The 576,716-nt window shown below is 45.1% G+C and overlaps 1 protein-coding gene across 18 annotated transcripts; it reads right to left on the bottom strand.

Moving 5' to 3' along the window:
• Positions 1-150,632: 150,632 nt before the first annotated feature.
• On the bottom strand, positions 150,633-548,839 carry SYTL2 (synaptotagmin like 2). Of its 18 annotated transcripts, XM_078658474.1 has the most exons (24): positions 548,729-548,839; positions 417,297-417,755; positions 357,636-357,787; positions 353,370-353,523; positions 345,742-345,817; positions 331,217-331,328; positions 312,013-312,960; positions 310,394-310,465; positions 310,007-310,195; positions 270,041-271,966; positions 267,896-269,395; positions 263,634-263,735; positions 260,585-260,638; positions 257,572-257,619; positions 244,583-244,630; positions 237,555-237,649; positions 232,674-232,793; positions 218,783-218,952; positions 213,724-213,826; positions 204,614-204,775; positions 177,781-177,859; positions 171,928-172,027; positions 169,036-169,241; positions 150,633-151,686 (listed from the first exon to the last, which is right to left on the bottom strand). In XM_078658474.1, the coding sequence occupies exons 2-24, from the start codon at positions 417,395-417,397 to the stop codon at positions 151,550-151,552; spliced, it is 6,654 nt and encodes a 2,217-aa protein (XP_078514600.1). In that variant the 5' UTR covers positions 417,398-417,755; positions 548,729-548,839; the 3' UTR covers positions 150,633-151,549. The 18 variants fall into 18 exon arrangements, with proteins under 18 accessions (XP_078514600.1, XP_078514582.1, XP_078514583.1 ...); XM_078658456.1 differs by lacking the exon at positions 267,896-269,395 and having other exon boundaries at positions 271,895-271,966; XM_078658457.1 differs by lacking the exons at positions 260,585-260,638; positions 267,896-269,395 and having other exon boundaries at positions 271,895-271,966.
• Positions 548,840-576,716: the final 27,877 nt, after the last annotated feature.

Below are 576,716 nucleotides of genomic sequence, written 5' to 3'. Positions count from 1 at the left end.
ATGCTTTTAAAACTCGGAAAGTGAGCAACTCACCTTTTTTCCTCCTGGAGAAACCCTGTGCATATACAGAGGCGTGGTCCTGCCTCGAGTCACGCTCCTCCACGAAGAGCGCCAGCACACTGCCCTACCCTGGACTGAAATTTTTTGCCTGCGCAAGCAACCTAAGGGCAGCCGAGCAGCCTCCAAGGACCGGACCTTGGAAAGGTCCCAGCAACCTGAGAAGCGGTATGCGGGATTCCGAGTGACACAAACTGCAGATAGAGAACGAACGGCAGAAGTGACACTGTCTGGACAACAGCGGACTACAAAGCCCAGCACACCTTGGAAGCTAATCAGCCTCGTTAGGCGACCACCAATGGACAAGCTACCACAGAACTATGAAATGTGCTGGGCGCGGTTGTCTCACCTGCTGAACCGTGGCGTGCTCTGCCTTTGAGAAAGGTCAATGTTTGTGACCGAAATGCATCAGGCAATGCCATCTCTGCACAACAGCAAAATAAATGCTTTTAAAACGCGGAAAGTGAGCGACTCACCTTTTTTCCTCCTGGAGAAACCCTGTGCATATACAGAGGCGTGGTCCTGCCTCGAGTCACGCTCCTCCACGAAGAGCGCCGGCACACTTCCCTACCCTGGACTGAAAACTTTCGCCTGAGCAAGCAACCTAAGGGCAGCCGAGCAGCCTCCAAGGACCGGACCTTGGAAAGGTCCCAGCAACCTGAGAAGCAGTATGCGGGATTCCGAGTGACACAAACTGCAGATAGAGAACGAACGGCAGCAGTGACACTGGAGGCGTGCTCACCATTCAGGGCTCCTTGTATGCAGCTGAGGTCCGGGTGCTCCTTTGTACGTTGGGTACTTCGGAGCTGGAATATTTACGCGGCGACCCTTGCCGTGGAAGGAGCACCACCCTGAAAGAACCGGGGGCCTTGCGGTCTTGACTACGGGCCGAGAACAAGGGACAGCAGCGTATGGATTCTGCACGAATTCCACACAGCGAGGCCCATCTGTGGGCTTGAAAAGTTACCAACTGAACATTAGCGCGACGTGAGGCATTACAAGTCCCATAAGTCCCATCCAGGGCGTGCATCTAAGCAAGAAGGGGTGTGGTTATTCAAGTGCTCCTTCATAACTGCCAAAGCCTCTGAAGAGAAGTGGGGACACTTCGAAACGCGTCAGGCATCCAGGGCAGTTTGAACAGTTAAAGGATGTCGTTGAGCTAGAGGCGTGCTTACCATTCAGGGCTCCTTGTGTGCAGCTGAGGTCCAGGTGCTCCTTTGTAGGTTGGGTACTTCGGAGCTGGAATATATATATATATATATATATATAGGATTCCGAGTGACACAAACTGCAGATAGAGAACAAATGGCAGCAGTGACACTGTCTGGACAACAGCGGACTACAAAGCCCAGCACACCTTGGGAGCTAATCAGCCTCGTTAGGCGACCACCAATGGACAAGCTACCACAGAACTATGAAATGTGCTGGGCGCGGTTGTCTCACCTGCTGAACCGTGGCGTGCTCTGCCTTTGAGAAAGGTCAATGTTCGTGACCGAAATGCATCAGGCAATGCCATCTCTGCACAACAGCAAAATAAATGCTTTTAAAACTCGGAAAGTGAGCAACTCACCTTTTTTCCTCCTGGAGAAACCCTGTGCATATACAGAGGCGTGGTCCTGCCTCGAGTCACGCTCCTCCACGAAGAGCGCCAGCACACTGCCCTACCCTGGACTGAAAACTTTTGCCTGCGCAAGCAACCTAAGGGCAGCCGAGCAGCCTCCAAGGACCGGACCTTGGAAAGGTCCCAGCAACCTGAGAAGCGGTATGCGGGATTCCGAGTGACACAAACTGCAGATAGAGAACGAACGGCAGAAGTGACACTGTCTGGACAACAGCGGACTACAAAGCCCAGCACACCTTGGAAGCTAATCAGCCTTGTTAGGCGACCACCATTGGACAAGCTACCACAGAACTATGAAATGTGCTGGGCGCGGTTGTCTCACCTGCTGAACCGTGGCGTGCTCTGCCTTTGAGAAAGGTCAATGTTTGTGACCGAAATGCATCAGGCAATGCCATCTCTGCACAACAGCAAAATAAATGCTTTTAAAACTCGGAAAGTGAGCGACTCACCTTTTTTCCTCCTGGAGAAACCCTGTGCATATACAGAGGCGTGGTCCTGCCTCGAGTCAAGCTCCTCCACGAAGAGCGCCGGCACACTGCCCTACCCTGGACTGAAAACTTTCGCCTGAGCAAGCAACCTAAGGGCAGCCGAGCAGCCTCCAAGGACCGGACCTTGGAAAGGTCCCAGCAACCTGAGAAGCAGTATGCGGGATTCCGAGTGACACAAACTGCAGATAGAGAACGAACGGCAGCAGTGACACTGTCTGGACAACAGCGGACTACAAAGCCCAGCACACCTTGGGAGCTAATCAGCCTCGTTAGGCGACCACCAATGGACAAGCTACCACAGAACTATGAAATGTGCTGGGCGCGGTTGTCTCACCTGCTGAACCGTGGCGTGCTCTGCCTTTGAGAAAGGTCAATGTTTGTGACCGAAATGCATCAGGCAATGCCATCTCTGCACAACAGCAAAATAAATGCTTTTAAAACTCGGAAAGTGAGCGACTCACCTTTTTCCCTCCTGGAGAAACCCTGTGCATATATAGAGGCGTGGTTCTGCCTCGAGTCACGCTCCTCCACGAAGAGCGCCGGCACACTGCCCTACCCTGGACTGAAAACTTTCGCCTGCGCAAGCAACCTAAGGGCAGCCGAGCAGCCTCCAAGGACCGGACCTTGGAAAGGTCCCAGCAACCTGAGAAGCGGTATGCGGGATTCCGAGTGACAAAAACTGCAGATAGAGAACGAACGGCAGCAGTGACACTGTCTGGACAACAGCGGACTACAAAGCCCAGCACACCTGGGGAGCTAATCAGCCTCGTTAGGCGACCACCAATGGACAAGCTACCACAGAACTATGAAATGTGCTGGGCGCGGTTGTCTCACCTGCTGAACCGTGGCATGCTCTGCCTTTGAGAAAGGTCAATGTTTGTGACCGAAATGCATCAGGCAATGCCATCTCTGCACAACAGCAAAATAAATGCTTTTAGAACTCGGAAAGTGAGTGACTCACCTTTTTTCCTCCTGGAGAAACCCTGTGCATATACAGAGGGGTGGTCCTGCCTCGAGTCACGCTCCTCCACGAAGAGCGCCGGCACACTGCCCTACCCTGGACTGAAAACTTTCGCCGGCGCAAGCAACCTAAGGGCAGCCGAGCAGCCTCCAAGGACCGGACCTTGGAAAGGTCCCAGCAACCTGAGAAGCGGTATGCGGGATTCCGAGTGACACAAACTGCAGATAGAGAACGAACGGCAGAAGTGACACTGTCTGGACAACAGCGGACTACAAAGCCCAGCACACCTTGGGAGCTAATCAGCCTCGTTAGGCGACCACCAATGGACAAGCTACCACAGAACTATGAAATGTGCTGGGCGTGGTTGTCTCACCTGCTGAACCGTGGCGTGCTCTGCCTTTGAGAAAGGTCAATGTTTGTGACCGAAATGCATCAGGCAAGGCCATCTCTGCACAACAGCAAAATAAATGCTTTTAAAACTCGGAAAGTGAGCGACTCACCTTTTTTCCTCCTGGAGAAACCCTGTGCATATACAGAGGCGTGGTCCTGCCTCGAGTCACGCTCCTCCACGAAGAGCGCCGGCACACTGCCCTACCCTGGACTGAAAACTTTCGCCTGCGCAAGCAACCTAAGGGCAGCCGAGCAGCCTCCAAGGACCGGACCTTGGAAAGGTCCCAGCAACCTGAGAAGCGGTATGCGGGATTCCGAGTGACACAAACTGCAGATAGAGAACGAACGGCAGCAGTGACACTGTCTGGACAACAGCGGACTACAAAGCCCAGCACACCTTGGGAGCTAATTAGCCTCGTTAGGCGACCACCAATGGACAAGCTACCACAGAACTATGAAATGTGCTGGGCGCGGTTGTCTCACCTGCTGAACCGTGGCTTGCTCTGCCTTTGAGAAAGGTCAATGTTTGTGACCGAAATGCATCAGGCAATGCCATCTCTGCACAACAGCAAAATAAATGCTTTTAAAACTCGGAAAGTGAGCGACTCACCTTTTTTCCTCCTGGAGAAACCCTGTGCATATACAGAGGCTGGAGTACCGACGGGCAGAGCGGTGCTCTATTTACCTGCGCTGCAGCCAGGTGAGGTGGAGCAGTCCTCTCCTTCCAAATAGCAAGGAGAAGGATGATTCAAATCACAATCAGGTGATACCCCTTTTAATATATATAGCAGTAGCGCTAATGGTCCTGATGAAGCAGCAGGATACCTTTTGGCTCCGTTTGTCTGCAGAAACATGTTGACCTTACATTCTTACTAGTAGTTATTTGTTGACACTACTATCCTCGCACTCCTTTTTAGATTTGGGATTGAAGAGGTGCATATTAAAGTCTTTCACCCCTTCACTACCCAATTTTATTTACAGACACACGTCTCATCACTTATTATTTCTCTCACTATATCTTTTGCAATGCTATTCAGTTGATACCTTTAACCCCCATGTCTTATCTCGATCACTGGGACCCACAGGTTAGATTAGGCTGATACATCTGCCAGTCCACTGTGGGTTTACATTCTTGCCTTCAGGGAATGAAGGATCCCAGATGATGAAGGGCGGTCCAGGTCGACAACTGATGGGAACATCTTTTCCCCAATGAATGAATACCCTATGTGATTTTTTTCAAGGCCTCACTCCTTCTTCTATTTACACAGCCATTTAGTTTGTAGTTTCTTTTTGTTTGACCCTCTGCTACTTGTTTGTTGGTATAATCTAAAAAGGAAGACATAATGGCCCCTAGTATAACCAACACACATACTTGAACATAAGTATTCAACATAGCGCGAAATGAGCGCAAACATAATCGCAATGACGCCAAAGATAATTCGCCAGTCAACTAAGACATAAATCATAACATAATGTTCTGAACACTTAACTGTCTGCGTGAGCAGCAAAGAAAGAGGAGGAGAAACAGGATACAATAGCTCTTATAGGGCTATACAGGATGTGATGTATGGACAAGCATCATGGGAAATGTAGTTTTATTTGCATACAAAACGTTTATCATTGGCTGCTGTGAGTAGCAAATTAAAGAAAGAGAAGAATAATCCGAAGCCTCCGGTCCTGTAATAGAATCCAGGATGCTGAGCACAGACGGTGGGTTTAGACGAACTGGTCCTGGATGAGAAACAAGAACCTCCTGGGTGCAGTCAGACTCAGGAAGAGCTAATCCCGCTCCTGGCACCAAATGTGGTATGGGGTATGCTTTAAAGACTGACAAAGACTGATACTGCCGCAAAGTCCTTTATTGAAGAAATGCAAGTTAAAATTAAGGAACCCACGGCAACACTGTGTCACGGGGTTGCGGGACCAAACGAAGACTTTAATCCTTATTCGTTTCCGCCCCGTGAACAGGATTCGTGCGGTCCCTTTAACGTTGCCTGGACATTCCCGTAGGAGGAGAATTCCGGCGTGACATCACCAGCTGTCCACCACTCAGGGATCGAGGCGGCACTCATAGACCGCCTCCAGGAAGAAGACAGCGCGAAAGCCGGGCGGAGTACGGGGCTGGAGACGCCCGAACCGAGCAGCTTCCTCGAGGAGAAACCTCGCCGTCCAGACGAAGAAGAAGACGAACAGCCCCGGGGCACGGACTTGCCTGGAGGCCAACGTTGTCACGAGCCGCCCCGCCGCACTTCTGGAGAAGTGTGGCTAGGCAACGTACTGGGCCGGCTAAAGGGACTGTTGCTATCACGGAGTGGGACGGGGTAGGGGAGGGTTGAGGGAGGTCACGGGACTGCTTCTGTCTGTGTTCCTGTTGTCTCACCACCTCCCCGAGCACACTCAGTCTTTGCCGATAAGGCTTAATACCTACTGGTGTTAGTCCCTGGTGATTCCCTCACTCCCCATCCCCCCTCTTCCAAGCTTAGGACCCCAGAGCCAACAGTAATCTCGGAGTTTTCTTCTTTTCTTTTATGTACATGGCCTGACTGGGGAACTCCTGCTGGTCGCTTGGGCTGAACCCTCAGAGCACGACTCCAGAACCGAGAAGGACTTCGGACCAAGCCTATTGTTTGTTCACTTGCGCCCCTCCCGAGAAGGAGACTGATTCTGTTAAAGTGGTGTTGCCCCTCCTGATACGAGGGTTGTTTCATTTGACTGGTGTTCTTTTGATTGTTAAATAAAAACGCCACCAGCGAACTCACCCGATTGGTTCCGCCTTTTGTGACTTCACGACCCCCCCCTCCTGCCTCTTTGACACACAGCAAGCAGGCTGATGAGCAGAGAGTAACCAACTCTCACTCGGCAACCAGTGCTCAGAGTTCCAAGAACCAGAACCCTGAGACATCAGGGTTCTGAAAGTATTAAAGAAACACAGAAGTAAATACATTAAATAGCATACATGCCACACTGACTGATAAAACCACAGAACATCATTCATCGAAACTCTGGAACAGGAATCGACCAAGTGATCATCTGGTTTTAACAACAACAGAATGTCGCTCCTCGAGCCTCTGGAACTGGAGTCATCCACAGAACCAACTGGGCATTAAAGAAAATTGGGCCCGATTCACAGAACTAACTTAAGACTAAATCCTAAACTTACTACTTTTGTTATTCACAGAAGTTAGGATTTTGTCTTAAGTTTGTCTTAAGACAGACTTAAGTTAGGATTTTGTCTTAAGTCTGTCTTAAGTCTGTCTTAAGACAAACTTAAGACAAAATCCTAACTTCTCTGAATACCAAAAGTAGTAAGTTTAGGATTTTGTCTTAAGTTAGTTCTGTGAATCGGGCCCTGTAATTCTAGAAGCTCTTCCATAGTCGCCTAGTCATGCTTCTGGTCAGCATCTAGAGAAAGGCACAGAAACATTCCTTGGACCCATGCCATGTAGAGTAAAACTCATGACTAAGAATACAATAATGCATAAGGTTTGGATATCACAAATCATATAGTTAATACTTAAGTATATGAAACATCAACTAATTAGGGTGGGATACTCCTCGCCTACGTGTCCTTCATAGAACTGAAAATTCTTGTTGGGTTTGCTAGAATGTTTTTTTTTCTATGTCAGGAGCGGAGGCTTCCGACTATGCTTCTTCAAAGCTGCTGTAACACTACTGAGGCTACATCTAAGATTGGGTTGTAGTAAAAGGTTTAGAAAGTCGAATCAGTAGACCAGTCCGCTGCTCTCATTATGTCTTGTAGATGTGAACCTAAGGCGTATGGTTTTGATGCCATGGCTCCCCTTACTGAGTCAGCTCTGAATTTGGAGATGTCAATACTGGCTTCTGACAGGATCCATTTCACTCAGCATCTCAAAGTCGCTGATGACACTGGATGAAAGGGTTTCTGAAGGGCAATTAAGAGCTGACCCCCCATTAAACTGACGCAACTCCCTAATACGATCTTCGTATTCCTTCAGACAGATATTGCACTATACATAATTTGGTATTATCATGAAAACTAGAATACGTAATCTGTCTTGAGAATGTCTTTGTTCTCCTTGTCAATGTAAAGGATACCCCGTCGGGAAAGAAACGCTACCTGTCAAATCCAGGGCTTTGACATTCGATTCCCTCTGCAAGCGACCAGACATAAAAGCATAGTCAATTGTGACGAAAGTTGTTCCCTGGACAGGGATGAATCGGCCGGTCATGCTGGTATGAATTGTAGAGTGATATTAACATCCCAAACGACTGAATATTTTGAATGAGGAGGATTTGCCCCATCTCACCTGAGGGTGTTTGCCAATCGGTTCCCCTCCCTATGAGAGGGTGGCCTGGTGACAGCAGCGGTTACTTTGCTATCACTGAGGACCGTGACCCCACCCTCCGGCCAGCAGCCTCAAAACGTGAAAAATAAAACATTAATTAAAAATGTTTATTAGCCTTTTTATTTTTCCTTTGAGGGCCGAGTCTTGAGAGCAGGGCCATTGTCAGTGTGCATGTCGGTTTGGCCAGCCGCCTTAGAACGGCCAAACCAAAATACGCACTGAGCTGCCTTCAACTCGAGGTGCGTTGCCTGGTTGGAGACAGCAGGCACATGCTCCCAGTCTCTCTGGGAGGGCAAATCGAGGGTGTTCAGGCCAATCCTGACGCGGCAGCTGATACTCTCGAGACGCCGCTAGCTGCTTTATGCCTTAAAGGTATTTTACTCTGCACAGAATCTTTTTTTTAAAACTCACTTGCTGCTCTATATATTCCTGGTTGCCCCTACCTAACTGCAGGCAAATCCTCCCGTGGCCCCGGTCCGACATGGCTTGTGCCGATTGTTCGGAGGGCTGGGCCGGGAGATTTGCATCACTTCCGGCGGATGCCGGAGTCAGCGCTCCAGTCTCTCGCGCCATCTAGACTACTTAGGGCACAGAGAACGGGCACTAGCAGCGGAAGCGGCAGCCTGATAGTCTCGAGACGCCGCTAGCTGCTTTATGCCTTAAAGGTATTTTACTCTGCACATAATCTTTTTTTAAAAACTCACTTGCTGCTCTATACATTCCTGGTTGCCCCTACCTTACTGCAGGCAAATCCTCCCGTGGCCCCGGTCCGACACGGCTTGTGCCGATTGTTCGGAGGGCTGAGCCGGGAGATTTGCATCACTTCCGGCGGATGCCGGAGTCAGCGCTCCAGTCTCTCGCGCCATCTAGACTACTTAGGGCACAGAGAACGCGCCGGCACAGCGGATGCGTGCAGCGGGCGCGCCAGAGGTGCACCAAAGGCAAGCCCGTCTGCGCCCGTCTGCGCCTGGACCGGGCCGAGGGCCATACCCCCTGGCCTAAAGCCCTCAACCACGAGGATATGCTACTCCAGCATGGCCCTACTACAACTTCGCCCACCAGTTAGCTGCTCATGCACACAGTTCATACTCGACGGAGTGCCTACCTTACCAACCAAACTCTGCACCCACTGTCATTTTAAAGTAGTTATTGATTCAAGGATAGAAACCAACACCCCCCTCACACTAATAAAAAAAAAGCAATCAACATTGTAGCAGCTCTTATTAACGCCCGGTCACTGGGCAGGCACAAAGAGGAGATAGCAGAGCAAATTACGAATCATAAATTAGATCTTCTACTTGTCACTGAAACCTGGACCAACCCCTCTTCTGAGCCAGATCTGATAGTGGCTGCCCCAGAGGACTACAACATCTTAAGACAGGATAGAGCCACCAAAACAGGACGTGGGCTAGCCATAATCTACCGTAGCTATCTTACTACCTCCATAAGCCAAGTCCCTCTCTCCACCTGCGAAGCAATTTATTTCTCGATTGCTCTGGGCCCCTCGCAATGCCTAAAGGGTATCCTCCTTTACCGACCACCGGGCAGTAGGACGGAATTCCTAACCATGTTTACGACATAGTGGAGTCCTTAGCTACTGAAAACACCACTACCATCCTTGGTGATTTCAACTTCCCCCTAGAAAACTCCTCAGACAAAGACACCATAACTCTATTATCAGATCTAGAGTCATTAGGTCTTACTCAACTGGTCTCTAAGAGCACTCATGAAGCGGGTCACACCCTTGATGGTGTTTTCTCCAACCTCAAAAATATTTTGATAAAAGAAATCCTACCCCTCGTCTGGGCGGATCACCATGCGGTAGTATTTGAAATTCCCCTCGATACTCTACCGCCTGCAATCACCGCCACAAATGCCACAACCATGGTCAAATCGTGGAAAAATCTGGACAGTCAAAAGCTCCTGGAGCTCTTGTCTTCCTCACAATTCGAGGTTCCAGATGACCCTAACACAGCCTCTATAGCATATACTAACTGGCTTTCGAACGCCACGACTAAGCTAGTGCCCACCAAATCGTTATCTAAAAATCGAAGCTCTCCACCTGCTCCATGGTTTATCAATTCTCTTAGAGACCAAAAGCAGAAATGTAGAAACCAGGAAAGACACTGGAGAAACTCATGTACTCCTGAAGAGAAACTTCTTTATAAAATTGAACTTACGAAATACAAAACCATGATTGTTCAAGAAAAAAGCTTCTATTATTCCACACTGATCGAACATGCGAAAAACTCTAACAAACAACTCTTCCAAGTAGTAACAAAACTTTCACAACAAATATCACAAACCCTCCCTTTACCTTCGCAAGCATTCTGCAACACCTTAGCTGACTATTTCTATGATAAAGGGAATAAAATTTACATCAATTTCTCTGATCATAGAAATCAGTCCTCTACTTTCTCACACACTGTCAACCCTGAGCCCATTTTTGGGCAGTTTCAAAAGGTCAGCACAACCCAAGTTATGAACATCATGGCCGCTATTAAATCCGGGTCACCCAATGATCCTTGCCCCCCTGAGGTACTTGCTCCAGTCGCTGAAATCATAGCCCCCGTACTAACAGAAATATATAACTCAATGTTTCACACTGGTATCTATCCGACCATTTGGAAAAATACCCTTCTTAAACCCCTCCTGAAAAAACCCTATCTGGACCCTGAGGACACTAAAAACTACAGACCTATCGCTAGTCTGCCTTTTGCGGCCAAAGTGGCAGAAAAACTTATGAATACTTAAATTTCCCAATATATTGAAGACCATCACCAACTGGACTATACCCAATTTGGCTTTCGCAAGAGCCATAGCAATGAGACTGCTCTGATCAAGGCTTCAAACGAAATAAGAACCATCCTTGACCAAGGAGGAACGGCAGTTCTCATTCTGTTAGATCTATCGGCCGCATTTGACACGGTCGATCATAACTTCCTGATCGACCGTGTCACTGCATCGGGCATCCAGGACAAAGCCAGAGACTTGCTGCTCTCTTTTCTCTCCAACCGTACCCAGACGGTCACATTGGGCAATTGCCACTCTGCCCAAATGACGCTACCGTGCGGTGTTCCTCAGGGCTCATCCCTAAGTCCGACGCTTTTTAATATCTATGTATCGGACCTAGTCAGAGTCATCAAGTCACATGGGATGGGCATAACATCGTACGCTGACGATACCCAGCTGGTACTGGCAATAAAAAACAACGGAGAAAGGATAGCAGCTAACTTCCAGCACGGCATGTTGTCCATCAGTAATTGGATGGCTAACAATTGCCTCAAACTCAATTCCGACAAGACGGAGGTTATGATCTTCAGCAAGCTCACTCCGATCTGGTCTAGCTGCTGTTGGCCCTCAGATCTCGGTCCACCACTCACTCCTGTCCCCAAGGTCAGAAACTTGGGAGTCCTCTTTGATGACAAACTGACCTTCGTATCTCATGCGAATGCAATTGTCTCCGCCGCCTTCTATAAACTCAAAACCATTTAAAAAATCCTCCCATACCTCCCTCCCAATTCAGGTAGGAACGCTGGTCACTGCTTTTGTAATGTCCTCACTGGACTACTGTAATGAGCTTTTTATCAACGTTCAACAAAAAGTCATTCAAAAACTGCAATCAGTGCAGAATGCCGCAGCCAGAATGCTCTCAGGTACCCCGAAATTTAAACCTATTGCCCATGTAATTAAAAGCTACCATTGGTTAGCGGTGAAGAACCAAATAAAGTTTAAGGCACTGTGCATTGTCTACAAAGCTTCTCGGAATTTAGGACCACGCTTTCTCCTAAACTCTTTAGCCTTTCATGCCCCCAACAGGCCACTACGCTCTTCCAACGCATACCTGCTGTCTGTGCCAAGGACCAAAACCGCCTCTTGGGGCGATCAACGATTTGTTGTCTCAACAGCAAAACTATGGAACTCCCTTGATCTGGAGATCAGATCCTGCCAAACACTGGTGGCATTCAGAAGAAAAATAAAAACCTGGGGGCATATTATCAAGGGGGTTTATCTCCGCTTTTTTGGCTTTAAAAGCCAAGAAAGCGGAGATAAAATTATCTCCCTATTACCTAGCTGTCGCTAACACCAGTTAGCGACAGCTAGTAGGAAATAGCGACCATCTTGGGCCCCACTTTGCATGTCAGTGATATTTATCACTAATGACATGCAAAGTGGGCGTGCCAAGATGTTAGCGACTGGAAACAGTCGCTAACATCGCTATCTCCTATTACCAACTTTTGGAGATATTCGCGCTAAGCGCGAATATCTCCAAAAGCTAACACCTGCCCTGAGTAGTTCTTAGCCATGTTATCCAATGGGAGGTGGATAACATGGCTAAGAGCATTAGCTCGGTAATGCATGAATATCGCTGACTTTTCAGCGATATTCATGCATTGCGGCAGTTTTTTATCGCATTTGCGATAAACCTTGGTAATACCAAGGTTTATCTGCGATACAAATCGCCGCAGCTCAGCGGTAAAATTTTGTCTCTAACCAAGCGATAATTATCGCTATTGCTTGGTAATATGCCCCCAGGTTATTTAATCAATAACTTCTCCCTCCACTGTCACGTCTGCAGCGGCGAGACGCCCATGGGCATTTGCGCGCTTTACAAGTTTCATAAATAAATAAATAAATACATAATCCTGATGCTGCTGTCATGCTGCCATCAGCATGAGAGCAGCGTCTGGATTGGCTGCAGGGGGTCTGGGAGCCTGTGCCTGCAGAGGACGGGAGCCAGAGAGGAGAGGAGCATAAGAGCGGCGATGCGGAAGGTGAGTTATTTGTTTTTGTGTTTTGCTGCTTGTTATGTCGTTGTCACCCCCCCCCACCCCACCACTTTGGTTTGATACATGCAGCAAACATATTAGTTTTATTAAACATTATGGAAGTCTGGCTTCACAAGCCTAAACAAAATATTGTTCATTAACCTGCTCGATCATAGCGAACTGCTGAGATGTTTTTCATTCTCAGCACGATGCAACAGCTGGCTCTGCGAGGAGGTAAGGTCCTTATCGCGAAGGATTCCACTAAGAGCTCCAAACAATTTATGCGGAGGCCTGCTTCCTCCACAGACCTTCGACCTCCGGTGGAAGGATTGCCTCATCTAGCCCCCAACCCCACAAGCTGGCATCAGACTCTATAATAACATTTGTTCGGGTGCTGAATATGGCTCTGCTATTCCAGGCATTCATGTGGTACATCCACCATTGTAGCTCCGTTCTGGCAACTGGAATTAAGTTCACTAACTCTGAGTAAGCCATCCCCCTTTGAAGATTATGTATCTTTAATCACTGAAGGCTCTGTAAGGAAGCGGGGCAGGAAAGACTGCCTGTATGGAGAAGCCAGTGCTGTTTTCCCGGGGGATAACGCCGGCCGGGCTTCTGTTGTGCTGCCCCGCTGAGGCGTTTCATACCCACCTTGTTGTTGCTTGTTGTTCCGTGGGGCGACCGGGGCTCTGTGCTGCCTCGAACTACCAATCCCAGCAGCCCCATCCAGGAAGCCGCCGCCACTGGGATCAGCCGGCGCCAGGAGGCGCTTAAAGGTCGGCGTGCTGCCGAGGACCTTGTGCGGTTTTCCCGGGGGATAACGCCGGCCGGGCTTCTGTTGTGCTGCCCCGCTGAGGCGTTTCATACCCACCTTGTTGTTGCTTGTTGTTCCGTGGGGCGACCGGGGCTCTGTGCTGCCTCGAACTACCAATCCCAGCACCCCATCCAGGAAGACGCCGCCACTGGGTTCAGCCGGCGCCAGGAGGCGCTTAAAGGTCGGCGTGTTACCTCGTCCCGCGAGGACGCGCGCGGGACGCGCCGGACGAAGCCCGGACTAAGTGCGGACAGTCTGAGACAGTCCGGGACTGACCGTGACTGGGCTGGGCCAGGATCTCTGTCTGTCATTGCTGTGAGACACCTGTGTATCTATCCAGTGAGACTTAATTTCTTCCATAAATATTGTGGATACCCTGCGCTTTCGTCTTACCCGAAACCGTTATCTATTGTTTGGCACAGGGTTACTGAGTGCCAGTGTGATATTAACTGTGTGCGGTATGTCCAAGCAAAAGACTCCCTCAGTATCTAACACCATGGACAATTACTTAGTGTAGGTTGTGAGTAAAATCAACAGCAAGAGAAGGATGTCACTGGGTTTGAGTTCTTCTCCCACTACCACTACACAGAGTTCTCTGCCAGAATCCTCCCTGGTAGAACTCCCGGTACAGGATAATAGTAGCGATGCCCTAGACATTGATCATCCTACAAATGATATTTCTGAACAAAGCATACCTCCCATTGTTGACCTAGAAAATGATTCTGAAGATCAGCTAAACATGATAGAAGATAATTCCCCGCCCCCTGTGCCTGTGCCTGTAACTAGAGCAGTCAGAGCGTGTAGAAAAGGCCAGATTAAACGTGGTGGGTCACGCTCTGGTAGAAAAAGGATAGCCGCTCCACCGAAAAATATGGTTATAAATGAAGTAAATGGGGTGGATGGTGGGAAGGTGATCATGGAAGATGAGCAAATTAAGAAGTTAGTGAGCATGATCGATTCAAAGATCAAGTGTATTATTAAACCATTGGTAGCTAAAATTGACCAGCTAACAGCAGAGGTAAATAGACTAGGAGGAGGTGGGTAATATATCAAACTTAGTTTCAAGTAGAGTTGAATCAAATGAGGAGCTCTTTGGGAGTGTGGTGGGGGGTGGAGAGAAAGTGGTTTCGAATCCTCCCCCCATTCAGCCCTCAGCAGGTAAAGGCGGCCAGGTAATGGCCAAAGAAGACCCCCCATTAAGACCCACTGCATCGTGTCTAGAGAAAGGCTCTGTCCAACTTATTGTAGAGGTTTCTCCCCTTGTCCTGGTCCTGGCCAACGTACCCCCCTTGAAGCCTGGCCAGGTGGAATCTACATCTTCTTTAATCAGTAAAGCGTTGCATTGGTTATCGAATAATATGTTGATATCTCCATGGGGTAAACAGCAGCTAGCTGGGGAAATCAATATGGCAAGAAGGGTAGACTGGATAGGGAATAGCCCGAAAAAATTTGGAGGAGATTGTGTAGTTTTGAATTTTTCAGGTCCAGATGTACTTCCTAACGTCCTGACAAATATATTCCCCCCACAACGTAGGAGCACTGATATAATTCCGCTAACACTTGATTTTTTCTTCTATTATAGAGGTAGTACAGCGAATCCTAGCATATTAAGGACGAAGTGGAATTCGGTGTCAAATAAGTGGGGCAGGGGTGTCCAAATCAGCGAATGGGGAATTAGCCTTGAAATAGGTTTGCGGCACTGTCAGACTTGAACGAATGCGATTGACTTGGGAGGGCTGATAGTGTTGTGCTCAAAGAACTAGCCGAGCTTGATAGAACGTGTGTTCCCATAGCTGAGGGGATTGCTCTTACCAATGTTATTTCTACGACCCAAGTAAAAAGGGTGGGTGAATCTAATTTTTCAGGGAAGAGAACAGAGAATAAAGATCCCGAACAACAGTCCTGCTCCAATCTGTTGGAGATATTAGTCCTGGTTTAGAGGTATTTCCATTAGAACCATCAGGCTATCCATTTATTAATATAGAACCTGAATCCGGGTTGGAGGTTGAAACCCAAGGCATGTTAACAACTCAGGACCCTTTATGCTTCCCAGCAGTTGAGGCAGGGTTGTCCTTTCTTTCTTGGAACCTTGCCGGAATTGCTAACAAGTTAACATCTCCAGAATGGTGTAACTTTATTGACCAATTTGACATTATTCTGTTTCAGGAAACATGGTCATTGATCCCAGTACATCGTTTTGGGTTCCTTAACTTCCAGGTACCAGCTACAAAAAATCCTAAAGGTCGCCCATCAGGGGGCCTGATAATCTGGATTCGCCAATCTTTATGCTGTAGAATCCAGCAAAGGAGTTCCCCATCAAATGACATTTTGTCAGTTAACATTACATGGGCTAACGGCCAGGGGGTGGCTATCTTTAACATTTATGCTAGGGGAGTAGCGGGGGCCAAACATCTGAAGTAATCACTGCTCTCGACCACGAGCTTGAGGCGCTCCCAACCCAGCTGTCCATTATTGTGGGGGGTGATGTCAACACTACCTTTGAACCACTTGGTCAAGAGGACCAAATTCTAGCTGCTGAGGAGGACAGCAAATGGGGTGTCCCTCAGCTTGAATTACCTGTAGTTAGAAGATGGACAGCGGTGGCCATCCAACTTAAGGCCTTATGTCTAGCGAGAGGACTCAGAGCAGCTAATGGGCGTACCCCGTCAGATCGCCAGGGGGATAAAACATTCGATTATGGTAGGTTTTCCAGCCGAATAGATTACTTCCTGGTGGACATCAGAGAATGGCACAGGCTGATCGATATGATTGTAAAAAACAGGATGGAGAGTGACCACAACCCTCTCTGCATGGATTTCCAAGTCAAAGTGGGGTCAAGAGAACCAAATTTTGGGGGCGGCAAAGTCACCTTAGATATTGTAGCCTCGAATAACCTGCGCCATATAAAATGGGGTAGATTGATCGAGAACCCGGAGAGGCTGGAGAATCTTAAAAAAGTGGTGGTCGAAGAAGTGGGCAAGATAAACTCATACAGTAAAAAACAAAATTTTCCTGAAATTATGCTAGAGGCTCACACTAACTTTTTTGCTAAGCTCCAATGGTTCTTTATGAAGTCCACAAAATTAGATATGGCCAATAAAAAATTACCCAAGGTGGGGTGGTATAATCAGTCCTGTAGAGTAGCCCGTCAGAATCTTAGTATTGAACTCAGAAGCAGGAACATCCCAGGTGTGAGAAAGGCGAGGGATATATATATAGGAAGGCCCAGAAAGAAGCCAAGAAACAGTGGGACGAGGATCACTGGCGTGATCTGAAATCTGCTTGTGCAGCAAAGGACCAAAAGCAATTTTGGGCCCTAGTTAAGTGGGACAGAGGAGGGATAGCACAACCCCCGCAAAATAATGTTGCTAAAAACCAGTGGGTAGACTTCTTCAAACCACAATATGCTTGTGATCTAGCTGAAGGAGAGTGTACACTACCCCCTACAGTTTTCTATCAATGTCAGCTATTCACAATAAAAGATGTTAGTGTAGCGCTAGACTGTGTGACAAGGGGCAGAGCCCCAGGAATGGATGGCATACCTGCTGATGTGTTTTTAAGTGATCGATTATCTTGGTGTCAGTATTTCGAGTGGTTAGCCAATTCTGTGGCTAGGGGTGCACCAATACCCACCTCATGGAAGGATGCTGAAATAATTCTGGTTTTTAAAAAGGGAGACAAATCACTACCTAGTAATTATAGACCTATCAGTCTTATAGACTCGGCTCAAAAATTAATAGGTCGTTTAGTGCAAAATAAATTGCAATCCTGGATAGTAGAAAAAGATATTTTGTCCAAATATCGAGCTGGTTTTTGCCCCTGTACAAGTTCAGTTGATCAGGTCTTTTTTTTATAGCTCTCTACTGGAGGAATGTAACCCTAACCAATGGGACTCTTTTTGCTGTTTTTGTAAATTTAAAATCAGCTTTTGATTTAGTCCCTCGTTCTAAACTTTGGAGTGTACTTGCTGAAGCTGGGTTGGGCCCGGAACTTGTAACGCTTCTTGTCCGCTTGCATGAGAACAATTATGCAAGAATTAGGTGGGGGGCTCAGGGTGAGGTTACCGACCCTTTCCCTGTCGAACGTGGTGTCCGGCAGGGGTGTGTTTTGGCACCCACACTGTTTTCTATATACATCAATGGCATAGTAGACCATCTAAGCCGCTCTCCCACTGATGCTCCTGTATTAGCAGGGGCATGGGTGCCAGTTCTCATGTTTGCAGACGACACGCTGATAGTTTCTCGAACTCCGAGTGGGCTCCAGAAGGCAGTTAATGCGTTCGGTGAGTTCTGTCAGACGCGTGGACTTGAGATAAACACCTCTAAAACCAAGTTCATGTGCTTGAACCAGCGGAAAACATTTAAAGGTACAATTAATTTTAATGGAACTCCCTTAGAGCAGGTTGAGGCCTTCACGTATTTAGGAATATCCCTTCAGTGTAATATGAGATGGAAAAATCACATCGATATTGCTGTTCTAAAATTCCATCAGCTGGCGGGTGTAGTGGCACTCAAGCATAAAGCTTCATTGACTAAGCCAATCACCCCTGCTCTAGAAATTTATAACATGAAGGTGATAAGCGCCTCCTTGTACGGTTCGGAATTGTGGGGATTCTCCAATCTGAAACAATTAACATTGGCGGAGAACAGGTTTCTACGCCGACTAGTTGGGGTTCCCCAAAGTACTCCTACCGTCCCTTTGGTATATGATCTCGGCAGGAAGAATATAGAGGACTTGGCACGGCTACGACCTTTATTATATTGGAGACGGATCATGACAACCCCTGAATTAGTTCATTATGCCACTGCCCTGAAGGACATCATCAGGGCAGATCGATTTCATTCCATTCCATGGCTTAAAGAAATAAGGGGTATGTTAACTAAGTTGGATCTAGACTACCTATGGATCAATCCCAATGCCTTAAGTTTTCCATCAAAGGCAACCTTGAAAAAAATGTACTGGGATATGGTTTGGTTGACTGCTTATAGTACTGGATCCAACACTAACTTAACCGGTTGTTTTCTTGATATCAAACCTCTACCATCTTGTGAGCCTTACTGGGATATCATTGAAAGGCCGTTTGATAGAAAATTGTATTTTCAATTCAGAACCGGGACCCTTCCTTTAAAGGCATTTACGCATAAATGGTCAGCAACTCAGGATGACAAATGCCACTACTGTAAAGATTTGATTGAGAACATTCCTCACCTGCTGTTTGTATGTCCCCTTTACGTAAGCCCCCGTCGTAAGTGGATAAAATCTGTGTATTTAAATCTAGAAACACGTAGGTACATAGAGGCGTTAAGAGTACTTGAATCAGATTGTACACCCTGTATGGCGATCGCCGTTGCAAAATTCTTAGGGTGGGCCTGGACTATACGCACTCGCACTTTGCAGTTCCCAGACGCTGCCCAATGAATTTTATGACACCGCTCTATGTATGATCAACTTTTTAATTTCATGTCTTATTGAATTGTTTTTAACCATTCTGTATAAATTGTTCTTAATTTAGAAAGTGACAGCATTATGGTTTAATGAGTTTTTTAAAATAATGAATCTAACTTTGTAGTATTTATAGTGTAGTGTTAAGATGTACAATTGCTTTTATGACATGCTGTCGAATAAAGCTTTGAAATTTGAAAAATTTGAGAAGCCAGAAGGGCCACTATTCTGGCCAGGACTCGCAAGGATACCTTGTCTTTGTGGAGGATACAGCGAATTTCATTTTGAACTGTTTTCAGTTTCTCTAGAGGAAAGGACAATGTTTGGGAGTTGATCTGAACTCCCGAAATTCTATGTGTTGGGAGGTAACAAAAATTAACTTCTTCTCATTCACTAGGAGACTGAGCTCCTGTAGTGTAGTACTGAAAATTCTGGACTCGTGTAATAAACTTTCTCGTAGCATGACGATTTTTATATCAAAAGACCGAGAATGGCTAGTACACTATGTACAAGCATTTTCGTCATATTCCAGTAACGATTTCGCTAGATTTCGCTTCGAAATCGTTATTTTCGTACTGAACCTTGGCTTTCATTTTGTGAACAGCAGCCATTTTGTGGATTGCCCTTACAGTAGGCCCTAACTGTGGCAGAACAAGTATTAAGGACATAACCTTAGCATGGGTTTGTGCTGACTCCTGCATGACCTGGCGAAAGCTGACTCCCTTGCCCGAGGCTGACCTCGTTGAGCCAGTTCCTTGTTAGGCAGCTGGTCAGATAGAGATCAAAGAGCAGGACATCGCAATGTTTATTGTACACGCACACACCACTTTATCTTACTTCCATCTGTTCCTGTTCCTTCTTTATGGTCTATTTATGATGTGGGCCGCGGGCCTTTTCATTATGGGCCCTGTCCAGCTTGTCTAAAGAAGAATGTTTATTATGGGTTTTGTTTGATGATTAATTTTGGGCTGGATGTGCACGTCCTGGGAATGACCAACAATAATGTAGAAAATGTGTGCCTAGGGCATAATAACTGGTATAAAAGGTCTGTGCTGAGACCATTCAGGAGGCTGCCTCATTCAGTTGCTTTAGGTGTGACTGGGCGACGTAGCCTCGCAATTAATTGTAATAAAGATGTCTTTTCATATTTCAGATTCTCTGTTGATTTCTTTGCTGCTTTTTGAATGGACTACTTATTGGTAAGACCCCTGAGAAGGAGATTGGGGATTCCTGAACACCTCAAATGGCGCCTCAACAGCGGGCCTCATCAAGCAGTGACTATCTGGAGGAGTAATCTTGTCAGAGGACAGAAATCTACTGGGGCAGGCAGGACAGAAATCTACTAAAAAAGGTACTCTGTGCACAGAGGTTCTGGGGGATTCTTTGTCTTTGCGGCCCAGTATATTTTTGATTGTTCTGACTTAAACTCTCCAAAAGATGTCACTCAATGACTGAGGAACCTTTTTGGCGTGTTTTTTTTTTTTTAAAAAGAGACTGTTAGTGCAGTTAGAACTTGGCAGTTAGAATTTGGACAACTATTTGTTTGGTATAGCTTTGATAGGTTTGTATAGGTTTGTATATGCGAATTGCAATTTGTGTAGGCAGGTAATGTAGAGACTTTTCTCCATCTGCTTTAGTTGAAGTATAAGTGGGTCGCTCCCAGTCCTTAGTTCTTAGTTCTTTGGTCCTTAGTTTATTTGAACATTGCAATTTTCAAAAACCGAGGGTCTTGTATTTTTACGAGTGTATCGATAGAGATAGCCCCCTTGAAGTTGGAAGCTAGATTAGTGAGCTATAAGATGCCTGATCTTAGCGAATTTGGAGATTTGTGTTGGCCAACTTTGTATACATTTGGATTAGCCTGTTTCCCCTAGAGGGAATATCTAAATAGGTTAGATATACAGACATATTTCTTCCTTGGTGATTTTGTATCCCCAGGGAATTAAAATATGACATAATGCAAAATAAGGATCCTTTGTTCTGTGCAATTTTATGATATGCAGAACGATTTTTGGTGTTCTGCCAGCCAAAGTTAGTGAATTAAGTGTTTGTGGCTTCGTGCACATACAGCAGTCTGTTGGGCTGTGTTTTTGCAGTCTTTTGGAACCCTATTGAGACGTGTTTCTTGTAAATATGACTTAGCTAATATTTACAAATGACTTTATTTTCGTCCTGGGTGTCGATTTGTGGGTTCAATGTGTGTTTCAATGTGTGTTTCAATGTCTATGTGAGTTTCTCATAGGTGTAACTTCTGTATGTGAATTGCGATGGCAATTTATGAAAACAATAGCTACAGCACTGTATTGCGTGTCCTGTTTGAATACTTTCTCTTTATGTTTGCAATGAGCTCAATGTGTTTGTGGTTTTTCTTGATGTTTTCAGTCTGTTAAGTAAAATGCTGGTTGGTTAATGTTGAGTAGAAACTTGAGTAAAAGATTCAGAAATGAAACATGTAATGTGCTAAGATGGGTATGTGTTGCTCTTTAGTTTGTAGAATGAGCAATTGTGCACTTATACAAAACTGCCGTTACACGCTTAAAGGATAAAATTAGGAAAAACATTCAATGGATATAAATAAGGCCCCAAAAGAAAAAAAAAATGAAATTGTCTATTTTTGCAAAAATAAATAAATTTACAGCATTTTCCTTAGATGCACTGTATTAGATGGTCACAGGCAAACATCTCAGCTGCAGTATATTTGATAGGAATGTTTGTTCAGCCAGCACTTTTCTAGTTAAACATGGGTGGAATTTTGCATAACCGTCCTTTTAAATAACTGTGGCGCAGGAATGTGACGCAGGAATGTGACGCGTTTTAAGTTAGGCATATGCGCTCAGGTTTGTGAGTTAATGCATCTAAATGATAGGCAAGGGATGCAGTGGGCTCTTATATGTGGAACAATCACAAAAAGGAATAATTGGTTTTATTTGAAGAAAAAAGTATTAATTATGAAAAATAATTATTAAAAATAAGTGCTACAAAAATCGTTTTTTAATATTTATGAAGCTTAACACTCATACTATGACCTCCTAGCATTAAAATTTGATTTAAGTTATGTTGCATCACTTAAATGACAAGCATTCGTGTGTATAATTTTCCCTTGGCATAGGCGCAAGCAAGCTCATTTTTATAAAGTATAAGTTATTATTTTCAAATGCCTGACTCATGGGTTATGTAATAGACATTCTAGTAATGCATATTATGCAAGCAAATTGTAGGATATTCATTTTTTAATGCCCAAAATATGAAAGTTGATTTTGAGTAAAAACACTGTTTAAACTGCATTTTGCTTTCATTCAGAGTACTTTTTAAAGTGTCTCAGGCTTAAGTAAATGCATACATTTAGGTTTTTGATATATATTTGCAGGTTGTACCTTCTTATGATTCAGTGGGTTAATGTGCCAGTACAAAGGCTTGTTTTAAATATCAGGGTTGAAGGTTCTAGCTTCAGCTAGGCCTACAGAAAAGTTTGTTTCATTTAAGACTGATGAAGTGTGTACCATAGGATTGCAACAACCATTTACTTGTAGTTTAATAATCTGGGAATAGAGATAATTTTAGCGCCTAAAAAAAAAGAGTGAATTAGGAATTAGTTAGGCCTTCTGGCTTTGACAGCCTCAGTGTGGCAAAACGCTGAGGGCTGAGAGAATTGCAGAGGCTGGCTAGAGCCGCGCTGCTGAGATGTTATCTTCTAGTTTCCCTGTAAATAATGGAGAAGGCTGACATTTGTGACCTTTAATTAGGACTTTGCCTCCGAGGAATGCAGAATGACCTCTCTGAGCGGGCCTCTAAAGGTAGGGTTTCTGGTTTCTCCGTGAGAACATCAATAAAAATGAAAATAAATCAATTTACTAGGGAAAATAAAAGGGGTTTCTTTTCCAAACGTCGTGTTAAATGCTCTGCAGAACTGATACATTTGTGCCTCCACGCTAAGTAAAATGATGTTTGCTAGTTGCGTTTATTTCACACAAAAAACGTAGTGTTGCAAAGTCTTAGATAAAAAAATAAGATGCAGCCCTTTCAAAATTTTGAAGGCTATGGGCTACAGGCCTAAGTGAAAAAAACGATTTGCTAATTAGGAATTATTTCTCACAGTGGAAATTATAGGTGCCAAATTAGTATGGAGTGTCAGTGTAACCATTTCTTTTAGAACGGTAAAAATAAGGTGGCTTCATGTTGCAAGGTGACTGACAAGATGGTAACAGTTAAGTAATGGAAATTTATTTTTGTGTTTTTTAATGTTTATCATTTTTTGTCTTCTGCTTAAAAGTTACAATTGGTGTCAGAAATGTGTCCTTTTGTGTGCTGTGCATGTTTTTTTTTCTTTTCACTTCTGCTCACAGATCATTCATGGATTGCTCTGGGGGCTTTCAAGCATAACAAGACACGTGAGTTTGGGTGATTGACATGAGATTTTTTAACTCCTTTAAAAAGAAATGTCCATGCGTTTTTCATGTTTGTGTATTTTGATCTATCATGAATTGTTCTTGCTGGTTCTGTGTGTCCAAAAGTTGTATTTGACAGCATATACCCACTCTATTGGGGATCTACTGTCAAAAAGGAGGGTATCCTTATTATGTGTCACCGCTCATTTATTTACGTTTTGTGCGTTTTTGCATGCGTTATGTTGTATGTTGCTGCTTACAAAATTATTACAAGTTCCCCAGCGTTGTGAAGGGATCCGTATGACGATACGTATTGTTGCACAACAGTTGGATGGATTTGGTATAATGATAAATTTCACAGATATGGTTTTCATACTGTGAGGAAGACAGGCAGCACTTTTACCAGTGCATGCCTAAATTTGGCTATAGTGATATTGAAGAAAACTAAAAAGATATACAGAATAAAAGTGTGTCATCTGCTGTTAGTCACTTACTGCACATTCCCTTAAAGGAATAGGCAGCCCTACATTCATGTATCCTTGATTGGACCTAAGGATGGAATTATAGATCTGTGACTCAAGGTGGCCTAATTTCTATATTGCATTACTTAATCATGTTCTGTTTCCCAAATAGCATATGGCTTTGTCCCTTGAAAGGAAACCAGGTTTCAATTTTTTTTCTCTCCCGGAAGAGAGAACAGGAACATTAGTTAGGATTACCGTATATGGTGTAGTTGCCAGCGGTAGAGTTAAAAATTGTGTAACTTTGGTCTTTTTGTATCCCCCGTACTCTTGGTGCTGTGTCACATGCCTAAGGCACCCAAGCAAACTCTTGTTCTTCCTATAGATTTTTCTTTTATTGCTTCTCCCCTGACCGATGTCGCATCATGCTTAGTTATTGGGGATTTGACTTGTGTCCTAGTTCCATTTCCCTTTTCCATATTCCTTTCACCAGTCAGCCCATTTATTATTATGGGTGTATTGTTTATGTGCACACTTCTAGACTGGAGTGATGTATCAGGGACCCCCCCCCCCATGTTATGTAAAATGTTTTTTTTCAGACTGACTGTCGGGGTAGTGATAGGCTGGTTAACTGACCCAATATTATAGTAAGACACGTTTTCCATCTCAATAGGAGATATCTTAAGTTTACCTTTTGAACATGACGAATTTTCAATGTCTATTTTAATTTTTCAGTTCTCTTTTGTTCCTGCTGCTTTTAATTTTTGGTGGGATCAGATGTGTTCTAATCATGCAAATACCAGGACTCTCTAGTTCTTGTCCTTTTGTCTGCACATTTGATCATTAGCCTTTGTATTGCATAGTGCACTTAATGCACATTTTTTAAAGGGACTTTTCTTCATGTCCTTGATAATCTGTATTATGTCATTTCTCTATTTGAGATGTTCTAGATAAGTAATTTAGGAACACCTAGGCCTAAACATTGAGGAAAATATGTATTTACCCCATTAGACAATGCCACTGTGTGAGGACATCCATTTAGATTCCCATGGCGTATTGCCACTCCCTTGCAGATTGCAGGCCACCTGCTTGCAGTCCCCTTGTTAACACCCATGAACTGTTTTTGTGCTTGATTTGAAGGAAACTAACAATTGTGTTACATTTCCTATATCACTAGGTTCTGCGGGATCTTCCAGAGTCAAAGGAAGAGTGATACCCTGCAGACCTGTGATCGAGACTAAGCCCACTCCCCATCAGTGACGCTACAGATGAATGACAGATTTCTTGGCTCTACAATTTCTGCAACCAGAAAGTCGCGAGGCTGGACAGCGATCATCAGCGTGCCATCAATGGTACCTCCCAAGCAAGGCTTTTGCTTCATCGGAAGGCGTTACAAAAAAAAAAAAGAGGAGCTGGTTCCTTGTTTCCCACAGAATGAGAGCTTCTGTTTGTTTGAGCTTTCTACCTGTTATGTGCTGGAAACCTCTGACAGCGTGCAGTCCCTTGAGCCCTTGACCCGAGTTTTGGCCACACACACATCTCCTTTGCTTTGCTCCAGCGGAAAGGCAGTGCACCCAAGGATCCACGTTTGGAAAAAGGCACTACATTCTGGTGCCCATGAGAGAGCAGCTTGAGCGTCCTCTGACACTAAATAATGAGTGTTGGAGTCTGAAAGTGCTGCTGATCTTGAGAGGTTGTTTCTAAGTAGTGCTTGGATCTGCACGAGATGTTTTGTGCCCATGATCAATGAAGAGCACATCATTTGTAGTGTCTGCCACAAAGAAGAGACACTGGTGCATTGTTTTGAGACATTGAGACTTTCAAGTGAGCTGTGGGTGTTTGCCAGGAGGGCACTCCAACTAAGCAGTACTTTTTCTCATGAAGAGGCCTGAAATCGAGAGGCCCAATGCGGAAGAAGACACTGGAAGCGGATTTGATGGACAATAGAAGTCTGCCAGAGAGGCTTTTTGAACAGACTCTGGGCATAGTTGGTTGCACAAGAGGTTTCCGTGTGATTATATAGACTACCTGTTAGGAGAATGATTTTATTGTTCTGCTGGCATTATTTTAAAGTAGTATTCTGTTTAGTAAAACCAGAATAAAGTCCATTTTCTGTGAAAGAGTATTCCCTTTTCACCTCAGAGCATTAATGAGGGTCACCACCGTTTCACTTGAACGTATAATGAATTACAGAAAATGCATAAGAAAACTGTTACTAGATAATTTTAGGATCTACCTTTTGCTTAGGGTTGTGAAAAATTATGTCATTTGTAATAGCGGTCACTACTTTGTCTATATGTTGTTAATGACGTGTTTTCTAGTGTTTTTTAAACATGGCATTGTCTTTTATGGGTGGGATTCTTTTTTCTGCCCAATTCACATCTGCACCCACCTCCCAACCTATGTCTCTTCCTACTTCTACTTCTTTGCATTCTTTCCAGATTTTACCTGAACATGGACTGGTTAGGAGGCCAGAGTTTACTGATATTTCCTTTTGTACAGTTTCTGCATCGACACCAGTTAGTAGTGAACATCACTAATTGTTGGGTGTGTGGTCTTATACCACATACTACAGATAGAGGCATTCCTATTTGGTCCTGCCATATATGGCCTTTGTGCTACTGCGTGTGTAAGGAGACCTGTCCCGAGAGAGTCGCTAAGTAATAGGATTATGCTTCAGCAACATCTTGATGATTTGATAAAAATAGACCTGGAATCAGACTAGCGTGAGTATAGGTTATTGCCTATGTAAGGGCAAAAGGAGCGTCTGTAGTACTGAAAATTCTGGACTCGTGTAATAAACTTTGTCGTAGCATGACGATTTTTATATCAAAAGACCGAGAATGGCTAGTACACTATGTACAAGCATTTTCGTCATATTCCAGTAACGATTACACCTCGAAATCGTTATTTTCGTACTGAACCCGTGGCTTCCATTTTGTGAACAGCAGCCATTTTGTGGATTGCCCTTACAGTAGGCCCTAACTGTGGCAGAACAAGTATTAAGGACATAACCTTAGCATGGGTTTGTGCTGACTCCTGCATGACCTGGCGAAAGCTGACTCCCTTGCCCGAGGCTGACCTCGTTGAGCCAGTTCCTTGTTAGGCAGCTGGTCAGATAGAGATCAAAGAGCAGGACATCGCAATGTTTATTGTACACGCACACACCACTTTATCTTACTTCCATCTGTTCCTGTTCCTTCTTTATGGTCTATTTATGATGTGGGCCGCGGTCCTTTTCATTATGGGTCCTGTCCAGCTTGTCTAAAGAAGAATGTTTATTATGGGTTTTGTTTGATGATTAATTTTGGGCTGGATGTGCACGTCCTGGGAATGACCAACAATAATGTAGAAAATGTGTGCCTAGGGCATAATAACTGGTATAAAAGGTCTGTGCTGAGACCATTCAGGAGGCTGCCTCATTCAGTTGCTTTAGGTGTGACTGGGCGACGTAGCCTCACAATTAATTGTAATAAAGATGTCTTTTCATATTTCAGATTCTCTGTTGATTTCTTTGCTGCTTTTTGAATGGACTACTTATTGGTAAGACCCCTGAGAAGGAGATTGGGGATTCCTGAACACCTCAGTAGCAGATTGTCCAGTTCAAATGCTGTAACAGGAAGGAAGTGTCCTGGGCCATCAGGAGAATGTTGTCAAGATAGCAAATCAGATGAACACCCCTGGCGTGAAGATGTTAGACTACCGGGTGTATAACTTTTGCAAAGCACCAAGGAGTGGAAGAGAGTCCAAAGGGGAGCACTTTGAACTGATACCAATGGTCATTCAAGGAAAATTGAAGGATTTTCCAATGAGGAGGAAAAATCGGGAAGGAGAGATAAGCATCTTTCAAGTCGATACACACCAGCTAGTCCTGCTCTTTGAGAAGGTCTATTCGAAGGTGAATTCACTCCATTTTGAAATGGCAGGAAATAATCCACATGTTGAATTCTTTTAAGATTGATGACCACTCAAGAACCTCCGTCTTTTTTGGTCACCAAAAAGATATTGCCGTAAAAGCCTGAGGGATCGGGTTGACTAGGGCAAATGATGTCCTTTTGCAGCAGTTGAGTTATTTCTGCCTGTATAAAGGTCCGCTATCATTGGGACAAATGGATGGCCTGGGGAGGGGAGGGGTGGAGAGGTGCTCCATAGAACTTGATCCTGTAACCTGTGACTGTTTTCAGGACTCATGGGTCGGACGTCAGAGCAGTCGAGTTGGCAAGAAAATACTGAGTTTTTACACAAAAACCTGGTCCTACTCTACTACAGGCAATTTTATTCCTAGTACCTCTTGTTGTCTCGTTTGTGCGGTTATTCTTAACCTAACACCCACTCACGGAGTTTGCAACAGGGTGTGCCTGTTTTTAAAAAATCCTCATAAAAGATCTCTGCGTGTCATTCGCTACATGCCTACAGTCCCTATACTCAAGCTATGCTTGTGCAGCCCCGTGTGTGGATGCGGAAAGGGGAAAGTCCAGTTAAATCAAATCAAGATCAAGAAAAAATCAAGAAAAAATGTGTGGAAGATGGGAAGGTACCTCACGGGAGCAACCACCAGGGAACTACTGACAGGTTCTCGTCAGTGTGTTCCACTTCTCATCATTGGCTCCTTCCCATCATAAATAAACAAAATGGATAGTAGGAAAAAAGAAAATTCAGTTAGCTCAACAGTGTATGTCCCTACCATAACCATGTGCATCTACCCCCATAAATATCAACACCGCTACTCAGTGTGATACTTGTTTAAAACGGAGTTAGAAATCCCTAGCTGTTTGGACACCTTTATTCTGTGCTGGGTTTCTACTCCCACTAAAACCAACACTCTACCGTTGTGCTTCGTTTTTGTATTCTATGAAGCCAACATGTTTCATTGCCTGTGTAATATCGTTGGCAATTTCATCAGGGCTGGGGGTGTTTTCTCCACACACCGCCGGTCACCGCCGGCGACTAAATCTGTAGACATATATGACATCACCAGAGAGACAAAACAACACACAACATATAAAAAACAAAGAGTGACACATATTAGTTTAGATGCCCATATCCTCTGAATGTATGTATTCCAACTGTCACACGGACATATCCAGACTCGTTACCTTTTCCTCTTTGGCGGCTCATGTACCTGGGGTTTCTAGTTTCCCCCTTTATTTTGGTGTGGTACTCGACCACCTTGAAAGGTTTTTCGGGTCGCTTCTCATCGACCTGCAAATATAGATGTACTCTGTCAGTATCTCGTATCTCTACAATCCGTCATTCTCACCTCGTAATTCCGTTAAAAAATGGTTGGTAGTCGCGCTAGCGACTATGCCCTTTGTCAGTACTACAAGTTGTTACCAGGATTCCCTGGTACTCTCGTCTTTCTCCTGTTCCCAATTTTCGATACGTAAGTTATAGCATATAGTTACCGATCAACCCTGCATTGTCCCCGTCCGCTCCTTCATTTGTAATCAGGAGGGGAGGGATGTGGGTAGGTTCCTTTAGTATGCCTGCGTTTGTGCCTATCTATCTGGGGGCTCAGGGTTCTGATTCCAACTCCTTACCGTCTTTCGCTGAAGACGTTTCCTCTATTCGGGGCTCCCGTTCCCGCTGACTCGGACTTGGATCTCGCCGAAGAGTTTACATTGTCGGCGTGTGGCGTCACGTGTCACATGACCTGTTACTGCGTGGCGGCCATCTTGGAATGGGGTAATCCATTGAATTGTCATAGCCCATCCTGTGCCCTCTTCGCATGGTGCAGCTAATCATGTTGTTATATTCCTTATGCACCTATGGTTAACGATCCTAAATTAACAAATTTTGAAAATCGGGTGGGAGGAAACTGTTAGTTATTACGTCATTTTTATGTTTTTATTTCCTCAGTGTGTCTAGAAAACACGGAGTTTTTTCCTTTCCCCGCCCAACACAAATGTGATCATTTTAATCTAAAAACCAGTAGTCCCAGTCAGGTTCAATGATCTCTCCTATATATGCTCCCCTTAATATTCTTGGAGGTCATGGTTTTGCAGACAGCAGCCAGTGGGCCCTCCTGCCAGTGTTCTGTCATCTTGCAGATACCTTGTTCCACTCAATAAAATCATTGAGTCCATCTTTGTCTGCCCGCTCCTGATAGATCCAGCGTGCTTCCTTTGTCATTAATCTGGTTTCAATCGTTTTGGGGTCCCCCATGATTTTTTCTAGAATCACCCAGCGTATATCTTTCGGTTGATGTTGCGTCAACTTAAAATGCTGTACCAGCTTAGTGGTGAGTCGTCCTGCTCTCACCGTGCTGAGGTGTTCCTGAATGCGGACCTTGGCCTTTCTGGTTGTCAGCCCAATGTAGTGAAGTCCGCATGGGCATGTGAGTCGGTATATGACGTTGGCTGTATTACAGTTAGTCATGTTATTCAAATGCCATGTCCTTCCATTGACTAGTGGGACGCTCTTTGTCTTTTCAGTGAGTCCGCATACTGAACAACATCCGCAGGGATGGTGCCCCGTAACTGTTGGAGGTGCTATCCCTTCCTGTCTGGGTCGAGAATGTACCAACCTGTCCTTCAAGTTTTGCGATCTCCGGAAGGCGAATCTGGGTGGTGGCATTTTAAAACCGCTGGTGCTCAACAGATGCCAGTGTTTCTTCAAAATCAGACGTATCTTAGAAGACAACGGATAAAAGGTGGTGACCACTGGTAAACAGTTTCCCGTTTCCTTCGGGACTCGTTCAAGAAGGCTTTCACGCGGAGTATTCAAAGCTCGCTTCCATGCGGATCTCACTATTTTTTTAGGGTACGCACGTTTCTCCAGCTTGACCATCAATTCACTTGCTTCCTCCACATATGTTTCTCTAGTGCTGCAATTCCGTCTGTACCGGAGGAACTGTCCTACCGGTAGATTGTCACGGAGTGCGCGGGGATGGTATGAGTTGTAGTGGAGCAGTGAATTTTTATTGGTTGGCTTCTTATGTACCTGCGTGATGATTTGGTTCTCATGAACCAATATATCCAGGTCCAGGTATACAGCTGTTTCCCTGTTATAATGCCATGTGAATTTCAAACATGGGTCCAGGTTGTTCAACCATGTAAGGAACTCCTGTAATGTCGCCTCGGGTCCGGTCCAGACACAGAGGACATGGTCAATAAATCGTTTCCAGAGACAGATGTTCTTCTGGTATGGGTTCGATTGATGATGGATGTTGTGGGTCTCAAATTGTCCCACATAAATGCACGCTAGACTCGGGGCAAATGTAGCCCCCATCGAGGTACCAGATGTTTGTAGGTACAGTTGGTCTTTATACTGGAAGTAATTTCTGGTAAGCGCTAGCTCAATACACTGTACAACAAAACATGGAGGTGTATCAAAGAACCATTCTCTCTCCTCCAGGGCCCGTGCTGCTGCCACCAGCGTGGCGTCCTGGGGTATGCTCGTATATAATGATTCAATGTCAATGGTAACCAGAAATTGCTGGTTCAGATGGTATTCCATATCCATCAGTATATTCAGTACATCAGTCGTGTCCTGTACGTATGAAGCTTGAGTAATAACGCATTCCCTCAGGAAAAAGTCTGCAAATTGGGATAGTGGCTCCAGTATTGACTGGATGCCTGATACTATATGTCGACCAGGCGGTGGACTCTGAGCTTTATGGATTTTTGGAACAATGTAAAATGCTGGAATCCTAGGCTTCGGATTGATCAAGAAGTCCATTTCCTTTGCAGTGATCCACTTTTTCTCCTTTGCTTCTGTCACTATAGTTGTAATAGTTGACAACAGATCCGCTGTGGGGTCACGCATTAGTGGTTGGTAGTTGTGGCGTACCCCCAACAGGCGCATGATTTCTATTTCATAGTCTGTGGTATTGAGGACCACGACTGCCCCGCCTTTATCGGCTGGCTTGATGGTAATGGAGGTGTTATTTTCCAAGGATTTCACTGCCAGCCATTCCATTTTGCTCATATTAGAGTATTTTCTTTTGGATGCATCCCGCTCTAATTGTTCGATGTCAGCTAGGACTTTGTCTTCAAAGACAGCTATTTCTGGTCCCACGGCGCTCATTACTGGGCAGAATGTAGAGGGGCGATGGAGATTTGTATTGAACACTGAGGGAGGGTCCTGAGGCCTGTCTGCAAAAAAAAATTTTTGTTTGATTTTTCTGAAGACCTCATACATTTCACTTCGACACCTGAAACTATCATGTGTTGGGGTGGGGACGAATCCCAGTCCTTTATTAAGGACATCATGTTCCAAAGGAGTTAAGGCATAATCCGACAAATTGACGACAATGCCATTGTCATGTGATGTTAAAACTGGGGTTGCTTGTATCCCCTGCTCCTGGTCACCCGCGGGGAGAACGTTTGCCATGTTTGATTCTGCCTGGCGCGCCCCCGACCTCTCGGCGCCTGGCCTCCCCCTCTCCCTCTTTCTGCCTGTTGCTGCCCTAAAAAAGACCTGAACAGGGCTCCTAAGTCTTCGTCACTTCTCCCTTGAGTGTTAAATCTAACCCGTCCTTGATTAGATGTGGATGGTTGGGCACTAGTCGTGTCGTCTTCGCTGCTCGTATTGTCGAATGTCCAGTTTTGTGGTGTCCTCCTACTCTGGTTCTGGTTCTGCCCTCCTCTGTTTCCACCTCTCTGTGCTCCCTAAGTTGCTTGGGTTTGATAATAGGCGTCTTCCGTGTAGGGAAAGGCCCATTCGTGTGTAAACCGCTCTAAATTTCTTTTTAAACCTTTTATTTTTTGGTTTACCATATAGGTTTTGTACTCGCCTAGATCGGTTTGAATTTTGGCGAGTTGGTCTTTAGTGTCTTGAAGAGTGGTATCAGCCTTAATGGTTTCCTCCAGCTCCAAGATCTCTTTCAGCAACTCCTCGCTGAGGCGCTTCGCCGTGTTGATAATGAGGATAAGCCAGTCCCGAGTGCACTTGTTTGCGATGTAACTCCAGTCCACTCGGAACCGCTTATCCTCCAAGAAAATCTTGGGCTCAAGTCTTACCAATAAACTAGCGGGGGCTGCTCCTGCTCTGAGGTATTCTGTCATCAACGCCCCATGCAGGGCTACTCTTACTTGGCGCTTTCTCAGGCTACTTAGTTTGTCCCATTCTTCTCTCGCTGTTGTTGTGCTTGTCAGTGGGGCATCTGGGAGGAGCGATGGACCCGATAGGCTGGAGGCTATCTGATCCTCAGTGAAGGCCAGACAGAGTTTATCCATCCTATGTGTCTATATCCTGTGAGACAGTTGGATAGGGCTGTGTCAAAAACTCTTTGTTAGTAATGGCTGGGGTTCCAGTCATATATCAAGGTGCTTTGTCTGAGGTGAGGACAACAAATGTAAAATATCAAGGTATGTTCTCACGGCTGGTCCGCCGTTCTCAATGGTTCATACATACAGAAAATACTGAGTCCTGTCCCCCAATACCACTGAGGAAGCTTGAATCAGCTTTACCATGGGAATTTGTTCCGGCGTTGTAGGTGTCCTGGGTACATAAGGTAGTGACCTCCTCGTGCTCTGGCAGGGTAAAAGGTGTCTCTGGACTGGGAGGAATAGCTGCAGCCTTTAGATGAGATGGCATTGTGTGGGCTTCCTGTATTGGCTCAGCTGGATGGTCTCCCTCTGTAACGGCCGACCCGGACAAAAAGACACTGATGGAAAACCTTATGTAGGGAGGACTGGGCTTTGTCAAGTGCCATAAAGGTGTGAACTAATTTGCCCAGGTCCTTTACGAATGAATCCTCAAATAGCCTGCCGTTGACCATCGGTCCCGCCTCTACTGTAGCACACTCTGTCAGTTTAGGGTCGATGCGGATCAACACTGATCCCCAGAGTTCCACAGACAGGGCACAATTGCCTTTGCCCAATAGGTACAAGGCCCGCTGGGCCTACCCTGCCATGACATCAGGTTTCACTGGAGCTTCTGTGTCTTTGGCCAGCACCCCCCATTTCAAGGATTTTACACAGTGGGCTAGTCAGGGTTACCACATTAACCTGCCCCGGCTTTCAAGACCTGTCAAACCCTTTCTTGGGTTCATTGGTGGAGCGTTTTAGAAAGGTAGTCAAATTAGGGTCCAGTTCAATTGTCTCTGCTACTTTGTCGGGGATCTCTGGCCTGGTGCACTCTGAGCAAAGTCAGTTACAGATGTCCCTGTCATAGCTTTTCCTGAGACAGTCGTGGATGTAATCAGTAACTGCAGAGGGGTGGGGGCCCAGTCAGAAGATCGGGGTTGGACAATAGCATCAGGTTCATAGTCCAGGGAAGTGCCTGGGTCAGAGAGAGGTAGGAGGCTGTAGAAGCAGGCTGGTCATGCAAGTCCCTGTGATATTGTAGGAAGCACCCTCTGTATTTACTTTAGCAAAGTAAGGTATAGTGTGCTCAGAGTCCAGAGTGGCCCAGAGGCATAGCAGAGGCTAACTTAGGTAAGTACTAACAGCTTCCATTGTGTTGGTGTGGGTGTAGGTGTGGGTGAGCAGTTAGGCTTATCCAGAGGGTGTGTTAAGCATGTATTGCATTCAATCAATCAAAACTGATGCACACACTCAAAGACTGAATCCAGACTAATTGGGTAAGTATAAAAAAGGTAAACTTGTAATTTATTTCTAGAACCAAGCAGAACCTGGTACAGGTAGGAAAAATATCCGTGGAATGCAGGATTTCACAATGAAATGCAGTTATGATTGAATTGTGCAATAGTTACATGTTGGTAATGATTCAGAAAGCGGTTTGCATTATACAATAGATTACTTTGAGTACTGGGGGTAGTATGCCTAGCTACCACTCTTAAGGATCAATACATTTTTATACTTTGTAGTTTAGCTCTGTAGGAAAGCAGGATCTGCTTCTATTGTCACCCCCACTTTTTGCTTGATGTGATGCTGTTTTTGACTAGTCTGACCGGGATCCTGCTAATCAGGAGCCCAGTTATCTGTATTTTTCCCATAAATTGTTGTGTTGAGTACTTAGGTACATTCCAGATTGGATACTAGGGTACCTTTATCAGTCCCTAGTATGTGGTACTAAGGTACCCAGGGCATAGGTACCCCAGAGGTCTCTCATGAACCGATGCATGCATTATGCCACCCATGAGAGACCATGCAAAATGCAACTACAGGCCTGCCATTGCAGCCAGTGTAAGTTTGTGTTAGCACCACTTACTTAAGATATAGGTTTACTATATCTAAGGATCACTGCACTTAAAACCTATAAGTCACCCCTATAGCAGGCCTTTGCAATCCTGAAGGCAGGGTGCTTGGTTCTAAGTGAGAGGGTGCCCCTGCATGAGCAGGACACCCCTGCAGCCTACGGAGTCCATTCTCCTGGGTTGTCAGTGAAACAGCTGTATACTACATAGAGGGGGCACTGCGTAATTACACGATGACCATCTCCAGAACGGCTGTAACGAATCTTATCATGTTTGATATCAAACATGTTGGAATAATCCCCCCTCACCATAAACGGTGTGGGAGGTATGATTCCAAGCACTGGAAGATCCTTCTGTTAGGCTCTCAGTGTTTCCGGTGCCAACATTCTAGACCCGGACAGCACAAAATGGTTGCTGCCAACCAGAGACACATTTCTGCCCTCCTGCAGCTGAGCCAAGCTCAAGCAGAGAAAGGTGGAACAACAGACATCCTGTCACAGAGAGGTGTGGCCACCTCCCAGACATGATTTAGTGTATTGGGACCGGGTGGGTGCGTTTACTAGCGCCAGAAAGTCTGCATGAGGTGCACATTTGATGTCCCCATGCATAGTCCAGTTCAAACCAGTTCTGGGAGCCGTTAGCTCCCGCTCTGGCACGAAACTGGACAAAGGACATCGGAGTAATCTCGCCCCTGTCCAGACCCTCCCCAGGGAGGATCCCCTGAATCTTCCCAACCCTTTCCCTTGGATACTTAAGGGCTTATGTGGCTGTAGGTCCCTAGATTCCTCATGGGATAAGATTCAGATCAGACACCTCTGGACTTCTACCGTCTGGGCACGCTGGACTTTGTTTGGGCCTGACTTCGTCTCCCTTCCAGTCTGCTGCATCCTCTGTGCCTGTGCATCACACAGGACCCTCCCAAGTCCTCAGCTAGGCCTACCAGTGCTAAGGGTTCGCCCTTCTCTGCACAAAGTCCTTAGACCAATAGGAAGAAGTTGGAACGGAAACTGCAATACAAAACAAAGTACTTTATTAACCTCAAGAGGTGGAACTACATTCACACAACACCCTTCGGTAGTATATGAAGAAGCACCCTGAACAGAAGGAACATGGACCTTTTATACCCACACAGGGGCTCAGAAGAAGGCGGTACAACTACAGAAAAAAGGTTTTATGTACATATAAGGTCATACAGAAAATGCACAGTCAACAAGAGGGAGAAGCTAGCAATTGCTAATTCTAGCAAACACATCCTGACAGTTACAGACTAAGAACAGCTGCATGGACAGCTGCAAGCTCAACTGAGCATGTGCTGAGCAGAAGAGGCTAAATATAGTTTGTTCTCAGGCAGAATACAAGAGCAAACAACAGTAAGGAAGGACAGAGCACATGGTGAGCACATGGTAGCACATGGCAGACAAGATGGATGCTGAAAACAAGATGGCTTCAGCTAGATGCTAACCCCGATCGCTGCCAAATTACAACAGATGACTCTTTTAGCATTAGCTGAAGTTATTCGTTCATTTGGGGTAATCTAAATATGCATCCTGTATATTAATTTGCATAATTTCAGCAATTTCTTTATTCAGCATTTGTTGGGCTTTCATTTCTGCAAGATTTCGCTTAGCAGTTGTACAAGCAGTAATGCAAACCGAGCAAAGCATTGGACCACATTGTATACATACACAGCATGTAAATAACATCACTAGTATTACGCATAGGATGGTCAATAGCTTCCAGCCACAAGTGACAAAGAGTGTCCAGAACCAGCTTGAAAAAGTCCAGGTTCCAGTTTCTGGGTGAATTTCTGCAGTAATCTTATGCAATTTAGAGATTGCATCAAACACTGAAGGTGAGTGATCCGGAATGTAAACACAACAGCTGCTGCCGATGATGCAACATGCACCACCTCGATCAGCCAAAATCACATCAAGAACCATATGATTTTGGAGTGCTACAATCCTTACAACTTGCAGCTTTTCTGTAATGTTCCCAAGTGCCTTAGCTGTCTGATTGGTACGAGCTTCCACAACACGAGTCAACGGTCATATCTTTCTGCTGTTTAATGCTGCACCCACAAAGAAAAACAAGCCCAAATTGAAATCGACATATTGTTGCAAAGTGGTGTCAGTCTGATCAACCTCATCAGTACTTGTTGTCCTTTTATATCTGTTCTTAGAGATATCGTTGTACAGCTTAAAGTCTCGATGATATGATGCATGTGCCAGACACACGGGGGGCAACAGAAAGGACACATAACATATTTCAGACCATCCAACTGGGAGTTGGTAATATCCCTTGTTACCACACACAAAATAAGTATTATGTGAGGATATAAAACTGCTGGTATTGGCACCTTTATTAGTCAAAGTCACAGTACACTAACTCCTTCCTACTGGAATTCACCCAACACTACTTATACAAAAATCTGCTTTAGCTCTGGTGACAGATATCACAAATGGTCCACTGTTCTTTATAGTTCTCATATTTGTGAAAACATATGGTGACGAAATATTGTCAGGTCAATACTCCTCCCATTCCCATTTAGTTCCTTCAGCTCGCGGATTACCATCCTCATCTGGATAACACACTTAATTAAGATGGTAATTAATCCTTTCAACTGCCGCTTTTCCTGAAGCAATCAAAAGCGCAAACCAAGCTTGACAAGAACCGTTATGCGAGGGAAGGAAGAGGAATAAAAGGTGTTCCCCTTTCTTCTGGTGGGCAGGTATCATCCCACACACTCAACAGTCAGTAGTATTTGTGGCATTATGAGTGTGATGCAGCATCTGAATAAATGTATTGTTCAGTTAGGATTGTCGATGCTTCTGCTCATGGTAGGGAAGTGTAAAGTAATGATGCTCAATTGGTACTGGAGTAGTGGCAATTAGCAATTGTCGAGCAGGAGCCACTTTCTCAACAAACCAAGTTATCACTGCTATAGCCACCATAGCAACAACAAACCCTATAGCACAAATGATCTTTTTCTTATTGATTTTAGCAACAGCAACAGTTGATCTCTCTACAGACATGATCCGTTCGTCGTTGAAGGCAATCGTTGGAGCTCTAAAGGCCTGGGAAGCCGTTGATTTCTTCACCAAGGGTCAAGACCGGTGTAATTATGTAGGACTGATCCCCCCCTTGCCACATCAGCGCTCTGTTTCACCAACCCAGGACGGTAGCTCAACCAGTCTTTTTCAACAAAGCAGACTTTCCTCGGTCTCAGTTGGTATCGGGATACTCCAGTGATCGTGTGGTCCGGAAAGACTCACTCAGATTTGTCAGGTGAAATAGCATGGCCTTTCTCTGTTTCCACAATATCTCGATGGTCGGTCAACACAGCAGGTTCCCACAAGGTAGGCGACATTCGCTTGCAGTGAGTGCTATGGACCCAGTTCTTTCTGTTCATCACTGGAACCACTGTCCTCGTCGCTAGGAGAACCTGCTCCGGTCCTCGCCACCTCAGTTCCAAACTGTTCGATCTTTCAAAAATTTAGACCATTACATGGTCACCAGGTCGGAGTTCATGGACCTCACCTGTAGATCTGTCAGGAAGAGTTTCTTGAACCTGTTGATGAATAGAGATCAGACTGTCAGTCAACTGTGCCAAGTAAGCATTCATCAGAACACATGGTGCATCATGTATGGGCCGTGGCTTAGAAACTCCCCAAATATTCATTGGTCTCCCAAATACCACTTCATATGGTGTAAGCCCAGATTGTTAATGTGGCACCAATCTTATGGATAACAATGCCAAGGGGAGTGCATCAGGCCATTTCAAGGACATGGAAGCCAGTATTTTCGCTAATTTCAATTTCAAGGTAGCATTAAACCTCTACACTAATCCTGCTGATTGTGGGTGGAAGACTGCATGGAACTTCTGTTTGATCCCTCATCCTTTCAGGACATGCTCAACAACTTGCCCAATAAAATGAGGTCCGTTGTCACTCCACAAAAGTTTACACTGTATCTAGGGAAAATCTCCTTTAAAAGCACCTTTGCTGTAGTAAGAGCTGTATTATCCTTTGTAGGGTACGCCTCTATTCATTTACTGAAGGCACATACCACCACTAGAACATACTTCAAGTTATTGCAACGTTCAAGTTGGATGTAATCCATTTGCAAAACTTCAAAAGGTGCAGTTGATGTAGCAAACCCTCCTGTAGGAGTTCGTGTCCCTTTTCCAGGATTGTACTGCCAACAGATCAAACAGGGGTGTACTGTCCTTTTAGCTGTACCGGCAATCTCTGGAAGCGCCCAGACTTGCATGAGCAATTTTGTTATCGCTAGAGCTCCAACATGTGCCGGCCCATGTGCCATTTGAACCATAGGCTGTAAATAAGCAGCAGGCAATTTCCACTTATTCATCTCTTTATTGTGCAAACAGCCCTCTTCGTCCAACATTCCCTCTTTAGACCATTGCTCAAGCTCTTCCACAGAGGCAGATCTCTGTATATCTAACACTTCATATCTAGCATCATGCCAATGCTCAGCTTGTGACTTCACTACGTACATGGATGTAGTACTTCGTTGCATCGCAGTCTCACGAGCTGCGCTGCCTTGTCCTGTCTTATCAATCACTTTCTTGTGCACGCTACACTTAACAATAGCTATTTTCTCCAGATATGTCAGTGCAGTCAAAAGATTATGCACTAGTTCTCTGTGCATTATCTGCATCCCGTGGGATGTAAGAAAGCCTCTTTTCTTCCAAAGTAGGCCAAAATCATGGGCCACTCCAAAAGCATAGCGGCTATCTGTATAGATGTTCACACACAAACCAGTGCTAAGTTCACATGCTGTTGTCAAAGCTATTAGGTTAGCTGCTTGAGCTGACTTCTGTGGTATATGAGCTGTCTCCACTTCTGTGTCAAGTGTCGTGGTTGCATATGCAGCTGAAGTCGTGCCATCTGGTAACTTCAAACAGGACCCATCAACCCACAGTTCCCCATCTACATCTGAAAGGGGCGTATCTTGTAAATCGACACAACCCTTTGTCTGTTCCTCAGTAAGGAATATATAGTCATGAGACTCCTGTGACTGAGGCTGAGTCACTGGATATGGCAACAACGTAGCTGGGTTTAGAGTCGCACATCTCTGCAGTGTAATGTGAGGGGCCAGCAGTGTCAATTCTTGGTCTGATTCAAAAGGGCATCGACCGCATGGGGTACTAGCACCAACAGTTTATGTGACAAAACTATCCCTTCACTCTGACGTATGGACACAGCTGTTGCTGCAACTGAACGGAAGCCCCCAGGCAATGCATGAGCAACAGGATCAAGAACCGCTGAAAAATATGCACAGGGACGCTGCTTGTCACTGTGTGTCTGTACTAAAACTGATAATGCACACCCATCTTTCTCATGTACATAGAGTGTAAAAGCCTTTGTGTAATCTGGAGTGCCTAACACTGGTGCAGAACAAAGAGCTTGTCGTAACTGGCGAAAAGCATCCTTGCATTCATCTGTCAATGGAAGGGGCATTGGAGTGTCTTTAGTCAAAAGCGCTAGCAAGGGTTTAACGCTGTGTGAAAAACCTAATATCCATTGCCTGCAAAACGAGGTCAAACCAATGAATGCACGGACATCTTACTGAGTAGAAGGCACTGGTGTGTCTAAAATTGCTTGAATGCTATCTGGTGTAAGTGCACGTCCCTCCTTAGACAGTAGGTGACCTAAGTAGGTTACCATCGGTCTACCATATTGCAATTTCTTCCGTGACACTTTATGGTGGTGTGCAGCAAGAAAGGAAAGCAAAGAAAAAGTACATTTTTCACACTGGCCAGGCGTATCGGCTGCCAACAAGATGTCATCGACATATTGTATGAGAGCCACTCCCTCAGGCAAAGTGAAAGAATCAAGCTGTCGTTTCAGTGCTTGACTGTAAATGCTAGGACTCTCAGTGTACCGTTGAGGAATTCTACAAAATCTGTAAGATCTATTATTCAAAGTGAAACCGAACAAATATCGGCTATCAGGATGAATAGGAACCAAAAAGAAAGCATTCTTCAGGTCTATTACAGTAAATGTAGTTGCTGTTGGAGGAACTAAGGTAAGCAGTATTGTTATGTCAGAAACCAAAGGGTATTGCAGTACCACAATCTTGTTGACTTCTCGCAAATCAATAATGAATCTGTAAATCCTAGTGTCAGTGTCTTTTTTCAAAATGGGAAGAATAGGACTGTTGCAAACATTATAAGGAACTTCTTCCACCACTCCCACTGTAATCAAATCATGGACAATGCGCATAAGTGCTTCTTTACCTTCTTGAGAAATCTTATATTGAGGCAATCGTGGCAATATAAAGCGCCCTCCTTGACACTAATATGTACTGGCAGAATAACCATTTGCCCTACATCGGTGTCTGAAGTAGCCCACAAAGTACTAGGGAGTGAAGCTAATGCAATGTCCTCTTTAACAAGACAAGATCTCTCAAGCATGGGGTAGTTGTCATTCAAAATAACACGTACTCCTTCCAGAGAACATCGTATAGTAGCCCTGAAACATTTGAGCATATCAAGACCCTCAATATTGTCTGGTATGTTTGGAGAAAGGAAAAATGGACATGGAGCAGTAAACTTAGCAACATGAAATGCAAGTGGTTGTGACAGTGGGCTAAGGAAAGGTGTTCCATCGAAACCTATTGATGTAATGGTTAAGCCAGAGAGGGGAGCCCTTGGAACCAAGTGTTTAGAAAAGGCGCTACGAGTAGCTCCTGTATCAACCAGCAATTGATCAGTAGAACCCAAAACATGTGCTGTAACATAGGGACCCTTCTGATCTACTGGAACTTCAACTGATTCCTTACCCCATCCTAGGCAATCCTATGCATAAGCAGAATCTTTCAAATCATATGGCATATAACCGGACATTTGATATTTATTTCGTCTGTCAAAAGTGTTAAACCCATCCTGTCCACGCATATTAGAATCAAATCTAGCACGATCATCCGTGCTCCCTCTAGGCCCTGAATATCCTGAGTGATTTCTCATTGGTCCCAGTCCACGTGGACACTGCTGAGCACGCAGTGCCAGACAATCAGAAGCCCAATGTCCAAATTTCCTACACTGGTCAACAGACAAATTCGAACGAGTTTAAGAAGGAAAATATGAACCATAAGATCCACGTCCACCTCTATCATTACCTCTAGAAGGCGGACCATAAGCCTGAGCCAACATAACCTTTATTTTTAACTCTTTAGGGCCTTATGCATCAACACATTTTCCCATAGACACAGAATGGGCAAAACCCTTTGATGCATCTGGCCCTTAGTCTTTTTATCCTCACTGTCCTTCGCTTCTAACTCCTGTCATTCATAATACTGAGCCATAGTCAAAAGAGAAACCGGAGAATAGGTAGTCCTTGAACTCTCACTGGCCTTTAGGCGACTAGGTATTCCTGGCAACAGGTTTGCGACATATTTATCAACAAACAGATGCCTGCCTGTGTCATCTGTCAATGACTGGCCACTAAAATCGTGGAATGCCTCCTCAAAGCATGTAAAGAAGTCAGAAACCGATTTGTCTACCTTTTGCTTACAAGATGCTAATACAGTCCAGTCTATCTTTTTAGGAGGAATAATCGTTTTTAACTTAACTATTATAGCTGCGGGAAGATCTAAAATGAATTGACATGGTTTCTGTGCGGGTTCCCTTTCTACATCCAATTGTTCTAAATCTTTCCATTCCGCCCCCAAAAGTTGCACGATCATCAACTTTACGAACAGTTCTCCACATATCAGGGGGTAATATTAATCCGAAAAACAGGTCAATATCAGGCAGAGTCTTAGTAGAAGAGCTAATAGCACCCTCAACTTCCTCATAAAAAGCTGCTGGATTCTTCAGCGGATCAGGTAATACAGTTTTAAGAGCCATGACATCCGCTCTATTCCAAGTAGTGTAAATCCAATTATAAACAAAATAACCCTTTGCATCAGTAGAATCCTTATCATCACTAGTTCCCGTGCCTCTAGGAAGAACATACAAAGGTGCGGCTTCCGCATAGGTTTCGCATGAACTATCATAGTCTTATCTGTTCCATGAGTAGAAGCTCGTGCCATGCTGATCTGAGATGTTTGTGCAGCTGCCTCTGCTGCCTTTTTCTTCTCTCGCAAACTGACTGCATCAGCACGCAGTTTAACCAAACGTCTGATTGTATCAGTTACCTGAGCAAAAACAAAAAGACCATCACGCATTTGCTTACAATCACTTGCTACATCATCGGGCTCCAATTCCTCAGAGTGTCTCCTAACCGCTCGATGACCTCTGCGTCAAATACCTCGGTAAAATATATTTGCTCCCTTTCCTGCCAATCTTTCATGTTATCTAAAAGTTCAGAAGCAGGGGCAACACTACGAACAGCTTTACGAGCAGCAGATCTAAGCTCAGACGCACGCTCAGCGGACAACATAGAACGAGTCTCCCGTGCTTTCTCTTGCTCTGAAGAAGAGTCTTCATCTAACTCATAAGGAGCAGACGGACAAGTATACGGAGGTGGAGGATGGTCTAACAAAAGAGAATCATCTTGGGGTTTATTAAGAATTGGATAGAGAGGTCGTCGAACAGAATATTGGCCATTTACATATAAATGACGCTCCCTATCGTCTCTCTCTTTAATTTCTTTATTTTTCATTTCTAATGCTTTCGCATGAATGCTCTTACGCTGTTCCTTTTCAATCAAGGCTTGCTCATGCTTCATTCGTTCACGCACTTCTTTCTCCCACATTCGTACACAGTCAAACATGCCTTGCCTAATCTTTCGCTTAAACATACGTTGCTCCACATACTGAATCTTTCTCAAATCAAATGACCCATGCATAGGCCAACGCAACTCAGGATTCTTACGAGTATATTTATTCCATAACGTGCTGTACATTATAGAAGAAATACCATATTTAATATACATATCCCTATTAGGCGTCCCCTCCGGTGGGGGCGGTTATGCTTCATCAAGTCTCAAACTGGTACCACTACAAAAGCAACACATTCTACGAAGTGTGCTAGAAACAGGCATGCCAAAAATAATGCAAGATATGCAGTATTATATCCAAAGTAGCACTTAAAGTACTCTTGTACGTTGTGCCTTTCAAATCAATTCAAAACAGAGAAAATTCTCCTCATTACCTGCCTATATAAATTGCAATTCATATATCAACTACTCACAAATACCAAATTGGCCAATACAAATTCCAAAAGCCACAGCAAGCGTCGCAAAACGACTTTACCAATCCCAGGCGTCAAGGGTTCTGAGTGGGATTTGTATGTGTACAGGAAAAAATGGCACCTGTGCTGGTATCAGTGGGTATAAGATGTACAGACGTCTTGTTGGACGGTGATACAAGTCAGAGGAGACCCCAAGAAACCTCTGTATAGAGTGGCCAGGGCCCACTCAGTAAAGTACAACTAAAGGTCCTGTGCACACGTGCTACTAGATACGTTAGAAAGTCACCAATGGTACAAGGCAAAGAAAAATCAAATGAAACAAGGTAGACCATATGTGAGGTTTCTTTCAAAAATGTAGTGTATTGACTCTTTCTTTCCTGGAAGAGTGACATCAAAGTGAAACAAAAAACAACCAGCCAACACGTGTTACGTCAAGCGGGCACTCGGGTGTCCGAGCAAAGCTCCTGGGGTTAAGGTCAGCACTGCAGGGGCCGACAATCAGCACAGGGGTGCACCACCAGCGGCACTGGGGCGGCTGGGTGCACGGTGCCAAAAATGCATCGGGGACCCTCTTCTTTTCAATGGAGACCTTAAGTTTGGAGAAGTTGTTGCAGGCTCGGGCAGGGAGACTTCCTGAAGGGAACCACCGGCTCGAGAGGTAAGTTGGAATCTTGGAGGATGCCTGGACACCTTCGGTTTTGCCACCCAAGGCCCTGGGTCGTTGGGTGCAGGGTTGTCTTCTTGTGTCAGGTTTTCTTACCAGCTCTGGACACTGTCGGGGTACCCTTCAGGTTGAGGTTGCAGGTGTCTTCTTGAAGCTTGAGGGAGGTCGGGGATTGCCAGATCCCAGGGCAGGATCACTGGGGAGACCCCCTTGTGGTATTGGGCCACTTGAACTTGGACCATGGGCGTCGGGTGCTGAGGGGTGCAGAATCGCGAAGTGACCTGACTCCGGATTCTGGTCTTGGAGTCTTTGTTGAGCGAATCCAGTGCTCACAGGAAACTGAGTGTGTAAGGTGAGTGCAGGGCAGGTCCTCCGGGGGGCTGCTGGCTGCAGGACATGCCAGTTTCGTCGCTGCAGGCAAGTTGGAGTCGGGACAGGCCAATAGGCATGGGGCCAAAGCAGGTGTCCTCTTCTTCCTGGGTCAGCACGGCTCTTCGGTCTACGGTCTTCGTTCTTCCTCAAATCTGAGGAGGCAAGGTTCAGGGTTACCCCTAAATACTACATTTAGGGGCGGGTAAAGGGGTGTGCAGGTTGGGACCAATGGGTCCCTTTCTTGTGGTGGGTACACCCCTTATTATGACACCCTCCTGTGTGAGGGGACATGAGCCTCTCTTAATTGGCTGAGTCCTCCGATCTTCAAGATGGAGGGTACTGAGATGTGTGCTTCACCTCGCCTCCCCAACCTGAAGGGTGGGTTTGGCAAAGGTGGGCACACCTCTCTTCCTAGCTTGGTTTTCCGGTCGATTCCCCTGCCCAAAGTGGGTCCAGAACCGGTGGGAGCAAGTTGCTGGGGGCAGCAAAATGCAGGGACATCTTCCAAAGGCAGCAGGCCTGGGGGAGGAGGCATGGCCCCTCTGCACAGGATGGGCTTTGTTTCTAGTCCTAGAGAGTGGAGGCTCTCCACTCAGGGGCCAGAAACCTGTTTGGTGGTGGGTAGCCATTCAGGAACCACAACAGTTCTGGTCGATTTTCAGGGGGCATCTCTAAGATGCCCTTTGATTGCCTTTTACATTAAATCCCACACTGGCATCAGTGTGGTTTGAATGTGCTGAGAAGATTGCTACCAAACGTCCCCGTTTTTAGTAAAGCCATTATGGAGCTGTGGAGTTTGTAATGACCAACTCCCAGACCATATACTTTTTATGAGAATGGACTTAGACAATGTAGGGGCAGAGGGATCATGCCACTGTGCCCACACCTGAGGGCTAGTGCACCCTGCTTGAGGGGTGACTTACTTAGGCCTCAGGCTTATAGGCATGGCACACAGGGATCTGTGCCATGTCAACGCTTCACTTTTCTCTGCACCAAATCACGCAGCCTGCAGTTGCAGTGTGTGGGTGTTAAGGTACAGGCCTCCAAGGGTGCACAATATATGCTGCAGCCCTTAGAGGCCTTCCCTGGTCAGAGTGCCCTTGGTACCCGTGGTACCTTTTACAAGGGGTTCACCTGTGGCCAGGGATGTACCAATTGTGGGAAGATACAGTCTTGGTAAAGAACACAGTCCCTGGAAACCTGATTGGCAGGGACCCTGAGCACATCAAGTCAGGTTGCATCAGATGTCAGGCAAAAAGTGGAGGGTAACCATACAAAAAGGGGCACTTTCCTACAGACATCGTTTGTGATGTAGGGCGGAGGCGTCATCTGTGTTGTCGCATGTGAGAGTGCGGGGGTGGAGAGACCACTAGTGGATAGCTTGACCGTGAGGTAAGCGTGGTTGTGAGGTAGGGCCTGGGACATGCAAGCCATCGCTGCTGTGTGGGGCCAGACATTTGACTAGTTGGGGGTTGGGCCTTGCTGGGAAAAGTGTGTCATGGCGAGGGTTGTGTCCAATGGTGGTTTTGACCTAGCTTATCTGTTAAGGTGGCAAGTGGATGGTTAGAGTTCTACCGCCAAGACTTTATTTACCAACTGAGTTACTGAAGCGCCCAAAGCTTCCACAATGCAGTCTGCCAGCCTGAGCTCCTCCTGCAGGCCATAGGATATATCTGGAGCCTCACTGTGTTCTGCCATAATGGGGCAGCTGGCGTGGTAAGGAGTAGCCATGTGAGGCAAGCCTGGGATCAGTAATATTGATAAGGGGAAGGCGGGCGGGCATTCCTGAAATGGCTGTATAAGGCAGGCAAACCAAATAAGTGGCGATGCTGCCTATGTAAGGCGTTGTCTTGTAGCCCCTCAGGAACATTCTGTGAAGGCCAATAACTTTCCCTAGCATGGGAAGGCGGATCCGCAAGAGCAGTGGGAAGAACAGATATGTCATGTGAAGCCGTGCTTCAACTCGCTCCCCCGTTACAAGCCAGATTCCCACTGCACGAGAGCTGTGTGTGGTAAGTGAGATAAAAATAGAACAAAAATAAGTCGGCTCTGCCTTCTCCCTTCCCAGGTGTTATGATCGGGGGAGACCTCCCTCCCAATCCCAAGATATGCGCTGGGACTATTTAGCGTGCCGCATGAATAACTCACACCCACTCAGTATGGGGCATGTGGCGCGGACTGCATCGCGGTTCCGTCCATTTTTATTTTATACACGTTCTCATGCCGGCCGGCGTGAGCGCAAGGGCGTTCCTTGTTTAGCACGCACCAGCGGTAAACGCTGGTGCGCTGACCATCACATCCCATCTCAACTCAGTCCTTGCCCGGATCTCAAAAGTCTCATGGTCAATTTACTTGGCAGGCAAAGTCTATCAGGCGGGTGCTCGGCGGGGGATTTCCCCTTAGGACGTATCTGGCAGGGCCATGGCTGGTGGTGGGGGCAGGATCTGGTGTGGTGGGTCCCGTAGGCAGGCTTGGGGTTTTGCCGGGGCTTCTAGCTTGTTGGCATCGGAATCACTTCAGGACGGTGGTCGTCGGCTGGTTGGGGTTCACCTGGCATGGTCTCAGATTCTTCGGCGGGGTCTGCGACAGCAGGGGTGGAGTGGGGCCTGTCCACCCGTTTGAACAAAGAGACTTTGCGGGTCACTGTTTCTCCTGCCTTCTCGACAGTCACCATGGTCAAATGTGTGGTAATTACTGCCCAGTAGCCTTGTTCATACCTGGTCCGGAATTTCCCTCCCGTTCTCCTGTCCTTCATGATGACAGTGTCTCCTTGCTGTAGTTGGAGATATGCAGCTCTTCGAGCTTGGCTGGCAGCGGTGTTGTGCTTTTCCCTCCTCCGGAAGGCGCCCCTTTCCTCAAATGGGGGGGGGGGAGACCAACCGGACGCCGTGGGGAGGCCGTCTTGGCGGGTGCCATGAAACCATAGCGCCCAGGGCGCTTGGCGTGTTGAGCAGTGTGGCATTCTTCGGTATTTCCGCAGGAGCCTTTGCAGTTCATGTTCTGGGTTGCTTTGCTCTGCCAAAGCGATGTAGAGGGTTTTGTTTATTGTCCTCATAAGGCGTTCAATCTCCCCGTTGGCTTGGGGCCTGTGTGGGGTGATGCGCTGGTGCCTGATACCATGGTGATGCATGGACTCACGGAACTCGTGTCCTTGAAATGGAGGCCCATTGTCACTGCGGGGTTCATCTGGACACCCGAACAGGCTAAATATCTTACCTAGAGCTGGGCCGACATGCAAGAAGGCGGTTGACTGTACAACTTCTACACCCATTAGAAAAAGCTCCCAAAATCCACGATTACTTTTTCCCATCGTCGCCGGCCATGCTCCTCGGTGAGTATGGGTGCTGGTCGTTCTGGTCCACTTGTGAGTTGACAGGATGGGCACCTCCGGACTGTCTCTTTTACTAGAGTGCCCATCCCTGGGAACCAGACCTTCTCATTCATTCGCGCCTTTATTTTCTCCACTACTTGATGTCCCCCATGGGTGAGTTGCGTCCCACGTACCTGTAGGGGGATGACAATGTGAGGTCCTTTGAGGAGAATACCCCTTTGGGTGAGGCTTAGTTCATTTCGGACCCTCCACATGTTCATCAGCCTCTCTTTCTCTGGGTTTGACCAAGTGTTTGCAGCTTGTAGAAATTGGCGCCACAGCCCTCCTTGGATGGTTTCTCGGACTTTGATTATGACAGGGTCTTGTTCCGCGGCGGTAGCCACTTCTTCGAGTGTCAGTGTTCGGGGACACATCAGTGTCGCGATCATGTCTGGGTGTGCCTCTGTGTCGTTGTTGCTGAGATCTTTGTCGCTTTTTCCCGTCGTACCTGGATGTTGGGACAGTAAGTCGGCCGGGTTTTTGGCATGGGGTCGGTACACAACGTCCATGTCGTAGTGCTGGAGCCCGATGGCCCATCTTTCAATGCGTGGTGGCGGGCGAGGCACTGAGCCTTTGAAGAGCGGTACTAGTGGTTGGTGATCTGTGACCACAGTGAAAGGGTATCCCTATTTGTAGAGGTGGAAATGTCTACATACCCATCGGATGGCCAAGGCTTCTCTCTCGATTTGAGAGTTTCGCTTTTAAGTCGGGGATAGCGCTTTGCTGGCGTATGGTAAGGCAGCCTATTGTCCTGGCTCTTGTTCCTGGGTGAGGACAGCCCCTAGGCCTACGGGGCTGGTGTCTACTGGCACTTCCATCAACTTTGCCGGGACAAAGTATACCAGCATGGTGTGGTCGAGGAGGGCTTTCTTGACTGCTTGGAATGCTGTTTCTTCAGAGGACCCCACTGCCACATGGTGTCTGCCCTGGTGAGGTTTCGGGGTGGTTCTGCAAGAGTTGCTAGGTCCGGAATGAAGCATCCACAGTATGTGGGCAGTCCCAGGAAGCTGCGTACTTCTGCCACGGAGAGAGGGGCAGCTGCGGTCTTGATTGCTTGGGATTTCCGTGGGTCAACCTGTATGCCTTCTTGGGTGAAGGTGTATCCGAAGAATTCGATTTTTTGTTGGAACAGCAGACACTTCTCTTTGTGGAGGGTGACGCCGTGGTCTAGGAGTCTCTTTAGGGTAACTCTCACGTGCCGGTAGTGTTCTTCCGCTGTCTTGGAGTGGATGAGTATGTCATCACTTAGGTTGAGGACGCCAGGTAGCCCTACCAGGATCTCTTTGACAGCGTTCTGGAATATTTCCGCGGCAGAGGATATTCCGAAATTCCCGTCCTTTGTACCTCCAGAGACCGAGGTGCGTGCTGAACGTGGTGATGTATCGGCTGTCTTTGGCAAGGGCTAGTTGGTGATAGCCCGCATTTAGATCCAGCTTCGAAAACAACTGGGATCAGTTCAGGTCGGCTACAATGTCGTCCATGGTCCCGCTGAATGACCTTGTTGGAAAGGCGCAGAGTCTGGACTTCCCTGGTTGGCGAGGTTTTTCGGCAATCACAATGGGTGATACCCACGGTGTGGGCCGGGATACTTTCTCTATGACCCCTTGGTCTTTGAGTTTCTGCAATTCTTCTTCTACTAGTGGTCGTAGGTGGAACAGGATCCTTCGGTGTCGTAGGGCTGTTGGCGGGACGGTAGGGTCTATGTGCAGGTGGGTGGGGGCTCTCTTTATCTTCCAGAGTCCTTTGAACAGGTCTTTAAACTGGCTCAGTAGTTCTTCTGTTTGGTCTGCTTGTATTCTTTTTAGCAAACATTACCAGGCCTAGGTCTTCAGCTGCATGGCCTTCCACAGTCTCAGTTCTGGCTTGGGTCTTAACTTGTTGTACTGCTGGATCCCCATTACTGTTACTGAGGGACCGGTGTTGATTACTGCTTTGACGTCTGTCCCAGCAACCTGTACTGTGCAGCGAGGTTGGGGTCGCCTCCTGCTCTTTAGGGCTCGGGTGAACGAGATCAAGTAGGTTTCTTCCTCGTCCTCTGATGTGGACTCATCTTGTTGGTAGGTTGGTGGTTCCTTCTTCCTCCCTCCGGGGTGTGATGCAAGCAAAACCTGTGATAGTTGCCTGACCATCTTCCTCATGTGCTTTGGTCTGTTCCCTTCTTAGCGCTGCGTTTCCTTTCTGCACACTGATGCGAAGTGGTTTGCGATGCCGCAGTTGGTGCAGATCTTTCCTTGTGCCAGGCATGCCTGTGCGGAGTGGTCTTCGTATCCACAGTACCCACATTGATTCTTTGTGGGTTGTGGTTGGCGATCACGAGGTTTGTAGGTCCTGTCTCGTGTCTTGACTGCATCAGCTTTCTCCATTTTGACTGTGAGTCCTTTCTCTGCCCCTCGCACTAGCGGCCAAGTCCATTTCTTTTGCTCGCGACGCTGACAGATCGTGAGAACGCGCCAGTACTAGGATGTCATTCATAAGGATGTTCGGTTGCCTGAGTATGAGGCCACGTGGAACTTTGCTGTGAATTCCAAGGATCAACTGGGCTCTGATTTCCTCTGCGGCCCTGTCTCCTGCAAGGTGGGTGGCGGCTAGTTCCCGGAGTTGTGCGTGAAAAGCGTCTACTGACTCGTCCTCTCTCTGCTTGGCTTCCCTGAGCTTAAAGTGTTCAAAGTCTGGGTTCATTTGCAGGTCAAAGTGGGCATTTAGGGTGGTGACAGCTGCCGCTTAGTCGTCAGGGGGTCCTGTGTTTGGTAGGTGCTTGAACAAAAGGTACATTTCCTCCCCCGCGTATTGGAGTAGCAATGAGCGTTTCACTGAGCCATCCTTTTCCCTTGTGGTGCTGAAGTAATTCTCCAGGCAACCTAGCCAGGTCTGCCATTGCGGCACAGCTGTGGAAGGGTCTGCTGACTCAATGAATGGAGGCAGGACCCCTGAGAGCGGGTGGTGGGGAACTGACGGCGCAGGGGCCTGCGCGCCGTTATCCTGATCTCCCATTGTACCAGATGTAGGTGCAGGGAAGTGTCTTGCAAAGGAAGCTGGTGTCTGGTGGTGGGCCTAGGCGCCTAGGCGTTGGCGCACAATGTGGGAATCGTAATGGCTTGCGTGCTTCCAGTAATAAGCCACTCACCGGTCTGGCGTGTGCCAGTGCTGTCCTTTCGCTCCTCCCGGATGTCCGCAATTCGCCCCCTCATGGCGTGGGGCCGGAGATTTCCGGGGCACCTGTGGCAAGTGCTGCTTGGCAGGGGGGGCAGCCATGTTTGAACCTGTGGCCAGGGAGGACTGCTTGTGGGGGGCTGAGGCAAAGCAGGGTGTGGGCCTGTTGCTTTCTGGAGTAACCATTAAGGAAATGGGGTAACCCAAAAGGTTCTGGACCCGGGCTTCATACGTTATAAGAAAACAATGGTCCAAGACCTCTGTAATTTCATAAACTCAATTAATCAGCACAAAATAATCAGTTAAACATTTTAGAGCATCTACCTTAGTCTGCTCAGAGCAGACTAAGGTAGATGCTTTCTGGAGTAAAGCAGAGAGTGCTTGTGCAGCCCTCTGGGGCCGGGCAGAAGCAGCGTGTGATGCTCCCCGCCCTTGTCGCCGATGTTATGATGGGGGGGCCCTCCCGATCCCAAGATTCGCGCTGGGCCTAATTAGCGCGCCGAATGAATAACTCACACCCACTCAGTATCGGCGTGTGGCGCGGACTGCCTCGTGGCTCCGCCCATCTTTATTTTATACATGTGCTCACGCTGGCCGGCATGAGCGCAAGGGCGGTCCTGGTTTAGCGCGCACTAGCGTTAAATGCTGGTGCACTGACGTCACACCAGGCATCCCCTTCGGGTGCTGCTGTACAGCGGCTGATTAGTAGGAGTATAACACTGTAAACACTAAGCTATAAAGCGTCATGCACAGAAAAAATAATAAGAATGAAAAACCACATATCTTGTAAGCAGCAAAGAAAAAGGATATCAAGATGGCGGCGACTCGTTTCATATGAACAGTGACATGACGATTGGTGCATGATATGTGATGTTATGATGAGATCTAATGGAAATGTAGTCTATAAAAAAAGTTTATACAAAGTTTGTTTTGATTTGCTGCTGTCAAAATTGCATTAATAAACAGCAAAGTAGGAGAAGCATAGTCCAAAGCCCCTCGTACTGACATAGAATTACCACTTAACAGACGATTTTCCAGAGAGAAAACATGTTCTATAAACTGGAAATAAGCTAATGGCCTCCTTAAACATGGAAATAATATGCGACCAAGACCCCCCAACAGATACTTTGCCGAACACCTTCTATCGAAATGGGGCTGAGTCCACGATTGACTACATACTTTTAAACCTCCCTCTTAGTGTAAGGGTTACCAAGATAGGGAACTCCTTCACGACTTTTAGCAATCACACTATAGTTTCAATAGAGCTGAAAATATCAACATGTGAGAAACAAAGGCGCACTACTGTTGAAACACCAATCGTGGCAAGGAAAAATGGGGTTCAGTTAAAATGGGCACACATAGACAAAATCAAGATGATTCCAGAAATCATATCAAATACACAAGATAACATACAATTGTGTTTAGATCCAGAAGCGGATGCAGGGAGGTTGTCAGAGATTTCTGCTATATCCTAGGTAATATAAAATCGTCCCTTACCAGAACAAAAGTGCAAAATAAAGAAAAAGATAGAGGATGGTTTGATTCACCGTGTACAAAAGCACAAAAGGCTCTGTTAAATGCCCTAAAGGCCAGACCTGGAAGCCAGGATCAGATAAGAACATTGCGGGCCTCATATAAACTAGCGTGCAAAAGTAGAGAAAAGGAAATTGGGGAGGATTTATGGGCCGACCTAGATAAGGCAGCTAACTCGGGCAATAGCCGTGAATTCTGGAAGCTAGTTAATGCACATTTTTTTAAAACCACTAGTGGCCCAGCAACAGATACAAATGTCGAAGAGGAGGCTTGGGTCTCCCATTTTGAGAACATTTTTTCCTCTAATTCTGATATCTCATCCCAACAGTTGGCAGTGCAGGAAATATGCCCAGAGTCTTTATTGTTCTCTTTTTTAGAAGTTAAAGCAGGGCTGGATTCATGTAGTCTGGGAAAGGCCCTGGGACTCGAAGGTGTCCCATTGACTTTTTTCATGAAAATCCAGACTTATGGGGCCCGATTCACAGAACTAACTTAAGACAAAATCCTAAACTTACTACCATTTGGTATTCACAGAAGGCACTTACTCACTTTGGTATTCACAGAAGGCACTTACTCATTTCGGTATTCACAGAAGTTAGGAGTCCTAACTTTAGGACTCCTAAATGCCTTCTGTGAATACCGTAAGTCTTAAAGTTAGGATTTTTCTCAGTTTAGGAGAAGTAAAGTTAGGACTCCTAACTTTACTACTCCTAAACTGAGAAAAATCCTAACTTTAAGACTTCCGGTATTCACAGAAGACATTTAAGAGTCCTAAAGTGAGGACTCCTAACTTCTGTGAATACAGGGATAGAATAAAATTTAAGACTCTGTGCATATCACACCAAGCCTTCCACAGAGCCAGACCTGAGATTAACCACACTCTTCTCACTCCCTACTGTCCTGGTAAGTCACTTCGCTCAGAGAACGCATTCCTTGCTGCAGTTCCCAGAGTGAAAAGGTCCAGAGCAGGAGGCAGGTCCTTCACGCTCAACGCTGCCAAATTATGGAACTCCCTTCCCCTTTCACTTAGGTCCAACCCTATCCTTTCATCCTTCCGTAAAGAGCTAAAAACACATCTTTTCAGAAATTAGCTCCCCACCTGGATCTCTCCCCTCTCCCCTCAGAGTTCTGTTAACTTTACTTAGCGCTTGGACGCCCCTGGGCAGCAGCCGCGCTCTACAAAACTCCTAAAAAAAAAAACAAACAACAACAACAGATCTGGGTTTAATCCATCACCGTTCTTTAGCCCACTCTGCCACCCCAGACAGACTTGTGCTTCTAGACCTGTCTGCCGCGTTCGACGCGGTCAACCACAACATCTTGCTGTACCGTGTCGAACAGGCAGGCATTCGGGGCGCCGCCTTTAAGTGGATAAAGTCCTTCCTCACTGGCAGAACCCAAGCAGTTTGCCTTGCGAACCACACTGCCTCTAATCTGTCCACTTCCTGTGGGGTCCCACAGGGTTCGTTCCTTTCCCCACTGTTGTTCAATCTCTACATTAGGCCTCTGATTCACTCACTTAAAGCCATGAGAACTACTGTCTTCATTTATGCGGACAACCTCCAGCTTGTTTTTTCTCTCGATTCTCCCAATGCAGCTGCCGAATTCCAATCTACAATGCTCCATATTCAGCGCTGGATGTATCTTAATCAGCTGAAACTCAACCCAGGCAAGACGGAATTGGTGCTGCCTGGGAAGAGCTCCACCTGCTGGGGTTCCCATTTCTGGCCAGGTGAATTAGGCCCACCTCCCACCCCTTCTCCTTCAGTGAAAAGTCTCGGCGTGATTATTGACTCTGATCTTTGATTTAATGGACACGTGGGAAACTTGGTCTCCACCAGTCTTTTTCAGTTGCGTAAAATCAGGAAAATCGCTCATCTGCTGTCCCACTCTGCTCTGGTCCAGGTGGTAATAGATTTGGTGCTCTCACGCCTAGATTTTTCTAATTCTCTTTACACTGGCCTCTCTCAGGGCCTGCTTCACCGCCTCCAAATGATCCAGAATCAGGCGGCGACACTGATTCACAAACAGCCGAGATGGCAATCGGCCAGGCCCCTACTGTCAAAACTACATTGGCTGCCCATAGCGCAACATACCGCCTTTAAGACAGTCTGTATTGTATTTAAAACATTGCATTGTAATAGCCCTAAATTTCTTAATAGCCTGATCACCAAACATGTCCCTATGCGCAACCTTCGATCTGCTCACCTTCATCTCCTCACTATTCCTACCATCAAACTTAAAAGGCAGGGTGGACGTAGGTTCTCCTACCTGGGACCCAGACTCTGGAACTCATTTCCATTCTCAATTAGGAACTGCGACAATTTACTGGGCTTTAGAAGGGTCTTGAAAACAGGGCTCTTCGGCTAACCCTGCTGACCTGGCCTCTTGTAGTAGCATTTACTCGATTAGCGCCATGAAACCTCTGGTGACGCTTGATAAATTCCTATTAACATAACATAACATAACATCTGCTTTCTTCACCCCAGATGAAGTATGTGTCCTTCTTGGTGAGCTGGCGCAAAGACTGTATCTCTGCGTAGTTTTTCATGAACCTGGAGTAAAATTCACATAGGCACACGAAGGATAGAAGTTTGCACTTATTGGATGGTTCTGGAGACTGAGCAATGGTGAAACTCAAGCTTGTTTTGGGCACAACACCCAAGACGTAGCCAAAGTATTCCAGATTATTCTGAATAAAATTGCATTTCTTCTTCCTTAGTGTAAAACCGCTAGTTTGGATTCTTCTGAAAACTTCCCATAATATTGCTCGGCCATGGGAAATCATCATCTTGGCAAGCTTGAACATCCTTCATTCATTGGAATAAATTGTTCATCAGTTTCTGACAAACGGGTGCAGAGTTGAGGCCAAATGGATTGCAACAGAATGTATATGCTCCGTTGGGCAAAATGATTGAGATCAGGTCATGTGAATCCTATTGCAGCACTATTTGATGATGGGTGGCAGTAAAATCCAACATCTTGGCGTTACCCAATGTAGCCATCATCTCATGAATTTAAGACAAAGACTGGCTTTCTACCACTAGTGTCCGTTCAGTTGGCATAGGACAATGCTTAATCTGATTTCAACATTCTTTTTCCTAGCCACCGCCACAGGAGAAAGCAACGCAGATGCAGCAATGGGTTCAATTGCTCCCTTAATCAGCCAATTGTTTAAAACGTCTTCATCTTCATTGCAGGTGAAAGGGGGAATGTTATGCACTTTGCGCTTCACTGGCACAGCTTGGGCTTTCAATTTGATGTAGTGTTGAAATATCTTTGATTACCGTAAGGTTCCCGCAAAAATGGACTATAATTCCTGGCAATCAAATTCAACATGGGTTCCCTGAAAACTGAGCACGTAGGGTGCTCTGCATGGATTGATCAGCATTCTGAAATGTTTCTGTTTGCGCCATCCTAGAATGTTGATGCTCTGACTAAAAATGTAAATCTGGGTGAAGTCTTCCTACCTTCGACATCAAGTTGGCCTCTAGGAACCTTTCATGGATGATTCTGTGCCCACCATAAGCACCTGGTGCAATGTGGGTGAGTCGTAGATTGTTTTTTCCTTCACAGAGATGATCGAAATTACTCATCATCCTGTTCCTGAATGGCAAGCCCCTTTCTTTGTCGATTGGTGGCCCTACAAACCTTTGCAAAATGATCTCTGTTACCGCTTTTTTGGCATGCTTTACCAAGAGAGGAGCAATTTTTGTAAAAGGCAATGTGATTGGCAGAGCCACATCGAAATAGTTTGTTACAGGTTGTGACCCCCTATTTGGAAGTGGTGATGCCCATTCTGTTCTTGGGCTTAAGGTTGTCATCTATGGGCGTCATGTGGGTTTGTACAATGTTCACTTCAGCAGCCCGCCCCTCCTGTGTATGAAACATTTTTACTCCTTTTGCAGAACCGTTGCTATTCTTGACGGTACTAACCGCATTGTCAAGACTCAGTTTTTAATACATATTAATCTCTCCTGTGCTTGGTGCAGGTGGTGCGCATGACTAGTTGGTCGTAGATCATTTCATCGACATTGCCAAACACACATGTCAATCCAAGCATACGTAGCAATGGGTGTCTCAAATGGCTCTCCTGCGGCATAGTATCAGTGGTAGAAGTTGTACTATCCCATAATTATGCTTAAGGTGGTATCTAAATGATCCCCCAATCCTTCTTTTGGCTTCAATGTACTGATGCCAAATAACCTTGTCTTCAGGTTTAACCACTGGTGCCATATTTTTGAAAATATGTCTGCACTTGGCACCCAAGTAAATGTAAAGTAGAGCTTGCTTGCTCTCTGAACTATACTCAACCCCATTGATGGCTACCAGATACATTTTGAAGCTACTTATACACTGACTCCACTGCTCCCTTAGTAGTCTATGCAATTATCCTTAAGTTTTCAGCATGTTGACACGCATTCATCATCCCAGCTATGATCAGAGAACAAGAGACCAGGAGACCCCGTTCAAGGGATGCCATGATTACATTTTTTTTAAAACATATTTTATTATCTCTTACACAATTCTCACAGTTTACAAAATCTCTGTTGCAAGTAAGACGATTGCACAAAAGTACCTAACCACTTATTTAACATATAAACCTATGCTGCTGTTCGCATTACAATTTGCCTCCAATATTGTTGTACCTGTCATGCCCAGACAGTGGGCACTAGGACCCTGGGGTCAGGGGTGTGGGAAAGGGGACACCGGACACCACTTCTGGTCAGGGGAGCAGAGCGGGACATTACAGGACCAGGGGGACGAGAGGCAGGATGCGGACATAAGCTGTACAGTAAAGAAGAAGAAAGATACCTGCAGACGAAGTCACTGTGTCGTGTGATCCTTGGGGGCTTCACGACACTACAGTACCGTTCCATGTCTGGTCTGCTTTCGTAACCCCCCTGTCGCCTCCCCACAACCCGCAAACTCAAACTTAAACATCTCCCTTGTCTCCTCCCTCCACCTCCCAGCACTGCTGTCTCCTATAACTACCAAACGTCGTCCTGTGGTCCCACTGTGCCTCACACGGCCCATTGTGTGCAGCGCTTTTCTCCGGCCGCTCTAATGTTGCCCAGATACTCCTCCGCGCATGGGGCCCTACTGATCCCCATCTCCTGGCGCCTGCTCTCCCCTTTCCCCTTGGCTCTGTCTCTGGGGGCTTCCCTGTCGTGGGGAATGTTCTAGGGTGGTGGCCTCCGATCCAGCATCTTAGTCCCTCAACTCCTCCATCAGGACCTCCCATGCCTGTGATCTTTCTAGTATTCCTAATCCCCTTTTTAGGTTTCGCCTGGCGTAGCACTGCGCAGCAGTGTTCGCGCAGGCGAAATCTTTTGAGAATCAGTATGGGGCTTTAACCCGCCTCTCTGTTCCATTGGCTAGCTCCATAAATGGAGCCTAGCCATTGGAACAGAGATGCGTCAGTCATTGCCCTAGCAGATTCGTGGGCGTCCCAGTGATTTTTTCGCTCTCCGCCCCTTTTTTGCGTCATGACGAGGTGGGCCCATTGTGGGCGTTTACTTTTTTTTTTCTTTACGATGTTTGCGGCCGCCATTTTTTCATGGAGCTGGGGCGGGCGAGTTTGATCGGGAGCATTGGTGAGTGTTCGCTTTTCTTGTTTCTTATGTCTTCATAATAGAAGACAGAAAACCGGAGCACACCGTCACGGCGGCTTTCTCTAGTGATGCCTGCCGTTGATGTCCGGATTTGGTGGATAAACAGCTTCATTTAAAGCCTCAATATGTGCTGGCACCCTGCTATCAGCTAGGTAGACGGGCGCTGGAAGTCTGCGCTGCTCCCGTGTGACAGCAGACGGGGAGCCCAGAGAGGAACTCCCGCAGCACCCGGGTGAAGCGAGGCGGGACTGGCCTGCAGCGCTGCCACTCCGGCCGCCTCACTTGGAAGGAGGGAGCAGCGGGTGAGGGTGGAGTGCTGACGGGAGCAGGAGCGGAGGGCCGGCTTAAAGTTAGCACTGGAGGAGCCTGGGAGAGGAGGAAGGAGCCGGCGCTTGAGGAACATGCTGCGGCCGCCGGGAAGCCAGGAAGCCGGCCCGGGCTCCTGCCTGCTGCTGGTGCTGGGCGTGCTGCCGCTGCACTGCCTGCTGGCTGACACCCTAGGTGAGTGCGTCCAGGGTCTGGTGGCAGTGGGGGTGCAGTACGGGCAGTGTCGTTGGAGCAAAGTGTGATAGAGCGCGCAGTGCTTCAAAGTGCTCACCGGGCATACAGCGCTAAGGGGCACCAGAGAAGGCGAGTGCTCTCTGTTCACTTGTCGAGCCTTTAGGATTGGGGGGCTAGTGCTGTAATGGGGCAGTGGCAAAGCACGCCTCGCTGGGGCAGATACAGTGTTAAAGGTGCCCAGGCGTTCTTGTAAGTGCAGTGCATTAAGTGCCGGGTGCAAAGGGGTAGCGTGAATGCAGTGTGTGTCTGCCCCATGGGGGTGCAAACAACGGCGGGTGTGATGCCCGGACCTGTTCTGTTTAATATCTCGGGGCAGGCGCTATGTGTGAGGAGGCAGCGTGGGTTGTGGTCTAGTGAGAGCGGCACTTCAGCCCTGCACAGGCGGTTTATTGTTATGCTTTCGAAGTCAGCAGGGGCGTGCAGGAGACCGGGAGTTGCTGTGGGACAATGGCAGAGCAGAGCTGTGGGTGGGCACTAAGGAATCCTTGTATCTTTGATGCAACAGAAAAATGCACCAAATCCATTCTCTGAAATTGTTATTTTGACGTAGAAGTCTGCTTTTGTCAAGTTCGTTCTGTGATTCATGTGTTTGCTTTACTTGTTTCCACTAGAATGCTTCTTCAATGCGTTTTTGTTTTGCATCTCTGGGTAAAGTGGAAACCCAGTCATTTAGCTATTCACATGCGTATAGCACTCCGTGCTGCAAGTGACGGGTTACACACCAGTTTCTCGCCTCCATCCCTCTCCCTCCCCCAGTGTGGGTGGACGTCAGCTGCGAAACTTTGTTGTATGTAAGCCGAGGCAGCAAGGTCGTAATTAACAGGGCGAGTACTACAGTTTTCACTCTGTCACTCCAGATGTGCTACTGGGAGAAAGAATGACAGTTCATCTGAGTAATGTTTCCACGGGAATTTGCACCCCCAAGGTTTATGTGGCCCACAAGCTTTCGTTTTGGACATGTCTATCAGATACGATCTAAACACCAGAAAATAATGTAATTCATTTAAAAAGTTGTTATTGATCAGCTACTAATTTAATGGAATGTCTAGTCACAGAAATGAAGCGCCTGTACCCGGAGTGGTGCACATAGGCTCAGAAGCCGCTGCTCACAGGGCCTGACAGAGACACAGAACCTTGCATGGCAGCTGATCTTGTCTTCTTATTTTACTGGCTGTAAACGGGAGTACTACGATAATGTGCAGACGCAGACTTTTTTTTTGAGACCGGAGTATTTGCAGAATGTGAAAAGTACCATGCATACGTGAACCCACTATTGTTGCAAAGTCCCATCTCCATGTTTGGTTTTGCCCAGTGCTTACCTGAAGCCAGCTTGTATGATCCAGGGTTGTGTTTTTTATTTTTTATTTAAATCATCAGTTAATGGAGCAAACTGCCCCCGGGTGTACAATGTGTGTTCATTAGTTACATGAATTGTTTTCACGCGAACAGTGTTCCCAGATCTATCAGACCGTGGTTCATCCCCGGGCCCTTGAACGTGTTACTGTGTATTGTAACATAAGTGACACTTCCGGGCTGATGCGTTATTACACTGTGGCGCTAAAATAGCACGTCTGGACCTCATGCCAGGCGGCAGACAGGACACCCAGAGGGGCGAGAGCACAGTTAAACTGTCTTATCTTTTAAACAGTGTCTGTGTCTGGCTCTGTGTGTCTGGCTCTGTGTGTGTGTGGCTCGGTGTGTATGTGTGTGTGGCTCTGCATGTGTGTGGCTCTGTATGTGTCTGTGTATGTGTATGTGTGTGGCTCTGTGTGTGTGTGCAAATGCAATAGGTCTCGCATTTGCGACAGATTAAGCTATTGGCATTGTAAATGACAATGCCATTTATTTATCTGTTTTCAAAACCAACACATACATAACATTTTTGTCATTTACAATGCCAATAGCTCTAACTTTTGCAAAGACGAGACCGTTGCATTGTAAATGCGTGTTGCATTTCTGAGCAAGATTCTGCCCTCACTTCCTGCTCGTTTCTCTAACTCTTTCTTCCATCTATGTATACCGGGGTCCTCCGAAGCCTTCCATCTGCTTGTAATGTCCCGTTTTGCCAATATGAAGGAGAGGTCCTGGAATGTATCAGTGATCGTAGTCTTAGCTGTATGGGGAAATAGGTTAAGTAGAACATGCTCTGGAGTACACAGAACTATTCGTTCTGTAACCCTGGCTGTCTCCCTCATGACTTCTTACCAGTAGTGAGTCAGGGCCTGGCAGTGGCATACCATGTGGATGAGGGTCGCCCCCTTCGCTTTACACCTTGGACATTCTGCATCTTCCCTGTGGAAGATCCGATTAACCAGTTCAGGTGTTATATATGTTCGGTGTAATGTGTAGAAAGTAATAAGGCGAAAGCATGCATTTCTGGATACCTTAGTGGTGCATGAGAGAATGTTCTCCCAGTCTTTATCTTCCAATGGTTTGTCAATATCTGCCACCCATTGATTCCTCAGCCTTTCCAGCGGTTGTATAGAGTCCCGCCCCATGGCCTTGTACAGGCAAGTAACAGCTTTTATAGTTCCCCCTACCAATCCTATATACTCGCAGGTGACATGCCATAGCGGCTCTGATGTGCCCATGCCCCAGTGTTTCCGTATTGCCCCGTAACTGATCCGTAGAGCAAAAAGAGACCCCTCTGGATGTCCCAATCTGTATTGAACTCTGCAAAGGGGAGTAGGTCCCCGTCCCTGTATAGGTCTCCCACCTTTGTCGCCCGGCCTGTTCCCAGTCTTCAATTCCCCTCCAATTTCCCCCATGTGGGAGTGCGCTTAGGAGGGTCAATGCCAGTTCTGGCGAGTAGGAATGACGTGCCTTAGATTTTTGTAAGTACCTGCCCCAGCATCGGCGTTTCACTCTATGCTCATGCGGTCCCCAGCAGTGTAAGGAGCGCTATCATTTTCTCCAGGGAAAAGAGGGGGGTCCCCCTGTCTGGCGCTACCCTTCCTGTATACATCTCCACTAATCTAGGAACCAGTTTGTCCGCATATGCTGCATAGAACTCTTTAGGGAGCCCGTCTGTGCCCGGTGTCTTTCCCCCTGCCAATTCCTTAATGGCCACTCTGATCTCACGCTCTGATATTTCTGCCCCAAGTTGGTCTGCATCCTCCTCAGAGAGGACATGGAGGGGAAGCTCTTACAAGTACTCCTCTATCTCCCCATCACCTTATACAGCTGCTCGTAAAAGCCAAGGAATCTGTTATTTATATTGTCATGCCTGGGTAATGAGCGCCCATCTGGGTCTGCTATTTCAATGATCATGTTCCCCCTGCAAGTGGGGTTGGCAAGCCATGCCAAGAGCCTGCTCGCCTTATCCCTCTCCACGTGCGTCCTAACCGTATATGCTTTTTAATCAAAGCACCTTGATCATTCCTCCTGAGAAGCTACCTCCTCCTTCACCTCTAGAAGCTCCTGTTTTAAGTCAGGACGGTTTGGGCACCTAAGTTCAACCTCTCTTAGTGCTCAGTTAGCTTTTTCGATATCTGTGAGCAGCGTTTGTCTCACTCCAATGAAAGCCGCCATACGTCGTCCCCTAATTACTGCCTTGAAGGCCTCCCACTACATCACCCTCGAGTCAGTGGTGTGAGCGTTATCCGCAAAATACATTGTGATGAGGCCCCTGACCTCTTGTAGGAATACTTGGTCTTCTAGGGCCTTGGGCTTTAAACGCCAGGTAGGGATGGGCTGCTGCTGCGTCCCCCAGTGTAGTCTAGTTAATATCGGGTTGTGGTCAGACACAGTGCATGTGAGGTATTCTGTGCCATAGAGTGATGCATGCATGTCTGGTGAGCACAGGAAGGTATCCAGCCGCACATGTAAGTCGTGAACGTGTGAGAGGTGGGAGTACTACCTCTCCATCGGGTGGGAGCGTCTCCATGTGTCCACTAACCCCTTATTGGGCCTGCCATTCCCCAAATACCCTGGCCGTTCTATGAACCAAGGAGTCCCGAAGGGGCTAGTGGGAGCGGTCAAGGTCCGGGTCTGCAATGCAGTTGAAGTCTCCCCCTATAATGATCGAACCGGTCATGTTTGGTGCCAGAATCCCAAATCCCAGATTTCCTAGGAAAGACCCCTGATCTGCATTTGGTCCGTATATATTTACTAATGATATGTCCTGCCCATCTAGCCTTCCTTTCACTATAACATACAGGCCGTCTGGATCTACTTTGTGTCCTGTGTGCTGAAAGGGAACCCCCGCCCTCACCCATATCAACACTCCCCTTGCAAACGCCAAAAAGGAGGTGTAATATGCCTGTCCCCTCCATCGCCTGTGTAGCGACGCCCCTTCCGATGCCAGAGTGTGAGTCTCCTGCAGCATGGCTATGTGGATTCCCCGCCTATTTAAGGGATAAAAAACTTTATAACGTTTGTGCATCGAGTGCATGCCCTGGATGTTCCAGGATAGGAGGTTATATGTCATTGATTTTGGCATTGCAATGTTATTTCTCCTCCTCCCATCTGTTCTCCCCCTGGTCGGTCCACTTTCGGCAGCCCACCATGCATGGTGCGGTGAGGGCCACAGTTGTTCTTGGATCTTCTTGGTAGACAGCAGTGCTTCCCCTTACAACTAAGTAAACACCCCACCTTCCCCACCCCAGGACAAGCGAGAATCTCCCTCTCATCCAAACTACGCACAAGTGTGCCAACTAAACTAGTGTCTAATGTCCTGGCAGTAGGAAAGCAAGCGCCAGTGTGAAGGAGAGCCCTTCCCCCCCGTCCCCCCTGAATCCCCCCAGTCCATAGTGCCTAAAGGCATCAAGTCCGGCCCCCGCTCTTCTGCTCATATGAGCTCGTGGTCGGAGTGGTCTGTTTCCCCCTCCCATTCAGGCTCCCCGTGTGCTACTTGTGTGTCTTGTGTCCCTCAGATGATGGCATCTGCTGCTCTGGGAGTCATCTCAGGCAGGGTCTGGCTGGCCTCCCCTACCGTGCTCTGGCTGGTGTCAGAGTCCGAGTCTCTCGGGTCCTCCCCAGACAGGGAGGAGGTACCTCGTGTCCCCTGGGCGCTCAACGATGCCACTGCCGCCACCGCTCTTTCTCTATCCCGTCAACTTTCTTCAGCCATTGGTAGGCTCTTGGGCGTGTCCCCCTTACCCAGGGGTCGCAATGGATCTCGTTCCGAACCCCCTGATTCCTTGCCTCTGCTATCCAGTGGGCCTTGCTCAACGATCCAATCCCATACTTCCTGCGGTGCACCGAAAAACCTAGTTTCTCCTTTAGAGATTATCCACAGCTTGACCGGGAACACCATGGATTATGCTATCCCCATTTGCCTCAATTTCTCTTGGCTGTGATGTAGATGCTCGCTGTCCTTGTACTTCTCGAGAGAAGTCAGGGAAGATCCTAACAGTGCTGTTATCAATCTTAAGGTGCCCTTTGATCCGCGCTTGGCTCAGTATCTGATCTCTATCCTTGTAGAAGAGCAGCCGTGCCACCACAGGTCTCGGTTGCCTTCCAGGTGGGGGTGCTCTTGCGGGAACTCTGAGTGCCCGTTCTAAGGCAATGTATGGGTACAAGCCTTCCTCTGCTACCTCGGTGCGGATCCAGTTTTCAAGGCAGGCGACGATATTGTTCCCTTCTACCTTCTACAGCAGGCCTATGACTCGGATATTATTGCAGCTTGCCCTGTTTTCCGCATCCCCAGCTCTCATCTCTAGCACACGCACCCTTTTTTCAATGTCCATGAGTTTGTGGGTGACAGTGCCCACTTGTGACTTCAGTTCCCTGATGTCCCCTTCCGTTGTGGGGACCCGGTCTGCAAGCTTCCTATGGGCTGCCCTCAGGAGTCCTAGGTCTTCCCAAAGTGTATCGATCTTAGATTTGACCACCGATCTGGATGCTTCTATGGCCTGGAGGATATTAGAAAGGTACAGGTCATAGTGTGCGTGTTTCCTCTCACTCAGGGTCCCCGCCCGTAGGCTTGACTCACCATCCTCTTCTCCTGACTGTTCCTGCTGTTCAGCTTCCCGTCTTTTGGAGACTCCGCCCATGATGGTTAGCGTCTGCTAGTGGGGTGTTCTCTCCCGCCCCCGCTATCAGTTATCCAAGCTTCACACAGGGAATCACCCACCTTCAGCGTTATCCACGTGGAGTCTGCAGGCTTCTTCCCACGTCTGCGACGCTGGCCTGGGGTCCTTATTCTGGGTCCATGTATGCGTCCTGTTCAACGCCGCGGCTCTCCGGTCTCTTCCATCCCCTTTGGGCCTTGGTATCAGCCCGTGCCCTTCTTTCTCTCCACCTTACCAGCTCCCAGTGGTCTTGGCAGGTACCGGGCAGTGAGCACGCTGGCTTTCTGCCACACCTGGCGGGTAGCACTACAGTGCCGTCTTCCTTGAGGTCTTCGGGTGCCCTGCGCCTACTCCAGTTTTGGCTTTGGCCGCCATCTTACCAAGTCTTCAAGGTACATATTGTCAATATTTTCTGGGCCCACTATGTCAGCCCCAGTAGGAGCTGCAGTAGCTCCACTGCCACCCACTCCCGGCTTCCTCGTGTATTCCTCCTTATAATGCCCCATTTTGCCCGGCCTCGCGGTCCGGCCTCTAGCTCCGTGTTCCTCCCGGAGCTCGGTGTCCAGCAGGGTTATTTTACGCACCACCAGGCGAAGCAGTGTTTGTAAGGTTGGGGGGAGATGTCACCTGTATCAGGGCCCCCCCTATATCGAGCAGGATGGTCCTGGAAAGGGGATCAACGGCGGGAGCTCCGGCTCCCAACTCCATCGGCATCCGACCACGCCCCCCATGCAATGATTAATTTAATGTTGGTAACTCAGGCACAGATGTAACAGTCACAGCTCAAATAATTTTCTGCACTGAGAAAGCTCAAATGAATGACAACAGGTGAAGGTGAGAAAGTTCAAAAAGTCTTTAAATAAACAAGAAGGCTGATACCCGCAGAGGTAGGATTTGGTCACTAGGTGGTGGCAGAGTACCTTCTATGGGCCATGGAAGTTCCATGTTGACTTATGAGGGAAGGATCAGCAAGGTGTAATATGCCTCTGCGGGGGTGCCTGAAGGGGGGCAATGGCTAGAAGCTGCTAAAGTGGATGACACTTGCAGGATGGGCTCCACCCATGAGGTGCGGTCAGTGCTGGAAGACGATACTAAGACAGCAGAGGCTCAGGGAAACGCATGTCAATGCAGGGTTTGCAGTTGCACAGACAGCTCTAATGCTCCATTAGTACCTGTGCAGCACAGTAGGGTGAAGCTTACACCTACCGGAAGGTCTGCCTTGAAAGGGCTGCGGTAGAGGAGTCCTCCTTTGTCCTCTAATCCCATGCTTGTCTCCAAGTAAGCTCCTGTAGTCCCACCAGAAGCCTGAGGTGGGAGCACCTCATTCCTTACACACTTTGTCCCACCACAGGAGTGGGGCTTTGCGGAGGGTGGCCGACCGGAGGGAGGCTCGCCCCCCCGCGGATTTTGGGGCCCCGGGAGGAAGGGTGGGGGGAAGGATTTAGACGGGGGACAGGAAGGGCGATTGGGCTGGTTGGGCTAGCTGGTGGGATTTGGGCGGCATTGGGCTCTTTTTGGGCTAGTGACTTTAAGAGCGGCCATTTTGGGTCACTGTGCACCATTTCGTGGGACAGTGACCCAGCAGCCGGGGGGCAGGTTAATTGTTGTCTAGTTGGTTAGTCGTGGTTGTGATTGGGTAGGTTACCGGGTGGATAGCATCGGATTTAGGGCGATAGTAGCGTACGCCGTGAGTTTCCAGCGTGTGCGCAGGGTCGTGTGGTGGAGCGGAGGACTTTGAGGCGGCAGTACGGACGGCGAGAGAGACTGTACCTGATAGCATGGTGGCGGAGGCGATGGCAGATCCCCGTGTACGAGAGGCTCTACGTCTCTTGGGGGAAGCAGGCAGGACGGATTTGCTGAGGGACGATGTGCGGGTGAGGCCACCGCGGCGCGCTGCTGATGGCGCCGCGGCGGCGGTAGCGGCTTGCGAGCCACCGCGTTCTCGTGCGAGGCGGGAGGAGGGGGCGGGGACGAGGGGAGGAGCGGCGCGCGGAGGAGCGGAGCGCGGTGGCGGCCAGCGGGCGGCTGGGGCGCCGAGGCGGGGAGGGGGATCAGGAAAGAAGCGCGGCAGCCGGAGGAAGGTGCCGCTTCAGTTTGTGGAGGGAGCGGGGGGGCTGGGGGGGTGGGCGGAGTCGGGGAGGCGAGAGGGAGGCCGGCGGGAGGGACATCGAGGGGGAAGGGGCCTGAAAAAGACAAGAGGGTTGGGGGGGGCCCAGAAGTCGAGAAGGAGTGCCAGGCTGGGGGGTTGGCGGGGGGGGGGGACAGGGGCCAAGGACAAGGTGAGCAAGAAGGGGGGGTGCACTGGGGGAGGGGATGCCGCGAGAGCGCCCATATGCCAGGAGGTGGCGAGTGGAGGGGGGAGGGTGGGGGCGGCTCGGGCGCGGATGGGGAGGGGGGAGCAGGGGGGCAAGGGGGAGGAGTGGGGCGTTCGCCGCTGCTGATTGAAGAATCGGAGGAGGGGGAGGGGGCAGGGGGGAGGTTGAGAGCGGGCTGGACTGGGGGTCATCGTCGGAGGAGGACATGGTGGGGCCTAGTAGGCCGGTGTCGCTGCAGGGAGGGAAGAGGGGTGCGGGGCGGGGAAGGGTCCTGGCGGGTGTGGGTGGGGGTGGGGCAGAGAAGGGAGGTGCCAAGGGGGTTGGGGGTGGAGGGGGGTTGGGGGAGGGGAGGGGGCGTTTCGGTGAGTGGGGTCACGGGGAGGGGAGGTTGCGGGGGGTTCCGTGGGTGGGGCGCGGGGGTGCGGGGCTTGTGGGGGTGCGGGGGGAGGCGCGTGGGGTGGCCTGGGAGTTGCGGGGGGTGGGCGACCGGCACGGCGGGGAGGTCATTCGGCGGCATGGGGGAGAGGTGCGCCAGGAGTTTGGGGGAGTGAAGGGGGTGATTTTGCCTCGGCATGCTGGACTTCCCCGCTTTTTTTCTTGGCAGGAGCAGTTGACGAGGGGCTCGGGTGAGCAGCATGCGGCTCCAACCCGCCGAGAGGATGGTCCGGCTCTGCCTAGTACGGGCGGTCGCGCTCCAACGAGGGACCATGTGCGTGCTGACAGCGGATGGCAGGGCCATAGGTCTCCAACGCCCCCCTCCCGATGAGTCGATCCGGCCACCGGGAGACGGGGATGGAGCAGCAATTTGGCAGGTTACTCTGATAACCAAGCGGAGGACAGGAGAAGGGGGAGTGTGGATTTAGGGACACTGATGACGGAGTGCAGGGACAAGGCAGGTCTGAGTAGGGTGCACGCAGGAGGGGTCTTGGTGGAGGGAGGTGGAGAGATAGAGTCAGAGGAGGAGGGGGAGCTTCGGGAGGGGGAGGGGGAGGCGAGTAATGTTGTTGGCAGTGTTTTACAGGTACGCCCCCGGCAGATGTGCTGCGAGTGACGGCCCCCCCAGCGGACCTGGTTAGGCGGCGGGATCCGGTGAGGACGCCAGCCTTGACGCCAGGTAAGACCGGTGCACGATCGGGGAGTGGCTTGGGCAGGCCTCATAGAGTCAGAGGAGGAGGGGGAGCTTCGGGAGGGGGAGGGGGAGGCGAGTAATGTTGTTGGCAGTGTTTTACAGGTACGCCCCCGGCAGACGGTGCCGCGAGTGACGGCCCCCCCAGCGGACCTGGTTAGGCGGCGGGATCCGGTGAGGACGCCAGCCTTGACACCAGGTAAGACCGGTGCACGATCGGGGAGTGGCTTGGGCGGGCCTCATGGAGGCCAGGCGGAGGGGGGTGTGGATGGCGGATGCCAGGTGTCGGTGGGGACGGATGATGGGGGAGGGGATGAGGTGAGATTGGTGAAGGGCAGGTACGTGATGGATGCCGGGGTGTGTACGGAGGCGGCGGGTGACGCGGTGTCGGTGAGCACGGGGACGGGAGAGGCGGCGCAGTCCGGTGGGTCAGTGGCGTCCAGCGTCGGGGCGAAGGAGAGCTGTGAGGTGCCGGTCAGGAAGCTGCGTACATGGGGGTGGCGAAGCCACTGGGGGCGCATTTGTCACTGGCAGCTAGGGAGAAGATCTGGAAGGGGGAGTATGTGGAGATTTTGAAGTTGCTCCACAGGGAGTTGATGGCCAAAGAAGGGTCGAAGGAGGAGGAGTAGGAGTTAGCCAGGCGGCCTAAGGTGCCGGTTACCATTGAGAATTGGTCGGCGGCTTTCCTGATATATGCCAGCGTGTACTGCGAAAAGTACCCCGACAGGGCGGTCGCACTGTTCAAGTACATGGACGTGGTGCAGCGGGCGCAGGTGACGTACGGAGGTAATGCTTGGTCGCATTACAATGAAGAGTTTCGGGCGCGCATGGCATCGGATCCGGAGGCAAAGTGGGGAGAGTTGGACGCAGACTTGTACCAGCAGACGATGAGTGGGGCAAAATTTGGCCGCACCATCTACACGGCCAGTGGGTTGCCACTGGCGCCGCCGCCCTTTTCGGCCCGCCCCACCCGTGGGGGGGGTGGGGGCGGGGGGAGCCGGGACCATTCACAGCGTCGGGGCCTGCTGGGACTTCAACAGAGGTTCCTGTCTCCGGCAGGTGTGCCGTTTCCGGCACGAATGCTCCGCGTGCGGGAGACACCACCCGGAGGCGCGGTGCTGGGGGCTTGGGGGAGGCCCCGCACAGGGCCAGCACACGGCTCCCGTGCTCAGTAGGGGGAGGGGGTTGGCAGGGGGGGGGAGTACCCTGGGAAAAGGCTCGTACACCGGTTAGGCTGGACCGACTGGAACCTCTTTTGGAGGCTTATCCGCGGGCGGACGATGCGGCCGTGCTGCGTCGGGGTTTCAGGGAGGGTTTCCGGTTGGGCTACGAGGGTCCGCGGATCCATCGATGGGCAGAGAACCTGAAGTCCGTGAATGCGCACAGAGGTATCGTCCGGGAGAAGCTCTTCAAGGAGGGGAAGGAAGGGAGGATGGTGGGGCCTTTTGAGGAGGCGCCACTGCCGGATTTGATCATTTCACCAATTGGGGTGTTCCCGAAAAAGGAGCCGGATCCTCCTGTATGGCCAATTCCCGGTGGGATTTAGGGAATCCATCTGGCCCATTGGACTGCCTTGCCCACCTGGAAACTGTGGAGTTGCTAAGAACCTTGGGATATGGTTCGGCGCTGACCTGTGCTTTTGAGACCAGATCTCGAGACTGGCGGGAACCTGTTATGGGACATTGATCACCCTCCGGAAGTTCTTCCCTCTTCTTCCCCAGGAAGCGAAGGAAACAGTGGCTAGAGCACTCATACTGTCGCGCCTGGATTACGCTAATGCACTTTACGCGGGCGCTCCTGATTTCCTGCTTCGCAAATTGCAGGTGGTCCAGAACGCGACAGTGAGGCTCCTATTCAACATCCCTAAATGCCATAGTGTACGAAGACAACTGGCGGATCTTCATTGGCTTCCAGTTGCTCTCAGAGTGCGCTTCAAGGTCCTAACACTGGCCTTTAAGGCCTTACACGGTCCTTGCCCACCATACCTCAGTGCCAGGTTTGCTTTCTATCAACCCCTGAGACAATTGAGATCGGCCTCTCTCAGACATCTGGTCACTCCGAGATTTAAGAGAGTTCGTCTGGGAGGAAAATCCATGACGGTCATAGCTGCTCAGCTATGGAATAGCCTCCCTGACCATTTGAGACACACGACTAACCTCATTTATTTTAAAAAGCACCTTAAGACTCACTTATTCAAGCAATTCATGTAAATGCACATATCCTCTCTTGTTATGTTATCCCTTTGTTATTTTCTGACACTGAATCCCTCTTCGCGCCAGGACAGTCTTGACTAGCAGTGCGCGCTACAAGAAATATATAACATAACAATTCCGGCTGATTCAGCATCTCTCATGGCCGGAGGGCACGTCGGTGAACGACTTTATCTCAGCAGAGTTGGCGTTGGTGACGTACTCGTCCGTGGACGTCGCAAGGAGGTTGGTGACGACGGCAGGTCGGGGGGCGCTCATGGCAAAATGCGATGTAAAATCGTCTTTTCGGTTGCTGCCGGTACACCCGGCGGATCATCAGTTGCTGGGGATCCAGTTTGACGGGTTCATTTTTGTCGATAGAGTGCTTCCCATGGGGTGCTCCGTGTCATGTGCCTTGTTTGAGAGATTCAGCTCCTTCTTGCAGTGGGTTTTTTCCTGGCGCACAGGCTCTGAGGCGATAACGCATTACCTGGACGACTTCTTCCTGGTGGGTCGGCCCGGTTCGACGGACTGACGGCAGCGACTGGACAGTTTTACGGACCTGATGGGTTACCTAGGGGTTCCTTTGGCGCCAGAGAAGACGCAAGGTCCCAGCACGGTGCTGTCGTTCCTCGGGATAGAGCTCGACTCAGCAGCCATGGAAGCACGCCTACCGGAGGAAAAGCGGGTGGTGATGATGGACTTGGTGAAGGGCATGTTGGCCAAGCGAAAGGTGATGATGCGAGAGGTGCAGGTGTTGCTGGGGCATTTGAACTTCGCGTGCCGCGTGGTGCGGGCGGGGCGGACCTTTTGTCGGCGACTGGGGTTGGCCTTGTCCGGGTTGACGCTTCCCCATCATCATGTGCGCCTATCGGCGGGCTCGAGAGAAGACCTGAGCATGTGGCTGGCTTTTCTGGGACGTTTCAATGGAGTGCCCATGGCGCCCCCGGAAGACTGGGAGTGGGACGTGACGATGTCATCGGACGCGGCGGGAGTCGGAGGTTTTGGACTCTACTGGGCAGGCAGGTGGTGCGCGGAGCAATGGCCGGAGCAGTGGCAGGCGGGGGGTAGGAGCATTGCGTTCCTGGAGCTGTTCCCGTTGGTGGTGGCTGTGACAGTGTGGGCGCAGGAGTTGGCGCACAAGCGTGTTTTGTTCAGGGTGGACAATATGTCGGTGGTGCAGGTGGTGAACCGGCAGTCGGCGAGGGAGCCCCAAGTGCTGAAGTTGATGCGCGTTTTCGTCTTGAGGTGTTTGGAGCACGATATTTTGTTTCAGGCTCAACATGTGCCGGGAGTGGACAATGACATTGCTGATGCTTTGTCTCGTTCACAGTGGCGGAGGTTCCATGGGCTAGCCACGGAGGCAGCGGCGGACAAGACACAGATGCCGGAGGAGCTGTGGTTGGTGGGAGAGCGCGGGTCGTTCAGTTGGTGAGGTCGTCCCTGGCAGCGTCCACGTGGAGGAGTTATGAGCAGGCTTGGCTGGAGTTTCTACGTTGTGGAGCGGTAAGGCAGCGCAGCAAGTGGCGTCGGGAGGAGCAGGTGGTGCGGTTCATGCTTGGGTTAATGGACAAAGGACTGGCGAGAGTGACGATCGCAGGAAAACTGGCAGGGGTGGCTTTCATGGGCAAGCTCTGGTGGGGTTATGCACCTTCGGCGGGAGAATTGGGGGGGCGTCTTCTGGAGGGTTGGGAGAGGGAGAAAGGGGCTCGGGCGCGGCGGAGATGGCCAATTACGGAGGCGATGTTGGAGGGTTTGGTGGGCCGTTTACCGGTAGTGTGCAGGGACCAGGCGGAGACGGTGTTGTTTTCCACGCTGATGTCATGGATGTTTTTTGGAGCCTTTCGGGTGTCGGAGTTGGTAGGGTTGAAAGGACGTCCGGGTTTGACCTGGGGGGAGGTGGAGTTGCGCGGCCGGGAGGTTGCGGTGCGGCTTCGACGGTCCAAGACAGATCAGCGTGGGGAGGGTACTTGGGTGTTGTTGGGTCCTGGGGGATCGGAGGCAGTGTGTCCGGCGGAATGGGGGAGAAGGCTGGCGGCCGGACGGGTGCAGGATGGTGCGGAGGTCTTAGGCAGGAGAGAGGCTGTGGGTCCTGCGGCACGCCCTACGGTCTATGGGTGAGGACCCGAAGGAATTCGGGACGCATTCCTTTCGCATCGGGGCGGCGACGGAGGCGGCGCGGAAGTGTTGGGGGAAGGAGGAGATTAAGAAGCTGGGACGCTGGAAATCAGACTGCTATAAGACATATGTCAGGATGCGGGGGGTAGTGGTGGAGTAGACTTGAAATTTGGGCTCGCTGCTTACATATGTATCTTTGCAGGTGCGGTGGCGGGGCCTACTGCGGCAGCGATGAGCATATACGTGGTGGGCCATTCCTTTGTAAAGAGAGCGGAGAGGGCCGAATGGGAGAAACACAGGAACCTCAATCTGGAATTGGATGAGCAGTTGTTTAGGTGTCATTGAAGGGGAAAAGGGGGTATGCGTTGGCACGAGTTGGTGCTGGTTTTGAACAATGTTGTGCGGGGGGGGGGGGGGTCTGTCCGGATGTGGTAGTCATCCACTTGGGTGAGAATGATTTAGTGCAGTGTAAGGGACTGGCACTGGTGAAACAAATGAGGAGGGATTTGCTGGAGATCAAGAGACAGTGGGCAGGGTGTTATGTCATTTGGTCGGAATTCATACCCAGGAGATGTTGGAGGGGGGCAGAGAGACCAGGGGCTATTGACAAGACTCGGAGGAAGATTAACAGGGAGATGCGGGCCTTTTGTGAGAAGGAAGGAGTGGGTAGAATGGAGCACCCGGAGCTGAAGTATGGGGCGGTCTACTTTTTCATGGAAGATGGAGTACATTTATCGAGATATGGGATGGAGCTCTATACTGTGCAGCTGAAGGAGGCAGTAGACCAGGCTGTAGGGGTGCACAGGTATCCAAAGGTGCAGGGGCCCTAGGGGGGGGTCGAATGCCATATGGGGGCTTTCGAGTGGCGCTTTTTCCTAGTTAAACCGGGGGGGGGGGTAGGATAGGAGGAATGAGTTTTCCTGGCAGAGGGGGAGGGAGTGTACATATGGCAGGTGTTTAAACAGTTGAGGCAGGCGTTTGGGTAATTGGTACTGATGTTTATGTTGTTGGCGGGGAACTGTTTAGGGGTGGCGGTGGGGGGTTTTGGTCAGGTATATGTATAGTTAGTTAGGCCTAGTTTTGTACGGCAAAGGCAAAGGATGTGGTATATTTTCAGGATGCACCTGTTTCCCAATAAAGCGGCCTTTATCACACCTTACATCTGTTTCCGGTCGGTTCTTCCCCTCCCCGTCTCCCGATGGGCCCCAATGGGGCTTTGCGGGGGGTGGCCGACCGGAGGGAGGCTCGCCCCCCCCGGGGATTTTGGGGCCCCGGGATGAAGGGTAGGGGGAAGGATTTAGACGGGGGACAGGAAGGGCGATTGGGCTGGTTGGGCTAGCTGGTGGGATTTGGGCGGCATTGGGCTCTTTTTGGGCTAGTGCCTTTAAGAGCGGCCATTTTGGGTCACTGTACACCATTTAGTGGGACAGTGACCCAGCAGCCGGGGGGCAGGTTAATTGTTGTCCCACCCGCCCTCCCTTTGGGACATGTTTTGATGGGGGGTAGCGGGGGGCATGTCATGGGTCCTGATAGTCCGGGATGGTAAAAAGGGGTTTTGTTGGAAGCAGGTGCGTTCTGGGTTAGGGTTGGCTGGATGTGTTGTCGCTGGGAGCAGGTGCTGGAATGTTATGTAGGGTGGCGCTTTTTCCTAGTTAAACGGGGGGTAGGATAGGAGGAATGAGTTTTCCTGGCAGAGGGGGAGGGAGTGTACATATGGCAGGTGTTTAAACAGTTGAGGCAGGCGTTTGGGTAATTGGTACTGATGTTTATGTTGTTGGCGGGGAACTGTTTAGGGGTGGGGGTGGGGGTTTTGGTGAGGTATATGTATAGTTAGTTAGGCCTAGTTTTGTATGGCAAAGGCCAAGGATGTGGTATATTTTCAGGATGCACCTGTTTCCCAATAAAGCGGCCTTTATCACACCTTACATCTGTTTCCGGTCGGTTCTTCCCCTCCCCGTCTCCCGATGGGCCCCAATGACAGGAGTGAGAGCATCACAGTTGAATTTCAACAGAGAAACAAAGTTTTATAAACTGTGTGCAAGTCTCCTTGTGCACAGAAGGGCAGGGAAACAGTCACAGTGTGGGGAACGTACACACGGTAATGGCAAACAATGCAAAGATGATAAAAATGTAAGGATATTACATGATGCAGAGTGCAGATTTTCAACCTGCAAATAGAAAAAGATGTCCCCATGACACAATTTGCTGTACATTCACGGTTGCAATCTTGGACTGATTTTTCTTAAAACAAAATTAAAATAATTTCAAGATGGCTGCTATGCCTGTCTACGCATACATGGCAGCCTTCACTGAATGCTTTTTAGGTCAAGCCTACCAATTAGCGCAATATGTATTGTTGCAAAAGGCCTATAATGGGTTTACCAAGAACTCACAGGGGCTTACAGCTCGCCCATTGCTTACATTGGTTGGCTTCATTTTCACTGCTTCTTCATAGATGGCTTGCCTTGCCCCAGTTTAGCCAGGCTGTGTTCATCTCTTCCCCTGGAGCATAGCGGCTTTACCATTACTTTGATTGGCTGACTTCTATCCTTCTATAACTCATTTTTATGGAACATGTATTTATTTTTGGTCAAGCATTCCATGAGAGTGTATGGTTTTTCCAGCTCTCTCCTTCTTGTGCTCCTCCCCTCAGGAAAATGTCATCCCCCCAGGCTCTGAATTGCTTTTTAGTTTATGTGCTTCTGTCTCCGAATCCTGTGTTGTTCTCCCTTGTGTGTAGGTTTCCTCTGCTCACTGGCCATTGCCCCCCATGCTCACCAACTTAAAACATTTTTTGTAGGGAGATGGACCAGACAGAAAAGTTATTCTGTTCCCTTCACCTTGAAAAGGGTGCCTTTGCACTACTTCTTTTTCTATTTTTTTTTTTTTTTTTTTTTGGTTAAAAACTTTTATTGAGCAATAAAATAAGAGTTACAGAGATGGGCCTACAACCACATGGGCTGGCCGCTAATAGCAACGCACAACATAAGTAGCGAATGATCATTCCCGTGGTCGGGCACAAAGAATGTACCAATTATTGCTCGAAGCATAGGACAGGACATCACAATTTTTATGTTAATCAGAAAAACAACAAACTCTAAACAAGGCGAATGCACAGTAACCAAGTCAGCCCAGAAGGCGGAGGGGAAAGCCACTAATCAGGAAGACAAAAGCAAAGCAATGAAACTCGGCATGGCTGGGGGGGGGGGCCAGCGGGGAGGGCAGGAACATCCTAAAACCATATGAAAAATTTTCGGGAACGTCAGCCTAGGGAGATAGGGTAACATCGGGAGTGGCAACCAAGGGAGGGGCACAAATATCTCCACGATATGCATTCCACTGACCCCAAATCTTCGTCCATGCCCTGGGTCTGCCCCTAGCCACATAGACGGTCTTCTCTCGGAACATGGACCAGTCCATGTTATCCTCCCACACCGAAACTTCGGGAGGTCTGGATGCGCCCCAAAGTTGCGCAATGTCCCGCTTTGCGACCATGTATCCCAAGGTCGCCCATCTGGTCTGGGCCACAGAATAGTCGGTGGGTTCCCACACGTTCAACAGGCATCGTCGGGCCTCCAGCCGCAGGGTAACACCAGTCACAACAGTCATCACCGCAAGCACATCAATCCAGTAGGCCGCTACCATCGGGCACTCCCAAAGAATATGCAGAAATGTAGCACTCATCCCACAACCACGCTTGCACAAACCATCCGGGGAAAAACCCATCACAACCAGACGCGGACCAGTTACATACACCCGGTGGAGGATCTTAAGTTGAACCAAACGGAGACGGGCGGGGATGGCGACCTCTTTCGGAGAAGAGAGTGCCGACTGCCAATCCTCGTCGTCCAAGTCCAATCCGTCACCGACCCAAACCTCCCTAAGTCGGACCAATAAGTCAGCACGATTATTAATCAGTTTCTTGTAGATAAGGGAGATAGTGCTATCGGGCAGGTGTCCATCCAGTATACGATCCTCAAGGGGGGAGGACTCGGGCAGGGTCACATCAGGAGTCAGAACTGAGGCCAGGGCATGTCGGACCTGCAAGTACCGAAAAAACTCTCTTTCACTCAAGTCATATTCTGCCTTAAGGGCCTGGAAAGACTTCACTCTACCCTTCACACAGACGTCACCCACTTTACATATCCCAATCATATCCCAGCGGTCAAAGCCCTTAGTAGACCAGAGACACCCCAAACGTTCAGAAGCATATTGTCAGTCGATTCTCCCATCCCAAACTCACATTCGCGGCGCGCCACACATTGACTGCGATCCTGGATGGGCCCACAAGATGGCGCCCGGCCGATCTGGAATAAAGCGCTCTATTAAAATCCCCTCCCGGCAGCTGGAGTCTATCCATCTCAAAGGCCGGGTCTCGACCCGGGGAATACATTGCGTGATTAATGGCAGACAGCTGGGCAGCCCAATAATATCTCTTGATATCAGGGAGCGCCATGCCCCCGTCATACCACGGGATAGTAAGTTTCGCAAGGGCGATACGTGGACGCCCGTCCCAGATCAGTTGTCTTTGAAGACTCTCGATCTCCCGGAAATAGGCAGCGGGAATGTCGTCATAAGAATTTTGAAGCGCGTATAGGAATCGCGGCAAAGACATCATTTTAAAAAGGGCAGCCCTGCCCAGAGGAGACAGGGGTAGCTTACGCCAACGGGCCACATCCAGTCGCAGTCTAAGAAGCGGGGGGAGGAGATTACGCTCGAACCGGAGTGAGGAATCCAGCGTAATAAAAATCCCCAAATACTTGAAGCCAGATTGGACAACCTGGATAGGAAACCTGTCCGGTAATGGGGGCAAAACACCCGAGAGAACATATACACAGGACTTAGCCCAATTAATAACCAAACCCGAGTTAGCACCAAACGAAGTAAGAACGTCAAATAAGACATTTAAAGATTTACGCGGGGAAGTAAGATACAGAAGAATGTCATCCGCGTAAAGCGAGACGCGGTCTTCAAAATCCGGTGACCAACGGATCCCTTTGAGTGAAGGTTCCCATCGAAGCCACGCAGCCAACGGTTCCAGAGCAAGCGCGAAAAGCAACGGAGACAGGGGGCACCCCTGACGGGTCCCCCTACCAAGACAGAAGGGGACAGAAACTCGACCGTTTACCACTACCTGTGCCAAGGGTTCGGCGTATAACAACTTCACCCAACCAATAAACTCAGGTCCAAAACCGAATTTCTCAAGAGCTGCCCAAAGATAGGGCCATTCTACCGTGTCGAAGGCCATCGAGGCGTCTAGCGAGGCCAAAATGGCCGGCTCCGTCAGAAGCCCCGCCCTCGCAACAGCTCCGTGGAGACGGCGTAGGTTAAGAGCCGTGTTGCGATGCGGGATAAATCCGGATTGATCCGGATGAACCAAGCCACTAATGACCGTCAAGAGGCGGGTTGCCAGGAGCTTAGCCAGGACCTTGGGTTCAACATTCAACAGGGAAATGGGCCTGTAAGACGAACAAAGGTCCCGAGGTTTACCTTCTTTGGGAATAACGACTATCGTAGCCAAACGCTGATCATATGGGAGAATACCCCGTTTGCGGGATTCCAAAAACATGGTACGAAGATAGGGCGCCACCCTGTCAGGACGCAGCTTGTACAATTCAATCGGCAATCCATTCGGGCCCAAAGCTTTGCCCGAACGGAGTGAGCGAATGGCCGTTGCTATCTCGTCTGTAGTAAAAGGGGACTCCAAAGAGACTCGGTCTAAATCGGAAACACTGGGCAGAGCTATATCACGCAACAAAAGGCGAGAGTCATCAACATCCCGTTCAGACACAGGGGTATAAACCGCACGAAAATAATCCGCAAAACATTCAACTATTCCAACCGGGTCTGTCACTCCCACGCCACTCGAAGTCTGAATCACAGGCACCACACGATTCGCTCTCTCCGTCTTATCCAACCATGCCAGTAATTTACCCGCTTTGTCCCCCACATCATACAAACGACCCTGTTGCTCCCGAAACATCAGTTTAGCCGCATCTGTGACCAAAGACTTATAAGCAAATTGTTTCAGACCCAGGGTGTGGAGTTTATCAGATGTAAGGTTCGATTCTAGGTCAGCCTCTATCTCAGCAATCTCCCTCTCAAGGTCTACCACCTCCCGATTCCTCGCCTTTTTGGATTCGGCAATAAGGGAAAGGGCCTGCCCGCGAATCACTGTCTTAAAGGCCTCCCACAGGGATACAGCAGAGGAGACGGAACCCTGGTTGTCTAAAAAATAATTGTCCAAAGACTTGACCAAGAGATTGCGGGTCTCGGGGGAGGTGAGGTACCATGGGTTGATAGGAGCCACCCGGGCCGCCGCCTCCACCCCCACCTCAAAAGAAAGCCAGAGCGGGGAATGATCAGAGATGCCCCGGGGGAGGTGCCTAATCTCACGAACCGCTGGCGATTGCGCCGCAGGCATCAGGAAATAATCCAGTCTAGACAGACTCCCATGGGCCCCAGAGTGGAAATGTATTGAAGCTGAGTAGGATGCATAAGTCTCCAGCAATCCACCAAGCCGAACGTATCCAGAAACCCACCCAGCCACTGTTGGGCCAAAGGGGTGTCCCTAGGGGGGTGACGATCACGTAGACCGGAGAGCACAGAATTAAAGTCACCTGCTATGAAGAGAGTACTATCAGGGAGATTCAACAACACACGGCCCAAGTCGGAAAAGGTAGAGGTCTGTAGACCGGGGGGCACATAAACGGCAAACAAGGAAAGGGTTCGACCCTCATAGCGACCCACGAGGACGGCATAACGCCCCCGATCATCAAGGATCACATCATCAATAGCTAGGGGGAGGGAAGCCCGAACAAGGATACCCACTCCCCTGGAACCCGTGGTAAACCCCGAATGTGCGGCGAGGCGATAGCCCCACCTATTCATTGCACGACATGTATTGCCTACCAGATGAGTCTCCTGTAGAAAGACAATATCTGGAGACAAACGTCGTATACATTGCAACACCACACCCGCTTAATACGATCCCCCAGACCATTAACATTCCACGAAATAAACCTCAACCCGCTACCCCCCATCCCATACAGCAACGCCGCAACCCCCCTCCAATGAGCATGACCTCAAAAACATCATTAGCAAGATAGAATCGCCTTGAAAACACAACACACAAACATCAAACTTCCCATCCACCCACCCCCCAACAATCAAGGAAACACCCCCCACCCTGCACCCCTGCAAGAAGCTAAAAAGCCACCCCAACATGCAGTGTGCCTGTCGCCCAAGAACCCCCATTCTACAAAAAGACCCCAGAGGAGGAAAGGCTCTGACCCACCCGCCACCCCAACAAGAAAAATAACATAGAAAACACTCGGACAGCAGAGGCACTTAGGCATAGAATCCCAGAAGAAGCTACTATACACGATGACCCGGGCATAAGCAAACAGTTCAGCTCTCTACACCACCCTCAGCACCACCCGGGTGGGCGGCGGACTCAGTCGCAGGAGGTCGGTCCGGCAGGGAATCCAGCCAGTCATTCACAGAATCAGGCCGATCAAAGAAAAAGGTGCGTTCATTGTACTCAACTCGCAGCCTGGTCGGAAAAAACATAGCGTAGCGCAGTCCCATGTCCCGGAGACGCTTCTTGACTCCACGGAAGCCCATACGCTGTTTCTGCACCTGTTGAGAAAAGTCCGGATAAAAGTTCACCGTGGCGTTCTCAAAGGCCACCGGGCCCTTCACACGTGATGCCTGCAGGATAGCGTCCCGATCCCTATAGTGGAAGAGTTTCGCAACAATAGGCCTCGGCGGGGCGCCAGGCTTACCCTGGCCTCCCGGAACACGATGGGCACGCTCGACTGCGAAGAACTTACTCAGCCCAGATGGAGAGAGGTAGTTCTGGATCAGGTCCTCAACCAGGAGATCAACAGAGTGCGGTTCTGGATTCTCCGGAACGCCAACCACACGCACATTACAGCGACGTGCCCTGTTCTCAAAGTCCTCCAAGCGCCGGGTCATGAAATCGTTCACCCTACGGAGATTGCCAATCTCTGTCTGTATCTCCGAGACGTCTGCCGTGAGGCTGGATGACTTGAGATCCAATGACTTCACCTTCTCATTGGTTTTAGATAGATCGGCCCGAATCAAGTTCACATCAATGGCCACGGTGTCGATTTTGTGGGCCAAAGCTTCATATTGTTGACCTATCGTTTCCTTCATGCCAGAAATGGCGCCCATGATGTCCTGCAAGGACGGATCCGTTGATGTGTCCACGATGTGGTCAACCGCACTTGGGCCAGGCAGGGCAGCTCCGGGGGACCCCTTCGCATGGGTGTAACGGTCCATAACGTTAGACTGGACCGGGCCCCCACGCAGGGGCGTCTTGGTCTTTCGTGTCTCACGGTCCCCTCTGCCCGCCATGCCGGAAACCGCGCCACCAGGAGACTCACTCGACCCGATGGAAATGGCCACAGGAAAGTAGGGCGTCGGGACCAAAAGGCCGCTGCAAGGGTACCACTAGGAGAGGACCAGCCTGAAAGGAGAATAAGCCAGCCAAAGGCCCGACAGCCGTACCGTGTGCCGGACCCAGCCCAGGCCAGACTCCCCTGCCAGATGTCTCAGTCCGGGGCAGAATCGAAACCGAAACTTAAGAGGGGGACCCACAAGGCCAATCCCCCTGCCGTTGTTGTTCAACTCCGAGACGGCCAGAGAGCCTCACCCAGTCCCGGGCGCACCCCAAGGGCGGACCCCGAAAGTTCGAATCGCCGTATCTTCGGCGCCCCGGGTCCAAATCAATTTCCAAAAATCACAGGAAGATCAGCCCAGCGTCCTCTACATAAATCCTCGTGAAGAATCAGGATATGTTCAGGATATCATGCCGGGAGTGGCGGGGGTCCGGAGAGCGCTGTGCTCACGCGGCCATCACGGATGCCCGCCAAGCTCCTCCCTCCTTTTTCTATTTTTTTAATGCATCGATCCATCTCAAATCAGTAAATTACAAAAATAAACGGAGCCCGCGTCCTTTTGTAAAAAGAAGCAAATGATGGACAGAATGCTGAACAATGCAAACATTCACCACCAGTCACAAGGATCTGGGTCTAATCCATCATTCTTTTGCTCACCATGCCACCCCAGTTTGGACCCAGCCATATGCAAATCAGTCTTGCCCCTGTTCCTCATGGGAACAGTCCAGCCCGAAATGCCAAGCCAGGTCCTGCCTGTACAGGAAAAAAGCATCCGGGAACTGGTTTCGGGGCATCACCCCTCAACAGCTGAGCTAGCTTGAATCCAGTGGCGCAGTGAGCAAGGGACCCACGTCTAGGCATACCCTTCCCACATAGAGCGACAAATGCAAAAAGAAACAAATGATGGACAGAATGCTGAACAATGCAAATATTCTCCCCCAGTCACAAGGATCTGGGTTTAATCCATTGTTCTTTTTCTCACCACGCCACCCAAGTTTGGACCCAGCAACATGTAAATCAGTCTTGAGCCTGCCCCTAATGGGAACAGTCCAGCCCGAAATTCCAAGCAAGGTCCTAACAGGACAGAAACAAGCATCCTGCGACCCGTTTTGGGGCCTCACCCCTCATCAGCAAGGCTAGCTTGAATCCAGTGGCGCAGTGAGCACGGGACCCACATCTTGGCGTACCCTTCCCATTTAGGGCAACAAACGCAAAAAGAAACAAATGATGGACAGAATGCTGAAAAATGCAAACATTCACCCCCAGTCACAAGTATCTGGGTTTAATCCGTTGTTCTTTTGCTCAGCACACAACCCCAGTTTGGACCCAGCCATATGCAAATCAGTCTTTACCCTGTTGCTCATTGGAACAGTCCTACCCAAACTGCCAAGCCATGTCCCCCCTGGAACGGAAACACGCATCCTGGGACCGGTTTCCAGGCGGGAAACATCCTAAACAACGAAGTTTAAATCACGACTTACCTGAACAACGAAGTCAGAACAAAGAGGAATCCCAAACAACGAAGTCCTAAACCACGACTCTTCATTTCAACTAATTCTTAAACCACAACACTCTTAAACCACGACTCGGACTGCTGTCCCCACTTAGGGAGGCAAAACTATGCTTGGCATCTCTCTGGAAAACGTTTTTACGTTATTCTTCTTCACCCTCCACCCTACCTGCATCATAATCGTTACCCACCGCTTCTCGAGCGGGTCCGGTTCCCGGGGTGGGCTCATCTAGCAGCAGACATCTTGGAGTGGGGTAGTTGGTGTTTGTTTGGTCGGGCGCCATCTTTAGGGAGCGCATTAGTGCGCAGAAGCCTACGTGGGACGCCTATTTAAGGCGAGCTGCTTCAGGGTTTGTCCTGACTAAGATCGACATTGCTGCCTAGCGCTTCGCGCGCACGCTGCCAATTAGTAATTTTAAAATTACCTGTTTTCTATTTGTTTTTGCTTCTTTTGTTTTTGCCCTGCTTTTAAAATTGTCCTCCTACCTGCATCATAATCGTTACCCACCGCTGCTCGAGCGGGTCCGGTTCCCGGGGTGGGCTCATCTAGCAGCAGACATCTTGGAGTGGGGTAGTTGGTGTTTGTTTGGTCGGGCGCCATCTTTAGGGAGCGCTTTAGTGCGCAGAAGCCTACGTGGGACGCCTATTTAAGGCGAGCTGCTTCAGGGTTTGTCCTGACTAAGATTGACATTGCTGCCTAGCGCTTCGCGCGCACGCTGCCAATTAGTAATTTTAAAATTACCTGTTTTATATTTGTTTTTGCTTCTTTTGTTTTTGCCCTGCTTTTAAAATTGTCCTCCTACCTGCATCATAATCGTTACCCACCGCTGCTCGAGCGGGTCCGGTTCCCGGGGTGGGCTCATCTAGCAGCAGACATCTTGGAGTGGGGTAGTTGGTGTTTGTTTGGTCGGGCGCCATCTTTAGGGAGCGCTTTAGTGCGCAGAAGCCTACGTGGGACGCCTATTTAAGGCGAGCTGCTTCAGGGTTTTTCCTGACTAAGATTGACATTGCTGCCTAGCGCTTCGCGCGCACGCTGCCAATTAGTAATTTTAAAATTACCTGTTTTATATTTGTTTTTGCTTCTTTTGTTTTTGCCCTGCTTTTAAAATTGTCCTCCTACCTGCATCATAATCGTTACCCACCGCTGCTCGAGCGGGTCCGGTTCCCGGGGTGGGCTCATCTAGCAGCAGACATCTTGGAGTGGGGTAGTTGGTGTTTGTTTGGTCGGGCGCCATCTTTAGGGAGCGCTTTAGTGCGCAGAAGCCTACGTGGGACGCCTATTTAAAACTCCCTGCCTAGCGCAGCGGGATCGCGCAGCGGGATCGCCTTTCGCTTAGCCTGAGTCGTGCCAGAGTCCTGCCCGTCTGCGCCCGTCCGCGACAGGACGCGTCGGGGCGGGGCTGGACCCTGGTTTTAGTGTCGGCCACGACGGGGTTATTATGCTGCGCTATTCCAGGGATACCCTACTTGCCATTGGGCAAGGTATCACGAGCTGTGATGCTTCGCGGGTAGGTCCGCTGCGTGGCCCTTACTCGTGTGCATGTGGGAGGTGGACTTTGGACATTTCCGCCCCTATCTCATGCATGAGCAATGCCCCTGCTGCTGTTGCAAATAGTCCCCGCTCTCATTTTAGCGCATGGAACCTGAATGTCAGGTCGTTGGTAAAACATCATCAAGATATCTCTGACCTGATAGGCAAGGAGTTGCCCGATGTCTTTTGTCTGACGGAGACCTGGTTACAAGACGCCGATACAGCCGTTATCAACCTGGCCTTTCCATCTGAGTATTCGGTCTTTACTCTCAACCGCTCTTCTAGAGGAGGGGGGATAGTGCTTGCGGTCAAATCTTGCTATCCTTGTGATTGGCAAGGGCAAAAAATTACTGGCTGCGAAAGCGCGCTGTTTAAGATCTCAATCACGCCCAATTTTGCTTTCTCGGGTCTTCTGATTTATCGCCCCCCCGGTAGTGATGTGGCCTTCAGGGAGGCCCTCCCGGACGCTATCTGCACGTTGGCAGCAGGCTGCGCCAATTTTTCCATTCTTGGCGATCTAAACCTCCATTACGACAATCTGGCCCTACCTGCGGTACACAGTTCTGTTGCCGATCTTGAGGCTCTTCAGCTAGTTCAGCTGGTGTCACATCCCACCCATGTAGGCGGACACATTTTAGATCCTTTTTTTACAAATCTGGCAGTAGCCAGTACCTCTATCCCTTCCCCTTTGGCCTGGACGGACCATTATTTGGTGCGTATCCAGTGCTTACTGCACGAGCCTCTCTGCAAACCTACAGTGCGCTCTATTCCCAGACGGTGCTGGAACAAATTAAAACTAGATGACTTTTATCACCATCTGAACTCTGACCCGTTAGGCCCAGTCGAAACCGTGGATGGGGGCTATGACCGCTTTTGTGAGTGGGTAACCAGGGCACTTGACTCCCTTATTCCGCTGGTTTCGTGCAGGCGCGGATTCAGGGACCCGAGTCCTTGGTACGATGACTCGCTGCGGGCGCTCAAAAGCACATGCAGACGGGCTGAGCGGGAATGGCGCAAAGCCTATGACAGCAATAAAAAAGTTTTATATATGGCCACCGTAAAATTTTATCATCGTGCGGTTTGTAGAACTCGTGCGGCTTTCTATGCCCTTCAATTTCGCACGAGTCCCAACCCCTCTAAAACCATTTTTAAGGCCCTGAAAGATCTTGCAGCTAAAAAGGTGGTAGTGAACAATCAGGGTTCCAATGCGCACTGTGAAACTTTGGCGGCCTTTTTTTTGGAAAAAGTCCACGCCATTTATAGAGCCTTTCCCACGGTTGTGCCCGTTGTTGGCAGACCTCCTAAGCTCCCTGCACTGGATGTTTTACACTCTTTCCCGAGTCTTTCACTGGAAAGCTTTGGGAAACTGGCTCAGCTGGTTAAGTCCGGGTCTCCGGCCGATCCTTTACGTCCAGCTCTGTTCAGAGACCTAACATCTCACGGTCTCTCGCCGGTGTGCTCTTTGATTAACATCTCATTAGTATCCGGCCTGGTCCCCGTGAAGTGGAAACAGGCGGTAGTCATGCCCATCCTAAAAAACCCAACTTTGGATGCTGGTAAACCCGAGAACTACCGCCCAATCTCGCTTCTCCCGTGGCCAGCCAAAGTTGCGGAGGCGCATGTCAATTGTGCCCTTACGGACCATCTTGTACGGGCCAACATTCTTGACAGTACGCAGAACGGTTTTCGGGCGGGACACAGCACGGAGACAGCTCTCATTTATATGGTGGAGCATTTGCGCTCCGTGCTGGATGCGGGTCAAACGGCGGCGCTGGTGCTATTAGATCTGAGCACCGCCTTCGACTCCGTTTCTCACCCGATCCTTCTGCAATGCCTCGAGGAAGCTGGAGTCGACGGCCCTGCACTCCAGTGGTTCCGTTCTTTTCTTGCCAACCGTTTTTTTTGCGCGGCTGTGCCGCCCCATCAGTCCAAATTCCATCCTCTGGATCTTGGGGTTCCGCAAGGCTCCTCGCTGAGCCCCACGTTATTCAACCTCTACGTGCGACTGCTGGCTGAGGTTGTTAAGCACTGGGGTATGACCATGGTGTCATACACTGACGACACTCAGCTAGCGGTTACGATCAGCGGGGATGCGGACATGGATGCCCCTAGATTCCAGAATGGACTCCGGGCGGTTGCCAGCTGGATGACCTCCAACTGTCTCCAGCTGAACGCCAATAAGACGGAAATCATGGTCTTTGGCAAGCATACGGAACTTTGGGGAGACAGATGGTGGCCCTCAGAACTGGGTCCAACACCAACCCCGGTCGCTGAGTTAAAAAACCTTGGGGTGTGGCTTGACCCAACTCTCACCTTTGTCTGCTATACAAAGCGTACGGCGGCCTGCTGCTTTGGCATCTTGCGTGGACTACGTCCCGTATTAAAATTCTTTGATGCCACCACCAGGCAACTTGTGGTTCAGGCAACGGTGATCTCCCGGCTTGATTATGCTAGCTCCCTTTTAGTGGGGCTAAATCAGGCCGAGATCACCCGTCTCCAGCTCGTACAGAACGCAGCGGCAAGAGCTATTGTGGGGCTACCTAGATTCTGCCCCACATCCAACACCCTGCGTGCCCTGCATTGGCTACCGATCGCGCGAAGGATCCAGTTTAAGGTTCTTTGTGTAGCCTATAAGATCCTTAAGGGCTCCCCGGCCTTGATTCTCTCCAATCTCCTGTCCCGGTATGTTCCGGTCTGCGCTTTAAGATCCTCGGACCTAGAACTTGCGGTTGTCCCCCGCTTTAAGCGGTGTCGGGCTGGCGGCCGCTCATTTTCAGTGCGTGCGGCGGTTTTGTGGAATTCCCTCCCCCCTGAAATCCGCGGCCTTGGAGATTTGCTTTCCTTTCGTCGAGCTGTCAAGACTCTTTTGTTCCCTTAGATCCTTCTTTATATTTTCCAGGTGTGTTGTGTTGCTACTTTGTCGGGCGCCAGGACGCTCCTTCGCTGGAGCATCTGTGCGCATAATAAATAATGCTAACATAACATAACCCTTGGAAACGGGAGTGCCTGGTCCTGGAATTTTGTGTGGCATATCACTCTTCTCCGCCCCCCACCCCACTTTGACCCTTGGAAATGGCAGTTCCGCCAGCTGGCTCGCAACCAAGGAGACTAGCTAAGGCCTAACAGTGCAGTCGGTTTGTGTGGGAGTTACTCCTCTCCGCCCCGACCCCTTTCCTTGGAGGAGCGTGGGGAAGCAGCCACCTTTAATCCTGCTTGGTGGCATGTCGAGGGAACAGCTTTTTAGGAATCAACACAAGATTTATCCTGAGCTAACACAAATATCACTTCATATTCAAATGACAAATTGCAAGTCGTTGTTTGTTGTCTTCTTTTTCTTTCTTTATTTCATATGTAGGTTGTTCACAAAACCTTCCTAGCCGACACGTGTTTCGTCTGATAGGGAGTTAATCCACAGACTTCTTCAAGGCTAGAACAATACAATTTTGTAATCTTTAGGAAAAGTTACAACATGTGAGTTTTTTTATTTTTCAAGGTCAAAACTCGCCCAAGAGAACAACTTATGATATCCCAATTAAGATAGTGAATTTAATCAGCATCTGAGTGCTGTTGTGCTATCACCAAAAGACAACACAAGGTGAACTAAAACCATGTGGATGAATAGTAGTCACCACAGACAGAATAAAGATTAATGTGTAGCGAAAAGAAAAGAAACCACCACCATAGGCTGTTTGGTGTGTGCGGATCGCGTCAACAATCCATTAAGCGTCCGGTGTTAATGGTCCAAGAGGAATCTCAGCATACCCCTATTGGCTCAGGCTAGAGAGAGATATAGCCCCACATGCATCATGCTCACCCAAAATTGTGAGCAACGCATGGATACCTGATAAAAGTCAGTCCAATCTTTAGTTTCTTGTTCAACACCCCTGCTACAGCGTCATGGGGGTGCAGCTCTCCTAATGCTATCAAATAAAATCACAGTTTAAAATTTAAAGTTAACTTTACTATCCACTTGCGTGTTCAAGGCCATACTCAATCTATTTACATAAAGTACTCACTTTTTTTGACGTTTAATCGGCCCGTGGATAGCAAAAACACAGTCTCTCTCCACTTTATATTATAAGGGTATTTTCCTCCTGTAATTGAACAGACAAGGTCCTATTCTTTAGAAAATACTCGTTTCTAATTGCATTAAGGACAAACACTCGGTACGTCGGGTAAAGCCATTCTCCGCCCCCCGACCCTGCCTTGTTTCTCGTAGGGCTCAACCCTCTAAAGTAGTGACACAGCAATAAGCCGGGTACAGTCTTTCTCCCCCCGCACCTAGCCATGTGTCAAGTCGGGATTAGCCCACTCTAGTAACAACAGACCATTCACGATATAGAAATATATATATTACACGACCCATACCCACTAGAGAGACGCTACTCGTGTACAGTAAATTAACACCATCCCGGGTGCCATCCATGTACGCAGAGTCTCACCTTAGGACGGTATCTCGTCCTCCATACATGGGGTTCTGGCGTGCAGCACCCGCGCCATGTTGAAGTTCCTTAATGTACCCATATCCGGTATACGACATAGAAGACGGACCGGCCAACATAGAAAACGGAACGGCCGCTTGCAGTGTAGTTTTTTTACCGAAAAGGCCGCGCCATCTTGTAATGTATAGGTTTGTATATGGAAACTGCCCCAGAACCTATCTGTTTCTCGTAAAGATTCTTTTTATCAAGTTTATGAACTCCGATATTTAAATTCTCAGATTATGTTTGTTTGCATCGTGGCAAAATAAAGTAAGAAGGAAAGAGAGAATAAAAAAAGAAAGAAAAGATAGGAGAGTCAAAGAGAGAAAACACCTCAGCCACCACGAGTACCCATCACCAAATAGTCATAATCTTCTTTTTGCGTTGCCAGCACCTCCTGCATAGCAATATTCACAGTTATAAATGTCTTCTTAGTTGGCACTACAGCTTGTCATTCTAAGCAATTCATAACATTAAGTTATAAGTGGTCACAATATATATCCTTTTAGGTCCGTCTTAATTCCTAGAGTATTTACAAATTCAGTCACATTCTTTGGTATATGGAATTTCATATTAAGGTTATCAGCCCCCATAAGTATGTCACTGTGTTATGCTCCAAAGTTAGTACCACAGAATAGAAACTGTCATTTCCCATCTTATATCAAGTATTCTATTACATCCAGTTACAGCATACGACAGATTTTTCGAACCATACTACATCACTTGTTTTTCGAGTTTCCTAGAAAGAATTGAAGCTCGTTATATTTGTATATCCCAAGATGTAAGGGGAGGAGACAGGGAGCTCAGGCTGAGACAGCTCGAAGCTAGATGGATAATGCAGGTCCACGCAGTTGAGAGGGGTCTTAATTTTGATGACGAGCTTCAATTCTTTCTAGGAAACTAATTTGTCACACATCCCAGAAGGTGGTCTCTATATGCAAATGTATGAATATCCTCTGTATCTGATACATTTGAACCCATGACCTCAGAACAAACGTTTTTTCAAAAACTGTGTTTTATGTATGTAATTCCTCGAAAAACAAGTGATGTAGTATGGTTCGAAAAATCTGTCGTATGCTGTAACTGGATGTAATAGAATACTTGATATAAGATGGGAAATGACAGTTTCTATTCTGTGGTACTAACTTTGGAGCATAACACAGTGACATACTTATGGGGGCTGATAACCTTAATATGAAATTCCATATACCAAAGAATGTGACTGAATTTGTAAATACTCTAGGAATTAAGACGGACCTAAAAGGATATATATTGTGACCACTTATAACTTAATGTTATGAATTGCTTAGAATGACAAGCTGTAGTGCCAACTAAGAAGACATTTATAACTGTGAATATTGCTATGCAGGAGGTGCTGGCAACGCAAAAAGAAGATTATGACTATTTGGTGATGGGTACTCGTGGTGGCTGAGGTGTTTTCTCTCTTTGACTCTCCTATCTTTTCTTTCTTTTTTTATTCTCTCTTTCCTTCTTACTTTATTTTGCCACGATGCAAACAAACATAATCTGAGAATTTAAATATCGGAGTTCATAAACTTGATAAAAAGAATCTTTACGAGAAACAGATAGGTTCTGGGGCAGTTTCCATATACAAACCTATACATTACAAGATGGCGCGGCCTTTTCGGTAAAAAAACTACACTGCAAGCGGCCGTTCCGTTTTCTATGTTGGCCGGTCCGTCTTCTATGTCGTATACCGGATATGGGTACATTAAGGAACTTCAACATGGCGCGGGTGCTGCACGCCAGAACCCCATGTATGGAGGACGAGATACCGTCCTAAGGTGAGACTCTGCGTACATGGATGGCACCCGGGATGGTGTTAATTTACTGTACACGAGTAGCGTCTCTCTAGTGGGTATGGGTCGTGTAATATATATATTTCTATATCGTGAATGGTCTGTTGTTACTAGAGTGGGCTAATCCCGACTTGACACATGGCTAGGTGCGGGGGGAGAAAGACTGTACCCGGCTTATTGCTGTGTCACTACTTTAGAGGGTTGAGCCCTACGAGAAACAAGGCAGGGTCGGGGGGCGGAGAATGGCTTTACCCGAAGTACCGAGTGTTTGTCCTTAATGCAATTAGAAACGAGTATTTTCTAAAGAATAGGACCTTGTCTGTTCAATTACAGGAGGAAAATACCCTTATAATATAAAGTGGAGAGAGACTGTGTTTTTGCTATCCACGGGCCGATTAAACGTCAAAAAAAGTGAGTACTTTATGTAAATAGATTGAGTATGGCCTTGAACACGCAAGTGGATAGTAAAGTTAACTTTAAATTTTAAACTGTGATTTTATTTGATAGCATTAGGAGAGCTGCACCCCCATGACGCTGTAGCAGGGGTGTTGAACAAGAAACTAAAGATTGGACTGACTTTTATCAGGTATCCATGCGTTGCTCACAATTTTGGGTGAGCATGATGCATGTGGGGCTATATCTCTCTCTAGCCTGAGCCAATAGGGGTATGCTGAGATTCCTCTTGGACCATTAACACCGGACGCTTAATGGATTGTTGACGCGATCCGCACACACCAAACAGCCTATGGTGGTGGTTTCTTTTCTTTTCGCTACACATTAATCTTTATTCTGTCTGTGGTGACTACTATTCATCCACATGGTTTTAGTTCACCTTGTGTTGTCTTTTGGTGATAGCACAACAGCACTCAGATGCTGATTAAATTCACTATCTTAATTGGGATATCATAAGTTGTTCTCTTGGGCGAGTTTTGACCTTGAAAAATAAAAAAACTCACATGTTGTAACTTTTCCTAAAGATTACAAAATTGTATTGTTCTAGCCTTGAAGAAGTCTGTGGATTAACTCCCTATCAGACGAAACACGTGTCGGCTAGGAAGGTTTTGTGAACAACCTACATATGAAATAAAGAAAGAAAAAGAAGACAACAAACAACGACTTGCAATTTGTCATTTGAATATGAAGTGATATTTGTGTTAGCTCAGGATAAATCTTGTGTTGTATTTGAGGGTATTGACTGGTTCAAACCTGCTGTGTTTAGATTGGTGGCCTAAACTCTATCCTTCGAGCTTGTAAATACGTTCCTTTAGAGTAGTATCACTATTACCCGGCGCAATTATAACCCAGCCATCAATTCCCTTGTTAGCTTTTTAGGAATGCTCTCAGGCTTTCGATATATTAGTCTTTATTATAATTTACTGTGTTAGGCCCGTAGATGTCACTGTTGGTTTGTTATTCAAAGATGATCTTGATCTTTGCAAACTGCGACTGGTTGTCACATTTGAAGAGGTGACAAAATGGAGATTGGGCGTTTTTCAAATGTTTTAATTAAGTCTAATCATTTTACAAATGAAAAAATGATCAACAATCCATTTTGAAAAAAATATATAAGAACTTGTTTTTTTACTATAGTTAAAAAAAGTGCATTTTGTGTAAATTTTAATTTAATTTAGTTAGCATTCTAGTCAAAATCGAAAAAAAGATGATGGATTTATATTTTAAGGATTTTTAGCGTATATTAGTGTCCTTTTGTAAGTTCGTCAGTATATGTAAAAACGATTTTTAAGATTGAAAATGTAAAGATTAAATACATAAAAATGTTTAAATAAAAAGATATGATTAATATAATTACATTTTTGTACTGTGTTTCAAACATGTTTATGAGAACATAGTGGTAGATTCGGGTAATAAGTAAATTGATTATTTTTTGTGGTTTAGTAAGTCGTTGTAAAGAACTTAGTGGTTTAGCTTTGGTAGTGGTTTAGCCTTTGTGGTTAAGGCATTCTTTGTAAAAGTGGTAGTGGTTTAGTCATACATCCGTTTCCAGGCATCACCCCATATCAGCCAGGCTAGCAAGAAAACAGTGGCGCAGTTAGAACGGGACCCACGTCTGGGCATACCCTTCCCACTTAGGGTGACAAATGCAAAAATAAAACAAATGATGGACGGAATGCTGAACAATGCAATTATTCACCCCAAGTCACAAGTATCTGGGTTTAGCATCCTTGGACCGATTTCTCCCAGGCTAGCTCTTTCCTTCTTGTGCTCCTCCCCTCCTCAGCCAAATTTCATTCCCCCAGGCTCTAAATTGCTTTTTAGTTTATGTGCTTCTATCCCCGAACCCTGTATTGTTCTGCCTTATGTGCTGGTTTTCTCTTCTCACTTGCCATTGCCACCCATGCTCACCATCTTAAAAAAAAATAAAAAAAATAATCATTTTTGTAAGGGAGAAGGACCAGATAGCAAATGTATTCTGTTCACTTCACCTTGGAAAAAGTGCCTTTGCACTAGTTCTTTTTCTATTTTTTTTATTTTTATGTAACAATATATCTCAGATCAGTAAATTGAAAACAACAGAGCTGGCCTCATTTTTTAGGCACACACGCCATTGACATGCATACATCTACATAATTACATGGTTGTTGAACTTTTGTTTTTTCTTTAACTTTTGGCCAAACAAACTGCACAGCATCACCAAAAGTACTGGCATAACTCAATGGCGAGGGCTATTGGCTTGCAGATGCTTGTTCTTAAAGCATAAGAAAAGTGCATCCAGGTCCACATATGAGACTGAAGAGGGAAAGTTTGCTGTGAGGCCCCTACGTTGAATGTAGGCACATGCTTGACTGTGCACCAGCTGCCTCATTCTGCTATTTGATGATTGTCCCTGGTATGTCTGATGATGAAAGAGACATGCTAGCGAGGATGACGTTGCCCACAGTGCTCACAGGTTGCACATTGTGTTATGCGATGTCTCATGATGTCATGTGTCACAATTTCGTTTGATCTGGGTGACATGTCATGTGAAGTAATTTCCTGCTAATAAATGGGGAGGTCAGAGGTCATGAGATGCCATTTCAGACATGTAATCATTAAAATCGTACATGTTTTCTTTTTTTTCTTTTTTTCTTTCAAGATTTTTTTACTGAAAAGTTTACAGATATAATACAAACACAGTACAGTAGTGATGCGGGGGCACATACAGATGAGTTGCTGGATTCTCGTGGATGACAGGCGGCGTGGTCACAGAATGCTGGCAAGTATGGCAATGACTGTTAGCTGACAATTAGCTAGAGTTACATTTTTGAAGCACATTGGACCAATACCATTTACCTGTTCTGGATTAGGGATTTCTCCCTTGCATGAGCGCTTCTTTCTATAGGACACTAGGCTAGTAACATCAGTCAACTCGATGTGCTCAAAGCCTACTTTACTGGTGTATGAAACTTTACTCTCTAGCTATATTTATTTTTGGAACATTTGTGATGAATGGAGAATTCCCAAAAACAGGCCAGTAACATGGGCAACTCAAGCACATATTTGAAAGGAGGCTTTACAGCTGCCAAGTGGGCCTACAGCAAGCATTGCACCGTTAATCTTTTCTGGTATTTCAGCCAACAGTTTTTTTGCATGCTGGCATTTTTAGTCCATACATTAAAATCAAACCTACACATCTGAAAGTGCAATGGGCTGTTGTCTAGGTGCAACGATATTTCATCAAGCCATCTTTGTGAACTCTTGTGACAAATATTCCTTTTAAAGTACTTAGGGTATGTAATTTTGGTCATCTCTGATTATCTTTTAAGGGAAACATTTTTGGTGCCCCAGGGCATACTCTCGCCAAATCAAACAAAAGGCGAACCAGTAGCATTAGTCACAAATGGCCTGGTCGGGAGGGTGGTTCTTCAATGATGATTTTTGGGTAAATTGCATGGTGAAGGATACATTACATGGTATGGCAATTGTACACCGCAACAGGGTTTTGATTTTAAACTTGACCCTACACAGTGAGAACCCAAAGTATACTGCAGCAGGTGATTCTCATGCATTGTGCACCGCAGAATGTTGCGCTTTTTAATATCACACAAATATAGAAGTACTTAATATATGGATCTGTGTAGACTGAATGAACAAAGTTCATGACTGATCTTGAATAATGATAGAGCAAGGCCTGGTTTTTCCACGAACAACACTAAGCACCGTAAGTCTATTACACCCATATCTTTGATGCAACAGAGAAAATGCAAGCTCCAGAATGCTAAGTATTTTGGAATGAAAAAACACAAGGACTGCCTGGAAGCGCTGCAGCTAAAACGCGGAACTGAATTACACCACATTTGGCATAAAACTAGATATTTACCCAGAAAGTGCGCTTTCTGTGATTTGGTGTAAATCCGTTCAGCAGTGTTTGAGAAATTAAGGTTCAAAATGTATGTATATATAGTGATGCTGCACTACAGCAGAACACCATGGTACCGCAAGCTCAAAACACGCAATCTCATTGGCTGGTCGCAATATGAAGAGAAAGTTGCAACTGCAATCTTATGATCGGTCCCCCGTGTCATAAGAAAATAGAAAATAAGGAGTAAGAAGGGGGCAGGATAGGGGTACCCTAATCCCAGGTCCTTTTGTGGAGGGGACCCAGAGGGACACACCATGGGGTCAAATTAAAAAGAATGTATTTATCCACAGTGCTCAACGCGACCCCATGTCATTTTGCTGTAGTAGCAAGGTACCAAAAAAAGGTGGTTGCATGGCCTGGCTGCAGGAAGTTCCCTGTGGCCAACCCTACACTGGTGACGACTGAAGGCCGTGTGAGGCGGGTAGTTGACCGTCGATGGAAGTTGGCTGCAGGTCCTGCAGCCAAACCCATGCTGCACTCGGCAAAGGCCATGCGAAGCATTGCTATAGGTTTAGTTAGGTATGGTAATAAAATATTACTTTATGTCAAAGAAAACTAGAAATTCACAGAAAAAACAAACGTTAAAGTGACAGTATAAAACCCATTTAAATTTACCAGTTACAGTTAACTGAAGTAACTACCTCACACCCTCGCCATGCACTGCTTTTTACTTCTCATATTACATCACTCATGACATGTACTATAACATCACTGATAACTTCAATGCAACACATGAAATTACATAATTGATGACAACACTGTGCATAGCATGGGCATGAGTTAAAGCTGTGTTTTTTAGTTTAAAAACTAATATTTCAACCAACATTTTCACCTAACCATATCTTCACTTTAACCTTTGTTTTTTATCAATGAATTTCTTCATTTGAATGTAAAGCAAAGTATTATAACTATACCAAACGATAACGTCACTAACATTTCTGCTTTTTCAGTAAATGTATATCAAAGCAAAACTCGTTCACGCTTAATTTTTTAATAAAAGTCTAGAAATTTCACAGAAAAAAACCACAAACTTAATTCATAATTAATTAATATTTTCCTAAACAGACTACAGTGGGAGTCCTGCAATGCTAGATATCTCTATTTTATTACCTTAACTTCTCTACAGCTGAACAGATTTACTCCAAAATCACAAAAGCATACTTTCTGAGTAGGATCAAGCGTTCTACCTATTTTGTTGTAAATTTGTTTAACTGTTTTTTCGGTATCATTCCCTATTGAAACTCTATGCGTGTTTTGGGACACTCCATTTTGTCAGCCTGCTTGATGGATCACTCTGAAACTTTCCAGCTTGGAGCTGAGGTGGAGGAACTTTCTCTTTGAAAGTTTCATGAAGATTCATCAAACAGCACAAAGTTATTGGCAAAATGATAAATGCATTTCCTAAGGAAACTCCGACTACACAGTGGTGACCCCCACATTGTAATATATACACTCACAAATATATATTCATATGATAAGTAGGATGAAATGTTTTTGATGTTAAAGCTAGAATCATGAAATAGTTTGCCAGATTGCATTGTTGTGAAGTAGTGATTCATGATTTTTTAGGACCCTTTTTTATACCTGTGACTGGCAGCACCAACACTGAGTCTCTTTACACTAATGGGGTTTACAATGACTAAATTGCACCTGCGGGTGCAAGGGAATTGGGTTCTGAGAAAGGCAAAGTGCTGAAACGTGTCACCCATTTGTTTGGAGCCATAAATACACTTTCTTGAGTATCACCTCTTCATTGGCTACACTGCAATTTTTAAAAACCAAATGCCACAGTGACGTTGTAGTTAATTACTGCAAAAAGGACCTTTGAATAGATTTTAAAAATACCCTAGAAATTCACTCACAAAACCTAAGTTAAGTATTGAAAAAAGACCTTACTTAAAAATGAAAAAATATAAATTCACTGAAAAAATCCAAATGTTAAAGTAATGTGATAGGTGCTAATAGAAAAAAAGACCCTAACTTATGTTTAAGAACGACCCTAGAAATTCACTGAAAAAAACACAGTTTAATGGGACGTTACAGTTAGGTACAGAAAAAAGACTTTGACATACATTAAACAAAGCCCTAGAAATACACAAAGAAAAAACAATTGTTAAAGGGATGTTATAGTTAGGTAACAGTGCCAGTCATAACGTGAGGTTTAAACCCAAGAAAACACTGTGCAGGCCTGTGCATATATCTTGCCTTTGCATTAGCAGTAAGTCTGGAAAAACAAACCTTTCATATGTTGAGTTTTAAAATTAATTTTCATCTTGTTTACACCGTGATTTTACTCACATTTTGTTCTCCTTCTAAGGTGCCTTATCTGCAAATCCCTTAACTTATCTACTGATGTAAATGTAAATGTGTGGGACTTGTAATGCGCACTGCTGCCCGTAAGCGTCCTGGCGCTGAAGACCGCTGGGGAACCCGTCCTGGCTTTCCCTGTGAGATGGTCCCTTCTGGGTATCTCCAAGGTGAAACCAGGCATCCCCGGCGTCTGTGGGGGGCCGTTGTAGAGATGAGGCAAGCTTAATGCCCAGAGTTGCCGAGTGTGATCCCTGGTTAGAGTAGGCACCGAGGCGAAAATTATCGAGTCCGCTGACCCTGGTCCACGACCCTGCCGCGTCGGGAATTGAACCCTGGTCCCAGGCCGTTCTCTGCTTCCGGGTCTGCCGCCTCTAACCAGTGAGCCACACCACTCCACTGATGGAACTGTCATGTAAAGAAAAGGATTTATAGTTTCAATATCTGAACTATCTGATCCTGAATTGTTATCTAGAATTAGTAATGAAGTAGAAATAAGAGCACAATATTTAGCAGCCTCATCAAAGAAAAAATAACCCAATATAACCATTGCACTGCCCCGCTTATCCACAGCACATTCCACAACAGCAATTATTTTTGGAAATTTGAGAGCATTCAACTAGTCAAAAATATGTGGCCCATTTCCAATTGGGGGACCCGTGGACCTCATTAATCTCTCTTTGGGAACACAATTGTACAAGATCATGGGCCACTCCAGAGCCATATTGACTGTCTGCCTAGATTGGAACACTCAATGCATTCTACGCAGCATGCTCTTGTGATGGCAATCAATTCAGTTACTTGTTCTGGGGATGTATTTCACAATTACAATGCCTCCACAATGTGTGTCAATGTGCAATCTGCATATGCTGCTTGAAGGGTCCATGATGGCCTCTCAAACATGAGGCATCCACAAATAAAATCATATCTGCTACTTTTCTACACCCTTTGGGATTGTTCGGTATTGAAGGTTTTTGGGAGAAGGTACATTATTGGCTAGAGGGGGCCACTGGAGTTGAGATGGAGAGATCGGCGCCACAGGCCTTACTTGGAATATGTACTTCTTCTGATGCCACTTTGTACCACCAAATATGCATTATTCTGGGGTTCATATTAACCAAGAGAGAGATAGCAAGCAGATGGGGTGTGGCTGGGATTCCGAAGAGTGCAGACTGGGAATGGGAGATGGATATGAGTTGTATACAGGAAAAGGGAATATATAAAGTTAGAGGAGGTCCCAAAAAGTTTGCAAAAGTTTGAAAATAATGGACTTGCGATATATGAATCACTGGAGTATTGGCAACTTGAGGTGGTGGGGATTGGTTTTGAATTGTCATTTCTGTATGCTCTGAGTTAAAAATCAATAAAATGCTTTGCAAAAAAAATCATATCTGCCAGCTTGACTGATAGATCTTCAATGCATCTCTTCATCATCATATTCTTTATTAGGAATTGTTAAGAGTGTTGCAGGGTTTAGTGTATTGCACATTCTTGTAGAAATGTTTTCTGCAGCAAGGATTATTTGCTCATATTTAGTTAAGTAGCTGCTTGTCAAGTTCTGAGTACCTGTCTGAGTTAACAGTGTTCTACCTGAATGTGGTACATAAAAAGTGTGTATCCCATCATTATTGCTTTGCCAGTAACAATTCCCACAGCGGTTGCAGCAATATTCTTCATTAACTGGACAACATATCCAACGGTGCAGAAAAATATACAATTGGCCTCTTTGTATCACCATGTTGTTGTGTGAGACCAGAAAGTGTGCACCCTTCTTTTTCATGACAGAAGAGGTAAAAATCCTTCCTACATTGAAGCATACACAGAGTGTATCTAATCTCTAGGAAGGCTTTCATGCTTTCATCATCTGCGGGTCAGTAAGATAATTGTGTGTCAATATCTGTAGAGGTATCGAAATTAATGTAAAAGTTGGAAATCCACTGACAACAGTTGCCAACCATTCCTAGAAAATTCTCTGCATCTTAGGACGGTTCATTCTCAGAATCACAGACACGTACTTTTAGACAGCTTTCTAGTTCCTTCCTCAATTTAAACTATTTGATGTGACTTCTTTTTTTGTTACAGCATTGCATTTTAATGGGATATACTTTAGGCACGGGTAGGAAAATTATACTTTATGCGTGATCACCCCCATTTTGGTTTAGACTGATGCTGCTGGTTTTGGGGCTTTGTGCTCTGGGACTCTACTAAACAGGTCCAGTGCAAAAGCTCTGACCCCCTAAAGCATGCTGAAATTGGCAATACTCCTCAATGGTATATTTAACTTACCTACAAGTTCCTTGTATAGGGCAGAACGTATACCCAGGGCCTCTAAGTTAAATGTCACTAGTGGACTGTAGCACCCATTGTCCCACCAACTACAGTGACAGTGCAAACCGCTGTAGCCTGTCTGTGAATCTGACCTCTCATGATGACCCCTCCTGCCAGGCCCAAACCCTCCTGTTAAATATTAGCGTCACCCCTAACTAATGCCTTACTGTCCATAAGGCTGGGTGCAGGATAGTTCTATGTAGGAAATGTCAAGCTTTAAAGTTAAACATGCCCTTAAAGTGAAAAGGTCCCAAAAGCTATTATTACGGTAGCAACGTTAGATGTTCTATAGAAAGGCATTGGGATACAAATATTAAAATAAATAATGTTATATCTAGCTCGGAAACCACTACCGAATCCATTGTTGGATGTTTTTGAATGTTATTACAAGCCCAAACTCACTGGTGAAGTCAGATTTGTCAAAAATATTTTGGAAAGGATACTTTTAGAAAGTTAACATTTACCCTCCTAAACCCCCTAGAAGCTTAATTGTATGAGCTCCAACTGTCACCTGGCAACTGAAAAGCCCCTTGATGAGGTGTGAACTAGCTCCCAGAACTGAGATAAAGGCCTTAGGCATGGCGAGGTGTTTTGTTCCTCTAGCAGGATGGCTACTTGGGCTGTGCCCAGGAATTTGATTAACTACCCTGTTACAGGCAAATGATAGCTGACACCTGGGCAGGGCCTTCCTTTGTACACCTAGTCAGGAAGGCAACAATCCCAGTGGGAGAGGAACTGTTCCCAAATCTAGTTTAGAGTGATCACAGAAAAGGGGTTGCTCACTTTCTTGGACACACCTCTGGGGTGGGCAGAGGAGGTCTGCACAGGGGAATAAAGGCTCCTGCATCTTGGATTTGGGTAAAGAGGGGCAGTGTTGGATTGGCTGTAGTAGAGCACAAAGGAACTGCTGCAAAAATGGGTAGGGCTACACCTGGGAACTTTTTCTCTTGGTTAGGGAGCGGCCAGGAGACACCCCACCAACTGGGTTGTGCTGGGCCTAATAGGGCTGGTTACAAGGCAGGCTCTTCCATCAAAAGACTCTTTGAACTGACTATCCACCAGTTGGAGCTCAGTGAAAAGCAATCAGCAAGGGCACTGCAGTCGAAACAGGCAGTCATAGCACTGGAGAAGCAAACATGTGCACTGGAAGAAGAGACTAGTGTTGGGGGAGAAGGCGGCCAGGTTAGGACTTTGAGGTCCAAAGAAGATGGTGGCTGCAATGGTGAGGTATGTACAGAAAGTCACACATTCCTTGCTTGCCTAAGGGAAATTTGTCTAGCTTTGTTGTGGCGGACAACAATGATTTTACTCTTAGGCAAGAGCATTGAGAATGCAAAGGGTGGGTCAAGAGCCCTGGGAACCGATTTCAGCTGTAAGGAGTTAGTATCAACACTGGGAAGGGATACATTGACTATAGAAGAATGGGTAGCGCCTACAGTTACACAAAGAATGCACTTGTGCAGAAGTTTGGTCTCACACCTGAAGACGTATTTGAAGAGAGAATATGGATTTCATGTCAAGACCAAAGGCTAGCATTATGCATAAACATTTATTTGCCACTCCTTGCAGCACTTTATAGCACACAACATCAACATTCAAAAAAATTCCAGAACTAGAATGTCCAAAGTCTAAATAACTCCCATCACAGCAGCCATCTTCCCTTTTATCTGCTACTCCTTGACAGATAAGTATTGTGTGGATGCAGTCTTATTAGAATTTTATATATGAAGGTTTTGAATTTGAGGATACCCTTGTGTAGAAGTTTGGTCTCACACTTGATGACTACCAGAAGAAATTCCTAGAGGCAAACAACAATCCTGAGTTTACTTGACAGATGTCTCAAGAAAAGGATTAGAGGTCTGGGTAAAAGGAAATACCATCGCTACTTATGATGGGCTATGTAATCTAATCAAGAGTAAGCACATCCTGAGTAACTTTCATTCAGAGCTACACTACCATCTAGTGGATTCCAAGTTGTTTGACCTCAGGCTCCATGATAAGGCATCAGAAGTGTGGGTATACACCAGGCTATCTAAAAAGTCTCAGAGGGGTAATTCCAGGAACTGAGATTCAATCCTCGCCTCTCTCAGGGAAAAGAGGGAATCAACAAGGATAAAAGAGGGAGTTTTCACAAGAGCCTCAAAAGCCTGCCTATGACAGGGTCTCAAACCTTTTGCGAAACAAACTGGGAAGACTACAAGGGGAAGAAACATTTTGACTCTGGGAAGGCTTTGTTGTGCCTGGTCTGCCTCAAGCCAGGACACAAGAAGGGAGACTCAGTCTGATCCAAGGAGCCCCTCACAATGGGCAGTCCCAAAGGATTGCAAATGTAGGAATTGAGGTGAAAGTTTGCCCAAGGAAAGCAAGGGGTTAGGATGTAGGCACATCAGTTTCCATGGGTGGGGTAAATGTTAAAGCCTTGGCTGTCTTCCCTCCCAGCATACTGAAGTACAGGAAATGGGCAATCATCAATGAGACCAAGGTAGAGTTTCTGAAGGAGACAGGAACCAGCATGACCAAGTGGGAACCAGCTGGTTTCCACATAGCAGATTATTTGAAATGTTCTCCATAGTGTAGTCAACACTGACAATGAGGTGAAATTTCTTCCCATAACAATGGTCAGATGTAGATGGGGATTGGTTACTGGCTTAAAGAAGGAAGCTGTGAGCCTTGCCATTCAATTGGAGTGTCTATTAGGAAACAACCTAGAAACCTCCGCTTGGGCTGAGGTGGAAAGGACGACTCATGCATCTGCCTGAATTTGTGTTTGGCCAAAAGGGTCCAGACAGACAGTCAGGGAAGTAAAGGGAGCCTGGAAAAATGGCCCCCAGGTTCCCATAAAAAAGGAAGGGTGAGAAGCAAAGGAAACAAGTCTCAAAACTTCCCATGACCCAGAAGGAATCTGACCCCCATGGGAGCGTCTGGAGCCTAAAGGGGAAGAAGAGCCTACACAGAGAGACCTCACATGACTCTCTGAGTTGCATGGGTCAGAAGGACCCTTTAGGGAGGAATTCTGCTAAGTGCAGAGAGAGTGCCCAACCCATGACAGCCTTCAGCGCCAAGCTGAAGTCCAAGAGCAGGGGGATAGTAGATTAACCCAAAGGATCTGCTGGGAGGAGGGTGTCTTATATAGAGAGGCTAGAGACCCAAATTCTGGATCAACCAGGAGATTGGGGGTCTCCCAGCAGTAGAGGGCCTTTCTCTTGAATTTAGCTCAAGATATCCCTTAACTGGGCATTTGGGACAGACCAAGCCTTGGACAGCTTGGTCAACCACTTTTCCTGTGCCCAGATGTCTGAGAAGGTGAAGGAGTTATGTTGCTTCTGCATTACCTTTCAAGCCAATGGCAAGACAGGAGAGCAACCCAAGGCTCCCCTGATCCCACTACCTGTGGCAGGGACACCTTTTGAGTGGGTGGGATTCCTATTGTTGGGCCCCTAGATCCTAAAACAGCTTCCGGGAATGAGTTCATCTTGGTGGTGATGACCTTGCCGCTAGATAACCCGAGGCTGTACCTCTGAGAATAGTGACTGCACCCATGGCCAGGGCCCTACTTTGTGAATTCACCAAAGTGGGGTTCACCAAAGAGGTATTCTCAGATAGGAGAACACATTTCATGTTTTTGCACTTGAAGGCTATGTGGAATGAGTATTGGGTGACTTACAAGTTAACTACCGCTTACCAACCCCAAAACAATAGCCACATGGAGAGATTGAACAAGACCCTAAAATATATAATTATGGGTTGTCTGGGAAACTCCCAAGGAAGTGGGATGTCTGACTTCCATGCCTTTTATCGGCCTACACGGCGGTACCACAAAAGGGAGTGGTATTCAGTCCCTTGAACTTTTGTATGGGCACCCTTTCAGAGATACCTTAAGTCTTGTCCAAGAATAGTGCGAGAAATTTCTCAAGGAATCCAAACAGGGCACTTTGGACAATGTGCTGGGCCTGTGTTCAGCCATAAAAAATTTGGAGGCCAGCCAAGAGTTAAATATGCACTGGTATGACCAAAAAGTAACCTTGGTAGAATACCAGCCAGGTCAAAAAGTATGGATTGTGGAGCGTGTGTCTCCCAGGACACTCCAGGAAAAATAGACTGTGCCCTATGCGGTCCTTGAGAAGATGGGTGAGGTCATCTATCTGTTGGAACTTGGTACGTCCAGACACCCCTACATGTTGATCCATGTCGACTGTCTTGTAGCCCCATTTTGGCAGGACGGGTATGACCATGATGGTCACTGATGAAGAAGAGGACGAGCAGAGTGACCCTCTGCCAGACCTCCCATCCCACAATACCAAGGATTGTTCTGTGGATCGATTAGCCCGGTCCTCTACTCTGACAGAGTAGTAGCAGAGAGGTGGTCACCAATTGTTGGGGCAGTTTGCTGGACTTTTCTGACAGACACCTGCATTGAACCAGTGGTGAGTTCATGACATTGACTCTGGTGACAGCTTAACTGTCAAAAATAAAATATACAAATTGTCAGACAAAGTAAGTGCTAGTATCAAGGAGGACGTTTTCAACATGCCACCCCTAGTGGGGATTGAAGCCTCTAGTAGTCCCTGGGCCAGCTCAGCTGTACTGGTGCCCAAGGGCAGGGGCCCTCAGCACTGAAGTTCTGAGTGGAATATAGAGGACTTAATGCAAGACTGGCATACACCCCATTCCCGGCACTGATGAGCTCTTTGACCTGTTGGGGGCTTCCAAGTATCTCAGCACATGAGATCTAACCTTTGGGTACTAGCAGATTGCCCTAACCGAGGGGGCTAAATAGAGATCAGCATTCTCTTCTCCTGAGGACCACTTCCAATTTAAGATAATGCGCTTTGGATTGAAGAATGTCCCAGCCACCTTCCAGAGGCTGGCGAACAGGGTACTATCTGGGGCTAGAAATCTTCAGTACAGTATACCTAGACAATATTGTTGGCTTTAGATCCACCTGGCAGTAACCCCTGACTCTCCTTAGGAAAGTGCTGCAGGTCCTGCAACAGGTAGGACTGACTATCAAGGCAGCAAGTGGCAGATACGGCAGAAGTCTGTAGTGTACCAGGGCCACCAAGTAAGGGGGGACACATGCAGCTTCTCTAGCCCAAGATCCAAAATATCATCGTTTGGGTGCACCGCAAAACCCAGATTCAGATCAGAGCTTTCGTGGATATGACTAGTTGCTGTAGAAAATTTCTCAAGGGGTATGGAACTATTGTAGCCTTCCAGATAGAGCTGACTTAACAGAAGCAATGAAAGAGAGTAATCTGGGACACTGCTAACCAGGCCCCACTGCATGTGCTCTGACCCCTAAGAGATCGGAATACAAGACAGACATACAACCACAACTACAGTGACTAGTTCAAGGCTCAAATCTCCTCACTTGCTCGTCTCAAACCCCATCAAACTCTGTCCGAGACTAGAAAAAGCCTCAGGCCTGCAAGCCACAATGGAGTGAAACACATCTTGGCTGGCTAAATCTCACAAAGATCAAACCTATGCGTTTTAAGATTAAAATCATGCACTAATTGCAGCATTAATTATTGGAGTCAAATTTCATGTTATACCAAAATCTATGAATTACTGTTTGAGAGATCTGGCCTAAATCTCTAAAATTGCTCTGAACCATGCCTGTCAAATTCGGCTATACTCCTATTTAGCTCATTTAACTTACCTCTAAGACCCTAGTATATGGTACAAAGTGTAACCAGGGCCTGTAAGTCAACAACCTGAGTGGACTGCAGCATCCATTGTGCCACCCACTACATTGACAGTGCAAAAATAACTGCAGGACTACTACTGAGCCTGTCTGTGCAGTTTGAAAATTAAAAGCCTGACCTGTCAAAATAACCCTTTTTGACAGACCTAACCTCTCCTATTAACCCTAGTCAACCCTAAAAAGGCCCTAATGCCCATTAGGCAGGGCGGGTGGTATATACAAAAAATGTAAATGTTTATTCTTAAACATGTCCATGACATGGCCCCAAAAGCTATTTTTTCACTGTAGCAAGATTAGCTATTAACATAGGAAAGCGCTGGGATACCATAATAAATAAATAATGTTATCGTTGCCAAGAAAACACCTACAAAGTTCATTCCTGGACTTTTGAAAATATTTATTACAAACCCAATTAACTGAAAAAGTTGAGATCCATAAAGGTACGAACGTCAAAATCCTCACCGGGTGAAGGCGAAAAGTACCCGGCTGGTGAGGAACCTTCAGTAATGACGCCGGAGGGAATGTGCAATCCAACATGGTTACCACACTGGGTCACGAGGATAAGGGAGCCAGCATTCTAGCCAAGAGAAGAGACAGCACGGACCAGAAGGAGCAAGGAGGTGTAACTAAGAGAGAAGAGGCCAGAGAGCGGAAAGGGGGAAGTCAAGACACAACAGATTTAGACTGATGGAACATCACAGAGCGGGCAAAGACTACGGGTGAGCAGAATGAGAGACCAGAGGGTAGGAGGCTGGTGTGCATCACAGGACAGAGTGGGAATCGAAGTGCAGCTGAACCCAGAGAGCCAGAGGAATAAGACAATAACACTAGTTGTCCCGGCGGTCCTTAGGAAAAAGGCTCTGCGGTACCAGATGCCATGGCCCAGGAGGAGGGTCGTGCCTTCAGGCAAGTGTTGTTACCAAACTTCTTTGGCTTGCTGGGCTGGTAGCAAGAAGTTGTAAGGCGTCTATAGCAGATTACTGGTACTCCTAGGGTAAAACAGAACACTTACATTGAAGGTGTGTGTTGGGCACAGGCATAATGGAGAAGCACAAGGGTGAAGTGGCCAATCTCTGAGACCGTGTGATGGGCGTCAGTAGCACCGGGTGACATAACTGAAAGAGGAAACAGCAGGAATTCATTTGGTATTCCTTTTCTTTTGATCTGAGTGACACATGTCTTCCTGACACCCCTGGTAAATCTAACAGAAAAGTTGAAGGTGCGAATGGACGGTGAAGGAACCATACACAAAAGGCATGCCTGGAAAATAATAGATTAAAATCGAAAACCATACCCTGAGGCTGTGGTGATTGCGTTTTGGCTACACCTTCCTTGGCCATGAATGTTGAATGTCTCCTGCCTGGAACTTTCCAACCAAAAGTCAATGGTTTCACCGGGACCTGGTCTGACTACTATCTGGCCCGATGAGCCCGTCTCGGCCATGGCCTGTTGCCCTGCCCCATTGAGGATTTTTTAATCCATTTCAACGATTAAGTCAGAAGGTAAAACATCTGACTGGGATGAACCTGGTATCTGTATTTGACCTGTGATCCATTGCAGTCAGCTTAAAATTGTGACTTGGATCTGTCCGTGTTCAAACCCGTCTCATATTTACATGCCCAGCACATGCCTTACGTATGGACCAGGAGCAGTGTAACCCAAATGGACTTTGGTGGTCCCACTTGGCTCTTCTCTACTTAATTAAATCTCATACATTAGGATGAAGCTGTAAACATTCTCAACAAGAATGACAGACAAGGGCTAGAGTTTAAAAGTTTACTCAATTAATATAATTCTAAACATACATATGCTGGACAATAAATCATTTAGTCATATAAATCAAAAAGTACAGAATAACATAGTAAAGTTCTGATGAAAATCTGGCATGGATACGCCTTCTAGGAAAGGGATAAGGTAAGCCCCGAACAGAAAGGGCAGGTCCTTTTTAGGACTTTAGACAAAAGGTTTCATACATGATTCACAAGGTATGCCGCAATGGGGAATAAACGCGAAGAAACATTTTGCTACAAAATAATTTAAAGATTCTCTCACAGCTCTTCTAAATTAGACACAGACATTCCCAGAGTCTATTCCAGTGACATGACATGTTACATTGTCTGAGACAGTTAGGTTGTCCTTGATTAGGTAGATCGTGTTCAGTGTGACTGGGAAAGTCCTAGTCTTTTCAGTATAAAAAAAGACCACAAAACTGACTTAAGTTAACGTGTGCCTGATTTCTTGTGTGTTAAATACTACAAATAAAAAACACATATCCTACAGTACTACCCAAGTGCAACCAGATGACTGCGTTGACTCATACCTTTTGGTGCTATTTATATTTAAAACTTTTAAAAAACATATCACCAGTTCTCCTTATTTGATTTTTGTTGTTTAGGTGTCATTTTGTTCATTATATCATTCTCTACTTGTATACATTGGAGAGTGATTCGTATTGTGGTTTTTACTTTGTAACTGGTCTGACACTTCAGAATGCCTTACACATTTTCTAAGTTAAGCCTGTCTGCTGTGTGCCATAGTTACAAATGGTTGAGTTGAGGTTTAAGTTACTGATACCTTTACTGAACCGAACATGAATAGTGACATTATTACCTTTGTGGTGTACTACCATCCACCCCAACTAATAATCCACTTTTTCACACCCCTTGACTCCCATTGTATGATTTATATTGTTGAAAGGAGGTGAAAGCCCTGTTTTATTCTACTTGCGCCTCGTTTTAAAAGGGATTGCGGTATAGAAATCTCTGTATACCTAGACATCTATATTGCATTAATTTACTTATTTAAGAATCAGCTAGCAGACGTGCCAAGGGATTTTGCAATCACAAACCCTGCAATGCGCAAAGTTACTGAGTCTGTGACTGCATAATTCCTTTCTGTGATGTACAAAACCCATTTTACGAGTCGAAAATATGATCCATAACAAATCGCAATTTGGAAGGGTACTAAAAGGGCATTCCTTCAAAATTGCATTTCGGTATGGAATGTATGAGAGGTTTGCAACCACAATTTCAGCTACAAACCATTGCACAGTTACCAACACATCAAAGGAAGCTGTAACAGATTTACAAAAGGGAGCCTCTTGGGACCTTTGCCCTTGGAGAATCGTGTTGGCAGCTAAAAGGGGAGTAGCAAACGGTCCAGGGGACTACTACCTGTTCCCCTTGATTTTTTCGAAACATATATATATATTTTTAAAGCAGCCCTAGTTTAGTATCCTGTGTGTGTGTCAATTACCTGTATATCTGAGCTGGTATTTTGAATTTTGGAATGATGAGAGTGAATGACGTAATATAATGTTGGGGTGTGGTGTTAAAATAAAAGGGGAAACGACCTTCATATCGCAATGCCATTACAATGCGGTCGTTACAACGACTGCGTTGTTAGCACGCTGTCAGGAATGTCAGTAGCACAAGAATAGATGAACGCCACTAACCTCTCTCTTGTGACCAGCAGGGACGATGACTGGTGCTAGTCCCCCCAATTCTCTTTAACGCAACCATCAGCAGAGGAAGAAGGCCTACTGCGTTAGATTGTGTCCAGGGTAAAAGGGAAGTGGAGAAAATAAACTAGCTGCGAGTTCTGGGGTCCCTCCAAGGTCTGGTCTGGAATACTGCCCGGCACCAGTAGGGATGTAATACAGCAGAACAGGAAGACAAGATAACAAGAATGAGGTGTACACCTGCCTGTTCTACAACCTATGTTCTATAGAATACTACGCTACTCCTACTCACCAGAAAGCCCTCAGCTACAATGTGGAAATAGAATAAAAGGCAACAAAATCCATATAGCAGAACATATCTCTCAACAGATTTTGATTCAAAAAGCAGGAGAATATGGATGCAGTAATTCACTAAAAGTAAAGAAAACAAACAGGTATTGTTGAAAGTCACAATAGCTCATGAGGCTTTAGAACCCATTATAGCGTATGGAAAGTACTTTGTCCCACTGCAATTAAAGAGAACCTCTGGAGCAGTATTTGTTCACTAGAAAAAGTGTCGTTCATTTCAATCTTTATTCGGTTTAAAAAACCTTGTAAGATACAATACATAAAAACCAAACAAAAAAACGAATCATACACATCATTGTAATACATAACAATACAGCAGTGGGTAAAAATATCATCACATCTTATTTGTGCAAAATACGCAGGAATCGTCTAAACTGGGATTACCTAGATCCTGGTCGGTCCCCCTTCTATTGAGAACACTAAGTAGATATGACAATGATAAAATAATAATTTAATTCCTATTTTGTTAAAAGTAGTATACACCATAGCGATTAGACAGGCTGCAATATAACTAGTGAACAATTGATAACATGGTAAAATAGCCCATTACATTCAAATTTTCTGATCTTTCTTTCTCCTGATCAGGGCAACACACAAGAGAAAACGACTTAGGCTAAACACAATCGGTTGTGCAGTATCTCCTTTAAATATCCTGAGTCCAACCTTAATTTGCCTAAGGCCTAACCTGTTACAAATTGGCTTAAGCCATTTTTTCCTTGCTTTAAGGTATGCTGGGCATGTGAACAAGACATGGGACTCGTCTTCTTTCATCCCCATTTCACAAAACTCACATATATTGGAGCCATCGACCCCGGTCAACCCCTTGTTACGGTTCCAGCTGGATGTTCTATCTTTTAAAAGCAAAATGCTATACCGGAACTTTAGATATAGGCTTTTGGCCAATGGTGGGTGAATTTCATCCATGAGGGGCTCTAATTGCATATTCATTTTAATTTCAAGGAACTTCGAGGTCAGAGTCCCTGTTCTAGGATTTGCAAGCACTGAGTCTCTAATATAGTCCCAGTACCTTTGCTTCAAGATGTTTTTTGAGCTATTTGTAAGGGAATCAGGGTCAAACCAAAAATCACATAGACCTAATTTTTCAAGCCATTTTTTAACATATTCCAGCCATGGCAAATGCGTAATATTCTTTATGGCCAGTATCTCTTGCAATGCTTCTCTATAATCGACCAGCTCTTCAGTGGACCATAAACGGACCCAATAGAGTAGTGGGCGAAGAGAAGCATAGTCGTCAGTACGCCTGAAGTTGAGATCCCATAGTACAGGTGTCAATGGTGTTGACCGTGGTATCCCCAACAGTTGCCGAATGAAGGAATTTTCCCTCACTCGAAAAGTATCCTTTGAAGCATATGCCCAGAGGTCCGCACCATAAAGAGAAGAAGATTGCACTTTATATTTAAATAATTCAATGGCTGGTGAGACCGCTTTGAAATGGCTATTCTTATGCTTCTTTAAGATTGGAACCTGATTTTGGGTTAGCCTTAGTTTTGAATTCTCCAATTGTGTTTTCCATGTCGAATCACTGTCTAAAATAATACCCAGGTATTTAAAATTAGAAACTTCTTCAATAGGTTCATTGTTTATTTTAAAAACCTTGTTAAAGCCTTTATGGGGGTTGATTGTCATAACTTTTGTTTTTGAGGAATTGATTTCTAATTTCTTGTCATGACAATACAAACTAAATGTATTTAAAAGATTTTGAAGCCCCCTAGGTGTCTGAGAAATTAAAATTGTGTCGTCTGCAAATAATAGTGCCGGAACGGCTTGCCCACTCAATTTGGGAGAGTCATGCTCGCAGCCCAAAAGAGTATCAGGGATGTCATTGACGTATAAAGAAAATAAGGTAGGTGCCATTACGCACCCTTGCCTTACCCCTTTTGCTATTTTTATTTTTTCAGTGACTTCTCCATTCGGACCCCATCTAACACGTGCATAATTGTTCTCATGGAGTCTAATTAGAATTTGAAGGATATTACCAGGGACGCCCATTTCATTTAATGTCTTCCATAGGGCTGCCCTGGGTATCATATCAAAAGCTGCCTTTAAGTCAACAAAGGCCACGTATATGTGGGAACTCCTTATAATGGTATATTTCCAGACTAAACATAAAAATCTAAAAACCTGGTCTACTGTACTTATCTTACATCTAAAACCAGCCTGATATTTTGTGTAAATAGAGTGTTCTTCAATCCAAGAAGTGAGCCGACCAAGGACCTGCCGTGCAAAAATTTTTTGTAACACGTCAATAAGGCTGATAGGTCGGTAATGTGAAGGATTTGACCTATCACCCTTCTTGAACAGAGTCACAATCTCTGCCCCCTTCCAGGTTTCCGGGATAGGAGCTCCTTGAGCAATTTCGTTGGATAATAAATTGATGTAGGGAGCCCAAATGTAGTTTTCGTGTTTCCAAAGGTCACCTGGTATTCTGTCAGGGCCTGGTGCTTTCCCTGGCTTCACTGCCTTAATTGCAGAGATAGTTTCTGTTAAAGAAAAAACAAGAGGTGCATCATACGCTACCAATGGAGCCTGCAGACTATCCCAGCCTCCACTCTCACCTGAACTTGTACATGAGTATAACATAGTAAAATGCTCGACCCATGTCTTTTCCTCTAGAAATTTATCTTTACATTCTGTCATCCCCCTGGTGCCTCTAGCAATGAGGCTCCAAAAAGTGGTCTGATCTTTACGCTTGCATGCATCCAATAAATCGGACCAAACCCTTTCGTCCCACTCTCTCTTGGCCTTTGATAAAGTTCTTTTATACTGTACTCTCCTGGTTCTCACAATATCCATTGAGCCCCCCTAACCGCTATAATTAGATCTGACTTGGCTTTTCTGCAATCCTGGTTATACCAGGTAATCCCTGTTTGTTTACTTTTTTGGGCATTATGTGATCTTTTTATTGCCCTGGTCAGGATCCCGCCAAGTTGGTTAGTTAAATGCTCATGGGATTTTATCAAACTAAGATTTTGGATATCAGTGCTATTACCTAGGAGTGAGGACATATGACTCACAAATACATTATAGATTTGAGTAATGATTTTGGAGTTGTCTAGTACTACTGGCCATTTCAGGGATCTGCGGTTATTTGCCACTAGAGGATCTTGTGGCAAGGATATAGTGCTGTTTGCACTTTTGTCAAGGGTTTTAAAGATCTGGGTTTGAACAGATAAAATCAGAGGATAATGGTCGCTTTCCATGCGATCATCCACAGTAAGGTCGATGATCATAGGCCACAAGTTCAGGGAGACTAATAAATAATCTAAGTGGCTGGAGTGTGCCCCTCTGGTAAACGTTGGTCTACTAGGACAGTCTGATGACAACCGCCCATTGCATGCGCGTAAGCCTATTTCTAATGTCAAGTTCAGTAATTGTAAGGCGCTCACAGAGCAGGGTGCTTTATAGTTTGTATCTACTAGGGGGATATTGTTGGCGATGTCCTCATCCTTATAGATGTCTTCTATACCTATTATAGGTTCAAAACCTCTGTTAAAATCGCCACCTATAATTATTTGTGCATTTTGATCAAGTCCCGCCAAAAAACTATTCAGATGGTTTACAACTGTTGATTCTTTACATGATCGATGTGGTCTATTATAAATATTGATCACGTAAGTACTACAACCCTTAGTGTTTTTTAGCTTGAGTAATAAAATGTCGGGATTGTTCATATCAATTTGCTCAAAGGACAGGCCTCCTATGATTTCCACCCAGATTGTTAATACGCCAGAGGGTCTCCCCCCATTTGCGTTTACTGCGGGTATGAAAAAAGATCTATAATCCACCTTGAAGTAGTTTTCGAGCCCCCATGTCTCCTGGAACATAATTAGATCCCCACTCGTCAGGTAATCATGCCAAGACGGGTCTGAGAGATTTTTTTTCAAACCCGCTATGTTCCAGCAGATAATTTTCATGCTTCCTAAATCCCCCAGTGTTTCTACTGCCTGACATGGTGCGCTTACCCTAGATGTCTCTAAATGCGATTGTTGCGCTACTGTTTCAGCTAGATGTAATGGCTGATGCAAGATTTCAGTAGGTACAGTCTGATTTGTTCCAGCTTTAAGCAACAACCTACGATGTATGTGGTTTCTTCTGCATGGCGTTATCGGGTCCCCTCTCTCAAGTCAGTCGCAGTCAGCTAAGCCGGCTAAGGCTTCAAACCTATTTGAAGTGCTAACTCCCCAGTTGTAAGATGGGGCCCCAAAACCCCAGTCATTAGAGGGGGCATTCCATCCAGGTGCAGGAGTAATGGGGAAGGGTGGGTTCTGGTAAGAGCTCAGCCATCCTCCATTAAAGTTAGCATTGCCCATAGGTACTGGGGTATTAGGATACCGTGTATTCTGCTGCATACCTAGCCATCCTCCATTATATTTAGCATTTCCTGTAGGGCCACAATTATTGGTTATTATACCAGGCCCTTGTCTGGCCATCTGATTCCAATTTTGCCCTAAGGTAGTGTTTTGAAAGATGTTGTGTTGATTTGGTAGCCATTGACCCACCCTATTTTGGGGAGCATAAATCATGTCAGAAGCTGATGGTCCCCCTCCCCAACCATGCGCTCTTGTTGACCAAACTGGCTTCCGGGGTTTTTGAATGTTGGCCTTTTCTATTTCATTATAGAAAAATTCTAGTGTAAGAGGGATTATAGAGCTACTTCTCTTTTGTGGTGGAAGGATATTTGGTAAAATATCTGGAAGAGCAGCTGCAGACGAGAGGTTTAGTATCACACAGTCGCCCTTCCATTTTTTCTGCTTATTACCTATCCAACCAACCCTCCTTGCTGTTTTAATTTCATCGGCCAACCGCTGTTCACCCCCCTGCGCTAGCCGCATATTATTTGAGAGCCAGTATAATGCCTTACTTTTTAATGATGAGGCTGACTCAATTTGGTCCGGTAATAGGGTTGGTGTATTGGCTAACACAAGCACTAACGGTGCTGCTTCAACTACAAATTGTGTTTGATTTTCATCAAAACAAGAGTGCACTATAGTTTGCATGGAATCAATTGGTCGGTCGATCGGGGTTTCTAGTGGCAAGTTGATAGTATTTTTGCCAGAGATTTGTGGGCATTCTACAGGAATTACTACTGGAGGAGTAGCGTCTGGTGTTACCTTGGGTACGTTATCTTTCTCTGGGAGATCACTGTCTTTGTTGACATTACTAAGGGCATTGCCTATTGCATCTGCTAGGCCATTTTGTGCACTCCCAAGCTTCTTTATCTCTGCGGAGAGTTTATCAATCTTACTAATAAGTGGCTTGATAATTGTCTGTATTTTTATTTCTAACAGCTCCGCTATTTTAGACATTAAGTCCTCGTCCAAAGTGTCCCTTAGATTATTTTCCTCATTGTACTTGCATATGTTTTTTTCCTTTGGTAGCCTTGTTTTTCCCAGAGCGTGCCCCCCCACGTTTGTTTTGCAATCTGCGACAGGCTCGAACTGCCCTTGAGGACTGTTTGGCCGGTGGGTCATCCTCCACATCTTCTTTATCATTGTCATTAGTTCCTTCAACCTCAATGATAACCTGTGCATCAGATTCATTAACCACGTGATGATCAGTATCCCCCACATTCAATGCGCTCACATCGATATTAACAGTTTCTGGGGAAGCTGGTACCTGAAGATCGTTGTTCAGGTCTATTAACAGGGACTCATTGGTTTGTGAGGAGGTGGGTGGGCTCATGGGATGAAGAATAGGTGATTGGGACAGACCTAACGATTGTCTGCGTTTGCTGTTTATTTTGCTGACCACTTGAACAAGGTAGTTCTCCATGGTGTTCTTCGGTGTGTCGGGTGCCGTATGATTGTTTCTTTTACGCATATTTTGCAAAGATATGTGAAAGTCTTATGCCCACTGCTCAATTGATTGACAAAATATAGTTCCCAAAATTAAAACAAAAAAGTCTTACTTCAAAATTGTGCAGATATCCAGCGGACTCCTTTACAGAATCATCAGTGTAGTTGACTGTACCAGCATCAGGAACACCACTACTTGCCGTAGACAATTTTAAGGATAATCCCCTGTTGCACAGCAAAGTAATATTAAAAGGGGTGGCCTAGCCTGGCCTCCTAGTGCCGATGAGGGCCGTAGAGGGCCCGCCCTTTGCCCGGGCTTAGCCCCGGGCGTCCCGCTCGCGTCCCGCGACGCGGGGTTCCTCCTCCCTTTATGCTGCCTTTCGCGCTCGCTGGCGCGTGCTGCGTCACCTCCTCGCGCCGCCACGTGGCCTGCCGGGAGTTGAAGTCCCCCCGGAGCGGCGGCGCGGTTTCCAATGCCAGGAAATAACTCTCGGCGGTGGCGGCCAATGCGTCAGCACAGGTAAGTTCTTAATTTTTGCCTGGAATGACTCTCGGCGGTGGCGGCAGCAGTCTCTCCCCAGGTGCGGTAAGGTAAGTGCCAGCAAATGACTCTCGGCGGTGGCGGCAGGTACGTGTGTCTCCCGGCGCTCTGCCGGGTTCCTCCTCCCTTTATGCTGCCTTTCGCGCTCGCTGGCGCGTGCTGCGTCACCTCCTCGCGCCGCCGCGTGGCCTGCCGGGAGTTGAAGTCCCCCCGGAGCGGCGGCGCGGTTTCCAATGCCAGGAAATAACTCTCGGCGGTGGTGGCCAATGCGTCAGCACAGGTAAGTTCTTAATTTTTGCCTGGAATGACTCTCGGCGGTGGCGGCAGCAGTCTCTCCCCAGGTGCGGTAAGGTAAGTGCCAGCAAATGACTCTCGGCGGTGGCGGCAGGTACGTGTACGTGTCGTTAGTACAGATTGTCAATTGCAATGTCAGGCGTAATCCCGGTACAGACCACTGGAATATGAATCGTCTGCACCGGTAGTTGAAAGGGCAAAAGCAACACCTATAAAATCCTGATATACTTCCTTTCAAGATCGGAGGCAACAAGGAAAAGAAAACAATCGACAGGGCACAAACATGTTGTCTCCTGCCATCTAGTGGCCATGAAATGTTGGAGGAATGTTGGAGTTATATTTACGCCCGGGTCGCGGTAAAAGTTTAGCGCGTGCAGCGCTCCTCTTCTCACCACGGCAATGAAATCCCGGGTCACGGTAACAGTGTAAGCGCCTCAGCGCTTCTCCTTTTCCACAGCAATAGAGCTTGGCAAATCAATAGAATGGGAACCGGAGGAGGCGAGCCCGCACTCCGTCCGAATACCTGGAAACCAGCAGGCACACTCCGGGTAGAAAGTTCTGAAAACGAGCAGGAATACAGGACGTTGAAAACAAGGTGGCTGGTCTTCACGCTGGATTCCGTAGGGGACATACCATCCGCCATTCCTCAGCTGCAGAAGAAAAACAAGCATTGGAAATGCAATAGGTCTCGCATTAGAAAAGTTGGAGCTATTGGTCTTGTAAATGACAAATATTTTATTTATTTTTTGGTTTTTAAAACAGCTAAATTGATAGCTTTGTCATTTACAATGCCAATAGTTATAACTTTCGCGAATGTGACACCTATAGCATTTGGAATGCAACACTGATTAAGAATTCTATTTTCAGACTGCCATGTGATGCTAAAAAGAAAGAAAATGAACGTTATCAGGTAATTCGAAAAAACAAGTCAGGCGGCACAACAGGGGCTGAAAAAAAGGGGAGGCTGAAAAAAATAACACGGCCTGGCGGCCGTGAGAGAGAGGGGAGGTACTGGCGGCTGGGGAGGGGGGAGGAGAAATGCGAGCAACATAACACGGCCTGGCGGCCTTGAGAGAGAGGGGAGGTGCAGTTGGCTTCAAAGCAAAACAAGTACTAGCAGCATGGGGCCCATAATTGACAGCTATTGTTTCCTAAATTAGCACTCTCGTTCTTTCTCTAGCCAGAGGCGCAACTAGAGGCAAATTTCGGGGGGGCTAAGAAAAAATTTCGGGGGCGGGCTGAACCTTTAATCAGTAGGCAGAGTGGAGCTGCAGGGCCTCCAACAAGGGGTGAAACAACATCAAGGCCTAATTAACATTCAAATGGTCTTTTAAAGACCTGTGAAACGTTTGTGTGCGGCTGTGTGTGTGCCCGGGATCTGTCTCATCCCGGTCTGCCACACACGACGGGGGGGGGCTGAAGCCCGGTGAGTTCAATGGGTATTGCGCGCTTGTCTCTAGCTGCTATGACGCAGGGCTTTTTTTGCATCAGGAATGGTATGTGATACACTTGTCTGCTTCTGCGATTGGCCGTACATTTTAAAAAGCCCTTACAATGTGTGTCTGTGTGTGTGTAAATAAGAAAGCCGGATGAAGTTGGCAGTAGCTTCTGAGACATGAACAAGATATTGCTTCCGGGTTCCTGCGAAGGTCTTTCTGTCAGAAGAGAAATGTACTGTCAGAGCTGAGGCTGGGCTAGAAGAGAGGGCGGGGACATGGCGGAGCTCTATGTAAAACCAGGTGAATGCGGAGGCAGAGAAAATGTTGAAATAAAACGAGACACGGCGCCAACAGGCGTGGAGCTGCATTCCGGGTATTAATTAAAGTGCAGCGTTTCGATCTGGTGTCAGGTCTCCCACAGAAAAGAGGGACACAAAGAGAAGCACCCCTTCAGTAGCGCGTGGTGTACCAGCGCTTACACGGGAGAGGGAGGGAGTGAAGACATGGACGGGGCCCGCGAGATAGAGATATACAGGGATTGGTCATGAAAGAGAGTGAAATAAAGAGGGATATTGAGGACAAAAGAGTTACATAGATAGTTACTGAGAGAAAAAAAGATAAATGAATATTGTGTACAATGTAGCGACCAAGAGAGCGTGAGAGTGGGAAGGACAGGGATTTAGATGCTGAGAGGAAGAGAAATAGAATGGTTGAGAATAGTTATGTTCCATAGGGAGGGAGTCAGCAGAGGGAGGAAAGTGCACTGAGGGGGAAGGGGTGGTAAGAAAGATATGACTGCATAATAAAAGGAATAGAAAAGTACAGGGATCGCGCTGAGTGTAATGAAAGGCAGAGCGAGAGAGAGTGAAAGTGAAGCCGAAACAAAACGGCCGGCCGTGAATAATTAGGGGAGGAGCAGCCAGGAGAGAGCAGGAGCGGAGGCGCCAAGCTGGGGAAGAGATGGCTGACGATTTGATGCTGTGCACGCGCATTTTAGGTCAATGCGCTTGCGCATTGACCTAAAAGCGCACGGGCACAGCATCAAATCGCCAGTTAGTTAAAGTCTGTTTAAGCCCCTATAGTCTCGCTCCGCTCAATGCGCATGCGCATTGACAGGCGAGACCTAATTATCAAGCACCTTCCTGTTGCAGGGGAGGTGCTTATATTCGGCCCGCCCAGTGCTTTGCTCTGATTCGCCCCATTGCCTGCTGGGAGCCGTCATTCTGATAGCCTTTTTGCCCGTTAAGCCTGTGAGCTGACCTAGGAATCGTACTATGATTAACCCATTTAGCAGCACGGAGGCAGGAAATCGCTACAGTACCCCCTCTCAAGGACCGTCGACTCGGCGGTCATCCAGGTTTACCGGGATGTTCAGCATGAAATTGATCGACCAGTTTGGGGCAATGGAGATTATGCTCACGTTCCCACGTTCTGTCTTCCACCCCAAACCCTTTCCAGTCCACTAAGTATTGAATCCTACCCCTTACCAACCAGGAATCAAGGATGGAGCCTACCTCATACTCTACCTAACCATCTACATCTATGGGGAGAGGTTTCCCTGGTAATCTCATACTGGGAGGACAAGGTTGGAGCAGGGACACATGAAATACAGGATGGATCTTCCATCAACTAGGCAATGATAACTTCATGGCTACGGGGTTGATAACCTCCTCGACACCGTAGGGACCTATGTATTTCGGTTTCAGCTTATTTCTACCTCTCAGGTGTAGATTTTTTGTAGAAAGCCACACCTTATCCCCCACTTGGTAATCAGGTTCTTTGGACCTCTTATATGCAAAACCTTTTTGCGCAGATTGTGCCATGGCAAGACTCAGTTTTGCATCTATCAATACTGCCCTGAGGTGTGCATGATGTTCGTGTATGCTGGGTAAAGGGGAGGGCACAGGCCAGTCGAATGGTAGCAGGTTGGGATGATGACCATTTACACAAAAAAGATGGGGGAAAATCCCATCTTTGGCATGCTTCGCGTTATTATAGGTGAATTCTGCCAACCACAACAACGTAGGCCAGTCAAGGGTATTCTGTAGTGTAAAACAACGGAGGTATTGTTCCAATGTCTGGTTTAGACGTTCTGTTTTACCATCCATTTGTGGATGGTAACTAGAGGAGAGCCTAGCCTCTATGTTCAAGGTTTTACAGAGGGCCTTCCAAAAATTAGAAGTGAACTGAGTACCCCGGTCGGTGATTATAACACAAGGGATCCCATGAGCTCTGACTATGTGCTGGAGAAAGACCAAGGCTAACTCCGAAGAGGTAGGCAGGCCTACTAATGGAATAAAATGTCCCATCTTAGATAGATGATCCACTATCACCAATACAACGTATTTTCCTTCACAGGGGGGCATCTCCACAATGAAATCCATCGATACGGTATGCCAAGGATGTGGAGGTGTCGGCAATGTTTGAAGTAGTCCCGTGGGTTTTGCATGACTGGCTTTCCCCTGAGCACAGATTGCACAGTTCTTGATATATTCCTTAACGTCTTTTCTTAAGCCAGGCGACCAGAAAGAGCGTTCCACACCAGCAATTGTCTTGTATATCCCCATATGCCCTCCTAACACAGAATCATGAGTCCAAGTCATTACTTGTTTTTGCAATGTTTTTTGCGGAATGTACAACGCACGGTAATGATACGCTAGGTCCTCAGTTACAGAACGGTGCTCAGGAACTTCTTGAATCCAGGCCTGAATATCCATTTCTGCTAGAGTCACTCGCACATCCTCCAGAAAATCCTGCGAGGTGAGCAATGCTAGTGTTTGCTTTGGAAGGCTTACTTCAGTTAAGATCAAGGGAGGTTTGGGTGGATTTACCTCGGTTCCTTTTTCTGTTTCTTCCAAACGTGAAAGGGCGTCTGCCTTCCCATTTTGTGGTCCTGGTCGATACTTTATTACAAAGTTAAAGTCAGAAAAGAACAAAGTCCAGTGTAACTGACAAGGAGTCAAGGCTTTAGTGGTTTTTAAGAATAACAAGTTTCTATGGTCTGTATAAATCTCCACCGTGTGCAATGCTCCCAAAAGATAATGTCGCCATTCCTCACAGGCCCTCTTTATCGCCAGCAACTCCTTGTCAGAGATGGTGTAGTTGATTTCACAAGGGGTGAGTTTTCTTGAGTAGTAAGCCACTGGATGTAGTTGTCCATTGATGGGATGACGTTGGGATAATACTCCTCCCAAGGCGTATTGCGAGGTATCGGTTTCCAGGACGAAGGGAATCTGCGTATCAGGATGGCGCAGGATGGGGACTGAGTGAATCTTTTCTTTAACAGCTGAAAAGACTCAGCTATTTCTTTTCCCCATTCGAATGGGACATTCTTCCGTAACAGACTGGATATGGGTTGAATGATCTTTGAAAAATCCTTGATAAAACGCCATAAGTAATTGGCAAAGCCAAGGAAGCTTTGTACTGATTCGACGTTCTGGGGTGTCTTCCATGTGGTGATCGTTTCCACCTTACTCATGTCCATCTGGAAACCCTGGGCATTGATGTTATAACCTAAAAAGGCAACTTCCTGGACATGAAAAAGGCACTTCTCGAGTTTGACGTCTAACGAATGTTGTTGGAGCTTACCAGTTTTTACATGCGTTACGTGTTCCAAGAGTGTAGTGGAATATATTAAAATGTCATCAATATAGACAACGCAGAAAGTTTCTAGGCAGCCACACAATACCTCGTCCATAAAGAATTGAAAAGCCGAACTATTGGAAAATAAATATCGGAAAATAAATACTGTGAGGTCATTGACAACAATATCGTTCTGTGAGGTAAGTAATAATGTTTTAAATAATATTGATGTTTTTAATATTGTTTTCAATTACATAATGATTACACATTTCGTTTTTGTATTTATTTGAATGCATTTTAGTTGATCTATTAGGTTTGTGTTACTATTGTTTATATAAATATTATTTTAAATATAGTTTGTAATTTAATAGATTTAGATTTCTTATTACATTTTTTATAGTAATTCGTTGTGTTGAGCAGGTCGTTGGGAAGTTAATTAGGTTATAATTAATTACAAATAATTTAATACATTTAATTTAATTGTATAATTGATATCTATTATGTAAATGATGTACTATTGATTTATGTTTTTTTGCATGTTATTTGTGGACGGTTAGGTTTGAAGGGACATAGGGTGGAAAGTTACGTAATAAATAATGATTAATTGTTAATTTTTAATTATGTAATACTGATTTATTTTGCTGATAGTTTTGTTGCGTGATGCTAGGTTTTTAGGGGTATTGGGTGGGAACTTAATAATTAGCTATTAATTATTATTTGTAGATTCATTATTTAATTGAATTCTAAATATGAAAACTATGGAACACATTTATTTTAATTATATTTTAGTTGCTGGCTGCTAGTTTGGAGGGAGTGTAGGTCTGGGAGTTAATTAAGTAATACATTAACAATTAATGTTTAATTGTTAATTATTTAATTGATTTAAATATGTAAATTATTGAATACTTATTTTTTAAGTTGTATTTTAGTTGTAGGCTGCTGGGTTGTAAGGGGTCCAACACCTTCCCTAGTGTTGCCCTGTTTGGAGTGGAAAAGCAAATCTAACCTTTGCTAAATCCAATGGTTTCCCTGCTGTTGCACAGGGTAAATTTTACCCATCAGAAGTCCAACACTTTTCCTACTGTTGCGCTGTTGGAGCAGTACATTTTACCCCTCCAAAATCCAATGCTTTCTCAACTGTTGTGCTGTTTAGAGTGGTAATAGTAGTGTAACCCCTGAAGTTCCAACGCTCTCCATACTGTTGTTTGAACTAGAGTGAGAACAGTAAATGTAACCCCTGCAAAGTCCAACACTTTCCCTACTATTGCGGTGACTGAGGTAGGAATTGTATCTAAGCCTTCAAATTCCAACACTTTCCCTGCTGTTGCATAAATTAGAAAGGGATAGTATATTTAATATTCTTAGAGTCCAATAGTTTTTACAACAATGCTGTAATAAATTTTACAGCAATTAAAAAAAATGTTTAAATGTATTTTTATGTTTATAGTATTTTTAGTAGATGTTTTCTTTAAATTGTTTAATATTTTATTTATTGTCTAAATTAATATATTTTTTCGTTTTGAATGGTTTCTACTTTTTTAATTGTTTTATTGTGTATGTATTGGATATATACAGTGACATACATAATACAAATATTTATTTACGGTTATATGATTTTATATAAGTATATCTTTCTATATAGTACAATATTTGCGGAATTTATTCAATTTACATAATATTAAGTTCATATAATAAAATGTTTAACATTTACTACTTTAAAGTATATTTAAAACTATATTTTTGCATATTTGTAGATGTGTGTCAACTATATACTTTTTTCATTTTTTTGCTCTTACCATTGTTAGTATAGGAGCATGACATTGTGGTAAACTATATTTTTTACAAGAAATTTTTGTCGAGATTGTTTACCAAAAAAATGTGTCATACATCCTATTCTTTTCAACTTCTATAAAAAAACAAGTTACTTACCTGTAACTTTGGTTCCCCAGTATTGGTAACTTTCATAGATTCCCATGCTTTGTATCATTCCCCGTCGTCAGCCTGGGAGCCTTGGTAAATAGAAAATACCATAGCAGTATGTACAAAAGAGAAAGAAAGGCCTAGGCCTCATCTCATTTTGTAGCATATCTACCTCTTTTTGTAAAAGAGACCAAAATTTTGCAACAACCAATCAGATTAGCCTCACCCCATAGAACCCACATGAGAGAGCCTCAGAGCTGCAGATTTTTGCAGCCGTTGTGTATCAGTAACCACTTTTGCTGAAGGCTGAGCTTTCCCAGGGGAGGAGGGTGGGCGCATGGGAATCTATGAAAGTTACCAATACGGGGGAACCAAAGTTACAGGTAAGTAACTTGTTTTCTTGCCCCAGTATTGGAACTTTCATAGTTTCCCATGCTTTGTATCAGAGTAGCTAGCAGTAAGTCACCAGTGCACATTTTGCCACCTGAGTATTACAATATCTCTGCATAACCGTAATCATATGACAATCATATACCTTGTAACAATACATAAGAAACATCATGTGATACAAAATGTGCAATCATAGGAAGGAGGGATAGAAGGGAAAGCTCACCTCTCATTGGAAAAGATTTCTCATGACTGCTTGTCCTACTGCCACTTCGCTCCTTATGAAAGAGTCCAGGCAGTAATGCTTTGTGAATGTAGGGGCACTGCTTTATGTAGCCGCCCTACAAATGTCTTTTATAGGGACTCCAGCGAAGAGAGCCGCCGAAGATGAAACTGATCTTGTGGAGTGAGCTCGTAAATGTCTCTCCAGCGGCTTTCCTGCGCTTGGTAGCAATAATGAATTGCACTTAAAATCCAGCGTTTGATTCCTTGTTTTGAGAGAGGAAGACCTTTTCGAGGTGCACTAAAAGCCACAAAAAGTTGAGATCATTTCTTCAAATCGTTTGTGCGTGCAAGATAAAATTTGAGACATCTCTGGACAACTAAAGAATGTAGAGACCTTTCTGCAGGGAATGTTGGTCGAGGGAAGAATGACTTTAGAACCACTGGTTCGTTCAAATGGAAATCCGAAGGGACCTTTGGACTAAATTTTGGATTGGTCTTTAAAAACACAGTGTCCTTTTTTAACTGTAGAAAAGGTTCTAAAATGGATAGTTTGCAACTCTCCTACTCTCCTAGCTGAAGTGAGGGCTAAAAGGAGGGCTAATTTCCTAGACAATTTTTTTTAATTCACCCGGTGGATAGGCTCGAACGGAGGTTTCATTAGATGAGCCAGAACCAGATTGAGATTCCAAGCCGGAGGTGGTGGCCGCACTGGAGGAAAAACCCTGAAAAGACCTTTTAGGAACTGTTTGATAATTCTAGCAGACCAGAGAGAAGAACCAGAAGCTGTTCTTCTGAATCTTGAAATAGCTGCCAGATGTACTTTGATGGAAGAAAAAGAAAAAAAAGCCTGATTTAGCCAGCGATAGAATGTAAGGCAGTATTTGATGAGGAGCTGAAGAGAATGGATGGATGTGTTCACGATGACACCACAGGCAGAAGCACTTCCATTTAGCACGACAGGTTTTGTTTGTACTTGGTGCACAAGCTTGAGTTAATATCTCCCTACATTCCTGAGGGATATCTAAGCTGTGGAATTCTCTGTGCTCAGGAGCCAGGCCTTCAAATGGAGAGAACTAGGATCTGGATGTATCACCTGTCCCTGGGACATTGTTAATAGAGATGGAATGGGACATAGGTGAAATGGATGGACCTGAGAAAGCAGGAGTAGTTGTGTGAACCAGAATTGGCGTGGCCACGCTGGTGCTATTAAGATCATCCTGCAAGGTTCCATATTTATTTGCCTGAGAAGCCGTGGGATTAGGGAATTTGGAGGAAAGGCGTAAACAAGTGCGCCTAACCAAGACATCGAAAGAGCCTTCCCTAGCGACCCTCGATGGTGATCCCTGCTTGCATAGAGCCGGCATTTCCTGTTTTCTGGAGTTGCAAACAGGTCTATTGTTGGAGTTCCCCAGCGTTGAAACACTTCCTCCAGAATGTCTGGGCTCCAATTCCCACTCATGACAGGCCGATTTCAGATGACTCAAGGTGTCTGATGTTCTGCTGAAAGAACGACATTATGGAGAATTGCCCATTCCCATATTCCCTGGGCTTTTTTCGAGAGCAGATGAGACCTTGTACCTCCGTGCTTGGTTATGTAATGCATGGCTGTTGTGTTGTCCGTCCTGACCAGCACGGTTGCGACTTGAACTTTTGGCCTGAAAGCCAGCAAGGCTAGGCGAATCGCTATGAGATCTAAGATTGATATGAAGAAAACGCTTTTCTGCGTTCCAGTGACTGCTCACTTGGAGGTCATGTAAGACAGCGCCCCTCCCTTCCATAGAGGCGTCTGTGGTTAAAATCAGAGGGGATGGAGCCATTCTGAAAGAGAGACCCCTCGAGATGTTCACCATGATAGCCCACCAGCCTGCTGCTTTTCTCATGAGAGGAGTGACCTTTATCTTGTCCTTGAAAGAACCTTCCACTTGGCGCCCTCGGCTGTTCCATTGTTCTTGCAAGGGGCGCATTCGCAGTCTGCAATGCGGAACTAATGGTATGCCAGATGAGATCGATCCTAGGAAAGACTTGTATAGACGAACTGACAGGGATCGTCTCTTTTGTAAATGGTTGGCAGAGAATATTAGCTTTTTCTGTCCTTCTTCCGAAGGAAAAACCTTGCAGCTTCTTGTACCCCGAATGGAGCCCAGGAACCTGACCCTCCTGGATGGAATAAAGACTGATTTTTCCTTGTTGAGATGCAGACCCAGGTGATTGAAAAGTTGGATGTAACTTTCGACTGCCCTTGTCGATGCTTGAGAAGACGGCACTTTTATCAACCAATCGTCTAAGTAAGGGAAAAACTTCCAGTGATTGTTTCCTTAGGAATGTTGCTACTGGGGCCAACACCCTTGTGAATATCCGCGGAGCGGATCGGAGCCCGAATGGCAGTACTTTGAACTGAAAGTAGCTCTTGGCTACTGTGAGGCGTAAATATTTTCTGTGAGCTGGGTGGATTGGAACATGGAAATATGCGCCCTGGAGATCCAGAGTCGCCATATAATCTCCTGGATTTAGAAGACGTAAGACTTCTTGAAGAGAGACCATTCGAAAAGAGAGTTTTATGAGATAGGCGTTGAGCTCCCTCAGATCAAAGATTGGGCGCCACTTTTCTTCCGTCTTGTGGATGAGGAAAAAACCTGGAATAGAACCCACTTCCTCTTTGAGAAAGTGGCACTGGTTCTATCGCTCCCTTGGAGAGCAGTCGACAAACTTCGAGACGGAGAAGATGCAGGGGTTTTGATTCTGTGGCGCGAGGAGCTCTGGGAGGTGGAAGGTTTTGGAGTTCTAGTGTATGGCAAAATTGAACGATATTCAGAACCCACCGATCTGTTGTTATGATCTTCCAGCAATCGAGAAAATGTGTAAACCTGCCCCCCATCGGTGTTAAAAGGGGTGACGGACCAGTAGGCAGAGCCAGGAAGCCACTATTTGCGTTTAGAAGTATCTCTCCCTTGACCGCCTTGTCTATGAAAGACGTCGATTGATTTTGCCTTTGAGAGTACTGAGGCTTGAATGATTGAGAGGATTGTGAATAGGAGGAGTAGCGATGTTGATAACCTCCCCCATATTTAGAGAAACCTTTTCCTCTTGCACCCCAGAAAGGTACTTTTCGATATTGAAGTGTGCCCAAAGATCTAGCGGCCTCTGTATCCTTTTTAATGTCTTGTAAAGCATCATCTGTATGCTTGCCAAACAGCACATCTCCATTGAAGGGCAGATCCAGAATTTTATTCTGCACCTTCAGGCAAAACCAGGTACATCTCAGCCAACCTTTACGCCTCAGGACCGCTGAACATGCCAAAGCACAAAAAGCCATTGTAGCAATGTCCATTGCACAATCTATAATCTCAGATGAAGATCATTCACCTTCTTCCAGGATCTTTCTCGCTTCCGCTTTGGCACTCACTGGAAGCTGATGAATGAAAGGAGAGAGATCGCACCACATTTGGCGATCATATCGTCCCAAAATTGCTAGTGCGTTCGAGGCCCTAACAAGGAGGCTAGACATAGAGGAAAACCTCTTGCCTACATTGTCTCTGCGCCTGCCCTCTCTGTCTGGCGGTGCAGTCAGGGGTACCGTCGGGTTTCTTGATTTTCTTTGGGTCGCCTGAGAAATAACCGAGGCCGGTCTCGGTTGACCAATAAGACAGGCTGGACTGTCCTCCGGTGCCTTATATTTTTTCTCCAGACACGGTAGAACCGGAGTTACAGTAGCTGGAGACTGCATCACCTTCTTGCCTTCATTCCAAACATGCTCTACTATGGGAATGGAACAAATAGATTTCTTGATAGGTTCTTTAAAATCATAGAGGAAACAGTCTGATTGTACCACAGGAACAGAAAGCCAAATCTTTTAGATGCTCTTTCCATAAGATTATGGAAATCCCCTATGTCAGCTGGAGGCGAATGCACAAGGTCTGGGGATGGTGAAGCCGGATCTGGGATAACATAATCGTCCTATTCAGCGTCAGGATTTTGGATATCTTCCACATTCCGGTCCTCATCAGATGAATCATAATCATCTGGCACTGTAACTACATCATGCCCTTCTGTCACAGGCTGTTCTCCCTGACAGAGTTTTTTTTTTTTTATCCATCGACACTGTCGTTGACGGTTGTCGTAGACGATGTAGACATCGTCGTCTACACTGCCATCGTCATTGACGGTGTCGTCTACACTGCCATCATCGTAGACGGTGTCGGCTACACTGCCATCGTCGTAGACGGTGTCTCCTACACTGCCATCGTCGTAGACGGTGTCTCCTACACTGCCATCGTTGTAGACGGTGTTGTCTACACTGCCATTGTCGTAGACGGTGTCGTCTACACTGCCATCGTCGTAGACGGTGTCGTCTACACTGCCATCGTCGTCGACGTATCGTCTACACAGCCATCGTTGTCGACCGTGTCGTCTACACAGCCATCGTCGTCGACACTGCCATCGTCGTCTACACTGCCATCATCGTCGACGGTGCCGTCGTCGACATAGTTTCGTCGACACTGCCATTGTTGTCGACACTGCCATCGTCGTTGACGGTGTCGTCGTCGACATTGCCATTGTCGTCGACGGTGTCGTTGACGACACTGCCATCGTCGTCAACGAGCTAGACTTCCTCACATCAGTTTCTCCTGTTATAAGTCCCTTCCTCTCCTTTACACCTCAGTGAGGAGATTCAGGTGGACTGAGCCTGTCAGACCGCCAGGAGGTCTTTTTAGAGGCTTTTTGAGGAATTTCCTTTGTAAGTCCCATCCTCTCCTTTACACCTCAGTGAGGAGATTTAGTTGGACTGCGCCGGTCAGACCCATGGGAGGTCTTTTGAAGGAGTTTTGAGTGCGCTGCTCACAAGAAACCGGGTGAGATCGTATTCCTTCTCAGATCTTCACGAAGACGCAGCCGACGAGGCCTCATCACTGTCATACTAGAAACTGGATCTGTTCTAGATTTTAGCTTCTGGAACCAGGTAAAAGACAGCCCTCACGGACCCTTATGTTTATCTTACCTAGAACTTGTGGTCTGGATACAGGCAATAAATGCCATCTTATGAGGGTCATTCACCTAACGCCTCCTTTTACAACAGGTAGCACAAGCTCTTAAAAGGCCTTTTTTCTCCATGTCTGATGATGAAGATCTCAGTGGAGACTCCCTTAGCACAACGTGCGGTAGAAAATCTGAGGCTCTGAGGCTCTCTCATGTGGGTTCTATGGGGTGAGGCTAATCTGATTGGTTGTTGCAAAATGTTGGTCTCTTTTACAAAAAGAGGTAGATATGCTACAAAATGAGATGAGGCCTAGGCCTTTCTTTCTCTTTTGTACATACTGCTATGGTATTTTCTATTTACCGAGGCTCCCGGGCTGACAACAGGGAATGATTCAAAGCATGGGAATCTATGAAAGTTCCAATACTGGGGCAACCTCCACTATGCTTTTCCGCTTGTCAGACGCAATATTTTGATTTTGTAGCATTCAATAAATCAACAATATATAAATGATGGCTATAACAGGGTACTAACAGTGTACCTTCACAGCCCTCATTAATACAACAACCAGACACACAAAAGAACTCTTCAAAATAGTCAAGGAATTCTCCAACCCAGCAGCCACAGAGAACACCATCCAACCCTCCCAAGTACTCTGCAACACCCTTTTGAACTACTTGCAGAGCAAGATCGCCACCATCTACAACAACCTCGACCTCCAATCCACTGCCCTCCACCTGAACTGACCAGCAGACAGCTGCCAAATGATCACCACCAGGTCTCCACACGCCACTCAGACCCCCTCGGCCATCTTGTCTTCCATCCACTCCAGGGCACCGGCCAACCCCTGCCCCCCCACCGTCTCTTCAACTTTGGGACCAAACCAATCAGCATGGAACTCACCAGCATCATCAATACCTCCATCACCACTGTAGTCTTCCTGGACAAATGGAAGCATGCAGAGGTCTGACCTCCTCCTCAAGAAACCCCTCCGCCGACCCACGTGAACTCAAAAATTGTCGACCAATCCCCCTGCTTCCTTACCAAGGTACTCAAGAAGGCCCTCGGCCAACAGCTCATCAAATACCTGGAAAAAAACACCTACTTCTAGCCTCTCAATCAGGATTCCATACCAAACACAGCACTGAGACTGTGCTAATCGCTGCCACTGATGACATCAGAACCTTCCTCTACCGTGGGGAGATGATGGCCCTGATATTCCTTGACCTCTCTGCTGCGTTGAACACTATTTCCCACCGCACCCTAATCAACAGACTCTTTGAAATCATCATACAGAAAAACGTCCACAATGGATCGCCTCCTTCCTTACAGGACTCACTCAGAGCATCCAGCTGCCTCCCTTAATTCCGAAGCTAAGGACATCATTTGTGGCATGACCCAAAGTCATCCCTCAGCCCCACCTTGTTAAACACCTACATGACCCACCTCTCAGACGTAGTCAGATCTCACAGCCACAACATAATTTCATATGCAGACATAACTCAACTTATCCTCTGGCTCACCAAAGACCCCTCCACTGCCAGACCCAACCTCTGCAGCACCATTACCAACGTAGCCAACTAGATGAGGGACAACGGCCTTAAGCTCAACTCTGACAGGGCAGGAGTACTCATCTTTGTGAAGAACACTTCCATATGCGACCACACCTTTTGAACGCTCTGCAAAGTCTTCAGATGGATCTCAGTCAACACCAGAAAGACAGTCGCTCAGGCCCTCATCACCAGCCGACTCAACTACGGCAATGTTCTCTATGCAGGCATCTCCACCCAGCTCCTCAGAAGACTCCAGACCATACAGATTGCCACAGACAGACTCATCCTGGACGTCCCAAAATGGACACACATATCTGCCACCTCAGAAATGTCCACTGGCTTCCCATCCAGAGGAGATGCCAGTTATAAATCCTCATGATGCCTACAAAGCTCTACACCACCAAGGACCAGCATGCATCAACCATCAACTGAACTTCCATTTAGCAAAGTCCTCACTAGCCCATGCCACCCCCATCCATTGCAGCCTCAGCGGGGACTGCTCCTTCTCCTACATAGCCGCCAAGACCTGGAATGACCTGCTCCTCTATCTTCGATTGACCGTTTGGTCTTTGGTTGAGATACTTAGCCCGTTTATTTGTTTCTACAGGTGTCCATCCTTCACTACTGGGGTTACATGAATCCAATGTAACTTAGTCCCTTTCCTTTCGCCATCTCCCCGTCCTGATGAAGACCCGCTAATGAGGAAATAAACTGCCCTTCTCATCCTTGGGTCGAAACGTCGACACCCCCTTTTTCCCCCATTTGGAGCCTGCACCTTTTGTTGCCCCGGCCCCTTCACCCTTCCAAAAAAACTCAGATGAATAATACACCGTAACTTGGCAAGAAAGAATAACATTTTTTGCTGATAAAAACATCGAGGGCAGGCTTCCCTGAGAACTACTCTGAGGATTGTTGAACCTTGGATCTGTTAAATTATTCAGATTTCATCCTTTCTAGACCACTTCGGTCTTTTTCTATCTTACACGAGCACAAAACTTTCACTCTACTCTATGCACGTTACGCTATTGGTAACCCCTCTGGTGTTATTTTTTTTTTCATAAACTAGATTTGTGTTATTGAATAATGATGTGAACATTTTAGAAAAATAAAACAGTGGAGTCATCCTTTACTCTACTTTTAAGACATTTAAAACTTACTGTGTGTTGGTTTGGACATTTGACTTGTTTTGGGCTATTGTTTTCTCTTTTTGTTCTTGAAAACCTTTTTCATTGCAGGATTGAATCGCATGCTAAATGTAATTTAAACTAAATAAGGCTACGAAGTATTAATAAGTATATTTGGAGCTAAACGTCTAGGACCACCTTTTCTGTAATACTCGATACCCAGGTCCTAGGACTTTTTATTGGGTCACCCCATTTATGATAATGTATTCTTGAGCAGGGATTCCTGCGAGGGTGTTTTGTGTGTATTTATGTGAACTGTATTAAATGTGTTGTCGTTTTGTATGATCAGTTTATATGTATCACGACCATCTACTTAAAAGACAACGTACATGACATGGCAGAAAAAGATACTTTAACCTATAGTGAGGAATACATTGATAAATTGATACAGGCCCAGGGGGGTGGCAGCTTCTTGGGTCGCACTACAACTCCAATCGACCTCACCTTAAATGATAAAATCAACAGAGTAGAGAGGTTAGAGAAGAAACTAATCCGTACCAGGTTACATGGTCATGTGCTCACCCAGTATCTGCAGGCGAATGTGATTCCAATCGGCCTACAGGTAAGGAATGAGCCGGCCATTTTTATAGACAACCCTAAGTTTAAAGGCAATTTCAGCTTTATCAGTAACAACTGCTCCAGGCACTGGATGGTACTTGGAGTTGAGACTGCCCTTGAGGAGGTAGATCGCCTCATCAAGGAAATAGCAGATCTTAGAAAAGAAATCGTGGACGACAAAGCATTGAACAACGCGAAAGAAGCGCTTGAGCGTCTTGAAAAAACGCTGAAAGATTTTGACACTTTTACACAATCGACCAAACTAGATAAACTAGCAAAAGACCTAAAATTCTACGACAAAAAAGCGGTTTACCCTTACCTGGCTGAAGGATATTACAAACAGGAATCTCAGGGTAGGTTCTCCACCAGGGGACGAGGGGGATACAGAAAATATAATACCTTTTCCGATTCTTCAGCTACCAGTAACTCTGGGAACGAAGAAGAAAGACCAGGCACTAGTGCCAACACATACCCTGACTACTCAAACAGTTTTTTAGAAGAGGACCAATGGGGAGGACACCAAGGCAGGGGTCGTCCCTGGGGGAGACTCAGGGGACGCGCACAAGCCAATTGGAACCAAGGAAGGGGAACAGGGAAGAAACAGGTCCACTTCCGTCAGGAGAATCATGTGGACATCAGAACCAAACAGAAACACTACAGGTGGTAAAGTTTCAACCAGCAACCATACGTGACAGCCCTATAATCAATCTTTCAACTTATGTCCTTAAACCGGAGGAATCTAAAATTCTTGAAAAGGGCCTCTCTTTTGTACCTACCAACCTTCCCAATACGTTCAACTTGAAAACTGAGTTACACCAGTTTTTCAGAAAGGTCAGACTGAAACAACATTTTAATAAAATTCCATACAAACCTGTGTTTAGCAGCACGGGGCTGCGGCCACCCTCCACATTTACACCGCCGGCTCATATGATGTTCAAATGCCAGAACTTTATATGACAAGTGGTAATGAGAGACATCAATCAGTTACTGTCAGAAAAGCGCTATACAAAATTTAACACTAATAAACAAGAAAGACAAGCCCTTCAATCACTGAAACAAAACACCGAAATTGTGATAAAACCAGCAGATAAGGGGGGGGCAATAGTCATCCAGAACAGGGATGACTATAAATCTGAAATTGTGTCACAACTGGGTGTGGAATGCAATTATAGGAAACTACAGGCAGATCCAACTAAAGAAATCTGTACGGATATTAGATCCATAACCAGCAAGGCACTAGAGGATGGCTACCTGTCCAAACATGAATACGACTACCTGAACAACAGCCACACTAGACTTCCGACAATCTACACGCTCCCGAAGGTGCACAAAGGGCTTGAAAAGCCCCTGGGGAGACCCATTGTTTCAGGGTGTGGATCTGTGCTGGAGCCCCTCTGCAAGTACGTTGATGTATTCATAAAACCCATGGCAGAGGACACTACAGCTTATGTGAGGGACACTATGCAAGCTATACAATTGGTGGACGGGTATCCATTTGATCATAACCACAACCTTTTGGTCACAATGGATGTCACGTCCCTCTACACCAATATCCCTCAGGAAGCTGCCCTCGAAGTAATCAGAGAGGTGTTGGAGGAAAGACCGAGACCTTGCCAGGTCCCGACGTCCTTCATTGTGGATCTTCTTGAAATTGCCATGAAAAATAATTTCTTCTACTTTGATGGGAATTACTATGTCCAAACCAAGGGTGTAGCCATGGGGGCAAGCTTTGCCCCAGACCTGGCCATAATTTATATGAATTCATATGAGCACAAATTTGTACTCAATGAGACCAACCCTTACCGAGATAACATCATGATGTGGCGTCGTTATATAGACGACGTGCTGATGATATGGCAGGGCAGTGAGGAACATTTGAGAAACTTTCATGACTGGCTCAATAATAAATCAGATGACATTCGATTTTCCCTGGACTTTAATGAAAAGAGGATCAATTTCCTGGACATCAGTATAGTAGTGGATGGGGATCACCTACATACTACACTGTACAGAAAACCTAGCGAAAGAAACACTCTGCTTCGTTACTCGAGCCACCACCCCCGCAACCTCAGGGATAACTTACCCTACGGGCAGTTTTTGAGGTTGCGGAGGAATTGCAGCCTTAAAGTTGATTATTTCACCGAATCAGCCCTACTGATAGAGCGTTTGGCTGATAGGGGGTATCCACTTAGACTGTTGAAAAAAAGCCCGCAAAAAAGCATGGTTTTGCCATAGGGAGTTCCTCTTGGAGCCCAAATCCAGGTGCAATAATAACAACGAGAGAATGACCTGTGTCACTACATTTAACACCAGGAGCAGTGACATTAAAAAAGTCATTAATGGCCATTGGCATCTAGTGGCAGACGAGATTGGTATCCCTGACCCACCCATGCATGCGTTCAAAAAGGGAAGGAGTGTGAGGGACTATTTGGTCCAATCACTACTTTCGAGTAAACCCACCAGTACGCAAACGACCCTCTGGAATGCACCACCAGTACTTGGACATTACAAGTGTGGCACATGTAAAGCGTGCCCCATGACGTTGGAACTAAAGCAGTGTACACATAACAATTACACACACACCTTGCGACAACATACGAACTGCAATTCGACTGGCGTGATATATGCGATTTCATGCCCATGTGGCTTCTTATATATAGGCCAGACTATACAAAAAGTTAAAACTCGAATTTTACAACATGTCAGCAGGATACGCTGCAAGGTGCAGGGAGCCCCCCTTGTGGAGCATTTCACCAGCTTCGATCACCCACCTGAGAGTCTGAAATGGTGGGTACTGGAAAAAGTACTCGTAAATGTTAGGGGAGGTAATTTTGCAAGTACTCTGAGTATCAGAGAATGTAAATGGATGCATATATTTGATACGGTAAATCGGGGCCTCAATGAATATGAGGAAACTACGAGGCAAATGTCCACTTTGTACAATGGCTGAAATGTAATTCTATGACCATGATGAATCATTTTGCTTTTGTTTCACAATGTTGGTCACATGACCCGCCAGCTGAAAAAACTACCCTGTATAACTTGTCTGATTTGTATATGCATATTTTGACCTCACACTGCTTACCAATGTACTATTCACTGTGAACTATTCGGTGCATTGCAATTATCTATGTTAACAGTTTATGGTAGTCGGTTGCCTATCATGTGTTTTCCTCAATTCCAAAAATTCGTCCTTAGTCTGTCTTCATTCCAATCATTCCTAACTTTCGGTGTTGTTGGCAACCTCTCTGGTTCCTACGTGACTTTCAGAGACGTGTACGTAGACGGCACGTCTACTAATTAGATGAGAATCTCTGACTCAGCGTTAGTCTACGGACAGAGCCCCAATGACAGCCAGTGCAGCTCGACAGACGAGGTAAGGTTAGGATCAGTCGGGCGCTGACGATTGTCCTATTTCGGACTACCAAGATTAGTGTTTTAGTCCTTTTTGGCTAACAGTCTACATTTCACCCACAGAGACAGCACGCACATTCTGTTTGGAAATTACTATCCGGACGTCACCCGCCGCCATTGACAGCGTGGGTGAGTGAAACTTGCGGTTTCACGCACGAGTGTTTATGTTATGTTGAGCACTGTAACATGCATTAATTTTGTAATGCTGGGAACACAGTACTGATGGCTATGTTTTCCTCCCCTTTTCAGTACCCGGGAGCACGTTTTGGACGGCTTTCGTTTTTAAGTGATTTTCTGCATATGGCGCACCATTAAAGGGTGAGTGCCTATGGTGTACTGAGATCCGATTGACCGTTTGGTCTTTGGTTGAGATACTTAGCCCGTTTATTTGTTTCTACAGGTGTCCATCCTTCACTACTGGGGTTACATGAATCCAATGTAACTTAGTCCCTTTCCTTTCGCCATCTCCCCATCCTGATGAAGACCCGCTCATGAGGAAATAAACTGCCCTTCTCATCCTTGGGTCGAAACGTCGACACCCCCTTTTTCCCCCATTTGGAGCCTGCACCTTTTGTTGCCCCGGCCCCTTCACCCTTCCAAAAAAACTCGGATGAATAATACACCGCAACTTGGCAAGAAAGAATAACATTTTTTGCTGATAAAAACATCGAGGGCAGGCTTCCCTGAGAACTACTCTGAGGATTGTTGAACCTTGGATCTGTTAAATTATTCAGATTTCATCCTTTCTAGACCACTTCGGTCTTTTTCTATCTTACACGAGCACAAAACTTTCACTCTACTCTATGCACGTTACGCTATTGGTAACCCCTCTTGTGTTATGTTTTTTTTTTTTTTTCATAAACTAGATTTGTGTTATTGAATAATGATATGAACATTTTAGAAAAATAAAACAGTGGAGTCATCCTTTACTCTACTTTTAAGACATTTAAAACTTACTGTGTGTTGGTTTGGACATTTGACTTGTTTTGGGCTATTGTTTTCTCTTTTTGTTCTTGAAAACCTTTTTCATTGCAGGATTGAATCGCATGCTAAATGTAATTTAAACTAAATAAGGCTACGAAGTATTAATAAGTATATTTGGAGCTAAACGTCTAGGACCACCTTTTCTGTAATCCTCTATCTTCAAACAGCACCGTCCCTGGCAGGCTTCTAAAAGAAATTTAAGACCTGTATTTTCGGCTGAGAAGTCGCACCTAGATTCCCCCAGAGGTGACAGTGTTGCACTATACAAATGCTTATTGATTGATTTATTGATTGATAAGAACAAATAACCATTTCGGTTTTAACTTTATTTGGTATTACGCCTACTGTTTGTTCTGAGCCTTGGTAAAGTCAGACAGGATGAAACATGTGGCTGCCCTGATCGTTTTATGAAATCAATCGTTCTTCCACAACGACTACATAAGTGTGACCACCTGCGATGAAGAAAAATAAACTGAAATTGATGCATTGAATTAATGCTTATCAGACTTTATGATACTTATAAATGATTCTATGTGTGCACCAAACTTTTCCCGTCTCTAAGGAGTCTAGCTAGGAGTTTGGGGAAGCGAGTGTAGTACCCATGTGTGAGTTGTTGTATAAATACGTACTGGTTGTGTGTCTCCAACTGTTGCAGATGTGGGGGGAAAGAGTAGTATACCCATGAGAAGTCGCATGTTACCCCATAGGTGCAATGTAGGTTGAACAGATGTACCAACTTGTGAGAGATTGAGAGACTATGCAAGGGAGGGAAAGTACCCATTGGTGTGAAAATGTGGGGAAGTGTAGTACCCCATGGTGTAATGGGTGAAAGCCACAGGTTTTACCTGAGCATTGTAGGTTGTCTGAATCCGGACTGTACAAATGAGAAGATTTGACTGCTGTGTGGTACAAGAGGCTGAATCCGTTTTCAATTGTTTTGTGGCATGTTTTCTTAAGTTTGCATATAACAGAGTATGTAAGTGTTGTGTTTGAATGTCAGAGTTTGATGTAGCTCTAGTGTGTTGTATGGGAATACTTTACCTGCTGACATGGACTGGTGTCAATAGTTGTGTTGCTGTAGCATTTGATTACTATGTTTTGTCAATAATTTCCCATTATGTGTCTTGTGGGGGCTGCCATCATTGTCTTCGGAAGATTTTCCAACTTATTTTGTGTAGTTTCAAGAGGGTGTTGTACATGGTGCAGATTAAGTGCTTTCTTTAGACTAGCATTTAGTCATATTGGTTTGATTAGCTATTATGAATGAGTTTGGGGTGTTTTGGAGTGCTGGGCTTCCCTTTCAATAGTATACATTCACCAACATATCATTGATTGTCCTAGCATTAGCATATGTTGCTCATTTGGAATATGCTGAGGTCATTAGAAAGAATAACATTTTATTAGATTTTAATTTTATTAAGTTTTCATTTTATGAGCTAATTTCTACATATTCCACCTTCAACTGTGTACCAGTGGGGGGAATTTGATTAGCCCAGACCATGAACATACCGGTGATGGATTCCCATGACAATAGCCTATCATGATTGCAAGAACTATAAAGAACTATAAAGAACTATAAAGAATGGGTTGGAATGAGGGGAATGAAACATGGATTGAAGGAAATGCCCTCAAAAAGTTTGAAAAAATATATGGAGATTGGATAACGTTACGCAGACTTAGTTAGATAAGGGAAGAAATATTCTGAAAGGGCCCTAGGGGAACGCAGACAAAAAGGGCCCACTGGATGATCTATGTGGACAGCAACAACCAATAACCATAACGTAAAGAAAATACAGATCGCACAGAAACCAATGTCGTATTGACGCACACTACTGAAACGCACAGGCTCTGGAGAAAACTTGAATGTAAACACTGCTGCATTTAAATACATAATGCATATTGAGTGTCATGTTTGCTTTAACAAAACTCAATAGAATACAGTCTATACAATGTTTGCCACAACTGAGATGTTTGTTGTGAAATAACCGCAAACCTGAGGCATCCTATGAAGTGGACCCGCGCACCTCCAAGTCCATTGACAGATTCCAATAGAAGCACTTTGGCTGAAACTGCTTCACAAACACAAAATAAACACTTTGGACCTTGCAATAAAGTCTTATATTCCAAACCCGGTGTTCATCCGAAGAGAAATTGAAACAGAAGATGTCCCCATCTTTGCACTTATGGATATGTCCAATATGTTCTTGAAATGGCTTCATGAGTCTCCACCTCAGGTTCCAACTGGTGTAGAGAGGGTGTGGGAGGGAGATGGGCATACTCCATGGGGTTTGCAGACGTCATCATACATCTATCTATCAAGAGAACTTCTATTCATGTGAATGCAGGACCAAGTGGCTTCACGTCTGGACCACCTTCGTAGAGACATTCCAAAAGCCTGATTTATAATTCAGACAAGCTGTTCAGATTTGATAGTTTTGTAGAGACGTTCATGACTGCTGCAAGATTGTAACTGTGCAAAAAGTGACAAATTTACAACCCAACCAGTTCAATTGACGTTACATTTAGTTATCCTTAACCCCTTCGAGGCTGATGACGAGCTCAGCTCGTCATGAGTTTTACCTGCCGTGCGCTCATGACGAGCTGAGCTCGTCATGAACCGCGGGGTTTTTAAAACTTCAGCGCGCAGCGGGAAAAACCGCCGCGCACATGAGGTTAAAGCATTTGAATGGGATCGCTGTAATCAAACTGGGCTCAAAATTGTTTAAGAAGATTTACTGTTTTTTCCACAGAGCAACTTCAAGGCCTCATACTCTCGCATCTGGATGGTGGCAATGCCCTGCTCCATGGCCTCCCAGACTCCACACTGGCAACCCTTAAGCCATCCTACATGCAGTAGCGCTTCTCATCCAGGGCAGAATAAATATGATCATATCACCTCATCCTGATAGAACTCCATAGGCACCTCAGCTGCACCACTTACTAAGCCATCCCGACCAGCACCCCCACCTATCTTGCAAACAGGCTCACCATCTCTGGTGATTCTGGCATACCCGCAGCCAGGACAACAGCCTTAGACTAAGTAAAAAAAGGAAACAACATAATGATGCAGGACCTTTCCATCTGTGCACCAAGAATCTAGAACAAGATCCCCATATCCATCAGGCCTGCTCCAATTTAGGAAAGAAGACTCACCTCTTTAAATTAACACTAAATGCATTATCATGACCAATGCATTAATGTGACTAACCCACCTACCCCTCCTATTAATCGTTGACTTTAGGTTTGCCCAGACATATTGTTAAATGAAGCCGTGAATAGAATTCTTTCTGCAGAACAAAATATGGCATCAGTTACAAATACAACCTAGAAATGAGGTTCCTCACTTTCCCATTGTTTTTGTTTTATAGAAACTATATAAGAATATATTACTTGCTCGTTCGTATTCCATATTCTGCATTATGGGATCTTCAGTGAAGTCATACCGGTTTGTAAAATTGTCTGCTGCGTACTGGGACCCGGGAACATTTGAACAATATACATTAAATAATTTAAAATACAAATCTGGTGCAAATAAATTGCATATTTGATACTATATAGGACCTTCCAAAGCCTGGCACTAGCCAATTAGTTCCCTGGAATTAACAAAAATAATAATATCATGATTTTTACAAAAGTACACTGAAGCATCTTACCTTACAATTGTTGTCTAAGTTGAAAACAATGAAACATAAAAGGAGGATTCATAGGTTTAACATTACCGGAGCTAAATACAACAGGAGCATGTGCCTTTTATAAAATCCGGAGGTTTCCAACTCCATGATGCTTTAGCAATGGAAGTTGCTATTCAGAGTCAGTTCTTTTTGATGAATAAATAGAATCTAACATTATATTATACCTGACCTTCTGAAGGGCGTGGGAGGGCATGGAAAGTGGCAAGAGGGAGGTGAAATAGTCAAGTGTGTGTGCGAGTGAGTGGGTGCGTGCAGTTTGAGTTCTGACGAAAGACACTACACAAATAGCACTGGTGGGGAAAGGATACAACCATTCGTTGCAGCTACCATCAGCACAGGGTTCTTTCAGGTCTCTCATCTTAGCCTGGGGAGAAGGCTTGGCCTTCTCTGTACCTACAGAGAGGTAAATCCAAGGTAGGTGGGTTTAATATTGTATACAATCCGTAGATACAGAAACCATGGGTGCATCTCCTCAAATGTACAGGGTTCTAGTCTGTTACAGATGTGGGCTTCTCGCAGAGAAGCAAGAATTGATCCTAAACTCAGTTAAATACTCAGGTTTTTCCTCAATAATAAGATATAGACATTACATTCATGTGCTGTCATATGCAGATGTTCAGCCAACCATTCTGACTACATGGGAAGATTGGCAGATCTCCAATGTTTGAGGATGCAGATCTTTGCCTCAAACCTTGAAATGGATCTTCACCAATGTCCCACATACTATGCTGCATTGCTAATATGACTGAAAGTTGAATAAGGCACATGCTAGCATTGAGCAGTATTCACCACTCATCCATCCAGAACATTTCTAAATGCATCCATCCCCAGAGTATATGAATGAGAGTTGTTCTCAGGAGCCTTATACTTCCAGCGGAGGTCATTCAGAAGCAGTTTAGCTCTTCAGCATTTCATTTAGAGCTGGTACCAGTGATGTTAATTTTTAAAATAGGCATGTTTGAGCCTTGCTCCCTTCAGTTCCCTGGCATGGTTAAGCAAATTGTAGCAATCTTCGGCCACATATTCCACACCAAGATATGTTTGACAGTATTGCCTTGTTTCCCAATAAGCAGAGGCAATGTAATTTGTCAAAATGAGGGTATGTATTGGGCTGGGCTCTCTTTTTGCCTTCACCCCTCTCATTTTTAGGGCTCGGACTCCTTCCCAGTGAAACTGGGAGGAGTTTGAGAACTAATGTTAAAGGAGAAAAAAAAGAAGAAGTATCTCCTAGGGCCTTGGAGAGAGAAATTCCAGACATTCCTTAGCGTTTTCTGGCATCTGGTCAGTGATTCGTCTTCCCTGTGCTGTGTATGTAGTAGCCTTGAAGTGATAGGCTGTAAGTAATGTACGCGTGCCCGATGTGGCATTTTGTGTGCGAGAGCGAGCATGGCAGAGTGATTAATCTTAATTACGAGCTGTCAGAGTGCCCGTGTAATGCAAGCCAGATGATGCGAACGCGTTCACAGCGGTGAGCGCGTTCAATGTTAAATGACGAGAGGCAGCAGGCGAGGCTCACAGAAGATGACTCATACATGCTCGTCCACACTGTAGTTCTTGTTTTAAGTTGCTACGGGGTGTCTTTTTTCTGCCTCTGCGTGACAGTCTGTAAGAATAATGAGCGATGGTGTGCTGACTGTTCAGCATTGCGTGGTGTACTTTTTGCCGGGTTTATTTATTTATGCATTTGTATATAGCGCGGACTTTACCCATCCACCCCGACCTTCTAGCCTTCTCATTAATCCCCTGCTCCAATTCCTGCGTCTTTCTGGCCTCCTCTCCGCGTATCCACAGATTGCACCTTGCATCTCCGCAGTCTGCACCGCCACCGTACATCAGCCGGCACTTTTCAACATCCCTTCAGCTTCCTTCCTGTAACCAGGCACCCTTCTTCCTGCCTCGGCTCCCTCCTTCCTGCATCCCTTCAGCCTCCTCCTTGCGTCCTTATCCCCTTCTTCCTGCCGCCTCGCACCCGCCTTCCTGCATCCCTGAAGAGGCATTCCTGCATTCAGCACTCTTCTTTTGTGCACGCTTCCTTCTTCCTGTATCTTTTCACGACCCTGGCTCCACTGTCTCACCCCCAGACCCACGCGGCACTCTCGGCTTCAATTCTGTGTATCCCCTGCCCCCCCACCCCCCCACACACACACCCTCCCCCGCCAGCCCAGCTCCCAGTGTCGCAGTTTCATCTGCGCCAGTGTCGCCAGATCCCCATCATCCCCGGCACACACACACAGATGCCGCGCGCCATCACCGCGATCCTGCAGTGTCGCAGCACTGCCCCTCATCAACAAACCACCTGCACCTGCCGAGGGGCAGTAACAGCACCCACCATGCACGGGGGGGGGGGGGGGGGGTACCCCGCAAGACTCGCCATCTCCGTCGCGCGACAATTGTTTATTGTGCTTCCACCTCAATGGTGCTCCTTCGGGACTACAAAGTCCTATTCCAGCCCACTCCAGATGGGCCTTGGGCGAGATGCCTCCCGTTTACAAATCGCGACATGTAAATATAGAGTGTGCGGGGTAGCAGGCCGTGCTGTCTATTGTATGCGCCACAGTGAAGTGCATGCGCCCTAGGGGAGCCAACACCGGCCTTTGTGCGGAACATTGGGGGGCGGGGGGCAGAAGATTACCATCCCCTCTAGCCTCCAACGCGCCACCTGCACAGTCAGGACACTGCCAGGCTAGAACGGCGGAGCCGGTATGTGCTTGTGCCTTGATTGACTGCACTGGGCACATGAACTATGTGCAATGTCTTCGGGTGGGAGGCAGTGAAGGAGTTAAATCTATGTGCAAAACTAACTGGTGAGGTGGGCTACAAGGCTACTTCCTTCCATCCCAAGATAGACCACTGGGCACAAAACAGACACAGGCCCTCAAGCAAAACGGTGGCACACAGGAATGTCGAAAGGTTCACCAGTCCTGTAAAAAAGTATGTTTCATTCCGCTGTTGACAGGGCAGGGGTGCGAGCAGCCAATGAGCACACGTTTCCCCTGTGTGCTCTCTAAGGGAGTTTGGCATGTCTGCATGAGCATGAGCACGCACCTCCACCTCACAGCAGGGCACGCCAACCTTCATCCTCAGAGAGCAGCAGAGCAGATGCGAGTGTGGCAGGCCAGGCAGCCCTGCAGGCAGTGAGAGAAGTCGGGCCCCGCTTTGGACGTACATTGCCCCACTTCCTCTAGACATGTAGCCCTCTCCCACCCACCCGAAAGAATATAAACACATCTAAAGACGCCGGACAGGGAACCTTTCCAGTCCAAATGCAATAGATTCGTTAGAGTTTGGGGCGATTGGTACCATAACCATTGGCGTGTTGATGTGAGCTACTATGAGGCGATTATTTGAGATTGTTGTTTTCTAGATCGTCGTATGAATGTTTAAACCATTACAACGCCTAGAAGCAGTCCCGTTTTAAGTAAAAACGCAAAAGCTCTGCAATATAGTGTAATGTCGTAAAACATAGGCATGACGTGGGGTACGTAGTCCACCATAACAAAACACATGATGGCATGTCAGCATGATACGACATACCATAGCATCGCATGACACGACTTAGCAGGGCACATCAAGGCACGACCACAAAACATAGAAACACATGACATAGAAAAATAACACTGAGTATCATAACTTCAAACATTACAACAATAGTTAAAGTGACATAACAAAGCACAACATACCAGTACCACATAACACAGAACAGCATACTACCAGTGGCTGTGGGTGTCCAGGGGTGCAGCAGGTGCAGTGACACCGGGGCCTCGAGGGTCTCCCTTAACCCAGACAGTGCTGTATTTTACTACGAGTGGCGGTGGAAGTCCAGGGGTGCAGCAGGTGCAGTGACACCGGGGCCTCAAGGGTCTCACTTAATTTAGACAGTGCTGTATTTTACTACCAGTGGCTGTGAGGGTGCAGCAGGTGCAGTGACACCGGGGCCTCGAGTGTCTCCCTTAACCCCGACAGTGCTGTATTTTACTACCAGTGGCTGTGGGTGTCCAGGGGTGCAGCAGGTGCAGTGACACCGGGGCCTCGAGGGTCTCCCTTAACCCAGACAGTCCTGTATTTTACTACCAGTGGCTGTGAGGGTGCAGCAGGTGCAGTGACACCAGGGCCTCGAGGGTCTCCCTTAACCCAGACAGAGTAGTGAGTGCAGAGTAGTGAGTAGTGAGTAGAGTAGTGAGTAGTGAGTGTAGAGTAGTGAGTAGTGAGTGTAGAGTAGTGAGTGCAGAGTAGTGAGTAGAGTAGTGAGTAGAGTAGTGAGTAGAGTAGTGAGTGCAGAGTAGTGAGTAGTGAGTAGAGTAGTGAGTAGAGTAGTGAGTAGTGAGTGTAATAGTGAGTAGTGAGTAGAGTAGTGAGTAGTGAGTAGAGTAGTGAGTAGAGTAGTGAGTAGAGTAGTGAGTAGAGTAGTGAGTGCAGAGTAGTGAGTAGTGAGTAGAGTAGAGTAGTGAGTAGGACATCACAGGCAGCAGCTGTGCAAGCTTCTTACACTCACAAGGAGACCACAGGCAGCTGAGTTGCAAGCTTCTCCCACTCACAAGAAGGACATCACAAACAGCAGCGGTGCAAGCTTCTCACACTCACTAGAAGGACATCACAAACAGCAGCGGTGCAAGCTTCTCACACTCACAAGAACGACATCACAGGCAGCAGCAGTGCAAGCTTCTTACACTCACAAGGAGACCACAGGCAGCAGCGGTGCAAGCTTCTCACACTCACAAGAAGGAAATCACAGGCAGCAGCTGTGCAAGCTTCTTACACTCACAAGGAGACCACAGGCAGCTGAGGTGCAAGCTTCTCCCACTCACAAGAAGGACATCACAAGCAGCAGCGGTGCAAGCTTCTCACACTCACAAGAACGACATCACAGCCAGCAGCAGTGCAAGCTTCTTACACTCACAAGGAGACGACAGGCAGCAGAGGTGCAAGCTTCTCACACTCGCAAGAACGACATCACAAGCAGCAGTGGTGCAAGCTGCCCTTACACACTCACAGCAGGTCCGGTGCCAAGGCAGCAGCAGCAACAGAGCAAGAGTCCCTTACAAAGAACAGGCACAGCACAGAGATGCACAATGCAATCTTCTCATACTCCCAGGCAGCAGCGGTGCAAGCTTCTCACACTCACACGAAGGACATTACAGGCAGCAGCTGTGCAAGCTTCTTACACTCACAAGGATACCACAGGCAGCTGAGGCGCAAGCCTTTCCCACTCACAAGAAGGACATCACAAGCAGCAGCGGTGCAAACTTCTCACACTCACAAGAACGACATCACAGGCAGCAGCAGTGCAAGCTTCTTACACTCACAAGGAGACCACAGGCAGCAGAGGTGCAAGCTTCTCACACTCACAAGAAGGACATCACAGGCAGTAACGGTGCAATATTCTCACACTCACAAGGAGATAACTGGCAGTACACACCACATGAACACACTCCATAACACATAGCAACAATACATTGGCATTTACAATGCCATTAGCTCAAACTCAAATAAATCCGAGCCCGATTGCATTTCTAATGCTTGTTCTAAATTAGATGTTGTTGGCCTTGGGACTCTGTGAAATTTACACTTAACAGTTTTAAAGTGCCCCATTTAAACATATTAAAATTGGCTTACACCACAGTGGTCTATTTAATTTACTTGTAAGTCCGTACTAAAGTGGCTCTACATGTACCCTGTAAATTAAATGCCCCTAGTGGGCCTGCAGCACGTATTGTAGACTGTTGTAATTTTTAAACTGCCCATTCAACTTGGCAGAATGACCTTTTTGCCAACTACCTTATTAAAACAGATAAGTCACCCCCAGCAGACCATAGGGCAGGGTGCATCGTAATTAAAAAGAAGGAAATGTACTTTTAAATTTCACATGTCTCGGTAGTGAACAACTTCCAAATTTGTCTACCTCTCCCACAGGATAACATTGGGTTACCTTATTACATTTAAAAAGTGCTAAAGTTTGATTGGGAACAGGTAGGAAAGTCAAGTTTGGTGTCTGAGAAATAGTAAATTAAAATCATCTTTAATAGTAAAGTCAGATTGTAAGTCACAGTTCTGAAAAAGCTTTTTTAGGTTGAGCATTCAAGACCTGATGTAATTTCTCATGTTGGCTTAAAGCCATCCCCCTGCTTTTGATTTGCTCATTTCAGTGTCCTTCCAAAATACTTACGTGCCACTTGTCAGTCCTGCCTCTTCGTCCCTCCTTTTTCTCTTCCGTTCCTCCCATGCAGCAGGGGCTAAGTACTGTCTCATCACACTATAGTTCTTTGTCTGCTCTCTGGGGGACTACTTTTTTCTTTGTTTCCTGCTCTGTTTCTGTTTGCCTGTGTGACATTTTGGCACCATAGCTGATTACATTTAAATATAGTTTTCCTTCCTCCCACCTCCTATTTCCGCAGTTGCATTGGGGTACTTCTTTCGCCATGCCTCTCCCTCTTCGTGGTTACATTTTTTAGGCTTTTAGCAATTTTCGCTGTTGACCGGCATTTGGGCTTTTGTTAGTAGGATGTTAGTTTGGTTTTGGCCTTTGTTTTATGGATGATTGGGCTTGTTTTTGTTTGGGTCTGCCTCAGGCTTATGTTTATTCATGTTTGTGCGTTTCCCTTCCTAATATATTTGTACTGCCTCCTGATTGTGCGCTAGTAGATTGTGTGCACTTTTGTTTGTTAATTAATTGGAGCTCTTTGTCTAAATCTTCGCCCTCCGCCCCCACGCACGTTGGATTAGTGGGCTGGGCTGTTCCGACGCAGGATTCCAAAACTAAACATTAGGGGTATGTTAACAGGCAGGGATCTCACTTCCTGAGTTTCCGCTCGTGCTGGTGTTTACATTATAAACAAATGGGTTTATTTATATACTTTTGAACACCATCCTGCTTTTATTTTAACAAGGAGCCTGCTTCAGGGACACTGCGCTTTACATTATTGCGTTCTTTCCTCACAAGCGCTGCCGTGGAGGGGAATGGCCCCATCATGTACATTCCTCCTGCTACTGCGAAATTACATGAACAAAACAGCAGCTTCCGAAAGCGGAACACGCTGCTCTCTTAACTGGTACTGAATTATCCTGCATATCTCACTTGTTGCTCACAGTACACTTTAAGGAGTACAATAAGCTTCAGTTCCCCATATTTAATTATTCTGGCATGTCAAGGGTCCGTGAGTGGAGCAGGATACGGAGGTAAGTGTGCCCGGTAAAACCGAAGTCCGATTAAAAGTCACAGACTCGTGGCTGGCAGCTTTTTATGCTTCTCTCTTTATTCGTGGATGCCACTTTCAATGTCTCCCCTACTTCTGCTCTTCTCTTTCTGCTTCCGGTTTTCACTTGTTTTTCTGTTTCCCTCTCTCGCTTTTTCTCTTCCTCTATCTTCTACTATCTACGCATTCCCCTCCCCTCTCTTGTCTCCCACCTTTCTCTCCTCTTTCACCTTGCTTCTCCTCCTAACCTTTATTTCCCTTAACTCCGTTCTATGGCTATATCTCTTTTGTCTTCCTCCTCCTTTCCCTGTTTCTACTTTTCTTCAATGTCCATTCTTCACGACTACCGCAGCCGTGTAGAGGCTTTGCTTCGCTATGCAGTGCAGTAGCTACATGCCCTCTGTGACATGCACCATGTCTAGAACAAGTACATCTTGTGAAGATGATGCTGCATTGTGAAAGAAACCAAGACTTGAGGAGCAAACAGTTACAGTGAATGGAGGGCCATACTGCAGAAATGGGGTATCACAAAGTAATGAAACTGTGAGGCATAACACTATGATCTTGCTATTAAAATGTTGAAATGCATCGTAAGAGTGGCATCATTCTTCTTTCTTGCTCTAGGTAAAATAGTTTCATGAAATTCCAGTCCTTGAAAAATAGTACCTTGACAATATGGTGTGATCTGTCAAGCCATCTCCTAGAAGACAGTGCTTAGTGCAATGGAGAGGTTATAAATATAAACAAGCATTTGCAATGCAATAGGTCTCGCATTTGCAATGCAGTAGGTCTTAAATTTGCAAGAGTTTAAGCTTTTAGCATTGTAAATGACAATGCCTTTTATCTAGGTTTTAAAAACTAAAACGTAAATAAAAGGCATCGTCATTTACAATGCCAAAAGCTCAAACTTGCACAAATGCTAGACCTATTGCATTACAAAGCTTGTTTAGAAAGCTGCTATTTTTTTGTCCTAACCAGTTTGTGGCTGCAGCCTGTCCCTGGGTCACATGACTAGCTCTGGTTGGCAGATGGCCTTTTTTAATTATTCCTAGACTGCACCACAATAGAGGGTTAGGGTGTTGGCAGGATGGGCCATCTCTGACTTGTTAGGGAGGTGGACCTGTCACCTACCACACTCGCACTACCAAGACACTGACTCTGCTCACATACAAAGGACTTCACACTAGCCAATTTTGCCCCCAGACAGGCTGGAACCCGGGCAGGGAGGCAGGAAATGCCAGACACCTCTATAGGGGGAAACTCCAGAAAATTCTCAGCACCATGTATAAATATTGGCCTGTCAGACCAAACTCCTCAGATCACTTATGGACTTGTGAACTCTGCCAGGAAAAGGACTGCAAAGCTGAGAAGCTGGCCCTGCTGCCAAAGCCCTGCATCACTGACCGAAAACTGCTTAACTGCCCAAGGCCTACTGTTGCTGCACCAGGACTCTTCTGTTGCTGTAAGCTGCCCTGCAGAGACCAGCTTGCCTGTGTGGACCATGGACTCCAGGAAATCTCCAAGGTTCAGTCAGCTGGCCCCCTGTTGAAGCCACAGGGACATAACCGGCTTCTTTGATGTTGACACAACTCTACATATCTTGACGCAGTGCAGAACAGCTCGACACCGGCCCAGTGTGATGCATCTTATCCCCTTCACAGATGCATCATAGCAATAGGAACATTTAAATGTATATCTTTAATAAGTAGATCGTATGTGACTTGATTTATGAACATTGTTAAATATATTGTTTCAATTCCACTATATATTATGTTACTGTAGAATTTGTGGCCGAAATGGGCCAGAAAAATCTGATTAGGAACAAAACTTACCTTCGAATAAATGGACCGTTTGAAAAATTTTACCCCGGATGCACTTATGCTTATTAAGAAAGTAACATACTGAAATTATAGAAGTATATTGAGGCTAGGCTATTTTAATCATCTTTAGAGCAAGACTCTTTGCCTCAAAAATGAATTCTGGAGACCAAATAGCAGTGCACATGAATGATACCTGTTTGAAGTAATTATTGTTTAAAATGCATTTGCGATTTCTGGATTGTGAATTATGATCTCTTCTTGCTGGTCTCATTTGCTTTCGTTGTTTATCTTCTCCTCTTTTGTATAGCTCTGTCTGGATAGCCATTTATGGCAATACTGAATATTGTGCCTACCCATTATCAATGTAGATATACAGTTTGCCCAATGGGTAATGTTACTCGACCAATATAAATGCAAATGGCATGGCTTGATGATATCTACTTGTTATTGTTATAATAAGTTTTCATGTTTGACCATGTGGTGGTTTGTAAATATAATATAAAAGAAATTGTACATAAATAGGTTGTAATTATTTTAATGAGAGTCATAGATTGTAACATGATTTTTAATTGTATTTATGTTATCTATGTTTTGAAGCCCTGAAGCAGTCCTATAAAAGGACGAACTGCTTTGACTACCTTGTGGAGATTAAAAGAATAAAGAATAATTCCACCACACATGTTTGAGAGTTTAATTTGTTTTCTTGTAATTTTGACTTCATTTATTTGTGGTTGCTCATCAATTTTTGGTCAATTCTTTATGTGAATGTTTCACTTTTGAGAAACTATGAAGTCTTGTTTCTTTTGATCTGTGCACCACACAAAAATAGATCCCCACTGCAATAGCAGGTGCAGTACTGTGTCCATGACCTCTTGTAAATTGTTTGCTGGAGTTTCTTTGGTGTTTCGTGTAGCTGATGCACAAAGGAGATCCAACATATTCACTACTGAACTCCAGAATGGAGTTCCAATACAGTGGATGCAACATCTAAGAAGGGATTTTCTCTGGGTTCTTTGGTGCTCAAAGCTATTGAACCACGAGTGGTTGTGCACTGTGCCAGTGTGATCTCAGGGAGAGCTGGTGGAGAGGTCTATTGAATGTATAGTGGAAACCCTGTAAAGCAAGAGGACAAGTGATATAGGATGGATATAAAAACTTGATATGGATAATATAAGCATGACTCTACATTACACATGCAGCAGCCAAGTCATGACTACCTTTGCCGCTTTACAGTGTCATACCTGGTTGAGTTTTCAAGTTATTTTTAAGATATTTATAAAAAATACGTGATATTCCATTTGGGTTTTCCCTTTTGTTTCATAACACAAATGTAGAGAGGTTGTGAAAGTGCATGCTGAAAAGATGTACAGAGCATTACTTGGGGTTGTGAATTGTCAGATACCCCACAGGGGTTTTATACCACTTTGTAGCACAAGACACCGCTTCACAGCCACCTCAGCAGCAGCAACTGAAATATAATGCAGTCTACTTGATCCCCCTCTCTTCAGTTGACTCTGGTGCCTCTAGGAAGAGGCTGGATGGATTTTTTCTTTTAGTGCGTGAGGCTCACCTTCTGCTAGTCGTTCCTTCAAATCACCAAGGCAATGAGGAACCTTGACTTAAAGGCATTTTTCCTAAATCAGACAGCAGAACCTTCTAGGAAGGTGTAATCTTTAATTTAGTGCATAGTGGGTTTATCCTTCTACATTTTGTGTGCAAAATTAAGAAACACTTTACCCATTTTATGTTCGTCGATTTAAATAATGCAGTAACATCATGTTTTGTATAATATTTGTATTTATTTAAATAAAGGACTGTCTTTTTTTATGATTACAAAATAAAATTGTCTTACAGTGAAAGTACGAGGTACATACACAGTCATGACTGAACTAAATGCTTCCTACTACCAGTCATACAAGAATCTATAACAAACATTCAACAAGAGAAACATAAGGCGACACAAGACATTCCAATTATAGATTTTAAATAGACGGTCCATTAGCCCAACTGTGAAACCAAAAGGAACCCTGAACTCATCCTTATCCCATGTCTTAGTGGTGGCAGTAAAGTATGGCCAACCTTTATCTTCTTTAAAAACAAGTAAATTGATCTGGGCATCGAGAATTGAATTAATGCAATTTCTCATTTAATTCTAAAACTACAACTACGATCTAAGTACTTAAAACCTTCTTTTAGAGTTAGATGAGACACTGGCCTTATTTAAAATACATGTGACTTATTTGAATACCGTATAAAAAGTGCTCAATATTTTTAAGCATGTTTACTTTATGAAATATGTACATATTGACAACTCATCTATCGCAGCATTGCATGTCCTAAAAAGTATGGCAGTTTATTTGATACAATATACAGGCTGGCCATTTACTGATGAAGAGGAATACCTAAACATTACATTTTACCTTTTTTATTTCTATGTAACCGTCAGTTTTGAGACATGAGAACACCTGCATATGGCTGTTTACCAAGTTAAAGTGAAAGAACTTCTCTTAAAAAGTATACATTTACTTTTTTTCTCCCTACATGCCCCCATCCAACACCCTTTCTTACACCTGCTATTTTATCTCATGGCACAATTGGGAAGAAAGTAAACAATTTGCTGGATTAGGTTTGAATTATTAAAAAACAGAGTGCTTGTAAGTGGATACCACTATATGTGAGAAAACAAATCAATGATTTTACTTTGCCATCATTAGCATTCTAAGCTGAAGTGTATCTTCTACCCAATGATCTGGCGAGTTAATCATTCTCTTCCACAGTGAAGCTTCGTACGTGGTGGAATCCATCCAATCCACAGGGGTGCCATAGCTTTTCCCTAAAATGTAAAATATCAAGATATAACCATGATGTCACTCATTGAAGAAACAAGAATTTAATTATGCAACACTGGAAACTCAATTTCAGATCCAAGTAGGATTTGTAGATCATATTTCAAAAGTCTTCTGAAATGATCGCTTCAGAGCACTTTCAATGAAGGGATCCTAAGATCACCATGGCACAGCAATAGTGCTGTGTAATGTCTCAGCAACCCTCTCTTGAAAAGTGGCTGACAGACACAGACACACACACAAACACACACCCACACCCACACCCACACCCACACCCACACCCACACCCATTGTCTTTCGGCAAATAGGTGCTAAAAGGAAGCAACAACATTGAATTCCTCTGAAGCTCAGATCTCAGATTGACAGTAGCCTCCTACACAGGATGGCAGAACATAAGGGTACCTAGACGAGAAATGTTGAGCTTTGACCCTAGAGGAGGTTGGCTGTGGGACTATATAGGCAAGGAAGAGATATAAAAAAAACAATGCTCTGTTCCACTATCTGGCAAAACTGGGGTCTATGGCTAAAGAAAAGTCAATGCTGGGGACCAGGAACTGGGCCATACTGTTGACAAATGACGGAGGAGAATGTGCTTGAACTCTGAACTGATTTGAGAGTTCTGCAAATCATTGCCAGGTTTGCATAAGAGTCCACAGCTCAAAATGCGCCCAAATGTGAGTATTACTTTGAGTAAGAAGACTTCTAAAGACTGCCCGATTGGAATCATTCCAGTTTGCCTGGAGGAGGACTGGAGTGTGAAACCCTGCTTCTACTCCTCAGATTGAGAATAGATACGTTCTTGCAGGTCCAACGGACAATGAGGGCCCCAGATGCTCTTTATAAGAAGCATGTCTGCTGTGGATCCACTTCTCAGAGACACATAGAGACAAAGACCCACAGGACAGAGTAAGTTGTATATCTTCAAGGGAAAACTGCAAATTCTGGAAAAGTGGAATTGTTACTGTTACCATTACTAAATGTGGACAGCAGCAGTCCAAATAGCAGTATCTGAAAGTTTGGAAGAATCTTCACATCAGCACACAAGTTATAGAATGTTTGCAATGAAGCCTAAGAGCTTGAACATACAGAGTACAGAGGGTACCTGGCATATACACTACATCAGAAGGCAATATTTTGGGTTTGTCCTCCTCTGAGCTGTTTGCCACAAGAATCAAGGCTTCAGCTGGCCCTAGAGAATATGGCATCCAGCCTCACTGGGCCCTGACCTGGCATGCCCTGGCCTCCAGCCTAGCCTCTTAACTATATTCATTCTCCATAAACATTTCTATGTCTGGAGCAATCGGTCTATGATAATACCACCAGGGTTGTTCCACACTGAGTGTTTCTTAACCCTCCAACAGGACTGCTAAGTCAATATATCAGACAATGCAGAGCCCTTCATCCTGTGTTACAGCATGGCCGATTCTGGCTCCCATAAACGTGACCAGGCACTCATGGGATTCCTCACCAAGGCAGACCCCCCCTAAGCCTTTCCTGACCTCACTTCATGACCAGTTGGCTGTGGAGGGTCCCTAGGACCTGGTCTGCCACACCATATAACATAACAGTGACTTTTTTGGTTCTAGTGATTTTCAATTAATTTATTTTATTAATTTCCCTACATCCTATTTTTGTAATTTTGGTGTCATTTCATTCTTGTTAACTAAACTGATGTGGGAAGTTTAACATGCTTTTCTCATAAGTAGAATGTTTAGTTGCTATATCTTATGCACTTTTCTCTGCGGAAGGAACAAGTTACTTACATTCAGTAACGCTTTTTCTGGTAGATACAGTATCTGCCTGTGGATTCCTCACCTTGTGAATATCCCCCTGCGTCAGCAACGTTTGGAAAACTCTTTTGTAGCACGCTGGCGTGGACGACGTCACATGAGCACGGCATCGCGCGCGACTCCGGCTGACGTCACCGACCTCTTATTAGGCCTACGTCAGCGTGATGACATCAGTTCCGCGCTTTTTTCCGTGCCTTCGAGGCACCCGGACGGACCAATGACAGTAGATATACATATATACAGTGTACATAGTACATACAATTCAAAACAGCACACATAGTGCGTAGCAAAGGTATGAAAAGCACAAGTTACTACTTGTGTAACGATATATCTGTAAGAGACATTAGTTAGTGATAGATTCCTTATTAGAATATACCCAGGCATCAGACTGGATCCGGAAATGTTTGCGTAGCAATACCCCTGCGCGTCGGTAGGCGTCGTCCGCGGCTCCGCGTCCATCGTCGGCGTCGTTAGCGCCGGAATGACATCGTCGGAGTACTTAGACGCCGCCCATGCACGCTGATGTCAGTTCTGATACACAGCTTTTCAGCGCCAGATATGCAGAGCCATGATAGAACCAACACTGGTGCCATGAAACTAGGGCCCTGAAAGGGGATGACCTTAACCCTAGATATCGGTTCGCAGAACAGGGAGGATAAGTGGGTCGGTAAGGAATCTATCACTAACTAATGTCTTTTACAGATATATCGTTACACAAGTAGTAACTTGTGCATCTGAAAGAGACACGTTGGTGATAGATTCCTTACCTTAGAACCAATAATCACACCAGAAAGTCCTAGAGGATGGAACGACCAAAGAAACCATCCCTCCGGACTTGGCTGTCTAGGCAGTAGTGTTGTGCAAACGTGTACAGCGAGGCCCACGTAGTTGCCTGGCAAATGTCCTACTAGGGCACTCCTCGGCCCAGGGCAGTGATAGTCGCCGTGGCCCGAGTGGAATGAGCCCGCAATCCAACAGGGGGCTCCTTCTTAGCCAAGGAGTAACATGCCTGGATACACAAGTTGATCCACCTTCAAAGTAAGAAGACGGAGAGGACAGTTATGGAGCGGCTCAAAGGGAGCACACATTAGGTAAGTAAGTACAAGATTCAAGTCCCACTGGGGCATCACGAAAGGAAAAGGAGACAACATGTGTGTGATGCCCTTTAAAAACCTATTTACAATGGGGGACTTGAACAAGGAAGGCTGATCAGGTAGCCTTAAGAAGGCGGAAAGGGCAGAAAGGTACCCCTTGATAGTGCCCAGAGCAGAGCCCTGCTGGGCAAGAGAAATAAGAAAGAGGAGAACCTCCGAAAGGGGTGCAGAGAGTGGGTCCACAGCCTTTGCTGTGCACCATGCCACAACTGTTCCACCTGCAGGCGTATACCGACTTTGTGGAGGGACGCCTGGCTGCCAGAATGACATTACAGACTTCGGGAGGCAAGTCAAATGGCCTCAACTGCCGCCGCTCAATCTCCAAGCTTGTAGGTGGAGTCTGGACAGGTTCGGGTGCAGAACCGTCCCCTGCTGCTGCGACAGAAGGTCCTCCCAAAGAGGCAGACGAATCGGGGGATCGACTGACATGCTGAGTAGCTCAGGATACCAGTATCTTCGTGCCCAGTCTGGAGCCACAAGGATAACCTGGGCCCGGTCGCGCCTGATCTTCTTCAGCACTCTGGGCAGAAGTGGTATAGGCGGAAAGGCGTACAATAGACCGCAACTCCATTCGCGACGAAAAGTATCTCCGAGCGAGTGCCGCTTTGGAAACTCCAACGCGCAGAACTGATGACATTGCGCGTTCTCTTCTGTGGCGAATAGATCTAACCAAGGCTCTCCCCATTGCTGAAAGTGGCCTTGCGCCACGTCCGAGTTCAGACGCCATTCGTGATCCATCATGCACCGACGGCTGAGTTCGCCCGCCCTGGCATTCAGAGAACCTGCCAGGTGTTGAACCACCAGGGTCACGCCCTGATGTTCCAGCCACTGCCAGAGGCGCAGAGCCTCCTGGCAAAGGGTCCACGACCCCAACCCCCCGCCCTGTTTGTTGCAGTACCACATGGCGGTGGTGTTGTCCTTGAACACCTGCACTACACTCCCCCGAACAGAGGGGAGGAATGCCTTCAGTGCTAGACAAATCGCCCGCAGCTCCAAAAGGTTGATGTGGAGCTGGGACTCCGCCGGAGACCAGAGGCCTCTGATCTCCGCCTCTCCCATGTGGCCTCCCCAGCCCTGGAGGGACGCGTCCGTCACAACTACGTGCTCCGGTTGGGGAAGGGAGAGGGATCTGCCGCTGACCCAATCACTGTACGTGAGCCACCACTGCAGCTGTCTCGCAGTGACCTCGGAGATCAGGACATGGTCGGAGAGGTTGCCCTGATGCTGGGCCCACTGAAACTTCCGGGCCCACTGCAGAGCCCGCATTCGCCACCGGGCGTAATGCACCAGAAGGATGCAGTAGGCCATCAGACCCAGTAGCCGCAGTGTCAACCTGACCGAGACCCGGGACAAAGGCTGAAAGATGGGAATCAGAGCCTGAACATCCCGGACCTGCTGTTCGGGAGGATAAACCCGAAACTGCGCCGAATCGAGAACCGCTCCGATGAAGATGAGCTTCTGAGAGGGGCACAGGTGTGATTTCGGCACATTGATGGAAAACCTGATGGAAAACCCCAGCTGATGCAGGAGGTCTGCCGTCATCCGGAGGTGGTTGACGACTGTCTGGGGTGAGCCCGCCTTCAACAACCAGTCGTCGAGGTAGGGGAAGACTGACACCCCTAACCTGCGCAGATGAGCTGCGACCACCGCCATCACCTTCGTGAACACCCGTGGGGCGCTGGTAAGGCTGAAGGGGAGCACGGTAAACTGAAAGTGCTCGTGGCCTACCGTAAACCGCAGGTAACGCCGGTGGGCCGGCAGGACGGGGATGTGAAAATAAGCGACCTGCAAGTCCAATGCTACCATCAAGTCTCCAGGGTCCAGGGCACCTACGACCTGAGCCAAAGTCAGCATCTTGAACTTCTCCTTCCGGAGGAAGCCGTTGACGTTCCCTAGGTCCAAGATAGGGCATAGGCCCCCTTTGCCCTTCTTGGGTACCAGAAAGTAGTGGGAGTAACAACCACACCCTACTTCTGGCCCAGGAACGCGCTCGATGGCTCCCTTGGACAAGAGGGCTGTAACTTCCTCTTGCAGAAGTTGCAAGTGATCCCCCGACACACGGTGGAATTGCGGTGGCATGGCTGGAGGGGCCGCCTCGAAGGGGAGGGAGTAGCCCCTTCGGACGATTTGCAGCACCCACCTGTCCGACGTGACAGTGCGCCAGTGGAAGAGGTGATGGCGAACCCTGCACCCTACTGGCGTCACAAGGGCCTGAAAACTCTGACTAGGAAGGTTTTGAGGCAGGTGCTGCGGAGGGAGGTGTGGACTGGCCTCGCCGGTGTCCCCGACTGCCGCCACGGTGGTTTCCACGACCGCCACCGCGCTGTTGAACATTCTGCGGTGCGTGGCTGGCAGCACGTGTGGGGGCGCCCCTTCCGTGGCCACAAAAGGAGCGAAAGGCACCCGTTTGCTGGCGTGGGGCCGCGAGGCCCAAGGACTTGGCCGTAGCCCTGGAGTCCTTAAAACGCTCAAGTGCATGGTCTGCCTTGTCGCCAAAGAGGCGACGGCCATCGAACGGCATGTCCAGAAGAGTGGCCTGGGCATCGGCCGAAAAGTTGGCGGACCTCAACCAGGCGTGGCGTCGAACCGCCACTGTCGTTGCCATCGCCCTGCCCAGAGAGTCCATGGTATCCAGCCCACACCAGATGGAATATCGTGCCGCATTTCGGCCCCCCACAAGGGCTTGTGCGAGTTTAGCCCGGACCTCCTCCGGACATTGTGGCAGCACGTCCGCGACCGTGTCCCACAGGGTGTGGGTGTAGCGGCCCAAGAGACATGCGGTATTGACAGACCGCAGTCCCAAACTCAGGGATGAGAACACTTTCTTTCCAAATTGTTCATATCTCTTGGATTCCCGATCGGGCGGAGCCGTCGGGAATGCGGTCTGGGAAGTGGAGGCCTGGATAACCAGGCTCTCAGGGGTAGGATTGGTGGACAAAAAGCAAGGATCGCCCGGGGCCGGGCGGTAGCGTCTGGCCACGTTCCTATCCACAGGCGGACCTGTGGCGGGCTTGGACCAAGTGCCCACAAGAACGTCACACAAGGCCTCAATGAACGGCAGTAGAGGCTCACTGGAGCTTGTCTGCAGTTTGAGGACCTCAGTGAGGAGGTTAGTCCTCACAGCCGCGACGGGGAGCTCAAGGTTTAAGGCCTTGGCCGCCCTGGTCAACACTACACTGTAAGCAGCCCCCTCCTCCGTAGCCACGGTGGGAGGGGAGACAAATCCAGTGTCTGGCGAAGTGTCAATACCACTGGCCTCCCCAAGCTCATATGTCCAGTCCTCTTGAGACTGGCACTCCTGTGCCAGAGGGTCCTCAGACCCCTCCCAGTCACCCTCGTCACCCGTCTCCTGTAAAACAGGGACAACAGACGGGCCCTCCTCATGAAATAAAAATCTCCAAAGGCCGTCGGAAGCCAGAGTCGGACCAGGGGGAAGATTGGGGACGGTGTCCACAGTGGGCGCCGGGGGCGACACCCGCGGGGCCGGTGAGGTCGTGAGGTCGACCGGCGACGACCCGGATCCGGAAGTGGATCCGGTGAGGTCCTGCGGCGCCGGGATTGAAGCCACCGGCGGGGTCGGGCCGAAGCACCCGACCCGCTAGGGCCTACAGCCGGGAAGGTTGGGCCCGAAGGCGCCACGGGACCCGACTGAGGAGGGAGGGACCTCATGGCCATGAGGTACCGCTCGATCTCCTCCGGCGATGCGCTGTGCCCAGGGACCCGAAGGTGTGGGGCAGTCGGCGACGCTTGCGACTCCGTCGGAGCCACGTGGGTGGTGTCCCCCGAACCCCCGGCCGCATCGTGCGAGCGTCGGGGTGGGTCGGACGACCGATGACGTCTCTCCGACCTCTCATGTCTTACATCCTGACCACCGATGTCCACTCCCGGAGCTGTGATAACTTCGACCCCGCGACCGGTCCCTCGACCTCCCGTGGGACCGGGACCTGGAACGGCGTGGGGCCGACTGCCAGAGCTCGAGCCGCTTGTGGGACCGCTCCCGCCTAGCTTTAGACGTCAGGGCCCGGCAGTCGGAGCAGGTGCGATCGGCGTGGTCGAGGCCTAAACACTTCAGGCACCGGCGATGGGGGTCGGTAACCGACATCAGTCGGTCGCCCTTAGAACAAGGTTTGAACCCGGGCATCCCTACCGGCACCGTTAGAGTCGAAGACTCGAGTAGAGAAATGATCAAAAAGATCAAAAAGGTTAGTCAAAAAATGACTAGGGGTAGAGCTTCTCCGGATCTGCGCTAGCTGGCGCGGAAAAAAGAAGAACTGGGCAGCGTCTAAGTACTCCGACAATGTCATTCTGGTGCTAACGACGCCGACGCCGGACGCGGAGCTGCGGACGACGCCTACCGACGCGCAGGGGTATTGCTACGCAAAAATTTCTGGATCCAGTCTGACGCATGGGGATATTCTAAGGTAAGGAATCTATCACTAACGTGTCTCTTTCAGATACCCAATATATATACAAATATAAATATAAATATACATAAAAATACATAAACTCAGGTATAGCAGAGTGGACAACGGGGAGGCGGGTGGGTCAGTGAGGAATGCACAGGCAGATACTGTATCTACCAGAAAAAGTGTTACTGAAGGTAAGTAACTTGTTCTTCTGATAGATACATCTGCCAGTGGATTCCTCACCTTGTGAATAGAGTCCCACAGCAGTCCCCTCTCCCGGAGGAGAGTGTCCACTCTCCTATACCAGAAAATCCTGGAGGACAGAGCGCGCAAAGTGGCCGTCCCTCCTCACCTCGGTATCCAAGCAGTAATGCTTCGCGAAAGTCTGGAGGGAGGCCCAAGTCGCTGCTCTGCAAATATCCTCAAGAGGTACACCCCTAGACAAAGCAGAAGTAGCAGACTTTGCTCTAGTAGAGTGAGCTCTTATACCCTCAGGAGGGACCTTACCCGCCAGGGAGTAGCAGATCTTGATGCATAATATTATCCATCTTGAAAGAGTGCGCTTGTGCACATATCTTCCTTTCCTGCAGCCAGCAAATCCAACGAACAGCTGGTCATCCAACCTGAACTCCTTTGTTCTGTCCAGGTAGAAGCTCACCGCCCTCTTAGGGTCCAAGCGGTGAAGTCTCTCCTCCTCCTTGGAAGGGTGAGGGGGAGGATAAAAGGTAGGGGGGGTAACAGACTGCCCCAGATGGAAAGGAGTTACCACCTTAGGCAGAAAAGCAGCCCTGGTCCTGAGAACCATTCTATCAGCATGAATGGTCAAGAATGGGGGCTTACAGCTAAGAGCTTGAAGTTCACTAACCCTCCTTGCCGAGGTAATTGCGACCAGGAAGACCGTTTTGAAAGACAAAAATCTCAAGGGACATGAGTGTAAAGGTTCAAAAGGAGAACCCATAAAGAATGTAGTAACAAGGTTCAAGTCCCATTGAGGTACAATAAGAGGTGTAGGAGGAAATTTATTGGTAAGGCCCTTAATGAAACGTAAAACAATTGGATATTCAAACAAAGAGGGCTGGTCAGGCAAACAAAGGAAAGCCGATAAAGCCGACAAATAACCTTTGATAGTTGCCACCGCAAAACCCTGCTGGGCCAAAGAAAGCACAAATTGAAGAATATTGGACAAACGTGCCCTTAAAGGGTCAATGGACTTCTCCCCACACCAAGCAACAAATTTAGACCACCTATAAGAATAGATGGACTTGGTGGAATCACGCCTGGCTGATAAGATGACATCCACCACATCGTGAGGGAGAGAAAAAGAACTCAGGTTGCCCCGTTCAATCTCCAGGCATGAAGGTGTAAGGTCTGGAGGTGGGGGTGTAGAACCTGCCCCTCCATCTGGGAGAGGAGGTCTGCCCTGTGAGGGAGACGGAGCGGCGAGCACGAGGAGAGGTGGAGAAGATCTGTGTACCACACCCTTCTTGGCCAATCCGGGGCGATCAATATAACCTGGGCCCGGTCTTGGCGAATCTTCCTCAGAACCCGAGAAATCAAGGGTATGGGAGGAAATGCGTAAAGGAGTTGCGAGTCCCAACTCAACTGAAACGCGTCTCCCAGAGCTCCTTGCATCGGAAACTGGAGACTGCAGAACAACGGGCAGTGAACATTCTCGTGAGTGGCAAACAGGTCCACCTGAGGAGTTCCCCACGTTCGAAAGACATAACGAACCACCTCTGGGTGAAGCCTCCACTCGTGGTCGGCTGAGAACTGCCGACTGAGACTGTCTGCACGTACGTTCAGAACCCCGGCCAGATGATTTGCCATCAGACAAATCTGATGGTCCTGAATCCAGGACCAGAGACGCAGAGCCTCTCTGCAGAGAGGGAGAGCCTCTCTGCAGAGACACCGCGACCCCACTCCTCCCTGTTTGTTGACATACCACATCGCGGTGGTGTTGTCTGTCAGGACCTGAACCGACCGACCGCGAAGGGAAGGGAGGAAGGCCTTGAGTGCCAAACGTATGGCCCGCAATTCCAGAAGGTTGATGTGAAGCAACCTTTCCTCTGGAGACCAAAGACCCTTGATCTCCAGATCCCCCAGATGAGCACTCCACCCTAGAGTGGATGCATCTGTAATCACTGTGGCCACCGATGGAGGCAGCTGGAAAGGCTTTTCTTGAGACAGATTGCCTTCCACACCCCACCAAGACAGATCCGCTGCAGTTTCTCTGGAGATCCTCACTGACTCCCTGAGATCTCCGTTGTGCTGATACCACTGCCTGCGGAGGCACCACTGGAGTGCCCTCATGTGCCAGCGTGCATGGTCGACCAACAGAATGCAAGAAGCCATCAGACCGAGCAGACGTAGGACCTTCAGGACTGGAACAACCGCTCCATTGTGAAACAAAGGTATAATTTCCTGTATGTCGCGAATCCTTTGAGGAGGAGGGAATGCACAACACACAGTAGTGTCCAGTACTGCACCTATGAACGGGTTGCGCTGGGAGGGCACCAGGTGAGATTTGGGTACATTTATTGAAAAACCCAACCTGTGCAACAACTGAGTTGTCTCTTGCAAATGATGGAGCAGTCGTCCAGATAGGGGAACACTGGAATCCCCGACCTTCTGAGATGTGCTGCCACCACAGCCATCACCTTGGTGAAGACTCGAGGCGCAGTAGTAAGTCCAAACTGAAGGACCGCAAACTGATAGTGTTGCGAACCCACCGTAAAACGGAGATACTTCCTGTGCAACTTCAGGATCGGAATGTGAAAATACACATCCTGCAAGTCGATCGACACCATCCAGTCTTCTTCCAGCAGTGCTTGAAGAACCTGCGCAAGGGTGAGCAGCTTGAACCTCTCCTGTTTGAGATTGAGGTTCAAAACCCTGAGGTCCAGGATTGGACGAAGTCTGCCATCCTTCTTGGGGATCAGGAAATACCGGGAGTAGCATCCCTGACCCCTCTCCTGCTCCGGAACCACCTCTATCGCACCCTTTCTGAAAAGAGCCAGGACTTCTTCCTTAAAGAGAAGCAGGTGGTCCTCCGAACAATAACCTTGGCACGGAGGGTAATTGGGGGGAAATTCCCGAAAGGGAAGAGCATACCCATTCTCTACGAGATTGAGAACCCAAAGATCTAACCGATTCCCAATCTCGTAGAAAATAGGTAAGCCGACCCCCTACAGGACCCGCATGATCCAGAATGGTGGATCTAGTGCTGCTTTGCTGTTTTAGGTGGGGGTGGGCATTAGAGGAGGAGGAAGTTGAGGAGGAGGAGGCTTAACGACCTCGGGCACGACCCCTTTGTTTACCTCTGTAGGACTTGTACAAAGGATTCTGCTGTTGTTGCTGCTGTTGGTTCGGTCTATAGGCACGAAAAGTAGACCTGCCAAAACCCCTGAATTTCCTGGTGGAAGAGCCTCTTGCCTGTAAGCCCAAAGACCTTGCAGTCGCCCGACTATCTTTAAACCTTTCTAGGGCAGCATCAGCCTTCTTGCCAAAAAGGCCAGTGCCATCAAAAGGCAAATCCATCAGAGCAGCATGGACATCAGATGAAAATTCAGGCGATTTTAACCAAGCGGCCCTTCTAGTGGCGACTGATGATCCCAATATTCTAGCCACAGAGTCCGCCGTCTCCATGCCACTCTGAATCACCTGGCGAGCTGCAGCCTGCGTGTCAGACACAACCTCATTGAAATTCTTCCTATCCTCCTCCGGAAGCTTAGATGACAACTGATTAACTGAGTCCATCAAAGCATGCACATATCTGCAGAGCAGACAAGTAGCATTCGTCGATTTCAAAGCCATGCTACTTGACAAGAACACTTTTTTGGCATTCTGATCCAATTTATTCGAGTCCTTATCCCCTGGAACTTGGGGAAAAACACCAGCCGATCTCTTTGAACAAGCCGCCTGAACAACCAGACTTTCTGGCAAAGGATGGGAGGTTAAGAACTCAGAATCACCAGGCGCCACTCTATAGTGTCTCGCCACAGTCCTAGACACCGCAGGAGCAGATAGAGGCTTTTTCCAGACTTCCATTATCGGCTCAGTAAGAGCCTCAGTGAACGGGAGAGTCGGCTCAACAACAGAAGAAGGTGAATGTAGAACCTCAGTAAGGATGTTAGACTTAAACTCCACAGAAGGCAAAGTCAAGTTTAGCAGATCTGCAGCCTTTTTAATCACAACGTGGTATGGAACCACATCCTTAAAGGGTGCATCAGAAACTGCAGGCTACCCCCACTCTGGAGAAAATTCCAATCCACTTGCACTATGCAGATCCTCAAAATAATCCTCCTGATCCTGAAGTTCTCCTTCCTCCACTTCTGGATCTTCATACTCTTGAGACTCCAAGAGACGCTGTGTGCCTTACGCCTCAACCACTCCAAACGGACCGAAGTCGTCGGATCCGGTAACGACTCAGACGGAGCAGGGGCCGGCGTCAAGAGAGGAGCTGGAACAGCCTGAGGATGGGAAGCCGGAACAGGCTTTGAATCCCGAATCCGATCCCGAGGTCGCACCGGAGCCGGCAAAGCCATGCGCGGAGTCGATGACCACGGAGGATATGGCGTCGGTAAAAATGGCAGAAAAGGCGCCGGGGCGTTTGCTTGAGGGACGCCCAAGTTGTAAGACAATGGACCCATGGGACCAGCCGGTGCACCAATGGGGTACATTGCCCTGGCATACACGCCATACATCGCATTTAGGAAATGCGAGGAGGTCCTGTCCAGGATCAGGAAACGGAGGGTACGAACCCACTGACTGCCCCAAAGGAGGCTGCTCCGGAACCGTTCCTCCTTGACCCTCCTGATCTTCTGGGAGATGCACCGGAGTCGCCGAAGCCTGAGGATCTTCAACTTCATCCTCCTCATGCGCAGAAGACTGACACGGATTCAGAGTCGGATCCGGTCCAGGATCCGGAGATGGCCCTCGGGACTGAAAAGGCGAGGCCTCACCTTCAGGCTCATGAGATGGTGATGGAGACATGAAGTCCTTATAATGCCTACGAGATGAAGACCTCTTCTTTGAATCCGACTCCCTGCCGGAATGATGCCTCGAGCTATGCTTCTTCCTCTTATGTTTTTTCTTCGAGGATCCCGAAGCATGCCCCGAAGCAGACTTCGACGCCGACTCCAACCGGGACCTCGATTTCGACTTCGGCTTCGACCGTCTGGATCTTGACCTCGAAGACCTCTTGGCATCCTTTCCTTTTACCTTGGCCAGAGGGAGTTTAGCCTCTCGCTCACGCAGAGCCTTTGGGTTAATCTTGGAACAGGAACGACAGCCTCCGACATCGTGGTCCGAGCCCAGACACCACAAGCAATCATCATGCGGATCCGTTATGGACATCATCCTGGCACACGATCCGCACTCCTTAAACCCTGTCCTCTTCGTCGACATCTTTGGCGAAAGACAGCGGCTCGAGAAAGATACAATAACACAGAAATAGCAACAAAGTTACTATCCACAACACTAGAGATCCCAAAAAACCGTTAGCGTCGACGACGCGGAAAAAAGGGAACTGATGTCATCACGCCGACGTAGGCCTAATAAGAGGTCGGTGACGTCAGCCGGAGTCGCGCGCGATGCCGTGCTCCTGTGACGTCGTCCACGCCGGCGTGCTACAAAAGAGTTTTCTGAACGTTGCTGACGCAGGGGGATATTCACAAGGTGAGGAATCCACAGGCAGATGTATCTACCAGAAACTTTACTACTCTTGCCAACCTACATGCCAACATCATCTCCTACGACACCCAGCTGATCCTCTCCCTTACCAAAGACCCCCACACTGCCAAAACCAACCTCCACGAATGAATGAAGGCCGTCGCCGACTGGATGAGAAACAGCCGGCTGAAGCTGAACTCGGACAAGGCTGAGGTCCTCATCCTCGGATCCACCCCCTCGGCCTGGGACGACTCCTGGTGGCCGACTGCACTAGGAGCACCCCCTACACCCACCAACCACGCACGAAACTTAGGGGTCATCCCCGACTCCACCCTCTCCATGACGAAGCAGGTCAACGCCGTCTCCTCCTCCTGCTTCAACACCCTCCGCATGCTTTGAAGGATCTTCAAGTGGATCCCCACCGAAACTAGAAGAACGGTCACCCAGGCCCTCGTCAGCAGTAGACTGGACTACGGAAACGCAATCTACGCAGGAGCCCCGGCCAAACTCCTGAACCGGCTCCAACACATCCAGAACGCCTCCGCACACCTGATCCTCGAAAACCCTTGCCTCAGCCACATCACACCCCACTTTAGAGACCTGCACTGGCTCCCCATCAACAAGAGGATAACCTTCAAGCTCCTCACCCATGCACACAAGGCACTCCACAACACCGGACCAGCGTACCTCAACCGCCGACTCAGCCTCTACACCCTCCACCCGCCAGCTCTGCTCCGAAGACCACGCCCTCGCGACCGTCCCCCGCATTCGAAGAGTGACCCCCCGCGGCAAATTATTCTCCCACCTTGCTGCCAAGACATGGAACACCCCCCACATCCGCCTGCGGCAGACCGAAGACCTCCTAACCTTCAGGAGACTTCTCAAGACCTGGCTCTTTGAACAGTAGCAGCTTCCCCCCCCCCCCCGAGCGCCTTGAGACCCTCACGGGTATGTAGTGCGCTTTATAAATGCTATGATTGATTGATTGAACCTACCAATGGTAAGCTCAGGATTCTTGCTTTTACTTGTTGGTCCCGGATAACTTGGCCTGTTTGGGACCTTATCCTCACCTCAATTCAAGGCCTCTGTTTCGCTCAAACATAGTCTAACAACCTGGTATCCTACATTACTTATTAGTTTAACATTTGTATACAGGTATGCTTAGCACTTTCTTTCTGTATACACGTTTGATGCTCTCCCATAGTAACTGTGAAGAAATGATTAAATAAGATGTCTTAAAACATTGTGACTCATGTTTGAAGAAAAGGTTCTAGAGGCCTTTCAAATAAGGGACTATGATATGATTTTCATTAAACCTTTCAGTGGTAGCTGATGCCCGCAATACCTCCCCAGTATGGCTCGCAGCTTTCACTGAGGACAGTTTAAAAGGAACCTCCAGTGTTTGCACCAGAGATTTATTTTTTCAACCCAATTGTGGGGATGAAGTGGAGTCTCTTCAGCTTCAGGCCCTGTCCCCCTCATGCTAATCTGTGACGTGAGCTTCTTAAAAGGCAAAAAAAGGGTTAGTTTTCAGTGGATGTAGCTCATGTGTATGTTGCATATTGGGCCCTTTCCTGTTGCGGTCACTAGGGCCACCCACACAAATGAGGTACCATTTTTAAAGGGAGAATTGAGGGAATGCTGAGTGGTAGGACATTTGAGACTCCCCACAGATCCCACAACATTCTGTAACTGAAATGTGAGGGCAATGTGTGTTTTTAGACAAAGTTTGAGGTTTGCAAGGCCTTCTGTTTACAAAAACCTGGTGAGAGTCATGCAAGTCACAACATCCTGGACTCCTCCAGGTGTCTAGCTTTCAGAAACGTGTATGTTTCCCTAGGTGCTGGCTGAGCTAGGGCACAAAATCCATAACTACCCAAATTTCCCAATAATAAGTTGGTTTTCAGTGCAAAATATTTGATGTAGCCACGTTGGGCCGTTCCCTGTTGTGGGGCACTAGGCCACCCACACAAGTGAAGTACCACTTTTAATGGGAGGCAGAGATACTTGGGGGGGATGGAATGTGGAGAGGCTTAATTTTGTGGCTCCCTGTAGATTTCAGAACTTTGTATCACAGAAACTGTTTCTTTTTAGCCAAAGTGTTAGGTTTGCAAGGACATCTGGGCAAAACAATCAGGTGTGAGCAAAACAAGTCATGCCACAAGAAATGTGCAGGTTTTGTAGGTTTCCCTGTGTGCCAGATTATCTTGGGTCCAAATTCAGCTGATACCAACATTAAGGAAAATGGGCAATTTTTTGGTCAAACAAATTGATATTTCCATGTTGCGTTTTGGGCTTTTTCCAGTTTCAGACGCATGACACATCACACAAGCGAGGCACCTTTTTGTTGGAGGATGTGCAGAAACGCTGGGTGGCAACAGAGCTAGGGCCAAAAATCTGCAGCTACCCACGTTGTTAAAAAAGCATGGATTCTTCTGGGTAAAATAGGATGTCTCCAGGTCACATTTTGAGGTGTATTATGTTGCAGTCGCTAGGCCAAGCCACACAAGTAGAGTACCATTTTTTACTGGAGACTTGTGAAAACACTTAATAGAACATTTGTTATTACCAATCTAATTTCTCCACATTGGTTCCTTCCAAATGCAAGCCAGTGAGTAAGTAAGAAGACATTTTCCAAAATGCCCTCTAAATCATATGCTAGTACGGGTACCCACAAAATCAAAGATGTGCAAATAACCATCACTCCTAAACTCAGTATCTGGTGTGCATTTCAGAAATGCATACCAAGTTTTCACTCTTTATATTTTACAATATGATTTGTTCTATACTTGGCACACAATGAAAACCTAATGGCAGGTGCAGCTCAGTTGTTCACTCTGCTTATCTCAGGTTCTCTTAGAATCTATAAACCCTATATATCCACACCAACAGAAGTGTCTAGTGGAAATAATGGTATATTGCTTTTGTAAATCTGCTATTGTCACAAGAAGTTGCATATGAACACGTTGTCATAAATGGCTGTTTTTTCCTACTTGGGGAAAAATACATTGTTTTGCAAAGCACTTTTCCCCACAAGCAAACAATTTAGCTATATTTTGGCCGTTTTCTTGGTCCCCTCAATGAGAATCCACAAACCCTGGGTGCCCTTTTGAGCCCCCATGATGTTGTGAAATAAAGGACCCAAATTTGGCTTGGATACCTTATGAGGAAAAAACTTAATGAGGCTTAAGAGTAAAGTACCTCAAATAGCCAAAAAGGTATTCAGCACTGGGGTGGAAAAGCCTCCGCAGTTAGGGTGTTAAACCATTGCACCACTGAATCGGAGCACAATAAATGGAAATCTTTACAAATATTTACAGCCTTTCATCTTTCATATTAATTAGGGAAAAATAGTTCCTTTATCCTGTGCTTAGTTTGTAAAAACATAAAAAGTGCTGAGGCTATCAAGAGGCCAGTGCAACTTGCACCACACATTGCCCCTGCCATGCTGCCAGTGAGATTAAGAATACAACTCATAACCATCACACTTCTACAAGTGTGAAAAATCAGACCTCCAAAGCTATAAAAATAGCTTGAGCAGCAGGTAAAAGCCATTTTTAAAGTATATTGAATTAAAAAATTAACTGTTGTTGTGGTCATCACTAAATTAGCCAGACAATGCCATGTGTCACAAACGTCTGTGTTGACAATTAAGAGAGGATGCCGAGCACCGGAAGCCACCGGCTCAAATTAAGCACTGCCTTTATCTATGATAAGTGCTACAAGACTGTTATTCTCACTGAAACTTTCCCATTTGATGTGGTTATCACTGTAAATAATATTGTTGAAGGGGCCCTATCATTGTGGTTGACCCTTTTTGAGTCAATACCATTTTCAGTCTCTAGTCTCAACAAATGAATTGCAAGGGTGGATATCCAAACAGCAAAGTTCTCTCTAGAATGTGATAATGTTCATGATATCAAACTTCATTTTGGTGTGTAAGACTAAGTAATGAATGGTCTAGGAGAATTTAACAAGTTGGTATTAAGGTTTACATTAGTTTATGGATGAATTGGATATTGACTCTGCTGGTGGATTATGAGGACTGAGGGTTATTGCGTAATGTAGGCATGAAGCTGACAACAGAATTAGAATAAGCAACTGGATGGTCTTTATTCCTTATATAAATTAGACAAAGAGAATCAATGACTAGGAATGTCTTAGATATTGAGGTAACTCATTGCTGCATGTGTTTGACTATTATGGTTTCAGTAATAAACACCTGCAGCAGTCTCACTGTACTTCCCCATTACAAGATTGAATGTCCTCAAATTGTGATCCAAAGATATTGCTATAATCAATATGCAATGAGTTACCTGATCCTAAGCCCAGTCGTAGTCCTCCTATAAAGTGGTTGGACAACCGGTTGTGATCCCAGACTGTGAGTTCCACACATGCTTCTCTGAGGTCTTCAGATCTGAATCCGTCATACACCATTGTGTGGTTAAACACCGGGTTGACAGTCTTGTCTATTGCTCGTGTTTTCTGGCGACTTTTTCTGCTGGTGTCTGGGAGAACAGCGCTTTTGGAGAAAAATACTTAAATTATAATACACACAATGTAAAAGCAAATTGTTCGAGCATTCAATTTTAATTTACATACTTTCTAAAAATAACAGCATATACGGAAAAAAAACAATGTTACAGCAATGTTCAAAAGCTAGGAAAATATATGGTGAAAATGCACAGCTACAGCAATCCACACAACCACGCGTACCCACCTGCAAACACACACCCACACATACACACATGTACACACAGAGGCCTGGGATATGATGCCTGTCCCTGTTGTTCAGTTGCATGCATTTATTAATACTTCCTGGACTCTCCATGAAATAACCCACAGCATATGGCTATGGGTGTTTAAGATTGAGGGCCCTGGAAAAACTAGGGAATAAATGCTATCTGTTCAATTGTAGGAGGTGGACACAAGAGCTGTGTTAAAGTCGTTGCATTCCAATTGATGAGCAGATTCAAGGCCCTGCTTAGAGTCTGATGGAAGTGGGACATCCACCAAAAATTGGCAGACGTCCTATCTGCCCTATTAAGAGTTTAAAGAAATCAATACACCCCATATAAAGCGGACAGGACATCGACTACTTCGAATATCTTCCATCTGCCCAACTATCTTCCATCTGCCCAACTATAATCCATCACCCAGACAAGAACAGGTTGAAGCAGTGCTGGAGCATACGTGCGTAGATAGGATAGGATAGGCATATATACAGCACCAGTGTACAAAAGACCAGGAGCTATGGTGGTGCTCCGAGACTAGAGCAACTAAAGCACATCTCACCAGCTTCCATTGATAGAACATATATTGACAAAACACCTCAACGTTTCTGTTCAACGCGGACAGGAAGACTCACTCAGCGAACATATATGTTCCACCTTGGCTATGCTGAACCCATTCACAGTCCTCTTGCTCTCAAAAGGACAGGGCAGACACCAAACCAGGATGTATCTGGCGAGGGAAGAAATGTCAGCACTTAACCCTTATCCGAAGAAATTTTACATCCAATACAAAATGCAGTCAAACTCACAGTACCATGGGACGTTAATGTCAACAGTGTCCTGCAGACACCCTAAGCCTATAAAATCGAGTGTTTCCTCAGGACTACCTTAGGGGCACTATCATGAATGAGGACATATAACACGTCTTTCCAGATGAACTTCAAGTCATCGGTCATTGGTTCATGTTTCAACTCAATACAGTCATCTTTCACTAGTAGACACGGTCTACCAGGAGTCGCTGCATATTTACAGAAGAGAAACCAGGTTTGGCCACTGTGTGCCCTGTAAATAATTGTATTCTATTGTATTGTAATTGCATTTATATAGCACTTACTACCCCTGATGAGGTTTCGAAGAGCTTTTTCGGCGAGTAGCGCGCTCCTCTGGAACCCATAAATGATTAGTGTTGAATTGGTATAGTGAAATATGAAAGTAATTTATAGCGGAGGGATAGAAGAGGGAAAAAGGGTTGCATTTATATAGCACTTGTTACCCCTGATGGGGTGTTGAAGTGTTTTTTGGCAAGTAGCACGTTACTCCGGAACCCAAAAAGGACTAGTGCTGAATTAGTATAGTGAAATATGAAAGTAATTTTTGTGGTGGATATGTTATTCAGTTATTTGGATAGAGCAGGGTAGGGGAGGGATAGGAGAGGGAAAAATAGTTCGCATTTATATAGTGCTTGCTACCCCTGATGAGGCGCTTTTTCGGCAAGTAGCATGCTACTCTAGACCCCATAAAGGATTAGTGACGAATTAGTATAGTGAAATATGAAATTTGAAAAGTGGACATATTAGTCTTATTTTGATTGAAAAGGATAGCGGAGGGATAGAAGAGTGAAGGATTTATACTTTTTTTTTTGGAGTGCATAGCAGTAGGAGGAGGCTGGGGATGAGTAAAAAGGGATGTAGAGGGAAGAGTCAGAGGGAAGAGTTTAGAAATGGTTTGTTTTGAGTGATTGGTATAGTAAAAGAGGTGTCCGATGATGCAAGTAGGTGAGAGTCTAGAAAGGGTTATTTGGGGTCATAGTAGTGGTTTGAGATGAATGAGAGAGTGGATGTAGAGGATATATTCATAGAGGTATGGGGAGAGAATAGGGTAGTGCATTGGAAAGAGTAGTAGAAAGAGGTTTGAGATGAGTCGGAGAGTTGAGGTAGAAGATATATTGAGAGAAGCCTAGGGTGAGAAATAGGGTAGCGCATTGGATATGCTGAATTAGAAGAAAGTAATAAATATATAGACCCATACGTACATGGAAAGTACATAGATGCGTATCCCTTTCAATGCGTGTGTTGGCCAACGGCCATTGCGAGTACTACCTTCGTAGTGCTGCGCTCGTCCGTTGGCCGATGCGGCGCCTCCCACTCATTTAAACCATATATAGGTACATACCTATTGTACAAATACATGCTTATATACAGAGGAATATGCGGTATATATTTCTGTTTGTGTATGGTGGTTATGTGAGGAGGAGCCAATTCTCGAGTACTTTTCTGAAGATAAGGTGGTTGTCCGTGGACCTTATATTGGGGGGTAAAGATTTCCATAGTTTGGCTGCTTGAACAGGTAGCAATGGGTCTGAGCAGCAGCACTATTAGATACTTCCTATTTGTATAAATGTTTATATCCATAAAGAAGATCATCAGCTAATTAGATCCTGGCTGGAATGAACTACCTGCCCACAAGCATCCTTACCATTTAACAAACGAGTTGATGCGGTTGCCCCTCACAACTGGCAGGTTGCTGCAGCTTTTCACCCAAATCTGCACTTCTCCGTTAGAAGCAGCGTTTTTACCTGTAAGAGAAAAAAAAGGGGCCGATCAATAATAACTTTCACTTGCAACAGACTTCCAGTTTACGGTTGATACACTGCTTTCTTTATTAAAACAGCTAGCCAGAATAGGCAAATCTATTGCAAATGTAACGAAGGAGACAGGACACTGAACTCAAAGGAGGCACGGTTATATGGGATATGCACCCATGGACCTATCTTCAGAAAAAAATGTCAGGGGACGAGGGGGCGAGGAAGACATGTTTTTTTGTTTCTTTCTTTTTACATTCAATGCAGTGAACCATATTAATAAAATAGAGGCATTCCTTAAACGATTCCATGAATACCACTCATCATTGTTCTTTTAGGGGAACAGGAATCAACATCATACAGTTTATCAGCAGATGACATCAGAGTTTACTACTTGTCACCACCATATGCCCCTTCTATTTTAATTATTTGAGGTAGGGCAAATTGTGGAAACTCCAGCCTGTAAATATAACTCCAAGGAGAATGCCAGGCATACCAAAGGTCAACCTGACAGTAATGTTGCATCAGATCTCTCATAACAAATGTACATGATAAACCATCTGCTGATAGCAGGCACAACCGCAGAGGGGTTCAGGCTCCTTCAAACAATGTTGGTCTACAATGGCTAAAACCCTGTCAGATTGTAAAAACAATCATTGGCTATTCTCAGGCAATACTGTATCCACCAGAAAAAGCATTACAGAAGGTAAGTAACTTGTTCTTCTGATGGATGCATCTGCCTGTGGATTCCTCGCCTTTTGAATTGAATCCCCCAGCAGTACCGTTCCTGCGGAGGGTGCCTTCCTACCTATATCAAAATCAAGAAATCCTGCAGCCCAGAACGTGCAAAGAGCTGTCTCTCCTCGCCTAAGAGTCTAGGCAATAGTGCTTTGCAAAAGTGAGAAGGGAGGCTAAAGTTGCCACCTTGCAGATGTCTACAGCAGGGACACCCCTAGCTAAAGCTGAAAGAGACTTAGCTCTGTTGGAATGAGCTCGAATACCTTCAGGAGGCTCCTTCTTGGCCAAGGCGTAGCTGATCTTGATACAGAGACGATTCACCTGGGCAGTATTCTTTTGTGGACAGCCTTGCTCTTCATCTTGCCCACATATCCGATGAAAAGTTGGTCATCCGACCTGAAGTCCTCAGTCCTGTCAAAGTAAAAGCTGACCGCTCTTTTGGGGTGGGGCCTGGGGGGGGGGCGGGGGGAGTCCCCCCTCCTCCTTAGAAGGATGAGGTGGTGGATACAATGTGGGTAAAGTGATGGATTGCCCTAGGTGGAAAGGAGTGACCACCTTAGGCAGGAAAGCAGCTCTGGTCTTCAGAACCATCTTATCCCCATGAAATGAGGTATATTGGAGACTTGGAACTAAGAGCTTGTAGCTCACTCACCCTCCTAGAGAAAGTGATTGTAATCAGAAATATTGTCCTAAATGCCAAGAACCTTAAGGGACAACTATGTAAGGGTTCAAAGGGAGACCCCATCAAGAAAGTGAGAACCAAATTCAAATCTCTGTGAGGCATGATAAAGGGAGTTGGAGGAAACCTACGGGTTAGACCCTTAACGAATCTCATAACTACGGGAGATTTAAATAAAGAGGGTTGATCTGGTAAACAGTCAAAAGCCAACAAGGCAGAGAAGTAGCCTTTAACAGTAGCGACTGCCCAATCCTGTTGAATCAGGGAAAGAGAGAAACTCAGAATATCAGACAAATGGGCCTGCAAAGAATCGATCTCTCTCCACACCACTTAACAAACTTGGCCCATCTACAGGAAATAACAGATTTGGTGGAGTGTCTTCTGGTCGATAAAATAACGTCCAGCGCATCTGGCGGGAGAGAGAAAGAGCTCAGGTTGCCCCATTCAATCTCCAGGCAGGATGGTACAGGCTCTGGAGGTGGGGGTGTAGAACCTGCCCCAGCCACTATTAGAGGTCTGCCCTGAGAGGGAGATGGAGCAGAGGGTGCAATGAGAGTTAAAGGAGGTCTGTGTTTCATACCCTTCTTGGCCAATCCAGGGCGATCAATACGACTTGGCCCAGTGTGGACAAATCTTCCTCAGAACCCGAGGAATCAAGGGTATGGGAGGAAACGCGTAAAGAAGCTGTGAGCCCGAATCTAATTGGAACGTGCCCCCAAACGCTCTCCGTATTGGATATTGGAGACCGCAGAATGATGGGCAGTGCTCTCTTGAGTGGCAAAAAGGTCCAACAGAGGGAACCCCCTCATCCTGAAAATGTGATGGATCACCTCCGGATGGAGACTCCACTCGCGATCTGTTGAGTACTGCCGACTAAGACTGCCTGCAACCACGTTCAGCTCTCTGGATCGATGATTCACAATCACGCAAATCTGATGATGCTGAGCACAGGACCAGAGTCACAGAGCCTCTCTGCAGAGACAATACAACCCTAGTCCTACCTGCTTGTTGATGTACCAAATCGCGGTAGTATTGTCAGTCAGGACCTGAACCGACTGACCATGAAGGGAGGGAAGAAAGGGCTTGAGAGTCAAACTTATCGCCCACAATTCCATAAGATTGATGTGAAACAATCTTGCCTCTGGAGACCAACGGCCTTTGACCTCCAGATCCCCCAGATGAGCTCCCCGCCCTAGAGTGGAGGCAGCCGTTATCCCTGTGGTCACCGGCGAAGGAGGTTGAAATGACTTCACTGGAGACAGGTTGCCCAAAACACTCCCCCATAACAGCTCCGCTGCAGTGTCTCCAGAGATCCTGCCCACCTCCTTGAGTTCTCCATTGTGTTGAAACCACTGCCTACGGAGGCACCACTGGAGGGCCTTCATGTGCCAGCGTGCATGATTGACCAACATTATGCAGGAAGCAAACAGACCGGGCAGACGCAAGACCTTCAGGACTGGAACAGCAGCTCCATTCTGAAAAAGTGGAATCACAGCCTGGATGTCTTGAATCCTCTGCAAAGGCAGGAAGGCACGACTCACAGTAGTATCCAGTACTGCCCCTATGAACTGGTTGCGCTGAGGGGGCACCAAGTGAGTTTGGATACATTTATTCAAAAACCCAAGTCGGACAACAGACGCGTTGTTACTTGCAAATGATGCAGAAACATCTCTGGTAAGTTTGCTTTGAGCAGCCAGTCATCCAGATAGGGAAATACAGGAATCCCCGACCTTCTGAGATGTGCTGCTATCACCATCATCACCTTTGTGATGACCCGAGGTGCGGAAGTAAGACCAAACAGAAGGACCGCAAACTGGTAGTGTTGAGACCCCACTGTAAAACGGAGATACTTCAGATGAAAATAGGCATCCTGCAAATCGATTGACAACATCCAGTCTTCCTGCTGCAACATCAGAAGAACCATAACCAGGGTTAACATCTTGAACTACTCCTGCTTGTGGTGAAATTTCAAGACCCTGAGTTCAAGGATATGCCTCAATCGACCATCCTTCTTGGGAATCAGGAAGTACTGGGAGTAGCATCCCTGGCCCCTTTTCTGCTCTGGAACGATCTCTATCACACCTGTTTGCAGTAAAGATAGAACCTCCTGCTGTAGTAGCAACAGGTGCCTTCTGAACACCAACCCTGACTGGGGGGGGGGGGGGAAGGGGGGGGGGGAGAGTGGGGAACTCCCGGAATAGTAGGGCATACCCATTCTCCACAAGGTTCAACACCCAGAGATCTTAAGTAACAGACCTCCAATTCCATAGAAAATGGGACACTGGTCCTCCCACAGGACAAACATGCTCTAGGATGGAGGAGCAGCTAGAGATGCTTCCCTGCTGCACCGGTTGGAGGGGCTGGAGAGGAGGAGACTTGCTGCTGAGCCATATCTCACAGATGACCTCTACCATTTTCCCTGTATGGCCTGTACAGGGGTTCGTCTGCTGCTGCGGCTGCTGCTTGGCACAAAACGATAAAGCCCTACCAAAACCACAAAACCTGCCGTATCCAAAACCCCTGGACTGGGACAGGAGACCCAATGATCTTGCAGTTGCTCTATCTTTAAATTGCATTAGCCCAAGTCCACTTTGGCACCAAAAAGACAAGATCCGTCAAAAGGCAAGTCCAAAAGGGTAGCCTAGACATCCGGTGAAAACCCAGACACTCCGCAGCCAAGTGAGCCTCCTGGTCGCAACGGAGGAACCCATTACCCTGGCAACAGAGTCCGCAGTCCCCCTTGTGGACGTGGGAGAGCTATGGAGAAAAGTTTCCTTTAAATGCTGCGCATGGGGTTAATTCAAAAGGTGAGGAATCCTCAGGCAGATGTATCCATCAGAAACACTAGTGCATTAAGTGCAGCCTAACAAATACAGCAGCCTACATAACAACATCATAAACTGCAGTAGAGGAGCCTCAATGGGAGCGCGGGCTGTGACTTCTGTTCACAATGCGTGTGCTCATGAGCTGCGACGGCTTCAAAGCATACCTAGTCAGTGCTGCTGTAGTCAACTAACCTGGACATTGTATAATTTATTCTACTATTCATTAGGATATGAATTGGTTAGTAAGATTGTTTGCAATACAATAAACAAATGCAGTTGCATGCCTGAAAGACTGACTATTCACTTATCAAAAAACTTGTAAGGAATGCAAAGCAAAGCATAAAAACACATCAGAAGCAATTGCTGGACTTTACCTTCCTGGGTGCAGAGATTTTCAGTCTCTCTAAGTGCATCTGCATAAAAACAATGGCTCTTTTTGGTGGTGTGTTAATGTTTCACTCTTCTGCCTGTGCAGCCTTTGACATTGTGAACCACCAATAATTCTGATCTCCCCGAAAATCCCCTACAATTGCCCTGTTCTTTCAGCCTGTGTACATGAAGGTTCAATTCGGAGGCATCTACTTTTCAACCTTTACACAATTGCTCCTAAAATAATGCTCTCTCTCCCTCTTCACTATACACGATTCACTACTCCCCTTCGCAACCAACAAAGCCAAGAAAACTACTGCTGCACCCATATTTCTGGTTATGATTATGCCTACAAGTTATGGCCTGCTATAATATCTCGTAGACTGCAACTTTCTACTTCGTTATGATCAATGAATATAGTCCACCTTGATCACCAGTGGACACTAAATTCATCCAATTCCCCCTCTAAACAACCCATTGTGCCCATACAGTCCACTGCAGGAAGAGAAGAGTTGCATTTCCACAGCTGTCTTAAATAACTGTGGGGAAATGTCTACAATGAAGTTAAAGCTATTCCCCATTGAGTTATAGCAGCACTTTTGTTTTTAGTGATGCTTATGATATATTACTGTATTGCATGGTTTGCAAAGGAAGCCTCTATTTGGTGGGAGACAAGGTGGGGGTGGTTATTGCATGCAGTGGAAGAGGAGCAGACCTGATGGCTTTGATGTAGCAAGTTGATGGGGCATTAAACTAGTAGCAGCATGTCCCCAGTCTTTGGCATTAGTTTAGCAAGCCCACCATCCAACAATCACCACCACACTGTCAGTGGATTTTCACTTTACCCCATCCTCCCCATCCCACCCCTCTTCTGTGTCAAGACAAGCAGTCAGCATCAGCACCCAACTAGCTCCCTGACTTCTCATACATGATAGAGAACAAACAACATGGGACAATTGGCCAGTAAGTGGAGCGGAGCATAACTCTCCTACCGCTCCAACCTGTTTCATGGCATAATAAAATTATAAATGGCATATGCGGTCTGTGTCATGTTTTGAACCACTTCAAGTTTGCTTTTTAAAAGCTGGAATCCATAATTTAGTGGCATTTTGTAAGCATCTTCATTTATTACTTACCCGAGGTTGGCACTGTGGTGTGCCGGAGGGCGATAGTCATTTCACCCCTATGCTCGAGCCCCATCCCAGCAGCAGGCGTCTGTAAAAGTACAACAATGGTCATCAGGAAGGAATAAGCTGCATTAACTTTGACAAAGCTTCCAAGTGCACACCTCCAATACATATTCCTCAATGAGCGTCTCTTGCTCTTAAAGGCGGAACTATCCAAGTGGAAACATTCGAATATGTGCAAGTGTATTTATAACTGGAGTACCTAAATCAAGGATTGCCTCCTTCTGTTCACCACAATGGCCAAACCCAGGCTGATTTTTGCCCGCGTAAATTACAATTTAACATGAAGCCAACTTGGGGCTAATGCTTGCCCTGCACCCATCTGTGTGTGACCCAAATGTGTCAGGTTTGAATCCCAGTGGTTGCACTAGGCTTCTCCACCTTCCAAATTCAATAAAGCGAATGACAAAGTTCAGTAATAAGAACATCTATTATGTGCAGCTTGAGAAACTCTGGCTTATGTAGTGGGCTACAAGAGTACCAATGATCACATATTCTGATTTGTGGTTATTATGACGCCCTATCTCATGCTTTAGTTAAATCAAGACATTAATGAGGTGCAGGCTTGATCTTTTAAACACAAAAATATAACATATCAAGATGAGGGTACTTAGGAGAAAGTTGATGATCGGTTGAAACATACCGAGATCATAGCGAAAGTTGGGGGGTATAATACATATGCCCTCAGTTCTATTTTTCATGTAGAGCTGGGGTGGAAGCAGAGCACTAAGGGATATGTGAAATAGGTTTTCAGCCATGTTGTCAGTGTAGAAGTAATCAGATTTCTGAGTAGTGCTGAACAAAGGGGGCCAGGGAAGATCCCATGTTTGGCAGTTAAATCTCGTAGAGGGTTAAATGGTGTAAACACACGCTACCACTTTGTGTAATAGCGTTTAGTGTCTGTACAGCAGCAGATGTGTGCATCTATACATGCAGCAATAGATGGCTGCCCTATTCCTATGTATACTATATCATACTAAGTTCAATAAATGGCAATAAAGACCAAGAGGCGGGAGATCGACCATGACTTAATCTCTTTTAGTTGGGAGATGGACTCCGAGTTAACTGATGAACCCGGAGGTTGGGAATTGTCACTTCCACCGGTCAAGGCAAATGGGGTCCCTGTCACTGCTCTGAGGGACACTGGGGCCAGGTGGACCATGGTAGTGGAAAGGCTGTTTTCCACAGAGTAGTACACTGGCCAAATGTATTAGGTAACAAAGGCCTAGGGGCAGGACTTCTTCTGCCCCTAGGGACTAACTATGACCATGGCCCTGGTATCCCTGGAGTGGGGAGGTGACCCAGAGAAAGGTCATAGTTAGTCCCTAGATGCCCACAGACCGCATTCTAGGGAATGAGCTGCCCATGGTGTCAGGAGACCTGGGAGGGGTGGCTGCCCAGAGGCCCTGACAGTTCTCTTTTCTGGGAGTACCACTCCCAAGCTGAGGCTACTGGAGCCCAGATAGAGGGGTAGGGTGAGGGAGCGTTGTTCTTGGGGCTCAGAAGCTGAAGGAGAACTTGTGCTCTCAGCCGGGTTGGTTAAAATAGACATTGTTTGGTCCATAATGCCTGTAGGACATTTGACATATGACGCTAACATCAGACAGTGTAGCCCATCCGTATCATGCCCGAACTGTATTTAACTGTCATAGAAAGACATCACAGAGGGCTGTTTCTACTAAGGTGAAACCCTGACTCACAAAATGCCCAGGATCCATTTGTGCCGAGAGCTGGAATTCTTTTTGAAAAGACCTTTTAACAAGGTCAGGAACAGAGAAAGATTTTTAACATGGCTAAGAAGCAGCTAAACCAACAGAAAAGAAGCTGGGGATACTGCTGTGAGCATCATTAGTCAGACCTGGACCAGACTGTCAGGTCTAGTTCTGTCCGCTGACAAAGATAATGTTACCTACTGCAACTAGCACTGGGAAAGGACTCTGTTGATTTGTGTAGGATTCTGTTGATTTTTGTATTTCGGAGGTGTGTTCACTTCCAAGGTCTGGCTTTTGCTGAGGGACTTTGGTAGCATTTGAAGAGCCAAGATTGTGTAGCACTAGATAGTGGGTCTCCTCTCTGCCTCACAGAATGCTTTAGTATATTCCTCCATCTTGCCTCCAGCTCTCTGTTTACCTTTCCCAAACTGAGTTTACCCTCTCCCTGCACATCAAATAGGCAATGTCTCAGGATTCCAGCTACAAATTCCTAATTCTAGTATTTAAATCCAACCATGAGTTCTCTGCATCCCACTTACCTTATATAGTCAATGTCCTTTTCCTCTCCTGACCTACCCAAGCAGTGCCAACACAGATTCAGCTTCAATATCCTATGTCCATGTCCACCTGTTAAAGATGCAAGTAGTTTTTCCTTTCCTTACGTACAAACACAGGAACACCCGTCTCCTGAGTCTAAAAGCAACCATCAACCTGGGCACCGCTAAAGAAGTCTCCAAACACCCCCTCCTTCAATAAGATTTCCTCACCTCCATTGGCATGCCAGGCTTACGCTGTGCACTGTGATTGCATCAAAGATCTGTAATGTATGTCTAGCATGCCTCCTAGTTTTTAGGTCTTGCCTAACAGGCTGCACAAGTTGATTTGTTGTGGAAAAAACTATTGTGAATTTATAGTGGGCTTACAACCCAACCCTTGTTTACTATTGGTTGACTTTGTAACTCTTATTTGCGTGCTTCTTTTTATATGGTTTCTCTTCCTCTTCTTGTTTGTGCTTCGCCTGGAGTATATCGTTTTTGCAGCCTTTTTAATGGTCGGACTTGTATCCTTTCACTGCTCGCTACTAACTAGGTCTTTCTTTTTCATTCTACAATCCATGAGAGTGGATGCGTTTTCTAGCTCTCTCTCTCATATGCTCCTTCCTCCCCTCAAATACCCACTCCTCATTCACGTGTTGGTGCTCCCCATTCCTCCCAGCTGGTTTAAAAAAAGCACAGCTTCCAGAGATATTTTTGCTGGGTATGACTATCCACGATCCTTTGCGGACCCGGAAAGAACGCGACTGAGACGCGGCATTCGTGGGAACTACCGAAGAAGACCCCTTTGTAAAGTGCTGTGCCCCGTCCGATAAAAGGCATCTAGGCGGAGGCATAAGACTCTTGTGTTCCAGCTGCCCGCGCCCCACCCCAAGGGGTGTGAGAGCCAGGCAGGTTTAATTCAATACTGGGAAATTGACAGACACTTAAAAATTCGTGTTGACGACGGGGAAAATTCACCTTCCTCTGGTCTCTGATGAGCGAGAGACTATGGTCCTGACGAGAACTCAAAAGTGAGATGAGTTCGAAACGCGTAGAACGCTTAAAAAAAAAAGCCTAAACTAGAGATTAAAATCAGAATCCTTTTTGAATAGATGTTCTGGTGAGAACAAAAAATATCTATGGCTTTGTTGTGAATATTTGTATTCCGACATTCAATGAATTCTTATATTTGTACACTGTCTGTTTTCACTTGTGATGGTATGAACGAATGATGATTGAGGTTTCGAATGAATTCATGTGGAATGTTTTTTTTGATATTGTAAATAGGAATGTAATTGTTTTGTGTTTTTTCATGTACATAAGGTCTTAAAAATACAACTTTGGAAAAACTAAAATACCAAATGGATAAACTGAGTATTTTTCAAAAGAAAATAAATTATCACAAATCAGAGCAAAAAACATAGTGTTTGATTTCGTATGTTTTTGGTAAAAATAGACTAGACAACTTGGTAGCAGCACATGCACCTCTTTTTGTTCATTACTAGGGTATGACTGAAGAGCAGACTTTAAGGGTTGTTTTTGTTTTATGTCCTGTATTTCACATATTGCATGAAAGCACAAGCTTTGGTGTACAAATGCTTTTATGGTACTGTGGGAAGGGCCATCTACTGCACTCATTAAGCTGGCATCTGAGGCAGAAAGTGTACTTAGCATGGCGCTTGTCCTGGAGGCCCATACAACTTCTCTCGGAGCTACTACTAAAGACCAAAAGGTTGAATCCTGTGGAAAGCAAATTATGCCTTGGCAAACATTTTTCTTTACATTCTTACACTTCCTTATTCTTTACAAATCATCTTCAGCGTTTCCTCAATAAAAAGTATTTGAAAAATAAACCAAACAATTTATACAGATTAAAAACATTGAATTTAATTAAACGTTTTTAAATACTGTACAATATATATGCCTTTCTTTCTTTATTTTCTTGGGTTTTCTTTTTATTTTTTTGTAAACAATACCTTACAGACAAACATGGACAAAGTTAACAGCTTGCCACTCCCATTTTAAAACAAGAACTATTGCATTTGCCAATGCTTGTTGATACATATAAGTCACCCCTAGGGTAGGCCCTAAACAGTCCATAGGCAGGGTGAAGTGTATTTAAAATATTTAACATGTACTTTTACGTTTTACATGTCCAGGTCGTGAAAAACACGTAAATTAGTTTTTTACTACTATAAGGCCTGCCTCTCCCATAGGATAACATTGGAGGCACCTTGGGACATTTAAAAAGCTGTAACTTCAAATTGGAACAGGTGGAGAGGTTGCGTTTGGTGTCTAAAGAATTGTAATTAAAAGCCCTCTTCAATGGTGAAGTCTGATTTGTAATTCTCAAAATGCCACTTTAGAAAGATGGCATTTTCTTGTCCCAGCCAATTGCTGTCTGCTGCCTGAATCCTGGGTCACATAACTAGATGTAGTTGGCAGTTGGTCTGTGTGTATTGCTCCCAGAAAGGGAGACAAAGGGAAGCTATGTATTTGCAGCATGGACCACTGAGACAACGACAGGGAGGGACTGTCACCTACCACATCTGCACATCACAAAGCCCCTGCCTGAGAACTCTCACAAAGGGTGTGACACTAGTTTACTGCGAACCCAGACTATCTGAGACCAGGGCGGAGAGACAGGAAATTCCAAGCACCTCAGGGCGGGTGGAATCCGCTGGAAGCTTCTGCCACTTCAAAGTGGACACCAGGTATAAATATTGGACCTCAGATACCAACTCTCCAGTACACTTCTGGACCTGTGGATTCTGCCAGGAAGAAGGACTGCTGTAAGGACAGCTCTGCTATTCTGCTGGACTACTGCTCTGAAGGACTACTGGACTGTGGTACTGACCTGCTGCCCTCTGGCCTGGGTAAGAAGAGATGGACCTGCAACTCTAAATCCAGGACCTCGGAGTGACTCCAAAGGCTAGTTGGCTGGCCTTCTGATCAGAAGCCTAAGGGACAGAACAGGCTTCTCATAACATTGAACCCAGCACCTGGACTCTGCCATCTGTGAGTTCTACCCTGCCAAGTGGTGCCAACCCAGCCCTGGACCCTTAGGAGTGGGCGTGAAGATGCTCTGCCAGCAACATCTGTAGAACCAGTAGAACAGATGCACCTCGTCTTGTGTGGGGCGTAACTAGAGCATAACTGGCGCATCGCCTCCAACTTTACACATTGCCTCAAAGTTAAACCTGACTGATCTTTGCCGAGCTACAAGAGGATTGAGCACAGGTTAATTTGGGGTTTGCTTGTGACTTTCTTGAAAAGGAACGTGGCTGCTGTTTGAGTAGGGATACACCCCCCTTGACCAGTTATCCAATTTCTTACAATCCACCCTCAAATGCTTTACAACACTATTTTCTGTAGTAAGAGACTTCATGAGTGTGGATAAAGGCAGTGGGAGAAAATAGAGTGCAAGTACATCATTCTGCCAAACCTCAATAAGCCCGTTTTTCAAGTGTAAAAAATTAGTCGGGCTATGGTAAGCTCTCACCAGTATAAACAGTTTTATGAATTATAAAAAGACTACGAAGTGCCTAGACGGGACACAGCTTACATTTTACAATTTTGAGTACACTGGTAATTGAGTCACATTCTCTAAGGCTGCCACCAGAACAGGACAGTACTTTTTTTATTGCTCCAGCATCTCAAGGGTAGGGATTTAAAAAAAAACAGCATTCGCATAACTGCATTCCTCAACTCCTGATGAAACCAGCAGGCATGGGCCCTCAGAGCAGTGGTGCTAGCCTTGCTTCGCTACCTCTGCAAAAATATAGCAAATAAGATTTGCATCAACAGAAAGACAGAAGGAAGTCAATTGCAATAGCTCTAGCTCATCTTCCTGACCTTCATTCATGAAAGTCACTGATTTCTGGAACTGGCATGATACACAGTTGGGCTATTAGTTTAAGCCAACAGGCATCATTGCCATCTCAAGTGATTCGGTTATGCTCACAATCTATCTCTGGCTTGGGAAAAGATTAAATCTTCTTACCCCAGAACTTCAAAACAGATTTTGTAAATATGGTTACTGATGTGTGTTTTTACACAGAAAATCAAATCTTAATTCTTGCCACACAAGATAACAGACTTATTTCTGGATTGTAGATGTTAAAATATTATTCCACTACACAATTACCAGGTCAACCAGGAAACGTACATGCAGTCTGCACCTTTACAATTACCCTACAACATGAGCTATTCATATTTTGCACACTCCTGGGAAAATGGTGGGATAGCTGCAGATGTCATTCGTACATTATTAACTGTAAACACTGCAAACAAAACCTGTGCCCTCTTTGGAAGCCCCCAGTGCATTGAAAAGGTCAAAACCTAGGGTTTAAGAAATTAAGAAAACCGGAAAATCATCAGTTCTGTTTATCTACCGTTTCCTATACACTTTCTAAACAGAAAAAGAGTAAAAGCTGATCCAGCTTGCCTAATATTTGGGCTGACTTTGTTAGCAAAGACGTCTCCACCCAGGAGGCGGATGTTTAGAGGCTCTTGGATGCATCTGGTGGAGTGTATGAGAAAGACAAAAAGTGTTTGACAATGTAAGAAATTGGATTATTATTTGAAGTGGGAGACTGCCCACCTCATGGAACAGTAACAACTCTTGTCAGGGTGAACCTTTAAAGTCACTAAATTATGTGAGCTTGACCCCTGGTAGATGCGGCACTTTAGGAAAAAGTCATCTTGAAGCTTGTTGTGTTCCTAGAGCCACCCAGAGCCACTGGATTCAAGCTAGCCTGGCTAATGAGGGTTGTTAGCCTGAAATCGGTCCCAGGATGCTTGTTTCTAGACCAGGGAAGACATGGCTTGGCAGTTCAGGCTGGACTGTTCCCATGAGGCACAGGGTCAAGACTGATTTGCATATAGCTGTATCTGAACTTGGGTGGCGAAGTGAGCTAAAGAACGATGATGGATTCAACCCAGATCTGTGACCAGGGGTGAGTGTCTGAAAAGTTTCAGCGCTCCATCCATCATCTCCTTGGGTTTGCTTTGTTCACCCCAAGTTGGCAGGGTATGCCCAGATGTGGGTCCCTTGCTCACTTTGCCACTGGATTCAAGCTAGCCTGGCTAATGAGGGTTGTTAGCCTGAAATCGGTCCCAGGATGCTTGTTTCTAGACCAGGGAAGACATGACTTGGCAGTTCGGGCTGGACTGTTCCTATGAGGCACAGGGTTAAGACTGATTTGCGTATAGGGGTGTCTGAACTGGGGTGGCGAAGTGAGCCAAAGAACGATGATGGATTCAACCCAGATCTGTGACTTGGGGCGAGTGTCTTGAAAAGTTTCAGCGCTCCATCCATCTCCTTGGGGGGGAAGAAAATAAAAATCACTTGCCTACCTCTCTTCCGTTCTCTTCCTGGCTTCTGTTGTAACAGGGAGCAGAATAAGCTTCCCTAAGCCAATCACAATGCTGCATTTTGATTGGTCTGAGCACTGTGGTTCGGTGCTCAGATGAGGAATAGGAGCCTGGGCATGTTCTTCACCCAGGGTTTAATACAGTGTGGGCTGAGAACATGTAAAGTATGCATGAATGTTTGGCCGATTTCTGACTCATTCCTTCGTTGGCTGCACGGACAACATTGGATCTCCGATGAACCCCAGTGACAGATACTAGGATCTAGATGCCAGATCGCCAATGAAATTGCGGCTGGTTTACAATCCAACGAGAAAACAGAGGGACCCATGAGTTTCTCACTTTACCAAGAAAGATTACAGAACATATGATTTTTTTGTCAATCGGAATCTACTATAAGAGATTTCATAATAAGACCCCGACACAACAACTGACGATTGTTTCATGTTACCCCTCCGGGGTCCAATTAACAAAGGGCCTTTAGGCGGCACATCACTCCCCTATCCTGTCCCTGTCCTGAAGAAGACCCGCAATGGACCCATGAATAGGGTGTCCAGAGGGTCGAAACGTCAACGATATTAAACTACTGGACCAGTTGAGGAAATCCAGTTAATAAAAAGCCAACTGAACTGGCAGACTGGACTAAGTCTAAATAGAATACATAAACTGGCCTGCTGAATCCCTCTCTTTTCCCTCACTCACCCTACCTTGCCCACTCACTTGTATATAAATCACCACTGTTTTGTCACTTGTGCACAATATGTCACATTGCACTCATTGTATTTGATGCGCTGTTCATGAAAACTCATATTTGATTGCTGATTTACTCTTTATGCTTGATCGTAGGGTGTCTATGAATGAAAAATAATTCAAAGATTAAAATCTTTAATCACCCTATTTGTTTGTTTTTTGGTTTGGATTTGTATGTTAATCACCCGTTAAAATGGAATATTAATTGATTTAATGTGTAATTACCTTTGGAATAATTTATCTACATTTGAAGCAATCAGGATGCATTAGAATATTAATTGATATAATGCGCAATTGCTTTTGGAATGATTTATCTACATTTGAAGCGATCAGGTTGCATACCCGACAGAACCATTGTTTATACTAAATTGAATGTTTGGCCGGCCAGATTCAGAGGTAGATGTCTTAAGGGGAGATCATTAGTTATTGGTTGCTTGCTTTTTAATAGGAGCTCTTGACTGACTGGCTCCATAGTGTAATATCTAATTCTCATAGGTGGCGGCGTGTCCAAGCCCAACAAGGTGGTGAATGCATGAATTCAGACCTCCCCATCAAAGCTCTTATTTGCCCATTCTCATGAGAGTAGACCTGCCACCCAGTTCTGCACTTAATGGTTTCCGCAACTAGACAGAGTCCAACAAAGAGCGCCATTTGAAGCGCAACCTGATGCTTTGAGTGGTCGAGCTTAGGATGGTGAGACAACAGGGGCCCAGAGCTCGGTTCAGCCACGAGGCCTCAGCCAGGAGGGCACGCTCAGCTGTCCTGTGTATTGGCAGTGCCTGGGGAGGGCCTAAGTTTCCCCCACCCCTCCTTCCTGAGTGAATCGCTGTACACAGACTACAACTTGGGTCTGGAGGCCAGGCACTGGACTGAGGAATGCTGGTGTCAGATGAGACCCAGTCCCTCTGGGGCTGCCCTTCATTGGATGAACGACCCAGGGGGAACATGGTGAGACTCATCACGCGTTGCTGGTAGCGTTTGGCGGAGTACACTGCCTAAGTACTGCGGAGAAACAGAACCCAGAGAGCCTGAGTGCGATGTGGATCTCCAATTGGACCGCCTCCCACGAAATTGGATCTAGCCGTCATTGAATGGAGAAGTGAGCCAATTGATTTAGGTGCACAGTTTGCCTATATGGCTGCACCAGAGAGTCCGTGTTGGGTAAGTGGGGCCAAAGACGGCGCAATCTCTACCTAAAGCAAGGACCCTGAGTGTTTGTGAACCCCAAGGTATTCGTTACTTTCATAATAACTCGACAGCCTGTAACTGTGAGCCACGTGCCTTTGAGGCATTGTCTTTGGCTCATCTTCTATACATCAGTGAAGTGGACTTGATCATCATCAGGCCGTCATGCCTTCAGGCTCATCCCTTCATTCTCAGTGGGACTCAGTACATCCTAATATTCGTCCAGAGGTTAGGAGGTGATCTTCAACCTCTGCTGGAGTCATAGCAGGAGTTCAAGGCAAGAGAGACTCCACTATTATGTCCTTTTTCTCAACAATCCTCCCACAACCATTCTAAAGATGACGCACTGATAACAGCGACCAAAGGTCTAGACTATTCTCTGAAGGAGGTCTGGCACAGCTTATCAGTAGAAACCTCCTCCTCCAACTCATTCAAGAGCTCAAGGTCAATATTAAAGGGGTCAAAACCGACCTCGATCATGACCTGTTTTCTCTTCAATGCGTTGTTGACAACCTTCGAGAGAGGGTGGACCAAATCAGTGCTTAATTTGTCAATAAATACGTGCCAGAGCCCTCATGAGGAGGCCATTACAGCATGCATGACCCACTGCCCCTGCCAGCGCTGCCAATGATAATACCAACCCAACTACTAACCATTGGACTCCTACAAGTGTGACAAATCAGACTATTCCAGGCCCCCAAAACTATAAGAATTGTTTGGATAGGTATTAGTCATTTTTAATGTATATTAACGTTGTTCTGCTCTTCTCTAAATTACACAAACAGTGCCACCATGTGGCAGACTGTCATAAGTGCCGGTGTTGACAATTAACTGCCGGAGCCAAGCACCAGAAACCACCAGCTCAAATTAAGCACTGGACCAAATCGAACTTTTCATGGACAAACAAGCAGCACAATGCAAAACCCTACAACAATGCATTATCCAGCTGGAGGACTGTTAGACCTGTCTGCCCTTTGAGTAGTCCCTCCTAACTATTTATTAATTTTTGTCCCCTTTTTGCCCCTCAAAACCTTTCATTTTTATGTCCACTGGATTTTTGAGGTGTTGACTTAGGGGTTAGATGCTCTTTGCCCTCATAGTCCTTTCTCCTGAGGTGTAGGTGCCTTTCTAACTGAATTGACCAGGCCCACAAAAGGGTGGCTTACAACGGCCACAACTGTTACTTTGGAACCTGGTGCCATAGGGAAGTATGTGGAGTTCCAGAACTTTCTGGTCCACTCTAGACCCTCTGGACCTGGGCTATAAGTACTGGAATGTGGGGCGGCCATTTTGTGTATTGAGAGTGGAGGAAGGCGACACACAGGTCAAGAGCGAGCTGGAGACCAGGCTGAGGAGTGAGGAGGTGGGCGCGCAGAAGAGGATCTGATAGCCTCTGGGGGCTGCTCTTCCTTTACTGACTGACGCTCCCCCTAATCCGAAGACCTGTCCCGGCGAAGCTGTTTCCTCACGCTTCACTTGAGGTGCTGGTGAAGGGTGTCGTTTTCCCCCAGTAGACATCGCTGGTCTAGATCAAGAGGGAATCCCCAAGTAAGCGGAACTGGGATTGTCCTACTACGGAGAACACAGCCTAGAAGACTGAAACTCCTGTGGAATCAACTCCCTTAGCTGGAGGTCTTCCGTGAGGGAGCCGCGGGATTTCCCCTCAGTGACAGAGAGACTGTCTGTTCCTACCTTCCCCACCCTCTTCCAACTAAGGGGTTAAGAACCTTACCCAGGCTGGTCCAAGTATCCGGTGGCGGCCGCTTCTCTGGGTCTGTGGGAAGTCGAGTCGGCAGGTCCGCGAGGGCTCTGGTGAGGTGGGGGTGGTGCGCTGAGTGAGTGTTGACGGCAGCGCCTCCCAATAGAAGCCGAAGGAGGGGGAACGGGACCCGCGCAGGACTTGGTTCCTGGCGGAAGGACGTCTGCCTGTTGCAGGGGAACCTGACATGCAAGAGATGACCCGGCATTGAAGCCCAAGGCCCGGAAGGGGAAGACCGACGTCGCGAAGGGAGGAGCTCGAACCTCCGAGGGGCTTGGGGCGGAAGAGAAGTGCCAGCCTTGAAGCGCCCCAGCCCCACTGAGTCGGCCGAGCGAAGGAGGCCGTTTGAGCATAATCGGCCAGGGGAATCCCTTGCAACCCCCGAGTGACGCCGTGAGCCTTACGACTTCTGGTAGCGTGGCTGGTGAGGGGTAAACCTGAGAAAAAGGAGGCCGGGAACTCCCCCTATAAGTGCGCAGGCTAAGGAACAAGTAAGGTGGGAACATCATAACCTGAGTTGAATAAAGGGAAGAAACTGAATGTAGTAGCGATTGCAGGAAGGAAGGATTAACCTCTTTAGGTGCCCGCTGATTCCTGTCAAACTTCTCCCGTCGCTCAAAGAGAGAGGGGGGGGGGGGGGGGAAGGGAAACGTGAGATAGAGGTGAAACTGAAAAGGAGCAGTGGCTATAAAGGTGCTAGATTGCATTACACCTGTTAGACCATTGAAGCCTGAACTTGGAAAACTGTAAGCAGCTAGGAACTACTGACTAGGGTATTTCTCCTTCAAACACTGACGATTTCCCCACTAACCTGAATACAAGGTTGGGTAAACCAAGGGTGGAGAGTCAGGGAAGGATAAGAATTGAAACTCAAGGGGTAAAACTCTGTGACAAGAATCTGAAACAAGTGCATGGAAATGTAAATACAATTGCTGGGGTTTTGAAATACTAAGAGGTTACTGAATTAAGTTCTAGTGTATGAGTGAAGCATAAGGGACAAAACAGTGTACAAATAAGAAAAAGGTGGAAATGCTTGATGTAATGTGTGGTTATCCCTATGTGAAAATGTGTCTATGCTAATAATCAACTGCGGAGCTTTTTAAAGAGTGGAATCTAAATACTGCTAAGAAACAAAAGAAAACTACAAATAGAATTTATAAAGTGAATCGTATTTTTCTAAAGCTGGTGTAGTGTCTTTATTTTTGAGTGGAGGGACGTTATGTTACTAAAGGGTGTGACGCAAACTTAACGCATGTGCCTTTGATTGAAGCCTTTCTACTTAGTGCCAAGCTACCCTATGTGACTTGGAAGTCCCAGGTCCAACATAATTGGTGTCCAGCGGTGGGATACAGAACTGTGTTTGCGTCCACTCTGAAGTAACAAAGTGTACTCCACAGGCCTACACCTGGAGTCTTCTCCTTGCAGACTCCCTAATTATTTCTTTTTGTTTTCCAAATTTACTCCTGGTGGTGGGTGGAGGTAGCTTCAAATTGCCCCTTTTGAACCAATTCCTTCCGAGTGGCTGTACCGATATCTCTCATTAGCAAAATGGAATTTGCTCTGGAGGAACTGGAGACCTATACTACAGCCCAGCTTAGCGACTTTTGCCAGAAGATGGGAGTGTTTTTTAAGCGTGGTGCTAAAAAGGGGGAACTCCAGACCAGTTTGAGGGCATGGGTGGCAGCGCACCCAGAGGGGAAGGAGGAGGAAGAGGGGGAGCGGGACGCGGGCATCGGGATAGATGTGCTGTATCAATCTGAGAGGGAAAACTTGTTGACAGGTCCCAGAACACTCTCAAGAGAGGGCAGCAGTGTCTCCGCGAGAAGCTTGACTGAAGCCGAACTAGCAGATAGGCTGGAGGAGAGACAATTGAGATGGGAGTTGGCGAAATTGGAGAAGGCAAGAGAGGAGAGTAGGTTAGCTCACGAGTTGAGCCTCAGAGAATTAGACTTTAAGGCCCTGCAAGTAGGGACTTCCAATTCTCAGAATGGTGGCAGCGAACAAAAGGAGTTGACCAGGGAACCCAGACCCTACTTACCCAAGGATGTAGTTGCTAGCTACAGTGCAGGTGATGATATTGCTAAGTGGCTAGCTGCCTATGAGGTCTCCTTAAGAGCCCATGGGATCCTAGAGAAACACTGGGGGGGTGGCTTGTATAAGTACATGCCTCCTGCAGGGAGGGACACACTTTTGGCCCTAGAGCAGAGGGAGCAAACCCACTACCCCACCATGAAAGTGGCGCTAATCAGAAAGTTTGGACTGACTCCAGAGAAATACCGTAAAAAGTTTAGGGGTAGTCACAAACTAGGCACACAGAATTGGGTGGATTTCCTGGACTACGCAAAGAAGGCATTAGAAGGCTGGGTGCAGGGCAGCGAGGTGGAAGACTATGAGGGGTTGTATGACCTTATACTCAAGGAGCACCTACCCGAGAAATGTTTTCCCGAGCTGCGACAACACCTGGTGGACAGAAAGCTGACCAACCCCAGGAAGCTTGCAGAGGAGGCGGACATCTGGGCAAGTACCCGGGTGTCCTCAAAGGGGACTGGAGGGGATTCCCAAAGGTCAGGACAGGGCACCCCCCAGAAGAAGGAGGGGGGGAGATAAAAAGAGGGAGTTCTCAAAAGACCCCCAAAACAGTTTCCAGGGAAAGGGAACAGGATTCATCCCTAAGGCTAACCCGCCCAGAAACCCTCATCCTGGCCAAAGTCAGCAGCCAAAGGTTGTCCACTGCTTTGAGTGTGGTGGTGTTGGACATTATAAGGGAGATGTCAAGTGCCCAAAAAGACCACCCCCTCCCACCGGAGGAAAAGCCCCGGGAGTCGCTAGTGTAGTGCTTGGGGAGGAGTTGCCCTTAGATAAGGGGGGTGAGTGGGCGGGTGTCACCTTAGTGTCCCTGGGAGATCGGGAGATGGTTCCTAAGATCCAGGTGCCCTCAAATATTGTAAAGTATGGGCAATGGATCACCATCAATGGCCAGAGAGGGGAAGCTCTGAGAGACACAGGAGCCAGTATGACTATGGTAAGGAGTCAACTGGTGTCTCCAGAGCAGGTGATTCCACATGTACTCCACCCCGCCGCGATGGCTGACGGCAGATTGGGCCACTACCTTGTGGCGGAGGTTCCCTTTGTGTGGGAAGGGGTTGCAGGTTCACTTCGAGTTGCCGTAAGCCCTGCCGTGCCAGTCAATTGTCTGTTGGGAAATGACATGGAGCACAATGTTTGGAAGGAGGTGGAATACCGGACTCATTCGAAGATGCTGGGTACACCCGACTGGGCCTGTGCAAGCACAAGGTCTGCGACTACCCGGAGAGGGAGTTCGCCTGGGCTGGAGCCTGGAACAATGGCCCAGCCCGCTGCCAAAAAGGGAAAGACCCGAAGACAGGAGAAGCCTGCTTCGGCTTCCACGCCCCATGAGACAGATCGGCCACCTGCGGTGGTGGGCCAGGAGTCCGTGGAGGGGGAAGTAGTCTCCCTGGGGGACTTACCTATCCCTGCTGAGTGGCATGTGGAAGGAGGGCCTACCAGGGAGGAGTTTTGTAAGGGCCAGAAGGAGTGACCTACCCTTGAGGGACTGAGGCGACAGGCCGAAGCCCAGGCAGCAGGGAACGTTGCAGGGCACTACCATATTTACTGGGAGGACGAACTCCTCTACAGTGAACCCAAGGTACCTTTGCCCGGTTCATCACGGGCCTTGGTAGTCCCTCAACGATATCAAGCCTTTCTTCTAGAATTGGCTCATGAGATTCCCTTGGCAGGACACTTAGGTCAGGACAAGACCTTTGCCCGGCTTGTCCCCCACTTTTACTGGCCTCAGATGAAAGTGGCATCCGACACATAATGTCGGACGTGTGTATCCTGTCAAGCCAGTGGGAAGACAGGGGTGAAGCTGAAAGCTCCCCTGGAACCACTTCCTGTCGTTAGCACCCCCTTTGAAAGTGTGGGCATCGACATTGTGGGGCCATTGGATCCACCAACTACCGCTGGTCACAGGTTTATCCTGGTTCTGGTGGATCACGCCACGTGGTACCCAGAGGCAATTCCTCTGAGGACTGTCACTGCACCTGTTGTGGCTAGGGCCCTGATGGGGATCTTTACCCGAGTGGGTTTCCCCAAGGAAGTTGTGTCCGACAGGGGGACCAACTTTATGTCAGCATATATGCGGGCAATGTGGAAGGAGTGTGGAGTGACCTACCGGTTCACCACTCCATACCACCCCCAGTCCAATGGACTGGTAGAAAGGTTCAACAAGACCTTGAAAGGCATGATAAGAAGTCTGCCTGAGAGCCTGCGGAGGAAATGGGACGTCCTCCTGCCCTGTTTGCTATTCTCTTACAGGGAAGTGCCGCAGAAGGGAGTGGGCTTCAGCCCCTTCGAGCTACTGTACGGGCACCCTGTACGTGGACCTCTCAGCCTGGTGAAGGATGGATGGGAAAAGTCTCCCAGACAGCCTCCCCAGGATGTGGTGAGCTACATGCTGGCTTTCCGGAGCCAAACGGCTAAGTTGTGGAAGCAAGCTTCAGACAACTTGGAAGCCAGCCAACCAGTAATGAAAGAGTGGTATGACCACAACGCTCACCCGGTGGAGTTGGAGCCTGGCCAGAAAGTGTGGGTGATGGAGCCTGGAGAGCTCAGTGGAGAGGACAGGCCCCTTTGAGGTATTGGAGAAGAAGGGTAAGGCCACCTACCTGGTGGATTTTAAGACCCCTCGACAGCCCCTACGGGTGCTGCTTGCTAATCGCCTCAAACCCCACCATGAGAGGCCCGAGGTCATCTTGATGATGGTGACTGATGGAGGAGAGGAAGCGGAAAGCGAGCCTCTCCCTGACCTTATTTTTGTCTCAGGAAAAGGATGGGTCGGTGGAGGGAGTGATTCTCTCCCCATCCCTAATTCATGAGCAGCGGGAGGACTGCCGCCAGATATTGGAGCAGTACTCTTCGTTGTTCTCCCTTGTCCCGGGAAGGACCCACCTGTGTACCGATGATGTGGATACAGGAGACAGCCCACCAGTGAAGTCAAAGACCTACCGGCTGTCAGACAAGGTGAAGGCCAGCATCCACGGTGAGGTTACCAAGATGCTGGAGCTAGGAGTCATTGAACCTTCCAGTAGCCCCTGGTCCAGTCCGGTGGTTTTAGTACCAAAAACTGCCCCACCAGGCACTACTCCAGAACTGAGGTTCTGTGTGGATTACCGGAGACTGAACTCAGTGACCAAGACTGATGCTCATCCGATCCCTAGGGCAGATGAATTGATTGACCGGCTGGGAGCTGCCCAATACCTGAGTACCTTTGACCTTACTTCAGGGTACTGGCAGATCTCCCTTACAGATGGAGCAAAGGAAAGGTCAGCTTTCTCCACGCCTGAGGGACACTACCAGTTCTGTGTGATGCCCTTTGGGCTCAAGAACGCCCCTGCCACTTTTCAGCGGCTGGTGAACCAGGTCCTCTCTGGAATGGAGGCTTTTTCCGCTGCTTACCTGGATGACATTGCCGTCTTCAGCAGCAGTTGGGAGGACCATTTGCGTCACTTGCAAGCTGTTCTCCAGGCCCTGAAACAGGCTGGCTTGACAATCAAGGCCAGTAAATGTTAGATTGGGCAGGGGTTGGCTGTGTACCTAGGCCACTTGGTGGGTAGGGGAACAGTGCAGACTCTCCAGGCAAAGATTGAGGCAATCATGGCCTGGGAACCCCCCCAAGACCCAGACTGAGGTCCGAGCTTTCCTGGGCCTAACAGGTTATTACCGTCGCTTTGTGAAGGGGTATGGCACTATTGTAGCGCCCCTCACAGAGCTCACATCCAAGAAACAACCTCGACGGGTAGTCTGGACAGAGGCTTGTCAGCAAGCCTTTGTGAAATTGAAACAGGCAATGTGTGCAGCACCAGTCCTGGGGGCCCCAGACTTCTCCAAGGAGTTCATTGTCCAGACAGACGCATCAGAGCATGGCATTGGGGCAGTGTTATCGCAACTCAATGAAGAGGGTCTGGATCAGCCTGTAGTCTTCCTGTCCAGGAGACTGCTTCCCCGGGAACAGAAGTGGAGTGCAATTGAGCGGGAAGCTTTTGCGGTGGTATGGGCTCTGAAGAAGTTGCGGCCATACCTGTTTGGCTCGCACTTCCTGGTTCAGACTGACCATCGACCTCTTCGTTGGCTGATGCAAATGAAGGGGGAGAATCCCAAGCTGTTGAGATGGTCCATCTCCCTACAGGGAATGGACTTCAGGGTGGAACATCGGCCTGGAGTGGACCACGCCAATGCAGACGGTCTCTCTAGGTATTTCCGCCTTAGTGATGAGGACTCCCAAGGGGTTGGGTAGCTCTCCCCACTTTCAGCTGGGGGGGACGCGTGTTAGACCTGTCTGCCCTTTGAGTAGTCCCTCCTAATTATTTATTAATTTGTGTTCCCTCTTTGCCCCTCAAAACCTTTCATTTTTATGTCCACTGGATTTTTGAGGTGTTGACTTAGGGGTTAGATGTTCTTTGCCCTCATAGTCCTTTCTCCTGATGTGTAGGTGCCTTTCTAACTGAATTGACCAGGCCCACAAAATGGTGGCTTACAACTGCCACAACTGTTACTTTGGAACCTGGTGCCATTGGGAAGTATGTGGAGTTCCAGAACGTTCTGGTCCACTCTAGACCCTCTGGACCTAGGCTATAAGTACTGGAATGTGGGGCGGCCATTTTGTGTAATGAGAGTGGAGGAAGGCGACACACAGGTCAAGAGCGAGCTGGAGACCAGGCTGAGGAGTGAGGAGGTGGGCGCGCGGAAGAGGATCTGATAGCCTCTGGGGGCTGCTCTTCCTTTCCTGACTGACGCTCCCCCTAATCCGAAGACCTGTCCCGGCGAAGCTGTTTCCTCACGCTTCACTTGAGGTACTGGTGAAGGGCGTCGTTTTCCCCCAATAGACATCGCTGGTCTAGATCAAGAGGGAATCCCCAAGTAAGCGGAACTGGGATTGTCCTACTACGGAGAACACAGCCTAGAAGACTGAAACTCCTGTGGAATCAACTCCCTTAGCTGGAGGTCTTCCGTGAGGGAGCCGCGGGATTTCCCCTCAGTGACAGAGAGACTGTCTGTTCCTACCTTCCCCACCCTCTTCCAACTAAGGGGTTAAGAACCTTACCCAGGCTGGTCCAAGTATCCGGTGGCGGCCGCTTCTCTGGGTCTGTGGGAAGTCGAGTCGGCAGGTCCGTCGAGGGCTCTGGTGAGGTGGGGGCGGTGCGCTGAGTGAGTGTTGACGGCAGCGCCTCCCAATAGAAGCCGAAGGAGGGGGAACGGGACCCGCGCAGGACTTGGTTCCCGGCGGAAGGACGTCTGCCTGTTGCAGGGGAACCTGACATGCAAGAGATGACCCGGCATTGAAGCCCAAGGCCCGGAAGGGGAAGACAGACGTCGCGAAGGGAGGAGCTCGAACATCCGAGGGGCGTGGGGCGGAAGAGAAGTGCCAGCCTTGAAGCGCCCCAGCCCCACTGAGTCGGCCGAGCGTAGGAGGCCGTTTGAGCGTAATCGGCCAGGGGAATCCCTTGCAACCCCCGAGTGACGCCGTGAGCCTTACGACTTCTGGTAGCGTGGCTGGTGAGGGGTAAACCTGAGAAAAAGGAGGCTGGGAACTCCCCCTATACGTGCGCAGGCTAAGGAACAAGTAAGGTGGGAACATCATAACCTGAGTTGAATAAAGGGAAGAAACTGAATGTAGTAGCGATTGCAGGAAGGAAGGATTAACCTCTTTAGGTGCCTGCTGATTCCTGTCAAACTTCTCCCGTCGCTCAAAGAGAGGGGGGGGGGGGAGGGAAACTTGAGAGAGAGGTGAAACTAAAAAGGAGCAGTGGCTATAAAGGTGCTAGATTGCATTACACCTGTTAGACCATTGAAGCCTGAACTTGGAAAACTGTAAGCAGCTAGGAACTACTGACTAGGGTATTTCTCCTTCAAACACTGACGATTTCCCCACTAACCTGAATACAAGGTTGGGTAAACCAAGGGTGGAGAGTCAGGGAAGGATAAGAATTGAAACTCAAGGGGTAAAACTCTGTGACAAGAATCTGAAACAAGTGCATGGAAATGTAAATACAATTGCTGGAGTTTTGAACTACTAAGAGGTTACTGAATTAAGTTCTAGTATATGAGTGAAGCATAAGGGACAAAACACAGTGTACAAATAAGAAAAAGGTGGAAATGCTTGATGTAATGTGCGGTTATCCCTATGTGAAAATGTGTCTATGCTAATAATCAACTGCGGAGCTTTTTAATGAGTGGAATCTAAATACTGCTAAGAAACAAAGGAAAACTACAAAGAGAATTTATAAAGTGAATCGTATTTTTCTAAAGCTGGTGTAGTGTCTTTATTTTTGAGTGGAGGGACGTTATGTTACTAAAGGGTGTGACGCAAACTTAACGCATGTGCCTTTGATTGAAGCCTTTCTACTTAGTGCCAAGCTACCCTATGTGACTTGGAAGTCCCAGGTCCAACAAGGACCAACACATTATCCTGCAGGAGAAGCAACAACATTCACATACAGGGTGTTCCACCCACCATCTCAGATGCCAACCTACCAAAGTACCCAGCCAACCTCTTTGCTATCATCCTGGAAAGAAGCAAGACAAACACATCCTTACGGACAGGACACACAGTGCCTCCCAACAAAACCGGTAACTGCAAACACAACAATGATGGACAGAATGTGGATCAATGTCACACATTCACCCCAGTCCAAAGATCTGGGCCCAAATCCATCGTTTTTCCACTCCACACCACCCTGGGTTAGACAATGGCGATATGCAAATCAGCGCTGACCCTGTGCCCCATGGGAACAGTCCAGTCCAAACTACAAAAGCCATGTCCTTCCCAGAACGGAAACAAGCATCCGAGGACCGGCCCGGTTTCGAGGTAACACCTCTCTTCAGCCCGGCTAGCTTGATTCCAGTGGTGTGGAGTGCCTGGGACTCACGTCTGAGCATCCCCAGTACACTTAGCGCGGTAACTGCAAACACAACAATGATGGACAGAATGTGGATCAATGTCACACATTCACCCCAGTCCAAAGATCTGGGCCCAAATCCATCGTTTTTCCACTCCACACCACCCTGGGTTAGACAATGGCGATATGCAAATCAGCGCTGACCCTGTGCCCCATGGGAACAGTCCAGTCCGAACTACAAAAGCCATGTCCTTCCCAGAACGGAAACAAGCATCCGACTTCCAGTATCTTTTAGCATCCACTCTTTTGCAAAACAGCAAATCTTCAAGCTCTTTACAAACTTTCTTACTTCTCATGGCATGAAATATAGGTGCGCTCACCCACTCTGCATTATTTTTACCTGGAATTGCCACACACTCACTACGGACTCACTTCAGGAAGCGAAAACAGATTCTGAAATTACCAACTGGCGTGAGATTTCAGAGGCACGGAGAGCTTACTGAGGTGGTATGCCAGGGGGCGATTAGCAACCACAACATAGATTGAACGCAGTAAAAACCAACTGTTGGAGTACCTCAGATGAGTGTCTGACGATGGGAAAAAAACAAGACGAACGACATGCAACGGACTAGCTCCATCATGTACGGTGGTGGGCCAGCTCTGCAGAGGGCTCATCTGCCATTTGGAGTCTTCCACACTTGCTTGGGCCAGGTAGGCGAAAGGTTTCTTCACTGCTTCAATACTAATCCCTTTATTCTTGTTTTTGTTGCAGAGTGATAGAAACCTTCACGTTAGCAGGATGGCTGGTCACAAACAGTTGTGTGGTTTGCTTCCAATCCATCTTGGGTATTTAATGTTGAAATTTTACACTTAAGGACTTTTTGGGAGGGGTAGGAGGGGATACTACACACTGATAACCACCCATTTTTGTACAAACCCTTCGGTTTCCAAATAGTGACGACCATAGCTATACTCCCTACACAGATATTGTGGCATAGCCAATAAATTTACCCAGTTGATAGCTAGTAGAGGACTTAATATCGTCTCTAGGAGACAGCGAATCCTGGGTATTCTTAAATTGGCAGGGTTCAAGTTAGCTTCTTTGAGGAGACACACCTTTTGGGAACAGACACTCATAGGCTGATTTGATTTATAATTTTATAGAGCGCGCGAATGCCCACGGGCGTCTTGGCGCTATGACAATTCAGAAGACTTCGGGATCGACAGGACATGATCTAACTGTCCAAAAAAAGCCATGTTTTCACTGCCTTCCTAAAGGAGAGCAGAGATGCAGTGTTTTTGATGGAGATTGGGAGACGGTTCCAAACCTTGGCTGTTTGAAGTAAAAAGCTTCTCCCTCCCCATCTAGCCAGTCTATGTTTAGGGACCTGAATTAATTTGGCCTGGCTTGATCTAAGAGTCCTGGAAGGCTCATATAGTTTAAGATGGGTTTTAAAAAACGGAGAGCCAGATCCGTGAAGTGCCTTATTTAAACTGCACTCTTTTTGTGATGGGGAGCCAGTGGAGAGATTTGAGTTTGTGGGCAATTGGCTCATGTTTGGGTACGTCCAGCACCAACCTGGCAGCTGCATTCTGCAAGCAATGTAGCTTTGCTAGAACTTGGACCTGGGTGCCAGCATACAAGGCATTCTCGTAATCTAGCCTTGACAAGGCCAGGGCTGTTACCACCGTTTTCCGGGTGTCTATTGGAATGTAGGGCAGGAGCTTTCTTATCATTTTCAGTATGTACCAGACTGAAGATGCCAGTTTACTGGCCTGAGTGTCGAATTTTTTTTATTTTTTATTTATTATTAGTCTTGTAGAGCGCGAACAGCTACCCGTGAGGGTTTCCCGGCGCTAATTGACATTATAGCATAATAATCCAGAGGGAACTAAAGCGCAACAGACCAGGTCTTGAGGTTAACAGCTTTCCGAAGGGAATTATTGGGCAAAAAGCCAGGTCTTAACGGCTTTGCGGAAGCGAAGATGGCAGTGCTCCACTCGAAGGTCTAAAGGAAGAGAATTCCAGAGTCTTGGTCCTAGTACAGAAAAGGAACGACCGCCCATTCTAGTGAGCCTAAACTTAGGCACACAGAAAAAATGTTGGGAGGAATAAGAGTTTGCTGTCTAGGGTCATACCCAGGTTTTTCACCTGGTTTACTGGAGCTGGACATTGACCAAGACTGTCAGGCCACCACTCCGGGGACCATATGTTTGGATCTGCCCCTAGCAGCAATACTTCACTTTTGTCCCCATTCAACTTCAGGCAGTTGTTCAGCATCCAATGTTTGACTTGTGTCATACATGACCTGAATTTATCCGCAGTTTCTTTAGCATCCTTGCTGATGGATACCACTATCTGGGTGTCGTCAGCATAGGAAACTGGAATAAAACCACATTTTCTTATGATTGCCGCCAGGGGAGCTACATACAGATTAAAAAGGGTAGGGCTTAATGAGAACCCCGCAAGGCAAACTGAATGATTTCGATCTGGCTAAGACAGAACACAGTCCCACTCCGCTCATGCTGCCTTTCATTTAGAATTGGTGGGCACAGCAATCCTCCTGGCCAGCATGGAGCTTTTTATAGAAAATAACCAAAAATCTGAGAAGTGGGTCGATGGGTGTCAGTTAATGATCTCTCGGAGGGTTGCCCAATTTGCCTGGTGTCAGTCTACACCCCAAATTCAGGAGATGAAAGGTTACTGAGGGACAAGTTACAGACTACTGTCACATTTGCTGAAGGCCCTCTTATAATTGGGGGTGACCTCAAGCTGGCCCTAAAAGCTGCACAGGATACATCGCAACAATGACACAGAAGGACCCCAGAACTGACCACAGAGTGGCAAGTTTGGTTCACCAACCTAAGGTTGCTAGATACCTGGAGACATGACACACACACCCCCCCCCCCCCCCCCCCTGTCGCAGGTTACTGGCACTACTCTGCAGCTCAGCATGCATATGCCTAGACTGATCTCCTCTTGTTGGACAGGAGGCATGAACACTTTATATTTGAAGCAGACCAACTACCCCAAACTCTTTCTGATCATGCCCTGTCTCTCGGACTCTTCAATTGGAGGAGGAGTGCTGAGGCAGCATTGGGGAAGCGGGTGCCTCAATGATTCTCTCCTTCGTGATGGTGGCTGTGGTATGAGCACTGGGGCTGCTTGACCGTGCACTTCTACCCAAGTTTGGATCATGTGTAGTTTTGGAAACTGACATAGGATGAACTTGTATGCTTACCATGTGACTAGTTCGGTGTGGAAGGTAGGAGTGAGTGAGCAGGGAGTTTACTGTTTATGATTGTTTACTCTGAAAGCAGTGTTGATAGTCTTCTATATTGCAAAACAAATTAATTATTAAAAAGCAAATGCTCATTGTTTAAGTGTTTTAAGTGTTTTAAGTGTTAATTAGGGAGTTATGTAAAAAACCTTGTATTTTTGGGTTTCCTTCTCTTATTTTTTGCGGTACATATATGGTTGTGAAAGGAATGAAACTCTTAAGCGGTTGTTTTATGTAAGTATTCAAAGAATATTATCTTGTTCTGAGGAAGGCAATCAGTATGTAGCTGTCAACATAATACCCACAGAGGGACTTTGTGACTTCCTTGCATAACAGATCTAATGCTTCATGGTCAAAATGTTCATAGTCTAAATGTAGTCAAAGATATAGGTAGTTTCTGACATGGAGCTCTTATGATGTTGGTTATTAACTGATTATTTCTCATCTACAAATTAGGCAATTAAATCTACATGTGTTTTAGGAAATAACTTTTGGTTTAAATGAAAGGGATTTAACTTTTAAGTATGCTTATTTAAATACATTTCTGGGGTCTGTGTTGGTAAATGGTACAAAACATTTTTGTATTTTGCTGAAAATCTTTACTATGAAGAAACTCCACACCATGATAGAGACACTGCCTAATAGTTACGACCTGGTAATTACAATCTCTCATTTCTAGTCGTCCATGCACCTTTCACATCTTTAGTGCTCTTTTTCCACTTTAAAAGCATTAACCTTACTCCCTCATTACCACTGACTTATTACAAAACCCTGCAGTACTAGCTCAGTATAAAAATCCATGTGTCTCCTCTCCTGCATAACAATTCGCATTTACTAGCCTTGAGCGCCTCTTGTGGGTACTGACTTAGCGGCACTTAAGGTTTTGAGCCTCAGTTAATCATTACTGCAATCCGGGGACCCCCATTGAGACATACTGGAAGGTGGACACCCCCGCCTATAGCAATTTCTAAGATTTGAACTTCTAAACAATAGAAAAAATACAAAAACAAGTATACACCAAACAAATGCTCAAATATTAACATCTTATTTCATTCTCAATCAAAAATAGAAACAGTTTTCATATTTTCAATTTTGCTTCTTCATTTGTATATACTTTATTCATTTTTAGGTCTTGCCTGGCGAAAGCAGCGCATGCGCTGCTCTCACCAGCGAGGACCTTTTGCAATCGATTCTCCCAAAGCATGCACGCGTAAGGATGGACAAAGATGGCTGCTCTCGCCATTTGTCCATACCTAATAGCATGCCATTTAAACACGGCGTGCTTTCACTTTAAATGCAGTTTAAAGTGAAAGCACGCCGCCATGCCCGCGCGCGCGTGCACTGCGCGCCAGCCAGGCCGACCTCCCTTGTCTATTAAGGTTGATAATTTCGGTACATGTACAGCAGGAAAAATACCACTAACTAGTTTATTTACCAAATTGGATTCCGTTCCCTGAAACATTTACCAAGCCATCGTAGGGGGTATCATAGCGATCAGTTAGACCCTTTTCTAAGCAAACATATGAATTGGCCTGATCATTTACAAGATACCCCTCCTCCAATACTGCGTTTTCGGTGAATGATTTTTTCATAGTTTATGAATGTTTTTGGGTGACAGGCGCATCGTGCTTTGCATGGGGGAAATGTAGCGCCTCAACTGATCTCCGCTTTATTTTTCTTTGCTCCTCGGATTGAGCCGCAGACTTCCCGCGGCTAACACTGCAGTTCACACAAGTATTGAATACAGCGGCAGATGAGGCTTCGGGGCTTCAAACCCCATTCTGATCCACCCATATTACCTACAGGAGTGACTGTACATTTCTCTACCCTAATTATCTGCCCCAGGGCTGCCAAAATAAAATGTACTGAATTTTATGAGATTAATGCCTGGTTAGGCCACAACGATTAAGAGGTGGTTGTGAATCACTTGATCCTCTTATGCGAGTTAAGGTCGCTTAGGCATGCCACATGAGCTATTTTCAGTTTGCTTGGAACTAACTGGGTAAGGCGCTGGCTGTGTACCGAACAGGTCGAAGTTGCTTTCTTTGCCCTTACCACAGAACGGCTTGGTTGGATTATATTTGTTTACTTGTGTTCGTTTTTTTAAGCGCGGTTAGGGACACCTTACTTCTAAAAGTGATTTGGTGGGGATTAACAGAAACCAAAAGATTAAGAACCCCAGTGCTACAGCACTGTCAAACTGTTCTCTTCAAATATTTAAAATTGGATTTGCGTTAGTAATTCCCCTGCACTTTCATGTGATGACAGGTTACTGAGCGTACCAATACCATTCTACGCTAGCTCTTCCAAATCTTCTGGTCCGCTCCCATCTGCCTTAGAATCTGGTCCATCTGCATGGCAAGACTTGCTTGATGGTTCGTCACAAACACATTCCAGGCAGTCTGGTGACTGCTGCGTGCATATTGTGGCACACTACAGTTACTTGGAGTCTGAGGCTTCGTTAATGCATCCAGCTACAGCACAACTGACATGCACCTAAAACCCGCCTGGACAGTGCTTTGCAAATAGATGTCTGCACTCTGTAAAGAAGCCGAAGATTGGATGTCCCTGCATTCTGAGCACCTTTTTGACCAACTGACGGACACTGCATGAAACTCGCTCTGCCTAGAGTGCGAACACCAGAACGCGCTCTTGCAGCCATTATAAACACCCAGAGACTCATTTCAAGAGTAATGGCAAAGGAAAAGAAAGTACAACAAGCATTGAAAATGCAATAGGTCTCGCCTTTGATTAAGTTAAAGCCATTTGCTTTGCTAATTGTATTGTATAGCAAAGCAAAAAGCTTTAACTTAAAGGCGAGACCTATTGCATTTTTAATACTTGTTAATATTATTGGTAACGCAGTGGTGGACCCCTTGAATATGCCTCATGGATCTCCAGAGGTCCTCTGACCACAAGATAAGAACCACTGCCATAGGTCACCAAGTCAATTACATTCATGCATTATAAATACGGACAGCCAGGCCTTCCCAGGCAGATCAGCTTCCTTTGGCAAAAGATGATTCTAGTAAACCCACCCTCGCTACACCAAACCACAGAAATGCACCTGCACATTAACCAATGGAACAGGAGTCAGGGATACTTCACACCCTAATCCTCCCAATTCAGTCAAGGACATTTAATGGAGGACAGCACAAATCGCTTCTACCTGCTATGGGGGTATTACAACAAGAACATATAAAGATTTGAGTTTGTAATGAAATGCCAGAGAAAGGAGTTACTAACACAAAATATCAGATAAACTTACCCTTGGCTGCAGGGCAAACCAGTTCATTTGCTTGTTGTTCCAGTCCCATGTTGCCAGATCAATTTCCACCTCACCCAAAAAACTATTTCTCCCAAAAGTGTCATTGTGCCACACAGAGAGATTCAATTTCTGGGTAAGCAGGGTTCTCTTAGTAAGCTTGTACTACAAAAAAGTGGAAAACATGTGATAAGCATCTTCCAACAAACAAAACACCATTTAAGTAAATGTAGGCTTCATTGGTATTCTCAGAATACACACAAAGAACTGGTGCTCACAAAAAAGCACGTGAAGAATGAATAGTTCAATAAAAGAAGAAAGCAGAGAAAGGAAGGCGAAAGAGGCAAAACCACACAGTTTTTAATAATCTGAGATTGAGAGACTGGACATCTATTTCTCAAAGCACAACATCCATTGCCCTCTTCCTCAGATAAGCCTGAGTTACAGTCATATGCAGTTAGCATACTGATGGATGGAGATGCTGCTACAAGCCAAACAACCTCCCAGCCTGTCCAAAGAGCTGTGGGGAAAAGAGTAGTCCACTTCAGATACTGTACATGATATGGTAGCCTTGGAAGCTGGCAATACAGTATCGGTCTGACAACAAACTTGGTTCTCACATTCCTTCAACTGTTCCATATCATCATACTCCAACTGACACAAGCGGACACCTGGCCAAAGCGCACACCATACGGCATCGGCCTGTAATCCTGCGGAGAAATGGCAACCAGGTGCTCACCAGCCTCTTTAGTTGTTTACTCTGTGCAGCAAACACTATGTGAAATCCAGCTGTGTCGTAAATAGTAGACTATCAATGGCAAATTGCATGCATCAAAAGCAGAAGTGATCAAAAGCAATCACTTTGAGTCTCCAATGTGGTCCATCTCTGGATTCTTAGAGAAGCCCATTTCATGCTCAAGCTACCAGAGGGAATGTTTTCCTGTATATATCAGGACCAAGCTGCTTCCTTTTCAGAGATGTGTAGAGTGGTCTATAATAAGACCACACAGGGGCATGCGTGCCAAAGAGACAGAAACAACGTGGTCATGCAGTCATAAATACTCAAAATACTGAGTCCAAGAGTTTATTTGGGAACCAGCTCTACTTGGCAAATGACTTACAGTCCACTTGGAGCTAGTGCCCTTACAGCCTCAGCGATGTCTTTAGCAACACCCTCACTATTAAAGCCTTTCACTTAGTGTTCTGCAGGGGAACTAAATCTGTCCCTCCAGAAGATAGGCTCCTTTAGAAATAGTTTTCCTGAAGCAGGAGTGGGGGTGAGGAAGGTCAGTTGTAGATTGAGAAATCAAAGTGCGACCAACAAGATGGTATCTTTTAAGTAGGGTCTTGCTGTTGGATTGTAACAAGAAACCTAAAAGCTCCTCCCTTCACATTACAATTCTGTTGTCGGTAGAGTGCCTCAACTTCCGTGGAAACATTTTAAGTCAGTATTCTACTAGGGGTTTAAGATATGGGGACTTTCTAAATGTGAGACTGTGGTGTGTTGTAGCGGCCCTCTACCCAGTAGCCTCTGGGTTGGTTTGTGAGCCATCACAGTGGCATTTGCCTGGGTGATGAGAAACTTATTGGCTAGATTGGCTTTGCACCCATGCTTAAAAACCTCTTAGAAACACTTGTAATATTCCACTCATTATCCACGCTAAGCATTAGGTTCTAGTTTATTGTTGAAGTCAGTCATGTTTCACTTTTATGGAGCAACAACTAAATGTCGATTTTAAATTGCTTCTGGTAGTCTATATAGTTAAAGAGGAGTTATTAACCAACCTTACAAAAAACATGTTTCCTGCCAGATGGCAGCAGCTGATGACCAATCTGTAACAGGCTTTAAGATTTGTGTATAAATAGAGCCAAGTGAAATATTTTATACTTTTAAGTGATGTTGTAATTTTATTACAAGACCAGAGGCTCATGTTAGGTCTCCCTTTCTTGCTTTTTTTTTTACATCAAAACTGAAAAAAAGACTAGAAAACTGGATCCTCAAAACTACAATATCCAGAATCTCTGGGCATACGGTTTACCAAGAATATCACAGGTGGACAATTAGTCTTATATAAGTCTGGCACATCATTTCTTCTTGATTTCTGCTAGTAGCTGGAGATAAGTGCTATATTCTTGTCACAATTATCTGTATGCATGGACGTCAATTCACCAAAATGCTAGGGGTAGCTGAAGAGACATCACACGCCTTTGACCTCCACTTTCACTCACACCCACAAATTTACACATATTTACACAAACACAAATTCACACATATACATTTTCACACAAACACACTCTCACCCTCAAGCACACACACAACATGCATTTAAAGGCAATATTTACTCACGTCAGATGCAATGGAAGGGCATATTACAGCTTATTGTACTCCATTTTTATCACATTATTAGTGATTGATATATTATATTTATTCATGATAAGTTTAATAAAAATTGAAAGAAAATAAAGAGTGGCACCACAGCTGCCCCTGTGTTCGTGGCACGAAATATGCCACCTCCGACGCCAGGGGTCGCAAATGCTGTGCTAGGGGCAGCAAGGGGCATGAATGCCTTCAATATCAAAGCCAGCCCCAACTAAAAATTATTTTGTACTCAGACACAATTCCTTTCAGTTTAGAAACAAATGAAGAAGCTTCATGCTATTGGAACATATCCACTGCTGGAAGACCGAGCCATCTTCAGTTCTCCCCATACCTTCTTTTAGAGTCTGATGGAGGTTTGTCTGGTTGGGAAGGAGGAGACGGCAATTTGCGGCAAATACTCATCTGAAGGAACATGTGGAGGGCAGGGATCAATGGCAGACTCCAATGGCTGCACCTCTTTGCTGCGTTCCCGTTAGATATAGTTGATAATGTAGTCACAATTGGTGTGTACAAACTGCTCCTGCACCTGCTGTTGGGAGATGCAAACTGCCAGGCAGATAAACCGGAATCTGGGAAAGGATGGAGCGGTGCACTACCCATGTCTTCTGTTTTAGTAACAACAAGTAGTCAATTTCCTTTACTAACATTTTTTTCTTTAGTCAGACATTCCAACAAAAATGTGCAAAGAGTCTCAGCCAACGAGTTTCATTCAGCAGAATGAACTTCGTCAGGGCGTGTGTAATTTTGAAGACTGACTCCAATGGGCTCACGTGATGGTGGGGTCACCTGTTAGGAAATGACCGAATATCGCTGTGGTAGCAGTCACGTGTAAAATGGCGGCTCCGAGGACAGAGAGTGCCTCCTTGATAAGGGCCCAATAGAGAGATCTGGAGCCGTAGAATATCCGTGCTCCTTCCTCGCACCACCTCTGGATGATAGTGGAAAATACTCATCTGAAGGAACATGGTCTCAGAAGGAGTCGTCAATGAGTATCAGCTCTTCAGAGCCGTTTACCAGCTAAACTGTGATGCAATCATTAACAAAAAATTAGGTGTTCAGTTTTTCTTAATTGGGACAGTCATACATCAGTAATATGAATAAATCATCTAAAGGGCACTCAATGAAATTCTATTGGAATTTGCAAAACTGTTCTGGGAATACGGTCTTCAACATCATGTCTCAATCACAGCAGAGTACTTTTGAGAGCTCTCAATGAAGAGGCCTATTGGTGCTCACGCCATTACAAGGTCACAATGACAAAGTGACTGGCAGCTTCATAAACCTACTTTTCAGTCTCTCCTAAACCTTGAGGGCCATTCTTGATGCCTCTGTTTACATCCACTAAACTAAGTCACTTTTACAGTTGGAGACTAGACCCAATCCTGTTGTCTTGTTCAACCCCACGAGAACGCCAGGGTCCGTAGTCATCATAACTCCTCCCTGGCCTTCATAGGTATTGTATCCTGAACTCCTTGCAGATGTCCAGACATTCCCATTCCTTTTTTTAATCATTTCATTTCATGAAGCTTTATTCGGTGCATTAAAAGAACAATGACCATAAAAGCACACAAGCAAAATGATTACACAATTATACAGATATAACAAAGTTAAAAGATCATGCTTTTCCTAAGCTGCATTGACTTACATAAAAGCATGGCAATATAAAAACATTTGTCCGGAGAATTCAATTCATAAATCAGTTTCATGGCATCCTCCACATTAAAAATAGCATATTTTTTAAAAAATTGGTTTTAGATAAACAATCCTCAAGTTCATAAAAAGAGTACAAATTAGCATAAAGTACAGGGTGCTCTGTTTCGAGTGACCATCGCATGGGCATGGTCCAACTGGATGCTTTTTTAACTGTGGGAAAGCCACCAAACCATGGGCCAACCAGAGGCTAAGTCTAGTCAGAACAAACCTATGAGCTGGTTTGGTTACCTGGCTCAAGTACAATTGGAAGCCCTCACTTTGCATATATTTATTATACAGAATAACTGAAGTGAGGCGACCACTTGATGCTACACGTTTTTGGGCTCTATACATCATGAAAATTTGTTTCATGTCTGACTTTGAATAGTTTCTAGCAGAACCTGGATCTGCCACTATATTGAGTCCATATATAGTTTGAAAACTATCCACAATATTTTTGAGACATGGTATCTTCAAAAAATTATCCAGTTTAAGGCAATCCCCAATGACAGACTGGTTAAAGGCTCTCTCTTCCTTAATCCAGATGGCACGCCATACCATTAGTGGCCTAAACAAAATCAGGTCACTTAAGTGGGCAACCCCAACTTCCCTATGGATCAAATCAGTGGAGGCTGATGTGGGAACACAAAGCAATTTTTTAACAAAACAATTCTCCTCCCTTTGCAAGGAGTCCGTGTTAGTATAGCCCCACAACCCCGCCCCATATAATGCGATGGAAACACTCCTCGCATTATATATTTGGATCATGTCACTGATTCTTCTATCGCCGATCTTAGTGTCAAATTTAAAAATACCATAGGCACTTTTCTTCATTTTGGACCTAACATTCATTAAATCATGAGACCAACTACCATCATGAGAAAAGAGGATGCCCAGATGACAGAATTTATCCACATCCTGAACTTTCACCCCATCTATGAAAAAAGCATGATTTTCCTTAACTCTAGCACCACAAATCATAGTGTGAGTTTTACTCTTATTAATGACTAGCCTCCGTTTGCTGATAAAATCTGAAAACTGGTCCATCAGTCGCTGCAGACCTATCGGGGTCCGGGACAGGAGCACAGCATCATCTGCATAAAGCAGAACTGGGACACCTGTTCCGCCAATCTGGGGAGCATCTGCTTTGACTGTTTTCAGGACCATATCGACCGCATTAATAAATAGAATAAACAAAAAAGGGGCTAGGACACAGCCCGGTCTTATCCCGCGTTTTACTTCAAAATTTGGGGTACACTCCCCTCCTACCCCGAAACGCACACAAGTTTGCATTCTATCATATAATCTTGCTAGGAAGAAAATGATAGCCTCTGGTGCGCCGAGTTCCAACAGGACTGGCCATAAGATGGAATGGTCCACAAGATCAAATGCACTGCTTAGATCAGCAAAGCAAAGATATAAAGTGCCTGGCTTGGCCCTGGTATACTTTCCGATAATTAGATCTAAGTTCAGGCATTGATCAAGTGTTCCTCGCCCCTTTCTAAAACCATATTGGGAGTTTGCCAAGATCTAATTTTCTTCCGCCCACTCTTCCAGCCTAAACAACAGCACCCTGCTCATAATTTTTACTGAGGAGTTGAGCAAACTGATCGGGCGATAATTACTAGCTGCCGCCTTGTCCCCTTTCTTATATATAGGGACAATGATGGAATCACCCCACGTAGGTGGAATCTGGGTTGTTACGGCTGCATTCAGTGCCAGTGTAAGTATTGGTCCCCACAACCGTGGGACTGTCTTATAGACGTCGATGGGTACTCCATCAGGACCCTGCGTTTTTCCCCCCTTGCTAGATTTGATGCGGTTTTCAACTCTAAGAGGGTAATGTCTAGAGGGACTATGGGCCAAATTCTTGGTTTGACATCAGTAAAACCTATTCCTTGGAATATGGCCGAAAAATGGGAGATCCAGGCCTCGCTACCGACATTGGATACAAGGTGTGCTGCTTTATCATCCCTAAGAAAAGGAGAATTTACTGTAGACCAAAACAGGCAGTTATCTGAGATTTCTGCCGCCCGCGTTAGGTTATCCCACGCTTCTTGTTGTAACTCCTTCTTTCTTCTAGACAATGCCAATTTATATTCAGATCTCCGGTGAACAACCACAATTTTGTCCCTTGGTCTAACTCCTAGGGCCTGTTTCAGTCGAGTTAAGATAGCGGTACATGCATGATCAAACCAACTCTTTCCCTGAGAGGACTTGACATTCCTGCTATTAGTAAAAACATCCTCAATAGTTTTATTAATTTTAATAAAATTGTCCATGATAACAGTAGATGTACTACCCATATTCAGAACGCCTTCAATTTCAACCAAGGATTTGGATATGATCATGCTCATGACAATTGCCAATTTTTCCCCTTTCCATCTTATCCGTGTTCCATTTCGCCTGTGCGGCTCAATGTTACACAAACTTCTGGTCACCTGCTGTCTACTACACTTCCAAAACTCAGTTTCCATAACAATACGGTCGTGATCACTAAGAGTAGGGTCCTGGATTACTGAGGTCGAAAAATTTGGCGCAATAAAAGATGATGCCATAACATGATCGATGAGGGAGTTAAAATTCCTTCCCGTATAAGTGCGAATAATTTGGCCATCCGCATCCTTACCAGGTTGCAGTAGCTCTAAATCATATGTTGCCATGATATTATTAATAGTGTCACCATAGGCATTATGCTGAAAATGTGATATGTTATTATCACTATTATCTAACACTCCACAAGCCCTAGAAAGTGACAAGGGACAAATGGAAAGATTAAAATCACCTAACCAAATGATATTAAAAGAACATTCTGCTTCGGCTACAAGCTTCACAAGTGCTTTTTCTAGCTCCTCAATAATTAGATGTCGGGTATTATTAAAAATGTTATTATAAAAATTTATTAACACCACCTCGTGACCATCTTTTTCTTTAACCCACAGAATTTGTGAGTGTGTTCCTACCGTTATATGTTTAACAACTGTAAGCGATAAGTGCACGGACAACAAAAAAACCAAACCACCCTTTGCTCTACCGTGTCTAGATTCTGAAGCTTCCAAGCTGTAACAAACAAAGCCATCAACGCTGGGTTTACTGGTGCACCACGTTTCCTGCAAACAGAGGATGTCATTGTCATATGATCTAACCAGGTCCACCCAACCTCGATTGTTTTCCTTGGAAGCCCAACCTGCTATATTCCAGCTCACCATGGTGTTCCCCCCCCCCCCTAATACAACTTTTGGAGATACAGGTCTGGTTACCATATACCAGATCTACAATCAGGTCCGGCCCATCTTCAGCTGAACCTGCAGTAATATTCCTGGTCAGGTGTCTGTCGGAATGGCTGCCACCCTGTCAGTATCTGTTTGCCTGGTGCAAGTATCTATGAAGGTAGCTGCATCCCTCTCAACATCAGGCACTAACTTTGGCCAAATGTTGGTAAAAACAATCGGGGCCTCATTCATTATTGGCTCAGTATCAGTATTACCCCAACACAACTTTTTTTAATCATCTTTTTGCCAAACCAGCAGGGCTCTTAAGGTTTCTTCTTGTCAGGCAAAATGAGACTTGTAACACGGAAGGTTTTATTCCATCCTGGAATAGCCCAAGATATTTGGCATATTCTTTTATATTCGAAGGGTCTTGGACTTCTGGCACCAAAAGGGTTTTCAAGTCCACATGGGCTTCCTGGTATTGCTCGTGTATGGAGTCGCAAGTCAGTCTCATTACGGCACATGTCTCTGTTGTGGCAAATGTATTAAGCTCACCAGCATGTGCAGGTAAGAGCTATAAGACAGTGAATACTCACAGGTTGGCCATTTGCTTAGAACATAGATTTGTGGACAGAAGACCAGTAGGGGAACATCCCTTATGTTGACACTTAATAAAAGGCATATGGAGAAATATTCCTTGGTTACCTAGATAAAAAGTTTTGCGGAATGTTAATTTCCTTCTGAACATGTTTTTTACTTTGCTGGACAATGTTTTCCTTTCACTGAAATTTTGATCTGCATAGTTAACTATGCTATGGAGTTTCATTTCAATGACATCGAAGTTCTAGATTTCTCTGCAAGACAGTTTCCTCCATATGGAGTTCTGTTCTCACTTCTCAGAAGAACAAAAACTTACATTTCTTCTACTGAACTTACTGTCATCATAGACCATTCACTGCTTTGCATTGTTCACTTTCTTGGAGAGCAAGAGGACTGTACATCAGTTCTGAGATCACAGGCCCCACAACTATTAATTTCCCATAGGCAGCCGCATTTGCTGTTTTCCTCTGAATCTCCTTTCAGATGAGTCACATGAACCATGCGGCCAGCTGGAATGGACATCCCTGTGTTGATGGGGCTCACTCATCTAGGGAAGCATGGCTTTTATAGCTTTTTCACTTGGGTTGTAATTGGAGGACATTTGGTCTTCTACATTCAAAATCTTTATTTTAAGCCTGTGGTACACGCAACTACTTCTATTGAAAAATAGCTTTAAAACTGAATTAGGAGTCTTGCAATAAAACCTGGATTGTCCAATTTTGTATGCAAGGAAGTCACAATTTTAATGAAGACACGATGCAACTATTATCCCAACTTTAAACAGGAATTGTTTTTGGAACGGTTTCTCATCTTTCCCTTTATATATTTATTTTATTTTCTACTGGAGTAAGACAAATTCAAATGTACTTTCTTCAAAACAGAGATTGATTTAGAATCCCTTGTAACATATTTCTTGATTAATTTAACATCATACATCAGTCTAGCAGCATTAACTAATCCGGGACTTAGGTATGCGTGGACAAAATGACAAAAAGCTCCCTGTTTCAAAGAGTGTGATTAGTTCCACTTTATAGGCACTTTAGCAGACCCGAGAAAACATTCTGCTCTAAAACCAACGGAGAGCGCCTACCACAGGTTCCTTCCTATACATTATACACAAACCAGATCTTTCATATACACTAGCATCAACCACCTTTGACAGCTACTCAATAATACAGTTTTCAAAAGTTTCTCTTCACAGCAGAACTCTCACTACTGCTTTAGCTTACCCTTAGTATTTCATTGTAGGCAGGATTCAACGTTTTCTTCCGAACAGCTGTCTTCCTCTTACCCATTTTTTCTTTGTCCGGTAGTAGATAGCTCTTCACATATCTAGAGAACAATGAAAAATAAATGTTACTATAATCAACAGATATGCCATGCTGCTAAATATTTTTATGGCTCTGCTATTCCGTAACCAGACTGAATCTTGAAATTGGATTTAAAACCATAATAACTTAAAAACGACGTACAAATTCTATGGTCCCCATCAGAGCTGGACTGGGAACCCAAACCGGCCCTGGCAAACTGCTCTGCCGGCTCATCTGGGAGGGAGGGGGAGGGAGGGGGAGGGGGAGGGAGGGGGAGGGGGTGGGGGGGGAGGGCGCGGCCGAGCTGTTTGCTAGGGTCGGTTTCAGACGATTTTTGCTACAGGGGGCCGTTATTGCCAGTCCCCGGTAACAAAAACCGCCCCCTGGGGCCCAAAACTGGCACCCACCCTGGCAGCCCTTTGGGGAAAAGCCCGGTGCCTGCAACGGCCAGTCCGGCCCTGGTCCCCATGCATAGCTCTTGGCAAACCTACCATCTATATATATTTTTAGGCCTTGTGTTTTAACACTTTAATGAGTTATTTGCTCAGCATATGGCAAAATAGATGGACGTCAGATTAACAATGCATCATATGTAGGCAATGCATGGTTACACGTTTTAGGGAACTTTCAGTGAATAAAGTCATAGTAAAATATTGGAATGTTGGGAAGCTCCATTGAAAATAATGGAGTGCCCCGGGTTTCTAATGGCGGGAAGAAGCCCGGAACTACAACATTCCAATGTGTTTGTTCACAACTGTTGCTGTGAACAAAAGGTCTCATGGAGTACGTTGGAATATCAATCCCGTTGGGCTTCGTGAGGCCTTTCTTTTACAAATTAGAACATTCTGCTCTCAAGATTACAGTATCACCTGACTTGTTTCAAGTACCATCTGGAATTCTACTACCTGAAGGTATTCTCAACTGTGTCCCACTTAATGCCAGATGTCCATGGTGGTTTTCTTATTGGCGTTTCTATAGCTTCAGCCCATCTTCCTTAAACAATGGGACTCCAAGGGCAATATGTGAAAATGATTAATTTATGGGCAACACAAGAGAGCAAAGGCAGGAGATTTGTAGGCTGAACCTGTACTCAGAGTTCCATAATTGCCCTTGTATTTTAGAAATTGGAATGGCTTTTTGTTTTTGTTTTAAGAGAGTCTACATTTTTAAACTGGGTCCATTGTGGTGTAATGTGGTGGTGGTGAATGCTGAGATTCAAGACAGTGCTGGAAAACTGCAGGACACCTTAAAACAATGTTCAACACTGGTTTCCCTCTCTTTCAGAATCCCGTGCATGTCTAAATACATTTCTAGTGTTGATACATCTTCTGCATTAGTAGTGTCCACAATTATTACCTGCTAACATTTAGAATACTTGTTACCAAGTACAAACAGATGATGACAGACTATGAATCTTCTACAGGTTTTTTAGGAGCTTTTTAGCAGAAATGGTGGCAGGTTATTCGTTTGGGCCAGTGGCTTTATGAATGTGACACTGAGAAATTTCTTGTAAGTTGGGAGTAGGATGGATGCTGGTATCACTATGTGAGCCATATTAGTAGCTCTTTCCTGATAATTCACCTGACTGTCAACTCATTCTTCACAGCCTCAGGGTGGTGTTGTGTCCACCAGCATATCCTTCCACCAGCCCTACTGGTGGGCTAGTATTATTGTCGGAATGCCAACTGCTGCCATCACTTGGATGACGTGAAATGTGATATAATTTAGGAATGCCAAATGTGTCTTTTGATATGCTGACCTCCTCTTGTGCCTTCAGGGGCAAACAAAATCAGTATGGGGCAAAGTCAAAATTAGTGTAAGATGTCACTACCACACTCAATGTCCAACCTATCACTGGTCACCATAATTGTGGCAATTGCAGAATCTGTAACCAAACCATGACTGCCAATGAATTTATACACACATTCAGGATCTCAAATAAGAAGGATGTAATCCTTGACTAAATTTGAAAAGATGTTTCAACCTGCCACAGCAACCAATATATGCAGCAGAGACTCTGAAGGATGCGTGGCACGATAACCACACAAACAGCATGAAGGTCAAGAAACAAAAAGCCAGGCTCTGGGTATTTGCAAAGATGCCAGAATCTAGCACCACACCGGAATGGCAATAGAACGGTGGTGGAGAGTGAGCCACTAAATAGGGCTCTGCAAATCCAAATCTATAAATTGTGTTATGGTACACATTTTACTTTTGAGAAGTATAATAGTCTTAAGAGGCACATCCAATATGTATTTTCATTCTTATGCAAAACTTTGGATGGATTCATCCTTCCCTCCCCCATCACAGAATGAGCACACCACAAACTAAAACTCTAGAATAAGTGAAGAAACCTTATTTGCTCTCCGAATAAGCACATGATTACAATAAAATATTATATTTTCAATTCAGACAGCACTTTGTAAAAAAAGATACAACACTAACACATTTCATATATTGAGAGCACCGAAAAGCAAATTGCGGAAAGAACAAACCCAACAACACAGCTCAGGTAATCTCACTTACCTGACCAGATAACATTTTTACCCTGCTCATCACAAAAGGATGACTTTCAGTCCCAAGGATGACCATGCACAAGTAAAGTCAGATCAAGAGCCGAAACATGTTGACAATAGTGAGGAAAAGGATGCAACATAGTGGAAAGAATAGAAGACTAGGAATGTACCCATAATCAAACAGAAAGATAAAGGACAGTTCTTTCTTCTAGTTCCAGCCTTCATGGACACTAAAAACAAACAAAGGAAACAAAAACTAACATGAAAAACAAGAACCTTGTCCCCTCTAGTATCTAAAAACAAAGGGACCTAGACCAACACCAATGTGTCTAAACACAGCAGTACTTTATAAAATTCAGTGTGAGATTTCGAAATACTGCCTATTCTTACACAGATAAGGTACTCATTTTGGATGTTTTTGCATTAAGGGGCATTTTATATGTAGAACAGCAACGCACAAGTTAATAAAATAAGGTTTAGGTACATATGCCGTTAACAAACGTTTTGTATTTAATGTGAAATCCGAAAAATAAATTATGCAAAAACAGAAATAGTAAATGAATGAACAAAACCAAGGTAAATGTTGGCATGTGAGGTCAAAGCATAGCTTTGCTTAAAAGAGGCCAAGTAGGGTACAGGATGCTTTACCTGCACTGTCTGAATGAAGCATGGTATCATCTAATTTATAGCGGATTGAAGTATCTTTTTTATACCAACTCCAAACCCATCCGCAAGGTATTTCTGACAGAGAGTTGTCTGAGGATCAGCATCACTATGAAAAGACACCAATCTGGATCACTAGACAATTCCTGCCTTATGTCCATCTTGCAAGCCTTGGTCCTTGAGGTCTCTTTTGCCATCTTTATCATGCAACTGTCCTTGACCTAGAGACAAGGTCCATTAGGTTTATTACAGAGGTTCAATTATCCACTTTCTTGCAAAGGCCAACCTTGATCCAATGATTCTTAAGAATTACAAGCCAATCACACTCCATCCTTTCTATTTCAAAAATCATAAAAAAGCAATCAGGATGATTTGTTCCCTGGAGGATGATGGCCTACTGGTGGTTGTCAAGTTGGCTATCTGCCACTGCATCGCATCGCAGCCTTCCATTTAAGGAGCTTGGATGAGTTATGTACTGCTGAGGAGAAAATACTTTTCAGTCTGCCAACTGCTTTTGATGCAGTCAACCATGATATTCTCTCTGACTTTCAACAGCAGGCCTAGCTGCCTTTTAGTGCTTGAGGTTATTTGTCAGTAAGCATTCTCACACTGTATCTCTTCTGCCATTCTGTTTATAGGTGAAGTCATTGTTCGGGAAGACTTTGCAGGGGTCTCAACACGTATGCCCTGCCTCCGGAAGGCCTCAGGCATTGCTTTGGATTTAACATTCCCTCCAAAGCAAACAAAAAGTGGATGCTTTCAGTGAATCACACTTCTATGGACTCCATTTGCCGTCTGGAGGTATGTATGACTACCATTCATAACTGGATACTGAGCGTGCTTTCAATGTGTAGTCAAACGGTTTTGGTCTTCTTGTTTTCTGCAACTATGTAAAGTCTGGAAGATCCTTACCTTCATTCCTGTTAACCACAGATGACTGCAGCATGTACCTTCTGAGTTGTACTATTGCATTCCATTGTACCCAAGCCTGATGGATTGAGGAATATAGAAGCTTCAATGAATTAAAAATATAGCAGAGAAACTTCAAGTCAGACTGACGTGTAGAGTCCACAGATTTGGTTATTCGTTGGAGGCTAGACAAACACTCTCTACATTCGTTCCTAGTGAAATTGAGGGTTTCACTAGCAAACCTGCTTGATTTGACTTCTAATCAACATTGGTCTCAGGGCTCTTTAGTGATAATGAAAATGGTTAGGAGTCACCTCATTAAGACTGTGCCAGCACAAGTTTAGGGGACAACCAGGCAGAGGGGATTTAGTGGTAGGTCCATTTACTCAATTTGCCATGTTGAGTGAAATGACTCCAGTGGCTTTCCTGGTGAATCACTTTGAGTTGCCTCAAGACACTGAAGACAACTGGATTCAGGATCCATCACCCTGAGGCAACAGCATAAGTTATTCATTTGCTGCCTGAGGGGTGGGGTGCACAAGGGTCTCTCCACAGAAAGGGATATCAAAAGCAAAATGATCATATGGAAAGAAACTAAAACTAGGACCTGCAACTTGGCTTGGCTAACATTCAATGTTTCATTTAACTTTCTACAGCTAGTTACTAAAAATTAGCATATCCCTTCTTATTCCGGAGGTCAAGATGAAGCCTTGAAATAGAGAGCTACTTAATTCTTAACCAAAAAAATAACATTCCTCTTATTTAAACCTACAGGTCATTCACAAAAAAACTACCTACCTGCCAAGAACGGTAAGTCACAAAAAGTCACTGTTACAGTGTGAGAACCTTAGGAAACGAAACCAAGAAAAGCTGATCTTAGTTACACTTACGGATCGGAACGGTTCTTCTTAACATCTGCCACCGCCAGCTCCTTGCATTGGGCCACAAAAATGTGAAACTCCAACAACTGGTCCACATAATCAATGGCAAACTGAATATTTCCTTTGATGTCGACATTCCCAAAGTCCCCGCTGTAGATACTCATCACACTTCCGCTCACCTGTGGACATAACAAGCAAGAATGACAATGCTCTTCCATCTAGCAGCTCGATCATCTACAAGTATCGCAAACATGAATTATTCTACAAAAAACTAAAGTTACACAACAAAACATTTTCCCTTAGGTTTGTGATGCCCTCACTGAAGGGCTAATCTTATACCAAATTTTAGAAAAGGTTTATTATTTTAAACAGATCCTTTTCAGACAAATCCAGTCCCTGTATGTTATAAATGAAGAGCATAGATTTCCTTTCCAGGGTCAAAGTTTCCAGACTTCTAGCTTTGTGAAGCAAGGTTGGTGAACTCCTGCATTGGCTGGACTCTCTGGAGAAAGGGAACCAAGGCCTTGCACCCGTTCTTTCCTGGATTAGAGTCCATTCAAATATAGATTTCCTAGTATTTACTTATTTAATAAGCTCATCAAACAGTGCGGCACAAGGTTACATGAAATAGTCCATAAGCATTTAGTTATAAATGGCAAAAAATCATGCGTGGACGCAAGGCATGTGAATGAGACAATAAAAGAATTATAGCTGTTACCATAAAAGAAACTAATTCTTAATTTCTCCATTCAAAGCACCTGTTACCTGTTCAATAGGCAGGATCAGTACCAGATCTTGGTGAAAGACAAAGATAAATGATTTGATTTAGTTTAAAATAGATGCGGTTGTATCTTCTAGCTTAATTATCATACATCTCTGGTCCCCAGGTCTGCAACAGAAGGGAAAGCTAACTATCATCTTCTTTCCAGTCACAAAAGCAATATGTGGGGCTTCCTCCCTTCAGTGATCCACTTTCAACACCCCTGCTAGGTACCCTAGGAGTTTACAGGGAAAATACACAACTAGAATAAACCACAGAAATCTAAATTAGAATATGTCCACGAGTGCTAGATGAATTACATTATTTAGGATATCCTCGGTTTACATACAATTTAGATACACAGTATGCAGATTTATTTTATGTGCATATCAAGATATTGTCCTATAGATCGTTCTCTACTGGATTTACACAGACTACCCCTGTACGAAACCTTTCCTTTAAGCTCTGGAAGGCTGGTGGTCGCATACAAGCTAAATAAACTGTGCACTAGGACAACAAAAGTATTAAAAAAATAAAACAGGCCTGGCCACCCTCCATCCCTCTAGGAATAATGGTACAGGCAAACATAATTAAGGAGAACTCCTTGAGTAAGTCACTTTAATCTACTGGATGTTTGTTATATAGTAATCAATTAGAACTATCAGTTTCTTTCCAATAAATTAATTGGATACAGAATCAATAGAAACTCAGAGGAGACTCTGAAGAATTGGATTGTACCTAATTATTCAGGTAGGTTTACCACAATCATTCCACAATACATGCATTAGATCACAACATGAGAAAAATGTGATTGCAGCCCAAAACCGCGCACGTGCTCAATGAGAGTAGTAGAAAACAGTGTTACAAACTCTGCGCTAAAAAAAGTTAAATGCAAGGACAATTCCAGCAGATAAACAGCTTGCTGCAAAACGGTTGCTGAATTCATACTAATTTCCCCATCGAAGGTCAATTTTCTGGACCTTTGGTGTTAACAATGCATGTAACCATCATGAAGGAACAACAGTGATCAAATCAAGACCTCACATAAGTAGAGGTTAAACAATCAATACAAAGTTTATTGTGTAGATTACTTAAAACCGTGACAATAGAATTTTTTTTAAAAAAAGTAACATAATTATACAGAAGCAAAATAGAATGATAGTTCCTGTCAAGTGGCTTGTTATGCCCGAAGAAAGGAAACACTTGGTGTACAAGCTTTTCTCTCTACCATCTTCCCTTTTCCCATGTCTATTATGAAAATATTAAATAAAAGTGAGTTAAAAACCCTCCATAGAATGAGTAAAAAAGTTTCAGCTAAGAGATAACTCAATTACGGCGTGGTCTAACTCTACTGTTCATCAATGTCCGTGATCCAAGGACTGAGAGTTAATACTTAATAATCATCTCAGTGCTTTGTTTAAAGTTTTTTAGGAAGTCCTGCCCTGCTTTAAAAAAATGTACCTATTCTTGCCAGTTCGGAGGGGACCATTGTGCTAAAAATCTCATTCATTGCTTGGTTGCATGTTCTTATGCCGTGGATTAAAAAGAGTGGCTTTAGTAAGATTCGACAGCAGTCGAGCAAAATCGGACAGCTACACAGTAAATGTAAGAGTTTCCGATTTATAGCCGCAGAGTCTACACTGGACTACTTTAGAGAGCAGCGGCCAGTTAGGAATAAAATCTTTGATTTGTAATGCCAGCATCCTTACTGCCAAGATTTTAGTCAGGCAGGCTTTCCCTATAGTGCAATTGAGGTAAGGTTGTGCCCTAAGTCCAACTTGACTTTCATTGTTGTATGACGCTGCCAGGGCCCTTAGTAGCGGTGTAGTGTTAATTTTTTGCAAGTCCATGGTCATGGAAAGTAATTTAGTCTGTTTTTTCATTATACTTTTTATTGCAACGAACGTAAATGAAGAAGTATTTAAAGTAGTCAAATCGATTTGTAGAGTTTCTGCTGCTATCCTTAAGTAAGTAGACCATGGATTGATTTTATGTTTGAAGATATCTTGCAAAATACATTTCAGGGTACCCGGTGTTGCTGTGATGCATCTGTGGTAATACTTTATAAAAGGCCCTATACTTGACCATGTGGTGCCCTCCAGGCCAAATGCAAGTCTCACCAAGGATCCCCTGGTATAACAGGGCAATTTGAACACTCATATATTTTCAGATGTCATTTTTCGATGGTGTTGGTGAGTTGACCTGGAAAGGCCTCGCTGCCGTAGGTAATTGCAAATGGTAATACTGCCTGAAGTACCTTTCTAATTGGCGCTGAGGATGGACTTTCAAGGGCTGTATGTAGTTGACAGTCTTGTGGTTATTAACGCTGCCTTGTTCTTTAAGTGACGCTTGTGTGTTGTTGATGCGCCGTTTGCAGAAAACCATGTGCCCAAATAGTTATAGGATTTGGCTGCAGAGATTTTTAAGGGACCCTGGGACCAATTATTATTTATGTTTTGTAGCGTCCTTCCAAATGATAGAACCTTTGTTTTTGCTTCGTTTACTTTCAGTTTATTTACTCTGTTGTATAAGTGGAGATAATTTTATGCTCTCTGGAGTCCTATTTGTGAGTTGTCGAGGAGGACGATGTCGTCCGCGTATTGCAATATTGTGATCTTTGTGTTGCCGACTTTTGGGGAGATTAGATTAGCGTTGGTAAGTGCCCGCGACATGTCCGCTGTGTATAAATTAAACACATTGGAGCAAGGACGCAGCTTTGCTTTAACCCTTGGGGGGTGTTGATCTTCTTGGTTAGCGCAGTGTCTGACAGCTTGACCCTCACCCAGGTAGTCGTGTATAGCGATATGATGGCATTGAGAAGGCCACTGGGAATGCCCCACACCTGCAGTTTTCTCCCAAAAATACCTCTGTCCACCAGATCGAAGGCAGATGAATATTCCACGAAACATGCGTAGTGTGCTGGTGTCTTCTGGTTTTTTGCGTGGTGGGCAAGGAGAGATAGGGTGATTATGTTGTCCAGTGTGGAGGAATTGGGTCTAAAGTCAGTTTGGCAGAAAGGAATTATTGCGTTTGTTGTTACCCAAGCCTCTAGATCTTTTAGGAGTACAGCTGCATAGATCTTAGCCTCAATATCCAACAAGGCTATCAACCGATAATTACAGGGATTATGTCTGTCACCCTTTTTAAAAATTGGGTGCAAGATTGAACCTCTCCAGCTGTCAGGCACTTGATGGAGTTTAGTGCAGGTTGTGAACAGTCAGAAAAGTATTGCGGACCATAATGATGAGTCTTCTTTGAACAGTTGGGCCGGGAGACCATTCGGACCAGGTGATCCTGAAGTTCTTATTTTGCTTAGTACTTCTTGAATACTATTAGTCGTAAATATGGAGGCACGGTCCTCTGAGTCATCCAAAGTGGTTAAACAACATAATCCCAGCATCATGTTGAAAATGAGCATCTCTCATTCACCACTGTTCAGAAGCGCCATTAACACTGTAAACCAAACATGCTAACAAAGTTAACTACTGACACTAAATCAAAAAGGCAATACACATCTCACTAGATTTTGACTTCTTCATTGAACAGCATTTTGGGTAATGCTCCAAATAAACGTGCCAACTACCCTTCACTTTGTGGCCACAGGAACAAAACAAGACTACTCCAGGGTAGTTTATCTTCACACACAGAATTCACATCTGAAAACTTGCATGGAAAGGAAAAGTCAGGGGAGCTCCAGAAATAACAGCTTGAAGTCACTGGTAAATTTTCTGATGAAGTTTGAGCCAATGATAAAGTAAGCATGTCTCATGAAGACTAGTGTGTGTTAATCTGATCATGATGTGCAAGTCAGCTGTGGAGTTGTAGACGTATCCATAAGTAGAATTAATTCAGAGTTAAGTATGGGTGCAGAAAAAGAAAAAGTTAGATCAGATGTAGCAAATGTAGTACACTAATGTTTTAATCTGGAAAGCTTAATCAGGAGAAATGGTTCAGTTTGCATTTGATAAATATACACCTTTAGGAGACTAATTAGTAATAAACTCAAGCATGCAAGGCTGGAGATTAACTAAATTGTGGCACACAAATGCGAAGTGGCTAACTCAAAATGCATGGGGTCAACCAGTAAAGGAATATCCTCCAGTTTTTCTTTTTTCAATTTTGTGATTCTGAAAATCTAAATGCTTTGGCAAGCAAGTGGCATTGAGGTATATCAAAAGGTATTGGGCATTTGTATACCAGACAGGCAAGTACAGCCCTATAAATACTACTAGCTTGACGGCAGGGAGACTTGAGCATTGGTCATTCATGAAACTGACCTCTCATGTTCAGCAGAAGCCATACAGATGTGTTTACAGGTGACTGATAAGGGGCTTTCATTTACTTCCTACGAGAAAAAAATAAGCTTTAATGATCAAAGGTGATCACAGCTGTGTCTCCACTGGTCACTTCTGAGAGGTGAGCAGATGGATACATGATGGCGCATACCACCACGCGCAAGGAGGTTGTAGGGACAGTGGGAAAAGGGCTGAGTAGTAAGGCGATTCAGGTTATAGAACAAGGCCTGACCATTCAGATTTTGGTCGTATGTTGTCATAGGTCATGAAGATGGCATGCAAGCATGGTTTAATCCTGCTTTAATTGTTATTGGATGGGGAGTGTCATTAATGAACAAACTACTTACCTTTGGAAACACCTTATCTGGTAGAGACTATACCTAGCCGCAGATTTGTTACCTTAGAATTTCCCCAGTTGTCAGACTGGATACGGAAGAGTTTTTGTGAGCAGTACCCCTGCACCGGTAGGTGGCATCAATCAGCTCCGCATCCATTGTCGGCATTGTCTGCACAGGAAGTGGCATTGTGGTACCTAAATAGGCACCATCCAAGTGCTCTGACGTCAGTTTCTTTTCACGACTTTCCACGCCAGAAGAGCCGAGCCATGAAGAAAGCTGACCTGTGGGATGTAAAACTAGAGCCCTGAAATGTGTCATCCGTGTCCCTAGAAATCCGTTTGCAGGGCAGGGAGGATGGGTGTTTCGGTAAGGAATCTGCCGCTAGATATAGTTTGTACCAGATAAAGCGTTAACGTTATTGAAGGTAAGTAACTCGTTTATCTGATAGAGGCTTCTAGTATGAGATTCCTTACCTTAGATTAGATACCCAAGCAATACCATCCCGGGAGGAGGGTTTGTGAACCAATTTCAAATGAGAAAGTCCTGCAGGACCCAATGGGCAAAGAGGCCATCCCTGTAGACCTGACTGTCCAGACAGTAATGTTTAGTGAACGTAAGCAGGGAAGCCCATGTTGCTGCCTGGCAGATATCCAGGACTGGAACACCATGTGCTAACACAGTGGTGGTCACTTTAGTTCTCATGAAATGGGTTTACAAACCTTCAGGTGGTTGCTTCTTGGCCAGTGTGTAGCAGATTTTGATGCATAGCATGCCCCATCTAGAGACAGTCTGATTCGGTACTGCCCGACCTTTGTTTGCACCAACATACCACATGAAGAGTTATTAGTCTACTTGGAACTCTTTCATGTGGTCAAGGTAGAACGACAACACTCTTTTTGGAACCAGACGGTGGAGGCAGTCCTCTTCCTTAGAGGGATGTACAGGAGAGAAAAAAGTAGGCAAGGTGATGGATTAGCCTACATGAAAAGGAGTGACCACTTTCGACATAAAGGAGGCCCTAGTGTGAAGAACTACTTTGTCACGATAGACTGAAGGATAAGGCCTGCAGCTCACTCATGCAGCGGGCAGAGGTAATTGCCACAAAGAAGGCTGTTTTCAAGGGGAGAAACTTAAATGCACAATTTTGTAGAGGCTCGAAAAGAGTGCACATCAAAAAATAAATTATGATCCCACTGAGGTATAATGAATGGTAAAGGAGGGAACGGTTGAGTAAGGGCTTTAAGGAACCTATGTATGATTGGGGATTTCAACAAAGAGCAACCGGATGAAGGCAGAAATGGCAGATAGATAGCCCTTAAGAGTGCCCAGAGCAGAGCCCTGCTGGGCACGAAAAAGAATGAAAAGCAGCACGTCAGAAAGAGAGGACAAAGGGGATCAACAGATTTTTCTGTGCACCATACCACAGATTTCTTCCAACAGTAGGCATACACTGTCTTGGTAGAAGGCGTTTGGCTGCCAAGCTAACGTTACAGACTTCAGGAGGAAGGTCAAAAGCTGTCAACTGTTGCTGCTCAGTCTCCTTAAAAGGCGGGGGAGAGTGGACAAGTTTGGGTGAAAAATTCTCCACTGCTGCTGCGACAGAAGAACTTCCCGAAGGGGCAGCTCAATCGGAGGATCGATGGCCATGCACAGAAGCTTGGGATACCAGACTATGAAAACCCAGTCCTGAGCCACAAGGATGACTTGAGCCCGGTCAGGGCTGATCTTGAGAACTCTGGGCAGGAGTGGTATGAGTGGAAAGGCGTACAGGAGGCCCGAGCTCCACTCGAGACGAAAAGCGTCTCTGAGAGAGTGACACCTTGGAAACTCCGGCGTGTAATACTGCGGGCATTGGGATTTCTAAGCAGTGGTGAACAGATCTAACCAAGGCTCTCCCCACTGTGGAAAGAGACCTTGCATCACCTGCAGATGGAGACGCCGTTCGTGATCTACTAGGCACCTTCGGTTGAGTTAGTCTGCTATGGCATTCAGAGAACCGGCCAGATGATGAACCACCAGAGAAATACCCTGTCTTTCAGCCATGTTCACAGGCGCAGGGCCTCTTGACAAAGGGTCCACGACCCTACCCCGCCGTGCTTGTTGCCGTACCACATAGCAGCAGTGTTGTCTGTTAACACCTGCACCAGTCTTCCCTTGATAACGGGAAAAAAGGCTTTCAATGCCAGTCGGATCGATTGGAGCACCAGCAGGTGGATGTGGAGCCTGAATTCCACTAGAAACCAAAGGCCTCTGATCTCCACCTCTCCCAGATGGCCGCCTCATTGCAGGAGTGACGCACCCATCACTACTGTGAGATCTGATTTGGGACAAGAGTGGGGTCTGCCTCTGACTTAATCGCAGTTCGTTAGTCACCACTGCCGATTGTTTGCAGTCCCCTCTGAGATCTAAACCATGTCAGAGAGATTCTCCTGATGCTGCGTCCACTGAACTTAAGGTCCCAATGCAGAGCCTGCATATTCCATCTAGCATGTGTTACCAGCGGGATGCAGGAGGCAATAAGGCCCAGCAACCTCAGTCAGTCTCACCAAAACCCAGGATCGAGGCTGAAATATTGGTATCATAACCTGAATATCCTGGACTTGCCGTTCTCGAGCATAAGCCTGAAACTGCACTGTGTCCAGAACAGCGTTGATAAAAATGAGCTTCTGGGAGGGAGTCAGGTGTGACTTCGGCACATCGATAGTGAACCTCAGCGAGTGAAGTAGGTTCACCATAGTCTGTAGGTGGGAGACGACAGCCTGGGATGAAGGGACAGATGATCCTCCATCAGCCGATCGTGAGAGGGTGGAATGGGGAGAGGAAGTCTCGAAGGGGAGGGAGTAGCCCCTTTCGACAATCTGCAAAACCCACCTGTATGATGTTATGGACTGCCAGTGGGGCAGGGGATGGTGAATTCTGCAGCCAACTGGGTGCCCATGGTGGGGGAGGGGCAGACTAGGAGGGTTTGGAGGGTGTTGCAGTTGTGGTGGTGGACTGACCAGACTGCTGGCCACCTGACCCACGAGGTGTGTGTACCGTGCCCTCGGCTATACAGAGGCCGGGGAGCCTGCACTGCGTGGTGGCTGGGTGGTAATTGGTGCGACTGGAAGCCCCTTCCGATGCCATGACAGGAGCGAAAAGCAGATGGGCGGGGGATGAGGGGCAACAGAGAAGCCCAAGGACCTGGCCGTAGTACGAGATTCCTTATCGCGCTCGAGTACTTAATCTGCCTAGTCTCTGAAGAGACGGGCGCTATCGAAGGGCATGTCTGTAAGGGAAGCTTGGACATCCCCCAAAAAGCCAGTCATCCTCAGCCAGGCATTGTGCCTCATGGCCACTATCGTGGAAACCGTTCTACCTAGCGAGTTGGTTGTATTTAGCCTGCAGCAACTAATTAACTTTGCCACATTTCTCCTTTCGAGAGTACAGCCAGAGCCTCCTACAGGACCTTTGGTAGCACATGGGCACCCGTATCCCACAAAGTGTGAGAATAAAAGCCCAAAAGAGTGTACAGACCACAATGCCAGGCTGGCAGAAGACATCTTCCCAAATGAGTCCAGCCTCTTGGATTCCCTATCCGGGGGAGTTGTAGGGAAAGTGCGATGGGAGGTGGAGGCCTGGGCCACCAAGCTCTCAGGAGTAGGGTGCTGCGTAAGGAAGTTTGGATCCCTCTGTGCGGAGCAATGGAGGTGGACAATCATCCTATTCACAGGACCCAGTGTTGGGTTTGACCAGGTGCCCAACTGTATGTCATTGAATGGGAGTAAGGGTTCCAACCTCAGTCAAGAGATTAGTCTTGACTGCCACGGTTGGGAGCTGAAGGTTAAGGACTTTAGCTGCCCTATGCACCACCTTTGCGTAAGAAACGCCCTCCTCTGTAGTCCTGGTAGGGGAAGAAAGCAATCCTTGAAGAAAGTTACCCCCCTAAACATACTTTTCAGGTCCAGGAGCTTGGGGGGAAGAACCAAGGAAAAATTACATGAACCAATACTCCTGTCAGACCTATATCAATTTCTCTGGTGGCCAACACAAGGCTCGAATTGGGCTGTTACACAAAAAAATCTATCTTGCCATACTTAAATGTGAAAAATTATATTAGTTTTATTCATCTTTTTCTTTTTGATTTTAATAGTTGTTCACATATCTATTCGTAAAAGTGTAGGTAAAATCATAATTAACAATGAACTAGTTGTCTAACATGGTTGACATGTACAACGAATATTATTTACAGGTAAAAATACATGAAAAAAGACACGGGTGTTAATCCTAAAATTACAAGCACATAACCCCCGATCAACTAGCATCACATCAAGCAATCTCACCTTTCATACCACACTCTCACAATCAATACAGTCTCACAGAAAGGAATACAAGGGGAACCCTCAATAATTGACTTGCATACACTGGTGACAGGAATAACGTACTGAGCAAATCACAATTTTAGTATGCTTTGGTGTTGTCCTTTAGGGGTTCCCAGCAGTCTGGTTAACGTACGTTTCGGTGGGAATGATTAGCTTCCACCTTCATCAGGACCACTCTTATTGATTAATTACAGGTGAGTGGAGGGGGGGAATTCTGTGGGTAAATACACAAACACTGTAGTAATATGTACATGTAACGGGACTACTTTACACAAAGAGGTAATGTTAACTAAGGACACTTTTGGCACATGAAGGGTTTATTCTGTAGGTGCTTCGATAAGAAAATTTCTTAGACCCACAACATATCAGAGACCTTCACCAAGCTAATAGAGCGGGTGCTTATGTGTGTCAGAAGCAAATGTGTATCAAAGGCAAATATTGCAGAAAGAAAAACAAACAAGAAGAAGTGATAAACCAGAAAAGAAATTGATATAGGTCTGACAGGAGCATTGGTTCATGTAAGGGGAAGAAAGCAAACCAGCATCTGGAGACGTATCCAGCCCGCTGGCCTCACACCAGTCCACACTCTGTTCTGAATAGGGCTGATATTCTAAAGGGTCCAGTGACCCCTCCCAGTGTTTCCAGAGGCCTAGCCCATGACAATAAGGCTCAGGCTCCCATTTAGGAGGGAGAGCTCCTGCTGCCAGAATTGGGCGACGCCCTGCCAGCTCCATGTCGGAGTACAGGATGACAATGGGGATGGTGGCACAGGCAGCACCGGGAGCATCGGTGGTGGGACCGGCGCCGGGGTAGGTCAAGATGGCTCAAACGGCATTGGTCCAAAACCAGGAATGGATCCTTGGGGGCCCCACCAGAGGAGGTCTGTTCTGACCCGGTTGGGTTCAAAGGCTTGTCGACGGGGTCGGACCACCCAAAAATAAGGGTGCATGGCCTCATAGAACTCTTTAGCTAGGCAGGGGTTGCTCCGTCCTTTGGAAATTCGGCAAAGTGCTGAGTCGGCCAGGTGCACATTCTGGGGAATGAGGCCTAAAATGCTGAGGCACCCTCGTCTCTTCAGCCAACGAACAAGGAGAAGTTGAAGAATGCTTTGGCTTCTTGCTATTCTTCTTATACCTTCTACCTGAATGTCCCAACGACTTCAAATGGGTCAGAGAGGATTTCAGGCTCCATGAACCATCCTGAGACATTCTCCTCTACCGGGATCTCGGCCGCCATGGATTCGCATGCCAGGTCACAAGCAGCTTTAGGGACTACTCTCTCAAGGCCTTCAGAGCACACCTTGGTGTTATCACGCTCCAAACACCAAAGGCAGACGAGGTGCGGGTCTGTCGCGGACATTGGCCGGTGACAGGTGCCGAAGGGCTTAAAAACCCAACTTGCGCAAGGATATCCTCTACACACCAGGAGATAAACCTAAAAAAAGTTAACAAAAACATCGCTTCTCCGGCTCAGCACTGGCTGGCGTGGTGAGAAAGGAACAAACGTCAGTGCACCCGGGTGGTGCCTATATAGGCACAAAGACATCACTTCCAGAACGGACAATACAGACACAAGAATAGGAGCTGATCGACGCCACTTACTGCATGCAAACATGTGACAACAGTAATTAGGGTGAGTGGATACTAATTAAACAGCAACAGAGTTGTTTTGGGAATAGAGATTCTGGACATATGATGCTACAGAAATAATATTCAGGGATGTAAAACCAAGGCAGGCACTTTATTGGAATCTATGTCAAGGCAATCCAGGACACCAATAATCGTGGACTATCCACTGGCGATCCAGCAACCATCCTGCACATGGTCAAGCAGTGTCAATCTCCAAATTAAACATCAACTTAGAGGCAAATTTGCTCAAGTGAGCAATGAAGAATGTAGAAGGTTGGAAAATCAGCATAATTAAAAGGCCGCTTCTATTTGTACATCAGGAAATTTAGCTTTAAAAACAGTGGGCATTTAAGTCTCTCACTAGGGGAAAGACACTTCACTCAGCCTTGATTATGGGGCTTTCTTCAAAATTTTGTAAACTCAGGTTTGTGCTTCTTATGATGATCTCTGGTGGTGTTATTCATATCAGTGGGTGAGCCATTAACATTGGATCTGTTGTGATTGAAAAACTCCAGGTACTAGAGAACGCTGATGTTTCTTGTTCTGCAATCTCTAGTGGTCTGATCATATTTTTTAGAGTATCATAAAATGAGCATTATAAGCACATGTACACTACAATAATGTGACACTTGATAAAGTACTTACCACTGATCAACATTAAGATAGCAGTACTGAGGAATGATACGCTATGTGCATTTTCTCACCACACAATACTCTGCACAATTATGGATCCTACAGTATGTAGACTCTAATGCAGTAAGCTGGTCTCTGTAGTCTGTATTCCCTCATAGCACCCAGGCAGCTTGCATCTACAAATTACATCATCTCTTCTTGTTTTGTATTAAATTGATTTTACAAGTCTCTCACCTCAAGTTCATTTACTAACTCTTGTACTATCTAGTTCTAGTACACTTATTGGTGAGTCACAGTATTTCAGTAAATGTGTATATATATACCTGGGATAACTAGGTTTTTCATTAGTATATACTCTGGTAACAAATAGGCACCTTCTAGTTTCTGCACATGTTTTACATTGATTCTTTTAAACAAAGGCTTTCAGCTTAATTTTCAAATGTTCAAGAATATCAGTGAACCACAAATCTAAAACAAAAACTGCTAAGTTTGCCTCAATCAACTTTCCCAGATTAGTTGTGAGACTTACAAATATAAGAGAGGAAAATGTGATATTCTAATGCCACTCAGCTTTCTGAATGACAGGATCTTGCCCAAACTGCTGTGTAAGGAAAAAGCAAACCGGTCTGCCTGCAAATAACTTTTGAAGGCGTAAGGGCTTCTTAGTGGCGCGACGGAGCCGACCTTCAATCCTTCTACCCTTTTCTACCATTATGATCCAGGATGTTAGAAAAAATGCCAATTATTTTTTTTACGTTTTTTTTACGTTTTTTTTTTTTTTTTTTTTTTTTTAAGAGCGAGAGGTCTATCCCTTAGCACTGGACTTAAAATTTCTCCCAGCAGACAGAGGCCGGGCGAGGACACACTACTTCTTTTCATTACATCCCAAGTTTATCAAAATGTACTTTGAAAGGTACTCTAGGTGCAGCATGGCATGGTGACAGGAGTCTTGAACAATTGATTTCTTGTCTTAATCATACAGAATTTAACCTGCAAATCTTGAATTCCTGGGATACACCAACTTGAGGCTCAGGCACATTTTAAGATTGCTTCACAGTTTTGGTACGCACTTCTGCAACATTGCCTGGGAAGTAAAAGGTACAATCACCAGCAAACACAGACGGAACTGCCTGTTTGCTATTAAAAAGGAAACATAATCTCTGTCTAACCCCCCGTCACTCACTTCTCTTGAGATCTTCACACTTAAAATCTCTTACGTCAAACGCACTAAAATCTTCACTTCTCTGCTGTCAATTATCACCATACTTGGCTAGCTTTATACAAATTCTCCAGAAATACATTGCTTAGTTTTCCATTTGAGGCAAAGTGAGGATTCTGCACCCACCGGCAAACTCCAGCTCTGAAGAAACAAACCCCAAAAAAGTAGTCCTCTCAAGTATCCTGTTCAAGCTCGTCTAGCAAAGCCATTTTGTTGCAGTTTTTCCTTTACTTGACACCACCACAGTAAAAAGTTTTGACTTTGCCTGGATAATCGGACAGTTAAAAAGAAAAGTCTTAAGCACACAGTAGCATTCAGTGCTTGAATCATCTATTATTCAGAATCAGAATTTGCCACCAACATGTTTTTATTTAAATTGTGGTGTTAAGGTTCAACTAATACTTTTGCATAATAAAGAGCAACTCTCATGCAAGTCAGAAAGTTAGACTTAACACTCAATAATACATCAAAGTGATCACCACAATGTGCTCAACCCATTTATGGTGGGCATGCTGTTAAGAAACAAGGTTTTGGTGCAACACAAATCCCCATCCACCTGTTGACAACAAAATGCAGGGTTAGACATTACTTTAGAAACAGACAAACGCCGCAATGAATGGATTAGTTAAAGCAGTGTGTTAAGAAACAAAACATTGGTTTACATACAGAGGACAAGGATGCCATGCCAGAGGAGCCACTAAGATTGGTTAGAGAGCTGGGGGTCTTCTTGTGTCTGCCAAGCTGAAAACTGCCTTCTGATGCTGAATCTGTCTCTCTGCCATCACTCTACAAAACATTACACAAAGACACATGCTGTATGTTGAGGATATAAAATGTGAGGTCACACACAGTAACAAAAGCAGCACATTGTAAGTGGCTTGTTAAGGAAACAAGCTGCAGATATCTGGAGACCTAGGTGATGCTATAATGTAAGACAAGTGTAACAAGTTAGAGAGTGGCCTTATAGTGTTTTGCCATATCAGATTTCAGCCTATACTTTCCTCCCACGTTCATCAAGATTTATTTTACCTAAACATAACATTTATCTATGTAGGTAGTTGTGCCACCATTAGCCTCATTTATGGCACAGTAATGGGATGAATACTTTAAGTATCCAAGTAAACAATCAAAGATTTATAACGATCATGCTACTTAAGAGTGTCTTGGAGCTAGGACTATGTACACAGTTCCTATACATCTGAATTACTGATAAGCTGTTAGGAAGAGCCAGGTTTTGAGGTGGTGTCTAAAGTGATTTTTGTCCCTTAGCGCCCACAAGTCTAGCGGGAGGACATTCCAGGTCGCAAGATCGGAGAAGGACGGACCACATCATTTCTTTCTCCTTATGCTTGGTGCTGTGGCCAACCCAGCACCAGAAGAGCAGAGAGTTCTAATAGGTAGCTAATGGGCAATTCTTGCAGAACGATACCTAGGGTCCATCTGGTAGAATGCTCGTAGGCAAGCGTTAAACCTTTATACAGAATTCTCTCCTCGATTGGCACCCAATGAGGTTTCTTTAGATAAGGGCGAATAAGAGTCTGCATAGGAGCTTTTAACAATAGCCATACAGCCTCGGTGTGGACCAGCTGTAACCTCAACAAGTAGGCAGGAAGTACCAAATAGATAGCGTTGGCATAAACAAGACAAAAGGTAATGAGAGCGTGTATGACGGTTTTTGAGCCTGCACAGGGAACAAATGCAAAACTGTTGTTATCGACTTTAATAGCAAAAAACAGGAATCCAACAGTGATAATGTTGCATTGAAGAGAATATTACAGAACAAAAATCAGACCATGGGATGAAGTAAGGAGATTAGTAAAAGTCCTGCAAACTTGTGAGATCCTTCTTGAACTTTAAGGAACTCAATTTGATATCTCAAATCTGAATTAACGCCCCTTACTTAAGAAAATGTTTATCACAGAATTTTGTGAGGTGTGTGCAGGTAAATTAGAAATGACTTTCACATCACTTAACTCACCAAAAAAACAGGTAGAGTTTACAGAATGAAAGTCGTACATCTTCAGTGGGATGCAGCAGACCCTTTATCTCGAAGAGAGACCACTATATTTACTACAGATGTAGGGACACTTATTTAGAACTGTGTCTCTGATACTATGTGTATAGTTTTTTCAGTAGGTATTATCCACAGATTGAGTATAGTATCAGATGAGAGCCTTATGCCTCATGTTTGCACAGAGAATGAATGTGTAGTTCTTCATGCAGGGACATGCATCTATCCCTGAAGAAGGTCCCAGATCTGTTAGACCTCATTGCGCAGGCCAAAGAATGTTGGCACCCTAAAAACCAATGTCAATTGAGGAGTAGATTTTCAACTATAACCTTGTGCTATATCTTTTTATCCATATCCTCAGTACCCTACCAAAAAAGAATTTCCCTTGGGGTATACTGCGAGGTATTTTTACAGAAAACCCTCACTAATATTTTCCTTCTGGATCCCTGCATTGTCCGATATGGTTTTATCTAAGAACTCCCCAAAAATGAATTTTTGGCTGAGTCCGCCCTGGTGGTACCTCCCTACCAGGGTGTGGATAGGCACCGTTGACGAAGCATGTCACAATCAGTGAGTGAGGCATCTACTCCAATATCTTTTGATACCCTGGGTAGAAAGTAGAATAGTGGCCAGTTTTGGGGCTCCTTGCCCTCTTTCTCCCCCCCCTGTCTAGTTGCCCTTATGTGAGCAAGGAAAGAGGGCATTCCTTCCCCATGGTTTAGGTTTTCTAGATATCTTTCAAAATCAGCTCAGAAGTATTTTTAGGATAATCAGCGAAAGTAGTTTTTTATCCTCTCCCCACTCTTTGAGGAAAGAGGCCTCCTACCTGGTTTGATGATGCTGCCATCACGTATACTTTGATGTCCCCTACGTAATGATGAATGGCTATCACACCACTTATACCAACAAACCCAGAAGTTGCGTATAAGAAATTAACATTATTTGTGATCAAGTCAATTGTTGCTCCTCTATATAGAGAAAGAGGGGTAACACTTTGGAGCCATTTGGTAATAATTGGGCTCTTATGACTGTCTTGTGGTCTGAATACCACAGAGCCTGGCTTTGTGTATGCTACACTTCAGTCTAAAGTCAGACTGTGATGGACACTGCAGTCCTTTTTTGTTTTTACAACACACTTTGTTACACTTGCAAATGGGTAACCACTGTTACTAGAATGAGCTTAAAAATAGGTTCGCATGTCTCAAACTTCATTGGACTAAAAACAGTCTTAAAGGTTTGGAATTGATGCACACAGAGATGTGCATACATATCCACCGGTTTGAAATTAATACTTGAAGATGGTACAAAGGAATATGTGTATGGAACATCTGCATCTTAGTAGTGGAGAAAATAAGATTGTTAAAATTAGTATTTTACAGTAACTAAAGACACTTCCTAATGAAAATGTCTCAATACTTTCCCAAAGTGTGTAGAATGAGAAGAATGTGTTTTACTGTCACTCAAAAATGCCAAAAAGCTTTCCCTTGGTTATCTAGCTGTCCAGACGATGAAAGACCTGGCTGATACAAAATTGGTTGGAATTCCATAGGGTAGCTTCTTACTAGGAAAATATGTATATGATGGTTACACCTTCAACACATACACAATTAAAATATGAAGTAAATGGGTTGAGGGTGTTGAGGTGAAGAATAATCTCTTTGAGGTAACTGGGAGATCAAAATCATGAACATGAAAGTGTATTAGAACAGCAGACAGATAATGTTTGGACTGCAAACACTATAATTACTTTTGAATCTCTTAGGTTTAAATACCAGTTATCTGAACAAACACGATAAAGATACTAGGATCTAGGAGAATAGTTTAAAGTGTGTACCACAAGTATGAAAAAAGAATATCCCAAGGCACAGGAAGCATTAAGTCATTCAGTCTGTTCGAATCTGAGTCTGTCTCAATTAAAAAACAGTTTTTTAGATTCACTGCTCCCCTGCCAAGATGGTCAAACTATCCTTAATATGAACCGATTTACACTGGGAAATAAGGAACCAGGCAACTTTGGATGTCTAATGTGAAATATGACACGAGTACAAGATCTCTGGAGTGGCATTTTCAAGACTGAAGATGTTTCGGATCAATTCCTGTAATGGTCTCCAGATTTTTTGGGAGTTTATTATGCTGATCAGAACTGGTTATACAATACATTGTTGAGGACTGTAAAAACAATGTAATTCTAAATCTGAGAAAATCCAGTAACAAAATGACTCAAGAAGAGTGGATTCAGCAGTTCATTTTATTGCTATCAAGAGAACAAGTTATCCTTCAAAAATCTAGCTTAAATGTTTACTAACCATCCTTTAATCTTTTTCTGTGTGAAACATGAATTTGTTTAAATTAGTCGTGGTCTTTATTATTTTATGTGGCAACTGTGTTGTAATACTGTAATACTGCAAATGTGAATTGTGCTTATGCATTTTTATACGTGAACACCTTTGTGTCCATTTTAATTTATTGTGCTTTCTTTTTTCCATAAAACAAAAAAAGAATGTGTTTGTTTAATAAGTTAACCATAAGTGTTTGGTAATGGTTTTTATAATGATAGACACAGATGCATTTTGATATTCACCTTGGTTAATGTATGCATGCATACAGTTTGTATACTGGGCAGCTTTTAAAGTCTTATGATTGTCATGAATAGAAGTTAGCTAACATTGGAAATTATCTAAAAGCCATCAGGGAGATGTTTTTTCCTTTTCTTTCTCAAGCAATATTTTAACTTTTGAATATTCCACTTCATATCTGTCTTATACATCATGGAAGTTTTTAATATCGCAACACTAACTCTGGCATCTTAAAACCTAGACGGTATTCTGAGCCATATCAAATCAACTCCTAAACAAGAAGGCATGTATAAATAAGCCTTTATAATAAGAATTCTATTTTTTAAGTAATAAATCCTGAACCAACTTCCTAGCAGAATTAATGAGTATAACACAGATACACCCATTGACGAAGACCTGAGACAGATACAGGAGAGCAACAGCATTGGTAGTGTAAATATGGAGAGCATGCAGTGACAATATGGTAACTCTTTAGTTTAGGTAACCTGTTTGCGAAGTTACATACATGTTTTTTACTGTATCTTGCTAATACCTTTGTGCAAAAAAAAAAAAAAAAAGAGTCATACCAAAAATACTGCACAGAAAACTGAGGGCCAAGAGCTTAAGAAGCAGTCTGAAAAGGCCAGTTTGGTGTGTGTGATACACTATACAGAAAGATTGGACTTATTTAGTGGACTGTATTTTTTTTGTCACAAACATTAAAAGCCAGTGTAATTCATAGACTTCATGTTTTTTCACAGCATTTTAATTGCTTGCCTTCATAATCCTAAAGACATGTTCATAGGGACCTGGATGAGTGACCACAGCAAAAATGAGCTGAATACCATCAAAATGCAATTGTAAACCAAATGCTACTACTATAGCCCTTAACTTGTACATTGTGGGTGCTCATGTAAAAACACCAAGGAATAAGGAAACATGTATAGAGCATTGTCTTACAATTTAAAATGTACAACTTACCTCATCATGCAGAAAGTCGGGCACGGACTTGCTCAGTCGTTTGAGTTTTTCAGGATCTGAAAACCGACTGTCTGGATAAGATGGCCCTGTGGGACCTAAATAATAGTATTTAAATTTCAAAAAGCACCAAATACAGTCAGGAATGCATGAGGACTTTATTCAAGTGATGAATTGGGAAGGTCTGTAACTCCGCATCATCAGTTAATATGTATTGATCTGTTGACCACAAATATCCACAGAAAACAAAGCCCACTAGTAGCCTGAATATGTTTGTTGGAGTTTTTCCAGAACGTAAACTTAAACCATGATTATATCAGATTCAGAAGCAGCAGAGTGCAAACTTGAACAGGGATTATAAGACGCACCCCAGAACTCCATAGCTATGCAACGGGTCTTTCTGAGCTCATCACCCTGGATATCAACAAAAGGTTAAGTGGCTTAGAGATCTGAAGGACTTACTGACCAAGCTGGGCTAAGCCGAAGCTTGGGCCAAGCAGGTCCCCCCGGCTAAGAGTGAGCTAAAAAAGATCTATTGAACTGGGTTAACCACCAGGCCCTACATAACCCAAGGCTTGGCAGATATCTGACTAGTTACTCCAACATAAACTAGTTGGATCCCTCGAACCTTATCTAGATCTTATCAGGATACCTAGAGACAGGGCACTATATATGCAGTTTACATTTGGATCCCTTATGCTAAACACCACACTGGCAAAATGGGACTCAACAACGTCCATCTTAGCTAACTGCCCTTGCTGCAATGCACAGCAAGAAACTGTAGCCCATTTATTCTTTGCTTGCCCAGCTTACAAGCAAGCAAGGGCCAAATGGCTCAAGCCTATATGTACTCTATTGGGCACTAGAAACCACCTTGATGCTCTACGAATCCTGAAAACTGACTCAACTAGGTCCGCACTAGTATGTGGTGTTGCCAAGTACCTGGGATGTGCGTGGATTATACGTATAAAAGCACAATCAAGGAAGAATGTCCAAATAAATACCATCTAATTTGGGGATTTGAAAGTTAAGTTTTACATAGGAATGATTTGTGAAGCACTGGAGATTAATTGTTGTTTTGTGTGGGACATGTGTTTTAGCTAACCTGTAATTTTTAAATCCAATGGTCGAATATCGACTAAGATATGAAGCCTAATTTTAGAGTGGAAGGTATAACAAGGGTTTAAACTTGTTTTTACTATATGAAACGTTAATTTTATAATCTTTTATATGACTCTGAAATGCTTTTATTATACTTGCTATCGAATAAAGCTTATTTGATGATGATGATGATGATGATATTTCAATGTAACACCAAATTACTATCAAGTTTGAAATTAGAAAAATGAAAGGATTCATTTAAAGAGTTTTTTGGGTTTTTTTAGAAATATTATGGTGTCTGAGGAAATCCAAACATATTGAATGTGGTACAGGTAATGCCATCAAAAGTACCACAATAAAATTGGGTAATCCAGAAATTAGAGTTGCACATATTAATTTCAAGATGGATCAACAATTTCAAATGTCCAATGCACAATAGAGTTCTGATTTGTGTAAACACTATGCAGTGCCAGAGGTGAGTGGACATGGAAACTGGATTAAAAATAAGACCGTGTATCCATCTATGTACCCCTACTGGGGATTTCCACTGTACAGCTCTCCACTGCAAGCCAGCTAGGGTCTCATTTTAGACATGCCAAAATATACACAGAAACATACAGTGAAACCCCACATCCATTTCTGTGGTCTGGCTTTAATGGCCATTTAGTATAAATAAAGCAAATGCTTTTGTGACATATAAAAAGGGAAATGGGTCAGAACTGTAGGTTTGTGGGGAATGAATCAATCATGCACGACATGTAGAGTTGAGTTATTGCATGGTAAGACCATGATATTTTCTCGTTTTTACTGTACGGTTCTAAAAATTAAAAAAAAGGCCTGTTCATACAATGGACAGGATGGCCTTGGGCTCTGCGGTAATTCCTAGCATGAAAATCACACCTCTGACCTTCCTTACACAGGTGGGTACTTTGGATATAGAAAAGTCCCTAATCTAAATGTTCATGCTGGGCATGGTGCACTTGTACTCTAGCTCAGGAGGAGGGAATAGTTAACCTCATTTCTTATTCACCATTACCTGGCAGTCCACCTTTCTCCTTTTCATTCCCATTTCAGGTCATTTTCCTGTGGTCTCTCAGTGTTCATCATTAATTCCCACCTTGTTTAAGATCTATGTCAAGCCCACATACCCATTTAACACTCTCTTGGATGTATATGCATGTCCTATGAAGGTCATACTCCGACCCGGCTGAGCCTTTAAGGCAACATTCAGGCAGGACAAACTAATTTGCAAGCCTGCCTTCCTGGATTAAATAAAACTGCCTAAAACTCAACTCTAAGAAAAGGGCCGTCATGATTGTGGGAGGTTCCACAGCCCTGTGGTTTTCAATTTGGAGGGTATTCAATGTTGGGCCTGCTCCCACTTATAAAATGCCATTAAAATGTTTGGCTTTGCTTATGACAATACAAACCCGTTTATAGGCTTCCAAAGTCTCCTCTGACCATTTCCACAGCATTCATTCTTTTTGAAAGGTCATCTATTTTACTGTCCATTTATTGTCTTAAAACTCTTCTCCAGTCTAGCATTATTTTCAGACCAGTTTAAGCAGAACGCAGATGATTTTGACTCTCTCACCATTCTTCTATTTCCTTTCATCTAGCCTACCAACGGAGGCCTCCTAAGTCACAAGGGTCTCTCTTTAAGGCACTATGTTGCTCTCACACACCATATTTCATGACTGGGCCCCAATAATGATTGCACGCCTATAGACACTTTCAATCTGGAATTTTTTTTTTATTTTTAGTGCAAAGATTCTCCATTACAGGATGGTTGGGCATTCCATCTTACTTTTGGCACCCAAATACAAGAATCAACTTTCAGTTTTACTCTCTGAACAGAATCTTTTTATAGTTTCACAAATTAGTAAAGATATTTTTATTTTCTTCCTACGTCTCAGCTACAGACTCTTTAGTAGGCCAAATGTTTCCAATACTTTACCTATACTTAGAATGGGCTTAGGTAAACCCTCCACACCTCCAGCACAAGAGTGGATGGCTTTGTTATCCATCTCATTTATCTGCAACCGATTCAATGGTTCTTTTTCCTTTTTCTGTGTTTGTCCCACCCAAGTGCTTATCAGCCTGACAGTGTTCTCAGTGGGTGATGTATCCTTCCACTGCTTACTTCAGACTATACATTGTAGTGCATATAAAAACCTCCTTTTAACTCTCTCTCTCTCTCTCTGCTCCTTCGGAAACCCCGACCCCATCCACTCTATTACACCCAGCAACAGCAGCTTGCCCCCCAAATCTCCTCAGACTTCGAGGCTCTGCTGCTGTGATGGGCGGCAATCTTAAAACCGTTCTTAAATGATTTCATGATGCCTGCCCAGGAGTGTGCACGCATGTCCAAAGGACATATTTTAATGTATTTTTTAAATGCATTAACAAAATGTATTTAAAGAGGACATCTACAGATGGGCACATATACATGGCAGCCATCTTTGAATGTGCCAGATTTGACATCCACTGCATTATGAAAATAATACTTCATTATTTTGTATGTTGATTAAGTGTGTTTTTAAGATGCTAAAAAGAGTTCTGCTGTTCACTAAGCTGCAAACAATGGGTCCTCTCGAAAAAATATTGAACAGTGTGGTATTATTACACCAGGAAGCGAGGACAGTGCATTAACACATATGGATTCGTCAAACATACTTCTGAATGTGTTTTGATAAAGCATTTTGATAAAACTAACAAATTGCAATCAAATATTGCGGCAACACTGCCATTGTCTATCAGTGTATTTTGTTACAGCAATAAAAAAATGCATTCAAATATGGCCACCACACAGGGGTACATAAAAAACAAAAAACATGTTAGCCTAGCCGTAGCAAAGAAGCATTAGTAAATTCAATCGGTTTCAGAGATGAGGCTTACTGACTTTGCCAATGCTTGGTTTCCCCAGATAATATTCCTTCTGTTAAGTTTAAGTGGCAGGACATCCTTTGGGGTTAGAGTGCGCTCTACAAAACCACTAAGAATACTATCAATCAATCTGTCGTTCATAACTCTACTTCTTTACCTCCTGGGATCCTCCTACCCTCCTCAGCTCTCAACAGCTCCTCTCATTGAAAACAAACCAAACATACCTGCCCCCTTGCCATTGACCCTACCCCAAATAAGCTTTCTTTTCCCACCACCTCCTGAGACAGACCTTGGAGTGCGTATGACAGATGCAAGGTGGGTGACAACCCTATAAGAGCCGATAGCACACGAGAGTGCGGTACCAACAGAGTTTCGCTCAAGTAAGAGAAGAACTGTGACAGTCAGCTGACTTTGCAACAGGGCCACCTGTCTTTCCAGAACTCCCTCGAGGATGCACTTGACCTGAGTGTGGTGGGGAAAGGGTGGGCAGACAGTCATTAAACCCTCTACTTCCTGTCTCTGGAAACTTGGCTATGGATGCAGATCAGTTTCTACCAAAATAGTTGTTTTCTTGCTCTAATGTTGTGAAGAACTAAACTCCTTAGATTGTGTTCTTATTGCAGAGCTGAATATAACCGATTTTGAACCCGATGTTCTGAATGAGGGCTTCATAAGGGGTTATACTGCATGCAGTGTTCCAAGAATTAACACTATCTTGTATTCTATCTCTATAGATGCTGAATAACCAAGGTGAATATGAAGTGATACAGTCTAAAGGAAAAATTGCTCTAACCATAGCTTAGAATACAGTTTTTGTCATGCAAAAGGCCATGCAAAATGACTTAAAACATAACTACAACACAGTTTCCAACTAGTATACAATTCCCATAACGGATGATCAAAAGCATTAATTGTGACACAAATATCAATAACAGTCTTTCATTTGTTCCTTAATATAAGCTATACATAATTGAAGTGAGCAACGATAAATTTAAATTTAGATGTGAGGCATCTAAGCTATCTAAGCTCCTTTTCTATGTAAGTATATAACAGTTTACTCAAATGTTGTAAGGCAGAATACAGTAGTAATATTTTCCTCGTAGCATATGAGATCTAAGAGCTGGTTTAAGGGTTATCCCTAGGATTTGTTTTCTCTTTTAAAGTTTCACCATGTTTTTAAACAAAAATGTGAACCTGTCAAAGTCTCCTAAAAAGGTTATTGGGCTGTGCATACATCATCAGCACAGAAACCAAGCTTCACATTTATCCAATTTGGAAGTTGTAAGTCTTTCTGCTTGCATTTTTTAAAGAGTTACTAATAGATACAAATATTGCTTGATATCTGCCCGACAGCTGTTAAGTTATTGGAATAGGCAATGAATATGAGAACGACCCACATAGAGGCTTTGGGTTGATTACGTAAGACAATGGCGCCTGATTGCCACTTCAAGAAACCTTGTAAATCAGTAGCAAAGTCCTTTTGAAAGACCAGGATATCTCAACTCTGTAAAAAGACTGGATTTATGGTCAGAGAAGAAAATCCTCCTAATCATGCGTTGACAGGGTAAAAGTATAAAAATATGCTTGATTGCACATAGCAAATACGATGTGTAGTCCTAGACATAAACCACAGGCAGAAGACATCTTGGGACAGATCAGGTGCAGAGAGGAACTTTTGGCACTAAGAGTTCAGTAATCAGAGTTATTCTATACAGGCTCACTCATTAAACAAAGTATTTTAATGTGTATAAGAAAAATAAATAAATCCATTAACTACTAGCCTCTAGGACTACCATAGGAGCACCTATCTACTCGTTTCTCTTTTCTACTAGTTTGTCATTTCATGTTGTGTAGGGAATCAATTTGCCTAGTTCTTAACCGCGATGTTCACTACTTTTGCGCCGTGATGCCACGTTCTTAGCCTCTATGTCACACTGCTTTCAGTGCCAGTACGCCTCTTCGCTGAGGCAGCTGTTGCGCTATACAAGTCTAGTTAACATTAACAACTAATGTCTCAGACTTAAATTAAGCAAAAACAGCAACAGCCTGAATGTCCAAAGTTAGGAAGTATGAGCACAGATGAGTAGTCAGTTGCACAAATGTAAATTGATAATAGGTTAGTAGCACTAAAACATACAGGTTTAAGCAGTTCAAGTGCTGAACTGTTTGGGATGATCGCTCTCTTATTAGACAGGCACAAGGTGTACACTGAATGGTACTATGCCCAACTCTAATATTTTTAATTAAATTATTATAGAAAGAAATGACACATTCAGGTACCTTGCAATTCGTTTTGGTAGAATTTAGTACAAAACGCTGTGTATTGGCAATTTTGCTTAAAATGTAATCTCAAGCTTCCATATACAGGTAAATTCCAACATGTGTTTTGAGACCTATATATTTCAACTGTTGGGTCTTCAGGGCAATATTTTTGGATCACTTAGAGACAGTTGTATTACAATTCTACAAAACCCTTTGGATACTAGAAACCATAGGTGAATGGACATTCTGGAAAGTTTCAAACTTGATATTCAAGTCACGGTTTTCATAAACCTCAATTAGATCAGAGCAAAGAAAACAGGATATGTCCCTTATATGTTCATCAAATCACGAGTGTCAACCACAGTATTTAATTAAAGAAAATTGCAATATGTGTTAGTCTGGAAGGGATGATAGGCAGGCTCGTGATTAAGACGAAATACAGTATGTAAGCTCAAGATTACATTTCAAGCACAATTGTCTATAAATGGTCATTTTTTATAAATGAAACAAATTATGAATTGTTTTAGGCATTCCAATATCTGTCCAATACCAGCTCTCAATAATACTTTGAATAGATCCATAGTTTATCTGGCAAGCAACAGATGTACAAACGCTACAGAACAGTTAGATAAGAAAAGATTATACTAGCATGTTTGTAGCAGATAGTAGGACAGAGGTCAGAGCTTTGTTATAACTAGGAAGATTAGCTACCAAGCTAAATATATGGAATTAGTGATGGTGAGTGGTATTAGTATATAGTTTCAGAGTATATGAATACTCACTTTCTGAAACTGGTTCATGAACACTTTCCTGCTTATCCGTTTTCTGGTCTGCTCCACCGTGAAACAAACGTGGGAAGAAATTGTGTTTATTTATAGATGGCAAGAGACAAATTAGCCCAAAGTTGTCATTGTCTCGACAGCATTTCCCCATCAGCAACACAAGCTCAACAAGCGTGTGACCATGCTATAAATTCTTTCCAATGTAACTAAGTAGGTCAGCCTTCTGTGGATTTCTCTGCCGGTCTGACCAACGGTTTGAGAAACCTTGTTTGGAGCGAAGACCTTGTTCAATATCTACTGTTGTGTGTTTCCTGAATTCAATATTTGAGGGCCAGATTTAAATTCAGCTTCATTTAAATACCGTGGTGGACTTAGAATGTGCACTTTTCTCATATGAAGACTTTCTGAAATAGTGGCTGTTCTTCACCAAGCACATGTAAATCAAAGATGGAGTCATGTATGTTTTGAAAAGGAAGACATAAATGGCAAACAGTGAGAATGTCATTATAATACCTATTCTCAAACAGAGCAAGAAACCATATGGCTATGACAGGGGGCGGAACAACAAGTGTCCTGATGGGAAACATCGTTTATATTGCATTGTTTACACCGCAATACCTTTACAAAGAGGGTATTACAACGTAAGTCATTACAATGACTAGCGTTGGGTGGCGCTCTAACCTAAGGAATAGTATGATTTACTATTCCAACACCTGCTCTACTGTACGTAGGCTGGAGTTGGAATAGTAAATCATACTATTCCACAGTCCAGCGCAAGTCGTTGTAACGACTTGTACTGTAAAGGCATCGTGCTGTAAACACCGCGATGTAACGTCGTATATTCATCCTGATAGCTCACAGTTCACATTAAATCACTCACTGTGCACATCTCATATCCAAGTTTATGGTAGAACTACCCATTACAAACTGTTTATATGTCCCAGTGAGCCTCATTTTGATGGAGGATGCATATTAGGATTAATAGAAGAGGAACAAAGAAACTCTTGCAAATGAGCATAGATGAACACTTATGGCCTTGTCGCTGAATAAATATAGACACTTTGTCTGAAACTGCCCTTGATGAAGTACTAAGGACCAATAACTCTCTGTACTAGTAATAAATATTAGGCTACATATACAATTTATATGTATTATACACGTCTTTTACTAAATGCCCAAATGGGAAGCACTGGTAACGAAGCTGTGTGTATCAATTTATGAGCCTTCTGGATTACAGTATATAGGGTATCCATTACTTCCACTTCTAGAGGTAGGTGGGACAGCCAATGTGGCAGCGGGTATATGGAGTTAGTCCACTAATTAACTTAACCACACCGTGTCGCTCCAATGTTACCATTGTTTATCTTTGGGTCTTGTCCTCAAGCGCAGTCCATCATACTCAATTAAGTCCATGTTTTCGTGGGAGGAAGGTAATACTAAAAGTAATGCGTTTTGAATAACTGAAGCCTTGAGAACCAGCCTAGTTTTAAGCTGCATTCTACTTGTTAATTATGGGCCAAATTACAAAGGAGAAATACAAGCATATTAGTCTCTTAAGTCAGAAAAGGGCCCATATTTACTCCTGTTCCTAATTTACAATACAAAGTATTCTACAATTATTTAAAATGTCTTGAAAATGATCTTGTGAAAATGCATACCTTACACATTTTGTCCGAGCCCACATAGCTCTATACAACAAAAAGACTGTTATACAATACTGTTATGATGAACAAGCATGATAGATGTAGGTTCTAGAAGTTATTCTCAGCTTACCCCAAACACATAAGCACACTCATCGGACTGGCGGAATCTTCTCTGTACATATATTTCACATTAAATCACATGCAATGGAAAGATACATCATACACCCCTTTTTACCAGCCCCGGCCCATGTAAGTAAGAGCGGTGGGGCTGGGTGGGGAGGATTTCAACGGACGACGAGGGAAAATAAGAATTTATTAAATTTTCGCTTGACATTGTCCATCGACCACCCCCCTCCCCCCACCTGGCCCCCCTGCTCTTACTTGCATGGGCAGGGAGTGCTTTTTACACCAATGACCAGACCTCACATACAAAATGATCCACGGTCAAGGAGATGCAACCTCACACAGCCTCACCATAATATTAAACATACAGAAACATCAGAAAACAATGCATGGTATGAATCATGCAACTCAGATATCTTGCCTACACCTTAAACGGACACCATTTTATATAATTTTTGTTTCGGACCTCAAAGAAAAAAAGTCTAGAACAATCACAGGTGACTGGGGTAAAGCAGATTACAAAATATACATACTTTGGTTAACAAAGCCATGCAAAAACAAACCATATATCAAGGCAAAAAAACAAAAAAGCATTTGACCTCAGTCTACGCACAACCTACACACAGTCATGATCTGAAACATGCAACCCATAGCCAGCCTATGACTCAAACTTACACAAGGTGGGATTCATACAACCAGTTCCTCTACCCACTACACACACCTTGATATAGACACTCAACTAAAGTATGCCACATGTGGCTCCACAAGCCAGTCTGTGACTCAAGCAATCCATACTTCAGCACAAGACCATAAACTGGATATGTGACTTGGGGTTACAGAGAAGAGCCTGCCGATGACTTCCTACAGCTTCCCCATCATCTGGAAACCGATCACAAAAAAAAGAAAAAAGAAAAAGATTTGTGGCGCACGACCTCTACGTCATGCCCACATCAAACACAAACATTGTGGCCATGCACTTCCCCAAAATGTGGACTCCACATGCCAACCTTCAAGTTACTGGTGGAACAAATTATCCCAAAACATATATACACCAAAAGCAAACGTCACAGTTATCTTAAGTTGTACACAAACACAACCTAAGAAATGCACAATATGGGTCACATGTCTGTGCTTTGTATCAAATGACACCAAGTAAAACTACTGCTAAATAGTTACATACCAAAGACAAACACACACATTGAGTTACATATATATATATATATATATATATATATATTCCTGGGAACTACTGTGCAACCCACTCATGAAAAAACCCAAATACATATTCACTCAACTCGGTATATATGTGCCCAGAGTAAACACTTACGAAATGCTCAATGGACAGTACGATAGGCAAATACATCCATTACAAGGCAAATACATCCATTACATACATGCTCAAGAAAATGCACACTAAGCATTAAGAACATGCTACTGGACAAGAACATTTCTAAATGAACTACGACGTGTCATAGAAATCTGCAAACACACCAAAAATAAAGAAAGTCGTCCATTACTTAGAAAGCGCATGAACAGAATTCACAAAATAGCAACCATCATTTGTTAGTCCCTCCACAAACAGAATGATGATAAACATGCATATCCAGAAACTATGGCCCCAAACATTCAAACACACTGAACAACCAGTACCAAGTAAAGAACATGAATAAAGCACAACATTAACTCTTTTGAAAATCATTAGTACTACCAAAGCACTGGGAATTGTATTGCCAAGAGAGGCTGCCATGACACAACAGACCAAAAGAAAGACGTGTACTCCATGCAACAAAGTTATGTCTCTTAGAAGACAGTCTCACAGTAGACAATATTCTTTTTTATTTTATGGAAGGCCACTGCAGGAGAAAGTTGATAACTCAGTCATAGACCTATCTCCGGGTTTAGGAATACAGGACTCTCCATACCAATCCTTTTACACTTTGAAGGTCTCCCAGATGAACTAGGCCTGAGGAAGATCCCACTCCCTGCTTCTAGGAAACTCAAAAATCTTAGGGTTCCAGAGTGTGGCACACAGTATTAGCGCCCCTCGCACGGTCTCCCAGTTAAGAACAGATATCATACAGTAAAAGACCAAATGTGCTGGCAGCCCTGCAGAGTAAGCTTCCAGTTCCTATGAGGCGGCTCTGCAAAGCTGGTGTTCTTTGAAGGTTTTGCAACCTTCTCAGGACATTAGCGGTAGTCTGAAATACTTTTTTTTTGGGGGGGGGGGGGAGTTAGGAGGGACTTGGCACGAAGCAATGTCCCTTTACAACATCCCACCCCCTTACAGGTCCCTCCACAATGATCTATACAGTAAGGGGCTCAATGCCCCGCCCCTTCCTCACACACGATCGAAATATTATGTAGGCTGGGAGATCTGGAGACCGCCTACTTCAGCTCCAGGCAGCTCCCTGGTGGTCTCCAATCCAGGCCTCTGCGGGAGCTGACAAGGTAAGTCAGTCTCCCATTTAGCTCTTGCTCTCCCGTCAAGAATTTATTAAAAACAATAACGGGCCCGTGCCTCAGTTTTTTTCGTAGCAGCAAAATAGACAAGGTGATGGACGGAATGTTGCACATTGGCAAAACATTCAACCCCAGACACAGATCTGGGTTTCATCCATCGTTATTTTGCCCACCACATTACCCCAGTTCAGACATGGCCATATGCAAATCAGTCTTGACCCTGTGCCTCATGGGAACAGTCCAGCCCGAACTGCCAAGCAATGTCTTCCCTGGACCGGAATCAAGCATCCTAGGACCGGTTTCTGGCTATCAGCCTTCATCAGCCAGGATAGCTTGACTCCAGTGGCGTAGTGAGCACGGGACCCACGTCTGGGCATACCCTTCCCACATAGGGCGAACAGCAAAACATACAAGGTGATGGATGGAATGTTGCACATTGGCAAAACATTCACCCCAGTCACAGATCTGGGTTTAATCCATCGTTATTGTGCTCACCACACCACCCCACCTCAGTTTTTTCGTAGGCATGTAGAGCAGTAGTATCATGAACCAGCAGCACTGCTCATCGGATGTATAAATATTTAAAAGTAACTTACTCGCAGCTTCTTTCCTCTGTCTAAAGTATGGGTTCTTTAGCGGTTTTAAACTGCTCTGCTGGGCTGCTATATGACCCGTTGGAACTGCTTTTTACCCTTTTTTTCTTTTACTTACTAGGTGCCAGATATTCAGAGCCATTTTATGTTTGCAAACTCTGCAATTCACAAAATCAAAGGTTTGCATTCACCGATTTATTTTTTGCAATGTATCAAACACATTTGAGAGTCAGAAACGCATTTCCTCTCACAAAACAAGTTTACAGATCCATAGATAATTGCACTTAGAAAGGCGTGAAAGGAGTGTTCTAATTGCAATTTGCAGAATTACGTATCAATCGCATGCAACCACGTCTGCGATTAAAACCTTGATCAGTTACCAACACATAAAAAGGATGCAGTAACTGATTCACAAAGCAGAAGATGTGGTCTTGGGGTACCACCCTCTCACTGAATCGTAGCGACTGCCTGCTCATCCAAATTTTTTTACTAAGCGCGAATATTTTGTTTGCGGTGGACAGTTTTTGTCGACCTTTAAAAGAAGAACTATTGCCTAGATGCATCAAACAGAATTGCATTCGCAAACGGTGCGGATCGCAATTTTCGGCCGTTTGCGAATGCAATTCACTAATTTGGAATGCATCATGCATTTCGCAATTTTAGGAATCGCAACCATGTTGCGATTTCTAAAATTGAGATTGCATTTAAGAAATCGCAGTTTGAGATTTCTTAAATGCAATGCATGATTTTAAAATTGCGAATTCGCAATTTGGAAGGGGTAAAATAGCATGAAGTTGAACTTCATGCTAATTTACCTTAAACTTTCAAATATGCACAAATTGCATTTTTGAAACTTTTAATTTACACACACACATGCCCTTGGGGCATGTGTGTGTTTAAATTGCATTTAAAGTTACATTTCAGGGGTGCAGGGAGGGGTTCTTTGGAACCCCCCTGCACCCTTGAAATTGCATTCACATTTTGCGAATCGCAATTTGAAATTCGCAAAATGTGAATGCCTTCCCATTCATTCCTATGGGCCTTTTGGCCCATAGGAATGAATGGGAAGGCTTTTCCTTAATTGCTATTCGCAAATTGTGAATCGCAATTAAGGAAAAATACCGAATCGCAAAAAAATGTGCGAATTTTTAACGCATTGCCGTTTGCGATTTCTAAATTGCGATACCTTTATTTTCGCAATTTAGAAATCGCAAACGGGAACAATGATGCATCTACCCGTATATTCCATACTTTGGAAAGGACTTTTGGCTTTTTCATTAGATGGCTCTCTTGTATATTTTAATGTTGTGCTTTGGTTTGGATGCTTTCCTACCCATTCAGAACTTGTCTCATCCCTTGGGCATAGCCCTCTCACCTTTGTGATTGACTCTTTAAAAAAACAAAAAACATTTTAATGTTTCTCTCCCTCCCACTCTACCCTTTCTCGTGATGTCGTTTTGAAGAGGAACCACTCTAACAGACCCATTTCTCTGAGCTTATACATACTTTAGACCATCCTTGGGAGCTACTGGTCGTTCTCCAGATGCTTGGTAGTAGCTCCCTTATGTGCAGCCCAGTTTAGTAAATGAAAAAAAAATGTTTGGTAGAATTAGGCATATTTCCAAGTTCGACAAGCATTTGCAATGCAAAAGGTCTCGCATTTATGCGAATTCGAGCTATTGGAATTGTAAATGACAATGTCTTTCATTTAGGTTTTGATTTTAAAACATAAATAAGAGACATTGTCATTTACAATGCCAATAGCTTACACTATTGCAAATGCGAGACCTATTTCATTGAAAATGCTAGTTTTTAAATGATTGGACAGGTGCTCTGACTGGCCTGCAGAAACACTGCGCCTCATTGACATGCCTTCATACAGCACATGAATTACTTCCAGGGGCTGAAATTAACTGGACTCTGTGCACATGTGCCCAGGACAGGCTGCTGTCTCAGTAGGGCGCCCCCAGAGTCGTCCCATGCCTGGTGTGTATTGTGGGTGAGCGTGGCACACGCTCTGTGTCCCTGAATAGGGCACGGACTCCGGACACATGTGCTGTGGACAGGCTGCTGTCTCGGCAGGGCACCCCTATAGTCGTCTCATACCCGGTATGTGCTGTGGGTGAGAGTTGCATGATCTGTGTCCCTGGGTAGAGCAGGGACTGGGCAGACGTGCCGTGGACAGGCTGCTGTCTCAGACGTAGCCTCACGCCCACTCCTGCTCTGCGAGATCGGATGGAAAAGGCCCATGTTTGCCACTTAAGGAGGGTAATCCCGGGTTAATTACGACTCACTCAGCTCGCCGCCACTTGTACCCAGAGGAGCAGGTCCGCTGCTGTTTACCAGACGTGCCAGCTCCAGCACCAGTAAACCTGTCTGTACTATGACGGCACAGACTGGTTTGCGCGTACCCTGTGCGCAACAGGAGGGCACCAGCAGATACTTTGTATGTGCCACATACTGGCAGATGCATGGTGCCACATCTGTACTAGGAGGTACCGGCAGATATGTGCCTGCCCGTTTGCACCACGATGACACCGGCAAATGTGTGCGTTGTGTCCCATATCTGCGGATGTGTGTGCTCCGTCTCCACTGCAAGGGCCGTGGCTTGTACCCCATATGCCCCGTACCGACAGATGCGTGCGTGCCCCCATGTACAAAGGCAGACCTTTCCAGCATCTCGGTGTCCCACCATCAGATCGCTGCACCAGCTCTGTGTGCCACCGTCAGATGTCCTGTGGGATACCGCTTTGCTGGGGCAGCTGTCGCACTATACAAATCACAGTAACATGTCCGCACCAGCTCGGTGTGCCACCGTCAGATCTCTACACCAGCCCTGTGTCCACAGTCAGATCTCTGCACTAGCTCTGTGGGCCACCGTCTGCTCTCCAAGGGCATTGGCAGGTGTGCATGTGTCCCGCACTATCACGAGTAGGTTATAAATAGAGAAGCCATACCCCTGGGATCCACCGTGTCTGCATTCTTTCTGGCATCAGTGCCCAGAGCTGTCCAGCAGCAGCGCTTTCTTTGGGGCCGACTCCAAGATATTGATACGAGGTGCAGGACCTATTCCTGGTGAATCGGTGTGCACTTTTGTCCTGCGCAGTCTAGAATTGGTGCACAGAATAGTGATGCAATCAATTACTTGTTAGGGGCTGGGTGGAAGCCTGGCGAGTTCTGTGCATGTTAACAACAAGCTGTCGCCATTGCACGAATGAAAAAAAAAAAACAGTGCTTACCAACTAATTGAAGGAGACAGTCTAACGCCACAAGTAAAAGATTCAGTTCTGAAGGGCGGCCCCAAAAGGAGACGGTAACAAGGAGGGACTAAGAAGCCTCATTATCAATCATAAGCCAGTGTTTACCATGGACTATGACGCCAGCCAATGAAAAACATGGGGGGGGCTTCCACACCACTTCTAAAAAATTCCCTAATACAGCACGCTTCGCAAAGCGAGCAGCCCATGTGCGCTGCAACGCTAGGCGAGACGTAAAAAGGGTGTACTTAAAGTAACATCATACAAGGGCGTGTTGCACACCTATTCTCACAATTTCTTCTTCCATTTTAAACCAAATGTTAATCTTATGCGTGCTCACCGTTGACGTGCTAAGCCCACAACAGCACGTGTGAAATTCAACAACATCAAAACTTGGGGCTGCTTTTGCCCCAACGCCAGTGGCGACAGCTTTGTTTCTTTTTGCAATTGCATCACTTTCTTTTACTATTCCATTTTTTTTTCAAAATTATTTTTCGTCCTTTTAAACCTTCATGAATTCTCAATCTCATACGTTTAAATCCTCCAGCAAGATTCTGCAATTTTCTGGGTTTCTCATGTTATCGCGGGCCATCCGAACCTCTTTCCAATAACACGTACTGAGGCAAAGTTCATTAAAAAGCAGTTTAATAAACCCAATGCATTTCAGACCACACAGGGTCCTTCGTCAGGGGTAACTGTGAAATTAATTAAAACAAACTCATCAGTGACTGCACAAATGTATATACTTAATTACAGCGTTTCTTAAAACAACATCATTGCAAGTTGTCAACCTTCATTATCAAAGTGGTCTTTCCTTTCCCTGTCAGCTCCATATTCCCATATTCCCCATCCCTCTGCGTCTTCCCTCTTCCCCCACTATCTCGCCGTAAGTGCCCTCCCTTCGATGTCAACCTTTCCCCCTTTCCTCCTTCGCCACCATCTTACTAGACTCCGTGCTCCAATCATTTCTACCTCCCGCTATAACACGTATACTTAACCGAGAATTACTCCTGGTTTTCCACTTAGCTACTATTTACACTTTTCACTCTCCCTCCTCCCCATTTCAACCAGGTAGAAATTTTCCTATGCTCTTCACCCGTCTTTCTTCAAACATTCCCTCTCAATTATCATACCGCCTACCTGCTACTCCATCTTCCTTCTCACTTCCTCGGCATCGATCGTAACATTCTCTACTAACCCCGGTGTTATGACCCCTCCTTATTTCTTCATTTCCTGTTTCCTCCCCCTCCAAAACTCCCTCAGCCACCAATCACTTTCGTAGAACACTACAAATCCCATAGTGCAATGTGCTTTTCATCAGTACCTTGATACATTAATTTACTATTTGTTGAGCGTCTCTCATGGTTCTAGAATCTTATGTTATTGATCTGTAATTATCACTAAAATATCCGTCTGACTCATTCCAAATAAACATGCTCAATGAACAAAGTTCTTCCGTCTTGCAAGGAGTAAGTAGAGCAACTTTTCCATTTCGCGACTCTTTTATCCATGCGGGTGCAAACACGATGGGGCAAAACTATTTGAAACATCATACAAGGGCATGTTGCACACCTATTCTCACAATTTCTTCTTCCATTTTAAACCAAATGTTAATCTTATGCGTGCTTGTAGTGTTCTACGAAAGTGATTGGTGGCTGAGGGAGTTTTGGAGGGGGAGGAAACAGGAAATGAAGAAATAAGGAGGGGTCATAACACCGGGGTTAGTAGAGAATGTCACGATCGATGCCGAGGAAGTGAGAAGGAAGATGGAGTAGCAGGTAGGCGGTATGATAATTGAGAGGGAATGTTTGAAGAAAGACGGGTGAAGAGCATAGGAAAATTTCTACCTGGTTGAAATGGGGAGGAGGGAGAGTGAAAAGTGTAAATAGTAGCTAAGTGGAAAACCAGGAGTAATTCTCGGTTAAGTATACGTGTTATAGCGGGAGGTAGAAATGATTGGAGCACGGAGTCTAGTAAGATGGTGGCGAAGGAGGAAAGGGGGAAAGGTTGACATCGAAGGGAGGGCACTTACGGCGAGATAGTGGGGGAAGAGGGAAGACGCAGAGGGATAGGGAATATGGGAATATGGAGCTGACAGGGAAAGGAAAGACCACTTTGATAATGAAGGTTGACAACTTGCAATGATGTTGTTTTAAGAAACGCTGTAATTAAGTATATACATTTGTGCAGTCACTGATGAGTTTGTTTTAATTAATTTCACAGTTACCCCTGACGAAGGACCCTGTGTGGTCTGAAATGCATTGAGTTTATTAAACTGCTTTTTAATGAACTTTGCCTCAGTACGTGTTATTGGAAAGAGGTTCGGATGGCCCGCGATAACATGAGAAACCCAGAAAATTGCAGAATCTTGCTGGAGGATTTAAACGTATGAGATTGAGAATTCATGAAGGTTTAAAAGGACGAAAAATAATTTTGAAAAAAAATGGAATAGTAAAAGAAAGTGATGCAATTGCAAAAAGAAACAAAGCTGTCGCCACCGGCGTTGGGGCAAAAGCAGCCCCAAGTTTTGATGTTGTTGTACTTAAAGTAAAACACAAGTTTAATAGTTATACGGTTGTTCATGCTGTAATGAGGGAATCTTATTATAGATGGTTTTTCATACGTGCCTGAAGGTACTGTGTATATCCCTGCTAGTGTATGCAGAGGCACTCAAAATTAAAGATGCTAGAGCTTTTCTTTTTCTTAATATTGTTGATGATCTTCCCGGATGCACTAAGGAGGTCACCGTTTGTAATTCTGCATGCAATACCCACCAAGAGACTCTGGTCTCAACTGGTCACTGTTGTAACACTGATAGTGCGTGTTAGTAGCTTAGGGTGATTTTTGTTGAACATAAATAGCTTTTATTATAGAAAAGGTTGAAGATCCCTGCATTAGAGCCACCTTAAGCAAGAATATCCAAATCACAAGGTACTCACATGCTTCATATTGGACATAGTTATTATGGTTTCACAAAGGAGGTACCAGGAACTTAGTAAAACTTTGTCTAACTACCCAAAGATGGTTGAACAGCCTTCTGTTTAAATTCCATCTACTGTAGGTACAATCTAAGTTTCTCCAGAACCTCAGTACTAAACTCAGTATGTTTTGTCTTTAAGTGAACGAGGTCTAGGCTAAAGTGCCTTCTGAGGGACTCCAAAAAACAGTGTTTAGGAAGAGAGATGTTAAAGGTTTCCAACACTAGCTAGAGTTATGCAAGTTCTTGTCCAACTTATAGCCTTAGAGCCAGATGTAGCGGGCTCTACTGGCCATTAAAGGTTCATTCAACAAGGTTACAAGGGCTTGACTAAGGCTATTTCAACAATCCACCCCTAGAGGGAAGAATGTTCTAATCTGTAAAAACAAAGGCCTCTTGGAGTCCGAGGACGTTTATATCCCTTCACGCTTCGAGAGGCCTTTGTTCACAGCAACAGTTGGAATGTTGCTATCCGGGCTTCTACCAGTCAGTTGAAGCCCGGAGCACTCCATTGTCTTTAATGGAGTACTCAACATTCCAATCCAGATTGATAACGCCTTTGGTAACAGCATTTATAAAGACATACGTTTTATTGTTTGAAAGGCACCTTAATGAAAGTTAAACATCCTGCACTCATCATATTCATATTGTTAGCAATATCCTCACTGGAATCTGAACTTTTATCATTTTAATTCTGTAAATGTGCAAAAGAGCACCGGCCCCATATAAAATCACAAATGCCACAAGACACAGCATCAGCCTCTTTGCACTGGTCATGGTCAGGTGTATGAGCTCTCCCTCTGACAATATTTTTTAAGGATTGTTGTTGAATCTCTTTTCAAGAGCATTCTAGTTTTTAATTAGATTTTTTATTTTAAACAATCACGGACAGCGGGAAAAAGCTTTAGAAGGAAGAAGGAGGTTTTGAATAAGGAAAGTATTCCGATCACAAAGAGTGACTCCAACTACTCGTGTGACCATTCATGAAAACTGAGAAGTTCTCCACTTGTGATTTATTTTCCTTTTAGGAGAGTTAATAAAATATAAAACATTACTTTCAAATATGTTCCAGGGGATGTAAATGTCTGTGCCGACATTTTCAAAGGTTATGAAAAATGGGAAAGACGTATATAAAGCATAGGCATGGAATGTGCAAGTAAGTACCTTTTGTTTATGTCTGATTACCAAAGACATTAACTCTTAGCTGCCTGTTTAAAGAAGCCCAGATTAAGCTGGAAGCCACTTTAATTTTTATTTTAAAATCCAGTAAATTTCCAACACTGTGAAATGATTTAGCTAAAAATCAAAGAGAAGACAACCATCACAATATATAACGGACGTTCAACAATAAGGAAGATGCATTTTTTCAAATACTAAATACCACATGTAAAACAGGAAAGAAGATATCTTTGGCACATTGCAGGTGCTGAGAAGAACCTTTGCCTCTCAATACAGAGCAGGATTGCAAAGTATTACTCAAATACACACGATTCCAGAGTAAGCATATTTATATGTACAGAAAAAGCCTGTATTACTCCAACTCCATTACCATGTACATTATTCTGTCTTTTTAACCTCTGTAAGGGATCCCTTTGCATGCAGAAAGTGTTGTAATGGACTACCATTAAGAAAAACAGCAACATCTTGAATGCTCAAAGTAAGACTGGGTGCTCTTGAACCCATCTTTAGGGCTGTTCTATAACAGATTGAAACAGTACATTGAACATTCCCCATTGCTCATCTGGCATGCTTCAGAGAAAGGAACAAAGCAAGCACTGCAGAACAGCCACACAAGCGTAAACAAGCAAGCTTGAGGCACTTATTAGAAACTTATTAGGAAAGAGGTTAATGCTTGGTTAGTCTTGCCTGATGTGCTACTAGGCGCATTAGTAATGGTGAGTTGTTTGAGAATACTTCAAAGAGTATTGTTACTTACTTTCTGAAATAGATTCATAAAAAGCTTCCTGCTTATCTGCCTTCTGGTCTGATTCACAGCAAAATAAAGATGATAAGAAAATTAGTTTTTATTCATTATTGCTAGAGAGCAGAATAATATCAAGTTTTTTGACGCATTGCATTTTCTTCAGTAAGCCAAGTTCAACAAGTACGTCCCCATGACCTAGACTATCAGCATAGCTAAGTTAGCTAGGTAATGTACTAAAGGTCTAAAGCAACTAGAAACCCATCCAAACTTCAGCATAACCCACTGGTGTCCGGACACGGGATTGAGACACCCTTGTTGGAGCAAGGAAGTTGTTCTTCATTAAAATGACAGTGTTTCTGAATTAAAATGTCAGTAAATTCAAGTGTAACCACATGTAAACCTGCACACCTGCGGAACAGGGTTTGAAGCTAACGGTTGAGCAGTGAACACAATGTCGGGTGTTATTAAAGTTTTACATTAAGTATGGAGAAGTATACGAAAGAATGTCTTCAAGAAAAAGCGGCGGCCTCAGGTCAGCACATAGATAGGAGAAGGTGGAACAGGTTGACAATTAATGGGATCATCAATGCAATTCCATCTGGAATCACACGAAAATACATAGTATGGGAAACCAACCATGTTAGAATCCAGGCAGTAGCCAGGTAATATATTCAAAGACTTAATTCCTTTTGGATAAGTTGGCACAAATTACCTTACACGTGCTCACCTGTTCTCATCTTGTTTCATGCTTAAAATATTTTACAACAGTTTTTTCAATGCATAAATCTCATTGAGGGTCCTTAATATGGAGTGTGCACCATTATTCAGAAACAAAGACACTGCGGAAGTGGCACATTTGTGAACCAGAAGATGCTTTTGTGCCAGGGTAAATTCCGACAATTATTTACACCCCTGGGAAGATATTCAGATCAAAACGTAGTATCTAAGCAGGCTTCTCATTATCAACCCAATACAGAAATAACCCATTTATTAGAACAAGTTAATTGCTGTATCTCTGGTTCTAGCAGCCTTGTAGCCTAGAGACTGCAATTTGCCCCTCTGCATGTTTCCCCTTCAATTGCTGAGCACCCATGGAATGTTTTTTGTCATCAGATAAATAAAACAGTGGGTAAACGCCATCAACTCATTCGCTGACTGGACCTCAAAGCCTCCTTGGATTGGTAGCATTGCTTATCTTCAGTTTTTGTCTCAGTGACTTTGACTCAATCGTGTTCAAGATTTCATATCCATTTGGTAGTTTACACCAGGTAATCGCATTATCTGACCAATAATCTACTTTAAGATTTTGACTTTGGGTGGCCACTCCCTGCTCACAATGGCCCTCTCCACTCTCCGGCGGACATTTCAAGAGGAGCACATTATTTCATAAGGGACCAAGGTAAAGAATTGGTGTCCTTACAAAGGTGTGATCAAGTGCATGCTATACTTGCCCTGGGCACTTACTGAGCGGAAGTACTACCATTCTTCAATTTAACTACTCTACCTTTGTAGTGATCTGTTCATGATATTGGAAATATGGGCTAATTAGAGGTTCAAGATAGCAATTCATTTTGAGACGCAATCTATTTGTGACTACATGCTTATATTGGTGGTGTATGTCACTGTTACAGCTAGCCGCGTGCAAGCACCACAAAATATTTATTTCCTTCACCAGAAATGGCACTAGTTGTATTTTCTGCATATCGAAGAATCAGGAGCAGCAGAGATAAAGATAAAGTTCTCTGCCAACCTTAGCTTTTTGTTCTGATGTAAGTGGTATTTATATAGAGTGAACGTAGCCAAAAGGCAGCACTGCTGTACTGCCTTTCCACTGAATAGCTATTTATGCACACACACTTGAAGGTGGTTCTTCTCTTAAGGTAAAACCAAATCAGAACTTACGCCAACTTCCCTCCTAAATTAGATTTGTTCAGAGTTGTGGATGTATGTTTACATTTTAATTTCTTCGAGAAACATTGTAGGCTTAAAACCCATGGGATGCGTTATCCGTTAATGTTCTACTTTAATTTACAAATCACAATCAAACACAGGTGGAGTTCCCTTGTTCAACCCTCTCACTTAGTACTTCACATTTTACATACTCCTGCTTAGAAGATGTTCCCTCATAATCAATGTAGGAAAAACCATCAGACTGGCTTCTGTTCCAACCACAAATTAGATGATCAGGTGTTTAAAGTGCCACTCTGTGTGCTTTAATATTGAAATGGAGAAAACGTTACTTACCTGTAACACTAGGTAGTAAGGGTCCCAGACACTTCAAACAGCACTTCACAGTGAACATTTAATGAAGTAAAATCAGTTGGTTCATGGCTTGACATACCTCCTTCACAGTGCTCACTCTCTTAAAGGAATAGTACGATTGAAGAACAATTATTTGACTTATGAATGTAGTACATTATCGGCATATGTATAATGTAAATTAAAAGGTAAAAAACTGAAGTGTTGATTGAAGGATTTGGGGCCTCTTCAGCTGCACACACTAATCTGCAGAGGATCCCATGTCACAGAACATAAAAAACATGTGTCTATTTTAGGGCTTGAAACTAATTTACTGACCCCAAGCCTACCTGTGCCTTTCTTACATCCCATAACTGCCTAGTGTTGCTCTACAACTCTATAATAAAGCAGAAAGAGTCTTTCCAGCTCTGGCGTTGTGTAATGTTTTTGACTAGTTTCGCATCTTTTCAAGGTTCTTCTAAATTACTGACAGTCCCGACGTAGATCCAGGAAGTTCATGATAACTACCCAAGATGTATTTAAATATAATTAGCCTAAATGGAACTCATGTATGTATTCACTTGCTATCCTAAACATCTGGCATGGATGTGGCCTTCCTAAGACTACGTTGACCATCCATTTTCAAAACATTCAAGAACTAGCACAACTGGTTAATATAACGGATGATCTCCTACTGCACTTGCGATGGTTAATACAGCAGTAAAGTAGCCAATAGATGAACTTCCTGCAATGTTTAGTAGAACAGATACACAAATGGAATATTTACCATATTGATTACTACGTACAACATCTTCTTTTGGCAAATCTACTTTTTCTGCCTCTGTGCAAAAAAAAAGTGACAATGATTAGAATTGAATCAGACTGCCACCCTGTGAAGAAATAGCATGCTCCAAGACAGCGGCACAGTAGCTTGTAGATGTTCCTTCTTTTATATTAGTAGCACTTCAACGCAAGCGCGGTGTTAGACTACTCAAAGCGCATTCTTCGTTAGCGACACAGCTCAATCCGGATAAGTCCCAGAAGTAAAGGGTTTTGCCATAAGTCCTGTAAATTTACATGTTGACATTTTTTAAGGCTCAAGGGAGGACGCAAGTAAAATTTGCAATTCCTCATTCATACTATGAATGTTGAGATCCCGCGATTGGCCCCATTGCCCCAAAAACAAGAACGGAAAGCTGTGAGAAGAGAGAAGGATGGCCTTAGTTGGTGAATATTAGGTGCAAAACACAGGGAACATGTGATGAACAGGCCAGGCGTTTGGACACAGTGGAGGAATTCACATGAAATATGAGCTTTGTGGAGAAAAGGGGCTAAAGGGGGACACTGTGGCACTGAAGCCATAGAGAGGAAATAAAGGATTGAGGCACTGAAGCCATAGAGAAGTAAAGGATATAATGTTCCTAAATAGCACCATATTTTTGGCAGCCTCAGAAAGCTCCTCTGGCTCCCAGTTAGGCAGCACATCCAGTTTGAAGTGCTCTGCCTGGTTAATGAAGCTCTCTACGGTGGAGGGCCATTGGATCTACAGAAACGTTTCAGTAGTACACCCCCGTCGGAATCTTAGATTGGCCCGTAAATTATCAAAGCAAGATGGGAAGGTAGATGCCTTGCTTAACAAGCTTCAAAGCTCTGGAATGAGCTACCGACCCACATTAGGCTTCAACCCATCAGACCTCTGTTCAGGAAAATGGTCAAAACCTGGTTATTTCCTACTTAGGAATGTTCGGTACTTCCTGTGCATTGTTAACTTTTCTACCCAAACCTTAGCACCAAGATGCCTCGGTATTCGTGCACTCTACAAATTCTTTACTTACTTAAGGATAAAGGCACTGAAGTATTTGATAGTGATACAAGAAGGGGTTTGCTGGGTACCCTGGTAGATTTATCTGCAGAGTGAGGTGCACACTGTGGAGAAGATCTTCATAGATGTATAGTTGGTAGGTCTGCAGTAAGAGATCCAGGGAGGATGTGCCCAGTGGGAAAGGTCTGAAAGGTACAAATTATTCCCTAGCAGCCACTCAGGTGAGAAACAACCTTGGTGAAAGTTCAGCTGTGGGTGATGTGGGCTGGAAGAAAGAGTTGAATAGAGTAACATGACCGTCTCGGAGTTTGGCTAGAGGTTGTGTGCCCTAGGGGCAGGATCTACCAGGGGTCATGTGCCGTGGGAGACAGCTGTGTGTGGTGGGGGGGATGTCCTCAGAGATAACCACACAGCTGGGAAGTGAGTGTGGGAGGTGCGGGTTTTAAAAGTTGCACCAAGATAGAGATACTCTTGGGATGCTGAGGCCGAGATGTGGCATAAGGAAATAACTGCAGGTGGAATTGTGTGGTGGTCTGCCATTACTCTGTGATCCTTGCTGTGGCAGCATCAACTTGGGAGCTGCAGTGGTACATCCTCCAGGGGCAGCCACCATTGTTTTTTCACTGTGGCTGTGGAAGCTCCAGGTGTGATGTCTCCGCAATAAGGGTAGCTCAGAGTCACATCTTGACATACCAGTCACATGTTTTAAGGGAGGCAAGAGGGGGGAAACGTGGCTTTCCTGATGAAAGTGTTATTCACAAATGATGGCCATGGCATTGCCATCCTGGAAATATATTCCTGCAAAAGAGAGGAGTAAGAACCTTTCAATGGAGGAAAAGGGAAGTGCCACAGGATGGAGATTTTCTACAGCAAATGTACTGTCCCGCTAGGGTTTGGAGGGAGTTTTTTAAACTAATTAGGGTTAGGAGCAGGAACAGTAAAAGAATGCGGGCCATCGAGTGCACTTCCTAGTAAATCTGCATAAATACACACAGATGTACTACAACTTTGTTGAGCCCTTGAAACCTATTATTTATAGACGATATCCTGTGACCGACACAAAAAGTTGAACATAAGCCCATCTACCTGGTCTGATAGTGCCGGTTAGTCTCCTTTCAATCCAAAGTGGCTGGTTCTTTAATACAATACATCTAAAGGAGTTCCCTATTGAGTCCCTGCTCAGCGACCAGATATTTGTAACATTCTCTGGGCAGCCTCTTATGCCCTATGCTCTTCAGATGGTAAATCAGAGCAAAGAGATGTACTGGGTGGGGACAGACGCTTGCACAAAAGAAATAACTAAGTGAGGTTAAGAAATGAAAAGGTGTATTAAAGAACAGGGGAGGCAGGTGGAAGAGGTGAGATGCGGGAATTCTTCAAGCAAGTCAAGTGGAATACGTTTTTCAGCAAAAATAGTAATTAAGTCTAAAATAAAGTAAAATGCTTTAGCAAGCGAGTGCCTTACGGTTTTAGGTAATGTATGATGACAGATTGATTTGAGATATCACTCCATGCCGGTTACAGTCTGAGTTTGGTCACCACCTTTCTGGTCCTGGGCTTCCATTAAGCTCAGCTATTTTTTGTGTGTGTTTAAAGTCCAGTTGGTTCAACTAAAAAGGATGAAGCATGCAGCTACCAGAATGCATTGATGCGTTGAATGCAAGCTCATGGGAGGTGGCCTCCCAATGCATGTCTATGCTCTGGTGCTTTCATTGAACAAAGTATTCATTTCAGGGATATTAATTCCAATGAATGACCTAAGATTTAGGATGTAATGGAATATCCCATCTGTCAAAGTCTAAATTAGTCCCTAAAATTCCCAGAATGCACTGATTTGGTAAACGAAAGCCAAGACAATGTTCTTCTAACAAGAAGACAAGGGAACCATAGGCGCAGCTGTTTTCCAGAGTAGCTAATAGGGTTATTGAACAGTGGCTCTATACAGAGAAATGAAGCGTGTTAGAAGTGGAGGGTTAATGGGAGGCATGAAGAAGTGGCGGAGACGTGTGCTCACTTGATGAAGCTGATGAAAGGTCCTCTAGACTTTTGGAAGGCACTGTCATAGCTGAACTCCTTTTCAAAACAGCCAGAACAGGATTTAATTCTTCCTCTGAACCTGTTGCAAAACAAAATATATGAACACTGCACAGAGATAATACCTAGCACGTCAGTTAATTACAATATTAGCAAAACATGACCCATTTCTTCACCTAAGCAAACACATCCAACATCAAAACAGACATTTGTTATTCATATTTTAGCTGCTGAAGTTTACAAAAAGTGTGTGAATTTAACTCTAATGGATTATTACGAACACTGGTCCTCTAAGCATTCGAGTGTTTAACCCGCCTCCTCACCCTGACTCTAAACCCTTCCCGCCAAACCGTACCTATATTTCTGTGATCCTACATCCTACACTGTTTATTGTACCAATCCTGCCCCCTACATGTCCCCGCCCAATCCTGCTTTCACACATTGCAGCTACTTGGCCCTTTCCACTGGAAGGCTCCACCGTGGAGCTCAGGGCTTTTTCCACCCTACCTGGCTTTAAGAACAGATTAACCAATAATACCAGCATTACAGCTAAAAGAAAGCACCTTTATGAACCCCCTTTTACCCATAGTCTATGATAATCGGACGTGTAACTATCCAACCATGTAAAATAATGGTCTGTTTTCACTTTGGATCCTCTCATAATATGGTGGCTTTCATCCAACCGTCAATCTCGTACCTTCAGATTTATTTTTACAATCACAATTGGCTTCTGTCTTGTAAATTTACTTTAGGAGAACGTTTCTCTTTGAACTCCTATTGCTAACTAAATAAATAGTTTTCCTGTATAGAAACACCCAATTTTTCTCTGGTGCTGTGTGCCCATCACTGTATCAATGTTTATGCCCAATTTGTCATACTGTAAAAAACCTGATTTTATAATATCGTTTTTTGGCTCAGTGGTACACAAATCTGCCCACCACTTCCCGGTCTGATCTCTAGCAACTAAAAATCAAATACCAAACACTTTTATATCCCAAAGTGCAGTAAAAATCTCGGGCCAGATGTACAACCCTTTTTTAAGCTCGCAAACAAGAGATCGGCCTGTTTGCGACTGCAAAAAAAAGTAATGGCATTTAAAAACGCTATTTTGCGAGTCAATGACTCGCAAAACAGCGTTTGCGACTGTCACTATTAGGAAGGGGCATCCCGTCCTAATAGCGAGACTCCCTGCCATGTACTAATGTTTTGAAACCGCATTTGTGGCCGCAAAACACTCAGTTTACCACCTACTTCAGGTCGGTGGTAAACCACGTGCATACGAGAAGGGGTCCCGAGGGGACCCCTTCCCCTTTGGGAGTGTGTGAGAAAATATGTTTTAAGAGCAGGCAGTGGTCCCAAGGACCACTGCCTGCCCTTAAAAAACTGAAAATGAAAAGTTACATTTTTCCTTTTTTGAATGCATCCCTTTTTCCTTTGAGGTACTCCTTTGAGGTACTCCTTTGAGCAACCCCAGACCAACTCACTGCGGATTCTGCCTCTGCGGAATGGGGTCCACCATTTAAGGATAAGATAAGAGTGATTCAGCATGAACTGCTCCTCTCAGGGGCGCCTGGGTACTTTGAGGGACAAACTGTTTTGCATGGGCAAGTACACAATCCCTTTACTAATAATTAGAAATGGAAATTTATATTTTCCTCATTATCCTCAGCAGGGCTCACCATTATCACAAGAGTTCTCTAATGAAACATTTATCTTGATTTTAAGTGGTTTTTTTTCCATTTAGCAAAATGTGGCAAAGGTAACGTGGTAATGTGCAGCAGATAAATAAAAAGAGCATGGTTGCGGGCTATAGCTAACCTAGAACTAGCATCTCACCAGGAGCCGGCATCCAAAAACCAAAACCTAAGCTGGGGTCCCTCATCATGCAGGTGCTTGTCTTCTAGTAGACTTACCCCCAACACCGCTTTGCCCACAGAACTATTGTCATCCTGTTCTAAAGGGATAATTCTTGTGCCGGAAAATGTCTCCCTTGGTTTGCAACAAGGTGTAAACACTGTTGCATTAGACAGTCAGTGCCTCATGAAGAGACAAACACTTCCCCTCTTGGGAGAGACATGGATGCCAAGATGAATCTCGGTGAACAGGGCCTTGAGGGGAGTTAGAAGAAATGTAATGGTGACTTTCACTGGCTGTTAGTGGTCCCATTGGTAGCAACCTGGGGCCCTTCCAATTATTTCAAGAACACAAGTAACAAAGTTGAGAATGTAGGGCAGGAAGAAGATGGAATGTACTGACATTCCACGGTAACCTACTAACGTGTAAGCTCAAGGCATGTAAGATTCGCTGGTGGTCAGTGTAAAAATATGCCTCTTAATTTCATGAAGACAATACGTTGTTTTTAACCCATCTACAATCCAGTGCATAAGCAGTTCCAGCCGGAGAGACTAGAAGCCTCATCTGTAAAGAGACGGCAGACTCCAAGGAGCCCTGCATCCTCAGTTATCGGTGCAGTCTATGCCAGCCATCTTCTTAGTTCTCCTTTTTTTATAAAGAGCCTTCCCCATCTGGTGGGGTGTCGTTTAGAAGAAAAGCTACCTCGTAATGGCCAGGATGTAGAAAAGCTGACCTTTGATGTTACTCACTCATGGAAAGAAGATGGCGGCAGAGGCAAAAACCAAGAAGATCAGGTCACGAAGTACTACTGTGTGTCAAAAGAAAATCCTTGTCCTCCGCAGTAGAAAATATAGGGCATTAAATTTGATTGCAAGAGAGGATTCAACAATGAATCTAATGACCTCAGCCAGGAGCTTGGCTGAGATCATTTCCCAGCCAATATCACACGTCTATAGATTAGGAACACACCCCTCTGAACCACATTACTTGAATCCTGGTCAATTACAAGCAAGAAGATCAGAGTCGAAAACACTCTAGACGAGAGAACCATTTGTCTTTGCTGTACTTCAGGGAATCTCCAATTTTGGAGAGGCCAATGAAGTGCACTTTCAAGGACTGTAAGAACACTAAGGACTACATGCCATGGATGGGAAGACCCTTTCACCGGAGGTTAAGAGCTCTTTCAAATAGGATTCAAGTCAAAACTGTTTTTTCAGGACAACATTTTTACAATTTCTGCTACTTACAATCTCTTAACTTAAGTCCTCATTTTATATTTCCCTATAGATTTGGCATTTAGTATATTATCATTCAAAATGTATCTTACTGGGAATTCCCTAATATTACTTTTAAATGCATTTATAGAGTAATGTCCGTATTGACCCTCTACTGTTCTGAAAAGCCATATTACCATAGCTCTGCTACCACATAAGTATTATTTGATTAACTTACTCGTCCAACTGAGGTGATCTAAACATGGTGTTGGGCCCAAAAGAGGGCAGAAAGTTTTTAATCACCTTTCCTACCTTTTACAGTGAGAATGCAGTATTCCCGATGCTTTTGTTAAAAGTTCAGTGCTCTATATCCATTTACGATAAGTAATGTCTGTGTTAAGATCAACTGGTGTTTGAGTTGGGGTTTAAGTCATTTTACAAGGTCTTTTGGTCGGAGAGTGCCTCCTCTCATACCAATCAGTATCAGCTTGACCTGCGTCAACCATCTCAGTGTCTGGTAGTAGGACTTTAGACAATGAGGCTAACAGATTCTGTTTGGGAGGTAGTCTCACAAAAACCCAGCAGTCAGCAAGCATTGACTAAAGTCGAAGGTTCAACCCAAGATGGATAATAGGAGTCTTAAATATTTACATTCTTAATACACTTTTGCAGTGATTTTAAGTCTTTTAGAAAATATTCCTGGCGGTCAACATTGTGCAGCACTACTTCCAGATGAAGGGCAATGCAACCAGACCATTGGCTGCAAGTCTAAAAGAACTAAAACAAAAAAATTGCCTCAATTATCCCTACTTTTCACTTCTACTTCATGACAGAATAAAAAAAAAAAAAAAAAAAAAAAACACACTAATTCTCTTGCGGCAGTTTCCACCCTTAGTGGGTAAGAATTTTCATCCCAGCACTTCAGCACCTTCTTGAATTAATCATTATAACTTTGTTGTACAGAAAAGTACATGGCAAAATCAACGATAATCTGTAACAATATGAGTGACATTTTTAAAATGAGAGATTAAATTAGCAAGTGACATTTTAAAACCTTGTAATGGTCTGAAGACTAAGTAAGAAATAGCAAAAATAATTTGCCAAAAATCGAAATTATAGCACAATTATGTCTGCCAAAACCACAAAAAGTAGAGTAGAAAGTAAATGTTCTCACGGGGTGATTTTTTCCTGACTTCTGTGTATAAACCATCATTTCCATCTGGAAGAACAGAGTCCATGCTTTTGGCATCATCTTTGATTTCAAGTTGTGAAGATCGGACCAACTCTACGGCACTACTTTGGACTGAGTTGTTTATCTCTTTAACTGGAGTACTCGCTCTCAAAAAATTGTCTGGAATGTCAACTTCTGGTGAATACCCACGACCATCCACCAAATACCCAGCTTCAGATTCCTTGTTTACTGATTGTTCAAAGCCCTTTTCGATGTTTCCCAAAGTGTCAATGTCTTCACCAACCAGCAGTTCTTTATTCTCTGATGGAATGCTTTTGTGAACCATCTTGTGAAGAAATATTACATTCCTATTTGGAACTTCGGCAAAAGCTGGATCTCTTACTACATCTACATTCTTGTTCATGGAATCCTTTTCTTCCACCGGACTGGCTTGATTTAAAGTCTCTTTCTTTGCTACCACCTTAGCATCGGAACTATCGACACTTGAAACATGAAGATTAGGGGAAGTGATTTCCTCTGGCAGGAAAGCAAAGTTCTGATCATGCCTCACATCATCAGTTTTTGGAGAGTCCAAAGCTTCTCGGTACAGTTTTTCTAAGCTTGCATCAAATTCAGCAACATCTGTTTTTGGCAGAACTATTTTGTCTACAGTCTCTTTTACTTCTGGAGATAATAGTGTCCGCTGGGAAGGAAGGGGTCTATGTTCAGGTGCAGCCATTCGAGGAGCGAATAGAGACCGCTCTGACTCTGAAGCATCTTCCCTGCCTGAGAAGGCCCTTTCTGACTCGGGTATATTTTCCCGTGTCTTATTAAGGAATAGCTGCTCTCTTTCAGATAGGCTCACATTGACATTCTCCTTGGTATCTGCTGTCTTTGGAGAGGACTCTAAGGCTTCTTTGTATAATTTTTCAAGCCCACTATCAAAGGCACTGAACTCCACTTTCTCAGGAGCCGCCATTTTGATTACAGTCTCGTGAATTTCATCCAGATTGTCTTGCACCTTCTCCTGGATTCCATGGGAACCACTGAGCCTCTTATTGTTGACATTCTCCAATGCATTTTCATTTGCAGGTTGGAATACAATTTCCCGAGCCATATCCTTGTTTCTGGATGCTTCAGGCAGTGTCGTAGAAGCTTCCTCAAGCAGCTTCTGTAACCCAGCCTTGAATTCATGAACATCCGCTCTAGGTGGAGCAGCAGTTTTATCAATTGTTTCTTGTATTTCTTGTGGGGGTTGCTCTAAGGGAATTTGTTGTGTAGGTGGTGAACCACTGTTATTTGATGCCTCAATGGGTTTCTTCTTCAAGCTGGTCTTCACTTTAATGGAATCATTTTCTCCTGGGTTACTTTTTTTTATATCAGCCGTACTAACGTTGGGTTGTGCTGTCTTTAGTGTTTTCTCGTCATCCAAAATGTTGAGACTACGCTTCTTCACTTTTTTATAAAACTTATCCTGCTCTGGCACAGTCTCACCTGTAGGGTCTGTAGCCTCATCGGGTGACAACGTGTCAGGAGTTTTCTTTCCAATATCCTGTTTTTCACTGTTGAAGTCATTAGCTTTAGCTTTGGGCTTAGCACGTTTTTTAACAGCTTTAGGTTTAGAAACATCCTTAGTCTCAGATGCTTCCGGACTTTCATCCAGATTGGCTTGTACCTCTTCCTGGATTCCATGGGAATCACTGAGCTTCTTATTCTTGACATTCTCCAATGCATTTTCATTTGCAGGTTGGAATGCAATTTGCTGAGCTGTATCATAATTTCTGGATGCTTCAAGGGGTGTCGTAGAAGCTTCCTCAAGCAGCTTCTGTAACCCAGCCTTGAATTCATGAACATCCACTCTAGGTGGAGCAGCAGTTTTATCAATTGTTTCTTGTATTTCTTGTGGGGGTTGCTCTAAGGGAATTTGTTGTGTAGGTGGTGAACCACTGTTATTTGAAGCCTCAATGGGTTTCTTCTTCAAGCTGGTCTTCACTTTAATGGAATCATTTTCTCCTGGGTTACTTGTTTTTATAACAGCCTTACTAACGTTGGGTTGTGCGGTCTTTAGTGTTTTCTCGTCATCTAAAATGTTGACACTACGCTTCTTCACTTTTTTATAAATCTTACCCTGCCCTGGCACAGACTCACCTGTAGGGTCTATTGCCTTATCGGGTGACAACGTGTCAGGAGTTTTCTTTCCAATATCCTGTTTTTCACCTTTGAAATCATTACCTTTAGCTTTGGGCGTAGTACGTTTAACAGCTTTAGGTTTAGAAACATCCTTCGTCTGAGATGCTTCCTGACTTAGTCTTTGTAAGCTGCTTTTGAAAGAATTATCATCTGATTTTGATGGTGCAGTTACTTTTTGGGCAGTCTCTACAACCTCATGTTTTGGAACATCTATTTGCTGTGACTCTTTTTGATACCATTCTTCTATGTAAAAGTCTTTTTCATCCACATCTGCTATTTTTTTGTTTTTATCCTGCAAATTATTATGTGTGCTTTGGTCTACAATGGCTCTCAGCTCAACAGATCCTGAACTCTTGCTAGCATGCAATATAGGGACACTTCTAACAGATGTCTGTATTTTAGGTTTAACTGGTGATTTATTGTCGGTTTCCCAAAAGGTTCTCAAACTCTGAAACTGTTCAGGGTTAGACACTTTGTCATCAGAGCTTTCATTTATTCTCTCTTTGAGTGAATGCACTTTAAAGTTAGGCTTCTGTAGGGAATCTAATGATCGATCCCGCTTATTAATTTTTTCAAAAGGAATATTCGTCGTTTGAGACAAACCTTCAGAATTTGATGACTGCACAACTTCCCAGGGTACTTTGTGTTGCAGATCTATGTTTTTTTCATGTTTGTCACTAGTTGCATCTTTCAGTTGCACAGGCATATTTTGCTGCAAACTGCCTTTGTTCTCCCATGTAGCCTTTACAACTTTGACGTTTGGTGTTTGTACTTCAATCTGTAGCTCTTTCTCCAAAGAAATGTTACTGTTGATTGAAACTGGATCTTTAACTATTCCTGTATCAATGGTGTACATTTTGCTATTTTCTTTAAACGTAGGTGTTGTGGGTGAAGATTTGGTCATTGGTTTGCCCCCTTCCCAAAATGATTTAATGTCACTTTTAATTTCTTTTCTAGTAGGTAAACTTTTCTCCGGAGTTTCTGGCAGTTGCATGTGTGCATTTTGGTTAAAAATGGCAGGCTTTCGCCTGTAAATAGTAGGGTCTTCCTTAAGGTCCCTATCAGACATATTGGCTTCATTTTCTTTAAGTTCCTCAATATCCTCCTTATTTGGTGACGTAAAATCCCCTATTTGCAGGTTATCATGGAATATATCTTTTGTTTTATTTACTTTCCCTGGTTTCTCAATGTAATCCGGAGAGAAGTTAATATTTCTTCTATCGCCGTTTTCCTGATTCTCCCCATAAGACTTTGGAACAGTTTCTGTGGTCAACAAATTCACTTTCTGGATTTCACCCCTAGGGTGTTCAGTCTCAAAATATATTTTCCCACCACCACTTTTGCTTTTCCCAAACAAGAGTTGGCCCCCATTATCGCTTTTGAGCTGATCGTCCACTCTGTGCTGTACAGTTTTTGATTCCAAAGCTTTGTTTTCGATGTCAATCTTTCCATGAATATCAACGTTCCCAGACTTCCCACCACCATTTTTATAGTTTCCAAATGAGAGACGCTCTCCCCTCCACGGTGTACTTTCAGTTGATGGCAACTGCTTTCCACTGTCTGCATTTGATCTTATTTTTTCTGACACTATTACTCTTGTTTCAGTCTTTGGTGATGGGTCACTTTCCTCTAGGAGTATCTTTTCCGGGGCAGCAATATGGTTGGTTTGGGTTTTGCTATGCGCAGAGTCTCTGTTAAACCAATCTAATACTTTTGAAATTGACTCATCAGCAGCCTTCTTGAATTCAATGACATATTTTTCAGACTTTGAGGATGTTTTAACATTCAGATCCTCTATATGAGCAGGCTTACCTTGCTGATGGTCAGAAGCGCTGAGTTTTGACACCTGAGGGGATTTAATCTCAGCATGAAGTGGCAGCTGATCTGCAACATAAAAAGAGGATTGCCTTTCTGTGATGAAGAAAACACTCACATGAATGGAAGTAAATAAACAGGTTTTGTCTGCCTTGGAAGAGCATTTTAAAACACACAACTCAATCTACCCTTACGATTTTGTATTTCTACTCTTGCATAGGGATTTTTGAAAATTTGAACTATAAATTCAAATACTTTAAACTTTGGCCTACTGAGAATAGCTTTTGTTGAATCTGAGCACCCGAAATAGGACTGTACGTCAACAAAAATGCGTTCGTACTAGATCTAATCGTCAGGGTCCTTTGTGCTTCATCTACATGCCCAATTCTTCCAATTTGGTTTCTTCACATGTACAACACAGTCAATGCATTCTTGAATTAAATCTATTGCATTATTTCAGTTTGTAAACACATAGTCCACTGCTCTTTATGAAGGACGCCAATTTAACCTGGAAGACCGAAGACCTTCATCACTCATGCTTCATTCTTTGGGAGAATAATGCAGAAAGACCTACTGGCCTACAGTACAGCCAACTATGTTGATTGAGGACAAAACCACCTGTGTATAGCTTTCAGCAAGCAAATCTTAAGCAAATTAATCATGTAGATGGTTCATGCATAATTTGATTGCATAGTGAACAGAGGTTAGTAGTTAGCACCAACAGTATAGGCAAATGTGCATGTAGTTAGGCGAAGCAAATGTGCACATGCATTAAAAAGCAATGTTTCAATAGCTGATCCATGAAGACCTATCTTTTAGTGAACCGAATTCCTGAGAGTCTGAAAATGGAGCCTATAAGTGACAGAAGGATGTCACTGTTTGAACAGGTCACATCTATGTGGCTCAGGAGACACAACAGATGGTGCCTTTTTTAAACTGCAGGTGCACTTTACAAATCAGCATTATGGAATTATGCTACTGTCCTCTAAAGCTTTGCATTCTTAAAAGGATCACAAGTGTGTGAACGATCACATCAAAACATTTTTGATATTCCAAGGTCTTATTGTTTTTTGTGCCTGAAATTATATACCTAATAAACACTTTTTTTTTAAAAAAGAGTTCTAATCAGTCCACTTGTCCTCCAAACATCTGCAGCTCTTTAGGATGAAAACTGCCAACACCATTTATCCTAATAAAATTACACTAGTCCTACAGACAGAAGATTCATAAATGTTCAAGGCCTTCAAAAAGTAGGGAGACACTGGATAGAGCATTGTATGAGAAGGTATGCACTAAGTGTGTTCTTAGCCTCAGAGAGGGGAAGCCAAGTTCAAGTTCTTTTGTGGCAATCTTTATTTGATAGTACACTACACAAAAGCTATCTAATTATCTGACTATTCTGTAAAGAAAAAGAGCAGAAGTACTCCAATTACAGATGCAGACTTTACATCTATGTTGGCTGTGTGGTCCCAAGTAAGTGACAATGGCACCACGGTTGCAGTCTTGGGCTGCCTGTTACAAATCATTATCATGCACTACAGTCCAATTGTTGCAATAGAACCACATCCACAACTAGAAGAGCAATTGGCTCATTAAATGAAGCCTAGGACTAGAAACATAGTGATGTTGGTGACGTAAACGTACATGATCACCCTATTTCTAGTCCTCTCAATCTAAGCTTCTCAATCCCCGCGGTCTACTTGGTCAGATCAGCTGCTTATTTACTTAAACTACAAAACAGCACATGTTTCAGGTTGGGTCCATTACTCTTGGCCCCTGCTTTCCCTCCATAACAGGACAAGAAATGCTTGCACTGGCAGTCAGGGCCTGAATACGATTCCCACAAATAATGCAGTTACTTTAAAAGAGCTTGACCCTACATGTTCAGGTATCCCACTGTGCTCTACATCTAACACACACATTACTGATTGCTATACCCAGCAAAGGCTAACTGAAGTAGCTCAAGCTAATTGTAGGGGGATCACCAAGAAGGTCATTTTCCCTTACTCAGGCTGGGAGTAGGGGGAAAAAAGTATATAATTAACCACCATGATCCAAGCAGATAAGTTGCAGTGAACTTTTTGGTGAAGAGATGAATCTTCTCTAAAAGATGCATCTGAATGCTTGCAGAAAGCACTTATAGCAGTGCCAGTTGCTGGCCAATAAATGCATGCAATAGGGACAGCCACCTATACTTGCTTTATTGAAAGCTCAAATTTAATTTAAAGATCCTTTAGAGGTTTAACCTTCTCGCCACAATCCATTGACAAAAACAGACTTTTTTTAATTTATTTTTTATACACTACACTTTTTGGGAACCAGAGTCCCCAGTTCAGCAACGGTAAGGAGAAGAGAACAGACATATCTCCTTATTAGACAATAACATTTGAAACTTCTGGAAGCATTGGTCGTCTAGACGAAACGTTGTTACATAAATAATATTTGGAAAAGCTAAAACAGGGTTTTTAATTTATCCTTAATTTTTAGGATCACTTACATTTTAAGAGTCCAATGATCTTGCAAAAAACTTGTTGCACACTTAAGAAAACTAAAGTTGATATTCAAGACAAATTAGGCATGTACATGATACATAAGTGATCCAGATAACTGGCGGAAAGGGGAAGGCGGAATGTATGAAGGACATTTCTGTACCTCTCTGACCAACCTACGAGGAGAGCTTCCCTACTGAGCTCCATACCATACACTGAAAAGTTCATGATCAATTTACCAATAGTGTTCAATGCCTCAAAGGCCCGACCTGCAGTCTTCATGAGGTTGGATTCCAGAGTTCACCAACGTGGGGAAGTGTGAACATTAGACTGACAATTGTGACATTCTTGCTCGACACGATGAGTCCAGTTGTGTGTGGACCACAAGTTGTTGTAGAACTCCTATTCAAAGATGAGCCAAGGCAACCATGTGGATGAAGATGCCATTAGGTTAATGAAGTCTGGACTCATATTGCTGAAACCAGGAAATTGAAGGAAGATTGGAAGTGCCGGTTCCAAAAATAATTTCAGCTCCAGAGGTGGAAATGCCAGACTTCTGCTGGGGGCTACAACTGTTCTTATAACCTAAAGTTTCTGTAATAGGGAAGAAGGAGGCGGTCACTACAGAAAGGACCACGATTAGCTTCCTAAGAATATGCTGAAGGGTAGAGGTTTGCACTAATAGTGTCCTCTTGTATGGAAAATCTCTTGAAATTGAAGACACCCATTCTTCATCACAATACAGAAGTAGTCATCTTCTAACACCACAGATACCCTCACGTCCCGATCTCCATTGCCTTCCTGATTTTAGATATTGTAACCATAAGGAAAGATTCCACAAGCAGAAACCGATTCGGGTCGCAAAAGATTTTGAAGAAATCCGCTCTATGCCCCAGTCCTCACAAAGCAGGAAAGTATCTGGGACAAACCCCACTAACTTTTTGTTTTTGACCTGAAGTACTTCAATTGCCCCAGAATGCATTTTCCAGTTTCAGACACGAGTTCTGGTATTCACTTTTAGAATGTTTATATGATGGAGTTACTACAGAATGCTCAAAGGCGTAACCTTTCATTTTACCATGGAGTGTCCATAGGTTTGAATTGATTGTAAAAGGATGACTATCTTCTCCTACCAAGCACACATGCTTCAGCCTTAGCAGTCCATCCTCGGAGGTGAAGCCTCTTCTTGGAGTAGACTGTTGTAACAGAAGATCTGATTTGATTTGAAACCAAAAGACTTACAGTTCTTATTGGAGGCTTGAGAAGTTGTGTTTCAAAAGCTTTAAAGGTAGATTCAGCTTTCTCAAGCTTTTCCCTTGGGGACGTCTAAAAAAAAAACACCAACATCTTAACAAGGATCACACCGGTATGCACTCCAATCAACTCTGCAGCCAGCAGACAGGACAGAATCTTGCTACCAAACACATTTATTATTCTGCCCGTGATACGTGAATGAAGTGAGGCTGTGCATTAATATTTCCATCTGTTTCAACAAACTCGTTATTTTTATGCATCAAATCTAAAGAAACCCCCTTGCCCTCAGATGACCAGGAGAACAATTATATAGCATAATCTAAGAAGAGTTTCTGCAAACCTTTCAATGTGTTCCTATTTCAAAAGTTATACACCACCAGGACTGAAGATGCATTCAGTTGTCTAAAAGCAAAGTAGGGATTGGATTAGGTTTGTTTCTTCCATGCTATTGTTTCTTTATCTATTAAAACGGTCTGAGGAGCCAGATCACTTCAATGTTTTACTTCTTTTATGTACCACTCTGGAAATGTTTATTTGGAAATACAATATTGTGCACTATATCAAAAATTGACACATTATCAAGATGTTCCATTTCCTCTTCTGATGAAGATGTTTGGGATTTGTTTCAGGTGGTGGTGCAGAATACAACAAAGGAACAAAAGAAGCAGTGTTTCGGATATGCTGATAAAATTAAACACCACTGATGGGCTCCTGTACATTTCTAAAGTACACAGATGGAGCTTCCTGCATTTCGTAAGGTTGCATTTATTTGGATGAGACTCAATTTGGCTTTAGGTCAAGGCATAGTACTGAAATGGCATTGATCAAAGCCACTGAGGAAATCAGGGCAGTACTGGATAGCGGGGAAGCGGCAGCGCTCATCCTTCTTGATTTGTCGGCAGCATACAACACTGCCTACCACAAGCTGCAGATTAGCCACTTGAGTACATTAGGGATTAAGAGACCACACTAACTTTAATCAAGTCCTTCCTTCCAGAAAGACAACAATCAGTGGCCTTAGGTCTATATGAATCCTCTCCTTTCACACTTCCGTGTGGGGTACCGCAGGGTTCAGCTATCAGCCCTAAACTATTTAATATCTATGTTACAGAACTATCCAATCTAATCAGATCGTTTTGCCTCTCTCTGACTTCCAATGCTGATGACAATCAAATCGTCCTATCAGCTTTTAAAATGGCACCAAAATCGCTGCTCAGTTGTCAAGTCCTGGAGGAGTATACACTGCCTGAAACTAAATTCAGGTAAGACCGAGGTAGTTCTGTTTGGAAACATCGCCCCTACATGGTCCCCAGTCTGGTGGCCGAACAAACTGGGCCCCCTAACTGTCCCAGTGACCAAGGCTAAAAACGTAGGAGTGATAATTGATGAAAAATTGAACTTTAGGCAGCAGGTCAGTGCTATTACCGCCTCTAGTTTTTATCTACTCAAATCTTTTTTTAAACCCTGTCCTACATTCCTGTCCGTACCAAAAAGACCATAATTACTACCTTAGTCTTATCTAAGCTAGACTACTGCTACCCAGAACCCGAAAGGCGTACTGGAGTAGCAGAAGCTTCTTATAAGGATCTAAAGTTTAGAATAGTCTACCCTGCTGTACAAGGGCCCTGCCTACTTTAACTGCCTTTGGGAAAGATTTCAAAACCTGGTTGTTTGTTAACTAGGTCTAGGTGGTTTGTTTCTTTCTTGCTCAGGACAGCTAGCACCAAGACATCTCTGGTATACCTGCGCACAATAAATTGTTATAACATAATTACCCTCAGGAAGTTTGCACCTTGATGCAGTTCCCCATATCCTTCTTTGTGCTGGAGACAGTCCTTGATGTCCCAGTTGTACATATTAATGTCAAAGTATCAATGTTTAAAACAGAAGGGAGAGGTTGCTGTCAGGAAAATTGAAAGGCAAGTTAAACACCTTAAAAAACAAAGGCTAATCCAGCAACAATCGGACATTTAGCTGCTGAACGGGCCCTCACAGGACACAAGGCAAAATATATTAGTCTGGATGGGTGGAAAGACATGCTTCATCTTCATCCAAAAGACTATGTTCTTTCGGATATTTGAATAGGTGTTTACTTCAGTGTCCCAAAGAGTCTTGAATTAAGACTGTTGCCCATCGTAACTGAGCTGGCCAATACCTACAGATTTTTATGGGATGTTAATGGAGGGTTAGAAGGAGCTGGTATTGTTATAGAGATCAAGCCCGAAAGGAAAAAGACAAAGCCATAACATCCCATACAAAATACCACAGAATGGTCCGGTCTGGTGGCCCAGTGGACTAATGCATTCACTGCAGGGGCCTGTGTTCGACCTCATGGTCACAGGTTCAAATCCTGGCGATTCAGCCTTCCATCCATTTGAGGTCGATAAAAAGAGTACCATTGAGTTGGGTGACAATATACGTCTGTTATTTCAGCGCCAAGATGCCCCGTTGCTGGGGTGAACGTGCGCTTTACAAATACATCTGTTATGTTAATGGACCCTCTTGGCCACTGGCAATCAATGAAGTGGTGGGATGTGTTGCCTTCCCTTGCTTCTGACTAATTGTGCAGAAGTATTTTCTGCTGGAATCAACAAAACAAACAAGTTACTTACCTTCGGTAACGCCTTTTCTGGTGCATACAGTATCTGCCTGTGGATTCCTCACCTTCTGAATTTCCCCATGCGCAGCATTCCACTGAATTCAAAATATGAGGAATCCACAGGCAGGATACATCAGTAGCCCCAGATACAGACTGTTGTGTTTAGAGTCAATTTGAGTTCAAAAGAGAGCAGAATAAGCACAGCAACACAGTCAGTTGCGGGTACAAGATCGTGACACTAACAATAAGGAGTGAAAAAGAAAGTCATTACAAAACTCTCCAACCTCAAACTCTAAAGGGTCTGTATGTAGAGGGCAAAGGTCTCGGTAGGAAGATGACATTCTACCAAGCCAATGACCATAATTTTGCTCCAATGGAAGCAGAGGGCAATTTGAGCTAATCCTGTTTAAGTGGACAATATATATAGTACAGTGTTAGTTACGAGAGCCTGCATTTGAGAAGAGCTGCAGTTTGGAGGCATCAATATGCTCAACTAGATCACCACTAGTGGCATTACTGGGGCACGAGGTAAGCACTGGGCAACGCAACAGGTAAGAGAGGGAAATAACCGTTACAACACTGTTTTAAACACGCAGTGCCTATACCATGCTTTTTTTTTACCACAGAAGGTTTTACCATGCATAAGCATTTACCACGCATTAGGGATGGGTAAGGGTATAGGGTGGTAAAGTTTAGGAATGAGTAGGGGTTTAGGGTGGTAAGGGTGTAGCGGTGAGTAAGGTTATTGGGTGGCACAGGTGTTAGGATTTAGAGGTGGGTGAGGAAATTTGGTGAGAAGGGTATTTTTAGGGTTTAGAGTGGGTAGGGTTATTGGGTATTAAGGGTCTTTCTGGGGTTCAGGGGTGAGTAAGCGTACTGAATGGGAAGGGTATATTTAAGGTTTAGGGGCAGGTAGTCAAGAAGTATGGATTTCCTCTTTTGCATCCCCTACACAGAACCTGAAGGTGAGTGTCCCTCAAGAATCAACACTGAGCCCCACGCTATTTAATGCTTCTCTTCACTTGCGCGAGAAAGGAGCAGAATTTGACGGTGAAATCATCAAAACATGCCTCTTTAAGGTGTTCAACTGGCTGGCCACAAATTACCTTACATTCAACCCAGACAAATCAGATTGTCTTCTTAGGCACTTCACCTTCACAAGTCTGGAGATCATAGTGGCTCCAGGATGTCCCCCCACCTTTCTGCACTGTCCATGAAACCCCAAATTCAGGCTTTGGTGGCTGCTACATACTCTGAAAAGATTTCTATCACTCCTTTCAATTGATACCAGTAAATCAGTTGTCCAGACCCCATCACTTCAAGACTCGATTATGGAAATGTCCTATATTTGGGCTTACCGGTATCTCTCTCTTGCAAGTGGTTCAAAATGCGGCAGCCAGACTAGTTCTCAATCTCACACCTAGAACCCGTCTGTCCCCACACCTAGACGCTCTTCACTGGCTACCTGTGAAAAAGAGGATCAAATTCAAAGCACTGGTCCTAGTGCATAAAGCTCTGCATGAAAATGGCGCAGCGCATCTTAGGAGGAGGATGTCTATCTATGCCCTCCTAGTAAATTACGGTCATCCTCTAGTCATTTAGCCACCTTCCTTAAAATCCACTGGGTCGGAATTGGTGAAAGATCATTCGCTTATCTTGGTGCTAAAGCCTGGAATCAACGTCCGCTGGCACTTCAGGTCACCTCGGAACTCTCAATTTTCAGGAAGAAATTAAAAACATGACTATTTAGCAAACTAAGTAATCCGTCCAGTCTTGGTGTGCAGACAACTTTTTAGCACCGGGACACTCTACAAACACTGTTGCATTCATAAGGGTATTGGGTGGTATGGGTGTTTTTTAGGGTTTAAGGGTGGGTAAAAGTATTTTTAGAGTAAAAGTGTTTTTAGGGGTGGATAAGGGTATTGGTTGGTAGGGGTATTTCTACTAAGGATTAGGCATGAAGATGGGTATTGGGTGGTAAAGGTATTTTTTAGGGTTTATGGGTGGGTAAATGTATTGGGTGGTAAGCGCGATTTTATGTTTATGGGGTTGGTAAATGTATTGGGTGGTAAGCATGATTTTATGATTTAGGGGTGGGTAGGAGTATTGGGAGGTAAGGGTATTTTAGGATTTAGGGGTGGGTAGGGGTATTTGGTAACTTTTTAGGGTTTAGAGGTGGGTAAGGTTATTGAGTGGTAAGGGTAATTAAAAAGGGGGTTTCAGGGTCTCCCCCAAAATATATGTGTGTAACGCTTACCTTAATTGCACTTACCTTAAATATACTTTCTATGCATGTTAAAGGCATGTATGGTACAGGTGTATGCATGGTCAAAATTCGCATGATAAAAAATGTGTGGTAATTGGCTGGGTTGTATTGTCATATTACCTTAAGGGAGGATTTCATACTGATAAAAGAGATAATGGCCATCCTCTTCTCTCTATGAAATCAAAAAGGAGGGAAACCACTCCCAAGCCAGTATAGCAGTCAAGATAAAGTACGAATTAAGCGGTTTGTCAGTTGTGGAATCTGCTGCAGTGCATATTTTTACTACACGTCGCCCATTAATTCTATATCCCACTTTATTTGGAAAGTACTCACAATGACAGAAATGTGGAGTGTGGGTGCCAGGAACACAATGTTGACATCAAATAGCTTGACGCAGTAGAGCAATCACCATTATTCAGCTACCTCTGAAATTATACATAAGAAATCAGTCTGCCTAATTTCATGGATTTTACCTTCCTTGACAGAATTCTTGGCCTAGCCTCAGATCCTGTGTGCTCATGACCAAGAGCCCTGTGAGAACAGAGGCTGAGGAAGAGAATAAACTAACTTTGTTCAAGAGAAGCAAAGTGCAACCACACTGACAAAACAGCCTTGTCTAAGTTGGTAACTGCAGGCCATGTTTATCAGCCACACATCACACGAAACATAATTCAGTAGAAATCCTTCTCAGCCAGATACATGTGGCAAAATAAGCACATCTTTTACTTCATAACAGAACCTCTAAGATGTAATATAAGACGTGAGGATATATAAATAGCCCTTTGTGTGTTGGCCTGCATGGATATCTACAATTCCAAGCCCTGTCATTTGGTAACTTTGCACGCCAAAGAACAGGACAACCCTCTGCTAGGGAATAGTGGTAATTTAACCTTAACAGAGTAACAGGTAAGCGGATGAACTGGAGATAACCGAAACAAAAGCTAACAATGAACAATGCAAATATGTTAAAGTCAATGAGATTATGTTTTTATTTGGCAATTCCAGACTACTTCTATGACCACATGTAACTGTTCAAAAGGTATTCACAATGGAATTCCCAACTTTTACTAGAGGGGTTGAGAAGACATTTTGTTGTAGAGTTGCTGGACTACTGCACCAAGTGCAAAGCCTACACTTTCAGACGGCCACACTAAATAAAACTTAGGAACAAAAGACCGGTCTACTTTCAAACTCTGGCTAACTACTGCACCTCAGTCAGGAGCCTGTGGCAATCCTGCTTGTGTCTGCCGGACCAACAGATGGGCAGGAACACCCTGAAACATAGCCTAAGATCTATACCATAAACCCATGCATCTCAATTTCAGAAAACACCTTTTTAGAAGAGAACAGGCCTTTTGCATGTCTCCCTCCCCATTGTACACCCCTATTTGGACTACTAGCTGCTGGTTTTTCCACCTCAGTGCCAGTGTTCTAACCCATTACAAAAGGTATGTTGAATGGTCTACCCCCAATTGGCACAAGCTTGTAAGTCCCTCCTATATGGTACCCAAGGCATACAATTTAGAATGTCCACCATTGCTGCAGCGCTGATTGTGCCATCCTGTATGTGACAAAGTACAAAATTGCTCACAGCCTACCACTGCAGCCCAGAATAGTACAATGTATATGTCTGCCCTAAGGAAGGCCTATCAAGCCCCAAGGCATGAGCTGTATATTTCTAAGGGGGACACTTTAACATGACCAAAAAGTAAAACTTCCAAATTGTCATTTTATTGTGGAAAGGTTAGTATCTCCATTGCCTAATACAGAGTTACAGAATGACATCTCAGTCCTGCTAACTTCTGAATGGAACTACTTCAAGGTATCAAATTAATTGCGGTATTAAACCGGACTTGATGGCCAAGTCTAATTAACTGTCACCCTTAGGCAACTTTTAGAAAGCAGCCACTCTGTTGTCCAGTTTATCCGGTTGCCTTTTGTAGTTGCTGGCCATGAGACAGCCTTCTACCCTTCTGGGGAGAAATGTGAATGACTTTCAGACTAAGGAACAATAGAGGTCTGCCACAGAGGGAGGTGTTAACTCACAGGAAGCAAAACAGGGTGTTGGCCGGAAAGGCAAGCTTCAAAAGGGGAAGCTGCCTTTCTTGGGCAAATGGCGATCACACTCATGTGGGGCCGCCCCTCTGTTCAGGTACACGGGCTGGAAAAGAATGGGGCAACCAGTTGCCAAATCGTTTTTTCCATGGGTGTGTAGTTCACAGGTAGCCACACCTCCAGGGTGGGCTACTAAACTCCTAGCATTCAAGGAAGGGTTCAAGCATCTTGAGTGCAGGCAGAATAGTGTAATCTGGGATTGCTAGATGCCACACAGACAGAAGTGGTCATAACGCAGTAGGGATCCTGGTAGCCTATTGGCTAGTAACCACATCAAACGCCAGGGCACATTCTATACATAAATATGCCACCCTGAACCTCAGATCACATCTGGACTGGAGAGGGGATTGAAGGAGGTCTGCCCTGCTGACCCCTGGCAAGTGAGGCTGCACCAACCGCTGGACTGAAGCTGCTCTTCTTGGGCTAGGAAATAGGACTGTGCCTATGGAGCTTGGTTTGAGCAAAAAGTTGCTCCTGAACCCAGTCATGCCTCCAGGGGTTAGTTGGCTGACCCCCTTATTCCAGCACCAGGGGCACAAAAGTTGAAGTTGCCTGTCCTGGCCAGTCCATAGCCATTCAGAAGGAAACACCACTGACCGACAAAGTTCAGCAAGAACTTGGGACAATCAGTGTGGATTGGTTGTCAAAGATGGGCATTAGCCCTCACGGAAGGATATTGTTGGACTGCCTCAGAGAGGGCTTCGAAGGACTCTAACCCCTGTGACCAAAGCCTCCCCACCTTGCCTGTGGACCAAGGAATAACCTGAGAAAGTCACTACCAACAATACAGCACCTAAAGCATCTTTAAGCATCCTGCATCCTCAGCACCAAGACCTCTCCGTTGAAGTCTATTGCGGTCTTGATGTAAAGTGTGGAACTGGACTTGAGACTGCTTTGGTGACCAGGTGACTGTCCGAATACTCCTTTTTGCTCCCCCCCCCCCCCCCAACCATCTCCCTGTTGTAGTTGGTCACCTACTCTGCTCTGGAGTAACCGGACAAAAATCTTTCAAACTTTTCCAGAGTTTATAAACGTTACGGTTCCACATGCTTGTTTGCGCTTTGGACTAAAAAGCTAAGATTTACATTTTAAATCTATTTCTGTGGAACACGCCAGTGGATTTTGCTTATTTTGGTGTCTAAAAGGTCATACAAATATAATCACTTTTTATAAATTGGTGTCTGACCTCTTTCGTATTGTGTGACTTTCTTATTTTGTTGTTTTGTGCTCCTAAATGGTTTTGTTTAAGACTTGCTGCTTGAAGCCACAGCTAGCTAGGATTGAGCTGGAGGTTTTATAAATCGAGCCTGACTGGACCCAAGATGGTTTCAGGAGTGTGTTACACTGTAAGGTCGCACAGACATACTATATAACACACTACAATTCTCACACATCTGAAAACTACACTCTCAATAATTGATGTTCTGCTGAAGAACTTCTAACACAATGGTGGAGACTTAGGCCTCTGGAGACTCTGCTATGAAGTGGCCTTAAGGCAACCCTGCAGGGCTCCACAAAACACCTTAATGCATAAATATGAAAACCTTATGAACCCATCCACTAAAGTTTCAACAAACAGGAACAGCTATGACAAATTAGAAATCACTGGAGCGGAGCAAAATAACTAAGATGCTCAACAACTCCACTTCTAAAGTGCCTAATTCATTGAAGGCGCATGAGCTTGCTTTTAATAATTGATAGCCCTGGCAATTAAATAATATATGTTGCACTCAAGAAGCAGACACAATCATTGAAGGAGCACTGTGTATCGGTTTCCCCCCCGACTCAGTAAAATGGAAATCAAATTGAAATGCCCAGAATGCTGCTGGAGAAAATCTCACTCACTTGCAAACTTAAATGAGTATAAGGCGAAGTTGAACAGCTACGAATATGCTATGCGCCAAACAAATGTAGTAATCTAGAAATATAAATGCTCACAGCATTGACATAAGTATTCTCTAGTTGATAAATGATCCAATTGATGCATCCAAAGTATTTAAATTGCTCATACACAAGGGCTCTTTAAGCAGTTTAATCAATTTTTTGTTGATAAAGTCACTGTGTTAACAAATTACATTGATCATGGTTTGCCCCTCTTTGATTCCTTTACTAAACTCTTTCTTTAGTTTTCGAATCCAAGCTGCATGATTTGCTGGTTTTAGTTAAGTCTGGATCCCTGCTCTGCCTGGCATCTATTTTTAGCCTCCTACCCCAAGCTATTTTTAGGTCTCGCGCCTAGCGTTGCAGTGTGCGAAACTGCTCGTGCAGTGTGAGACCTCTTGTAAGGGCTTCAGAAAGCTGACCACACGCTTGTGCGTGTGATTTAGCTTTTCAGGCTGAAATTGGCTTTAGCGTGCTTTTTCTTAAAAAATGCAGCACGCAATTGGGCAAAGGCGGCCGCATGCACCGCCTTTGCTCCGCCCATTCCCACCGGTGTCTAATACGTGCATCAGCGCGGCACAGACAACAGGCTCCCTCGCCCCCGCTCCTCTGTGGTGCGCACGCAACACTGGTTTTACAGGGCTGTCTCCTGCCTGCTGTTGGACACGCTCTCCTGCACTACACGCCAAGCTTGAAATTCATCGTAGCGTGCCTTGAACCAGATACCTTGAACTTCAATAATGGCAGCCGCGCCCTTTATATAGCGCGGCTCAAGCATGTCCTTTTAAAATGTTGTTTATTTCTTTTTTTTTTATAAGCACATATGGTGGCCACGCAACTTTATCTCACGCGCACCACCAAAATACTTTTCAAATGTATCTGCTTTTACAAAGTGCAGCACGCCAAGCTTCGTATTCACGGCAGCCGCACACTTATCTCTCGCTTTGATATTGTACCCCGGTCGCGGCCGACACAGAGGCGGGGAGTGGAGACAGCGAGACATACAAACTTCCTCAGCTGCCTGTTCTACCATTTGCAACTGCCTCCTAGTTAATCAAAGACACTGGCGAGGCCCCTACTGAAGCCAGAAATGAGCAGCAGTTACATGGGCAGCTTTTGAAAGCGCCTTCGCTTTACGCTTTCCTCCCAATAAAGACGCAGGTGTGTTCGTGCGCGCCCGCTGGAAGGGAGAGCATGAAATCGGCACGGCTCTTGCTGGAGCTGCGCTAACATGACATTACCATGCACAGCACGGGGACGCCTTGGCAGCCCCAGCGCCGAGCGCGCCAATTAATTAGAGTAATGCAGGAACAGATGTGCAGCGTTTGAGCCACAAAGGCCTTAAACGAGAAGCAGCAAGCTCCGTAGGACTGCACATGCCACGCAAATGGGGGGGGGGGGGGGAGACACGGCCAGCTGTTCCTGCAACACACAAGCAAGATTAAAAGGGAATGCAGAAGGCGATGACTGAGTTTCTCAAACACTTTGGCATGCTGCAGACTAGGGTAGTAATGAGCGATAATGGGCTCCTGAGGACCTGTCACCTCAAAGGGGGAAGGCTATGGAGGTAGAGCCTGACAGGCAGTCCTTACCAGATGTAGGATATTCACTATCCTAGCAGATCAGCACAACCCAAACACCATGGGCTGAATCAGATCCAGGCTCGGCGGGAGGTGCCCACCTCTACAAGGGCCTCATGCATCAGAGGGACTTAACCATTCTGCGTCAATGAGGAAATGTGCTGATACATAAGAGCCCAGGTGTTCATAAAACAAGTCGTGCAAACCTATGCAGCACCCAGACACATGACCACCTTTGCTGAAAATGTTCAGATTATGTGGGTCGTGCGAGAGAGACCCTGGTAATAAGTGCCACAGAAATGTACTTGGCAAGTGCACAGTGCCACCAGGGGACAATAGGGCACAATAACAGGGAAGCAGCTTGTCTGAAACACTAAGAAGAGGGCAGGGAGAGAGTTAGTTAAACTCAAAAAGAAAGACGACGAAGAGGCTGGACTAGAAGGTAGAAAGAAGCTCAGAGCGGGTGGGTTCTGCACAAAGGGAAAGCAAGTAGAGCCACCAAAGTCACTGCGCGAGTCAAAGTCAGATTTCACACGTCTAACTGCTAAACCTTGTGAGTAATCACCAACACAGTCTTCATGAGCGAGCATGACCTCGCTGGCAGTTACAAGAAACCAAATCCTGCCACTCCCTGGAAATGACCACGATAAACAATGTATTCCGGACCAATGCTCACGGTTTCCCCATGTCAAAGAAGGTGGGTTCTAGATTTCTCTGCCTTTACTTGGTATGCAACATACACGCAGTCATCTAAGCACACTTCTGAACTTCTCTCAAAACGTTCAAGACTAAGAAAATTTGTCTGCAGACAATATGCAAACGCCACCCTCTTCACTTGACCCCTCCTTTAAACTGCTCCTGTGGTGGTGGCCATCATCCGTGCACAGTGGCCGTGAATGAGAGTACATAAACGATGGCGGTTATTTAATATCTACTCAGAGGAAAGGGGCGGACTTTCCTTGCTTGTGTTAAGGTCCACTGCTACCTTTTAACACTACTGCTGACCACTTCAGGATTGAGATTTCTTGTACTGACCCAGGGTAGGGCTGCACAGGGATGCCAGTCGGTTTAATACTAGGACGTTGCAAGGAAAGCACAGGAGGGCAGGGTAACAAAAGCAGAGGGCGTGACGTGGGTACCTTAAGAAAAGGAGCTCTAACAATTCAGACTAAAGCATCTCTCCAAAACACACGCTATTCATTTCTGAATGCCTGCATGTTGTGGATGGTTAAACCATTTTGTAAGTAAATAAACATCACACAGGAGGGTGAATGTGGCAGTATTACACCATTTAGTAGTAATACACAAGCAGAACTGGCTTCTTTCACAGCCCTGTCATCTGAGCACCAGTATGCGTAATGAATCATAAAACAGCCATACAGGTAAAAAATAGCAGAGGGCTCGGGGCTCCACAAGCAAGAAGGGAGGGACTTTTGATGCTCCAAACCTCTAGCTCCCCCCCTCTCCCCCAAGGCTCAAAATATTGGAATCGATAGCAGATCATCAATTAACGTATTTATTTGTGTAGTATTTCTATATCACAAACCTAACCAACACGCATTTCCAATGCAATAGGTCTCGCATTGACACGAGTTTAAGCTATTGGCATTGTAAATGACAATGACTTTTATTTATGTTTTAAAAAACAAAAATAGGCAATGTTATTTACAATGCCAAAAGCTTAAACTTGCTTAAATGCGAGTCCTATTGCATTGCAAATGCTTGTTTATTCTGCGCAAAGCATCCATAGAAAAGGGAACAGTTTGTGCGGTCTTCAAAGATGCTAATATCATACCAACGCTAAAGGAATTCCGTTTTAAAGATTTTTTGTCCCATCTCCATGTTTCTTTTCAGGGCTAAGGTTCTAAAAGGTATGTGGCGAAATTTCTTAGTAAGCATCTTTAAATAAATAATCACCCTAATGAGTTGCAAGCGCGGTTTAGAACTGCTCCTAGCTCTGAAATAGTCCTTGTTTCAATCCTGGATTAATTGCGCATAGAACTGGATGTGAAGCAAATTAGTGCCTTTATCCTGCTGGACTTGCTCACCTTTTTCGTTACGGTGGACAACTTCATATTAGTGGACTGTATCGAGGCAGTTCGTACTGGGGGCTCTGCTCATTTGTCGTTTATGTCCTTCTTGCCCAAAAGATCTCAAGCAGTCAAGCTAGCATCACATACATTCCAAAAGATCTCTGTTCAATATGGAGTCCTACTGTGTTGCTCTCCATCACCCCATCTCTTCAATATTTATAGGAGCTTATATGTATGCCAATGCAACTCTGATTTTACTATCAGATAACGATTGCAATGCTCAGTTAACTTTTAACATAATAACAACAAATTTGGCAATGGATGTGCACTAATAAGCTAGAGTTAAATCCAGAAACAACCACAGTTCTGATAAATCAGTGGTCGCAGCGATCTTTAGCTGGACACTTTTGACCCTCCAAGTTGGGTAAGTCTTCTACATCTGTTAAATTGGTTAAAAGCGTGAAGATAAACTAACATACCACAAAATTGTGTAATATAGTGTAAAGATAGACTAACAGCTTACCATGTCTACACAAGTTTTGGACATGGTCTTGGCGTGCATTTATCGAAGCAGAATTTTAAGGAAGGGTTTATCTTCTCCTTCGTTTGATGGCAAACACATGTCAGTGGCAGCTTTAATAGGCTCACACTTGGAAAATGCCAACTCCCTGTATTTGGACTTAACCATTTACCTTGCTCAATAAACACAGGTCATCCATAACACTACAGCACAATTAGTCACTGGATCTCAGCAGACAGCTGCGGTCAATCCCATCCAGCGCAAACTGCTTATGCCTTGTGCACAACGTGCTTTGAGGAGTGGTACCTGCTTCTGTTAAGAAGCACCTTCAAAGACACTAGCCTAAGAGCTTTCACTGTGCCTCTGGAAACATTTTTAATGGTTGCCAGGCATCATAAGTGTAGGACGGGGGACATCGTTTTCAAATTGTGCACCAAAGTTGAGGAACTCTCTGCCTCCTAAGATACGATCAACAGTGTCACTAACTAGGTTAGGAATTTTTTTAAATGTGGGTTTTCACTTCCGCATGTTCCCAACTTCCTTGAAAGTATTAACAGCCGAGTATCTTGCTAGAAGTATCCATGGTGATAGTGAACTCTACAAATGCAATATAAAGGTAACAAAACAATCATATAGGCTGGTCTGTGGAAATATAGGCCCTCCAGACCACAATAGTAATAGTTCTACCACAGCTAGCAGATTAGCTTTACAGAGTTCTTATTTCCTGGTTCCTTTAATACATTATTCTCAGTATTGGCAAAATAATTAAGAATTGATTAGGTTGAGGATATACCAAAGGTCTGAAAGAGCCTGATCCTGATTTTGAGCCTCGAATGGTCATTTAGCCAGACATTGAGTCTGCTGAATTCACCAGATCCATTGTCGCCTTGGAGACTCCCAAAAGTGCATCAAAATGGAATGGCCCAAAAATGGCCATCACAGCCTTTTGACAAACCTCCATCTTTTCCAAAGAAGGTCTTTTTAAATAAAAAAAAATTAAAAACCACAAAAGGAATTACCTATAGTGTCAGTAAAAATTCCACAAGTAGGTTTGGGCCAGATGTACAAAGCCTTTTTGAAGGTCTCAAACATCCCGATTCACATAACTATGTGTGACTGAAAAAGGTCTTTTGGTACGTATGAAACCCAAATTCTGATTCAGAAAATCATTACCGAATCACAAATTGGATTTAAGAGTACATACCCAATCGGTATTTGGAAGGGGGGGTGGGTGTTTAGGTCGTCCCTTCCAAATACCGATTCACAGTAGTATGTATTAATGTTCTGTGACTGAATTACAGTCGCAAACCATGCTTTCTTTCCGATTACTTAAAGGTAGTGGTGAGACATTTCCAAACAGGATGAGGTCCCCAAGTAACCCATTCCCCCTTGAGAAAGTTAATATATATTTTTAAGAGTAGGTAGTGGCCCAATAGACCACTAACTAGTCTTAAAAATGAAAGTTAAGTTTCATTCTTTTTTTTTTAACATTCCATTTTCCTTTAAGAAAAACAGGATGCGCAAAAATGAATGCTTTATTTAAAAGCAAATCACAGACAGGGGGTTTGCTGAAAACCCAGCAGGACGCCATACTTGTGTTGGCTATCATTCCTAATGGGTAACAAACTGCTGCCTTCCTCATTAATATTCATGTGGGTGGTCGACTTCCACCCACCAGGAATCAGTAATTTAAAAATAAATGTTTCATACATTCAGAAACGATTACCTAAATGCGATTCGGACACAATGGCAATTTGGAAATCACTATTCCTAATCTTTGCACACCTGGCAGTTTATCTAGGTCTTTCACCAATGGCCTAAATTCTATGACAAAGGGTCACATCTGCTCTTAAGACCCGGAGGAAGTCAATACAGGAACCGTAACAGATTTTTGCCTCCAACCAACAGGAAGGACACAGGGTAGGCTCCTCCGCTGGAGCGGAGAAGCGTTGCCGCACTTAAATGACTCCCAAAGCCCCAGAGTAAAATAAAGTGGTAATTCATTACCATTTTATTTTTCAGTCTCCATCCCGAACAAAGCATCAGGACAGGGATGCTGCTTAGTGACAGCAGCAGGGAGGTGGGTGGGCTGTAAAATGCATTGTTTAAAGTCTGCATGTCTTTTTGTCCGGCCGTCTTGCGACGGCCAGTCACACATGCGCACTTTAAACATTTGTAACCAAGCTTTCTTAAGGCAGGTTGATTAGAGCAAGTGCAGGCCACCAGAGCGCTGTGGAGCGCCGAGTGAAGCCGCTCCCTAAATTCAGGGTGGTGCTCTTGAGGTATGAGAGCAGCACCAGGATTGGTCAAGGCAGTTTCCTGGTGTCTAGGTTGCAGAGGAAGAAAGAAGAGAGAGGAAACAAGAGGTCAGGTGCGTCTCGGTAAGTGTTTCATTTTTTTAATGTGTGTGCTTGCTCACGCGTGCCCCACCCCCGGTAGATGCCAGCAGCCACTGCAAGAACAAGCCTTAAAGAGTGAATATAAAGGGGGAGAGATGTTTCTACAAATCAACAAATGTAGAATAATATTGAGGGACAAGCAATGGAAAAAACAGGCGAGCTCCCGTCAACAGGTGGACGTAGAGCAACAGACATCTATGCAGGCAGTTCCTAATGTAATTCATCTAAACACCTCACAGTTCCTGCTATAACATTATTTACTGCTACCTAGTGCTAGTCACTAGAAAATGCTAAAAAGACATTTACATCTAGGCCGGTGCCTGGATGTACCGATGCCATGATGGCTAATCTCATGTACATCACCTCTGCATGCAAAGCTTTCGCCAACATGGAGCCACATTTTGGGCAACGGGAGCATTTCTCCATTTAATAGATGGTCAGTGCCTGGATGAGGTTTTTGCCCACAGATGTAATGAACGCTTTTAGAGGTGCTGACTATACACCAGCAGCAGGCAGACAGGTGTCAACCAGTTTCATTCCATCAGGCTCTGGCTGGAAACATGTAGGCCATGGGGTGTGAAGAAAAAAAAAAGGGGGATTTCATATCAATCCATAAGGAGGCACAGTCTAGATAATAACTAGGTGTTTACACTAGCCAAATGCAATCCATGAGACTTATTTTCACCCTTTACATCTGTTATTAATCAAGTTTCTGTAGGATGACTTAACACATCTAAGTAATAGTGTATGGAGTTATCTAAATATTAGAGGAAACACTAACGAGGAATACCATATATACAATTCTACTAATAGGAGGAAAAAAGTTAAATAAGATTAAGTGTTGACAGAAAAGTTATGAGACTAAACCCTTTCAATTAGGGAAATTCTCAACAGAGTGCACACCGCTGACCGCTTAAGGAGTCGATGGACTTGTAAAAGAATACAATGGGATATGTCCGTTAGAAAAGCACACTGTTCTAATTTAGCTTCTATTTACCATTAAAGTTTTCGTGTATAGCCCCCATAGCCTCCTCACCACATCAGAATATCAAGAGAGGATACAAAAGGGGTGCCATTACAGCATGGGGCCACCTATTACCGTCAAGAATTCAAACTTTGAGCACACTATCAGAAACTCTGTGCAATGACCAGTTTTCATTTTTCAAAACTGTATTGCGTCATTTCAGCCTTACCAGCAACACCATGCACGTAGTATCAACTAGCTACCCTCTTCTCAAAGCCCACTCATAAATGACCCATTATTCTAAACCAATGGCTATGCCACACACCTTTACTTTATGCCCCCGACAATGCAACTTAACACCAACATTCCACATTCCTACCATTACTCAAATTCATTCAAATGCACCTTCACAATGGTTCCCCAGCGAATACCCTTCCTATACGCATCATTCCACAATCCAACTCATCTGTACTCATTCCTATAACCATAGTTATCACCCCACCCCATGCTCCCATCAGACCATTCAAATCATCAGACCACTTCTCAACATCCAGCATCTTTCCCCATCTACCCTCCTTTTCAGATAGTTCCTGAAATAAGGCACTTATTTAACTTGCTAGAAATCTGCAATGGCTTTACCTACCACAGATCCCTTGTCTCGTCCAGTATCTCAACTCCCTTTCCCATGTGAAGTGAATTGTATTTAATTGCCTCGCAGTTTACTTTTTTTCTGGACCTGGCACTTTTCATGCAGGTTTAGGCCCAAACATTCTGCCATTTGCCTCCTATTTTTCCTGATCTGTTTTTGTTGGCTTTAGGACTCTGGGCACTTTACCACTGCTTTTCAGTGCTACAGAGCATCTGCGCTCTGTGTAAATTTTAATTCCGATTGGTTATCCATGATTGGTATTTTTAATTTACTCTCAAGTCCCTAGTAAAGTGCACTTGGCGTGCCCAGAGCCTGTAAATCAAATCCTACCAGTGGGTCTGCAGCACTGGTTGAGCCACCCAGATGAGTAGCCCACTTAATTGGTTTCAGGCCTGCCAATGCAGTGTCTGTGAGTGCAGTTTTAAACTGACATGTCGACCTGGCAAGTGCACTCACTTACCAGGCCCCAACCTTCCTTTTTACTATGTGTAAGGCACCCCTAAGGTAGGCCCAATGTTCCCCCATGGGCAGAGTGCAGTGTACGTGAAAGGTAGGACAGGTGGTTAGGTGCCTGGGACTCAAAAATATCAATACATACCACTCTAACAGTAAACTTCCTACAAGGCTGTGGTCTTAGGCTGCCTTCTTTTTTTCACTCTACACCTCTTCCCTTGGCGACACCTCATTAGGGGTCTTATAACCTTCATGCCAATCACCTTCAGACACACACCCAGGCTGCCTCACAGCCATCAGACTCATAATACCCAAATCAAGCCAATATGAAGAATCATGGTGTGTCAGACAGACGTACTCAAAATCTACAATTCAGCAACCTCAATCCTTTAGTTACAGTGAAGCCACCACGTACTACACCCAGAGTTAAGTCCTTCAACATTCTAGGCCCTGGGAATTGGAACTCCCAGTCACTCGACATCCACATTGCTCTTCCTACAAGACTTTTCTAATAGAACTGAAAAGTCATGTTTTACAACTAGAAAGTGGGAAAGGGGAAAATGATTACTCATACTTACTGTTGAAATTGTACATTGTATGCCTGTATGATCCATTAGTTAGATATGTTATAACATTAGGATGTGCAGGTCTTCACCAATTCCAATCACACAGCTGGGGCAACTAATCTATACACAAACTCAACAACCAACAGTCAAAACTAGGTTAACCACCAAATTTTCTCCCAGGAATCAAGGAAGAGCAGCTTTATAATGATGATAGTGATTCCTTGCAATGTGTGACTTTACCTCAATTAATGAATAATCCCTACTGTTGCCGATACTCCGCATCTTCAAAATCACCATATAAGTGAAGTCTCTGGTTGATGAGCAGACACCTGAATACACAAAGCTCCTAGAGGAGACCTCCAAGCTAGGGCTCTTCCTGCAACATCAATCAACTCCACGTCCAGTCACAGCTTCTGTTTTAAAACCTCCTAGAAGTCCTTAAGCCTGAAAAGATCATCTTCACATTTTGCAGGGCATTTCTTTGCTACCTTTGAATATCTATGGCATGATTACCCTTAGAAATGTAAATGTGACTAGAAGATTTCCAAAATATTGGAGTTTCTTACATTCAGGCAACGGAGACTAATGAGATTGTGGAATCCGCAATTAATTTATAAAGCAGATCGGCTGCCAACATTTCTGTTCTATTTCGATCTTTGTCCTCGCTCTTATCACTTGTTGGGAGGGAATGAGTGAGATTGCATCATTTACTATGAGGGCTACTCCAGCATTCGCTGGGCCTACACTGATATGGGTCTTGAGATAGAGTGCAACAGAAGCTTCTGGTAGAAGCAGATATAAAAGAAACCAACACGTTCACCGATTCCAGGAGATAACCTGATCAAAGATCACAGTGGCAAGGGACTCCAGCACATCTCAGGGAGAAGAAACCCATTTCTTTTAATTTTCCTGTACCAAATGCTATAATGCTTTTTACGCAGACAAATCTTAATAATACTTTCTCCCACTGGGTCTCCATAGGAGGAACCTTCACTAATATATGAAACTAGATCAACTCGGGAAAACTAGGCATCAATGTTTACTCCATCAGGTGTCAAAATACCAGCTCTAAGTTAATGGTTAGCAGCTGGCTCAATTATCATTCTTCCTTGAGGCAAGGAGTTGACCTTTAAGACAAACATTGTTGAATGCCTGGCAGTAGGTGTAAATCAATATTGGAGTTTCTCCACCCAAGCACGAAGTATTTTGTACTTGTTTTAATCCCAAATGCCTTCAAACAAATTTCCCACTATTTCTACTCAATGTGCCGTCTTGCAGCTGGCAACCTTTTATTTCTTCAAAGAATTATTGCCTCGACAGAGTGCACGAAGATATCCCTGCATATCACCTCTAATATGTTAAACAACATTTTTAACTGCATGGGCATCCTTGTTTGTTGGAGCAAATTAAAACACACCTTAACTGGTAAAAGGTATTTTCACCCAAAAAATTATATATCAAATTGCATTAGATGCAAAGTTCTGAGTGATGGTCACCTATGCACAGATTAGATCCATTGTGCCACCTCTGGAGGTTTGGCCTGTAGTACTCCAGTCCTCTTACCCTGGAACGTGATCCAAAGAATGCACTGAATTATTCACTAGCTGCCTACTTTCAGAAAAACTCTACAGTTTGTTTTAAGGTCTGTTATCCCTAGAGATTGCAATCTTTAGATGGCTCTGTGTTGTTGTTATCTGTTCTCAGTGAGGGATTCTGTGGCACCTACTGTCATACACATGCCATTCAGGCTCCTAAAATCTTAGGACTCTCAGCGGGTACTCTTTGGTTGGCTCTGTGAAAAACAGGTGTGGAAATCAAGATTTCTGCAGCTAATCAATCAATCAGGGAATTTTAAAGCGCACTACTCACCCATGAGGGTCTCAAGGCGCCATCCTTTGCATTTCTATAACCTAAGGGGCCTTGTAGGCCACTGGGACTTTTAAAAGATTTAAATCTGGCGTGACCAAGTACAGCACTTTGAAAGGCTCAACACAGTTATAAAACACAGACAATGTTCTCTACAGTCATAAATATTAATCTGATACGTGTATTATGGAACCTTTCAGCAATACTGGAACTAAAGAGAAGACCAAGTGCATTTATACAATGCAACAGTCGATCAATGAATTGTTAAATGTGGACGGGATACACAGCAGGAGGCCTGACCTCTGACATGTCAAGCCTTATCTCTTTTGTCCCTCATGCTCCTTTTCATCACATTAATCTTCTGTTATCCACCTTCATCTACCCAATGTCTTTTCTTTGTTCTCACTCTTCCAGTCAGTCTTTTCCCCTTTTCTCAAACTCCCTGTCTTTTCTGATTTTCCATCTTATCTTTTATTATTTTAATTTTACTTCTTAATCTCTTGCTTATTTGTTTTATTCGTCCCTTATAGTCTGTTGAATTTGGTTAATTCTAGAGCCCAGAAAACACTTTGAAATTCTTCAATTTCTCCAGAAACAATTGAATTAATTATGTAAACTTCACCAAGAAAATAGATTTTAAGTCCACTGAGATACAGAACAGGGTTCACAATATTTTAGATTAGGTTAATGATTGGGCTGTTTTAGGTTCTCTTGGGGATGTGAACTGTTTTGTAGACTTTTATAGGTAGTGGTGTTTCCTGTAATATGTTACTCAGGAGAAGAGGTCCCTAGAGAGGCTAGTAATTAAATTAACATTTGGTACTATTAGAAGCGAGCACTTGATAGAACCTACGTGACCATTCAGGTTTACCTATGAATCTTTTGGCGAAGTTAGGATAATCTTAACCTCAGAATGTCCAGGAGTGCCTTGAAGGGAATCCATTGTATAGCTAAATACCTATGGAATACTTTTAATGTGTTGCTGATCAACAGATCTAGTTTTTTCCTTAACTAGATTCATACTTTCCATCTTCATCATCTATTGTTTGTCCAGGATGTCCCTGTGAGACTGGGTATATAGCGGACAGTTTGAAGCCAATTATAGTTAAGTTCACCTCAGGTTTGTGTTTAGGCTGAGCAGAGGTCAAGTTTATGTTATTACAACCATCTTGGGAGCCATACAGCTAGAAAATATGCGGTGTGCCATCAGTGTTTATGAACAATGAGCTCTACGGATTTCAAGAAGAGGTGTAAATGTAACTTTGAAAAAAAAGGAAACAATAGCACTACTAAGGATCTATGCTAAACTGTTAATTTCTACTCTCTACAGTCTTTCACAAAGGAGTGAGACATTTTGAAAAGCGATGAGTATCCTACTGTACTTTCAGTTTTCTTATATATCTGTGCCTGTTTTTTCAGACCTCATGAGTTTGTTTGCTAGGACAAATCCTTACTACACATGGAGTCTCACAGGTAACAAGCGATAGGCTGCATGTGAAGACACATTTGCAATATATTTTTCAAGCAGTTTCTACGTTTAACATCGTGCATGGAAAAGCAGACAGGGAGAAGAAATGTGTTAGAGACATGTTATCCAGGAGGACTCAAGAGCCATCTTTAAAAACTGGGATGTGTGGAATGAGATTTGTGAGAAGAAAATAGGGTAGAGTGAGTTATTTTTTGTTTGTTTTATTTTTATTAAGGAACAGGAGGTTCTTCCACCCAAAATACAGGCATATGCCTGAACAGTTCCTATGAAAGATTATTATCTTACAAAGTAGGCTGGACTGTAATCAATTCTTCAACCTAGCTATTCTTCCAAACAGGAGGTGGACACCTCACCCACACTAAGTGTATGCTTCATCTTAGGGGTTGCTCTTCGCTAGCAAGCAGGTTGCTTGGTAAGCTCCATCGTGTATATTTTTTAGCAAAGTTGGATGTGTACGTTATATCTCAGTCCCATACATGCTAAAATGATATCTTGTGAGGCTAACCCTTAATTTAATTGATTTTTAGTTCAAGAGTAAATGACTAAACACTGGTGTGATGGAAAAACTGTAGATTATGGACCCTTACTCATGGCTCTTAGACTGGTCAAAGGGCATTCATGAACATGTGGGGATCTTTCTCTGTGTGCAATTTAATATCCCTAAGTGTTATATGTGATGTGGTATTGTGAAAGCTAAAATGGTAACTATAAACGGTAACTCTGCTAGGCTATAACTTGTATAATCTTTGGGTATGCACCTCTAGTGGCCTGTAGTACAAAATCTTGTTAGTTTAAACAGCCCAGCATGTATATTTTTTCTAATGTGTTTCATACATTGGTACTTTGGAAATGTTCTCCTTAATTCACCTATCCTATTGTAAATCCAAAAATACGCCCACACATCAGTCCACCCTTGTGAAACCACAGAAGAAGCATGCCACTTAGTGTGGGAGAAGATTCTATGTCATTTCTAAAGAATATCTGGGCAGAAGAATTTACTGCATTCCAGCCTACTATGCAAGATAATATTCCAGCATAGAACACTACAGGTATGAATCAAGCGAGTTTCAAATGCTGGGTTTCTACAAATCACCACTAATCAAGAAGTAGTATTTCCTTATAAAAGAACACACTGGTGACAACAAATTAAACTCCTTTCAGGCATAATACATCTGTGCACATGAAACCCCCATCAGAATTCAGGCTCATTCCTGGACTGTCCTATAGTCTTTTGAAGCCGCCGCTAGGGCAGTAGGGCCCTATAGTCCAACTCTGGAAGCCCTGAAGACTAGGTAACTAAAGAGTGCCCATAAAGTAGATGAAAATTTGTAAGTACGTCTATTTGGGAACAATCTATAGAAAATCTCCTAGAAGCTCAAAGCTCAGCTAAGATGCAGAACAGCTTATCCAAAATGCAGAACAAGTGGACGTTTGTATCAAGCTAATTGACACTACAATAAGTAAAGGGGAATGATGACATTTGGCATTCGATTAATAAAAAAATAGCTATGGATAGTGTCAGAACTAAATGTGTCCTACTGTAGACTACAAATTACAGTCTCCTTGCTGAGAGTGTCTCCCAGCAAACACCAAACAGCAAATCAGGACAGACCATCACATTACTACAACCACCGGATGTATTACTTCTACTTTTGGCATTGGTGGTCCAACTAAGGGAAGTTTTATGCATTTAAAAATAATTTACTCACAAGCTGCGGCCAGGCTAATCCAACTCAGTGGAATCTTTTTAGCTAACTGTTCATCTACTGGAGTTTCTTTTAACAGCTGACTAGAGAATTACTTTGCACCTTTTTGACACTGACTAATCAATCTGACAATCTAGGAACTCCTCTGATCTACTAGCAAGCAAGGTTTGTATTTAGAGAGTAAAGATATTTATTTTGCAAGACTTTCATTACTATATCCCTTTTAACTGACATAGTTGTGTAATTTATAGTTAGCAATCTTATTCAACCAGTTTTCTTTAAAACACTAAAGTAGATAATTTGAAGAACAGAAAATCTTACCATTTGCTACTTAATTGGATTTTATTTGTAAAATGAGCAGCATTGTTTAGTACAGAAAAATATATTCGAACTCCAAGATAAAAATCATCAATTATTTAGTAAAGTATATACACAATAATTTAGAACCTTTACAAACGTTTAACTTATTGAGAGCAGAGTGTGCATCAAATGTCAAATATTGTTATTGTTCAGTTTTAATACCAATTAACAACCCAATTAAATGCAAACAAATAGCTCTTTATTGAATAAAACTTGGAAGTCGATCCAGCAACTAAGCAAAAATGTTTAATTTGAATCACTAGGCAAATGAGCAGTAAGAAGTTATTTTTTAAATTAATGTATTTTTCTAATATGATATACCTAGGAAAACGCCAATAAGCAGGTTAAAGGAAAAGTCTCCAACATGCCTTCCCCTGATGTGTCTACGTGTACCATTAAACATTTTGGATTTGCAAAGAAAAGTAGGACAAAATGGCATATCTTTCTAAAGAAGAGGATTGTAATTAGAAATGACTGCAAATATGACATGAACTTGGCCTCCTTTGGAAACAACCATTTCATCTCTCTCGTAAACTGCTGCTGGTAAACGACCAGCCACTCATTTGAAATGTAATCAGGGACACCCTTTTTATCAGAGAAGTAGGGCTCAGTTACACAACAGCAGGGGTCTGACTGTTACCACCCACCTGGGGCCATACCTGACCTGTTCAAGCAATATGAATGCCTCTCTTGGTCAAAACCAAAATTTGGTGCCAGGCTCCTTGGCTTGGGTCCAGAGTTCCTTCAAATGTTTCTGTTACCAAGAAGGTCCATCCAGAGAAATCCATTATTACTTGAACTTTGTACATATGAAAAGGACATCACTTGTTCAAATCTCCTGTGCTACTTTCACGAACACATTAAAAATGCTGTGGTGGAAAGACATTGCAAAACCTTCTAGTTAATGACAAAAATGAGAACCCAATGATTAAATTAATGCAGTATATGCTGTACTAACCATTGATTCAAGTTCATCACTTCCAGATTTCTACTGAGTGTAAGAGTAAAGGGAGCTGAACATCTGTACTCCTGAACATTTGCAGCAAACATTCATGTGAAAAGATTCTTGACCATCAATGCATAATTGCTGGATCGACCCCTAAAACTGCATGTTACATAAGCAGGGCAATTAGAAATACAAAGCAACATCAGAACATGCTTGTTAGTTTAAGCGAAGAAGAACTATTAGACAAAGCTTGCATTTGTATTCACATCTCATTGCTTCTTGTTCTAGGTTTTTGATCTGTTTAATTACAGAACATATAGAAGTTTCCTATTAAACCCAACATTCATTGGAAAATTATACAGTGTAGAGACAGATGAATTCTTAAAAGTGCAGATTAGTGCTTTCACATTTTTCCCATTACAAAATGGTTTAAACTAAAATATTTTGTTACATTATTACTTCATAATTCCGAAAGGACTGCGTTATATATTTATTCACATCGTTGCTAAAGCAGGTATGCGCTACAATTGAAGAACAAGGACTTTGGGGACAGTAAGCCCAACCCGCACCTTAATACAGATACACAATCAATCAGCACATTTCTGAAAAAAGCCATCCAGGGACACTACGTTTGGAAACCTGAGGGTAAAGTTTTCAGTGGCAATATTATATGCGGAGACCTAGGTCTCTTGAGCTGCCTGTTCGGTTCAACTGGGGAAGGACTTCAAACAATCCCAGACTCTTAACATTAGTAGTCTGATCGGGACCAGCAGACCTATTTAGATTTGATACCAAAAGGTAATCACACAGAACACATTCAAAAGGCAGGATTTAAGAATGGTCGCTGGAGGAATCACTACAGGTCTTTCTGTCTAATTTCAAATTTCCCCTTGGGAGATTGGACACAAACTGTCGAGAGGGCCTATCATTGCCACAAGGATAGGAAAGCTGAAAGGTGACACTGCTACTTCGGACAACATGTTTCTGGTCTTTCTCTACTGTGGTCTTGCTTCTGAAACTGGATAATCCTAATTCCTGTGAATTTTTAGCCTGAGATTTTTTATCAGAACCTTCCTTTTGGTCTTCAGATAATTCTATCCCTTCACAATGTATTTCTGCTGACTGGATGGTCTGCTTGGATGAAGGAATACAAGAATGGGCTGTACTGTGAAGAAACTCCCATTTCCGATTAAGTCTAGATACTTGTACTTCATTAACGACCGGTGCATCAGCACCCATGTTTCCACAGTCCCTTTGTTGGTTTCCACATTTGTAAAGTTTGTCTTCAGTTGGGCCAGTTGAGCATGCGTGGGAGAGGCTTAAAACCACTTGATCATTAGATAGCTTAGACTTCTCTGACAGGGACACTGGCGCGTAAAGAATTGTCTCTGTTCTGGAATCCTGCATTTTGCCAGGCTGTCCAATTGGACCACTGGCTGCACATATGCTGTTGCCTAGATTATGAGGCTCTGGTCTTTCTAATGGGTCTAAGGCTGCCTGCACTTCATATTTCTCTTTCAGTTGTTGTATTCTTGTTGTAGATAGTTTTTTTTGTGTCAGTTTTGACTTTTTCTCTTCATCATGAGAGGATTTGTTTGATGTGGGGGATTCAATTACATTATCTATAGAACCTGTTTTAAAACTAACATTAAAAGGACCAATCTCTGGTTTTGATCCAACAAGTGTGCCACTGCTTGACTTTACTATTTTTGGGGGAATACATTTGTCAAGCTGGTAGCCAGTCAAAACCCTGGGAGCTAGCTGTATCTTTTTAGTTGAAAGCTTTTGTTGTACTGATTGAGTTTTTTCTTCACAGTGTTTATCTTTTATAGGAATCCTGGTTAATGTAGGATATGTGCCCGAAGGCTGGCCAAGATATTTAGAATTATTTTGATAATTATCAATGGTACTATTGGATGCCCTATTTAATGAAATCAAGTTCTCAGAATACTCCCCCTGCAGGTTCTCAAACCCAATGGGAAACATACCTTGTTCAGCTGTGGATGTGTTGTCTGTTGCTTCCCTCAATAACTGTGCTCTATCCAAACCATCAGTGTATTTCTGTTTCACCGAAGTACTATTTTGTAGCAGTTGGGTATTATTCTTTGTTGCATCATTTCTTTCACTATGGAGCACGCCTTTTTTCTCAGCTAAAATGTTAATCTCGCCAAGATAAGCGGTTTGGTCTATTTTTTCCCGATCATGATCAGACATGATCCCAGGAGTATTTTCCAGGTTATCAGCCTGTTTGTCAAAAGTAAGCAAAGTGTCAGAAGAATCGAGACCATGATTTTTTTGTCCGTCCTGAAATGCATCGTTTTTAATTTTTGATAAAATAACGGACTTGTTAACTTTTTGAGGAAGCTGTGTCTCCTGTTGATGATGAACCTGGGGGCTAGGTTTACTTCCCTTTGTAATAGGCATTAATGGTATTTTGCTCTGATCATCAACTATTCCATGCTGTACCTCAGGAATGGTGTCAACAATGTTTCTTTGATCAGCTGGCCGTACTACTGTAGTTGAAGCCTCAGAAAACTCATTGTACACTTTTTCAAATCCAATGTCCAAAGCACTTTTGTCAGTTTTTGGATTAGGGATAGTTTCATCAAATGCTTTAATAACCTCAAGTGGAGGACATTCTTCTTGATGATCCTCAACATTCTGGTACTTGCGCTGTAACACTTTTACAGAAAGCTTCCTTTGCATTGACTGTGAATGTCCAATGTCTTGCTTTGAGTCTCCCATTAGAAGCTTGACATGCTTGTCTATTTTGTCAGAGACATTTCCAGCATATACACCACTGTGATTGTCCCGCTGATTGTGTTTAAATTTACCTTTATAAATGTCTGCATTAATATTAGATTCCTTGTGTAATACTGGTGAAGATGGAGAAGCATCTTTGTTCACAGTGTTTAATCCGGACTTAAATTCACTTAATGCTGTTTTGGGAAGTACAGTAGTTCTTTGTACAGTTTCCTTTTGAGCTCTGAGGAAAACATCACTTTTAGTCTTTGCACAACTTGTATTTCTGTGGTGCTTTTGAAATGGTTTTTCTTTAGACAACATTTGTTGAATCTTGGCCACATTGCTAGATCCCTGGTCTGCTGTAAAGTTTGTTGTTGATGCGTTCATATCCAACTTTTCCCTTCCTCTGTCATATTTAGTCAGATCAGCCCTTGGTGGTTTTAAAGATCGGAAATTATACTCTTTCACATGCTCAGAGGACGATCCGTGCTTTGAGCTCTGTAACGGTCTTTGCTGTTCTAGTGTTGTATGAGGTAGCGTAGAGGAGGATTCTTCAAGAAGCTTTTGTAGTCCGACAAATTTATACAGATCCTTTTTTGCTGGAACAGTAGTGTTTTCCACAGGTTCCCTCATGTCACTTAGAGGAACCGTGTCCTTTTTAATTGAGTTGTTAGAAGAAACCTCGCTAGTTTCTATTTTGGTTGGAACATGATTGTGTTCTGTTAGAAATGAATCTTTCAAACTGGTTGTTTCTGAAACAAAATGACATGGAAGTGAAACAATGTGAGCAGGATTGCCTTCAATAGGTTTAGCAGCTGGTGGTGCACATGCCATGTTAACTGTATCCACTACATCCTTTTTTTGGAGTACATCACTGCCTTGTGGTTCTTGCATAGAGTCTTTTCCTTCAGTCCTGAACATAAGGGAAGTATTTTCAAGCACTGGCAACAGTGGGTCAGGCACCTGTTTGTGAAGATTTTGTAATTTGTCCTTTAAGTTTACCACACATTTTGTTGGGGCAGTAGTCTTTACAATAACCTCTCTTACTTCATGAATGGGTGCCTTGTTTTCAGAATGTTTAAAGACCCCCTGCTGTTCTAATGCTTGGGACTGCAGTGGAGAGGATTCATTATTCAGTTTATTTAAACCAGTATTTAATTCACTGTGCCCAATATTACATTTAGAACCTTCATTTTCAGCATTATCTTTCCTTTGGTAAGCAAAGTGGTTCTTTTCGATTGTAGAATGTTTCTGGATTTTGAGGTCTTCGTCAGCTTTTTGATCTCCAGTGGATGTTGACTTCAGAGCCTCTATTTGCAGATTCTCTAAAGCAGCTTTAAATTCCACTACAGAAGTTTTCGTAGGTGCTAATGTTTTTTCTATTGATTCCTCCACTGGGACTTTCAGAGAACTCTTCTTTGTAAATCCCTCTTTAATCTTGGTTTGTCCATCAGTTATCTGGAGTACTGGAGAGGACAGTGAAGCCTCCGTAACTAGCTTTTGTAAGCCCTTGTGAAATTCACACAGATCATCCTTTGGAGAAATAGATTTTAAAATAACCTCTGTCACTTCTTGAATATGTACAGTCTCCTGAGGACTTTCCTGCAATGGTAATTTGGGCTGTAAATAGGAATTCAACATGCCATTTTGTACACTAGGGCCTACCACTGGTGGAATGGCTGCATTCTCTACTTTCATTATGCCTTTCTTTGAGCCTCCAGGGATATTAAGAGGTTCTTGTGACAAGTCTTTTCTTTGCACCCTCACCACAAAGTTCGGGTTTTCAACCACAAGCACCTCTGGGTCAGATGCTTCATTCTGTAGCTTCTGCAATCTTATTTTAAATTCATTTGAGTCATTGATCGTAGGAGCACCAGTTTTTACAATAACCTCACTTACTTCCTGAGGGATTAGTTCCACTTTAGGGAGTTCAATGGACCTCTGATCTTCCAATGATTTGTGATGCATCATAGAGGGTAACTCATTAGGTTGCCTACTCACACTGAGGTTCAATTCACTGCCGTCAATGATGGGTTGAGCATCTACTTTTTCCACAGTTGATATCTCTAAGTCAGCATAGCTTTGTACCGGTTGCACAAATTCTTGCTGTTTTGGAGATACTAATAACAGGTTGGGTTTTTCCTCACTTTCAGCTTTTGTTGGAGCGCAAGCCATTTCTGCTGTTTTGTCCTTTGCTATTTTCAGTTCACTGTGCATTTCGTCTGGCTTGCTAATTTGTCTGGTGTATAAGGAAGAAGACTGTGAGGCCTCTACAGTTACTTTTCTTACATCACTTTTACAATCAACATTATTGGTTTGTGATGAAACAGTGGTTCTACCCACCTTCTTCACTTTGGGAAGAAGTTTGTTTACACTAAAACAATCAAGATCATTTCCGTGTACAGATAATTTACGATGTGGAGGAGCATCTACTTTGTTATTGCCAGGTGTAGTTTCAGCCATCCTTATGCCATTGTCTACAACCTCTTCATTCATGCATTCAACAAGATTTTTCTCTTCTTGTATAAAGTCATTTTCACTGCTTCTGTTCATAGTATTAGCCTTCTCAAAGACCGAGGACAGTGGCTCTAAAGCCTCTTGTTGAAGTTTGTCTATACCAATTTTAAAATCATACAGGCCAGTTTTTGGTGGAACAGCCGTTCTGATCATAATTTCTGTTACTTCTTGAGGAAACACTTCCTCCTTTGCACTATTAAAGGAACTATGTTCGCTTACAACTTCTAGAACATCCTTACTTGGGTCATCTTCAGGACTTTGTTTTTCTATGGAAAGAGCTTTCTGAGTCTCTTTGCATCCAGGGGAAGTTGACATCAAGGCCTCTTTTTGCAGCTTCTCTAACCTACTTCTGAATTCCAACACATGATCTTGTGACAGAGCAATTCTCCGTTCTATAATCTCTTCAGTTTGGCAAGTAAGAGGACTTTGTTTTTGCTGTGTAGAAAGTTGCTCTTCAACCTTTGCCTGTACATTACCTTCCAGCTGCACAGGAGATAAATGTGTATCGGATGTTAACAGTTTCTTCAAAGCTGAATCGAAATCACGACCATCAGGCTCCGGTTTTACTGTTTTAACAAAAATTTCTTTTACTTCGTGCAGGGCGGTCTTCTCCTTGGGGAGTTCAGGTGCACTTTGCTTTACTAGTAATGTTGGAATCAATGGTAGCTGTGGACTAGGGAGCAGGCCATTGAGGTCAGTCGCTTGTTGTAGAGCAGGTTTTTCTTGATTGCCCAAATATTCCTCCTTCAGGACTTCAATATTGTGCTCCTGTTCTTGTGCGGAATCCATAACCTTGCTCACAGCTGTAGACTCCTGAAGCTCTGGCACATGCGACATAGATGCCTCCTCCTGAAGCTTCATTAAACCAATTTTAAATTCATTTAGGTTATGTTTAGGGGGAATAAAAGTCTGTATAACATATTCACTTATTTCAGGGGAGGGTTCACTCTCCTTGTAATTAATCAGCTCCTGCTGTTGCGATTGTGTGTTCTTTTGTAGCTTAATTACACTAGTCTTATATTCCCTGTAGTCACTGTTGGGGCAAGCATCTGTTTTTCCCTTTAGTGATATCATCTCATTTTCTGGGCATTCAGAATTTTTTCCTGACGAGTTAGCCATGCCATAGGATTCCTTATTTACTAGGGATTTTGACAACAAGGCGTCGCTTTGCAGCTTCTCTGAACCTACCTGTAATGCCACAAGGTCAGAATTTGGTGGCACAGTTGTACTTTCAGCAATATCGGACTGCTTTTCTGAAAAATCATCTTCGTGTTTGGTCTGTACCGTGTCTTCCTGAGCCATTGGAAAGGACAGTGAAGCCTCAACGAACATCTTATTTAAGGCAGTATTAAAATAACTGACATCAGTAGCTGGAGAAGCACTTTTTTCAATAACTTCTTTCACTTCCTCACTAAGCTGTTGAGATGCTTTTTCCTCCAATACTAATGTCTGATGTAATAGAGTATTGGTATTGGTTATTCGCGGCACAGCCATCTTTCCTGCTCTGTCTTCCTGGAAGCCTTCAATATAGCACTGCTGTGCTTGTGGAAGATAAAGCTCTTGCCTTCTGGTAACGCCTGGAGATTTTTGAACCTCTGGCAAGAGTGGCTCAGATGCCTCCTGGCAAAGCTTCTGTAAGCCACTTTTAAAGCCATCCAACTCAGTCTTAGTGGAAACTGTGGTTTTTTTAACAACTTCTGTTACTTCCTGAGGATGTTCTTCCTCTTCGGGTTGTTTGACTGAGCTCTGCTCCTGTAATGAATTGTCACACGATGGAGTGGAAACTTCCATAGATTTATTTATATTAGTATTCCCTTCCTTGACAGGCTTTGATGAAACACTTCTGACAAACTCATACGTGTCTTGCAGTGGTGAACTCATGCTAGGGATTTCAGCTGCATTGTCCAGCCAAGGCTCCGACGCCTCCTTCTGAAGCTTTTGCAAACCTTTTTTGAATTCACTCACATCAGGCTTTGTGGGAACAGCATCTTTTTCTATAACTTCTTGTACTTCCGGAGGATGACTAATTGACCTTTGCTCTCTAAACATTTTGTTCTGCAGTGGAGAGGGCTCATTAAGTAACTTATTTACAGTAGTGTTTGATGCACCACGCTCAAAGTTGGGTTGCACATCAGTTATTTTTATTATTAATACACTATTTTTTCTTGGGGATTCGGCGTGTTGTTGACCTTCCACATTGAACTCCAGAAGCTCTGATTTTGGTGACATGATTGTTGTTCTAACAGCTTCATCCTTTGAGAATTGAAAAACACTTTCTATTTGTTTTGTAGAATCCTTTTCTTGAACGGTCATCTGCATAGGAACCTCCTCAAGATGCACAGGGGATGAGGTAGGGTTATCACTGATGTAAGCTTTGGGGGCTACGGAAGTCTTTTCCACAACCATAATCTCTTCTCTTGTTGCCAGTTCCAGAGGGCTTTTATGGGGTGAAAACATTTTTTCTTCAATATTCTGTGTAGACTTATGGAGCACTGGAAATGATCCATGTACAATTGGGTTTTGAATGTTTTCTGAATCACATTTAAATTCATCAATAGTGGCTTTTGGTGGACCGATAATTTCTAACCCAACTTCTCTTACCTCAGTATGGTGCCCTTTTACATCTTTAATTCTAGTGGACATTTGCTCTTTTGGTTTTCTAGGGTACTGTTGGCACCGTCTCAGAACCTCCATTACATCAGGTTTTGACTCACCAGGCTCTATCTTTGATTGGATTACCGATTTCTCTACCGTCTCTGTAGGTGGTGGTCTCTGGGAATCTTCTGATTGTTTAATTGTCATTCTAACTACTTCACTTGGTTTTAAATCCATTGCAAATGAAGACTCAGAGGCCTCAGTGGACAGCTTGTGTAAACCATTATGAAACAGACTGATCTCTTTTTGTGGAGCAGCCGTTCTAAAAATAACCTCCTTCACTTCTCGACCCACTGACTTATCTTTAGAGTATTTAAGATAACCTTGTTCTGTAGTTGATTTGTTGTGTGTTGAGGATTTTTGTAGCTCAACCAGCTCCTCTCCCTGACTTATTTCTCTAAGTTCAGTGTGCTGTTCTGCCATGCTTTGGTCTTCAATCTCGGTAGCAGGATAGTTAGGAATATTTGGGTGCTCTCCGCCATATTTTTTCTCCATTTTTAACCCTTCATTTGCTGTCTGTTGTGCAGCACTTAATGGCACAAGGGACTCCATATGTAGCTTTTCCAAGTTAAGTTTAAATTCATCGAGATCAGATTTTGGTGGAGCAATGGTTTTTAAAATAACTTCTTTATTGAGGAAATCTAGGTGACTGTGCTGCACCCGGGCCTCTGGAAGTAATGGTAAAGTGGATCCCTCATTCTCTCCATCTAACTCAGTGTTTAATTCTTCGGCCTCATACTTTGCTGGAGGCCAGGTTTTCTCTGCTGGCTCTTTGGAGTAGCCTGGGGCATTTTGTTTCTCGCATGTAGATATGGGCTTTTGGAGTACACCTTCATGCATTTGATAATTCAGATATAATTCAGCAGACTCCTCTCTGTGCAACTTTTCTAGCTTGGTGTCAAATTCATCAGGGGTGGCATTCGGAGGAGCAACAGTTCTTTGCATTATTTCGACTACTTCTTGAGGGACTGCTTCTGCTAAATGGCACTTCATGGACTGCTGGATTACTTCTTGTGCCTGGAATAATGTAGATTCTTTCGTGGTATTTACTTCTTCAGTAAACAGTTCTTTATCTTCATCAACTAAGCATATAGAGTTACCACCATTTTGGAATAGAGGTTGAGAATTTACATTTTGATCTGCAGAGGACACATTACCAGAGATTAATGGTGCATTTGCCTCACTTTCTAATTTCATTAATGCAATGTTAAATTCACTTACGTTGGATTTGGATGGTACTTCTGTTTTGCTTACAATTTCTACAATGTCATTTACAGCACCTTCAACAATATTATATTGTCCTTTTACTGAAGATTTGTGGGGAATCTTTCCGTCAATACTACTTGTTTCGTTAAAGGATTGAGGGTTTTCTTTTATTATCTGGTGCAGGCCTGGTACATTTGGGGAAAAGCATGTTGTTTGAACAGAGTCACACATTTCCTGTTCAGTGGGCCCATTATGTGTGCCAGAATCAATTAGACTATGTTGCCTTATAATATCCTGTGCAGGAGAAGCATTCTCAAATGGCACTGGATTATGCTCAGTCTGGTTGAAAAACCTTGTAGTTTCAGATAATCCATTCTGATGGAATTCTGCCGCTTCCTTATGATCTACAACTGGGTGACTCTTCCAAGTTATATTTTCACTATTTGTTGTGCCATCTTGTTCAAGAGAATCACATCGAGATTCACCCACATATGTGTTATATAATGAAACAGGATAGCTAATATCATCTACATTTCTATTTTTACTGCGATTCACATTCTCATCATCATCTTGTTGTGGACCTTTTAGGATCTGCTTATCAGAATAAACATTATCAGCCTTTGCTTTGCTTCTAATATCTAAAGTAGATTTTTCATCTTCATTTCTGTTTATCAAATAATCAGTGGTCCCATCACTCCCTGCACCCCCACTCTTCCCCACAATGACCTCCTTTTCATGGGGTTCTGTAGCTTTTATCTGCAATTCTTGAGAAATGTGTATGGCTAGCTCAGGCCGATCTCCTGATTTGGTTATTCCCGGGAGCCCTACATTAGCTGCACTTTCAAACTTACCACTAAAATGTTTGCTGGTTCTAAATGTCTTGTCTTTGCTCTCTTGTACATCTGCATTGAATTTTAAAAGGCTGGCATTCTGTGGTACATTGAAATTGTCTCTGTTGTCATCATTTTTAGGCTTGGTGTTCTCCATAACCATGGTTTCAGTCTTGCGTGATGGTTCACTTTCATCTATGGATTCTTTTCCTGCAGGATTTGCAAAGGTTATTTGGCCATTGTTAGTCCCAAATTCTCTCTCAAGCTCATATGATACAGATAAATTACCTGCCTGCATTAATCACCATAAATTACCTGCCTGCATTAATCACCATATCTATCTTCCTGACTACAAATAATATTTAGGGCTAGGATGTCATAAATAAAAAATAAAAAAAAAAGAATTACCTTGCAGATCGTCTGAAGAGTCCAATTTTGACAAGCGAGGGGTGTTAATCTTGGCATACACAGGTTGCTGATCTAGAACACAAAGCAAAGAGTTGCCTTTCCAGATTGGTAAGAAATAGTACATGAAGGGGTTTACACTAACTATGCGTCCCTTTTTTGACTAATTATTTTTAGAAATGCATGACATTGGTGTGTCGTTCCTACTTTAGTTTATGGCTTATGACTCTGATCTACACAGGAAGCGAACAATTTATTTTGAAATCCTAAATAAGAGATGTTTGAGGGTGTCCCATAGTCATCTAACCCCTGGAATTTCAGCTTCTGGCCCCCCTCCCTTGGGCCCTCGCCCTGCCAATTCGGTAAAGAGCCTAGGCGTAATCATATGTAGTGACTTGTCCATGAGGCCCCAAATTAATGCAGTAACATCATCCTGTTTCTTCCACCTGCGCAGGATATGCAAAATTCGTAGATTCCTCACCACCGAGGCACTCATTCTTGTCATCATGGCTCTTGTTACCTCGCGTATTGACTACGCCAACTCCCTCTATGTTGAAATACCTGCTTACCATCTTCACCGGTTGCAGTTGGTGCAAAATCAGGCGGCAAGACTGGTCTTTTATCAGCCCAAACATCAACATGTCTCGCCCCTGTTAAGGAGACTGCACTGGCTCCCCGTGGCCTATCGCTGCTCGTTCAAACTTGGCTGTACTGTCTTTAAGGCTCTTATAGACCAAGCTCCTGCTTTCATCACATCCAGCCTTCAGCGATACACCCCCTCTAGAGATCTCCGGTCTATCTCTCAACCTGCTGATGATCCCAAGGTATAAACGCAAAAAGCATGGAGGATTGTGTTTTTCTTTCTTGGCCCCCACTTTGTGGAACTCCCTCCCTATTTCCCTTAGACTCTGCCCTTGTTATGTCTGCTTCCGCAAATTACTTAAGACTCATCTTTTTCAGTTAGCTTATTGAGTTATTCCGCTGCACTGTTCCCCCCGCAATTGTTTGAGCGCCATGAAACCGTCTGGTGACCCAGCGCGGTATAAATATTTTTAACATAACATAACATCTTATTAAGAATGGACTTACATTTCACAAACTTTAGGGATTAAATATTTCAAAATAGCCATTTTGGTCATAGATGTCCTCTTCTTTTGGAAGATCTTGGCATTTCTGTTTAATCACATTTATATGCACATAAAAATTATAGCAAGCACGATTCAATTCCCAAATAACATGCACCACCATTAGTACTAGTTATCACAATTGCATGTGGAACAGTTAGATGTGTAAAAACATTGTGTACCTTAACCCAAAGCATCAGATAAGGTCCATATGGCTAGATAATACTCTACAGCAAGCAGCGGCAAGCATGTGAAACCAAGACAGAAATTCTATTAGTCGCGTTCATGCCTTATGCTAAGGTACACCAAAAAGTAGATAAATCATTTTAAACATCCCATATACCAATTCATATGGAAGCATCCATCACACTTCATTTGAAATTAGCTTAGTGGAGAATTACATATCGACAATTCTTTTAAAGTGACATTCTAATCAGTGAACATTTATGATTAGATGGGATAGGTTTCAGTAGGAATCAGTCTCAACCAATTTCTTACCAATTGATAATGTAGATGTCTGGGACGCAAGGTTCGAAACATCAGATGCTTTTCTGTTTGGGAAGGATCCACTTGTGGGCTCTTCATTCTCATCAATATTAGCAAAGATGTGATTGGGGGTTGTTATGGAGGCCGCATCGACAGGAGATCTTTCTTCTTGCAAAAGTTCAGAACTTGATGGGTGTGGTTGTGAGATTATAAGGGGGGCCGGAGATACTTGATCTGGTAAATTAATATGCAAATCTGTAGATACACCCAGTGTAATATCTCCATCCTCTTCATCGGATGCGGTGGCTGCCACATCAGAATCCATGTCTACAGTCACTGGATGCACATGCATGGAATTTTGGAAAGATTCATGTTCACTGTACAATGGCTTCAGTCCATCAATATCATCTTTGCTGTTTTTGGCATAATCAGATTCTAGCAAATCAAACTCGCCTATTTCTCTACCTTTATGAGTTTCAGGGCTCTGTGGAAGAGTATCTGGGACATCATCAGATGTAAACCGCACCTGTTTTAGTCGATCAATTGAGTTCTGTGCGAACTGATCAGGTGGGTCCCGTAAATAGTTCTTCTCAGCTTCTCGTTCAAGAATGGGTGAATTGGGCGATAACGTTTTGCTTTGAGAATCCAGACTATGAGAAATGCGAAGTATTTCTGAATCAGTGGAGCTGGAACTTGGACTTCTCTTCAAAATGCCCTTGCGTGCACCTGTGCCATTCAAGGAATCATTCCTTTTGGCAGGTTTAGAAAAAGAGCTATCGCTGTCTGATTGGGCATCAGTAATTTTATATGTCACTGTTCGGACTTTGGGCTTAGGAATCTTCTGCTCGGTCTTTTTTTCCTGCTCATCAAGAACATCTGAAAAGTTTCGACTGTCTTCGATTCGCTCAACCTCTGGAATTTTTTTACTGTGTTCACTTCTCTGTGAGGATACCATTATGTCTGAAAGAAAACATGCGTACAATGGCGAGGATAAAACATTGAAAGTAAAACAGGTTTCAAACATGCATTTGATAAAACAGTATAGTACCACAACACAAAGCAATACAGTGTCTATGTCAGCACCGAGAGCACATATGAGAGAAAAAGTAACAGATGACATAAAAGACCAATCGGAAAACAAATTCATTCATATAGACTGCATATTTGTACAGGTTTTTCAGTAGACCATATTATCAATTACCATATTATGCATTAAAATAATACACCTTATTCCATTTCACAAAATAGATGCACTGCTGATCTGAGCACATGAGACTAGAATCAACATTTTACCATTATGTATACAGAGCGGACACCTAAAGCTCAACTTAAATGCTATCCTAAAGCTTTCGTTTGCCAACAGGAACTTTAAGCCTAAACATCTGAAAATGCAGCTAATAACAAATTAACCACAGTACCTGGAGCCAAAAACACACTGAACACCTTCTAGAAGGAACTCAACTAGGAAATGAACTGAATTGGTAGCGGTGCCAGGAGTTCATGGCGAGGAAAGTATTGGGGGTGGTGGGGTGTGACTCACCAGTGGTAAGAAGGGATACATTCTCTTTCTGGCAGTGGCAGGTATGCAAGAGTTATGGAGGATGTGGGGGTAATGGTGAGCCAGCATGTGACACTTGCGAGTATATGTGGATCACGGACTGTTTGAGAACTTCCAGGTCACACGGTTATGGAGAGCAAAGCAACTTTTAGGATGCTTCTTCAAGCTACTTCTTGGTGTGTTGCACAGCATGTTTCTCGCAATTCAGTCAATTCACTTGTTCACATGCTCCTGCTCTGGCTGTATGCCCCCTCTAGTGTCCCGTTCAGTTTCTTTTCATTTTGTGTAACTGTCCTCCTGAGATTAACCTGCTGTCTCCATGAAACATTGCAGACCTGCTGATCACAACAATCTGGCTTGCCATTTGTTGGGGCAGCTTTCCAGCCTCTCTGCTGCAGTTAAGCCAGGTCTCCCCATTCCATCCAATGAAGCTGGTATGCATTGCACTTGGGAGTTTGAAACACTATTAATGCTTACACTAGGGTTATCTAAGTTACCCTACTGATGTGTGTTTGCATGTACATGTGAAAGACTCCTCACAGTGAGGTTCTGTAATTCTCGAGTCTGACTCCATTTTGTTCTGTGCCACCATTTTGTGTTGCCCTCACGTAGACCTGTAAAGGTAGCCTGGCGAACAAAGTGGCCTGGCCTTCTTAGTTCATGTATACATTAACTAGGTTTCTTTTTGACTCTGAAATGAACTGTAAGAAACTGAAACTGACCTCGGAAAGCCAATTTCCCTGATCGATCTTTATCTGAGATTGCCAATCAATGTTCAGGACATCGTTAACTAATAATTAACTTTTGGGTTGGGATACTGTAAATTGAGTTTTTGCTATGTGATACTTTGTTTGAAAATGTATCTTATTGGCTAGAAATTTGTGCAGTGGGTGTACATTTGTAATGTGAATATTGGGTATAAAAGGAGACGTCTCACCTTAGTAAAATGAGCAGTCTCCTGAGAATTTACACCGTGATGTATTTCTAGGATCACTGTTACTAGCTGCTGCTAATAAACTTGGTCTCTGACGCCATCCAGAAGTATTCCGTGTATTTGAATAACAAGACAGGTGAACTCGAAAATCTTAGGCATGCCCCTGACGCCGCTGGGTTAAACCCCGGTTCTTCAACTGGCGCCCAACGTGGGGCGACTTCAGCGGTACTGGTCCAAGCCCGAAGATTGTGAGGAGCCCCGTGAGGAAATTCTGGAGGACGGCCGCCACTTCATTGACCCCTGCATGTCGACGTGGACCAAAGGTTTTTTCTGTGAGGCTTCCCCTTTCCAACGGCTGCGAAAGACTGCTGCCCTGACTGTCGCCCTGTCTTGGTCACTCTTGTGATGATTTGTAAGGCGAGACGTTAGACGGTCTTCTGGTGGCGTGACAGACATTTTGGTTAAGTATAAGTGGGTCGCTCCCACAACTTTGTTTTGTTTCTTGGCTTTGATTCGGCCAATGCAATAGTCGAAGCCGAGGGGTTCGTATATTTACGAGTGTATCATTTTTGATAACCCCTTGAAGTTTGAAGCAAGACTAGTGAGCTAAAGATGCCTGGTTTTGGCAAAATTAGGAAATGGTTTTGTTGTAGTTGTAATAAGGATTCCCGATTGGAGGACTCGTGTCCGATACCTCCGGTTGGAACTCCAACTTATGAGCTCTATTCAAAGTATGGTGTGGGTCCCATTACCTTTAATGAAGTATGGGTCTGTTATACAAGGAAAGATGGTGTTTTACGATGGCCCCAACATGGTAGTTTTGAATCAGATGTTTTAGATAACCTAGAAGTTGAGCTATTTAAGAAGAAAGCCCGGCCGGCGATGTTTGACTCTTTCCGCCTTTGGCGTAAGGAAGCCAAACAGCGAGAAATTAAGCAAGCTAAGAGAGATAGGAAGGAAAGGAATATGTCGGTAATGCAAGCTGCTAGGCAGTTTAAGGAAGATGAAGAAGATCGTGCGATTGAAGTGTCAGATAGACAACATTGCATGGCCATTGACAAATGTTACCCGGCTTTGCCACCTCCCCTTTCAAATGTGACTGAAGACCCTGAAAAGGATCCTTTGATGTCACATTTATTGAGATTACCACCCCCTTATGTGCAGGGTGCTACTGCACCTCCGTTACCTCCAGTTGTTGCACCCCTTGTTGTCGTTCAACCCCCTGTTGTTCAGCCACCTGTTGCTTCACAGGTGGTTCTTCCTCCCGCGGCGCAGCCCCCTCCAGGGCCGCCAGCTTTGCCACCAGCCTTGCCTCAAACTCCTTTGCCTTACACTCCTTTATCTTCAACTTCTCTTATTTCTGTCCCTACGTCTCTCTTGCCTCAAAACAATTGGTCTCCTGTCCTCATGTCAACTTCTTCTCCTTCCGCTCGGCAACGAATGACTGAGACTGTCACTAGTCTTTTGTCTAATTCACACAAAAAGTATCCAGGAGTCAAAAACACACTCTAATCACAGACAACCGTTGGCATGACAAAAAAAGGGAGAGATTGTGAACTAAATGTAGTTAGATTTAACGGAGACAACACGTGATACCATATAAACAAATGCACGTGCAACATATATCCAAGGTGAAAATTTTCCCATCAGTTGTCGATCTGTACCACCATATTTACATCATTTGGGTTCTCCTTACCCAGGAGTTGGTGCACACGCAGTCCCTGTGAGACTGTGAGAGTAAGAAGACTCTACGCTTTATCTAATGAGTGGTGTCAGTATGATGTTCCAACTGAAAAGCTGTACAAGTGAAATAATTAGTGAAGTGAGTAAAATTAGGTGAGACTGAATAGAAGTGGAAGGTTTAAGGTTTTCTTTCAGCTCCCTAAACATAAAAACAACAATAGTGAGATAGCAGATTTGACAAAATATCCGCTCAGCGAGTGGTCAACATGTTTCTGCAAGCGAGGAAAAGTGCCTCCGCATTCATCAGGACCTAGGTTTTGCTACTGCTGTTGAATATAGTGGAAGAAAGGAATCATATCACCTGTCCGTCAGGTACAGATCCTCCGCCACAATCCAATTTCTGTGGGGATAGCGCCTCACCTCACCTGGCTGCAGCTCAGGTAATTGAGGAGCACCGCTCTATCCGTCGGTGTCTCCAGGCATTCCTCTGCGCTAGACTGGGGAGACTAGTATTTTGTCACCTTTCTTTGGGTCACTGAATATGACCCCTGTTTCTGAACGTAAGCAGAGACGTAGTCAGCTTCCTGGTCCCGAAGAGCGGGCAGTGTTAGATCTCCTTGCTCGTAGATGGGTTTCGAATGCCTCCAAGTACGGTCCACAAGTGGTTATGGATATCTTCCTACAGTGGGAGGCACCAAAACAAAGGTATGTTTTTGATGTCATGTGTACCTTCCTTTGTCAGGAGTGGGAAGATAATGAGTTGGGTTCAATTCCACTGGAATTAATTAATGTTCAGTCTGAATTTGCTAAAGGAACGATAGTGGGTTCCGATGTTGAGGAAGCGGTAGAGACACTACTCACTTTTAGGTCTAGACTTCCACCTCAATTATTGTTCGAACCTGACCCTTCTGTTAGGAGAAAAGTGAAGCAGTATCCTATAAGAGAGGTTCCCCCTGTATGGAGAGAGGCAGTTGCGGCTGATGCCGCTCATGGTATTGCGGCTGCACCGGCTCATTTTCAGCGAGTGTGGGTGCATGTCCCTTGGAAGAGAGCTGAGGTCCTGGCTCTTAAGCAGACCTTGCCTGACCCCCGTAAAAATCCTGCTGGTTATTACAAGGAGTTGTCTCAGACAGTTGATGTGTGTGTTCTGAATTTAGCTGACATAGATATGTTGATGGGTAATGTAGTTCCTCAACCCTTGTGGGTGAAGATCTGTCACGAGGATCACGCGCCAGAGTTAGGAGATACGTGGGTTAATATTACTGCTGCAGATGGTCGGCAGGTAGGAGGTGCCAAACCTGAACCCTTAGTTGCAGAACTACCTGGTAGGATTATTAATTTAATGAAAACTATGATGCCTCCTTTGCGGGTGAATTGGGACAAGTTAGCAGCATGCAAACAAAAGATGAGTGTGTCTGATTTCTTCACCAGGTTTGAGGAAACATTCATTGATCATAGTGGTCAGGACATGAGTACAGAAGGTGGTCAGAGGTTGTTTGTAGATAAGTTTGTTTTTAATTTACTTCCTGAACTTTCTAATAAGTTAAAGGACTCAGAGTTCATGGGCTGTTTCTTCTTCGGCCCAGATATTGGCTACTGCACAATACTATGAGAATAGAGATAAAGATTAGAAGGATAAAGTAGAGAAGAAGACTAGAGAATTAAAAACGAAAGTCCTTCTGCAGCAGGCTTATCCACCTCGCCCTAATCAGCGTCAGTTTCAGCAACCCACACAGTTTCAGAAACTGTTGCAGAAGCCTGAGTCTTTTGCTTCGCGACTCCCGCTAGGCCCCAATCAGTGTGCTTATTGTAAAGAGGAAGGTCACTTCAAGAATAGTTGCCCGATCTTACTACAGCGTGCGAATGGTATGCCTGGTCTGAGAGGTCGTGGTGGTTACCAACAAGTACCTAGGTGTAGGGGACATGGTATGTTTCCCCAGAATGAACGTTCCTTTTCCCCTCAGAATTCTATAAATTATTTTGACCAACAGAATGTTCCGACCGTCCAGTCCGTTCAGTACTACACTGATGATTATTATGTTGGAAGTGAGAGTGCTGGTTTTAATGATAGTTAGGACAGCCATGGACAAAGGGAGGGAGTAGTGTCAGTACCAGTAGACCAGAGTGGACCTTATGTTGAAGTGATTACATCAGGTGTGGCACCAAGAAACCACAGGTGGCCTGCCCAAGAAACTCCCATCTGTGCAGGTGAACAAAGTGGTGACCCTTACTGTTAAGCACTCTCACTCTGTGGCAACCTTAGCATGCGGGGATTCAAGCACTTCAAACGTGTGCTTTCTGGATATTCGAAACCTGCACTTGATATGGAGTGTGTATGGCTCATCATCTGCCTAGAAGGGCTCAGATGTACCCCGCAAGCAACACTGCCCTGCAGCGCAGAGGTTCAGCGCTTAGTTAGCTTGTATGCCAGTCAGACAGATGAAAGAAGGACTGTGAGGACAGGGTACCTTTGGAGTTGTGAGCTCACACAATGATTGCTCCTCTGGGGCAGACAGCCACCTACCTCTTCAGCAACTACAACGGTCTTCTTCTAGCCACGAGTCATTGGATATCAATTCTTCAAGGGGCTGGCCAAACCCAACACCAAAGTGGAAAGCATATTTGAGTGGTTCCATAACTCTGAGCGCTGTACTTAAGTAAGTGCATTTTATTTTACGGTTGTAGGGTCCAGCTTTCTTCCCTTACGGGTTGTTTGAATTTTACTGTGCAGCCGCTTAATCTTTTCAGCATTCACAATAGTTTAGCAACTGTACTCAGCGTGTAGAAAAGATCCCCGATTTGCCAGGAAATCAGTCTTCTAAGTTCTTTAAGTTTCATAAGCAGCTCAGTGATCTGGAGCAGGTAGTGACTGCAAACAGAGTTAGCCTGTAATTCGAGGTCCCCGTGTTGTAACCATCATTCATTGTGCTACATTGTTGCTCGGCTGATTTATGTGCTTTTCCTGGTTTCTTCACTATTGTGACTGTGTAACTAAAGTGTAGTTCTTTTCTGTAATAAATCACCTCCGACTAAACAGTCTCATCTGTATTGCAAATTCCTGCACCTTGATTCAATCTTCAAACCACTTCCTTTGAGGGAAACCTCGATTGATTGACCAAAAGACCCAGAAAGTCGAGGAGGCTTGTGAGGCAAAGCATCGGTCAAAGACCGGCTTCTCCAATGAGTAGCGAATGAGCTCCTGCGAGGTCTTTAGCCACCTGTACGTATCTCTCCTGTGATTAGTCCAGTCTGCTTACTTTGAAGCTTTTGTTTGACTAAATTAATAAATGTATACCAAAATCTTCAACTAGGTACTCAAGCTGAAAAGACCTGTATTCTCAGAACTTTTAAGAAGATGTTTGGAGAAAAATGGTTGCGTTTCCAAAATAGATTTATAGCCGATATTTCGGTAATGTATGATGTGGTGTTGGTGGGAAAACTTTATTAACAATATTTCCTTGGCGATAGGGATATTGCAACTACGGATATTGTATATTACTCATACAGATGTATTCTACATTGACAAAGTCTTTTTACTTTACTGCAGGCAACCCTTCTAGATGCACTGATGTGTTCTCTGCTGTAATCGTGCATTGGGTGGCCACTAATGCAATATTGTATGATATGCCCACTATTGCACCATCAATAATATTAGTGGCTCTGGAGTATTTTAATTGAAAAGAAGTTGCTCTGATTACAGACAAGGTGTGAGACCCTGGCCTAAGAGTACCCAGTGCCCTGATAAGTGGGGAAATCCTGCAATCCCAGCTTTGATGTGGTTTGTGACTGCAAGAATTGGGGCTATAGCTTGACGATTTGCAACATGTCTACTGTGAAACAAGGCACAGTCAGAGCATGGAAACAGCACAGTCAGAACACAAACAGAATAGGATACAAATCTTATGAAAACATGAAGGCAGAACAGAGTAGAGAAATTAAATGGTTGCAACCAAGTTTAAGCCGAGAACAATTGATTAAATCCTAGTCTAGAGGACTGTCCATAAAAAAAGATTGCTCTAGATAGACAGGGGCATAGCTACCAGTGATGCCCAAGGTGCAATGGCACTGGGGCCCTTTGACCCATGAATAATGCTGCAGATTACTACCCAATCAATAGTTAGGGAGGAATTTTCACTTGCACTTGGTAAAGACCTTGTTTCCAACACATACCAGTGCTATGATGTCAGATTGGGGAGAGGGAACACTGTTTGTGAGCCTGAGACCGCCAGTGTTGGTGGATCTGGATGGCTATGACTAGAAGGCAGACATTAATTCAGCACTTTCTTAATTCAGATGTATTTACTCAAGAGCTTTTCTTCCACTGTTAGTTAGAAACTTTAGAAGCTACTGTTCATTCAGTTCCCTGTCCGTTTAAAGCATGAACGAGCATTATTCGATGTATAGGATGATGTAAGTATGTGGGAGGCTCCCCAATAAGAGATGCACATCACACACTGCCTTTGCAGAATCTTAATGAGCGATTACAACTGAGAATCGAGGCACCCGCAGAAACTTGGGACATGCAACACCTCAGTAATTAAACACTTTTGGGCTTCAGAAGTCCTGAGTAACACCATCTTTTAAAAGGAGCAGTAATAAATATTTCTAAGAGCCACTTTGCATTGAACAGCGGCGTCTCTGAGATATTGGGGGGGTCTTTATAAACCCCAGAAACAATCTGCATGAATGCTGGATGAGACGAGGGAGTACAATTTGAGTGTAGTAGTTGCTAAACATCAATACCGTTTTATTTTTGACTAGGCTTCTGAAGCATGATAAAACACAGTGCTACACTGATTCAGGGCTGGACTGGTAACCAAAACCCGCCCTGGCAGAGTGCTCGGCCATCACACCCCCTCCCCTCCCCCCCTCCCTGTAACAAAAACGGCCCCCACCCGTGCGGCGCACCGGGGGATTGCCTGGTGCCCGCTATGGCCAGTCTGGCCCTGCACTGAATAGACTAATGGCTAAAACCATTGTTCCAGCGCCTGCCTCTTAGAAAATCTGCAGAGGCCATTTGGGTACTAAAAACTAACACCTCTGAGGTATTTGTGGTGAGCTTAGCTAAATACCTGGGGTGGGCCTGGATAATCAGGTCAAAACAATAGATTAACTCTTGACATTGTCCGTTGATGCACCTTTTAATAGGCAGTTTGGTTTTGCTTCTTGTTCTTGTAAATGATTGTATCCTATGTATCTTATACATGGTTTGACTTTTTTCCTTACCACATATTGAAGTTTGGAATCTAATCCCCAATTTTTAGTATGCTTGGGTCAGGTTTGTCTTTTAAGCTGTTTAATACCATTTTAAAATCAATCTAGCTTAGTATTGTATAGTTTATTTTTTCTGCTTCGGACTGTTTTTATTTTTTCTAGTTTTGATTTTCCCGATCTTGTTTTGTTTATACAAATGAACTCAGCTATTACCGTAGTTGTATTTTAAATAAAACAATATTTATAAATTGTATAGGATTAGTCAAAACTAGGAAGTTCAATTGGAACTGTAATTCAACGAAATTTTACTTATCATCAATTAATGTGTTTTACCATGTGTCTTTTATGATTTTTTTTTTAAATCGAAATAAAGACTTTAAAACCTGAAACCTGAATAGACTAATGGAATTTGGGTCGTCTGCCTGCGGTGTAGTGGCGGCTCATTTCAATAGGCCGAGGGTCTTTGCCTCGTCTGATTTCCTGCAGTCTTTTTTTTTTTTTTTTTTTAAGATATCTTTCTCCCGAAATTCCAGCAGCATTGTAGAGGTTGCGCCTGCCACCCTATTTTTTGCCGGGGTTGCCTTTATTCAGCACTGGCCCGCCACGCTTTAGGACCAAACCCCCGTACGGTGATGCAGCTTTCCTAATTAAACACAGACCGTGCGCATCAGGCTTCAGCCCTGTATCTCCCGAAGCAGAGGGTCAGCCAGCGAGGATGCACACCACCCGGCTCCATCTTGTCACAGGGCGGGGTGTGATCAGCAAGGTCCCACGTCTCCCTGTGATGAAATGGGAAAGGGAGGAGTTCAAAAGAAGCTCCAGATAGATGCACTCTGCCATTACAGGTGGCCTCAGCATTGCGCGTTGCTGTCCGGGACTCACTGCCTTCACAATCTACAATGATTGGACTGTTGAGCTTCTGGTGCCAACAACGCGCTTCTGACGTATTTTACCAGTTTGAAACGTGAAACTGATTTATTTCTATGACCTCACAATGTTGACCATCTCTGAAGTGTCTCACAACCACAGAAATGTATGCCTTTTCAAGACAGATCTAGAATGGTACCAGACTATGGAAAGAATTGTTGAAATGAAATCTAACAGACCCCAATGACCAGAAAGCATCTGGGCCACGAAGGAGACAGTTGCGCTAGGTTTAAGATGTTTGAAATGTGGCTCCCTCACCTTCACAAACGTTGGCCAGTACACAGGGTATATTCTTGTCCAACTTTTCAAGTTTTGTGTGTGCGGTGTTTTTTCGAGTACATCTGGAATCAGGTCAAGAGATTTGCTCAGGAGAATCAGGTTTGCCGTGCCACTCTCGCTCTTCAGAAACACAGAGCGACAACATATTAAAATGCAGTGGTGGCTGGTGAAGTCTGAAAGTGGTAAGGCATAAATTGAAATCACATGTTTGACAGCACGAGGGAGTGCAGTGAGCGAGCATGAGTGTCCTTGAAGAGGATTCAGGAGGATCTATGACAAGCAGAGAAACTTTAAATGGAACCCTGATGGCTACCAACAAACTAGGTGAAACCTGCTCATGTACTTTAAAATAAATCTGCATACATACTAGCAGGTATCAGCTATGTTCTGATGTAGACATTCCAGTTTGAGGCAATGATGAGATTTGTAGGTCACTGCACCTCCAGGTGCCTCTCAGGTGACCATTCAGGCCCAGTTTTACATACCGGTCCTGATCCTTGAGCTCCACTCATTTTGTAAGCTCATATAATATTGCCAAATAAGGGGACAGAAAGGTGGGGAATTTACAGGATGATAAAGCACTCAAGTAAGTAACCACGTATCGAGGGAGAAGAAAAACAGTCTACACAATGTAAAACTATTAATCTGAGTTCTCAGCACATAATAAAGAATCATGCCACTTGTATTTTCCTTTGGCAACTCGTGTGCAGTACTAACCAAGTCATTGGTCCATATTCACTAAGCTTCACAGGGCGTTCCAGATGCAGCAAATCAATGGTCGGATTTTCACAACTCTTGATCTTTGGCCACAGTCCTTGACACCGCCTACTCTGTGGTTATGGGTGGAAAGGAATTATCCGGATTGCTTCAGTTTAAACTATAAATATGGCCTGTTGTATGCAAGTATTTCCTGTGTGTTAAGAATTTCTTCTGGTATGTCTGCTGTGCATTCGGTGCGTGGTGTGCTATGCATATCCGAACACCTGTTGGGCATGAGAAGTGGCACGGTGTGCCTGCTTTTCCTGCAGTGTGGTCAATAGTTCCATCCCTGGACACAGGCCCAGTAACTATAGACAGTATACACTCTTCCTGATGGTGTCCTGTCACGATAAGGTGTCGTAGGGGACAATACCCATACACAGACCAGCCACGGTTATACTGCACGATGCTGCTTGAACAGTTTCAACTTACTTTTGTTCGGGATTCAATTTTCTGGCAATTTTTTTTTAACAGTAGATAGTAAAAAATCAAGACTTAATAAAAAAATATCAAGTCACAACATCTAGGACGCACTCTGTCTATTGACTGAGAACTTTCACAGCACTGGAATAACTCGCTAGGCTCGTGTGAAAGTGGTCAGCAATTTTACAAACTGGGCCCAGTTGAATCTCACATTTGTGAAACTAATATGTGTGGTCTAAGTGTTGTCTAAGCTTCTTGTATGACTGTAGTGGAGGTTGGATTTCGAGAGCGGTGGGGGCCCCTCGTAGTACAAAAGCACTCTCCAGCAACCAGCCTCGGGCCGAATGCCTTTCAGAGACAAATAAACAAAAACAAACAAACAAACAAAAACACAAACAAACAAACACAAACAAACAAACAAAAACACAAACGAACAAACAAAAACACAAACGAACAAGTTACTTACCTTCGGTAACGGTTTTTCTGGTAGATACAATATCTGCCTGTGGATTCCTCACCTTGTGAATACCCCCTGCGTCAGCAACATTCGGAAATTCTTTTTTCGTAGCCTCGCGCCGACGTGGACTCCTGACGTCATAGAGACACGACCTCGCTCGCGACTCCGCTGACGTCACCGACGCCTATAATAGGCCCCCGCCGGCGTGATGACATCAGTTCCGCCCTTTTTTCCGTGCCATCGAGGCACACGGACGGACCAATGACAGTAGAAATATACAAGTATACATAGTACACAATACTCAAGGCAAAACACACAGTGTTAAGCAAAAGCAGGAAAGCAATTGAAACATTTCCTTGACAACAAAATATATATACATTACATTACAGTAACTCTGGCATAGAAGAGTGGAAAACGGGGAGGCGGGTGGGTCAGTGAGGAATCCACAGGCAGATATTGTATCTACCAGAAAAAGCGTTACCGAAGGTAAGTAACTTGTTCTTCTGATAGATACATCTGCCGTGTGGATTCCTCACCTTGTGAATAGAGTCCCACAGCAGTCCCCACTCCCGGAGGAGGGTGTCCACTCTTCTAAACCAGGAAATCCTGAAGGACAGAGCGAGCAAAGTGGCCGTCCCTCCTCACTTCGGAATCCAAGCAGTAATGCTTCGCGAAAGTGTGGAGGGAAGACCAAGTTGCCGCCCTACAAATATCCTCAACAGGTACACCTCTAGCCAATGCTGAGGATGAAGACTTAGCTCTTGTAGAATGAGCCCTTATACCCTCTGGTGGTTCCTTACCGGCCAAAGAGTAGCAGATCTTTATGCAGAGGACGATCCATCTCGATAAAGTTCTTTTATGGACCGCTCTTCCTTTCTTGCAGCCAGCAAATCCAACGAAGAGCTGGTCTTCCAAACGAAACTCCTTGGATCTGTCCAAGTAAAAGGACACCGCCCTCTTAGGGTCCAGACGGTGCAGTCTCTCTTCCTCCTTGGAAGGGTGAGGGGGAGGATAGAAGGTAGGAAGGGTAATGGACTGTCCTAGATGGAAGGGAGTTACCACCTTAGGCAGAAAAGCAGCCCTGGTCCTAAGAACCATTCGATCAGCATGAATGGTCAGGAATGGGGCTTGGAACTAAGAGCTTGAAGCTCATTAACCCTCCTTGCCGAGGTTATTGCAACCAGGAAGACTGTCTTAAGGGTAAGAAGCCTCATGGGACATTTGTGGAGAGGCTCAAAGGGAGCACCCATCAAAACGGTCAATACAAGATTCAAATCCCACTGAGGCACAATAAAAGGTGAAGGAGGGAACATATTAGTGAGACCCTTCAAAAACCTTAAGACCACAGGAGACTTAAAAAGAGAAGGCTGGTCAGGCAAGCAGAGAAAAGCCAACAGCGCCGACAGGTAACCCTTTACCGTGGCAACCGCAAGACCCTGCCGCGCCAAAGAAAGGGCAAACTGGAGAACATTAGACAAATGGGCCTTCAAAGGATCAACAGACCTTTCCCCACACCACATGACAAATTTCGACCATCTATAAGAATAGATGGACTTAGTGGAGTCACGCCTGGCTGACAAGATGACATCCACAACGTCAGGCGGAAGGGAAAAGGAATTCAGGTTGCCCCATTCAATCTCCAGGCATGAAGGTGCAATGTCTGGAGGTGGGGGTGTAGAACCTGCCCCTCCATCAGAGAGAGGAGGTCTGCCCTGAGAGGGAGACGGAGCGGCGGGTGAGAGGAGAGGTGGAGTAGATCTGTATACCACACCCTTCTTGGCCAATCCGGGGCGACCAATATGACTTGGGCCCGGTCTTGGCGAATCTTCCTCAGAACCCGAGGAATCAAGGGTATGGGGGGAAACGCGTAAAGGAGTTGACCTCTCCAACTCAACTGAAACGCGTCCCCCAAGGCTCCTTGCATCGGATACTGGAGACTGCAGAAAGACAGGCAGTGCGCATTCTCGTGAGTGGCGAACAGGTCCACCCGAGGAGTCCCCCACATCCGAAAGATGTCGTGAACCACCTCCGGGTGAAGCCTCCACTCGTGGTCAGCAGAGAACTGCCGACAGACTGTCTGCACGAACGTTCAACACACCGGCCAGATGATTCGCCATCAGACAAACCGGATGGTCCTGAACCCAGGACCAGAGACGCAGAGCCTCTCTGCAGAGACACTGCGACCCTACCCCTCCCTGCTTGTTGACGTACCACATCGCGGTCGTGTTGTCCGTTAGGACCTGAACAGACTGACCGCGAAGGGAAGGGAGGAAGGCCTTGAGCGCCAAACGTATCGCCCGCAATTCTAGAAGGTTGATGTGAAGCAACCTTTCCTCTGGAGACCAAAGGCCCTTGACCTCCAGATCCCCCAGATGAGCACCCCACCCGAGAGTGGATGCATCCGTTATCACCGTGGCCACCGATGGGGGAAGTTGAAAAGGCTTTCCTTGGGACAGATTGCCTTCCACGCCCCACCAAGACAGATCCGCTGCAGCTTCTCTGGAGATCCTCACTGACTCCCTGAGATCTCCGTTGTGCTGATACCACTGCTTGCGGAGGCACCACTGGAGCGCCCTCATGTGCCAGCATGCATGGTTGACCAACAGAATGCATGAAGCCATCAGACCGAGCAGGCGAAGGACCTTCAGGACTGGAACGACCGCTCCATTGTAAAATAAAGGAATCATCTCCCGTATGTCGCGAATCCTTTGAGGGGGGAGGGAATGCACGACATACGGTTGTGTCCAGTACCGCACCTATGAACAGGTTGCGCTGGGAGGGACCAGGTGAGACTTGGGTACATTTATTGAAAAACCCAACCTGTACAACAACTGGGTTGTCTCTCGCAAATGATGGAGCACTCTCTCTGACGACTCTGCCTTGATCAGCCAGTCGTCCAAATAAGGGAACACTGGAATCCCTGATCTCCTGAGATGCGCCGCCACCACTGCCATCACCTTGGCGCAGTAGTAAGTCCAAACGGAAGGACCGCAAACTGGTAGTGCTGCGTTCCCACCGTAAAACGGAGATATTTCCTGTGCGACTTCAGGATTGGGATATGAAAGTAAGCATCCTGCAAGTCGAGCGACACCATCCAGTCTTCTTCTTGCAGCGCCTGAAGAACCTGAGCAAGGGTGAGCATCTTGAATTTCTCCTGCTTCAGATAGAGATTCAATATCCTGAGATCCAGGATCGGACGAAGCCTGCCATCCTTCTTCGGAATCAGGAAATACCGGGAGTAGCACCCCTGACTCCTTTCCTGCTCTGGGACCACCTCTATCGCACCTTTTCTTATCAGAGTCAAAACTTCCTCTTGCAGAAGTGACAGATGCTCCTCGGAGCGATACCCTTGGCAAGGAGGGAAATTGGGAGGGAATTCCCGAAAGGGAAGGGCATACCCATTTTCTACAAGATTGAGAACCCAAAGATCTGACGTAACCGATTCCCAATCCTGTAGAAAATGGGTAAGCCGACCCCCAAACGGACCCACATGATCCTGAATGTCGGATCTAGGGCTGCTTCTCAGGGGCAGGGGGGGTTGGAGGAAGTGGAGGAGGAAGAGGCCTGACGTCCACGAGGAAGAGCTTGCTGCTTTCCCCTATATGTCCTGTACAAGGAGTTTTGCTGCTGCTGTTGCTGCTGCTGCTGCTGCTGCTGGCCTTGCCGGAAATTCCGAAAGGAAGAGCGGCCAAAACCCCTGAATCTTCTGCCAGTTGAAGAGCCTCTCACTTGAAGACCCAAGGATTTAGCAGTCGCCCTGCTATCTTTAAACCTCTCAAGGGCCGCAACAGCCTTCTTCCCAAAGAGGCCTGAACCATCGAAAGGAAGATCTAATAATGTTGCCTGAACATCAGCCGAAAAGTCAGAAGATTTCAACCAGGCAGACCTCCTAGTAGCGACAGCAGTGCCCATAATGCGCGCCACAGAGTCTACAGTATCCAAACCGCTCTGAATGACCTGGCGAGCCGCCGCCTGAGCGTCAGAGATGACTTCCTCAAAATCCTTCCTGCTGTCATCAGGAATTTTTGGAACAAGAACACGCAAAGAGTCCATCAGAGCGTGTAAATATCTCCCCATCAAGCAAGTGGCATTTGATGACTTCAATGCCATACTGGCAGAGGAGAAGGACTTCTTTGCCACCTGATCCTGCTTCTTTGCCTCCTTCTCAAAAGGAACCTGAGGGAAAGCACCAACGTTCTTTTTGGAGCATGCAGCCTGAATGACCAAACTCACCGGTGAAGGGTGAGAGGTTAAAAAGGCAGGATCCTCAGGGGCAACCCTGTATCTTCTGGCTACACTTTTAGAGACAGCTGGAGCCGACAAAGGTTTTTTCCACACCTCTAGAATGGGCTCTGTCAGAGCATCATTGAAAGGAAGAAGAGGTTCCACCACTGAACTCGGAGAATGCAATACTGCAGTCAGAATATTAGATTTGAATTCTGCTGTAGGCAAAGTCAACTTAAGGAGACTGGCAGCCTTCCTCATAATTAAATGATAGGGTTGAACGTCCTTAGAAGGAGTGCTAGAACCTGAGGGTAACTCCCACTCTGGAGAGAAATCCAGGCTTCCTGCGTCTGCCAAATCCTCAAAAGCATCTTCATCCAATTCACCCTCTTCAACGTCAGATTGTGAATCCAAAAACCTCCTTTCATCCAGAAGGCGTTGAGCCTCTCTTCTGGATCTCATATTGACTCGTTTTGCCATCGGATCCACCACCGGCTCCGACGGATTCGGAATCGACGTCGGGATCGAACCCGAAGGCTCAGAGGGATGTGTTCGAGGACGACTCGGAGCAGGCGAAGCCGGAACCGGCGTCGACGGCTTCGGTGGAGCCGGAAAATGCCACGGCGGCGTCGGAGCCGGTATGTAAGGCATAAACGGAGCCGGAGGGTAGGAGTGAGGGACTCCTAAGCTAAAAGCTAAAGGACCCATGGGACCCGAAGTTGCACCAGAGGGGTACCACGCCCTCGAAAAGACTCCGTACATCTCGTTGAGAAACGCAGAAGGGTCCTGGCCTGGGGCAGGAAATGGTGGATGGAAACCTTCAGGCCTGTCCTGAGGAGCGTTCGGATTCGGCTCACCTAAGGGCGCGGAACCCCCATCCTCGCGAAGCTCCTCCTCATCTCGGGCCGGGGACGGCGCCGGAGACGGACTCTGAGCCGGATTCGGAGACGGAGACGGAGCCGGAGACGGCGCCCGTGACTCAGAAGGGGAGGCCTCACCTTCAGGTTCTGGATCCGAAACATCAACGGTCACCACCTTCTAACGTACCTTCTTCGGTGACCTCGACCTCGATCCCGACTCCTTACCAGAACGACGTCGGGACTCATGTCTCCTCTTCTTATGTTTCCTCTTTTTTGAAACACGATCAGAAGCCGACTTCGAAGACTACCTTCCTCGAGATCCAGACCTCGACCTCGATCTCGACTTCGACCTCGCCCTTCGAGAACGAGACCTCGACTTCTCTTTTCCAGCTTTCATTTTAGCCACCAGCAGCTTCGCCTCTCTTTCTCTCAGGGCCTTCGGGTTCATCTTCTTACACGAAGAGCAGTCATCCACATCATAGTCCGAGCTCAAGCACCAGATGCAGTCGCTGTGAGGGTCGGTGATGGACATCATTTTGCCACATTCTGTGCATGGCTTAAAGCCGGTCTTTTTAGAAGACATTGTCGAAGAAACAGGATACAGAGAAGCAGAAAAAGGTAATAATATAGGCAACAAAGTATCCGTTGGCTACAGAGATTCCCGATAACCGTTAGCGTCGACGACGCGGAAAAAAGGGAACTGATGTCATCACGCCGGCGTGGGCCTATTATAGGCGTCGGTGACGTCAGCGGAGTCGCGAGCGAGGTCGTGTCTCTATGACGTCAGGAGTCCACGTCGGCGTGAGGCTACGAAAAAAGAATTTCCGAATGTTGCTGACGCAGGGGGTATTCACAAGTTGAGGAATCCACACGGCAGATGTATCTTTCAGAAAAAAAAAATAAAAACAAACACAAACAAAAACACACACACACCCCCCCCTTTAAACACAAACTTACCTAGGGGCAGGCCCTTGATTCCCAATTCCCCTGTCTGCAGTACACCAAAGGCTTCTAACTTCCACCCAATTAGAAGCTGGAAAAGGGTTTAAGGCCTGGGGTAGACCTTTTTCCCTAAATCCAGCTTCTGATAGGGCAAGCGGTCGTCTGATCGACAAGCCCTGAAACTCCAGAATCGGATCGAAAACTAGCTAAAAGGAGTTTGAATGGAGCCTAGCATGACTACACCGATGAAGGTGGGACTGAGTTTTACAGTGAATCTCCAGAAAAAGAGGAGGAGCTGCAGCTGGCCCCAGAACAACTGTAGAAGAAAAGATGAAGCTGGATTCTCAGGCATCTTCTGCGACTGCGGCAGCTACAGCGTAGAGACCCACACAACACTCTTCTCACTGCCACTACACTCTGCAACATGCAGCCAAACTTTCTTTAAAAACACACAACAACAAAAACACTTATGCCTAGGTCCAGGAAAAGGAAGGCGGTGTCGACCTCCTCAGGATTCACATAAGCCAGAAAATGGACTCTGTGTTCAACTCATTGTATCATTCTGAATAAAAACATTGTGAGGCAATGCATTAAAATCTGTCGGCAGGTTTCAATCACAGATGTGAGGCTCCAATCCAAGGTCTCCTGTCCCATTGGTGCTTCACAAACATAGTAACACATAGTTTTGAGTCCGCCCTGAATTTGAAAATGTGGTTATGACTTTAAAAATAAAAGACAGGGGTGACACAGTTCTAAAGCACTTTTCGAGTTGTGACATTTTCCAAGGCATGCAAAAGTCAGGCAACAGCAGCTTACGGTAACTTAGGCAGCGCAAGCTTCAGGTGGCAAGAAGGATTGTTAGCTACAGCCAGGCAGCATACTTCCAGAGTACAATAAAACAAGCAGAACGGCCCTTTGTACCAACCACAAGACAGATAGCAAAAAAATACACTTACCTTTCTCAGCCAGGTCATACAAATGTGCAGTACCATTTTCTGATATGTGGTTTTCGGAATTTAACTCAAAGCCAAGCTCTAAGGAGGGGTCATTAAATGGGTTCTTTCTTTGCTGTAATAAGAATAATTACACTTTGTGTCAAATCAGCATGTCAGGCACCCGACTGGACTTTCAGATCTAAATGAACACAAATGTATTTTACTAAAGGACATATATATTATACATTTCCTTTTCTTACTGGCAAGTACACTAATCATGTAATAAGCGATGGCTTTCTGTAAGGACAATCAGTAGGGATCAACTACACAGTCGACAATTTGTAAGTAATGGCAATTGGTGACTAAAGGACCCTGGTGTTTTATCATTTTATTCCTATATAAAAGTGCCATCATGGATGTTTTAAAAATAATAAACAAAAATGCATTTAAATTATATTTTTAATCGATGGACTAAGCTAATTACCATATCCCCAGATGTATTTCTATTCAACACAATTGGACAAATTGAATGTTATGTTTTCTATTTCATATTATTATAATCTTCATCTTTTATGATATCAATATCGAAATAAAGATTTTATGATGATGATGATGATGACTAAAGTTCTCTAGCAGTGGAGTGTGTCATAAAATAACATGCTTGAAACATTCCCAACTGTCAGACTGGGAACCCATGACACATTAAAAACAGCAACAATATTACCATGCATTCATGATGCTCAAGCAAAAGTGAGGTGGGCAACATGAGGACCTATTAAATATGGCCCTCCTGGACAACTGTAGCAACAGATAAGACACTTTCTTTTTTCCAGCCTGTAATCTGTCCAAATCACATGCCTAAACTGGACTTGCAAAAAGTAAAAGAGGAGAAGGAATGGTGGGAGGGGGTAGGGTCACTTAACAGAAGTTGTCACACACCTCATGCCACTGCAGAATTGCTTCTTAATTGAACAGCTAGCTGTGACGCTTGCTGAAGTGCTGCAGTACAGAAGCCTAAGAGAGGAATCCCAGCCAACAGACACCATCATAGATTTCCCTATCTTCGAGTGGGGTATAATTTCCCCAGGAGGGACCTACAGGGTTTTGGCATTGCAGACGAAAAGGCAGATAGTTGACCTAGACCCTCACCTTTGCCTTAATGTTATGAAAAGCGGATCCATCCTTCTGAAAGACTTTGTTCTGTTTAAGAGAGAGTAAGGTCCTCTCTGTTACCAGACGATGGCTTGGACAGAACACGAGCAGGATAACATTGTATTGTATTGTATTGTAATTGCATTTATTTAGCGCTTACTACCCCTTATGAGGCGTCGAAGCGCTTTTTCGGCGGGTAGCACACTACTCCGGGACCCATAGAGGATTAGTGTTGAATTAGTATAGTGAAACATGCAAGTACATTTTAAGTGGCGAATAGGTTAATCAGTTATTTGGATTTGGAATGATAGCAGAAGGACAGAGGAGGACAAAGGTTTGTATTTATTTATCGCTCGCTTGTTGACGCACGCTATTCAGGAAGCCTATAAAGGATTAGTGGTGAATTAATATGGTGAAATTTGAGGTAATTTCAGTGGTGGATATTGGTCTGTTACTTGGAGTGAGAAGGATAGCGGAGGGATAAAGGGGGAAGAAAGATTTGCATTCATATAGCACTGTAACCGTTGTACTAAATGCTGGACTTGGAACTCCGCATAACTGCCCTTAAAAAATAAAATGGAAGCTCTAAGTAACAGATGCGGTCTTTCAGAAGATAACTCCTGTACCTCTCTGGACAACTGACTTATGCGATGGCTCCCAATGAAGCCAATTTTCATCCAAGGTGCATAATGTCCACTTTAGGGCGGCACAGTAAGGGGAGCGTTCAAGGCTGACAAATGCAGGCATCTGCAAGTCACAGGTTGGAATTCTGGCAAAAGGATGACTTAGCTTTCCATCTTTTCGAGGTTGATAAATCAAGTATGTAAGAAAGTAAATTACTAATTCGGGTGGTTGGCAGTTCACCACAAGTAATAAAGTCACTAACCGGTTAGGTCCAGTCAAATGTTTCATTAATTTAAACCAGAGTTTAGCCCCTGGTAGATATGGTACAAATAACTGCTCAAGCTTAAGAAAATGGGTAAAGCATTTAGCAGTACCAAAACAGTTAAGTCACTTAACAAAAATCCCACATTACTTTTCAAATATGGAGAAAAATGTTATAAGCAAAATTACACCAAAAGGACACGCATTCAATAAGGGGAAACCAGAGATCTAAATCTGTGAATATTTTAGTGGAAAAGCACAAACTAAAGTAAAGTGCCCAATGTAAGTCAATGTTTGTGATAGACCGAGATCAAGGTGAAATTTCAAGCCAACTGTGCGCGATGGACCCCGGAACGATAGCCAAGTGGATTGGTTCCCATGAAAGTCTGCAAGCCAAAAAGTTTCCAAGTCCCACTTTATAAAGGGAGTTTTTCACATTCTTGCAGAAAAATGTTGACAAGTACTCCATTACTTTTTTAACTCTTTATTAAACATCACGCACAATACAATGGATACAGTAATTGATATGCAGCAATCATCTTGTGCATGTTTTGACCAGACCAAATAGTGCAGGATTAGGACACGCTTATACCTTTGTGCATTTGAAATGGAGCCTATTTGGCTGTTGATAGCATCAGTCCATAGACTAATACATCAAAAATGCAGTGCCCCCTTCCCACCCAATCACCCCCCCTTGCTAAGCACCTTCAAAAAGTATGTCAGAGGCCCCACACCTTTCCTCACTTCCCTGCCTGCTGGCACCAGCCCAAGTCAGATTCCCAATCCTCTACTCGTGGGGGATGCACTGCAGCCCAGGCCCGGGCAATAGTGTGTTTAGCCACCTTGCTGCAATCAGCAGCCAGACCTTCTGATATTTCGGCCAGGAAGCCTCCCCTGCCATAGACAAAAGGAGCAAATTTGCGTCTAAGGGGACAGTTAGATCCAGTACCTGAGACATTCTTTGTGCCACTCCCCCTCCTCCCCTCCACCCGAGTAGAGCTGTATCATTGGGCACCTTCATATGATGTTAAAGAATCTTTTCCTGTCCACAACCCACATGCAAAGTGCAGTTACCTCTTCCTATCATCTAGAGAGGCACCCTGGATTAATACGACCCATGTAGGATTCTACTAATCTGAAACTGCTACGGATCACTCTCTCTCTCTCTCAAGGGCTTTGGAGGGCCTCCGCCCAGTCGTCATCCTTGAGGGCTGCCAGATCTCTATGCCAGGCCTCTCTCAATGCCACCATGGGGTCAGGAGAGTTATTAACCAGTTTTTATATACAGTAGAGATGGCCTGATCTGTTAGGGGTTCCGTGGGTAGGCGATTTTCAAGTGGTGTTACCTCTGGTAATTGCTCCCCTCAACTAGGTCTCCTAAGGGTGTGCACAGTTGACATGTATTCTAAGTCTCAACGCCGAAAGGAACAGCCACTTTTAGATAAGAATATCCTCTTGGTGTGGATCACTGAGAAAATTTAGCACATGCTCTGGAACCAAAGGCTGGATAGCTGAAGCATGTTGGTCCTGCTGGTGCTCTGGAAGTTTGGAGACTTGACAGAAACTTTTCTACGTTCCAATGCAGAATGGGACTTAGTCATTTTTTCAAATGTGCAGGGACCTTTGAGCAGGATGATGCTGAATTCCAATTCGATGGATGGGGCTGCCAGTCAGATTCCTTTTCGGTGGTCTCTATGAAGCTTTGGAAGAAAAGTTTCCAAACTTTCTTCTGATGCACAAACAACCATAGGAATACGGCATATCCTTCTAAATCCCCTAGGACTTCTGTGAAGGCACTTAAACACTCAGAGTGGTACTGGATGATTCCTAATGTTTTTATTGTGTATTAGGACTTTCATCTTTTTTTAATCTTACCCATGGGTACGTCTTTTAATCAATGGGATTTTGCACATCTTTTTATGAACTGTTACTTGTACATGAATTGTTTTATGATGTCGCTTTTATTGTTTATTCAAAAGTCGAATAAAGCTTATATTGACTGACTGACTCTTAAAGTATCAGGAAGAGACCAACATCAGGGTCTGATCCAGCTTCAGTTGCTACTCGTCAACCGGGAACGCCAGGGGAAACAACCTCTTACAGCTTGTTGAGTCCCTGTAGCCACACAGAGGTTTGAAAAAATGTACTTTCTAAAGGTTACTTTTCCTAAATATTCAGCTTTTAATCAATATTAAAAATAGTAGTTTGATCATTTTTCTAGTTGGTCTTAAACTTGAGATGGCAGAATAAATATTTTAGTTTGTACTGTAGTTACACGGCAGCCAAGGCCTGCTGCATGAAAAATAAAGTTTGGGGCCTCATCACTATAAGGACATAATAAGATTTAATGTCCACATGTCCCTATTTTTAAATACCATGCACCCAGCCTTGTGGGCTACAAGTTCTACATAGAGGGGAATTATTAATATTGAAAGGTAGATTTTTCCCTCTCAAAAAGTGTTATGTGGTCAGGTCAGACTACAGATTGAAACTGCAACAGATAGCCTACATTAGTACGCCTGAAGTCATTTACCCTGCCATACTAGTGGATGGCAAAGTAAGTGCTTCATCCATGGGTGACACTTAACTTTCTATGCCATATGTGTATTTCTGCTCCATATACTATGGCTTTATAGGAAAATTAAATATGCTAATGAGGGGTTCGCCAATTTGTACACGTTTTAGGGATCAGTGCATACTCACTGGGCACTGGCCAGTAGAGAGTAGCGCTCCAGTGTGCAGAGTCTAAAAACCAGCAATACAATTCAACATAAAACGCGGTTGGTCATGCAAAAAGAGGCATTTTCTCCCAAAGTACCATTAAAATGGGGAATAGTGACACCTGCTATATATTAGCACATACAAATAAAAACATTAAGAGGCTATACAGAAAAAAAATTGTTCTGTATTTGCTTGAAAAGAGGGCCAAGGGCAAGAGAACTGTATTCGGCTTCCTAGTGACAGTAGACGTTGCTACTGAAGGGAAGCAATGAAAGAATCTGAGCAATGATCATTTGATGAGGTAAGGCAGATAAAAAGTCCAAGGATTTTGCAGACTGACTACTGCCCATTTATAAAAACTTTCCCATTTTGAGAAATTGTAAAATGTACCATTGAAACTTGGAAGACCCTACTGCACTCATTTGGTTTGGTAGACTTAAAGACCATACAGCAGCAGATGGTCAAGTAAAAGGAGTTTTGGACTAGATGAAACCATACCACTGTCTTTATGAGTAGTATTGCAATCTATTTGAGAAGACATGTTAAGAGTACTGAAAACAGAAGGAGATGCATGTATGTGTGCTCAAGGGTGGGCAAATTCCTGGATTTATTTAATCCATGCTAGGCGGATGTGAATCTTCAGACGTTTCCATAAGTTTCTGCTGACTTTGCATCCACCTACCCCAATTAAACAATAACGACTTAATGCAGGCACACTCTGGGTCCTGACCAGAAAATACTCTGATTTTGGGTGGGGGTGTGGGGGGTGAAGGAGAAGGAGGAGGAGGAGGAGGAGGTGGAGGCAAGTGGCTTTTGCAAATGTAAAGCTATACTACTAGACATCCCAACTATTGGTGGCAAATAATTGGGTTAAAAGACCCAGCAAGACACTACCCTGCTGATAGACAGGTGGGCTTTGGACCTGAGCAGAAACCTACTATACCTGTATGGTGGGAATGAACAAGCGCATTGCCACACCAATGGTGATGGTAGTGCAAAAGTGACAGTGGGCGCAGGTTGGGGAGAGAAGTTAACACTGGAGATGCCCCTCTGGGAAACTGAGTACTTATGAAAAAATAGAAAAATACAGAAAGTGGGACCAACTGGGCATCTCTAAAATAAGGGATGTATGGAAGGATGGGGAAGTGATACCCTTTCAGGAATTTCAGAACCAGTAAAACATGACAGTCAGTCAAATGCTCTGCTATATGCCTATAAAATATATATGAAGGACCCATATAGAAAACCTGGGCAAGATGGAGGCAGAGACATCCATTAGAGATGGAAGTCTTAAGGGACCCTTATATAAATATGCGGTGTAGCCAATATATGCCACACTGCTCAACAGCCTATCTTCCCTTGCAGCACTCAAAGATACATCGGAACGGGACCTACGGAGACCGGAGGATGAAGCCTGGGGAGCAGCATGACGATAGCCTAGGGAAGTGGCCATCTAGGTGGGTTTCAGGTTTATACATTTAATGATATTTCATAGAGCATACTATACTAGAACAAGATTGCCAATAGGCAAGATCGATATCAATAGATGCCTCAGAGGCAGTAGGCAGCAAAGCACACTAGTATATGCTGTGGGTTGCCCATGTATATTTGGATACTGGAACAAGATTTACAAAACACTGTCAAGAGGGCTGGGACTAACCCAGAGCCTTACTCCTAACCCTAATAATGCTGGGTATATGGGAAGAGCAGTCATTAGAGAAACATGCACCATGTTCTGTAATGTGACACTAGCCGAATGGGTTCGATGTTCGGGAATGGGGGCACCTACAAAGATAACAGAGTGAGTATAGAACATTTCACTGGTGTATGCAGCAGGAAAAATTGGTTCTTCAGTCTGCGGAGCACCCCACAAACTTGAGAAGGTAGGTTGGGGACAATGGAAGCAATTCATGAATGAAGAGGAAAGGCATGGGTCAGAAATTACGGATTAAGGCTGCCAACAACGGGAATGCGCAAGTGTTGACCATCGGGAATAAGGCTGAGTGGTGGAGATGCGCGGGGTCGTGACTAAAGGAATGAACAGCAGGAAGTAAGACCCTAAGAACTTGTGTGTTTGCATCATACATTATTCATTTGGCACTTTTCCTGTACGTCGGACCCATGGGTTTCATGGAGATCTTTTTTGTTTGCCTGATGTTGCAAAACTGGTTAAAAGATCTTTAAAAAAAAATACTAAATGGCAGAACTCCCCTCAGGTACAACACATTTCTTGTTCCACGCATTGGTGAAACTTATCCAAAGTGCATTCATCTATTATCAATTGCCATCCCAGTTAAGTGCTTAGAAATCCTGATCTTTCCCAATCAACAGTTGTAAAGTTGGATGATGGCATCTCAGCAAAGTCATAGTCTATTGGGTATGGGATTGAGTGGACTTTCTTCTTTCCGTCACCGGCTCGATGCCGCATTTTATTCAAATCCATGGTAGGGCAATGCTTGAAAGCAGAATGGTGGTCTTTCTGCTTTGTTCTGGTGATGCAGATTACCTCTGCAGGTGTACAACGAGAGGCACTTTGTTGCACATGAAAGAAATAACTCAGGTGACTGTAAGGAAGCCATGGCCTTTGGTGTCAGTCTGGTTTTTGATGTGCTTCAAAGTATCATTAATATGTCTGCAAACATTTTCACTATCATATGAATCATCTATATATCGGTATATATATATATATATATATATATATATATATATATATATATATATATATATATATATATATATATATATATATATAAATAATTTTAGCCTGGGCTACAGGATGAAACAATTGCCCGCATGTCACTGCTGTCTATGAATCACCAAAGTGTTGGAGAGCAGGTGAAAGGCTAATGCTGCAAAGTTTATAGCTGTATCAGTGAATGACAGATGAGAACATCCGTTGCCCCACTAGTGTAATCTTAGCCTCAGCTTTCCATTCCTCCAGAATTCTATCTAGGAACAGAGCTATTTCTTCCCACATTGGGAAGTCATAACATCTTGCTATTACCAATGCATGAACTGTTTTCATTGTACTTGCAGTCATGATAATCTTCCCTACAAGGTCCTATCACTGTCCTTTCCTGTCAGTTTGCCCTGTGCAGGGTGCTGCTGGGTGTTTGAAATACACTTGCGAGACTGAAGTAATGACCAATTTTACTTTAAATTGACCAAAGAGGTATTTGGGATCCTCTCTACAACCCAGATGAGGCATCTGGCATTTTACAACTCAGATTTCTTCATCCAAAAGTTGATCCTGGACTGATGTTGCCCTGTAGATGGTTTGCCCTTACACTTTACCCACACCCTGAAAAGAAAGCAGAGCTTGTTGTAATTAAATTTTCTGACTGCTCTTTCCAACAGACCATGCCATTTTTCTCTTATCAAGGGATGAGATCAGTTATAACAAATGTATGGCACAATGGAGCCTTATAAATGAAAACCGAATAAAGTTTGTGTTAAAAAAAGGGTTTGATCAGTTATGACCTCTTCAGGGAGCCCTCATCTAGTGCAATACAGTCATTCCAATGCATGTTCTGGATCTTCATGCTCCACTTTTTCCTCCGCTTTTATCACCGCGGGCTATGTTTATTTTGATGGTTATCAGCCAAGATTCACAGAAGTGCATCTCTGCTATGAAGCTGTGTTGGTTGTTGGGCACGTCCTGGTAAACCCCTTTATCATATTTTGCAGAGTCACAGAAGGAGAGGGAAAAATGGTAATAAATTAGTGAATTAGCTCAAATGATAGGCATGCCTGTAGTACAGGTTCTCTCTTACCCCGGACACTCTTTCACCTATGTCATCCTACCATAAATGGATGGGGATATCTTCTGTAGATTGCATGGCTAACCACCTCCTGGCCCCCAGAATCTTCATCAGCATTCGGCATCTTAGTATGAAACTCTGCTGGCAACTTGCTTGATCAGTGGCACTAGATATTGGGTCATCAGCAACACACTAACTTGGCAGTGGTATTCAAGACAGTCACAGCTGAACTACAGGTCATTGATGAGCTAGTGGTTGTCAACAAGCCTTTCAATGATAGGTCCCTTTTGTGGAGAACGCTTTTGTTATTAAGACAATGGTAGAACTAAATGGTTGACTACATACAAGTTGACCAGGGTCTTCGGTTTGCCTTTTGTAGGGGATGTAGACTTACTTGCCATTTAAGTCACTGATAGAACCCTCATCAGTGGAGAGGGCATCCTTGCTAACAATGGCATCATTAACACAGGTGCTCTTTGACATGAATCTGCAGCAAAAGTAGCCTAATATTTTATAAGTGTGTATCACCCACTGGTGCTGAAGCCTGACCAGTCCAATTTTTTACCTCTTATCCCTTCTTTCAATTTATCTATGTTTTACTTTTAGTGCCTTTTTGCACAGTCTTCCTCTTCATGAAAACTGAAGACATTATGACATCCCCAGTTATTCAGTATTTAAGCCAAAAAGGATTGGGGAATGTCAATCTTGTGTAAATAGTTAAAATAGAGTCGAAAGAGGAACTTTTTGGAATGAGAAAACTCCCCTGCATTACTCTGGAAAGCATACACCCATGCCTTGAAGCTCTCATAGCAGCTGTAGTATTTTTTTACCCCCGCCTCAGTACACAATGATGCATGTAGCAGAGACCTTTCATGAAATGAAATGAGATGGAGAATGGGCTGTTTGGTTAAGAGGAGATACCAAGTGCACTTCCCGGTCTAAAGAGAATGAGTACTGTCCTCACCTCACAGTGTAGAAATCGGACAGTGGTAGCAAAATAATTTCCTTCTGCCTTGTCTGGAAAAGAAATGTTCCAACACTAAGACACAGGGAGTGATCCGCATCAAAGACACTTCTAACGATGTCTGGAAACCTGGACACGTCTCCCTGGAAGAAGCAGCATCGCCGGCTGAGGGTGTCCTGGGCGTCAACTCAAACTGAATTTCCGACTGAAGTCTAGCACAGAGAAAGTGCTGTGACAACCCCTACCTTCAACATGGTCAGCGACATTTGAACAGTGTCATTCCTGCAATTTTGATGGGGCGCTTATTTGTTAGGGGGGGGGGGGGGTGTAGATTGAGCCTGAAAAAGACCTGAGCAGCAAGATCGGAGCAACCACAAGCTCTGCAGCCACCCACACTCCACTGACTGACCGGTGTTGCTTTAAGTTATGGGCAGTGTGCCAACGTGATGTGCAAATTCAGTCAGCTGAGCCGAGGGCATGAATGAAGCATACTTGCTTGGGGGGGGGCGGTGCTGGGCCACATCGCTCAAGCATAGACTTGACTACCCTGAGAGTCAATTACTAAAGGGGTGTATTTGGTGGTCAGTTTTGGGTGCAACTGCAAGGTTTGGAGTATGGTACCAGCGGGAAAAGGCTCTGTTTGACACAATCGGAGCCCAGTAACCCTTGGCTTCCCATGAACTCCTGAAATAATGCTCACGGGAGTACAAAAGTATTATTTCTTCAGGCAACACATTGAACGATGTGTCATAATTACTGCACAATTAGACAGTTAGTAGCTGCTTTTTGTTCCCTCGACTACAGTTCCACCGATAATCCTCATTAAAAGTATCTCGGCTAGAACCAGACTTGGCAGTGAGGCATCCAAGTGGAATAAAAGTATACTAATCAAGAATAGCACACTTGCACAGCAGCAAGTGTCCATCTCTTCAGTTCTACGAGACCGAATTATTTCTCAGCAGAATGGATTAGTTCTGGGTGTTAATAGATGAGAAAAGAAGAGGGGTCTTCAGAAATTCCTTCACACACAACATTCAGTAGAAAACCTAATGTATCTCTATGTGATTCAGAGCACATTGACTGGATGAACTGATCTTTTTGGGCGTGGCAGATGTGCTGCTTAGTGTAATCTACGTACTATTTTGGGAGAATGCATGCTAATGTTTATTTTAAATGCACGGTGGTTTCCCAACCGGACATCAGGAAGGGATTCAAGCATGCGATGCGATGAAAGATCATTGTCTGGAGAACTACTAACATTAGATGAATTGATCATAGCACTATAGTCATAAGATCTGTTATCTAATGTATCATTGCTAAATAAAAAATATTAACTTTGGTTACTGTTTTAGAAAGTCAGAAGTGTGAAAGATGGTGCAAAACTCAGGAATTAACACAATGGTTGCACAGTCTAAAATGTACTCTGATAGACACTAACTATAAACATGCACATTTTCTGATGCTAAAAAGATTTCAACTAGTAGTGTTTCGATTTTTCATAAAGAGGGGATTAACTTTGAAGGTTTTATGTATATGATTATCGGTTTATAGCTGCACCTGTGTATTTGATCTCTCATGACGAAAGGACTATTTTTAAGACTGTCAATGGTTACCCTTACCATAATTTACATGGGGCTACTCCCCATCTCTGACAAAATCTTCATGCATTTTTGGACCTCGTTAGAATACCCAAAATCAATGGTTTTATTTTAGGTGTGGCGACATGTATCTAATTGGGTTGATAATCTCACAATTCCTCTAGGATGTGGTAGAACGAGATCTCGAAATAGAACATAGACTTCTTCTGTCAGGTTGCTCCTGTATTCTCAGGTCTGATCTCCCAATTTGGTTAGTAGAACCTACACTCCATGTTTACACTTGAATTTCAGTAGTAGTTCTAGTTATGAAGTCCGCCCCAAAAAGGACACCAAAGAAAACAGAACTCTTCTCCATTTCACTCCAGCTTCATGAAACCCAGTATTACCAGGTGCTATGAGTGGACAATACAAATAGCACATTATTCTTATGGAATGTTTGAATGAGTTATCATAACAGTTGTTCACAGTATCCCGAAAGGTTCACTTTCACCAGAAACCACAAAATAAATGTAGTTAATAAGCAAGCCTTAGGAATTTTATAAAAAAAAGTGGTGAAAATGTGTGATTCAAGTTTTAGTCACGGTGGGGGAGAGTCTCATGCTCTAAAAGCAAGGGTGCTAACAGGATCACAGGAACTAGACCAGTTATTAGTAGGCAACCCAAATTGAAAAAAAACTTCTTAGCAAATTTACTTTAAATAATAGTTCCTGCTTTGGCAAAATCTTTTTCATGAATAGTGATGCCATACCACCAAGTCTCATTCATAAGGATTCACTTTTCTAATTATAGAGATAGACTTTAAGGACAAAAGAACTGATACCTGCCAGTTAAACAAGATCTTCAGCAAGACTCTCCATACTGAGTCAATATGGAGACATGAAAACACTGGTTTAAAAAGTCTGATATTAATGTCAAGCAAATATTAGAATTATGGAAAATAACTACTCATTGAAATCGCATGCTCTTTCAGAACACTTTAAGAATGAGGATATAGCACTTCAATAACAATGTCAACTTGTTCTTTTTTTAAAAAGGTTATTCTCCTTGGCCCGTTTGGTGGATTGATTGAAGTTGAGAAGAAAGCAGCAATCATATCATTTGTAAATCACACTACTCACCTGTGAGGGTCTCAAGGCACTGGGGTGGGGAATGCTGCTACTGCTTGAAAAGCCAGGTCTTGAGGAGTTTTCTGAAGGTCAGCAGGTCTTGGGTGGGCCGTAGGTGGATGGGGAGGGTGTTCCAGGTCTTGGCGGCGCGGTGGGAGAAGGATCTGCCGCCAGAGGTAGCTCTTCGGAAGCGGGGGACTGTGGCAAGGGCGAGGTCGGCAGAGTGGAGCTGGCGGGTGGGGTGTAGAAGCTGAGTCGTCAATTGAGGTACATGGATCCAGTGTTGTGGAGTGCCTTGTGTGCGTGGGTGAGGAGCTTGAAGATTATGCTCTTGTTAACCGGGAGCCAGTGCTGGTCTTTCAGGTGGGGTGTGATGTGGCTGCGGCAAGGGATGTTGAGGATCAGGCAGCAGAGGCGTTCTGGATGCGTTGGAGCCGTCTCAGGAGTTTGGCCGAGGCTCCTGCGTAGAGGGCATTTTCGTAGTCCAACCTGCTGCTAACGAAGGCCTGGGTGACCATTCTTCTTGTTTCAGTGGGGATCCACTTGTAGATCCTGCAGAGGATGCGGAGGGTGTTGAAGCAGGAGGAGGAGACGGCGTTTACCCGTTTAGTCATGGAGAGGGTGGCATAGAGGATGACCCCTAGGTTGCGTGTGTGGTCGGTGGGTATTGGAGCAGTTCCCAGTGTGGTCGGCCACCAGGAGTCGTCCCAGGCCGAAGGGGTGGATCAGAGGATGAGGACATCCGTCTTGTCTGTGTTTAGCTTCAGTCAGCTGTTCCTCATCCATTCAGCGACGGCCTTCATTCCTTCATGAAGGTTGGTTTTGGCGGTGTGGGTGTCCTTGGTGAGGGAGAGAATCAGCTGGGTATCATCGGCGTAGGAGATGATGTTGAGGTCGTGCCAACGGGTGACGTGGGCAAGCGGTGCCATGAAGTTGATAAACAGAGTTGGGATGAGCCCTGGGGTACGCCGCAGATGATCTCGGTGGGTTTGGAGCGGAAGGGGGGGGGGGGGGGAGGCGGATGCTCTGTGTTCTGCCAGAGAGGAAGGAGGTGGTCCAGTCCAGGGCCTTCTCTTGGATCCCGGCGTTGTGGAGGCGTGTTCGTAGTGTGTGGTGGCAGACCGTGTCGAATGCGGCTGACAGGTCCAGGAGGATGAGGGCCGCCGTTTCTCTGTTGTCCAGCAAGGACTTGATGTCATGGGTGGCGGCGATGAGGGCAGTCCCGGTGCTGTGGTTGCTGCGGAACCCGGACTGGGAAGGGTCCAGGATGTTGTTCTCCTCGAGGTAGCGGGTCAGTTGTTCGTTGACTGTCTTCGATGACCTTTGCCGGGAACAGGAGCAGGGTGATGGGCCAGAAGTTCTTGAGGTCCTTGGGGTCAGAGAGTAGATGTATTTCCAAGATGGAAAAGGTAAAGATTGCTCCAATCGGTATATTTATCAGAGTAGGTGCAGGACTGCATCACTGTCACAGATGTCCTAGTAAAAACAGGCACCACCGTTTAGCAACTAACTGAGTTAACACCAAAGCAGGGCCTACATTAAAAAAAAACTAATCTCATGCCACAGTGATGATACCTATAGAGCCATTGGAAGCTCATTTAACAGTAACACCTGAGCAAAAGTTTTAGCATCCATGGAGGGAATGGAAATGGTAAGGCCTTCAGGAAGGTTTCAATATGAGCTGGTCAGAACGGGCGCCCTGCAAATTTCTAAGCATGCTCGATGTCCCTTTATGGCAGTGGTGAGTGCTGAAGTAGGTCATATACATCCACCATAAAATTGCAAGAAATTAGAATCCTGATAAATACAAACCCCATAGTATCAAAGCAAAAGGGGTGTTGTTGGAACAAAAGCACTGGAAAATGCGGTCAAAATGTTTAGCCTTTCCTGTTTTGGATACACCTACGTTTGCCATTCACATACTGTAAAGCTGCATTTTTGCCTAATAAGATTATATATTTTTTGCTTAAAAACATACAGTTCAAGTCAATCGAAAATCCCTCCAAGTATGCCAGGCATGTGAAGCTCAGCCATAATTAGGAATTTGCATGTTAATACACCCGTAAACTGATCCTGGACTTTTAAAGGAAGAATATTAATTTGACCATCTTAAAACATGTACATTTATGACAATGACAAAATCAAAATCACATGACACGAGTGAGATCCCCCCCCCATCCCTACAGTTAACAAATCTAATTTGGGAGATAAAAGATTGATTAAAGTGGAGGTTACTAGTTACCTAATTTAAGCAATTTCATTTAGAAAGTAAATATTCTGTTAGTAGCGATTAATCTTTTACCAGTGTGCAGGTTATAGGGTACATATGGGATAATGCTACTTCTGAAGCACCGCTTACCTTTGCTGGAGATGAAACTGCCTTAATGGTGGATTGTGGAGGTTCGTATAATGAAATATTGTCCACTTTTGGGGCACTGCAAAGAAAACAAATAATTGTAGAATCTACAAAACGTACTTGGTCGAGATGCTAATAAATATTCATTGACACAATGAAGATGATAATGAGAAGAATGTGCACTTTAAGACACTGGGTTTGCAATTTGAAGGACTTTAAGCAGCTGATGCTGCAGTTACTCTACTCAATGTTACTCAGTTTATCAACCACAGAAGTCTGCAAAGGGTTAATCAGCAATCCTGAGATCTTAGCATGTGACCAGCAGGGCTCTGCAGATGTTGACATCAACGAATATTCAGGGCAGTTATCCATGGGCTCAGTCTGGTCCTTAATTAGCACAAAAAGGGCATACGAGTATAGAATGGAACAACTAAATAAAACAAACACTGGCAAAGTCAACAAGTCTTGCTTGTATTTTTAAATACCTTTCTAAACCATTATATGGTTAGGCTATTGAAAAGCGAACTGTGTGATTTATTGCCCACCACTGAAAAGTATAATTAGAACATGTTTTATTGCATATATAGGTTTAGATGTACACACACTTACGTTGCACCACGTGACAGATATTGATACATTATGTATAGTTCCATAACTGGTGGATGCCAGAGGAAGGAAACTAAACAGGCACCAAGAAGTTCATTACAAGTCACATATGGTTGGCAAAAAATAAAACATAAGGAAACATGCTTCAGACGGAACCAGTGGCCTAGTGGCCTAGTGTATAGGAAATATACACTCCGATAGTAGGCTACATTCTTAGGTCTTTTGTGGAAGACGCCTAAAGAGATGAAGTATTTGGAGGGCCTGGTGGAGGACAGGGAGGGGCAGTGCCCTTAGGACAGGGCTGTCATCAACGAGATGCAAATGCCTGATTTTGCTTTTCACGTGGAGTCTCCGATTGAAAACTACGTGATGGATGAAGTTTTTCATTCAATAAAAACAGAATACATGATCCTAGCCTATCAAATAAAGTAAGAAGAAAAAAACATTTTTGGATAAAACAAATTCTCCAGAAAATGTATTGGGCCATGGGGATCTATTCATCATTAGTGTGTTTGACACAGGACTGCATCTTAAAAAACTGCATTACTTTATTTTGTGATATCTTAAATATATTGGTATGTGCTGAGCACCCTTCTGTTCATGGTATTAATTTTGGTTTTTCCAAAATACAAAGGGAGTCAGAGAGGTCAGGTTCCCTGTTCGTGCACTACCATTGCTCTATGTATATTCCCTAGAATACAAGCAAAACCAGTGCAGGTCTAGAGTGCCTTGACCTTTTCTATTTTTGTGTTTATTAGTAACAAGTAAGTGTAGATACTGGGGATTCAACTGTGGCCTTGTGTATCGGTAAGATACCCTCAGCACTGAACTACATTATTGTATCCTTTGCCGATGTATACAATAAGGCTAAGTGGATCTCCTGCCTTGGGTGACTGCAAGTGAGGACAGAAGCTATGGAGATGTGAGAAGGAAGCGCGCACAGTAAGAGAGGTAGTGATCTCAGGAAGGAAGATTGGCAGGAGTGGAAGATGAGCAATAGTGTTGGATGGAGGGAGCAATAGGACAAAGTGCGAAGTAGGGAGGTACAGGGGGCAGCAAGATGCTCCAAGCACAGAACTACTTGGCCACATCATCAAAATATAAATGGGATTCTGTAAACTTCCACCAAACGCCAAAGGCCCAATGGACAGCCCAGGCTAGCAAAGGTGCATCTTGAAAAGACTATGGCAGCAGATAAGAAAATTCAACAACTGTATGTTGGTAGGAATGCTTCAACATTCAACTGGAAGTTGGTTATAAAAGTCCATACAGCCTAGTCAAGCTGTAGTTCCAACTGGCAGGCGTGTGAGGGAGCAAGTCCATTTTGCAATGATATTATCCTACACCCATCTTTTTCTTAAAAAGATTGTAAACTCCCTGAATAAATTGCACAAAAAAAATGAAAATGCAAATATATTTGTTAAGTCCAAAGCAAGGCGCAGCACTTTTCACCACAATAGTTTTAGAATTTTGATTCTGGACACATTCCTAGTATTTGAACACTGCTTCATGACATTTCTAAGGGTAATTATGATAAACTTTGAGGATTCCAAATTAAAAATCACTTAGTGTATCCTTATTCTACCTTTGTTTGTGGGAGGTGATCATGACAACCACATACTCTACATCAGGCTTCTCCAACGAGTAGCTCGTGAGCTACTGGTAGCTCTCTACCTACCTACTTACCTGTAAGTAGATCTGCTGTGTGCAGCCCAGCCTGCTAAATTAGACACTTTCGGTTGGTTGAATTAGTCTGCGTTGACCAAAATGGATAAAAGTGTGTATTCAAGACAAATGTGTGCATTTTGAAACCTCAATTTCCAAAATATGTTTAAAGCCGATATTGGAGTGATAAATCAGGTGGTACTGGGGAGACTTATTACTAATATTAATACCTTGGTGCCACGTGAATTGCACCTATGGCTGTTATGCCTTACCCATGTATAAATATAAATATATATATATATATATATATATATATATATATAAATGCCTATACATGTGGAGGCATTCCAAATTGATTAAAGGCCTATTAACATGACTTCCGGCAACTCTACCTGATGTACTGAGGTGATCACCGTTACTCATCTTGCATATGGTCACCACTAACGTAATCTTGTCTGATGTGCTCACTATTACAACACTAACCATATTGCTAGCTCGGGATGACTTTCACTGAACATAAGTAGTGCTTATTACTGAAAAAGTTGGAGACCATTGCTCTACACAATTTATGAAGCGATGTCCGGTTACAGAGTGTTTCATTAACACTGAGTTTTTTCTAAATGCATTTAATTCTGTATTTAACCAGTTTTTGGTTTGTCTTGCCCCACATAAAAAGCTTTCCTGCACTACACGTTTTGCTTGAAACACCCACGTTATTATCGTAAATGTATGCACGAGTTGCATAAAGGTCCGGTTTGGCAGAGTTTCACAATGATTTACTCGAGTATATGAATGCCAACCTAAAAAAAGTAATGGAGGTTCGACTTACTCTTGCTTATTACTGTGGGCTTTGCGAATGGATGAACGTTTGCAACAGTACACACTGCTGGAGCACGCCTATGCTCTTTTCTTTTTCTGTTACTTTTTACTTCCACAAGGAAAATCATTTTCCAAATAAAAAAACACTTCCCCTACACCTCTGAGTATGGAAATGCTTCTTTCTCCTTCCTACCCTCGACAATTTAGAGTTTGTGGGGGGTAGCCTCATTTTTCATGACCACTTTGTTTAGTGCCATCTTTCCATCTCTAACCGTAAATTGAGAAGGTCAAAAAGCAATCGTAGCAGTAGACTTTTCTGCATTGGAAAGTCCAGCTGGTGCTTGGAAATCCAATTAATCAGGATTCAGTTAATCACCACCTGGAATTTCAAAGGAAAGTGAATTTATTTCCCAAGTTCCATTACCTGTGCGAAAATGTTTGCTGTTTCAATCCTAAGGGGGTGGAAGTTAGGGGAGGGAAGTGACAGGTTGCACAAAGTAGGTAAGGTGCACCATCTGTAAATTTTTCCCAAGTGATGGTGTAGGACATTTTCGATGACTGACACGGGACAATGAAGCACAGCCATTAGCATGATCTTTCCCAAGCCATCACACCCTGGCATCTGGGTCAGCCTGGAAACTCTGCAACAGGAGGCCCAGATCCTGAGAACTTGAAGTGAATAGAACCAACTCTGCTTCTCCCGCCACCCTACCCCCAACTATGCTTCTACCCCTAATCTAGATCTGTGATCACTCTCCAAGTTACCCACAGCTTGGATGCAAAGTCCTTGCATGGACGATGCCTGCTAATCATATGCATCATGGATACCTTTCAGAGTTTGGTACTGCTCAGATCAGAAGTGCAAATCTCAATGATGCTTCCTGGAGTGTCACTGTGCAGTGGGTTCTGGAGACACTCTTGTCTCTCATTGCTCACCACTTCCAGATTTGGAGTCTGATATGGAGGTAAAATGCTGACACTCAAGAGGAGGGTCTCCCAAAACACAGACTGGCCGTTCCTGGCCTTGATCCAAAATGTGAATGACACTTCCAAGGAGACAGAACCATCCCTTGCTCTACGTCGTATGCTACGCTGCTGGCTGATCCAAACCATGGATGACACTTCAAGCAAGCAACGGATGAAGGGGATTAACTGAACAAGCTCCATTCCTCCTCCTAGCTAGCAATTTCAGAAAAAAGGTCTCTTATACAGTGCTTAACTCCTAAATATCACAATTCTGTTTCCAATGTGAAGTCGTTTCTTTAACAAGAGCGCATGAAACACGTTACTTCCTTTTTTTCTCTTTTTGTTTTAAAGATTAAATAAATACGTCGTCTATGGCAGTTTTCAGTGAACAAAATAAAAGGCTGTGGGGACTTTTGTTTACCCGAAAGTTTACAGAGAGTTTTGACCATTTATGTATTTTCAGCTCAATATGACATAAGTTCTCATCCCTTGTAGTGTGAGCTTCATTATAGTGAAGAGCAAACCAGCTCGACTTCCAGATACTTGGGCTCCTGCCAGATCTTGGGTGTATGAGGTCTAGAGGGACCACCTCACTCCATGTTGTCTTGGACATGGTTTCTTGTCCGGGGATTCATAGCAAGAATTTAAGGCTTTCTAGGTGTTGAAGTTTTTGATTCTACCACTGAGCCAAGAAGACTGAGACACCTGACTGCAATGCATTGTGGGTTGAAAGCATAGCACTGGAGGCAGGGCCATGATGACACGGGACAGGTGATCACTATAATCAGCCTTGGCATTCAGTAGAAGTACCGTTACTGCAATGAGTACTGAATGGTTTACCCACTGCTCAGAGCCAGATGGTTAGCAGCAGCTACTTTGTACAAACATCCGCCTTGTATTTCCCAGGCATACTCAACTATGTGATCTGATCTCAAAACATTCCCCACTCTGTACAAATACTTTCTAGTCCTGACTTTGTTAGTTTTCTTCCCAGATGCCAGTGGCCAGTATCTGATCTTTATCTAATCATTTCTTGGCAGGAAGTCAGTTTCATATTTTGTTTCCTTGACCTAAAGGCAACATCTTTGTTGATTGTATTATTTTGGCAGGGAAATTATTTCTAAAATATTGATAGACCAAGATGTACCGAACGCAACGACGCATGAAGAGCTATGAGTCACAGTTGATAATAGATCATTAAGCCAAGCCCGAAGTAATTGGTCCCCCTATCATTCAAATGAAGTTTCTTCGAAACCTGTGCTGGAACACGGAATGCTACACATCTGCAGAAAAGGATCAGTGGTGGCGAACAGCACGGATGAATGATGTTACAACGCATACTTTTACAACGCATACCATTACAACGCATTTTTTACAACGCAACATCCATTACAACGCATTCCATTACAACGCATGCCATTACAACGAATATTGTTAAACTACCTTTACAACGCATTCCATTACAACGCATACTACCTTTACAACGCATACCATTACTACGCATAACATTACATTGCATGTTTGGTAAGTATTGGATAGTGTAGGGGTAAAAATTACTATTCTAACTCCAGGGGGTGCAACAGTAGGGTAAGTGTTGGATAGTGTAGGGGTAAAAATTACTCTTCTAACTCCAGGGGGTGCAACAGTAGGGAAAGTGTTGGATGGTAATGTTATGCGTTGCAATGGTATGCGTTGTAATGACTGCGTTGTAATGACATGCGTTGTAATGTCATTCGTTGTAATGGTTGCGTTGTAAAGACATGCGTTGTAATGGATGTTGCGTTGTAAAAGTTTCGTTGTAATGGTAGTGCGTTGTAAAAGTTGCGTTGTAAAGGTTGTTTCCCCGAACAGCACATCACAACTATTGGCGCTTTGCTGAGAAATTTAATAAACTTTGGTGACCTTTATTCCATTGGTTTTCAGCTGCAACATTCTGGTCACCCCACACAGGGAAAACGAACATCCAGAAATGTTCAAACACTGAACTCAAGTGGAGGGGGGGGGGTGACTTGCGTGGATATCACTATGTTTTCTAGCCCACAATACACTGCAATCCCCAAACCTTTACTACAAATTACACACTTTCCTCAAATTCCTGTGAGGGGAAACTTCCAGAATCTGTAAAGAGCCACAAAAAGCCTACCATCCAGCGTTCCCACACTTCTCATAAGGAAAAACACCCCACTTGTGTGGTTGGGCCTAACACCTGCAACTGGAAAGGACACAAAAAGTGACATAAAGACATCACATTTGTGGCACGGAAAACAACCCTTTTCATGATCTGGCTTGACAGCGCACATTATGTTGGAACCACCAGAAGAGGGGGTATAGCCCACCCGCTTGTTGGGAGCCAGGAGTAATTGTTTTGATTGGGCAGAAATTGTGTGCTTTCACAAATAAAAACCTGCTCTCCACACAGCCATTTTAATTTTGTTTATCCAGCTGACTGAAATTCAACTTACAGGGGCACACATGACATTATAATGTAAAGTCTCAAAGATAACTAGATCATTATGTTTTTTTGTCCAGCACATTTGGAAGAAAGGCAGTCACTAACCTACATGGAGTTCGAAGTCGGGCTCGACAGTACAATTATCACATGACCTTTTAACTCACAACCAATATTATTCTACAGTTTCTTTACTTTCACAAAAATACATATCCATTCCCATGCTATCTACAAGAAATGCTTTTTGTTACAATACAGTATTCATTTAATGCCAGACCTATTAGCATTGCCAAAGCTTAAAGGTTATGTGGGTAGCTGCGGAATTTGGGCCACCACCTAGATGAAGCATACTCATTGTTCCTGCTGGATCTCTCCGATGCCTTCAACATCATGGACCATATTTAATTCCGATGCCCTGTTCAGCACGCTTTACTCAAAGCTTTGTGAATGCCAGTCAAGCCAGAATAATGGCTCCCCTCATGGAAGTGAATGTCTTTCAATTCCATGAGGGGGTCATATCTAAAAGTGTTCTTGTCAGGTTTCAGGTATTTATTAAGAATGGGTTGGCGTAATTTCAGAGATAATTCTAAAATTGAAAAAAAGCAGATCCCTGCCCAATACAGCATGGAAGCAAATCAAAGCATCACATGCAGTTTCACAATGCCATCTCCTATTAGAAGTGGAGACTGTGTGCCTCCTATCACATGGCATTCCTAGCACTGCTGGAGTGAGAAAACTCTGTGTAATGTAGATTGAGAGACATTCACAACAGTTTTAAAGTTTGGCTTGCACTAGTCAATTCTTGTTAGTATACCATGGCAATTTAATCATCCCAGGATGCCAGAAACAGAATATTGGTCATAGCACTGGGCATATACCAACGATACGAAATCTAGATTCAATGCCATCATCTTCATTGATTCCATGCAGCCGACCAGGTCGGATCAATTGGACATTATTTTTTGTCTTCAACCTTGCTAATACAGCTTAAGCATGTTTTAGACAGTTTGACCCTTCTCAGGACCTATGTACACTGCTGAACAGCTTTGCAAAGCAAAGTTCACACGTCATAAATATCAAAAGTATATAGACACCTTTTAAAGGAATTGTATTTAAGAGATATTACCTTCTGTACAATTTTCCTTGTGTCTTTTCTTCTTCATCTTCTCGATCTGGCTCTTCCATAACACCAAACAGTTCTGGAGGAACGAAGAGGTCCTTGTTGACATTGTTCACCCAACTTTTTCTCGTTTTGTCAAGTCTGGTTTGGCTGAGTTCCGCTAACGCAGAGAAGAAAAAAAGGAAAACGTTGAACAGTCACTTCGTCTTTGCATAACTACCAGTCTAACCTAAATCTAAACAGATGTAAATCAGGATTGTTTACAAATAAGGGCAATAGAAATGGCTACTGAGCACTGAAGATAGTTTCATAAACAAGAACGGGCTTCAACCATACCACTAGGATGTCAGTAAACCACTAGTTAGAAGGCAAAATGATTACACATGGTCTTAATGTAACATGGCTTGTGATCGCAGAAAAGTGCAGTACCAGAATAAATACACATTTTCACTGGATATTTAAACACCTATATAAATTACTCTATGTGATAATACCATATGCGGTATCCAGAACAAGGCCCTCAACTGGATCTGCTCATTCCTCTCCGGCAGAATGTAGCGGGTCAGACTCCCTCCTTTCCTCACCGAACCCTTGCCGACCACCTGCGGAGTCACGCAACGATCCCCCCCATCAACCCCACCCTGTTTAACGTTTACAAAGGCCCAGCCCGCATCCATCGCCAGATCATATGAGCTCAACATCTTATTGTACGCCGATGACACCCACATCATCCTCTGCCTATCAAACGAACCCAAACATAACTTTTAAGAAGGAATGAAAGCAGTTGCCAAGTGGATGAAGAACAGCTGCCTACAACTCAACACAGACAAAACAGAAGTTCTCATCACGGGCACACACCACGATGCCTGGAACGACACCTTGTGCCCCCCCCCACCCCCTGCCCTCAGGAGCCCCTCCTACCCCACAGACCACGTACGCAACCTCAATCATCCTGGACTCTGAAACTAATAATTGACCACCAGATTAACGCCGTCACCTCTTCCTGCTCCCAGTCCCTGCATCTCCTCCGAAAGACCTTCAACTGGATTACCCTAGAACACAGAAAAAATGTCACCCATGCCCTCAGCAGCAGACTGGACTACGGCAAAGCTCTCTATGCCGGGACCAACAAGAACCTCACGTGCAAACTCCAGAACCTCCAGAACTTCGCCGCCAGAGTAGTCCTCAAACTACCGCACCACTGCCACATGAGCCATCACCTACGGACACTACACTGGCACCCCGTCAAGAAGAGAATCACCTTAGAGCTCCTCACCCACGCACACAAAGCCCTCCACAACACCAGATCAGCCTACATGAACCACCGCCTCTCATTCCATGCACCCCAAAGATCCCACCACTCTGCCCAGCTCTCCCATGCAACGGTTCCAAGCATCAAGAAGATCAGAACAGAAGGGCACTCCCTCTCCTACCTTGCGGCCAAGGCATTGAACACCCTCCCTCTCCACCTCCGACAGACACCTTCAGTCGCCAAGTTCCTGAAGGACCTAAAGACGTGGATGTTCGATGAAGCACCGTAATTTCCTGGAGCTGCGCTCCGCTCACCCCAGTGCCTTGAGACCACATCGGGTGAGCAGTTGCACTTTACAAACGCGATGATTGATTGATATGTATTGAAGGGGAATCTGGTGAATAATGTCGCAACAGGTCTCAAAACTCAAGTAGATATCCCCAAACAATGCAACAACCTAGAAGGTTTAATGTTAGTGATACAGAACTGGGAAACGAGAATTGTTCTTTTCTTTGGATTGCCCCTTTAATGTTTGCGTGGTTTACTTCCTTTCGAAATTTTAAATATTCCAGAACAACCCCCAAAAAGGATCATCTGCCAAAAATAGACTGCAAAAACTTGAACCCAGTGTTCAGAAGGACTATAAATCATATAACTTCATAGATTCAGGTGGGCCTAGAACATGTGCTTCAGCTTATATTGCCCACTTAAAACAATGAAAATGAAAGCAACATAAGATGCATTAAGACTGTCTGCAAGTATTACTGCATATACCTTCAGAGGTCAGAGCGTAATATATAAATACGTGGAAAATTGTGGCATCTAGTTGAAGTGCAAGGTTGGATTTACTGCATCATGGAATCTACTACAAAGGATAGCTTCACAGTATTTAAGGTAATGGCACTTGTGCTTTTTCGGATAATGTTTGATGAATGTGCCACAAATCTGGCAGTGATTTATCCCATAGACATTGGGTTTTTTCTTCTAAATTTGGTATAGATTAATCAAAGGTATTAAAGGTTAATGAGTTGGGTGGAGGAATCACTGAGGGGTGCATCTGTAAGACCCATGTTAACTTTCACTCCATGCTACAGCAAAACTCATGCTTGATCAAACACAAACTCGGCTCAGCGATATAGGTTTCTTCAGAATGTGTGGTTCAGTGTAAATCTATGATGTTTGAGTTAACAAGATTTTTTTAAATGCTGGATCATGCAAATAAGTATATCCCCGCTAACCATCTTGCCCAGACTAGTCTCGGACATGATTTTGAACTCGACATCCAATAAGCTCTGGAAGCATGGATGTGAATTTATGTTGAGGCTGAAATCTGACTAGCAGATACAATTATGGTGATTAAGACAGATTTATGGGTTCTGCACATGGTTCACAGACCCCACATACTTGGCTTCGGCACTCCAGGAAAAGACAATCTACAAATTCCTGGAGTTTACGGGGGGGGGGGGGTTGAAACAATATGGAGGGGTGACCATGCCTTCGATTCTCCCAAAAACACTGTAGACGACCACATTCTGGGCCATGAACGTGAAATACAATGGTGCCATGTTGCTACCCGCTTTCGATCATACTGCATTTTTTAAGTGAGAATAGCTGTGATTTAGATTAAGGTGTGATCATTTCAGTTGAAACTCCTTCTGACACGTCATTTTAGAAATCCCAACCAGTCTCAATGGCCTGTAGACCCTCTGAGGTGAACTATTACAGAATACATATTTTACATTACCTATAAATAAAAATGATGGTTCTGTTAATAATTCGGAAATGTGTTGAACCCAGAACCAATGTGGTATAAAAACAAAAGAAGGAAATTGTCTATTACACTACGCACTACTATTGGTGAATTTTAAATTAACTTCGTATTTCATCCATCTTTCTTTCAATTTTCTTTTTGTTTGTTCTACAAATCAATTCACTTCTTTACATGAGTTTTTACATTCTTTTTATTGCGACATACTTTTTTCAAAAATCACTTATTTGACCATTCTTGTTTTTTTATTTTTTATTTGCACATTGCGTCTTCCGTAATCCCCAATGCATTTCAGGCTATAAACATAAGCACTTCGTGAAGGGGTTGCGTTTCAGGTAAGTTAAGCATCTCCGACCACCAATGCATATCATCCATTTGTGACCATCTTTCCAACAGGCTAAGAGACTGGGCAAAAAACAGGGTGGGTAAAACAGTGGGTTTCATTTGATTGAGTTCTTGAATCTGAAACACCTTACCAGGTCTGAAAAAAGGCCTGACCTGAAAAAGAGAGAAGGTAGCTACTAATTAAAGTCGTAGAGCTGGAATACACAAACCTAATCATTCCAAGTTCCCTGACCCAATTCTTCGCAGGACAAAAGCAGAGTTCAAGGATGAGTGAGGGCCATGGTGATAGTAACAACAATCACCATCACATGCAACAACAAAAAACGAAAAATCAAGCCGATTAAATTTACCTTCATTGCATCCAAATTATCCAAGTGAGAGCTTGATCTATGACTGGAGCAAAGAAAACCACTCTGTTAAATGGTAGGTCCAAAATGGTCAAACCTTTTCAAGTCTCTAAGCAATAATTTGGTTAACCCTTTCTGAAGGCCATTAATTCCAGAAAGAAAAAATGTCATCTATAAAAGCTGGTGGCTATAAAGGAAAAAAGGCCTACAATTCAGTTAGCATAAATTACTGCGAACAGCTATGAAATCACAAAATAGGTGACATGACTTCCCGCATAAAGGCCGTTTTGTTCTCAGAAGGTGGCAGGAGAATCTCTCTGGACACCACACCAAACTAATGGTTTCCTTTTATTTCGTCATAGAAGTCATTCAAACTTTCAAAAAATGTTAGGACATCCACATTTTTAAGCATGCATATACAGATACAAAGAATAGATAGCGTCAGAAGTTAAAAAACTATTGTGGAAACGGATGCATCCAATTTAGCTGTTCACTTTTACAAACAGTGATCTCAGACACAATGTTTGCGTGTTACAAAAATAATGTCATGAGCCACTGACCTATTGTGAGTGGCTTTTTCTTTTTTATAGAAGCTCGGATGAGATCAGCTCCATGTATCTTGTCCCGGTGTCTCTTTGACTTTGCATCATAGAACCACTGACCGGTCTTATTTTTCAATTCATTTGTGTCTTCAACGGTGTCTTCCAATATCCTGAACATAAAGAAGAAAGGATTAATATAGACAAAAAGTGAACCAATTTCAAACAAAGCTGACTGTAGATCAGTGGCAATGTTGATATACGGTTAAAAACAATTTCCATCATGAATACTTCACAGATCTGACCCAGAAGCTGATTTTTCTGTAAATTACAGGATTCATATGATTTGATATCTAAAATACAGCATGTCCCACCTACTTGGCTTCAATAAGAGTGAAATTGAAGCAGTATCATCAATTAGCAATAATGGAGTAAGCATTCAATCTTTACATCGGACTGCAGTTTTACTTTACAAAGCTACTCTAGCTTCACATCAGAAAATGTGACAGCAATTTAAAGGGGAAGGATCCAGAGGGGAGAACAAAATCAATGTATTATCACCGCTGTTGAATCAATGTTATCCGTTCCCACCAACGTGAATCATTCCCTGCCACTGAAACACCATGGGGGAAAGAGCAATAAACTAATTGGGTCCTTGTGATCCTTTCTCATTACACCAATCAAGGTTCCTGGGAATTCCCTGCGATCACAACAGTCCAATCCTGCTCGTGAACAGCCCAGTCTGATAGCTGGGCATTGACGAGAGCCGAATAAACCGAAGTATGACAACAACTTAAAATGAAACCTGTGCCTTTCCAGGTGTGAAATATATGAAGCCATTTTATTGTTACTGTGTTGGTTTCCACTATTTAGAAAGCAGAGAAAAGACACCACAGAGGAAGATGGTGCTCCATGAATTGTATTTTAATTCAATTATCCCTTTGTGGCCATTAAAAGATTATTTGAGAATACACAAATGATATCGGGTGATGGTGTGACCGGTACAGCAACAACCACCCAGGCATAAATCCAACTATAAGAGCTTTTGCCATAAATCGGGTCAACAGCATTTTGTCATGTGTGTATTTTGAATCCGTGGGGAAGGAGCTTCTTGTTCAACTCCTAATCACTTAGGAGGAATTAACAAACATTTGATGTTTGAAATTTTCTACATATTCTGCTCTATTCCTCGTACCATAGCCTTGGGTCTTTGCAGGGCCTGTGTCGGAACTTTAGATACATCCAGATAAAAAATGTGTAGCTTTCCCCTTTCCTACTGGTTACATGTACATTGCCACTAAGCAGGAGAAGAGATTTTAGACTAGAATCTCAAAAAGCACCTAGATTCCATGTGATTTTTGTTAAGGTGGTGGTGAGGCCGAAGTGTTTGAGACCGTTTAAGACTTCTAGTTTCTTGTCATCAGAACCCATAAGTACTTTGTGCTTCATTGAGCTTTAGTCTACTGTTTTTCATCCTCTAGTCCTCGTCTGAGCTTCAAAATCATCCTCAGGGCTACTAACAAACAGATCAATCTTTGTGTCATCAGCATATGAGTGATACTGAGAAAGGAAAATGGTTCTGATGTAAAGAATGGGATAACTAGAATGCCAAGTCAAAAGGAAAACTCTAAGTGATGGTTAAGTGCCGTAAGCATTAACATGTTTGACTGAAAGACCTAGTGCAGGGGAAGTGATTCTGCTGCTTCAAGCTCTCTCCGTTCTCTGCTTCTCGTGAGGTTCAGGTGGAGCCATGTGTTGTTCCTTGATGCCAGGTAGAACAATTGAAGGATCTCAAGAGAAATCAAACACAAGTTGTTTTGAATGGCTAAATTACTTTTCAGCAAAAGCGCATCCTCTCGAGATCATGCTCAGAGTCGTACCTTAAACTCAACTTAATTCCAAGAGGTTGGTTTAGTTTTCATTTTGCCTGAAAATAAACAAATGCTTTTATTATTTTTTGGTTTTTTGGCCGTCATTCAACACTATTGTATTCGTGGTGTAAGCATTTACTATGACCTTTATATTCATCCTGCATGCCACCGTATGTATGTTTGTCAGCCTGGTTCACTGACCTTATTTCATCATTTTAAGATTGATGTTGAACTCATATGATTGGCTGGACTCAGGATAGGTTAAGAACAATTGCTATCATGGCTGGGCTATACAGGTTACTGGTGTGTATCTCCATTTAATTGGCTGAAGCTATTTGAGCAAGTAGGTGAAGGGCAAACATTGTGATTGACTGGATTTTTACAAATATGATGCCAGATGAGACGCAATTGTACTAAGCTTAAAGGAAGCTGTAGGAGACCGTTTTTACAGAACATTAGGCCTCAGCACTCTCCACCGAGGTTATTTACATCATCTGAGCTGCTTGAGGCTCCAGCCTGTTATTTGCTCTTTCGTTCTCAACTCTCCTGGTTGTTTCATCCCAAGTCCTCTTCATCTAGGTTTTCAGTCCCACCTCATTCCATCCCCTGTTTATTCAACATTATATGGTTTATCTACTATTTCTTTTGTACCCTTCACTATCGGTGTTTCTCAACATCTTTTTCCAGGTGCAAAGTTCCGTTATTCACCTTCCTTCTTTACTCACTGATGTTCATTCCATTTGCAAATGTCTCTCTCCAAGCAATGTATTGCTCTTTCATTGTCACCCTTTGATTAATCAATATCTAGCAGTCTCTTCACTTGCAGAAGTGTCCCTTCGCTTACCACTAGCAAGAACTCTATTTTTAGGTCGAGCCTAGAGCCAGCACGCATGCGCTGCCCTGCGAGACTTGTTGTGATTGAGTAGCAAATCGGACTCCCGCCCACTCTTCGCCCATATTTGCCATTGGCTTGTGTCATTGTCTGTCCTAAATGCTGGATTCTGTTTCATCAACAGGCTTGTTAGTCCCTCCCGTTGTCAATGCCTTCTCCCTCCCAGTCACCCCCCACCCCCACTGACCGCCCGCTTTACCGTTGTCAATGACGCCTACCCTTTGCAATGCAATACGTCTGTCATTAATGTGAGTTCGAGCTATTGGCATTGTAAATGACAATGCCTTTTATTTATGTTTTGGTTTTTAAAACATAAATAAAATGCACTCTCATTTACAATGCCAATATCTTAAACTCGCCTAAATGCGAGACCTACTGCATTGCAAGGCTTGTTTCACTGCGATTGCCCTCTCTTTCATGCTTTCAGGTCTTCCCCTTCCCTGGGTGTCGTTGGTACCCAAGGAGTGCCTAGATCACCCATCCTGTCCATTTCCTTGCCTACATGGTCCACCACATTCAAAAGAATGGACGGTGGGTGGTATGCCTGCTATAATATACTGCATTCCTATTAACAATGTGTCAAACTAGAAAGCCTGAGTCAGTACGATTTCAGGCCCCCCTTAGAATCATCAATAATCATATATCCTCATTTTATGGAGGGAGAAAACAAAATCAGACTATCCATCAGTTTTGCTGTGAGCAGAACTCACATTTTTTTTTTATTTAACGAAGACTTGGTAGCGCTTTCGCCAACGTGATTTACGATAAATAATGGAAAGGCTAACAAATCTATTTACTGCTTTGAAAGAATGCAAGAAGAAGAATGGAAAGAAACAGCGGTGCATGCAAGGCGAGATGAACTGCATCAGTAGACGGTGAAGCACTGCCATGGGAGGAAATGCTAAAGCATACAAAAAAAGCGATGGATGGAATGCTTAAAGTAATCTCAGCACTGGTAGTTACTCGGGCCGCATCCCGGTCCAGCAATATTTGGCACACTATGCCACCGCAGTTTGGACCCTGTCATATGCAAATCAATCTTAACCCAGCTCCAATGGAAGCAGTAAAGCAATGAACTGCCAAGCCAGATCCTCTGAACCGGAACAAAAGCAACCCAGGACCGGTTTCACCCTTTAGGGCTCATCAGCCAGGTATAGCTTAGTAGTTCCAGTGGCACTGTGCTCAAGGCTCATCTGGGCATCCCTCTACCACTTAGGGCAACAAACTAAAGTGGAATGGGTAGAAAGGCTGACAAAGCACAACAAACTGGTGACATGAGACTTCCCAATGGAAGAATCACGCTTTCCCCAATTCTGGAACTCAAAGCAATGGAATTAAGAGCCAGCAAAAGAGTTATGCTCTTGAATCTCTAAGAATATGTGCTTGTGAACTACTTTGGACACCAATGACCACCTCAAAGAAGTTTCTTACAAAAGTCTTCAACTGCGATAGCTCGCACTACTATACCTCAACATTTACCATTGCTAGTAATAACGAGGCTGAACTCGAATAACTAGTAAAAGAACTATGCAAGTGTCCTGGATCAGATGGTAATTCTGGATTCATCACAAACCCATGTGTATAATGTACTTTTTCAGGCACAGACCTAGGAGAAATATATTGAAATAAAATATTTCTAAATATTAATTGTACTTCAATATTTAGAGATTGCCAAACGAATTAGCTTGAAGGGAGGAGAGGCAGTAGGTGATTAACATGATCTATGAGACAATGGATTGAGAAGTTAAATAATATCAAACATAACCAGAAAGTGCATCTATTGATTTAAGACCCCCACAAAAATTAATTTCCAAGTGGCATCAATGTAATTAATGTAATGTTATTTCTAGCACTGGTCAGAGATCGAAGACAAATTGATATTGAACAATATGAAAATAAAGGTTTGTAGATAGTCAAAGCTAGATATTCCATTGGACAGAAATAATCTGACCTAAACTAAGGGTACGTAGGCAGATTGGTGCTAACAGTTTGGAACAAGATATTAAGACCAGATGACCCAGTACATAAGGTAATGGATTGGCTTGGTTCCAGTTAAATCACATCTCTGGATACAGGAGGAAGTACTAGGTCTGATGAAATCCATCAACCACCTTCATTTCCTTTGGCTATTGCATTTTAAAGGCACAGTATGATCTGATATGTTCTGAAGTCCTATAAATGATCACCCAAGTGACCACTTTAGTCATGAGGAAGCTTACTCTGTGTATGAACGCTATAATACTAGAAAGATGCATAAAATAGCACGAAAAGTATCAGTGACACCCTAACATCTGACAAAGACCATATGATCTGTAAAGGACAAGAATCTCCCGCAGCACGGCACTATTCACTTTAAGCCATTGAAGATACTGCAACACCTTCCTAACTTTATTAGGGTGATTAAGGCTTCCAGCAATCCCATATATTATGTTCAAGTGCTACATGGCTTCAGGAGCACAGAGCTCGCCCTCAACACTAGATGGAATCAGTGCCATGTAGAGCACAAGAAATATGACTCGCAAACCTCAACATCACAGCCAGCTTTCGTACAAGGTAAGGCTAGTGATTGCAGCTGCCCAACTTCCACAGTTTTTCCAACCCACTCTTGCTTACCTCACTAAAAACTCCACATCCATTAGCGGAAACTCACCCTCCCTCCTGCTGAGTAAATGTGGCCCAACGAGTAAAGCGAACACGTCGTTAAACTCCAAAGTAGCAATATATGCTGTGGTGTCCACTACGACCACAACACTTGAATGCAATGTACACAAAAAACCCCAGCCAAATGAAAGTAGTAGAAGAGAACACTGGATGAGGATATGCATAAAAAGTGTGTCCTACTAATCACATTCAGAGCAATATTGATACCAGAAATCATCGTACCACCGCGATCCCTCAGGGGATAGTTCCAACCGCCAATCTTGGCTAAAATGGAAAGCATGGACAGAAATCCACCTGCATACTAGATAAGTAATGAATCTTTGTCAACGTTGGCGCCTAGACCCTGACACTTTGACTGACCCTGGGTTAAAGGTGTTGCTGGCCCTGTGCTCAGAGGCCGCAGTTCTATGCGTAGGTGGTCTATCTGTAGTCCCTTAAAGAGAACTTTTAACACTCAAATGAGTAACAAAGTGATACACAAAGTCCACTCTATCCGCAGCAGAGCTGAAGTGAGCTCTCCTTGAAACTCAACAAGAACCCGATGATGCAGTTTCATCTTCATTTATTTGCGCTTAAATAATGTGCTAACCATTAACACGCATAACTACTGCTTACATGATGTATACATGATTATGAACGGATTTATTCATTATTTACACGTTATTTCTCAGTTTTTTAAATTTTGTTTTATATTTAGGTTTAAGCAGAATGAATCATACATTGGGGTAACTTTAGTTAGCTAACGTGCATTTAAAGTTAACATGAGTGGGCCTAGGTGCCTCACTCCATCTTTGAAATAAATGTTATATTTCTGCTTGCTGTACATAATACTCTGTTTTAGATACCATGGCAACTGTGTGCTCATTAAAAAGGTTATTCTTTGATAGCTTACATTTTGAAAGTTGTAGAGTAGCCATTAATTGGTTTGCACAATGACCAACACCTGCAGTGATGGAGAAACAGAGGAGGTGAATACTCCATTGTGAGATATTGTGAAGGTCGCATTGGAAGAAAAAGTTGCCATTGTGTTACCCTTGAGAAGGAGGCCGACAATAAGTACGGAGAGTACACTCAGTTTTGATTGGTCCCAGCTCTCTGGAAACCTAAACACTGTATAATTTGTTTGAAAAGTTGTGGTTTAACTGTGGGAAGCTTGTTAGTTCGATCTCTTGGCCCTGCCCACCTTGGCAGGCGGTCGTCTTTTCTCACCTCCTGAAACCAATGCTCCTTATTTTTCTGCTCAAAGAGATACTCTCAAGAGCAAGCACGCTCCTTTTCAATTTAATTGAAACCTTTATCTGGCATTTCATTCAAAGCTATATTTGATGACATTGGGTGGTTCTGAAGTTCCTCAACCTGCCCATAATCTTAGCTTTGAATTAGGGAGTTTCTTGTTTGGAAAATAGTCTTTGCCTTAATTTGCTTATGTTACCTTTTATAATACAATAGCTACATCACTAATTGAACTGCTTTGATTATATTCATGCATGCCGTATTCAGGTGAATATTGATTTTACCCAATAGATTTGATCGGAGAGTAAAACTTTACTAATCTGTTAATAAACATTTGTGGTTTTGCAATCTACTCCTATGATGTTACTATGGGACAAAAGCCGCTTTACTGTCACTGAAACTTTAATGAATGTGTGATTTCCGCCTCAGTTTGAGACAAACAACCCTCTAGGTGAACTTAGCAGAGTTTTGAGTTTGCACCAAGTAAGCACGGTGCAAATACTATCTTATCCGCTATGAAATATCGACCAAATAAGGCATGGCATACTTAATGTTTCTATCATACAGTTCCTTCTTCAGGTCAATTAACATTTTCCAGGCAGCCTGCGCCAATGTAGCAAAGTCAGGAAAAATCATCACTTTAGACCCCTCATATTACAGAGCACCGTTTTCCTCAGGGGAATCTGGAGGACACAATCCTAGACCCTCAGACTGAAGATGTATGAAATGTGTAAGTCCATAAGGCCTGCCTGGTACCAGCTTCACTTCTAAACAGTGGTGGGCCATTGCAACAGCAAATTGATTCAGAGAAGAAGTGTTCACCTGACAAGTTATTCAAGAGAATCTCGAAGAAGATTTCCATGTTTACAGTTTGCCGTTTTCCTTCTACTCGGAGGATGTGGATATTGATTTTACAGGAGCGCCCTTCCATGTCTTCAACTTTTCCCTGGATCTGTGACATTTGTGATGCCAGCTTATAAAGAAGACATTAGTAGCGCCATTGTTCCCGGGTCAGAAACAGTTGCTCTGCGTGACCAATCCTATTGCCTTGCGTGACCAACCTTCTCAGTTACAGCAACAAGTTTAAAGCCAAATGTCCTCAATACCAGACTTCAACTTGGTAAACATTAAAAGTCATGTCAGAGAAACCTTGCAGAGAGGCTTGGTGCCCAGCTCCTCCTGGTTACGGAGCTCTCTGGACCATGAACGGGAAGCTTAGATTGCCGCAAGTTAAATTTGGTGAAACTGCTGCAGTTACAGTCCACTTGAGCTCACCTTTATAAGTACCTACAAGATATTGCAAGGTACCCCTATTCCAGAAAAGCACCAAGCCCCAAAGGCAGGATGTCCCAGAACTATTAAGCACAATCTACATGGTGCAGTCATAAATTTGTAAAAGAATAAGTGTCTGCCCAAAGCTTTGCTAAGAAGCCTACGTCCAGTGCTATTAAATGATAGGCGTGCTGCATATCAAAGCAGCATAGTCTCGATCCCATCTCATGCCTCTTTCATCAACCACCAGACACTCCCTGTCCAATTATCTCACTCTTTCATCCTCGATGTCTTTCATTGTCATTTGACCTCTTCCACCTTCTTCCCGCCTTTATTATTCTCCTCTTTTTTTGCTCAGAGTCGAAATATGAGGAGGAAAAAAAAGTGTTGGTTTCCAAAAATTAGTGCAGGTGTGTGCCCCTTCCACCGTGCAACCACCGGCTCAAATTAAGCACTGAAAGTGGGTGTGAAGGAAGTAGTATGAGGCTCAAATAAAGACCTAAATAGCACTGATCAATATAGCACCTCAAAAAACATCCCTATACCAAAAACAATTCCAGCGAGTTCATTATAGTTAAATGCCCAATGAAATTACTTCTCTCAAGACAGTGCCTTTAAGACAGTCTCCTCTTTATAATGTTCCTTCCCCCCCAAATTAGCACAGAGGCACAAATGCTGCTATTTCAACATGCTGAGGGGAGACGCCATTCATTTTTTAACCCAAAGTGCGGTGTGTGAACAACCAGCTCAGGTGAAAGAACCTCCGGTGCTAAGCTCAGGTGCAGGCCTCCACCCCCCACCCTCACTGGCAGGACAGCCATGCAGAATGTAGCAAGCCCCGGATGTTCCTTTGAAGCAGAGTCCTCTGCCAACACAAATACATGTTTGCCATGCACATCTCATGGGATGGGATGTACATCTGGCCCGCCCCCAGAGCCTTTCAACAATGAATAACTAAATCTATACAATGACACACCTCGGGGAACACAGATCCACCGAGGACTCTTCACCAAGGGCAACAGAACCACCAGGCAACTTTCAGCTGGACTTAAAGCCATGATCAGGGACGGATACCCGCAGGACCAGGTACGCAAAAGGTTAGGTGAGATGGGAATCTCACCTCGACACCCGGGAGGCCAAAGGATCTTATGCGGAGGTAGGCCGCGTAATTACCAGCTCCAGGCAGATCACCAGGGTCAAGGAAGCACTGAAGGGGGCATTAAGGCGGTAAATGCAGGAAAATGTCTTAATTGCGTCTTTAAGTTTTTAAGATGAACCCTTCCTCCTCTTCAGTTAGTGTCCTAAGAAAGTTCTTAAAATGAAAAAAAATACCCGTCTTGATAGGATTAACTCCAGAGTTGTCACTCGTCTTTTATGAAATTATAACACATCGCTGTAAATCATTACAAATAAGTATACTTTGAGATCAAACGACAGCATGTGACAAACATTAGTAACCTCATCCGTAGTACCACTTTGCAACAAATTATTTCTGTAGCAAACAAATCAAATTACGTGTCAACTGAATTTCAAAGTCACAAGTTACAAAATTGGATTATGGCCCACTCTTTCAAATAAAAGGAAAGGAAAAGGAATAAAGGATTAGCTGGTTGTTTGCACACAAGTTTGATCTGAAAAGAAAATCAATTCAATTCAAAAGGCTTTATTCGGTTTGTGCAACAACCATAAAGCAGAAAAAGAGGATTTTAAAACACACATATAAAAACATTCAATACATATAATGGTCCAATAAATAATAGTGCATAATACATTTTCCAGCAGCAATTGGTTAGTAACAGTATCCAGTGCATAAAACAATCCAATTAATTAACAAGTATAATAGATTTCCAAGCAGCAATTGATTTTAGAATATAAGAAGCAACATGGAAATATGACCCGGGTCATTAAGCATAACCAATAAACTCATAGCAGCGTGGGTTGTGCTCACATTAAATTTTAAGAAACTAGGTTTCAGATAGAATAATCTTAAAAAGGAATAGAACTTACAAAATAGTAAAAAATGGATGGTGCTTTGTTTAGATATCCCATCACATGGGCATGGAGTCTGCGGGGACATTTTTATAGTGGGAAAAGCAACTAGATGGTGTACTATGCCTATTCTCAAACAACAAATCAAGACAAAACAATGAGATGGCCTAGTTACTACTGACAGGTAATCTTTGAAGCCTCCTCTAACCTCCAGCTGTTGATAAAATACAAAAGAGGGTTGTTTCACAATCAATCTCCTGCGCACTTCATTTTGATGGGCTAAAAAGGTATTTTTAATCTCCTGTTTAGATACTAGTGTAATACAACCAGGGTCACCCTGGATAGAAAGATTGAATAAGTTATTACACAAGTCCCACCAGGTGATCTTATGGCTTTTATCCAGGGATAGACAGTCACTAATAATAGATTGAGTAAATTTGGTCTCCTCTTTAGCCCAAATGGATCTTCATAAAAGTAATGGGCGCAAGCTAATAAGAGCCGATAAATAATTAATGCCCACTTCACGGTGTATAATTTCGGTGGATGCTGATGAGGGTAAGCACAGAAGGCGTTTTAAAAAAAGAGTTTTCTTTGACCTAGAGTGCCTGTACATGATTATGGCCCCAAACACCTGCGCCGTAGAGGGCTATGGCGACACATCTGGCCTTATATATGTGAACCATATCCTTAATATGGCGGGTACCTAGCTTAGCAGCAAATCTAAAAATCCCATGAGCACTCTTGACCATCTTGGAGCGTACATTCATAAGTTCATTCGTCCAATTACCATTTCCTGAATAAGTTACACCCAAGTAGCAGAAAGTATTTACCAATTCCACTGGGGAATTATCTATATAGAAAGATTTACTTTGCTTGGATTTCTGGCCGCAAACCATTACAAAAGGTTTTAGTCTTATTTAGTTGCAATTTCCTATTCTTAATAAAAAGGCTAAAACTATCCATTAGTTGCTGAAGGCCAAGGGGGGTTCTGGAGAGCAACACCACATTGTCTGTGTAAAGTACGACAGGAACGGGTTTTCCAGCTATTTGTGGTGCATCTGCCTTTATCGGCCTAAGGGCTATGTCAAATTGATTAATAAATAGAGAAAAAAGTAACAGTGCCAAAACACAGCCTTGGCGGATGCCTCTTTTAACCCCAAAATATGGTGTGCACTCTCCCGGTAGTCCGCATCGCACCTTGCTTGGGAGTTTCTCATACAACCTTGCTAAGAAAAAACTTTCTTCTTCAGGGGCACCTAGATTAAGCAAGGTTGGCCATAAAATAGAGTGGTCAACAAAGTTGAACGCACTGCTAAGATCTGCGAAGCACAGATATAATCTACCCTCTTTAGCCTGTGTATATTTGCCTATCAGGAGTTCTAGGTTAATACATTGCTCCTGTGTTCCCAGCCCTTTTCTAAAACCATATTGGACTGGGGAGAGAATCCCTTTTTCCATAACCCATTCTTCAAGTCCTACCAGAAGTATTCTGCTCATCACTTTGACTGAGGAATTCAAAAGTGAAATGGGACGATAGTTCTTTGCTTCAGTTTTAATACCTTTTTTAAAAATAGGAATTATCACAGATTGACCCCATGAGAATGGAATGGACTCTGTTGCTGCCAAGTTAAAAACTCTGGTTCAAATGGGGCTCCATAGAGCTATTTCGCTTTTGTAAATGTCAATGGGAACCCCATCTGGGCCGGGTGCTTTACCTCTCTTACTGCAGTCAGTCCATCTTGGACTTCCTCAATAGTAATATTTAATGGCCACTGGCTTCCTAATAAACTTTGCAGATAAAATACATCACGATCAGGTGGATTAAAAATACTAGAAAAATGTTCCACCCACGCCTCACAATTTACGTGCGAGATTAATTCGGGGAATGACTCATTCTTTAGGAACGGGGAGTTGACAGTTTCCAAAAATAACTTACTGTTAACGGTTTCTGCTGCCATGGTTAACTTATCCCACACTAACTCTTGGAGCTCAATTTTTCTAGCCTTAAGAACCATTTTATAATTCTAGCGTACGTTCTTGATGGTCTCAGCATTTCTAGGTCTACTCCCCATGGCCTGTTTAAGTTGGTTTAAGGCCAGGGTACAGTTCTGGTCAAAAGAAAATCACTTCTCGCCATAAAAAGATGCACAGAAACAGGCTGCAATAATGTCCCACGGGCGCTCTTAAGGTAGGACCGCACTTTGCCTTGGAGCTTTCGAATAGGACTGTAAAACATCACCTTTTCCTCAAGCAGTTCACCTGTCAGGAAATCGGTTTGTTTATATGTGACGTCCGTTCTTTCTCTGGTCTTTGAATCTGTAAGGTGCCAAGTTATTCCCCTCCATACTAAGCTTTCCGGAGTTTTATATCAGAGCGCTTTACAGGAGCACCATTTGCATTACAGATGGACACATTCATTCTTTAGGCACAGGAAATCAAATGATTTGCCCAAAAATCACAGGATGTTGTTGAGCTTCCCTGCCAGGACACATTCATTCTTTAGACACGGGGAGATTAAGTGATTTGCCCAAAATCACAGGATGTTGAGTGTTCCTTGTCAAGACTCTAACCTAGTTCTCCAGCTTCAAAGTCGGCTCCTCTAGCTGTTAAGCCACTTTAGTCGTTAAGACTTTAGCTGTCTTGGTAGGCTTGTTTTTCAAAAAGTTATTTCAATGAAAAATGTAGAGCTAAAGGGGCTTTGTGTCAACTGGCTTCACCCATTGGTCGGTTAAATGGGCACTTTGCCTTGGCTCACCACAGCACACAAAAAAAACAGGCAATGGGTCACCCCACTACAGCCAATGGCGTCCCTTCACACACTGACGGCGCTTCAATACAAACACGAGGTCTACGCCATCCGCATGCAAAATAGTCTGTATCGGTGCCAGAGCTTGTGAGACAATGTTTCCTATTATTTCCTGCTGTGTTTTTTACGGTTTTGGACGGACCAAAAGCTCTCCACACACTGCTACCATGCCTCTTTCTTCCCTTCAAGTGCACTGCAATCCAAGGGCTACTGCTGTTAGAGGCATACATGTTAACGTGGCTTTCTCCGTTCTCTACTATTAGTTTTTGTTCTAAAACGGATAAACAATCTTTAAATGGTAAAGGGCGTCAAAAAACCTTTAAAGATGGCCGCCAGTGCAAGTGCGCACATACAGGTAGTCATTGGGGCGGGCGCTTGCCTCCTATGGTTTCTTCCTCTCCTTCTGGCCAGAGGGTCAGGTCCCGCATGGATGATTTAGGCAAGTTACATGTGACGTTCGTCAGCATTTTAATTTAGTTTTTTTTGGGTTGGACTTCAAGTGTCGTCTTCCTCCTATGGTGTATTTTAGCCCTGATGAATAAACATAGTAGGGGCTGTGTTCTGGTTTGCATGCTTACTGGACTTTCATATTATGTCATGCGTGTTACTTCCTGTGGTTTTCTTCTTCTATTTCCTTGTATTATTGTTCGGAGATGGGTATGCGGTTCTGATGCACGTTTAAAGTGCAGTCTTCTTCCATCTGCCATAGGTTTGGATATGGAATATTGCTGTGTCAGTGTCTTTACTCCTGGTAGTGAATAATCGTCTGGCTTCCTGGTACTTGGTCTGGCGACACCCTTATCCGCGATTGCTGTGTTGGTAAGTTACTTGGGCCCAGTAGACTGGTTTTACAATTTTACTCTGATGATTTAGTTTGATCTGTGTTTGTCCTGCAGCGCTTTACTACGGCCGTGATGGGCATGTCGGTGTACTGGGGTTGCGGTGTCTCCTCAGTAACCAGATGATCGTCCTTCGAGGCTCTGTGTTGAGCCAAACCAGGTGGTCTGGTTGCGGCAGTCTGTGGTTTTATTGCTGGCCGTGGTTAAATCTGGTGGAGGAACACAAGATCTACCTCAGGTATTGACAGTTTGCCCTAATCCAATCCTGGTAGAAGCCGGGCATCGGTATTTAAGGCCCATTTGCCTCAGATATAATGTCTTTTCTACAGAATGTTTAATTAAGCTTTGTAAATTACCAACTTATGAATTTGCCTGTTATCAATTGTTTAAATTCTTAAAGAGCTTTTTAAAGTTGTTTTAAAGTGTATTATGATAAATGTCTTAGAATTATAAATGTGTAAAAACGTTTTTTTAAAGTATTAAAATCATGCATTTGCTGACCTCAGTAGCGGTCTAACCCAAATTTAATAAACCTTGAAACCTTGGTGGAGGATTCTACCATGATGGTCCAGGTGCCGACATTACGGTTCTGGTAGTATGTTTCATGCTATTTTTCCTAGGGACAATGGGTGGAGTGGCATCTGCATGTGATGCAGCAGATTTTTTCCTGCTCCACTGTTCTTGTTGCTAGGTCTGTGTTCTGCAGTGCCTCTCTCCGGCCGGGGCGTGTATGTTTGGTTTGCTGTGGATTCTTGGTGCTTTAGCTCACTGTGCATTGGTGGTAGGGGGGACGCTGCTGACACATTCCTCCTGATTGGTTCCTTCTTGGCTCCTCTTGTTTGTGGAGCTTCATTGCTTCAATGGTTGAAGCCTTCGGTTCATGTACTTCACAGGGTAAATGGTGGCCTGACTGAGTCTTTCACGGTCTCTAGTTTGGTGCTAAGGGCGGCTCTGGCAGGGGCTTTCCGGAGGCGGCAAGTATGTCAGATGTCCGGGTTAGTATGGATCGACAATTTGCCTTCCTGGCCGTTGTGTCAACAGTTCTTGTTAATGGCATCGGTTGCGTCCTCCTCTGCTACTCTGGTCTGCAGTTCCTCTTGTTGTCGGACCGGTTGGCGAATCTGGCTCCACTTTCTTAGTTTCTTGGGTTACCGTTGTGGGAAACCTGGCTCTTTGGTGACCGATGGGTAGTCTGCCCGGCTGTTCTTGATGGACTGGTTGCAAATTTAGTTCGGCTAGTCCTCTTCCAGCAAATCTTCTTGCTCAGCTGCCGGGGTGCCCAGGGGTTTCCCATGTGCGGGCCCAGTTTCTTTTTCGGGCGGTCTCTACCCAGGTGAAGTAGGCAGCATGTTCTCTCCCCCGATGTGGGCCCCTCAGGCAGTGTTCCTGGCTTGGGCTGTTCGGTGGGAACATGGCTTATGGGTGGTTCCTTCCCACTGGAATACTTGGCTTTCCGTCTAGTGGGTGTGGAGATTCATTCAGGGGTGCGATCTCATCACCTTCCTCCGGTTATGGGGTGCTTCCCTGCTCCCTTTCCAAGGCGGGGCATCTTGATACTGCTGGTCAGGGTCGACTGGGGTGGGAGGGTGGGGCAGACGAGGGAGTAGACGATTCTTTGCCCGTTACGGAGGATATCGGGGTATTTCGGCCGGAGTTGCGTCTGTGGCGCCTCATCTATTGAGTGCTCATACACCTGCAGTTCCAATTTCTGTTTCTCTGCCTCAGGTGCTGGATTTCCTCTGGGATGGGCTTTTTACTGGAAGGCGTCTGGAGGTCGATCTGTGTCTGGTCTCTGGTGAGGGGCCGTCTGTTCTATGTCCATTTCCTCAAGTGGTGTGTCCCCCCTGGGTTTTACAGCTGGTTTTGCCAGGTCTAAAGTATTCCCAGTTTGTGTCTCTGTCGTCAGTGGGGTTACTCCTTCTGACTTAGCAGGTTTTTTTTTCTGGTGGCGGTAATGGCGGTAATGTCAGCTCGCCGGTTGGGGGAGCTGGACTCGTCTTGTCTGTCTCCTTTCTTTCAAGTACTTGGGGTCAGGTTTTGGCTCCAATGTTCTGTCCGCTGTGTTGGGCTGTCTTTCCGGTTTGTTTGCCCAGGACTGTGCATGTTCGTTTGGATATCGGGGAGGTTCTTGTGCAGTTGTTCTGGGTTTTTTGGTCTCATTATGCAATGGAGATAAGCGTGAGGGAGGCGGAGGTAATGGTACTATTACTTACCGGTAACTGCATCACTTTGAGTCCTAGTCTTGCTCATCTCCATTACTGCCTCCCCCTGCCACTTCCCGGTTGTCAGGCCAACTGTGTCGAAGGTGGCTTGGAAAATACAGAAGGTGTGGTGGGCGCTTTTTATATTGGTAGAGGGTGTGTCTACGAGGCACAGGGGGCTCATTATGTAATAGAGACAAGTGACAGTAGGACTCAGAGTAATGCAATTACCAGTAAGAGAAGCATTTACTATTTTAATTCAATTAACAAAATAGATATCAATTGAAAAATAAATTTGACATGAAAGTTCATCTGGTATATGAAACCTAACAGGATTGTGCCGGTCCTTGCTGACAGTTGCTGGAGTCCTTCGCCCTTTGCTGCTCGTCCTCCCGCCTCCCGCCTCCCGCAGCCGACTCATTTGCCATCTCTGAGGCAGGTTGCCGAGCGGAGCGCGGTGCGAGGGGGGACACTAAACTACCATCCCCAGAATCCCGAGCGGCGCACGCCGCGTCATCAGGCGCCAGGAGGCGCTGAAATAGGTTTCCCCCACTCAACCGGGGTAACGCGCTAACAGGATTGTGCCGGTCCTTGCTGACAGTTGCTGGAGTCCTTCGCCCTTTGCTGCTCGTCCTCCCGCCTCCCGCCTCCCGCAGCCGACTCATTTGCCATCTCTGAGGCAGGTTGCCGAGCGGAGCGCGGTGCGAGGGGGGACACTAAACTACCATCCCCAGAATCCCGAGCGGCGCACGCCGCGTCATCAGGCGCCAGGAGGCGCTGAAATAGCGCGTTACCCCCGTCTCGCGGGACGCGAGCGGGACGCCCGGATGAAGCCCGGACAAAGGGCGGGCCGTCTGAGGCTGGACAAGGTTGGGTTGGGTCTGGTCTCTTTGTTTGTGGTGCTGTAAAACGTCGTTTCTATTTATCTTGCACTTTGGTGATTCTTTCACGTGTTTATTTCTGTAGTTGTGTGCACATAGAAATATGCCGCCTAAAAAGTTAGTTACTCCTAGTAACTCTATTGAGATCTATCTTGTACAGGTTGTTGAAAGAATTAATAGTGACAGGAGATCTTCCCTGGGAATAGATTTAACCACCCAACCCCCCGTCATTGATTCAGATGATCCTTTTGGGTTTCAGATTAATAGTTGCTCTACTGGCGAAATGCTTGATTCTGTTCCAGATACCAGTATTATTCAGCCCAGCGGTATTGTTGCTGGAATTGTAGACTGCAGCATTAATGAAGCTCTGATAGAGATAACAAATAGCAGCGAGCCCTTAATCTCCCCTTCAGCTCCCACTTTAGTTCCGGGGAAACGGGAGGGTTTAAGGTCAGCCAAGAACAGAGTAGCAAACCCCTCGAGGAAACACTCAGAGGAAGAGGAGTTTGATTTGACCAATGAGGCTTCTGTTACACTTTCTAGTGCCCAATTCAACAAACTACTGGCTTCGATTGATAACAAAATCAAAGGTGTGGTTAAACCTCTGGTCAGCAAAATAGATAAGTTATCATCTGAGGTTAGCCGACTAGAAGGTCTATTAGAAAAGACCGTGGGTGAGATAGATAAAATCCCAGAAAATGTTTCTACTAGGATCGAGGACATTCTGAGTAAACCAGTTACTATAGATGGCAGTGGATTAATTCCTACCTCTGTCTCAAACCCTCAAATGGCACCCAAGAGTATTTCCGCTGGTGATGCTTCTAATGCCTTTATCCCAGTTCCTGTTGCTGATGCTCCAGTTGTTGAAAAAGGGTCTTTCGAGCTTGTAGTAGAAGCTTCCCCATTGGTACTTGCTCTTGCCAATGTTCCCCCTTTGGCCCATGATGAGCGGGAAACAACATCTTCCTTAATAAATAAATCTCTATCATGGTTGACCAATAATATGGTTATTTCTCCATGGGGTAAGCAGCAACTCTCAGAAGAGCTCGTTAAAGCGAGAAGGGTACAGTGGATTGGGGACAGAGCGAAAAAGTTTAAGGGGGAGTGTGTTGTTCTACATTTTTCCGACCCAGGGGTTTTGCCTAACATTTTGCCCAACATTTTTCCACCACAACGGAGATCAACCTCAATTGTTCCATTGACTCTGGACTTCTTTTACCCAAGAAAGGGAAGCGGTCCAAATCCAAGTATTTTACGAACCAAATGGAACATTGTGACGAAGAGGGGGAGGAAGGATGTTGCTTCAGTGGACTGGGGCTTGGGGTTGGAAAACCGCTTCTCTGTATTATCGAACTTGAATGCTTGTGATTGACAACCACCTAGCTGTACATCCTTGTCTTTGTCTTTTTGTGATGGAAGTATCATTAATAGGGTTGGCAATTCAACTAAAGATTGTACTCAGGGGAATCCCGTTGATGATTCAGTAGCCCCCCCCAATGAAAATATTAGTATCCAGGACTCTGGTGGTAGGGTGACACATGAGATTATCACAGACCCCTGTTCTCTTACGATATCTAACTCAGGGAAGCTCTTGTCCTGGAACGTGGCTGGACTATGTTCCAGGATGGATTGTGCAGACTGGTTTGGATTTATTAACAACTATGATCTATGTATCTTTCAAGAGACTTGGGCGTGTGACCCTATTTTCGCCATGGGGTATATACATTTTCATGTTCCTGCTACTAAGGGCCCTAAAGGGCGGCCGATGGGGGGTCTTACTATATGGATCAGGCAGTCTTTAAAAACTATTGTAAAATGTGTGGAGCTTGACCATAAAGATATTCAGCTTATCAGATTGACTAGTGACCTATCCATCTCCATAGATATTTACAATATCTATGCTAGAGGTGGTAGCAAAGGTAAATCAGAGGTTCTTTTGAGTCTTTTTAACTTTCTTGAGACTCACTCTGCAGGAAAAAACATTTTAATTGCAGGCGATTTAAATCGCACATTCGAACCTCTTATCACTGGTGACTCTCCTCTTGGAGTAGAGGAAGATAAGCTCTGGGACATCCCCACATTAGAATCTCCACCGATAACTCGCTGGACGTCTGACATATGAGGCTTGAACGCAATGTGTCTGGAGCACGGGCTACGAGCCCTGAATGGTCGAACTAAATCAGACCGTGTTCCTGCCATGACTTTCAATAACGGGCGTAATAAAAGTCGCATTGACTATGTCATTTGTAGCATGTCTATATGGTCATCTCTCAATGACATGGTAGTAATAGCTAGGCCAGAAAGCGACCACGACCCTTTATGTGTTTCGCACAAATGGTGGACATCTAATGAAATTGCCTTAACCCCTTGTGATGAACTTGTGCTCCCAACGATTCTTCCATCCAACAATATGCGTAGGTTAAGTTGGGCAGGTGTCAAGGCAGATCAGCAGATCCTTGAAAAAATAAGTGCAGCGACAGACAAGGCCATTATGGCATTGGAGAGTGTAGATGGGTGTTCCCAGGCCCATGAGGATATCACTAATGCACATACGACTCTCTTTAATGAAGTTAAAGGTTTCTTCCTGAAACCTGCAAATAACAAGAGGGTCTGCCCACACAAATCAGCAAAATGGTATAATCCAGACTGTAGGACGGCAAGATTAAATCTAGGAGCTGCAATTAAAAGTAACAACTTGGACGGCATTCGTTCTGCTAGGAAGCACTACAAAAATTGTATTGTAAGGGCAAAAAGAGAATGGGACGAAGATCACTGGCAGAAGTTGAAGTGTGCAAGTGACCGTAAACATTCTAGACTATTTTGGCATATTGTCAAATGGGGTCATGATAGGTCTCCAGAAGCTCCCAATAACTACGTCTCCCATGATGCATGGGTTAAATTTTTCAGCGAGCAGTACTCCTCCAGGGACCAATCTGTCAACAGCTTAAGTTTAACTTACCTGTATGCAGATGATGACATTTTTGTGCAGAGTGAAGTCCTGACTGCCCTGAAATCTGTTCACACTGGCCGAGCCCCGGGTATTGACGGAGTCCCTGCGGATGTCTTTTTAAATGACACCGCTAGGTGGAGTAAATACATCTGCCTTTTACTAAACCACATTGCCAGGGGCGCTGAAATCCCGGTATCATGGCGTGGTGCTGTTATTATCCCAGTATATAAAAAGGGAGACCGTGCCCAACCTTGCAATTACCGCCCAATTAGCTTAATTGACACGGTTCAAAAAGTTGTTGGGCGTGTAATTATTAACAACTTGTTAGATTGGGCTGAGGAGCAGAATGTTTTATCTCCTTTCCAGGCTGGGTTTCGCAGAGCAACTAGCACTGTGGACCAGGTCTTCCGTTTTCAATTGATACAATGGAGGACCGTGGTCTTGGGGGGTTGCAGTCTGTACGCAGCGTTCGTTGACCTACGGGCCGCATTCGACCTGGTGCCAAGGGCAAAATTGTGGGAGGTGCTTGCAGCTCTAGGGGTCCCAATGACTATTTTAACCTTGATCATGAGACTCCATGAGGGCACTTACGCTAAAATCCAATGGGGTGGCTACGGTAACGATACCATTGACTTTCCAGTCGACCGAGGAGTTCGCCAGGGCTGTTCAATGGCACCAACTCTCTTCACACTTTTCATCAATGGAATTGTTGCCCGCATGCAATCCCAGTCTGTGGATGCTCCCTCCCTTGCAGGTGCAAAAGTTCCTATTTTAATGTTTGCAGACGACACCTTAATTTTATCGAAATCCCCCAGCGGTCTGCAAAAGGCATTGGTAATTTTTGATAAATTTTGTAGCGACCATGGCTTGGAGGTAAACGCAGCTAAAACAAAACTCATGGTTTTTAATCCTTGCAGAAATTTTAAATCTAAAATAACCATGAGTGGGCGTTGCCTCGAAGTAGTAAATTCTTTTACCTACCTGGGGATTCATATTTCAAACGACAACAGATGGAACCAACATTTAAACATTGCAGTTTTAAGACATAAACAATTGGCTGGTACCATCATTAAGGAGCATTTTAAATCTATGACCAAACCAATCAAACCTCCTTTGATCATATATGAGGCAAAGGCTATAGGGTCAGCTTTGTATGGGGCAGAGATCTGGGGGCAAGAAAACCTTCAGGAGTTACAGGTATCAGAAAATAACTTCCTTCGGAAATTAACAGGCACCCCACAGAGCAGCCCCCTTTTGCCTCTTAGATATGATCTTGGCCGGAAAGAAATATCGGCAATGTGCAAACTTCGTCAGATATTATATTGGCGTAGAATCTGGACCACCCCTGAGTTGTCACAATATGCAGCAGGGTTTGCTGATGTCATCAAAGCAGACCGATTTCATAAAATCAGATGGTTTAGATCTTTAAAATCAGCATTATGTGAACTAGGGTTAATTGAATTGTGGTCCGACCCAACTGGGTCGTCCTTCCCATCCAAGACATTTATAAAAAATCTTTTCTGGGAACAGGTAGAAAACAGGAGTCTTCTCAGTAACAACCATGGGTCTATGACGGCTACTTTCCTTGAAGCAAAGCTTTTTCCCATGTACGAAATATATTGGGATTTAATAACGAAACCCATGGACAGGAAACTGTTTTTTCAAATGAGGGCTGGCTCTCTACCTCTACGTAATTTAACTGCAAAATGGAGAGATGGAGGCCCAGCTATATGCCCAGTTTGTGGGGAAGGAAATGAAACGTTGGGTCACTTTTTGTTTTCTTGTTATGCATATTCTGTTCCCAGACGTGTTTGGCTGGCTCCCATGTGTAGAAATCTGGGTACTAAAAGTAGCATGGTAGCTCTACGCATAGTAAAAATTACCTCCTTAAATTGGATTACAATAGCGACTGCAAAGTTTCTGGGGTGGGCGTGGGTAATTAGGCAGAGATTGCTAGTAGGGTAACTACTCTCTGCTTAGTTGAACAGAGATTGCTAGATTATCTACTCTCTGTTCCCCATGCGAGGTGTCTTATCTGGTTTTAATCTGTTTTTTATTATATGAACTTTGCACTTTTGGATTATATATACTGGATGAAATGAATTTTAATTGTCTTTTTAACATGTATTGTGCTTAAGTCATATTCGATTTCGTAGTTTAATTGTACTTTTATTATGTGTTTGTTTGTTTGCTTTTATGAGTAATACTCGAATAAAGCACTTTTGAATTGAATTGAATTATATGCATCTAACATAACGACAGCGACTTTCACCCATCCAATCTGCAATGAACTCTGAGCCTTAGAGACACATGACACTTGTTAAAAGGCAGTGGAGCTGATCGAAGTTTGACACATTTCCAAACCTCGGTGTGGTGCATGAAACCTGTAAGCTGGTATTTAACTATGCAATTCAGTATCTACCTCTGTTCCTTGTATTAAGTTACACGTCACCTTGTGGTTGCTACAGAGATCTTGAGCCGCATAAGGAAGTGACCCGCCGACCAGGACAGGACCTGAAATACTTCCCTGGTGAGCCTGCGCATGCGCAGAGGATGCTGCCTCCTAGGCCTCAGACTTCCCTGTCTCGTTGGGGGTGGCAGTTTCTTCCACACATAGAAGACAGAGTAAACCGGGTTGCCTCACTAATAAAAAAAAAAAATAAAATAAATAAAATAAAATAAAATAAAATAAAATTAAAAAAAAAAAAAATCGCCGAAAGTGTGACCCAGCATTCCATCCTTCCTTAGTCGAAAAAAGGAGTACAAACTCAGGGGCATTTCTTGCTTCTACCAGGCCCTCAGCGCCTTTTGGTAGTCATCCTTTTTGGAAATGCCTGGTGTAGCAACTTCAATTTCTTGCAAAGATGCTTGAGCTGTTTCAAAGTGTAGGTTTCCAACCTCTCTTCCTCAAAATCTAGATCCATAGATGCAACAGATTCTGGTCTACTCATGGCAGTAAGAATTGGCAGTTCTCAGGAAAAATAAGTCCAAGGAAAAAAATCTACCAAATAAAGTATGTGGTCGCGTTTGGTCTGCACTCACTAGTAGTGTACACCAATCACTGTATATGAAACACAATTGCAAGGTCCAAATCCTCACCGCTGACCACCAATGTTAGATATGGGGGTCTATAGTTGGCAATGGTATTCACCTTTGTCCAAATAGGGACCCTTACTTCTAAGTCAGGATAAGGGGATTACACTCCTTGATAACCCCTGCTCACTCCCTTGGTAGCTAGGCACGAGCAGACAGGCTTATCTCAGAGGCAGTGTGTAAAGTATTTGTGAACACACATAGTAAAACAGTGAAAACACTACAGATGGACAACACAAGTCTATATAAAGAATGCTTATTCTTATAAAACCTAACACAAGACCACAAACGACAAACATCCACAATACTGTACTTAAAATAGACTTAAAGATGGTAGAAGTCACTTAGTTCAAGTTGATGATAAATGCGACACAATTCTCACAAATGTACCTGGATGTGTAATGCAATACAAACAAAAGACTTGCAAAGTTGGAGGTGCGTCGGTTCCTTGCTTCGGGGGAGACGATGAGTCTTCCTCAATGCTTGCGCAGAGTAGGGGGATGTATCATGGTCCTTACCGGAGAGGAGGTGATGCGTAGATTCTCGTACTGTGGCCTGGTTGCGATGCAGCAAGATGGCGCCTCGATGCAACAATCCGGTGCCATGCGATAAGATGGCGCCCTTGATGCGACGACGTGAAGACGATGCGTGCACGTCCAGCGGCCGTGTGGCAGACTCTGTAACTTTGGAGCCGGGACAGGCCCTGCGACACGCTTCTCCAGTGATGCGACAGCGATCCTTGCGGTGGCGAGACGCTTCTCCGGTGATGCGTCGGGTAACAGCGTTGAAGAAGGCACGCTTCTCTGGTGATGCACGGCAACCTCTGTGGCGGCTGCACGCTTTGCCGGCAATGTGACGGCAACAGCTGTGACTGCGACACGCTTCTTCTCAATGCGTCGCGCTTCCAGTTCCCAGCGACACGCAGGCTTCTGCAGACAGAATTCCCAGCAAGGAAATTCAGAGGAGAGCTAGTGGTGAAGTATTTTGTCCCGGAGACTTCAGCAGGAGCCAAACACAAGTTTAAGCCCTTTGAGTAATATTCTGCAAGATGATGAAAGTTCTTTAAAAGTTCCTTCTCCTTTCCTTGGCAATAAAGGATCCACTGCAGGCCAACCCAGCAACACAGCACACTGGCAGGGGGGCAGTCCAAACTCCTGCAGCTTCCTTGATTCTTCTCCTTGGCAAAGGTTTGTCTTGTTGTTCCAGAAGTGATCTAAAGTCTTGGGGTATGGGTCCCCATATTTATACTAGCAAATCCTTTGTCCTCTTAAGGGAGAGAGGCCTTTGCCTAGTCCAAACCAGTTCTGGTCAGTCCTGGAGCACTTTGTTGACAAGACTCCTTTCCTTTCGCAGTGTAGGCCAGGGACATCAGACACCACAAGAGGTGGAGCCAGCATTGTGGAGGGAAGGCATAGCCCTATTTAGGTCCCAGGTGCAACTCCTCACACCCATCTGCATGCAGATCTTTCTATTCAGCCCTGTGCGGACTGACTGAAATGCTTATAAAGCGCACTATTGCCGAGGTGTCTTGGCACGGAGGTGAGTGAGAGCCAACCATATAGCTGACCTATCTTAAGGCATTAGAAAGAGCCAGGTCTTTATCGATTTCCTGAAAAGGGGCCCTAATAGGTTGCATTTCGATTGTCATGGGGAGGGAGTTCCATAACATGGAAGCTTGATACGAAAAACCCTTTCCTCCCCATCTGTGCTGCCTCATCCTGTCTTCTGGGATCACCCAGCCCCTGTCACTCAAACACCAGACAAGGAATACACAACCTAGCAGAGGCAGGCTTGGATAGTTAGGCAGAAAATACCTACTTTCTAAAAGTGGTATTTTCAAACACAGAATGTTAAAACCAACTTCACTAAAAGATGTATTTTATCATTCTGAGTTCAGGCATACTACCATGTTCCCTGCGTCAGTTAGGATTATAAGATGGTATAATCAAACTGCCCATTCTGGTCTGTGGGGAACAGGTAGCCTTACAATAGTGAAAAACGAAAATGGCTGTAATGTATTGCCACACACACACACCAGGGCATGTCCTACTTTATACTTACAATGCACCCTGCTCTTGGGCCCATCTTAGGGGTGTCTGATATGAAGAAAAGGGAGGGTTTAGGGATTGGCAAATGGGTGCACTTACCAAGTCGACATGGCAGTACTAGACTGCACACAGGCTCCGCAATGGCAGAATGGCACAATTTACAAGCTGCTTCTGTGGGTGGCACAACCAGTGCTGCAAGCCCACCAGCAGCATTTGATTTACAAGCCCTGGGCACACATGGTGCACTGTACTAGGGTCAGACAAGTAAATCAAATAACCCAATCATGGAGTCACTAATCAATACATCAATTCAATCATGGAGTCACTAATCAATACATCAATTCAACATCGGGAGCACTTGCATTGTGGCACTGAATAGCAGTGGCACAGTGGCCAAAGCATCTAACCAGCAAAACAGATCAAAAACATAGGAGGCAAACAGTAAACAAAATGGAAGGGAGACTCACGCCAATGATACCAGGTCTAACACGAACCCAGGCAGCAGCCACAGATGAACCCAGGCCGAAGCCAAACGCTTTTAGCAAGATCTACCATAGCCAATTAAACTCCATAACCCATTGACCTATTATTTTTAGAACCTATTTACGTAAACACAGCTACGCATATTAGAGCTCAGACACCAACCAGCAACCCGATCTAGTTCATTAGCCTCGAAATCAGGGCGAGAAAGAATTGGGCGCCAGTGGTTCAACAAGGGCCTACCAATGGCAAAAATAATGAAGAAGTCCAACATCAGACCCAACAACGTCTTTTCAAGAACTAAAGTTTAAAAAATACCAGGGCATGGCACTGCATGCTAGAAGAGCGTGCATGCGTATTCATTCATATTGTAGCAAGGAGCGCTAAACTAAAGAATTCGCCATATGTATCACGAGAGTTTTGCGATTCTCAAATTGCGATTTTTAGCGAATTGCAATTTGAGAATCGCAAAATGCAATGTATGTAGGATTTGCTAAAAAGTTTGTGAAAGCTACATATTCCTCATTTGCAAATCGCAAATTGCGATTCGCAATTAAGGAATACCTTCCCATTCATTCCTATGGGCTAGGAGGCACGTAGGAATGAATGCAAACACATTCTCAAGCTGCGATTACCAATTAGAGAATCGCAAATTGAGAAAGAAATTTCAAGGTTGCAAGGGTGTAAAAGGACACCCTGTTGCACCCCTGAAATATGCGTGTGTGCACATTTTGCGCACATACATGCCCCAAGGGCATGTATGTGCGACATATGGCACTTTTAAAAAAATCCCAAAAGTGCTTTTTTATAGAAAATCGCAAATTACCACCAACTTGAAGTTGGTGGTAATTTGCAATTCCTTCCAAAATTGCATTTAAGGAATCGCAATTTACAATTCCTTAATTGCATTCGCAAAATAGAGAATCGCAAATTTTGCAATTCTCTATTTTGCGATGACCTTTTGGGATGATACATCCCAAAAGGCTTTTTCCAATTCGAAAATTCGGCCCGTTTGCAAACGGGAAAAAGGCTTGATACATATGGCCCCAAGTTACTAAAGGGATTTTTAATGGTGTAATGTACGACTGCAAGTTTAAATAGCTAAAGGAAGTTATTTTAGAAAGAAAATACCCGTCACTGTTACTAAGGGGGTTGAAATGCATTCTAAGCTCCAGCACATTCTTTCCACCACAGCATTTGCCCACAGGGACACACTCACGACTAATGACACGGTACAACAGGTGCTGCAAGATGCCTCGCGCATGGTGCATACAGACATTTCCGGCGGAACCAGTTTGTTACTTTGGCGCCGTTGAAAGTCTGGATCCAAGCAACAGAAGTCGCATGTTCGCTCCCTGGACGCCTGCCAATTATCGAAAGTTAGGTGTGCTGGAATGAAAAAATAGCTTACTTATAAAGCTCACCGTGCCAGCTGTTTCTGTTCGGTCTTGCATAAAAACAAATCGGCGCAGTGATTACCCCGATCACATGGGCGCTGGAATAATGCAGGCAGGAATGTGCCAGTGGGGTTTAAAGTCGTTGCAATGTGTTTAAAGAAGTTGACGGGAATGGCTCTCTCAGCCTAAAATACAAACACACTGCGGAGTACGTGCTCTGGCGTCGGTGCGAGGTCTAAAAAACAACAACACTAAATGGCGCATAACGCTGCAGAGCAGGGAGGACCCCAAAGGCTACCAGCCAAGCGTTTAGAATTACGTAGCGCATAAAAGAGGCCGTATTCACAACGCAACACTAACTCTTATTTTGTACCACAAATCGCCACGATTCGTTTGGGCAGTGTGCACGCTATATATAAAACACAACACATGATGCAATGATTTAAACTTCTTTTAATGCAAGTCCGATAAAAAGCAAAATGTAAAAATATTTATGTAGCCAAATGTTTGAAAATGTGCTCTGGACTGACGCATGCGCCTTTCACTCCGTCAAGGTATTCGTCTGTACGATTTTTTTCCAAGGTGTGGTTTCTAATTACTTCAAGCAGTTTTTGGGACGCCTGTAGCACCGAAATACCGGTTAACATGACACATGGCACACACCTTCCTTTTTTCAGTTCTAACAAATGGAGGTGTGCACACCTCCACCAGGTTAAAATCGTAAATCATACGTTCTTATATAGCGCCTTTCACCGTAAGGTCTTAAGGCGCTTGCTTTGGGAACCCGTCCTGGCTTTTCCCTGCGAGATAACCCCTAACTGGGCATCCCCAAGGTGAAAGCCAGGCATCCCATCGCGGTGGGGCCGTTGTGGAGATTAAGCAAGCTATTGCCCAGAGTTCCAGAGTGTGAACCCATGATTCAAGTAGGTGCCGAGGCGAGAATTATCGAGTCCGTGGACATTTTGAGCTCAAGACCCTGCCGCGTCGGGAATTGAACCCCCGTCCCGGGTCTGACCTCTGCGTCCAGGTCTGCCTCCTCTAACCGGTGAGCCACACTTCTCGCAAAAAAAATGAATCACCCCATGAAGGGTGCTCTGTTCTCCCTCCCAGGCCGCTCTCTCAAGGAATAAAGGGGGAGAACGTCATCAACAAGAACTAGGGATCGAGGTTCCAAAAACAGGAATCAGGGTGGGGTTGACAAGTGCTGGTTCATGGACAGGTAACTGGAGTAATGAGATTTATCAGGGAGGGATTGAAATTTTACCTCCTCAACCCTTCCTCAGCTCAGTCCTTACTAACAGAGGCTCAACCAGAACAGGAATCATTCAACCCCCATACGCAACAAACCCACCAACCCCAGAAGTAATACAATACGCCTAATCTATAGTCCAAAGCATTACAGAAGGGAACTCAGCTGGGAGCTGCAAGCACTCTGATCCCAAAGGCCTTGGAGTGCCACATCCAATCAATAGTGAGATAAAGGTGGAGTGAGCCCCACCAACAAGTGACCGAAAAGATATCTTTGATGGTGGCCCATCCCCTAAACTTACCCTTGACCCACAAGGCAGGAATCCCAGGTGTGGATCACACATTAACAGTGCAGAGGAGGGAAGATCACAGGGAGACACAGGCAAGAGACCCCAGATTTGTCCCAGTGGTTCAGAGGAACCAGAAGCCTTACCCCCCCCCCCCCGTTTTGCTCATGTAGAAGGCTCCAAGATTGACAGACAATTGTAAGATCATGAACTCTGCTCTGATAGATCTGCCTTGGTCACACCAAGGAGTTGCCATTCTCCTTCCTCCGCAGAAAAAAAGCAAGAAAACAGTGGTCTTGTGGAGTGCGGATATCACATCTGGAAAATGTAGGCCCTAGGCTTAATACACAACTATCTGGAAGACAGATACCTTAAGAGCATGGACAAAGGACCCATTTCTCCAATCCAGCAGGCCGATGCGAAGGCCACCAAAGAATATTTCGAGGGCCAAGAACTTGAGGGACCATACACGGGAGCAGGCAAAGTAGCTGAGCTTTCATTAGTGAGGTCTAGTATGAGGGAGGGTCACTGGAGTAATGAATACCATTGGTAAGTAATCCACACATTTCATTGTAGCTGCCTGCAATTTTCTCTGCTACGTGGTGCAGTCACATTTGAAATAGATGTGCTAGGTGGTTTTTAGTAACAAGCTGCATCAAGTGTGCAAACTTCAAGATCACTGGTTCTCAATCTAGCAAGGCAATTTTAGGTTTTCTTACTTCCAAGGTAGATGAAATGAGTCATATTTAATAATTTTTACCTATGAAACCTGCTATGTTAAATTCTGCTGAGGCTCCACAAACATGGTAAGGATAGTGATGGAATAGCAGCCCTACACAGCTTTGTACATATTTGTTTGGTAAAGTATAAAAATGTGATGTGCTTTCCTGAAATGTGTTGCTTTTGCCGCTGACAGTGACATACAAAACTGAACAAATTCATAAAAAAAAAAAAAAAAAAAAAAGTGTATGGTTCCTTTTGATTCAACATCCTAATGCAGCGCAGAGACATATTGAATACGCCGGACACTACTTGTGGAACTAAGGTCACACTACACTTTACTCCGTATTAGAAGAACATACTAAAGATGGCAATAGGCGTAGCAAATGCGGTCTCTCGATTGTCTTTTAGAAATGCTTAATTATGTTTAGCAGGTCTATCATGAGTATATCTGAGCACATTACAATATTTATCAAATGAGATTTTGCGTTGTGGTTGAGCAAAAAAATTGGCAACCCAGGCACAAAACCTGGGCCTCAATTTACACATATATTTTTTAAAACCATGCCACTAAGAAATTGGCAACAAGGAGAAATGTAGCAGCAAATCGGTTATTCTTAATTTGTTGCAAAATATGTATTTAAAAATATCCTACAGTGTTAAGGCACCTGAACCAGAGACCTTTGTGTGCCAGCGAAATCACACGGAATACTAACTATGGTAAGATAATTCTGGAGAATAATGGAAGGGCGAGATTTTGATCGATACCTTATCACTATTGACCTAAACCTCGATCTGGTCGACTGAACCTTTGTTGCCTGTCTTTGAGGAAGAAAGTGCATCCATTAGCAAGTTAGTTCACCCAATAAAGGACCCTGCTCCAAAAGATCACAAACAACTTCTAGCTTTCAAAAGTTTATTGTAAGGATAGGATAAGCTGCAAATACAGGCATCTCAGAATGAGATTCACGAGATACACAGGTCCAACTACATACATGTGCTCTCTGAAAGCCCTCAGACGAGCAACAGAAATTACTAACACAAGTTCTAAGAATAATAAAGCTATCAGCATTGACGCATATCTCTCCTTCATTTGAGTTGGAGGAAAACACACAGGTTAGGCTGTCCCTACCCTGCTCTAGATGGTATCCCTACTTAACCAAATCCCAACCTAACAAAGGTGTCAGCAGTGAATGACCCCCAAGGGAAGTCACTCACTCTAAGTCTCTTGGTGAAAACCTATAGTTCTCCAGTCATGACCCCTCTCTGCCTACCCATCCGCTCTCTAAAGGGTCCTCAGGTATCTGCTCTAACTCCACCCAGGGGTGCTGTCCCTAATACAAAACAGTCAACAACATTTGAGACGCCCCTCATGAGACGCCTCTCACGTGGTGTAGCTTCTGGCTTTTTCCATGCTGCTTTGTATTGGGCCTCATACGTTGGAGTTGACCTTGCTTCTCAGACTCTTCTCCGGCCCGCTGATACCCCTTAAACATTCCAGAACCCTCCTCCATGTCTGGGCCGTCTACTGAACAGACCTCTATTCATATTATTTATAATCGGATCCTCCCTTTCTCTTGCAGACAGACATCTGCAGCCAAGAACCCAACTCTCATAGACTTCCAAAAAGGTTTGCAACATTTCTCAGCCCAGACATGTACGTGTAAATCAATGTTAAAACAATTCAGGCCTACAATATTTCTCATAATGATTATAGCATTCAACTTCTTCATTAATTAAAGCATGTTAATACTCTTATTCTATTATTCAGTAAACACATCTATAAATCATGGCCCATTAATGCAATGACCAAACATTAATACAATCTATGTCGTGAAAAGAAACACCTTCTAGCTTTGGCCCTGAGGCCTACCACATTCTGCGTTTTACCACATGCCATCTTACATTTTAGCAGCTACACGACATGAATTCAGGAATAATCACATCTAATAAAATCATATAGTGCCACACATTTCTGTATTAGTTCCACTTCTACTTAAATCTCTACATTAGCTATACATTCAGAATATAATTACAGATACTACTAGCACTCATGGCATTTCTCCTCATGATTTGTGCTTACTACAGGTAAGTGTGATGCACTCATACATTTAGATCAGTTTGCGCTCTCTCAGTTCCCCCCTTTGATGACCTCTCGGGGTCATCACTAACATTTAAACTGCAGTTATTGCTGGCATAATTTGTCTCTGCGCTTCCAGAGCCCTCAGACTCCTGTACTGATTATCTTGTATGGCAGCCAATCTCTGCAGCTGCTCTCTTTGGGCTCTTTCTGACCTTCTTGCTCGGTACCATTTGAATACCCTCACCAATCCCCACAATATGATCCCACAGATCAATATTATGATGATAGGTTTTAGTATATACCACACAAAGCTTTTGCCTAAGGTGGAAATCCACCCTCCAACTTTACTCATTCCGTGACCCACCTTTTCCCAGACATTTTCTCTACTCAAGTCTTCGATCTCCTTGTGAATATCAGTTATGTTCCTAATAACTTTCTCAAGGGGCTTCGAATTGTCTGGAATGTAAGTACAACATTCCTGGACCTTCAAAGCCTTACAGACTCCGCCCTCTTTTGCTAGTAGGACATCTAACGCAAGACGGTTCTGAAGAACCATAGCCCTTATCGATTGCATCTCTCCTTCTACCAGCATTAAGGACTGAGCAGTGCTGGCAGACAACCTGTCGACGACTGTTGCCAGTCGTCTAATTTTAACATCATTAAGGATTAGACCCAAAAGAGGGAACATAGCTCCAAAGACATCTCCAACCATTTCTGCATCTCCTACATCTCTCCTTCCCCTCGATGATGTCTTGCCCTCAATGATCACTAAGTCTTGAAAACAATTGCTAGGTAACATGATCCATACCAGTTGTCAGGTAGTCTCACGTAGGCATTTCTTCCACATACAAAATACACAGTACTCTATATTGAAAGCATGTTCACAGTCGACTTCTCCCACGTATACATTTTCATAATACGTTTTGGCTCGGTGAAGACATAGCTTTCCTCTCTGCGTCTTATCTAAAGCTATTGGACCACTACTACCCTTTCTCTTGTGTGCCTTCTCTTCCTCGGTCCAATCTGTTTTCCATTGTCCTGATTTTTTCAAAATCTTTTGTCTCCTGTAACGATCATCCACCTGCCCTATGAACTTCTTCTCGACTTCTGACACCTTGCATGTCAGGTTATTTCTACGGGCATGTGAAGTATCTAAGGTAATCCAAGGAATGAAGAATTTGGCCAACCTGTCTTCACTCTTCCAGTAGTCCCATTTGTTCATCTGCTTATAATTTGGGACTTCTGGCAACACTGAATCATAGTTGGAGAAATAGTATTCAAAACTATCTCTCTCATAAAATATACTAAGCAATAAGCTACATGTAATGCCATATGTCAGCGGGAGGTGATGATATCTAATGCCTTCATCTACAGACGCCGGCAACTGCATGCAGACGTAACAGTCCTTAACCTCCATGGCATCCACGTATTCATATAAGAGTTTAGCATAAGCATTTGACCTAAAGTCTCCTTGGGACTCATCTACGTGTAACCTGCGGGCTTCTGCAGCTAATAACGCTTTCTCTTGAGTGTTTTCCCTTTTCTCACCAGCAACAGTAGGTGTAAGCGTTTCTACAGATTTCACATCAGTTACCTTCGCCTCTTCCTCATGTCCCTTTACATAAGAAATTGTTACCACTAAAGCTATTAATATTATCACTCCTACTATTAGTGTACCTATTATACATTTAGCTCTGCGGTTCTGGGTGCCGGCTTCCATTTCGTCAGACAATATAGCTCTCTCTTATCTTGGCACAAAGTTCTTTTCTTCTCGTTCCTTTACAGTCTCTTTTAATCCTTTTGTCTTTAGAATCCACACAACTGGAAGCTGACAACCTTCTTCGCAAAAGTCCTTTAACAGTTCAATAAAGACAACCCTAGCCCTTCTCCATCAACTCAAGGGAAGTTCCCTAATATTCTCTGCTTCCTGGGCGCTAGGTAATCTTCTTGGTTTCTGCTCGCTTTATTTACAAAGTCCTTTAACAATCTACTATCAAGTTTGTACCTGCAGCTTCGATAGCAAAGTTCAGTATTTCCAAACAAAGATTGTGCTCTTCATGTGCTGTTATCGTTGTACCAAAGTCGGGGAATTGCAATTCTGAAAGAAACATGTGTTTTAACTTGCTGAGGCGGGGAGGTCTGGGGAGCATGAATGTTAGTGACCCTTCTTGTTCGACTCCGGGTACCAACAGTCGTATTTCCACGGTGACGATGGGCTCAGAACTGGACACCACCACCGCTCGAATCCTCCCTGTCTCCTGTTTCACAGACATTTGTCGCCAGATATGTCCACTCAGGTGTGGAGTATCTTCTGTTAGGCACACGCACTCTTCTTGACCTTCTTCGGTCCGGTGCTTCAGCGCCCTGAGCACCTTCTTCCGGGTCTGAGTCTTCTGATATCGGAGGAAGGGTTACCTCTGGAGTTGACCTCAGGCTAGAACTCCTTCTTTGCGGCCAATTAGCTTCTCCACGTGCCCTTCTACTCCTTCTCCTTCTTGTCTGTTCTCGCTCTCTGTCAGACCTGTCAGTGTCTGACTCGTACTCCCAGCTACTTTCTCCTTCTGTAGCGTCGTCTGTTTCGCTGTTGTACTGACCGTCCTCAGCTTGGTCAGACTCGTTCCCTGCTTCCGCTGGCACCTCTTCAGCTTGGCTAGCCCCCTCTATGGCTTCTCGGTCCTCTTCTGGACGTCTATCCGAGAGAGGAGCTGTTTCTTCCCGAGGTGCTGGAACCCTTCGCGTATGTGACGCGTGGATCCAATTGGGCAGGCCTCCCACCTTCACAGCCGTATTCGCAATCAAGATGATCTGGAAGGGCCCACGCCAACGAACATCCAAGCAGCTTCTTCTCACATGTTTTTTCACCAGGACCCAGTCCCCAGGGTACAGGTCATGGCACGGGCCCTGGCACGATGGAACCTCGGCAGCCTGCACCTGAAGGGACACAGAACGAATGGCGTCAGACAGCCCCTTACAATAGTCCAGGATCATATCATCTGTGATATTTAACAGTGCAGTAGTTGGGACAGATGGCAGCCTCATTGCTCTCCCCATTAACACCTCATGGGGTGACAACCCCGTTCTTCTGTCTGGGGTACTACGAAGGCTCATGAGAACCAATGGCAGGGCGTCAGGCCAACTCAGGGTCGTTGAGGAGCACACCTTGGCAATTCGGGCTTTGATCGTGCCATTGATCTGCTCCACAATTCCTGAGGCTTCTGGTCGGTAACTACAATGCAACTTTTGATCGATATTTAGAGCTGCACAAATCATCTTCACAAGCTCGCTGTTGAAATGTGTTCCCCTATCTGATTCCAAAGAGGCCGGCACCCCGAAGCGCGGAATGAGTTCCCTAAGCAGTAACTTAGCCACTGTGAGGGTGTCGCACCTACGTGTAGGGTATGCCTCAACCCATCTGGAGAACACACAAACAACCACCAGGACATAGCGGAGGCGGTTGCATCTCGGCATTTCAATGAAATCTATCTGCATTCGATTGAATGGACCTCCAGACCTTCCTATGTGACTCAGTGCAACTGGTGTTCTTTTCCCTACGTTCAGCTGCTGACAGGTCACACAACGCTGGCACACTGCTTCTGCTGCTATTCTAAACTTAGGATTGTACCAAGTCTGTCTAAACACTCTCAGCATAGCGTCTCTCCCTAGGTGTACGGGACCATGTATGAGTCTGGCCATTGGACTCACCATCTCATTGGGCAACACTGCTCTGCCATCTGCTGAGACCCAAAAATGGGACTCACCCATTACACATCCTGCCTTTTCCCATGTTTCTTTTTCAAAATCAGGAGCATTTTCTTGCATGTTTGACAGTTCATCCCAAGTATCAACAGTTTCCAATATCATGGCTAATTCAGTTCTTACATTTATTCCACCCACTTCCACCTCTGTGAAAGAGTACCCTTGTTCTGCGCAATACCGCGCAACTTCATCAGCATATCTATTGCCTTTCGAAACGAAGTCCTCATTTCTGGTATGTGCGGTGCACTTTACAACTGCGATACCTGCTGGGCATTGCAACGCCTCTAACAACAGGCGCACAAACTCTCCATTGCGAATGGGGGAGCCTGAAGAGGTCATGAACCCTCTTTGAGACCATAACTGCCCGTAATCATGAACCACCCCATAACCATATTGGCTGTCGGTGTATATGGTGACTCGAATTTGATTGCTTGCCAAGCAAGCACGTGTCAAGGCAATAATCTCGGCTACCTGAGCGGAGTGTACTCCTTCCAGGCACCCAGCTTCTACAACTCCAGTAATTGTACAAACAGCATAAGCTGCTCTCAACTGCCCAACTTCGTCTCTTACACATGAGCCATCGACAAAGAAAATTTCATCTGGGTCAGTCAGTGGCTCATCTACGATGTCGGGTCTGGGTTTGGTGCATAGTTCAGTCACATCGAGGCAGTCATGGTCTGTACATTCATCATCATCCTCGATATCATTTGGGAGTGGCATCAATGTGGCAGGGTTCAAAACAGAGCATCTCTTGAGGGTCACATTCTCTGCAGCAAGAATAACTTGCTCATAGCGCGTGAGCCTGCTGTTGGTCAGATGCTGTGTTTTGGTCCTGTCATCAACAGTTCAACAGAATGGGGCACGCACACCTCTAACGGGTGCCCCATGACGATATTTTCACATCTCTCAATGCTGACACCCGTTGCAGCAACGGATTTGAGACATCCGGGCAACGCTGCGGCTACTGGGTCTAAAGTAGCCGAGAAATAAGCAACTGGTCTACGGGCATTCCCATGGATTTGGACTAACACAGACAACGCGCAACCTTCTCTCTCACAACAGTAAAGAAAAAATGGTTTATTGTAATCAGGCATTCCCAATGCCGGAGCACGACACAGGTCCTCTCGCAGCTGTAGGAATGCCATCAAACAGTCTTTGTCCCATGGTACCGGATCGCTCACCTCCTTGTGCGTCAGTTTTTGCAAGGGCTTTGCTTTCAGTGAAAAGTTCGCGATCCACTGTCGGCAATAACCCACCATCCCTAGGAACATCCTGACCTCTCTCTGTGTCTTAGGCGCATTCATTTTCATGATCGCCTCTATCCTGTCTGGTGACACCTTTCGTTTGCCTTTCTCTATTCGGTGTCCTAAGTACTGCACTTCTGTCAGGCAGTACTGCAACTTTCCCGGGGACACCTTGTGCCCATTGGCCGCTAGGTGATTTAACAAAGCAATAGAGTCCTCCCTGCAAGCTTCTTCTGTTTCTGACGCCACAAGGAGGTCGTCTATGTACTGGACCAGAACTGACTTCTGGGGCAGCACTAGACTTTCAAGATTTTTCTTCAAAAGCTGGTTAAAGATCGATGGGCTCTCTGTATACCCCTGAGGGATACGACACCATGTTAGGACGCGATTTTCCAGCTTAAATGCGAAAAGAAAATGGCTTTCTTCGTCCAAAGGGATCGAAAAGAAAGCCTGACAAAGATCAATCACAGTGAACCACTCAGCTTGGAATGGAATCTGAAACAGTATCACTGATGGATTCGGTACCACTGGACAACACGAAACGACTATGTTATTAATCTTTCGAAGGTCCTGTACTATCCGAAATTTCCCATTTGGTTTCTGCAGACCCATAATCGGGGAGTTGCATGGACTACCCACGATTTCTTTCAGTATTCCCTGTTTAATCATGGACTCGATCACGGGCTTTATGCCTGCAATCGTTTCTGGAGTCAATTTATATTGGGGTGTTCTTGGGAACTCAGCATGCGGTTTCACTACAATTTTCACTGGGTCCACCCCTTTGACCAATCCTATCTCTTCCCCAGTGAAATCCCATACTTCTGGTGCCACTGTCTCTCTCAAGTCCCAGGGGAGCTCATCTACTGTTAAAGTAGGGTACAGCTCCACGCATATTCTTGAGTTTGCAACTTTGAAGTCTGCATCATCATCATTGGTCAATACCTCCACTCCCTGAGGTGTACAGTATATAGTACAATTCAATTTACACAACAGGTCTCTTCCTAGCAGACACACAGGACTTGAATCGCAAACCACAAACTGGTGCTCATCGCTGTACTTCCCTATTTTCACCTGTACTGGTTCTGTCAATTGGCTGGTTATTCTCCTGTTTGCGACCCCCACCACTTGTATGGTCTCTCCAGACATGGGCAGGTCTGGAACTGCAGCTGATCTGATCGTGGACCTAGTGGCTCCTGTGTCCACCAGAAATGTCGTGGGGCACCCTGCTACTTCTGCTTCGACATAGGGTCCCCTCTGGTCCACCTCCAAGGCTGCCCCGAGGGTGCAGTCTTCTCTTTCCACTCTCTGTCCGGTTAATGGGTCCACATAATAGCACTCTTCTCCTTCTACAAACAGGGGCATCTGTCTATAGGTCTTACCCATAGTCCCTACTCGAGGAGGTTGCGGGAACTGGGCTCGGGGAGGAGCCCCCCCCCCCTTTGAGCACCTTTCCCTGGTATGGCGTCCCCCCTCTTGTAGGCGCGCTCTGGACCTCTTCCTCCTCTATCTCTTGCTCTCCTATCTCTACATTGTAGGGACACTCGCGTTTCCAATGCCCCACCTCGTTACACTGGTGGCACCTAGTCGTTTTCTTCAAGGCAGCTATGTCTATTCTGGGTCTAAAGGTGGAACTCTCCTCATTGCCCTTGTTCTGACTGTACTGCTTCTTTCCTCCTGTACCTGTTCCTTGCTGCTGTTGCTGCTGTCCCCCCTTTCCTGCTGCCTGCATCTGTACCACCATCAACTTTTCTTTTAGTTTCTTAGCCTTGGAGTCTATCTCATCACAGCAGTACCTGGCATATCTCAGTATTTCGTCTAGGGGTTTACTTTGCCAACAAATCGAGTGTTGCTGAATCATTAAACTAATATCCGGTCTCAGTCCCAGGACGAACTTGGACACGAATTGCCCTATTTCTTTTGGATCCATTACATCCAGGCCGCTATACTGTTTAAACGCCTTCAGCAATCTCTCGTAATATTCGTGGACGGTCTCTTTGGGTTCCTGTCTGGTTCGGTCTATTCTGACCCAATCTATGTCTTGCATTGGCACTTTCTCTTTCAGCCAATTCATCACTCTCTCGAATTTTGCCATCACAATCTCGGACGGCCCATTAGTCTTAGCATCTCTCTCTGGCTCCGTTGTGGGCCACTCAGCGCTAACCTTGCATGCTGTCCACAGATCTCCTGGTACTACAATGTCGAACAGCGTGTTCAGATCTATCCATAGGACCTTTGAGATTTTTACAAATCGCTCGACTTGCTTGTACCACTCCACTGGGTTTTCCCGCAATTTGGGGAAGGAGGTGGTAAAAGCAGCTAAATCTCCCCTACTCCAAGGGACATGCACATAGTTCCCATTTGCGACTTCACGCAAAGGGTATGCTTCTATTCCCTGCAGCCTTCCTGGTGTCATACCAAGCGTGCTTCTCCTGCCGGTCCCTTTCTTGGACCACCTCTCTTCCCACTTATCTAGTGCCCTCCATGTCCTTATTCCAGTGATCAGTTCCCTTATATGCGTTTTCAGCCCAATCGTTCTCCTCTCATCTAGGTCTCGATCTGTGTAATGTAGCCTGTGGTTACCCTGTAATGCTTTGGTTCTTGACAGATCCACCATATATTTGCCTGCTAGTTCGACTAACTTCTCATGGATTGCTCTCGCCTTTCGAGTGATATCCTTTGCCATATACAGTATTTCATCCTGCTCATACATTTCCATTCTTTCTAAAGGCAGGGTACCATCTATCATGTCATCCAGGTCTGACCTTAAGCTGGCGACATCGAGTCTCTTAGCTTTTATCTCAGCTCGCAATATGTCTTTCGAAGGGGGCTCACTGGTCTCCCTACCATCCCAACTTCGAGCTCTACGTTTGGGCTCGGGAGAGTTAATGAGTGCCTTCCCTTGCTCCCATCTCTCCAGGTCCCATGCTCGGCCATCCGATCTTGGAAGGTGATGGAACACGGGCCTGTTACCCCCACTCTTGCTCTGCCCACTCTCTTCTGCTTCTCTCCTTTCACCGTACGCCTCTCTGTTATTTTCCCTCTGGTCGCTACTCTCCCTTTGCCTAGTATCGCTCAGTATCCGATACGATCCTTCCTGGTTCCCCATATTCCCTGGGCTGCGCTCATTTCCGTCATCACAGGGACTATGGTGCGACCTCTCACAACTCCCATTCTGTTCTCTGTTGCCGGGCACACAGTGTGGACACTTAAAGCTGTTTCTGTACTCTTGCGCTCTCCTCTCCCCTTCACTGAGTATTGGGCACGCCACCCCTCCACTCCCGGGGCCCCCGTTTTCCAGATCTGTTCTATTCCCACTCCGGGCCCAATGGGTGACTCCCCTACTATCTCTCTCTCTACAGTCCCACTCCGGGCTGCTCTCCCCAGCCCCGCAGTGAGTCCGAGCTCTGCTGTCCTGACTTTCCCTTTCAGCTTCTGCAGCTATGATGCTCTTGTGAGCCTCCACTGCCTCATCCCACTTCTTCATGTACTCATTTAGCTCTTGAAAGGATTTTCGTCCGGTTCCCCTCAGATCCGCTGGCCATCTAGGGCCCCCAGGATCCCCTCCTGGGTCCCCTGCTGTGTGCATCGGGGTGCTCCACTCTCTGGGTATCGGCATCTGACTGGGGGAATTGATCGTATCGTTCCTCCTTGCCGTCCCTGCTCTTTCTCTGTCCTTCCGTACCCGTTCTTCCCCTCTTGCTCTCTCTTGGTCATATATCGATATTATAGGACCTATGGTAACAGGTACCTGTAGTGCATCTGGTAATGCGTAGGATGTGGCGCACTCCGTTTCCGGCGCTCTTTGTACCACAAACCTCCCGACTACCTGTTGCACCTGACTAGGCTGGGACAGCTCTTTCTTTGCCTCTGGATCCCACTCTGAACTGGGAAGCGGTCTATGCTCTCCTGCATTGCCCCCCTTTTCTCCTTCACTATGCTCGACCTCTCCCCCTGCTCTATTATACGGGGGTGGCCTGTCTGTCAGTAATCTATTTATCAGGCTGTCCTCTGTTTCGCTCTCATCATCTTCTTCTAGGGGGCTTTTATTTACGGGCACCTCTAACACCGGGTATAGTTTATTTACTTCCATGTTATGCACTCTCCATCTTTTAGCATCCGCATCCCACCTGGCATCCTGCACTGCCCTTACCGATCGTTTCACCCTTTCTTGTCGTCTGTTCATATTCTTTTCATGCGCTGCCCTAATCCATGCATCAAGGGCTTCAAACTGGGTCGGTCTAGGCAAGGGTCTCATTGAGGTCATGACTGATTTTAATCGATGTAACACCTCTAATCTGAACGTCCCGTACTTCGGGAACGTCAGTTCCTCATTTCCTTCCGTAATCTTACTCCACTCTGATATCCAAAGGATCGTATGCAACCCAACATTTACTGCCATGTAACGAGCCGGCGTACCCTCCGGCGGGGCTTCTTCCCCTTCATACGATCCCCGCTTCTCTTTTTTAAACACCGCTCTCAGCCATTTAAAACACTTCATAATTATGCGCACAATATCCAGCCTCGCTACTCTGTTTACTTCCTGATGACAATCCACCAATCCTGTCGCGGCTTTGCTAACTTGGCCTATCGCAGCGCGGTCTTTCTCCGGTCGGCCAATCACGTCGCGACACTTTCTGACGTCTTTGCTAGCTGGCCTATCACGGCGCGGTCTTTCTCCGGTCAGCCAATCACTGCGCGACACTTCCTGACGTCACTTTTCTCCGCTTCGCAGCAGCACCCCTCCTTTCTCAACTCGTCTCCCGGTCATGCATGCGTCCCATTCATACACCGAAAAATGACTACTTCCGACCAAGCGGTCACTTCCCTCGACTGTACGTCCACAGTCTATATGTAATTGTCAACACAACTGACGAAATGTCTATCGTCTCTCTGATAGGTTGCTTACACACACAGTAACCTCCGACCAGCGTCCGTTACTCACGCACTCACTCTTACGTTCCCCCTATCTCGGTCTTTCGGGTGATCAATGGTACCTCATGACCCCCTTCACACTAGTTAACAATTACTCTGGGTGTCCGATACACCCGAACCACTTAAGCTCTCACTTAAGATTTCCACCGGTTGCGCGCGCTCACAACCTGTTCCACAGTCACTCTACAGACATTCAACTCCGCCAGACATTACAACATAGATACAATACAAAAACACCGCAATCTAACACGCATGACCCTTTATACTCACTCTCGACCGATACTGCTGCTTTTTCTGTCTCACGTCATCCGGATCTTCTTCGGCGGGCGGTTCTTCCGATCATCGATTTCTAGGGGCCTTGGGGTAAGCTAACCTGGCCTAGGTCACCGTCCTCAAGAAGGCAACCATCCTCTATAGCTACCAACTGGAAGGGCGAGATTTTGATCGATACCTTATCACTATTGACCTAAACCTCGATCTGGTCGACTGAACCTTTGTTGCCTGTCTTTGAGGAAGAAAGTGCATCCATTAGCAAGTTAGTTCACCCAATAAAGGACCCTGCTCCAAAAGATCACAAACAACTTCTAGCTTTCAAAAGTTTATTGTAAGGATAGGATAAGCTGCAAATACAGGCATCTCAGAATGAGATTCACGAGATACACAGGTCCAACTACATACATGTGCTCTCTGAAAGCCCTCAGACGAGCAACAGAAATTACTAACACAAGTTCTAAGAATAATAAAGCTATCAGCATTGACGCATATCTCTCCTTCATTTGAGTTGGAGGAAAACACACAGGTTAGGCTGTCCCTACCCTGCTCTAGATGGTATCCCTACTTAACCAAATCCCAACCTAACAAAGGTGTCAGCAGTGAATGACCCCCAAGGGAAGTCACTCACTCTAAGTCTCTTGGTGAAAACCTATAGTTCTCCAGTCATGACCCCTCTCTGCCTACCCATCCGCTCTCTAAAGGGTCCTCAGGTATCTGCTCTAACTCCACCCAGGGGTGCTGTCCCTAATACAAAACAGTCAACAACATTTGAGACGCCCCTCATGAGACGCCTCTCACGTGGTGTAGCTTCTGGCTTTTTCCATGCTGCTTTGTATTGGGCCTCATACGTTGGAGTTGACCTTGCTTCTCAGACTCTTCTCCGGCCCGCTGATACCCCTTAAACATTCCAGAACCCTCCTCCATGTCTGGGCCGTCTACTGAACAGACCTCTATTCATATTATTTATAATCGGATCCTCCCTTTCTCTTGCAGACAGACATCTGCAGCCAAGAACCCAACTCTCATAGACTTCCAAAAAGGTTTGCAACATTTCTCAGCCCAGACATGTACGTGTAAATCAATGTTAAAACAATTCAGGCCTACAATATTTCTCATAATGATTATAGCATTCAACTTCTTCATTAATTAAAGCATGTTAATACTCTTATTCTATTATTCAGTAAACACATCTATAAATCATGGCCCATTAATGCAATGACCAAACATTAATACAATCTATGTCGTGAAAAGAAACACCTTCTAGCTTTGGCCCTGAGGCCTACCACATTCTGCGTTTTACCACATGCCATCTTACATTTTAGCAGCTACACGACATGAATTCAGGAATAATCACATCTAATAAAATCATATAGTGCCACACATTTCTGTATTAGTTCCACTTCTACTTAAATCTCTACATTAGCTATACATTCAGAATATAATTACAGATACTACTAGCACTCATGGCATTTCTCCTCATGATTTGTGCTTACTACAGGTAAGTGTGATGCACTCATACATTTAGATCAGTTTGCGCTCTCTCAATAACATTTGCTGGAGAGATCTGCATTTTGTTTAGTTTCAGTTTTGAATCAAAGTAGCATAGAGGGTAAATAGGTCTCCTGCAAAGCAGATTTTGCAACACGCAGATGACCGATCTTTAATTCATCTAAATGGGTAAGTGGGTTACTGCTTTTAACACAGAGATTCTTTTGTTACTTGCAGTTCATACAGTGTAATCCTACTACTATACCTCAGTCAGCTATGAAGGACGTGTCTCCTACACCCTGTAATCCTCACTGCCTTATGTAACACATCCTATACATTGATTTACACACAAAGGATTTACTGTCAATGTAGAATGTGTATGTGTGACGTAAAGCATTCTGACATCCTGCATTGGGATGAAGCATCATAAAAGGAATAAAAAGTGGTATTTCAATTGAAATTTGTGTAAATACTGGGGCAGACCAACACATCTGACATTCTTACAGTGCATGAATATCTCTTACATACAGAGACTGAACAAAGTCAAAAGCATGTCTCTCTTAAGCACATGTAAAGTGATAAGCGGTTAGCCTTTGTTTCTCGTCCATTGCATCTAGGTGAGAGGATCCCAATAGCTCCCGGCCTGGATACTCCAACAAAAGGAGGCCCTATGGCCCTTTAACTTTGGCTTTTGTTAAGGAAGAACTGGAAACTGATAAGCCCCAACCCCGCCTGCACCTTGCTGATCGAAACAAAAGTTGACTAGGTGCAGGCACTGCAGTAATTGTCCAGGGGTCTGAAAAGTACACATATACAAGTTCAGCATATTTCTGTGGGGCCTAACCTCTTGGCAGGGTAGACGCCTGTGAAAACAGAGGATAGACGCCTGTGAAAACAGTGGGTAGACACAGTCTATGCGTGTGTACACTCCCCTTGTGCCCTGCTGATCTTCTACCCTAGGGAGAAGCACAGTGAAGGTAGTACATGAGCATAAAATAGCAGGGCTCTAGAAGTAGTATACTTTTCTACATTTTCCACCCGCTCTTCCTCCCCTAGCACTAGAGCAGAAAGTAGTTAGAGCCTTCAGACTGAACTGGGGCCAGCATGGGTCGGCTTTAATATTTCATGATGGTCAGAGAGGGTTTCTCGTGGCTTCCCCGTGCTAGACAGGCCTGGGCTTCTTCATCTCTGCCCAGTACCATGCATCAGGCATTAGACTAACACATTTTATTGGGGTGGTCCGCGTCACAATGCATTAATCACCCATTTGTAGCGCCAGCTTGATCACCTGCACACTGAGGGTGAAGCAGGTAAGTGTCGGAGCTGCATTTGCAGCAGTGCAGTATCCACAATGAGGCTCCCGTGGCAGTACGGCTCTGGGGTGACTGGAGCTGAGCCCTGGAGTCAGCCCGGAGCCATGACCTGCCACCTCAATGTGTTGGACAAGCAGGTAAAAATTTGGAAATTCATTATTTGTATGGACACAAGAGCTTTTCCATGCGTAAAAGTGTCCCAAAAAAAAAAAAGACAAGAAATGTCACATAGCAAGATATTGTAAAAATAGAAATGGGACATGAAAAAGAACCAAAAACTTGGTAACAGTATTTTTCTTCTGCAGGGAACTTAAAGCACAGGATAGGCAGCCTCAATTATCTTCCTACATAACTGGCCGTTTATGTATCCCCTCGCTTACGACCTCTACGTCCCTCCTCCCTCAATTTCAGGTGCGCACATAAGTCACATTTCTAGCGTTTCCGGATTGGGTGGTTTGTAGGAGGTTGAGGCGCTGGCGCGGTACTTCCGCCTTCACAACCTCCAGCCCGAGTGATTGACAGCTGTCAGTGGCAACAGTCTGAGAGATGTAGCCTGTGTCTGACACTACTCTCCAAGCATCGCTGCACAGAAGGTGCATGTGGGTTGGTTCAGCACCTGCTGAGGAGCTTTTTCTGGTCATTCTTACGTTGTACATGGGGATGACAAATCACAGACACGCATTGCTCAGCTTGCGGAGGGTGTAACCTCTGTGATGGGCTTATAGTGGACACTAGATGCTATAACACGGCGAAAGCATTCTTTCTGTTCACAAACAGACACAAGAACAGCTTCGGTTATTGTAGAAAGCCAAGCTGAACATCATACCTGAAACCCAAAGACAGAGGAACAGCGTCTGCCCTGGAATACAATACACGAATGCTACATTCCCTAGCATCCTTTACTTGATAATGCATAACCAACCAGTCACACCGGTCTTGCTCTATCTGCAGAATATGTATATCTCTGTGCCTGAGTTTGTATGCATTGTATTAAAGTCTACAGAGGGGGCTTTGTGAATACTTTTACGCTGGTCAAGGCTTGTGCCGCGCACCGCCAGTGGTGTCTGCCTGACTGGTCTGGTCATTCTGGGCAAAGATCACACTGTGTGATAACAGGTATCAGACAAAGCTACCTTTTGGGAGGGGTGGAGGGGGTGCAGACCACAAACCAGCTTTGTGTGTGTAAAAGGCTGCTTTATTGAAATAGGTGCACATTAACAAATATAAAAGCTCGGCCAACGCCTTACAAAACTAAACCTCACTAAATAAAAAACACTGCCCCTAAAATTTTCTTGACCCCCACCCATACATTACATCATTACAAAATTACAAGCAATACAAATCACTGCATAAACGTCTAAACCTAGAATTCAAACAATCCGTTACACAAACTTCCCTGCCTGCCCCTTCACAACTTTTGATCTCCCAACCTATGCAACCACCCCAACAAATTAACCTGCCCAACTTATCCTGTCGATGACCCAACTACGCAAATGAACAACAAAAATTCTGCCAACCCTGGCAAAATACCACTAACCCCCGCACTGCACCTGTTCCAAGCGACAGTACAAAACAATCCCTGCCCACCTGTTCAAACAACACCAACCGCAAAAGGAAGAAAAACAACCTAAAAAAAAAATCCTAGAAGAGAGGGAGGGAGGGACAAAATTAAACCTAGCTAAAGCTTCCAGCCACCAAACCTAAAATGGTGTCTGGAAGCCGGAGCCCAAAGCATTTATGCTTGGGCTCCTTTTTGGCTACATAAAAACAAGCCCAAAAACAAAATGCCCGCCTTGCTGACTGACAACCCCCTCCCCCCCGCCCCTCCCAAACTGCCCGGGGAAGGGGTACCTCCCTGCAGTCGGCTCCCCCCCAAGCCCCTCTTCGAAGCAGTGGCCAACCAGATGCCATCTTGCAGCGCCCACACTGTGTGGGACGCAGGCTCGGGCTGCACAGTGATTCATGGAGAACTGGCCTGAGAAACCTCCTCTTAGGGCTAAGAGAGCTCTGGAGCTTCAGGCAGCCCTAGTCAGTGCAGACCAGAATTACAGCACTAGTGTGCGGTTACCACACTGGTTTGGTGTCGGTCCAACTTTCAGCGCGGCCGGCATCGCTTAGTTAAAAGCTAGTGTTGTAGCTCTGTGACGGCCACAGCCTGTTGGTGTGATCTGGTGCTGCAGGGATGGGCAGCAGGTAGCGGCGCGCCGACCGGGCCAGACACCGCTCAGCAGGGCCGGACTGGGAACCAAAACCGGCCCTGGCAAAGTGCTCGGGCAGCCCCAGCCCCCCTCCGGGGGTTGGGGGTGCCGCCGAGCTCTTTGCTAGGGCCGGTTTTTGGCCGATTTTGTTACAGGGTCGATTTTGCAGCAATGCTGCAAAAACGGCCCTGTAACAAAATCGGCCCCCAGGGGCCCAAAACCACTCCCCACCCGTGCAGAGCACCAGGGGATTGCCCGATGCCAGCTACGGCCAGTCCTGGCCTGCCGCTCAGCAGTGCTCGGTAATCATTTTTATTAGGGTTCTACAAGCAGTACTATAGTCCAGACTAATACAGGGTCCTGGCTGGCTGTAATGTGCCTGCCTCGCTCTCCTGGTTCCTGGTGCTTTGCAGTAGTTTGAAGATCTTCTTAGAGTTTCTCGTTGCTCCAATGGGTGTAATTTCTGACATTTCTATGTTTCCCTCGTCTTCATTGCTCGATTTTGCTTGTGAGAAAGTGGCACCCGTTGTCGATGAAATGTCACTCATAATTACACTGAAATTATGAAAATGTCACACTTGGCAATCTGAAACAGTGGCAGCTATCTAACATGGGTCCAGTGAAAGCCAGTGCCCCAAAATACCCATTTCATTGAAAAGTGCTCAATATTCTTAAAGTAGTCCACATTTGTGTAGACGGGCTGCTGCCCGTGATCCACAAGTGATATCAGGGCATCGTCGGCTTCCGTACTTTTTGTGGTCTGTACAGCGAGTATCAAACGTCAGCCACCGAGCTGGGAATAGCTCGCCACAAAAATGTCGAGCGTTCTTATCATTTTCTCACAGATCTGAACAGCAGCACACCAAAACAAACAGCACGTTACTGGCGCAGACCCAGCGCCCGGGAGAGCTGGCAGCACCCGCCAGTCTCCCGCCATCCAAGGGCTGGCAGCGGCGGTGCCAGGTTTCAGGAAGGGTCAGAGCGAGGGAAGGGTAGCAAAAAGGGACAAAACACGCGCACAATGATTCCCACTGAAAAAGTTAATTTACTGTACATGGTGTACAATCATACACGTATGCACTTTTCCAATGGACAACGCCCCTTTTTTTTTATTATTATAGCTTTTCCTGTTCAATCTTATCCTATTTACAAAAAAAATTACAAGTTTTCTTCAGAAACTTGGCTTGAGGACGAAACTTTTTCATTAAACACCAGGGACCTTCCTCCAGTCACACCTTTTCACAAGCACCCACCAAAAGGACCCCATTCACAAGAATTGTGACAATTTACGATGCAGGTGACAACCCGGAAAGTCATACCTGTGAATTTTCATATCTATTTTGAGCACATGCACTTGTTATCCAAGGAGACTGGCGTCAGCGTGGCAATAGTTACAATAAACACTCAGAAGCACGCGTACGCCCATAAAGTCATAAGGGTGTAAGAGGGGAAAAAAGTGTTGGTGGTCCTTCACCTTGGCCCCTTCTATATAAATGGACTGATTTTCAGCATTCCGAAATAAAATTATATCTTTCATGTTTGGCGTATTCCATTTACAGTCGTTGTAGGTTTGGAAGTGTGGGCTCTGGGGATTTTTGTACATTCCTAAAAAGTCAGAATTACTACTTGGGTTTGTACTGCTATAGGACAAGTAAATGCAGAATGAGAAGACCTCAGACCTTTTTAAATGAAGTTTGAGAATGCCCTCAGAGATTGGTAGTTAAGTCAACATTTTGCACCGGCTCAAAAGCAGCATTAACTAAAAAATGCCAACACTCATTAGTGCATTTTAACCAAAGGACACACTAGGAAACAGATCCCAGTTTGGTCCCCAACGTTGTTCATGAGTAAACAGGTGCTTTTAATTTGTGCTCAAATGCGCAAGTAATGTCCCCAAATCTCTGTACCCTTTTCATATCAAACGCATGCCCAACTTGGACAAGCATGAACGGGGCACTTGATTTTTTTATTGTGCTTTCTTCTGATAGCGGGTGAATGCTTGTGTTACTTACCGGTAATCTAAATTACTTCTAGTCCGGTTTGTCCTCGTCCCATTTATTACCAACTGGGTGAACTCCACCTCACGCAACAGAAACAAGCATTTACAATGCAATGGTTTTGCCTTTGTTAAAGTTAGAGCTATTGGCATTGCTCTTGACATTTTTATTTATGTTTTTTTTTTAACATAAATAAATGGCATTGTCATTTACAATGCCACTAGCTTTATCTCTCGCAAATGACACACACAAACACACACAAAGCCCCCCCACACCCACCCACACAGAGCCCCCCACACACACAGCCACACAGAGCCCCCACACACACAGCCACACAGAGCCCCCCACACACACAGCCACACAAAGCTTCCCACACACACAGCCACACAAAGCTTCCCACACACACAGCCACACAAAGCTTCCCACACACACAGCCACACAAAGCTTCCCACACACACAGCCACACAGAGCCCTCCACACACACCCACACAGCACAAGCAGGCAACAGGGGCACACGGAGGCACAAGCAGGCAACAGGGGCACACGGAGGCACAAGCAGGCAACAGGGGCACACGGAGGCACAAGCAGGCAACAGGGGCACACGGAGGCACAAGCAGGCAACAGGGGCACACGGAGGCACAAGCAGGCAACAGGGGCACACGGAGGCACAAGCAGGCAACAGGGGCACACGGAGGCACAAGCAGGCAACAGGGGCACACGGAGGCACAAGCAGGCAACAGGGGCACACGGAGGCACAAGCAGGCAACAGGGGCACATGGAGGCACAAGCAGGCAACAGGGGCACGAAAACGGAGGCACAAGCAGGCAACAGGGGCACAAGCAAGCAAAATGGGGCACACAGAGGCACAAGCAGGCAACAGGGGCACACGGAGGCACAAGCAGGCAACAGGGGCACACGGAGGCAACAGGGGCACACGGAGGCAACAGGGGCACACGGAGGCCCAAGCAGGCAACAGGGGCACACGGAGGCACAAGTAGGCAACAGGGGCACACGGAGGCACAAGCAGGCAACAGGGGCACACGGAGGTACAAGCAGGCAACAGGGGCACACGGAGGCACACGCAGGCAACAGAGAGGTGTTTTATGTAAAGAGTGTGTGCGAGGACTTGGCACGGGGAGTTGTTGCGGGAGCTGGTTATTAAAGAGCAGGACTGAAGATGTTCTAATGTAAATGAGGTGGGACAGACGGCCGGAGACACGGACACCGGGAGGGGGGGTGGGGGGGGGGGGTGCGGGAAGGAACGGGAACACGGACATTATGGAGCTGGGGGGCCAGGGTCGAGTCTCGGCGTCGACAACATAATCTGTTAGGATAGTAAAGAGGCCATTGTGCAGGGGAGAGAGAATCATGAATCTTAACATTTCAAACAAATACCTTTATATCTATAAATCTCAGAAAGCGAGCATGCAAGCATGTATCCGACAGCTGATCACTTACAAGACAGCGTGCCTTTGGAGGCTAATAATACTTCTCAGCAGGAACCTCTAAAACGAAGACATTCGGGAATGGATCGCGGATTGGAATGTTTGCAGCACTATTTTTGGCTAGACATGCCTGCTAATAGACAGAAATAGTCATCTTATTTTTTTTTTTTTTAAAAAGCCAAAGACACGTACACATTGGCAACCCCCCCAGGCCATGTGCAGAATACCTCTAGTAATGGTGAACCGGAGTGTCTCCAGGGTGCCCCTGTGGCACTGCACAAAACAATCCTTATTGCATGCACCCCCTCATTCATGTCCCTTCTCACGCAGGACCCTGCCTTAAATAATCCTATAACGTATGATTCTCGAATCCAGATTCATCCACATACCAGGCCTTCCTGTTAATTCACAGACCATCCACGTTCAGCGATTCCAGCGCCATTAAATACCACGGGTTACTAACTAGCCGCCCTCGGCCATTAACCAGCTCCGTTGTCATTAAAACGCACTAAGCTGAGCACTCGGCACTGGTCGCCGCCGCCGGCCCTGGAGGAGTGTCACTGGGCTCGGGGTGGCCACATTAGACATCGGGACAATAAAACCAGAATTTGTCTGCAAACAATATTTAAAACGTAGTTTCCCTTCTCCAACTCTACCAAGTTTAAGTCACCTTGGTGTCTTGGTGCCGGCGGGGAAAGGAGCAGGGGGCGGGAGGGGGCGGGATAGAAAAGAAAATAGAAAAGGTCAAATTTTTTAGATTCATATTCTTTTTCAGGCTGAAATAGGGAAGGGGCAGTTTGAAGCAAAGAGCATCTTTCCTACTGCAAAAGCGAAGATGAGCAAAATCACAGGTTTTGTTCTGCTGCTCCCCCGCCCCTCTTGCTTCCCCCAGGTGATTTCCAGGCTAGCACATTCTCCAGATGAGAGCCAATACCTACGTTTGCTGGATGACGTCGGACATAGGAGAAGGAACAAAGTGGATGAGTAAAGAGATAAGGATGGAAAGAGTGAAGTATTAGAGTGACTGTAAAGAGGGAGGCGATGAAGGAAGAAAAGGAGGGATATGAACAATTAAAAGATAGGAAAATATGAAAGCAAGGAAATACAAGGATGGGGAGGATAGAATGGTGAAAAAAGAGGGAATAAGAAGGAAGAAAGAAGGTTTACTACAACGTACAACAGCAAAATAAAAAAAATTGAGAGAAAGAACAAACCAGCGCGAACCTCTCCGGGGCGCAGAGCAGCAGCAGGGCCCAGCAGAGCAGGGCGGCAGGGGCTCGCAGAGGTGTCTCCTGGGGCAGCCGCCCAGGTCCACCATGGTGCATTTCACTTATAGGCCCACGTGCCCACTCAATGACTACTACCAGTAGCGAGCGGGCTGCCTGACCCTTTCCATCCCAGAAGCAAGTGATTTTAAAAGTACTCACGATGAGATGGGCACCGCCGAGGCCAGACCAGCGACCGCCACGAGGCACAGGAGGGCGAGCATCTTCATGGCGAGGGTGAGAGAGTGGAGTCCACGGAGGCCGCGGAGCCGGGCAATATCTGCTGAGACCGGGGGCGGGGCTAAAGGGCACAAAAGCAGAGGGAGGGTCACAAGCCACTGACCCTCCCATGCCAGCTCCAGCCAGCCTGGCAGAACCTGTTTGGACAGGGGGGGGGGGGTAGACAGGGGGAGAAGGACGAGGAGAGAAAATAGGATGTGAAGGAGATGAAAGGATGTGAAGGCGGAAGGAAAGAAATGGCAAGAATAACGGAAGCAAAGAGGGGAGAGGTAAAGAATAAAGAGGAGAAACGAGAGGGGGAGTGTAGAGGAGGGGGATGTGAAAAAGAGGACTGTGACGACCCCATACAAAGGGCGGACATAGGCGGTGGGCTGCGAGCACTTCTCCGGTCTCCCTCTTCAGCATGGGAGACCGGCAACGTCCTCTGCTTCTCCCGGGGCTCCCTCCAGGCAGGCCACGGGAGCCCCGCGTGGGCCGCCATACTTCTTCTGCTGCCGTCTTCCTTCTTCCCCCGGGCTGCGGGGGGGGGGGGGGGGGCGGGCACTTCCGGCCGGCCGCGCTAGGATTGGCCGGCCGGCTAGTCACTTCCGGGTCGCCGCGGGCAGCGCGGCGGCCCGTCTCTAGCTCAGGCAGGCGGGCGGCGAAGTTTCCCGCAGCTCACGGGAGCCTGGCAGAGCGCCCGCCATGGTAGTGCTGGTGGCCGAGGCTGCTGCAGGGCACCGCTGCGGCGGGACGGTCGGAGGCGGCGGGACGCAGGAAGAGGTGGCCTGACATGCAGCCTAGGACTCGTGGAAGGGGTGCCGTCAATGCTAGAACAGATTCGGGGGTGTTCCCGAGAACAGGCTGACGTCACCAAATTGGAAAAATTCTCGGGAACGCCCCCGAATCTGGTCCGGCATTGACGGACAGAGCCCTCTCCCAATGGCTAGCCTCCATTTATGGAGCTAGCCAATGGGAGGAGGGGGCGGATACCCGACCCCACATAGAGATATCATTAGATTTTGCTAGCGCATGCGTACTTCGTACGCATTGCGTAGGCAAAACCTAAAAAGGAACAGGGGATGCTTGTCAAAGCGTCTCTCCCCCTTAGGAGCTGGCCTTTAAGGGTACACTTTACTCAGCATTCCTCCTGGAATACCCAGCTCTCCAAAACAGACATGAACGTCTCAATGACATGAGGGAGGGAAGATTGTAATGAATAGGGCGAGGACAAACAGCACTAGGAGTAATGAAGGTTATTGGTAAGTAATTGAAACATTTAATCACAAATGAGGAATAACAAAGCAGCCTAAAAGACCATCAGATCAGAAGAAAAAAAAAGAGAAAAGAAAAAAACTCTACACCAACATAAATGCTGAGTATCTTAAGCTTTACTGAAAGCAACAAGCACAATGCATAGTTTCAAACAGAATCCAAAGCCCCAAGACCAACATACTTATGATCCTGTAACACATACTGCAGACAATAATGCCTTACGAGCGTATTAGGAGCTGCCAGTGTGACTACTCGAAAAAATCTCAGATATGGATACTCCCTTTACCTCAGCCCAGGAAGCGGAAATCCCCAGCGTAGACTGACCCCAAATACCAACCAGGGGGAGGAGTGCCAGACAAGGAATAAGCTCAGGAATTAGCCTGCTCGATCCAATGACTGATAGAAGCTAAGGAAGCCCTCTCACCCCTGTTAAAAGAACCAAAAGTAACAAAGAGGGAATCAGACTACCTAAAAGGCTTGACACTCTCCAAATAGACCCACAAAGCTCTTTTCACATCCAGAAGATGCCAACCAACTCATGAGAAGAACCAGCTACATGCACAAGAGCCAGAAGAACTCGCTCTTGAGCTCTGTGAAAAGCAGAGGCTACTTTAGGGACAAAAGAGGAGAACACCATCCCCAAAACAAGTGCTAAAGGCTACCTAGCCATAAAAGTTACAATCTCTCCAATTCTCCTGGCTGAAATGAATGCCACCATATATTCAAGGTCATAAACTTAATGTCAGCCAGCTCCAGGGGTTCAAAAGGCAAAGTCGTAAGAGCTTTCAAAAACAATGGTAAATTTCACAGAGAATACAATGTCTTTACCACCGGATGGGAATGCCTCGAAGTTAAACCAGACTACTTGTGTGCCAAGCTACCACAGGGTAAAGCACAGGTTCATTTAGTGACTATTGTGGTTCAACCGGACAGGGATTGTAGCTGTTGCTTGAGCAGGGTTTACACCTCACTCAACCAACAAACCATTTCTCACAATCAAGCAAGAAACAAACAACTGGAGCGATAGCTATCCAAGAACACCACTTCTGAGAATTCATCCAGTGTCTCCCATATGACATCAGAGTGGAAGAATGGCAGGAATTCGGACCAGCCTGGGCAAAGTGGTAGCTAATTCCTTGTTCAGCCCCCTCCTCCCTTCACCTTCCAAACTAACAACTGAAGCTACTGGGTGAGAACTATGTTTGAAGACCTTAAAGAAAACGGAAGAGGGAGTAGTCAAGGGTCCTAAATTGCTAAGGCCCCGACAACCAGGGACTATGATCTTCTTGGCCAGAATGGAACATCTACCACCATCACCCTGTCCTTCCCCTCTAGTCTGGCCAGAAGTTAGGGAATCAAAGGTAAGGGGGAAACACATGCAGAAGTTGGTCAGCCATTGCACTGTGAGGGCATCCAGCCCCCAAGCACCCTTCTGCAGTGCCCTGGCACAAAACCTCAGGAGCTGGGCTTTTACCAGCTAGGCAAAAAGATCCAGGAATGGAACCCCAAATCTCATGCACAACTTCTGAAAAATTGGGACTGAATCCACTTATTTTCTAAGAGTAGGTTAAACCCATATCAAGGGAGTGCTTGGGAAGTGATCTGTAATTAATGAAGTAAACCTTAAATAAAGTTCGCTCATAGAGTGGGTCTAGTATGGGTTGTTTTAGGAGTTACTCAAGTTACTACCAATGCCGTGGGTGGCACGGTACCGCCGCCTGTTAATGCCAATACCAGGGGAAGGTTCAGGGAGAACCCATAACATTTGCAGATCAACAAATAGACCTTAAACTGTTCAGAATTGAAAAAGAACATGAGGGTAGCAAGCTCTATTGTTAAAGAACAAAAACCTCTGCCTACAGCAAGACCTCACCTGAGGTGACAGCATTGCCATACTGGCAGCATGGCTGGTGCTGAATCATGGCCATATTGATTATAACGGCAGAGTACATAAAATTACCCCAGAGTGCTTTACAAAGCAAAATAGTACATATATTTCCCTAATAACTAGAAATAACATTGTTCCAGCCAGAACACCCCCACAACCTCCCTTAGGATGCTGGATTTAGCATCAGCAAAGCACCACATTCAAAGGTTGTAAAAAATCCATTATTTGAGAAGCAACTTTCTGCAGCCATCTAGTGGCAAAAATCTGTGGTTTCCGGTTTCCACTGGAAAGCCTGCTCTGTGTCCCAGTGGGTTTTTACCAGCATTAGTCAGTTGAAACGGAAAAACGGATACTGCAATTATATCTTAACACCAACATGGTGCTGACTGATCCTTTCTTTGGAGGATATGTTATTTTGTCGTCATAAGATCTTACCAGGTTTCATAGGCTTGTATTCTTCCAAAGTCAAATAGGACCCCAGAACAGAGGATCATTTATATGTAACATACCAACTGAGTGTTCCAATTTGAAAAGTAGCAACATTCGTTAAAAGTTTTTTGCACCTCCAAAAGAAGACATTAGAAATCCTCTGCTATCAGAGACAATCCTATTGAGGATCTCTGAACACTTGCTCACTCACTTTTGGGAACTAATGTTCTCAACAACCTTTTGACACTCGGTATATAGTGAGTGCATTAAACATACCCTAAATATGTATCTATTACATCATATTTGCATGCTTGCACATCATGTTTTCTCTTTATTTGGCAATTAAAGACTGTTCCACAGTGAAATAAGATTCTAATGACCATTCTTGTGCTTTTCTTGATGATCATATGGGATGTTAACAGAGAAAACCAAATATATCCAAGAGTGTGAAACATATCTCATCCACTACCTTCCCTTAAGGACCATCCGGTCCTGCTGAGTGACAGAGACCCTCACTGGAGCATTTATCCACATTAAACAGCTCACCGGCTCGAAGAGGTCCAATAGCATTCAAGTACGCTCTTGGCACTGTGACAACTGTCAATACTAAAGCCACAGTCTACACACAATTCAACTGTTTTTGAATGGTGGACAAATGAGGCACCTTTCACGTTCAAAGGGACTTTGGTGTAACCAGATTGTTTTACTGGTTTTGAGCGTTGGCTTCTTTAAGTGGAGTGGAGAGATATAAGGAAGAGTACTATGTGAGTACATGCCTTCGTAAACAGGCAAAGACCAGCTGACATAGTCAAAGCCTACCCAGGACTCCTCACTTTGTTCTGGAGGATCATAAGGAGACTGGTGGAGCAATCTAAAATACCGCTTCCTACCCTAGCAATAATGCTTTCATATTAAAAACCCAAGACTATCGCTAGGACTCGGATGTGAAAACTAGATTAGGACCAGCTATGGCCTTATCTTAGATTCCCAATTTATTAAAATCTTATATGGGTAGTCAGAAAAATAAATACAAAGAGCCAGCATCAGACCAATCTTTACATCACAAGTGGATTTTAATTCAGGTACTGCTATTTAAGAAAGGTCAACTAGAAGCTTTGACCGCTCTTTGGGGCTGCAAGGCAAGAGAGTAAGTAAGTGACAAAACAGTGCTACCTGCTACCAGTGATGGAATAATGCTTATGGATTTTTCTTTTGCCGGATAAGCAGTTTCCCAGGCTCAAGAAATGGTGGAGTGGTTTCAAAATAAGTTGATTGAACAGACTAGTGACTTAGCAACCAAGCTCCCTAACCCTGGTGTCCCTGTGATGTGCTGTGGTTTGCAATCTGTGGATTGAGAAGAAAGCAATATCAAAAAGCCCTTGCTGCTACCAAGTCCAAAAGACAGTTGGTGAGGAACAAGGAAGAGAAGGCTCTTCCAGCAGGTACTGTATCATATCAGAAAGAAGAGCCTTAGAGTTACGATTCTCTGAATTTCAGAGGCTTGGAATAGAAAGTGGTCAAAGACACTATGCTTGTTGCTGAGGGGTGCAAATACCCTCTGTGAAAGTATTTTGAAGCAGCTTGTGGAGAGGGTGGTCAGCCGATCTACACAATAGCTGCCATATTCGGAGTATAAATGCAGACTTATCCTAATTGTGGTGTAATATTATATATATATATATATATATATATATATATATTATATATATATATATATATATATATATAGCTTTGGAGTACCCAATGATATGTTCTAGGAGGAACTAAGTACCTGAGACTGATGTGGATCCAGTTAGAGCTCACCCTCACCAGCCCCTACCTGCTAGCAACATGGCGCAGAAAAACTGGAGCCATGGCATCCACCTCTGCAGAGACGTTCAACAACAAACCAATGTTTGTCCAAACGTTGGACCTTTGAAGCGATCTCCATGACAGACAGTAGCAGATTCAGAGCAGGGCCAAGCACATGTTTTTGAGACGCCCCCAGGATCTATGAAGCAGGACTTAAACACTGACAAAAACCTTCCAGGTGGGGTGTTGGAATACCTTCAGCACAAGGCTATAGGCTCATCATCCCCCTCCCACCACCGCCACAGCCTTAACATTGGTGAAAAGAATTTTGGGAAAAAATTGTAGCGTCATTATTTCTGACGTTTGATATCTTCAAGACACAAAACTGGCAGTACAGTAGTAGATCCAGGATATAGCTCTATGTGTAAAGTTTGTCAGATACCACATTGCCTAGCATCTTCTACAGAAAAGGCACCAATGTGGATGACAGATTACAATTTTCAGCTCAAAAACACCAAGACTGAACTTACTATTGTTGGAACCAAAGGCCATCCGAAGTTGCCGTCTTAAACTCTTGCTTTAGTCCTGGAGAAACAAAATCTATTGTCCACCTTCAATGGGGCATTGATGGTGGGAGAAGTGGTTCACTCTACACTACACTACTGTAATTCTCTGTTCCCTCACGAATAACATGCTGTCCAGATACATCCACTCCAGGGGTTTTAGAATGTTGCAGCGGACTAGTCTTAAAACTGAGTGAGAGAAATATCACCTAGGCCAGATGTGCTCTTCACTAGCTCACCAACAGCAGTCAAATTGGAAATTGGCTGCCTTGTATTAAAGTGTGTACAAGTCCTGGCAACATCCTAACTGGTCAGTAGGGCTTCCAATACAGTGTCTGTAGGAAATGACCTAATTTATATTGTGGTTACCAAATTTTTGCATGTCTGGACTTTGTGGGTTTAAAACTCCGTACACTTTACCACTGCTAAACTGTAGTAAAGTGCTGAGACTTCCTCTCTAAATCATGTCTGGAACATGGGAGCTCTCAATTTGGCCTATTAAACTTCCCTAGAAGTCCATTGTAAATGGTGCCTTAAGTGTACCCACTGCATGGAAAGTTAAATGTTATATGTGGGTTGCAGTGTGTATTTACGCAACCCACATGTATGACAAAAATGTTTCTGCCAGGAGCACCACACACTCTGAAAAGGCTACTGTTTAATTGCACTCCAGTGACACATGGCAGGGTAAATGCCTTGGCCAAGTAGGAAAAAACAATTTCTATATATTCAAAAATCACCTCTAAAATGTTTCTTTTAAACCTTTAGGCATGGTGCTAATGTATAAAAATGGGTCTCACTGCATATTGGGTTAATGTGTTCTAACAAAACCCAAAAGCTATTAGACTATTTAGTCCAGGCTAGACATTTTAGGCCTAGGAGGGAATTGAAATCTTACTTATCCAACTCAGATCAGGAAAGGGTTTGAAAAACACTTCAAAGTTATTCCCTACTCAATTTTACAAATCCCTCTAAAGGGGAAATCACATTTTTGATTACTTAAGCAGAAAGGTAAAACTTCAAACACAAAGCAGCCAAGGAATTTAGAGTCGACTGCCTGGATATTCACAACAGTCGCTTACAAAATTTAAGAAAACACTGCCGCCCACCTCAATGGAAAGCTGCTTATAGATCATACATACCGGTTATATACATATGAAACAGAAAGGCAACAATTCCCAAAAGAGTACCCAAGGACAAAAGCAATTCTTGATCCTTCAAAGCTGGAGTCCAATTTTTCTTTATTGTGTCAGTTCGTGCAAGCGCAGCCAACGTGTTTCACCTTCAAAAAGGTTTCATCAGGGCCCTGAGAAATACCATAAGTTTCCCACCACAATCCTATTATCCCTTTAATGGTAACGTGGGCTAATTGGTAAAGGGACCTTAGGAGGCAGATCGCACACCTACTGTCCTGGTGTAAGGCTAAAATGTAGTATGAACGTTTTCGAATATAGCGTGATTTCCTTAGGAAACAGTGTCCAATTCGACACTCCAAGTCACCACTATAATCCCCCTATTTAGAAAGATTTGGGCACATGAGAAAGCCGTATGATGGCTCGGAGTCTCAGTCTCCTTTTTGTCAAGCATGTCGGATAGACCGCGAACAGGTATAGCCGACATGCTGGATGATCTTTACTGTAAAACCGGTGTTGCTGCTCGAACAGGGCACACACTTCCTTGGGAATGGCCTACTGCTGGTTTCATAGCTACAAGGGAGTAAGCAGTGATTCGCTCAGAACTGTGGTTTGACCTAACCAGACTGGGTTTATTGAGATGTTAGAGGGACCCCCCTCCTTAAATTGATTACCCGATTTCTGACAGTATCCCTAGCACATGAAAAGTTGCATTAGAAGTAAAGCTAAGTCTCTCTCCCCCATGTTTTCTGGATGAATGAACGAGAGTAGATCTTTTTTATTTCATAATTGTCATTCTCGAACTCCTAAATCGTTCTCTACAAAATGCTCTCTTGGTGTACCTCTGAAAAAGTCATTCAAACATTTATTATAGGTAACGTTATGACCATGTCAAGAGATAGCGTGTGTGTTAAAAGCCTTGATCAAGGAAGACTTTGAATGCCACAGACCTACCAGCTGAACTTTAGAAAATACACTTGCATGTTATTAAGGAATCTGGAACCCAGCTGTGTTCCCGATTCCAGGCATGACACGGCAATACCACAACATCACTCCCAGAGTGAGAAAGTCTGGCATGCTGCAGCTTGCCAAAACTCATCATTGCCAGGAACTAATGAGACAATTAGGCAGGTATACTCTTCAATCTAGTTCCAGAAAGCCATCCCACTAAAAAGTAAGACACAAGATAAACGGATGATTCCTTCAAACAACAGCCAGGGCACAAAACCACCACACCGTCTCACATTCTTTTTGAAGAAAACCACTGATAGGCAATGCAATATGATCTGAAATTAACAGAATTAGACTTGATCAAGCAAGTGAAATTCTGAATTACCCTTTGCCAAACTGTTGAATTGCTCAACACCCTATATCCTTATTGTAGGATTGGTCATAATGTAAAAAACTCATGCACCTAAATCTATATAGTGCTAATGACTACAGTTCTAAAGAGAGTTGAGACCATGCAAGATGTCAAATACATGTGTGAAGCTGAATTGAGCAAAAAGCGTTGCGGTCTTACCTTACTCTGTCCTCCTCGGCCTTCTTCAGCTGTGCGTCCCGCTGGAGGACTTTCATGATCGCCTCCTGCTCCTCCTCCGTTAAAAAGCTTAAGTCAATCATCTTGGAAAGCTAGTCTGCGCAGTTGCCAATGGAAAACAATCCGCCTCAGGATTCCAAAACAGTAGTCCCTTGGACTACAACTCTGGACGTTAAGAATGCGAGAGTAGTTTCCTTGTGCACACAAATAGCTTTCCTGGTGCTGCTGGGTGGAATTATAAGAACACACCATAAAAAGGGTGGATTTTGTTGTATTGTGTTTTTAGGTAAATGTGGGTTGTCTTCTCTCTTCAGAAAATGGCTGCTTCATTCTGTGTTGTTCAGGTCACATGCTGTTATGGGAGGTTGTTCTCGATTTTAAACAGGCATCAGACAGCTCTTTCTCTTGACCAAGAACGAAGCAGCAGCTTCAAAACATAACCTGGGGATAAGGGAAAAAAATAGACATCATCAAAAACATCCCTGAAAGTATCAATTTCAGCCAGTCGTGGAAAGGGTCTTTTCACAAAGTTAAGTTCGACCGCTTAAGCAGGCTGCTGAAATGTTGACGCGCGAGTCACAGGAACCAGCTAGCCCAATAACCAGATATACTGAAATGTTGATAAGTCATAACAGCCTCGCCTCAGTCATTTACACTTGATCAAACATGGATACAAAAATAATTTTTTTTTTAAAAAGGAGGTTTTAATAATTTATTTAGATACTTCTAAAAGCTTCAGAGTTGATTTTCAGATTTAAACAGATAGCTACAATTACAACATTATTTCAATCCTGACATTCCCATGTAGTGAGAGATAGACTGTCACCAAGTGCTCCTTGCTGTGATTTCAGCTACAGTGAGCCCTTCCCCTCATGTGCAGTATATCACTGGGGTTGCCTCAATCAGTTGAAAGGTTTAAAAACTGCATTGATCATACTGTTGGAGAATGTGTTACTTATTTCTCGTTAAATAAGCAGTTGGCACAAGAGCCCTAAACTTCCAGTTTCATGCACCTAGTGGAGTGGGCTAAAAAAAAAAAAAAAAAAAAAAAAAAAGAAGGAGTTCGTATGAAAAGTCGACATACAATTAAAACGGTATGCCTACAACAAAGGGAGTTACCTTGTGTTTTTACTTTAATTGAGGTTACCAGATGAGTGTCTCATCATGCTCCAGACCCATTTTTTTCCAAGAGTGTCAGTTCAGATGGGTAAACTGAAGTTAACAAGTACCGAATATCCCAGAATGCATTTCGCAGGAACAACATAAACCCAGGATTTTAGCACAATGTCCTTGTTGGCTAAGATCCTCTGACCTGTTCTCCCCTGCTCCAGTAGTGTGTCCTGTACTCGTTTTCTAATGAATATTCTGTCCTACACTGATGGTATATTGTTGCTATATCTTATGATATAGCAAATGAGCTCGAGGCCATTACACATTTCACTGTCCCGAAGAAGCTCTGGGCTGCACATCTCATTTCACTAAAACATAATTATTTGTGAAGCAAACGCATAGGACAAATAAATTAACATAACGTGTATTTGTAAAGCACATGTTTACTCGTGGGCATCTAGGCACTGAATAACAGATGTTTATTGTTATCCAACTCAATGGTACTCGTTTTATCGACCTCAGAAGGATGAAAGGCTGAGTGGGTCTACTGGGATTTGAACCTGTGACCAGGAGGTCAAGCACAGGCCCCTACAGTGGACACATTAGTCCACTAAGCCACCAGACTCGTCAAATGAACGCTCCAAACAGAAATACTGTCTGAATAACATACGTTATTAGCCAGGACGTCAATTAGGGGCACCCACAGGAGCAGTCCCTACCCTTGGCTTGCTTGGTGGTATCCCTTGCATAGCATCTAACTGCTTGTCTGGTTGGACATAAAAGCAGCAGCAGGAGCAGAAGTTAAAGATGGCTCTCAAAGCTCTTTTAAAAAAGAATATTTCTAGGGTTTCCTCTAGCCCTCAGAGGCAGAGAAGAGGCTCCTGAGGGTCTAATGGTAGGGTAAGGGGTCTAGCTGGTGAGGTCATCTCATCTTGGTATAAAGTGAGTGATAACACTTCTGCTGCCTCTGGGAGGTTGGTGAATCAAAATCCGTGTTATTATCCTACTGTTTTAAGCCTCTATGCCTGTACACCCCGAACTACAGTCACATCCCATACTAACCAAAACGTGAACCCCTTTTCTATATGAAAGATTTCATTTCATGCTTGTTAATGTAAAGCAGAATACTTGTCTTGCCGTTTTCATGGTGCAATCGAAGTAGTTTATTCTGAGTCATTTTTTTTTTTTTTTTTGCTGCGAGTCGTGCCTTTCATGTGTGGGATAGAACACCAAGCAAACACAAGGACGGTGGCGGTTGGCGAAGAGAGCTAAAGAACGAGGATGGATTCAACCAACATCTAATAGTGACTGGGGGCGACTGCCCGAAAAGTTTCAGTGCTCCGTCCATCATCTTATTGCGTTTGTTTTGTTCACCCTAATTGGCCAGGGTATGCCCAGGCATAGGTCCCATGCTCACTGTGCCACTGGATTTCAGCATGCTTGGCTGATGAGTGGTAATACCCTGAAACCAGTCCCAGGATGCCTGTTTCCGGTCCAGGGAAGACCTGGCTTGGCAGTTTGGGCTGGTCTGTTCTCATGAAGACCAGAATCAAGACTGATTTGCATATGGCTCGGTGGCGGAGTGAGCAATGATGGATTCAACTCTGATTTAATAGTAACTGGGGATGAGTGTCTAAAAAGTTTCAGTGCTCAGTCCATCATCATCTTCTGTTTGCTGCGATATAACACTACACATTTGAGACAACAACACTGCCAATCATTCTTAATTTATGCACAAGTAATAATTAGGGACTGACTACCAACTGCAATGTCGTGGAGAAAATGATTCCACCAACTTTTGAAACCATCAACCTCACTGGATATCCCTATTCTTAAGAAAATGCAAACATTTATGGAAAATCCATATTTTCAAAATAATTTCGTAAATGAGGAGCTTTTACTGTGCTTTGGGCTGTTGTGCATGGTGGGGCTAATGGGGCACCGAGGACTGTAAACATTCACTTTTTGTTCCACCTGTTCACCCCAAATTTAGGCACAAGCTTCTGGAAGCAACTCAGGCCAGAATATAGCCAGACTAAGTTTCACCTGCCCAGATCCCAGATAGCAGACTTTGCATACAGAGGAACAACTAGAAGGATCACACTAGACTAAACACACTATTTTTGCTGGCTGTTTTTTTAAATCCTTGGAAGAAGAGTACGAGGATCACCATTACTTCCCAATTCCACCAGAAAGTGCCAGCCAACAGAGCAAAGACAGGAGTCCCTTAGAAACAGGTCTTCCTCTCTGGGCCAGAAACTCTGAAGTAGAAAGAGGGAAGCACATAAATACAGTGGTAACATTTACCCTTTCATAAAAGGCCTGATGTAACTCCAGACCAGTTTTGCACCAGTAAACAATGGACTGGAATACAGCCAGAGCGATTGCTAGTGGCCGAGATCAACTCAAGCATTCCAGCCATAACCTTGTTGGTGCAGTTGAAAATGAAATGAAATTATACCAGCATTTGTAAAGTGCACAGCTACCTCCGAAGATTAAGCGAGCTATTGCCCAGAGTTACATGTTGCTGGGCTAACCTGCCACCTGTGCCGGGGTACGAAACGCGAACCCCGTGGGCTGAAGTCAGGCACCCTGGCCGCTGCGCCACACATCTTCCACAATTCCACAGTTCGTGCCCCAAGTGTGATGGTTATGCCCAGATGTGGGTCCAGAGCACACTGTGCCATAAGAATCCAGCTACACCCTACTGATGAGGCCCAAGTAGGGCGAAACAGGTCTGGGATAGGCTGTGGTCCCTTCTGGATTGGGCCTCTCCTGGCGGATGGGGACGGACTGTTCCCATGAGGAGCAGGGTCGGTACTGATTTGTTTGCATAAGGCGGGTCTCTGCCTAGAGTAACGGGTGGGTGAAAAAGTGATGGACTGGAATGTGACCCCAAGCAATTGCCAGTAGAGGAGATTCATTCAAGCATTCAATCCATCATCTTGCTGTTGCTCTGACTCAAGTTGGAGAGATAACCAACATCAGCGCCACAACAGCCTGTGGCAGTTATAAACCTTCCCTCAGTCAACACTCAGCTTTGTGAATACACCACAGGTACTCTTGATCTTTTAAACATGGCCCGGTAAAAGGTTAACTCAATCCTGAATGTTTTTGGAATCTGAATCTTTATCATAAACACTGCCATTGTTGCTTTGATAACTGAGTGCCTTACACTAGTCCTTTCAGCTCGTGAATGTTAAATACCCAAAACCGTTGTAGAACAGGAGTTGGGAGGCCAGGAAGTAAACATTTCCCTTGATTGGAAGCCACAATAGCGACCAATGGTTCTGAATGGCTTTTAAGCCACACCTGCCATGCACTAAATTACACTTTCAGGAATGTTAAACATAGAAAAAACACTAACTTAATAGTGGACAGACTACAACAGTGTAAAGCGATTGTCCATTCGTAAAGCTCTTCTTTGATGTATAAAAAAAGCAACACATGCCCCCTCCCGTCCAAATGAAGTCATAGTAGCACATCCAGATTTAAGATACAAGTGGTCATTGTACACAGGTGAGAGCTAGGTGGATGTAATGAACAAGTTACTTACCTTCGGTAACGCTTTTTCTGGTAGATACTATATCTGCCTGTGGATTCCTCACCTTGTGAATATCCCCCTTGCGTCAGCAACGTTCGGAAATTTTCTTCGTAGTACGCCGATGTGGGCGACGTCACAGGAGCACGGCATCGCGCGCGACTCCGTCTGACGTCACCGACCCCATATCAGGCCCACGCCGGCGTGATGACGTCAGTTCCGCCCTTTTTTCCGTGCCTTCGAGGCACACGGACGGACCAACGATAGCAAATATGCAAATATACAATGTACACAGTACATATAGAACTAAATCAATAGTATAAACCATATATACAGAAAGACCAGGTATAGCAGAGTGGACAACGGGGAGGCGGGTGGGTCAGTGAGGAATCCACAGGCAGATATAGTATCTACCAGAAAAAGCGTTACCGAAGGTAAGTAACTTGTTCTTCTGATAGATACATCTGCCGTGTGGATTCCTCACCTTGTGAATAGATTCCCACAGCAGTCCCCACTCCCGGAGGAGGGTGCCCACTCTGCTACACCAGGAAGTCTTGGAGGACAGAGCGCGCGAAGTGGCCATCCCTCCTCACCTCGGTATCCAAGCAGTAATGCTTCGCGAAAGTGTGGAGGGAGGCCCAAGTCGCGGCCTTGCAAATATCCTCAACAGGTACACCCCTAGACAAAGCAGATGTTGCAGACTTTGCTCTAGTAGAATGTGCTCTAATACCCTCAGGAGGGTCCTTACCAGCAAGGGAGTAGCAGATCTTGATGCACAGGATTATCCACCTGGAAAGTGTGCGCTTGTGCACCGCTCTGCCCTTCTTGCAGCCAGCAAAACCAACAAACAGCTGGTCGTCCATCCGGAAGTCTTTAGTCCTGTCCAGATAGAACGACACCGCCCTCTTAGGGTCCAGACGGTGCAGTCTCTCTTCCTCCTTAGACGGGTGAGGGGGAGGATAGAAGGTAGGAAGGGTAATGGACTGCCCAAGATGGAAAGGAGTCACCACCTTAGGCAGAAAAGCAGCCCTGGTCCTGAGAACCATCCTTTCAGCATGAATGGTCAGGAATGGGGGTTTGGAACTTAGAGCTTGAAGCTCACTTACCCTCCTTGCCGAGGTGATTGCAACGAGGAAGATCGTTTTAAAAGAGAGAAGCCTCAATGGACACTTGTGCAAGGGTTCGAAGGGAGAACCCATTAAAAAGGTCAGCACAAGATTCAAATCCCAATGAGGAACAACAAAAGGAGTAGGAGGGAACATATTTATGAGACCCCTCAAGAATCTCAAAACCACCGGAGATTTAAAGAGAGATGGCTGATCCGGCAAACATAGAAACGCCGATAAGGCTGAAAGATACCCCGTGACCGTGGCCACAGCCAAACCTTGCTGCGCCAGATAAAGGGCAAATTGTAAAATATTAGACAAATGAGCCTTCAAAGGGTCAACGTCCCTCTCCCTGCACCAAGAAACAAATTTTGACCACCTATAGGAGTAAATGGACTTAGTGGTGTCACGCCTGGCAGAGAGAATGACATCCACCACCTCGTGAGGGAGAGAAAAAGAACTCAAGTTGCCCCGTTCAATCTCCAGGCATGAAGGTGTAATGTCTGGAGGTGGGGGTGTAGAACCTGCCCCTCCATCTGAGAGAGGAGGTCTGCCCTGTGAGGGAGACGGAGCGGCGGGTGAGAGGAGAGGTGGAGTAGGTCCGAATACCACACCCTTCTTGGCCAATCCGGAGCGACCAATATGACTTGGGCCCGGTCTTGACGAATCTTCCTCGGAACCCGAGGAATCAAAGGTATGGGAGGAAACACGTAAAGGAGTTGATCTCCCCAACTCAACTGAAACGCGTCCCCCAATGCTCCTTGCATCGGATACTGGAGACTGCAGAATGAAAGGCAGTGAGCATTCTCGCGAGTGGCAAATAGATCCACCCGAGGAGTCCCCCACATCCGAAAGATGTCGTGAACAACCTCCGGGTGAAGCCTCCACTCGTGGTCGGCAGAGAACTGACGACTGAGACTGTCTGCACGAACGTTCAGAACTCCGGCCAGATGATTTGCCACCAGACAAATCTGATGGTCCTGAACCCAGGACCAGAGACGCAGAGCCTCTCTGCAGAGACACTGCGACCCTACTCCTCCCTGCTTGTTGATGTACCACATCGCAGTCGTGTTGTCCGTTAGGACTTGAACCGAACGACCGCGAAGGGAAGGGAGGAAGGCCTTGAGCGCCAAACGTATCGCCCTCAATTCCAGAAGGTTGATGTGAGATAACCTTTCTTCCGGAGACCAAAGACCTTTGACCTCCAGGTCTCCCAGATGAGCACCCCACCCGAGAGTGGATGCATCCGTTATCACTGTGGCCACCGATGGGGGAAGTTGAAAAGGCTTTCCTTGCGACAGATTGCCTTCCACGCCCCACCAAGACAGATCCGCTGCAGCTTCTCTGGAGATCTTCACTGACTCCCTGAGATCTCCGTTGTGCTGATACCACTGCCTGCGGAGGCACCACTGGAGTGCCCTCATGTGCCAGCGTGCATGACTGACCAACAGAATGCAAGAAGCCATCAGACCGAGCAGACGAAGGACCTTCAGGACCGGAACAACCGCTCCATTGTAGAATAAAGGAATCATCTCCTGAATGTCGTGAATCCTTTGAGGTGGAGGGAATGCACGACATACAGAAGTGTCCAGTACCGCACCTATGAACAGGTTGCGCTGGGAGGGCACCAGGTGAGACTTGGGTACGTTTATCGAAAAACCCAACCTGTGTAACAACTGAGTTGTCTCTTGCAGATGATGGAGCACCATCTCCGGCGACTCTGCTTTGATCAGCCAGTCGTCTAGATAAGGGAATACAGGAATCCCTGACCTTCTGAGATGCGCAGCCACCACTGCCATCACCTTGGTGAAAACTCGAGGCGCAGTAGTAAGTCCAAAGGGAAGAACCGCAAACTGGTAGTGCTGCGATCCCACCGTAAAACGGAGATACTTCCTGTGCGACTTCAGGATTGGGATGTGAAAATACGCATCCTGCAAGTCGATCAACACCATCCAGTCTTCTTCCATCAGCGCCAGAAGAACCTGAGCAAGGGTGAGCATTTTGAACTTCTCCTGTTTGAGATAGAGGTTCAAAATCCTGAGATCCAGGATCGGCCGAAGCCTGCCATCCTTCTTGGGAATCAAGAAATACCGGGAGTAGCACCCTTGACCCCTCTCCTGCTCTGGAACCACCTCTATTGCACCCTTTCGAAACAGTGTCAGGACTTCCTCCTGCAGGAGAAGCAGGTGGTCCTCCGAACAATAACCTTGGCAAGGAGGGTAATTGGGAGGGAACTCCTGAAAAGGAAGTGCATACCCATTCTCTACGAGATTGAGAACCCAAAGATCTGATGTAACAGATTCCCAATCTCGTAGAAAATGAGTAAGCCGACCCCCTACTGGCCCTACATGATCCAGAATGGTGGATCTAGGGCTGCTTTGCTGATGCGGGTGGGGGTTGGGCATTATTGGAGGAAGTGGAGGAAGAGGAGACTTGACGTCCACGTCCACGACCCCTCTGTCTACCTCTATATAGAGGGTTCTGCTGCTGCTGCTGTTGTTGTTGTTGTTGTTGGCCCTGCTTGAAGGGACGAAAAGAAGATTTACCAAATCCTTTGAATTTTCTAGTCGTCGACCCTCTCATCTGCAGACCCAAAGATCTTGCGGTGGCACGGCTGTCCTTAAACCTTTCCAAGGCTACATCAGCCTTCTTACCAAAAAGGCCAGTTCCTTCAAAGGGTAAGTCCAGCAATGTAGACTGCACATCCGCAGAGAAATCAGAAGACTTTAACCATGCGGCTCTCCTGGTCGCAATGGATGAACCCATAATTCTAGCAACAGAATCCACAGTGTCCATACCGCTCTGAATGACCATGCGGGCAGCAGCCTGAGTGTCAGAGACCACTTCATTACAGTTCTTCTTATCCTCCTCAGGAAGTTTTGATGACAATTGCTTCACTGAGTCCATTAGCGCATGCACATATCTACCTAAAAGGCAAGTTGCATTTGATGACTTAAGAGCCATGCTCCCAGAAGAGAAAGTCTTCTTCACAGACTGATCTAATTTCTTAGACTCTTTGTCAGCTGGCACTTGAGGGAAAGAGCCTGCAGCCCTATTAGAGCAAGCCGCCTGAACCACAAGACTTTCCGGAGATGGATGCGTAGAAAGAAATGCAGGGTCATCAGGAGCCACCCTATAGCGCCTTGCAATAACTCTTGAAACTGCAGGAGCAGATAATGGCCTCTTCCAAATCTCCTTTATTGGATCCGTCAAGGCATCAGTAAATGGCAGTGTAGGCTCAACAATTGAAGAAGGAGAATGCAAGACTTCAGTGAGGATGTTGGGCTTGTATTCCACTGTGGGCAGCTTTAAGTTAAGAAGGTCAGCAGCCTTCCTAATAACCACGTGATAGGGTGCCACGTCTCTAGACGGAACATCAGAAGTCGAAGGTAGACCCCACTCGGGAGAGAGTTCCAGACCACTAGCATCCCGAAGCTCATCGAAATCATCATCATGATCAGGAAGCTCGCCTTCTTCCACATCAGAACTTTCATCATCTTTTTGCTCGAGAAGACGCTGAGCTCTTCGCCTCGACCACTCCAATCGAATCGAAGTCGATGGATCCGGTAACGACTCCGACGGAGCCGGTTCCGACGTCGATCGAGGAGCCGGAGCAGCAGGACGAGAGTCATGAACAGGTGTGGTACCTCGATCTCGACTGCGAGGTCGATCCGGAGTCGGCGAAGCCGCATGCGGAGTCGAAGACCTCGGTGGAGCCGTACCGAGCCATGGTGGAAGAGGCGCCGGCATGAAAGGCATAAATGGAGCCGGGGCGTACGACTGAGGAATACCCAGATTGTACGATAATGGACCCATGGGGCCAACAGGCGCTCCAGTGGGGTACATTGCCCTAGAATATACTCCAAACATCGCATTTAGAAAATGCGAGGGATCCTGTCCAGGACCAGGAAAGGGAGGGTACGGACCTACCGGATGTTCCAATGGAGGCCGCCCCGACACATTCTCACTCTGACCTTCCGGGTCCACAGGAGTCTCCGCTGGAGCCGGTTCTTGAGGAATCACCTCTTCTTCCTCTTCATGCTCCGAGGATATCGGATCCGGATCCGGCTCCGGCTCCGGAGCCGGAGAACCTTCTTTTGATAAAGCAGGCGAAGGAGAGACAAAGTCTTTACGATGTTTGTGAGACCTTCTCTTCGAGTCAGAGGATTCCTTCTCCGAATGATGTTTCGAACTGTGCTTCCTCCTCTTATGCTTTCTCCTCGAGGAGCTCGAAGCGTGACCGGAAGCCGATTTAGATCTAGACCTAGATCTTTCTCTGGATTTTGACTTCGCTTTAGATCTCGACTCCTCTCCAGATCTCGAACCCGCTCTGGATCTCGACGCCGATCCCGACTTCGACCGAGACCTTTGGTTCGACTTCGATCTCCGTGATGTTGATCTCGAATATCGTCCAGAATCCTGTTTTACCTTCGCCAAAAGTAATTTAGCTTCACGCTCTCGAAGCGCCTTCGGATTCATCTTAAAACAGGAATTGCAGTTCTTGACGTCGTGACTCGAACCAAGACACCACAAACAATCCTTATGCGGGTCAGTGATGGACATCATGCGGGCACAGGACCTACATGGCTTAAAGCCTGTTTTCCTCGACGACATCTTCGGAGAAGAATCAAGTCGTAAGAGAGAAACAGTGGCAATTAATTAACAGAAAGATACTAAGTATCGCAGAAGATCCCGAAAAACCGTTAGCGTCGAAGACGCGGAAAAAAGGGAACTGACGTCATCACGCCGGCGTGGGCCTGATATGGGGTCGGTGACGTCAGACGGAGTCGCGCGCGATGCCGTGCTCCTGTGACGTCGCCCACGTCGGCGTACTACGAAGAAAATTTCCGAACGTTGCTGACGCAAGGGGGATATTCACAAGGTGAGGAATCCACACGGCAGATGTATCTATCAGAAGCAGTGCTTAATTTGAGCCAGTGGGTTCCAGTGCCGGCCAGCGGCACTTAATTGCTAACATCTGCACTTACAACAGTCTACCACATGGTGGCGCCGTTTCATTTATTTAGAGACGAGCATAACAGTTGTTTATTAATTCAATGTAAGCTAAAAAATAATTAATACCTACCACCCAAGCCATTCTTATAGTTTTGGGGGCCTGGAATAGTCAGATAGGTCACACTTATAGGAGTGAAATAGTTAGTTGTTGTGTTTGAACGACCACTGGTAGCACTGGCAGGGGCAATGGGTGGCGCAAGCTGCAGTGGTCACCTGACGAGGGCCCTGACTTTGTTTACATTTTTTTTTATTTTATTTTTTACACAAATTAGGAACTGTACTGTCATTTTAAATAGAATAGATTTAAAGTTATGCCCTTTTTATGTAGCACTTTGTATAGCTCGCCTGCCGTCTCAAAGCGCTATAAATAACAAGTGTTACTATTACTTAATGACACGCTAGGGGTCTCCTCCTTCCATTGGAAACCATTTAAGGCTTTGAGGCTCTGCGACATCCACAGACGGAAAGAGCTTGTGCTTTGATCGTGGTTTCATAACACCAAAGGACAGGTTACATGCAGGGCGGAGTCCATGTATGTTTACATTGGTTAGGTAATGTAACTGAACCTGTTGGGTAATCATCGTTCATAAATAAACAATCCCAGCCCTTAAGCAAAACAGCAAGTGGGTAATAAAACCTTGAGGAAATGAAGGCATCAAAAGACTTTCGAAAATGTTGTCAAAACAAAAATTATATGATCTGGTCTTGATACACTTCCGCTGGTGAATGGGAGGGGATTAAGGGGGGGGCAGGCTACAATAAAAACAAGCATTGGCATAGCCAATAGGGCTCGCTTTTGGGACCTTATAAGTGTTTCGTCATGCAACAGTTGATGTTGTTGCACTAAGGATATTGTGCTGCATAACTAAATACTTATAAGGTCCCAAAAGCGAGACCTATTGGCTATGCCAATGCTTGTTCAATGTGGAGACTTGTTTAACATTAAACGGTTACATAGCCTACTTTTAAATCCCATGCTAAGTGCCTATGGGCAGTAAGGCCTACTTGGGAAGGCTTGTTAATATTTTAAAAGAAGGTGTAGACCTGTCAAAAATGGGATATTTCGGTCAGTAACATGGATATTCTTCATTCCATCAAGTTCTACTGCGAGTGTCTTCCACTGGCAACAGCGGAAAACAATATTTAAATAGCAACAGTAATGCGCATCTCTACTGTCTGCAGCATACAATGTGTCATTGCAACGTAAGCAATAACTTTGCAATATTTCAAGACGTGGTGAAAACTGCTGTCCCTCGTTTTCAAAGCAGGCGAACCTTGGAAAGTGCAACACTCACACTTCCGCCTTCCCCCCAGATACTCTTTCGCAATACCCAGAGGCCTACAGAAAAAACCAAAACTCACTATACTTCAAGACTGCTCGCCTGGTCTCGTGACGGTAAGAGGGCCTCACCTATTTGCGGAGAAACAGGACAAACATCGAAAACAGCGTCCCAAGATTAACAGAGAGAGACAGAGACCCAAATCTGAGGTTTTCTTTTACTATTGGAATTATCATTATATGAATCGTTAGCCTGTTTTGTTAGATGTTGGGCTTTCACTCTCCACTTAACTATGGAAAAAGGCGCCTACACCTATAGAATATGTAGGTGGAGATGGATATAAGCCAAGAATGGAAAAAATACAAAAAGAGGCCATAAAACGTTCCAAACAAGGGAACTGAATGTCAAGAGCAACAGGTACAAGAAGCAAAATCAGAAGTGGAGGATGGTAAGTATATACAAGCATCCTGACACGGGCACTCGAGCATTCCAGTCCAATCCTGTGCGAAAGGACAAATGTAAACCAGGATAAATAGGGCGAAATGTTTGGTGGGAGACGAATGAAATAAGTAGAATAAAGAGCTGAACTGTGAAATGTAAAACGGTGAAAGACATAGCACGCGGGAACAATGTAAATGGTGGGGATAGGCAAAAGGGACAAGAACAATGAATGTGGGTAGAATACTGTACAACAGTACGGACTAGGTCTATTCCCGAATAGCTCATTCGTCCCTGGATGTTTTATTGTTTGTATTCTGTTAATTGTGGTCCTCTGTCTCAATGACAAATTCAGAACTACGCTACCAGAATGCAACGTAAAAATGAACTATTTGACCTACCCAGGCACAGACCTAGAGAAAGGTGGAATTTGAAAAGGGTGAGATGGGAACAGGTTGAAAAAGAAAGGCGCAAGATGTCAGGAACAACGTGAAAGGTGGAATAGAAAAAGTAGAATTGTCAGGAAGAGGGCAGAATGGGCAGCATAGGACTGTGTGAAATAAAATCAGATTTACTACAGGAAGGGCGGCTGAGCTCCTATACTTGCACCACGCATTATTCCAGAGACCCACAGAAGAAAAGCAAGGGAGTGTTTAGGGGAACACGGGGTGTGAATATAACTGCTGTATCATGGTGGCAGCGACCCTGCCTTGAAATTACCGCAATCACGTTGACGAAGATGGTCTTGCCGCTGTACTGAAGCCCCACCAGCGTAAGCTCCATCTCCTCCTTCCAGAATAGGGACTTGAACCAGTCCACCAGTTTATTGATGAGGGTCAGCATGTCAGCGGTGGGAAGGGAAGCACCCGCAGAGCTCGAGCAGAATAGGGGCTACAGGGAAGCGCAGCTCAGGCAGCAGATGTCATATGACCATACACGTCACAAGACAACAACTCGAGACGAGACTGCAAGCGGAGTTTAAGTCCCTTTGGCACCCCCGGGATACAGACAGAGCTTAGTGCCCTGGTGATACCAACATTACTCCTCCGGGGTACTGTTGGACAGCCTACATTATTTTACTATGATTTATTCCTAATGGTGTGCCCTGAATGCGTTCTAACGCACGCTCGAGACGGCACGCTTCTTCCGAGCACTGCAGAAGTAAGCATCCTGGCAAGTGAGTTCAATAGAGCCCGTTGTCTATTTTTAGTGTCTCTTGTTAAAACCGACATCAAAGTAATAGTTTTCATAGCATTTTTTTTTTTACGCAGTAATCCACATTAATGTGGTAGGTTTCCAAGGTAGTGAGATCGAGTGGTTTTGGAGGTTTGTTTTTGGTCCCATTGATACCAATGGGTTGAGACTATTTCGAGGGTGTTGCATGTTTTCAGGACAGTGCAGTGGACCTAGGGACGAGGGAGTATTTCAGCACTCTCCCACACCCCACACAAGCTTAACGTTAATTTTTAAGATTATCAGTAAAGACGCCTTTGCTTGTAGGTTTTGCAAGAGGTAATGCTTTCTCCAAGATATGCAGTCAAATGTCAGATAAATGTCCTGGCTAGTTGTTGAAAGTTTTTAATATAGTGTTTACTTTTCATTTTGCTGACTCAAAAGTGTGAAGTCATTTTATTACTTGTTCCAATTTACACTATTGCTGGCGTACAACAGGAAAGTGTGAAAGTGTGAAAGAAGGCTAAAACATTTTACAGCACACATGAAAAACAAGCCCAGGTGTTGTGTGCGCGCGCGCACTGAAAAAAAAAAAAAGCACTCGAGTGGTGTGCGTGAAGTGAACAAGCGCGCGCGCCCAGCTCTGCAAGTTAAACAAGCGAGGTGGAGCGGAGCCTAAGAGCAAGCTGGTAGCTGCCTTTGGCAGCACTTTAAAAAGCCGCTTACTAAATGTCTTGCCAGAATAGCGCATGCGCTGGCTCTAGCGAGACCTAAAAAGTATCTGTTTAAAACTACAATTTACAAACAAACAATGCAAGCATGGCCAAACTGGGAACCCAGAGCAGCCCTGTCAATTTTGACGGACCGGCCTCCCTCCTACTTTTGTTACAGGGTGTTGCAATAGTAGTACCACTGCAAAAACCTGCCCTAAGTAACAAAAACACCCACCCCCCACTGCAAAATCGGCCCCCACCCTTCCAGCCTCCCGGGAAACGCCAGATGCCCTCTACGGCCAGTCCGGCCCTGGATGCAAAAATGACACAGAGAGGACCGGTTAGGTGCTCAATATGCCCCACATAAAGACTGTAAAAACACCTGACCCAGCATTTAGGCCAATCTACAATGACTATCCTTACCAAGACGAAAGCATAGTTTCACCACGATACTGTATCCAAAGTTCAATAAACTTTTTTCTTTAAATGTTTTATTTATCAAACAATGCAAAAGGGGGTGTACAACATTTGCACACATCACAATCTCCGATACAGAATTGCAAAATGATCAAGAAACGCATACAATAGCATAGTACATATATATCTCTATCTATCTCGCACTAGGCAGTCTAACATATAGCAAGGTACATATAGGCATGAACGGAGTGATTTTGGAAAACGCAAGAATCATTCCGGCATAAACACCTGATCTTCGTCAATCGTGTCTACTCTACTATTTGCACCAGGGACCCCAAATTTAAGAGTATTTCTTTGGACAACCTCTAGCTGTATACATGACTTTTTCTGCGGCCATCTAGAGATCCACCCCCTCGAGAGTTGGTGTCTCAGATGCTCCCCAAAGTTTGGCTAAATCTCTCTTCGCCACAAAGTTCAATATACTGGAGCATTAAGTGGAGCGGGTCGCTCTGAGTCTCACACCTGATAGTAATTAAAATCCGATCTTAAAAACGGATCCCTAGTGGCCTCTATTTCATGTTCTTCACTGGACATGCACAAATTCTGCTCGATTTCTGAATAAAATCATTACATTTATCCAGGTCAGGGATGCAAGCCCCGTTTGCATTATGCTTGTTTTATTAAATCTGGCATTACCCGAGGGTGCCTGTGTTTATTTCTGGGATCTTGTGTTTTTGTAGTTTTTTTCAACCATTCCTCTGGTATAGCAGGTGCAGTCGCCTCTAGGTGATTGTGATTGGGTGTTTAAAATGGGGAAGGATTGAGAGATCCGAAGTGGAGGCTGAAAGCAATACGAGTTTCTCACAGTGCCTGTGAGTGGGTCATAGAGGGGCTCAGAATACATGCTGATCCAATCCTTGGCATCTCAGTGGAGAACACAGAACAGTGATCAATGTGCCAATTTAATTGTGGAAATGTGTTAAAGAGTAACACCTCAAAAAGTTAAAGAAAATGTAGTGCTTACAGGCGAGTGGGTGTTTGTTCTGGGGAATGGGATGTGACGAAGATGTAAGGAAGTACATCCAGGAGCAAGTGAAAAGAGGGTGCTGAAGAGGAAAAAGATGAGGCGTGAGATCTACAGATTAAGAATTTCAGATAGATGTGAGGAAAAAAAGGTGTATATGAATAACAAAAAAGAGGAAAGTGTTGTAAGAATACGAAGAACACTACCCATTCCACAAACACAGTGTCTCATATTTTCAGAAATGAAACTTTTTCAGAACAAAACAAATCATTGTTACTCATATTTCTTATATAGCTAATAAGAATTGGCAAAGCCAATAGTGCTGGCTTGGTTTAGGCAGATGTCTGTTGTGTTATATGTCTAAATGCAGTAAGAGAAAGCTCACGGAAGGGCCGGCAATACTGGTCGGGATTTTAGTTTAGATGTTTAAACCACACCGTTAATTACTTTGGCCACGCCCCTTTTAGAGATCACCTCTCCCACACACACTTCCCCAATCCCACTCAAATTATACTAATCACTTCAAATTTGAATTCTGAAATGTAGGATGAGACGATCCCCTCTATTGTTTCAACGAGGTCACCCCTTTGTCCCGACCCACCGAGATCCTTCCCTCCACTTCATGCCAAATGGCTCCATGCGGAGGAAAACATTTCAACCAGTCCGAGAATTGTGGTTAGCAACACATGACATGGAGGGACTTGGACACCCACGCTTACAGTGGGCAAAGTAAAGCTACAATTGAAGACAGGACTGGATGATGGTTTGACTCTACACACACGGCCACAGAAGTAGACACAGGGCCACAGAAATAGTTGCATACCTAGGAATTAATCAACGGCAAGCCACGCTTGGGTTTCTTTGCTAGGGTAGTGTTTCTTAATCCATAGTCAGGAGCATGTCCCAAGTACTGGGACCACAACCAGTTTGACACAAGCCTTAGTACTAGATGGCATACGTCTATGAAAAAGTGAGGTAATGACTACTCTATGCTACACAAAGGATTACATAAATTTCCCACATGAAATGGAGCAGATCGAATGCGTCAAGGCTCAATAACATAGGCAACCAAAGGCCAATTTTACATACAAGTGTCATTCCCCAAATAAATTGTATTACCATGGTCAGGGTCCAAGGAAATGCAAAGAATTAAAATGGCCACTTGAGATTCTGTTTTTAAGGGTAGGTGCTCTACCTCAAGACTGTCAGTCATACAAGCAAGACCCACCACTTTATTATTCTGGGGCCAGAGATAAATCAGCAACAATATTCAAATCCACACTTTTTTCTAATAACCGGTTTCATAAGGGGAAGGTGTCCAAAGTATTCAGGACAAAAGCGAACAGAACATAGGTTGGTCTGGTGCGCAAAGTCCATCGCCTCAACATTCTTATGGCCTGATGCACAAAATATATGTTTGCAGTTGTGCATTTACTGCTCATATGTTTGTTCCTACTGTTTCAGTTGATTTATGGCATTTTAGAACTATGAAACATGAAGTCCTAACTTTAAATCAGATTTATTCCTGACAACTGTTTACGGTCATTCCTACGTTCCAAACATGTTCCTAGCCCTTATGTACACAGAAATCACCGGCACGTCATGTGCCTCGACAAACCTTGTGGTCTATAATGCGAAGGAAAACCTAATGCTTGAAGGACACAATGGAGATCTGTCCCTCAAGTAAAGTGAAAACAATGGAACAAAGGTGAACTTTGTTTCCACTTTACAGCTTGCGCGGAAGAGTTTGATTTCATCTCTGGACAGGGCATGGTGAATTGTGGAAGAATCATAAGACCGTCAAATGGAGCACAGCAGTCACGAAGGTCAAGAATCTAGGGGTTCTGATCGACGATCAGCTTACCTTTAGACCCCAGGTTAATGCAATGACGTCATCCATCCATTTCACATTGAAAATAATCTGGAAGATCCTTCCTTTTTTACCAGATGGGTGTAAGAAAACAGTGGTGACCGCCCTGGTTTTAGCTCTCCTGGATTATTGCAACAGCCTATTTCTTGATGCTCAACAGGGGCTGCTGAACAAATTACAGGCCTTGCAAAACGCAGCAGCTCGACTCATCACAGGCTTACCAAAGTTCGCCTCCGTCTCCCAGGAATTGGTGAAGCTGCATTGGCTCCCAGTGCGGAAGCGGATCTCTTTCAAAGCCTTGTGTATAGTCTCAAAGGCCCTTCGAGGTCTAGGCCTGTCGTTCTTAAAGCAGTACTTCCAATGGTACATGCCTGGAAGACATCTTAGGTCGTCTAACATGGGGCTGATCGTGACCCCCCTGGACAAGGAAAGCGCGCTGGGGAGGCAGGAGCTTTGTCCTGGGGGCAGCCAGGGCCTGGAATGCTCTGCCTTTGGTTCTCAGACTGATTACAGATTTGATGGCCTTTCGTAAAGGTTTGAAAGCCTGGCTTTTCTTACAATAAACTTCAGGCTTAGGTGGGGGGCGCTTTCATTCCAGCGCCAGGACACCGTTTGGTAACAGTGCGCTCTATAAATGTTATAAATAAATAAATAAATGAATAAATAAATAAAGAGCCTGACAAGATTTAACACACGAGAAGTAAGAGCGAACGGCATTTGTTGAAGAAAAATTAGTCAACAAATGCGAGAAACTGGTCCATGCCTTGTTTCGGACACTGGTATGATCATTATTTTACCACGTGTCAATGCTATAGATAAATTCCCCCAATGTCCATGAATGGGTACTTGTGCACCAGGCTCAATGTGTGAAAAATAGGACTGAGAGCCAACAGTAAAGTGTGGTTAAAAAAGGGTTATCTGGCGTGGATTCTTAAGGGTAGCTGTTTACCATACACAAAATGGGCCTTCACTAGCATCTCAGTTGTCAGAGCAGCATGGCAACAGAGGGATTTGAGAATTTCTTTTGGGCTAACACAATCCGGTCCAACGCAAACCTTGCAACTTTTACACTAGGAGCTAGATGTAAAATGGAGTCCATCACAACGGAAATATTTATTGGTCCGTAGAACAAAGTTTATGGCGGAGCATTTAGATACACAAAAGATGATCTGTAACTTTCAATCCACCCAGAAACGGATTTAAGAACACATCTCTAATACCCCGTGGCGAATAACTGTCATAGGAACGGTATGTAAGATATGTTGCAAAGCCAAATCGGACATGCTCTGCTATACATCCTGTGCATGGCGAACACAATGTTCTGAATCAGACGGCATGTGTGCGAGGGATTATTTTTGCCCACACTGCTAAAGAACCTTGAAACCTAGATGGCACAGACGAGTATGGTCTGAAACCAGGGCATGGCAGGACAAATATCTCGAGGAACAAAGAATACCCACCCTTCCAGGGATCTAACTGCAAATGTTGATCCTTTAAATGCAAGGAAAACACTGGTAGCCTCAGTTATTCCATTCCATCAGCTGCATCGACTGACAATTAGGGAAATATTTAAATACTAGGATAGACATCTGATTTGCTCACTTACCCGCCGTGAGGGCAACGGCTGATGCAGTTCTGTCCAGGGGAGCGCCGTGAGGGGAACGGCTGAATCGCACAACGCCTACTGCCACCGGGGAGACTGAACCACAACCCCCAGGTGCCCCGGCGGCCGAGTCGCGTCCCTGACGCCACCTTTGCGCCCGGAGGCGCCTGATAAGCGAGGAACACCTCTCGCCACGCGAGTCGCGCGCGGGAGTGCCCGGGGCTAAGGGCGGGCAAAGGGCGGGCCCTCTACGGCCCTCAGAGGTTATAAGAGGACAGGACGGGCCACTCCACCTGACTTTTTCCAAGGAGAAGGTATAGAGACGCTTCTTATTATTTGACTTCTTCTGTACTGCCTTTGTTGCTTTATTGGATTTTGCTTACCAGTCATGTCCATCTGGGAGGAGCTCAACGCCCTGTGTGGCACTAAATATGTCCCGGGTTTATCAGACCCCCCACTATGGGCAGTGATGTTGACAATTTAAATGGTACTCCGCGGGACGTACCTCTACCCTCAAATAAAGATCAAACTCAAGCAAATGCTCTGCCCTGGGGTTCCATTACTAAAAGGAAGTATGATGGGCAAAATGTCAACGAGAACCAATCTAAAATCCAAAAATTGTGCACATGCCCTACATCTTCCCCCTCTAACCCAATTACATCAATGGTGGATAAGGCTGTGGATAGAATAGATGATCCTGTATCGCCCCTCTAACTGACTTTACTGGCTCAGTTCGAGCAACTGTTAATATCTGCCATATCACCTCTGGTTAAAAAAAATTCATGACCTGGGGGACAGTCTGACCAGCATTGAAAAAATACTTAAAAGGGATTCTCCACCAACCAATAAAATACCAACACCTATTTGCCCTAATCCTCCCATCAACCCTGAAAAGTCTAAGCCCATTACATGTAAGAATACCCAAACTCAATTACTGCCTCTTAATACACCTACCTCAACAGGCTCTAAAGTAACATTAAAACCTGCGCTAATAACTCACAAAGTGGCCAGAGCCGCTCCAGAAAGAACGCCACGTATTAATTTACCTCCCGAAGCCGCCCCATATGTGACTGTCCTCTCTGGGTTCCCTGCACTCAGCCAGGGGAAACACGAAACTCATCAGGACCTGCTAAATAAGGTTATTTTTTGGCTAAAGAATAATAGGCCTTTGCCACCTGATTTAGATGGTGGAATCCTGAGCGCCAGGAGGGTGGGGTGGCTCGGTCCGCTGCCGAAAGACATATTAGGGGACTTGGTGTTAATTAAATTTAAGAATAGGAACATCGTCCCCTACTTACGTTTTTGCCAGTCCAAAGAAGGAGATGGCTCCATCGGCGTTTGGGACTTGCATGATTTCTACCCGAGCTTCCTACACACTCCGTTACCAAGAGTAATTACAAAGAAATACAACTCTTGGAGAAAGGGATCCTGTGCACCTTGTGCCACTAACCCTCTAGCCTCTAATAGATTCGAACCTCTGTTTAAAAATTGAATTTTGGGAGAACCATTTATATAGAGGCAACACACGAGTTCTAGTCCAATTGACACGGCAGTATGTACCTAGCAGGCAAACTGCTGACATAGGTTTGCTTGATGTTTTTCCCTTGAACCTTAAGCTATTTTTTGGCACTGTATGCATGACCCTTTTTTGTTTAAAGAGATGTCCTACTTGATAAAGAAATTAAATGTTTTAAATTGATTAGTTGACCCATCACACCTATTTAATCCTGTTTTAATAATTGATATTAACCTTGTAAAGAATTGTTAAGGTATTTATTTATGTACTGTTGCTGCTTTTATGATTTTTAAACTAAAATCGAATAAAGCTAATCTGAATCTGAATCTACTAGGATAGAACTCAAAATGCATTTTCTTCTCTTTTAAGTTATTGTTAACCACACCGAATAGACATAAGAGCAAAGAAAACCTATGTACTCCACCTCAGTTACAAGTAACTGTACACAATTGTCCATAAAATGCTATCACCACACTGCTGATCTAGGCAGTTAATACTGAAAAGAGTCCTTAACGGAAAGACACAATAACACTGAACTAATTAACAACCTTATTCAGATTCTAAATTCATTCGATTTGGGACGTGAGCACAAAGAATCAGGTAAGATGTCAATCAAGCAATCAGTCAATCATTTCGGGAATTGTAAGCGCGCTACTCACCCGTGAGGGTCTCAAGGCGCTGAGGGGGTGGAGGGGGGTCCACAGATCCGTTTAATCTTAGAGACAGGTCTTGAGGGTCTTCCTGAAGGTGTTCAGAGAGGGGGCGCATCTGATGTCTGCCGGTAGCTCGTTCCAGGTCTTGGCTGCAATGTGAGAGAAGGATCTTTGGCCTGCTTTGGCTCTGTGGATGTGCGGGGTTTCGGCCATTGCAAGGTTGAAAGATCAGAGTTGATTCTGTCGTTGAGGTATTTGGGTCCGTTGCTGTGTAGGCATTTGTAGACGTGAGTGAGGATTTTGGAAGTGACTGTTTTCTCCACAGGGAGCCAGTGGAGACTTTGTAAGAGTTGACTGATGTGTTCGTGCCGGTGGGATGCCGAGGACAAGTCTGGTGGCGGTGTTCTGTATTGTCTGGAGTTTGCGGAGTAGGGACTTGTTCATGCTGGCGCAGAGTGCATTATCATAGTCCAGTCTGCTGGTGATGAGTGCGTGGGTGACTGTCTTTCTTGACTCAGGGGGGATCCACTTGAAGGTCTTGCGGAATATGCGGAGGGTGTTGAAGCAGCTGGAGGGGACGGCGTTGACCTGTCGGTTCAAGGTGAGTGATGAGTCAAGTACGATGCCGAGGTTCTTGGCGTAGTCTGAGGGGGTAGGTGGGCTTCCGAGGGAGGTCGGCCAGCAGTTGCTGTCCCATGCAGAAGGGTTGGTACTGAGGACGAGGACGTCTGTCTTCTCTGCGTTGAGCTTCAGGCAGCTGTTGGTCATCCAGACTGCGAGTGAGCCAATGGTAAGTAGCTAAATTAACGTGAGTTCTTGTTTGCAAACCAGGCTTCTAAATTAAATATATACTTTTGGGATCTACCCCTATGTGGGAAATAAAACCTGTTCAACAGTCATTACCAAAAGGAACAGTCTACATCTCCCGAACTAGTGATGTTCACAGAGCAGCACAACTTTACTGCATTATAGGTCGCGGACGTGATCATCAATCTCACCGTGAAATGTGGCCACAAGTCATGGTTATAAGCTGCAAATCACATAACCAGTGTAACTCACACTTTCAACCTGGGGGGCCGTGTCACTTGGCGTGAATGACTAGCATGATTAGCGTTATGTTACGTTCAATTATTTTCTAAAGCACATAGCTGCCCAGGGGCTTCCCAACCCTAAGTGATTGAACTGTGACTGGGAAAAATATTTATAAAATGAATGCAGGAATAACCAAGCGTTACCCAACTCAATGGTGGTCATGTTAATCGACCTTGCAACAATGAAAGATCATGTGACTGCCTGGAGTAGAAATGAAGATCATGGGTTTAAATACAGATCCAGCAGTGAATGCATTAGTCTGAGCCACCAGACCAGGTGCCCTATCAGACATGATGACCAATTAGCTCACCAAACACTTTTTGTTTCACCCATGCCATCATGTAATAAGTACCGCTGTGTTGAGCGATCCTTTCCCAACCGGCTTAGGTCTTGTGTATTGTGGGGAGGGCTCCACTCAACATGGCACATAATCCCAATATGCACACTCCCCAGCAATCAATTGCAGCAGAATGTACTATCTTAAGCTAAATCTTTGACATTTTTCACTTCTACAATGAAACTCAAATTTTCTCCATTCATGAAAAATTTAAATGCCACCTTTAAGGTGCTCAAATATTGCAAAGCATAAATACTATACGATTTCCTTTGACCAGTAAAGGTAAATACATGACTCTTATACAATGAGAGAGTCTGTGGTTTCGTACGAACCATGCAGTATAGATTATCAGTGACCCTAGTCATCCAAGATCAGATTATGGGTACTTCTGCTCCCGATATTCATAACTTCCTACATTCCCCACAGGTGTGCTCACTACCCGACACGAGAGACATAAATTAGGTTTACCGTTCCAGCTAAACATTAACAGCAAGAATGCGGTTGCACTGGAAACATCCCCGCCCTGCAGCTCCCTATTGACACGATGCTCTGGGCCAGAATGTAGAAGACACTTAATAGAAGGTTCTTTAACATGCCTTAGAAAAGCAGCAGCAAATGTCAGGGGAACAGTATGTAGCAGTTGTAAGCCAAGTAAAGGCTTGCAGTCCCTTGAAGGAGGCTAGCCAGGATCAAGCCAACATTGCACCAAGTCGGAAGAGCAGAAAGCCAAATCAAAGCATGGATTTTTGAGGGGACTCCAAACAAGCTGAAGGCCCAAGGAAATGTCCCAACTGTACCAAAATAAACCCCATTAGGTAATCAACTGCAAGGTGTCCGTTCAACGGGCTGGAATGATTTTCCAAAAATATTTAAGTGCAACCTCTACAGCAAAGTAATGCAGTAAAGTTTGCAGAAAGTTACAAGAACGGAAGTGACTGCCTCATCTCCGCACATGCCACATCCCGCCCTCCCGCAACAGTGCTTCCTGTACATATGGCGCAGTGTTCCATGGTGAAATTACTCAGCAGTGATTCCCTTGAGGCAAATGAATACATCAGCATGTTGGAACCAGAGGTATTACACACCCCAAGAGGCCTCATGCTACAGCCTGGTCTGTGGAATCCTCTGTGAGGAGATGCTGCTCCCCCGGCTGAAAGAACTAGAGCGCTACTTTTTTGCACACACTGTCTCTGTGCAGGCACCATGCTGACAGCGCACTTGAAAACATTACAGATGAAGGGATGGGCTACAAGCCTTACAGCAACACTACAGCAAAAAGGATTGCTTTAGTGCAATTTAATGGAATACCGATAAAAAAGGCGGTTCCTGTGCTATAACGCAACTAATTGTTATGCTTCTTTTAGCCTAGAACTTATTTTCAATTGGGCGATAAAAGGCCCAGATTTAATATTTTTCTGCCAATACTGAAGGAACACATGACCAAGATACAGTATTTAGCTGCTATGGAAGTGACCAAAGTAGGCGTAATCTGAATTTACAGGGGTAGCAGGCATGCAGAGCTTCTGTTCGGCCATTGAGAGTCCCACATCTGGTTTGGATTCGTGGATTTCAATGGACCCTTGATGGGGTGATCGTGGGGGTGTCACCCAAAGGACTTTACACGTTAGATTATACCCTGCCCCTTGGCCCTTACTCCGATCCCTTCCAGATCTTTTCCCGGACGCTGATCGGACCCCTTTGCAGACACATTACTTTGATTCCATCCGTCCTTGAGACATTTCTAGCTTAATGGCTTAGGCTGACACACTTTACCTATAGAGGACTCTTGACCGAGCTTCTGAGATGCCAACGCTTTCCTAGTTTGATTTAATTTGTCTAGACCTAAATTACTTTATGGAGTGTCCCTGATTGCTAGAACCATTCTCCCCCCCCCTCCAAACCATTCGCTGGACTCTGAATTCTAGATTACTAACGAATAGGAGAGAGAAACTTAGATTATTCTCTGAGCATCACATTTTAATGTTTTAGTTCTGCATAGCAGTTACAAAACTGCTTGTCTGTCTGCTATTCATTCACCTTGATTTCTTTCAGCGTCTGGGAAACCTAGTTATCATTTTGTATCTTGATAACATAGTGCTAAGGGTTGGTTATTTGAATTTAATTATTAATTTGTAATAAACCTTTTTGAATTTAGCTACCGATTCCTGGTCCTCCTTGTGTAGCCAAATGGGTTGAACTGTTAGATAAAATTTGATTGACTTAATTCTAACTAACTCCTGTTACATCGCAGAGAGATGAAATGGTCCATTGGAGGACCAGTGGTAAGCATGTGGGCCCATAAAATGCTGAATAGCCCATTAGCCATCACTCTCCAAAATCCTGAATCTACCCAGTATCCAGTATGCGGTGCTAGCTTACGTTAATACATCTTTCAATTAAAAGAGCTTCCAAAGCCCTTTGAGAGGCAGCGGGTTATGCAAGGATAGGAATTAGATACCAGGAAAAAAAGTTTATTTTTTTATTTTTAAAACACACAGAGCAGTGCCTCAAAGACGTTTCTCAAAACTGCTTCAACTTTGCCATTCTTAGGAGTTCTAAATCAGAAGGACTGGAAATCACCAGCAACTTAAGGAGAGCCAGTCAACTAAAATGTGTGTTAATCACCTTTATTGTCACCTCTGTACCTTTTGTCCTGTGATTATCAGCAATAAGGACTAGGTGTCCTCGACCAAATGTGTAGTCCAAAGTGGCAAGGCTCTTGGCAACTACAGTAAAAGATGTAGAAATTTCACCTCCTGACAAACAATTTTCCACCAATTCTTGCCATTATCTTTCTTGGCTCATCCCAAGTTATTTTTGCCGACTTCTTCCTTTGTAAAAGTGGCAGAAAGGGTAAGGGCAAAGGTGCTCTGCCACTGCAGGTCAGAGGTGAACCTGATGCAGCAGACTGAAGTTCTATCAGGGTTCAAATTACAGTTAAAATGATCTAAAATGTGGGGGTTTTAGAGATTGGAAGCTGGGCACTCTGGTCTTTGGAGCTGTTGCGATCCCTTTGGTCCCCAGATTTGTATGTTTTTTGCCTCCAACTCTGACAGATTATTCAGCTGGTAACAAGGCTCGGACTTCTGGTCAGTGGACATGTTCTCTGCGGATTGGGCCCATCTCAAGGTTTATATATTTCACGATAATCTGAAGAGTTTAGTATACCCCATATAACTAGAGTCCTAGTAGATGAGAGTAGATGAGAGCCGGTGAACAGATCTAGAAAACTCTTTATATTTCACCAATGTATACAGACATTCTACAGGAGTCTATAGGCTGCCCTCTCGCTCACGTTTGTTGGGTAGACTCAATTTGGTTACACAGAGATTCCAGGTAACTCAGCCATGGGAAGGCCTTTTGCAAGAAGTTGCCTGACTATATTAATATTGGGTTCTAAGAACAAGGAGAGACTTCAAATTACGGCAAGGGACATTTCTCTATAACAACTCTTCGATTCAGTGAGTTGACTTCCCAACCAAGCTGCCATGCGGGGAAAGTATTAGACTGGAGTATCTCGTTGTTTCGAAAGGGCACCCCTACTTGGGACATATAGGCCAATCCCCCAATTCAGTACCAGTTACCAGAAAATTGTTTGCGTCTGATGCAGCTGGGCTTTAAGATGATCATGCCCTTTCCCACAACTCTGTTGACAGTATTTCGGACGTATGCACATGCTCCACCTAAAATACATGCTAATCCCAGACGTGTCACTCTAGGGACACAGACAAGTGGCTTTACTGCAGTGTTAGAGGTTCACTTTCCAAGATGTCTGAAATTCTGTACAGGAGAGAGCACTGGTCTGTATTAATTTAGTCGTTCTGGATTAAAGGTTACGTTTGAGTTGATACGGCATGGACAATGGAGATTGCGTGAGGTATGCACTAGTGATTAGCGAAAAGTCTAAATTCGTATACACACCCCAGTGGCGGCTCCTTCGCAGTGGCGCAGGAACGTCACCTCACTGCCTGGCATAGAGCCAGAAAACGAAAAATAAAAATTATGCTCTAGCATCCTTTTATTTTTGGTTTGCTGGCTCTGAGCCAGCTTGTGCATGGAGGGGTGAGGAGGAGTGCTTGTGCACTCCCTAAGTGCTCATGTGTGTTTGGCCAACTGTCTCAGGCCACCCAAAACACACATGCGCACTTAGGTTTCTCCAGCCCAGCTGCATTCAGTAGCCGGGCTGTAGAAACCACACAGACTCCATGACCTGAGCGGAGCGTCTTTAATGCCCATTCATGACAATCCTTGTGCTGCTCTGCAGCATGGGAATTGGATGGAGTCTGTCCCAGGGGCTGCTGGGACCAGGAAGAGGCCAGCTGGAGCCACAAGGAATGCGGACGGCAGCCAGGGCCGGACTGGCCATAACGGGCACCTGGCGTTTCCACGGTGGGCCGCCATGCTGGGGGGGGCGATTTTGTGCCCCTGGGGGCTGTTTTTGTTACCGAGGGGCCTGCAATATCAGCCCCCCTGTAACAAAATCAGCCGAAACCGGCCCTAACAAACCGCTCGGCCACACCTTCCCCCCCTCAGGGGAGCCTGCTGAGCAGTCCCAGGGCCGGTTTCGGCTCCCAGTCTGGAACTGACGGAAGCACCAGGTAAGTTTTTTAAATTATTGTTAACCCCCTCGTGCTCGCTCTACTACCCCCGCGCTACCCCCAATTGTCCACCACCCTTTGTCAGTGGCGGCCGCCTCTACCACACCCGTTAGCAATTTATCCACAACGCAGACAGTGTAGGCTGCCTCAATGTAAAGATGGATCGCATATACTAGGCCTACAAAGCCAACCAGGACCCCGAGCCTAGAACAAGATATTGTGACAGAGGTTTAAGAGGCAAGAAAGAGTCAGTTTGGCAATAATATCGATTTGTGTGCCAAATAGCATACTAGTTTACAACCAAAGTCATATAAATCGTCTTTAACAGAATATAATTTTGTTTCTACTTAAATCACAAATGACGGTCAAAAAGAAAATAAAGCCTACTGTATCCTTGTGACCTCCAAACCGAAAGAATACGAACAGAAAGGATAAACTTCATAAAAAAATGCAAACTAAGGACAAAAGTTTTTAAAAAGTTTTATTTCTATGCTTTTTCTGTCTGGGACTAGTAATCAGTGGGCAAAGGAAAGTTATAGTTTTCAGCTGAGCAGCTTAAAGGAAGATGATGTGTTCCATCTTGCTTTGCCAGGGTTTGTAGAGCACAGCCCGATGGTAAGATCACTTTACACCATTTATCTGCTCGAACAGTTCTTGACATTGCACATCAAACCGTTATCACCCTCATGTGACACGTAATAACACCAGGGCAAGCACACAGCTGTAGTATGCGAGGCTAGCCAACGCTTTTTTTCCTAAGAATACAGCTTAGCTGCACTGGTACATCACTTCACCCAAACAAGGAAATTACAAATAAATAAAACAACTAAAATGCCAGTACAGTTAATCTTGTAAAACCTCCAACTATAAAGGACGTACACTTGAAGGCTAGAAACAGTGACTTTCGCAGACACTTTCAGTCCGGTCAGTTTCGACTCAAAGCACTTGAAAAGCTCCTTCTACCAAAAACAGCTTCAGTTCCCCGGCTGATCCTCCGCCTTTCGTGGCACTATGAGAGGAAGGGTTCCCATGGATCCAAACGAATGGGTTATCAAAGCACCGTATTGGCAAAACAAGCACTGGCGAAGCCAATATGTCTCGCCTATGGGATATGGGAGAGCTATCGGTTGCAAGTGGACAACTAGGAACAGGATGGAACATCACCCCCCTCCCCCCACCTCCCAAAAATATGGGCATGATCAAAAATGCAAAATAGATGGTAGGGGGAGGGGGAGGAAAATACACATCATGGGTCTAATACGCAACATGGATGGTAGGGTGGGAGGGGAAACACGCAACACCGATTTAATATACATCACAAATGGCGGTGGGAGCGATATACACAACACGGATGGGGATTGGGAGGGAAACACTCAATACGGGTGGGGGGTGTGAGTGATATAAGCAAACGGACGGGAGGCGAATAAGCAACACAGACAGAAAGGTGGGAGGAGAGTATGCAACATGGATGGAGAGAGGGGAATTGGCAACATGGAGGGACGTTGGGAGGGCATTGGCAACATGGAGGGAGAGGAATTAGCAACACTGAGTGGGAGGGGAATTTGCAATACTGAGGGAGGATAATTAGCAACATGGATAGGAGATGGGAGGGGAAGAAGCAAAAAAAGAAAAACATAGCACCTCATTCACAGAACCAGCAGAGGGAGGACCCTAATCCAGAAAAAGCAATTAGTACTGGTCTGTGCTCCAGCCTAAATAAGAGGAAGCTGGCTCACTTTGTCCAATGAGAAGGCAGCAATTGAGAGTAACAAAGAAGGCCACAAATTGTAAGCAATAGGCAGGCTCCAAGTCCCTTGCAGACCACAATAGCTCTTGCAAGCGAGATCACATGCGCGGAGCCAGGCAAGACCTACAAAGATAAAGAATGAAGCACCATCTGCAAGATGCCAGAGAGCGCAGCTAAAGTATGTCACCTTTGGCATCAGATTTAGGTTAGGGAAGTAGATTTTATAAGAACACTTGTAAATATGTAGGACTGAATCAATTTACAAGTAAACATCTAAAATAATTCTTAGTGCATTGGAGTTTTAGTGTCAGAATGTTTCTAGTCTGTTGAATATTTAATGGTGAGGAAAAAATAAAGCCAAAAAAAAGGACACATATCAGAAGAGAATGTGACTATTGACCGATTAGGATTTTTGGAATTGAATAGATAAATTAAATGTTGTTGAAAAGCTGGATCTGCAGGGATCTGTACCAGTCTAAACTTTAAGCAGGAAAGGTGAGCTAGGTTGTGCGATACAACGGTGGTGACGGTGTAGTGATGCCCTTGCAATGTAAGGCAATGGTTTGCAAAATGCTGGAGACAGTCTAACTCTGGACAAGTGTTCGCCCGTTCTAGAAGTCGGATTAGGCCTGCAGCATGGGAAGAGCTTGAGCTCATTTGCACCGGGCAGGCTGACATTCAGCCAAAGCCCCACAATCAGGGTCGGTGGGGTATTCAATCAGTCACATCCCACACCGTGTAAAGGGCGGTACAATCTCATCCCCTTACATAATACTAGGCAGTTTGTTCACCGGGCTGACTGAAGTGAGGATAGTTATAGAAGGAATGGCGGAGCCGCTGAAGGTCGCGCACCCAAGGAGCCAACGCTGTAAAAAGCTGGTGCCGGGGCCAATAATAACAGGCCTCAAAAAGACATTTTGTTACGATTCAAGTTTTACTGTTTGGGGAAAAGTACATTCCTTCAATATCCTGAGAAAAGAACTCGCCCCAGGGGGCTCACAGACATACAGAACATACGGCGATAACGCCACGGCCTAGGTCAAGCCAACAACCACTTGGGCATTCTTCTCACCAGTCTTAAACTGTTCTAGTAATGAACGTCTTGTGACTTTTCAGAGAATGCCCAGGCACAGCACGGATGTAAAACGGAGGATTCATTTTCCCACAGATATCTTTACTGGTAGACTGTTAAATTCCTATTACAGCCTTTTACGCACGCCTTTCCCGAGGGTATTGTGGTATTTTTCGATTTACTTAATCACATGACCGTTACTAGGATTTTTATTTCTCTATAAGAGTACCGCATTAGAAAGATGGGAATTCCCATGTTTGAATAAGTTCTATAAGTCTGGAGCGTGCTTAATGACAAACATTCTTTTTGTAGGACATTAACTTTCACATTTACATAACTTCGACAAATACTGTCCTCACTGGATCACCTCAAACATGAAGTACTTATAACACGGCTGAATATAAAAAAAAAATTAAAAAAGGGAGTAGATCGAGCGGGCATGGGACACAGTGTATGGACAAAGTAATCCGGAGATAGGTACAATGATACATCTTAATATTGGGCTTAAAGGTAAAGGACCCCAAATTTCCTGCTGTAGCCAGATCTCAGTGTGGAAGGTGAGCACGATGGGTGCTAATGGAAAGATTCTGACGGAATGTTATGTTACTGTAATTTATAAAGCGCTTGTACACCGACGGTTTCATGGCGCTCAGAGGAACCCAAGGAGGCACCAACTAGCCAGACCTCGATTGTTATAAGCTTGCTTGAAGAGCCAGGTTTTCAGTGCTTTCCTCAAAGATGGATAGCTGTCAGCAGATCTGATCTCATAAGGAAAGGCGTTGCATAATTGTGGAGCAACTATTGAGAATCTGACCCCACCCAAGCACTTGAATTTGGGAACTGGTAGCAAGCTCAGCTTGGCAGAACGTAGGGGACGGAGAGGTGTATACTGCTGAATCAGAGAACAATTAAAGGATGGGCAAATACAATACAAAGATTTAAAATGATGCAACCAACCTTGAAAGTTGTTCAATGGGTAACCACACTACAGGACCTTCCATTAGCACTTAAATGTAAAGAATCGCCCCTCCAAGCACGCGGCTAATCAATGGAATTAGCATATAGAGCTTAAAAACAAATCAGATGGCAGAAGTGTCACACAAATGAAACATTTTTTAGGTTATTGAATTTATTAAGCACATCATGAAGCTGGTGCCACCCACCAATCCTCTCTTCAATCCCATGCGAGTCTAAGGTCTGTGCACTGGATGTCAGAAGGAGTCAGGAACACTGCTATGAAATATGGAGCCATGATGGAGATGACAAATGTCATGGGTGGGACTTAAAAGGCCACAGCTGTTTAGCAAAGATGGGGATCCAGTCTTAAGCATCTACCCAACTGGGTGCTAAATTTTGAAGAGTCAATCCTAGAAGGATATCTTATTAACAAATCCAAGACCTCAGTCTTCTCCAGAACTTCAAGAAATGTGTCTCAGGTTTTAGGATAGCAGCCAAGATATAGGCTTGCTCCGCTCAATGTCATCAATAACTATATGGTCTGGTGGTAAGTAAAATATAATTGGCTAATCTCAGCCTGTCGTGCTGGATATCCCAGAATGTTAATCTGCTGCCCAGTTACGTTAAAAATTGTGGACCAGCATAGAGATGTAAACAATGATTTTTCCTTCATAGGGAGTCAGTGTAGTTAATATGAGGATGGAAGGGCAGGCAGAGAGAATTGGTAACAAAAAGGAGTTTCTGTATCAAACCAGGTAAGAGACTTTTCAGGACATGTCACAGATACAGTCTCACAAGACAATAGACACACGATGAAACAATATACTGAAAGGAGACGTCAGCCTTGAAAATATCAGAACGGAGGTTGCCTAACCCACAGGTGAAGGCAGCAACCTCCACCAGACCAGTACATCACGCACAGGGAGACCAGAACACACCCTTCACACACACTGGGCCAACATCGGTCTCACTCTTGAGGTCACATGACAACAACTCGGATAGAGTATAAACACCCCACAAATCGAGGAATCAGGGGGGCTGCAGCCAGCCACACCTCTCCATCAGTATCACACAATCTTCATCTATGCTATACATTCTAAGAGTGAACAGTCACACACTCCTAGCTTGGACGAGCTTACAATACACACCATTATTAGCACATTTGTTTACATTTTGAACGAAATATTTCTAAAGATACAAAAAAGCTAAAAGGCAAATATAGCTTCACACGCAACGGTAAAACTCAATTAAAAAATCTAATTTTTCTAATTCGACGGACCTAACCCCAGCCTTTGTGGGTACTCGGTCTCAATCAAGGACTGTTTCATACATTTTACTTGTTTTATATTTTAAATGGATTCGATTAAAATCGATACAAAATCAACGTATCTGTGTTTTTATTTAATTACGTTCATTATAATAAAGACACTTATTTTCACCACAAACTTGTATTATATTAGTAGAACTAGATTCAGTTTTACCTTAATCCGCACCTCAAGGTGTGATATATATTTTGATATATGGATATTCTATATATTTTTTAATTTACTGCATTCTGCTTTTTTGTTCTTGTAAACGAAAGCACCTTCGATTATGCTGCACCTTGAGCTCTACCTAAATGCCGAAAAAAAGTGTGGCAAAGTTTTGCCAAGGAGACCTCCACTCACCTCTCTGTGTGAACACTGCATTTTAAGTCCTTCTTGCACCCGCGCGGTGCCAGGAACCTTTTCCCATCTGCTTGCCATCACACCATGAACTGGTCTTGCACTGGTGAAACACACCAACAATGTGCAACTGCACCACTATGACGTGGAGAGGGAGGGATGGGAGAGCTTGCTTGAAGCACACTGGGCTGGTTTAGCAGGTTCTGACATTCCACACTGGAGCGGTTTAAAGAGCTGCGGTTCTGGTGGGGGATGGGGTGAGGTTGTAAGGTGGGCGTGGCATCTAGTGGATGAATTGTACAGACCAGAAAACCTGATAGCCATCAAAGCTTCTTCACTGGACCAAATTGTGTGATTCTAGGCAATTGTTTTATTTCACTTTGCCTCCTTTTTCTCCATTATCACATACAAGAGGACCTCAAAATACAGGACTTTGGGATGTTCACTGGGCCACCCAGAGGGTGCACATAACAGCGGTCTTGCCTCTTAGTTCACTATTGACATTGTTGTCAGGGCGGAGAGGCATGAATGTTTCCAAATTCATAAAAACTATCACTTAAAAAAAACAATTCTCATTGCCCTGATAATCTGATGTACTATGGTGAAATGCCTTTGCATGTTAATGAAATGCACATGTTGAAGAGACTTTGTCCAGTAGCGGCTTGCATCTCCCGAGGGTGGTGAGGCAGGTGGAACGTTGAAAATATTAATAATAATAATAATCATTCAATTAAAAGCACTTACCTGCTAGCGCAACGTCCTCCTTGATTGTCTTCTCTCCTTCAGGTAGGCGAGCAGGCTCCAAACTCCCAAGTCACTCCTAGCGCTGCTCTCACCAGCATGACAGTAGCACCAGGATTAGTGTGAGTGGCCTCTATCAGTGCCCAGAAGAGCCCTGGAGGCTTTTGCTTTCTCTAACTCAGCTGTCTTAAGACATCAGAGAGGTTTTAAAGTACATATGTGTGGTGGCTGTCGCAAGACTGCCGGCCAAAAGACATGTGCACTTTAAACTAAAAGTGCCCTGCTCTCTCTCTTGCTAGCAATCAGCAGCAGTTCCGCCCCCATCCTGATGCGCCACTCAGGACGGGGTGAAGAAAAATAAAATGGTAATGAATAACCTTATTTACCTTTTTTTTAATATAAATCAGGGGCATTTTAGTGGGGGGGGGGGGAAGCGCCTCTGCTCAAACGGATGAGCTGTCCCTGACTTTCTCAAATGTTTACATGTTTGTTGCAAGAGGTCTTTAAAAATTCAAGTGTTCCCAAAGTTAGTAGGGCAGCCAGGGTTGGTTCCTCCATTATGGTAAACGAACGGTGCCCCGCCTACTGCAAGCGACCTGCAGCAGTAAACCAAAGTAACTAATAAAATGGTCTCATTACCATTTTAATATGCTGTTTGTGCCCCCTGACGAGGGCGGGGGTAGGCTGATTCTCTGATGGATTGGGATAGAAGGGATGACAATGTAAAGTGCGAGTGTGCATGTCGGATTGGCCGGCTGTCTTGCGGAGGCCAACCAGACATGCGCACTTCTGCCTGCAACTATCCAGCAGCTATGTCAAACAGCATAGGGATTACACAGGCGCCCAGTCTCAAAAGGAGCGCTGGGTCAGCCTGCTCCATCCAATCATGAAGCTTTTCTCATCTTGAGAGAAACGCAAGGATTGGTTAAGTTCAAGGTGGCATGAACCGGAGGTTTCTGACCTCGACCTGAGACCAGAGCAGCTTTGGAGGTAGAACCGCCATTGCTTAAAATAGCAATGCATTTGAAGAGAGCCAGATGCCCCCAACAAGCCCTACAGGAACAGGTGAAAGTTTTCCTAATGTCGCTGCACTTTGACTTGCTTTCAGTTGGGTTCACTGTAACCTGAGCTAGATTTAGCAACGGGAATTTCTTCTGGGTTCAATGAGGTGTCTTGTGCATGTCTGCAGGAGTGACAAACGCCCCTGTGTCTCCATAAATTAAATTTCAGGCCTTGGAGATCATTACATATCGTGGGCATGACGCACGAGTCGCAAAGAATCGACTTCCAGAATTCTTTGGTGTAGGTGTTGTGCTAACTAACACACTACTCCTCGCTCGATTCGCCAGCCGGGCACCAACCATGTGCAACAGGCCATCTCGGGAAGGTCCATACAGCCAGATTTTTCACGTGGCGCTGCTGGGTATTTGCAACAGGCCAGTCCATGCACTACACACTTCCATAGCTGAGAGGCTGTGGCCTAACGACCAGAGCTGCAGACGTTCAAGCTGGAGAGCTGGGTTCCAGTCTCCACGTCAGCTTGGCATCTTGCGATCCTGGGAAAATCTTTTGACATTCGTGCCTATAAAAAATGAACACATCCTTGGCCCAACAACTTTGAAGCTATAAAAATTTGAAAAACAATCAAGTGAGGCTGCAAAAGTGTTCCCTGATTTGCTTGCGAGTGCGACTAGCAGGGTTAGTGCTATATATGTTACAATGTGGTGTTGATACGCATGTGTTGGTTTGAGGTGGTGGCATTGGGTTGGAACACCCGTTCCATGTTCCATCATTCGCAGTGCTTTAATTGGACAGGTACGGAGTACCTGCACCTCTTTAATTTGAAAAGCGAGCATGCAACACTTCTCAGTAGCAAACACATAGGGAGTATCAGCACTTCTGTATCTTCAAGTATAAGCACTTGGTTGAATACTATTAGTGTTTGTGTAGTACACACGGGTCACGTGCAGTGCATAATCTGGTATGTAGAATTCAGAACCGGTGGCGCTGGGGATAACTAGAGAAAGCAACATGCAATAGATAGTTTAGGACCTGCTGATGGCAGGCTTGTGTATTTAATGGGTGCAGGGAGGACATGTACTGCTTTCCTCAGTCTGGACACATGTTCCCAACTGAGAGCTGCACTAAAAATGAAGATCCCAACACTGTCCTTCGTTTCTTTTGCCTCACCACTTTCCAAGTCCACTAGCCGCCACTGAGGGCAGCAAGCAGCCCCCAGGCATACTTTGACGTATCTCTAGATTAAGTTCTGCTGAAATGTTCATTAGTAAATTAATTTTTAAGCCTGTTATATTTCCGCAGGAGAAAATCAAATAGATATTACAATGTTCCAGCTATGGAGAAGTTCTGCCCCCCCACACAAACGGAAGGTTCTGAAACACGTCACACCGGCTTCCACATTTACTCCAACCTTTTGTTATAGATGGTTTCAATGTGGCCATAGGAGAAAAAAACATAAGGAAACAAGCTACTAAGTAGTTGTTCTTACCTTCCTAATGGAACAATAATATTACTAAGTAAGTCTCTCGATCTCCGGGGCAAATGCAAAATAGTGAGCACCTCAATCAAAAACAGGAGAGAACAGAAAATTATAAAAATAAAAATTCAGGTCAAGTAAACATCAGAGGCAACACTGTTCAGACCCATATTTACTTAGAGGTACCACAAAGCATAACAAATATACCAAGTCTATAGAAGATCTTTGCTTTAGGATTGGTTTAGCCGGTCTCAGTTCATCTATAGATTCACTGATTAATAGAGTCATGCACTCACACATTCATCCACCATCCATCAATCAATCAATGCCTTCTCTTATTCAATCACTGGTCCATCTATAAATTCACTCCCTTTATGCTTGGCCGTGCACTCGGTCAATTACTTTCTTATTCTATTCATTCAACAATCCAATCATTAAGACAGTCACTCATCCTCACAGGCATGCACATTAATGAATCAATTTCACTTATGAAACCAGACTATCAGCTTTGCCAATGCTGGTCCATCAAGGAAGAACCTGCAAGCAATGGACTTTGGAGGACACTTGCACTAACCCTCACTTTATCACTTGAATATAAGCTGTGAAACCCCTTGAGGTTTTTGCAATTGTTTCTCCATTTACCTCATATTTGCACACACTCTTTCACGGCTTCCTACAGCTCATTCGTTCATTTACCCCAGGGTATAACAATTCACTGTTCTTGTACTTTCCATCCCATATAGAATGTGAACCGGTAAAGCAAGTTTTGAAGGGACAACTACCACCCACCCATCCTCTCTTCACTCCCATGCGAGTCTAGGGTCAGAGCATAGCTGGCATACCTGAAACATCATTCGCCTTGTGACATAAATGCTGCCTGTCTTGTGACAGCACCGCCCACAACTCTCTTGTGAGATCTGCGCCCTTTCTTTGTAGGCAAAAATGTGATCTATCGGTATTTCATATGTGAACACACAGCCTTTCACAGACACTGCTTGCTGGGAGCCCTCCAACAACAACATGTCAAATGCCTGTGAAGGTTTACCCCCAGTGCTTGCAAAATAGTTCAGAGCGTGCCACGCGGCCTACCAGTCCCAGGCCAGAGATGCCACGGTGCCTACCGGTCCCAGGCCAGAGATGCCACGGGGCCCACCGGTCCCAGGCCAGAGATGCCACGGGGCCCACCGGTCTCAGGCCCTAGATGCCACGGGGCCTACCAGCCTCAGGCCCGAGATGCCACGGAGCCTACCAGTCTCAGGCCCGAGATGCCACGGGGCCCACCGGTCTCAGGCCCGAGATGCCACGGGGCCTACCAGCCACAGGCCCGAGATGCCACGGGGCCTACCAGCCACAGGCCCGAGATGCCACGGGGCCTACCAGCCTCAGGCCCGAGATGCCACGGAGCCTACCAGTCTCAGGCCCGAGATGCCACGGGGCCTACCGGTCTCAGGCCCGAGATGCCACGGGGCCTACCGGTCTCAGGCCCGAGATGCCACGGGGCCTACCGGTCTCAGGCCCGAGATGCCACGGGGCCTACCGGTCTCAGGCCCGAGATGCCATGGGGCCTACCGGTCTCAGGCCCGAGATGCCACGGGGCCTACCAGTCTCAGGCCCGAGATGCCATGGGGCCTACCAGTCTCAGCCCACCAGTCTCAGGCCTGAGATCAGGGGCAGCTCCTCTATGTGGGCAGAGGAGCGTCGCCCCACTGCTTTCTTGCAGTGCGAGCAGCTGAAACATAAAATTGTATTATAAATACCATTTTATATTTCTGCTCCTCGCACTGCGAGAAAACAGAAAAAGGGTTCGGATGGAGGATGGGCGGTTCTGCAAAACGGCAGGGGAGGAGAGTGGCAAGCCCAATGTTGTGGGCACCGACTGTTTGTTCGGCCCTCTGGGGCCGACCAAACCAGTCATGCACACTCCATGTTCTCCATGAAGGGTGCATGCAGCCTATATGGATAAAATGGCCTCCCCATAGACGCCTGTATGGTCGGCGTCCCAGTCAATCACAACGCTGCCATTGCAACGTTGTGATTGGCTTAGGGGAGGGAGGCTGCCCGCTTCCTGTCCCTGGGAACCAAAACCGGCCCTGGCAACTGATCGGCCGGCCCCTCCGTGGGGTAATGGGGAGTGCTGCCGAGCTGATTTCTAGGGCCGGTTTTGACCAATTTTGTTACCGGGGGCCAATATTGCCGGCCCCCGGTAACAAAAGCAGCCCCCAGGGGGTCCAAAAACAGCCCCCACCCTGGCAGTGCACCAGGTAAACGCCCGGTGCCCGCTACGGCCAGTCCGGCCCTGGCAGGAAAGCAGGTGCCAGAGCTTGGAAAACGCGAGACCAGGGAAAGGTAACGTTTTCTTTTTTTTAGATTTCACACTGCCCTCCCCACGTGACCCCTCCCCGAACCACCCTCCTGCAATGTGAGCCATGCCGGCCGCGACTGCCTGAGATGCTATGTGACCTACCAGTCTCAGGCCTGAGATGGCACCAGGCCTACCGGTCTCAGGCCCGAGATGGCACCAGGCCTACCGGTCTCAGGCCAGAGATGCCACCAGGCATACCGGTCTCCGGCCCGAGATGCCACCAGGCCTACCGGTCTCAGGCCCGAGATGCCACCAGGCCTACCAGTCTCAGGCCCGAGATGCCACCAGGCCTACCAGTCTCAGGCCCGAGATGCCATCAGGCCTACCGTTCTCATGCCAGAAATGCCACCAGGCCTACCGGTCTAAGGCACTAGACTGGAAAACTTTAGCTTTTCGTTTTCGAAACCGTCCTGCCAGTAGATATTTTGCCCTCGTATAGCAAAAGACAGGCCACGAGGAAAGGGTAAAATAAGGAAATAAAGGGAGTGGAAGGCAGTAGCGAAAAGAAAGGCTTTATACTTCTGAAAAAAATAATCTTACACGCAGAGCCCAATTGTGTGCCGGAATACCTCGAGCTGCCTATTAAAAACTATGGTTTTGAGCAAATGTATTGGTGGGGTTTACAATAAATTACGTTACTGAAATACTGCGGAGTTACAATGTAGGAATTGCCTGTGAAAGACACAAGTTAGGTTTTGAAAAATGTTCAACTTGGACAGTGAATTCCTCTTCTGAATAGCTCCATCTTTTTCAAACTTTTATTCCCAGGCTTGCTTCTTTGTACTTTCCCATTTTGTGTAATGTTAATGGATTGATTATTCATGCACCACTGGTAGTGCATTTACATTTTTTACTGTACAAAAACAATTATTAAAATAAGGCGCACTTTATTACTCAACTTTATTGCCAGCGATTCCTTAAAACTGTACCTAAAGCATGCAATTAAAAAAAGGATAAGAATGCCGTGCAATACTGGGAAAACAATCAACATATTTGTAAGAATCAGGGAAATTAAAAAAAAAAAAAACACTGCAAACCCTCAGTGAGGGGTAGCCGGGGGTTTCACAAGGGCAGTTAAAACCAAACGTGTAAAACACTGATTAACAACAAGCCACAAGATCAAGAGCATTATTCTAGTGCTTGCAGGAAATCCTCCCTCAAAGCAGCAATCAAGGAGCTGGGTTGTTAAATGTCATGCACAGTTTTAGCAACAATAATAATCACCGATGCTGTCCCTTAAACGCTGAGAACATCAAACCGTTTCAAACGCTGACAATAGGTCTGACTTGCAACTAAATGCCACTTCAGTCACTGGTAAGTTTAGCACTCAATAAGTCATCATATATGCACTCAGTCACTCGTCCTCGCACTAATGCATTTGTTTAGCCACTCACTAATTCATTCATTCACTAACCCGCTCACCCAGCCACAATAAAACAAATACAGAAATTCAACAAGCATATGCAAGGTAAATGTGCGAAGGCTGCATGCATTCAATACAGAAAAAAACCAACAACAAAAAACCTTCGATGTGGTGGGCACACTGCCTTTGGCATAACTTTCGATATTATGTTATGTTATGAATTATTTTATAACGTGCTCTGTTACTCGCGAGTATACTATTAAAAAGATGAGTCTTCTATTGCCTTGGTAATTAGCTGCCACCATAAAAATCCAAGGCCTTCTGTGTTGCGCATTATCTTTCTAACAATACAAAAACTGTAATACAAGTGTTCATTTTAAGTGCAACTACAAAACTTCTGCCTAATCAAATACTGTAGTCCAGGATACCAACATTTGGCTGGAGCCAAAGTTCCCCTCTCAGCAGGGGTAGCTCCTCCACTATGGCAGAGGAGCGTCGCCTCACAGCTTATAAGCAGTGTGAAGAAGAGAAACATAAAATGATAACTAAGTTATCGTTTTATGCTTCGTGACGTGTCCTGCTGCTTTACGGGTGGGTGGGCGGGGCTGCTCTTCTCACGGAACAGGGATAGGAGTGGTTTACCCACTTCTAAGGGCGCAATGACTGTTTGGTCTGCCCTTTCGGGCTGCCATACCAGTCATGTGCAGTTCCCTGTTCTCCATTCAGACTGCATTCCAGCCTGTATGAGAACATGCCCACCCCTCCAGCCCCTGGCTGAGCACTGTGTCATGGCGCTTAGACCAATCGCAATGCTGCGCTGCAGCGCTGAGATTGGCTTAGGGGAGGGAGCCGGGCTTCCTGTTCCTGTAGTTGGGGACAGGAGAAGCGACACGGGACCAGCCTAAAGCTGTTTGTTTTTTTTATTTCGCCCCCGCACGACAGCACCCACAACACCCCCATGCAACAGGACCCACGACAACCCCCCTGCAACCCCACAACACACCCCCATGCTCGTCCCCCACCCGGCGCCGCTGCCTATCAGTACTGCTTCTTAAAGCTATTTTTCTGTTACATCCACAAGGTAAAGGTACAGCTGGGCTCTCAAGCCAGAGAAAAAAAAAACAGACATAGGAAGTTGCATCACAAGCTGTTTGACCTTCCACACCATGGCATTACAAAAAATTATTATTTATTTATTTGTGTGTTTTATAAAGCGCACAGCTGCCCCAACGGGGCGTCCCGGCGCTGATAGATCCAGAAACAGAAGGCACAGGATACAGGTTATAAGCCAAAAAGGTAAGTCTTAAGAGACTTACGGAAAGCAGGTTCTGATTGGCATGCGCGAAGGGATATGGAGAGTTTATTCCATCGCTGGGATGCACAGACTTCGAAAGTTTTCCCTCCCTTTCGAGTTCTCTTGAATCTGGGGGTAACCAGAAGAAGTTGAGAATTTGAACGCAGTGTTTTGGAGTTGCGATAGGGCCGTAGGCTGGTTCCAAGATGAGCAGGGCCTTTACCCTGCATGGCTCTATAAGTCAATGTCATGGCTTTAAACTCACATCTCTTAGCGATGGGAAGCCAGTGTAATTTACGGAGATGTGGAGTGATGTGGTGTCTGGGAGGGATTCCCTCCACCAGACGAGCCGCCGCATTTTGAACCATCTGTAGTTTGTGGCACAGACCTGCCGTGATGCCAATGTAAAGGGCATTGGCGTAATCGAGATGGGAGGTGATCAGGGCGTGAACTACTGTCTTTCGGCAATCACTAGGCAGATAGTTTATAAGCCTTTTAATTGTTCTAATCTTTGCAAAGCAGGATGCTGCTACTGTTTGCACCTGGGCATCAAAGGAAAGATGGTTGTCCCACCGGACCCCGAGATTCCTTACTGAGTTTTTGGGTAGAGGGGCTTGACTCAAGTCATCCGGCCACCGTACACTGGATGCCAGAGGGGACGGTGTATTAAAAAACAGGACCTCAGTTTTCCCCGTGTTAAGTCTCAGGGAATTGGAGTCCATCAATTTTGATATATTCCTGAGGCAGGATTTCATAAAATCAAAAGCTTTGTCAGTGGGCTCACATCACACAATATTTGATACCATTGACAGTTCAACGTACAGATTTACTGGGTGTATGGTTGAAAAGGTTTTGGGTGTAGAATGACCCAAACGATAAGATTGATGGAGGTGTGTGACTTTCCGAGACAATCTCTAAACATGGTGCAGCAAGCGTCACAGCACTTAAGCATATTGTGTTGAGGAGAATGTGAAGACTGCCGCAGCCATGCATACCTAATAATTACCCTTTGTACAGCTCATGTTGTGGATTTTGTGGTTATGCTGCTGAAGACATGTTTTAATGCCTTTCAGAATTGGAGATTCTTGTCAAATCTCTGGGGAGAAAAGTGCAAGAGAGGGATTAACTACTTTGTGATAGTCAAGTACCTGTGCTCCTTTGCCTCTGCATTGCCTCTAAAGTCCACATCAATGGCAACTTTACAGTGTTGATTGCAAGCTCATGTTAAGATACCGAAGCAGGAGCGGTCCTCCATAATGGCAGAGAAGCTTCGCCCCACTGCCAGCAGATGATAAATGTAATGATATAACCATTGTTATTATCGCTTTATTTATGTGTCTGAGCTGCTTACATTTGTAGTCCGAAACAGATGGAGTGGGAGGGGTGGAGCCAATCCATGGCAGGGAGAAGTGGTGTGCACTTATAAATATTCATGTCAATTTGGCCGGCCATCTTAGGCCGGCCAAACATACATCCGCACTTATGTTTGTCGAACTCAGCTGTGTTCCACAGTCGGATTGGAGAAACACCAAAGGCTCCCAGACACTGCCCGAGTGTCAAATCAGGCCACTCAGACCAATCCTGGTGCTGCGCTCATGCTAGGTATAGCATGAAAGCCTCATCCGGATTGGGTGGGGAGCTTGTGCTTTCAGGCCCATTCACATCCTGGGCAAGAGGAGCAGGTGCAATGAGGCAGCCGGTAGCAGGAGCAGAGTGGCAGGTAAGTGATTTTATTCCCCAACCCTTCTTCCTGCCGCCCTCCCACGCCACCCTACCAGTTTCGATTGGCAGCAGCCGCCACTGTACCCAAATGACGCTCCAGCTTAACCATTCAATCAACTATAAACTATGTATAACATACTACATTAGGCTCAAGGACACGCTTAGGAGGTCCTGCACATGGAATGTAAGAACACAACAATAAAGAAGTGAGAGGCAGGGTATAGCATCGGCCACGCCGAAATTATGGTGGTCGCGCCAGTCCCCCGCCAACGACCAGGGGGGCGGGTGGGCACAGAGCATTCCCCCCGCCTCCCTTTCCTTAATTGACAGTCAGTGCGTCGCCCGGAAGTGTTTAACCACTTCCGGGTCACATGATTTGGCAGACAACGCCGGGGGCCTGTTTAAACTGGCCCCTGGCGGAAATTGTCCTCAAACGGCTCAGGGAGCCACGACTGCACCCTCTGTCCTCGCATCTCCCTCAACAGATCGATCAGATCTCAGACCTCGCTAGGCAGTCGTAGTCAATTTCACCGACCCACCATTCCCTAAAGCGAAGTTGTTGAGTAATAATGTGTTTGTTGTTTGCAGTGTTTTTTCTCCCACAACAGGATAATAATGTTTTTGTGGTTATGATGTTTTCTCCCCTAAAACAGGAATCTATTATTGCTCATTTTACAGGTTCACCACTTATTGTCGTTCAATTTTGATATCGTCGTATTTGATAGTGATATTCCTTGGTCGGCGGTAAAGGCATGATTAGTTAGCTTAAATTGAAGGTCTTTGGGGTGCAGCCATTTTTTAATGGGGACGCCCGTGGGGTAGGGACAAGTTGTCTCTCATAAAACTCCAGGGGCGGTTACAGCCGGTTGGCTGGAAGGGTGCAGGGGAGGGGAGTTAGGCTTCCTGCTAGGCAGGTTGGCCACCCCGCAAGCGCACAAGGGCGCAAGTAAGCTGCGCATAACTGCATGGACCCCTTATGGAGATAATTCTCTGGGCGTAGGGGGTGTTCGGGGAGGGAAGTACACTCCCAGGACAACGGGAGTAGGGGGTGTTCAGGAGGGGGGGTTGTGGGGAGTACCCTCCCGGGGAACCAGGCCCCCTGAGCATGCGCACTCCGGTTGGCGTGCGGGCACTGCTTGATCAGTATCTGGGGGCCTTCCCGTAGGCTCAAACAGAGATACGCAGAAAGATTTATTTTGAATGTTTAGTTTAGGATAGGAATGTCTTTGTATTAGAAACTTGTTAAGGTTAGCCAACAAGACATATGTACCTATCAATACAACTGTTTGGATTTTCTGCGTATTGTTTGAATATTAATTTTAATAAATACGGCCGGGGGTTTACGACCCCTAATCCAAAAGTTGTGTTTTAATGGATTGTTCGCTTTGGCGGAAGATGGGAGGTTAGCAGTTTGGGACACCGAGGTGGGCCCCATCTTCACATAGGGAGGGGTACACAGTTAGAGGGGGACTAGGCTGTACCCCCTCTAACTGTGTACCCCCTCTGATTCCACCATTCCTTTCCTCACTCAACACCCCCTCTCCACCAGTCGAGCTTGATTTACTGTTGCGAGAAGAGCCTGGCAAGGATCAGCTCATGGTTTGTGTGAAGTTAACAAGAGAAACTTAATACATGCGTTCAGCAGATCCCAAATTACCGAACCTGCCTCCAAAGTACAGTAACTTATAATCACAGCCACAAGGAACAAAAAAAAGCAGTGACAGGAGGTCAGCAGAAAAACTGCCAAACGCAGGACAGCTTCGTTATCAGGCGAGCGCATCTCTGCAGAATAAATGGAGTGTGCTTGGCAAGAGCAAATCAGGAATGTGACTGAACAACTTCAGGTCACAGAACTTTAACAAGCACTCAAGGATCTGTGAATATATTCACCAGAGCAAGTCAAGGCGAACATGGGACGGGGCGGGGGCAAGTGGTAACTAGCAGACAGCAGCAGGAGTTTCAGGAGCTCTATCCTCCAGACAGGCGAGCAGACTCATTCTATTCCAACAAAGGCCAGGCTCCCAAGCCTGACTCTGGCATCTGGAATCATGCGAGTCAGTGCCAAGCTGAAACCACAAATCACATCTGCTGAAATTCTCAAGTGCTGCTGAGGCTTCACTACTGACGAGGCTGCAAAAGCCACAGCGGTGGCCAGCCCACAGAAGGCCCAGGGCGATATGTTCATCAGCCCGAAGATGCCAATCGAAACTTCAGCTATTTATTTATAGCTTTTGTGGAGCCTGCCGCTTGGCAGGAGCTTTCAGCCCAACTACAATGGAGTCTCAGGCACAGAGATTTGCAGATTTGATGGCTGTATTCTTGCAGCCTTCATGAGGTTGTATGCAAATCTTAGTACATTCATAAAGGTGCGAAGTGGTATGCTTTTGCTTGAAAACCATCATGAAAATATAAAGATTTTTTAGATCACAGAGAGTAAACTTTTAGGAAAAATTGTCAGCATACTTTTCCCATCTTGGTTTGGTTTGATTAGTGGGATAACTATCTTGCACTGCATTGAAAAATGTCACCCAAAGTACAGAAAAACTTTGCATAGTTAAGGGCCAATGAAAATCCATAAACCCGCAAAGCTTTGTCCGTGTTAGACAGATCCACTTGCCCAAGCTCTGGAAAGTTTAGTGTCTCATGATGTGGTTGACAAAATCTATTCAGTGGGGGCGAGAAATGTAGTCTCGCTGTACAAGTTTGCAGTGGCAAAATCTTAGAAGTCGAACTAAAAAGTGTGGGTGGGAAGAGTGGGCATCTGGGGCAAAGATGACCAAATGTTTGCAAAAGAGCAACGTATCACTCAAACAGAGGGCAAACCTCTAAAACAAGGTTGGAGCACTTCTGTGATTTGTAAGAGTGTAAATATCTACTCCAAAACACACAGTAGACCTTCCCACATTCCAATCATAGGGGAAAACTTACAAAACAAGCCCTGCAGCTCTAACGTGTCTTCTAGGACCCTCTGTGTCAATGCTGAAGACTTGTCTTTTGGACATGTTGAGGTTTGACTTCCGGAATGCATGGCTCAGAGTGGTCCACATAAAACTTCAGTAGTCCCACTCTGATGCATCAACTGATTAAGCTACCATACAGACCTGGCCACCTGCTTTGATTCGGAATTGAATGGGGATCCGGCATAACTGAAGCATAGCGTACGTATGGTCTTCCCCATTAGACTGGCCACTCATTGCTCTGAGAAATGTAGGACTTAATACTCGGCTACCATGACTGCAAACACAAATGGTGGCACACGGTGTAGGACACTCAAACTCAGGAAAATCGGTGGAGGCTACATGGGTTGGCACAAATCCCTAGCAGATGGCCACAGAATAGAAGACTGGGAGGTTGACGTACAACAGCAAGGCCGACGGTGGCTGCAGAGGCTCACTGGGACATCGGGTGACCAGGGGGAGCACAGGAAATATCAGTGGAATTGTCAACACAAAAGATGCAATGAGGTGCTGGAAGTTTACTAGTAAAAACAGTGACTATCCGTCTTATTTTCATACGCAGGTGCTTCCTTAAATCAAATGACTGGACCACCTACATTTGGCATGAATGCGTATGATGCTCTCCGCCTGGTGTCAGCAAAAACTTGTTGTGTTTGCTCAATAACATGCTTTGCATTCATGGTTGCGCGTCTCATATTACGTTAGTTTGCTGTCCGTGACGTATAGCACAAGTCCCTTCCGGCTGGGCTTCAATCAAAAGATTTATTGTTGTACCTTAAGCTGTAATTTACGCGCCACTGACAATATTCTGCTTGCAGAACACAGTAATGTAATCAGAATATAACCTTGTTGCAGTTTAAATCGCTCTCCTGCCATTAATTAAAAAAAAGAAGAAAGAGGAACAAAACAAAAAAAATAAAAAAATAAAAGAAATCGGGGGATCACAACTGGGTCATACGAGAATTTGAAATGTTTCCCAAATAGCTATTGGATAAAACTTTCCATCACCAATTGCTATTTACTTTATTCTTAAAAATTGATCCCTGACAGTATTTCTTTGTGTGAAACTAAGAGTATGTATGTGAGTATAGGATGATCTGAATTATAGAGGGTCAAGGGCGGTGTTAGTGCTGCTGGACCTTTCAGCAGCATTTGACACCGTCTCTCACAACACCCTGCTGAAAAGGCTGGAGAACATAGGGCTGGGTGGCGCTGTTCTGAAATGGCTCTCTTCCTACCTCTCAGACCGCACACAGCAGGTCTTCACTCCCCCGTACACTTCCCCTGCCAAACCACTTAAATGGGGAGTTCCACAGGGCTCCTCACTGAGCCCGCTCCTTTTTAATGTCTATTTCACCCCCCTGGCCGAATTGATTGCCCAGACGGGGATCAAATCCACCTCCTACGCCGACGATATTCAGCTTCTCTTCACCTTCGACTCCCCTTCCGCTTCGGCTTTTGACCCATTGAAATCCTGTCTCAGAGATATCTCGAAGTGGATGGATGCCAACTCCCCCGACTCAATGCTGGGAAAACAGAGATCCTATTTTTTAATTCACCATCCCCTCTAGATTTTAATATGTGGTGGCCGGAAGACCTGAGCCTAGCCCCCACCCCCAAAGACTCGGTAAGGAACCTTGGAGTTCGTTGGGACAACCAACTTAGCTTTAACAAGCAGGTCCAAAAAGAGTAGCAGCCTCCTGCTTTGCAAAAATCAGGACCATTAAACGACTCATCAACTACCTGCCGGCGGACTGCCGTAAGACTGATCCAGGCATTGATAATATCCCATCTTGACTATGCCAACGCCCTCTACCTTGGTATCACAGCAGGCCTCTGCCATAAACTGCAGACGGTCCAGAATGCCGCCGCTCGGCTGGTGGAGAATATCCCTGCTAGGCACCACATCTCCCCCCACCTCCGCAAATTGCACTGGCTGCCCATAGCTAAAAGATGTGTGTTCAAGGCCATGACACTGGCCTTCAGAGCATCAAAAGGCAGCGGGTCGGCACATCTAAAAAACATTCTGCGACCTTATGCCAACTCCAGGACTTTACGATCCAACACTCTTCATTTCCTGGAAACTCCCCGTTTTAAACGTTCTCGTGCAGGTGGAAAAACCTTTGAGGTCTGTACCTCTCAGCGCTGGAACAAGCTCCCTCTAGCCTTACGCACTTGCCAGACAGAATCTGCTTTCCTTAAATCCTTGAAAACACATCTTTTTTCCTCTTAAATCTGGATTTCGGACCCCGTGGCCTCTACTTTCAGAGTTCTCAGCGCCGGAACGCCCCGTTGGGGCCGCTGCGCGCTTTACAAAATTCTCAAATAAATAAATAGTTTCAATTCTTGGCTTATTGTGGCTTCAATTCATCCTGCACATTTCATTTACAGCTCTTAGGCTTTGTAGGTGGAGAAACAGGGCCATCCATGTATATCCCACTAGTACAGCTCGTTAAAAAACTTAAGTGTGTTGTTATGATCCGTGGACTCTGTGGGGGTCGGGCTGGGTCCTGGCACCCGGTTCCATTCAGAAAGGCAATATTCTTGCTTCATGTCATCACGGACACTCTTTCCTGACCTGGAATTTTGTATTCGCCTAATGCATTCTGGGTGTTGTAGTCTTGTTTTGCTTCCACTGAACTAGCCAGACTAACACACCTGAAAGCAATGAATGACATGTAGGTGATAAGTTCAGGACTGGAGATCGGGTCAGTAATGACCTGGAGGAAGGTGGTCATACGACCGCCCAAACTTCATGGAACCCAGGGAGGGGACCTGCTATTTTCACCCATCGAGCCCGAGGTGTGGGTCAGGGCAAGCAGACTCTCCAGCTCCTTGAAACCTCGCTGCGAGTTATGCTTTTCGTACCTACAAAGTGGAAGGTACAAGGCCACGCTCTTTAAGCGGGCCTTGGTGGAAATTACTGCGCAGCACCACTTTAAAGTAATTCGATTTTTAAAAAGGACTACCAGCAGGTCACTGAGCGGGTTTTTCTGGGCGCATTTAAACCCAAAATAGTGCAAAAAACTACTTTCACCCACTCCCTTTGGGCCTAGCCCTGATCAGCTACAACCCCCCTCCCTATCTGCCCTCCCAATACCCCCTGCGACCCCAGCACCCACTTGCTTTGTCACAGTCATAACTACAGGGTGTTGTTTGGGGCGTTACATCCCCCTAATAAATGTATTTTCTGATGATGGGTACATGTGCTTTAGTTGGGTATAGTGAGGTGTCTTTCGGATTTTACCTGGGATTTTTGCATGCACACTTATCTCTATTTTGAAAGTCCTAAAAACATTTGTTTTACAAAAGATTGTGTTTCTCTCGCTCAGTACTCCTACCAATCCGCATTCCTCTCCCTTTCCACTGCCCCTTAAACTCCTCCCACGCCCCCTTTCTGGTCTGAAACAATGTGTTTAAACCGTATATCTCAGCCTGATTTGGTAAATCGGACACTCACACCCCTGTGCATTGTAAACCTTTCTCCTGGTCAGTGCTCTGTTGCTGTGCGTCGAGGTTTACATTTGAAGCATGTGCAGACATGAATCTACAGCTCCACTCCACACCAGCAAGACGTCACTGCTCGGCTTCTACAGGAAGCACAATTATTCAGGGGCAGTTTAAGAACAGAAACGACGCTTTATCTGCGACAGCGAGCGCTTCCTGCTGTGGGGTGTTGAAGGGTCGTTTCAGAACAACGCGGAGAGTGCCGGAAAGAGAGGGTGCGGGTTAAAAGCGATTCACAACTTTATATTACATTATTCATAAACGTAAAATGTACAACATAAGGGGCTCTTACTCGTCCCGCCCTTTTTGTTTTTATTTTGGAAAGATGAAAGAGAACCGCAAAGAGAATGCAAACTTATTTAAAAAATGTAAAAGGTTGCACATTAAAGACCTAATGGGTTGAAAAGTTGTGGGTGGGCCGTACATGACCCCAAACATTAAAAAAAAAAAGTAAAGTCCACATTTGTAAAGCGCACAATCACCCGTAAGGGTCTCTAGGCGCTGGGGGCCGTCGGGAAGATTAAGCGAGCTATTCACAGAGATTCGGTTTAATGGCACCGCTCCTCTGAAAGCTGCCGGGCGTCACTGCAGCTAGATGGGCAAAGGCAACTTCTCAGGAAGGAGGGAAGTTGTTTTCGTGGCTGGCGGGGTGTTTGATTTTAGGGAAGGCCTGCCCTGCGTGTGTAAACCTTGAATCACTCTGTACACTGCCGCGGTGCCTTGGGCTAACACTCGTCTGTGGGAGCAGACACACCTGTGCGCGCGTGCAGGTCTTTAGAGCACAACCTAACGTGAGAGAACTGGAGTGGCGCACCCGCACCGAGGCGGGGAGGTCCCGCCCATTTATGCATGAAACCGGAACTCCCATAAGAGCAGTGACTTCAAACACCACAATACACACCAATGTCGTCATACAAGTGAATTGTTATTCAAAATGAACAAGAAATACATATTTCTTGTAAAATGTGGATTTATTTCACCACGGGAAATGAATTATCCACTCAAAAATTCAGTGTTCTCTAAGCACTACGACATGCACTTTGAATAATGCAGGCATTGATTCATGAGAGTGCCAGGGGTATCGGAACTAAACTCGCACACGTTATTACCCCCAGCAGGGGTAGTTTTGACCCCGCCTCCTTGTCAACACCATTAGAAAATCAACAGCCTCCTAGGTCTTGTGAAGATGTTAGTGAAAAAAGATAATAGCATTAGAAGGGGGTGGGGTGGAGTGGAATGAAAATTACACAAAACAAATGGGTCTATCAAAGACCCTTCCTGTTACTGCCTTCATGTCCTTCAGACCAGGGGTAGCAAGGGGAGGGCCAATGGCACCAAACAGGAAGCCCGGGTGTAGCACATACTACTCGTGGAGATGTCAGATATGGGCCTACATAATAAAGAACAAAAAGAAACCTGTCCACTTTGTTTATCAGCACTCCACCCATTCAAAGTAAACCAAGCAAACCTTCCTTGCAACTATAGTTCCTTGTTAGCTAGGCACCTCAACGAGCAGCAGTCAAGCACCGATTTATGGAAAGTAGGATTTCAGGAAGCAATGCGTGCTAGGGAGCAGAAACGCCATCTGTAAGAAATTGGGCAATAGGTTGAGGGGGGTGGAAATCCTACTCAGGGAACAACCACAATCCTTATCAGGGTGAACCACAAAAGTCACTAAATTAACCTATGCTTAACCCTCTGGTAGATTAGCACAAAGGCAGTCAGACTTAACTTAGAGGCAATGTGTAAATAGAGGCGGGTGAGAGACTGAAAGCTCGAGCCTGAAGCCTGGCTCAGCTCGAAGTTTGTTGGAACTTTGAGCCCAACACGAGCCGAGCTTTCAAGTGGCTTCTGCCTACCAATGTACCACTATCCAGGACGTGGAATTACAGCCTGAGTTGCCTACTTGGAAGGAGGTTCAAGTGTTTGGCATCAGCTCAAAATCCTGTAATTTTAGGCAAATCAATGAATTAACCCCTGCCTTTAAAAAATGTAGCAAGCAGCCCGGTGGCAGAAGGCTTGTGCGCGACTGTTGGAGCGCTGCTGCAATTTAATTTTAACTCTTGTCTTATCCTGCTGACTGCGAGCAGTATAACTTATTTTCCTGACTCTTGTCCTGCTGATTACGAGCGGTTGACATTATTTTTAAAATCACTTCCACCTTTGTCCTGCTGAGTACTAGCAGTGACTCTCACCTTTTAATTTGCTTGTCCCCCTTCTAGTAGCCAAGCCACCCGCTGTGGGCTGACCGCTTAACGGTGCTCCCCAGCAGCCGCGGGCGCCATCTTGGGTTGGGTTGGTCGGCGAGCTCGATCTTCGCCACACCCCCCTCGTCATCATCGTATTTAAACATCCATCATGTGTCAGCGCAGCGGGCGCGTCGTAGGCGCGCCGGAGTTAAGCCCGTCTGCGCCCGTCCGCGGCCGGCCGGGGCAAGGGGCACGTCACTGCTTCTCACCTTACATACTCCCGTTCCTCTCTCATTATGTGCCATACTCCCGCACTCCCTCCACCTGAGTCATCCCCCAGGCTCGCCCTATTTGGTCTATTCACGGCCCGGACATCCTTTCCTGAGATTACCCATTTCCCGCCCATTGCCAGGCCTCCAGCCTCGGGGCCCAGGCCCTCTACCCCTACCTCTCCATCGGTAAAAGCCTCAAAATCCTCTCTGTCACTGACTTACCTCAACACCCGGTCCCTGGTCAGCCACCAGTCAGACATCTTTTACCTTCTAGGGTCGGAACAGCCGGACATCCTGTTCCTGACCGAGACCTGGCTAACAGACGATTCGTCCCCCGATATCCTGGCGGCCATTCCCCCTGGGTACTACATATTACAAGCTAACCGTGCCTCTGGCAAAGCTGGAGGGGGGGGTTGCGGCCATCATTAAGCACCCGATTCGTTTTTCCATTGTGCCCACCATTAGTATCCCTATGACCGACTGCCTGGTACTTAGACTAGAACAGCCTGGGTCATCCCTCGTATGCGTCCTGGTCTATCGCCCCCCTCAATCTATGCCTAATTTTCCAGCCCAATTTGGCGATCTTATTTCCCAGCTCACTATTAATAATTCCAACGTTTTGGTCCTGGGAGACTTTAATTACTGGCCGTCGGACGCCCATGAAACCCCAGGCTCTCTGGCCTTCTCAGACCTCATGTTGGGTCTTAACTGCACCCAACACATTCACTCACCTACGCACACCAAGGGTCACACCCTAGACCAGGTTTGGACATCCTGCCTTAATATCTCTGCTCCCCTTGTTCTCCCCTGCCTGTGGTCAGACCACTTTTTAATTACTCTTACCCTAGCGATGCCCTCTCCTGCCACTAAGACCCGAGATACCAACTTTCTGGCCCGCAATTGGAACAGGGCAGACCTAAACGAATTTACATCACTTCTTAGCTCATCTGTCCCTCCCACCACCGGTCCATCTGTCTCCATCGATTCCCAGACACTGAGCCTCATTCATTGGCTCACCTCTGCTGCTGATGTGGTAGCACCTTTAAAACCAGTCAGAGCGAGACGATGCCACGACGCCCAGAGGTGGTTTACCGAGGACCTGAGAGCCCAAAAACTCTGCCTCCGCCAGGCAGAACGGCGCTGGCGCCGGTGGTATTCCCCCGAGACTAAGGTGATATTCTCTTCCCTGCTCAAAAAGTACAAATTAGCCATAGCATCGGCCAAATCCCTCTATTTCTCCAACAGAATCTTAGGTTCCTCCAACAAATCTAAAGATATATTCTCAATTGTGGAGGAACTTTCTAACCCGGCGAGAGTAACCATCGCGCCCTCTCCTTCCCAATCCTTGTGTGATTCTTTGAATCAATTTTTTGTTGATAAAATCATTAAAATCAAAACTAGTATCTCTGTTCATGCCCCGTCACCCCCTTCTCCGCTCACTGCCCCTACCAACTTTTTTAACCCTCACATCTTAACCCAGATCCCCCCTATCTTGACAACTAACTTTCTCTCCATTTTGCATAAAGTCTCTTCCGGCTCTCCACGCGATTGCTGCCCCCCCTCGGCCCTTCGGTTAGCTTTCACTTCCTGCCCTGAACCCCCCTTGGCCCTCTTAAACAACTCTTTGGCCACCGGGGAGGTCCCCTGCTCTTTTAAACAGGCTGAGGTGGTCGCTATATTAAAAAAACCTCTGGCAGATCCCTCCATCATGAGCAACTATCGCCCTATATCCCTTCTCCCCTTCCTCAGCAAAGTCCTAGAGTCGCATGTCACTCACACACTCAGCACCTTTGTCGAAGATTCACGTGTCTTGGATCCCCAGCAGGCCGGATTTAGACCTGCGCACTCCACGGAGGCAGTCATCCTCTCCGTGATGGATGAATTGCGCAGAGGGGCCGACGCTAACATCCGTCAGGCCCTGGTCCTCTTGGACCTGTCGGCCGCTTTTGACACGGTCGACCATGGTATTTTGGTCGGCTGTGTCAGAGAGGCCGGTATCCAGGGCACCGCCCTGGCTTGGGTTCAGTCCTTCCTGACTGAACGCCAACAAGCCGTCAGATTGTCCCAGTTCTCTGCTACCCAGGTCGCGCTGACCTGTGGTGTCCTGCAGGGCTCTTCTTTGTCCCCCCTTCTTTTTAATTTGTACCGGGTTCCTCTACTTCGCTCCCTCCGTGGGTTTAATGTCGCCGCGTTTAATTACGCGGACGACATACAACTGGTTTTCACCATAGACTCTTCCGATGATTCCATCACGACCTTCCAAAACACGCTTGGCTTCATTAGCAATTGGATGAGCTCAAACCACCTGAAGCTCAACCCCGACAAGACTGAATTGATTCTTGTCGGGGGATCCTCCAATCCTTGGCAGCCATCCTTTTGGCCTGCTAGTCTGGGTAGCCCCCCCTCCCCAGTCAACTGTGCCAAAAGCTTGGGTGTGGTCATCAGCAATGATCTCTCTATGGCACCCCAGATCAGCGCATTTCCAACTCAGGAAAATCCGAAAGATCTCTCGCCTACTTACTACTGAAGCCCTTACTCTGGCTCTGCTTGCGTTAGTCATCTCGCGGCTTGACTACGCAAACGCTCTGTACGTAGGCATTCCTGACTATCAACTGAAGAGACTCCAGTTGATCCAAAATCAGGCTGCTCGCCTGATCTACCACCAACCTAGAGATCAACAGGTTAGTCACCTCCTAAAAAGTCTCCACTGGCTTCCGGTACCTGCTCGCTGCAAGTTCAAGCTCGGCTGCATGATCTCCAAATCTCTTGCAGGCCAAGGCCCCCTCTTTATCTCTTCTCTCCTCCACCCGTACGTCCCCTCTCGCAATCTTCGGTCATCTCAGATGGCCCTGCTATCAGTCCCCAGATTCAAGAGGAAGAAACATGGTGGCCTCAGCTTTTCATTTTTGGCTCCATCTTTCTGGAATTCTCTTCCCTTTCCTCTCAGGCTGTCACCATCATACTCCGGGTTCAGATCACTCCTCAAAACCTTCCTTTTCACTGAGTCCTATCCTTAGATTTGTTTCACGTTCCCCTTCCCGTTCCCTCAATAAACCCTTCTTTTCACTGAGTCCTATTCTCAGATTCTGCTCCACGTTCCCTTTCCCGCTCCCTCAACAAAGCGCCAAGAAACCTAATGGTGTTAGCTGCGCTCAATAAATTCATTTAACATAACATATGTGAACTTTTGCAGTGTAACTGGTGCTCACATATCTTCAGGTCGCTCTATAAAAAGAAATGCACAGAGAAGTTAAAAAAACACAAAGAGTTTACATAAAAAATGAAAGACAAATAGATACCCATTTAGTGGCTGGTTTGTGCAAAGTGAAACCAGAAAACCTGGATAAATAGAAGCTTACCCTCTTAAATAGGGTTATCTTTGGCAAATATTTATTTTCACCAAAACGACTTAGTTTAACTTCTGCCTTTTTTCCTCACATTATCAAGAATGCTTCTGGCAAGCTTTTTCAACCGGAAGTGGCCAATTGCCCTGGACCTGGAAAAGGTGTTCGATAACGTTTCTTGGCCATACCTTGATGCCGTCCTCTCGCCGCACGGACTTTGTAAGGATTTTATTAAGGGACAATTCACTTTACTCCAACCCCTCTGGAAGGATTAGAATTAATGAAATCCTGTCTCAACCCTTTACCCTCCATCAGGGTACACGTCAAGAATCCCCCTTTTCCGGTTACTTTTTTTACTAGCCATTGATCCCCTATTACGGATTCTAAATGCACCTCCAGATAACCCAGGCATCCCTTTTAAAAATACCTCATACAAAATTGCAGCTTATGCCAACGACATTCTAATCTTTATTCAGTTCCCAGGGGCCGCTATTACCGTCACCCTATCTTGCATTAAAAGAAATTCTATGATATCATGCTATTCCCTTAATAGGGATAAGAAATTCTATGATATCATGCTATTCCCTTAATAGGGATAAAACAGATCTTACTGCTCAATATCCATTGCCATCCTGCAGTGGCACATATAATTTCCAATGGGAACTCACCCTCAAATACCTTCGTATAAGGTTCTCCAGAGACCTAAGAGAGTCTGTCTCTATCAATAAAGATAAAACTCTAAACAAGATTATAGAGTTACTTGCAACCTGATCCATGAAGAACATATCTTGGTGGGGTAGATTTGAAAACCATCAAGATGATGGTCTCACCGCTAATTAACTTCTTATTGAGCATGTGTCCCACCCGCCTCTCCCTATAGTTCTTTAGCAACATTGATGTGGCCGTCTCACACTTCCTCTGAGACAATAAAAAAACATGTATTAGTCTCAAGAAGTTGAGAATTTCCAGGAAGGCCGGGGGTTGCACATTCCCGGACTGGGCTTTTTACCAAACTGACTCATGGCCTCCCAGGGCGCTAGGTGTTTTGAACCTAATCCTCTGCTCAAACCTATCGGAAACGAGTCCGCTATTTACCACCCCTTTCCACTCTCATCCACACTGACAATGTCACAGTATCCATACTCCCAGCCACGTATAATCTTTAGAGACACTGTAGCTACCATACTCTCCATCGACTCATGATTGAAAACCAGCATCCATACTAAACTATGGTGTCCTTGTGGTATAATAAGAAACTACTCACTCCTGACTCATGAGCTTGGACATTTGTGGGATGCCAAAGGGATAACAACAATTTCTGATTTCTATGATAACTCTGGGTCTCTCCCTTTCTCATCCTTACAACATAAACATAACCTTTCTAACCTGAACTTTTATGACTTCCTCAAAATTAAGGCAAAGATCCCAAAAATGGGTCCTCTCTCTAATAATCAATTCTTTTGGAAATTACAACTGTTTCTTTCACAAGGTCACACCGTCTCAAAATTCTATAAACTTCGCATCACCTCAAAATATCCTTGTCATCCACCTCTAGAAAAGAAATGGTCCTCCTATTTCTCCTCTAATACCCTTGTCCCACCAGATGGGGTCACCTGGTTCAGACTCACAACTACTCCAACATAAACTGATCCTGTCACTAACCCATACAAGACTTTTTGCAGTGCACCGCATGTATTGGACACCAGCAAAATTGTTCTGGTTAAAGCTGTAGGACGCCAATACATCCTGGGCCTGCGACTCGTCCCCTGGTGACTAGGACCACATGTTCTTTCCTTCACCCACCTACAACCCTATTGGCGGGAGATGTCCTCACAGCTTCAAAAAAACTTTAGAACACCTAGCCCACAATCTCTTCTGATCATCCTCCTAGGACCCCAGTTGGCAGACCCTCCACTTGACCTCTCTCTTCTTTATCGTTTGCTCACCAGCGCTATTAAGGTTATACTACTTGACTGGAAATCCACAAATAATGTATCCTGCCATACCTGGTGGGCCTAGATAACCGATCTAGAAGTACACACTTCAACCAATCTCGTACACGAGCCTCCTCTCAGGATATTTGGAATAAGCTTTCCCTTTTTATTCGTGACCCTTCCGTCGAAAGGGAAATCCTGCAACTACCAACTGACCACTAATTCTTACTCTTAGTATTATAGCTGAATCTCAGATCCCACCCGTACACAGTATCACATGACTCCAAACCCCCTTTTCTTCCCTGCCCTCCTACCACCCCTTTTTCTATTTTGCTAGAACACTGGGACATTCGCGGAACGTGTACTTGAGAGGGTGGCACAATGAATGCTGCAGGCCCACTAATAGTATTTAATTTACAAGTCCTGATTATATTTAGTGCCATACACTAGGGACTTATTCTATTCTATAGTTCTTATATAGTGCACAGCTACCTGGAGACCTGCCAGTGCTCGATCAGACATCGAGTGTTAGTAACTGTAGGGGGTTAGTCGCTAAACAGCCAGGTCCCAAGGCTTTGCAAAAAGGAAGGCCAGGCTTCAGTAGGCACAGTTCCAGAGGCAGGGAATTCTAGAACTTAGGTTGCAGAAAAAAGTGGAGCAGCCACCCCATCATGACCTATGGAGCTTCATGACCTTCAGTAGATGGGCTGAGAAGGGTCTGAGAGGCCTCCCAGGCAAACAGGGAAAGTCTAAAGGTCTTAACAGTGAGGGGCCTTTTTTATTGATTGACCTATGTATGAGTCATAGGGTCTTGAACGGAACTCGGAGTTCTACTGGAAGTCAATGGAGGTCACCAAGAGCCCCAGTGGCAGACTGAGGTTTAGGGATGTTCATCAGAAGTCATGCAGCAGCATTCTGCATGGTCTGCAAACTTCTAACAACGTAACTGGGCGAGGAAAGATACAAGGTATTCCTGTAATCAAGACGTGATAGCACGAGGGCCTGTATGATCACTCATCTGGCTGTGAACGGGAGAAGGTTAAGAACGTTCCTCAACAGTCTCAGGGTGAAGCAACAACTGGCAGTACATTTTTGGGCTTGGGAGTCCATCGCAAGACTTGAGTCCAACCACATCCCAAGATTCTTTATCAAACTTTTTGGGGTAGGCAACTTGCTCAAGCAGTCCGATAGGAGTCTAGATACATTGCTGCAGACGGTGCTGGGTAAATTCCAAAAAGATGTAAGCAAATGTTATCATGTTTTATAGAGAGAGCTCAAGCATCTTAGCACTGGTTAGCAGTAATAAAGCACACAGTACAAATGCCAACTAAAACGAAATTCAGAAAACTGGAGGGGTGAAGGCAAAATGTTTGGGGTGAACCTGCAAAGAGGGCCAAGTCCCAACACAGCCTCTGGATTCAGTTGACTCATACAAAATAAGAAATCTATTAAAAACAAAGAAATATACCAAACACACACAGCATAAGGGTCCGTTTGTTAATTTACCTCCCATATTTCTTTAATTCTGCGAGGAGACATTATGGTTTTGTCTGTTTTTTGCGAAAACAGAATTAACACTAATTTCAAGACATTCACTCGAAATGACTTTCCCAAATGTCCCAGGTGAATGCCATTCACTTAATCTTTAAATGCAATTTAGAGAATGCCACATTAAGAATCTACCCAATATACGGACCACTGCAAAATGCACCATACTTATCCACTGCGCCACTACTGTCAGAAGATCATAAATATCAGGACAGGACAGACCTTTTATTCCACTGGGCATTTCCTCTGTGGGCTGGAGCCCTTGGAAAACGGTTCTGAAAGCTCAGGGCTTCTCCTAGTTCTCAGTCACTTTCCCCAGGTCCCCAAGATAAGCTGCAGCAGGCACAGGGAGTCCTCAAGAGAGACAGTGGGGGTAGGTAGAGTGAAAACAATCAAAGAAGGAGAAAGAGAAAAAGAGAGAGATATTGTGCAAAAAGACAAGGGAAAGAGCTGGTTTAAGCATTTTGGCCAGGACTGCTTTTGGTTCCACAGTCCAGATGTGGTAAATATCCTTGTGAGACAAATACATTCTCTAAATCCTCCGGGCTCAATACAGGGAGTGATCAGGCATTGGTTAGTACAGAGAGCTGTGTATTTTTTCAAATGCCAAAAGTGACATTGGCTAAAATAGCCCTTTGTCACTTTCCTGGTGTAGGGCCATCCAATATTAACACAGAGATTAGGGCCCATATTATAAGATTTGACCCAAGAAACGCTTAAAATTATTCGGAGAGGCATTTCAGAACTACTCTGCAAAGGAGGTGATTGGGAGTTTTTATCCCACCTTCCTACTAATTACAGGTCTCTTTATTTGTGGTTTATACTTGAGCTAAACATAATGTACTAATATTGGAACATATTCTACTTAAGCTCCAAACCACAATAGACAATACAGCATCTGGTGTTCCCACCCCTTCCCCACTGACCGGGTCCATGCATCCAGGATCTGGAAGACAACAGAGTCGCGGAAGCATGAGAAACTCTGCAAATAGCAGATACAGGTAGGCTAGGTCAACATTACAGAGTTAAGAAGAAGAGTAATCCTACTAGTCACACAAAGCTTTATGACCACACCACACATCTGACATTGGTGGCTGTGGAGTATCACAAAAGAGCCCTATACGTACACTGTAGTGAGGTCCGGAAAGTCTCAGTTCAAGGATATACACAAAAGCCTTGAGCGGAGCATGGGTCCTCAACTGGTGTGTGTCCTCCTGCACCACCGAATTATGCCCAGTCCTTTGCTTTACTTGAACAATGGGTTTTTTTAAAAAGTGAGTGAGAAAGTGAGAGGGAGTGTGAGTGTTTGTTTGTTTTTCGGGAATCCCGTGAGGTGGAGGTACTGGGGTTGGCAAGCATGGGCGCTGGAGTCGCCAACAGCAACTGGCACGACCTCAAATCTGCTACCGGTAGGGAGCTCCCGGTAGGGCGGAAGGCCCTCGAAACAAACAGTGCTTTTCAGAAAATGAGCTAAATGAGAAAAGGAATTATGCTGCCCCCCCCCCTCCCCCCAAGTAGCAGATTGCGGACTGCTACTCAGGAGGATTGGTTGGTTTGGGAGAGGTCTTCTCTCTTTCCGGTCTCTCGCCTTTGGCTGTGTTCTTCTCCATGCTCCCTTTCACATCGACCACAGGATAATTTTTCTATCGTCACTCTTTCCTTCTTTTTTCTCCCTTCATTTTTCACGTCATCATTGTCCTCTCTTACATGTCTCCTCTCTCATCCATCATTTTTTTTCTCCATCTCAGTGTCTCCCCTTTTTATTTCTTTCATGCTTTGCTGTCTATTGTTTACACTCTTTCGGCTCAACTCTGTCTGCCTTTCATGCCTCTCCTTCAGATCTTTCCCTTACCTTAATTTGAGTGCACGTCCTCTTTAGGTCAAAGCCTACCAGACAGCGCAGCAGTCTTGTTTGCTGAAACCTCTTGGAGAAATTCTGAAAGCTTCCCTGCGAATGCATTCCGACCAATGACTGTTTTGTAACTCACATTTGATACATTTGGCTTTATTTGTTTTAGGCTGTCCAGCTTGAGTTTGTCTATCCCGTGCAGCACAGTGCTCACTTTCTGTAAACCGGCCATTAAATCTTGTTCTTATCTTCTCAAATTTGCAGCACATTCACACACAACACACTAATCTGCTCTACAACACTCTGCGGCGCACCACAACACTCTACACTGCCCTACGTTGTGCCACATTACTATGCTGCTCCACAACACTCTACGCCGCAATACTATGCCACTCCCAACACTCAATGACACTTTACTCCACTTCATGCCCCTTTAAAACACTCTACGCCCCTATGCCACTTCACTCTCCAGGTATATACATCCTTAATGTGCTCTCCAAGTAGGGGAACAACCTGACAAAAAGGAAGAAAGCATTTTAGAATTGGAGACAAGTCATTCAACTTCATAAAATTAAGTTAATCTAATGTCAATTTGGCGTTTTTCAATTAAGTCCCTATCAAATCAGCAGCCACATAATTCCATCTTAGTTTAAATGACAGTAATTATTTTCAAATATACATCTTGATAACAAATATACAAGCAAAAGAAGAGCTGCAGGCAACAAGCGTTTCGTTGTGAACCTACTTTCTAGACACATTTGCCAAAAATGTAAACACTTTTTGAAGGTGCTGCAGAGGAAAGGTGCTTTGCCTTATGGAATTTGTGCTTCTGCAGTTGTGATTATAGTCTTAAAATTCAAATCCAAACATGCCTAGTGTGGTTGACCAAACATCCAGTACTTGCTGAACACGTCAAACATAACAGATAAACATCCTCTCAAGGGCACACAACTGTAAGAGAACTTACAGGGCATAGTTTAACCATTGGCACTCCATAAAAGCACTGAAGGCTACCAGAAAACGGGATGCTCACTAGTCACTAATTTAGCTCACGAGTCACTAATTTAACAGGACATGATGCCCAGGTGTGAAACCGTGCATTTTGGGATTTGTAGCCTACACCACTAAAAGGCACGCGAAGAAACCAGAAAGATTTCTCCCATGCAATAAATGGCAACGGAAACCAATGAGAGTACGAACTGAAGCCAATGAAAAACAGAAGACGTCAATTTACAGATACAGCTGGAATTTCATACAGTAACGAGAAAGCAGGCCTCAGCATTGACAAGAGGCAGGCATTTACAAATGTGCAGAGCCACCAAGCGAACTGTGTTGTCTGCAACAACTTTAGCCATTTATGGCTTAAAATTGCAATTTGTGTTGGACATGCAGTGTTCTATGGGAATTCTTAGACTGAAGAGAGGCATTTCACTAATACAACAGGACTTGCTGAGAATGTTATATATGAGCACTTGCCAGCTTAGAAATATACCATAATTCAAGAAAGATCCTGATTCTGAGACTAAACTTCCTAATAAGTAAAGTAGGAATGACAAGATACATGTTCTAAAACGTATTAAGAAAATATAGTGAGCTTTGGGATCTCTAGGTTCTCTTGCAGCATAGACAGTCAAGATACCAACTGGAGGCATAACACGGTGGACTATAGCACACGAAACACCTGACCATTATAGGAGGAAGGTTCGTTCTCAGCAGCGATCAGTACTATGAGACTGAAAGGAGTACTTGTTGTTAGCCGGACCCAAATCTCATCTCATCACGAATAGGCAAACTCATAAATATATGAAAGAAAAGAACCAACGGCGGACTCCAAAAGCCGCACCTCCTTGGTGTGTTCCCCAAGTGGTGAATTGGTAGTATTTTATGAATCAGTGTGCACAATCAGCACCAGCACCCGCCGTTGTGGGATGCCATTTGCCGGGCAGATATACGATACTTTGAAAAACTGGAGCGGTGCACTACCAGGTGAGTAAAATGTCAATAAGGAAGCTTGATCAGTGTCTTCGTTGCAAAAACGTATTATCTTTATTTCAAACAATCCATGCAAAGCATCAGCCAATTTTGTTTTGTTCAATTGTTGAACTTCGTCAGGGCATTCGTAAAAATAACGATAAGAGGCGAGCAGTGCTACTTCGCAGAGTTGTTTATGTGGCCCAATATAATCCGGGCCTTAATGTCAATGTGAAGGCCAAATGAGTTGGCCTCTGGACTGGTTCGGTAGCGTGGGCCTCCTAAATAAGAGCCCAGTTAGTGTTCCTGAAGTCAGGCGCAGATTTGCCTCGAGTCACGGAATAGCGTCTATTCCGTGGGCTCTCATCAAGGAGGCCCACGCTACCGAACCAGTCCAGAGGACAACCCATTTGGCCTTCACATTGCCATCAGGTCCCGGATCATATTGGGCCAAATAAACAACTCTGCTAAGAAGCACTGCTCGCCTCTTATCGTTATTTGTACGAATGCCCTGACGAAGTTCAACAATTGAACGAAACGCGTTGGCGGATGCTCCGCGGCTAATAAATAGAATAATAGAAAGAAGTGCAACAAACATTATAACTGTATTTTAGAGATTCCCCGCTATTCTAGCACCTAGAGGAGCCTGTACGAGTCTCTTAAATGGCCTTGCCACTCACACTTTAATAGAACAAAAGAATCACTGGTCAGTATGAAGAGAGTCGGAGTGCCAGAAAGCCGATAAGGCTTGCCAGGCGGCCCAGAGATCACCGATCATGGCCTTCGAGAAGGTGTTTATAGCTCCTGTCAGTTCCAGCCCAATCTCTATGTTCTCAGGAGATTGATGGTTCCACTACCGCAATACTTGTTAGTATATAGGTTCAACACTCATTTCAAAAGAACAGGTCCTTTGTTGAGTGTAATTAAAAGCAACAGCCAACATACACTTTCTCCTACTGCTTCCATGAAAAGCTTCCGATTGTTTGAATTACAAACATCAAACAACATGAAACATTGTTGACTGTTTGGATTACATATACAAATAATTGCTGAAGTATCAAATCGTACCGAAACAAACAAATACGGTCTAACAAAACTGAAAGGAACGTGCATTTATAATTGAAAAATGTGCACTCAAGCATATAAATGTGTGTAATGCAATGGGGGACACACTGGCAGAAAACGAACCGAAGATTGTATCAGACTGGCAAGCTCGATTACTTGCCCCATTAAAATGTCACCTCACCAGGTGCGAGCCGGGTACCTGTGGAATTGGCACTCCCTGCAATCTCACTCAAAATGTATGTGGCAATCCTACGTGATATGTGAAAATCGTACATGATCAAATGACTATCACTTGCAGATGATAGTCATTTGGTCATTCCTCTTTGTTACAACACTGAATATGACATACAGGAAGTCAAATGAAAGTCAGACAACTAATATGGCAGAAACCAGAACTTTCCAGCTATGTGCACACCAACGACTAAAGCACAGAGTGCACACAGCTGCAAGACACACACAGTAACTTACACCCTGAATTTATCACAGGGAGAGCAGAGCAAGCGATCACTTAAAATTACAAGAGTGCTCTCAAAACACGTCCTCACTTCGTAGAATGCCAGGGATACTTGATGCTGGACTACATGATCTGTGTTGGGCCACTGAGTTGAACTGGTGCAAAATGTCGATTTTTCATGGTTAGTGTGTAAAAATGGGTGGTGCAAAACAGCTCTGTGAGCAGTGCAATCTATGTAGTCCGATACAGGGCCGGTGTCATGCAGGACACTCACGACTAGTCCTCAATTTAGCCAACATGTAGCATTCTGGGACTTGTAGTTTTACTCTTATCTTGTATGTATGACTCAAACAACCCAGCATGCAAAGAAGTGTGGACCAAACACCCAGAACTGAAAGGTGGTATCACACATGGGCCCACCTGGCTGTCAGTGGGGAAACATCTGAGTATAATTGCATCGAAGTCGGATAAATAACCCATCATTCACCAACGACAAGGGCATTGGAAACTATTGATTATGTATTAATTTTGAAGCATATGTAGCACTACATAAGAAGAGCGATCTATTCAACTACCCAATGTTTAAAAAGGGGAGCAGAGGGAATGTATTCCAGTAGAGGTTCCATCCAAAACAGAAGGGGAGGGGAGGTCTGGAACAACAAAAAGGTCTGTGTTTAAAAGAAAGAGTAGCTCTCAACAACTTCGCCAGGTCCATGTAGGAGTAGTTCATCCCCTCTTTTCATACTAACACTTGGCCCCTGATTACGACTGGCCTGGTAAATTCCGACAAAAAAGTAAACCCGTTTACGCACTAATCGGAATTACAAGTTTGGCTGTATTTAACGCATCTGATAACTATTGGATGTTCTGAATTCATCAGGCGTCCTTACATTTCAGCAAAATAACCCTGTTGAAATTTAACAAGGGAAAGTGCACAATACTTAACTTACTGTGCAGATTTTGGTACGTTAAACAACAAAATCCGCTAGTTATTCCCCACAAACTCGTGATAGGTGTTATTTATCGTTATATAACGTGTGATAATTAACTCCTAAACTCGTAATCAGGTCTTTCGAGGTTCTTTACTCCATTGCACAATCAGGACTGTATGTATCAAAACAAAATCCGGTCTGGATGAGGTGGACAATATCTACAACCAAGAAGAGAATTTAAAGAGGCCTGGGTCAGAGCAGTGATACTAGGATAGGAGAAAAACAGAGCTGGGTATAAGCAGATCCAATGGCGGTTGCACAGGCAGGGACATGGCCAGCCTGTCGCGTACACCTGCCTCCAGGCTCTACAAATCACTGCAGCGAAACGAATACTGGCGCTCACACACGGCTTCTTTCGTCAGGGCCTCCTTCGGACAAGCTTACCTTTGAGAGAGGGAAACCTTTCAGCTTCTAGCTCGGAGAGAAACAAGGGCCTCTCCCTCGGGCTCCTCGGGGACGAAGGGGACAGAGGCCTTCCTCGGGTCAGGGCCGACAGGAGCAGCTGAAGCCTGTTAGTGGAGGCCGCGGGTAGGCTTTACTCCTGCCTCGCTATGAAAGTAATAAATAAACTGTTTGGCTAACTCTACGCCACAGAGACAACCTTGACATAGAGTGGGTCTTCTGTTTTTTTTTTTGTTTTTTTTTTTATGTACGCCTAAAACGGTGCCTTCCCCTAACCACAGTACCACAAGTAAAAGCAGGCCTGGAGTGTGGCCGGAGGGTTCGGAATGGCAGGAGCCATTCCGCCTCGGGGTGTGCCGGACACGGTAGGCCAGTCCTGGATTTAAAGCTACCTCACCTGTGCTCTCTGGGATTCTAACTTTCGTTTTGATGTTTGCTGATCTGGGCCTACAAGTTCCAGAACACCAGGCCCGTGGCAACGGACACGGGTGTTTGGAGTTTTCACGTGAAACGATAGGATGATTTAAACATCAGTGAGCTAGCAAGATGCCACATGCCAGGCAGGAATATCATATCCAGTCGCTTTTTCTTTCTCTAGAGAGATTCCCAGGCCCTTGCTAGAATAGCAGAACTAGTCCTGTTTTTTTCACTTTGCATTCTGGGACTTGTAGCCCTAATTATACCATTCATTGTAAATCCAATAACGCAAAGAAAAAATCGGGGCTGAACAACTGGGAAACTGAGCTGTCTTTACTTTCTAGTACTTGTCTTTTTGGTCTGCATCGGTCAGGCACATAACACAGTACTAACACAACTATCACACTCCCACAAGTGTGACAATTCAGACTATTTCAGGCCCCCAAAACTATATGAATGGCTTGAGTGGCAGCAATTAGTCGCTTTTAATACATATTGAATCAATAAACAGATGTTGTTCTGCTCATCTCTAAATAACAAAAAGAGTGCTACCATGTGGCAGACTGTCATAAGTGCCGGTGCTGAACACTAGAAACCACCGGCTTAAATTAAGCACTGCCTTTAAGACACCCCCATTCAACCTAAAGTCTACAAATACGTGTGAGTTAGTTGAGTCTCAGGGAACCCTCATCACATTCTGCAGGTGCCCCCATCATCTCGGGTTATACCACTATGTGTGATATGAATGCGAACACACAGGCAGCTGAATGCACAGGAAGTGAGGTTGAATAAGCTACTTAAGCCAGACATGATGGACCAGACAGAGCTATCGACACAAAGGCAGATGAACAGCCTGTCAAAATTGTCTGGAAATTATTCGTGTTGAAAACAAGCTCAAAGTTCAGAAGATACAGGTACATTTCAGCTGACCCAGGCACTGTTAGCGGACCCAAGGCTAAACAAGGATTGGCAAAGCCAATTGGTCTGGTTTGTGTTTTCAGTTATAACTAAGCATGGGCGGAATTTGCGAATTCGCGATACACGAATTCGTGCAAATTCGTAATCACGATTAGCAAAAATCTGCCAAATTCCGCGAGCTTGCAAATTTTTTTTTTTTGCCAGTTCACGAGATTTTTTTACCAGTTCGGGAACGAGAACTTGCACATGCGGGCGCAACGGTCGCAAACTTGTTGTTTCCACTTAACCAGCCTGCTCGCGATGCCTTTTTCCTGTTTTGGGTCGCAATGACGTGTTCGCGTTCACAATTTCCTGTTTCGGGTCGCAATGATGTGTTAGCGATTGCGCCGTCGCTCGGCCAGCTACCAAAATCTCGCAGCGCACGCGAACAGGGAGGAAAACTCATCAGCGAACGCAGAATCATGGTAAGTCAATGGCGCGCGCACGAGATTGTATTTTTGAAGCGCGAACAAGAAAAAAATATCCGCCAACTCACGAATTGCGGATTTATGGGCAATTTCGTGCGATTCGCAGATCGCGAAATTGCCAAAAATTCCCAAATTCCACGAGCGGAACGAATTTTCCGCCCATACTTAGTTATAACCCAGAAGTATTGGCATTGCCAAAGCTGCCAGGCATACCCAATTTTCAATTCAGCAGCAACCCAGTGACAGGAATAGGGAAACCATGAAGGCATGACTCTTATCAATGGATCAACGTTGTTGGTAGGGACACCCAAGGGTCTTTCCTCTAATAATGAGGGTGCTTATAAAGGGATAATTTCAATGTTTAAAATGTTAAATATGCGCCACGTAGCCTCATATCCTGTGCAGCGCCATCAGTAAGTCATGGTATCTTACCGAACATTACCCTGCATTTTGGATCATGTTGTTTTGCGTTAAACATTGTAAATATAGTCTCAGAAATACGGCATGGGAAGTGTTTTTGGATAAAATGCCATGACTGGCTGAAGGTGTCAAACATAGCATGGTGCCCATTGACAATTACGTATAATAAGGTGGAAAATTACTAAGTGATGGTGAATGCAACATTTTGTCCTCTAAAACGCCTCATGCATTTTGTCTCATTTGCTTCTGCCATGTTAATTTCACACATGATTTATTGTAAGACTATTCTTTTAGAATGCCCTTCATCTATTCCATCTTACTTGAAAAGTTTGGCTTGCTTGTTATGTTTTACACCCAATACACTTATTGGGATACAATGAAAGGCACTTTTAAATATCAGTTTTGTTTGTATTAGTGAAGGGTGGTGCCTCATGCCCTAATAAAAGTTTCATGCCTGCAGTATTTAGCATTTTATGGAATATGTGTGAAAAAATATGCTTCTTATGTAGGGGAGCCCAACAAAATTATTTCACGCAAAGGGTGGGGGGACAGGAAGAAAAAGTCAGAAGACCATTGGATGATACTAATAGTGCTTTAGCATCTATAACAAAAATGTTTGTTTTGCTGTTAAGTGAGCGAAGGAATATTGTAGTATTAGAAAAGGATTGCTTTTTGTACGCAAAGCATGGATGAGTTGTAAAATAGTCCCGCATGCATTCCAATGGAAGCACTTCCTAGAGGGCAGAAGAACACACCCGCGCAGCCAGTAGCATGACGGTGAGACTAAAATACGCCTCTGGACTGATCCAAGATGTGATTGACAATGTTTCAAACCAACGGCTGAAGGGGGCTCACTTAGTTTAGCGGGGGCTAACCAAATGCCCACTCTTTGTGTATTGAATACTGGAGTTTTTTTGCCAGACCTAATAAAGTGTATCTCTTCTCACTATGCATTTCCTTATGCCATTTGCCCGGCCTGCAGGCTACGTGCTTTATGTTATATTATTTTCGCATGAAAGGTATGACTTCCAAAAGTGAAAATGAGTCCATGCTAATATTTACACCTTGAACCATTCGTGTGTTTTGTTAGCCAGCAGCGCACTTGTGAATGCGGGAACTGAAAGGTCCATAGTTATAATGAGAAAACAAACTTCAAATCCCCAAATGAAAATGACGCAGATGTAAAACCCAGACTGCCTAAAGGTGTCACGCATGCCAAGAGGCAACTTGGTTACTATCACTCTGGACCACAACAAAGGACTGTTTACAAGATGTTGCACAGAGCACTCAAGTTTCCTGGTTCATGCGTTACTGGCTCATTTAGCCCAAATTTTTCTTTTGCATTGTGGGACTTGTGGGCCAGATTTTATAATGGTATTAACACACTACAAATCTTAGAAAACAAATGAAAATCCCTGGAATGGATGAGCTTCATACCATTGATCTCTGGTTACAGAAGCGGCTGCTCCTCCGCAATGGCGGAGGAGCGTCGCCTCACTCATGGCAGAAGAGAAATAAAACAATAATTAAAAAAATGAATTCTCGTTTTATTTTTCTCTGACAGCTGATGCTGCTGAGGCAAGGGCGGGCGGGCCAGACATCCTGAGTGACAGCCAGCAGGGGGAGAAGGAGTTGATGGGCACTGGAGTTAGGCCGGCCAAACCGTCATGCGCACTTTGAGTTCTCTAACCCAGCTGTATTGTACAGCCAGATGGAGATACGGCAAAGAATACCAGTCACTTACTGAACACCTAACCAGGCCGCTCAGACAAATCCTGGCACTGCTCTCATGCTGAGAGCAGTGTCTGGATTGGTTGAGGATGGCCCATGGAATTCCTCATACTTTTTTACCGAGGAGGCTGACAGCGGGAGTGGCAGCATGAGGTAAGTGTTTTATTAATTTTTATTCCCCCCCACACACTGCCCACCAGTTTATTTTGGCAGCAGCCGCCCCTGAGTTACAGCCAAGGTTTGTGTGGGCTAAATGGAGATGCCAGCAGAGAACTCCTGTAGTGCTGCAGACTAGCTTTCAAATTGAGCACATTAGTAGCTACAGCTCATGTTTTCATACCATTCTTTTAGAAAGTACATTTAAATCCAAACCTTAAATGTCACAAAGCTGTATCACGTGGCTGTAGTAGAGCATTTAGCAGATGTATGTGTGAATACAGTGCATTCAGTTATAAATGGCTGTTGCCCTACTAATGGTAAATCTGGCACTGATCCGAAGTTGTCTAGCGTCAGGAGCTGATATTTTATCCTTTCCTAGGGTTGCCACGTAGATCATTGCCATCAGGCAATCATATGTTGCCAGTCTTGGGATTGTTGTCATTTTAAGTATCTGAACATGACAACAACTTCCAGAACACATTACATTGTCAAATGAAACCCTAGGACGGGTAACATGGGATCTCGACCACATGGAGTAAGGTGGAAGCCCCACTCGCATCCTAGTTTTCTTTCTAGCTGCAATCTTGTGGTCTTGGATTAAGAATGGGAACCGAGGTCTACAACATGTTGATGTCTGGGAGAGCCCTGGAAGGTAGCCCATCAGTTGCAGCTTGTGGTAGGGTATTTTCATGCTGATTTTGGAATATAAACCATTCATGAATTATTAACTGTAGTCAAAGATCTTATTCTGTGGCAATCTGACCTGGAACTTACAGTTTTTTTAATAGATTTTATCTTAATGGCCCAAAGTGACAATAAAGCCATGGTGAGTAGAGTTCAGTCGAGCTGCCACTGTGTGGGCCTTTAGCCTGTACAGACACATTAGCCATGCATGCATACTCCTCACTCCCAAATAAGAGCGAGGCCGCCATTCTAACCGCTCGCTCTGTAACTCTTGCTCCTTCATTACCACCATTTATTTCCACTGGTTCACTGCACATTACAAAGGCAATGAAGCAGGTATCAGGCCCACCTGTCACCCAGTGTTCATGAAAAGTTGTGTTTTCATGAACGTTGCTATATAAAATAATGTGCCTTTAGAATACTTTACGATAATGAGCCTTCAACTGTCCATGCAATGCTCAATATAATCCTAAGCTTAGGATGGCACCCAAGGTGCATTCTGCCACTGGCATACTGGATATAATAATAGGCATCCAAATTCAAGCTGCTTTGTATCACCCACAAAGCGATACATGAAACAGGACCGCTCTTCATCAGGAATATTATCATCAAATGTATTTAACAAAGAAACCCTGCTCTAGATTGGCACCTCCCTTCAAAATCCCACCATACAAGGAAAAAAACATAATTGGCACATGCTTTTCTGATCAAGCAGCTAAACTATTGAACTCTTTACCGGCAAACATAAGATCCACAGATAACTACCTTATCTTCAGAAGACTACTCAAGGGTTAACCACCATACTCAAACATAAATATACAGCATATCCCTCTCTATATAAGCACTTATTTAGACTATGGATGTTCAGGTATATATGCATATTGCTTTGTATAAACATGTATAATAATTATGTTTATAAATATATAGATAATCTTTAGCTCTGCTTAACAAATGCACATCTAACTTATGGCTATATTATTCAATGTTTAACATGTATATAGATGATTGCATAACTAAGTCAATCTTTATCATAACTATTTATCTCCAATTGCTTCACTATTGAATTATCCCCAAAAATCTACATATAAAATAAATAAATTAACTTAAAGTACAGCAGCACTTGAAAGTTTGAGTTTATTAAATACAACGTAAATTTACATATGTTACCTTCCTTATACATATATATCTTGCATGTACTTATGTATCTTTCTATTTATTACTTTACTTATAAGTCAGCATCTCCAATGCACTATGCTATATCACACCCTATACTTCTGTCAATATATCGATTACCTCCACTCGCTGACTCATCTCAAACCTCCTTTTACTACTCTCCTCAATTCACTACCCTTTTTCTTACCCTATACCTGGCTCAATATATCTTCGACCTCCATTCTCATCTCATCCCAAACCCCATTCTACTACTATGACCCCAAAATAACACTTTTTCCTCTCCCCCTCCTTGCATCATCTCATACCTCTTTTACTATTCAGATAAAAAAGCTTTTGTAACACCTTCCCTCCAACTCTTCCCCTTCACCTCCCTTTCACTCCTCCCAAACCTCCTCCTACTGCTATCAGCTCCAAAAAAAAACACTTTCTAGACCCTTCCCTCTTCTATATCTCCACTATCCTTTTCAATTCAACTAACAAACAAGCATATCCACCGCTCAAATACATTTCATATTTCCCTATAGTAATTCCCCACTAATCCTGTTTGTGTTCTGGAGTAACGCGCTACCCACTGAAAAGCGGTTCAGGAACCTCATCAGGAGTAGCAAGCGCTTTATAAATGCAATCCCTTCTCTCTTCTATCCCTCCACTTTCCTTTTTCAATCCAAATAACAAACTCACATGTCCCCCACTCAAATTAATTTCATATCTCCCTATACTAATTAACCAAAAATCCATTTTTGGGTACCTGAGTAGCGTGCCACTCACCGTAAAAGGGCTTTGACGCCTCGTCAGGGGTAGTAAGCGCTATATAATGCAATTACAATTACAATTACAATAAGGAAGGGCATCCATGGCTAAATTCAGGCTCTGACATACAAGAGGTAATTCTTGGGGTAGTGATGCCTGTGGGAAAATGCTGGCACTTGCATTCTGGAGGAGATTCTTGGCTTGGGGCATCCATGGTAGAATGCTGGCTGGAGACATTGCAGGTAATTCTTGGCATAAGGGAGGGCACCTAAGAAAGAAATGCAGATCCTGAAATACTGGAAGTAATATTTGACATGGCAAAATGCTGGTGCCAGCATTCTGGAGAGGGCAGACATGCCATGTTGGGGCTGAGGGGGCAGGTTGGGGGAAGCAAACCATGATAAAATGCTGACTCTGAAATGCTGACACCCATGATATGTGGATTGCATCAATGGCAAACTTTTGGTACTGGAATATTGTATAAAAATATTAAGGAGATACCCATAACCAAGTGCTAGCATTGGCACAATAAAGTTCATTCTTAACATATGGGAAATTCTCAAGATACATTTTGAAAACATAGTCTAAACTCCTGGCAGGCAGTTCACCGTACCACTTTCAAAGGTCACCAGCCGCCACTGCACGAACCACAGCGTGGCTGCCACATCCTCCACAGTAAGCTCCCTCCTTCTTTTCTTGCCCTATTCCCAAGGCATTTGCCAGCTACTGGGTTTCCATGTATCTAAATCCTCACAGGCTGAGGAATGCTGCCTCCAGTGCACAAAGAGGTGCTGATCACGTTAGACCTAGAAGCACGCAAAACACAACCCCTGCCAACCCGAAATCCAACAAGTGTGATGCCACCTGACAGGGGCTTGTCTTTGTTTCTCAACGCAGTCTGTCTCACACCTTTCAGCTACTCATTGTCAATAAGTGTGGCCTTGGCAAGCTGGGGCTCAGATTATTTGCATTATTAATATTTTATTTACTCATATGCCACAAAACAAAAACATGCCAATGTACAAATGTGGTGGCCAAGGTGCTCGCAAGAAAGAAAATTTTTATTGGGTGTGAGTTTAATCGGAGCAATACGGATGCTTTTGAGCAGTCAAATGAATTTAGCATGGCCATAGACATTCTATTTAGATATATTACACATCATAGAAAAATATATTTTTTAGGCAAATAATGGGTATCTCTGGCCTTGAATTACAGTAACATGAAGACATCATTAAAACACACAGATAGCTAAACAAATAAAGAATCCAAAGAAAAAAAGCATTGCCAAAGGATTGGCCTGCCAGCCCTTTGCAAAAAAGTGCACTTTGTTTCAAACAAATATGCACACGCAATCAGGAAAAATAGCATAACTCACAGTGAAAGAGAGTCCATGGCTGAATTGCTTCGGTGGATGGAAGCAAAATGTGAATGACAACTGGAAAGGTGAGTGGGTGAAGAGGGATGGCCCAAAGCACCTCTTAGTATTTATGTATCTATTTTTTCATGTATCATTCTTTTTCAATACATGAGATTGGAAGACAGCTAAAGTTGTCTCTAGGCCAGACCTAAAACAAGTAACCTGCCATCTCAGCAGAAATCAGAGACAGGCAGGGACTCAGCAGGACTAAGGGTAGAAGAAGAGAACGTGGATTTACAACGCCAATAGGTCTGGCTTATAGCTTAAAGTACTTTTAGACACTGTTGAGTTAAGACACTCAATAATCCGCGATACATGTACTCCTCTTTTCACGTATGCATCCATGCACCAATCCACTGACTCATTCTTGCATTGTTTCGCTTACCCATTCCAATAAAACAGTCACACACATGCACACAGGCTCAACTATGTTCAACTATGCCTGACTATGCATAAGTCACGAGAATAAAAGCAGAAAAAATAATATATGTTACCGCATAAATATGGTAGATTTATGAATGCAATAAAAAACTAGCAGAGTTTTACTTACTTGCAATAGTTTTCTACACAGTATACCATTGTCGGAAAGTTCAGATATGGCCACCACATTTAGAGGCAATGTGTTGGCGATCATGGAACGATAAATGATGATGCACCATTTCACCATTTCAAGGTGGCAGCCCGGTTTAGAAACAGTGTCCACTTGGGATGCCATGAACAACAGTTAAAATGAACAGCAAGTAAGCAGCCCTGGCACTGAAGCACACTCATTTTCAGTCAGGTGTGCATTTAAGATCAGACATAATGCTGTCACTCACAAAGCAATAGAGGCAATAGCCGAAGTGGGCTGACCCATTGCCCAATGCCCTGTCATGGATAGATGCAGATTCTGAACAACAATAGAACAGACCAATGACAAAAGAGGTCTGGCCCAAAGCCTCACTAAGTATGTTTATGTACGTCTCTATATATAGACATGTATGTATTTTTAATGATTTTACCAGACAGCTAAATCTATCAGAGCTCCTAAGAGGGTTAAGCAAGGTTAAGTTAACTGCATAACTTAACCTCGAGGTTTGTCCAGTACAGTTATTAACACCAAACCTTTGCCTACTAAGGTAATCTGTGAGATTTCATAAAATCAAAGGTCTCAACAAAGTGTACTAACAAAGCACCCTTAAAGGCCTAATGGCTTTCACAAATATATTTAACATTAACTAACTGCCTTTCACATAACTTGTCCTAATTAGCCAATCAGCTCTGTGGCACCTCATACCTTTACCCAATGAACCAATGAGGCTCAACGCTGTTATTATTGAATTCCTAGTATAAGACTCTTATATGAATAACCATCTCAGGCCCACTGAATTGAGCATGAGCCTTCATCAGTTAGGCATACAGTCATGAAATTACAAATATTTACAAAATTACGGCTGGCTAGATTCAATCTCTCCCAAAAGGGCCAAACAAGGATTACCACTTTGTAAACTCCAAGGGAGTAACCAAAACCAAAAACATTGCCTATTATACTATGGTACTCTTTAGGTTTCCATGCAAACAAATACCTCTCTACAGCCTTTAACCCAGTGTAATAGCAATTTAAAACCATACTGACTTTAATAAATGCTTTCATTGTAAAGTGTTGTTATAAATAGTTCAGAACATTAGCATCTGACATAACTTTTCCCAATGAAGCTATTAAGCCTATAGCCTTTATCATAGGCTTGTCATCCTAACCAACTCAGGTCTACCAAATTGAGAATAAGCTTCCTCACAAAGCAACTGGTAAGCATACAGTCAATAAAATACAAATATATACAAAGTTACAGTGGCAAAACAAAAACAAAATCTTACTAAATTTATCACAGTTCAAATATTCCACCCCATGGTTTGTGAAAGAGAGAGCTACTGTTGTAATCTGTGAGATTGCACGTAACGAAATACCTCACTACAGGTTTGAACACAGTGTAATCACAATCCACCCTCAAATACCTATTTGCTTTAACACATGCTTTTCACAATCAATATGTGAGTCCTGCTGCCCCGGTCATAACTTTTGATAATAAACAGGCCAGACCGAAAGCCTCACTGACTTGTCACCATAACCAACTCAGCGTTACTGTAGGGAGCATACAATTATCCCACAGTGCAAAAACTACAATATGAGCACTTTTTTCCCAGTGGAAGAGCTCAACTTCTGAATAATCAAATGCTGTGTGGAAAACATTTAACATATGGGTAAAGCTAAAACCCCACTCAGTAATGCTTCTGGGAGTTCTTTTTCTGTTGATAACATAAGGTATACCCTGTCCAACCAGACCTAAAAAGCATGCTGCACTGTCCATCTAGACCTAAAAAGCACTGGGGCGGCCGGCATGGCTCACGGGTGGGAGGGTGGGGCCGTGGGTGTCGCGGGGGAGGGGTCACGGGGTTTAGAAATGTACAAAAAAAAACTTACCTCAAGGCCAGGTCCTGCGTCGTCTGTGCTCCTGCTCTCCTGAGTCCGCTTCCAGGAACAGGAAGCAGGTAGCCGGGCTCCCTCCCCTAAGCCAATCACAACGCTGCAGTGCAGCATTGTGATTAGTCTGAGCGCTTTGTCACAGCTCTCAGCCAGGGGCTGTAGGGGTGGGCATGTTCCCCGTGCAGGCTGTAATGCAGCCTGCATGGACAACATGGAAGTGCGCATGACGGGCCGACTAACAGTCATTGCACACTTGAGTGGGCAAACCACTCCGCCCCTGCCCTGCTCCGTGAGCAGAGCAGCTCCGCCCACCCTCCCGCTTGCTCCGCAAAGGAAACATAACATGATAATAACTCTCTTCTCACACTGCTTGAAAGCAGTGAGGCAACACTTCTCCACCACAGCAGAGGAGCCGCCACTGAAAAAGCACCCATTGCTTTTTCGTTCCTGCTCTGATGGGTGTCCCAGTCTCTCATCATCTTTCATTTAACCAGTGGCGTAGGAAGGGGGGTGCGATGGTTGCGGGCCGCCCCGGGTGTCATCACTGAGGGGGGTGACAAAATGGCAAAAATATGGGGCATATTTACAACAGACGGCGATAAATATCGCAAAGAACGCTTAGTACTTTTATATTTATCACCATCTATCGCTGGAATTTATCTCCATGCTTGCGCTGTATTTACAACGCATAGCGCAATGGCGATATAAATTCCGGCGACAGCGGGGTAATCGGTGTTCTGCATGGAACATCGCTGGTTTTCCAGCGATGTTCCCTGCAAAACGAGGATATGCTTGTTGATACGACCATGTCGTCGCAACACAAGAATCCACCCCCCCCTCCCAAGTTAGGTATGGGTTAGTCATGATTTTAGCAGACGTTAGTTATTGGCAAAAACAGCGGTTTTCGCCCAAAACTAACGTCTGCTAAAATGCGTGGCCCACCTTGTAAACATTGCGATGTGCACATCAGCGATATTTACAAGGTTGTACTGCCCAGTGATGCCCATTTTGCATCTCATTAGAGATGCAAAGGGAGGCGTCGGAAAAAAGGGTGCTAACATGCACTAATGCATGTTAGCACCCTCTTGTAAATAGGGTGATGTTAGAACTGGGTTTTCTGGTTGGCTAGGGCTTGCGCCAAAGCCAGGCAGAAACCACCACTCTGGTCAGGGCAAGGGAGTTTCACGCCAAGATAACCCCTGCTCGCCCCCTCGGTAGCTTGGCAGAACAGTCAGGCTTATCCCGGAGTCAATGTGTAAAGCGTTTGCGCAACACACACACACAGCAGCAACACACTAGGCACACCACAAAAAGGAACTCCACACAAGGTTATATATAAAAGCAAAAAGTTTAGGGGTGAACCTGCCAAAAGGTCCAAGTCCTACAGGTGATATTTTTATCTCCACTTTTTTTAGCTTTAAAAGCTAAAAAAGCGGAGATATGGCCCTTGTAAATATACCCCTATGTGTTTTAAACACATTTTTTCCGCACCGGGTACCACCTGACCTTGCTACGCCACTGCATTTACCAATGCTAATGCCTGTTTTATTTTATAAATGCCCTTCAAATGCCCTTTTGAAATGTTAAGCTTTATTTCAAGATGCAATTACAGCATTGGTTGGCAGGATTTCCTCTCCATCTTACGTTGCTGATTGCACGTGAGCTCTGAGAGGTTCCGGTTGAGGCAGCCCTTTGATGACGCACTCTCCCCTAGGGGGCGGCCTAACCAGACCACCATTTTGCTTCTACTTCTGCGGCTCTCGTTCCTGCAAGCCTGGCCCAGCCTAATTGCTGGGTAGATGCAGTTTTAACTCGGAAGGAAATGTATCTGCTTTAAACCTTTCATCGTCCCTGCCCGTAAAATAATACAACGTATGTTGTTTAGGTTGCAAGCCACAGATGTTGCCTTTTATAGAAATGAAAACACACAGAAAGAAACTCAAGGGCTATGAGAAAATTGCGCAGCAAATCTTATGAACATTTTAACCAAGATATACTTCATTGAGCTATCAGAGAAAATGTGTTTACTCAGTATAAGAGTATGTCTACTTTTAGTTTTTGTATCAAAATCCTATCTACTTGGTTCACAGGCAACAAGAAATGAAAACTTTTCAGAAATGTCTCCAGCTACTGAGAAACCATAAATTTTGCTTCCTGCTTTTGAAGTCTATTTTGTTTAGAATTCGAGCACCAAAAACGCCATTTTGTATCAGTCTCTGTGTAGGAAGAGCATGTGGAGTCTTGCATTAGACTTGCAAAGGCTTCACATTATACCTGTAAGTATGGATTCATGATTCATAATGTGTATGCTGGCTCCGCCTCTTCAGGCCCCTCCAATCTCAGTGGGTGGAACTCCCCAGTAATAGTGGCACAGTTTGGTGAAGATATGTACAGATGCCCAAGTGGCAGCCTTGCAGATTTGATTTTATCATTGGAATGTTTCCAAGAAGGAAACGGCGAATCCCATTAGCCCTGAAACCATCAAACATAGCTTTTCCAGCTTTCTCATCAACATTTAACAAAGCACTACTGCTGCCTACTCCAGGCAATTATTAAATATTGATTTCACACCCATAAAGTATAACCCTAGGCAGTGCCAGGCTCTCATCAGAAGGTCACTGCAGCTTGCGCCACACATTGTCCTTCCTATGCTGCCAATGATAGTAACAACACAACTACTAACCGTTACACTCCTACAAGTGTGACAATTCGGGCTATTTCAGGCCCCCAGAGCTATAAGAATGGCTTGGGTGCCGGTAAGAGTAATCTTTAATGTATATTCAATGAATAATTGATTGTTGAACGGTCATCTCTCAATTAGCCAGACAGCGCTACCTTGTGGCAGAAAGTCACAAGCACCGGTGTTGACAATTAAGCGCCGGAAACCACTGGCTCAAATTAAGCACTGACCCTAGGATAAAAGCAAGGATACAGAATTGATGAAAGGGTCTTTTATAGGATTTATTTCGCTGATGCAGAGGCCATCAAAGATATTTTCATTGTCCCCAATACTACCAGTCTCTGTGCAATGCAGCAGTTCCTCACCTCCTCAAAAGGGTAAAAGGGATTTTTTTCTTCTTAGTTTTTATATAGGATGAACTTAACCCAAAGGTATCAGAGCGCTTTTACATGAGCACCAGTTACGTTACACAAGGACACATTCGTTTTTGTTAGGCACGGGGAGATTAAGTGATTTGCCAAGAATCACAGGATTTTGAGCATCATTGCCGATACTCGAACCCGGTTCCCCAGATTTGAGATCGACCGTCCTAGCCCGTCAGGCCATATCCTCTCCCCAAATTTATATAAGAGTTCGATTTTAGTTTCCTTCTAAAGAAGAGATGTTTTGTTGTGTTTCAATTGTGCCAATGGAGTAGTAACTGGAGGCGTATTCTTTGTACTCTGAGATGCTGGCTTGCTTTTAAAATGCACTGTGTGCCAAAGCTGTAGACTACGCTTAGACTGGATAAGGGGTAGGGGCATCAGGATTGTAGATTGATATTTTGTTTCTAATTTGTTTTTAAAAAGTTAAATTTACATTGGATACCTTTGAGGGGGAGGAGGAGGGCTTTGAGGTCAGTTGAGCACTGGTGAGGAGGCAGTGCTAGGCGTCAGAATGATCATTGTTGACATCATCCTCACTGAATATTTATGTAGAACTTTTATACTAGTTCAAACATCTGGATTTGGAACAGAGACTGCCTGGAGTCAATGGACCTGCTCGTACTTAAGCAACTGAAGCTGGAAAGCCCAATGAACAAAACAATACTTTCTTTTTAAGTTTTTAAGAAACTATGAGGAATATGTCTCCTTCCTGACTTTTAGAGGGAATCTATCTATGAAATGTAGCCTTTACCATAAAACTCCTCTTAGCAGCAGTGACTTGCATGGATGGAGACATGCTTGACTCCCTGACTGTAGATTCCCTGAAGGGACATATCTGGAGGTCTTATGAGCCCATACTTTATAGAGTCGTCAATTATCAAACAAGCCTCTGTTAAACTTAGTTCTATCTAAAACTGGAAGCCAGCATGAGGATCCCTCAGTTCAGACACATGGCCATATTATTTTATCCACTCCGCTACTTTTAGCGCAGCATTTTGGACCTGTAGTCTGAGATGGATAATAAAGCTTCACCAGGAGTTATCCTTTATCGCAGTAATTGGCAATATAGCAAACAGATGACGAAAAAGAAACAAAAGGTGTTTTTTAATGGGATTCACAGGAAATATCATTACCACCTCATCTACCTCCTCCTCATCCCAGTCCTTAATTGTAAGGTGTCTCCGCAGCGATTTTAACCACTCTAGGGACCTAAGATCCTCACAGTTAGCTGTCTTCTATTTGTACGGTTTAGTATAAATGCACCTCCCGACGCCTGTCCTCCAAGTGTTTTTTCTGTCCTCACGGATGAGAGGTGAGCTACACTACATCTTTTATTATTCTTGGTTTGATATTTGTATATACTGCTTGCTTGTCGCAGGGCGCAAAGATTACATTCATGCATCAATGTGTACGTGTGCGGTGCATTTTAACTTCCAAAGGTATAACTTCAGTTTTGGTTGGGTTTAGCTGGAACCAGATATCCCTCCTAAGGGTCTCAATAAACTCCAAACAAGTTGATAGAACAAAGATCTGTGAGGTGCTGCCATGCACTGCCAGGTTTCATTAGCATACGAATGACACTGGAGCCCATAAGACTTAATAAGTTGAATCAGCTGGACCATAATAACAATAACAGCAGTGAGAACATGGAAGTAAAGCTTGTTAGGTATAAGAGCTGGCAAGGAGTATTGACTTCCGTCATTCTGGAGAATCTGGCAAGGACTACTGACTTCTGAGATCCTATTAACACTCATAAAAACATATGAAAGAAACTGATGCATCAATTACAGGATCTTATATCCTCCTCTGGCTTCTGGCAATATATATTTATAACCAGAGCCTCTTCGTCATGACAACAGCTCTTCACTGTAACTACTAAAACAATCTTATCTGACATCACAGGGCTCTCTCCATCCACATCTGGGATGTGGCTTGTACCGAATTAGATCTACAACTTCACCCACTAAGCAAGCATTGTCAAAGGCACCAGGCCTGGCCTTGGAAAGACGGAAATGTTTTGTATTTTTTTTTTTTTTGCAAGCATATGAAATAGACAATAAAAGTGTAATAGTAATAAGATGTCTCATCACTACAGTCAACACTAAGGGGAGTGTTGACTGTAATATTGGCACTACAGTCAATACCGAGGGGAAGGCAAATTGTGGACTGAATGTGTAATGATGCAAAGGAGCAAACATTTCTGGGATATGATGTAGTGTCCAGACACACCCACTTTAATGCCCAAACTGATTTTCATGACCTCCTCTACCATTTATCACATGTTTCTAATGTTCCTTTTAGTAAAAATTGCATTCCAGCCCGTTGAATACACTTCAACCGGACTGAGCCGGAGACTACGGTCCGAGCCGGAGAGTATGGCCCGGGTGTATAGAGTACGGCTGAAGCCGGAGATTCTGGCCCGACAGCAGATGTAAAGATACGACTCGTAAATGACTTCTGTGAATACCAAAAGTCGTAAAGCTAGACTTTTGTCTCAGATTGCCTTTGTGAATCGGGCCCACTGTTTTTAGTATGGATAAAATGAGCAAATGTACCCAGTCCTACATTGTACACTAAATAAATACTACTCAGCACTCTAATCATGTGGGGGTAGTCTCAGTAGATTGATGACCATATTATATTGATCAATGTCCGCCATTTATTATTATTCGAAAAAATTAAGAGAAGTATCTGGATGCAGTTTATAATCAGTTCTTTATGGTCTCATTTTTCTTAAAAAATCATTTTGATTGTAGCCAGAGAGAATGTCTGTAAGGCAACACTGAGTAGTATTTCTTTGGTTTAGAGCCAGGGATTGATTCCTTGACAGAGGGTTTAAGTTGGCTGATCTCTCATACTGGTGCACTTGTTTCATTTTCTCTTCTTGACTTATTTTGCTATGATAATACGGGATAGTGGTAGGTGTGTTTTTTCTCTACCTTGACTCAGCCATCAACTGTAAATCATTAGCTATATTGTACACTAAGTTAATTTATTATTGGGGGTGTCTTGGGCTGTTTGAAAGCAAATATGTAACCAACAATTCAGTATTTTGTTACTCCTTCTAGATAAACAGCTTCAAAGAGCAACAAATTATTTTCAAGTTAGAGCTGAAAACCATAGTAAAATGTCAGAGATCTACGTTAAAAAAAAATACCCAGTCGATGGGCGTCAAACCTTCCTTGAGAGTCCAAAGGCCTCCTTGAGGTGCAGCCTTTGTATGATTCATCACCCTCATGACAAGTGTGCCCTGTGGGGAGAGACACTGCGTGCAATGTTAACGGGTGTTCAGTAAGCCGGTTTGCTGATACCTTTGCAATGACTAACCTCAAAACCAGATTTCACCACCGCATTTTCATGGTGAGCAATTTATGCTCCGGGCCTAGGATTTTAAATGGACTAAGCAAGACCATAAAAGGGCACAAAGGAAAAAATATTAAAACATTAAAAATGGAGACGTTTTCAGGTGGTGTGTTTATAGTGTCTCCAGGTCAGGAGGTCAACGAGGGAACGAGGGATTGGTTAGTCTGTCACGTAACCTCCATTCAGTAATGTATAAAACAACTAATATGTTCCATATGGTTTTTTATATCAAAAGAAAAATCAACAGTGAGAAGTTGCTCATGTTGAGTTACACCCAATGATGAAGCATGCCAGTTTGGTGAGTGAGGGCCTGTGCATCTTAAAAAGGATACTCTTGGGGGCCCCTAGATATGTCATTCAATCTGAACAACTTCTCACTTTTGAGATTTCCTTTAATATATAAAAAAAATCATATGGAATACCACGTTAATTGTTTTAGAGTCTCCATTTCAGGCTCATCATGTGTACACTTCTGTGTGATCTCTGCTGTTGTGTCATGTCTTACTGGCTCGCAAGCTGTGCAAGTGGACATTAGCGCTCACAAAGCCAGGTTTGTCAGAAGAAGGGCCTGCTACATATTTTAAAACACATTGCTCTGCCAGGAAAAGTGAAACATGGTGGATCCAGCATCTGGCACCATCTGTTGGTATTAGGCATGCTAGCTGCTGTGTCATATGGAAGGCATAATTTTAAATCTATAAATAAATGTTGAAGTACAAGTGTGGAGCCATCAAAAACCAGGGGGGCGAGAGAATTAGGAGACTGCTACAACGGCTCCCCAGCAACCCTTCACCCCTTTCCCCCTAAACGGTGGGGGGCCTGCATAAATTGGGGACAATATCAAACTGAAAAGTTTTCCATTTTGTAACCCCGGTGCAAGTTGATCCAGAGTTGCATGTAATTATGGGATACGTGTTGTAGATATATTGTGCTCATGCCCCACGCTTCTTGTTTCAGGTGCATTTTATTCTCTGTTAGACAGTGATTTCAGGGCTGGAGATGTACGGTTGCGTTATTCAGTTTCAGAGACATGCTTGATGCCTTGCTAGTGTTGATATCTTCAGGGCACGAGTCGGGAGTACACGCGGGTGGACGGCGTCCTCCAACTTTTTTCACAGGATGAACGCCATCCAAACGGCCAGGAATTTGGGCCCTACTGTATAATGTGCTGAACTCGTCCCGGTGTAATTTCCAAACCCTGGGACTCTTTCAGCAGCGTCTGCTCGTTGTCTGCTTTCCATTTGCAAAAAGCAACAACGTGCAGTTGGGACGGGGCTTTCTTATTTAAGACTCCTGCTGGGCCCATAACAAAGGCCGAATTTGAGGGGTCATCAGGCCTCTTTTTGTTCAGTCTCTTGGCTCAGAGCAGTCAGTAGTCTCACACCATATGCAAATGAAGCAACGGGGAAACAAAGGCTCACACCTTGTTAGCACTTCACACATACTTAAGAGAGGCAGCTTTTCACTTTGTTCAGTCCCTGTTTAGGAAATATGCATGCCCTGTAAGAATATCAGATGTGTTGGTCTGACCCAGTATTCAAACAAAGCAAATTGCATTATTTGCATTTATATAGAGCTTACTTCCCGTGAGGAGGCATTGAAATAATTTAAGTACCACTATTTTTTCTTGTATAGCCCTAATCATTCCAATGCAGGGTGTCAGAGCACTTTACATCAACACGTGCATATTACATGTACAATAAATTATATAAGTTTGTAAATGAATGTACAGGAAGTGTTACATAAACCTGGGGGATTGCAAGGTGTAGAAGTCACATATCATCTTCCATAGCTCATTGTGCTATTGTCCTCGAAATGTGCTCAAACACACACATGATAGACCTGCTAAACATATATGAGAGGGCTTTAGATCTGATGTCACTTCTTGTGATGCCACTTCCTGTAAAGTTGTGGCTTCTGATGCAACTTTCGATGAATTCAATTCCTGTGATGCCTTTTATGATGTCGGGTGTCGTATTTTGTGTGCCGTTTTGTCGCGCACCGTGATGTCACTTGCATACTGCCAAACTAGGTCAGTCCCGCCACTTCTTTTTTTAAGACTTGTGCCCGGGATACCCTATCCCCTGTTCTGCATGTGCGAACTATGGTTTCTGCACTGGTTGGAGATGTTTAAAGTAGGATAATTAAATAAACCAACATATGCAAGACCCAAAAATTTAGAATCCATCAGTTACTCTTGCACGTACACAGGAAAATAGAAGACCTATTATTTCCATCTGAAAATTACATAACCTGCTTCATCTCCACTATCCAGCTGGCAGTTAGTGTCTCTCTGTTGCTTATTTCACAGTCTTGCACACAATGCTTTATTTAGTTGTTCGATCCAAGTCTGGCTAGTGGCAGCGTTGGAAGTCTCGAATGATTCTGCCCAACCAACACCATCATGAACATAAATAGAAGCTTTACTTCCAACATCCTGCGAAAACGGTGCTTCACGCGTTTCATTATTTAAGTGTTTGTCTTTTGAGTAGCTACCACTGCTGGCTTCAGTGAGAGAGCGTTTCCTGCAACAGCTGGAGAAGCCACCATGGGAATGTGTGACTAACCCCGGGCTGATGATATCAGCCCTCTGGCAAGGGGGGTTGAGCAACAAATGCATTGTATGTTCATTAGGATTGGCTCCTCTGTCTGGGCAAGTTAGATGGTCTGTCTGGCCACTTACATCGCAGAATGTGGCTGCTGGAACCATTTCAGTTTTAATGCAGCTGGTCCCTGAAGAGTATATGTCTTATTATTTCACATGGATTTGTCTACCCCAATTGAAAGTTCAGTAAAATACTACATTTGCCGCTATTTCTTCAGTTTTGATGATGATACAGTGGTGTGCTCTGATGAGACGAGTAGTGGCGGGGGTACCAGTAGGTGCGTGTGGAGTGTTGCACCAACTTTGGGGGGCAGTACTGGGTGTAGGTGTGTTTGGAAGATAGTGAGTGGCTGCCTGTTGTGTGTGCAATGTGTGACATCTACTAATGTGTCTAACTCTCATTGTGGACTACATTCCTAGAGTGGGTTAAGGGGTGATTATTGGTGGTTGAATGATGTGTGGGTGACTATATTTGAAGGGCATATGTTTGGTAGTGTGAGTGACTGTAGGCTGCGAGCTGAAAGGTTCCAGTGAGTGATTTAAGAGACAGCAGGGAATGGTTGTGTAAAAAACTTACTAGTTCGATGCAGAATGGTATCATTGGCTGGTGTGAGTTGTTAGGATGGACTCATACAGTTTTGACCAGTTCAAAGGGCATTTTCATTGTGGTGGTCGATGATGGATGTCCAATGCTAGTGGTGAGTAGTGTTTCTTGTTGTTGACTGTTCAGGTTTGTAACAGTAGTGGCACCTGGTAATGTTTCAAGTTGAAAATGGTGACAGCAAAATATTGCTGAGCTGTAATTAGGTGTTTGAATGTTCTTGATATGTCAAAAGTGAGATTGGTAAGATATTAGGGTAGCTGTACTCAGGTGGTGGTGAGCACCTGACTGAGTTTGTGTGTAATTGCAATGGATTGTGGTGTGGGTGACTCTTAGTTGTAGAATAAATGGTATGGATGACATATGAGGTGATCAGTGGTGGCCGAATCGTGGTGTGGAGGATTATAGCCGAATTGTCCTATTAATGGTAGTGGGACAGACTGTAGGCCATGTGGTCAGTGGCTATTGTTAATGCTAAAATACATTTCAAGATGGATGCTGTGGTTGCCATCTTGAAATGACATCGACAAAGTCAATAGGTTTCATGGGCGAGGCCTACTGGCTTTGCCTAAGCTTGTATGTCTACAGGGCACCAATGGAGAATATTCAGTTTATTCCATTTGCACCTTGGAACTAATTATTGGTATCAAATTGTCTCTTTTGTTTTCAGTTGATGTTTTTATTTACCCCGTAAAAATGTCCTCGATTTTCTATCTGGACACATCTAGTCAAATCTCCAGAACCCCATATGCTGGAACTAGATTCCTTTGAAAATGGTCAACTTCAAGCATCGCAGGGCGAGTGCTAACTCCAAGAGGACATTATTTTGTCAGCTGTAAGGAGCACATAGCTGCAGCCACAGCAGGGGAAGGACCGTGCAGATGTGTTCTTTCGTCCAAGGCTGTATTAGAACAGATTTAGAAAGCCACCAAAGCTTGGATATAACTGAACTAAACAGTTTATGAGTATTTAAACTTCAAATTATATAGGCAACGTTTGACTAGTGATGTAATTCCCAGTAATATTTTAGTTTTACATTAGCAGCCTACATTCTGATTGGTTTAATCCCTTATGGTATAAGCAACACCCATTCCTCTCCTAGGTGGTATGCTAGTGACAACACGTGTGATCTGGTCTCCTGTGCTTGAGTTGCCATGCTGGGGGACTGAACATGCATTGCTTTAAATAGAAATACAGAAGTGCAGGTACCTTTCTTGCCTAATTCAAAAAGTATTTCCCCGTTTCTCTGAGTTTGCACACCTTTATTTTTATTGAACATTCCATCATTTTTCCGGGCCTTTCTCCTGCCCTGAAACCCAAACACTTTAATAGGGTACAAACGTTTTCCCTGGCTGGCCTGATACCTCCGCCGCTATTGTCTGTCTACAGCTTATCTCTATTACTCACTGTAAACGTGTCTCAAGCGGTTCACAGCTGTTTCCTTGTCTGCATTTCCTTTATTGCTCCCACAGTCCCCATAGATACCGCTGGCAGCAGCACGTCAAGTGACAGTTTCTTCCGGTGCGGGCGGCCATTGTCCGGGATTGAAGCCTGATTGGTAATAACGGTTTGTTTACTTTCTTCACAACCAATCAGATTCTGAAGAACCCAAAGACGAGGGAACATTCTGTCCTGACAGTTACTGAGGCCCCTACTGGAAATTGCTTCTTGTGTTCATGTAGGTTGCACAGTCCATCTACTACAAATGTTGGGCCTGCTGCGATTTGATAATTACGTCTGAAAGTTTATATTTGTACTAAAAAAAATATGTTTAAACCCAGTGCTTTTCCAAAAGAGCTGTAACATCTCAATCTTCCTAACATAAAATGCCCCTCCTTTCTACTGCCTGATGTCGAGAGTAGGTGTCGCAGGGTCTCTGCATTGCAGAGAAGAAGAAATATTCCTACACCCTCTCACTCACCCAAAACGTTCTCAGCGTGCAGTAGGAGGGCGTTTCCACACCAGGCCGCTAAGAACCCGGGGGCTCCTACACTCTGACCCTGACCAGTGATGTGCCTGCAGAGAGGAACGTGGCAGAAGACTACAGGGCTGTCTGACCCGTCGCCTGGGTCAAGATGGCGTGTCTGTCAGGCTAGTCCTTCTGGCATGACCTGACTAGCAGGGCAGAAGCCTTCATGGAGCCTGGAAGACCTGTGGGACAAGCCTCGTGCCCGAAGACCTGTGATGCTGACTACCTCCATCAACCGGAAGTTCATCACAAACCCCTCCCAAAAACAAATAATATTTTGTAGACAAGTGTTGTTGGCCACACGAAACAGTCTATCAGCAGGGTTTATGTATAGGCATTTGCAGTGTCGTGCAGCACTGACTGTGTGGCCTTGCCAAGCAATGACTGCTCACAGCTGGATATATTAAATATGTCTTCTATACGCATCTGCTTCTAATCACCAGGCTGTAAGGAGCAGGTATCCCGAAGTCCTTGATCTGGCTCTTGTGCACATAAGCAAATGTGGGCTTGAGGCTAGCCCGTGACAGGAAGGCGTTGGTTCTAATCACGCCCAGGGCTTGAGTGCAAATTGTGTGATTCTAGGCACATCACTTGATCTCCCTCTTACAAAAAATTTAAGAAATGGAATGCAGTTGGGAATCCATAACATGTCGTTGAGAAATGAACATGCATAACGCTTAATGGCAGTTATGCTGCCTTCCATGTTTCTACGGGAAGGTGTTATTGGAATTCCTTTGCCATTAAAGGGGTGAAGGAAATGTTACTTAATACCATTTTAGCTCTTAATGAGTGGCAGGGTAACGAAATAGTACATTTTGAAGAATTTTTGCGTAAGGTCATTTCTTGTGCTAAAAAATCTTCACGAGCAAAAAGAGGGGTTGAAGTTCCCTGGGCATTGTGTATTTTAAACAAGGAAATTAATAACCTTGTCCGGGAACAATATCTAGAAAGAGGCATTGAACGTGGAAGAGAGATTTCCAGGTTAAAAAGAAAGAGGAATAGACTTAAGTTAAAAATAAAAAAGGCTAAGGAAGATAATACCTGGATTGATCTGCGGGAATCTGTGGTTCATGGCAGGATTAGAGATTTTTGGGCAATAATAGGTAAGGGGTGTGGATCTAGATTAAGCCCCTCCCCTATCCCTATCGGGGAAGAGATATGGGCCAGTTATATACGGGACCTGTATGCAGGGAACTGCATGTCTGAAACTTCCGCCCCTGAAGATACCCTATGTGATGTTAATAGCATGGGTTCGGATGCGGTTGGCCTAATGAATTATCCTTCAGCAGAGGAAATTGAGACGGCCATAAAAAATATGCGTGTCTCTGGGGCAATGGGTCCAGACGAACTCCCCATGACGGTCCTTAAACAGGACCCGCTCGGGTGGAGTACAATTTTGTACCCTTTGTTCAAAGTATGCTTTATGACTAAAAAGGTACCCGCCTCGTGGAGGGGGAGTATCCTGGTCCCTATTTTTAAGAAGGGAATGAGGGATTGCCCGAGTAACTATCGCTTGATCGCGCTCCTTGACTCAATTGGGAAGGTGTTCGCGAAATGTCTCCTAGGATACCTATCCGCGTGGGTCGAGGAGAACAATATTCTGCCGTTTGCTCAGACTGGGTTCCGTAGGAATCACGGAACCCTGGATAATCTTACCGCTCTACATGTGGTTACGGACAAATATGTACAGGTGCGAAGGGGGACGGTGTATGCAGCATTTATCGATTTCTCCACCGCGTTCGATAAAGTGGACCGTGGAATGTTGTGGAGAAAATTGGCGGCTCTAGGTCTCCCGACCTACCTGTTGGAGTTGGTTCGGGCCCTCCATACGGAGACCTGGTGTAGGGTCCTGCTGGGGGGTGAAGGGGGCCTCTCTGACCCTATTCCATCGTGTAACGGCCTTAAACAAGGCTGCTTACTGGCTCCCCTTTTATTCTCGTTATATACGGCTGATTTGCCCGCTGCCATGTCTAACACTGAGGGTATTGCCCCTTTGGTGGGGGGGTCCCCTCTACCTTGTCTGATGTATGCAGACGACGTTCTCATCCTTGACCTAACTCCCAAAGGACTTTCAAATAGGCTACATGCTCTTCATAGTTATGCTGTGGCTCATAGCATGAAGATTAACATATCCAAGAGTAAGGTTATGTGTATAGTAGGTAAAAGGAGGGGTCGAGTAGCAGATTTTGGTTGGTACATTGGGGGGCAAAAGTTAGAGGTTGTTAAGTCATATACTTTTTTGGGGAAAATTGTTACGGCTAATCTGAGTGAGAAACTCCACATAGAGCACTGTTCCCGCAAAGCTGTTGCACATGGCAAAGGTCTAAACTCTCTATATCAAGCAACGGGGAAACGTCACTTCTCGATTTTATTGGAGGTGTACAGAGCCAAAATCCCGGCAACTATTCTTTATGGTATAGAGTTAATAGAGGTAAAAAAGTGGGACTTTTGCAATCGGATTGAGGGGAAACTTTTAAGATCTCTCTCCTCATTAAACACTGCATGTTCTTTGGCCGCCTGTAGGATTGAATTTGGCCTAAGGAGCAGTTGGGTACAGGGACTCTGTGCCCTTGTAAGATGGGTGTCTTGTCTTGCAAGAGCGGAAGCTGGGACACTGAGAGCTTTGCTCAAAAAGGAACTTCTAGGTAGTTTCAATGAGTTTTCCCAACTCGTTCGTAATTTCAGAATAGCCGTAAAGTTTCTAAAATTAGAAGAAACTACCCTTTTTTCGTATTCACCTATACAGTTAAAACTAGTTTTAAAAACAGCCTCTTGGGACCTCTGCTTCCAATCAGATAAAAAATCAATTCAGGGAAAGAAGAATATAGATATCCTCCTTGATACTTACATGATGAAGCAGCCACAACCGTATGTGCGATGGTCCCTCCCCCATGGCATACGAAGATTTTGGTTTTTGTTACGTTATGATTTAATACCCTTAAATCTTCTGCTATCTAAATGGTATGGCTCCTCCTCTTTGTGCAACCTATGTAAATTAAATATTCAGGATTGCATGCATGTCCTACTGATCTGCCCGGCGTTATGTAAATGGCGCACTAGATGGATAAAAGCAATTTGTTTTCGTCTTGGCATCTTAACTTTGAATGATTTTTGTCATGCATTGTATTTTCCTCCTAGCGAAATGTTCTGCTTCTACATTTTTAATTTTTTTAAAGGCTTCTTAGCTATTTACTGATATTTTATGGAGATGTTTTTTGACTTGTCAATCATTTACTGTTCTGGTGGGTAAATTAACTAGTATCTAGGTTAGATATTTCTTGGGAGGCCAAACCTCTGCATTTGTACTGTTTTGTATTGTATTTTTGTATATTTTTTGGTGTGAATATTAATCAGTATCTATGCTAGATATTTCTTGGGTGGCTTACCCTTTGTATTTGCATTGTTTTGTATTTGTGGTTTTTTTTTTTTTTTTTTTTTTTTGTATATTTTATGTGGCCCTCTGCGGAGAGCCAAAATCATAATAAAATAAATTGACATAACGCTCATACCAACATGATAGGGGACTTTTATTCAGTGATAGGTAGAGTTGTAGCATGGCAGTAGGACATTGTGTTTCTTCTCCTGGGCATTCCTCTTACAAATTTTTGTTTTCAGGTGCATTAGTCAACTAAAGACTACAATCCCCACAATCTTCTGGTTTATTAAATGAAAGCCTAGGACTGAACCTTGGTATCTTGCTTACATGGACAACCCTATCAATCCTAGGGGAAGAGACCTGTAAGTGACTGAACTACTCTGGCATGGACATGTGCTTGAAAGGCTTCTGAGGTTGCAGCCCAAAAGTACTGCAAGGTTCTGGGATCAGATTAGTTGGCCCTCTGAGACCAACAAGAGTTACCCGTGGTCCCACATAAACCCAATCAGTGGACTAGTAGTCCCACATGTTACAACCCCTGTTGTAAATAGATAGCCTCTGTTCTGAGAAGTGGCCACCAATCATCTTCACTGTGCCTATTATTGGGGAACTTCAATGCTCTTCGGCCTACTCGTACTGGTCCCTTTCATTACTAATGAATTGAGTCTCAGCTCTAGAGACAGGAAACCTCAAGGAAATGCAGTGAACGCAACCCCTGTCCACCTCCAACATGGTACCAAAAGAAGTCTGGCATTCTCAGCATCCACCTGTCACTATTAAGCACTGTTGAAGATAGGGATAGGGAGGGAAGGTAGGGAGTAGTGACTGGGACAAGGACGAGTAGGACTAAGGGTAATGAGGTTTACCTCTAAGTAGTGGCTGGCTACATTACCTCTATATCCCTTGTACTCGTGCCAGTCATTACTAGTGAGGTATACCCAAACCAAGAGGCTTCGACAGACAAACGAAAGCACCCGTTTTAATGCATAATTTGGTGAACAGTACCATGGTTTAAACTGCAAACAGAACCCTAAACATCGTATTCATAGATGTAAAAAAGAAATATCATGACAGGACCGAACAGAGAAGTCCTGAACCGAAATTCTCTCTATCGTTCAGCAACCCCTGTCAATGACGATGGTTAATAAATGTATGAGAGATCCAGGCACCAGGCCCCGTATTTCCTTAAGAGAAACCTACTTACTGACACTTTGTCGAGGACGCAGCCATACGTCTCATAGAACAACCTAGTGAATTTGATCCATTTGTTAGTGGTCATAGATTACAGGTTCTGACCTCAACTAGTCAAACCAAAGGTAATGAAAACATGATCTGGCTTCCAATAAGAAGAGGACCTTAGATTTCATTATGACTCTTTATTCACAAAATCCCCCAAAATGTGGAAGGCCTAATAAAGCAGTCAAGTCCCCAGATGTGCATACTGAGGTAATGAGTATATTGAGGGTCAATACAATTAAATCAACAGAAGATAAGGTTTTAAAAGGATGAGCTTGAAGAGCTCTCAACACTAAAGGTAAAACACAAGGGGGAGACATGAAACGTGTTATAGGCCTGGATAAAGAAAGATTCGTCAAAAGTCTATCGACCAACAATTCTCCTTCCTCCAAACCATTCCAATGGCACAAAAAGGGCTGGTAGAAGTCCATTGCATCTTTAGGGGTTGAAATACAAAACTTACGATGAAACTCATCCTAAATGAATCGAGGAATAGAAGAAAGAGGAAAATTCACAGAAGTGGAAGACTGATGTCTATCCCATATCTAAAAAGAAGTCCTGTGTCTGGGATATGGTCGCGAGGTTGACGGCCTGGCACCTTACATTCAGGGAGTGACAAATCTCAGCAGGTCGATGAACATTTTGTTCAAAACCCCTATCATGGAGAACATCGAACTAAATGTACTGTGAGAATATGAGGATGTTTCTGTGATTTCTGTTATTGCTGACGGCCCACACCTCACTAGGAGCGGTTGTATGAATCATCAACTACTTCATGCTTGGTTTTACAGGTTTGTTAGTTCCCAATACAAGTAGAAGCTAATGTATGCAGCATGTAGCGACAATTTGGACAAAAATCTGGGAATTGCCAAAGTGCTACGGGTAGCACAGCCCATTCTCTGTAGTTATACATTTTGTGACACTTCAAAATAATGTCCCCACCTACGCAAGCATTGCTTTCCTAAACCTTTTCTTGTAATCATTAAATGGCCTTTACTCAGAGACTGTCTGGCATGCTGCCACATTCTTTCTTTCTGACACTGCAAGGCGTGCCAACAATAAAAAAGTACAATGAAACAAGCATTAAAAAAGCCAGGTCGTCTCTGCAGTGAAACTTACTGACTTTCCGAATGCTTTCTTTTAGATGGCTTGCTGCCAAACATCAGAGCATAACCAAGGTGGCCATCTTTGAATACATTTGTCATGTTTTAATTAATTCCGATCAAAAATAGCCTCCAGGAGTGTGGGCACATCCTTATTAAGTGGCCATATTTGAATGTATTTTGATTATTTTAATACATTCAATTGAGAAATAGCCACTGTGGATAGGCATGCATCCGTGGCTGCCATTTCTGAGTGAGATTTTTTCAAATAAAACAGAATCACTTGTAGGCACTTAGTGTGCTTGTGTGCACATGAGCATACACTGGCAGCCATCTTGAAATGTTCAGTAAACCAACTTATGATGGCCGCCCGCTGCCATCATGGCTAGTGGCAAAAAGTGAAAAAAAAGGGGGGGGAGTTGGCTGGAGGACAAGAGGAATCTGCATACCGGTAAACACAAGAAAATTGAGGAAATTCTTCAAATCAGGAGCAGGGAAGTGAGACAGACAACAAAACCACCTAATCATGAGAAACCTAAGTAAGTGTAATGCATTTGAAATAATAGGTCTTGCCAGGAGAGGGCTATACCTGTCTGTAGCTGAGGCATACAAAGGTTAAAAAAAGTAATTAGTCAGAATGAGGAGGCCGAAATGAACAGAGTACACATACTGTGATTTGTAGTGTCACTGTGCTCATAGTAGGGTAGACCCACAAATCCCATCATTCCTATCTCAATTGGCAGGAGAAAGTGCACTGGTTAGAAGGTTACCCTCCTGACCCGTGGCCTTTTGACCCCGATGCAGCTGGAATGCTGCACTTAAAACAGGTAGGTCGTGAACAGCCTCTGTCCAGAGGCTTTTCACCTGTGAAAGCCCCGGATAAGTGCAGCTTGTCCCCAATGCCGCAGCGTAATAACAGAACTGACACGAGTCACGTGACGGCGCCCCACGGCACTCAGGCTGCACCCTTGAGCAGAATCCCGGCGCCTAGAGCCAGGATCAGCGAAGCTTGTAATCCTCTACATTTCAAGAATAATCAGGAATTGCGAAACTCTCCCGGGGCATTGCCAGCACAGGGGATGAGCTTGTCCCACACACGGTGATCTCATCAGGTCGGGGCTTGAAGGCAGGGCCCATCCCCGCAGACGGGCAACACCTTGCCCACGCAGTGAACATTGCTTTCTCTCGATGGACATCCGCAAACATCCGTCTGATAAGAATGCGGGCATTAGTTGCTGGCACAATTAAAGTAAACAGGCTGGGTCTAATCCAGAAGAGGTTGGAAGCATATATCCTTGGCCGTGTAGCATGCCTGTGTCCTCACAAATGCCACCTAACCTCTGTCACGAGCTCTGCCTTCTTCACAGGGAAGAGAAGAGGAAGGATCATGGAAGAAGGTGTGGCGTATCGATTGAGGCTCTGGGATACATGACCGCATTGTGTGATCTTGAACAAGCAGGTTTTATCACCTGGTGTTTTTCTGTACTGTTCAGCCAGTAGCATGTAGGCAGCACATGGGAGAGGATGTGGCCTAACGGCCAGGGCGGGCGCTCTCAAATAAGGGCAACCGGGTTCGAGTCTCGGCGATAACGCTCAACATACTGTGATTCTGGGCAAATCACTTAATCTCTTCGTGCCTCACAAAAACAAGCATTGGCAATGCAATATGTCTTGTATTTAGGAGAGTTTGAGCTATTGGCATTGTAAATTACAATGCCTTTTGTTTATGTGTTTTAAAAAAAAACAAATAAAGGGCATTGTCGTTTACAATGCCAATAGCTTGAACTCTCGCAATTGCGAGACCTATTACATTGCAAATGCATTAGGAGAGAGCGTGTCCTGCCATTTCCTGCCAGCAAGTGCAGGCAGGACAAAGCTCTTTGAGAAAATAGTTCTCGGAGGCTGTAATTAAAGCCTACAGAGCAACAAAACCCATAACGGGATGTCCTCATGGGAGCAGGGTTGGATTGGGATTAAAAATCGGCCCGGGCACGCATAAAAAAATCGGCCCACATTTGCATAATGCCATCCCTCAAATCACTGCTTCAGCGTAATTTTACATAAAAAGGGGGGGGGGGGGGGGTTTAAAAAAAATATGCACTCATCAGTTTACACTAGTGAAACACACCTGAAAAAAAGTGAGGCCACTTCTGCTCTGGCCCCCTGCCCCGATCGGTATGCCTACATTAATGGGTGGCCCAGTGAGAGAAAAGGGGTGACACCTCTACCTGTTGCTGCTATACGGGAGGTAATGAGTGCCCATCTCCCTCCAGAAGGGCCACTTGAACACCCACTGGGCCACTGGAGGTATAGTCGAACAACAGAGATACCGCCCAAATCGGCCCCCAGGCTGCTCAAAAGCAGCCCTCAGGTGGAACTCGGACCCCGGCCCCTCGGGCATTGCCCGAATGCCCCCGTTACCAATCCGACGCTGCATGGGAGGTTACAAAATTGGAAAAGTGATACTAAGGAGGGACTACTAAGCCTATTGACTAATGCAAAGCCAGTTTACAATGGCACAAGCCAATGAAAAAACTGGGCGGAGCTTCATGTCCATACCTTAATACAGCCTGCCTTGCAGAGCAGCGCATGCGCTGCCCAGGCTCGACCTATGAATGTATCCTTGTGTAACGCAACTGGTGCAAATCCTACACCTAATCTTTGTAGCATTCTACCAAACATATTTGATTAAATTGCTCATCTACGTTTTTTTCCCTTAGAATTTTTGTGGTAGAGGCGTTCTGGTGGACCTCTTATTTAATAGAGAAAAAACAGACGCGCAAAGTCTGCATTTCATGTCTAAAGGTATGAGAATCCATTTACTCCCTAGACTGGTCACGGAGACCCATGAATATCACACAGCCCCATGAATATTCCAATCGTAGTAATACCCCACAACCACTTAAATCTCTCGAAGCCCTACCAAAATGTCTCTAAATCCCAGAAATGTCCTGCAACCACTGGAATGTCAAAAAGGCCAACCAATGCCCTACTAGCATTGGAATATCTTGAAGCCCCAAGCAATGTACCCTGACCACCATATTGTTTCAAAGCCCCTAACAATGTCCTATGCTCACAGGGATGTCTTGAAGCCCCAAACAATATCCGATGACCACTGGAATGTCTCTAAATGCCAGGAAGGACCCACTACCACAGAAATGTTGCAGAGCCATAAGCAATTACCCATGAGAAGTGGAATGTCTCAAAGTCCCAAGCAATGTCTCATGACCATTAGAATGCTATGAAGCCCCTACCAATATCCTTTGACCACCAGAATGTCTCAAAGCCCCAAGCTAAGTGCCTTGACCGCCAGAATGTCTCAATGATCCAAGCAATGTCCCATGACCCATGTCCCATGACCACCAGAATGTCTCTAAGCACCAATCAACGTCCAACGACCACTGGAATGTCTTGAAACACCAAGCAATGTCCTATGACACATGAATGTCTATAAGCCGCAAGCAATGTTGCACAGCCGCTGGAATGTTCTGAAGCCCTGCTCTCCGGTGACGGCATTCACGGAGGTCTCTGCTGCCGGCACACATCCCCAACAGCCCAACCGAGAGATGGCTGTCAAAGGTTTGGCCATTTGTCCACCCACCCTAGTTAGAGTGAGCGGGCAAATGCCCAGTTTTCTCTGTGTGTCACCCCCAGGTAAAACCTGGTGATGAGGAACAGTGAAAACTGTAAAATGACCTCCACACCATGGTAGAAAATTCCAATGTCAAGGGGGTCATTGTTTTTTTTATTTTCAAAAAGCAAATAAAGAAAATCCTGCTTTGGGATATTTTGGGGGGGAAAAGCATTGAAAGTTTGCTGCAAGACTCCAACATATTGTCAGAGCTGTCTGTCACACTTTCTGTGCATTTAAAGGAACCATAGTGATGACGGTTCCTGTAAATGTAAGAGATGTCTGCTGGGCCGGCGGATATCTCAATGTTTGGTTGCCGGGTACTCACTTAGGGCAACAGAGTACTTTACTTCGTTGCCCTTATAGCGTAAATACCCATATGCCAAACTCCAAATCAGGCCCAATGTCTGCCTACCTGAGTACTCACATTTCACCACACTTCACCCTGTAACCTTACACTTTCCCTCAAAGACCTAAAATGCAAAAAGGAGAAAAAACAACTGTTGAACACACAGGTGTCTAAAAATTACACACAATGGGGAAGGGCAGATAAATAGAAAACCTCAGGTAATCACACTTCTTTTGGACAATAAAAACATTTGGATATCACACTTCTTTAGGATTAGAAGAAAGATCCATGCAAATTATAGCAAAAATATTTGCACAACTAAGAATATATCTTGCTACCCCAGGAATATCACGCGCTTCCATGAACATTACACTATCCACATAAAGCCTGTCAATCAAGGAATAGCGAACCGCGCTAAAAAAATATGGCAGTGCCACAGGAATGTGACACGTTTGCCAAAACATCCCAATTCCCTACGGTATCGAACAGTCGTACTGATACATCTCATCAAACATATCACACAGACGAAGGATATCTTGGCACCACAATTGCATATGCTAATGTTAATAGTTTCCTTCTTCCTGAATAAATTCCTTTTTCCAAAACACATAAACGTGTTTTATTAATCATTTAATTTTTGTCGTAAATTGTTTTTCCAAAACCTCAGTATTTTGTACACATGATGGAACTGATAAACAAAGATTTTGTTTTGACTTATTCTTACTGTAATCCTGAGTTAGATTTTGGCAGATGGGACACTCGGTCACAGATATGCCGTCCGCCATTTTAAAAGTACATTATGACCTGTGCCACCTGTAATACGATGACAGGATATCTGTCATGTTTGTGATGGAGTATTTCACACTCTAAAGTCAGTGGTGTAACCATAGCCCGCGCAGCCCCGAACTCCAGGGGACCCCCTCTGTCACAGTGGACGTGTGGGGGCCCCTGGCCTGAGAGCTCCTGACTGGGTGAAGAGCGTGGGGGGTGAGGGGGGCACTCCATGTACTTTGCAGGGGACTCACTCAAGTTTTGTTCCGCCACTGTTTAAAGTAGGCCCTACATTTTGAATTCCAGGAGTAATCAAGAAGTAAGGTAAGTGTTCTCCTGCCTCATTCCTGGAATGTTTGAGTACTACAAATTACACAAAACCATTTAAAAATCTTTATGACTCGGGCCCAGTGTGATTTAGCGATACATCTGAAAAGGAGTAAGACCTCAACGGTATTTGATTTAGCGGATTAGTTACAAAATCTGCCAGCGAGCGGGGGATTGTTCTTCCATCAATTAGCTAGCCTGGGATATTCTCAGGAACAAAACCCGACCCCTGCCAGTCGTGTACTTGAAAAGTCTGCTGGAAAGAAGCAAACAAAGAAGTCCTTTCTCTTTTCCTCAGCATTTATTCCTCAGTGGCATCAAGATAGTATTAGAGTTTCACATTCACCACTAGCTTCTAGCTGCACAGTAACAAACATGCTGAACAGATCTATTTAAGTCCATTTAGCATTTCGCTCTCTTCCACAAATGTACCAGATGTGATAAATGTATGGAATGACAACTGATGCACAGAAAGTGGTGCAGAAGTGGGGACTAACTATGTGGCATACCTTGTTTTAGTATATTGGCATGGAGGAATTGTATGCGCTACGTAAGTCACTATAGTATAACAAGTTTATTCTAAGTGAGGAGAAAGACAATGCATGGTTTTAAAGGTTCTAAATTACAAGATACGAATATCATAAAATATATTTCTATAATATTTTAATGTGTTCTCCACATGCACAATATATTTTATGTGGTTTTATGCGAACTGCATTTTCTATAATGTTAATAATCTTAATGCAGGTAAAGTTTTATGAGTTTTGTATCACAAACATAAACAATTTTGGGTACTGAACTGATAAGCATGTATCATTGAGAACAATCTCTTTACAATTCAGTATAATCTGATTTTTCCCAATTTTAAAGCAATGGGTCCTGTGCTCACCGTGCCACAGGACTCAAACTATCCCTCATTGACAAGGTCTACTTAGGCTGAAACCAGTCTGGGGTTGTATTTAAGCTCGTTCAGAGGGGACTCGGCCTGGCAGTGCAGGATCGGCTGTTCCTATTGGAGCAGAACCAAGACTGATTTGCATATGGCAGGTTCCTGTCTGAAGTGGCATAGTGGGCAAAGAAAAAATGGGCTTTGATGCAACACGGGGTAATTACCAGTAGTTGAGATTAATTTACGCCATCACTTATTTTTACTTCCTCCGTGGGACACCCTAAGTGTGACGAGATGCGGGTCCTAAGCTCCTGGTGCCACAGGACTCAAGCTGTACCTCACTCATGGGGCCTAACCAGGCCAAAACCTGCATGGGGTTGCTACTGTTTCTGATTGGAAAGGACATGGCCTGGTAGCTCAAGCGTGACTGTTCACATTGGAGCAGGGCCAAGGCTAATTTTCACATAGCGTTCTTGTCCAAGGTGGCATGGTGGGCAAACAAATGATGGAGTGGAATGCAGCCTTCAGTAATTGCCAGTGGCTGAGATGAAATCAAGCATTACAATGACTACTTTTTGCTTTCCTATCAAGGAAGGAGCAGATATAAAAAAATGTATAGAATTAATTCAAATGAACATAATTAGTAAAAATAGTACAATATTTTTTACATTAACAAGGTTATGAAAATATTATGTTTTAGTTGTATATAATTTGTTAACATTAAATGAAACATATATATTTTTTGAAAAGTCCAGATAATTAAATTAATTTTAATATAATTTCATATGGGGTTCTATTTTAAGTTGCTGCCTCTATTATTTTCTGAAAGGAGGGCGTTGCAGTACCAGTGACTGACCATGTGTGGTGCTGGACTGACCCTATGTTTGATCTGGAATACATTCTCGACTGTCTGGGGTATGTTTTGGTGGTAGTAACTTTAGAAGTGCAGTTTGTGAATAGGAACTGGCTTATTCTTTGTGGGTGGATGTAAATCCCTCCCTAAACCGCTCTTGCCTTAACCCCCTCCTTACTCTTCACAAGCCCCCTCCCATTATGTTGTAAGTATTCCCCATTTTCCAGTCACTCCCAAGTAACTCCCACAGTCACTTCTTAAGTAAAACGTATACGTATCGTGTACGTATGACTGCAGAGGTCTGCTCAGTCGAGTCAGAGATTTTGAATATAATAGACAGGAAAGGCGGAGACAGAGATTTCCACATAGATTAGTGAACAGCCTGTTGTAGGAAGTGAGCAGTACTATTGTAGTTCTACAAAATGCAGTTTGTGAATAGGCCTCAGAATATGTTGGTGCAGTAGCTTTAAGATATTTACAGGTGTTCTGTGACATGCACTTACGAGGCACAGGACATTGCGCAATATGACGGTAAACATTTCCTCCACAGGCAATTAACCTAAACAAACAGTTACAGTTGGCAGAGATATTTTTTAATTTCTACTTGCAAGACACGTGGTTTTAGATGGCTGAACTAATATGTCTTTTGCAACTTATGTATGAGTTTTCTGAATTCAAGGCATGTCAAATTAACTGGATGGTTTATTTCTTAATTCATTACGAAAATGCACAGTAAGAGCATGATGAAGGGCGTTAGAGCACTTTAATGTACAACTAACATTTGGGAAAGAGCACCTCCATGCGAGTATAAAAATGATCTTCTTCCAGAAACATTTGCTTTTAATATTTATTCATTGGAATTGAATACATTATGAGGATTTATTCCTATTATTGTACCTGAAAAACTATGGAAATCGCCCAAAAAGCTTTAACATAGTTGCAAAGTGGAATTCAATCACAAGCCAGTTAGATGTCAAAGCCACATGGCTGCAGTAACATAATGGTTGGGGGAAGACTAGTCATAAGCCATAGCAAATCCTATTCTAATAAAACAAAGGACAGCAAAATCATGTTCGGACATAGAATTTAGGGCAAAGTAGAAATATGAAATGACTAATATCAAACAAACTTGCTGTTTGTTTAGATGCAGAACAAGTGACAAAAGTGAGAAGGCGACAAGGTGCACATATACAAAATCCAAGGGTGAGAAAGGGAATTTTAATTTCCGATATATCCACTGCTGTACAGGGATAGTATGTCTGTTATATTTTTTGCCCAAGCAAGATAATCGTCAGTGTTTCGACCCTAAAATGATTTCTCTGGGATCATCATCAGGACAAACTAACAGGTAGCAACCTCAGTGGCTTAGGTGTTAAATAAACGGACCTATTAATCAATAAAGGGCCAAAAACAGTTTGAAACTCCACGTAGGTCCAGTAAGGCCTGGCAGTTAAGGTTGGACTGTATCCACTGGAGGAGGGCCACGGCTGATTTCTACAACGCTAGCTTCTACTTGGCATGGCACATTGGGCAAAAAAGCAATAGACTGGAATTTAGCCCAATTAATTACTATTGGATTTTTTTTTATCATGCCAGGGGCATAGTGGCAGCTGAAAAGTATTTTTTACTTTAAAGTGTAATTATTAAACTGTATCTCTTAGATAACCATATTTGAGATATTAGTCCCAAAAATGTCTGATTTTGTCCCTTTTGCTCAGACAGATAGTGTTGATTATGCATTGTGCTATAGGAATGTAAAAGGGGTTTTCAGGTTATTCATAGGACTCAGGTAAACTAAACTGCAGAGCCACATTTTTATTGCAGACCCCTGTTCAAAAGATTATTCCAGGGAAAATTGTGAATAAAGTTTCTATTTAGTTCCCAAGTCCAACCAGTTACTTATGTGTCTGTAAGATACAAAAGTGCCAACACATGTAATGCTATCCTTAACACTTCAAAAAGAACACAATGTGCATTTGATCCACACTGGGAGTAGTTTATTTCTGATAACCTACATTACCTACACACACTTCAACAGGACCCAAGAGCAGATGTGGGGTAGAAGTCTTCAGCACAGGGCACCTAAGAGGAAATTGAATCTGTATCCAGTGAACTAAGCAAGTTCACACTTTGGAAGGAAATCAAACGCTCACACAAAGTGCTTAGGAGCAGCCACACAGCCATTCCAAGGCTACCCATAAAAAGCCAGAACCTAATGACAAACATATCATATGAATGCAAATTCCCACCCCTTCTTTTACCACTGGTTCTTTCCTCCGATGCAGGTGCACATTATGTTATGTGTATTTGTTAAGAACAATATCAATCGCAAGGGTATCTTGGCACTGAGTAGGTGTTTGTGCCTAGCCCTGCCTAGTGTAGGTTGGTGCATTAGAAAGCCAGGTCTCCTGCTTCTTACAGCTTTCAAGAAGAGAGGAGGAGGCGGCTTTGATATGGAGTGGAAGGACATTCTAAACTTTTGGAGTAATGTAAGAGAACGCCTATCCTCCTGAAATGGTCCTTTGTATGTATGGGGTCTGTGTGAGTAGAAGTCTTGTGGAGGGGAGGTAGTTAGTGGAAGTAGGTGCAATCCTCCTAGCTGCAATCAGACCTGTGTCTGCGCTCTGTGCGCTCAGAACTCGAGCTGCTGCTCGTTTTTAATACTCACTTCGTTTTCACTTTATTTGCGCCTGTTATTATTTTGTTTATTTGCTAAATGAGCGCCTGGCCCTCACTCACATTTTAACTTGGTGAATATACACCGCTGTTGGGCGGGTCCGCTTCCCGGCGTAGCTCCTATAGTAGCGCCATCTTGGAAGTAGATGGTGCCGCTTTTTGGCGCGAGCAGGTAGGCTTGACGCTCTAGTCGTCGTTAGGACACTAGGCGTGCACTTAAGCGAGGAAAACGGCTGGCTCTCCCTCCTAGCTGCAATCAGACCTGTGTCTGCGCTCTGTGCGCTCAGAACTCGAGCTGCTGCTCGTTTTTAATACTCACTTCGTTTTCACTCTATTTGCGCCTGTTATTATTTTGTTTATTTGCTAAATGAGCGCCTGGCCCTCACTCACATTTTAACTTGGTGAATATACACCGCTGTTGGGCGGGTCCGCTTCCCGGCGTAGCTCCTGCAGTAGCGCCATCTTGGAAGTAGATGGTGCCGCTTTTTGGCGCGAGCAGGTAGGCTTGACGCTCTAGTCGTCGTTAGGACGCTAGGCGTGTACTTAAGCGAGGAAAACGGCTGGCTCTCCCTCCTAGCTGCAATCAGACCTGTGTCTGCGCTCTGTGCGCTCAGAACTCGAGCTGCTGCTCGTTTTTAATACTCACTTCGTTTTCACTCTATTTGCGCCTGTTATTATTTTGTTTATTTGCTAAATGAGCGCCTGGCCCTCACTCACATTTTAACTTGGTGAATATACACCGTTGTTGGGCGGGTCCGCTTCCCGGCGTAGCTCCTGCAGTAGCGCCATCTTGGAAGTAGATGGTGCCGCTTTTTGGCTCGAGCAGGTAGGCTTGACGCTCTAGTCGTCGTTAGGACGCTAGGCGTGTACTTAAGCGAGTCATGCTGACGCGCAGCGGCCACGCGCAGCGGGGACGCCGGACTGACGCCGGAGTTACGCCAGAGTTCAGCCCGTCTGCGCCCGTCCGCGCTGAGGACGTGCTGCGGGACGGGCTGGACTCTGGACCTCCTGCTGTGTCCGTTCCTCCTCTTGGGGGCGATTTGTTGTGCGATCTGCTCTCACTTAGACCCTCTGTACATCAGTGCCATCATCGGCTCTCCCCAGAGGCCATTTGTCAGGCGCGGGTTTGTCCGTCGTGTAAGTCCCCTCTTGATTTTTCTACTCAGGCCCTCAGGAATTCTGGTCTCCCTCTACCTGGCCGGCCCTTTTCTCAATCCAAACAGGGCTACCTGATTAATGCACGGTCTCTTATTAAGCATGGCATAGAATTCCATGACTTCGTAAGCATGAGGCAACCCGACTGGGTCTTTGTCACCGAGACATGGGCCTCGGACTCCTCTGGCCATGACCTTCTGTTGGCGGTACCGGACGGATACGCACTCCAGAGGTTAGATAGAGTGCGATGCAGAGGTGGTGGACTGGCTATATTGTTTAAGTCCACACTCTCTTGCACTGTAAAATCTCTATCCACTCCCTCGGACCTTTTCGAGGCCCTATACTTTTGTATTGTGAGCGCCTCGTCGAGTTCCTTTTCAGGAATCCTTCTATACAGGCCTCCTGGTCTCAGAACAAACTTTGGTATTGAGCTTTTTAGAATTCTTGAACCATACTTTGGTAGATCACACTTCACCATTCTGGGTGATATGAACTTTCACCTGGAAGATATGGTGTCTAGAGACACATCCTCCTTGGTTAATTCCCTGGAGGCATGTGACTTTGTCCAAAAGGTACTCCATTCGACCCATAAAGCTGGGCATACCCTGGATGGGATTTTTTCCAACGACCCTAGACTAACTGTCTCTATGCCTGTACCGATCATTTGGTCCGACCATCTAGCAGTCCCTTTTTCCCTGGACATTCCTGGTACGAAGGGTAATGCGGGTACTAATAAGAATTGTCTCAAAAGAAGTTTCAGAAATCTTACGAGTGCGGCTCTGGCCCCTTTCATTCAAAATATTAATATCACCTCCCAGCGGATGGTAGATGAAGCGGCTCAAGAACTCACTGACTCTATTATCAACGCAGTAGATGAGCTAGCCCCCTCCACATTCAAGTCTGTGGCGCGACTTAAGCCTACAGCTCCTTGGTTCACGGATGAATTGAGACTTTTTAGACAAAAATGCAGAAAGAAGGAACGGGGATGGCGCAAATCGTGGGATCTTAAAGATCGAGAAGCCTATAAGGGCCTGTTACGAGAATATAAAAACAGAGTTATCAAGGAGAAACAGGCCTATTTTACACACTTAACCTGTTCTCTTACATCATCTAAAGAGCTCTTCAAGATCGTAGACTCTTTATGCTCTCTCCAGGCCCCTGATCCCGTTGTTGTTTCCCAGGAGCTATGTAGTAATATCTCAGATTTCTTCTATAAAAAAATAGATGATATCTATCTAGCTCTACAATCACAGAGGATCTCTCTGAGTGAGGTGAACTCCTCTAGAATTAAACTTCTTGAATCCCGGGAGATTGTTGCCCCTCAGACCTTTAATCGGTTCCCTGCACTCTCCCTGGAGGGACTCACTCTCCTCCTAGATAAAACAAAATCAGCTTCTCCTCTGGACCCGGTTCCTTTGAAAATACTCAAGGAATGTAGGGATATCATTCTTCCTCCGATGTTGGAAATAATGAATGGAGCCATGGAACAGGGTAGTTTCCCTGCAGCATGGAAGAGAGCTGCAGTAAAACCCCTCCTCAAAAAGCCTACATTGGATCCGGGTGTACTGAAGAACTTCAGGCCAATATCCCTTCTGCCGGCCCCTGCTAAGATGTTGGAGGCCCACCTGAATTTCCATCTCTCCAACTTCCTTGACTCCTCAGGGTTCTTGGATGGGTCCCAACATGGCTTTAGAAAGCTTCACAGCACGGAGTCTGCTTTGACCAAGGTCACGGATAACATCCGCCGGAAGGTGGATCTGGGTCAATCCACCGTGCTAGTCCTGCTGGATCTTACAGCAGCTTTTGATACCCTGTCTCCCTCTACCTTAACATCTAGGTTAAGGGAGGCAGGGGTAGCAGGACCGGCTCTTAGTCTCCTGAGCTCTTTCCTTCATCAACGAGAGCAGCGTGTAACGCTTGGAGACTTCCTTTCCCCTGCAAAGTCTTTGCAATGTGGGGTGCCACAAGGGTCGGCCTTGAGTCCGACCCTGTTTAATATCTATGTGGCCCCCCTTGCAAGACTAGTAAGATCTCAGGGGATGGAAGTAGTGTCGTACGCTGACGACACGCAGATTATGGTGTCCCTGACCCACCCTGTGAATGTCGCCGCGTCCAACTTTAGGTCCTGCATGCAACTTGTTGCAGAGTGGATGATTCTCAACTCCCTAAAGTTGAACGGCGACAAGACAGAAGTCCTGGTCTTTGGTAAAGACCAGGGCCTGTGGTCAGGTGAGTGGTGGCCTTCATCCTTGGGCATCTGCCCCACTCCGACACAATCTGCTAGGAATCTTGGCGTCATCTTTGACACCCGGCTCTCCATGGAACTCCAGGTCAATAGGACCGTGGCCACCTGTTGGGGTGTCATTAGGACTCTTAAAAGAATCGTCCACTATCTTTCCCCTCAGGCACGTAAGCAGGCTGTTACCGCCCTTGTTGGTTCACGGCTCGATTACTGCAATTCACTCTACGCCGGGATCAACAAGGGCCTCCTGCAGCGCCTGCAGGTCGTACAGAATGCGGCGGCGCGTTTTGTACTGGCCCTGCCCTGGTTGTCATCTATGACCCTGGCCAGGAAGAGTCTACACTGGCTCCCTATTCCTTCCAGAGTTTCGTTCAAACTTCTTTGCCTTACGTACCGTGCCTTGATGGCAGGTCCGACTGATGCTCTGGGATCCTTGCTCACGAGGTACGTTCCGAACAGATGCCTACGCTCTCTAGAGCTAAACCAACTGGTAGTCCCACGCGCTAAGAAGGTTAGATGGGGGAGCAAGGCCTTCTCCATTCTTGCACCCCAGTTATGGAACACTCTCCCCCTGGAGATCAAACTACAGCCTTCCCTTGATCTCTTCAGGAAAGCGTTGAAAACCTGGTATTTCATTAAAGCATATCAGTAAGCTCTTGTTCCTGACTGCACGTGCTAGGTTTTTGAGTTAGGCGCCTTGACGCCCACTGGGCATAGCTGCGCATTATAAAAGCCATTTCATTCATTCATTCATTCAGGTGCAACTATTCAGATAGGCTAGGCCTAAGTTGTGTAGTGTCTTGAATGTGTGTGTCAGAAGTTTCAAATTAGCACGTTTGTGTATCACGATCTAGTGGAGATTCCTGCAGTGAGGTGTGATGGGAGTTCAGTGTGGGACGTTAAGAAGGAGTTTGGCTGCCGGGTTTTGGATGGGTTGTAGTCTTCTGGTGAGTTGCTTAGAGATCCTGGCGTAGAGGATGTTCCTTTAGTCTAACTTGTTTGTGACTAGAGTGTGAGTGACAGTTTATCTGGTATTACCTGGGCGCCATTGAAGATCTTCCTCTGCATCTTCAGAGTGTGGAAGCAGGATGCAGTGATGGTGTAGAATTGTGCAGTCATGCCAAGTTTGCTGTTGGCAATGATTGTGTGGGTGCTCAGTCCTAGTTCCACCGACCACCAGTTGGAGTGCCATGGCTAGGTATTCTTGCCAAAGATTACTACATCTATCTTGTCGGTGTTGAGCTTGAGACAGCTGGCTTTCATCCAATTAGCAACTTTGATCATGCAAGCAGTGAACTTGTTTCTTGTTTTGTTTGAGAAGGAGAGTATGAGTTGCATGTTGTTGGCCTAGGAGTGGATGTTGATGCCATGTGCGGGCATGACATCAACCAGAGGGATCATGTATACACTGAAGAGGGTGGAGCTCAGCAATGAACCATGAGGCTCTGCAGATGAGTTTGTGGGCTTCCGAGGTGTAAGGGGAGTGGTTGGAAGCTTGTGTTCTATTCGTTAAGAAGGAGCCGATCCAATTAACAGCAAGTCCTTAGATGCCAATATCGTGCAGGCGCCTCATGAGGATGGGGTGTGAAACCATGTCAAGATGCTGCCGAGAGGTCCTGAAGAATGAGGACTGCTGTGTCTCTTCTGTCATTTCTGCTTTAGGTGCTTGCAGAGGCATTCGTCAGTCAGAGTTCATCTTTATACCTGCTTGGCTGAAGTTGGCTTTTGCCATTGGGTTGCACTTGAGGTGAGCCGGGGTGTTGGGAGCATGTACCAATTCAGCTGTTGAGGTTCTTGATGGCTTTCAGGAAGTTGCTGGTATGCCCGGGCCAGTATGAAGAGAGGGTGAAGCCCTGTCCTCTTCTGTGATTCTTTTCCACCAGCGGGGGGACGATCTGTTGGTGGTAGGTCTTTGATGATGCGGTAAGGGTATGCTGGAACCGACGCGGGTGCGGTCTGTCCATGTCATAGGTGCTGGCCTGTTGACTGTGATGTTGCTGATTGAGGAGAAAATCTGGCCCAATAGGTTTCCAACAGTGTGGATGGGATTGGTAACATGCAGGGTAAGGCTGAGGTTTTCTAGAAGAGCCATAGAGTTTTGGCTACTGCGGTCTTCTAGGTTAAAGTTAAGGTCTTCAAGGAGGATTAAGGTGCTGGTGTTGATGATAAGGGGCACGACGAAGTCAGTGATTACATAGGCAAAATGTGTGTTGGTCCTGGTGGTCTCAATATGGTGGTTTAGTCTAGGCAGAAGTTGACTGTGATGTGTATCTTGAACGTGGGGTGCTCCATGTTGCTGGTAGGGATGTCTGTGGTGGGAGTGCAGCTGATGGGTGGCTTTGAATATTATGGCGACTCCGCCTTTCAGCTTGTGCTGACTGTCTTGCTTGGCAATCTTGTAGCCAGGGGGATGGATGTAGAAATGTCCTGTGCAGAGGTTGGGTTTAGCTTCTGAGAGGTAGAGCTTGTCTGGAGCATGGTTTTGCATTATGTGCCATATCTTCCTGGCACGATTGGTGAGCGAGTGGGTGTTGAGGAGAATGGATGAGAGTGCAGCATGTTGTGTTTGTGGTTGTTGGTCCGTGTGAGTTTGAGCGAGTGAGGTGCTGCTGGTGAATGCTTCCTCAATATTGTGTGGTGCAGTGTGGCAGCAGAGTGGCGGGCGGAGTTGAGAGTGTTGAGAAACCCAGCAGGGTAGCGATGGGCAGATGTAGGACCAGGGTTCCTGGCACTGGGCACAGTCCAGGAGCAGGCGGGTGCAGATGGGTTTACCTTTGACACATCAGTGACAGGCTTACTGCACATGTCCACAGTGCATCGGCAACTCAGCAATAAATGATTAGGACTCAGAGTGAGTAGGAGTGTACGGGTTGGAGGGCTTGTGAAGATGTATGAAGGGAAATTACGTTCTCCTGCTTGACTTCTTTAACGATGGTCTTGGCGGGAAAGCAATGTCACTTACTGCGCAGATGGTTGATCAGAAATGCAGTGATGTCTCTTCCTTTGTTGATAGATGATGGCAAATGGAATCCTCTTGCTTAGCTACTTCTTTTAAGATGTTTTTGGTGGGGTACCAGTGACATCACTTACTGTGCAGATGGGTGATGAGAAATGCAGTGCTGTCATGAACTTTGTAGGTTTGATGATGAGAAAACATTTGTGCACCTCTGCACAAAATGATAAATGTTTTAACTGGGATTTGACTTTTGCAAAGAGATGACCTGTTTTGTACACCAAAGGGTGGAGCATATTTTTATACTAGGTCCCAGAATGTGAAAATTTACATTAGGCAACCAATCTTCTGTCATGTTCATAAACACATCCCATCAAAACTTCCATGGTGATTGCTTTATGAAATCTGCTAAAAACAGCTTAATTCCTGTCTGTTTTGTTTTTGTATGATCATTTTGGACCTTAATATGCCACCTTGATAACACAAGTCTCTTTAAAAACCACATGGAATAGTTTGTTTGACACTTGGATTTAATTCTATAATGATAAAACCTGTCGCCATTTTGATTGAGCACTATTGAATTATTTTGCATCACTATATAATGGAACGTCACAAACAGAAAATAAACTCCAAAGAACACCAACATGACATACAGCAAACTACTAACATTGAGACTAGGCATATGTCAACACTACCTTATATAATATACCATATTGAGTGATAATTATTGACAGTCTGTGTAGTGTTTTAGAAGCCAAATATTATTTCCTCCTTTTTCACAGGATACTTCTACAGGTTTGACAATTACCTTTTCACACATACTAAAATTCAATGTAGAAAAAATCCTAAGCGTTGGTAAGAACCCAAAAAGGTGTTAATTAGGTAAAGATTTTTTCCCACTGATTCTATTTGACCCACTGATACGGTAAAGCCGATGATGATGACGTTTGGCCCTGACTTTCGTATGTTCTTAAGATTTATTGATCACCTTAACATGCATCATGTTTAGCCTTACCATCAATTATCTAGCATTAAAAGATGGCTGTGAATGTGGGCACAAGAAAAAGTGTACAATGAGCTTGAGTGTTTGTTGATACCTATTGATTTTACAAAAGAGAGATTTTGGGGAGAGGAGTTGGCCTAATGGCCAGGGCCGTCAACCTCGAGCCTGGGGAACTGGGTTCGAGTCTTGGCAATGACGCGGAACATCATGTGATTCTGGGCAAATCACTTAATCTCCCTGTGCCTAACAAAAAATAATGTGTTCTCATGTATTGCAACTGGTGCTATGGAAAGCACACTGAACCCTGATTCGGGTGAAGTTTGCGCTATATAAAACTCCGTAAAAATAAAAAAATATATATATATGTAATATGCTTACTTATAGAGGCTTTCAGCCAGCCCTCATCATCCATTGGTCTGTTGTTAAATCAATCACATTTTTCATCTGCCCACTACAACATACAGACCGGAGCAATGGGTCAGCCACCTTAGCCACAGGCATAGTGCTCATTCAGAAAGTCCACATCCTCACACAAAGCAGTTTCCTTTAGTGCCAGGGACTACTATCACAATGGATGTTTTTTTTAGACCACAGAATTGTTTTTCTTTCAGCAGTTTTCTTTTATATCGGCGAGGGCCAGCATGTCCCCCAACAATAAAGTTTTTGAAAAAAACAGAGAAAAACTAAACAAGCTTTGGCAAAGCCAAAAATGCTAGAAGCCACTGCCAGACCTATTATTTTTCCTGCAAAGGACTGACCACCCTGTCTCCAGACGCCTGTGAATGTTCAGTCTTTCACATAGCGCGTATTGCTAGATCACCCTTCTGCTACCGGTTTGTCAAACTGGGCAAATGCAGGGCCGGACTGGCCGTAGCGGGCACCGAGCAATCCCCCGGTGCGCCGCTAGGGTGTGGGCCGGTTTTGGGCCCCGGGGGGATGTTTTTGTTACAGGGTCGTTTTTGCAGCATCGTCCCTGTAGCAAAATCAGCAGAAAACCACCCCTGGCAAAAGCTCGGCAGCACCCCCAACCCCCTGCGATCAAATGGGGAAGGAAATGCTAGAACTCAATTTTCTTGCTTCCAAAGCCAACAACCAGACAGGCCAAGAATAATTTGTATTGATGAATAGGTGCAACAAACCTCTTGTGGCTGGGACCTACAGTGTTAAGCAGTAGCGAAGCAGAACGTTGATGTGGCCTCTGAACATCCATTTAAAAGTCCTTTGCAGCCAAAGAATGCATGAGAAGAAATCCTGTCCGACCAGCTTTTCAACTTGACTAAGTCAATCACTCTATTGTCTGTCGCGAGTTACTCATAACCCATGGTGAGTCCTGTTGTTGGTATGTTGGTGTGCTTTGAAACTCAGTTTCTCTGTCCATCACTTTTGAGGTGCCAAGCTGGTCTACTGATACATCTGTGTCGGCCTCTTTGCAATGCTGAGAATTAGTTTGTGCCAGTTTCTGTTAGGTAATGACGGGTAAAAGACCAACTCAAGTGCAACTCAAAAGTAACATAGCATGCCACTGTTGCACAGTTTCCTTCTGTTTGCTCCAGGCGCATGACAGAAGTGTCTTAAGAGCATACCTCCACCCCCTCTGCTGTTTTGAGGCTACCTGTGCCGTTTCTATGTCCCCGTGGGCCATGGGTCCAGCCAAAAGCCACGGAAGGCAGGACCAGGAAATTGCTGGACTAACAGTCATGTGCAGTCAGAGGTAAGGAAATGCCCTGGCATCCAACAAGAGTGGCTCTGTGGGAAAGAGAAGGTGAGATGAGGTATCTATCTAGTGACGGCTCCTCCGTAATGGTGAAGGAGCGTCGCCCCAGCGGTCAGAGCCAGCATATGAAAAATAAAATAATAAAACAATGTTATTGTTATTTTATTTTTTACCTTGAGCTGAGTCAGCCAAGTCTGCCGAAGTTAGGGCGGGCGGGGCCATCCTCAATGGAGATCAGAAGGGAGGAGGAGTAGTGGGCACTGTTGGTTTGGCCGGCCGTCTTAGAACAACCAAACCGACATGCCTACTTCGATTTCTTCAACCCAGCTGTGTTGCACAGCCGGGTGGACAAAAGGCACAGGCTCCCTGTGCCTGAGCGAGAGGCAGACTAGCCCATTCAGGCCAATCCCGGCGCTTCTCTCATGCTTGGGGTAGCAAAAGTGCAGCATCTGGATTGGGTGGGGAGTCTGTGCAGAAAACACGAAGCAGTGAAGGAGCACTGATGCCGCAGCCGGCAGCGAGAGCGGCAATGGCAGGTAAATGCTTATTTAAAAATTATTATTTCCCTCCCACGCTGCCCTGCCACTCTTTATTGGTAGCAGCTGCTGCTGTGACTATCTGCATTGCATTCTGTGTGTAGGTATTATGGGCTATCCTCCTCACTGGTGTTAAACAGCTATTAGAAAAGGGTAGCATAATATGTTACTTGCCCTTTACTGTATTAATAATAGGGCATACACTGCTTATTGAATAGAGCTTCAATTCAGGAAAGTTATGAATTAAAAGAATCAGACGTATAAAAAGTACAGACCATAAGCAGATTGTGATTTTAGATCAAACTGACAGGAATGCTATTCGGACATTGAAAACCTTTCGAACAACCTTAATTGCAAAATGAATGCATGGACTGTGCAGTATTATGAATGTAATGTGATTTTCTACACAATGTGATGGAGCCTTATGAACAAATAGATTTAATGAGCACATTTGGGTTTTCCTCATGATACGTTTTTCAAGTGGTGTAGCTAGACCATTGGCCGCTCGTGGTGGTCCCTGTGTTTGTTATGTTATGTTGTTAGGGGGGGTACTTTTATAGCACACGGCTACTCCGGGGAGTGTCCCGGCGCTGGAGGAACCTCACAGATCCAGGGAAGAGGAAAGGGACGAGCGAGAGAGCGTAGCTCAGAGGGGGCAGATTATTGCATGAAAAGCAGAGTCTTCAGATCTTTCCTGAATGCCAGCAGGTTGGAGCTAGATCTGAGAGAAAGCGGAAGAGCGTTCCACAGCCGGGGGGCAAGATGTTTGAAAGAGCGCCCCCCACAGCGAGCACGTCGGATCACAGGAGTGACTGCCTTGGCCTGGGTCGAGGAGCGCAGGGATCTAGAAGGAAGATAGAAACTGATCCATTTCTGGAGATAGCGGGCACCTGTCCCATGAAGGGCTTTGAAGGCAATGGTCAGGGCCTTGAAAGTGATCCGCTTCTTAATGGGCAGCCAGTGAAGAGTTCAGAGGAGTTCACTGGCCCTGGCTCTCCTAGTGAGGCCGAAAATGGCCCGGGCCGCAGAGTTTTGTACAACCTGGAGATGCGCAAGGAGGTAGTCCGGAAGGCCTAGTTACAGAACGTTGGAGTAGTCCAGGCGCGAGCCAATCAAGGCCTGCACCGTGGTCTTTCTGTGCTCTAAGGCTAAAAGCGGCAAGAACTTCCTCAGCATCTTCAGGATCGCAAAGCACCTGCCGGCCAGGCTAGACACCTGAGCCCTGAAAGAAAGGCTGTTGTCAACCTGGATACCCAGATTTTTAGCAGCCCCAGAATCGCTGGCAGGAGGGAACATGGCGGCAGGCCACCACTCTTTCCATCTGGGGTCTGCGGGGCCGCCGAAAAAAAGAACTTCGGACTTGCACTTGCACTTGAGGCTGTTACGACTGAACCAGTCAAACACAGCCCCAAGGCAGCCCCGAATAGACGCCCCATCGAAGTCGTGGCCCCTGTCGCAGGTGAACAGGAGTTGTGTGTCGTCCACATACGACACAATCTGGGCCCCAAAATCCTCCGCTAGTGCCGCCAGAGGGGTCATATAGATGTTGAAGAGCGAAGGGCTCAAAATTGAGCTCTGCGAAACTCCGACCTCCAGAGGCGGCATCGCAGCAGAAAAAGGAGGGGCCCAGATAGTTTGCTGGCGGTTGGAGAGGAAAGACCTGAACCATCTGAACACTGTCCCCCTTAGACCCACCTCCCAGAGTCTAGAAAGGAGGCGGTCGTGGGGGGCGGTGTCGAAGGCTGCGGACAGGTCAAGCATCACCAGCATGGCTTTTCCTCCCCTGTCCAAGGTTTCTTTGATTGCTTCGGTGACCTTAAGCAAAGCTGTTTCGGTGCTCAGATTAGAGCGGAAACCAGACTGTGATTTGTGTAGTATATCATTTGTCTCTAGAAAGTGAGACAGGGTAGTATGGACGTGTTTTTTGACCACTTTCGCAAGAGCTGGCAGGAGGGAAATTGGTTGGTAGTTGGCATGGGATTCGGGGTTCAAGTTGGCTTTCTTAAGCAGTGGCAAAATGAGTGCCTGTTTCCACGGCTGGGGGACTTCACCCGTAATGAGCAAAAGGTTGAGTATCGGGTTAATGAGGTGGTTAAGGGTGGGGGCCATTTGCGCGAGGAATTTGGCAGGGCACGGGTCGAGCGGTGAACCAGATTTCAGTTTAGAGAGGAGATCTAAAGAGGACTGTAGGGACAGTGAAGGAAAATTCCAGAGGGAAGGGCCCTCCGAGGTCGGGCAAGGATCGAGAGACCCCGAAATGGGAGTGTTACTCGTGTTAGAGGTCCCGAAGGAGGTCTGGATAGTCCGAATTTTGCTGGCAAAAAAGTCAGCGAGTTCGGAGATCCAGGACTCCGAGTGCGGTGTTTTAGGAGTGGACCACGGAGGGGAGATGAAATCCTTAACTATCCTGAAAATTTCTTTACAGGAATTAGAAGCGTCATCTATCCTGCTGGCCAGATAGGACTTCTTGCCAGCGGTGATGTCATGGTGATAGTCTCTAATCATCGCCCTGGAGGTTTCCTTAGAGCTGGCGTCATAGTACTTATGCCATTCCCTTTCGGCTTTTTTACATTGCCGTGGTTTGACGGCAAGTGTCGGGGTGAACCAAGGGGCAGAGGATTTCACCGATGGTGCCCTAGGAGGTAGGGGGGGAGCTAGGTCGGCAAGCCGTTGGGTCAGCCAACCCTGCAAGAGCTCAAGGTCCGTTTCCAGAGAGCCTGATAGCAGGCACGGATGGGTCTCCAGAGCCTTCATCAGCATAGCTGGGGAGACCCGATGGAAAGCTCTGGAGGGATGCGCTTCGCGCCACTGTCCGCTATCTACTCTCTTCTTATTAAGAGGGATCTCAAAGTTCGCTAAGAAGTGGTCGGACCACAGAACAGGAGCAAGGGAGGTCAGGACTACCGGGACAGTGGAGAAGATTTGGTCGAGTATATGTCCTTTACAATGTGTAGGGGACCGAAGGTACGGGACAAGCCCTAAGGAGGAAATGATATCGTTGAGCTTAATACTGTCAGGGTCGTCCACCTTGTCCATGTGAATGTTAAAATCGCCTAGGAGCAAACAGTGGTTGGACCTAAGGCATAGTGTGGAAATCATGGAGTGGAGTTCTTCAAAAAAAGTGCCCAATGGGCCCGGGGGCCTATAGACCAACAACCCAATACATGACTGCTGAGGTGATAGGGAGAGGGAAAAGGCAAGAACTTCACACCCAGTGATGTTATCCAAGGGGAGAATAGAGCATGTGATGCGCCTGTCAATGACCAGGGCAACACCACCCCCTTCCCACTGGCTCTGTCTTTTCTGAAGATAACATGGCTTGGGGGGATGGCAGTGGCAATATCAGGTCCTGCTCCCTCACCCAGCCATGTCTCTGTCAGGAACAGACAGTCTGCACTGGAGTCTATCAGTTGATTATAAACGTCGAGCGCATGCTTGCTTAAAGACCTCATATTAAGCAGTAGGCACTTAGTACTGATGGGCGGAGGATTAAGGGAAGCGATGCGTCCCTGGCCAGGTTGCCAGCCACAAGCCGAACACCTGTTATTAGACCGAGACGGTTTGGGAAAAACCTTAAAACAGTTCCTGTTAGTGTGCATGAGGGAAAAAAGATCATCCCTTGTGTATTTTATCATCCTAAAAAGCTCACCCGCCCAGCAGAGCCCGCACCCAGCTGCCTCCGGGACGCTGACGGGCGCAGACGGGCTTTCTTTTGGCGCTACTTAGGCGCCTCCACGTTGCGCGTCCGCTGTGCGGAGGGGAGTGCACTTAGTTTTAAGGCATCGCTGGCCGTCCGGCGCGAGTCAGGGCCACTAGACTGCTGCCCACGAAGCTGCCTACCCCCAAGATGGCCGCCACAGAAATGCGCGCCTGCAGGTCCCAGAGTATCCCCCAGCACCTCGATGTGCCGTCTGGAAGGCTGGGAACACTGCAGGCAGGGCAGCGCGACGCAAGCAAGATGGAATGAGAGGTAGGGGAAATGCAAATGCTGAGAGGCCTAAGGTCACCCGGCTTCCGCCTCAGGTGCCTGAAAGGAGACTGAAAGTGCAATATGCGATAGTAGCAGCAGAAACGAAACAGAAGCTAGTAGTCAGCTTATAAAATGCAGTGCAATATGTCACAACACACAGGTTAAAAAACAAGTAAAATTGTATTTTAAAACCGCTTGTAATCAGCGCTATGCTTGTCACTCGCCCACACCCGGCTTCCGCCTCAGGTGAAGGGAAGAAGTGAGGATCTAACCTGGGCTCTGCCTTCTCGAGGTTTTAAGGCGTCGCTGGCCGTCCGGCGCGAGTCAGCGCCACTAGACTGCTGCCCGCGAAGCTGCCTACCCCCAAGATGGCCACCACAGAAATGCGCGCCTGCAGGTCCCAGAGTATCCCCCAGCACCTCGATGTGCCGTCTGGAAGGCTGGGAACACTGCAGGCAGGGCAGCGCGGCGCGAGCAGGATGGAATGAGAGGTAGGGGAAATGCAAATGCTGAGAGGCCTAAGGTCACCCGGCTTCCGCCTCAGGTGCCTGAAAGGAAACTGAAAGTGCAATGTGCGATAGTAGCAGCAGGAACGAAACAGAAGCTAGTAGTCAGCTTATAAAATGCAGTGCAATATGTCACAACACACAGGTTAAAAAACGAGTAAAATAGTATTTTAAAACCGCTTGTAATCAGCGCTATGCTTGTCACTCGCCCACACCCGGCTTCCGCCTCAGGTGAATGGAAGAAGTGAGGATCTAGCCGCATTGAAGGATGTTTGCTGCATTGAATAGTGGGGTGGGCGGTGTTGGCAATCCCTCTGATTGCCATTGCCATCCTACGATGGCCACATTGAAGGGGGGGGGGGCGATTGCGTGCCCCGAGATGGAAGGTAGAAGCTGGGGGAGGCCACTGCCCCCAAAACTCGTGCCACCTTGGGCAGACTCCCCCCCCCCCCCCTTGTTACGCCACTGCGTTCTTGTTAGAATAATCTAAAGGCAATACATGAGACTATACATTTTAGGAATGTGTTGCCCATGAAATGATCTGTGATAGTGACTAATTTCACTATTGCTGGAAATGAAATATAGCATTGATCTATACCTATAGGAAACCATATTCACAATACAGTTCATACATCCACGGTCTCATGGGGTTATTCAGTTGTCTCCACTTAACATTCACAACACTTGAGAAGGCAGCATTGCACAGGTAACACCCTGCTAACATACCAGACCTGCAACAATGTTCATTTTACGTACCTCATGACCACAGTTTGCTGAGACTTGTCCAAATTGTGATGCCAATAAAGTATTTTGTATTGCATTGTGTAGCACTGACAGGCTACGCTCTTTCACTTTTGTCTCAGCAGCAGGCTAGCTATAAGACATAAGCCCTTCAAATATATCTTTTTACTGTTGCCCCAGACGTTTTGGATCTAAATGGGCAGGGTTATGTACCCCGGATACTCCAGACGTCCTGAATACGAGTTCCAGCCCTCATTGGGCAAAGAGAACATGGGTAGGTCTGAAGGAGCCATCAAGGCTACCTATGGTTATGTCTTTATAGCTAAAGCCGGTCCAGGCCGCACAACACTAGGTTAGTTCTAGGGCCGAGCTTCAGCAAAGGCTGAATGGCCCCAAGCTTTTGCCTCTCCAAAACCATGTTTCCAGTCATTGGCCTGTAAGTAAATGTATCTTTATGGAGAGGTCATTGGAATGACTTTACTGTAGATATAGAGGGAGAAGAGGCCTCTCCTGATGCCACAGGGTCTTAGTATCACTTGAAGAGCGTAACGTGATACTAACTCATGGTTAACGCCTGATTCCTCCCACCTTTGCCACTACCACCTGGCTTCTACCTTTCTTCTCTTGTTCCCTTGCCATCTCCTGCTCACCTCCCCGGCTCCCCACCACCATGCCCAGCTTCGGATGATTCCATATGTTCAGATTCCAGTCTTTTAGGGAAAGACATCCCATCCACGAGACTTATTCCCGATTTCCCTTGTCTCGCCCCTGCTTCCTTCACTCCTGGTTCTACCTTGCAGTATTTGCTATCCCTCCTCAGAGTTTTGATGCCACAACATAATGATATGACCAGAGACTGGTGGTGACAGAGGGTCAGACAAAAGAGATTACAATATGAGACTGAGGTGTTTGTCTCAGGAGTTAGATATAGAAAACAATGGTCCTCAAACCAATCCCTTGCCAGATATAAGTCAATTACGTTTTCAAACCTTTCAGAGCTAATCAATTGTACAGCTCTTGGAGTTAAACAATTCCTCAAAAGAAAAGAATGTGCAACACCCAAATGTAGACGGAAAACTATAACATGTATTCCGTTATATGGAGGTTATTCCCCAAAAGGTATTTTAGTGATCAAAGAAACAATTTCATAAAAGGTTGCTCTAAAAAGAATGTGCAAAGGAGAGAGTGCTCAAGGGTGGTGAGTGGGAATAATCCCAGGTGTAGGATAGAAGAGAGATAGAAATAGGGTTTTAACAGTGGGGTTGATGGAGAATTATCAATCATGGGGGACCTGGCACAAAGGCATTTTACATGGTCTATTTACAACATTTTACAATCACGGATTGTATCCTGTGGGGGCACGTCACAGATTGGTGTTTGTTGGGTCCAAGTACAGGGGTATGATGTCCCAGGAGTTAGACAGTCTGAGGCTGGTAGATAAGGGCTATGAGACGAGACTAGAGTAAAAGGTCATGGAAAGAGACTGGTGAGCTAAGAAGCTCAGAAGGAAGTGCTCACAATAAAAGACTTGGGGGGCCATTATCCCGCCATCATACCGGGACCCGGGACCGCCCGCCATAAGGGCGGGGGTTCCGATCAGGGCATTAGGATGCGCCCGCCACACAGGCGGGCGCATCCTTTATATGTATCATTGCGGCGGGCGGAGCAGAAATCTCCGCCCGCCGCAATGGTAAAAGTGCAAGCTGTGCTTTTCTAAGCGCCACATGACAGGCACCGCGCGGTGCCTGCCATGTTGCACTTAGAAATGCGGGGGGGTACCATAGGTACCCCCCATGTGCACCCCCCAAGTCACGGACTCCCAGGGGGCCCGCAAGGGGCCCCCACAGGGAGTCTCCGCATGCCTTTTCGTGGCGGCATTGCCGCCACGGAAATGCATCAGCAAAAGCCCATTGTAATATGGCGGGCGGTGTCTCACAGACACCGCCTCCATATTAATCATTTTCCACCCCGGCCGCAAGGCGACCGGGGCGGAAAACAGGCGGGCGGTGTTTCACACCGCCACGGTCCCCTCCACCATCCTAATATGGCGGGGGGGAATTTGGCAATAGATGTCGGGCGGATTTCCTCCGCCAGGCTGGCGGAGGAAATCCGCCCGACATCGTAATGGACCCCTTGGTATTGATTCAGGAGTGAGAGTATGATGTCAGTCTGAGAACAGTGGAATCAGGCAAATTCGCTTAAGATTAGGAGGCTGGTGGTGAAGGAGAATCATAAGCAAAAGATCACAAGTGAGCCTGAGGGCTCAGGAGTGAGAGGGCACAATATGAAGCAATGGCTGCGGGCTCAAGAGTAGGAGGTTAAAATGAAACCAGATTGAGAGGCTCAGGAGTAAGAGATTGTGATACGAGATTGAAGAAGATTAGGATCGGGGCATTTTATCCCACAAAACCAGGGCCTAATGCCATGTCCATCCACCTCCCATAAATGTAGCTCAAGAGCCATAAGGAAAATCTGCACATCTCCTTCATAGGTATCAAAGGGTGCGGTGGAGGGGTTGCATAGCTTTAGGGGCTTAGGCTCTTTCGGATGGTGTGTAGACATTGTAGGGATAGGAAGAGAGAGGCAGCAGTCTCCTGACTCACAGGTGTTCTCTCTCGCCTCCCCTAGCATCTCCCAAAGTGTAACATGACTTATAACTATTTCTCAGGTCCTCATTCTTTTCACCAACACCATTCAACCTGGCTTTGACTTGTCCTCTCCTGTTTACTTCTCCTCTCTCCCACCTACTCAATTACATCTCCTGCTCACTCTCGCCACACCTCTTTCCCACCTCAATATTGCTCTGTCTGCAGAGACACTAACCTTTTGGTAAGGCCTACTATATCCAAAAGGCTCCTTGCTCATGCCCTCTGTATTGGGTCCATCATCTTCTATCACAATCCAAATGTTCCACCTCTCCTATTCACTTTCAGCACTTTCAGGTGAGCTTACCATACCATAAAGAGCTATATAGAAACCAAAAGACGCTTATCACCTTGCTAGCACGGGCATACCAACAGTAGTTAAGGTGTCCTTACAAGTCATAGCAAAGAGCTTTGATGTGCGTTTAGTACAATGTTGTGTTATGTGAACATGTAAAACAAAAAGATGGACGGAATGCTGAACATTGTCAAACATTTGTCCCCAGTCCCAAATCTGGGTTAAATCCATCGTTTTTTTGCTCGCAATGACATTCTAGTTTGGACCCAGCCATATGCAAATCATCCTTGACCCTGCTCCCCAAGGGAACAGTCCAGCCTGAACTGCCAAGCCAGGTCCTCCCTGGACTGGAAAACAAGCATTCTGGGACCAGTTTCGTGGTGTCACCCCTCATCAACCAGGCTAGCTTGAAAACGGTGGCGTAGCAAGCATAGGGCCCATGTCTAGGCATACCTTTCCCACTTAGGATGAAAATGCAACAGAAAAGATGGACGGAATGCTGGACATTGTCAAACATTCACTCCTAGTCACAGATCTGGGTTTAATCCATTGTTATTTTGCTTCCCACACCATTCCAGATTGGACCCAACCATTTGCAAATCAGCCTCGACCCAGCTCCCATGGGAACAGTCCAGCCCGACCTGCCAGGCAAGGTCCTTCCCGGACCAAAAAACAAGCATCCTGGAACCAGTTTCAGGGTATCACCCCTCATTGGCCAGGGTAGCTTGAAACAGGTGGCATAGCAAGCACGGGACCCACATCTGGACATTCCCTTCCAACTTAGGGCGAAAATCCAACACAAAAAGATGAAAGGAATGCTGAACATTGCCAAACATTCACCCCCAGTAACAGTTTTGTGATTTGTTCCACATTCCGTCCATCATTTGTGTGTCTTTTGCTTTCTTGCTCTAAGTGCGCCTGGTATGCCCAGACGTGGGTCTTAGGCTCACTGTGCCACTGGATTCAAGCTAGTCTAGCTGATGAGGGGTGATACTCCGAAACCGGTCCCAGGATGCATGTTTCTGGTCCTGGGAGGACCTGGCTTGGCAGTTCGGGCTGGACTGTTCCTAAGAGGAGCAAGGCCAAGACTGATTTGGATATGGCTGAGTCTCAATTGGGGTATCATGGTGAGCAAAGAACAATAGCTTTAACCCAGATCTCTTAACTGGGGGTGAATGTATGATTTGTTCTGCATTCCATCTATCATTTGCATGTCTTTTGTATTATGTGAACGTACAGATTTGGTCTTAGATATAATAACATCTGGGATATTTTCTACTCAGCAGATGGGGTTCCAAATTACTTTATAGGTAAGGAGAGAAAAGCCTGGGTTAGCTACATTGCTCAAACCCCCTGATGTATAAATACACTCCATTCTGATAGTAACTAAAGTACATACACACATTTTAAATGGCCTCCCCATATCCCTTTCTCACCCCTGAAAGATTTTTTTGGCCAGTCAAAGTAAATAGTGTAGAGAGATGGTATAGACAATCATAAATAACATTAAACCTATCATGTTTCCCTTCCTGCTACCCTTCCTCCTCCAGCATAAGTATTTTCCCTACTTCTATTGGTTCTCTAGAGAACTACAGGAGATAGTGAAAGACACTGTAACATCAAGGTAGGGTACAATGAATTTGCATTTACAGCGACATGAGGTCACAACAGTCGGCATCCGCTGACAGTCTCTGCTTTTTTAACGTCAGTAGTATCACTGAAATACATGTACAACAGACTGTGAAGAATTATTGATGGGTTGGAGTCAATAACAGGGTTCATTTCTACCAATGGTTTCCATAGGACTTTCCTATTCCCGAAGAGTACGAACGAATGTCTGCCATCCGGTCGCCCTCCCCGCCTTTCTTTGGCCTTCCCTCGCCATTACTGTGCTTTTCGTTGAGCTGTTCCTCCACCACCTGTCTCTCGCTAGTGCCAGGATGCTTCTTCTGAGGCAATAATTGCACTCTACAAATATCTATCCATTCATTCATTCATTCATTAATCCCATAATGAGTTCCTCTGTCTCTGCCCTCTATGGGAGAATGGAAAGCAGGCGGCATGGCGGGAATACCTCTTTTAGATTCTTGGCCAGCAAAAATCAACACTGACTGTGGGAAGATGGTGGCATCAGAGCATCACATGCCTTTCCCCTCCTCCCTCTGGTGTATAGAGTCTCGTGGAAGGTGTGGAAAGGACAGAGGGATGGCAGTCTGTAAGCCACATTTCATCACCTCCTTCGGGCCTCCAGGGACCAGGATGAGGAACTGCATTGACAGCCGCCCATCTACACTCAACATCTGAGTTTTCACTACTCTGATGTAAGAGTGGTGAAAAACAAATTATTTTTCTACCACTTTTACTTCTGGAGCAGTGAATAACCAGGTTTCACATTCAGGGATATTCCTACACACCATGCACAACAATGCTGTAATAGTAATGCAGTTCCTCACACACTACTCCTCCCCCATTCTTGTGCTACTCTTACATTCCAACAGCCAATCAACAACTGGAGAATGGATTTTCCCATCGGGATTAAGGGGCCCTTTACAGCCTTTTTCATAATCATTTATGTCAGTTCCTAAATAACTCCCTTTAACACAACCTCGGAGCTTGCATCATGTGCCTTGCGGTACCCTGCCGCTGAACTTTAATTAACATGGTATTTGCAATGCAGAGTTAGGTTGAGGCTTTCATGTGTTAACTCTGTCTTTTCGTTCAAGGTCAACCATTGTAGAACGCGTAAAAGGCCACATACACTATAGGACTCTGCATCATACAATTATTTTACTGCAAGACCTGTGGTATGGTTTGCCTGAAGGTCTTCAGACATACATGGGCTAATATAACACACAGTATTGTGTTGGGAGAATTTGCATTTGTCTAAGTATTGGTTGGATTTCGTGAACAGATCTGAGTTGGCTATATCTGAATATGTTTGTAGTAAAAGCTGTAGGCTGTGTTTTTATTTGTTGGCCATAAACTGCACAGTGCTTATTACACCACCAGATAATATGTTTTTTGTTGTTGCTGCCAGCGATGTTTTAATACGGAACAATTTGCACAACAAACTCTAATGCTGTTGACAGTCATTATCACGGATACCTTTAAATACCGCTGTCACTTTTTACTTGACTTCGCCCGGTCTTCCATCGTGACACATTCCTTGGTGATATGATGCCCTGTTTTATGCAATTTTACTGTTTGTTAACCTGTTTACGCATTAAAGCTGTATGAATGCCACCACTAAACTTTTGTGGGAACACCTAGAGGTGTGACCGATATAATTTACTCTCTCATGAGTTATTTTGCCATGTTGTGCATCTTGGAATTTGGGCATGCCATGTTTGTCCAGATGTAAAGGTATAGGGTTCTACCACCAAATATGTACAGAGCCTACCTACTACCGGCCATTAACCCGGTGACGTCTGATGTCATGTGGACGGTACCCACCTGATCACATTATACAACACGCCCAAGAAGACCAAAGCATGGAGGAGATCAAGCTTGGTGAACATGAACACTGAGACAATGATTCTTCTCAAGCGGACGTGAGGGAAGAAGCTTGATTTCGACTCACGACTCATCATCTTCTGAGTTTAACTACACTTATGATTGAAGTGACCCAGCAGCTAAGTTGGCTTGGACCTGTTGAAAGGATACTGTCTCAGTTTATAGAAGGCTTGCTCTTGAACCCTGAAGCAAATCAAGAAAGAGTGAATGCAGGCATCAACATCTGCCACGTCCAATGTCAGCATTAGTTCTAATGTTTTGTTTCCATCGTGGTCATCTCCCATGGACATTCACCATCATGACCAACCCCGGATGTAGGTCATAGATGTTTGCCACAGACTTTCTTGACCTACAAGCCCCAGGGCTGTAAACAAAATGGCCGCCAGGCTCCAAGAGATCTGAAACAACATCACTGTGGGTATTTCTTTCATCAAAATAAGTCAATACTGGCCTATAACCAGATCTCTGGCCAAAGTGACTCTCTAATACATAATACCCTTTCGTGCTGTGCTCTATGATTTTTTTAAAGCTTTGTTTTGTTGGCATCAACATTGGCCAACAGTGAGCAAGCTGCCAACTTACATTGACAAAAACAATAATGCATGTTAAGTAGGCAATCTTACTGGTTTGGAAATACTCCAGCTTAAGAAGTTGACAGCTGGAAAGAATGTAGGTGTATTAACTGACCCTCGAAAACCGGTTAACTTGATGCTCTCAGGTTTTGAGAGCTCAAAGGCTGGCGTGTTTTGTGCAACTGTAAGCTGGTTGTGCAGGATGCCTTCTCTTGCACACTGTGATGTGGCGGAACTGATCTGTAACACATGCTGAGTGGCTGTGCAAGGACACGCCCTTCCCTGCATTAACAGTGGCCTCCACACATAGTGAATTTGTTGCAAAATAAATTCACTGGAAAGAGTTCTTGAGAGCGCCATAACTGTACTCTAGCAAAAAGTGTGAGGTATAGAAATGCTGATAACATAAATCTTTTGGGTGTCGATTCCCAAAAAGGTCACTCTGTGTGGCAAGTGTTGCCATAACACCTCCAAAGTGAAGGCGGTGATTACCTGGCCAGAAAATCTGACTTGTAAAGCGTGAAATCTCTTGTGTACAATAGGGGCGGCATTCTCGTCTAGTAATGTGTTAGGGAGGATCCGGCTAATTCTTCTTGTAAAGAGATTGGGTGGTACCAGTTTACCTGTACTTTTATCGCAGTATTAGGTCACAAACTATTTACAAAGTTTTCAAATTGACTTGTGGTGAGTCATTTGTCCATCTAGAAGCCATAAGGAACATCGAAGAACACCTCCACCGGGTCACTTCAACATTTTTGTTTCAGCAGTATTTAATTGCTCCAAAGAAACAATAACAAATAAGGTCCTTACTGTAAAATATTTTACCTGGATTTATTCAACAGGTGTTAACTAAAAACTAATTCAACGGTACACATTTTTTTGTATTTGGAAGAACAAAATGCTTGCTTGCTCTTATTTGGGTTGGAACTGTGACTTGCAGGTTGCAGACCCATCTCATCCGCAAGCTCCTTATTCACTTAGCTGTCTTCTCCTAGCGAGCAACAAATTCAGTGTGCAAGACTACTAAACTAGACATAACTCTGATAACAAGTGTTAGATTTGGGAGACCTCGGCACACTGAACGCGGGTTGTCAAAGACAACTGAGTTGCGTGAAGGAAAATACAACTCCGAAGCACAAGGGATCCTTGTTGAGGAAGTCACCACCAACAAACTCAAGCTTTTGGTACCTCTTGGGCCAAACCACATAAGCACACTAAACAGGAAAGAGAGGAACTAGAGGAAAGCAGAGCCAGCATCAGTTCACAGTATAATCTAAGTTTTGAAACATGTCTGTCTGTTGACTTCGCCTTCTTCAATGTGCCACAGACATAATATCTATTAGAAGGAAGTCACTGCGTCATGCTAAGTCTATCTAATGACAGAAACCCTGTTTACTTACTGTTTTTCATGCACTGTGAATGGTATGTCAGTGTTCATTCATTACAGTTAAACCCTTGCTGGCCTTATTTTCGTCCTTCCTTGAATTAAGCCAATGTTGCACCAGTCACTAACTTATCTCGCGTTCTATCTCTTTGACTTAAATTTGTGACTGAGCTGGTGCAACCCGTAAGGGGAGAATTCCATCTGAGGAACATCATAAAAACAATGCCATAGATGGAAGTTCTGAGCTTCGGGGGAGATCCTGTAAAATACAAATATTTTATCCTAACCAAGGAAATAAGGAAGCACCCGTTATACTAGTTTTAGCGGGGGTGCTTTTGTGGCAGGTTACATTGTTATATGGTCCTTCCTAACTTTCATCCCTGGCTTGCAAGTAATCTCAAGTCAGAAACTAATACATGCTGTATTAATAAACTACAATAACGCAGCTAGGAGGTGGGAAACAAAAGATGCAAAAAAGGGGGACAGAACGAACAAAAGATATTAAAATGGCAAAGATAAAATGAGTTAAAGGCAAATGGAGTGAGAGCGCAAAGGAAACAAAGTAGAATGCAAGTAATGAAGAAAGGGATGAAAAAGAAGCATGATGGAAAGATTATGCAAGAAACATAAAATAAGCAAAAAAGTTGCAAAGGAAGAATGAAGATGAAGAATGAAGGATGGAAAGAAGAAAATAAGTCAGAAAATGTAACAAAAAAGACAAATGGAAAGTTAGAAAGGAAGAAGACGAAAAATATAATGAAATAACAGAAAATGAGAAATGTGAGATGAAAGGAAGTACAATAGAATGAAAGAAGGAGAAAGAAAGAATTTACAATGAAAGGATACAAAAAGAAAAATTGTAAAGAAGGTGCAAAGGAAGGACAATGAGCATGATAAGAATATAAGAATAAAATGAATATTAAAGCTAGATAAATGGATTGATGGAGTGGAGAAGAATGGACAGAATGAAAGAAAGATGGAAAAGAAGAATGAAAGACACAAAATAAAAGAAAGATGATGGAAAGAAAGAAGCATTGAAGGAAAGAAAGAAGATGGAATGGAGAAAAGAATGAATGAGATAAATAAGTCAGTATTAGTAAATTTGTAATTTGAGGCTAAAGTCACTTAAAATGATGCTGTAATATCCATACTTTTGCACAATTTTCTGTAAGTTTTCTACAGGGGTACAGGTCCCTTGGCACTTCTTAGGAAAGGTTGGGATCTCTCACTTTCCTCAGAAATGCAGCACTATATATTGTTCAAAGTGGGGGGTATTTTATTTTCTGGCTTCTCCCTTGATCCTCACCTCAGCATGGCAGACTCAATGCTTCCACAGACCTCATCTTCACCTAAAACCACCAGTGTTCACTCAATTCCAACTATGATAAAATGAAGAACACAGATCTGTAGAACACAGGTTGGCGTTGTCGACATGTGCCACCACGGACCAGTAGTCCACTTCCTGTAAACAAATATCACAACGGGCAAAGTTTACGCTCACCTTGATTTGAAATCCCAGCATAGAACAAATCTCAAATGGGAGACAAGCCTGCAAAACTTTGGAACACACATCAAGCTTGAATATGAAATCTTCAATATCATCTAACTTTTCATAAAACATTGATGATAAGACTGCATCGTCTCCTTAATTTGTAAAAGAAATACATTCAGGAACTCAAAATTGTTCTTAGGAGCCCACCACCGGCGCTGCTGAACTTTGGGTTTGCAGAATACTGAGGCTGGTCAGGCTGCCTAGTTTTGGTTCCACCTCATGTCTCTTCTTGTTGTACCCTACACTTCCTATCTCTTTATCTCTCTCTTACAGGTTCTTTTTCATCCTTGCTTTCTCCCTTGGTCACTGTTTGCCTATCTTTCTCTGCTTCCTTCCTTTTCCCTTGACTGGCTCTATCTCTCTTGCTCTGGGGTGAAGACTGATGATAAACAAGCATTGTCAAAGCCAGTATGTGCCACCATTGAGAACTATTGGCTCGGCCAGTGTCTTTTATTCATGTCTATGCATGCACATGTGGTGACCTTTGCAGGCGCATGCATCATTACACAAGTGTGTGTGTGCGTGATCATACATGCACATTTCAAAAATGACATGAGTGCCTTTTTTATCTACCAATCCTAAACAAATCATGAATAATATTTTTAAAAACGAATGTGAAAGCGCTCTTGCACGTTTATTATGTAAAGAAATGTAAAAAAATAAATAAAAAATAGGACTGCGTGGTGGGGGCAACTGAGGAGTGGTTAGACTAGGGAAAGCCACAGGGAGTTAATGAGGAGGAGAAAAAAAGCAGCATATGAGGGAGAGCAAGACGGAGACCAGTAGAAACACACAAGAGAATGAGAGCAACACGGAGTGTTGGGGAGAGACAGAGGAGCACACAGACAAGAAAGCACCACACGGAGTGCCGGGAAGCGAACCACATAGATGTGAGAGAACAACATGTAGCACGGGGGAGAAGCATAAGAGGGAGATAAGTGGCAAACACACACACTCCCATGGTTTGCTTAAGCAACAAAATAAATAGTTCCCTATAACTGATCAGTGGAAGGACACGAGTAAAGAGGAGATGCTCCATTGGAGGGACAAACACAAGAAGAGGAAAGAAAGCACACTCAAGCCAACAAATAAAATGCAAGCTTATGCAAATGCTATAACGGCAACAAATGGTAAGCTATGGACAGGCTCTAAATCCACTGTAAGTTCACAATAGGTCTTTTGCAACCGGATACTTTGTGCTGTCTGGCAGGCTAGACCTAAATATATATGCAAGTTACCAAACATTAGTACCAGTTCTCAGTAGAAGCTACCACTGGCACAAACTAAGCAATAACTGCATCTAATCACCTACATCACGAAAAAAAGACCACACTGAATACACAAGTATGGATTAACCTTCATGGACTTAACGACACCTACTCTCTGCACCACAACTTGGCACACATCTTTGATACTGCTCCATGAGCACATATAGCCCAGTACTCATTACTGCACTGCACATTGCACAATCCCACCACCAGCTTGCTCGACACTGTACAGACAACATGTCAGGAACAGCTTCTTCGCACCGCCTGCTCCGGGTGCAACCACCACCTGATGGTTCTACATCGCCCGAGGGCTTGAATTGAAGCACTTCTCCAGACCCTGTGAAAAACACTTGCTTCCACACATATTTTCCACAAACCAACACCATGCTCGTCCACACAGGAATGCACCTGACTACTAGTGGCAACAAAGCACTATTAAAATGCATCGACAAGTGCATGCACTCCTTAGGCCACAGAGCATCTATTTCCTGCAATGCAGAAACTGATATAAAGGCTATTACTAGGAGTTAGAATATATGGATGAAGTAGGTTAAGTCGCGAGTTAAGTTCAAAGTGGAATTAAGACCAGACTTGATGTGACACTCAAACTAAACAGATTCTTGAGAGCTCCAACTACATCGCGTCTCTCACACTCTTTCTTCTCATTCCTTTCTCATACCAAGGCCCACTTCACTCATCAAAGTTCAACTTAGGTGCACAATTTTTCACACAGAAATCCCAAGTCCTGGTTCACAGAACCAAGACTGGTGATATTTTCCATGTGCGAAGTACAGCTACAAATATGAACATTCAGCAAGTATGGCGGAACTTACGCATTCGCAAATTTAGAAGCAGAGGTAGGTGTGTGGTTGTGTGTGGTTGTTCGTTGGTGGACCCATCTATAAAAGTGGTGACCGTTGAAAGATTAATTTTGTGGTTGTCCGTCAACAATGTGCACAGTTTCCACCATAAAATTAACACCTGTCAAGGGCAGGAATAGGTCAGTTTCAAGGGTGGGATTCGGGAACAACATTCCCATGTCTGGGGGAGGGGGGGAGGGTAATTTCCACATGGAGCTAGAGCAAATGCATGTTTGCATCAGATTCTACCAGTGATATTCTGCACGCATAAACACTGCACATGTGATCAGTCCTGAAGACTACTTTCATAGAACTTCAGGAGAATTTCCGGAATTCTTTCAGAATTCCATAAAAGTCTAAAATGTAATCCAAACTAGGAGAAATCTCATGCCAGCAAATTGCTTCCCTTGGGAATGGGGCTCAATCCCTTCCTTGTGTCTGCTGTGTTCGTCTCGTTTTGTTTTCTCCCACTTCCCCCCTCATTCTCTCTCTCTCTGTATGTTTATGTTTCGTTCTTATTTTTTCTAACACTCTTTTTTGTTTCTTTTCCCTTGTGTTTCTCCAAGTATGTGTCTCATTTCCTTTTAGCCTCTTTCTATCTTTGTCTGTTTCCTTTGATTCTCTCTCTCTCTGCTTTGAGTCTCTCCCTTGCTTTCTTCACCCATAATACCACATTATTGGGATGTCTATTTACTGTATTCTATTCTTCCATCAGTTATACGGAAATGCATAGCTAGCTCTTTGAGATGCAAATCTGAGCAAAGAAACAGAAAGACACAAGACCAGTGTACATATGCATTGAGCTTTACAACCCAGAAGTGCAGACTTTTACCGCATAGCCACTCTGGCATGAGTCCTAACCGCGACAAGTGCGGTGCAAGCTCTACTTCGAGGCACTAGAACATGTTCAAGAACCTAGTTCAACCACTGCTAATTACACGGCCATGGCAGCAGACACACACCCCACGGTAGAAGTAGCCAGCAGGTTAAATGTGCACCAGCCCTGCCCACAAACACACCTAAAAAAAACAGCAGAGGGAAGTCTGCTAAAGAAACACCCATTGCCAAAATACGGCCAAAGCTGAACCCCCTGGCATTTCGGTAGGCACAGAAAAGGCAGTGGGATTGTTCAAGGGGTGTCTGAGCCGCACAAAAACGAGGTTTAACCAACAGCGAGCTGCCAAAGTGACTGACAGACCCGACCAGAGGGGGCTGCTTCATTCAACAGAGAGTGGCCTGCTGTTGCGCTATAATATCAAATCAGAACCTAAAACACACGCGCAACTCTAGTTTTTACTCAGTTTACACCAGTAGCTCATTTGATCGCAGCCTTACACTCCTGGAAACCTGAAAAAAAGGCTAACATTTCCCTCCAGGAGCCGCGCATCTTGCTTTAAGGGCGCACAACTTTCTGCGCCGGCTCTAGCGAGGAATGCACAAGTTTCCCTGCAAATATTCCTTCCTGTTTGAACAAGTGAGACAATTGAAGCCATATAAAGGCAAGCAAGGCGCTCCCGGCGCTGACAGCCTCTCGCGGGGCGCTTATTCTCCTGCTAAACGGAGACACATTTCTTATCGCGGTCGCAGAACAGGCAGCGCCTTGGAGAAGCAGCGCGCAACGCAAGGCGCAAGCGCAGCGCGCTGTGCAGGAGAGGGGACGGTACCTCCGGCCGGTGTTCCCTGTCAGGCTCGGCTGATCTTCATGAGTGCCTCTGTGCGAGCAGCGAGAGGTGCCGAAAGTTCCCCGGGAGCTGGGCGAGGTCTGTGGGCGCGCACCAATAGGGAGGCGGTGGCGCCCTGCCCTGCCCAGACTGCCCGAGTCCCAGCTGCACCGCCTCCGGCTCCCTCGCAGGGCTCCCTCGCTCCTCTCTCCTGCCCCGTGGGCACGGCCGCTCGTGGCTTCTGCGGTGCCCGGGGATGTTTAAAACTAGTTCTTGTATACATTTGACGCTGTTTCTACTACATTGGCGACCAAGGATGCGCTTTTTTATGTGACAGAATGTTAGCTAACAAACAGGGCCAAACTGTAAAAAAAAAAAACCCTGCTTGCATTATACGAGTACTCAAATAACTGAATAACATATCCACTACTCAAATTACTTCATATACTTTTTTTTTTACTATACTAATTTTCTTTTTAATTTAAAAACTTTTATTGGCATATAAAAAAAAGACCATACAAAAATATATATATATAGGTGGAGCGTACAATAGCGGTTTTTTCTATAACAGTCCATTTGTGGATGCGCGCTCTTATCGTTTGTTTTCCCTCAAATTACAAGAAGGGAAGAAAGAGAAAAAAAAGAGAGAAAGGGGGGGGGGGGGTTTACTGGGGTTTCCTCAGGTGGTCATCGAGTGGGCGCCACATGTGTAGTTTGGCGTTGTGTTCTTTCGAGAAGTTGCCTGTGATGTTGTCTGCTCCTCTCAGGAAAGTGACCCAATTAATCCATGTTTTAAAGTTTCTACTTTTACAGCGCTTTGGCTGTGTTCTTCCAGTTCGTTAGGATTATTTTAAGGGCTGCCGTGAGGAGTAGGTCTAGGAGTTCTCTCTCTCAACAGTATTCCTATATGGGTTCTGGAGTAGCGTGCTACTCGCCAGAAAAGCGATTTAACACCCATCGGGGGTAACAAGTGCTATATGAATGCAAATCTTTCTTCCCCTTTTATCCCTCCGCTATCCTTCTCACTCCAAGTAACTGACTAATATCCTCCACTGAAATTACTTCATATTTCACCATATTAATTCACCACTAATCCTTTGTAGGCTTCCTGAATAGCGTGCGTCAACAAGCGCTATATAAATACAAACCTTTGTCCTCCTTTATCCTTCTGCTATCATTCCAAATCCAAATAACTGACTAACCTATCCACCACTTAAAATGTACTTGCATGTTTCACTATACTAATTCAACACTAATGCTCTATGGGTCCCAGAGTAGCGTGCTACTTGCCGAAAAAGCGATTCGACGCCTCGTCAGGGGTAGTAAGCGCTATACAGATGCAATTACAATACAATACAATATTCCAGTAAATAATGAGCGAGTCTGACGCACCTTCTGAAGAAAGGTTTCCTCACAAACATTATTTAAATATGCAGTGGGATTTTTTTTCATGATAGCACTTTTTTTCAAAATTTACTCGGTAAAACATTACGATTTTGGAAGCAATTCTGAAGAGCTTGCAAAATAAAACAACAATTAAATATGTAACCAAAGCATGATTTCTCTCTAGCAGCAAACCCACCTGTTTCCACCAGGAAATGAACGTGCCAGCAAAAACAGTTGGATGCACCTGAGACAAAGGTTTATACAGTAGGAAAAATGTATGGCAATTTGGGCACCGCTGGAACAATGTCCATTATACATTCTGCAGCTGAAGAAACAACAGAAGGAACCATAGTATGAATAACACGCCTGTGTCCAAAAATTGGCTTGCACAAGTTTGCACCTTGGTTTACACATGCGCAGCAGCGTGTCTGATTTACAGCAGTTATTTTAAGGATTTTGGGGGACCCTGGCAAGAAATATTTTCTGGCCCCTTCTCGGGTAAAGTCTTAATTTTATTACCCATTTTCTATAAATTCAACCCCCTTGATGACAAATAATCTTGACTTATACGTTAAAGGATGAGGTATTAGTGAGAGAGTGAACATATTCACTTTTCAGGGGCCCTTGGAAGGTAGGGCCCTGGGCAACTGCCCACTTTGCCAATGACTAGGAATATCTCTGATTTAAAGGCCTTAATAGCAGTTTGTATGATTGGTGCAGATTCTTGAATCTGTGCACAGATACCTTTTCTGAACGTCATGGTAGTGGACATGCAACAACTCATATATTCTCCAAGTTAGTGCGTGAGTGGTAGACAGCAAATATTGGAAACACAGAACAGCATTTGTATCGCCATGCTTCTGAGCTGTGCTCCCTGCATGCAGCTCATTGTTGCAACTGGCACATTCTGGTTAGCTGAGGCGAGGCCCTAGCCAGGCAGAACCTACTACTCCCGTCAGGGGTGAGTGATTACACTCAATGGATAATCTGCGATCACCCTTGGGTAGCTTGGCATTGAGCAGCCAGGGTTATCACAGAGGCGATGTGTAAAAAGCATTGCACAGTACTCTCACAATAAATACACTGAGCGTCACAAAACAGACTTCTCACATGGTGTATATAAATAAAGTTTGTATTCAACACACACATTAATAACCACAGCATGAACATCATGTATTTCTGGGCATAAATCACATTCGGAAATATCACTAGCAGTACTTGGCCCAAACGTGTTTAAATGACATCAGTAACATGCACACTGGGGAAAGATTCCATTTACCACCCCCCCTCTCCCAGCACCCCATGAAATGAAAAACACAAAGCACCAGAGGGCAAGGGACCACAAAATATTGCCGCACCGTAATACCCCTAACCTAAGTCAATTGAAAAAGAGTATTTCATACATTGTGCACTACCCTATATGCACAGTCTGTCCAAAAAGGATGCTACCCTTTCATAGGGAAATCTTTTCAAATATTACAAGAGATGCACCAGATACAATTTTATTTTTTCCAAAATAATCACAGAAGTTCTGAAAAATAGTGACAATGAATTTCACAAATCCAATGATGTTCTTTTATTAATGCTTCTTTAAAATACTCTTAACACCAGCCAACGCCTTTCGTCCAACATACAATAGACTTCTTCAGGGCAAACTTGCAATGAAGTAAAAGAGTGACTTCTGGTCTTGTAACAAAAGTATAGAAAGACTGTCTGGTAGAGAACAATAATTCCCAAGGAGCAGCATCCAAATAAAAAGGCAATGGGAAGTCAGAACGAAGAGTAACTTCTACCCCCTTGTAGGTTAACTAAATGTTGAAGTAGATGTTTCAGATCTGTATTTCAGGAAGGACATATCCGCCCTATACAAGGTACACTTCAATTGGTGCTGTGATATCCAGATGGGAAAGATCCTCTCGATCTCCGATGTGTACTCAAAATAAGTAAAATCTCATTTCGAGCACACTTTGGAGATCGGGAGGACGCCCCAGCACCCTTATGCGGTGCAAAATGATGTCAGATCGAGGCCTACCCTGGTAATTATTATAATTCAATAACACACAGTTATAGAGTGCACCCCAGATCACAACAATATCAGAAATGTGAACACACATATAACTATTACACTTTTAACAGCACCATGGGCCAAGGTCGCACAGGTAAAAACCAATCTCAAATCTAGCGTTCTTTTGGCAGAGAATCAATGTGTAAAGCAACACCGCGGTGTAATTAAGAACAGGCAGTCACTCCAACTTACTCACCCACACTGATAGGCAGGTCTCTATGGAGCGCACTTGCCAACACACGCACACAGCACCGTAATGTGGTGCAGCTGATATCCAGCAGGTCATTTGATAATGTACATGCAGAACCCTTGATTCGCTTCTGATTGCTCTCAGAAGCGTTCCTTAGCCCGGTCAATTTCTCTCAACATCCAGGCCTGGTCCGAGCAATACTACCTGGCAACACAAAGTCGTTGAGGCCGGGTGAGGAAAGGGCAGTTGGTCAGGGGAGCATCTCAGAAGAAGACACATAGTCAGACACACGTCGATCAAAGTAGTACCCAGCTAATCCCTGCACCATGAAACACAAATCCCCTCCTTGCACCTCCCTGGAAATGAAGCACAATGTCTTATGCACATTGATATGAGTTGCATCAGGCAGTTCTGGTAACACACAATGAAGAGTTGTAAATTCCATAGCTCTCTGAAAACGAGGTACAAAGTCTGGTGCGCGTTGATTTGAGTTGCACTAGACAATTCCGGTCGCACACAAAGAAGAGTTGCAAATTCTGTAGCTCCCTGGAAATGAGGCACAATGTCTGGTGTTCATTGATACGGGTTGCACCAGACAACTCCGGTCACACACACAGGCGCAAGTTCAGCAGTGTTGCACGAAGCAGAATGAGGCACAGCTACGGATACGCCATCACCTCCGAGGATCGCAACCTGTGAATTGGACACTGCATGCCACGAGCACGCAGTCCATGTGTTGCAAGAGAGAGATGTGGCACAATCGACAAAGTGGGCCACGTGGGGTCCTGCAACCGATGAATCTGCTCACCACCAACAAGGCGCTTATGTGTGTTGAGGCTCCACAATGCAGGGGCCACACTCCTTAGATGCTGGCAGTACTTTGGGGGCTCTGCACAAGGCAATCCGGTCTCCAGGCACAATACTTAGTTCCACGCTCAAGTCATGCTACTATTTCGGATCCAGCAGACGATGTAGGCAATAAAGAGGGCATTGCTCTCCAGGTGTCACAATTAGACGGTGCAGGTCCCTCTTGGGATGTCTTTGATGTCCCTGAGACCCCCACAAGAGAACAGGGGGCAAGCCAACAAGCCCTTGGAGAGCACGCTTCAGTGGGCCACACAGCAGCAGGTAGTGAGCCCCGGCCAGCCACTATTCAGGAAATGTCCACGGTCCCTTCTAATGGCAGTAATCCTCCTCGTGCACACTAAATTCCTCTGGCAGTGTGCACTATGCAGTTCCAGGATCTTGGGTCCCACATCCCCACAAGTGTATCTTTCCCCTATGAAGTGTGGCACCAGTAGTTATACTGTAGTGTGCTTTTGAAGCTGGGGGTGGTTTAGAGGGTTTCCCTTTGAACCACAGATATCTCCCATAGATTTTAGTCCTGTCTGCCATGAGGCTGTGGAATGCAGATCTTAATCTTTAGTGGGGCCATGACCTGGCTTCCAGAGGCCAAGTGGCAAAACGTCTCGCTCCAATCTATCCAGCCAGGCCTTCAAATGGCAGAGGTCTGTCTTCCAGTTGCATGCCCTATGTTTATAACTGTCTCTGGGGAATGCACATATATGCTTCCCCAGACTCCAGTGCTGACGGGAGTCAAACTAAAAGGCACACAAAGAGTTTTAGAGCACAGAAATGCCTACTTTCTAGAAGTTGTCAGGTAAAGATACCTATAAGGGATTTTACTTAACAAGCAATTTCATTCTTTTGTAATATTACTGATGAATGCTCTATCAATGGCATCAAAAATGAAATACTTTAGCATAAATTCAATCAAATCAACAATTTATAATCAAAAGTACAAAATTAAGGTTACAAGCATTAATAATGTGTAAAGATGACAGAAATCCACAATGAAATAAAACAATTTGTCCTTGTCACCAATGTACTATGACCCATTTCAAATAATGACCTTAATGGAAACTAGCCTATACATAGGACATAGATTTCCTACAAACAAAATGTCTTCTACAAAATAGAAAATGGGTTGATACGTCAATGTTTTGGTCTTTTATATTGTCCATCTATAAGACCATCTTCAGGACATAATATTCATATGAAGAACAAAGACCCTTTGATAAGCATCTCAATCAAAACACTTGTTGATCTTCTTATAAATAGATACTTGGGCTTAATATATCCGTATGCTGTCACCTTACAAACGCCGTGTGTAAAATCAGCAGGTTGTTCTGCTAAAAGCGCAAGGTGTTGCGTTCCTTTAATAACTTTGTATAATGCCATCTAGAATCAGAATTCCTGCATGGCGTCTTGTCTATTTTGGATGAAACGCCATGTAAGAACGATTTTTCTAGATGGTGACATCATCGTTCCTGCATGGCGTCTCAACCACTGTGGCACCAACCACACAATTATCAGGGCCCAGGAACTGGAATTTGTTGCCTTTTGAATACAGTTCAAGTTCAAGTTCGGGCATTTGTATAGCGCACTACTCACCCAGAGGGTCTCAAGGCGCTAGGGGAAGGGGTATATTATTTGTCGAATAGCCAGGTTTTCAGTTCTTTTCTGAAAGAGATGTGGTTCTGTGTAAGACGGAGGTGGGTGGGGAGTAAGTTCCAGGTCTTGGCAGCCAGGAAGGAGAAGGATCTGCCACCCATGGTGGATTTCCGAATGCGCGGGACTGCGGCGAGGGCTTGATTGGACGATCTTAATTGGCGGGTGGGTTTGTAGAAGGACAGTCGAGTGTTGAGGCATTAGGGTCCTATATTGTAGAGGGCCTTGTGAGCGTGGGTGAGAAGGCGGAAAGTAATTCTTTTGTTGACGGGAAGCCAGTGGAGGTCTTTAAGATGTCCGGTGATGTGATCTTGGCGCGGGATGTCTAATATGAGTCTCGCTGACGCGTTTTGGATGCGCTGGAGTTTTTTCTGTAATTTTGTTGTGATTCCGGCGTAAAGTGTGTTATCATAGTCCAGCCGACTCGTGACCAGTGCGTGGGTGACAGTTTTTCTTGTCTCGAGGGGGATCCAGCGGAAGATCTTTTTGAGAATGCGAAGTACGTTGAAGCAGGAGGACGAGACGGCGTTGACTTGTCTGGACATCGAGAGAGAGGAGTCTAGGATGAAACCGAGGTTACGTGCATGGTCTGTGGGTGTGGGTGCTGTGCCCAGAGCGGAAGGCCACAAAGAGTCGTCCCAGGCTGAGGGGGAAGATCCCAGGATGAGCACCTCCGTTTTGTCTGAGTTGAGTTTTAGACAGCTTTGTTTCATCCATTCGGCAACTTCTTTCATGCCTTCGTGAAGATTGGTTTTGGCGGTGTTGGGGTCATTGGTGAGGGAGAGGATTAGCTGGGTGTCGTCGGCGTAAGAGATGATGTTGAGGTTGTGTTGATGCGCGATGGAGGCGAGAGGACTCATGTAGACGTTGAAGATCCTTGAGGTACGCCGCAGATGACTTCGGTGGCCTCTGAGTAGAATGGGGGAAGTTGGACTCTTTGAGTTCTCCCGGCGAGGAATGAGATGATCCAGTCCAAGGCTTTTCCTTGTATGCCGATGTTGCTGAGGCGTTCTATAAGGGTGCTGTGACAGACTGTGTCAAAAGCGGCGGAGAGGTCGAGTAGAATGAGGGTCACTGTTTCTCCGTTGTCAAGTAGTGATCGGATGTCATCGGTCGCTGCAATGAGGGCGGTTTCGGTGCTGTGTTTGGCTCGAAATCCAGATTGAGATGGATCAAGGGAGTTGTTAGATTCAAGGAAGGTGGCGAGCTGGCTGTTGGCGGCTTTCTCGATGACTTTGGCAGGGAAAGGGAGGAGGGATATGGGTCGGTAGTTTTTCAGTTCTGAGGGGTCTGCTGTGGGTTTCTTCAAGAGGGCGCTGAGTTCGGCGTGTTTCCAGCTTTCTGGAAAGGTGGCAGAGTTGAACGAGCAGTTGATGACATCGCGGAGTTGGGGTGCGATGATGGAGTCAGCTTTGTTGAAGATGTGATGGGGACAGGGGTCAGAAGGCGAGCCAGAGTGGATTGAGTTCATGAGGCGAATGGTGTCTTCAGTGGAGATTGGGTTCCAGGCGCTGAGGTTGTTAGTTGGAGGAGTAGGATCTGAAGGGGGTGGGGCGGGTTGCTCGCTGGGAGAATTCTCGAAGCTGTTGTGGATGTCGGCAATTTTGTTGTAGAAGAAGGAGGATAGTGCATCTCAGAGGTCTTGGGAGGGAGTGATGTCGTTGGATGCTGCGGTGGGGTTGGTCAATTCTTTGACGATGTTGAAGTGTTCCTTGCTGTTATGAGTGTTGTTGTCGAGACGATCCTTGAATGCGGATTTCTTGGCGGATCGAATCATTTGGTGATGTTTGCGGGTGGCTGTCTTGAGGGAGGCCATGTTGTCTGAGGTTGGGTTTTTTCTCCAATTCTTCTCCATGGTGCGGCATAGTTTCTTGGATTTTTTAAGTTCATCATTGAACCAGGGAGCCTTTTTCCTGGATGATTTCATCTGGTGCTTTTTCAGGGGTGCTAATTCGTCTGCACTGTGGGTAATCCATTCCCTTAGGTTGGTGGCCGCTTGGTCTGGGTCCATAGAGGGGGTGGGAGGGTTTTGTTTGAGTGATGAGAGGAGTTGGTCGGTGGTGATTTTGTTCCAGTTTCTTCGAGGAATAGGTTGTTGGCGGTTATGAGTCAGGGTTGTTTTGTAGCTGAAGTAAACACAGCTGTGATCCGTCCAATGGAGAGCTGTAGTGCGATTGAAGGAGATGTGCTTGCTGGAGGTGAAGATAGGGTCGAGCGTGTGTCCGGCTGAGTGAGTGGGGGTGTCAACAAGTTGTTTGAGTCCGAGATTGGCCAGGTTGTCCAGAAGGGTGGCGGTGTTGCTGTCATGTTTGTTTTCAAGGTGGTAGTTGAGGTCTCCTAGAAGAATGTAGTTCTCGGAGGCGAGGGCGTGTGGGCTGACGAAGTCCGTGATGTTATTGCTGAATTGAGTGCGAGTGCCTGGAGGCCTGTAAATGAGGGTGCCTCTAAGTGTGGTCCTGGGGTCGGTGTGGATCTGGAAGTGGAGATGTTCGCCGGTTGCAAGATTGTCGTCGGAGCTGGTTGTGATTTTGATGGTGTTTCTGTGGACGATGGCGAGGCCTCCTCCTGTTTGATTGGTGCGGTCTTTTCGGACAATCTTGTATGCGTCCGGTATGGCTATGGCGATGTCGGGAGCGGATGATGTGTTCATCCATGTTTCAGTGAGGAAGGCGATGTCTGGTGACGCAGTGTCGATTAGGTCCCAAAGTTCTGTTGCGTGTCTGTGGACCGAGCGGGTGTTGATCAGGATGCACTTTAGGCGGTTTGAGTCGGAGTTGTGTTTGGAGGATGTGGATTTGGTGAGGGTTCTGAAGCAGTTGAACTTGCAGGAGAGGCAGGCGAAAGGGCCGTGAGTGCGACCTGGAGTAGCTTCGCAGCATTGTGGTGAGCGTCCGGGGTTGAGGGCGAGGAGCGTTGCAGCGTCATAATTGATTTTCGTGGGCTGGGAGCGGCGGGGGCCAGGAGGACTGGCGCTGGGCGCGGTCCAGGCGCGGACGGGTGCAGACGGGCTTACCTTTGGCGCACCTTCGGCGCGGCCGCAGCGCGTGGACGCTGCGCGTTGATTCATCTGGCATAAATGGAGAGTGGAGGGGGCGGAGCGTGGGAGGGTCAGCTGGGAGGCCGGAGCAGGGAGGAGACACGGGTAAAAGTAAATACACACTAAGATGGCCGCCCGGTAACAAAATCGAAACTGGGGCACAGCCGGAGTTCGAGTTCATGTATTGTTCCTAATAAAAGTATTCAGTAACGCTTCTCATGCAAATTCAATCACGCGCTCTACAATGGTACATATGCAATAAATAAAATGGCAAATAAAAACGATACCAAGCGCATACAATGTTACATATACAGCAAATAAAGTGCGAAATAAAAACGATACCAAGCGCTATAAACTGAGCAATGCGCTGTATCAGGGCAGGCAGGCAGCAGGTCTCAGGGCAGGCAGGCAGCGGGGAGTAAAGCGTCCGATGTGCGAGCAGAGTGCTGGGTGAGCGACCGCTATGGAGGGAATCCAGATGGTCATACAGGAGTCCACAGTGGAGTCTAGGTGCTGGTCAGTGGGTTGCAGGTGATGTATGCGTGTCCCTGAGACTTCAGAACAGGAGACAAGCACACAAAAGCCCTTGGAGATTCTTCTCAAGCAGGTTCACAGCAAAGTTCCAGTCTTTGTCCTCTCTTTGGCAGAAGCAGCAACTGCAGGCCAACCCAGCAAAGCAACACAGCAAAGGGGCAGTACTCCTCCTTACAGCTCCCTAGCTCTTCTCCTTGGTAGAGGTTCCTCTTGAATCCAGAAGTGATCTAATTCTCTGGGGTTTATGGTTCAATCAATACTTATACCCCATGTTCTCTTTGTGGCAAGGGTCTCTGAGCCGAGTCCAAACCAGTTCTGTCCTCTCTGGCCCAGCTTCCCTAAAAGAGGTGGAGACAGCACTGTGCAGAGGAGTCCCAACCTATTCCGGTTCCTAATCAATAATACCTGCCGGAATGGGAATATTGTTCGTTCCCACAATGTTCCAGCGCTGATTATAGTGCTCAGGAACACGCTTGTACGAGCCTTTCAGATATTTGTTTTAGTTGAAGGAAAATAGCCACAATTCACCTAATGTAAAGCACATTGTTAAATTACAGCAGAACATGTTTTTCTCCTCCATATTCTCTGTTATTAACAAGTTAATTAAATGTGCGCAAAGTGATTAGGGTAAGAAATCACAGATGTGTGGTTGCTGAAGGAAGTAAAAAACATATTTTAAATCCAATTATTCCAACCAATGATTCCCCAGCTTCACTATGTTCATGTTACAGTCTCAGTTTTCAGTGCCGTTTAGGGAGTTGTAAACCCTATACCAGGCAACATTTAATTCCCGGCAAGGACAAGTCAGCCTTTCATCCTTCTGATGTTGATAAATGTGGTACATTAAGTTAAGTAATAGAAATCCTTACCTCTTAGTTATAGTGTTAAAAATGACAAAACACAGATATTAATTACTATGTGAAAACAACATACTATTATGCTGCCATTCACAGTTTCCAAAGGAGTGAACATCTCATCATAATTCCTGTGCTACAAAACAAAAACAAAAAACAAATTAATTCCCATCGTCCACCACTATGAGAATGAGATGACATGGAAGCCGTTCATAAAACTCAAAAATAAAAAAATATTCCATTTTGCCCACGTCGCCACATTTAAAGGTTCATTTATTATGTATTTTATTACTGCCACATAGCAAAGGGTGTTGTTGAATCACTTTTAAAAAAGTGCCCATCCTTGTGTGAAGAGATATTTAATAATGGCTGACACACTCGATTTCCCCAGGTCAGGACTTCAGGTAGAGTATGGTATTCGTAGCCCTTAGAAGTTCCAAAGTAAACAGATACATATAATGACTTTGAACAGGCTCGTAGCTGGAGAACTTTAAGTTAACAATTTGGTATCCAACAAAGAAAATTATTCTTTCCAATTCTTGGGGTAGTATTTTTTTTTTATTTTTATTTTTTTTAAACTTTTTATTAGCATTTGTGCTTCAGAATTATACATTTGTTTAAATGAAAATCATGTCAACAGCCCAAAACCGTTCTCTCCATTGGTAGTCAAGGATTGGGGTATGCTTTTAATCAATTTGAAATAACTAACCTACAGTTTATTGTTATAGAGGTAGGGGGTCACAACGAATACAGCTAATAACACAGTAAAATCATTCATCAATGCTTAGTTTTCACACTTGCACTCAACTTCAAACAAACCTTCTAAAGTAGATATAATATATCATAAGCTGTCAATGTTGGCATTAAAAGCCAATCTAAATAAAAATGTAAAAAACATAATACTATGCATGAATATCTAAACAGAAGAATGAAATCACACAAAAAGTCATAAAGCTGCACTTTGTTTAGATTGAACGAGCAATGAAAATTGTAAGACCACAGCTTACAAAACAAAAAATGAAGCAGAATTCAGAGGTCATGAATAGACTAGTGTCAAGATTCAGGACAAACGTAAGCAACCTAAAACACACGGGGGCTAGAAATAATGAAAGACAGTCAATAGAAACTCACGAGAATGAGAACACAAGACTGCTAAGTGTATGGTTATTCATTTCCCGGGGTTAAGATCATATGTTCTTATTTTTTTGAAGTGTTATGTAGTGTGAACTTGGACCCAAGGGCATTAGAGTGCTTTACATGAGAACCAGATTACCCAATACGCAATTTTTACTCGCAGGCAGATTAAGTGATTTTTCAAGAATCCGAGGATATTGGTTTGAGGGTGGGATTTGAACCTGGCTCCAAAGTTCTAAAGTTTAAGCCACATCCCCTCACATGTGTGGGTTAATGGGGCCAGGGACCTTCATGTCCTTTACATTACTTCTGGAATGCAGAAGACGTGAGCGTCTCGTCTTTCACATTAAGCAACCAATTTTTCTCTTTGTAATGCAATGTAGATTTGTAGAGTGCTACTTGTCACCTGTGAGGGTATCCAGGCACTGAATAGGTGAGTGTAGGCGTGTGGTGAGGCTGGGCCTGAGTACAGGCAGTCTCGATGGTCCAGCAAGAAGACTAATTGAATAGCCGGGTCTTTAGCTTCTCACGGAATTCAAGAAGTGAGGAGGAGGCCCAGATGTGTGTGGGCGGTCATTCCAGGATAGGCAGGAGTATGATTGATTTCCGATTCTGCTTCTGGGGATGCAGGGTGCATGTGCGAGTGAGAGCAATGCTGAGGAGAGTTATATGGTGGGTTGGTGAAAGTGAAGCCTGTGATTGAGGTATTAGGGTCCCGGGTTGTGTAGTGATTTGAATGCATGCGTAAGAAGTTTGAACTGGCAGCACTTCTGTAAAGATAGCCAGTGGCGCCCTCTGAGGAGAAGTGTGGTGTGGGTTCGGTGCAGGAGGTCGAGGACAAGTCTGGTTGCAGCGATTTGGATGGTTTGAAATCTATGAAGAAGATGGGTTGGGATGCTGGTGTAGAGTGTGTTGCCATAGTCCAAACGGCTTGTGATTAAGGCCTGCGTGATGGAACGTCTGGTGTCCAGTGGGAGCCACTTGAATTTTTTGTATAACATAAGGGGGATGTGGAAGCATGAGGAGGTAAGGGCATTGACCTGGACCCTCATAGTGAGGTTGGTGTCCCGGATGAGGAGTAGGTTCCTAGCATGGTCAGTTGGGGTGGGTCCAAATTTGGTGGGATACCAGGTGGAGTTCCAAGGTGAGCTCTTATTCCTGAAGATCAGTACTGCAGTTTCTCGGTGTTAAGCTTGAGGTAGTTTTCTTTCATCCAATTGTGCATGCTGGTAATGCATTGTTTGAAGTTTGTCTTGGTGGAGAAGGTGTTGTCAGAGAGGGCACAAAATTAGCTGGGTATCAACAATGTAGGAGATGATGTTGATTCTGTGAGATCTGATGATGTTTGCCAGAGAAATCATGTGCTCATTAAAAAGTGCGGGGATGAGTGATGATCCTTTGCATCAACCGCTGTGAACGGTGTGAGCCTGACACATGTTCTTCTGGAGCGGAAGGAAGCTATCCATTTGAGTGCTGGTACTTGTATTCCCGCTGTGTGTAGGCTAGTGATGAGTGCGTGGTAGGAGATCTTGTTGAAAGTAGCAGAGAGGTCAAGGAGGATGAGGACGGTGGTCTCTCCACGGTCAAGGATGTCGCATTTGTGGTCTTTGGCAGAGATTAGGGCTGTTTCGGTGCTGTGGTTATTTTGGAATCTTGATTGCGAGTCTTTCCAGGAATGTGTGGCATTCTAGGTGGTCAGAGAGCTCTCTGTTGATGGTATTCTTAAAGACTTTGGCTGGGAAGGGGAGTAACAAGATGGGTTGATAGATGCGAAGTACTTTGGGTCAGCTGAGGGTTTTTAGAGGAGTGTGGTGACTGGTGTGTTTCCAGCTATCTGGGAAAGTGGCTGTTTTGAGGGAGGTATTTATGATGAAAGTGACCACAGTCCTGATCGTGGCACTTCTAGGTTGTAGATATAGTGGGTGCAGGGGTCTGTGGGAGCCCCTGAGTGTACTATCTTCATTATAGCTGCAGTGTCATTAATGGATAGAGAGTTTCATGCTGCCAGTTGGTTTGCTTTGGTTGATGAGGTTAGCAGGCCAGGAAGCTTGATGAGGGGGTGGCTGGCATAATTGAAAAATAATGTTTAGACACAAAGAAAAAGTTTCAAGGCCCAACGTTATATTTTTTTCAATTAGTATGATGACCAACACCCTGACATCATACTGATTGAAAGTGAGACCATTCAGCACCATTAGTGCTGACAGGTTTTGCTTTGATAGGTGCTCAGAGGGATTCTCTGAGCACCTCTGATCAGTGATCCTAGAGGGAGAGGTACCGGCAGCAGTGGTGGTAGCTAGCATGGAAAAGTGATGGAGTAGCACAGGGAAGAAAATAAATAAAAAATAAAACGTACCTCCTGCCACCCGTCGACATCCTTAGCTCCCGATGCACAGGATCTGCAGACACAGGCTCCCAGACTCCCTACACCAATCAAGATGCTGCTCTCATGCTGGTATTACCAAGCATTAGAGAAACTCCGGCGTTGAGCGAAGCAGACTAGTTTCATGCTCCAGCATGGACTGGGAGCCTGTGCTCCTGAGCCCTGCTGATATCTCCAAGCAACAGACTGGAGATATACAAGTGTGCATGTTGGTTTGGCCACCCTAAGACGGCAGACCAAACCAACATGCGCACTGGGTGCCCTGTGTCTACCTCTCCTCCTGCTGATGATGGCCCCACCCTCAAGAGTAAGCTGCGGCTCCCTTCTACATTGTAAATAAAATGATAATACAGCAGTTTTATCAGTTGCTTTATTATCATTTTATTTTACATGTTTTCATGATCGTTCTAGCAGTGGGGCATCGCTCATCCGCCACAACAGAGGAACCCCCCCATGAACAGTAGAAAGGAGACAATGTCCTTTTCCAGATGTACCTTTTCCTAGTGACTCCCTGCTTGGGTATGACAGTAGGACCATGATCCCAAAGCAGAGACCCACCCACTAGATACTGTTGGGCTGGGGAGCGCCCCCCCCCCCAAAAATTTAATAGGTATCCTTCCCCCTGGTGAGTGACTGGAGGTATTACTCCCAATCAACGCCCAGAGGGGGCAGAAGGCTCACTAGACACCAGTCAAAAAAGAAAAAGAAGGGATGGGGACGGCCCTTCCTGGAATTGGGCCATGCCCTTACCCCAAAATGGCCCCAACAGTTTTTCTGCTCCTCCTGGTAGCAGATTGAGGATGATTACCTCTAATCTGCCCCATGGTGAAAAAGAAAGGCCGCTAGACACCAGGGAAAATAATGAAAAATCAGAATGGGTGAGATGTGGACCATCCTGACATTGGGCTGTTCGCTCACCCCATAAAAGGTCCCACAAGTCTTTCTGCCTACACTGGGGACGAATGGGGAGGCTATGACCAGTCTGAAGGCAGCCTGGGTGTAACCTCCCCATCCCACTAGACACCAGGGAAAATGGGCAAAGGAAAAGAAGAGTTTAGGCGGACCGCCCATGCATCGGACCATGCTTCCACCCATAATGGCCACAGCAGCCTTTCCGTGCCCTCGTGGAGCTTATTTATGTGCTTTGCTTGAATCCACCACCTCGGAGAATGACAGAAATCTCACTAGAGACCTGTGAAAAAGGGTCCAGAAAAAGAAGTGGCTAGGCAGTCTCCCAAACATTGGGCCATGTCCCAGCCTATTGGGCCACAGCAGTTTTTCTGCTCCCTAAGAGAGTAGTTTGGAGGGGTTTGCCCTTAGTCTCCTCCTACAACACCCACAAATGTTTAACCTTAAAAAGAATGAGCCTGCATTTGGCCATGCCCTTCACCCAAAACCCAGAGTTTCTGCCCCTGGGGGAGATTAGAGGATTTACTCCTGACATTAGTCCTCATCTCCACATGTAAAGCCACAGGCAAACCCGTCTGAGCCCGTCCGCGCCTGGACCGCGCCTAGCGCCAGAAACCCTGGACCCCGCGAACACCACAACACCAGACTCCGCTATGATGCCAGCACCCTCTATGCACTCAATGCCTGCCGAAACCACACCTGCTTCCAAGCCGCCCCGAAACGGACTCACAGACCTTTTTCCTGCCACACCTGCAGCTTCACCTGAGACAGAACCACCAAACCTCCTAGTACTGGACCCAACCACCTCCGCTACACACTCCTCAACACCCGCTCCGCACCCAAACACGCCGTCAATCTCTGGGATCTGCTCGACACCTCCGCCCCAGACGTGGCCTTCCTGACCGAGACCTGGTAGAACGATTCCTCGGCGCCCGACACCGCCATAGTCAACCCAGACGGCTACAAGATCACCTGCAGGGATCGTGCCAACGGAATCGGAGGAGAAATAGCCATCGTCCACAAGTCCACCCTCAAGGTCGCAACCCACGCAGACGACACCCTCAACTCCGCCAAACACCTGCACTTCCAGGTCCACACTGACCTCAACACCACCCTCAGAGGAACACTCATCTACAGACCCCCCAGACCCCGGGCTCAGTTAAGCGACTCCATCGCCGACCTCGCCAGCACCCACGCACTCGCCTCCACAGACTACATGCTCCTCGGGGACCTGAATTTCCACCGCGAGAACAACAACGACGCCAACTCCGCCACCCTGATCGACAACCTCACCAACCTCGGCCTCAGACAACTCGTCACCGCACCAACCCACGCTGTCGGCCACACGCTGGACCCCGTCTTCTCCACAGGCACCCACGTCGCCTTCAACCATACCACCGAACTCCACTGGACCAACCACCGCTGCATCCAGTTCACCTTCAAGAAACCAACCACGCACCACCGCACCCAACAGCTACCTCGCCGCTGCTGGAGCAAAGTCACCCAAGACCAGATGATCACCACCCTCGCCCAAAACCCACCCACCGACCCCACCAGCCCCGACACCGCAGCCCGCAACCGCAGACAGTGGATCGACGACTGCGCAAACACCCTCGCCCCACTCAAGAAACCCTCCAACAACCACGCCAGCAAGAGAGCCACCTGGTTCACTGACGAACTGCAGACCTCCAAACGCGCACACCTGAAACTGGAGAAGATATGGCTCCACGAACTCACTCTGGACAACCACGCAGCCCACAAGGACGCCACCCGCAGACATCACCACCTCATCAGATTAGCCAGGAGATCCTCCTTCAGAGATCACCTGGATAAAAACGCACACGACAGCAAAGAGCTGTTCAGAATCGTAAAGGAACTCTTAAACCCCAGCGCCAAAGCCAACGACATACCGCCCTCACAAGAACTGTGCAACTCACTAGCCATCTTCTTCCACCGCAAGATTGCTGACATCCATGACAGCTTCAACACTATGACCGCCCCGACTACGCCAGACCCCACCTACCCTGTGAACACCACCAGCACCAACCCCCTGACCTTCTGGTCCAACAACAACGACGACGAGACACGCAAGGTCATGAACTCCATCCACTCAGGATCTCCATCAGCCCGTGCCAACACCACGTATTCAACAAAGCAGACGCAGCCATCGCACCCCAACTACGGAAGGTCATCAACATCTCCTTCGAAACAGCGACATTCCCGGAAAGCTGGAAACACGCCTGTTAGAAACGGGACCCCCGGCCGGCCAACGCTCACGCCAAAGTCAGTCAGGGATCACCATTTCTAAGTCAGGGCAAGGCGGTTACACACCAAGATAACCCCTGCTCACCCTCTAGGTAACGTGACGCGAGCAGCAAGGCTAATCTCGGAGGCGATGTGTAAAGCGTTTGCGCGCGCACCCCAGCGACAACACCCTAGGCCCACCACAAAGGAAACTCCACACAAGGTTATATCAAAAATAGCCTTTGTATTATAATAAAATAAGACACACACTTTACAATGTGCCAACAGGCACGGGCAAGATTTACAAGGGATTATGTACAGGACAGGGCCACCTGGACCACTGTCAGGGGTATGCACTTTTTAGAAATAATACTTGTAGGTATAACACTTAGCACATAAACATATAATGAATGTAGCACACAAAATAGTTACATGTAGCACACAACCAGGACTTCCTGGTAAAGGGTAAATACCTCCTACGCAACCCTAAACACTGTAGGAAAATCACGCAGGGAACTAGGACCTTATCATCAGGGCCTATGGAAGGAAAACCATCACCTAAGCAAGTCACATTTAGCAAAGGGAAGGAACCCTAAAATAATCACCTAGGCAAGTCACATTTAGCAAAGGCAATAAAACATCCACATTCCTCTAAGCAGGTCACTTTTAGCAAAGGGGAACAAAAGCATAAACAATTACCTAAGCAGGTCACTTTTAGCAAAGGTAATACCAAACAATCCTCTAAGCAGGTCACTTTTAGCAAAGGGGATAAAACATAAAGAACATGGCACATGAGGTATTAAAACACATTCAGAGGTGCAGGTAGAACACTTGCTCAGGAATCAAATTAGCAAGTAAATCACAATGCGCAGGGTGCACAAGGCACAACACTAGAATTGTCCCTCCAGGCCAACTGGCCTCGCAAGGGCTGACATGCCCTGAGTCTCAATGTCAGGGAAGCTGCGCAGGCAGCACAGAACAAAAGCCTAAACGTAGCAACTGTCCACTACGTGCTGGACAGTTGTAAATCACTGAGGATCAACGCTCGAGCCTCGTGGGCTCAAGAACAAGGGGTGGCGCCCGAGAGCCTCTCTGGGCTCTACAAAGTAATATGGCAACTCGAGCCTCTCTCAGGGCTCTCTAACAAATGTGGGCGATGAGCCTCTCTGGCTCTGATCAAAGAACTGCCCCCCTCGAGCCTTCTCTGGGCTCGCAAAACACAAGTTGCCCCCCAGGAGCCTCGGGGCTCCTAATTAAAAATACGGGCTGGCTGGGAGCCTCTCGGGCTCATTGAAAATGGAACTGGCCCCTCGAGTCTCTCGGGACTCGCACATCATCACCTGTGAGCCTCTCGGGGCTCGGACATACTGGCAGGCACGTCGGAGTCCCTCTCGGGGGACTCGGAGACACTGGTGCACGTTGGAGCGGCCCGCTGCCAACCGGGGCCGCTCTAAGTAAATAAAAGACCCTGTCCCCGCACTCACCGGGTCTCGCTGGGTCTGCGGGGGCGGGGAAGCACTCGCTGCCGGTCTCCTTGCGGGGCTCCTCTCTCCACACTCGGGGAGCCTCGGGGACACGTCCGGCTGCTTCCTTCGTCTCCCGCCTGGCCTTGTCCTGCTGCACTCTGCCTGACTTCCCCTGGGGCCGCCAATGGCAGCGCGGCCCTGGGGATACGGAGGCGGGACTTCCGGGTCGCACTAGGCAGCGGCCCGGCAACGGTTCTCGATGCTCCTGGGCTGCGGCGGTGATCACGGGCAATGCCGGGTGGGCACCGGCCTGTAAATCAAATGTGAAGCGAGGTAGGCACTCGCTATGTGCCTCAATTTCGGACAAATGCCGGGTGGGCACCGGCTGGGCACACAAAGCGCACTTAAGCGCTGGCAGGGAAATAAAACGCTCCCCAGCGCTCTAAAGGCAAAATCCAGCGCTCCCAGCGCCAGGGAGGAAAATAAAAGCGCTCCTAGCACTATAAGTCAGAGGAAATCGCTTCCATGCGCTCTGGCAAAAGTATAGCTCCAGTAAAGGTCTGGAGGCAGACAGGGGGGCAAGGCTGGGCCCAGAGCCAGCACACTGGGTCTCCAGGCAGGGAGACAGTCCAAGTGGCGGTCCTCCTGGCCCCAGCAGCAGCAACAGCCCCCTCTGGCAGGATCCAAAAGTAGAACAGAGAACAATTTCTGTGGGGACACAGCCCCATTTTTATACTAAGAAATCCTTTGTTTCAGGGTGCAGGGTGGGGGGAAACCAGTTGCAGCTGGTTTGGGAGTACCGTTGATGGCCCAACCACCCCTTTCATTCACTGGGGAGGCTAGGGTCGTTAGACACACCACAGGGGGGCGGAGCCAGCATTGTGTGGGGAAAACCCCAGCCCATCAAGGACCAGGTGCACACCTCCCCAGCCATCAGCATGCTGATCTCACACTCACCACCGGGCAGACCCATCCAGACTTCCTGGAGCCTGGCATGCCAGCCAGCTCCAGCCAATCACGCTCCAGCACCCTCACTGCACACATACATCAATGTCCAGAAGTAGCACTTCCCTTCTAGACACATACAAGCCGCACATACCATCGCGCAGCATTCATTCTCACGAGTTCACACATACCAAACTCGAGCCTGCACTCCCCACACATCAGGAACTAACATGGACACACACATTCTCCATGCATTCCTATGGGAGGGCAGGCCAGCCATACTACACGCACGCACTTTACTCTGGGACACAGGGAAAAAGTGCGCAGAGACCCAAAAATCACTAACACTGGGTCACAAAATAAAAGCAAAAAGATTAGGGGTGAACCTGCCCTAAGGGCCAAGTCCAACACAACCCCCTTCCAGCCAAAACGCAGGGCAGACCAATCACCACCGTGATGGACTTCCCTGCTTGGGGCGATAAAACACGGTCTCGGGCCCGCAACTGCAGGGACACCCTCCTGTTTTACACCACGGTGAACCACTAGGGTTCTTTCTAAAACTACGGTAGGAACTAACTGGGGTACCCCACTGGTACTCTCCAGCTGCCCTCGGCCAGGACCAGGCCCTAGGCCACCCAGGTGCCACTGGATCCTGCCTACTCACAAAGTGGGGGGTAGTAACCCCTGGCACATAATAGCCATTTTCCACCCTTCCTGTCTGCAAGACAGGGCTAGACTGCCACTGGTTCTCCAGCCTAGGGTCTACAACCTCAGGCGGACCAGGAGTCTCAGGGAAGGCTCTCCTCCCCCTACCTCTTCTTCTAGGGTTCCTCCTCCTCCTGCGAGGGGTACCCTCTAAACACCATCCTCCCAACCTAGGGTTTAACCCCTCAGGTTGCACCGGGGTCAGAGGTGGGCTCTGCCACCCTCTGCACCCCCTTCCAGAGTCCTGCTCCCTCCCAACTGGGGCGGTACCTCTGGAAAAAGAACTGGTCAGGACACTGATTACAGTAGTCCCACCCTTCAGGTCAGGCGGATCCTGAACCTGGCCTTCCAACCTCTGGTCTAAAACCTTTGGTGGAACCAATGCCTGGCACTCCAGGACTTCTGGGGACTCACATACTATCCCCCAATCACTCCTTTCGCTGGACTCCTGTACCCTCCCTACCGGAGCGGTACTGCCAGACTCTAGAACCATAGAAGCTCCACTTACAGATGCTGCAGGTCCTCTACACACTAGGAGATCTCCCTCAAGTGAACTAACAGGCAAGCTTAGGCTCCCATCCTGGTGTTCCCTAAAGAAACCATCCAGGCTCTGTGACAGGGCTTCGGGCGTCTGGGGACTCTCGGTCACACACTCACTCCTGCTCCACTGAGACAGGCAGTCAGCCCCTACACCCTCCTCACTAACCTGGGACTTAGCTGGGCTACTCTCACCCTCCTCCACCACGCTGGGCTGGAGGACACCTGACCCACTATTGTTGGAATCACTCACTAGTGACTCTAAAGAACCTCTCACACTGTCCCAGCGATCTGCTTCCTCTGCAAGTTCATATGATGAAGACAGTCCACACCCCAAAAGGTGTTGGCGCAACTCTGGACAACAACCACTGAGGAACTGTTCTTTGAGAATCATTTCGTGCAATACGTCAGACTCGCCTTTCTTGTGAGCCTTTTCCCAATCAAACAGTGCTCCACAACATTCATCCTCAAAGTCTCCCCAAGACTGGTGAGACAGTTTCCTAAGTCTCCTGAACTTCAACCTGAACTCCTCTTCGGGGGAAACAGGTACCAGACTCTGGGAACTGGGGGTTGGACTTTCTATACTTAAATCTAAATAGCTGCCACCACTGGACTCAACCCTCCCTGGGGAATCCAGAAAATTAAAACTGTGCGCAGGGGATAGTCTATCCTCTAGGGCTGCTCCCTCACGGATGATGTCCCTTCTCTCTTCCTCTATCCTCTGCTGCGCTAAGACCCTCTCGATCTCTAGCTGTTGCTTCTTAACACCCAGCTGCACCATAGCCTGGGCATGCTCTAACCTGAGCTGTTCCATCGCTAGCTGATACTCCCTTTCTTTCTCCCTATCTTCCCACTCCTCTGGGGACAGGACAAGGGATGGGGCGCTGGGACCGACACTGGGCTCAGCAAGGGACTCCCTACCTATAGGGTCCTCACTATCTCTCTCACTGCGCTCAAGATCCCATTGATCCTTTTGCCATAGGATCAGGCTGCTCCTCAGTTCGGACTGAGTATCTGACTCATCCACCCCTTTGTCTCTCTCTTCACAGAATCTGACCAACTCCAACATACTGTATCTAAACAGATCACAGAAATCAAAAGTAGGCTCCATTTTGGCGGACGTTCTCAAGAAGAGTTTGACACAGGGAACCTGGGGGTCTGAGCTCACACAGGAGTACACAATTACAAAATTCAGCAAGATTCCTATCTCAGAGAACTTGCACTCCTCTGTCCAGTGTAACACACCACTCATTCACACACACCCTCCCCTCGGACCGGTAAGGCAGTTTCTACCACCCCCCCTGACTTCTCAACCTGACCATAAGTGACACAGGTACCAAACTCTGGAAGCAGGGCGGGGATCAAATGTACTGGACAGAAATTACAAAATGACACCTTTCAGGAGAAGCAATACTGATCTTCCCTAAAAAACAATAATCCACAAAATGTGGTTATCTAAAATTGCAGAGTTTTGTAGTGTGGCCTGTCGCCACTGTGGTACAGCGCAAACGCAAGTCCAATCCGCACCGCTTGCCACCAATGTTAGAAACGGGACCCCCGGCCGGCCAACGCTCACGCCAAAGTCAGTCAGGGATCACCATTTCTAAGTCAGGGCAAGGGAGTTACACACCAAGATAACCCCTGCTCACCCTCTAGGTAACATGACGCGAGCAGCAAGGCTAATCTCGGAGGCGATGTGTAAAGCGTTTGCGCGCGCACCCCAGCGACAACACCCTAGGCCCACCACAATGGAAACTCCACACAAGGTTATATCAAAAATAGCCTTTGTATTATAATAAAAACACATTAGATAAGACACACACTTTACAATGTGCCAACAGGCACGGGCAAGATTTACAAGGGATTATGTACAGGACAGGGCCACCTGGACCACTGTCAGGGGTATGCACTTTTTAGAAATAATACTTGTAGGTATAACACTTAGCACATAAACATATAATGAATGTAGCACACAAAATAGTTACATGTAGCACACAACCAGGACTTCCTGGTAAAGGGTAAATACCTCCTACGCAACCCTAAACACTGTAGGAAAATCACGCAGGGAACTAGGACCTTATCATCAGGACCTATGGAAGGAAAACCATCACCTAAGCAAGTCACATTTAGCAAAGGGAAGGAACCCTAAAATAATCACCTAGGCAAGTCACATTTAGCAAAGGCAATAAAACATCCACATTCCTCTAAGCAGGTCACTTTTAGCAAAGGGGAACAAAAGCATAAACAATTACCTAAGCAGGTCACTTTTAGCAAAGGTAATACCAAACAATCCTCTAAGCAGGTCACTTTTAGCAAAGGGGATAAAACATAAAGAACATGGCACATGAGGTATTAAAACACATTCAGAGGTGCAGGTAGAACACTTGCGCAGGAATCAAATTAGCAAGTAAATCACAATGCGCAGGGTGCACATGGCACAACACTAGAATTGTCCCTCCAGGCCAACTGGCCTCGCAAGGGCTGACATGCCCTGAGTCTCAATGTCAGGGAAGCTGCGCAGGCAGCACAGAACAAAAGCCTAAACGTAGCAACTGTCCACTACGTGCTGGACAGTTGTAAATCACTGAGGATCAACGCTCGAGCCTCGTGGGCTCAAGAACAAGGGGTGGCGCCCGAGAGCCTCTCTGGGCTCTACAAAGTAATATGGCAACTCGAGCCTCTCTCAGGGCTCTCTAACAAATGTGGGCGATGAGCCTCTCTGGCTCTGATCAAAGAACTGCCCCCCTCGAGCCTTCTCTGGGCTCGCAAAACACAAGTTGCCCCCCAGGAGCCTCGGGGCTCCTAATTAAAAATACGGGCTGGCTGGGAGCCTCTCGGGCTCATTGAAAATGGAAATGGCCCCTCGAGTCTCTCGGGACTCGCACACCATCACCTGTGAGCCTCTCGGGGCTCGTACATAGTGGCAGGCACGTCGGAGTCCCTCTCGGGGGACTCGGAGACACTGGTGCACGTTGGAGCGGCCCGCTGCCAACCGGGGCCGCTCTAAGTAAATAAAAGACCCTGTCCCCGCACTCACCGGGTCTCGCTGGGTCTGCGGGGGCGGGGAAGCACTCGCTGCCGGTCTCCTTGCGGGGCTCCTCTCTCCACACTCGGGGAGCCTCGGGGACTCGTCCGGCTGCTTCCTTCGTCTCCCGCCTGGCCTTGTCCTGTTGCACTCTGCCTGACTTCCCCTGGGGCCGCCAATGGCAGCGCGGCCCTGGGGATACGGAGGCGGGACTTCCGGGTCACACTAGGCAGCGGCCCGGCAACGGTTCTCGATGATCCTGGGCTGCGGCGGTGATCACGGGCAATGCCGGGTGGGCACCGGCCTGTAAATCAAATGTGAAGCGAGGTAGGCACTCGCTATGTGCCTCAATTTCAGACAAATGCCGGGTGGGCACCGGCTGGGCACACAAAGCGCACTTAAGCGCTGGCAGGAAAATAAAACGCTCCCCAGCGCTCTAAAGGCAAAATCCAGCGCTCCCAGCGCCAGGGAGGAAAATAAAAGCGCTCCTAGCACTATAAGTCAGAGGAAATCGCTTCCATGCGCTCTGGCAAAAGTATAGCTCCAGTAAAGGTCCGGAGGCAGACAGGGGGGCAAGGCTGGGCCCAGAGCCAGCACACTGGGTCTCCAGGCAGGGAGACAGTCCAAGTGGCGGTCCTCCTGGCCCCAGCAGCAGCAACAGCCCCCTCTGGCAGGATCCAAAAGTAGAACAGAGAACAATTTCTGTGGGGACACAGCCCCATTTTTATACTAAGAAATCCTTTGTTTCAGGGTGCAGGGTGGGGGGAAACCAGTTGCAGCTGGTTTGGGAGTACCCTTGATGGCCCAACCACCCCTTTCATTCACTGGGGAGGCTAGGGTCGTTAGACACACCACAGGGGGGCGGAGCCAGCATTGTGTGGGGAAAACCCCAGCCCATCAAGGACCAGGTGCACACCTCCCCAGCCATCAGCATGCTGATCTCACACTCACCACCGGGCAGACCCATCCAGACTTCCTGGAGCCTGGCATGCCAGCCAGCTCCAGCCAATCACGCTCCAGCACCCTCACTGCACACATACATCAATGTCCAGAAGTAGCACTTCCCTTCTAGACACATACAAGCCGCACATACCATCGCGCAGCATTCATTCTCACGAGTTCACACATACCAAACTTGAGCCTGCACTCCCCACGCATCAGGAACTAACATGGACACACACATTCTCCATGCATTCCTATGGGAGGGCAGGCCAGCCATACTACACGCACGCACTTTACTCTGGGACACAGGGAAAAAGTGCGCAGAGACCCAAAAATCACTAACACTGGGTCACAAAATAAAAGCAAAAAGATTAGGGGTGAACCTGCCCTAAGGGCCAAGTCCAACACAGCCGAAATCAACGCCCTCCTCAAGAAGTCCAAGGCGGACCTCAAGAACTTCCGGCCCATCTCCCTGCTCCCGTTCCCGGCGAAGGTCATAGAGAAAATCGTCAACATGCAACTGGCCCGCCACCTGGAAGACAACAACATCTTGGACCGTCCCAGACCGGGTTCAGACGAAACCACAGCATAGAGACAACCCTCATCACCGCCACAGACAACATCAGGCACCAACTAGACAACGGCGAAACATCAGCCCTCATCCTCCTTGACCTGTCAGCCGCATTCGATACGGTCTGCCATCGCACTCTAAAGACACGCCTCCTAGAAGCCGGAATCCAAGAGAAGGCCCTTGACTGGACCATGTCCTTCCTCTCTGACAGAACCCAGAGCGTCCCCCTTCCGATCCGAAGCCACCGACATCATCTGTGGCATCCCCCAGGGCGCATCCCTCATCCCAACGCTGTTCAACGTCTACATGGCCCCCCTCGCACAATTGGCCCGCCAACACATCATCTCCTTCGCCGACGACATCCAGCTCATCTTTTCCCTCACCAAGGACCCGCACACCGCCAAAACCAACCTCCATGAGGGAATGAAGGCCGTCGCCGACTGGATGAGCAACAGCTGTCTGAAGCTAAACTCGGACAAGACGGAGGTACTCATCCTCGGACCCAGCCCCTCAGCCTGGGACGACTCCTGGTGGCCGACCACACTGGGTACAGCACCAAAACCCACCGACCATGCACACAACCTAGCATTCATCCTCGACTCCTCCCTCTCCATGTCTAAAGAGGTCAACGCCATCTCCTCCTCCTGCTACAACACCCTCTGCATGCTCCGCAGTATCTAAAAGTGGAACCCGACCGAAACAAGAAGAACGGTGACACAGGCCCCCGTCAGCAGCAGACTGGTCTACGGCAACGCACTCTACGCAGGAATCCAAGCCAAACACCTACGACGACTACAACGCATCCAAAACGCCTCCGCCCGACTGATCGTCAACATCCCCCGCCGCAGCCACATCACCCCCCACCTGAGAGTCCTACACTGGCTCCCCGTCGACAAGAGGATCACCTTCAAGCTCCTCACCCACGCACAAAAAGTACTCCACAACGTCGCCGGATCAGCCTACCTGAACAGCAGACTCAGTTTCTACACCCCCACCCGCTAGCTCCGCTCCGCCAGCCTCGCCCTAGCCGCTGTCCCCCGCATCCAACGAACAACCTCCGGTGGCAGATCCTTCTCCTACCTCGCTGCCAAGACCTGGAACACCCTCCCTACCCACCTACGGCAGACCCAAGACCTACTCGCCACCAGAAGACTCCTCAAGACCTGGCTCTTCGAGCAGTAGCGGCACCCCCTCCCCTCAGCGCCTTGAGACCCTCACGGGTAAGTAGCACGCTGTACAAGTACTCTGATTGATTGATTGATTGGGAATCCCAAAAAAATTCCTGCCACCAAGCCTTCCCACACTATGCCTGATAAAAACAGTACTCCACTTGTGTGGCTGGGCCCATACTCCGCAACATAATAGCCCTCAAAATTCAATATGGAGAAGAAGTAGAGGCCTCTTAGTGTTTGTTGAACCGACTGAACTTATTCACACTTGGTTCTTCTAGCCTCATTAAACCCTTGCCGTAGATAGATATTAGAGCTGCAAGAGATAATAATACTCCTGAAAATATTAATAGTTTGAGTATAGTGATAGAGCAAAATCCTTTGACCCTCAGCACTATGATTTTAGCTCCTCTGGAGAAGTTTGGTGGGGATCAATGTACATTTCAGAGTTTTATTTTGTAATGCGCATTACTTTTTTTGACTAAATCACAGTTATCCTCTGACACTACCTCTAAAACAACTTTTGTACTGTTGTATTTAAATAAGAACATATTAGTTATAACAAAGCCGTCGACTAACTAACTGGGCCCAATTCCTACTTAGAGTCAAGGCTATTTTCCATAGAACATACAAGACTACGAGAGCAACCCTTGAAACCAAGGGTATCTGGGTATAAAATCACACTTAGGCAACAGGGGTTCTCATTGGTATCATTTGAGGAAGAGAATAATCAATTAAGAGGTAAGCTCATGCCACATAAATAAATGCAAAAAAAACAATTGGTGGACAGAATGCTGATCAATGTCAAATATTCACCCCTGTAATTACATATCTACATATATAGTACTTTTTCAGTGTGAACTGAGCCAAAAGGCATCAGTGCTCTGTACATGGTCAAAGACAAACTTAAAGTCAACAAGTAAGATGAGAGGAAGCTGGGTTTTGTGGATGATTAATGCTCATTGATGTTGTGTTGTTTAAAGAAGTGAGTTATCTACTCTTTCCTTAATAGGAGCAGCATTGAGGTGGCCTGATGGATAGGGGCTTGTGGTTCCAAATCCTGGATGAATAGATGGAAAATGCTTGCTGTTCTCCATGCTCTATTTATTATTTTTTTAAGCATTTATTTTACGAGGTCTGATCAACTGATAAGTGTTTGTGGGTTGTCCACTTCCTTTTTGGCACTTCACATACTTATTTTAGATTTTTTTTATCTGTTCAATCAATACTTTAACATAGCCTTCCACTATTTCATGTTTTAAATCTCTTTATTGAAATTTCAACATACACTAAGAATAATCATGCCGGTTTAGTCGTCATGCCATTAACATTGCTAAGCATATGACCTGAAAGGGTCAAGCCGGGTCCACTAGTACGACAATGG

Source organism: Lissotriton helveticus, chromosome 8 (genome assembly GCF_964261635.1).
Source record: "Lissotriton helveticus chromosome 8, aLisHel1.1, whole genome shotgun sequence".
Taxonomy (NCBI): Eukaryota; Metazoa; Chordata; class Amphibia; order Caudata; family Salamandridae; genus Lissotriton; species Lissotriton helveticus.
Note: the sequence above shows the minus strand (reverse complement) of the source record. Positions and strands in the feature narration are given on the sequence as shown.

What these genes read in the sequence shown, in the direction of transcription:
- SYTL2 (XM_078658474.1), bottom strand. Translation starts at nt 417,397, where the DNA reads ATGATTGACTTAAGCTTTTTAACGGAGGAGGAGCAGGAGGCGATCATG. An exon ending in TGTACGTAGTAATCAATATG is followed by an intron (nt 257,620 to 260,584) that starts GTAAATATTCCA and finishes GCTGTGAATCAG; the next exon opens with ACCAGAAGGCAGATAAGCAG. An exon ending in ATCAACTCGTTTGTTAAATG is followed by an intron (nt 169,242 to 171,927) that starts GTAAGGATGCTT and finishes TTTCTCCAAAAG; the next exon opens with CGCTGTTCTCCCAGACACCA.